The 576,716-nt window shown below is 32.1% G+C and overlaps 1 protein-coding gene across 1 annotated transcript; it reads right to left on the bottom strand.

Moving 5' to 3' along the window:
• Positions 1–209,369: 209,369 nt before the first annotated feature.
• On the bottom strand, positions 209,370–561,471 carry LOC147070288 (uncharacterized). Its single transcript, XM_085949475.1, has 8 exons — positions 561,010–561,471; positions 328,198–328,418; positions 322,986–323,124; positions 260,554–260,703; positions 258,745–258,888; positions 258,220–258,327; positions 250,876–251,091; positions 209,370–210,070 (listed from the first exon to the last, which is right to left on the bottom strand). Exons 1-8 carry the CDS (start codon positions 561,113–561,115, stop codon positions 209,550–209,552), a joined length of 1,605 nt encoding a protein of 534 aa, XP_085805601.1. The 5' UTR covers positions 561,116–561,471; the 3' UTR covers positions 209,370–209,549.
• Between the last annotated feature and the right edge of the window lie 15,245 nt (positions 561,472–576,716).

The following is a 576,716-nucleotide window of genomic DNA, read 5'->3' as shown; positions in this document are numbered from 1 at the left end:
GTCTCGGGCGTTTCGTGAAATTAAAATAATCGACCTACAGAACTTAATATACGTAATTTAATTGAAAAATTCGAGTAAAATAGTAATATTTTAAAATTAAGAATCCAACTCGTTAAAATCGTAAACGTGCTGCTGAAAATATCGATGTTGTGAATCAGATCGTGGATGAAAATCCAGAACAATCAATTACACGTTTTCAAGAACTTTGACTTTTTATGGTACTATAATAATATAAAATATCCTTCACACAGATTTGAAATAATTAAAGGCGTATAAAATACAAGAACTTCCGAATAGCCATTTGGTGCGTTGAAATTTTGCTGATTGGGGTGGGGGTTTAGATCAACTCGAAACAGACCATGAAAATATTATGAATATTTATGCACAAGGCGGCTATCGATGGCAGTTTATCATTTTTATGTATTGCGGCAGTTAATTATTGTTACAATAAGTTTACTGTCTAATCACTCTAAACTGTCAGAAGGTGCTATGTTTTAATAGCCCCTCTCTTGACTATGATAACTTTTAGTGCAAGATAGACGGTTACTACGGTTTAGACGGCTCACTTATAATATCAATAATTATAATACCTAAATACATACAATATGATAAACTACCGTCAATAGCCACCGATAGCCGCCTTGTGTATAGAATAGATCCACTAAAAAGTAAACAAATACCAAGAGAGATTCTTGTCTCTCAGTATTGTAAATTAATCCGGTTTAAAATTTACCTACATATAAAAATAGACTGTATCTGAGTATATTATAGAATGTTATACTAAACACACGAAAATAAAAGCATAGGAGAATCTAAAGTTTTTTTCTTATATTATGTAGTTTGACACAATTTGTCCTTGAAATTTTGGTTTTGTCTGTTTCACGAGACATTCTTTTAACTATAATACATTGACATATATTATAAATATATGCCCATACTTTTTACGTACAGTGGACTCTATTCCAGCGATATATTAAAAATATGAAGCTCAACTAACCAGGCTGTAATTTTTTAAACGCAAGTTAGATTCCCGGTTTGGTTTTACCGGGGTATTGTATCAGTAAAATACTGAAGACAAAAGATGAAACAAAATTCAAATTCAAGTCTCGTAATAATATTGCTGTTCCAGGTCTTTTTTTATTCGATCTACTTTTATTCAATAGGCACCCTTCGCTATTGTCACACTACTATATTTATGAATGAAACAGGGTTCTAACTTATGTGACCGCTTTTGATATGAACTGTCCACTATAAATAATAGACTGTAACATAAAACTGTAAATTTTGATCATACTGATAGTTACTGCTCATACTTCAAGCGCAGTATGATGATAACAATATGTTGATTCGGTAAGTTTTCACAAATATTTATCATTCTGTTCTTATTTTATGTTTTTTTATTCCAAAAATAGCTGGCCTACAATTATTAGTGTCTCCCTAGTAAAAATTGGCTGGCAGTAAAAAGGGTGTACTTTCATCAATGCATGTAGGTACATTGTTTTGATTGCGTCTTATAGAGTAAAGTTTTTATAACATTGCACATTGCACCTCGCATAAAATTAGATCAAATGATATTATGTACTTATATTAATATGTGTAGTTATAAATAAATAGACAGATAATAATATGTTATGTAAAAAAATAATTTTTCTAATAATATAATTATTACCTACATTATTTGCATCCTAGAGTGCAAAGTTCTAAGTAGGTAGATCTAAGTTTTGTCAATAATAGTCAAAATTCAACCCAAAAAGTTTCTTAGGATTACGATTAAGGGGGAGAAGCATAGAAATTCATTATTAAATTAAAGCTTTAACCACATTTTCATCGATCAATACCTATCTAAATACAATGGAAATATATTTTTTTATTTCAAAGAAAAAGCCACAAATTAAAAAAAATCACCAAACACTACGCTGAAAATCAATTCGAGTGCGTTTTAGTCGATAGTAAAAAATCGTGGATCCCACTATGCAGACAGCTTTTTCATTCATTCATAATAATAATATTGTGAACACGTTCATTTGAGATGCCAACTCACGCACATGCACTCGGCGTTCTTATATATATAATATATTATATTAGCATAATATAATAAAACCATAGATTTTGTCAATGATTTAACCACATTTTAATCGATCAATACCTATCTAAATACAATGGAAGTATATTTTTTTATTTCAAAGAGAAAGCCACAAATTTTAAAAAAATCACCAAAAACTACGCTGAAAATCAATTCGAGTGCGTTTTAGTCGATAGTAAAAAATCGTGGATCCCACTATGCAGACAGGTTTTTCATTCATTCATGATAATAATATTGTGAACACGTTCATTTGAGATGCCAACTCACGCACATGCACTCGGCATTCTTATATTATAAAACCATAGATTTTGTCAATGATTTTCTCCATGGTGAACTCAATATGGAAAAATTTATCAAAAATAAACGATCTATTTTGCTTATCCAAAGTCCCCATAAATTTCATCCAACTATGCTTAGATCTGCGCGATCGTTAATTTCTTCAAAAAAACAGTAGAAAATAAGTATTGTTTCATATTATTTACATCATGGCCCCTACAAAGGAGGGGGCTGTCAGGACTCTAACCTGGGGACCCGGGGTTAGGGGGTCGACCAATTAAGTGAGATAAATAGACACCAAAAATTTGCTCTAATATTAAAAAAGTCACCTGTGGCCAACAAAAACGATGCATAAGTGCTAGTGAGAAAGTATTCGGTACCCTTATAATCTCTGCGACACACGCTAGAGTAAGATAAAAGGTTTACAGATCTGGGAGATGATTTGCTACGGTGTAGCCGGCAAATCTTAGCTTATTGCATAACTAAGCGTCGATAACCATGTTGCTAAAATTGCTATTTTTGTGTTAAACATAAAGTCAGTGGTAAATATTTTTAGTTAATTAAGTAGAAAAGATGGTTCTGGGTGTTGTATTAAAATATGATAGCCGTACTGATAAGCAAAAAGATGGTATTACGTTTCATAAGTAAGTTGATACATGTTCGTGATAATTTATTTGTATATTATTATATATTTTAATATCAGTGACCTATTGTTTCTTTAAAATAACTTTAATTATGGATATCTTTACCTAATGGTTGCATTTTGACCGCTTAAAAATACTATATAACGTAAAAAAAATAGAAAATTATATTTTAATTCTGAGCGTCTATTGCGAGCACTACCGAAATGGTCTATGGTCTCGAACATTTGTAGACGAATGCGTTCGCTCGCCCACAAACCAAACGTACGGCACGTGGCTTCATTTAGAAATGCAACGGGTGGCGTCTCTATTTTACTAAAATATGTTAACATTTTAAATGTGTGGCTGTGTGATATAATTTGATGAGGTAGGTATAATATAATATAGAAAAATGATAATTCACTTTTATTTTATAATAATGTGTGTTTCCTGACTAATATAAATTGTTATCTATCTAATATAGCGAAGGGTCGCATGTAATTTAGCTACCATAAAACGGTGTGATCAGTATTTTATAATGATATGATGTCGAATGCCGACAAGTAAATATATGAAAAGGATTTATTGAAAAATAGAAAAAAATCGCTCAAAGTACACGGAACATCCTTAATTATTATACCTTGCAGAACCATGGAGTTCCGCGGAATACCATTTGGGGAACTCTACTGTAGAATATCAAACTGCCCTTAACCTTGGCAATACGTAGGGGGGTAATACCAGTGGCGAAGACTCCATACTAGGCGATTATTCAAAGCCTACCTTCTTAAGAAAAATAATTTTTATTTTCATGTTGACGTATTTATATAATCACAAATACTAATATACTTATTCAATATGCCCAAAGACATCTATCGTATAATTGTCATAATTTTACGATCTTTTCCCATATTTCAATAACCACCATCTATGGCATCTCTCAAAAGTTTAAAAAATAGAACACATAGCGTTTCGCTTTACATATTGTATAGGATTATTTTCGCGTGAATCGACGGGTTTTTCAATATGAAGTTTTTTATCATTATTTCAAAATGTCTGGCGTCCCGCATACAAATGTACAAGCTATTTCGTTAGGACTTACGCTGCGAGAACACATTTATTCAAAATAATTAATAAGAAGATAATTTAAAAAATAATTTCTAAGGGATTCAATCACATAAATATGTATTGATTGTTGTTAAAAATATAAAATAATTTATCTCGTGATTTTTATTTATTTATTAGTCCACCCATTAGACAATTTAGATATCTGATATTGTACCTACCTAAGTCTGTGTTTTAAATATAGAAGTATTTTAAAATGTCTAGTTTTACGGGTTAAATTATAAATTGTTATGGAACATAATATATATACAACAACGGATATTTTCAAAGATGATAGGTAATACATTTTGAGCGTATGTTACGTTTATAAATGTTTAGGAAAATACATAAGTAATTCAAGCTAATTGATTATTTTTATGAACTAATTATAACAAACCAATTAAGCTTTTGAAATTTCTTCGTTTTAGCGTACCTATTCATCAGTAGTAATATTAGGTTATCTTCTTATTTCCCGCAAATATATCTGACAAGCATGGTTACTCCCACAGCCTACCTCTTTCAAAAAGTCACCCTTTGCCACTGAGTAATACACTTCAGGATGTGGGGGCCATGATATACGTACATGTTAATACGTTAATTGACTTGAAAATATATATCGATGTACAAATGAAATTGCATTTAAAAACAATCTATTACTAGCATTACCATCGTAATACGGCAATTATTATATTGAGCTACTTTACGAGCTGTTTGTTGGCGAATTTAAAAGCGGGCGATTCAGTTACTGCGATTGTGATGATGACACACAAAACTTTCCATTCGCTGAGAAGCCACAAGCCAGCGACTATTTTGACAGAACGTAGTTCTTTTTTTACCGGGAGGTTGCTACTATGCTCTACTGCGCAGACGCATTAGGCCCACACGCCGGCGTGTAGCGTGTAAAGTTGACCGACTTTCAACTTTTCTCGGTAGGTTGTTGACAGTCTGCTTGTTAGCTTGTTCAATGATGACACTAGGCAACTTTAGAGGCAGATTGTAAATTCGCCAATAAACAGCTCGTAAAGTAGCTCAATTTAATTGACGCATAACTCGCAATTCAATACCCCGGCTTGTTTATAAATCGACCTTAGAAAAGTGAAAAGCTTTTTCATTTATAAATAACCACGATATCGTGGTTAAAGAAGTTTTAATTTTCTTTTTAAACACGAAGTTGATAAAATATCCCTTTGACGATAATAGTGAGATGAGTGTGTTGCATTCCTTTCTTTTTTTCGGGTGTCGAAACTGTCTCCAAAGGTGTCAGAGTAACTCAGGTGTCGTTCAGTGATACCAATCAATGTCTCGCAGGTGGTCGCCGACCCCAGGGCGCCAAATTATTATCACCATGGGTGCTTTTCAGTGAGATTGCTTTCAGCTGAATTATATTATGTCTTGCGATATTCCTTCAATACCTTTCAGAGATCAACATGAGGTGAATGGTTGATGAACTCAAAAACATTGAAATGACACCACAATTTCAACAATTTACTCTATTAAGTACAATATATATATATTATGTCATCATCATCATCATCATCATCAGCCTGAATCTATCCACTGCTGGATGAAGGCCTCTTCAAGTTGCTTCCACTTCTCTCGGTCCTGTGCATTGCGTTGCCACGTACTTCCGCAGAACTTTATCATTTCATCGATCCAGCGGCCTCTAGGTCTACCTTGTGGACGTTTTGTACTTCTTGGATACCACTGGATGACTAGATTTGTCCAACGATTGTCTCTTCTTCGAGCTATGTGTCCAGCCCATCTCCATTTAAGGCTTTTAATAAACTCTATTACATCGCAAACCCTTGTCTGCTTCCTTATCCACTCATTCCTCTTTTTGTCCTTTCGCGTTATGCCCAGCATGCACCTCTCCATACCACGTTGTGCTACTCTAAGTTTCTGGATCTCTCTTTTACTTAGGGTCCATGTTTCACACGCATATGTCATCACGGGAAGCACACACTGGTTGAACACTTTGCGCTTTAGGCACAGTGGAAGGTCACTTTTGAAGACATTATTCAGGCGGCCAAAAGCACTCCAGCCTAGCTTTACTCTGCGAACAATTTCATCAAATATACATCCATCTATAGATACTTGTTGTCCCAGATAGATGTAGCTTTTCACCTGTTCGAGCTGAGTGCCATTGATGAGGATCTCTTTTTGGCCTGCAAAGCAGTTGAACATGACTTTCGTCTTTGTTACATTTATTTTCAAACCTACTTTGTTGCTTACTTCAGCGAGTTCCTGCATTCTGCTTTGGAGGTCTTCTGAGTCTTGCGAGAAAATTACTATGTCATCGGCAAATTATTATTCATCTGTATGTCTGTGACGTATGAGAGAAATCATATGTTATGTATCAGAGAGAGCGAGACAGGAAGAGGATATTATAGTCTATGGCACCGAGTGTTTGCCAGATTTAAAAAAAAAATATTAGAAAGGTATATAAACGATTTTACTAACGGAAAATATATTAATGGCGTTCAAAGGGTGCTATTGTTATTATCATAAGTATATTTAAAAATGAAAAATCTATGTGTGTACTTATGTACGCGCGATAGAAGTTATACTTCTTTGGCTTAACAAAACAAAAACAAAACTTGTGATAAACTAGATTCTTTGACTAGCTCTTAATTATCTTTTTAAATTACACACTCGAGAAAAAGGACCGCTTATTGGAACGCCTTTGGTTTATTTCTATACACTTTAACTTATATTATTAATTATATAATGGTTTCTCGTTGTTTTTATTTTTAAAGTACCAACTCTGACGTTTAATCGTTTGTTTACGTAAGGAATTGCAAATGGCCGACGATAATAAATTCGCTGCCTAGGCAACGAAACAATTCTAAACTATAATATTATACTGTATAATCGTCACGATTGCAATATCACACTGTGGCGTAAAGGTAGTGCGTCAATATAATATAATATACCTACTTTCTAAAACATAACTAAATATATCAACACTGGTGGCGGTTACTGTAATGTGACAGTTCGTTTCAAAATGGAGAAAGGTAAGAAATTATTCAACAAAACTTGATATTCATTACTTAATAATGATCGCAATTGAAAAATAAACATAAAGGTTAGATACATGAACATAAAAGCCAATTTTTTATTCGTTATCTACTTTTTACACTTAACTTTTATAAAATATTTTCGTTGCATAATAGGCCATCTCGTATAATTTTATTCACACAGTCAATTAATAAAATATGTATATCAAAGATCTTTGATAGTATAATAATTAATACCGGTTTTAAAGTGAGTACGTAACTAGCTCTACCGTTTACCATTGTCTACAGACACTAGTGCATCTAGTATTTTCTTGCTAAACGAATTTAAAATGGTGAAAATAATTTTGATAGGTACACTTCAAAGATGTCACTTTAAACGCTTTTAACTCTTTGTTGGATTCTTGCCAGTAAATTTAACGACATTTTCCCGATAACCTCCGCACTTGAAAATGTATAGTTTAACTGCTCAGTTTAGAGTTTTTCTGCAGATCAAACAATAGTGTTGCTTGATCTGCATTGTTACAAATTGTTACATTTTAATAATTCATTAATTATTATTGTTTTTTAAGTTATGTTAATATCTAGTAACGTCGTTCCGAAAATACAAAATTACAAGTAATTTAGAAAACAAATTAGAGCCGAAACCCATACTGTTGGATAATACTGGCGCACTACTTCAACAGAGTGGCCCCGCCCCAATGACCACTGAGAAAGTGGATTATCCTACATAGATACAAAATTTAATATAATATTATTGCCTGTTTCAGTATACGAAAATATAGTATGCATTTCCTGCACCAAAATTTACTGCAGAGCGCACTGGAAAATCTGTAATATCTAGAAACATTTTCTTGACCATATTTCTGAGTATACCTTAATGTATTTTGACGCTTAAAGGGGTAATTAACAATAAGTCAATTATTGAGGCGTCTAAAAACAAAAACCGATATGACCACGTATGCAGTGGCGAATGTTTGAGGAAGGCTGTTAATATCTGCAATAAATAGTGCACACTAAACTTTCTCAGTCAAACGTATTTGCTTTCATTGAAATAAGACTACAATTTACAGATAGTGTTGGTTAGTTTTTAAAATTCAATTAAGCCCTGCGAAACCAAGCCATAATAATTAATAGATAATAATCAAAAAATACTCATATATCTATAAAATATCTAAAATTATGGAATTAACATTATATATTTTATAGAAAGAATAATATATTAATTTTATCTATTATAGTTTAATTTAGGCAAAGCATAATGAGTTTAACAAAATGAATCAAGCATAATATGTGTAATATGTATTCTTACTGGAACGAAAATAAATAAGTATGAATGAAAAAGTGTACAAAACTTTGTCGTATCGCTCAAAATATACCAAAACAATTAAAGTTTGGTTAAGGCAGGATTTAATTGATTTTAAAAAAGTAACCAATAAAATCTGAAAAATTGTGGTCTTAATTCAATAAAAATAACTACGTATGACTAACACAGTATAATGGGCACTATTTATGGCGGATCTTACAGCCTTCCAAAAGTATATTATTTTTATTAATCAATTAACCAATAATTTCAATCAATATAAGCGAAATAAAATTTATTTGACATGTTAGCTATTTTATTGCCTTCAAATATTTAATTTGTCGATTTCTGCATGTCATTAAGAGTTTAAAATTTTTTTTCGTATGTTTTGCAAGTTTTGCAAGTCAAGTTTTGCAAGTTATAATAATATAATAAATATAAAATGTAATGGTATTATCATTACATATTGTGAAAAATGACAAGTATTAATTATGTAAATATTATTAGGTACATATTTTTGTTTGACTTTGATAAAATGTGAATTTATCGGTTTTTGCTATTAAACGCCTCAATTATTTTCTACTATCCTTTTTATATTATATACTATTATAAAAAGCAGAGAATGGTCCTTATTTCACATGCATACGTGAGCACCGTTAGCACACATTGGTTAAACACGCTTTATTTGGGAGATCGCTTTTGAAGATAGTATTTATCCGCCCAATGCGATCTACGTCAGTTTAGTTATGCTAGCAATCTCGTCGTACAGGCGTTTAAAACTGCAGATGCTTCACATCCAAACGTAGGACCTCGTGATACACTCGATTAAAACCAAGTGTGGTGCGGAACGGGTTGTTTTGGATATGTATATATTTGTGTCGACCCTTGTTGATGATGATGTAATAGTATAAATAGATCAATGTAGAGGTAGATTACCCTGGTAATAAGTTTTGTATGTACAAGTAATACAACATTGGGTGCCCAAGGCCTAGCCAAAGGCGAAACCCGCAATGCGGAGTTGGTCTTATGATCTATGCACAAACACGAATGTAAAACTATTTACAACAGATGATCTATGACAGTATAGATGATTTTAATAATATTAATAATGTTATCATGTATAAATTAATTTATCAAACAATCTGTGTGAATAATATTATAGCAGGTTCAAATTTATATAATATGTATTATTTGTTTTTACAACATATGTTTGCGACTAGAGAATAAGCTTGGTAATAAGTTTGTTCTTTAAATTATTAGGATTTGTATGCGTTAACGGCCCACATGCCCAACATTGGTCAAAATGGAGATTTTATGGTATTTTCGAAGCATTAGCCTGAACATTCCTTAAACGTTGTAGGTAATCTATTTATATTATTTTGAAGCCTTATAATCCTTTATATTTATTTTGAACATTTGATGACTGCATAAAGTATTTTTATTACATAAAATAGTATTCTTTTAAACCACTAGATCTAATGTTTTAGAATATACCTAGTCATATTTCAGTACATCCATGCGCAGTGACTTTTTACATTTTTCAATTTTTAGACGCATTTATAATACCATTAGTAAAATTTATGTCAACATTATTATAGTGAAATATTTACGATAAAAATTATATTTATAATCTCTGTGGTCCCAAATTTTACAAGAATTAGGCATTTTATTATCCAAAAAAGGGTAAGATTACCACATTTGAAGGTAATTCTAAAGATACTGATTTTAAGCTATGTTTTTTACCATTTAAATGTGATAAAACATGCTTCGAATAATGAATATTTTATAATAATTATTGACCTAAGAATAAGGTAGTTTTTTTTTCAAATACGCCATTTCTATTGGCATTTCCCAGTGGTTTAGCAACAACATACGACCGTAGCCATATTAAGTTGACAAACGATAACTGAAGTAGGGAGTAAGATTATGTTAACTTGCGTGTTTGAACATGTACTTAACCGAAAAAAAACGATTTTTGACACAATTATTACAACTTTTTTAACCTGGAAATTGTTGATGAGGAAATACGTCGTGACCATAGACTATAGATACATCTAGAAGCCACCCGTTGCATTGCTAAATGAAGCCGCGTGCCGTGCGTTTGGTTTGTGGGCGAGCGAACGCATTCGTCTACAAATGTTCGAGACCATAGACCATTTTGCTAGTGCTCGCCCAAAGTGCTCGCACTAGACGCTCAGAATTAAAATATAATATTCTATTTTTTACGTTATATAGTATTTTTAAGCGGTCAAAATGCAACCATTAGATAAAGATATCCATAATTTAAGTTATGTTAAAGAAACACTAGGTCACTGATATTTAAATATATAATAATATACAAATAAATTATCACGAACATGTATCAACTTACCTATGAAACGTAATACCATCTTCTTGTTTATCAGTACGGCTACCATATTTTAATACAACACACAGAACCATCTTTTCTACTTCTTCTCTTCTTGGTCGTGCACTCATGGCTGAAGATCGTGACCACATTTAAATTTCGCCATCCTTTGAGCGACCAAGACTTTCCATTCTTCTCGATCTTCCGCTTCTCTCAGGGCAGAACGGATGGTGCCCCCAGTCAGCTCTTTCACTTGGTCGCTCCATCGCGCAGATGCTCTTCCTCTGCTTCGCCTTCTCTGGAGGCTACCCAAAACTACCAGTCTCTCCAGGTTGTCCGGTCCGCGCCTGACAATATGTCCAAAAAACTGCAGAATTCTTCTCAGACATATCGTCGAGAGTCGTTCCTTTATCTTCAGTCCCTGGATGATTGACTGGTTCGTCCTGTGCTCCGTCCAAGAAATGCGAAGCATTCGGCGCCAACACCACATCTTAAAGGCATCAATTGCCTTCCGTTCTCTTGCCTTCAGGGTCCACGACTCGACTCCGTATAGGAATATCGAGAACACTAATGTTTGCACAAGCATCATTTTTGTGGCAATCGAAATTCCCCGATCCTTCCATATAGTGGTATATACTTAATTAACTAAAAATATTTACCACTGACTTTATGTTTAACACAAGAAATAGCAATTTTAGCAACACGGTTATCGACGCTTAGTTATACAATAAGCGAAGATTTGCCGGCTATACAGTAGCAAATCATCTCCCAGATCTGTAAACCTTTTATCTTACTCTAGCGCGTGTCGCAGAGATTATAAGGGTACCGAATACTTTCTCACTCGCACTTATGCATCGTTTTTGTTCAGGCCTTGCTATAGATACTGACTTATAATGATAATATGTCAATAATATAAACTAGGTAGGTATATTATGTTATGAGTTTGATTTTTGTTAAAGTAGAGTTTAAGCCTGTGAAATTATTTGTATGAAAACTCAATTTAATTTTTTAATTTTAATTTAACTTTAATTTTACAATTTGTTAATAAGTAATTATTGTTAAAATCATTATAATAATTCATAGAAATAATGTCATTCTTCTGGCTATATATTCTTAACATTTAGTAGCCATAAATATTACCTATAAATTGTAACTTCTGTCAGTAAAGTTATATACGTACTACAGATATATATCGTCACCTCAATATTACATCTAGATAACTCTGATTTGGTCATTGTTGGGAAAATGAAATTTAAACTTTACTTGATTAACATAAATCTATAATAATTTATTATAATTAGTGTTTAGGTGTTCTCAGTAACTTCTGACTTACCTATTTTTATTATATTGTAGAGAAGTAAATTTAATGTAGAAACATATTCAATAGCTATCTCAAGAACAGTGGAAATCAAGTTATCTAGGTAGTTGTAGTACTGAGGTGACGATATACAATAAATATATTGTTACATCACCCTCTCTGCCACTCCTTATGAAAGGGAGAGGACTGATATGAGGTACCTCTTTGCTGGGAGGACATATGGAGGAGATATACTGTAATAAATAGTTACAAAAATTATTAAGCTAAATTATTTATATGTACAACTAAGAAGTGAGGATGGGTTATTATTACGACAAAAAATCGGAAAAATACCATCTTTTTATACTTTATCTCATAAATATTAATTTTTGTTTCTTACTTTTGAAACTGGATACAATACAAAATGTTTCTTGGTGGCATACTGAAATCTTCATACAACATACTTTAATCCAAAAATACCGAATAGTAACATGAAAATGAGGCGTCTAATTACAAATAGCGACAATTCCATAATTCGATATTTTCGGGAAACAACGTTTTTATGTTTCAAGCTTCAATTATTTATTTTAACGTGAGATTATTTTTTCCGTTGTATTCTATGTCAAAATTAGAACCAAATGGCAATTTGTTTCAGCCGATAAACTCTTGAATGTAATAAATATAGGCAAAATAAAATTGGACGTAGCGCTACTTGAACCTCACTTTTTAATTTATCCTTCATAAGGCACATATTTCCGTGGCACTGTCATGAGTTTACCCGGTGCTACAGCATGGGAGACGCCATTTCCAATACTGAACGTTCCATTATTGGCTGACTTACACGCGCGAAATCAACCAAGCTTTAAATAATATGAAACACGGACTTGGCGCTTTTTGTAATAAATCGAGACTTAAAATATTTTTTTGTAGGCTTTCGTCGCGTTTTGGAATTTATAGATCAATACATATTGTGTAAAATTATACAAAGACTACGTGCGTATTTTTTTTGCGATTATGACCAAATGTGGACTTATCGCTTCTTGGAATTAGATGCCTCAAATGTAAGTACATAACTTTAATTAATTAAAATGCTAATACATAATAATATACATCAATAGTTTGCAGTAAATTATCGGTATTTGTTTGATATATTTTTGAATTGTTTTTTTTAATTGAGCAATCGGGAGCCTTTTGTACTAAAGACTATTCCCAGAATGATACTCTGATTTCATTGTGACTTTGACGCGCATGCCAAAATAAATGTCCGAAGAACCTACATCCAAGTTATATTTATTAGCCCTACAAAAATAATGCACACAGAACAGTATTTCGGGTTCATAAATAATAAATCAAGCTTTTCTCATTCATTTTGCAAATAATAAATCTTAATATTGTATTCAAAGTGACAGGGGGGTATGATTATCAAAATAAACAACGCATTGTACTATGATATGGAAAATTAGTATTCACTACATGTGAAGTGAATTGTGAAAGCAAAATTACAACGCAGCATCTTGCAAATAATATTCTAACGTATAATATACATAGATCAATAAACTTCTTTACAAAACCTAGATCTTCATAATCATCTCTCACCGTCAATGACTCGATAACTCTGTAAATAAATCGTTTAATTAATTTTTCTCTTCTCTTCTTGATTGTTCTCGCATGACTGAGGATTGCGACCACCTTGAAATTCCGTAATCTTCTGAGCAAACAAGACTTTCCACCCCTCTTGATCCAATGCTTCTTTTTAAAGGAAAGAATGAAGGATTCCCATAGTATGCTTCTTCAATTGGTCGCTCCAGCGCGCCGACGCTCTTCCACTGTTGTGCCTTCACTGGGCCACACAAAACTACATATTTCTCCAGTTTTTTTAAATTATTATTATATAAATATAATAATGTATCTTCGCCGAGAATCTAACCCAGAGCTTCCGGATGGAAGGCCAATGCCCTGCGCTAAGAGAGCTGCAAGTTTTTCCAGGTTATCTGATCCGCACCGACAAAGATGTCCTAAAAGCTGCAGAATGCGTCTCAGACATATTGCCGAGAGAAGTTACTTTATCTGTAGTCTCTGAATGATTGACTGGTTCTTCCTCTATTAGTGTTGCCATATTTTTCTATGCTGAATATAGTATCTACAAAGGCGTACAAATGAGCGTAGTTATACGCAAAGCAGCCAAGCCACACAAACCTCAAACAGAGATAGAAGCACTTTTATGTAAAGTGTGTTTCTTTAAATCCATAAAGCCTCTGTATACTGTTTATACCTTTTGAATGATATATATATATTATATATATATATATATATATATGATTTTGTGTAACTTATAAAGAGATAAAAGCATAAAATCTATGAAGTTTTGGTGTTTTAGCTGTCCATGTTGTTTTGAGCAAAACGGGTTTTTTAGAATATTGTGACGTTGCAGACGTCACCATCGGGCTAATTAACAATCATAATTAGTGGAGAGGTTTTTCTCTCGCGGGCAACACTAAAATCCAGCGGTTGGCATTCCGGGTTGGATGAGTGGTGGGGGGATCGATGTCAGGCGATCGAATTTTGTTTGGATCTCCTTCCTTTTTCTGGTTGACCCTTGAGAACGAGAGGACGTTGGGAGGAGCGATTCCCGCTTGGCAATTTGCCAAGCGGCTGTAAATACATTTCAATTTCATTTTTTTAGTATTAATTAATTTTAAGTTTTTGTTTTAATTATAACCTCACTCACATGTGGATATTTTGGTTTAAGTTTAAGTTAGTTGCTGAGAACTTATTGTGTTAAAATTTTAGTTTGCAGACGCTGATATTGTGTCTTTTGTATAACGTAAATATTTATGTACCTATTATAACATCGTCGTTTGTGAACGGTGGTGATTTTTCTATGGCGTCATGTCGCCACTTTTGTACCATTGACTTTTAATTGCATTTTCTTTAAATACAGTGAGGTTAAAATTTATCACGGTGTTTCATTTAATTTAATTGTATCCCGTAATATTATGTTCTTTTATGTTCTTTTCTTTCATAGAAAAGGCTTTGGCGTCCAATAGAGTCAAGTTTTCAGTGCTCGCAATTAACTCCTGCAGCGGTATGGTAAACATTATCCATCGAATACCAATTGATTTCGATGGTCCTTTCCGTAACAGGATTGGAATTCATCAGAGAGATAGTGTGGAAACCCAGTACCCTGAGCTAGCGGTGCCTGTTGTCCACATAGCTTGGATAACAGTGTTAAATGATGGTCGGTTGTTATTTTATTCATTTAACAATATTCATTCTTGAATGCAGCCAACTCCTATTTTTGTAAGAAAAATCGTTATTTTTGCATCTATTTTCTTAAAAAAACTTTCTAAGTTATTCAAGTATTATGGGAATTTCAAAGTTCTGAAAATAATTCGAAAAACTTGTAAATTATACATTAATATTTAGCTGCCTGGGACTATTTTTGATATGAAAAATCTGTATATTATATTATATAATATAATAAAATGAAAAACATGTAATGTAATTGAGAAATTAATGTTTATTAATTAAATATAGAAAAACACACCTTACAGTCAGGATTTTAATAATTAGGTAAGTACATAATATTATCATGTGGCTGCTTTTTGCAAATCAAAAATGCCATATTCTGTGATTTGCAAGATCTTTAAAATGTATTTAGAACGTAAAACAAACGTGTGAGATTATAGAAACCACAATAACTCATTTTTTTCAAAATTGTGGCTTGGCTGCCTTGTGCATAACTACGCTCAAATTATAGTATTCCTAAGAAATATATAGTACAGGAACATTTTTCTTCTTGAATCCTTTAAAATTATAGTATTTTGGTATATTTGGCGTAAAATTAGTATTTTACATTTTTCGCAGAATTAAAATTATAGTGTTGTACTATAATTATATTACGGTTGGCATCACTGTCCTCTATCCAAGAAATATGAAAAATTCGACGCCAACATCACAAAAATTTTGAAGGCATCAACAATTAGCTTCCGCTACCTTGTCTTTGGAGTCCATCGTACATTTCAGGTCAATGTATTAGTTGTAAAGTAGAGGAATAAAGTAGGTTTAGTGAAAGAGTCTGATATTTTTCAATTGTGTCGGCACAAATGTTTCATACCGGATAGGTTGAAAGTTTCACGGGAATTTAAATTATTATATTTATAATAATTGTCAACTATGTCGCGGTCAACATCGTGGGATTTGTTAGTAGGTGGGTGATCAGTGAAACACATTTGATATTAGATTTAATTTATTTGACATGTATGCGTGGCTAAGTAATGCGCGTATGTTGCGCTCAAAGCCGTACGATAGACTGAGATCAAGGAGATCTCTACAAATCGAAGGTAAAAGCATTTCATCGATTTATTTTAAAAATCTTGTGAAACTACTGCGCAATACAAGACTAGTTAATATTTTTTTGATTGGAGGCGTTATACTTGTATATTTTTATGAATTTTATTACTGAGATGGAAAACATCTAGTTATTTTGACGTTCATGTAATTTCACTAACTGAGAATGATATCTAAATAGCGGCATCCAATTTACATCAGAACTCTGAAGTTAAGGCACTGGATGGAGCTTGTAGTAGACTGATGATGGTGAATGATTTGTTTTCTGGAGCCAGCCAAGATCCACATACAGTTCTAAAGCCAATAATGGTGATAATAATATATAGGAATACATAACACTTTTCGTAGATATTTAATAAAACCTGAGGAATACAATAAAAGCGAGGTCATTGAAGTGAAATATAAAATGACAGCTTTTCCAAGATTTCACTTGCTAGATCATTTTTTTTATAGGTTTTGATGAGACCGACAGTGTGGAAAACTCGGGAAGAATTATGTGAAGCTTTCGCGGAAAAACGTTGCGATTTTTTAGACTATTTTTATTTAAAATGTTATTAAAATTTCAATTTTCGCAGAAAATATTCGCGAAAGAAAAGTAAAATGAAAATATTGAATATTGCTTATACAAAATATAGTATATCTTCAATATCTATAATAATACAATGTAGCATAGTCTGTAATAAACTATAATACAATAATTACTGTATTTTATTAACAAAATTATCGATAGTTTTATTGACTCACTAAATCTACTTGAAAGGGTGGGTTTCTACTATCCATCAAGATTTACGCGAAACCAAGCTTTGTACGATGTTATTCTAGTCGTAGTGATTCAAATTACTCCTTTATTCGGCGCTCTTCTTTAAATTACAATATGTCTTTCTCCAACGTTGATCCTTTCAATAATACATCTGTTTTGTTTAAACCGTTTAAAAAAAAAAAATCGGTTAGGTACATGTTCAAACACGCGCGTTAACATAATTTTACTCCCTACTTCAATTATAGTTTGTCAATTTATGACTACGGCCGTATGTTGTAGCTTAACCACTGGGGAATGCTAAAAGAAATGGCGTATTTCAAAAAAACACTACCTTATTCTTAGATCAATAATTATTATAAAGCAAGCATTATTCGTAGAATGTCTATCACACTTTAATGGTCAAAGACATAGCTTATAATCAGTATCTTTATAATTATCTTCAAATGTGTTAATCTTGCCCATTTTGTGAATAATAAAATGCCTAATTCTTGTCAAATTTGGGATCACAGAGATTATCAATATAATTTTTTATCGTAAATATTTCACTATAATAATGTCAACATAAATTATACTGATGGTTTTATAAATGCATTTAAAAATAAATAAATACAAAAAATCATAACACCACTGCACATTTATGTACTGAAATATGACTAGATTCTAAAACATTAGAGCAAGGGGTTTAAAAGAATACTATTTTATGTAATAAAAATACTTTATGCAGTCATCAAATGTTTAAAATAAATATAAAAGATAATAAGGCTTCAAAATTATATAAATAGATTATCTACAACGTTTAAGGTATGTCCAGGATCGTGCTTTGAAAATAGAAAAAAAGGTCCATTTTGACCCACGCTGAGCACGGCCGCCCTTAACATACTGATTATTTTTTATCATTATCAAAAATGACACAGGATTTTTAGCCTAGTTTGGTGGTCTCATTGTAGAGGAACGAGACCGCGGTAGGAGGAGAACCTGGAGGAGAGATGAGAAGTCAAGATTTGGCGTTGGCTCCGATGGATGGAGGAACAAGTTTTATTTGCAGGGTAAACAGACGGTATCCGCATACTATCTCGCCAAACTAAATGTACTTTTTACAAGACACTTGAAAAGCCAGTGTTCACCTACGTATCGGAAACCTGGACATTTACTCTGTGAAATGAACGAGCCCTGAACATTTTTAAAAGAAAAACTCTCCACCGTATATATGGACCGATCAGGGACGGCACCAATTGGAGAAGAATATAATATAATGCTGAGCTCTACGGGCCATACGAAGATTGTAGCGCAGTTCAATCAATTAAGATTGGGAGACTGCGATGGCTAGGTCATGTGCACCGTATAAATGACAATGAACCAGCAAAGAGAGTGATGTCTGGCAATCCAATGGGACGTAGAAGAAGAGACAAGCCAAAGATTCGCTGGTTGGATGGAGCTGCCAGTGACTGCCGTGCTCTAGAAGTACCGAATTTGAAAGCGGCCACACTGGATAGGGACAGGTGGAGGGAGCTGTTGGAGGAGGCCAAGACCCGCACCGGGTTGTCGCGTCCCTGATGATGACGATGAAACAGACGGTGTGTTACAAGAGAGTTATGTTACAATACCTATGGTACTGTTCTGAGATCTGAGGCTCGGTGGGTATGAGATATGAGAGGAGGTATGAGATGCTGTGCGGGGCGATACAGAGACTGAGATAACAGACAGAAGAAATTGAAGCTGAATATTAATAAATAATATTATAATTGAGATCTGGGTCACAGGAATTCGATGACGGCTACACTAGCATATTATTAGTAAGCCAATTAGGTGAGTGATTCACTTACGACAAAATGTATTTATGGGAGCCGCTACTCTACTGAAGAATTCTAACAAAATAGATTGGCTCTACTAAATTATTTTACATATACGGTTAGTTACTAAATTACTCACTATTCGACTAAAATACTAGCTTAATTTGAACCAGGCTTTAGAGCTAATGAAAATTACAGTCAAAGATTTGACTTTGAAATATAATGTTTATACAAGTTCGCCACGTGTGCACTTACTTGTACTGAGTTTCTAAATTATTCACAAATTCATTAAATTGTTGAACAATTATTTATACCGCCAAAAGTTAAAAACTCTCTACAGTCTATTAATATTAAAGCTTTTTAAGGGGAGATTTGTTTGCTAGCGGAAACGGGTAAAAGAAAAACAGGATCGCGTAATATTAATCTCGTTACTCTGTGGAAAAGAGCGACAATTCATTAAACTCTAACCAGTGTCGGGCGAAACAACGCTCATTAAAGTAAGATAGATATAAATATAATGTCAATTAATAAATAAAGTACAGAAATTTGCAAAATAATAGTATGACTACCGAAATAACTATCGAGTAAAAAAATATTTTGTTAATTTAATTATTATCATCAGCTGGGGTCGATCCAATACAAGATGCCGACCACCCTTGAATCCATCCATTCATCACGGGTCCTAATTTATGATTATTTATTTATTTAAGAAAACAAAACATTGCGGACATCATCACAAATCAAAATTCAGGACGATCACAACATGAGATTTACCTTATAACAAATATTACTCTCACAAAAGAGAAGAGGACGAAGAATAATAGTAATTATAATAATAAAAACATAAAAAATTTTATATAATAAAATAAAGTTTCAAAAACAAAATGCAAAGTACCTACATCATTGAAAATGTATATGTATTTAGGGAGCGCATTTACTAAACTTGCACCCCTCGCTAATGGTGCCTGATAGGCTTGACTCGAGGAAACAGTTCTGACCTAATATAGGTCATGGCTGCGATCATGTAGGTAATTGACAGGCGCATATAAATTTTAATTATTTAGGACGCCAGGATTAGAAACTATCCCTCGTGATAGCAGGAAAAAATGTTTCAAGAGCAGAAGTGACCTACGAGATTCAAAAGAGTGAAGAGTGAGCATGTCTTGTAGAAAGGCAGTCGGAAAGTATAATATTAAGAGCGGATATTATTTAATGTACAAATATAATATTATAAATCGTAGTGTTGCTGCCAAAAGTTGGTAAGTTGACATTTTAGATATTTTCAGTTAATGATTGATAATTTATTATATATTGGTTGGGTCAATTATGGTCGCCCTCATCTCATTATTTTCCTCCTACCTATATTCCAAAGTTATTGTCGCAAGTCCAGGTAACTCAGTTACGGGTCATCAATCAACCGTGATTGAAAAACATTTAGTTCCAACAAGACAACAAATGCAGACCATGAGCATGTACAGTGTAATCTTCGTGGAAGAAGGGATTGGATATGTGTCTGTCTGAGGGACCAACTGCCTTTTCCTAATAATTCTATTCGAGTCTCCGTGCAAACTCAGTAAATGAAACCACCAATCAAGCCGTGTTACCAGCGCAGGGTGTCTCCTTATTTATTATATAAACCCAAATATACCCTGCAAGTGCCTACTACGACGTGAATGCATGCACCAGGGACCAGTTTCAGCCAGATAGCTGAACATCAATAAGGTTAGCGCCTCGACTAACCAACCGTGATGTGTCAAATACTGCAAAATGTCGTTTAGTAGATATCAAGCTGAATAATTAATTATTATAACAATTGTTTGAATTTAAATGTCATTTCGTTTATAAAATATAACTAGTGTAATGTTAATCTAATTAGGTATACTAATAAAAAACAATATAAACCTTATTTATTAATAAAATGTAGTGTAATTAGTAAGGTATTTAATATGCCCAGTTATTCGGAAATACCACTGGCTTTCATCTTGTCTCCAATTAAAATGCAGGATTTCTACAACACTTTAAAGAACATCGCGTTAGGCCAACAAATGCCTAGAATTTCCTTTCTACGTTTGAATCTCGACTAAATGGAGTTTTGCTTAAATGAAACGTCGCTCGCTTGGCTTGCTTTGATGCTAAGCAGATAAATAAAATTGTGCATCTGTTAGGTAATCCAAAAGTATTACAATTTAGTATTACAGCTTTGCGAAGAAAATTAAAGAAATAAAACCTGTCATTTTGCGCCTTGATAGCAATGTAATAGATACGTGATAAACTTTTAAAGATCTTTAAAATTATCAAGATTTACTAACGCAATATACGAAGGGTGGAGGTAGGCTATTAATATCCGACATAAATAGTGCATACTAAACTTTGTCTGTCAGAGGTTTTTTTTTATTGAACTAAGTCTACAGTTTATAGATGGTATTGGTTACTTTTTAAAAATAAATTAAGCCCTGCCTAAACAAACCATAATAGTTTTGGTATATTTTGGGCGATTAGATAAAACTATGCAAACTTTTTCATTCATACTTATTTGTTTTCGTTGGATTAGGAATACATATTACAAATATTGTTGGTTCATTTTTTCGAAATTCATTAAGGGGGGACATGCTCAGCGTACGTCAAAATGGAGCTTTTATTGCATTTTCAAAGCATGATCCTGGATATTTCTTAAACGTTGTAGATAATCTATTTATATAATTTTGAAGCCTTATTATCTTTTATATTTATTTTAAACATTAAATTTGATGACTGCATAAAGTATTTTTATTACATAAAATAGAATATAGTCATATTTCAGTACATGCATGTGCAGTGGTGTTAAGATTTTTTACATTTATTAATTTTTAAACGCATTTATAAACCATTAGTATAATTTATATCAACATTATTATAGTGAAATATTTACGATAAAAATTATATTGATAATCTCTGTGATCCCAAATTTGACAAGAATGAGGCATTTTATTATTCAAAAAAATGTATGCAGTCATCAAATGTTTAAAATAAATATAAAGGATAATAAGGCTTCAAAATTATATACATAGATTATCTACAACGTTTAAGGAATGTCCAGAATCGTGCTTTGAAAATGCAATAAAAGTTCCATTTTGACCTACGCTGAGCATGTCCGCCCTTAAGTCCTGCATAACCAAACTATAATAGATATCAAATATTATTATATCTATAAAATATTCGAAGTAATGTATGATTTATTTGCATCATTTTAGATATTTTACAGATAGACTAGTATTTTTTGACTATTATCTATTATGGCTTTATTTCGCAGGGTTTAATTGAATTTTAAAAACTAACCAACACCAACTGTAAATTGCAGTCTTATTGCAATGAAAACAACTACGTAATATGACTGACAAAGTTTATTGTGCACACTTTATGGCGGATCTTAAAGCCTACCTACACTATCTATAAAATATCTAAGCATTTATGCCATTACATCATATTACACAACTTTGAACTTAGGTCAAGAATTTCGTATACCTGGAGTCCTCTATCAACAGTGAGAATAGCCTAGAAATCAAAATTAAAAGAAGAATTGTATTAGGTGCCTAAGAACCGGTACTTTGGTATAATGAAGATGCTATGTTGTATGTCATTGAACCGACACTTGAAATGTATCTTGTACAAAATACTAATAAGACCTCAATATAGCACAGAGTTGGGATAGAGATGACGATACAATTAGGACCTGTACATTGTACCAATAGTCTATCAAATTGGGGCGCCTTAGATGGCTGGACCATCTACATAGGGTGGAAGAGTCACACATGATAAAGAAATTGACATTTTACAAGCCGGGAGTCAAACGAAAACCTGGTCGCATTAGTAAAATATGGAGGTGTCGTGTCGAGTTGGATTTAAAAACCTTGAGCATCCTAAACTGGAGGAGGTCAAGACCCACACATGGCTGTAGCGCCAGTAGTAAGAAGAATATCTATACGCTAAAAGTTTTCTTCCCACTGATCTCGTTTAATCTAGAAATGGCGTTTGAATCCTAATACGCCAGAATCAATCGACCTGAGTTGGGTAATGTTTTTTAAAGCATAATATTCTCTAGAAAATATCCAGCATATTCTCGTTCACCTGTGTTACTATTTAATACTACGTATCGAGTTGGATTTAGAGACCTTGTACATACTAAACTATAAGTGATGGGTTTAGATAGACCTGGATGATGACAGATACTTGAGGAGGCTAAGACCCATACAGGGCTGTAGCGCCAAAAAAAGAATAACTTGATAATATTATATCGTAGTAGACTTTTGGGTTTCCATCGTGTGTCGTTCTTCCTTCTTTCTTCGACGTTACGGGCTCGTTGTAGAGGCCATTATCGAGAGATTTACACATTATCATATCATCTCTTGATAATGGCCTCTGTAATGAGCCCGAAATGTCGAGGAAAGAATGAAGAAGGACACACAGTGGAAACCCAAAAATTTACTACGATAAAAAACAACCGTAAAAGCCTCAAACATTTGATAATAATATACTAATAATCTATTTTTCTACTATATATAAAATCATTCATTATTGTACCTTTAAAGTGTGGTTGCAATATGACTCTATTATCGAGGAACTGCAACCACATAGGAAAGAGGGTCGAAATAAATGAAGATTTTGTGACCTTGAAGTTGTCTTAAAGTTTTGTAGACGTTCAGGATCCTTTGAACTTATATCACAAACACTTGTTTTCATCGCTAATACATCACGCTTCGTCGAAGGCAGTTGGAACAGTAGTAATAAGATGAAGGTTTGTTGAAATTTAGTTTGAGACTGACTTGCCATACTACTTTATTAAATCAAGTATACAATGTGTTATTATTGTAAAACCAGGCCGCAGTTAGGAGGGTAGGTAGGCTTAAATAGTGATACATAATAATATTATCATGTTGTTTCACAAGGTTTATATTTCAAAGATAACCCTACCTCATAGATTTGTGAGTTAATTTTATAAAAAAACAGTTTGTTGGTACGTTTACCGAATATTATTATATTATATTAATTTACTGATCAAAAAATTATATAAATTTCATGCACGTGTTTAAATTTATGTTACGTCATTTTATAATGTTCTATTTAAATAATGCTATAGTTAGGCAAAGCTTTCGCTTTAGAGATTCGTTCAAAAGCTCCCTTTGAGAAAAAAACTTTCAGCCAGGACTGGTAACATTTTGAGGGCGGTTTATGACGGCTAGCGTCGCGGTAAATAAAAATAAAGCCCACATCTTATGCTTTAAGGATAGTTCACATTTAAAAACTTTTTTTATAGCAGCTGTACGAAGAATTTTCTATTAATGGAATAATAAATTTGTACACTTTAGTTATATTCACTTTTGTAACCCACTCAACTCCGGTTACCTTCCGCTAGATAAAAAGCTCCAAGGCTATTGGCGAAGGGATTGTAATGTGATGTTTTGTGTAAGTATTTAAAAATAATAATAAAAATCACGTTGGGGTCCGGCCACAACTATAATAATTTATTATATTTAAACAAAGATCATTTATTTCAAATTTAAATCAAATTCACATAATTTTAAGGATAAGTAAGTTATTATTATGTACAATTTTAAACTGATACGAATAAAATAAAGTATGTTTTGTTGTCTCTAAATTGTGGCCGAATTTATTTACATGGTAAGTAAAATTAGATTTTATAAATCGTGTTATTTAGAGAAGTGTTCCATAAAGCGACCTCGTGGATAAAAAAAAATAAGTCATTCTTAAAGCACCGGCTAGACGCTCATGCTTTACGACAAGTTTACCTGCGCAAACCGGTTTGTATCGGGAAAACCGTGTATATGGACGTGAAAACTGAAGCTCGCGCGAACCGAAAACCGCTGGGAAAGTCTATACCTACTGCGCAAGCAAGTCGCTGCCGTCTAGTCGGCGCATTTTAGAGAAGAATCACATTACGTCAATAACAATTCCAATTTTATACGAGTTTAATATGAAAAATACCTAAAAAGTTGATTAATTAAGTAATAAAATTATCATTGTCACAATAACTGACTTCTAGATAATCGAACGTAAAGATTGGTTGTTGCTTGAGAGGTTTCTTTACAGTTGTTTTACGATACTTACTGTAAAAAGTAATTATTATAAAAATACAGTAAATAATAATATTAAATTGTGAATGATCCTTATACTTTTCAAGTGGCATTTTATGTACGAAGCGGCTTTGAAATTTGATAGGAACAATCGTGGGTTACGGACTATTTTAGGGTTATTTTTTGTTCAACCTTCCAAGAAACTATACAAAAGCCCGTCCAAAAGATTTTTTTGTATTTCTTAACGGCCCACGTGCTCGTCGTAGGTCAAAATTGAGTTTTTATTGTATTTTCAAACCATGATCCTGGACACTCTTTAAACGTTGTAGATAATCTATTTATATAATTTTGAAGCCTTATTATCTTTTATAGTTATTTTAAACATTTGATGACTGCATAAAGTATTTTTGTTACGTAAAATAGTATTCTTTTAAACCTCTCGCTCTAATGTTTTAGAATATAGTAATATTTCGGTACATAACTGTGCAGTGGTGTTAAGATTTTTTACATTTATTATTTTTAAACGCATTTATAAAACTATTTGTATAATTTATTACGAGATAATTTTTGTAAAATATTCACGATAAAAAATTATATTGATAATCTCTGTGATCCCAAATTTGACAAGAATTAGGCATTTTATTATTCAAAAAATCGGCAAGATTAACACATTTGAAGATGATTCTAAAAATACTTATCTAAGCTATGTCTTTGACCATTCAAGTGTGATAAACATCTTATGAATAATGATTGCTTTATAATAATTATTGACCTAAGAATAAGGTAGTGTTTTTTTGAAATACGCCATTTCTTTTGTCATTCCCCAGCAGTTAAGCTACAACATACGGCCGTAGCCATAAATTGACAAACTATAATTAAAGTAGGGAGTAAAATGATATTGACGCGCGTGTTTGAACATGTACCGTTTACAAAAAAATAAAAAAAAATCGGTTAAGTACATTTTCAAACACGCGCGTTAACATAATTTTACTCCCTACTTTAATTATAGTTTGTCAATTTATGGCTATGGCCGTATGTTGTAGCTTAACTACTAGGGAATGACAAAAGAAATGGCGTATTTCAAAAAAACACTACCTTATTCTTAGGTCAATAATTATTATAAAGCAATCATTATTCATAAGATGTTTATCACACTTGAATGGTCAAAAACATAGCTTATAATAAGTATCTTTAGAATTATCTTCAAATGTGTTAATCTTGCCGATTTTTTGAATAATAAAATGCCTAATTCTTGTCAAATTTGGGATCACAGAGATTATCAATATAATTTTTTATGGTGAATATTTTACAAAAATTATCTCGTAATAAATTATACTAATGGTTTTATAGATGAGTTTAAAAATTAATAAATGTAAAAAATATTAACACCACTGCACAGTTATGTACCGACATATGACTATATTCTAAAACATTGGAGACGGATGTTTAAAAGAATACTATTTTATGTAACAAAAATACTTTATGCAGTCATCAAATGTTTAAAATAACTATAAAAGATAAAGGGGCTTCAAAATTATATAAATAGATTATCTACAACGTTTAAGGAGTGTCCAGGATCATGGTTTGAAAATGCAATAAAAACTCAATTTTGACGTTCGACGAGCATGTCCCCCCTTAATATGATATAAGTATTATTTTTGGAAGGTATTTAGGGAAACAAGAAATATGTTACCTACACTACATCTATAATAAGACTTTTTTGTTCATATTCAAAATGAATAAATATCTAAGAGGATAATGTTTTAAATTCTTTATAATAAAAAAATAAGATTGACTAAACATATTTTGGTTCTTGTCGGTTTACGAGAAGCTAGCGGCAAACAAATTTTGAAAATAGCAAATAAAATGGATGATTTGTCGGGTTAGGTAAGATTGTGTTTTTATTCTTGAATTCATGAATTTTGCCAAAATTTTCTATGAAAATTAGCGCGGCATTTTATGTACGCTCCGAAAAAAAGCCAGAACTGGCATTTGGAGGTCAAATAAACGGAGTTTTTTTTAATAAAAAATAGTTTATAGAATAAAACTGCTCAATTCCGAAAAGGCATTCCATTCCTGCCATGGAAGAAAACTAAAAAAGTGAAAAAAACAGCAGTTATAATAACCGTTTGCCATTACAGTACCGATTAATATTTTCAAATCTTGTAAATTGTTCGTTGATTTAAAAAAACGTTAAATTTACTGATTTCTATTATAACTGATAATCTGATAGTTGCGTAGATGTTGCAAGATAAAGGTATAAAATTTCTATTGACTGTTAAACAGTAGTTAGTATTTTACTACAGTTTACAATGACTCTAGAATTAAATTGAATTGAGATACGTACGATAGTCTTATCGTAGGATAAAGGATTGAATGGGTTGACTGAAAATGCATTTTTTCAAGACACTAGAGTTTTAACATAAAATCACTTAACTTAAAAATCAATTTAAAATGTCATAAATATGCTATTTCGTATTCCGAGAGTTAATAATTAACCTGAGATATGAACTGTTAGGCGTAATATTTTTTAACGTGGGACCGAATAGCTGTACTACCTGGTCGAAGCAAGATGTAGTATGACAATAATAATTATTATATGTTGAGATGGGTCGATATTATTTTTTTATTTATTTAAAAAAGATACATTGAGTACATAACACATAACTATTAATTCAATACGTTCACAATATGACATTCAAAATAACAAGTACAGGTAAATTAATTTAGAAAAGAAAACAACAACACTAATTCAAAAAAAATACAAATTAAACAATAAAATAGAATTTAAATAGAAAATACTTATAGCATCGCTAAAAATGTTAACACCTCTATGGAGTGCATTGACCAGCTGCATATTCCTCGCTTTTGGTGTCTGGACGTCTGGTGAGCCTGATATGAAGAGCTTTCACCCAAAATAAATCATGGCTGCGACCACGCATCTAATTGACGAGTGCATAAAATTTCAAATTTTCCATAATTTCAGGATTCAACACTTTACCACGTGAGAGCAGGGAAAAATGCTTTAAGACCAGAAGTGACATACGAGCTTCAATATAATGAAAAGTGAGCATACTTTGAAGAAAATTAGTCGGAAAATACTCGTTTGAGAAACTGTCAAATGGAAAATAATTATATAAGTACATTAAAATAAAGATGTCGAAGAAATTTCTTCTGAACACGGTCTAAAACAAGCTTATAGAAAACCTCATAAGGACTCCAGATAATGGACCCATATTGACGAGCTGCAGAGTGTACGTAAAACATCTGGATTCTTGAATGGCTTGGCTTGTCTCATGACGAATTTTAGAAGCTAGCTTGCACGCAATGCCGTAGAAATGATGTTTGAGCGAAATGATAAACGTGAGTCAAATAATTTGCCAAGATCTTTAATTTTGAAAAATAATACTAATATTGCGATACCAGCATCACCGTTTAGCTAGTCTAGCCAAAGTTGGCATTTTACACGCTCATTAGTGGTGAAATATCATTGTTTGCAAATATAAACAAATTGCAAAGACGATGTACCTGTATCTAAGAACTCCATATTCCTATAACACAACAATAAAACTAACCGAGATATTATAGCGAATGCATAACTCTACTTATGTTTATAGTTAAAATAAAGTAAACATGAAACGGAAAAGTGGCGTAATATAATACATATTATAATATTATGTGGCATAGATATGCACTTGCTTTCAAACTAAATAAGCGTGTTGTTTACAGAATCGACCTGAGTGATATCCATGCTAATTATGATTACGAAAAATAACATAATATATTGTGACATCGTGTTAATTAGTTATAACTTTAAGCAATGACGTCCCTAGACAAGGCAGCGCCAAAATGCCGCCCAATTTTTCATACAGTATTTTTTATCATCCTTTCATGACTCCAATATCTAAGAAATATGTTCTACTGTAATGATATTATGTTTAGTTTAAAATCGCAAAGGCTTAGGCATTATTAAATCGATAATCGATGACGGCGTGATGCTTCGACACTTTACAGACTAAAATCGTGGACCGGAGTGGTAGGTGGGACGCTCTGGAAGAGGAGGGTGCATCTTTAATTTCGACGAGCAACGTAGCTTCCATGCATACTGGTTAATAACTAAGACTATAATTCATAAATTTGCACGTGTCGTTTCTGGTCACCAAGGACGTCGAAGGGCAACAGAAGTAAACTAGACATCGCAAACCCAACAAAACCAGGGAGCTGATTTTTTAAATAATAATTGGTATTTATATATATTCCACATGATTCTCCTCGATTTTCCGCCCTTCAAGTAACTGCCGCCCCCAGGCGACGCTGAATCTGCCTACCCCTACGGGGCGTCACTGACTTTAAGAATTGTAAAAAGAAGGACTTTTAAAGTTTAGTACAGTTTAGTAGGACAGTTAAAATAACGAAAATCTTTAGGACTGCACTACACACTAAGGCAGATCAATAATATTACCAGTCTTCTATGATCCGAATAATATATTGTTTATTCGGTCGGAAAATTCGAGCAAGTGTGCATCGCCGAATAAAAAAGCGTGAAATAAAAGCCTTCAGCGTCGAAGGAAATATGGGATGAGCTTTTTGAACAGACCGGAAATGGGGAGTGCAAGTTGTTTTTTTTTGTTCAGGAGCTTTGCATGTTATTACGTGTTACTTAAGTATTCCTTATTTACAGTTTTCTTCCTTCAAACAAGAAAAGCGATCAAAATGTTAAAAAGCAACAGAAGGTCTGAGCTTAAAATGTTCTCTCGTAAATTACGATACTTATAGGAAAATATTTTAGCTGAAATCCTTAGAAGGGAAAATAATGCCAAACCTGTTTTGTAAATAATAATATCTTTTCAGTAAAGTATTTATCCATTTAAACTTTTCGCAATATGTTAAACATAATTATTGTCAACAATAATATTACATTAATTAATACTTTTATAATAATACGTTTTTTTTCTTGTAGGAGGAGGGATCTAGTAACTTTATGTAACCTAAGGCACTAAATCAAAGATAAATATTTGTAGTCTTGACAGTGGAAACTAAAAGAATTTGTTTTATCGTGTTGTAAAACAAAATTATAGTAAGTGAATTGGTACTAACCGAATTCATAATTTTATTAAAATGGTAATATAAAATGAATGTTAAATGAATCATTTTATACGCTTAATTACAATTTTGCTACTCTGCAAATCGTTGAATATGTACCGCAACAATCTTTGGCTTTGATGCTGTGTCAATGGAGTTTGTTACGAAGAATAGTTGTCATTTATTTGTTCAACCAACACATATTGAAAACTCAAATGTAAAATTGCCTGACGCAGTATATGAACCCACGGCACAAAGCTTTCTACTGGTGAACACTAAGTTATTAATACTTGAGATAATATGTTTTTAGAAATAATTAATTTACTTTACATTGCTACTGTACATTACGGTAAGATGTATTATTGTTATAGTGATTATTTAACCAAAGTAGAGCCAGTTTGATCTGTGTTTTAAATTCGCGTCATTTACCAAGAAATTTACCAATATTCGCTACTTTCAAATGAGACCGTCCAACAAAGACTCTTTCATATGTGAATACCTAAAAATCTTCAGCCAAGCTAGCGAGCATCTGATTCAAATTGTAACTTCCACCTGATAATTACCTATGCTTATAGTGATCGCAAAACCGTACGATGAAAAAAACGTGGATTGATCCTGACATGCCGCTGTAAAATACAGTAAAGCATGATGGAGAATTTTCTATGATCACTCAATTCTTTCAGTCAATGAAAGTCGAGAGTCTCTTCGTCCACTCACAAGTAGAATTATTACAAATACCAAAGTTATTATAAGTCCTTTTTTATAAAACCTCATAAGTACAAACGTTTTATTCATGGAAAACATAATAACTTAGTATTCAGTATTTTATATAATTGCTGGCGCTTTTAGCAGTGGACTGTATAATTTGAAGGTGATGATGGATGATGGATTACGGATCTAGGAGACGGTAGGGGCTTAATACAGGATACCAGACACTGCCTTTTGATGTCAAGAGGGATGGCATGAACTGGAGCTGCTTCGGTGTTCACGCACTCACGAACGATACATTTTTGGATGGATGATATTGTTATATGAGGTTAATAAATTATAAAAAGTTCAAGATGGATGATATAGACGCGATGTTCGCTCAAACCGTATCAGATTTAGCGTAAGAAGGTGGAACAGATATGTTTTGAATCACTCGATAGTTAACGCAGCGTGGCACCATCGCGATTATGGTCGATTCCTGACCCGTAATTATTGCTCGTTGTTTAGTCTTGCGATAATAATAAATAAGGGGGTTTGAGTCAGTGGGGGGACTAAGGACAACGGCTATCACAATCGGCACAACCATAAAATATTTGTAATATATATATTTATTGATATTACTGTGTTCGATGTTATTTTATTTTGTTTATCATATAATTAATTATTAGGTATACATTTTTCCTTCAACTTCAATTATGAAATTTGCCGTGAAAAATACTCTTTAATTTATTAAAAATGGCAACTTCAATAGATGATTAATATGAAAATGTTCACAAAATACAGAAATCCCTATATTTTTCAATAACTTTGAAAGAGAATATTTTTGTATACCCCAAACGCCAAATGGAATAAAATCATCAATACGCAAAATGTTCAGATTGCTAATCTACGAAATAGCATGCATGGCAACAAAAGAATGCTTTAGAGTCATTGATGCGCTTTTTTAAATCTATACTATCGTGCATATTTTTTCAATTGATAGTTTTTATAAGTAATCAAAAAAATGTACAGTACTGATTGAAATACCGACTTTTTTGTTATTTTATAAAAACTTTACAAGTCAAGTAAAATTAAAATATGATATATAAATACAAATTCTATATTATTCTTCTTCCATGAGGCTAAATTCGATAACCCAATTTGAAACATAGCCTCCTCAATTCTGTCACTCGATTCTTCTAGGTTTCTAATAGTTTCGGTCAGTTCATCATGCCAAACAGCATCATCACGTATTTTCAATATATTGTTGTAACGAGAAATGAGTTATTGAATTAATTTAATATTTGTTTTCGTGTCGGTTACATAATATGACGTATCGTTAAAACCGATTTGATCGTTTTAGTCAAAAGTAATAAAAAATTTTCTCATCTCAATTCACTTTCCACCCCTGAAAATAATAAAATTTACCTTCACAATCACCTTAGGATTCTATTCCATACCTCCTGGTTTTTATATATTGCATAATATATTATTTTTCACTTGCGTCTATATTTATTTATTTAGAAAAAGAGTATTACGGCATTACAACGATTGGCCAATGCGCCATAATACATAATAAATACAAAATTATAAAAATATCTTAATTACAAATAACAACTAATATAACAAGAAAGTAGAAAAGACAGCATGTGTATGTATATATTAAAGAAACATGATAAAATATACAATTATAAATTTAATCTATTTAATACGTCCACAAACATTATATAGTTAATAAAAAATAAATCAACCTTTATGGTACCAAATAAGTTAATTGCACGATACACAGCATCATGAAACATAACATCTGTCCATTCATGTGTCGCGATTATTTTTATATTTATTTTAGTTTATAGGTATGGCTGCGCACTTATACTATCGAGGCACCGACTATAAAGATTGGGAAGCCCTGTTCCTTTAACGTATATACTCACGTGTACTTCATCGCGATTACATTACAAACCTGTCCATTCATCTATGATAGTAAATGAACCCACGAAGAAGTAAAAAGAAATGCTTTAAAAGAACAATCACTCTTCGGGTGGACAGGGATTGCATTGATAGCATACCTAGAAGAAAACGAGTCGGGAAATCCATTTAATTATCATAATCATAAGGTATGTCTTCCGTAGCATAATGGCTGAATGCGACGAGCTTGGGGCGTTCACCCGTTGGAGATGCCGGGTTCGATTCCCGACCGGTTGGCTTACTTTTTTTAAAGAAGTTTTTTCTATTGGTTGTGATATACTCTCTCAGTTAGTGTTTTTCTAAATTATATAATGTTAAATTCAATCAACTAAAATTAAAGTATAAATACAATAAGTATTTCAGTACATTGTTTAACTATAAAATACACCACTTAACAACTAGTGTTTAACTATATAACACAAATTAACACAACTTTACTGTCAGAATAATATTATGACGACAAAAGATGATACATAACCTCAATCAACTATCACAGATATCGTTTCCCCATTGAAAACCCCTGTAGTAGATTAAGTATATAAATCCACGTTTGTTAATTGATATTTATATTGGACCTAATAGGTTGAGCAAGTGGCTGACATCGATATCTTGTAAAAAAATCTGTTAATACAAACCTCAGAAGACCTCCAAAGCAGAATGCAGGAACTCGCTGAAGTAAGCAACAAAGCAGGCTTGAAAATAAATGTAACAAAGACGAAAAGTCATGTTCAACTGCTTTGCGAGGCAAAAAGAGATCCTCATCAATGAGACTCAGCTCAACAGGTAAAAAATACAATCTATCTGGGACAACAAGTGTCTATAGATGGATGTATATTTGATGAAATTGAAATGTTTTAAAAAGTGACCACCCACTAAAGCGCAAAGTGTTCAACCAGTGTGTGCTTCCCGTAATCACATATATACGTGTGAAACATGGACCCTAAGTAAAAGAGAGATCCAGAAACTTAGAGTAGCAAACTTGGTATGCAGAGGTGTATGCTGGGCATAACGCGAAAGGAGAAAAAGAGAAATGAGTGGATAAGGAGACAAACAAGAGTTTGTGATGCAAAAGAGTTCGTAAAAAACCTCAAATGGAAATGAGGTGGACACATAGCTCGAAGAAAGGATAATCGTTGGACAAGTTTAGTATTCTAGTGGTATCCAAGAGTTACAAAACATCCGTAAAGTAGACCTAGAGGCCGCTGGATTGATGAAATGGTAAAGTTCTGCAGAAGTACGTAGAAACGCAATGCACATGACCGAGAGAAGTGAAATCAGCTTGGAGAGGCCTTCATCCAGCAGTGGATAGATTCAGGCTGATGATGATGATGACAAACCTCCACTTTGTGGAGGTCCATATTTATAATCTTATTAAGATTGGACGTAGTCAAAAAAATTGTCTTTAAAAAAATTCAAAAAAAAATATTATGAATGTATCAGTTAGGAACACCACCGAACCAGTAGGCTTATGCAGCGAGAGATACATTAAAGAGTTCTCCAACTAAACGTCTTTAGATTTTTATGCTTATTCGCTGTCTCAGGTACTCAGTTGAATGGCACTTACCTGTGTTATCAGTCAAGCGACGTCCGATCTCACCCTCTGTCTTCAAAGCAGACGGTTCCACAATATAATTAGGTGTCAGAGAGTAGTATTTTATGATTTTGTTTGACTCGGCCAAAAAAGCTACTAATTTTACTGTACCTAACGATTGAACTGATTTATTTAAGTGAGATCTAATATAAATACGTATATTCCAATATATTAAGTTACCCATAAGTACTATTCCGAATCCGAGTTTATTTTTCTTGTATCACAAGTGGGGTTTTCTTATATTGCAAATGCGCTTATGATTTCAATATCTAATATGAAATGCTTAGAGAGGCATGCATTTGCGAAGGCATGCATGCAAGCGGATATGTCGGGTCTCTCGCGCGTCCCTGGGCAATGTTGCGACGTTGGATTTTTATTGAAAAATCAGATTTATTCTTCTTGCAAATAGTTCGCCATTTTATATGTTTAAAAGAGCGCGGCCTTTCCAGAGTCGGTCTGTTCTTTTTATTGCGTGCAGTGGGTAATATTAATACTAGGACTGCTTCGAACAGTTTCAAAATCATGCCATGTAGTAATTCTAATTCAGAGTTTAACATGCCCTCTAAAATAATATAATATAATGCTAATTTCTTTATGCTTCATGTGCATAACATAATATATTATATACACATCATCCGTTGTCAACTCTTAGTACTTAAATTATCGACTTAACAAATTTTGGCAGCAGCCCACGATATATTTATTGTTTTAGACTAAAAGAGTCTTATAATAGTCCTAAGTTTTATTAAGTTATATTATCAACCCGTTTCTAACAGAGCATTGGAGCGGAGCTCGCAGCAGGAGCACGGTGCACTGGAGTAATGGGATTTTACCCGAAGCACCGAAAATTTGTAGTGCCCCACTGCTCCTAATGTTTTTTTATTATTAAATTTTCATCCTAAAATCCAATGAAAACAGTATATTTTGACACTTTGCAACACTTGCAATTATTTGAAATATGGCAACACTGCCGAGTGATAAATAACCTTTTGACAGAAGAGAAATATAATTAGAGACGATTTGCTTTCGGAAAATTTTGTATATTAGAATTAATAATGAAAATGACGATTATTTTAAAACTACTGATTTTTTTATTTTTTTAACATTTGTATACATATAATACTTATTAAAACTTTTTAACCGGAGCAGAGCAGACCCTGGAGCGGAGCCAGAGGAAGTATTAGGTCCCGGAGCGGAGCAACTCAAAAAGGGGTTCGCTCCAACGCTCTGGATATAGTAATATATGTCAAAATGACATTTCAGTATTCTATATTTATTCAGTATTTCTATCAAGTACCTACAATAAACAGTTTTTATTAAGGGGGGACATGCTCGTCGAAGGTCAAAATTGAGTTTTTATTGTATTTTCAAACCATGATCCTGGACACTCTTTAAACGTTGTAGATAATCTATTTATATAATTTTGAAGCCTTATTATCCTTTATAGTTATTTTAAACATTTGATGACTGCATGAAGTATTTTTGTTACATAAAATAGTATTCTTTTAAACCTCTCGCTCTAATGTTTCAGAATATAGTCATATTTCGGTACATAACTGTGCAGTGGTGTTAAGATTTTTTACATTTATTAATTTTTAAACGCATTTATAAAACCATTAGTATAATTTATTACGAGATAATTTTTGTAAAATATTCACAATAAAAAATTATTTTGATAATCTCTGTGATCCCAAATTTGACAAGAATTAGGCATTTTATTATTAAAAAAATCGGCAAGATTAACACATTTGAAGATAATTCTAAAGATACTTATTATAAGCTATGTCTTTGACCATTCAAGTGTGATAAACATTTTATGAATAATGATTGCTTTATAATAATTATTGACCTAAGAATAAGGTAGTGTTTTTTTGAAATACGCCATTTCTTTTGTCATTCCCTAGTAGTAAAGCTACAATATACGGCCGTAGCCATAAAATGACAAACTATAATTAAAGTAGGGAGTAAAATTATGTTAACGCGCGTGTTTGAACATGTACCTAACCGAATTTTTTTTTATTTTTTTTTAAACGGTACATGTTCAAACACGCGCGTCAATATCATTTTACTCCCTACTTTAATTATAGTTTGTCAATTTATGGCTACGGCCGTATGTTGTAGCTTAACCACTGGGGAATGACAAAAGAAATGGCGTATTTCAAAAAAACACTACCTTATTCTTAGGTCAATAATTATTATAAAGCAATCATAATTCATAAGATGTTTATCACACTTGAATGGTCAAAGACATAGCTTATAATAAATATCTTTAGAATCATCTTCAAATGTGTTGATCTTGCCGATTTTTTGAATAATAAAATGCCTAATTCTTGTCAAATTTGGGATCACAGAGATTATCAATATAATTTTTTATCGTGAATATTTTACAAAAATTATCTCGTAATAAATTATGCTAATGGTTTTATAAATGCGTTTAAAAATTAATAAATGTAAAAAATCTTAACACCACTGCACAGTTATGTACCGAAATATGACTATATTCTAAAACATTAGAGCGAGAGGTTTAAAAGAATACTATTTTATGTAACAAAAATACTTCATGCAGTCATCAAATGTTTAAAATAACTATAAAGGATAATAAGGCTTTAAAATTATATAAATAGATCATCTACAACGTTTAAGTAGTGTCCAGGATCATGGTTTGAAAATACAATAAAAACTCAATTTTGACCTTCGACGAGCATGTCCCCCCTTATGATTCAACAGAAAATTTAAAAACGTGGTATATTAAAAGTTTTTTTTATCTTGTAATTATTATTTAGTAAAACAAAAACCTTTAAATAGCTTGTATAAAATGAATCTAAAAATAATTTATTTCAAAGTTGTAATTTGAGTACCTACATATTGTTACATTAATTTTGTGTCACCTAAAGTCAAAACTAACGTTTTGCAATTTTGTACTTTTTGAGATTAATATATTATAGTGATTCTAAAGGAATGAATCATTTTAATATATATAAAGAAAAATAGTTGCCTATCAAAAGTCACTTTAAATCATGTGAAAGTAGTTGACAAAGTTTACTGTAAATGTCATAACTCACATTTTTCAATGAATAATAACCTAACCTAACCAAACAGAGAGCTCTATTTCTCGTTGTATGCTGTTCATCTGCAGCCTTGGTTCATTATATATATTAAAATATATATAAATATATATATAAACCGACTCACTTATTCATTAATATTTAAGGGAGTTGAATAATTTTCTTCTAATTACAAAAAAACAGTGCTCTGGTGCTTTTTGCGATTATCTCAAAACTCGATTTTTAAAATATCTGAGTTATGACTCTAGGCAACTCATACATATATAATATATACATAATATAGTTATACACATTGTAATTTTATTATATAATAATTTAAAGATGGGGATAAATCTTAAATAAAAATAGAATATCATTGACTACTGTTTCAGTATACTACTGTCTTTGGGCCACATGACCCGCTGTATTGCTAAAATGTCGCTACAGGATTGGTTTGAAGAATGTCCGTTTTTGTCGAAATCGACCTTTTAATGCAGAATGATTTTTGTATCTAAATGAAGCAGAAACATCCTTTTCTTTAAATGGCTTTGTAATGAAAACAGCATTCATATGCCGTAAAAACAACAATTTAAATACCTTCATGTATTTAAATATAGGATATTCAAATTTTTTTTTCGTTTCCTGAACATTTGACATTTGGTCTATTCAACAAACTAATCCTACAGCGACGAAAAGGTGTATAATGATATATATTATATATATTTATATAGTTGTATGACTTGTATGTATATCATTGAAAATGAATATTCGTTTATGTTTATTGGATTTTAAGTTTACGCTGGTTTCGATTGATGTCAGAATATGTTTTAAAAACGTACACTTTTATATACCTAAAACGTGTTCGTTCAATGTCAGAGATCGAAAAAGACAGATTTCCCTCATGTCAAATGACAACGTCGTCTTGGGCGTTGAAGGGACAAAAGAAATAAAATGGAAAATGCGAAGTCACCCGCAAGGTCAAATAATCGTCGAAGAAAAAAAATACAGAGAGAAATCTGTCCTTGTGGTTTTGAAGCCTGAAATATTGACTCGCTTTTCAGTGCGTATTCAATAATTCAATGTTGAGCTTGACCAACGACAAGTAATCCATAGTATGGTCAGAAAAATTGGAGGGGAAAAAACAGATATATCTGAAAGATATGAGTGGCCGTAGAACACACGATAGCGGTAGTCAATCGTTAATTTACGATTCTATAAATTTAATTTAATGTACCTTTTTATTAGTATCGTTACGTCTACTTTTTAATTAAACTGTTAATGATAAGCAAAAAGGATCCAACTAACGTTTTTAGGTAGTTCGAGTTATAAATGGGAACTTGTTCTAAAAAATCCAAATTTCAATTAGCCAAAGAGAACCAAGCTAAATTCAGTATAGTTTCTATTTAATTTACATTATTTCCTTTTTGCTTAACAGACAAAATATCTTCTAAACCCCAAATTTTCTGTTATTAAAAAAGAACCAACTGCTAAGTATCTGTCATAGTCAGTATAAAATTATCAGAAGAGGCAAGAGGTCAAAGTTTCTTTGATAGTATGGAGTACTCTATCTTTACCTTAAGTTATTTTGCTTAGGTTATAAAGATATACAAATATTTATTTGCAATTTGATATTTATGACAAATAAATAGCTTACGACTTTGCAAGTAATATGGAATAATAAAAAAGAGAATCACCTGTTGGTTCCTTTAAATAAAATAGTTTCTAGTGATTGTTTGTATCGAAAATGACATAAAATGAAAAGGAACCAACTGTATTATTGATAAATATCCTAAGATAATATCTTAATATTACTGTATTTTATATTTTTTTATTCGTAATAGAGTTATATTAATAATAGTAATAGTATTTATTAGTTTTCATGTTCACAACATTTACATAAAGCATATAAAAACATGTACAAACTTTGAAGCTCAATATCTCCATTTAGCAATTTTTCAGTTGGTTCCTTTATGTTTATCTCATTTCACTTGAGATGTAACATACGCACTCACCTCTCATACTTGTTGAATATTTTTAAGGTTTTTCAAAACTGTGTGTTTTCTATAATGAATAATTAAACGTTCTTAAACCTTATAATCACTTCCCAAAGTAAGGGAGATGAGTTTTTGGTACTTCCTCTCACTGTGTTTGATGTAGGATGACATCACCTACTGTTTGTTACTTTGAATGATTAAAAAACATCGATGTTTGCATAGAAAACAGCGATATTTAATTACTGGTAAATTATTACAGTTCTTATATTATGAGTTACATCGTTCATAAAGAAAAATTAAGGGGTGGCAGTACCGCGCGAATCGAACGTCCGAGAAGTTCTGCAGATTATTTTTTTTACAAGCTCATTTCTGCAAGTGCAGATATACTAATCTAAAATAAAATCCCAATCAAAAACAAGTTCGCTCATGCGACAGCTCTGCGCTGCTTTAACATATTGCGGGTAAGAAACAAATTTTAAAATTATTATTAATAATGTTCTTGGCTTAAAAATGCTGTCACGTAATTAACCCTACTCAAATTTCTATGAGACTGCTAGATAATGATTCCGGCGTCTTTGGGGTTCTATGGAATTTCGCGCTTAGGGGATGCCATCTTTTGGTAGTGTTATTATGTATATTCAGTATTGAATAAAAAATAATCAAATATCGCTAGCATTTTAGGCGTCTGATAAGATTAAGATATTAGTGTCATTTACCTTAATTGATCATAAAACAGATTAACTCCAGATTGGTAGAATTTTAAGATAATATGGGCCTCCACATATTGGAGGTTTGTATTAACAGATTTTTTGTTTTTATGAGAAACGGATGACAGCCACTTGTTCAACTTATTAGGTCCATACTCTGACTTATACACTAAAAAATAATGTGTACTTGCTAGACCCAGTATTTGAATCTGGGACCCATGACGTCATAGGCCGATAATTAAGCCGCGTGGCCATCATGAGTTTTTTTAATCTATCGAAAACATATAGGTATGAATAAAAATGTGTCCACAATTTTGTCGTATTGCCTAAAGTATACCAATACTAATATAGTTTGGTTAGGTAGGACTTATCTATTTGATTTTTAAAAAATCAACTAACACCATATTTAAATACAATTGTAGTCTTAGTTCAATAAAAACAAATACGTTTGACTAACAATGTTGTAACATACATGTATAACATACAAGATATTTAACAAGAAATTTAGATCAGTACATATTTGGAATAGCTTTACCTACATCTGACTTATACTTCTGAAGCCGCTCGTTCCGACCTCGCTCTCTCGTCCACCTAACTTTGCCACCTTCTGGTGTAGAACATGAGAATTTCTTATCAAAGGGAGTGGATCCGACCGCTATTTGGAGCAGCTAAACCCACGCCGGGAAGCAACTCCCTTGGCGTGGATTCCCAGACTCCCCAGGAGTCTGGAGTTAGGCTTGCACGTTTCCTTCAACCTTTGAGGTACCCCCGTCCAACAGGGTTGGACGCCAGCTAGCTTTTCTTTGGGAGGGAAACAGCTGCAAAAGACCATGTGTTTACTGGGACTCTAGGTTGATAAGTGAAAGAGGTTTCAAAGTATGTCGCTGAAATGCGGTTACATTTAATGAGAGATTATTTCAGCGATGGTTTACAAAAAGATTATAAAGAAGTGGGACGGAGGCCCTCACAGGAGCGTCTCCGTCACCAGCAAATGGCACTAACCTAGACACAATTTATAATTACATATTTACATGCATCGAGCCCTCCTTAACGTCCTTCCATTCCCAAGTCCAAGGGGTGTATTCCCGGGTGAAGATGACACCAACACTTTACCCTTCGACACGGGTATGGAAATATGCCATCCATTGTTGAAGCGTGTGCTCCTAACACGACCGCGTTGCGCGGCACGAGCGCGTCCGCCCGGTAGAACGTTTGGAACCAGAAGAAAGAAGTTGCCTCCCACGCACTTGTGTTCTCGCCCCCGCCGCTACGTCCCGCCCACCTTGTCTGCTCCGGCCGTTGATTATTTGCAGCCAGCATGAGTTTGGTGTTGCCAGTTAAGAAAGTATATTTATGGTTTCTTTAGGTGACGAGTTCATCGCGTTACAATGTTTAATGTGCACTATTTATGGTGGATCTTAAAAACCTACCTCCACCCTTCGCTACTGATAGGTACCTACCTATATACAACAATCCTACAAAATAGCAAATATCACACCACACCACATCACATTTTCCTTCATAATGAGGAGATCCGGATGGCTAGTAAAATATTATATGAATATTACAAAATGGTGTGACATCGCTGGTAAATGACATAATATGATACACTTAGATATATGATATTATTTTGCCAAGATAACTGTGTGGCAGATAACAGAAACAGATCGATGGGATCCCAGCAATAAATGAGCCGAAGAAACCATTATCCTTTAAATAGCCTTCGCATTACCATTTAATCATAGCACTTAGTTTCCATCAACCAAACTTAATCTCATTAGATTAGATTTTAAACACATACAATCGCTTAAATCAAATAAATTAAACATTAAATTTATAATATATAAATTGTCAAAATACTTACTATATACTAGTCAAATAAAATAACTCATATTATTATATTTAAAAATTTCAAAGAGGGTACGAATAAATTCACTTTTGTTGATTATCTGACATTTTCACTTCGATTTGTTCACACTCGTGAGCTATTTCAGTTATTTATCACATCTTTCTTGAGAAATTAATACATTCAAAGGTATCATTAAAAATCCACTCATCTATAATAAAATACAACTCTATATTTTTATGGAAATCAACATAGCACTTTCAAAAAATTATGGAAAATATTCACTTACTCCTCACATTTGAATATTATTCTCGTGGAGTTGCTGCCAAAAGTTGGTAAGTCGATAATTTATGTATTCAAAGTTAACATCGGTTTATATGTCTATATAATTATAAATATTCTAGAAAGAAAATTCAAGGTCATCCGATATTTATTAAAGAACATGCACATAAAGCACAAAAAATAGCATTATGCCTGATTTTAGAGGGTATGGGTCGTATGCATGAGATTCCCAAATACTTTATAGACTAAATACTGCTCGTTTGTATGCATAAGCGCAAATTTAATCCGTTGGTTAGCGACGTCATAATGTGACGTCATAATGTGGCATGGCGTCCATATAATGGCAAACTTATGAAATTTCATTCCCCGATCATTTATTTAAAATTTTGACATTGTAAATGTGCCTTAAAGTGTGCGAACGGTACCATATAAATTTAATAATTATAAATGAATAATTATTATGAATTTTAAATAATTTATCAGTTATTTTATCACATTTATTTTATAATTCTACTGTACAAAAGGGTACAGTATTCCCAGTAAACATTTCCATTTGGTGGCAACACATACAGTTATATTATGACTAATTTCACTTCAATCACTTATATTATGATATGTCAAAACGGAATAAGAATAAATTTTAATGACAGAAATGAAAATGGATTTAGATAATAAAATGTAATGATCTCTGTATAATAGTATACAGATACAACAGTAGGTACCTATCTTTGCGGTCGTTGAGCGGAGGTATTTTATCGTAATCTTACGTAAATCCATCTTATCTCTCCATGAGAAATACTGCGTTTTTGATGTAAGCAAAATACGAGCATTGTATCAGCTACCTACTATCTAGATTATAGACTATGGATCAAAATTATACGTATTTTGTAAACAGCATGACTAGGAACTGTTTTCGGAAATATTTTACAGAGTCTACAAAATGAATGAGGGCCTCAAGCAAACGCTTGTTGTAATGAATGCATTATTAAAATGACATTTGAAAGTGATAGACGAAGCAGCCATTTTGAACGACGTGTGACGTCAGATTGCTTACGTCACAAACAGTACTATATGCCATATGGTGGAAAATTGGTAAATAGCTTATAAAGAATTTGGGAATCTCATACATACGTAAAACCTAGTAAAAGTATATTACTACCCAGTAAAAGTATATTATTATCAGACAATTCCACAGCACCGTTTCAACCTACAGCACTACAGTAGTGTACATGAAATACTAAATGATTTTTAAAGTGTCATATCACACTGTTAATAGTCACCTTAATAAATAATTGTTATATTAAAATTCAAAATCTATTTTTGTCAGATTTGTATTATTATAATCCTTACAGCTCGATAACTTTACTATTGCAGATACGTATTTTTTAATTTTCGTCTCAAAGATAGCGGCCATATCGCAGCATAATTTATGCGGATGTCGATTTTTGTTTCGTCCGGAAGTTTGTACGTATGCAGTTCGACGTATCACACTTCACCGTGAAACGTTGTGTCGGAAATATAATATGGCCGTATATTAAAGACCGTCCAACCTCTTTGGGTCGTATAGTATTGACATAAAATTTCCGTCTAAATAAAACACGGTTTTTGTCGGTTTACAGGAAGCCAGCGGCAAACAAATTTTATAATAATAGCCGATATACTTACTGAATTATTTGTTAGGTTAGGTTTTCATTCTGGAATACATGAATTTAGCCAAAATCGGCTATTAAAATAAAAAATTATTATTCATATTAATACAATTTACGATTTTTGTATGTACTGGATACTAGCATAATACATCAGCTTTTCTAGGTGAATTATTTCTGAGTAACAGGTTATTTTGACCTAAATTTTATTATGACTCAACTTTCTTGATAATAATATTGTGGGATAAGTATACTTAGTACAATATTTTATTGGCTCTATAATTATTATTCATTGTGGATTTTTTTCTGATTCAAGGTTCACTTAGTTTTTAACAGGAAATAATATGGGTAGACGTGGAATTCAAACTCGTAATTCATGTAGCCAGAACCAGGCGTTCTGCAGCTACTTCACTGCATGTGCGTATACTATAAGACAGTATAATATATCCAAATTATTTACTTACTTTATCCTGCCATGCTGACAGAACTGCAACGCGTTGATCATTCTTATAGCAATGCTGTACGGCAGTGGCGAAGGGTGGAGGTTGGCTATTAAGATTCGACATAAATAGTCCACAATAAACTTTGTGAGTTATATACATAATATATGTATTTGTTTTTAATGAACTAAGTCTACAATTTTACAGATGGTGTTTTTACATAATTTTACAGATTTTGGTTTTACAAATGACTGACAAAGTTTTATTTGCACTATTGCTGTCGAATCTTAACAGCCTACCTCCACCCTTCGCCACTGCTGTAGGGTATGATTGGGTCATCTTCAATGTCTGAATACGTGTTGGTATTCTACAACTATGCAGAGTCTCTTGTTAGCATCCAAATTGACCATCTTTACGTCTACTCACAAAATATGAATGTTATAAATTTGATCGTACTAGTTTCCTGCCGAATTTTAAATTAGGAATTCCAAAATTAGTAAAGGATTTTTTAAAAATTAAATGCTCGAGTTTTGTACTAAAAATACTCCTTAATAGGACAATAAATCTGCAGGTTAGGCGTAACTAACATAATATAGACACAAAATTTTGACTATAAAAATTATAATGTTATCCCATATGTTTGCGGATAGTGCTGCAGGCTCCAGTCGGAAAATTCAAAGAATATTAATTTAACATACCGGCAAGGAAAAACATTAAAAAACAGCTTTAAAAGTGATGAAAAAACTCGACAATAAAAAAGTTTTTTAAATTTTGTAGGCCATTAAAAACAAACGTTACGTTTTGAGTGCTCCAATATTTTTTATGCGTATGCTCGAAAGTACGAAATACCAGAATCCGAAAATGAATCAGATTTTTTTATTATTATTTTCAGTGTTAAATGGTGCAAAATGATCTTGTAAAAGTTTAATTGCTTATTGCTATTAACGTAAAGGTTTTAAGTTGTATTATCTAAAAGAAACATTTGGATACCTATGTAACTTTATTTTGTTAATTAACTGAACTGAAATTAGCATGGTAGTATATTATAATATATAAGTATAAGAACAGTTTAATAAGGGGATTATTATATTCAACTTAGTAATCGAACACACATACATACACAAAATCACACGACTCACACAGATCCTTACAGGCTACGGAGCAGTGCGAGTCTATCTAAAAAGATTTAAATGGATGGACGATGACTGTTGTCCATGTGACGGCTACACATCTCAAACTGTGTGGCATGTCATCAACGTCTGCCCTATACTAGAAAAGGAGCAATGGACTCTCAGAACTCTATGTAGACAGCATAACCATGAAATTGACCTCCAAAAACCTTATATACTAAGCAACAAAACAACACAAGAACACTACACAAAATATTTAATTTTGGCCATAAAGAAAATTAAAGATATAAAATGGAGGAACATAGGTAATAAATTGCACATCAATGTAACTAACTCTCCCAACCACCTTGTACGAAAAAGCAAGGGCATGGTTATTAAAAAAAAACGTACGTAAAAATAGATCAGGACTACGCCACTGTTTTGATCGAGAAATAAAACAGATATTAACATAATATATACCCTTTCGCTCTACCACGGATGTCTTAAATTCTACGAGAGTTGTCTGAAGTCAAATATCAGCTACCGTGGACATGTCATATACCATTACTAAGATGAGTTCATAGCACGAAATAGCTGTAAATATAATTACCTAATCTATGTTTACGTCTTATGGATACTCACTTTTATAATGTACATTGGGAAAAAATGACATTTGTAACTTTTTAAGTCAAACATAAAAACAAAATCTCTTATAATTCTCGTTATCCATTCGTTTATGCTATAACGTTGAATATTAAAACTGACACCTCACTTTATGTGGCATTCTTCGAATAGAAGAGATGGCGGCCGTATGAGAGAAACGAGACAAAGACATATAATTATAACACAAATTGACAATATAAAGTGACTGCACAGCACACTTTATCGAGACATTCATGTTCCTAATATATATGTTATTTGAATTAAACATTTTAAATAGCGTCAATTACTTTAATTATTACCGTGGCTAAAGCGAGATAACAAATTCGTCCGAATAAAGCAGTTAGTATGAAAAACTACAAACTATTCTAAATTCTTTCATAGGTCTCCGGACAGTGATGGGTTATTATAATAAAAAGAGATAGTGTGTTATAGCATAATACTATAACATGTTAATAGATAAACGTATTTTTAGTTCATTTGAAACTCGATAAAACAGAAATCGTTCAGTAGCGGCATAATATTAAAAATTTTGAAACCATCTTCCAATTTCAAAATGTTAGGTTTTAATTAAAATTAGTGTTTACCATCATAAAGTAAATGTCCAGTTGAGGATCAAATAATTCAGACGGTAACTATAAAACCTTGAATTTCTCTTCCACTATTTTAGAATTTAAGAGTTCCTGCGCATATTTTATAGCGGTTAAACACCTTTAAAATTACTCTTAAATAATTACAAGATAAAAAAGACTTTTTATATATCACTTTTTTTAATTTTCTGTTGAATCATATAAACTTGACAATTCTATGTATAAATAATTTAGGACAAATAAGTCAATTGTCAACAAATCATTGTTTTGCTATTTTGCAACAAAGAAACAAAAAAATATAGAATACTGAAATGTCATTTTGATTTCCATATTAACGCACGTATATATTATTAATTTAGTTGCTACGATCACCCCCTTAGCAACCAATAATAGTAGATTGGATTACGGATTTCTTCCGAAATAACTTTTCATACAAAACAGAATTAACTGAAAATGAATTCAATTCTACTTAAAGATGGCTAGAAGTATTAAAATAATGCATTGGCATCGTGTTCTGATATATTCTAAAAGTTTCAAATGTCTAGCTAGTCGGTAAGTTAGTTAAAATCGATTGCAAGATTTGTACTGAATAAACAACCACCGCACAAAAAAGAATACGAGCTAAGAAAAACGTGGTAAAAATATGCGTATTCAACATGCCAAAGATTATGCTTTTATACCGAAGTATACATGTTTTTAGATAATAAGCCGATGGGCGTGTTAAGGTTTTAAATTGACAACGGTCGAGAAAAATGTTAGAATATTATTATATTTTTTTTCTATTATTATTATTAATAACAATGTCCTTGCAATGTGCTTGCTCTGGAATCGAACCCAGAGCTCCCGGATGGAAGGCCAGCGCCTTACGCACGGCACCACGAGAACCGCCGATTATAATATGACATTGACGATTTTCAAAATTACTATCGCCACGAAGGTTGCAGACATATTTTCTAAAGCAATTAAATAAATATAATATTATCCACAAATATTAAAAACACATTAATTATACTAAATTGAAGACATATCTTTTGTCTTCGATTCTCCACTTCTCTTTTGCGATTAATAATTATTTAATAGTCCATCGGTCATCGGTCGCTCTCCTGTTATGTCATCAGAATATTCCTGACAAAGAAATATTATCATTAATATTGAAGTATTTTTAATAAAAAAAAGATCTCTCGGATCTCGAGATAAGCGAGAAACTAGAGACAAAATTAAAAACGATGAGAGTAATAATAATATTAAAGTAGGTAAGTATTAGCGGCAATATTATGAAGATGTTTTTTTTTTTTATTAAAAGCTTTCCCAGCGCAAATGATGGATCGTATTTTTTCTATTAAAAAATCTATGACTTGTTTTTCCCGGAGAGAGAAATTATTATTTTCGAAAACGCGTTCGATATTAGATAGGAACGAAATGTATTTCATATTAAGCCTAATATCTACATACATGCTACTGAATATTAAATTATAATAATTACAAGATAAAAAGAACTTTTTATATACTTCATTTTCTGTTGAATCATATAAACTTGACAATTCTATGTACCTACTAATAAATATTTTTTTTGTACTTGATAGAAATACTGAATAAATATAGAATACTGAAATGTCATTCTGACATTTCATATCGATTTCCATAGTAACGCACGTATATATTAATAATTTAGTTGCTAGGACCCCCTTAGCAACCAACAATAATAACTTTCCATACAAAACAGAATTAACTGAAAATTAATTCAATTCTGCTTAAAAATGGCTAAAAGTATTAAAAGAATGCATTGTCGTCGTGTTTTGCTATATTCTAAAGGTTTCAAATGTCTAGCTAGTCGGGAAGTTAGTTTAAAATCTTCAATTGTCCAATACAAATCTTGGACAAACAAGAAAAAAATTATACTGGACACACAAGAAAAAATCTCTACCGGACAAACAAGAATACGAGCTAATAAAAACGTGGTAAAAATCAATATTACTCTTCTTCTACCGGTCACAGCGGTGGTTTGTTTTGACTTAAGAGCATACAAAAGTGAAACGGCAAATAATTTTCGTGGGACGAAATTTTGCATTTTTTGTTGCCAATCGCCGAGCGGCATTCGAGGTGGGAGCACATTAATTTTTTTTTGTGATAAGTCGTAAGAATATATTCTTATATCGTGTAAAGATGACTAAAAAACGTAATGCCTGTACGGAAAAGAAAACATGTCAATGAATATATTAATATTATTACTAAAACATAACAATAAATATAACACTAAATGGACGCATGTTGAATATTTATTACAAATTATGTTCCGTTCGGCACGCGTCATTAGCACAATCCGCGCGTCGCATATGTATGATCTTTTTAGACCATGCCTCAGCTGAGGTACAGCCTTAAAGATGCCACCGATTCATCAGAATATTGGGAGCCTCAAAACAGTTAAATCAGTCGTATGACATCGGTTAATAATTAAAGTAATACCTACCTACTTTGACTTAAAATACAAAAGCCGATAGCCAATAATAGTTCAATTTAATAAGCGCTTCAGAGAGTATTATGAGAGCCATTTATTAGTTAAAATTTAATTTGTCGTCATTTAGTATGGTACTTTTAGCATAGCGGTCTATGTGCGTGGGTGCGAAACCCAAGAGATGCTGGTTCATTTCCTGGGGTGTCTTACTTTTTTCATTTTTTTTTTTATTAGTTAGGTATGATATTATATTTTCTCAAAAACGTTTTCAAAATTATGTATAAAGATATAATTGGTTGTTTAAATATATTAAAATCTTATAAAGATGCGAAGATAATACTCACAAATTATCTATAAAATATTATAAGCATGCGGTCGCGGTCTGTGATTGCGTTTTTGTATTGCCTTCTATACCCCGCGTAGGTATACCGCTTTTAAATTTACTGTGAACGAACGCACCGTTTGATAGTTTATGTAAGCGAATACGATAACTCAAACACTCAAACAAATAAGTACTTACTAATATTATTATGTCTCATCACTGCCATCTTCCATAGTAATTATGTGTAATTAAATAATGTCAGTCTAGGAGAAATATACATTGTAACACCTCAAGTAGCGTAGTTATTAGCAATAATGAGAGTTGTATGAGTAACTTAATGGATAATAGCCATCGACCAGAAAGTGATGTATATGAATAATAATATCTTTCTGAGGTTTCTCAACATTACGTATTTTCATATACTTCTTTATTTTTACAGGACTGAGAGCTCTAGAAAGAAAAACGGTAGTTTCCATTTTTTAATGTTGACGAGTCAATAAAAATGTTATTTCTCTCTTATATGTATGATTTCTAAAAAAAGATTATAATAATATTAAAACAATATTTTTTTAGATACCTATTATTTGTAAAAAAGTATATAAGTATACATTTTAAATGACTAGCCAATATTTTACGAAAGTGAAAATTGCCGTTTTTAGTTTAAGCCCTTGAGAGGAGGATCCTTATACCAGCAGAGGCACCTAGCGGAAAAATACGAAGCTGGCAATTTGAGACATTTTTTTGATAATTTACAATTTTAACTGTATTAATTAATAAATATTTATCTGAAAACATTAAAAAGAAAAATATTTTTTTAAGCCAAAGTAAATTTACAATTATTGTAAAAAAAAATGTGAATTTGTTACATATTTCGCACTATCGCAACTAAACTGCCAAAATCCAAAAATCGTCAAACAGAGAAAATCAGCTTTGACGTTTTTACCTCTCGCATTTTTGTACTGTGTTTTTGAAATATGTTTTGATATTGAATGAAGTTTTGACTTGAATTTGATGACTTAGAGATATGAAATTTTCGCTACATATACTATGAACGATAGACAATGAAACGTAGTAATTAACTCAAAACACGTAAATTTGGACTTGTGGCGGTTTAGTTGCGAGGGTGCGATTTATGTTCACAGTTACGTTATTATTCCATATATTTTATGGTTATACTTATTATAAGAATTTCGTTTATTAAGTTATGTTTTGACATAGAGATTTTTGACTAAATCATAGTTTTAATATTGTTTATATTTATTTAAATATAATTAAATATAAATGTGTATAATTTTAAATCCTTTTTATTTATATCAAATTTTATTTTGGGTATGGTCCCTTAACGTTTGATAGACTTTCTAGTAAATAGTAGGTAGTCGAAAGTAATTTCTGCGCATGACACAAATTTGCATCAGCGCATTTTCATAATTAAATGGTTGTACTATGCAAGAAAAGTTTATGCATGATCCTCTTAACGTAGTCCAAGCCCTGTGGTAAATGCTTTTAATTTTGTTACGCTGACCTATTTAGCGCGCAAAAACGAGAACTGATGATTCCGCGAGAGGGTCGTACCAGATATGAAGTGCCTTTGATAATTTGATAAAAATTCTTTTGCTGAAAATTAACCTCTCCTAACGATGTCTCGCCTTCACAGAACTTAATTTTTCCCAAATTATTGCGCGAAGTAGACGCTGCTCACTAATGGAAAATTGAGTCTCGTATACCTATCCATCTACCCTTAACAATGTGCTTTCAATCAACTTTTTTTTAATTCAAAGAAATGAAAATACATTTCCCTCGGAGAATTTTCTTATAACTACATATAATATTACAATACAATAATGCAAGGATAAGTATAAGTATCGGCTATCGTGTATTCAAGTATTGTAATCTTAGTATTTGGAGAATTTATCCATTATAATCTTCTTTTTCTCAATATCCAGTTTTTCTGTCCATTGTCCTTTTATTTGGAGCATGTGAATTACATACATATTTTTTTAATAATTAAGATGATATTATTATCAAATATCTTTGAAGAATACGTTTTTCGTAAACGTATGGAAGTAATGACAAAAAAAAATAACTAGAGCCACTAATTTTCATAAAAAATATTAAATTGTTTGCATATAAAAATGACACTTGTCTTGATCTAAACTGAAATCGGCTTAAATAAATTTTGTTATTCAGTCAAAGAAGGCTTGGTCGTAGAATTATTGTTTAAAGTATTGAAAATATACTAAAATCAATATTTATATTATAATATTTATATCTAACAAAATTTAGTTTTGTTCTTATTTTCATTCACCGAGGAATTGGTTACATTTTAATACAGGATTTTTTTTTATTATACATAAGTAAAACTTTTTTTTATTATATTCACTCTTTGGTAGTATAGGTATTATTAATATCTACAACAAGGCGGCTCTCGTGGTGCAGTGGGTAAGGCGCTGGCCTTCCACCCGAGAGTTCTGGGTTCGATTCCCGGTCATGACAAAAACATTTATGTTTTTATCAAGGCCTGGGTGTTTGTGATTGTTCAAAATTTCTAACAACTACCTCGAATAACCAAACCAAACCTAACCTAACCTAATCTAACCTAACCTAACCTAACCTAACCTTTTTTTTTTTTTTTTTTTTTTTTTTCGGCGGGGGGAAATCTTCTTAAGACACCACCAGCAGTCAGCGGCGACTGACTGATGGTAGTGTGGGATTCTTACCCACTAAAACCCCCCTCCTCTTCTCAGCTGCCCCCCCGGAATCCGCTTTTATGCATTACTTCAGGGAGGCAGCTATGTCCTTGCCTTTTGTTAGGCCACTTCTACCTGTTCTCCTCGCCGAGATCTTTCGTCTTCTTCTTTGGTCTTGAGGACGCACGATGCGAATTCTGCCCATGCTGACCATGCAGCTGTGCTTTCCAGCATTGAGGAAACCATGTTCGTCAGCGACATTGCTTCCTCGCTGACAATCCCTTTCAGGGTGTTTCTGGCTTCCTCCCAAGCTGGGCAGTCAAACAGCGTGTGCGCAGGGTTATCGTCATGGCCTCCACAGTGATGGCATTCGCGGGTCACTTCTTTCCCTATCCTGTGAAGGTAGTTGGAGAAGCATCCATGACCAGTGAGCATTTGGGTCAGGTGGTAGTTCAGCTCGCCGTGTTTCCTTTCGCACCACGCGTTTAAGTTTCCGACGAGCTGATGTGTCCACCTGCCCTTTGTGGAGGCATCCCACCTTTCTTTCCATTTTTGCATGGTCAGCTCTTTAGCGTCGACTTTTTTTTGACCGTTGTACACTGCTTGCCTTTCTTTGGCAAGCAGGTCTATGGGCGGGGTGGCAGTCAACACGAGGATGGCGTCCTCCGACACCGTGCGGTATGCCGAAGCGACTCTGAGTGCACTTCTTCTTTGCACCCTTGCCAGAGTGAGCCTCGTGCTCTCTATTTTCGTGGCATCGGCCCATATTGGGGCGCCGTATAGGAGGATGGAGTGGACCACTTCGGAGTAGAGTTTCCGTCTCTTTTGTTTTGGTCCACCGATGTTGGGCATCAGCCTGGCAAGGTCTTCTGCAATTCTCGTTGCCTTGGACGCCGCCTTTTCTGCGTGCTCTGCAAAAAGCTCCGTCGACCTCAAGTTTTGGCGGCGCCAGCTTTCTGCGCCTTGTGAAAAAGACGGCTTCTGTTTTATGGACAGCGAGTTCGAGCCCTCTGCTGTCAAGCCATCTTCTGACTTTTCTTATAGTCTCCTCTGCAGCAAAGCGTAGTAGCTGGGTTGTTTTAGCTGTGACGAGGACGGCCACGTCATCGGCGAAGGCAACCAGAGTCACTTCTTCGGGCAAGGGGATTTTAAGAAGGCCATCGTACATTACATTCCACAGAGCTGGCCTAAGGACTGAGCCCTGTGGAACACCCGCCGAAACGTTACGTTGGCACTTCTTGCCCGTGCACTCGTACTCGAGTACTCGCTCCGTGAAGTAGCTCTCGACGAGCCTGACGATGTGCACTGGTGCGCCGATTTCGACAAGCGCGTTGAGGGTTTGTTCCCAATTTGCCGTGTTGAAGGCGTTCTTGACGTCCAGTGCAATCAACACGACGTGCTTACTTGCCTTGACACTTCCTTGCCAGGCAAGTCGGATCGTCGCTACTACCTTCGCTATTGCATCGATGGTAGATCGACGAGGACGGAAACCGTGCTGGTTGTGTGACAGTCCTTTGTCTTCATCCTCCAATGACACCTGGAGTCGCTGAAGGATTAGTCTTTCTAGCAGCTTTCCGGCTCCATCGAGCATGCAGAGTGGTCGGTACGAAGATGGGCCAGGTGGCGTCCCCTTGCCCTTTGGTATGAGAACTAGTTTTTGCCTCTTTCAGGGCGAAGCGAAAGTTCCTTCCCGCAGACATGTGTTAAAAACCGCCAGCAGCAGCTCAGGGTCAGTCAATGCGATTCGTTTGATAACCGCGTTTGGAATGCAGTCTGGTCCTGGTGCCTTTGCGGTTTTTATGCGCTTGGCAGCCATGAGCAGTTCTGCTTCAGAGAATGGGCTGATCACCTCGTCCATCGCAGCACAGGAACTTTCTCTGGGCTGGTGCTGTGGAAAAAGGGTGCTTATTACTGACTCCAAATTGCCCGGACCCTGGAGGTAGGGATCTACGACTGCAGTCCGGAGCCTCTTTCTTACAATTTTGTAGGGCATGCCCCAGGGATCTTCATTGACTGAACTGCACAGCTCGGCCCAGCATCTTGCCTTGCTCTCTTTGATGGCTCTCCGTAGCGCCTTCCTGTGGTCTTGGTGATTCCGTTGGAGGTCGTCGTTGCTAGGTCTCCGTTGAGCCCGGCGTCTGGAGGAAAGGCATTCGCGGCGGAGCTCAGCAATGTCTTCGTTCCACCAGTAGACTGGCCGTCGCTGGTTTTGGCTGCTACGTCTGGGCATTGAAGCGTCACAACTGTGTTGCAGAAGGTCATTCAGAGCGCTGGTAATTTCCTCAGCACTAGCACTCTGTGATTTGCTTAGCACCGCACTCCTTCTTTCAGCAACGGCCTCATCAAGTGCCGTCAGGCTGAGCTTTCGGACCCCCCAACCGGTATTTGCGAGATTCGGTTGGAGTCTGGTGAAGCACGCTTCTAGATCAAAACTGATATAGCGGTGATCGCTGTGGGAGTATGCGTCTAGGACTTGCCAATTTCTGATTCCCCCCACGACCGATTCGTCCGCAAACGTGGCATCAATGACCGAACCGTTACTACCTCGGACGAAGGTGTGACGACTACCAATGTTAGCCGCATGTAAATGCAAGTGAGACACCATCTCAGAGAGCAAGACTCCTCTTCTGTCTGTTGTCGATGAGCCCCATTCTGGAGCTTTTGCATTGAAGTCTCCGGCAAAGATTACAGGTAAGATTGACGTTTTCACGTCATCTTCGAGGCGTCTGAGGTCATTTGCGAAGGCGTCTATGGGAGAATTGGGAGAGAAATAGCAGCTGTAAAGTCTAAGCTTTTCGATCTCTACCCATGTCCAGCCGCCTCCGTTATCACAACCGACGCCTGTGATGCGTAAGTGAGTAGTCGGCACGTAGATTGCAGACCTTGAACCTGAGCCTGAGTACTACCGGTTTGGGGCATTGCGATGCTGCTCAGAAATTATCACGAGGTCTGCTCGCCGCTCCTCAGCTATCTGCACCATCAGGTCCTGGGCAGCCTGGCAACCATTCAGGTTAATTTGGAGGACTCGGATCATTTTTTCTTTTTCTTGTCCTCCAATGCAGCTCTGAGGGCTGCGCAGTTTCTGCTCCCTGTCTGGTGATCGCAGCTCTTTTTGAGGTTGGCGCATGTCCTGCAATTGGGCTTGTTTGTGCAGGCGGCGGCTTTGTGGCCTTCCGTCCCGCAGCGATTGCACTCCTTGCTTCTGTCTTCAGGGCTTGTACAATCCGCTGCAAGGTGCCCAAATCCATGACATTTGAAACACCTTGGGAGGTGAGCCCGAGGTCTTAGTCGGCAGTTCACCCAGCCGATCCGTATTTTCCCTCCCTTGATAAGGTCTGCGGACGCATCTCTAGGTAGTCTGACGACCGCCAACTGGGTGCCACTAAAGGCAGGCCTAAGAGAGATGACTTTTGCATCCTTTGCCATTTGGGGGGACGCAGCCGTCAAAGCTTCCATCAGCTCGATGGTATCAGTTGCTCCGTCGATATCACGAATTTCAACAGTGACGCTGGGGGTAAGCTTTCTCACCTGAGCTCCTTCTCCCAGCGCCTTGGTGATCGCGTTTGCGAGCTCTTCAGTTTGGCTTGTGCCTCTTTTCATTTGCAGGAGCAAGTCTCCACTCCTGGTTTGTCGAATTCCTGCTACCTCGAGATTCGGGAGAACGACGTTCTTCCTGATGCGCCTGAGAGTCTCCGCGTAGGAGGCGTTGCCCTCAGCTTTGACTTCAATTGCGTCGTTTCTGGGTCCAGGAAGTTGTCTTGTCTTCTCTTTTCTTGGATTTTCTTCTTTCCCTTTCTGGGACTTTTCTTCTTTTCCGTTCTTGTTTTTAGAGTCTTCTTTTCCTTTTGGGCCATTTGGTGATTTCCTCTTTGGTATGGATTCTTTTTTCCCCTCCTTGGCCTTTTCTGCTTTGGCCGTTCTCTTGGAAGTGACCTTGCGCCACATTTCCTCTTCTTTTGGAGACCCAGCTTCCGTGAGTGATGAAGTCTGGGTAGCCTTGGTTTTTAGCTTCGACCTAGTCTCAACCACGTCTTGGCAGGTGCCCGTGTCATGCTTGCGGAGGTCAGCCAATATCAATACCGCATTGGTGATCACCGCTAGTCCCTCCTTTATCGGGGCGTGGACGTTGGTTTTTTCCTTGATGTACGCCATCAAGGACGTGACCTTTGCCTCCAGCAAGTCCACCGTCTCCCACATCTTCGTTGTATTTGTTTTTGTTTTATAAGTGTCCATAGTTGATCCCACGAGTGGCAAGGGAAGAGAAGTCCATCCGACCAGAGCCCCGCATAGCCGGATAAGCCAGAATGCTCAGAGGGGTTGGCAGGTACCTCTGAGGGATCGTTTGCAACCTGTTATTTTGCGTCTACAGGCCACTCATCCATCAGCACGATGCCTTACACTATATCTTGGGTTAAAGACGTTGTCTGTTCTTAGTAAGCTGCCGAGGCAGCAGGAGCCCCCCTACCACGACAAGGTGACAGACGCAGGGGGGAACCTAACCTAACCTAACCTAACCTAGCCTAACCTAACCTAACCTAACCCAAACTAACCCAAACTAACAAATAATCCAGTATATCGAGTATTTTCAAAATGTGTTTGCCGCTGTATTCCACATAACCGACTTGTACCAGTATTTCTATTAAACCATGTTAAGACTCTCTTAAAGCATATGTTACACTCGGTCAAATCAAGTTCAATGTCATATTATAATATTTTTGTTCTTATCTTTGAATTAAAAACCACTTAACATTGACAATATTTAAAAAAAATATGTATGTTAAAAATCAGAATATCTGAATAATAATTATATTAATTAATTATTATTAAGATAGGTCCTGGATATTAATATGATCATCAACAAAATTGTTATGTAGATACAAGCAGGGAAAATCAAACAGCGTTGCATTTTCTAAAGTCATTAGCGAAGACCCTTCTTTGGTTTCTCACGTCTTCTTGGTATCATAATAATAATACGTAATAATGCAGTCATGATAAACCATACCTAAATTACATTATTGTTTGATTTAAAAATAATCATCATAATTATTGATGATGATATCAGTCGCATAGATGATTTTAAGCACTTGATACAATTGATTATTTTTTCCAAAATCAAAATCACCAGTTTTCGGTACATCAATTTAAATTTTACCTGATTTTTGAACTAGCGTGTCATGTTTAGACGCTATTATCTCAAAATGTCAGGAAAACGCTAATGCTATTTAAAGGGTTAATTATTATCATTGTCTCATATGATAGATGACCTCAGCGGGCCAACGAATGAGACAAAACAATAATAAATTATAATTGTACGTTTTATGGAAGAGTGAGCCGGAAAAGTTAACTACAATACAATATTTATATTTTATGTTAAGTGAAATATAATATTATATACGTTATGTCTTAAGTCGCATACACACTTGAATTGGCAACATCATAAAATCGACAATTCATCACATTTCGCCCAATAATAATAATTAATCTCGTAATAAAGCAATACAAATTTAGTATCTTTTATTTTGTTAACTGTCAATTCATGGTGAAACTGCATTGTATTGTTGTTTAATTTAATAAAACGCATTTTTTTTGTAGTACTTATTCCACTAATAATCAATAAATTAGGACCGGTTTCGTCCGCCTCAGACGGACATTTTCAACTGTCCTTTTCAACCGGTCCTAATTTATTGATTAAAAGTGGAATAAGTACTACAAAAAATGCATTTTATTAAATTAAACAACAATACAAATTTAGTAGTTGTATAAACCACCAACACAATAAATGTGGTAAAAAAAATATGATTACCTACTACTATAAAAAAGATTTCATGAGGTTGTCAACTTTTTCTTTGTATGTACACAGCTTTATATTGTATTTCAAATGTTTATGATAGAGGTATTTATAGTGGTATGACTTAATGTGAATTACATCAATTTTATTCTACATTTTTTACTAATTTATTTATTTATAATTAACATATTATTATTGTTAGGATTGTCAATGTATCCGGCGTTCATAAATATAAAAAACTAATTGAACTTAAAAAAAATCCCCAATCAGCAAAATTTCGACGTGGTCATTCGATTTTCATTCCCGTATTGACTGCCTTTATATACGCCTTCAAATGCAAATCTTTATGAAGAATATTCCATGTAGTGCAATAAAAATTACAAATTCTTGAGAACGACGTGTAATAATATATGATTGTTCTGGGTTTTCACCCAGACTTTGATTCACAACATCGATATTTTCAGCAGTACGCTTACATTTTTATGGGTTGGATTGTTAATATCACAAACATCACCATTTGACTCTAATCTGTCAATTAAATTACAAATAGTAAGCTCTGTGGGTCAATTATTTTAACCATAAATTTCACGCAATGTCCAAAACGTAGATCGAATAAATTTATATACGCTGTACAACTACGTATCGTTAATTTACTTTTCCACTTTTAAAAGTGGAATAAGTACTAAAAAAATCCGTTTTATTAAATTAACTTAATAATACAATGCATTTCCACCATGAATTGACACTTAAAAGAAATTACGTATCTTTTCATGATGATTTTCCAAACAATACTGATGGAATCAGAAAAAAATGCTTGGTCCGACGTTTTAAAAATCTATACTACTAATGTCAGTTGTAGTGATTCTAATTATGCACAAAACTCTTTTATTCTTAGCTCTTAATTAAATTATAATATGTATTTCTCCACCGTTGATCCTTTTAATAATTCACTTGTTTCATTTAAACGCGCTATCTTCAAAATTTTGTATAAATAGATATATAATATATACGTATATATATATATTTTTTATGTTAATTTTTGTGTATATAATTTAATTATTCATTATTCTTCCTCATTTTTCTCACGTAATTATCTTATGTAATTTCTTTATTTTTATGTTATTCTTACTCTCTATCTTGCTAGGCTAAACTATATTATTATGTATACATGGAAACTTTGCTGGTTGCATTAACTTTTCATTATTATAGTTTACATTTTTGTAATCAATATGTGAAGCGCCTAGTCTCAAAAGCCCCTAAAACGACTTTTTGTAGTTCTGAGAAAAATGAAAAAAAAAACGATTTTAGGTAGTTCTGAGAAAAATGAGAAAAAAACATTTCTATTAAATTTGTGAATTTTATGTATTTATTTTGAAATTCGTTACATTCTAAAGAGTATTTTGGCGTTCCATTTTAGGGGTATTTGAAAAGCACACCCAACCATTTTAACTGGTTTTGAAAAGAACCCTAATTTTTGATCATATGTATTGACGGTTTTTAGCGTTTTTGCAAGCTCAATCTTTGGCCATCATATAGATAATAAAAATATTCATCTAAATACATTTATCTAACTCAAAAATTTTCAAAACCCGTTTTAGGGGCTTTTGAAACTAGGCGATTTATGTAACTGTTTGTTTCCTTAATAAAGATTTTTTTTTAAAAAAAATCCCTATATTTGAGGTATTATTATAATTATAATTAAATTAATTAATATTGTTGCTAGGTAGTTGACTTTCACTGTTTCATATTACATCTTACGACGCGTGTTCATCAAAATCCGTTATCTGAGAGGTTCCAGCTCTAGCAAAGGCCGATACGTTAATGGGGCAAGTAAATGGATTTGGGACGGGTATAATGACGTCTGAGGGAAATACGGAAGTAATGCTTGGACCGAAATTAGTCTAAGTCCGTTTTCTATACGATCTCTTGTCGATTATTGTTGTATAACCATAATGTCATGTGATACGTAATAATTTATTAAATGAGCCCCTGAAACCATTCAGCATGGATTTTTCACAATATTTAATGGCGTGTTATGTAGCAATTATTAAAAGAATTTCTTTTATTTGTTTCAATATATTGAATACAAGATGTATCTCGCAAACATAATTAAAACGAACTGTTATAAAATAGCATATCTGAGAAAATCGGTTATCGCGCCTATGTTAAAGGAGCCATACTTAATTGCGTCAGATGTTAACTAATGGCTTTTAATATTCACTGAAGCGTTTACCAAATTGAGCTACTATTGGCGATCGGCTTTTATATTTTAAATCAGAAAAGTTACCTATACTTTTAAATTACTAACCGACGTCACGGATCACTCCAAGATTTTTTGTTGTAACTTACTTGAACTTGCTAAAAAAAATTAATTAACAATTTTTTTATTCAACGAATAATTCACAAGATTTAAGAATGTAACATTCTAATTATTGAACATACATAATTTTTGAAAACACTTAGAAAATATGATTACATTATAACCAATAGAAAAAATCTTTAAAAAAAAGGGTACTGTTCGGTTATACGGAATACAGCGGAAAACGGATTTTGAAAATAGCCGATAAACTGGATTATTTGTTAGTTTGGGTTAGTTTAGATAAGGTAAGGTTGGGTTAGGTTTGGTTAGGTTAACCTAACAAATAATCCAGTTTATCGGCTATTTTCAAAATGTGTTTTCCGCTGTATTCCGTATAACCGAACAGTAACAAAAAAAGCAAGACACCCTGCAGGAATCGAACCTACATCCCTCAGGTTTTGCACCCATGCCACCCACAACATGTGAATTTTTCGTTAAATATAAAAAGTAATTTTTTAAAAATTGTAAGTTTAAAAAATAAATTTATTATATTAATTACCTTAAACAATGTATGGAAAATACTCGTTTTTGGTGAGAGAGAGGAAAACATGAAACCAGCACCATTATTAGTAGTTTTAGAGAGGTATGGACGTCTATTATATAAAAATATATAAAATAAAAAATACCCTACGACCAACAGCTAATTTTTTTGAAGTTATACTTCTTTTGGCGCGTTTGGGAAAACAAATCAGAATGTATTTTTGGCGTGTGACGAAGTTGCGCGCGCCGATGCAACACATATATTATTTTGATTATATTCATTTTGGTCTCTAAGATACATGCGCATGCATTATGTTAGAGTGTATATTTATTTTTCATTATAAAGATTGTGTATCAAGATTTGAGGCTATATTTATGTAAGTATTATTTATGAGTAAAATTATATATCAATAAATAAAAAAAAATTGTGATTATTGAGTTGGCAAATTTAAAAAAAAATATATTAGAATTTGATTTTTTATTAATTCATCATTTGTACTTCTGAATCGATTATAACCGCTATGATGAGTTTTGGTCCAATACAATAATTAAATTAAAATTATCATGTGCTATATGAGACACAGATGAATCGCGTACGTTTTTATCAACCTAATCCACTGTAATACTAATACACTCGGGTAACCGCTTATTTTGTTTTGTTACCCCAAAGAAGTATGACTTCTAACGCGCGTACGTAAGTACACACACCGATTTTTTTTATTTTTATATTCAATGTAAAAATGTTTGCTTAGGCTATTTCCCTCATCGGGGCAGAATTAGTAACAAATAAATAAAAATATGTAGTATTTATTAGTCTCTTTAATATTTACACATTTCCTTCTTAGTTGATAACCTACAGATAATTTCATTGAATAGTTATCTAATGGATTATTATTAATTCAACACCTCAATCACAAGTAATTGAATTACATCTTTGGCAGACAGCTTTCAACAGCTTGGTATAATATCACTTAATCAAGTATATGTCACCGGGATAATAATATCATATTATTAACATCTGTATCTATCATTGTATCAATCATTGTCGTCATGAGGAAACATTATCAATAATATTATATAAGCAGACAGTTCAATGCCGATTTGATGACTAGCAACATAATTAGACTGACCATAATTATATATAAAATATAAAAAACAATATTTGTTTGTTTGTTCGTATTTTATGCGCTGCCATACCGTTCATTCGATTGCGATAAAACTTTGTCAACTTATTGCTTGCTTTTGCGATGAAATTTTGGTAAGTGGTTGTATGCACACCCGTGAAGGTTTCTAAATTATAAAAATCATCATCTTCGTCTTCTGCTTCATTCTATTTTCTTTTATTCGTATGGTTCCTATACCATTCATCCGATTGCAACGAAACTTTCGTCAGTTATTGTACGCACACCCGCAAAGGTTTATTAAATAGAAAAACTATCTTTTTCTTCTTCTTCTTCATTATATCTTCTTTTATTCGTATGGTTCCTATACCATACATCCGATTGCGATGAAACCTTCGTCAGTTATTGTGGTAACACCCGCAAAGGTTTCTGAATTAGTACAACTATCTTCTTCTTCTATTCTATATTCTTCTATTCGTATGCGTTCCTATTCCATTCATCCGATTGCAATTAAACTTTTGTCAGTAATTGTTGTGCGTACGTCCGCGAAGGTTTCTGAATTAGTACAATCATCTTCTTTTTCTTCTATTCGTATGCGTTCCTATACCGTTCATCAGATTGCAATGAAACTTTGGTAAGTTGTCGTGCGCATGCCTACAAAGATTTCTAAATTGAAAAATCATCTTCTTCTTCTATTCGTATGCGTCCCTATACAATTTATCCGATTGCGATGAAACTTTTGTCAGTTGTTGTGCGCACACCTGCAAAGGTTTCTAAATTAGTATTATTTAAAATACAAAGTTTATTGTTTGTTTGTTCCATCCATTTTTTTTTTTACTACATATTAATAACATTATTAACGTTTGCATATTTTGGATTTGATTTTAATTTAGTGTTCTTTTGTTTGACCTTTACTCCTTATTTTCATATTGCCATATTCTATTACACAGATATTTTTATATTAAAAAAATAATAACCTCTTATTATTTTTTCAATAACTAAGATAAATATAACCACGAAGCGACCCTGTGCGAAGCCGGGTACTTCAGCTAGTATTGGATAAAATAGTGAAGAATAAACATCAAAAAAGATTGTATATAGTTAAATCCATTATAGGTATGTTCATACAAACGTAAAAGATTTGTTGTTTTTATTTAATAAAACGCAATTTTTTTAAAGTACTTATTCCACTTTAATTAATATATTAGGACCGGTTTCGTCCGCCTCAGTGGAATCCGGTCCTAATATATTAATTAAAGTGGAATAAGTACTATAAAAAAATTGCGTTTTATTAAATAAAAACAACAATACAATGCAGTTCCCCCATGAATTGACAGTTAACAAAATAAAAGAAATTCGTAAAAGATTTGATAATTTTAAAATATTAAAATTTTAAATAAACCAATGCGGTTTAATTTTTAAGCTGAGCTAATAGAGACGTTCTTATAAACGAAAAACTTATATTGCCAGCCTTTAGTTTGGGAAAAGCTGACATAAAATCGTATTGGCTGAACACCATTCCAAACTAATCATTTGATACGTTATTGGCTGTACACCGCTTAATACCAATACTAAATACACCAACCAATGAATGGCTTTGTATGCTTTACGAACTGTCAGAAAATTTTTGTATATATAAAATCTATTTGAATTTAACTAAAGTCTTATCGTATATAGTAAATCAATGATGTAAATTCAAGTAAAAATCATTTAAAATGTAATGTGTTTGCATATACAAGTATTTGCAATTGAGATAGATACAAAATCACATAAAATGATAATTATTTTAATTTTAGACAAGATTAACCCAATAACGCACCATCAAATAGAAAATATGACAATCTAAAAAAATATTAATTCTTTCAACTGAGGGTACATATTTGATGATATTTGAATATAACTTCTAATTGATTTAAGTTCTGTGCTGTTCCGTTTGAGTATTTTTTGCGGCTTAGTTTCACCTTTTGGCACGCTTAGGCACTATGCGTAGTAACCAGTGGCATACTTTGCATACAGATACAGAATACAGTCATTTATTGTTTATATAACAAATGAATATCCAAAAATAACGTAAAATCTTATTATTACGTAAGGAAGCAAATATAAAACTAATATTGGAAATATGACGTGTTCGTAATGCCGTTGTAGATAGATTGGATGCCTACGATTAATAGATTCAGCCATCGAATTAAAATGCCATAACTCAAACGATAGAATTATTAATATTTTGGATTCAAATCATCAGCTGAATGCAGAAAAACTCACATTTGAAATATTTTAGAAGGGAGTTCTTTGAAATGATCTACGTACATAATTTATAATTTATGTAGATAAATGTATACATCTAGTATATTTTAGTAGGATTGTTGATAAAGAAGATGATGCATACGTGTTTATATAAAAAATAACTTAAATGGTGCTTGGGCGCGAAACCCGAGAGATGCAGGTTCGATTCCTGCAAGGTGTCTTACTTTTTCAAAAAAGATTTTTTCTATTCGTTTTAATATATTTTCTGAGAAGTGTTTTCCTAAAATTATGTATTAAAATAATTACAATGTTATATTCCTAAATCTTGTTAATTATTCATTGAATAAAAAAAAAATATTAAATTTTTAATAAAATAATAAAAAAAATCGTACCCTTTAACTGAGAGGACAACAATATTTTATTCAAGTAAATCTATCATAATCATAATAGTTACACCTGACTTCAATAATATAAATCATGATTTATAGTCAATGTAAGCAGAAGGCTTTAGTTGAGGCAGAAATAGTTTACATAATACATAGTATATATATGCAGATATATGTAATATCACCTACGCTTAGATTGGAAAATGTATCTATCCCTACAAACGGGGTTACGCGAGCACCATCTGGGCTTAAAAATCGTATATTACGGTTGTAAACCTAGCTTTGGAAAACTTAACCGAGATATGTGTGCTGGGAAATTTATATTATCAAACTAGACAATTCGGATTTTTTTGTACGCGTAAAAATATAAATAATGTCGAACTAGCAAAACTTATGAATGATACAATAAATAAATAAAAGTAAAAAAAGATAATTAATATTAAATTCTACAGGTTTGACGATAGCTATTTCGGTTGTAACAGCATTATCAAGACTATTCAGATAGGCCGTTTGCCTTTGCTTAAATACTATACGTATAGATAGAGACAAAATACATTTTCTTATTCATTCAAACAATATTATGACTTTGTATACTTATATTAATTGTAATATTATTAATACTTTTAAACCCTAAGTGGGTTTTTAATGGATATCAAAATTTACAAAATTTATCGAAAGTAAAGTATTCTTGACATTATTAATCAATTAAAATATTATTAGTATAATTTTGTTAATCATGTGCTTAAATTATATTTAATAATGGCGACGAATGCATTACCAAATTTTCATTAATTATGTGATTACTTTTGGATAATTCGCGATTAATTTCCAACTGTTTGAGTAAATTTAATTTCAGACCTTTGTTACATATATGCAAACATTCTGGGGTTATTTTATCATTGATGGTATGCGAATTTGATATCAAATTGATTGTATTAATAATATTACAATTAATAATAAGTATACAAAGTCATAATAATGTTTGAACGAATAAGAAAATGTATTCTGTATCTATCTATGCGTATAGTATTTAAGCAAAGGCAAACGGCCTATCTGAATAGTCTTGATAATGGTGTTACAACCGAAATAGCTATCGACAAACCTTTTTAAAAAACCTGTAGAATTTTATATTAATTATATTTTCATTTCTTTTAAAATGGAATTCTACCAAGTAAATGCTAACTCAATTAGCTTATGAATAATATTGTTTTTTTCAAAATAGTACACAAGATATTGAAAAATATTAATGTTCTAAATAATTTAAATTATACCAGCTCAATGAAAAAGGTTCTATTAAACCATTTCATTCATTCAACGAATAATTCACAAGGTTTATTACAAATATTGAACATAGTATTATATTACTTGAAAACATCTCCGATATTAATTATACCCACTAGAAAAAATCACATTTGAAAAAAATAAGATGCTCGATGGAATTTGAACCCGTTTACCCACTGATATCGCGCCAATATGCGTATAACAATTAAGCCACGACCCTCTTACCTATTAATATATAATTTAATTCAACTATTTGGTCCTACATGAAATGCTTATCAATTAGCGTTATTATTGACTATCGGTTTTTATGTTGGCGGCACATTGTTATCATCAGTAACAACTTGTTTTTTCCCTCCACCACCCGCCACGTCTCCACATCCGTTATGCGGGCGTATACCATGGCGTAATGAACGTTGGGCGCTCTGCAAATTTACGCCGAAAGTGTCCTAAGAGAAACTTACCAAGACCTTGGTTGGCGTGATTCCTACTTCGATGTAATGTATTGCGGTCAATTCTCGATAAAAAAAAGACATTCTCGCTCGCCGTAAAATGCCGCAAGCTTTTTAAAATCTGAGAAATTTTCCTCGTAGCTACCAAGTCGTAATGGCTAAATGGTGTAACTGAGGATCGGACTGACTTGAGAAGCTTTTCTCTTTCAACCGGCAACACTATACCATCGGTAACACTACACATTATATTCAAATCGAATCAAAACCTTTTCAATTTTGTTGTAAACTATTGATATTTGGTAGGTATATGTTATAATTATGTTTGAAGACACCTGAATGGTCAAAACCGATTCATATTATATTATAATAATTACAAATTTATCATCAATTATAATTTACATCAAAAATTCATCAAATTTTTGTTATATTAGCCTTCTTTGTAACGTAATACAGTATGCATATAAATTTAGGCGGTGTTAAAGAATAAAAACTGATTTAGTTTAGTCCAACGTATCATAGGATAGGCGCGCTGCAAGGGTTGTATTTATGGGGATGTTTTGTATTGGCAACCCTGTCGTAAATTTAAATAAAAGCTTTTTCCTTGTAGCAGATTTCAAAATCGAAGCCTGTATTTCACACGGGAAAAATCGTTTAAGTTTGTCTATACTATAAAAGCCTAATGGCAAATACAAAATTATGACCAAGTTATTTAGGTTACCATACCAGTTAACATTGAGTTCATGGCAATCCACTGTGGATTCCGGGATCGCTATACAACCGATTCCACATATTCGTGTCTAGTGTTGCCTTAATCATACGTCAATCATCGATAGCTACATCTACTAGATAGCATATTGTATACCTAGTATTAGATAGATATTACTTCTGACTACTTACAGAGGTCCTTAATTTTATCTCGTTTATCTCACCCAAGCTTTCAAACATAAGAAAAGCACAAGTTCTTGCGTATCTTTCCATGAAAGTTAATATTACAAAATGCTACTATAACCTACTTCTGATTTAATTTTATCCACCTATAAGTAATTATTCATTTGCAATTTCTAGAAAATTTTAAAACTATTATCATAAATCTATTATAAATGGCACATTTATATCATCATCATCATTAGCCTGAATCTATCAACTGCTGGATGAAGGCCCATTCAAGCTGCTTCCACTTTTCTCGGTCCTGTACATTGCGTTGCCACGTACTTCCGCAGAACTTTAGCATTTCATCGTTACAAAGGAACCGATGAAGGACGCACGAGCGGTTTTATTGTTAACAAAACCTGGAAAGACCGCATAGTTGAATTCAACTGCATTTCTGACAGGGTCGCAAACGTGATACTCAAAATCAATGCTAGGTACCTGATTCAGATTTTGCAAGCATATGCTCCGACACAGAGCTATCTTGATGAAAAAGTGGAAGAGTTTTACGAGGAAATAACATCTTTGAAAAATAAAAGTAAATGTCTCTTCAACATCATAATGGGAGATTTCAATGCACGTATTGGATCATACACAAAGAGATGACGTAGCGGTCGGACATTTCAGACATGGCTCGAGGTATGGTAGAAGGAAGTTGTGGAGTTTACTGAAACCAACAATATTCAGATCATGAATTCCTTTTTTTAACATAAACCTACACGTAAATATACGTGGAGAAGCCCGTCAGGAAGGACTAGCAAAATCGACAATATCCTCAGTGGTAGAAAATATACATTTATATAAGATATACAAATAACTGAACTAAATAATAAATACACTATATAATGAAATAATATATTATGTTCGATTAATGATAGTATACTCTAAAAAAATATACATCAAATTATTGACACCCGTATATGCTAAGTTATTCACGTAACCGTTAAAGTTTAGTTAAAGTTAGAGTTAGGGTACCTTTGGATGGACGACATAATAACAATAATAAGTAACAATCTTCGTTGGGTTGAAAATCAACGCGAGGAAAACCAAATTTTGGGCAATAACTTCTGTCCTGAACCTGATGCACATCTATGTTGTATAAAGAGTATCGATAGTTTAAAGCGACGTTTTCATTTTAACGGTGCTGCTGTACGGAAGCAATTCACGGTTTGCAGCAGGTACTGTTTGTGCAGTGGTATAATTTTAGAACTAACGATACGATAATAAAGCGTACCATGCAGCCTCTCATTACACTGTTAATGAAGAGGCGATGTTGAACCAAGCTCGGCCACATGCTACGGATAGAGACCTCCAGGAGTTGTAACCTGGTTTGCTTGTTGTTCAAGCCAACCGCATTCCGGCAACACACAAGGCAATAAATACCATAAACATGTATATATGGCGGAGCTGTAAGATGCTAGCATGGCCTGGGATGATGCACGAAGACTGGTGAGCAACAAGTATTCTTCGGAGTGCCGTGTGGTGTCCATATGCTAACTGAGGAGCAGAAAGAGAAAAAAAACTCAATAAAAAAACAGAAATTTTACAGAACTTGGTCACTGTGTATGGAATTAAAATTGCAAAATATTGAATAATTAAATTTTAAATATTATATGATAATCCATTGAGACAAAACGGGCGGGAGATTTGACATAAGGTTTTCCAACCCTATCATAATATCACTATTTAACCTAGCTATTTGGTTAATCTTGGTAGCTCACATTTTTTTAAATCGTAAATATTGTCACTGTTCTGGCATAAGGCACTAATTCGAAAAAATGACATATTGACTAAGTTATATCAAAATGTTCATTATTTCAAACTTTACCGTCTGGAAACCTTCTTAATAAATAAACAGTCTTTATTTTAAAGTCATCCTTTTTACGATTACTTAATAAACTCACATGATAGACCATTTAAAACATTTTAACAACTTCAAAGTCAAATTACTCAAAACTAGTATTCTCCAGTTAGTGTGTTCTGCCAGAACAGAAACGATATATTCTATTATATTTTTACCACGTTTTTCTTAGCTCGTATTTTTTCCGGTGGTTTTTTATCCAGTAAAAATCTTGCAATCGATTTTTAACTAACTTCCCGACTAGCTAGACATTTGAAACTTAGCTATTTTTAAGTAGAATTGAATTAATTTTCAGTTAATTCTGTTTGGTATGGAAAGTTATTTCAGAAAAATCCAAAAAAGAATATTATTGGTTGCTAAGGGGGTGGTCCTAGCAACTAAATTATTAATATGTATGTGCGTTACTATGGAAATCAAGATGAAATGTCAAAATGACATTTCAGTATTCTATATTTGTTTGTTTTTAATTTACTTCATATCAAGTACAAGTGTGAGCATATTGAGCGTAATAATTCAACAGAAAATTTAAAAACTTTGTACATAAAAAGTTCTTTTTATCTTGTAATTATTATAAATGTTGCGTTGCCAATGCTAATTGATAAAAAAAATACAGGTAGTGTAGTCACTTTTATTACATCTATGAATTAATAGTCATATTAAAAATCAAGACGCTAGTTTTGACCAATTCTTACAAAGACTGTAATTTGTAATAAAACATCTCCCATGCCCCGACAATGCATTATTGTGTTGATAAATGGTAACTAATAAGTGCTGAATAATAATGAAAAGCTATCCGATTACTTAGTTATAATAGCGAACTCAAAATACATTGTTTTAAGATAAGGGCGCATGAAAATTTTGCACAAATTCCCATTTCAATGTTCAAGCTTTGGTTTTTGAACTAATTAATTAAGTTTATTTATTACTTAGTTCAAATTAACTTTCAATGTACAATTATTATTATGATATCAGTATTCAGATATTTTTATTAATTACATTATTTTTTTATTCTATACCTACTGTATAGAATAATATCTACTGTATAGAGTATATAATTCTTATGTACTTATATGTATATTAATTAAATAACATATTTCAATAAGAAAACAACTCAAAAACCATGTTCTAAGTTAATGACGTTTGATGTTTTTGCAGAAATTCTCATTTTAATTTTAAAGCATTAACTTTGAGGAAAATGTATGTTTTTTTTATATTAAGTTTAGTAGAATTCAGTTATTCATAATGAAATTTTACAATTTAATAAGGAATTAACCTAAAATTTCTGTTTATAAATGAATTACTGATTAATCCCAGAAAGGGTTATTCGATTGATTTTATGACCTGTTGAAGAAATTTTTGATAATTTTTTTATTGGGTTATAAAGAAAAAACCTTAACTACATCGAATGGCATTATTAACTCAAGACATTGAGAATTTCTGTTGTTTTCCTATATAACTAGAGTATCGTACTGTAATGTGTTGTATATTTTGTAATTGACAACGTGGACAATAATATATTGACCGCTTATGTAGTTGAAATCCATGATTTTATATGTATAGTTTTTAATTCCAGCTATTAATTTACTTTCCTTATCAATAAAATATTGACAACGTCTCACACCACGGATTGGTAGCTTTAAGCTTAAAAGTTGATTTCTCAAAACTTTTAAAATACACCATTCCACATGAATTTAATGAATTTTTATAACATTCTTCGTAAAAAATGTTAATAAATGTCAATAACAAATAATACAGTTTAATAAAATAAACTTTAATACTAGGTACTTATATATTTTTATTAAGTTATTCAAAGTAGTTTTTCTCACTACTATAATTGAATATAAATTGAAATATACTATGAGATGATTCGATTACATGCCCATTTATTTTGTAACGTTATCATGCTATGGAGACTAATCCAACATAATAATGCCATATTTAGATAGATACAGATTTGGATATCGCAAGGTCTTTTTTGACTTCTAAACTGACATGAGATTTTCCTGATAGGTTTCGTAAGTCGTGAAAGCCCTAAGCGTCTGTCAGTATTCGGTAAAAGATTAACCATTTTATATAAGAAAATGTCAAGAAGGGTTAGCTTTTTTATACACACAAACAATAAATCAACCCTATTTAAATCCACTTTATAAACTGGGGACTGTGATGGGAAAAAATTTCGTGGATTTAAATTTGTTTATAATACGAATATTGTTAGTACAGTACCAAAAGAAATTCCTTAAGTGCCTAACTAAAATATATATTTAGATATACAATATAAATTATTATATTATATAGATTTATAAAGATGGTCGTTCCACACTTCTAATAAATTTCGCCTGTAAAATTTCCAACCCCCTCATGTCAATTCTATAACTTTCTACATCCCCTTCAAAGAATTATTGACAATAAAAATAACTATTTCATTATGTTAATTTTAAATTTAACTTGTATTAAATATACTTTTTTAAATGTGGTGAATACTATCATGTAGACTAATTTTATTTTAATTTATTTTATTAAACAAATGGTGAATGTCCAAATACCTATACAAAATAACATAATATAAATAGTGTAAAAGTAAGGTAAGGTTTGCTTTCTTATTCTTCTGCAACATCTTCTTGGCTACGTAAAGGAAGCGCTGTTGTCGGCTAAATAGGTGGAGCTTAGTTTATAATGTAAGTGCGGTTAAAAATGGGAGGAGCATAATAGTTCACAGTTTTAACACGTAGCCAAAAATATCTCGTACTGTAGTTAAGTTGTCATTAATAAAAGTAAATCGTATTGAAAAATTGGGCAAATAGTAAGTTTTAACTACATCTGAAAGAATTCATATAAATCTTTGTATTATGACGCGTGATATTGACACCAAAGAGTTTAAGTATGATTGATTTGGAAGCCATAGAAAAAATAATATTCAATACAGGTATTATTTTCGATTTTGTAACGTTCATCTAACTGTTGACAATAATGATTGTACATTCTATAATATATTATTATAATGCTGTCAGTCAGTTTTATCTCAGTTTAGTGCTGGAAAACAAATCTCAGAGCACAACTGTGATGTTTGCTATAAAAGAATCTTCAATGCGAAATGACATGCAGGTAATTTATTCATCAGCTTTCTAGTTTTATTTTTTATATTAAAGCTCCGTCTCTATAACATAATATTTTCTTCAAGTCGCTATGGACGACATGTACCTGATTGTGTAATTTATTTAAACTTTCATGATAATGTTGCCTCCCAGCACATTTGAGACATATCACTTAATATTGATTATTGTTTAAATTGAAAAATATATCAATAATATAAAATGACTGTGTAGCCTGCGTTTATTGAATCATTATTTATGATGAGGGTCAGTTTTGTCAAAACTTAAATGGACATATAGGTTATTCCCCAATACATTTTGACCCAGGGTTTTAAATGTGTGATTGTCCTACGAAAATAAGCGACACGTCATTATGGACGTGCAATAGTCTAAGTACGTTATAAAAACTAAATAATGGAGTAATCCGTGACGTCGGTTAGTCATTAAGGAATTAATTGGTACATCATATTAATATAATAAAACCGATAATCAACATTATAACGTAATTCGATAAGTATTTCATGTAGCAGCTACTAGTTAAAATCGTCGTAATTAACCAAGATGCCCGTAGTTTAATTGGAAAAGAATACTGATGCGAATCCAGGCGGGTGTCGTATTTTCTTTTTTTACAAAATTATATTTTTTAGTTTGTATATAAATTATGCATGAGATGTTTTCAAATTGTATAATATTAATTAAATAATTGGTACATGTCTATATGTGATATTTTTTTCATAAGACATAAAATTGATGTCATTTACTTTTCAACAGTAGTTTTAATAAAATATGTTCATGAAAATAAAATAAATGTGGTAGGTAGTAAAAATTTAGTTATCATAAATAAATACGTTTTCCAAACGAGTAAAGATTACACTTGAAACGGAAATATATAATATTGATTTACTTCTTGATAGTTTTATTATTCAAAACATAAATCAAAGGAAAAACATATATACTGCAATATATTTTCCCTTTTTTTGATCGTTGACCTTTTGATTGTAAAATATTGCGCGATAAAAAATGAAACAAAGTCATTTTTTTCTCTCAGAAACATTGTCTTGACCGAATTCAAATATCGAACATGAAAACCTTATTGCTTCCCATCAAAAAAACAAAATGTCCGCATTTATTCAAATAAAACAAAAGAAAACCGGCGAAAATTTTCGTTTATCATGAGAAATCATTCAAGATTCATTTTCATAAGTGACTTCTTTGCAATTCACGAAATCGGTTAGGTAGCCAAGTAGAGCGGAGTGGAAGTTGAAATCTACAGCAATATTTTGTTGCCCCAGGCCTTTTACACAACTATGTAAAAGTCATACGGCAAAATTTGTAAAAATCACGAATGCAATTTTTGTGAACATTTTTCTAAATATTTTAAATGAAGATTATACGCGATCTATCTTTTGACTGATCGTTATGAATATTCTTACGTATTTAAAGTCGTTAAGTCGAAGATGTTTCTTATTTGAAATTGACTAATTAGGGTATTGTAGAAGCCAAACTTCTGGGATTATTTCAACAATATCTGCACATTTAAGAAATTCTGGAATTATTGTCATTTTAAATAAAATAAAAACACTGTGTTGAGACGTTTGGAGTTTTTACAGGTAATGAAACTAATTTTTCGATCTTATTCATAACCAATTAATATTAAATTTGGTAAATGTGCCGCAGAAGTGGACATGAGATTTTACAACTTTCTTTTTAGACCAAACCTAACCTAATCTAAGCTACCCCAACCTAATATTACCTCATATAATCTTAGTTTATGATAATGGTTTATCAAAATGTATGAAAACTTCAAACTTTCAATTAACGATTATTGGATCGAAAAGCCAATGCGCCGACAGAAAAAGGTATTTATTATAATTATCTACATTGAATAAACTGTTTTCGTAAAAAAAATAATATTAAAGCTCGTGTCCACCTCTGCGCCACAATTACCTTAAATTTAATCTACCCAGAGTATAAACTCGTCGTTTTCTAACTCCTATATATTTATACATAATCTAGGTTACAATATTGTCCGGTGGCTCGACTATGCATAACCTTGAATCGTCACAGTGATCGAGTCTATCCGTTTTGTTCTATTGCCTCTTTCAAATTAACCTGCTCTAAAATTCACAACAAGGACATGGTGGCCTGTCTTTTTTAGATATAAACTTTCTTGTGTTTTTCTGTATTTTTTCTATTTTCTTATGATTACTAGATACTAATGTGTTTTTCTTGCTTTTTTAACCATTTTCAATAACTGTTCAATTATATTCGTTACAGCTGTGCCTAATATTCTTCTTCTTCTTCCACCCTATCACGTCCCAACATTGGGGCATAGGGCAAGCACAAGTTGGCGCCACTTCCCTCGGTCAATCGCCAACTCCTACGCCTCCCGCCATGTCAGACCTGCAGCACGTAGGTCGCTTTTGTAGCACCGCTGCAGGGTGAGGGAGGGCCGGCCACGGTGACGGAACTTTTGAGGCTGTGCCACAAGGGTACGAAGTGCCGCACTCTTTGGCAGCATCCGGAATACGTGTCCCAGCCACTTTACGTACCTAATATTTGATCTAATTTAATTTGATTCATTATATGCTTTTTGTGTCCGCTTGTTAATAGGACCATCACATATTATGTTATTATATATTATAATTATACTTGTTCTCTGTGATTGATCTTGTTGACTCACTTAAATATAAAAAATATCAATGTGAATTTTACGATAAGTGAATATAAAATGTTAAATGACCTGCACCAAATTAAAGAGTTAGACTTCACAACCTTGTGTTAAGCTTCACTTTCGTATAATATTTCGGCTCTGTTTACATATAGAAGGGTTTCATCAGCGTTCTAGGTTTCCCTGTTATTTAGCAAAAATAAATAATAACATGATAATATCTGGCTACCATGATAAGCAAAGGAAGAGAAAGTATACCTATAATGACCATAACAAAATAATTATTGAGATGTCTAATTTAAAAAAAACCGATGAGTCAACGTGTATATGGTCAAAATCTAAGGAAAATACTAAATTCTACCGATAGATAATTCACAATTTACAATTAATAACACAAAACATAATATTATTATGACGTAATGGTCTATGAAACAGGATATATAACATTTGGCCTTCTAGTAAATAAAGCAGCTGAAGTGAGCAGCTGTTCTGATTATAGAAAGGTTTATTAATCTTATTAGATATACCTATTACTGTATTACCTAATGTAATTATCATATCATATTACTAATACGTCATTCGCAAAATTATGAGAATTTTCATCTAAAATTTAGACATTATTTAGAAATAGCATTTAAATCAGTATATTGTATTAGACTGTCAGGAAGACACGTGCTTTTAGTCAAGAGCGTGAGCATAATTAAGCAAAAGCAAGCGTATTGCTTTAATTAATCGCGGTGCTACACCTTTGTTGTGATTATAAAAACGCTATCCATCCGCGTCACTTTTCTAAACCGCTTCGCTTTAGTATGTGCACAATTTAACCAGACTTCTTTGAGTTCCTACAAAATAGTGGTTTAACAAAAACCAGTAGATTGTGATATAGCAAGGGTTTTGCAGCCTACCTGCCTGGTTTTCCGAAGCAGCCAATCTCTATTTAAACCTCGCCTCGGGTGAAATTTCGCCAAATCCTCCCTGTCTATAGAGAAAAACCAGAGGAAAATTGGAAATAAAATTATGAAATTCGTCGATAAATTATTTTTTGTACTCTTATTTTTGGCAGATTTAAGGAAGATATTTCATTAGGATTTACGGTGTTACAATAATTTTACGATCATAATATAAAATTTAATAGTTTTTACTTACCTACCGAAATATTTAGTAACCAATTTTCTTGCGCTAGTTTCTGAAACACGGTGAACGATTTCAGCTTGAAGAGATGGTGTATTAATTGAATAGTGTTAGTGAATGCCTTCATCGGGAAGCGTTAGCCCAACACGGCTACGCAAAGGTGGAGGGAGCGCTACTAGCCAACTACCGCGGCAATACTGAACTCCAAATCAAAATACTGTTTGACACCATTTTTAATAAATGAGTTATTTTAACATTATTCACATCGGCAGTTTAATAAAATATTTAACGATGCGGCGTTATAGAGATCGACAATCATCACGGGAGCTTCGGCAGACAGATAGTCCAGCCTTCGCCTCCCGGATATCAAGTTTTTTTTCTACCCTTTTTTTAACTGAGACCTTACGATGTCTGAGAGGCAGACCTCGGTTTCCTGACTATTATTATCTAGGGTTGAGTCTTGTGAGTACATTTATGCCCTTTCGCATATGTAATCTAGCTAAGTATTGAACTGTTGGATATCTTGACGGCTTGGGATATTCCTATTTGTATGGGGCACATATGCAATTGCGTCATCCCCTTCGTCTGAAGTTATTAATCTGGATTATAGGTTTGTTTGAGTTTACTGTGTGCGATTTTAATTTAATTTAATCCGGCTTTTGAGGAAAGCCGGGAGAGGGTTTTCCTCTGCAATTTCTAGTGGTGTTGTTGCAATGTTAGGTTTAAATAATTTTTAATTGGGTTTGTCCGTCTCTTCTCGGCACCGTCTCGTGCCATTGTCGCCATTTCCATCTCTACCATCGCTTTTGTCCGGTCTGATGTTGTCCTGCATCCGATTCAGTTTTGCTTTCGGTTTCGAGGTCATTTCCTTCAAGTTTGGGGAATGAGATCCAGGCATGTGAGCCCAAGAAGACCGGAAGAGTGGCTCGTAGTTAATCAGCATCTATCGTAGTCAGTAAAAATCGCATTTTACTACTTACTTAGGGTATGTGCTTATACATTTGGGCCACCTATGGGTCTATTCTATGCTTATCTACCGCTAAAGTGATAAAGTGAAAAATATTATCAAACTTAGGGTAGGTTTGTATCAAAATATTAGCACTTATTGTAACAATTACACGAAGCCGGTTTTTATTGTTGCAATAAGTGCTATATTTTAACAGCACCTATCTTGCTGCTGTTAAAATATCGCACTTATTGCAACAATAAAAACCGGCTTCGTGTAATTGTTACAATAAGTGCTAATATTTTGATACAAACCTACCCTAAGTTTGATACTATTTATCAATTTAGTGTTCGATAAGTATAGAATAGACCCACTAGACGGTTTTTAGCGTCTATCCCCTTTATATGAAGTACCTATCTGGAGTGAAGCATGATTGGAGTGAGAGGACCCGGTTTCAGCGGCTTCGCGACCGACCGAGACCAGGTTTAAGATCTGGGTGAAGGAATCTCTAGTAAGTATATTTAAAAAAAGTGTTTCTTCTGAACAAACAACAACAAGGATCGCCGCCGTCACAGGCCCCCAACATCTCCCCACCCCACATCTCGCTTCTGTCCGGCTTTGCGGAGTCCAGCGTTCAGTCCGTGGGGTCTGGCGTTCGTCCAATCCGAATCCAGAGCCGGGGTCGTCTTCTTCCGCACCAGTCGGTGCTCCCAGGAAGACTGAGAGAAGGCCAAAAAGGAAAGATCGGCATCCATAATCGCATCTTTATCGTGTATTACTTCGGGTCTTAGCCCGTTTGCTCATCAAAATTTGAGCCGCAGAGGGGGGAAAAACTCCGGAGGTGAGCAAGCCCACAACCGGCCAAAAACCCCTCCGCTGTGGTTTTAATCTGTAGGGAGAGAAAATAAGTTAGTGGGTCCTCAGGTCATCTTAGGTGGTGATCGGCCTTGGTTAAGTGGCAAGGGATCTGTAATCATAAGTAGAAAAAAATACAAGAAGAAAAGAGTATACAAGAAGAGAAGAATATAGGGAAGAAGGATATTTATTTAGGGGAGGGGGGAATTAGTAGAAGTACCCTCCTTGGTCGGTCAATTGGTAGTGAGCGTGATCGGCCTTGGTTGAGTGGCAAGGGATCTGTAATCATAAGAAGAAAAAATACAAGAAGAAAAGAGTATACAAGAAGAGAAGAATATAAGGAAAAAGGATATTTATTTAGGGGAGGGGGGCATTAGTAGAAGTACCCTTCTTGGTCGGTCAAATTGATAGTGAGCGTGTATGTCGTAATGTAATAAGTCTTTAATTGTCGTGTTGGGATGGTTGTTGATGGAGCTGTAGAATTGCTTCGTGAGCTTGAGGATGTGGGTTTGGAGGGTTTCCAAGTTAAGATCGCTGTGGAGTGTGGTGTTCCTGACGAACCAGGGAGCATTGGTGATTGCTCTGAGAGTTTTGTTCTAAGTCCCGAATAACATTTTATATTCTTAAAATACGTTATGTTACTTCCTTTACTGGCTAGTTTTGAATGCACTTTTGGTGAGTGATACCTTTGAAGGTAATGGTTTGGCTCAGCGTTTATTAATACATTGATAAATTAAAAAGATTAATAAAATTACTAGATTTAATATTATTCCATAACAATAGATAATAGCAAATCTACTGCATGTCTAGTTTACAGATTTAAACAATTAAAACAGCACGTGCAATGGGCTGTCAAAATTCAGCGGTAGTGCACACGGTAAAGTAAAAAATTCAGCTTTTAACATCTGATCTAATCATACCATCGCCTTAGTATATGGGCGGGTTTTGTATTTTCGTATAAGTGTTCTACTATATTATGAACGCGACTCTAAATGCCATGGCTTGTGGAACACTTTATGTTCCTTCATCTGAATAGGGCGAAAAATAAACACTCAAATGCAGGTCTCCAATCTATTTAGCTGATGATAGTTTGAAGTAATTCTCTATAACCTCTGGTAACGTAATTCTCTATAACCTCTGGTAACGTAGGCGATGAAAGATGGTCAGGGAGTGAAGCCTGCTAATTGAGGTTTAGTCAATTTTAATTTTGATTTTATAAAATACTAGCTGAAGTACCCGGCTTCGCACAGGGTCGCTTCGTGGTTATATTTATCTTAGATATTTAAAAAATAATAAGAGGTAATTATTTTTTTAATATTAAAATATCTGTGTAATACAATATATCAATATGAAAATAATTCTAATAGGAGTAAAGGTCAAACAAAAGAACACTAAATTAAAATCGAATCCAAAATACGCAAACGTTATTAATGTTATTAATATGCACTAACAAACCAAAATTGGATTAAACGAACTTTGTATTTTATATAATACTAATTTAGAAACCTTTGCAGGTGTGCGCACAACAACTTACAAAAATTTCATCGCAATCAGATGAATGGTATAAGAACGCATACGAATAGAAGAAGATAGAATAGATGAAAAAGAAGAAGAAATGGTTGCCTCAATTCAGAAACCTTGGCGGGCGTGAGCACAATACTTGATCAAAATTTCATTGCAATCGGATGAATGGTATAGGAACGCATACGAATAGAAGAAGAAGAAGATGGTTGTACTAATTCAAAAACCTTTACGGGCGTGCGCACAACAACTGGTCAAAATGTCATCGCAATCGGATGAATAGTATAAGAACGCACACGAATAGAAGAAGATAGAATTGAAGAAAAAGATGAAGAAAATAGTTTTATCAATTCATTAACCTTTGCGGGCGTGAGCACAACACTTGATCAAAATTTCATTGCAATCAGATGAATGGTATAGGAACGCATACGAATAGAAGAAGATAGAATATAAGAAGAAGATGGTTGTACTAATTCAGAAACCTTCGCGGGTGTTGGCACAATTACTGACGAAAGTTTCATTGCAATCGGATGAATGATATAGGGACCATACGAATAAAAGAAGAAATAATGAAGAAGAAGAAGAAAAAGAAGAAGAAGATGGTTGTACTAATTCAGAAACCTTTACGGGTGTTACCACAAAAACTGATAAAGGTTTCATCGCAATCGGATGAATGGAATAGGAACTCATACAAATAGAAGAATATAGAATAGAAGAAGAAGATGGTCGTACTAATTCAGAAACCTTTGCGGGTGTTATCACAACAACTGACGAAGGTTTCATCGTAATCGGATGAATGGTATAGGAACCATACGAATAAAAGAAGATATAATGAAGAAGACGAAGAAAATGTTTGTACAAATTCATAAACCTTTGCGGGTGTTGGCACAACCACTGACGAAAGTTTCATCGCAATCGGATGATTGATATAGGGACCATACGAATAAAAGAAGAAATAATTAAGAAAAAGAAGAAGAAGAAGAAGAAGATGGTTGTACTAATTCAGAAACCTTTACGGGTGTTACCACAAAAACTGATGAAGGTTTCATCGCAATCGGATGAATGGAATAGGAACTCATACAAATAGAAGAATATAGAATAGAAGAAGAAGATGGTCGTACTAATTTAGAAACCTTTGCGGGTGTTATCACAACAACTGACGAAGGTTTCATCGCAATCGGATGAATGGTATAGGAACTATACGAATAAAAGAAGATATAATGAAGAAGAAGAAAGAGAAGAAGATGGTTGTACTAATTCAGAAACCTTTACGGGTGTTACCACAACAGCTTATGAAGGTTTCATAGCAATCGGATGAATGATATAGGAACCATACGAATAAAAGAAGATAGAATGAAGAAAAAGAAGAAGATGGTTGTACTAATTCAGAAACCTTTACGGGTGTTACCACAACAACCGATGAAAGTTTCATCGCAATCGAATGAATGGTATAGGAACAATACGAATAAAAGAAGATAGAATGAAGAAGAAGAAGAAAATAATGATTTTTCTAATTCAGAAACCTTCATGGGTATGCATACAACCACTTACCAAAATTTCATCGCAATCGGATGAATGGTATAGGAACGCATACGGGACAGACACACAGACAGACAGACATACAGACAGACAGACATTCATTTTTATATATTAGTATAGCCTTTACTCTTCGCGAAAGTGCAAGCAATAAGTTGACAAAGTTTTATCGCAATCGGATGAACGGTATGGCAGTGCATTCAAAACGAACAAACAAACAAACAAACCCACAAACAAATATTATTTTTATATATTAGATAACAATGGCGTGCGGTATTTTTTGACATTGGGAATTTTATTAAAAAGCATATTATGCCTATATAGAAATTTGTGATTTTGAAATACAGTATCTCGATTAATTCCACGTAAACAACGCTATAATAAATTAATGGGGAACTTTTTTTACAGCATGAAAAAGATTCTCAATGTAGTTTCACATCACAGTAAATTTACTCTCATAGGGAGTAGTGCCAAACATTTTTGACATAATAATATGTCATTGAATTTATTTAATTGTTTGTATTAATGATAGTTATGCTGTCATACGAATATCGTGGGATAATAAAATTAAAGCATGCGCCATATCCACAGCATCTATGATGGCTCGTTCATAAAATTACAATTAAACTTTACATTATAAAATGCGTTTTAAAATTTTATTTTAATTTAATAAAATACTTTTTTATTCGATTTCGGCTATCACAACATTATCAAAACTCAGTAATTATGTTTATTTCATTTATTTACGTCAAACTAATATTTAATGGAAAATATTCAATGCTATTTCACAAATTCTGTCAAGAACGTACCTAACAAAATGTTGAATATACCTACACATAATTTATTTTAACACAAATTTTGATTAATGTATTCACAGTTGTGATACAAACACTACTTCCTAGAACAGCGTTTACTAACAGTGGATTAATATTTACTGTATACCCACACAATAATATCGGGATTGCTAAGCCAAAATAGCGTAAGTGACCTTATATGAAGGTAATTTGAAAATATAATTATATTAGGCTTATCATTAATTTTACACTAATTACTCGACCAAAACATAGCTGTAACATGGTCACGGACTCGTGATTTCTCCAGTTTTTTTTAATTCTCGAGATTCTCTGATTTTTTAATTCAAGCTTGGTTTATTGATTTCTTGAGAATTCAAGAGACATAGTTATTTCTTTTGTAACTATCTGACATTTTTTTTAAATTCTCGACATTCTCATTGGGCTCAACTACTTGGGAAATGAGAATTCTTGAAATTTTGGGGATTAAATTTTTACAGATTCGAGTTTAACTTTTTCTGGTTATTTCTCGAGAATTTTTGAGATGAGATTAATTCTCGATCACAACCTTTAATCACGGTAAAACTCTTACTGACGCAATTTTAGGATTCTGAAAACAATAATATTATTGACGAAACCTACAAAATAACAATAATTCTCGAATTCCCATCTAGACGAAAAAAAGAAAAAGAGTTTTTTTTTTAATTTTTTTTTATATCTCTTAATAATTTAATTTATCATGAAAGAACGGAGAATTGCAAAACATTTTATAATTATAAAATCTCCCTCGCGTAGGACTTTAAAATAATAATTTATCGACTACTGTGCGAAAATATGTTCTTGGCAACGCTTCTAGACGCTGTTGTTTACTAAATGGGAGGAGCTTGTTAGTTTATAATGGAAATGCGGTTAAAAAATGGTGGAGCATGTTAGTTCATAGTTTTAACACGTAGCCAAAAAGATGTTAGCGTACTATACACAATAGCCTTCGGGGGTAAAAGTTCCCAATGAATTGTTGAACTGCAAAATTCCAATGCAAGTTCTGTCTCAACGTTCTAAGTTCAAAATGAGTTGTAGTGTAGTTACCGCGATTGCGAAAACGATATAGTAACCATATTAGAAGAATTTTTGATAATTACTTAATTTTCCATTACATGGATTTAATACTTTGGACGCTGAAGACGCGCATGCGCGTAATGGCCAGGCGGCCGATCGATGTAATTAACGTGCATTTTAAAGGGGGCAATTAAAATCTCATTATATAGTTAGCAGCGAATGCGTTAAATAATTTAAAAATGGTCAAAAAATCACAAGCTATCTTAAAATGATATTAGTAATAATCCATTTATTAATTAATAGCGAATTTCTGATAAAATATCCTTTAAATCCTTTTGGCTTAGCAATCTCGATTTAATGTCAAAAGCCTTCGTGAAATTATCGATTTAATTTATATCAAAACCATCGTTAATTAATAATAGGTAAGTACTTTTCATGAAAGGTAAGTAAACTTATTGACATTAAATGTGTGGTAAGTATTACAAACATATTGTATAGAAAACTTTTGTATGAATAAGATGCTGAGAATAACGCCATTTTGATTTTGGTAGCCTCAAGCAGACTCGTACACTCTCCTTCTCATGTCAATCACACACAGCGCTCGCAAGTTTTGTGTGTGGGCCTTCAAGCCAACAAAGTTGTGGTCCTTCTCTACTTCTTTTTTCTTAGAGATCATGAAACGTAAGATGCAATCGGAAAAGGGAGGAAAGTGCACCCGAAAATCGGGTTGGACGTATGGCCATTTACCATACACCGTAAAATCTCTACGTTAAAAATCAACAACTTAACAAAGTAGGTACCAGTGGCGAAGGATGGAGGTAGGCTGTTAATATCGGACATTTAAATAGTGCACGTTAAACTTTGTAAGTTTTACGTATTTGTTTTCATTGAACTAATACTATAATTTTTAGACGATGCTGCTTAGTTTTTAAAATTCAGTGAAACCCTGTGAAAACTATATCATTATATATAATAGTCAAAAAATGTCCATTCAGCTATTAAATATCTAAAATTGTGCAATTAAATCTGTGACTGACTAAATGTATTACTGACAAAGTTTAGTGTACAATATTTATGTCGGATATTAACAGCCTACCTCCACCCTTTGCCACTGGTAGGTACTCATTGTCATATAATTAAAAAAAATACTTCAGACCAGTTTTTACATCATCACATACATACATATTATTTATTCGTAAAAAAGTATTCAAACTTCATAATACATAATACTACATAAATAAACTATTTCATTCATGAGTTATCCAGACATCAGTTAGTAACAATTACGCCGCTTGTTACCTTGATTTATAATCACAAAAAGATTTAAGAACTCCTAGTTAACTTCGTCTTAATTAAGTATGACGCCTGCAGCTTTATTGGTAAAGCACATTGACGCGAATACTCAGTGATTACAGGTTTAAGTCCCGTCGGGCGTTGTATTTTTACGAGGAGTTATTTATATAACATCTAACGTGTTTTCAAATTGTGTATAATATTATTTATATTATAGTAAGTCGCAGGTTCGATTCCTGGGTCTGGCAAAAACACATATTGTTTTTCAATGTATGTTGGGAGTATTAGGTATAGACTTAATAAATTGCTCAAGTGGCTAACATTCATTTTTCGTAAAATTGTCCGTGGGGTGTTTTATCGGAAATATGTGGTCGTATAGTATTGAGATCAAATTATGTGACAGAAGGAAATATGGAAATAAGTAAAATAGAAATACAATCATATCATATAATATTATTATATTTATATAAAATTTTGAATGATTCAAAAAAGGTTAGCATGTAAGTATCAAGTTTAGTCTCACCTTACAAAAATATCTAATTAATGGGTTCTGTTCGGTTATGAGGAATACAGTGGAAAACAGATTTTGAAAATACCCGATACACTGGATTATTTGTTAGTTTGGGTTAGTTTAGGTTACGTTAGGTTGGGTTAGGTTAGGTTAACCTATCAAATAATCCAGTATATCGGCGATTTTCAAAATGTGTTTGCCGCTGTATTCCTCATAACCGAACTGTACCAATTAATGTGTCACCAGTAGTGATAATATGAATCTTCAACTAAAACACATTTTACCACAGTATTTTATTTTTAAATATAAGTAAAATCAAGTTATAGATTAGGTTTTACGGGCGTTACGTTTTCCCTTAAAAAAACTAATAAATACGTATTGAATATCACCAACACAGAACATTTGTTTTGTTCCCTAAAAACCAATGTTGAAAAATATAATATATTATAAAGTAGATAAACCTGGAATGGCATAATGAAAATTGCACCAAAATTACCACAATATTATTATTCCATGTTATATTTAAAATTGTATATGTTTTTATATGTGCCATTAATAACTAATTGCCTTTTATTTCTGTTCAATACAAAAATTCGGATCTGTACAAACGCTGTTACAAAATAACTTCAGATTGAAGATATTATTTGGAGTTAGATATTTTCTGTCGACAAGGTAGATACTGATTTAACATTTTTCTGGCAAAATAGTACACAGATACGCTAATAGGAATCGAAATCGAACTCGAAGACAAGGAAACGATTCTTTTATCAAGTTTATACAAAAATAAAATAGTTTTCTTTACATAATATTTCTGAAAAGTTTACACATTTATTTTAATCAATACGTCATTACACAGGTATTGTATACTAGTAATGATTGGCCTGTATAATTAATCTTCTCCTTCGTGTCCTAACGGAGGTTAGCCGCTATCAGGCCGATTTTTGCTCTATCATCTGATACCCGGAACAGTTCTTTTCCTAAGTCATGAAATGCGGCATCGTCCTCCGCTATAGTTTTCATTGATCTTTTCTTGGATGGCAAGTTGGGGAATGCTATACTTGTGTCCTCTCATAATGTCAACGTGGTACTTTCTTTTTTTTGGTCGTGATCGTGGCCCCCACATAAGGGGATGACAGGGCTCTAGACTGGGGGCCCAGTGTGACAGGTCGACCAGTTAAGTGAGATAAAACACACCACAAATTTGCTCTAATAGTAAAAAAAGTCACCTGCGACGCTATTTCGCGAGTAGAATTTTATTTTATAATTATTTTTAGTGTTTCTCCTGACTAATAAAAATAACTATTTATACAATATGGCAAAAGGTCGCATGTTACTTGGCTATTAGAAAAGGGGGTCGCGATCAGTGCTTTCAAGTAGATTTATTTAAAAATACCAAAAATTGCTAAAATACACCAAAAACCCTTTATTTTACACGGAATAATACCATTTGGAGAACATTACCAACTGTATAACATTGCATTGCTTTTAACATTAGCAATAAGTTAGGGGCCTTCCAAACATCATGGTTTGGAGATCCGTTTGAGGATATGGGGGGCATGGTTGTGATACTACGCAGAACTTCATAATCATTCCTCATTCGATTGAGAATGTTAAAATATTGAATCACACAGTCAGTCAGTCCAAGTAATTTTAAGAAAGCTTCTATACAGCCACATCTCGAAAGCCTCAACTCTCCGTGACATATCTTGGCTTAACGTCCATATCTCCCATACGTCTATAAAAAATAACTAAGTGAACACAATAACGAACCAAATAGTAAATACAAAACGATATTAAAATGTATTGCAGATTTATCGAAATATGTTAATGACCTGTAGTAAACATGACTTTCAACTTCAAGAAGGCTGTGATCTATTGATCTAATGAACTATTCAGTATAAACACTGGCAGTGATCAACACACTTTCCCACTATCATTAAATAAACGTATAATATTTAGTTGAAGACACGTGTTCAAATTAAATAACAACAAATCTTGTCTTTAATCATCACAAAAAAATACTCAATTTCCCATTCGTCATGAAAATGATAAATTTTTGCCTTCATTTAGGCTTTCGTTGCACTGACCGTCGAACTATTTCTATACTATGCAAATAACCCTATTGTGTGAAGCTAAAAGGAAACTATGCATCTGTTTAAAGCATGTGATTTTACATTTTCTCTTTCTTCACTTCTACGACAAACCGACGTGTGTATGTCTTCATAGTAATTTTAAAACAACTTTCAAGTAAGCTGGTTAAGGAAATGAAAAAGGATCAGTGAATTCTTCATTTTCAAAATCTCAACGAAATCATTATGTTAGGTATATTACATCTGAAGCCGTTCAAACAAAAAATACACGTTACACATTATTCTTTCTCTCTTCCACTTAGGCGTATTATTAAGAATTATATAGTAGTTATGTTTTTCTCACTAAATTTAGGTCGTCGAAATCAGCCCCTTAAAGTTAGGCATCTTAATAATGTATGCGCCTACATATGGTTCTGCTTCGCTCTCTTAATTCTTATGATGCGATCGACTACTCGTAAGATCTATTTCGCAATCGTCACGTTGGACATGCCTATCCTAGAATAATGAATTTGAGTTTTTTTTTATAAACAGATAAGATTACTCGATAATAAAAACTTTCACGTATTCGATATATTACATACAAAACAACATACAATTTTATTTTACAGTCAATATCACTAGAAAATACATAAAAATAATAAAAACTTACAGGTCAAGTAATACGTTATTATTTGTAACATACACTTCCGTACCCTGAATATTATAATATAATTATTAAACATACATAATTCTGAAAACACTCATAAGAAAATATAGCCAATAAGAAAAATCTTTTTCGAAAAAAGTAAGACACCCGGCAGGAATCGAACCTGCGTCTCTTAGGTTTCGCACCCTGTGCATTACCACTATGCTACGACTGCCATGCTTATTTGCGATAGATTTTAACTATTGACCTTTTTAATATTTCTGATCATAAGCGCTCTCCAAATTTAGTTACGGTAGGCGACCGATTTTTGTATTCTAAATTAAAGTATTTTTTACTTTAATTACTAACCGACGTCACGAATCACTCCAATATTTTCTGTTGTAACTTACTTGAACTTGCTAATAATTTTGATTGACTATTTTTTTTTCAACAAATAATTCACAAGATTTAAGAATGTACCATTCTAATTATTGAACATACATAATTCTGAAAACACTCATGAGAAAATATATAATTAATAATAATAATATATATAATAAAATTATATATATATATATAATGTAAATGTTAGAATTCAACATAACAAACACGTCATGAAATAGCGAAATTGATCAGAGAAGATCGACACTGTGTCTATCCGAAGACACAGGTGATTTTTTTATGTATTATATCTTTATATATTATAATAATGTATTAAGTACCTACTTTTTATTCCCTGGTGGCTAAAAATTACACTACCTATCATCTATCAATCGATGAATTTTAAAAGTACACATAATATTATCATTCTAAAAAATATACCTATTTATTTTTTATGTAAAAGTCGAAACAGTTGAAAAATCATTAATAAAAATCAAACATACCTACTATATATATAATATAGTACCTACGCTTTTGATAAGTGAAATGTAACATGACGTTTCTTTACCTTATTTTTCTTTGAGGCTTTCTAAGCGATCTAAAAATAACATAAGTACCTGCCATACAACTGACAGAATACGTATTTTTTGAGAAACATTGTAATTATATTTCTTGTATGTTTATACAAAGAAATAATATTATCGTTTTTGAAAGCTTACCTGTTATTTCAACAACAAACGTATAAAAATATTTAATTAAAATTTTCAACACTAAATATACAAAGATTTAAAAATATAAGATTGTAATATTGAAAATATAATTTTTAAACAGACCTAAATGAATATTCTTATAAATTTAAAGTATATATTTATCCGACCCACTTGGTTCAATTTTTATACTAGGATTTTTATTTACTGATAATCATGTAGATCAGTGCCCGGCAACCTAGGCCACGCGTGCCACAGGTGGCAAAATTACGATGTATTAAAACTTTTCACGCGGACGGTACACCAGTTGTACACTAATTAATTAGCCATTCGATATAATTAGCATGTTATTTAAATGCGTTAATTAAATGCTCCGCGTCCAACAAGAAACTGCACCGTAATTATTATTAGGTATGCGATGATACAGTTTTGAATATTGACTATGTTGATTTAGAGTTAATCGAATAAACCAATTCTGAAATTTGAAAATTAAACTTCAAAACTGCCAGAGATGAAATTATGAAAAACAAAGACAATTTTCTTGACATGCTAACCAAAACGTAGAATGAACTCTCAGACAGATATCGTTCTATGAAAAAAGTTGCATTCGCTAACCTCAAGAAAGTTTTATGATGTTTTTATGGATCGTGTATTATCGAAGTCTGACGTATACAGAAACTGATAGTCAATAATAACGGAATTTGACAAACATTTCTTGTATGACCTATTAACGCAATTATTTTTTTATTTTTTTTATTTTATTTATTAAGGAAACAAACAGTTACATTTTGAATACAAAAATTTAAAATATAATAATGAAAAGTTATTGCAACCAGCAAAGTTTCCATGTATACATTATAATATAGTTAAGCCTAACAAGATAGAGAGTGAGAATAATATAAATATAAAGAAATTACATAAGAAAATTACATGAGAAAAATGAGGAAGAATAATAAATAATTAAATTATATACAAAAGAAAGTAACATAAAAATATATATATATATATATCTAAGCACATATATCTATTTATACAAAATTTTATAGAGAGCGCGTTTAAATGAAACAGGTGAATTATTAAAAGGATCAACGGTGGAGAAATACATATTATAATTTAAACAAGAGCGCCGAATAAAAGAGTTTTGTGCATAATTAGAACTGCTACGACTGATATGGTACAAAGTTTGGTGTCGCGTAAATCTTGATGGAAAATGGAAACCCACCCTTTCGAGTAGGTTTGGCGAGTCAACAAAACCATTGATAATTTTAAAAAGAAAATATTGATCAGATATAGAACGTCGACTTTCCAAAGATGGTACCATAAAAGTTGCAGCGGTCGAAATAGAATAAGAATTAGATATGAGGCTCGTAGCATAATTGGTTAATGCACAGTGGCGCGATACCAGTGGTTATACGAGTTCAAATCCCGTCGAGCATCGTATTTTTTTCAAATATGATTTTTCTAGTGGCTATATAATATATCATATATCTGGGCTATTTTCATGTTATATAATATTATTTTCAATATATGGAATGTTACATTGTCATAATCTTGTGAATAATTAGTTGAATAAAAGAAATGATTTATTATAATTTTTTTGGAAATATATGTTTGGTAGGTGTTTTTGTTTTACTATGTATTTTTAAAGATGTTACGTTTACATATTATTAAATACTTACAGCTGACAAAATGTTTGTGTTATTTTGCCAAGAAATGCAATGCATGAATATAATAATATTGTATCTATTTAAGATTAAAACGATTCTTTGTCAGATTCAGAATTGTTAATATTATTCCCTGAGGCTTTCCAATGAAACCAGGCTGCTTTTAATAAGCAATATTGTAGCGAAATAAGATTACTACCGCTGTGCTATTGTTATACGTGGTGACCATCAACAAAATATATTATTCTGATATTATGATTAAATACTTAAGGGGGGACATGCTCAGCGTAGGTCAAAATGGAACTTTTATTGCATTTTCAAAGCATGATCCTGGACATTCCTTAAACGTTGTAGATAATCTATTTATATAATTTTGAAGCCTTATTAACATTTATATATATATTTTAAACATTTGATGACTGCATAAAGTATTTTTATTACATAAAATAGTATTCTTTTAAATCTCTCGCCATTTTTTTTGGCATTCCCCAGTGGTTAAGCTACAACATACGGCCGTAGCCATAAATTGACAAACTAGAATTGAAGTAGGGAGTAAAATGATATTAACGCGCGTGTTTGAACATGCAACTAACCGATTTTTTTTAAACGGTACATGTTCAAACACGCGCGTTAACATTATTTTACTCCCTATTTTAATTATAGTTTGTCAATTTATGGCTACGGCCGTATGTTGTAGCTTAACCACTGGGGAATGCCAAAATAAATGGCGTATTTTAAAAAAAACACTACCTTATTCTTAGGTCAATAATTATTATAAAGCAATCATTATTCGTAGGATGTTTATCGCACTGGTCAAAAACATGGCTTATAATTAGTATCTTTAAAATTATCTTCAAATGTGTTAATCTTGCCCATTTTTTGAATAATAAAATGCCTAATTCTTGTCAACTTTGGGATCACAGAGATTATCAATATATTTTTTTATCGTAAATATTTCACTATAATAATGTCAACATAAATTATACTAATGGTTTTATAAATGCGTTTTAAAATTAAGATATGTAATAAATCTTAACACCACTGCACATTTATGTACTGAACTATGACTATATTCTAAAACATTAGAGCGAGAGGTTTAAAAGAATACTATTTTATGTATTAAAAATACTTTATGCAGTCATCAATCGATTAAAATAAATATAAAGGATAATAAGGCTTCAAAATTATATAAATAAATTATCTACAACGTTTAAGGAATGTCCAGGATCATGCTTTGAAAATGCAATAAAAGTTCCATTTTGACCTACGCTGAGCATGTATTATTATACCATTTTGCTAAATTAGCTTTCTGTTTTAATTTGATTGACTGACATAAATTGCTTGTTTTGCAATTTTAACAATATTATGTTGCAAGATACATTGTAGTTATAAATTAATGGTTTCCTGCCAAGTCATGTTGGATGGTAGGGTATTCACCCTACAGGTTAAAGGCAGTCTATAATGGCGTTTTCTAAATTAATGGTGTTCGATGTCAATAAAAAGTCAGTGTATTTTTAGCGATTTTTAACACATCGAATTATGGAGTTGTCGAGTATCAACACACAAAAACCAAAAATTTCATAGCACAAACATATATTTTAAAATGGTAATAACCCCGAAGTAAAATAGTGCTGCAAGCGACTTTTTTTACTATTAGAGTAAATTTAAGATATGTGTTTATCTCAATTATGTGGTCGACCCGCCACGCCGGCCCCCCCCCTGAACCCGGGCCCCTAGGCAGCAGCCCTGTCAGCTCCACCTTATGGGGACCATTTCCAAAATACTCAAACTCTAAGCACAACTTGAAAAACTATATGTAGTCGGAGTGGAGTATGTGTTTGTCAAATCCAAGATTCAAACCTGGAATCCACAACTATATAATCCAATGTGTAAGACGCTCAACCATCATAGGCACCGTTTTTCATTATACTATACCATTATCCGAATTTCATCCTACTTGATTTCAGTATTCTGAAACTTTCAGTGTTTTCTTTATATATATATTTCTTAATAATCAGTGGTCACTCCAACTTAAAATGGCTAGGTACAATGGTAATCTTTTCCATTGTTAGTGTGTTCTCGTTTTCAAACTAAATCGTCTGATATGAAGGCTGTATGCAATTTCTGCGAACCGCTGTAAATATCTTCTTTCAATGAAAATCGCCTAATAGCTTTTACGGCTTGTCTGGTGGAGAGTAGATTGCCTTGACAATGGGATTGTTACGTCTTGTCTTTGATCGAAATAAAAGATATTATCAACAGACTTAGTATACAATATTTAAAAATTAGGTACCTACCCACGTTTTTCCAGTTGTTGGAGCATATTATATCTTTATTTAAAAACGGATCCGTTGGTAGTGTGTTTGAACCAGTGACCGGTTAAGAAAATGCATATTATTTTTTGATGTGTTTTTGATTTAGTTTACTACAGTACCTATAGTGTTTATAGTTTTATATTTTGGTTTTATATTAATAATTAAGAATGTTTGGGTTTAGTGTCCTTTTAATGAGGCACAGTGGAACCCCGATCTACCGTTATCAAATAAATCGTTTTTCTGCACGGATCGTTCATTTTTGAAAGTTAAATAATCAATGTTAAATAATCCAGCATTAACCGTTCCCCGATTTAGGGTCAAGGACGATTTGGCACCGCGAACTGGCCTCCGCCGATTGGCCTCTGGTAATTGGCCGCCGGTACAATCGGACGCCGGCCCAATTGGACGCCGACCCAATTCGACGCCGACCCAACTGGCCTCCGGGAGATTGGACGCCGCACAGTTGAATTAAATGCGCAAAGGAATAGACGTACGTTACGATTTGTTGGAGTAAATAAGCAAGTCAGTTTAATATGCATCTATCTTTTCAGTAGGTGTACCTTATACATTTCGCGCTTGACACATTTTTAATATAGATTGAGAAAAATTATTATGCCTGATGATGTTTATTAAAAGAAAATAATTCTTCCCTCGCTAAAACTTAAAGATGTGCATAATCAATTAATTTATTGTCTATACATGGGTACTTATTTATATTTACAACAAATATTTAAAATAATGTTAGATGTTAGAATGAAAATTACATTATATTTCAGCGTTTTATCGACTTAATATTATAATAAAGCTTAAAAATGTATATTATTATGCATAAATGCGTATTTTAAGATAGTATGAAATTACAAACAAAATATTAAGTAAGTTATCTGCTAAGTATAAATGTTTTAGTAGTTTGATTGATAAACTACTTAGGTACTGGGTGCCGGACGAAATCTCGAAGGCCGAAATCCCGAAAGCCTAAATCCCGAAAGCCGAAATCCCGAATATCGAAATCCCGAACGCTGAAATCCCGAATGCTGAAATCCCGAATGGCCGAAATCCCGAAAAATGAAAAAATACAAACATCAATAATTGCGCAATTTTTGCAAGAGAGACAAAAACCCATTTTTTGTGGAAATATAAAAAAAATGTAAAATACAAACACCAATAATTGCGCAATTGTGAATTGCGCAATTTTTGTAAGATGCACAAAATCCATTCGTTCTACAAAATGGTCTCTCCTGAAAAAAAATGCGCAATCAGAAAAACCCATTTTCCGAAAAAATGGGATTTGTCTCTCTTACAAAAATTGCGCTCACGATTGCGCAATTATTGATGTTTGTATTTTACATTTTTTATATTTCCACAAAAAATGGGTTTTTGTCTCTCTTGCAAAAATTGCGCAATTATTGATGTTTGAATTTTTTCATTTTTCGGGATTTCGGCCTTCGGGATTTCATCCGGCATCCAGTACCTAAGTAGTTTATCAATCAAACTACTGAAACATTTATACTTAGCAGATAACTTACTTAATATTTTGTTTGTAATTTCATACTATCTTAAAATACGCATTTATGCATAATAATATACATATTTAAGCTTTATTATAATATTAAGTCGATAAAACGCTGAAATATAATGTAATTTTCATTCTAACATCTAACATTATTTTAAATATTTGTTGTAAATATAAATAAGTACCCATGTATAGACAATAAATTAATTGATTATGCACATCTTTAAGCTTTAGCGAGGGAAGAATTATTTTCTTTTAATAAACATCATCAGGCATAATAATTTTTCTCAATCTATATTAAAAATGTGTCAAGCGCGAAATGTATAAGGTACACCTACTGAGAAGATAGAAGCATATTAAACTGACTTGCTTATTTACTCCAACAAATCGTAACGTACGTCTATTCCTTTGCGCATTTAATTCAACTGTGCGGCGTCCAATCTCCCGGAGGCCAGTTGGGTCGGCGTCGAATTGGGTCGGCGTCCAATTGGGCCGGCGTCTGATTGTACCGGCGGCCAATTACCGGAGGCCAATCGGCGGAGGCCAGTTCGCGGTGCCAAATCGTCCCATTCCCCCCGATTTATCATTTTCCTCGATCTATCGTCTAAATAATATGGTCCCATCACAAATATTATCCCGATTGACCGTTTTTGTTGAATATTTTTCATTTCGCTTTCGTAGAATTATTTATGATACATACTATTACAGACCTTTCAGTCGCGTCGCTTTGTTTGCACAGGTCGGTCGACGCTCAGGCTTGCCTCACATCTCATATCACAATTTTTTGTAAGTCGCAACTCATGAAGAAAACTAGAACTCTAGCTGATAAACTGAAAATAATTTAAGACGTCCAAAAAATCCAGGAGAAAAACGAGATTTTTTTTTTAATTGTATATCCCGCGTTTATCGTTTCCCGCATTTATCGTTTTTTTAGGGTCCCTTGAAAATCGTAGAATCGGGGTTTCACTGTATTATGATTTTATTCATTTTAATTACTAATAGTGTTATTGAGATAATATTAGTTGATAGAATATTTCAATGTATTGGTTGATTGTTTTTGTTACCTTTTGAATTTTGTTATTATAAATGCCTAATGTGTTGAATATTTTTTATTTAAAAATTTCCCTCTGAGGCGGATGAAACCTGTCCAGATATTAAATAAAAGATGAACGTAGGTACGTACGATAACAATTTAAATTAATAATACAATGCATTTACACAATGAATTATTGACAGTTAACGCAATAAAAGAAATAATTAGTATAAGCATTCAACAAATTGAGAAAAATACCAACGACTATTATTTGTAATGACTGCAATCTATGGAACGCCATGTTATACTACCTAAATGAACGAAATATCAGCTTCTAAAAGGTGTTTTTCGGCATCTTAATGTGAATGCTGGCGTGCACGAAAAGGCGCGGGTCCTAACCCCCCCCCCCCCGCCCAAACACAAAGAAAAGGAAGAAATTAAAAATTAGTCAGGTATGTAAATGGAATATTACTTTGTCATGACTGTGGATCGTGAACCGGATGTTTTATTCGTCGAACAGTCTTCTGAACAGGTTGTACCTACTCGTCTCGGCATTCTAGGACACTCAATGCCTGTGGTTACTAAGAGACTCCTGATACTCATTAATTGGTGCCACTTTCTAAGTATTCAATGTTTGCATTATTTATTTAGTACTTTTTCTACTTTTAATTAATACATCTGAATCGGTTCGTCCGAAAAAGTGGAAAAAGTATTATAAAAAATTACGTTTTATTAATTTAAATTAATAATACATTGCGTTTCCACCATGTATACACAATAACACAATAAATACATAACACAATAAAAAAAATTCAATGTTTGCTTTAATATTTTCAGATGTAGCAAGTCTAAAATACAAAACAGCGCGGACGATACAAAGAACACCAACGATCCGAATAAAAATAACCATTTAAAAATGCAACAGCTCGCAATAACTCGTAAATGAACACGGCAAACCAGGTAATTATCGCTAGACTTAAAATATAGAGTGTCATGGTATGGATAATGTAATTGGAAAACTATAAAATTCCGCGGTTTAAGCGACGAGAAGCTATAAGTAGTAGGTGGGGTTAACTTAAAAGTCTGTGACACTTGCTAAATTGTGTTGGGAATCAATAAAAAAATAATATAGATATTTTTTTCAAATTAGAGCCCCTCCCAAACCATTTTACTGTGTGCGCACCAGCGTGATTGAGAACGTACTAAAGGTCGAGCATACAATATTGTGTGGAATATAATATTAATAATATTCCTAATACACTTTCTGGTACATTTTTTTGAAAAGTATTATTTTGTAACATTCGTTACGCCATTTTGTCGCACCGTGAGCGTAAAACCAAGGCATCTGCAAACGACATATTTTGGATATATTAGGGTTTGAAGTCTTCGTTTTGTTAGGATAAATAGAGTTTCTAAAAAAAACCATAATAATATTTGGTTTATTATTATTATTATTTAAATGATATTGCATGTTCTTTCAGTTACTTCACGTTAAGTCCACGACTTTTGCATTTAATCTCGAAATTGAAAAATTTGCAGTTGCCTTGGTTTTACACTCACGGTGCGTTGTGTATATGAATAATTACTGTGGAGACGTATTATAGTAAGTAGTATTGATGAAATTGATTGTTATAACTTATTCGAAAAGACCCCTTTGAAAAACACTTAGGCAAGATTAACTGTAACAGAAATATTATATAGTTTAAATACAAATTCTTATTGATATATCGCTTTGATAGCGTATTCATTGATTTAAAATTTAATTCCTATAATATTATATAATATGCTAATATTAAATAATTCAATTCATTTACTACTTGATAACGAGCTAAAATCTCAAGTAGATATCTTTTGAAATTACTTCAACTAAACCCATTAGCTAGGCAGTGATTACAAACATTGTGTATTTTCAATGAAAAAAATTGAAATTATTATACTATCGACTGATGGTACTTGATTTTAATTTAAATTCCTATGGATTTAACTTTTGTACTATTCCATTTGAGTTGTTTTTTGCAACCCGGGTTTTGCTTTTCGGCATCTTCAGGCACTATGTGCACTCACCAAAAGGAAAATACACACTGACAACGAATACAGCTAACTCTAACTTATTTAACAAATTAAAACAATAAAGTAGGTAAAAACTTTAGCACCTACCTATTAAATCAAGAATCATAATACTACGAGGAAATTAAATATTAGAATTTTAGAGCACTCAAAGATTGGAGAGGGATACATCAACATTTGTCAACCATTTATTAAATAGAAAACCATGCGTTTGACATGGAAAAAGGTGCAAAATTACTTCACAGTCATGCGGGTGTATATAGCATTATAGAAAAAAATATTACAGATAAATAAAGCTCAGTTGCAGAACCCACCTATCCTGAATGATCGACTTAGCTTTCCTAATAACCCATTGCTATATCCTATATGATGGTTTATATGCGAGACTATAATATGGTGTACCTAATGGTATTGATATTAAATCTCTGTTATTTCCATTGTGACTAATAAAAATACCATACTAGTATTGATAAAATTTTCACAGCATATGGTTATCATTAATTAACTTGTCAGATTCGTAAGAAACAAGATTAAGAAACAAGAGAGACAACTTCTCGAAAATAACTCAATTGCAATAATTTATCATAAGTACGTAAAATAGTCAGATAGCTGAAGTTGGTTGGTGAGGTGAGGCACGGGTTGAGTAATGTACTACTGCATCCAACAGCGAATTTGTCGAATACGAGTATTTTTTTTATGTAATCAAAATGGTACAAATCACTATTAAGCATTTTGTTATGCAGCCAAATAATTAAAAAACTACAAAAAATTCATAAACATTCTTTGATTTCATAATATTATCATCTTCAAATTGTGATTTATATAGTCATTCATCTGAGAATGTCTGTCAAAGAAAAAAATGTGTATGAAGACTTTTGTATGATTAGTAATTTTTTGTGTTTTATCTCTAAAAAAAAATTATGGATGTAACTAACATTGCATCCAGTAGGTACCCTCATCTTAATAATATTTATTTTTTGCGTATATTTTAAAGTGTCATTTTGATTGATGTGCCAATATAACATACGAGACAGTATCCAATTGCCGATGGTTCTCAATCAAAATCGGTTCAGTTACCCGCCACCATATTTACGCCTCGTTTTCGAATAAATTAATTTAAAACTATCTCAGGGCGCCTCGCGGATGAGACTAGCGGCGAATTAATCAAAGCTTTGCAAAACGGTTCGGATCTCACCGCACACTCTTTTCAGGCGAATAATTATTTTGAAACAGCTTTAATTATTTTTTGATGAGCAAATTGACGCGCTGTAGTAATCAAAGTTGTTTGCGAGGTAGATATAAATTTTCAAAGTGATTAGATCGTCGTGAAGCAAAATAAAACCGTCTACTAACTAAATTCAATTGGGAATCTTTGATTAATTTATTATTTATTTATCTATACACTTATTTTATCTATATACTTATATTATTTACTTATTTTTCATTATTATTCAAAATTATAAAATTATAAATGAAGACCTCTGAATACCAACCTCAATCATTTGAATGATTCGGGAGAAAATATCATTGTATAGCGTCAATTTTGAAAATTCGAGAAATTAATCTAGCTGAATTGTAGTAAACATACATGGACGATAAATAAGTGTTTAATTACTTTTGTTTTAAATCAAGATACGGCAAATATGTATTGAAGTATCTTCCATTTTTTGGATTAATTTACATTGAATGATTGATGATGTACGATTCTGCAAACTATATTATATTATTGAGTTATTGCAATTTGAAGATTTATATGCCCTTTAAAATCAGGCATAATGCTAATTTATTTGTACTTCATGTACATATTCTATAATGTTATATTGGATAACCTCTTTCGCGCATACATATTGTCACTTTAATACTACAACAAGATAACTTGATTTGTACTGTTTTTGAGATAGCTATTGAATATGATTCTACATTTCCTTCATAAGTCAGAAGAATGGAAACTTTTTTTTTTTAAATATTAGGTAACTTTAAATAAATAAAAAAATAATATTTTATCTACAATATTTTTCAAGAAATAATTGAACATTATTTAATTATTTCCAATTATTAGACAAGCATAATTGTCCATTATTATTTTAAATAATAATTATAGCCTAAATTTATGTTAATCAAGTAAAGTTTAAATTTCATTTTCCCAACAATGACCAAATCAGAGTTATTTGTAGTATTAATAATTGAGGTGACGATGTATAGACACATAATCCGTTGTTAACTCTAAATGCCTAAATTATCGACTTACCAACTTTTAGCTGCAGCCCAGCGAAATTTAAAAAAAAAGTCTTTTATTTAGATCAGCTATCAAAAAATATGCTGTCTCTAAACAGTAATTATTGTCTACAAGATATTGGATATATTTTCTAATTTACTTACCTATATAATAATATTTTTGTCTTTCCCAGTCTTTTCTTTGTATTTCGGTGGTTTTCATTACGTATTTTAAAGTATTTTATTTGTACATAAATTTGATACAGACATTTACTTCCAATACAACAACTCATGATAAATTGGGACTGGGCCAATTACATTTAGGTTTACAAATTTCCAGGCTCCACATCAAAGTATATTGATGTTTAAAATAAATACCTGATTTAAGAACACAAGGAGAAGGAATATTTATCTGCTTCGAAAATAATATTAGAATATGAAAACTTTTTTTTAAATGTCAATGAAAGGCAATAAGTATATTTATTTGCCAGATCCAGAATTATTCGAACCACGGCATTTTATGCCTATGAATGAGCGTTTAATTTACAAACCTTCTAAAACACGTTGTTACAGATCGGTTACTGCTCAAGCGGAAGTTGATCAGAAAAAACGACATAATGTCAAGTGTTGGGAAGAAATGTCTTAGAAAGAAGGCCTATGAAGTAGATAGACGTATTATATAAAAAAGCTCTAGACTGAGATGAATGCGAAATGTATAGGCCTAATTGTAATGGAAGTAACCGGGAGAGAATTTTGTCCAGCAGTGGGCGTTTGAAAGTTTAACAAGAAAAAGAAAATAAATAAAATAGATTTAATTTAAAAGCTTTGAATAATATTAAAAAATAATACACATGATTGCGTCTTGTACTTGATTTTTTTATGAGTTTTTATAAGCTTTACATAAAATAAATAATATTAAGAATTTTATTTGGCTTTCATACCGAAGGAGTGATTTACAAGGCGGGCAGGCGCTTTCAATTTTTGACATGAAATATTGCTGCACGCGCAAGTGTTATGAATCCTATGATCACGTTCTAGATATCGTACGTGATTATAAGACACCGGAAACTTGTACCTACCTATAGTAATACAAGATTACTACCGAGAAAAAAAAACATTTTAATAATATATTTTCATGGCGTAATTTTGTTTGAAAATATAATTTTTTTTTTGGCACCGAGTAAAAATATTATTTATTTATTTACTTACATTATATTTACGCCCAATATAATGTTGTAGGTGCCAGGTTTGAATCATAGGTTTGGCAAATACACATATTGTTTTTTTTTTAATTTGTGTTAGCAGTCAGAGTATGGATCAAATTGGTTGATTGGATGTTAGCTATACATCCGTTTCTCATAGAAGCAAAAGTCTATTAATACAAACGTCCACTCTTTAGACGCTCATATTATGATCTTATTGAGATCTGACATGGTAAAAAATCATAAAACAACTATTAATAATAATTATTTCAATATTTGATAAAATTATTAATTGTAAAAATGTTGTATTATTAAAATACTAATTGCATCTGGCTAACTCTGTTATTAAAATATACATGCGGATTTTATTGAAAATCTCGCCTTGTGGCTCTTTGGTATAGTCAAGTGGAAGGTCACCCACAGATGTGAGAGTACAACAGTATACTGTCAACCCCAACTAGCTACGAGTTACAATGAATATTAATTAGCGATTATTTCAATATGACTCTTTTCCGTTATTATACCGTTTTAATTAAAATACATAGAAAATAAATAATATCGGCATCTTATGATAATACAGATCTAGCATAACTATAAAATGATCAATTTTATACGTTGGTTGCATAAACTTATAGGATAATAGTGAAACTTGTGATATTTATATCAGTCTCAATAGTAATATAACTTTAATTGCTAAATCTACGCACGTCTTATATGCAAACTTTCATTGCTTTTGAAAGCAATTATTATTCATTAAACACCTCTCGTCTATGAGCATACACTTTAATTAAAGCACCAAGCCGTATAATATTTATAGGTGAATCAACGTAGAAATAATTCTGCATTTTTATTCTTGCCAAATATTAAAATAGTAAACGAATACATTGGGAAGATCTAAATTAAAACCGTATAAAACGATATACAACCTGTTGTTGCGTATTCAAATTAAATTTTATTTATTAAAATGTTAATAATATTTAAATAAATAATTACAAGACTCAGAACTTTTTATATACCACGTTTTTAAATTTTCTGTTAAATCATATTATAAACTTGACAATTCTATTTATTTTAAAATACGTTTTTTGTACTTGATAGAAATACTATATTAATATAGAATACTGAAATGTCATTTTGACATTTCATATTTTGATTTCCATAGTAACGTATGTATATATTAATAATTTTGTTGCTAGGACCCCCTTAGCAACCAATAATAGTGTTTTACTTTTTACGATTTTTTTCCGAAATAAATTTCCATACAAAACAGAATTAACTTAAAATGAATTCAAGTCTGCTTAAAGATAGCTAAAAGTATCAAAATAATGGATTGTTATCGTGTTCTGATATATTCTAAAAGTTTCAAATGTCTAGCATGTCGGGAAGTCAGTTAAAAATCGATTGCAAGATATTGGACAAACAAGAAAAAAAATTGTACTGGACAAACAAGAATACGAGCTAATAAAAACGTGGTAAAATACAGAGTAATATTAGTAAAAATTTACAAAATAGCACATCGGGTAATTTCAGTAGTAAATCGTTTCTTAAACACTTACAAAACAACGTCTAACTGAACTCACCTCATGTCAGTGGAATATATCAATATCTAAAACAAGTTGATTGAACACAGTTATAATTATTGCCAGCGACGACTTAATAATTTCGCGGATTTCCGGATAATCTGGAGAGATTGGTGGTTTTGGATAGCCTCCAGGAGGGAAGACGAAGCAGAGAAAGAGCATCGGCGCGCTGGAGTGACCAAGTGAAGGAGCTAACATCAGCATTCAGTATACCCTGAGAGAAGCTGAGGATCGAGAAGGGTGGAAAGTCTTGATCGTTCAAGACCAACACTTGTACATTTTTTTTAACATAAGCTTGTTTCCCAAGTAGTATTTCTCTTTACAGTGGTTTCTGTTAATAGTGAGTTTCATAACGTTGAAGAAGATTCTTTATGGCTTCATACATATAATGAAATAATGTAATGTATGTGAAACAATGTATTATAATTTATAACATACGTTAATCAATATAGTGTAAATAAACCTTTAATAAATAAGTAATCAGTCAATATAGCAAAGACAATAATATTATCTAGTTGCGCATTCATCTCATATATATTTATAGGTGTCACATTATCTATGGCCTATTCCGCATTGCGACAAGGCTTAACATTTTGCCGTGATTAATATTATCTTTGAATGATTACATTATAGGTAGATATGTTTAAATTATTAATTTTTAATATGTACATTCATGTTAAGTAGACAAGCTTAATGACACTAATATAAAACGATAGCATAACTATTAACGCGTATCCTTAACTGCGTATTGAATTGATACAAAAGAAAATGTTATTTTATAGAAATGTAACCTGAATATCTGATACCTAGACAAGTTAAAAAGAGTTAGGTACCTACTATTATTACAAATGGTTACGTTAGCAACAAGTTACTTCACTTTAGATTTTCAATTATAACTCACGAAAGTTAAGGGCTTCTCAAGTCAGTTCAACCAATTGTCGGACCCATTGGAGCATACGCACTGGTCTCCACAAAGACCAATTTATTGCATTTAGAAAAATTGATGCCTCATACTTAATTGCCAACGCAAATATTTCTTGTGTAGTGTTCGATGTGTGGGTTATGGTGTTGAGGATGATGATGAAGAAGTCGAAGATGTATGCAGGAGTGAGTTTTATTTTCAGCGTAACGGTCGGTACGATAGTATAAATATAATGACTGTACTATTATTATCTACTGAGATAATTACAAGCCAGGTACTTAGATTCGAGTGACATTTTGATAAATCAGTACTTATTCGTAATTTATACAGTCAAAAGCAATACTTAAACATTACTTTCCAGTACATAATTATATTAAACGAGTCAGCTGTTTAAATACGAGTAGCTGTGAATTTTATTTATTATTACAGTCATAATATAATATGATACTATGGTAATGGATAATACACTAATTTTCCATTGCGATACCGTATTTAATATTGCCAATCAATCTGCTGATACAGGTAAACAGTTCTTTACAGGTATATGAGTCGCTAGGAATATACTATTGCGGTCAAATAATTTGATACTTTAAAAATAGATATTTGATTATTAATATACTGACAGCTACACTTGTTGTGTATTAGCTTTTGTTACTTTTTGCCTCTACGTGGTCCTCTCTCCCATAGGCACTCTTAACATAAAGTCATGTCACAAAGCACACTTAAGGGCTTGCGCAGACAGAGCGCGGTCAGGCGGTCTGCGTTCCGCGTTCGGAGTTCGGCGTTCTTTGTACTGTATGGACTTCATACTGTATGGGTACACAGCCGGTGGTCAGACCGCGCCGGTCAATTGGAACGCTGGAGTTCTGGAGTTCTATGCCCGGAATTACAAAGAACGCCGTACCTCCGCTGAGCAGTCACACAACATAGAGCGAAACCACACGGGGGAGTGAGTACGCAACAGCGGTGCTTTCTCACTTCCACTCGCAGTCGGAATATAGCGGTCAAGCATTATGCAGCGCTTGTGTCAGTACAACGTTTGTAAACAAATGGAACGCTTATTGTTGACCGCCACCTGTCTGCTGTCCCTGAACGTTAGCGGTCAACGGTCGGTTGAACGCAGAACTCCGACCGCTCTCTGTCTGCGCAAGCCCTAAGTGTATGGTGACCTAAGTCTTGGGTAACTGCTCCTAAGACATAAAATTTTCTGCTTCGTATAAAACGTAGGGTCCCGCGATACGGCCCATTAAAAACAGGTGTGGGGCGGGTGCTTTGATGTAAAGTGGCACGTATTAAAATATTCAATAATTAATGGATATTTGGATTTTAAGAATAATACCGAATTTTATTCTTTCTTTATGGCTGCATTAAAAATATACATAGTTACTAAAAGGGTATTCAATACTCCCTATAATAATATATAACTCGTTCTTCTTTTATTGTATAGGGTTGATAATATTATCATCTGTCAGTTCGGGTCAGTACAAGCTATTTAGGTAAATTATGGTATTACTTCTTCCTCGACAGGACCCGTTAGTTATCTAATAGCCTGTTTTACGGTTTGGCCTATCTCTCAGCATTATACGACGCGAAGGCCTGTGTCAGTGGACCAATTTTCGCTTTAATATTCTACCATGGCAAGTCTAAAATACATGACATAAATGATCCTAATAATTATGATCGTTCGTCTACGCGCATTTGACAATTACTACTTGTGCATGCGCAGTTGCAAGACTAGTCTTTATTGCTATACTCAATGTGCGGAATATCTGGGTATGGGGAATGTACATGAAATATTGTGGGGTCCACGGTTGAAGCGACAAGACGCTTCGTGTAAAATCTATCATTAATAATGGATATTTTTTCGAAATGGGCACCCCCATAACATCGTGTCCGGAAACTTGTACGTATGCAGTTCGCCGTATCACACTTCATCGTGAAAATTTGTATCGGAAATTTATGGCGTATATTAAAGGGCTCTTTGGTCATACAGTACTGACATAAAATTCACGCCTAAATAAAATACGGTTCTTGTCTGTTTACACTTTACAGGAAGACAGCAGCAAACAAATTTTGAAAAAAGCCCAATACTGCATTATTTGTTAGGTCAGGTTTGGTTTTCATTATTGAATTCTTGAATTTTGCCAAAACCAGCTATGATAATTGAATTAATGTTCATATTAAATCTGATAAAATTGGAAACTGTGTAATAATATACAGTCATCTCTTTCCGGTAAGAAAGCTCACGGCAAACTGTGCCATGGTGAAATGTTTTACGTAAAATTTACATGTAACCCCATAACATTTGTCTGTCTCTGCACCTATCTACAGGTTACCGATTTGCTTCAAATCCTCTCTATAAAATATCATATCTTTATACATCATTTATATTATCGGATCAAGCTTTCTCGTGACTTGGCTTGACTGTAAAGAGCTTTTTTTACTTATCATTATACATATTGTGTAGGTACGTAATGAGTAAAAAAACAAATTTATTCAATACACATGCGTGTGCTTTAGACGCGCATAATATACTTATCGCTTTCACAATGAAAGCTCTCTTTAACCTCCCCCAACCCTTTTCATTAAATAAGCAACATGTAAATCAAAATGTTATTTATTCAAAGCAAATATACAATTTTTACTAAGGCTTCTTTCATTTACAAAAATATCACAAAGCAGGCTTGACGTCATTTGAATAATAATTTTTATCAAGGATTAAAAAAACTGATTTATTATTCCATAATTAGCTGTTTGACTATGTGAAAATATACCTCTACTTGTGTTTAAATCAGAGGTTTCCAATCTGTGGTCGAATATTCAAAGACTTATCATTTTAGTATTTTTCTGATAGTAAAAGCATCAGCCAAATATAATTCATATGAATATTTATTAACGTACTATTTAAAAGAAAAGATTGTGGACATAGCAAATTAAAATTCAAGACGTTCATCACGTGAGATTTACATTATAACAAATACTACCCTCGCAAGAGAGAAGGATAAAAAATAAAAATATATATAAACAATAATTGTATACAGTTAAATAAAATTTAAAAAAAAAATACACAGCACATCACTAAAAATGTCTATATTTTTGGGGAGCGCATTGACTAGTCTTGCATTCCTCTCTAATGGTGCCTGATAGGCTTGACACGGGGAAATGGTTCCGACTCAGAACATGTCATGGCTGCGACCACGTAGGTAATTGATAGGCGCTTGTAAATTTAAATTCTTTAGGACGTTAGGATTGGAAACCAGCCTTCGCGATAACAGGCAAAAATGTCTCAACATCAGAAGTGATCTACGAGATTCAGTCGAGTGAAAAGTAAGCATGCCTTGTAACAGCGCAGTCAGAAAATAATCGTTTGACGTATTATTGAAAGAAAAAATTAATAGTAAAATAAACATTTTTTTTATTCATCAAAAAATTCACAAGATTTCAGAATACAGGCATTCTTTATTGAAAATATATATTTTGAAAACTCATGAGAAATTATATAATATAACCAATACAAAAAAACACCAGCAATGGTCTGGAATCAGTATGACTATCGTACATACATATCAATATTATAGGTCAGGGTTGGCGAACCTTTTTACGTGCGCGTGCCAAAATTTCTTTGATAATATTTTTCGACTGTCTGACGTGCCGAGGAATAAATGAAAAAATAGTTATAAGAATTCTATTTAAAAAGCTATAAGCTATATTAAACAATCAACTGTAATTACATCATATTATCTCTCTTGTAATCTTTTCGTCTCCATGAAGTATTTTACTTAACCTTCATTCTACACAAATAAATATGTATTACAGTTTTCAGTGAGTATTAATTCAATTCAGTATAATAATATTTACAATCATGTTAATATACATAATAAAATTTACGACACATTTCTAGAAACTATCCCCATAATATTATGAAAACATTCAAATGTATTCAAACATAAATATGTTTAGTAGATAATTAGAAATAAAATTATGTGGATCTCTATAAAATTAAACAGATATTCATTTTTCTTCTTCTCAGAATAGGTAGTATGTTTTTACTAAAAAAATTGTATCATAATATCGAAGTTACTGAACCAAAAGAGCGTAAGAGATATTTTGGCACAAAATATTAGATTAAAGATGTCATCATCGGAAAACTAAATTTTCCGTAAAGGAACACTATTACAAACGAAAAATAATTAGCCTTATTTAAAAGGGTCGTATTCGGTCGTAAAAATGTAAATATGGTGAGTGGTCTTCTCATACATTAACACTCCCGTTACAGTAATGTCACATTAGGTTACCGAGATCATTAAACTGCAAATATTTTAGTCAATAATTATCCTCTTCGTCATCTTTAATAACAATATTACATCTAATTAAAATATTATTATTTTCAAAATCGATATCAATACACTATAAATACATATAATTGATAGATATCTATCAGATGTCATTAACCTGTTAATTATAAATCCACACTACAAACAGAACGTCGCATTTCATGACGAACAAAAGACATAGATCTAAAAGTAGGTACATGCGACAGAGAGAGATATTATACTCAACAATTGTGCGAAAGAGTTATAAAAGTAAGGGGTAAATCAAGATAGTATTATGAATTGTAAACTGTAAGAATGTATAGAAATTTTGATGCCTTTTTGATCATATTATAGAATTTAAAATAAAATAAATAGGAAATAATGATGATGAGACCGTATTATTAGACTCATTTATGTTGTCAAAATAGGCATTTTTCTTTTACCTATTGGAATATTGTCAATCTTGCATGGTAGCCCAAGGTGACATTGCCGGAATCGACGGAATTTATTAGGTACGCAAATGGAAGGTTAACGGTTAATCTTTCCTTGGACAATGTCATATTTTTGTCCTCTCATAGTATAGCCGAGATACTATAGTTTTATATTTTTGAAACAACGAAGATATTTGTGATCTTTTCTCAACTCTGTCAGTCATATCTGAAATATCTCACATCTCCATGGTTTAACGTTAAGTTTGGTAAGGCAGTAAAGATGATTTGAAAAACCGATAACTTACATTTATGACGATGAATCATCAGAGTGATCAAGTGGATTATTTTGTTCTCTTGCCTCTTTCAAAATTTGTTGCCTTAAAGCTACATATGTAGGTATTTACTATTCACAATGCCTGGCTTAATTGTTTGGTTAATTATATTTTTTCCTAATATTGCTTGTCCTCTTAATAAAAATATTTTTTATTCTCCTTTACCTACTGTATTTTTTCTTGTACCCATTTAAATTTTTACTCCACTGTATTCAATTCTGAATAATAATAATGTTTATCTGTATTATGCTTTTTGTTTTACTTCTACATTAATGTTATAATAATATCTTCAAAATATTATAAAAAAATATGAGTGGTCCACTTATCTACTAGTTCACTGATTAAGTTAGTTATAAATACGTGACTTCACATTGCAAATTCATTTGCATAAAACTTTACACTACTGCTGTGATATTTATTTATCTATTTGCAGGGCATATAAAAAGTCAATCCATCACGATAGTATGTATATGTTAAAGCAGTCAACACTCGAGTAAGTAATCACAACGAACATACAAAATGACCGCCATTACGTATGTAACAAAATTGGAATGGCAACTTAGCGATCTTAATATTTTTTGAGTTTACAAACCTAACAAATGCTTCATGCACTTGCAAAATAATCAAAAGTGCCATAACAAAAATCATGTATAAAACTCCTCATTTATAGTACAAATTATTGTCTTAATATGTTCATCAATCTTGTATAATTCTGTGATTGGTCAAGTTGGTTGACCCTATCGTATTATATATTTTTTTCAAATTGCTCTCCTATAAAGTCGCAAGCCGCCCATTTGGTTCAGCATTCTAGAGATATTTTATGCCAAACGTGTTTTGGCAAAAAAAGTTTCTTTATTTTTTGAATGCGAAAAAAATATCTGCTTATTTAACATTAATATTCTAACGGGATTGTCAATCATTTTCGGATGAAAAAGGTCAAAGTGTGCTTAATTATTTATCGATAAAAGTTATGTGAAGGTTATTCGGCAAAAATGTAATAATATTTTCCCGCCAAATATGTTTTTATTTAAGATGACACAAAATTCGACATAAAACAAACTAAGTACTATTAGGAGAATGTTTTATTAATTTAATATAGACAGCGTAAGTGGCAAACGAGAAAATGGAATAGTAGCAATTTTAAGTATGAGAATTTTCAAGGCTCTGACTGGTTTGAAGGCCACCTTTTGAAATATATTATATATGCACGTCATTGAGTATTACAAACTTGATGTTTTAAGCTGTTATCGATTTTTTTACACTCAAGTCGTGAAAAATACACAATTGCGATTTAAATTGTTTATATTATTATTTTCTGATGAAACGATCGCACTAATATGCGCCATGGAAACCACCAATGAAGTGGAAGAATAATTTTATTCTGGCACGCTGTACCAATGAAATTAAAAATGTGACAGAATCTTTAATGGTATCGGCAATTAGATCAGATGTGTCCAGGATCATTAGTGTGTACAGAGTTGGAACCGGTATTCACCCAGATGGAGAATTCTGTGGATATAGTATCAATACTAACTGTCAACGCTAGTATGAATTGTCGTGTAATTTTTCTATGCAATGATGAGATTTTTCTCATTTTTTTTTAGATTTTTTTTTTAATTTGGCGTCAAATGTTTCTTTTTTGTTTTTCTTTCATCGTTTAAGCTCAGAGAAAAGGGTTTTTTTATTGAAAGTTTTTGATAACGGCAATTAAAATTGTTAATGTAATCGGTAAGTTCTGTAATAACCGGTTCCAAGAATTAATATTTTTGCCAATCAGGTAATTCTACAGTTATTTCGACTTAATATTAAAAATTCGTGAATTCCTTATATTGTTTATGAAGCCGTTCTGACATAGGTACAGACGTTGATTAGAAAAAACCCTCTCTTGTGTTATTATGTATTTTTTTATAAATATTATTAACATTCATAATAACACGTAAACGGCTCTCGTGGTGCAGTGCGTAAGGCTCTGGCCTTTTATCTGGGTGCTCTGGGTTCGATTCCCAGTGAGGACACAATATATTTATGTGATTTTCTCAAACCCAAGGTGTTTTCCATAGTTTAAAATTACCAACAGCCACATTCAATTTTCAAATTATGAATGTTCAATAATAAATATACAATGTTACATTCTCAAATATTGTGAAATATTTATGGAACAAAAGAAAAAGTTTATTAAATAATAACTATTTACATTTTAATAGGAATATTACAGCATACAACTCTTTCTAATAAACAATTTCTTTTATTCAATGAACAATTCACATAATTTTAAGAATGTAAAAGCCGTGTCCACATTGGCAACAAGTTGCTGGCAACCTCAATTAATTTCGATTAAAATATTTTTTTTCAAACAAATTTCAACAATTACCGTGAAATTTAATGAGGTTATAAGCAAATTGTTGCCAATATGAACACGGCATCACATTCCATATATTAAACAAACATAACTTGAAAACACCTCAGATATATTATACCCACTAAAAACATCATATTTGATAGCATAATTAATTGGTTGATGCACAAATTGGCGTGACACCAATGGTTAAACGGGTTCAAACCCGTCGAGTTTAGTATTTTTTTTTAAATATTTTTTTCTAGTAGGTATATTATATTTGAGGTGTTTTCAAATTATGTATGTTCAATAAAACTCTTTTATGGCTAGATTGTACCATACCTTGCAGGAATTCGCAGCCTAGGTGTCAGTTTTAGGGATGGTTCGACCGTCCAGTCGCAGTTATTACAACGTTTTTCTTAGGTCGTATTCTTATTTGTCCGATGGTTGTTTATTCGGTACAAATCTTGCAATCGATTTTTAACTTACTTCCCGACTAGCTAGACATTTGAAACTTTTAGGACATATCAGAAAACTATGCCAATGCATTTTTTAATACTTTTAGTCATATTTAAGAAGAATTGAATTCATTTTCAGTTAATTCTGTTTTGTACGAAAAGTTATTTCGATACCATTATTGGTTGCTGTTGGGTCTGGAGTCCTAGAAACTAAATTATTAATAATATACATTACGTGCGTTACTATGGAAATCAATATGAAATGACATTTCATTATTTAGTATTTCTATCAAGTACAAATTTTTTTGATCGTTTAAGCTAGTCAAGTCAAGTTTATATGATTCAATAGAAAATTTAAGAACGTTGTATATAAAAAGTACTTTTTATCTTGTTATTATTAATACCTTGACTGCGCGGCTCTCGTGGTGCAGTGGGTAAGGCGCTGTTTTCCACCCGAGAGCTCTGGGTTCGATTCCCGGTCATGACAACAACATTTATGTGTTTTTCTCAAAGCCTGGGGGTTTGTGATTGTTCAAAAATACTAGCAACCACCTTGTATGAAAAAGCAAGGACATGGTTATCAATAATTAAAAAAAAAAAATCTTGACTGCAATCTCCTATTATTTGTGTAGGTACTAATGTGCAACTATCCTATTTGGCACATTTTTTGTTTCCATAAGTCAAAAATCTAATTAAAATATTAAAACAATAAACAGAGTCATTAGGAATAAACAAAACATAAAGTAGGTAACACTGTTTTATAGCTACAAGTGATAGTCATGAATAATAGTATAATCCAATCGTCGATATAGCAATATATGGGAGGCTCTTTTTTATATATTTTCCCATCTCGCGCTATGATCAGAGGCGTCGATCATAACTCAACCATGGCTTTATGACTAAAGTTCTTTTTTTATGTTTCTCGTACGGAAATGGAATACACATATAAGAATCTGGAGAAATAGGTACGCAGATCTCCTCTGGGGCTATAGCCGATACGAAATAGCGTCTGAGATTTATAGATTTTTCTTTTTTGATTCATATTGTTTTGTTAGGCTGTGTTTCATTTTGACTTGAATGTTTTTCAATCAAGACGCTGGTGTAAAGTTAAAGATACATAATAAAACGTATCAAATATGTACGTTGATCATGAAAAGTCTCATGTAAGTATTAATGGTGGTATGTAAAATATTGTTTTTGCAGATAATTAACATTATTTTTACTCACTGACTCAAAAATATAATTTGAATGTTTGTACGATTCTACTTGAATCAATTTTTGACATATTCAGTCATTTTTTATATTTAAAAGACAGGTGTATAAGGCGGTTCGCGTGGTGCAGTGCGCAAAACGCTGGCCTTTCATCCGGGATCTCCCGGTTTGATTTCTGGTGAGGTCACTATATATTTATGTGATTTTCTCAAAGCCTAGGTGTCTGTGATTATTTCATTTATATTACTTGTGTTTATTAAAGTGTTTTAGCGTTTATTCAGGTTTATTTTAAGGACATCTTTGATAATTATCATCTTATAAATTACTATGTAAACTTTTTTTATTCGACAGTGAAGTGAAGTTAAAGTCCCTCCACCAAACCCGCCCCGTACCACCCTCGGTCTTAATCGAGAGTATCACGGGACCCGTCAATTGGTGATGTGAAGCATCTAAGAATTGGCCTGGGAGTGTCCTGGGAGAAGATGCCCAAGACTTAGATTGCTACGCTCAAAGTGAGCTCTGACTGAGTTTACTGAGTTTACTCTAAAGCAAAGTGCCAGGGAGAGAAAAAGCACATGGAAATTACTAAAAAGAAAATGAAGCTACTTGTTTATTAAATTAAAGAACGAAGCTAATCATACAGGCAGAGAAAATTATGTGAAGAGATCTTCACGCCCGTAGTAAGACGCCGCAAATTTTTTAAAAGCAAGATAATTGGCCTTAGTAGCAACCAGGTCGGACGGGCCGATGGGTCATTCAACAAATAATTCACAAGATTTAACAATGTAACATTATTTATTAAACATAGACAGCAACACATATCTTTTGGTAATGGCCTCTGCAACGAGCCCGAAACGTCGAGAAAAGAAGGAAGAAATACAGCAATTCAAGATAAGTGTTAAGATTGCGCAATTTTTTGCAGGAGGCCAAAAAGTCTCTCTCTGTATTTTTTTATTTTTCGGGATTTCGGCCTTCGGGATTCCGGCCATTCGTGATTTCGGCCATTCTGGATTTCAGCGTTCGGGATTTTGGTATTCGGGATTTCGGCTTTCGGGATTTAGGCCTTCGGGATTTCAACCCAAGCCCGCTTTAAAGGGGTAATGTGTCAAATTTCGTAAATTTCAATAACCATCTCTTGTGTTTATGGTAATTGAACTAATGTATGTAACGTATTTAACGTTTATGGAAATGAATATATTGAATGATAAAATAATGGGATGTTTTCTCTTACAATGAACTAATTGATAAATGAATGGATAACGATCACGTTAGAGCTTACACATACAAAGAACCGGAGCATGAGACTTAGGCGTAAAACCCACTTAACGCAGCAAGTGGGGCTCTCGCGCAAAATTTCACAAGTGGCGCGTAAATTATCGAAAATACAACGTAATCAAATACGCCAGCGCACACTGGATTTGACGACGCATTATGCGCGCCCGCCCCATGAGTCATCGTTTTTTGGCTTCTCGGCGATACGAATGAACGAAAATACAACGTAGTCCATTCATTGAACGCGGCGAGCAAAATCACGCTCTGGAAGCGTCGTCGATCGACGGGCTAGAAGCCATTATTTAATAACAGAGAACTCATTGTTTAATTTTATTGCGTGTCCGATATTTTGCTGGTAATGTCATCGTGAATATTAATTACAAGCCCCAAAATAATATAATATTTTTATTGCTTTGTTATGAGAGACGCTGATAATAATAATTATTTTGTGCTTCTTGGGCCCCTTATTACATCGGTGAAGGGTAATGCGCGGGTGGGAGGGGGCCTACTCAGTAGTGAGCGCATCGAGCGCTTTTTTGGTGGGCTTTATGCCTAAAACGTTTTAAACGGAATTACCTTTGAAAATGGTAATAAGTTGAACTGCATTTCCAAGCAGTAAGTAATAGACAATATTAATTAATAATATTAATTAATAAACCATTCCTTTTATTCAACGAATAATTCTCAAGATTTGAGAATATAACATTCCATAATAATGAACATACATAACTTGAAAACACATCAGATGAGAAAAAAAATACGATGCCCGACGGGATTTGAGCCAGTATGGCTATTAGTATCACGCCAATATGTTTTAACTAATTTAGCTACGGGCCTCTTACCTAATTGTGATAATTTAAACTTGTAGATCGTACATGAAATTTTTATCAAATTGCTTTATTATTTTATAAACACTTCATACTTCACTCTGCCTTGAGAGAAACTATAGTATCCACATCAAATATAACTAACGATATTAGTCCATAATGAAGTACTCGTCGAAAAAACAATTGACATAAACTGACGTTAACTGAACTTAAATTTCGTGGTGTTGCTACCAAAACTTGGTAAGTCGATAATTTAGGTATTTAGAGCAAACAATGGATTATGTGTCTATAATATCCTTATATAATTACGTATGATAGAAAAAAATAAGGTCCTTCAATATGAACATGCACATAAAGCAAAGAAAAATTAGCACTATGCTTGATTTTAGAGGGCATATTAAACTTCAAAATAATAGCAATCACTGCATAGCATGATTTCGAGACTTAGCAACTTTTTCCAGTAACTCGATTTATATTATATATATAATTAGGAGTAGTCGGTATCAAACCTTTCAATCAAGCAGTTCACAGATAATTTGTCAATTAAATAATCGTTCCTTGCCTACTGTGTTTGTCCGCAGTAGAGAGAAAGCTACTAAAAATAATAAAGCCATATTATCATGTAATATGAAAATAGACTCGAAACAATAAACAAGCCTAAAAACAGTTCTGTGTTTATTAATCAAATATGTATTTATATATTATAAAACTGGTTACATGTAAATTGTGCGTAAAACAATTCACAATGGCACAGTTGGGCGTGAACTTTCTATCGGAAAGAGATGACCGTATACCATACTGTCTCTAATTTTATTAGATTCAATATGAACATTAATTCAATTTTATTTTCATAGCTAATTTTAGCAAAATTCATGAATTCAAGGATGAAAACCTAACCTAACCTAACCTAACCTAACCTAACAAATAATCCAATATATCGGCTATTTTCAAATTTCATTTGCTGCTGGCTTCCTGTAAAGTGTAAGCCCGATAAGAACAGTGTTTTATTTAGAAATGAATTTTGTCAGTAGAATAAATACGTCCCAAAGAGGTTGGGCGGTCTTTAATATACGGCCATATATATCCGATATAACATTTCATGGTGAAGTATGATACGGCGAACTGCATACGTACAAGTTTCCGAACAGGATAAAAGCTAAAATTAGTACTTGGACGTAATATCATATTCAAATATAATTGATATTATGACGAAAGATGACAGAATTTTAGGATAGTCATGATTCTCAGCCATGGGAGAACGAACAAGAAGAATTTAGTATTAAATAAATTATTTTTCATAGATTCAGTACTATTATTTTATAGAATGTATTATTAAATAATGAAGTTGAAAAAATCTGTACTTACTAGATGGGGATTTTTTTTTATTTTTGCGGGCCACACTTACGTAGTGATTTCCTGTATTAGGTTATTTTATTCTTAGAATGCCGCTATAGGGCAGTCTTTATATCTTTGGAGTAGATTTTTATAATGGTGAGCCATATTTTATTATTATTGTTTCAACATAAAAAAACAATTTCGAAAAAATCTATTTTTCTTCTTCTGTTCTTTTTTCTTATTTCCAAATCATTTGAAAAACGATAAATATTTAACGGGAAGCGGAAATGAGCCATATTTATGTATCAGCCCCAGAGACCTTGACCTTATTTATAAACTTTCCTTTCGATTCTCTTTCGGTAAACATTCATTGGAAACATTTCCATAGATTATTATTACTCCATTTCACAAAAATGAACTTACCATGAAAACTATTGCTTTTTTATGTGCATACATAATATTTGTATTTCTTACTTCACACGGTGTTTGGGGTGTATTATTCAATGATTATGCTATATAAAAAAAACTTACCTTTACAATATAAGGGGTTCCTAAGCAGATTTTTAATTGCTGCCAAAAATTGTTCAGTCGATGATTTAATTAATAATTTTATTAATATAGTAATCACATCACTCAGCATTAAACGAGTGACACACTTTAATTTATGTAGGTTTTGTTGTTCAAACAAATCAGTAGAAAAATAATTTTATCAGCGTTTCTTTAATCATAACTAGATCAGTGGGGTGTATTTTGATTGGTTATTACGATAATATCTCTTGTAATAATATACTGCATTGGATTGTTGTTTTTATTTTTTAAAACGCAATTTTTTTGAAGTACTTATTCCACTTTTAATCATTGATTGATTAAAAGTGGAATAAATAAATACTACAAAAAATTGCGTTTTATTAACTAAAAACAACAATACAATACAGTTCCACCATGAATTGACAGTTAACAAAATAAAAGAAATACTGCATTAGTATAAATAAGAAGGACAATCTATAAATCCTCACTCAAATCATCGAGTCCATCACGAGACGTACTACTATTGTCACGAGTTCTTCACTCGACATAGTACATCCGTTATTCCACTCAAATTAAGTTTCTCAGTTCATTAATAGAATCAATCTCTTGATCATATCGATCTCACCAGTACATCATTTCCGCAATTATTATAATCTCACGTTATTATGAATTGCATTCAGTATATTCTTGTATCAACCAATAAACTCTCATCTCAGCAACGACTTTCTATCGCTTCCACCTCATCCACTTCCAAAGTACTCAGCCACATGGACATTTTGGTCGGGTGACAGGGCCAAGGCGACTGAACTCCACTAAGGAATATTATATAATATATTATAATATGTATTCATACCACATACCTTAATAATGAAGCAACGACTAAGTAGAGAGGTGCATACATACACATACCAAAATGACGTCTACTACAACTAAAACTCCTATTTCTCACCATTTTTTGTTATTTTGACAAGGTGAATAGGTACTTACTTGGAAAAATAAGACAGGACATCTTGAACAGTGTGTATTTCGCTTGTATGCATGATTAAATTTAACGCGACTCATAATAATAACGGAAATGTGTTCTAGAAGAACGAAAGTTTTGTAATATAATAAAAGCAAAATGTTGTGTTAGTAGAGCTTACATGGAATAGTTTTCTCTCGTATGAGAATCTTCATAGACTAGTACAAAATAATTTCAAAAGCTCTAAAGGGCAGAATATTTTAATTGAAGAAAATGAATTTTTATGACTGATATTCATTTCAATCTTAAATAATTACAAGATAAAAAGAACTTTTTATATACCACGTTTTTAAATTTTCTGTTGAATCATATAAGCTTGACAATTCTATGTAATAATACTTGTTAGTATAGATAATAGATTGGATTACGGACTTCTTTCGAAATAACTTTTCATACAAAACAGAATTAACTGAAAATGAATTCAATTCTACTTAAAGATGGCTATATTTAAAAAATGCATTGGCACCATGTTCTGATGTATTCTAAAAGTTTCAAACGTCTAGCTAGTCGGGAAGTTAGTTAAAAATCATTGCAAGATTTGTACTGGATAAACAACCACCGGACAAACAATAATACGAGCTGAGAATAATAATATGTACATCGTAATACTGATTTCAGATATTTTTTACATATTTTCTTATTACTTCTTAGTGTCAATAATTAGTCTCTAACAATAATTGTCTATTCTTTAATATTACGACCCAATGCGCGATTTATGGCAGTTTAGCGGAGTGAGTAAATCTTTGACTAATTGTTCTTCCATCTCCGAACCTCAGCACCCTTTTGAATTACGACGCCTTACCCATTTCTGTTGCTCACTGCCATGGTGTGCCTTTATGCATACCAATATAATTACGGAAGACCAGTTGATCGTATTGATCGACACGGATGTCATCATTCTTTCATAAATGATTTGATCTGTCAGTCTTTAGTTTCGTCGGGAGTTCTATCAAGGCCTCTTAGTGTCTATCGACAAGATAGCAAGTGGTTTCACGATGATTCCATGGAGGAAAGGGAACTGCTTGGTTTGGTATTCCACTTCGGTGAATACATTCGCGGCATCTATCCTATAATAATATAACCATCACAATACAAAATATTATAACAAACCATTATTGTTTTCCAGTAATGAAGATATTTTATACGCCTATTGAATATGTAGGGTCAATACCCTACCATCCAGCATGACTTGGCAGGAAACCATTAATTTATAATTACAATGTATCTTGCAACATAATATTGTTGAAATTGCAAAACAAGCGATTTATGCGAGTCAATCCAAATTCAACAGAAAACTTATTTAGCAAAATAATATAATAATTCAATTAATCAATAATATCGCAGATTAATAAATAATGCTACGAGGGTGGGTCAATAATTCCTTAGAAAAAAGCATTAAAACAGTTTTTATTTTTGTATTTTTTTTTTATTTCTCAACATAATCTCCTTGGAGCTCAATACACTTGGTTAGACGTTTCTCATTTTTTTTTAAACCGTCAGAAAAATAAGTTTTCGGAAGGTCCTCAAAATAAGCATTTGTCCGATCGATGACTTCTTCATTTGAAAAAAAACGTTGTCCACTTAGCCATTTTTTTATGTTTGGGAAAAGGAAAAAGTCACTGGGGGCTAAATCTGGCGAATACGGTGGGTGGTTGACCAATTCGAACTTCAACTCTTCAATTTTAGCCATTGATCGTAAACATGTGTGAACACGGGCATTGTCCTGATGAAAGAGGATTTTTTTCCTGTTTAAATGAGGCCGTTTTTCTTCAATTTTGTTTTTTAGCTGGTCCAATAAAGATGCATAATAATCCCCTGTTATTGTTTTTCCTTTTTCCAAATAGTCAACGAAAATAATTCCACTTGCATCCCAAAATACTGTAGCCATAACCTTACCAGCTGATTTTACGGTTTTCGCCTTCTTTGGACATGGTTCGCCTTTCGCAATCCACTGCTTTGACTGTTCTTTCGTCTCGGGAGTATAGTGGTGTATCCATGTTTCATCTACAGTCACAAAGCGACGAAAAAATTCATCCGGATTGCGTTGCATGAGCGACAACAGGGCTTTAGAGGCCACCACCCTATTGCGTTTATTGTCGACTGTGAGCAAACGTGGCACCCATCTTGCAGAAATATTTTTCATGCCCAATTTGTCATGTAAAATAGAAATGACGCTACCTTTTGAGATCCCTGTAACCTCAATTATCTCACTCAACTTTAATCTTCGGTCACTTAACACCATATCGTGGATTTTATTGATCATTTCTGGTGTAGTCACCTCTACAGGACGTCCTGAGCGTGGTTCATCCTTTGTTGATGTACGACCACGTTTAAATTCATTTAACCAGTTATAAATAGTTGCGAGTGAAGGAGCAGATATGCCGTGAACTAAATCCAACTCATTTTTTATTTCCTTTGCTGTTAACCTTTTTATATTAAAATGTTTAATAACAGCTCTAAACTCAATTTTCTCCATTTTCCATTTTTCCATTTTCCACAAGCAAATTTTTTTTTTAAATGTACGAAAAACACACAACAACCCGACCAATCTGATTGAAACTTCGCAGCATACTGAATCGGTAGTGCCGCTGCATGAAAACAAACCGCTTACAGTACTAGTCGCGCCACTTGTCGGCTTTTCTAAGGACTTATTGACCCACCCTCGTATATAAGTTTACCATGATATGCACAAAAGTTGTTGAGTGTATGATAATCAATCTTGCTCAATTATTAAAACTGCATAATTGTTCAAATTAAAATCAATTGTTTATAATTTATGAAACGAATCATGCATTGCACAATAAACATCATAGGCACGATTATCAAAAATATTCAAGTAGTTGATTGCAGCATTTTCTATTGTATGGAATCAATATAAAACACTCAGTAGAAGAAAGCAACATCGTCATTCAGTTATCTAAGATTCAACCGTAAGGTTATCGTGTCACTTCGCCCGGTTGAAATCGTAATTCATCAGAACGCATACTCGTGATTTCACTCAGCTAATTTATAATCTGTATACTTACCTGTAATAATTAAATCAATGTTTATTTAGAAGGAGATAATAAAACCAGGGTTCATTTCATTCACGCACCAAATCCTGAGTTAATCCAACCTACCCTCCGGTTCCCTATTCCATCTTATTTCCGAAAAATGTATTATTAGTGATTAGGTATCCTGATGATCTGTTAAGTAGGGGCTTAAATATTTCAACTATTCATAATTTGTTTGTTATATTTTTTATTGTGATCCTTAACTGAATGGGTAAGTGATAAATTTTTTAACTACTCGTACTTTATTGTATTCATTTATTATATAAATTAGAATTAACTGTACATTATGTTGTCAGTATGTATTTACCATTGGTGAGTGCGCATAGTGATGAAGATACCGAAAGGCAAAACCCGAGTTGCAAAAAAATTACTCAAATGGAAACTTAAATTCATTAGAATTTTAATTCAAATTCCATTAATTACCCTTGGTCGATAGTACGAGGGTGGGTCAATAATTCCTTAGAAAAAAGCATTAAAACAGTTTTTATTTTTGTATTTTTTTTTTATTTCTCAACATAATCTCCTTGGAGCTCAATACACTTGGTTAGACGTTTCTCAATTTTTTTTAAACCGACAGAAAAATAAGTTTTCGGAAGGTCCTCAAAATAAGCATTTGTCCGATCGATGACTTCTTCATTTGAAAAAAAACGTTGTCCACTTAGCCATTTTTTTAAGTTTGGGAAAAGGAAAAAGTCACTGGGGGCTAAATCTGGCGAATACGGTGGGTGGTCGACCAATTCGAACTTCAATTCTTCAATTTTAGCCATTGATCGTAAACATGTGTGAACACGGGCATTGTCCTGATGAAAGACAATTTTTTTCCTGTTTAAATGAGGCCGTTTTTCTTCAATTTTGTTTTTTAGCTGGTCCAATAAAGATGCATAATAATCCCCTGTTATTGTTTTTCCTTTTTCCAAATAGTCAACGAAAATAATTTCACGTGCATCCCAAAATACAGTAGCCATAACCTTACCAGCTGATTTTACGGTTTTCACCTTCTTTGGACATGGTTTGCCTTCGCAATCCACTTCTTTGACTGTTCTTTCGTCTCGGGAGTATAGTGGTGTATCCATGTTTCATCTACAGTCACAAAGCGACGAAAAAATTCATCCGGATTGCGTTGCATGAGCGACAACAGGGCTTTAGAGGCCACCACCTTATTGCGTTTATTGTCGACTGTGAGCAAACGCGGCACCCATCTTGCAGAAATATTTTTCATGCCCAATTTGTCATGTAAAATAGAAATGACGCTACCTTTTGAGATCCCTGTAACCTCAATTATCTCACTCAACTTTAATCTTCGGTCACTTAACACCATATCGTGGATTTTATTGATCATTTCTGGTGTAGTCACCTCTACAAGACGTCCTGAGCGTGGTTCATCCTTTGTTGATGTACGACCACGTTTAAATTCATTTAACCAGTTATAAATAGTTGCAAGTGAAGGAGCAGATATGCCGTGAACTAAATCCAACTCATTTTTTATTTCCTTTGCTGTTAACCCTTTTATATTAAACTGTTTAATAACAGCTCTAAACTCAATTTTCTCCATTTTCCATTTTTCCATTTTCCACAAGCAATTTTTTTTTTTAAATGTACGAGAAACACACAAGAACCCGACCAATCTGATTGAAACTTCGCAGCATACTGAATCGGTAGTGCCGCTGCATGAAAACAAACCGCTTACAGTACTAGTCGCGCCACCTGTCGGCTTTTCTAAGGACTTATTGACCCACCCTCGTATTAATATTATAAAGGTACTATTAATAATTATTATATACACGATGGCTGCGCGGCTTAAGCGTTGGCCTATTGCGTCGTGGGTCTCGGGTTTGAATCCTGGGTCTAACAAGTACACATATTGTTTTTCAATTTGTGTATGAGTCAGAGCATGGACTTAATAGGTTGAGCAAGTGGCTGACATCCATTCATCGTAAAAACAAAATCTGTCAATACAAACCTCCACTCCGTGGAGGCCCATATGATCCTGCTAGGATCGGACATGGTTTAAAAAAAATAAAGATTATATTTGGTTTCGTTTTACTAGTCTCCATTTTTTGTACACTGATCTTACCACGTTATCACACCAAGACTGTGCATACAGCATACCTATTTAATTAAAATAAAAAGATGTCGAAAGCAAATCAAAAAATAATTTAAATGGAAAAGTAATTCAAAAATTGGGAAAGTAAATAAAGAAAGTCTATTAAAATTTATATTTTATTATGATTTTTTCCTAATAAGGAAAACAAGATGTTTCTCAGCACTTATTGCAATTTGTACGATACTGATTGACTACCTACTTACTTATTCATGCAAAATATCAATTTCGACAAAAATATCAGATAAGACATATTGCCACAATGATCGCAACATTCTCCATCCTGGGTGGAAATGGTAAAAAAAATACGGAAAAAAATGATTTTAAAATTCACCCATCGAATAAATTATAAATATATTTTTAGAACATGCAATATTCCAGTGGCTAAAAAATATTTGATAGAATAAAAAAACGGAATTACTAATGCAATTAACCGGGGACTGGCTTATTTTACAAGAATTGTATCGGTAGCGTCTGTTAAAAGATTTACTGTGGAAAGTGTTTTTTTGAAATTGGATAAATGAAAGGGGAGGGTGGGATAAATTGATTCAAAACGGATACCTAAAGGAAAAAGAAGCGACTAAGAGGGAATAATGGATTTGCATGATATAATTATTATCTCCCTGGAGCTATAAATTTCAAGTCAAAGAAAATATTCAGTGATATTGTTACTAACTTTAGGTGATATATTATGCCTTTTTCGGAATGGTATTGTAAACTATTATCAATTCAACATAGCCAAATTATTATAATTATAGTGGTCACTTAAAAGAGAAGTTATCAATATTTTTTTATAAGCAATACACACCAGCACGACTATTCCAACTAGTAATACTATTATAGCATTTTTTTTAACATTTTTATTCATTTGAAATAACTCCCACTACTTCTGGATCAATTTCGTATACAATTCTAAATTCAAACTTAACACATAATATTATATTCTACGCATGCGCAATGCCACTGACATTGTTTTATGATATCACTTTGATATTTTAGAGTAACCTCAAAAAAAATTTTGCATAACGTCTATTCAATTCTAAACTATCCTAAACACCAATTTTTAGAAATACGTTTTTTTACATCAATCGATTCTCTACGAAATTTCCAACATTTCTGTATAAACCTAAATGCATAGGATTATATTGAATTTAAGAAACAATTATTTTCATGCCACTTCTTAAGTATCCAAAGTGCAATTTTTTGCCAATGTATTGCATTTTCATAAATTTGAAATTGGAAAAAATTCCCCAAAATATATTGTAATTTGAAACACAAAAAACGTTTTTTTAATATTTCGATATTACAGAACTTAATCGAATTAAGTAAGTAAATTTCACTTTCCTGCACATTTTATGATTTGACGTTTAGGATAGTTTAGAATTGAATAGAGGATTATATGATATATCGCGATAAGTAATTATTGTTGTATTATATTGCGTTTATAATAATATATTCCACATTGTACAAAAAAGGTACATTGCAACTACAATTTTTTGAAACTTTTTTCATCTATATAATCAGTGACAACAACTCTGACTTAATCATTAGTGTCACGATGCAAGTATTCATATTTCAAATTACCTGAATTAATAGTCTTAGGGCATATACAATACTCCGCGGAATTTTGAATGAAGAAATTGAATGGCCACCTGAAACACATTCCTTATGCTCTTTGCAATCGTGACTACACCGGGTGTTTTGCTTGAAATTGTGTCAGATAGCCTTGAACGACATCTTGAATCCAAGAAGGCGGCCACTCCAGATATTCATCAGAAAACCAGAAAAATTAATCATAACTCCTTTCGCAGTTTATATTGTGATAAATCTTTTTCTTCACAATAAAAATAAACAAAAAATTACAAACTGATTCTCCATATTATTATTTTCAATCGTTAATTATATTAAACCAAACTTTTGTTGAACAAGTATAACGGATTTTAAAACGTTGCTTACGCTCGTAGTAAAAAATAAAGAATTTGGGGTATAATTAATAATTTGAAGCTAAAATAATCAGTACATATTATTGTACTTTATAGGAAAGGTATGCCATTATGGTGTCCTATATTTTTTCAACTAATAAATTTATATTACATGAACCCATAAAATATTGTAATACAATCGAATAGTATTATTGTAATCGTGATCATTATAAGATTGAGAAATGGATATAGCACATTTTCAAATTATTATTTCACCTACATAATATGCATTATATCTTTAATTTTAGTATGGAGTATATTATGTGGCTAGCTCTTTATTTAAAATTTCAATTGAGCGTAGTTATGCAGAAAGCAGACAGTCCACACAAACTGAGATATAAGCACTTTTATGTTACATGAGATTAATTAATTCTACACAATTTAAATGTACTATTTTTTGTTTTTGAATGATACATAATATATACCTATGATTTTATAGAACTTTCAAGAATATAAAAAGAATTATTTAAGAAATATTGGTATTTAAATGGCTGGCTGCTTTCTATTATTCAATTATTGACTCGTATTTTTTGAGAAATTACATAATTTTGCTGCATTCATGGAAAATACAGAACGTATTATAATTTCTTCAAAATTACAAGTTAATTGCAAAGTTCCATTAAAAGTTTATTAAATAATATACTTTAAAGCACGTGTTGCCGAAGGAATAATTTGGAAAAGTGCCATACCATGCACATCTGATCTACTATAAATGTATTTATTTTTACCTCCCATTGTGTCGTAAGCATGAAATATTCAACAAATGTACATGTTTCATGAATATACTATGTTGTTCACTTTTGAAGATACTTACTATTCAGACACTCCAATGCGCTCCACGCCAGTTTAGTTCTGTAAGCAATACATACTACCGTCAATTGGCATTTTGTTGTCCGTTGACCAGCTCGATTTAAGTATAATTAATGAGGATCGCCTTTGGATCAGCAAAACAGTTTATCAATGATTTCGTTTTCGAAACGCTTACGTTTAAACATTCTTATTGGCTTTTATTTGCAAGCTCTTGAATCTTGTTCTGATTATCTTATGTGTCCTTTGTAAAGACAACAATACCAGTTGCAAAGCGTAATTGACTAAGGAAGAGTATAAGGAAGCAGACAAGTGTACGCGATGTGATAGAGGTAATGGTAATGGACTGGACATTTTGCTCGGTGAGTGGACAACCGCTGGATAATTTCCGTCATACAGTGGTATTCAAGGCTTACAGAGACGCCCTGAAACTAACTCATAAAGTGGATGCACATGGCAGCAAAGAACTAGGAGCCGATATGAGAGGAAGGAGCTATGGGGATGCCCTCATCCAGCAGTGGATCGACTCCGGCTGATGATGATGATGATATATATTATATATATATTCTTCTTCTTCTCGTTCGTTCCTACATGAATAAAACACTTTGATCATAGCTCTAAATGCGCCAAAATAAACGTCCACAGCTTAGAAACTGCACTCTATTATTTAAATAAAATAATGATTTAAATAAAACGCGCACAATACGAAATGATTCGTCCAAAATTTAAAACAGTCAAGTCGCTTGTAAACAGGCCTGAAATAGACGAATTTTGTATTATTCTTCAATGCTTCTGTCCCCTTTTCTTGTATATTGTAAGTCTTTGGTAGTTTTTGAACGCAAGAATTCTTGTATACGGGATAATGCTTTTAAGTAAACATACTAGTGGAGAAATGAGTAAAGTCCAAAATACATTACAAATAACACCATTTTGAATTTAAAAAAATATGGTTACCTAAAACATATTAAAATAGAATATTAACTATAAAAAGTGAAAACAGTGACGAAAAATAAATGAATTCATAAATTATTGTTAAATTGAAAAACTATTCCAAAAGAAAACTTTGTATCGAATGCATATGACAAAAGTGTTTTAGCATAATAACAATAAAATCGAGGTATTTTTAAGCCATGGATTCAATGTTACACATCTACTGCTCTCTCAGTAAGGCATTACTAGCTATAAATATACATAAACGACATAAACGTGAAGTTCAATAGTTTTGACAGAAAATATGACGTAGTTAAAGCTACCCCGGGTGAAAGAAAACGATGCAATAGCCTTCAGGTAAGAGCAGTCGAAAATAATAGCGGTAACACTAGTTAAATTATCTACCGTATGTAATACGTGTAATAATACAACACGTTTCCTTCATTTTTCTTGATTTAAAATAACACGGATATTGCTTTCTGTTTGAATTTGTATCGAATTCTGTTTACATGGCGATTATCTAATCAGCACAAACGCCCCGCCCCGTCACTGATTTTTTTATTACCACGTTTTTATTGGCTCGTATTCTTGTTTGTCCGGTACAGATTTTTTCTTGTGCAGTACAAATTTTTTAACTAACTTCCCGATTAGCTAGACATTTGAAACTTTTATAATATGTCAAAACACGACGACAATGTATTCTTTTAATACTTTTGGCCATCTTTAAGCAGAATTGAATTCATTTTCAGTTAATTCTGTTTTGTATGTGTCGGAAAAAATTCATTAAAACAAATATTTACTACTCACTATATTATTGGTTGCTAAGTGGATCCCAGCAACTAAGTTATTAATATATATACTAGCTGAGCCAGCTGGCTCTCGCCAGTCTGTCTCGCTAGGTCTTGCAGACAGCTTGGCGTCCTAATGAAATGATATTGGATTTTAATAAAATTGTGAAGTATGCAGAGACGGCGCCGTTTGGCATGTCGCTGATTTGTTACTTTTACAATTTGCAAGTCGTTACTGTCGATATAAATTTAGCGTCATATGTATAGTCTATTATGGATTTTGGCCTTCAGGATGTCATCTGATACCATCCCAGGCTGCTAGACCTAGCATAATACCTGACAATTTGATTGCGATTGAATATAATGTAATAGAAGAAGGTTAGCCATATAAAAAATAAATTTAAACTATTAAGTTGTTTTGTTTCATTGTCTAAAAAAATGCTTGCAGCCATAGAATAATATTTAAAAAAATTAAAATTTGAATTAAAATTTTAGCGATAATATGTTTCACGCTGCGGGACGTTCATATCGAAACAAATGTTGATAAAAGAAGAAACATATAGATCTGAGAGGAAGTAATTATTAGGTTGGAAAAGAATTCGTCCAGCAGTGTATTGATATAAACTGATTATGATAATGGCATTATAAATAGGTAGATTATGTATATTATATAGCGATTATTCATAGGACCAAAAAGAGTAGAATCGGCTTAGAGAAGCCTTCATCCAGCAGTGGATTGACCTGGTCTAATGATGATAACGATGAAATGAATATATTATATTGAAATATTTGATAAATGCAGCAATGTATATATGAAACAGGAATGGAATTAGTTTTGAGAGGCCTTCATCGAGCAGTGGATTGATCCTGGTTCATGATAATAATGACGATATAAATGGGTAGGTAAATTTTAATATCACCAATTTTAATAGATATAGCAGTTCATATGACCAATAGGATTATTGATAAAACCTTCATCCAGTAGTGGAATGCGAATAAGCATAGTGATACATATTAATTCTTCTATATAACCACGCGAATGGAAATAATGGATAATACGACGTAGACGACTCATAGTGTGATTAGGGTATGAAATTATCATAATTCACTATTTTATTTGCTTATACGCACGCATGCATTTTACTTATATTATGTAATAAAATATTTACAATATAAAATGAAATAATATTATATACGTTGTGTAATAATTACCTATAGTAAATGTCATTTTTAATAATTTACCTCCCTAAAAATAATTATGTTTACGTTGTCTTTGAATATAAAAGTTCGAATAAAAATATTTTAGTCTATGTTTGTTATTGTGAATTATTGTGAAGCTGATAAAATAAATGACAGTCGGATAAATGTCGAAAAATGCAATTAATAAGATTCTGCGGTACAGTTCTGTTATGAGGTATTCAGCGGAAAACACATTTTGAAAATAGCCGATATGTTAGGTTTGGTTAGGTTAACCTAACAAATAATCCAGTATCTCAGCTATTTTCAAAATGTGTTTTTCGCTGTATTCCTCATAACCGAACTGTACCAGTATGGACATAATAGGTTAACCGAGTGGCTAACATCCATTTATCGTAAACATAAAAAAATCTGTAGTAAATGTGCCGCAGAGGTGGACATGAGATTTTACAACTTTATTTTTAGACCAAACCAAACCTAACCTGGAGAGTGAAAATAGTTAGTTTTATCACCACATTTCATAATTGGGGAAAGAGAATAATTGACCTCAATACTTATAATAAATAAATTTACTTCAGTGGGTCCAATTTCAAACAGTTTGAAAAATGTAACACTGATCGGTATTATCAACCATAATTGAAAAACGTGAGCAGAATAGTGCATAATATTATTATTTTAAATAACTTAATAATTTGAAAGTCAAGACAACGTACCTATCACAAAATATGTTATATATTAAATCCATTACAATTTAAATTCAAATACCATCATTATACATTAATATATACATATCTACGTACTCACCGTAATTACTATATTACCAGATAAATAGAATTAGGTTGGAGAGAACTTCATCTAACAGTAGATTGATCGAGGATGATGGTGATAATAATAATGAATTGAATAGGTACCTAGGTAAATATTATCACAAATTTGATAACATAATTTGTGAACGAAAGGAATGGAATTACTTTGCTTGAACAGTTTGATGAAGGTTTGGATTGATTCAGGTTTTTGAAACCCACAATGACTGAGTGGCTAACATGTCGGCTTATAATGTCGTGGACCTGACAAATACATATATTGTTTTTCACGGTCTAAAAATATAATATCAGTTATGAATGTGACCGTAAATAATATACGTCAAGTGTTGCATTAAAATAATGTCATAATGACCAGAAAACCAGAATGATGTTTTAAACCAGGAGCATATGCACTTACCTGGCGTATAACTTCATCAACAGTAGATACACAATAGGTATTTGCTTCACAACTTAAATTAGAATGGTGACGGTGACACATCATAAACATACAGCAGCTGTCAGATTGATGTGACATGGTATACTTCGCCGGTAATATGAATCTAATATTATAATAACAACTTCAAACGATTGAATGTATTATTAGGATAAGTATAGTGTTTTAATATAATATAGGTACACATGTATAGGTAGTTTTATTTAACCTCTACTGAAAGGGTAATATTATGTTAATTAAGATCGCACCAAATCGCTTGATTGAGAATAATATCCGGATTAAAAATTCACTAAAACATAAACAATTCGCCAAATCACTTGATTGAGAGTAGTATCCGTTTCTAAAAGTCACCAAAACCTAAATAAACATCTTTTGTTTCTAATACAAAGGCATTATTTATCATATTGTCATTACGATTGACGGAGTAGCCGCCATTTTGAAATATAATATTTTCAGTGTTGCAAACACATCGAAAAAATAAATTCCCTAATTAATATGTGTTGTAAAAAAAGTCACGTGCCGATCGAAAATCTATTGTAAAACAATCAAAATAACCCTAAAAAACCCTAAAACGCAACGAAATTTATCAAATTCCATACTTTTATACTTGAATAAAGAACGTTTCTCTACTGAATTTTTCATTTAAACCTATTGGACATGACGAATAAGTCACACAATCGCTCGCAAAAACGGGCACAGCTGTAGGATAATAATATATAGGAGATACTTGCGTTACTATGGAAATCAATATGAAATGTCAAAATGACATTTCTGTATTCTATAATATTTATTCAGTATTTCTATCAAGTACAATAAAAAGTTTTTTATTAATACATAGAATTGTCAATTTTATATGATTCAATAGAAAATTTAAAAACGTGGTATATAAAAAGTTCTTTTTATCATGTAATTTTTTTTATATTATGTTACTTTGCTCAATTTACTTCTCAGTTAGAATAAGTTCTGTTTAGAACATTTAAGGTACCGGGCCATACAACATAATGATTTAGGGGCGGCTTCACGCTGGAGACAATTGGACCAATATTTCCCTAACACTAATTGCCTAGTTAAATATAAATCAACTTGAATATTTAAATTACTATATCTTAAAAATCGTCATTTCTTTCAATTGACGTTTATTGGATTCACCAGCCTCCAGTTTAAACAGTAAGTGTTGTAAGTAGGTACTAGGTAGTCTATATTTGACTTATGTTAACCACACACGATTGCATACTATACTGCTCTTCCAAGGAAGAAGGCAGTAACTGACTCTCACACACTTTCAAGGTAAATGACATAATGTGTTTTTTTTTCAAATTTTTGTACCTACTGTGAAAAATCGGTGATTTTCTTTATTATTAGGATGTTAAAATACAAACAAAGTAGGTAGGTAATAATAAACAAGCAGTAACTGCAATAAATATGTGCAATTCCGCATATTTGCTAAGAAATGTGTATTATTTTAGCAGATGTTCATTTTTTCACTAAGGATTTTAACGGCATTTTAGTGATAATACTGATTTTAAAGTGAACAGAATATATTTCACAAATTTTGCGAGTTGCTGCCTTCTTCCTTGTATGGGTAGTACCTATACATCAAATTGTAACGTATGTGCATTTATTTCTTCTTTTTTTCGATTCATTTATTCATTAACCTTTACCAGCGTCAATATGGCAATCGTTCAGTTGTGCTAACATACAGAAGGTGGCGTCAAAATAAATCGTCCCATGCGGTGGCGTCACAAAAAAAACAAACAACAACAGTTGTTTCAAAAATACGCGTAAATATTTTCGGGCCTGGATTTATAGTCTTTTTGAGACGCACATTTCAAATAACCGACGTAGAAACAAAGCTCTCGGTCTAGCTTAGAGTTATTTTGCGGAATCCCCGTCATCGCAAGTTTTCCTTTTCATAATTGGGGCAAAATAATAAACCGGATGCGAAACAAACAAGGCTCTTGCGCTGGAGTGGGCTCTGTTCCGGGGCATTTGCATCGTCGCAAATAATTATGGATGCCCATTCTGTGATAATATTATTACTACTATCATTCATTTGCATTCTGACTGGATACGATTGAGTTGTATAATTGTTTTAGAAATAATGAATTTAACGGATGGCTAAATAATTGATTTCAACATTTTGTTTTGAGCTTGTGTTGAATTTTAGGAAACCTTATTTATTCACCATTATAATATTATTATATTCAGGCGACTTGACTAGGAGAATTAATCAATATTAATGACGAGTATTATATGCTTCACAACTTTTCACTCCGGCTTTAGGGTAGGACAATGATGCAATGGCTAAGACTGGAGGTAGGCTGTTAAGATCCGCCATTAATAATGCACACTAAATTTTGTCAGTCATACATATATTTGTTTTCATTAAAATAAAACTACAATTTTTTTATAGAAACTGTAGGTTAGTTTTCAAAATTCAATTAAACTCTGCAAAAACTAATAATAGTCAAAAATACGCGTCTATCTATAAAACATCTAAAATTATGCAATTAAATCATACATAACGTTTGGTATTTTATAGATATATATAATAATATTTTATCAATTATTATAGTTTGGTTTAGGCAGAGCTTAATGAATTTAAAAAATGAACCAACAATATGTGTACTATGTATTTTTAATCCAACGAAAACAGATACCTAAGTATGAATGAAAAAGTATGCACAATTTTGTCGTATCACCCAAAGTATATCAAAACTATTGTGGTTTGGCTTAGGCAGGGTTTAGTTGATTTTTAAAATCTTACCAACACTATCTATAAATTGTAGTCTCTGTTCAATAAAAACGTATGACTAACAAAGCTTCATTTTCACTATGTATAGTGGATCTTAACAGCCTACCTCCACCCTATGCTACTGCAATGATGTAACGTTATAGTCTATTTTTTTCATGGTTATATAAAATCTATTATAGGATGGTTTATTTATAAAATAAAAATACTTCCGGTTTAAGTATTTATTCAGGGTTCAGAAAGATTATTCAACAATAACAGAGAATATTTCAAACGGTACATGAAAATAGATTAAAAAGATAAGATGGCTCGCTCGACCCAATAACCAGATGAACTTGCCAAAGAATTAGTTCAGTTCAGGTAGATATCGCATTTGATAACTAGATGACCACACTTAACACTAAAAACGAATCTAGATATCGTAAGGTGCTTAGTTTAAATATAGGACATATATGATAAAAAGGGTCAGAGATAATCAGACCTAGCTGATGCTGTGAGATTGTAAGTGAATATTACGGATTTACTATAGGGTTAAATCTCAATCCGTCTACATAACGCTTGCGACATCCAGGCAATGTGTAGCGCCATATTATGTGGGTCTATTTTCGAAGTCATGTTACATTAATTACTCGGTAATATATAATATTAATACAAGTACATAATATCATTTGATATAATTTTATGCGAGGTAATAAGGCAAAGAGGCGTATCATTTGGTAAAAAGTGAAAAGTTATGAAGCGTAAATTACATATACATGACGTGCACTCTTCTTTTTTCAGAATTAGACCCATTGTGGTTTTTTTCAACTGTACATAACATTGATTATTTTTTGAAGTTACACTTCTTTTGGAGCGTTTGGGAAATCAGACCAGAGTGTATTTTTGGTGTGTGACATGTAACAAATAATTTATTTTTTCACACGAAAAAAACGCACTCGATTGGATTCGAACCACAGATTGTTCGGTTATCAGCCGAACGCACTACCTTCACGCCACATTATGATACTGCATTTGTGACGATTATACAGTATAATATTATAATTAAGAATTATTCCGTTGCCTAGGCACCGAATTTATTATTATCGACCATTTGCAATTCCTTACGTAAACTATAATAAATAAATATAATAATAATAAAACATATAAGTTAAAGTGTATAGAAATAAACCAATGGCGTTTCAATCAGCGGTCCTCTTTCTTGAGTGTGTAATTTAACAAAATAATTAAGAGCTAGTCAAAGAATCTAGTTTATCACAAGTTTTGTTTTTGTTTTGTTACGCCAAAGAAGTATAACTTCTAACGCGCGTAAATAAGTACATGAGTACAAACATCAATTTTTTCAGAATTAAACACATTGTGGTTTTTTTAAACTGTACATAACATAAATTATTTTTTATTACTATGTACATACTTGCAATGGAGAAAAATAACAAGATATTTGATTTTCTTCAAACTTGTATGATTTCTCTTCGTCGAGTCCTAAAATTGGGGCGACTTTGGTATATTGTGTGTCTATTTTGCCTCAATTTGTCTCTGTTTATAGTTTACGACTTAATAAAGCTCTACAATTGTCTATGCTTTGCCTCATCTTTGACGTCTGTTTAGAATCGTCAATGGACATTTTGTCTTGTTATTTTGTAACCGAGTAAAATAAACTAGTATGAGAGAGTTGTTCATCTTTTTCTCGGAATGCAAATACGAGATGGTTATTATCAAAACAAATATAGAGACACTGTGTATATACTTTTGGTATATTATAATATTATACAAGGCATATTTTATTTCCAATATATTCCAATGATTTATTATTCACTGCAGCAGGTACCAGTGGCGTAGAGTCCCTATTGTGAGGGATGGTTAAAATTTAAAACAGACATACGGAAGTTAAAAATGAATTTTGATACATTATTGATTCAATTTAATGATAAATAATTACAAGATACAAATAACTTTTTATGTACTTACCACGTTTTTAAATTTTCTGTTGAATCATATAAACTTGACTTGACTAGCTTAAACGATCAAAAAAAAATTGTACTCGATAGAAATAATACTGAAATGTCATTTTGACATTTCATATTGATTTCCATAGTAACGAACGTGTATATTAATAATTTAGTTGCTAGGACCCCAGACTCCTAGCAACCAATAATAGTGGATTGGATTACGTATTTCTTCCGAAATAACTTTTTATACAAAACAGAAGTAACTGAAAATGAATTCAATTCTACTTAAGGGTGGCTAGAAGTATTAAAAGAATGCATTGGAATCGTGTTCTGATATATTCTAAAAGTTTTAAATGTCTAGCTATTCGGAAAGTTAGTTAAAAATCGATTGCAAGATTTGTACCGGATAAACAACCACCGGACAAATAAGAATCCGACCTAATAAAAACGTTGTAAAATACAATGTTTTATATTTTTCTTTTCAATATTATGTAATAATTTCCTTTTATATAGCCAGCCTGTGATATGGAACCTGTGACCTGCAACTTTTAAAAAACGGACATACTACCAATTCAGATACATTTAGATATATTATAGTCAAACCCAAGGCCCACTATTTTTAAGTCAGGCTGGGGTACGAAACTGTAAACTTTGATAGTAGTGCTAGTTATTGCTCATACTTCGAATACAAAATAGTAAACTCTCTGTAGAAAATGATAACTATTGCATAATGTTGAATAAAATAATTATAATATTCTGAACGAAATAATATGGAATCAAAAGCTTTATCAATTGCATACAAGTTACCGCATTGCATTCGGATATAATCAAATAAACTATTTTCTTTTATTCAACGAATAATTATTCACAAGATTTAAGAATGAAAGATTTTATGTAATACCTAAACCTATATAATTTGAAAACATTTCATGCATAATATAACTACTTGAAAAAATCTGTTTTTAGAAAAAAATACTACAAATGGCGGGATTTGACATGTAACTGCCGGATTCGCGCCAGTCTAAAAACATGATTTCTTCTAGTGGTTATATGCATGAGATGTTTCCAAATTATGTATGTTCGAAGATAATCAAAAACTGGCACTATTATCATAATTTATAATTCAGTGCGGTGGCCTAAATATAATCGAAAAATAACATTATCTGTACCAAATTTCATAAAGATAAACCACTTTTGGTAGATTGTAATTATCATATTTTTCTGGTATACCTACCGTTAGCTTGTTGAAAATTATTGGCATATTATATTTAAATGAAACTTCAAAAGCTCACTGACGACATAAAATCAAAAAAAGCGATCAGTTTAAATTACGTATTTTTTCAAAACATTTATACACATCAAAAATCATTAGATAAAAGTTCTTTTTATTTTTAAAAACAGTCTATAATTATTAATATTCGATTAAACACCATATAAATTATTTTGTTTAAATTATCTAATTATTAAGTTTTAGGCTCTGCGATCGGAGCTTACATTAGTTCATATAGATCGATACACTGGATGGGGCTACGTGACGTAAAGTCCCAATAAGAAAAATTGAGAATTATGTGAAACATAATCCGACCTTTATTTACGTCATGGCAGATGGCGCGCTGTGGAATATTTTTTAAAACATTTGCAGATTGTTTTGTAATTATCTGTGTAATACATTCCTACACGGCATCTCTCGTTTGCAAAATAAATTATTTTATAGAATATAATATAATCAAATGATTATATTAAGTCAATATACAAATAAAACATATTTTTCTTAAGAAGTTAGGCTTCAAATAATCGCCTAGTGTGGAGTCTTCACCACTGATAATAATATTATATTATACACCTATAATAATGGCTGCGATAATCACAAGATGTCTATAATTCCATGAGATGTCCCTACATAATCTATTGTTAACTCTAAATACTTACCTAAATTATCGACGTACCAACCTTCGGCAGCAACGCACGATATATTATATTGTGGAATAAAGTAAAAATAACCTATTAGGTACCAAATATTTAAGTAGTATTATTTTCTAATAAATTTGTGGAAACTAAATATATATAATTTCTTATAACCTAATTATTTATTAAACTTTTCGATTATTTTATGTATGAATTATAAATAACTTAACACCCCTTAGCAATCAAGATCTTAACTTAGGTCTGAGACTGCGTATGGTACGTTGTTATGTGCTCTCAATTCTTTTCTATGGTATGGAAGTATGGACGCTAAACCAAGAGATGTCACGGAGACTTGAAGCTTTCGAAATGTGGCTGTATAGACGCATCCTCGAAATTCCTTGAACTGACCGGGTGACAAAATATGTTGAAGTTCTCAATCGAATGGGGAAGGACCGAGAAGTTCTACATAGTATCAAAACCAGGAAACTACAATACCTCGGCCACATTATGAGAGGACAAAAATACAGCATTCCCCAACTTGTCATTCAAGGAAAGATCAATGGGAAGCGTAGCAGAGGACGGCGCCGCATTTCGTGGCTTAAGAACCTCCGTGATTGGTACGAGTGCAGCTCCGCCGAACTGTTCCGGGTAGCAGACGACAAAGATAAGATCGCCTTGATGGTGGCCGACCTCCGCTAGGGGATGGCACAATAAGAAGAAGAACACGTATAGGTATATCTCTTATTCCTCAGCATTATGACAATATCATGATAATAATATAATATTATGTAGGATTGTATCAGCTAAATGAAATTAATACAAAATATCTCTCTTTCCAACTACGTTTTCGTAGTTACATGGCTGGGTTTATAAATGTTTATGAGCATGAATAAATGAACAAATGAATTTAACATGACAAAAAACATATATGAGTATTTACTCTCATAAATTATCACACAAAAGGGGGAAGGACAGATAAATAAAAGTCAAATAAACAATGAATTGATATTAAATGCATTATTCAGTAAGCTGCCTTGTAGCGTATACGAAAAGGTTTATACATACATTTGTTACAGTATAACATAACTCGAAATTGACGACGGTTTTATATTATTTCTAAAATGTATTCAAATTTAAAAAAATATTATAATTGACGTCGGTGTAATAAGAGAAGCTTTTGAAGTAATAAATTATAAATAAAAAAATATTTACAAAATAATTAAGTATGCATAGGTATTATTTTATATATAAAAAATATTTTAACTATGTGAGATCCTTAATTTGATATTAATTTAATATTGTATTGTAAATTGTAATATTGCAAGCAAACAGTTAAGTTATATTACATTAAGAACAATAATTATTATAGAGAGAATAATTAATAAATTATATTATAGATACAATAATAATAATAATAAAAAATACAAGATAAAAAGAACCTTTTATAATACAACGTTTTTAAATTCTGTTGAATCATATAAACTTGACTTGACTAGCTTAAACGATCAAAAAAAATGTACTTGATAGAAATAATACTGAAATGTCATATTGACGTTTCGTATTGATTTCCATAGTAACGCACGTATATATTAATAATTTAGTTACTATGACCCCAGACCCATAGCAACCAATAATAGTGGATTGGATTACGGATTTCTTCCCAAATAACTTTTCATACAAAACAGAATTAACTGAAAATGAATTAAATTCTTCTTAAAGATGGCTAAAAGTATTAAAAGAATGCATTGGCATCGTGTCTGATATATTCTAAAAGTTTCAAATGTCTAGTTGGTCGGGAAGTTAGTTAAAAATTGATTGCAAGATTTGTACTGGACAAACAACCACCGGACAAATAAGAATACGACCTAATAAAAACGGTGTAAAATAAAAAAGGAAAACAAAATAAGTGACAAAGGTGTAAAATTAAACGATATAGGTAAATAAAAATATAATAGATCTATAAACCAATAAAATATTATGTCATAATTATGAAACTTCGACAAAACAATTCGATAACTTTACTACTATTTTAGATCATCGTAATGGGTACGGATATAGGGGTGGAGATTTACATGTAGTGAATATTTTTTATTGCATTATTTATAATATAACAAAATAATGTATTATAATAAAAAAGATATTTGACGTTTAATGTCGTTATCTATCGTATGCGTAACGTACATATTATATTTTGAAGGCAGGATTACAGTATTTTTTTAAACTTTAAATCTGTAAGCTAAGCAGTGATTGGCTATAATAATTATGAACTGGGTGTATTTACTTTTCAATAAACACGGCGTCAGGGAAAACTTTCTTTCGACCATATCCGATCCTAATAGGATCAAATGGGCCTCCGCAGAGTAGAGGTTTGTATTGACAGATTTTGTTTTTTACGAGAAACGGATGTCAGCAACTTGCTCAACCTATAAGATCCCTGACACACACAAATTGAAAAACAATATGTGTACTTGCCAGACCCAGGAATCGAACCTGAGACCCACGGCATTATAGTCCAATGCTTAAGCCGCGCGGCCACCGTGGGCGTTACTACTAGGTAAAAGGGGAAATATAGGGGAAACTACAAGGTATTTCCGATTTCAATATATCTTTTTTTTTAACATTTAACCTAATCTGGGGTTAATTTTTTACCACGTTTTTCTTACCTCGTATTCTTGTTTGTCCGGTGGTTGTTTATCCAGTACAAATCTTGCAATCAATTTTTAAGTAACCTTTCAACTAGCTAGACATTTGAAACTTTTAAAATATATCATAACACGATGCCAATGCATTTTTTTAATACTTTTAGCCATCTTTAAGTAGAATTGAATTCATTTTCAGTTAATTCTGTTTTGTATGAAAAGTTATTTCGGAAGAAATCCGTAATCCAATCCACTATTATTAGTTGCTAAGGGGGTGGTCGTAGTATCTAAATTATTTATATATACGTACGTTACTATGGAAATCAAAATGACATTTCAGTATTCTATATTTGTTTGTTTGTTGCAAAATAGTAAAAAAAAAATGATTTGTTGACAATTGCCTTATTGGTCCTAAATTATTAATACATAGAATTGTCAAGTTTATATGATTCAACAGAAAATTTAAAAACGTGGTATATAAAAAGTTCTTTTTATCTTGTAATTATTATTTGATATTACGTCATAATATACGGCACATTAATTTTATACTAGAGCTGTTATAACTGTAATGGAAAACGTTTTTATTATAAAACTTAGTTATTATAAGCTAGTTATGTGAATGTCAGATAGTTTATTATTCTAAAAAAATATTTACATATTAATAAAATTAAATAAAAAAATTTAAAATATGTGTGAGTTATTTATATCTACCTGTCTTTTACGAACATGTTTTTACTGAATCAAAACCTGAAACTGTGATAATTCTCCACGAAAGCATGAAGAGATTATTTCGAATAACATTTTTTTTCGCATTAATGTTTGCTAAAATTAAATATGGCAACGACACAAAAATAAATAAATAAGAGATGGAACCGCAATAAAGTGCGGCGCTAATGTAATGTTAAGCGCAGTCAAAGAAACGAAAAAATAAACAATAGAATACACACTGAGAAAGTCGGTCTAGAGCAGCGTTTCCCAAATGGATTTCACGAGATAATAGTAAGATAAAAATGAAATAACATTTTCACGTAGAATACGTCTTACAAATTTAATGTTCGATTTTTGAATTGAGTTGTGTAGCATAACTTCTTTTTAATAGAGCTATTATTGGTGGGTATACAATATAATAATAAGAAATACACTACATGACGTGTTCATCTTTTTCATGTTAATAAATAAATCCAGGTGCTTTATATAATAAATGTAAGTCGGTACGTGCTTGTCAAGGAAAAAAGGCCTTATTCCTAACTAATTTATTTGTAATACATTCCTAATTATATCAAAGTCTATGTTTATTATTATCTATCAATAACATAATATAACATTTTACAATTAATATAAGCGTGCCTATAAGTGAGTATGACAAATACAGGTTCCAAATTGACTTTCCACTAGCTAGAGCCTTAGTTGTTGCCAGAATAGAATTCATCGAAGAGTGTTCTTTGTAAATGATTTTTACATTATTTATTGACTATTTTCCTTTATTTTATATTGATGCATTTATAATCACAATGTCGTGGGTCCCAGGTTCGAATTCTTTTCAATTTGTGGATGAGTCAGAGTATGGACCTAATAGGTTGGGCAAGTGGCTGACATCCATTTATCATAAAAACAAAATCTGTTAATAAAAACCTCCACTCTGTGGATATGATCCTATTAGGATCGGACATGGTCGAGAGATTGGGGGGCGTAGTCGTTGTGTTTATCAACTGCTCCTGTTAATATAATATTATGTTCAGACAGGTCGCGTTTGATGTGTACCTAGATATTGTGATATTATTATATAGGCCTTTGCAAAAGGAAACGCGCGTGTGCATTTTTATCGTTTTGTATTTCGTATAAAGTACAATAATTATTATTATATTTCTGATGGTATTACGTAGACAATAATATGTCAGTTGTAGACTTGGGTTAAACCTCTACAGTGTACATTCTACACTATTATAATAGCAAACTGATTTTTTTAAATTAGTAATACAATCATCTGTGAATCCGGGCCACCTTATGAACAGCGGCCCTATGTTAGAACTTGCGAGTGCAAGCTTCCCGGTCGACATGACGTCATATGACATCATTATGACGTACTACCGGAGTGATAATAGCATTCGAGAAAATAACGCTGGTCAGACAGCGGCGTTATTCATTGTCACCATACACATATAGGTGTTTCATCATAATAATATATATGGTAAGCACTGTGCGCTGGGCGGCATGCCTCGAGCGTGTATTGGCTGACGTCACAATTACGTCATGTCGTCTGGTGACATACGAGTCGATCGTTAGGAAATCACAATGCAGCACACAGTGCTCATCATAGATATTATTATGATGAAACACCTATATGTGTATGGTGACAATGAATAACGCCACTGTCTGACCAGCGTTATTTTTTCGAATGCTATTATCACTCCGGTAGTACGTCACAATGATGTCATATGACGTCGTGTCGACCGGGCGGCTTGCACTCGCAAGTTCTAACATAGGGCCCCAGGTTTCTTAACATAATTTTATTTTTTAACGAAAAATGGATGTATGCCACTTACTCAAGTCCATACTCTGGAAAAAATTCACACATTGAAAAAACAATATGCATATATTTTTCAGACCCGGTATTCAAACCCGGAATTCATTACATTATGATTATAAATACATCAATATAATATAAAGGAAAATAGTCAATAAATAATGTAAAAATAATTTACAAAGAACACTCTTCGATGAATTCTATTCTGGCTCCTACTAAGGCTCTAGCTAGTGGAAAGTCAATTTGGAATCTGTATTTGTCATAGTCACTCATAGGCACGCTTATATTAATTTGTTAATATGTTATATTAATATGTTATTAGTAGATAATATTAAACATAGAATCTGATATAATTAGGAATGTATCACAAATAACTTAGTTAGTAATAAAGCCTCGTCATTTTTTTCCTTGACAAGGAAGATTGACTAGATCGACGTAATTACTTACATAATATTATATAAGGCAACTGGATTTATTTATTGAACATGAATAAGATGAACACGTCATGTAGTGTATTTCTTATTATTTATTTTAAATTAACTTCCAATATAATTGACATTAAATTAACGAACGTGTTTCCATTTAGTGCTCTAGGTTTGCTAAAATATAATATATTATAAAATGTTCAGTAATTTTGTGCATAAAATAAAAGAGTTCCATGGTTAAAATTAATTGAGAAACACTGGTCCAGGGACATTCAGGAACTGACTATAATGCTTCCCATACAATTTCCACGTGACTTTGTCATCAGGGGAAAGGCTCCTTTTCATGGAAAAGATAGTGCCGTGTTGCTCTCAAACCGACTTTCACTTTTCCAAACGTGAAAGGCTTTGAATATTGTAAAATAGGGTGGATTTAGGAAATAGGAGATGTGTTACACGGTTTTAAAAAATATTGGTAATTCAATACGTTAAAACGATATGTTGATAATAGTTTTAAATGTCGAAAAATAAGAATTTAAGATATCTTTGAGAGCTTCAACAATCTGTCAATTTTATAGGAAATAATTATAAGATAAAAAAAACTTTTTATATACAACGTTTTTAAATTCTGTTGAACCATATAAACTTGACTTGACTATCAAAAAATTTGTACTTGACCTTGACATGTCATATTGGTTTCCATAGTAACGCACGTAATGTATATAATTAATAATTTAGTTGCTAGGACCCCAGACCCAACAGCAACCAATAATGGTGTCGAAATAACTTTTCATACAAAACAAAATTAACTGAAAATGAATTCAATTCTACTTAAAGATGGCTTAAAGTATTTAAAAAATATATATATTGGCATCGTGTTCTGATATGTTCTAAAAGTTTCAAATGTCTAGCTAGTTGGGAAGTTAGTTAAAAATTGATTGCAAGATTGTACCGGACAAACAAGAATACGAGCTAAGAAAAACATTGTAAAATAGTATACGTCATTATTATGTCGTTCTTTCTTCGTTGCATAATTCGATTTGCATGATCATAATATAACATATTTATATTAATAACATAATAATATGGTATGTTTGTAAACATCGTCATTTGAAATTAAGAATACATCCATATTTTGTTACGACAGATATTATTGTCGGTTACAGCATATTTTAAATTATTGTTATGTCAATATGCTTATTAAACTTAAAGTTTAATTTAAAATACAATACCAAGTATACAGTGAAATACAATAAGTAAAATTACAATTAAAGTTTGCAATTTATTGACTCCAACTGACAGATTGAATTCTTTATTTGCCATGACTTCGCTCCAAAAGACACCTCAAACTTTTAGCCGTCATTCGGTTCCTGGGTCTTATAATTATAATTAATGTACATCACCAGAATGCTTTCATGTTTGCAACAGGGTAATTAAATGTATTCAAACAAATACAGCTACAAAATAAGTTTCTTATCAAATACAGATACACGTAAACAAATATTTTGTCGGTATATCATTCAAAGATGTTGCATAAAGAAGATAATATAGCCTTATTTTTTCCCTTAACAAGGTAGCTGAATCAAATGTCAATTTTTCATATTTCCGAGTTATTATGCAATTAACAAACAATATTATTTTGACAATAATTATAAAATGTTCTTTGAAAGTAATTAATGGCAGAGGGGAACTCATATTTAATTCAGACCTTTAGAATTTAGATTCTCACTAATATAATACTATGTTTGTTATTTCCGAAATATAAATTATACCTAATGAATTTTATTTTTTTAAATTTTCTACTTTTTGAAGAATAAGAAGAATGAAGTAAGTATGCTAGGTATGTTTTAATTTATGAATTGTTTACGTAAATGTTAAAAAGTTTATTTATATTGTAATAACAACATGTCGATCTATTTAATCGAACATTGTTATACCCTAAGTTAATATCTCACCCTTTAGGTTTGCATTAACATGTTGAATTAATAACTAGAATGCGTGTTAACGAAAATCATGACATTTAATTATGCACGATCGATATTTACTGAGTAAACCACATTTTTTTTTTTAAATGTTTTTGGTAAATGAATGGTATATAAGCTGTCGACTTAGTGCCAAATTAAAATATGGAGACATTATCTTTAAACTAATAATTATGGACCCTGTGCATAGTTGACAGTTAAAAAAACATGGTATCGTTACTTTTGCTAAAATATTTTTTATTTGACATAAAATAATAAAATTATGAAAAATGTCCAATATATTTTGAATAATTTATTATAAAATAATTGCTTGTATATATTATTATAATACCCCTTTTAGACGTGCATGGATTTACTGCTGGAAATACATATTATCGCGGCCATAACAAGAAAATGCACGTTTAAACATATGATATCGTACAAGTTGCAAGATTGGACGCATGAATCAAAGACGTTCCTAAGCTTCTGAATTTTACACGACAGTTGGAATTTGTTTGATATATGCGTCTGCGCAGTAGAATAATAGTGGTAAACCTGCGGAAAAAAATGGATTACACCGCAGACATATTACTCATTTTGAGGTTAACCGGTTTTCACGAGCTGTCAATGGTACCATACAGTGACAGTCCTAGACCTGGCAATCAAAGTAGTATACCTTTACCAAGGGCAAGCACACATATTTTCTCTTTCCAAAATAATAATGTTCAATGATTATTGTAGGTAACCAATTTGACTCCTGACCATTACACCAGCCAGACCTGGCCATGGTGGATTCGTTGACAAGCTCATTGAGCTTGGATATGTAACCCGACAAACATATCCAAGGAAATGTCCAAGAATGCGCTTCGAGAGGGAAGAGATGCTGAAGTCTGCCTGGTCACCGTAAAGTTCAATTTTGTTGCGTTTAAAAAAAATTGCAGCGTCTTATTGCGGACGTGAAGATTTGTTCACATTGTTTTGTATGTCCGTATTGTTTTGGCTTTATTTTGTTGTACTTTATATTTATTATTTAGAACTTAATTATTAGTCTCTGTAAACTTAGTCAAAGCACGCTTAGTCTTGGGTATCTGGTCCTGAGTCATTCCCAGGCGTAAAAAAGCTGCTGATACTTCACGCCAATACACTCGATTAAGACCAAGTATGGTGCGTAGATGGTTGGTGTGGAGGGGTCTATGTTTGTGTTGTTGCTCTTTACCTCGAATGCAATATGGTAAACTTTACTTTTCGTAGAAAAGGACGATTTTTGCATATTTAAATAAATATTAATAATATTAGCGAAATATGCAATCGAATGTCTTCATTTATTGCTAACAGGTTACCGAATTGCACTCCCATTGTAACACGCAATTCAGTGATACGGCCTGACTATAATAGTCGGCTTTGGGTGTCTAATAATTTAATTAATAATTGTGGTGATGATTTTTAGTGAATTTTTTCTTTTATTTTTTGACCTCAAATATTCTTATTTATATTTTGTGCCAAATACATAATACTGTAATTGAGTTTTCCTTACTCCACCCTATTGAAGGTATGTATGCGAAAGTCGAAACATATTCTTTGGAAATGCTGACCTTTTTATTATTTCTAACTGAAGTCTCGCTTCTTTTAGATCGCTTTTTTAAAAAAGATACCGTAAACCGTTTTACGTTTGCTTTTTTATACTCGAGTATTTAATATATAAACAAAATTATACACACTCGTTTAAAATGCTTCATCCCCTTTTGCATTCAATTCTTGAAACAATACCCATATCTTGTGAAAGACTTTTTATAAATCTTGTGTTGATATTATTTAGTGTCACCATTTTTGATACTAATCTCTCTTCTCTCTTCTTGGTCGTGCACTCATGGCTGAGGATCGTGACCACATTTAAATTTCGCTATCCTTTGAGCGACTAAGACTTTCCATCCTTCTCGATCTTCCGCTTCTCTCAGGGCAGAATGGATGGTGGCGCAGACGCTCTTCCTCTGCCTCGCCTTCCCTGGATGCTACCCAAAACTACCAGTCTCTCCAGGTTGTCCGATCCGCGCCTGACAATATGTCCAAAAAACTTCTCAGACATTCTTATTTCCGCTTCGCATCCGCCCTTTCCACTGATGGTCGATCCAAGATATACAAACTCGTCGACTGTTTCGAGGTTTTGGAGTGTAGTAGAAGGTTGGCCCGATCAACAACCATTAACAAGGTCTTATTCCTATTAATAAGGAGGCCGTATTTGCGACTCTCTTCCTCTACCCGGTGTAGCAGCTCTGTGAGTTCTCTTTTATCAGCAGCGATTGATATTGATAGTAATAATAATTTAAAATATTAAATAAAATTGTGTAATTATAAATTCGGTTCCTATGTAAATTTTTGTAACGCAAAGAATATTGCGAATATGTGGTCTTTGTAGAAACAGTAGGTAACGGTACAAAATACGATAGTAGAAACATCCTAACAATGAACCTCTTACTAATTATTCTATGCTATTATTCTGTTTCAAATGTAAAGTACAAGCACTTTACTAAGTTTAGCATTTACTTTGTAATGAAAAGATTACCCACGCGATGACGTCACATGTTCAGCATATGTAATAATCTACGTCACACTTTGTGTGTTGAATTATTTAGTATATTACTTAGACGGCTCGCACACACCATCTCGACGCAACTGCAATGCGTCAACCATATTAATGCAATTTAGTTGACGTTTAAAAAATGTGTAACTCAATGTTCTTAAATCCCCGTTATTATATGACCGACCTTCAAGAAGGTTGGGCATAAAGTATTGAAACACTCGTATAATTATATTTAAGTTTTGATGCAATTTTGATTGTTTTATAGATAAAAATAGCAAATAATAGCGAAAAAACCTTATAAGGCTTGTGTATGTTACTGCAATAAACATGTTTCTATTAACTACTGTAATATTGTCAATATTGTACGGTAACTGACAGTGACATCACTATAATGGACGGAATTTTTTACTATCGTTAGATTAACCAGAAAGCCCGTTGGCAGTTGGGTACAGTCTTTCATTAGGTCCACCCAACGGACCGTACAAGAAATGTGGAGATATATTCTTCTTAAAAGAGGTGTTAGAACGATAGATATACGCCATTTCCACCTTTTAGTATGAAGCTTTACATTATCAAATGCATAATTTTGTCTAAAAAACATCGAGCGGATGAAGCACCCTTATAATCTCTGCGACACGCGCTTTAGTGGAATAAAAGGTTTACAGATGTAGGAGATGGTTTGATACGGTGTCGCCGCCAAATGTTAGTTTATTGCTTAATTAAGCGTTGATAACCGTGTTGCTAAAATTGCTATTTTTGTGTTAAACATAAAGTCAGTGGTAAATATTTTTAGTTAATTAAGTAGAAAAGATGGTTCTGTGTGTTGTATTAAAATGTGGTAGGCATACTGATAAGCAAGAAGATGATATTACGTTTCATAGGTAAGTTGATACATGTTCGTGATAATTTATTTGTATATTATTATGTATTTTAATATCAAGTGACCTAGTGTTTATTTAAAATATCTTAAATTATGGATATCTTTACCTAATGGTTGCACTTTGACCGCTTAAAAATACTGTATAACGTAAAAAAAATAGAAAATCATATTATAATTCTGAGCGTCTAGTGCGAGCACTCTAGGCGAGCACTAGCAAAATGGTCTATGGTCTCAAACATTTGTATACGAATGCGTTCGCTCGCCCACAAACCAAACGCACGGCACGCAGCTTCATTTAGCAATGCAATGGGTGGCGTTTAGATGTATCTATAGTCTAAAGAGCGGATGGTCATTGATTGGTTTCGTTAGAAGTTTTGTGCGACGGGAGAGGATATTCGACTTTAGTTGATTTTATAGACCAAAGTAGCACACCTTTCCTGCTATAACTTTGTGTTTATGTGAGAAAAGGTAAGTTGATAAAATACGTATGTAAAGTAATAATTGAGTAGAAGGGATAAAAATATCTTGAAGAGTGAAGAAAAATTAGATTTAAAATGTTATTAATTAATGTGATATTGCTGTATTTTTATTTACATGTCGGAATTCCAAACTGTTATTTTCTATTAACTCGGGGTCCCGTCGATTGCCAGTATACGAGTGGCCTTATATTATGTAACTTATAAATAAACATATATTATAAATTCTATCATTATTATATCTATTAATCTCATCCATCAGATTATAAGTAAAAGTTTTCACTGTAAATTAAGCAAGTGTTGCATAAATTTAATTATATGTATATAATTTTATTCTATAAATATAAATGAAAGACAATTATTGTTAAATTTACTATTATATTATTATTATTATTATTATCATCATAATGATAATAAAATCATCACATATTATACATTCCGTATAAATCATTTCATGTATATACTGTTTCAAAAATGTTGTGATAATGGGTTGTTGATTTCTAATACAGAGTAATATCGTTAAGACAATTTTTAATTGTGTTATTTCTGCACCCAATAATGATTTTCCAAATTAAGACAGAAATAATTCAGAATGAACAGTCTAAGTTGTGACCTTTAACGATTTAAAGAAATCTGAGTTCGCGATTGTTCCAGAAGCGTTCACTGAGCCAGCATCCGATAAATTATGGGTTATTAGCAAGGAGAAATGCTCTAAGCCTTATAGACCTCATTTCACTGATAAGCAGGTATAATTTAAGATTCTTTTTGAACAAAATTATCACCTGATTCCGTTATAAGAAAGGTTATATTAATCCTGGCTACTTATCACGTCTTAACATTATGCTTTTTATAGGTAATATCAATTACTATTATCACCTAATTGAACTGAAATTTAAGTTTTAGAACTCTATTATAATGGTTGATACAGTTCGGTTATAAGGAATACAGCGGAAAACACATTTTGAAAATACCCGATATACTGGATTTTTTTGTTAGGTTAACCTAACCTAACCTAACCTAACCCAACCTAAACTAACCCAAACTAACAAATAATCCAGTATATCGGGTATTTTCAAAATGTGTTTTCCGCTGTATTCCTCATAACCGAACTGTACCTAATGGGTATTTGGGGTGAGAGGATGATGGTGTGTTGAGAAGATGAGTGAAGAACTGAAAAATGATTGTTGAGAGAGGTTACATCTTTATTTATGGATTCACACAAGTATTTGTATTAAACAAAGTCAATACTTTAATATTTTTTCAATTTATGTGTAAGTATGTGAATTTCTGTAAGCTTTTGAAAGCATTAAAATAGAATAAAATATGCAATCTCAGGTATGTACAAAATTGCTCTTTGTAACATTTAAAATAAACGAGGCTTCTATTCGTTTTCCACGTTGATTTATTTTCACGTTGATAAAACTGCCCGTGCCTTTTCAAGTGGAAATTAGTGACGTCATAATACAATGGTTTTCCGCCATCAGGAAAATCCGTCACAAACAATACATTTTCAGTATGAATTTGTAAATTTACTCTAGACCCTTTTAAGTAGCAAAAAAACACGAGACAAATATAGTTTCACATCAGTGTTTTAAATTGTATTTTGGAGATATAAATTGTTTATACCAAACAAAGTTATTCAAGCGCTATTAACTGTCATATTAACTTAAAATAATGGCCAGAAAAATGCTTTTATTCACCTCAAATGAATATTATAACAAACAGAAAATACACACATTTTTAAATATACTATAATTATTATGAATATTCATATATTTTAAGGGTTTTTTGAATAATATTTACTCAGTTAATTAGATATAAACTTTTATGAATATTGTTATTAGTATTTTGTAATTTAAACATTACTTGCTATATTTAATGTAAAAATATGATAATATCATTATATCTCAATGATTTTTCAAAATATTTAACGTTTTTGTGTAACGTATGAGAATTATTTAAAAACATTTTTAAAAAATATATTTTAAGTGTGTGTTTCATCATTTAAACCAGTGTTACCAAAACTTTTTCGCCAACAAATTATAAAAAAATAATCCCTGCCTCCCTCAACAATCAAAATTAAATAATAAAAACATGCGATACATGAAGGCTGTATAAATAGTTTAATGAAAGGGATATTGTTGCTTATAATAAATCAATGTAAATAAGTTATCTGCGTGTCTATTCTGTACACAAGACTGTTATCGGCCGCTTTCGACGACTGTCGAGGGTAGTTTATCATATTTATGTATTGGGGTATTATAATTTTTAAGTAAGTTGTTATTGTTACAATAAGTGCAATGATTTAACAACACCTCTCTTTACTGTGTTAACATTTAGAGCGAGATAGACAGTTTAGACGGTTAACTTATTGTATGAATTAAATGCCTCAATTACTAACCGACGTCCAGATCACTACAAATTTTTTGTTTTAACGTACTTCACTTACTAATTATTTAATAAAGTATTTATTTTATTCAACGAATAATTCACAAAACTTGAGAATATAACATTAACTTACTAACATTAAATTAATATAATTCGAAAACATCTTATGTAAGAATTAACAGTTGAATTCGTTGGAATGAAGTATGATGCCGGTAGCTTAATTGGAAAAGCACATTAGCGCAAATCTAGCGGTTACAGTTTTAAGTCCCGTCAGGTGTTTCTTTTTTCTAAAAAAAGATTTTTAGTGGGTATAAATACTTGAGATGTTTCAAATTATGTGTGTTTAAAAATGGGGTGCCGGACGAAATCCCGAAGGCCGAAATCCCGAAAGCTGAAATCACGAATACTGAAATCCCGAAAAATAAAAAAATACAAACATCAATAATTTTTAAAAGAGAGACAAAAAACCATTTTTTTGTAGAACAAATGGATTTTTGTCTCTCCTGCAAATAATTGCGCAATATAGACACTTGTCTTGAATTGCGCAAATTTCACAAGAAACAAAAACCCGTTTTTTGTGGAAAGTGGGTTTTTGTCTCTCTTGCAAAAATTGCGCAATTCAATGTTGCGCAATTATTGGTGTTTGTAATTTTTTATTTTTCGAGATTTCGGCCTTCAGAATTCCGGCCATTCGGGATTCCAGCGTTCAGGATTTCGGTATTCGAGATTTCGGCTTTCGGGATTTAGGCTTTCGGGATTTCGGCCATTCGGGATTTCAGCATTCGGGATTTCGGCATTCAGGGTTCCGGTCTTCGGGATTTCGAACCAAACCCTTAAAAATGGTGTCTCCTATGTTTAAAATGAGGTAATTTTCATTACTGAAATACATAATATTATTATGTGTACACCATTCCTTTCTTGATTACAAATAATGTCCTGATACAAAAGCAGTTAGCAAACCCTGCAATATTATAATATATATATATATTATACTCAGTGTAATCAGAATTAAATTTCTACGATTATACGACACTAGCAACTCTAGAAATACACCAGTTTACATATTAGTGAATAAATATATATTAATGCTATAACATAATATACATATCGATCCATTAGTAAATAACAGTTTAGTTTAATCAAAGTTATCATTAAAATACTCCCCGTATAATTTAGATAAGTAGGATAGATAAAATTAAGTTTGAGTACCGAATCCTATAAATCAAAGGAAATTGATTCATCGTGAATAAGCAATATTTGCCGAGAACACGAATTATAATTAGGTAATTATAGTAGAGCACTATATTCTCTACGTTCAAGATATCATATTTGAGTTATTTTATTAATATACGGAAATACACATTATATTACACTTTATAATAATATGTATTTGCCATTGTAGTATGTTATATATTATTGTTTCGTGTGTTATTAAATTTATTTATTTTCAACTACATATTTCAACTTTCTACGGCTGGATAAGGTAACCGGACAAAACCGAACATGACAAAACAGAACAGCCAGGGGAAAAATGAAACATTAATGTTTGTGGAATCTATTTAGGTTAGGTTAGGTTATGTAAGGTAATGTTAGGTTAGGTTAGGTTAGCTTAGGTTAGGTTAGGTCATTATTTCGTTGTACCTAGTCACCCAATCATTTTGAACATATTATATTGATTAAGATGAGATATTCTAAGCTTGCCGGCAAAATCCCGTTTATTTGAGGCTTTCTAGCGATTAGGAATGCAGAAATTAGGTATATAATTTGATTTATTATGGCATATTGAAAATCTTTGCTATTAAAAATCTATAAACATAATAGAGATAGGACAATTTCAATATTACATTTATATTTTTCCTGAGAGGCCATAGTTATATTTATCGTTGTTCTGTTTTGTCACTGTTCTATTTGTCATGTTCTATTTTGTCATGTTCTGTTTTGTCACTGTTCTATTTTGTCATCATGTTGATAAAAACTATAAATACATACTTTTTTTTTCTCGGCACTACATCCCGGGGTGGGATTTGGCCTCGTCTACAATTGTCCTTCACACGCTCCTTTCCCTGGCTGCTCCTTTCCAGTCTCCAGCCCTCCCCATCTTTCTCCAGTCCTCTTCGATACAGTCAGCCCACCTCTTCTTTGGTCTGCCCCTAGACCGTTTCCACTGTGGGATCCACTTGGTCATGATTTTTGGCGTCCTGTGCTCAGGCATTCTCTCAACGTGTCCAGCCTACCTTAGTCTTTGGGATCGACAGAATTTTACCACCGTTTCATGTTTTATTAACTCTTCTAACTCGAGGTTCATTTTTATCCTGTAACTTCCATTTTCCAATGTGGGCCCGAAAATTCTCCTGAGGATCTTTCTTTCGAATATGGCCAGTTTATGTTCATCCCTTTGAATGAGGCACCATGTTACTTACGTATTTATAGTACACACTTTACTCTCTGTTTTTTAAGCAAAACAGAAATCAATTTTACCATAAATTATAAATAGGATTCATTATTTCAATTTTACCGATATATGTTAATGTACGTTGTAGTTTTTTGATATAATTTGTAGTCAAACGACGCAAGCCGGAGATAATTAATAGAATACATAACTATTAAATACTAAAATTAATATTATCTAAATATATACATCCTCAAAATGTAATACTTCTTCTTCTTCGACCATGTCCGATCCTAACAGGATTATATGGGCCTCCACAGAGTGAAGGTTTGTATTAACAGATTTTGTTTTTACGAGAAATGGATGTCAGCCACATTATTCGATCAACACTCTGACTCATTCATAAATTGAAAAACAATATGTGTATTTTTTAGAACCAGGATTTAAACATGGGACCCATGACTTTATAGGCCGATGCTTAAACCGCGCTGCCAACCTAGGTGATAATATATACATCCTCAAAATGTAATACAGTGTAAAATAATTATTAGTGCCTACAATAAAATAATCATAAAAACAGTTCTGTATATTAATCAATTATGTAACCACATGTCAAAAATTAAACCTAGTTGCTAAATAATTAAAATGGTAAACCCTTAAATCAATTAGCAACTATATACTTACCACCGTAGAAAGTCGTTATAAGATAGAGCATCGCTGATTAAGCTCCCTTGTTTAAATAAAGTGGACCCTTAAATTTCGCAATTTTTTTTAATTGACTTCATATTATTGTATATTGAATCGAATGAAATGCTTTGGGTTCCTTATAGATAAGAACACAATAGTTAATATAGTATTTCAGAATAAAAGTTTTCCTATATTAGGTATGTACTTAGAATATTAATATAAAGCCATATACCTACCTAGGTATTATTTTAAGTAATACTATGAGCAGAAACAAAATTTGAAGTAAGTATAACAAAGAATATTGAATCATATATTTTTTTATATTTCGGTTAACCGGTTAGTTATTCATAGATAAAAATTACTAACCAGGTAGTATTTCTCCCCCAAGTTAATTGGATGCTCTATTACAGTGGTGGAAAACCTATAGCAAGCGAATTGATTTTGCATGGCACGCGTTTGAAGGGGAAAAAATACATAATATAATAATAATAATTAATTGTATACAAATTAGCAGGCAAATACTTTTTAAGAATTAACATTACGTTTACTGTAATTATATAATTCCATAGGTCGGTTCTTAGGCTTTATTCGTCATATAAATTATTATCGCACTAAACTCATCGGGCGGCAGGGGTACCGCGCTGTGAACCTCAAATTTTGATCGATTTACAATACTTGAGACCACTATAATAGCGAGATAATGCCTCATCTAATCGGAGCAATTCTGGTATCAATTAGTGTATAAAAAGCCTAACTAATTTATCCATTACCAAACAATTTTATTTCTACCCACACAAAACGGCTGCACCAAATAAGAAACAAAAACTTGGCGGAGCTATTAGTAGTAATTCTGGCAGACAGTTTTAAAATTGGTGGACCGAAATGTATGGCATAATTGAAAAAAAATGATAAAACTATATTGTGTGTTATGTTCTGTGGGGTGTATCTAGAACAGGGTTTCCCAAACTATGTTCCGCGGAATACCAGTGTTTTGCCAAACCTGAATAGGTGTTCCGCGATAATTTGGAAAGGTTTTATACACTGCAACACATTTAAAGATCTTCTACTATGTAGAAGTAAAATAAGTAAAACTAAAATAAGTAAGGAATCTACTTCATATTGAAAGGCGAGTGATGATCAATCTCCATTGATGTTTATGACGTCAACTATCTAGGTACCTACTGGCGGAGGACCATCTTTTCTCATTAAATTAAATTTCAAAGTAGACAAAGAAGTTTCCAAAGTATTTTTAGAATACATACATAACTTGAAAACAAATCTCTTGCAATATTTTCCGAAAACTGGCAAGGATAATTCCTGGGTTCGGAATCCATTTTGAATTGATTTAATTAGTGACTCTGATTTGAAACAAAAATACACAGATCAGCCTTTAAATGATTTCTGGGCGACTTTGTCAGAAGAGAACCCCAATTTTTCAAAACAAGCTATGATTGTTTTACTTCTGTTTTCTACAACCTATTTATGCGAAGCTGGATTGTCTATTTATGCTGCAACTAATGGAGTGCAGGAACGGCTCGACGCCACACCAGATTTTAAAATGCAACTTACCAATATTGTGCCTGATATCAAGAAGATATGCAATTCAAGGACTCAAAATCGTCAAAGACATTAAGTGCTTTATTTATTCATATTTTTATGTTTATGTAGCTATCAGTATATTATTGATCATTATATCTATTTTTAATGTATCAAATTATTCGACCGCAATAATAAATTCCCAGCAACTCATATTCCGGTAAACAACTTATTACATGTGTCAGTAGATTGATTGGCGATATTAAATACGGTATCGCAATGGAAAATTAGTCTCCATTAGAATCCATTCCCATAGTAATATATTATACTATGACTGTAATAATAAATAAAATTTACAGCTACTCGTATTTAAACCGCTGACTCGTTCAATATAATTATGTACTAGAATATTATAATGTTTAGGTATTACTTTCGACTGTATAAATTACAAATAATGATTTATTAAAATGTCACTCGAATATACGTTTCCAGCCTGTTACCATCGCAGTCTCTATATCGCTTCGCCCAACATCTGATTGTACCGAGATGCGGACTTTGGATCCTTGTAATATGACTGCTGTAACATACTATTGTACCAACCGTTACCCCCAATAAAACTCGCTCCTGCATACATCTTCGACTTCTTCATATCATTAGCCTCAACACCATAACCTACGACACATCGACGACTCCTAAAGTGATAACCCACACATCGAACACTACAGTGGTGACACCAACATTTATATTGTATTATAGTTTATATTTAAAAATAATAACTACATATATAATGTGTTTTAATAACATTTTATTTTTAATTTTTACTAGTAGGAATTACTAACCTAAAAAATAAGCTAAGTGCTCCGTTAAAATTTCCGGGTTAGCGAAGTGTTCCATTGCATAAAAAGTTTGGGAAACCCTGATCCAGAACATCATAATTGTTTAACTAGGATTCTTTAACACTATTTTTTCCCCATGAAAAACTGCTCGGCACGTCAGAGTCAAACAATAATAATTGGGAGATTTTGGTTCGCGTAGGTACGTAAAAAGGTTAGCCAACCCTGTCCTAGCATTATAGTATTAACTTTCTTAAATTTTTAATTTTTTCTAAAGTAATGTTCATGATTATATAAAATATATATACATTTTTTGCTATATTATAATATTAAATTTAATAGAATCTCCACCGTTTTCTTTCAGAGGCGTTTAATCGTGATTTCCTTTCGCGAAGAGAGGTACGTATATCTCTTTTACGGCGAGGTTAATGACCTGGAAAATCTTTTCTGCATCATAAAAAATGACACAATCGTTAAAGGAGAAGAATATTACTATTCCTTTGGGGAAATATCAACTTGAAAATGATTACTTCCTCAAAAATAATATCGTCATAACATTTGATGCCCATCAAGTATGTACGAGCAGATACCGCAGATGTTCGATAAAGTGATTTTTGGTACAAGCGTCTTAAGGCAAACTGTCCAATTAATTATTATATTAGTGTTTTACCTGAAGATAATTCGCTTAAAAAGCCTTTGCACCAAAAATGCATGCTGTGCTACGTTTGGAATATGGCGGTCAATTTTTAGTTTTTTAATCATATCTCATTAACTAATGAAAATATACAAAAATGTTTCACATACTGTTATTGTTATTACTGGGCATTCAAACTTTGCGTTTGGAAAACCTCTAATAAAAAACATTCTTCATTTATTTGTGATAAAAATTGTCTATATCAAATTTAATGAGTATAAAAAAATGCAGTTGACTAACATAAACTTTATTTATAAATTCATTCATAGCCTCAGGAACTTATTATAGCAATAAATATAATTTTATTTATTTATTTAAGAATACAAAACATTGTGGATATAACAAATCTAAATTCAATACTTACACAACATGAGATTTACATTATAACAAATATTACCCTCACAAGAGAGAAGAAGAGAATATAGAATATAATAATAACCGGAAAAAAATCAATCAAAACATACTTAAGTACAATAATTTAATACAGAAAAATAAAATTTTGAAAATAAAAAACATACAATTTTATAGAGTTAAATAAAGTTTCAAAAACAAAATGCAAAGTACATCATTGAAAATGTCTTTAAGGAGCGCATTCACTAATCTAGCACCCCTCGCTAATGGTGCCTGATAGGCTTGACACGAGGAAACGAGGAATTTATTTTAATGAAATACATACAGCTTTTATTTGTATTTAAATTATTATATACTTACGTTAATTTTAGTAGGTATGAAGAATGTCTTGAAAAACTATGTAGAAACGATTTACCCATAGTCTGATAATGGGATACACCTAACCATTGCCCGATAAAAACAGTCATATTGGGAAGGATATTATTACTATGACTTGGTAAAGTTAGAGCAACAAAAATAATATTGAAATCACTTGCTTGAAAATTATCAATTTATTTATAGTGTGGGTATTTAATATATTTATATAATAAAATAATATTTGAAGAACAAAGCATATAAGTTTTTTGATAAAGCTAAAATAATTTTAATATTTTATATTTTTTTATCAACGTATCCACGTCTAAATCACAAATTATGTAGACTTATGATTCAACAAACACGAGGTAGAAATTTTACGTGGTAAATATTTCATATAACCGCACCCGTACTAATTCCCAAATTATTATGCCTTCGGCTCGATTTAACTAAAAATTAATTAGTCTTATGCCAAAAATAATATGAACAAAACAATATTGAACAAACAGAATTCAACTTTCTAAAGTAATTTTCTTCTCCTGGAAATTCGCAAAAAAATATTTGTAGGCTGTACATGATATTCTGTTTTTCTAGTGAATGTAATAAAAAAATATATTATATCAAATAGTCTGGCTTAATTTAATACATTAAAGGGAGATTAAGTGTGATGTCCCGTGGGAGTAGGTAGAATGAGCGTCGCTTAGGGGCGGCAGTTACTCAAAAGGCGGCAGATTGAGGAGAATCATTAGGTATACATAGAAATGGGTGGGTACCTAAGCTTAGCTAAAACTCAGCTCATTGGTTGGAAACAAAATGTATTAATTAACATAATAGGTTTAACAGGGCGGTATTTTTTTGTCGGGCTCGTGATGTCTAGCTTACTTCCGTTGTCCTAGGATGACACGTCCTTGGTGAGCAGCAATGATACATGCAAGTTATCAGGTGTAGTATTTTTAAATGTATCTGAATCCGTGGACTCTTAATATTGTCTATTAAAATTTAAATTTAGTGGTATATTTTGTTAGTAATGTATCCATACAACACCTTTCTCAGATATTTTAGTCATGAGAGGATGATAAAAAATACTGTATAATAAAATGGGGCGGTATTTTGGCACTGCCTAGGGGCAGCATTTTTTCTAGGGACGTCGCTGGAGATTAACTACATGTCGTCATAATCATCAACAGTTTACTAAGGTTAGGTTCATGTAAATTGTACGAAAAACATTTCACCGTGGCACAGTTTGCCGTGAGCTTTCTTGTCAGAAAGACATGACCGTATGGCGTATACTATACGGTTTCCAATTTTATTAGATTCAATATGAACATAAATTCAATTTTCATTGCTGATTTTGGCAAAATTCATGAATTCAAGAATGAAAACCTAAACTAACCTAACACATAATCTAGTATATTGGCTGTTTTCAAAATTTATTTGCTGCTGGCTTCCTGTGAAAACCGACAAGAATTGTGCTTTATTTAGACAGTAATTTTATGTCAGTACTATACGACCCAAAGAGGTTGGACGGTCTTTAATATACGGCCATATATTTTCGATACAACATTTCATGGTGATGTGAGATACGGTGACCTGCATACGTACATGTTTCCGGATACGGTTTACTAGACGGGTGATATCAGAAGAGCTGCTGACCAGAAGACGCAGAATCTTAAACCTGAAACCTAAATCTGAAACGTACATGAGAATAATATTTTATGATAATTTATACTTATCTTAATATATAAATATACCTATATATTATATAATATATATTAGATTAAAAGGGGTAAAGTCAGAGACATCATATTTTGTGAATGTGTGTGTGAGTAGGATAAAGAAAGAATATTCTTATAAAAAGTAGGAAATCAAGACATAGAGAACATAAACGCATTAAAAGAGCTTAGTTTATGAGACAATAAATATGTAAATATGTACGATAAAACAGGAAGAGACAGGGAGAATAAATATTAAAAGGGGTAAGATGAGAAAAATCTGAGATTCAACTTAAAACACTTAAAACATTCATTAGCATAATGAAATATCAGATTCATTTTTTCTATATAAACTAATATTATATATTATATTATTTGTCTGTCTAACACTCTGTAACGTATAAGCCGTCACTTAAACGTATGTAACTATGTATAATTTTGCGTCTTTGTTGCGCGATCGCATAAATGGAACACCAACGTTGCATCCTTCTCATACACGCTAATCTTATATATGTATGTATTTTGCTCACACACTTACTTGCGTAAAATACACCGACTTTATCGAAATATATACCTACCTATCAATTGGTATTCAAATCGGCGTGTTCTTTAGTAATGAATTTCGTCACCTTATATCACTTTGCGTAGTGTTTTATGGTTAGTAAAATAGTATTATTGACCGCATTGCGAATAATGTTGACAGGTGACACTGCCACCTTGTATTTTTTTCTAGAGCAGTAATAATGGATCAGACAAGAACAATACCGCATTTACAGAATGTTAATTTTTTTTCGTAGAATTTACGAGGTCATAATAATATTTAATTTTGAAGTCCATTTTTTCAACTAGACTTTCTTAGCACCTCGATTTAAAAAAATATTTTGTTTTAAATACACTGTTTTCTAGACCTATACAGTTTCTTTTACCGCAGGGGAAAACACGAAGTAAAAAGATTCCCAGAAATTGTAACATGCTCAAAATTAAATTATATTAAATTTCTCAGCATTTCTGCCTGTATTGTGCTTACGTTGTGTAGAATAATGTGGCTTCCATTAATTTTATATATAATTTAAAATCCTTATTCAGAAAATTAGGTGTACGTCAGATCTTATTTGATGAACATCCGATCTGTTTTAATGACTACCAGATAATGGTATCAAAGGCCAAGAGACGAAGGTTAAGACTGACAACCGTAAAAACTTGTTACTCGGTTAATCTTCGGAGCCTTGTGTTTGGAAGTGACATTAAATTTTTGATTGCTTATGTGTGACTGGAAGCATCTCGAAAACCAAGTGTAAGCCTGCCATTTAGGTTATATTCTGACGTGCGAGACCAAAAGTTGTTACTTTGATGGAATGGTTTCCAAATGCTTTAGTATATTATATTATAATATAATAATATAGTCTGTAAATCAGTTACGCAGACAATTTCAATTCAATCTCTCCTTTTTCTCTCGTTTTCCTATGGCTGAGAATTGTGACAACCTTAAAATTCAGTAATCTTCGAAGTGAACAAAGCTCAGAGTAATAATAGTATATAGAGAGTGGGTATTGTTCGGTAAAATGAAGCCGTATTTATAACTTACAGTAGAACTTCAGTAATTGTATTATTATTATTAACTTAACTATGAAACTTTATACCATCATGTTGCTTCTCAGTACGGCACAAATTTAAACACAACATAATTAACCATTTTTTCTACTAAATTAATTAAAAATAATTACCACTAACTTTGTATTTAATACAAAAACAATGAACTTCAGCAACACTTACTCGCAGTTTTTAAATGAATCCAATCATTCAAAATAATATTTACCGGCGACGCGTGTTAAAAATATTTAATTCGGCCGTTGAAATTATATATTACTCTAACGCATATTACGGAGATATAAGCGTGTTTAATGCTTTCTCACTCGCACTTACGGTTTGTTTTTTTCAGGCCTTGGAACGCAGTAAAGGCTGCTTTGAGTAAGCTCTTTCATTTGGTCTTTCCAGTGCGCTAACGCTCGCTTCTGCTTCACCATACCTGGAGGCAACCCAAAACCACCAGTCTCCATAAACCTACAGAAAATGACTCAGATATATTTCAAGAGTCTTTCATTTATCTGGATGATTGACTGGTTTGTCCTGTACTCTGTTCAAGAAATCCAAAGCATTCATCAGTAAATATTATTTTAAATGAATCCAATCATTCAAAATAATATTTACCGGCGACGCGTGTTAAAAATGTTTAATTCAGCCGTTGAAATTATATATTACTCTAACGCATATTGCGGAGATATAAGCGTGATTAATGCTTTCTCACTCGCACTTACGGTTCGTTTTTTTTCAGGCCTTGGAACGCAGTGAAGGCTTTGAGTAAGCCCTTTCATTTGGTCTTTCCAGTGCGCTAACGCTCTCTTCTGCTTCACCATACCTGGAGGCAACCCAAAACTACCAGTCTCCATAAACCTACAGGAAATGACTCAAATATATTTCAAGAGTCTTTCATTTATCTGGATGATTGACTGGTTTGTCCTGTACTCTGTTCAAGAAATCCAAAGCATTCATCACCAACACCACATTAAGAACGCATCAATTGCCTGCCGCTTCCTTGTTCCCAAGGCCCATGAATCGACACCTTACAAACATAAAATGGAGATTACTAATCTTTAAATAAGCATAATTTTTGTGGCAATCAAAGTTTCTTAATCCTTCCATCTTAATACTATAGTGGTAAGATCTATAATCTTTGAGGCTTTCACGGTTGTTTTCCATCGTAGTAGATTTTTGGGTTTTAACCGTGTGTCCTTCTTCCTTCTTTCCTCGAAATTTCGGGCTTGTTGCAGAGGCCATTATCAAGAGATGATATGTTTTTATAATGAAATGTAGTGTTGGTATATGAATGTAAACGTTGCTCTAAAAATGTCAAAAGGAATCCGATTAGCTAAGAGAAAACGTTGCTCACAGTAATGTGTCAATCATTATGACCAAAGATACCGGCTCGAATATTGGAGTTTGTTGATAGTGCCGGAAGCCATGACGTTTTTAACTGTAATCCATCATCCCTATTAATATTTTTAGGGTTTCTATGGATTTCAATGGTCCCCTTTACCAATCATGCGAAATATCATTTATTCCGACCCAATATCTTAGTTTCAAAGTCAAATGTATGTCCTGTGTCCATCGAGTGCTGGGCAATTGCTGACATCGTGTAATGTTTAAGTCGGTGTGCCCTCTCGTGTTCACTCACACGCTTCTTTACTATTCTATAAGTTTGGCCTATATACTTTTTTGGGCATCCGCGACAGCTTAACTGGTATACACCTGCCGAGTCCATATCCAAAAACATATCATCTCTTGATGATGGCCTCTGCAACGAGCCCGAAACTTCGAGGAAAGAAGGAAGAAGGACACATGGTGGAAACCCAAAAATCTACTACGGTGGTATGATCTGTCTTCGCATTTTTGATATGGAGATAATATATGGAGATATTTAGGTTTCTAGAGAGCTCGAGGAATCTATGAACAAATCTCGATATCTCATGAAAAAAAATTCTTAAATTTGAGAATAATTTCTCACGTGTTAACTCCAGTGTCGTCAATCGAAAAAACACAACAAAACTACAAATTTGTGAACTACTGAATTTGTTTCATTGTTTTTAAAACCGTATCGTTTCAATCCTGACTTTCCATTATATAGGGTTTGGTTGGTATATGACGTATATTTTGCGAATATTATTATCATGGCACCTAACTCTGTTCTTTCATACCATAACTAAATGCACGCAGCATGGTCACAGCACCTTCGTGTATGTTGCAATGTGGGCTTCCTTAATTACTGAAACAGACAATCAAGGGCGTGCCACGTTTTCAAAGTCCCATTTACTCGCCCAATATGGCATGGTAGGTATATGGGATAATGGGAAAGGTCATACTAGCGATTATTTTGTATGATACGCACACAAACAAAACGCATTTAACAGGGGCTTTTATTATACCTTGCCACCCCTAATAATAATAATAAGTGTGACATTTACCTACACATGTACTATATTATTATTAATTTCGGTATAATAGATATTTCCTGAAAATTAATAACTTTATTAATAATGACTCTGTTTCATATTTTGGTGTCCGAAGTATTTATATGGATTCGCAAGAAGTTGATTCATTGATGGATATACATGTATCTTACTGAAATAAACATTAATAATTACTTTCTTCAATATTAATTTTATTCGGTAGGTATCTAGGTATAACAATATGTCAAAATAAAAATAATTCTGACAGATAAGTCAAACAAAAGAACATCAAATTAAAATCGAAACTAAAATAATATGCAAACTTGATGTAATGAAAATTTAAAGTTAGAATTGGCAGGAAGGTAATTTTAAATAACATTTTTTTCAAAACTATTATGTAGACGTCAGTTGAGATTAAGTAGAAATAGGAAATAAAACAAACATATTTTGATTTACCTAGTATGAATACTATAAATACTTAAGCCAAATTAGGATAGAATATAGCTAGTAAATACATACATACATAAAATCTCGCTTTTTAATCTAATATCTACATTTGTCTGTACGATGTAATATTTAAGAAGCGTCGGTGGCATTTTAATTTTTGCGGCCTATATTTTTGATTTTTAGTGTTCTTGAGCTATGTTCTTAAATGACATCAATTATAAAAACATGTGTAAATAAATTCATAGCTTAACTACGTTTTCGGCTGACATAATATGTATTTTACATACGTCTATATTAATTCACTATAAGTCTGCGGAAGTACGTGGTAACGCAACGCATAGGACTGGGAGAAGTGGAAGCAGCTTGGCGAGGCCTTCATCCAGCAGTTGATAGATTCAAGCTGATGACGATACATAATGAGTAAATTTTTTATAATTTTCATACAAACAATGGTTTCCCAAATCGGCCATAGAAAGGGGGTTAGAAGAGTAAGTCTCCTCCGGGGGTAGCCAAGGGACCAAGTGCTTACAACGGTTCCTTTAATTTAAAATTAACCAATTGATTTGATGTTGACTAGGCGGAACTCTATAATAATCCATTAACAAGGATAATTTAACTAATTATCGATCTGTAGATAGGTTTATAGGCTGAATTAGCTTTTAACAGAAATATCTTAAAATTATTAATAACAAAAAATAATAATATTACAGGTCTTCACAAAAATATGTATATTTTTTTACAAACCGTATTAAACCCAAAAATCTCGAAATATCCGGATCAAAAAAATCTAACAGCATCCCAAGATCACAAACCCTATTGCGAATAACGTATAATATTTGTATTTTTTTCAATACTTACTGAATACGTTCAATCAGAAATTTAATAACGAATTTTTCCCGCCTTGAATGCTGTAATATTGAAAAGGGGAGGCCTTCTTTCCTCAATAACGAATAATCATTCGAACGAAATCAAACAGCTGTTCCAAGTTTGAAAGTTTAAATTTGGAAAGCGAGATCAGAATGACGGGTATTATAATTTATTGCATAAGTTTTATTACATTTATGACAGCAATTATATTATTATTATGAATGACTATCGGTTAAATCTGAACCACCTACCTGTGCTTTAAACGGTTATCTATTTTACGTTAAGGATAAGGTAAACCGTAAAATGATATTTTAATAAGTTGACCTATCTAAGTATAGTTTATTGCTGTAGCTTGGCGAACACATAGAAAAATGGCTTGGGAGGGTCCATTTTGAGAAATTGTCCATAATATTTTCTACTATTTTAATGAAGAATTGTTGCAAGTGCGTTGTGTATGGCCCCCACAAGGGGGGACTGACAGGGCTTTAGCCTGGGGGCCCGCGTGGCGCGTCACCTTATTAGTGAGATAAACACACAGTCATCACAAATTTACTCGAATGGTAAAAAAGTTGCCTGCGGCGCTATTTTACTTATTATTTTTCGATAACATTTTAAAATATGTGATTATGTGATGCAAATTTTGATTATTGTGTGTCGATATTCGAAAACTTCATAACTCAAGTGGATTTATTGAAAAATACATATAATCGCTAAAAATGCAATGAATATCCTTAATTTTAACTGAAACACCATTTATTTGAAAAAGTTTATGTAGAGCGTCACAGTACTTTTAACCCTAGCAATAGGTAGGGGGGCCCGACAAATATCTTCGCCTGGGGGCCCGCTTCAGGATGTGGGGGCCATGGCGTTGTATATTGTATAATGTTTATAACAGTCATACCGCTCACCAATGAATAAGTGACATACTTTAATATGTAATATGTTTTGGTGTAGAAACAAAACAATAGAGCGATAATATTCATCAGCATTTCCTCAATCATAACTAGATCAGTAGGGTCTGTTATGATTGGTTAATTGCGATAATATATCTTGTAATATATAGTGAATTTGTATAAATTGAAAGGACAATATATAATCCTCACTCAACTCATCGAGTCCGTCACGCGACGCACTATTATCATCACAAGTGCTTTGTTCGACGTAGTAAACCATCATTCCACTCGAAACAAGTCTCTCAGTTTATTAACACAAACAGATCTCCTACCATTATAACTCTCTATACTCTGCATCTAGACAATAAACATCTACATCATTTGGAGTGAAGATTTATAGATTGTCCTTGCTAATAATACAAATGCAGTTCATACATTACAAGACACATTATCGCAATTAAACAAATCATAATAGATGCTCCAGATCTAATTATGATTGAGGTAATGCTGACTATCGCATCCGCTCCATTGCTTTGTTTAGACAAAAAAACATACACATTAAAAAAATTGTGTCACCCTTGTAATGCTAAGTGCTATGATTGCTACATAATATTATATATACAGGGAAATAATGGAAGCTTTAAAAAAATTCATGTGAGTACAATATATTATATGACAATACAAAAGATAGTATGAAAGATATCGTAGAAATAAATGCTCGTTCAAAATAATATGTTATATCTTCAATATCACAGTAAATAATAATATAAATGAGAAGACAGAGATTCTTTTGGAGCTTCGCAGATTGTTCGATACAATGTAACGTTCAGTTGTTTCAACACAGTATTATTCAAGTCATGCAAATTTTGGACTAATAAATAACAATCGCAAACATGCAGCGAAGAGTTGAAAACTAGTCGCTCCATTTACATTTAACTTGTGCTCGATCCAGTGCAGCTGTGAGAATATAGTCGCCTGTATGCGAAAAAATACCGCCCAATGTTATAAAATAATGTATCCGGAAATTTGTACATAAACAGTTCACCGTAGGACACTAATTATTCGTGAGCCCCAGTACGTGAAACATGAGTTCGTGTAACATTTAATCAAATGATGAGTTTTTCGTTGAACATTTTACCGTGGAGTATATTTGTACGTATGCTACAACATGTGGAGATGTCTTTACTAGGTTAGGTTAGGGTTAATCTAATTGGAACAGTACTATTTGCAAACTATCGCCGCATTTTGTAAGATACGTACATATGTACTCCACGGTGAAATGTTCAACGAAGAACTCGTTATTTGATAAAATATTATACGAACTCATGTTTCACGTACTGCGGCATACGAATAAGTGTCACACGATGAACTGCATACGTACAACTCACATGTAACCATAAAATAATCTACTGTCAAAAATTATATTATTTATTTTGGTTGGGTCAATTATGGTAGCCCTCGTCCCGATATTTTCTTCCTACCTCAAATCCCCGGTTATTGTCGCAAGTCCAGGCGACCAGCTGTTACGGGTCATTAGTCGACCGTGATTGAATAGCATTTAGTGACCTGAAGACAACGGGCACGTCTAGGTTTGATACAGCTAGACCATCGCGAGTAATTGAAAGCGCATACAGACTGGTTTAAAAGTTAAGTGCAGATCACGAACGTATATAAGTAGTGCAACCTTCGTGGAAACCATAATTCTATTCGAATCTCTGTGAAAACTCCATTAATCAAACCACATGTGTCCATATTACCAGTATACTGCCCTTCTAAGGAAGAACGCTGTAACTGACTCTCACACACTTTCGAGATAAATGACATAATGATAAATTTTCCAACTTTAGTACTGTGAATTAATAAGAAACGGTGATTATTTTTATAAGTAGAATATTAAAATACAAATAAAGTAATAATAAATAAGCAGTGACTGCAATAAATAGGTGCAATTACTGGCTTTTTGCTAAGAAATTTGTATTATTTTAGCAGATGTCCATTTTTTCACTAAGGATTTTAACGGTATTTTAGTGATAATTCTGATTTAAAGTGAACATAATATGTAGCTTTAAAAATTACCTAACGGATGGCATTCATAACTCAATTTCACAAATTTTGCGAGTTACTGCCTTCTTCCTTGGAAGGGCAGTATAGGGTGTCTCCTCATTTACCATAAATCCAAGTGTACCGTACGAGTGCCTACTAGAACGTGAGGGCATGCACCAGAGACTAGCCAGACAGATGAACAGCATAAATAGATCAGCGCCTGGTCTCTCCCCCCCACCCAGCTTCACAATCATTCTATAAAAATTAATTACAATCCACTATAGAAAGCGCGACCATATTCACTATTAAGATTATTTCACTACGTTCTGTACATAAAGCACATTTATTGCAAAAATAATAATCGTAAATTACCAATAATCAATTTCGCATACTTGTCTATCTTTACACTAATGTCATGTAATCAACTACCATTTACTTACAGTATCAAATATGCTGAAATATATATCTAATAATATGATATACATAATACATTATTATGAAATAAAAGAGCATTAGTAATAAGTTGAATAGTATAAATAATTATTACATACATTATGTCCACATCCAATGTCAACGTTTAGGGAGGTGAATCACATAGTTTCCATAATTATTGTCAGACTTAGACTATAGATACATCTAGACGACACCCATTGCAATGCTAAATGAAGCTGTGTGCCGTGCGTTTGGTTTGTGGGCGAGCGAACGCATTCGTATACAAATGTTCGAGACCATAGACCATTTTGCTAGTGCTCGCACTAGACGCTCAAAATTAAAATATATTTTTCTATTTTTTTACGTTATATAGCGGTTAAAATGCAACCATTAGTTAAAAATATCCATAATTTAAATTATTTTAAAGAAACACGGTCACTTGATATTAAAATATATAATAATATACAAATAAATTATCAAGAACATGTATCAACTTACCTATGAAACGTAGTACCATCTTCTTGCTTATCAGTACGGCTATCACATTTTAAAACAGCACAGAGAACCATCTTTTCTACTTAATTAACTAAAAATATTTACCACTGACTTTATGTTTAACACAAAAAATATAAATTTTAGCAACACGCGCTCGCAGGTTATCGACGCTTAGTTAAGCAAAAAACTAAGATTTGGCGGCTACGCCGATAACAAAATCTTCTACACATCTGCAAACCTTTTATCTTACTCTAGCGCGTGTCGCAGAGATTATAAGGATGCCGAATACTTTCTCACTCGCACTTATGCATCGTTTTTGTTCAGGCCTTGTCGTCAGATTATTTGTCTTTGGGGAAGCTGAATTCAAAAAAAGCTCAAAAATGTTATTGTAAGTCCATATTATGATAAGATATCCATCATGGTGATAAAATAGGCTGCCGTGTAAAATCGTAATGTGATAATACTTACAGCCAACTTTAGGTACTGCTAGTGATTTAAATTTATTAAATATTCTCCAACCTTATTATTTTTTAAGAAATCTATCGAAATCAATATTATGGGTGCACTATTTCCTGAATAACTATTTATTTGACAGTGGCGATATTGCAAAGTTTAACAGCCCGATGCATAGAATGACACAAATCGTTTTTAGCCATTTGGACGGTGGAAGGGCTGTTTAATGAATGGCGATAAAAATGTCAACACACGTAGTGCTAAAACTAGTGACAGGTGACACGTCGTGTCATTCTCGACTATTGTGTATTCATACAAAAACAACCAAAAAGCCTTGGACGCATTTGAAATATTTATGACCAGTATTTAATACGTCTTATATTTTCACTACGACATCAAAAACATAAAAAAATGGCGCCATTTTAAAATATACTCGTTTTGTTACCATATTAATAATAATCTAAATTAATGAACCAAGTACACATTTATATCTTTCCAGGTATACTTAAGGGGGGACATGATCAGCGTAGGTCAAAATGGAGCTTTTGTTCTATTTTCAAAGCATGATCCTGGACATACCTTAAGCGTTGTAGATAATCAATTTATATAATTTTGAAGCCTTATAATTTTTTCTATTTATTTTAAACATTTAATGACTGCATAAAGTATTTTTATGACATAAAATAGTATTCTTTTAAACCTCTCGCTCTAATGTTTTAGAATATAGTCATATTTCAGTACATAACTGTGCAGTGGTGTTAAGATTTTTTACATTTATTAATTTTTAAACGCATTTATAAAACTATTAGTATAATTCATGATGTGATAATTTTAGTGAATAATTTCCGATAAAAAATTATATTGATAATCTCTGTGATCCCAAATTTGACAAGAATTAGGCATTTTATTATTCAAAAAATGGGCAAGATTACTTAAAACATTTTAAGATAATTCTGAAGATACTCATTATAAGCTATGTCTTTGACCATTCAAGTGTGATAAACATCCTACGAATAATGATTGCTTTATAATAATTATTGACCTAAGAATAAGGTAGTGTTTTTTTGAAATACGCCATTTCTTTTGGCATTCCCCAGTGGTTAAGCTACAACATACGGCCGTAGACATAAATTGACCAAACTATAATTGAAGTAGGAAGTAAAATGATGTTAACGCGCGTGTTTGAACATGTACCTAACCGAAAAAAAAATCTTTTTTTTTTAAACGGTACATGATCAAACACGCTCGTTAACATAATTTTACTCCCTACTTTAAAATAAATATAACTGATAATAAGGCTTCAAAATTATATAAATATATTATCTACAACGTTTAAGGTATGTCCAGGATCATGCTTTGAAAATAGAACAAAAGCTCCATTTTGACCCACGCTGAGCACGTCCGCCCTTAATCCATGATTCGTTAATTAATTCAGTTAATCTATTGTGATAAAGTAACTGTCTTATAATATTTAATGTTTACATTCTTATCTTTCATACATTCTTATTTATATTATTACGACCATAATTGATGAGCGGTTACGCATCGTATTTATGATGTAGTCAGTCCCGGGTTCGAATCCCGGATCAAGAAAATGCACATGTTATATTTGGATCCATATAATAGGTAATATAGACTTTTGACAGGTTGAACAAGTGGCTAACATCCATTTCCCATAAAATAATAATATTTCTTTATACAAACTCTATTGTCTTGCGGCTCATATGATCTTCTCAGGATCAAGCATGGTAAATAAATATGATGGTTTATTTTAAATAATTGCGCCCTTTGTCTACTTTGCCATTTTTTATATTATTATATAATATCGGAAAAACAACATTTTAAAATGGTCACAATAACGACGACAACACGCGATTCTGAATTCGCTAATTAAGAGTTATCTAATTCTGGTTTATGCATTTAATATTTACGTTATTTTATTTATAATTTAACTTGACATTCTATGCATCTGGGACTAAGCATGCAAACATTAGATCATACGACTAATAAATGACAATACCGAACGTGCAACAATGAGTTGAAAACCATTCGCTTTAACCACACGACTAGTAGGCGGGTTGGCGTTATTCCGTATTAAGTGCTTGGCAAGGTGGATCACTGTTGTAATGCTGGAGTAATTCTAACGTCTAAGGATAAGGATTAGAGTATTAATGGAGTAAACTAACTCCACTAACAGTCCACGCTCGAGAGGCTGGCGCGGAATAGCTTAGAATTTACTTAATGTAACAAAGGACGAGGAAATACTGACTATACACACAAAGGGACGTGATTTTAAAATAGTTTCAAGTGTTTCATTGAAGTTAAATTTCTTTGTTTAATTAGGTTTGTCTGCTAAGTAATAAATTTCAAGAATTCAGCGTTAAAATTTAACGTCTTAAAGTTGACGTCATCATCATCTAACGTTTGAGACTTTCACGGTTTTTTGTATTGTAATATATTTTGGGGTTGCCTACGCATATTCTTCTTCTTTATTTCCTCGATGTTTCGGGTTCGTTTAAGTGGCCACTCCCAAGAGAAGCTCTCAAAACGTCGAGGAAAAAAACATGCGTTGGCAACCCATTTGCCTGAGTCAATCCATTTTCTTGATCACACTCAGCCTCTCTGCGCCCTTCTTGATAATACCCACGCATCTTCTCCGGGGGCGGTCCTTGACTATATCGGGATGTAATTATTAATTATTGTTTGTAGAGATCAGTATTTGTACAGATGCACCACCATTGGTTTTCTTTAACCGATCCAGGTATTTTTTGGAGAATATATTAGTCACTTGCCCGACTAATTGTGTTCTGGTTCCAATACAAATAAATTTTCCAGACCCAGGATTTGAACCCGAGACAAATTTATTAATTTATTAGCTGACATATTACCGCTCGGTAATCGTGTGTGCTAAAATTCTAATAAACCAATTCAATCGGGAATGTTTCGGTACAATTTGACCACTAACATGATATAACCCTACATAAATTACTAGATAAAATAGTTCTATGTTTAAAATACTAGAAATCAGTAGGTACCATGTTGGGTTTTGCTTGTAAATAAATTAACCTTTTCAAAGCATATTACATTTTTGAATTTCTATTTGTATGGCGTAGACCCTACCCTATTAAACAAAGTAGTAGTTGCTCGAGTGCCGTAGACATAGTACCTATAACTTTCGATAGTTTCTACCGGAAATGGCAAAATGCAGATCGACAGTCAGAACGGCTTTTCTCTAACATCGAAATCCATCTACAGCGTAGACTTTACATAATACTGTTCAATTACTGATTATATTTTGATTTGTAAATTATGTACATTGTTTTTTTACATCGAGGTTCTAGTTACAATATTAATACTATTATCTGTATCCAAAAACTGATTCGAAGTTATTTTTAAAATATTGCTGGTCACACTTCACTTAAAACTGTAAATTAAGCTTCTAAAAGGCAATACAACAATGTCTTTTAAATAAAAAAATATTTTTTGTCTATCTGAAAATAACTTTTACTACACCAAAAATTTTCTTTAGAATTTGGTTGCAGCGCTGATGAGAGCTATAGAACATGGGTGTTCTATTTATGTGATCGCGCAACAAAGTAGCAAACTCTTAAGCATGAAAATTTTCGTGCGTCAGATAGAGAGACAGTTTATTTGCTACAGACAGAAGATACACATAAATCAAGACAAATAATATTATACAATATAATATAATTTAAAATTTTCAAAAAAAAATTAAATTGTTTTATCATTATTCGCATTTTGTACTGCGAAAGATTTACTTATTTAAAGCTTTTATAAGGTATTGAGACAACTATTTGGAAGGCTGTATTAATTATTAATTGTGTAAATCATAGTTTTTTTTTTCCATATAAAGATATTTTCCTTGATAGGGGTAATAAGATAATGGAATTAGGTATGTACCAACTTTATAGAGAGATTAAGGTAGTTTTTTTCTAATGTAAGAAACTATTGTAAATTATATAATGCTTTTTTAAGCTTTTTATATAATATGTTCAATACACCTCAAAAACATACCCATTAGAAAGAATAATATTGAAAAATATTTGTACCAAGCGAGACGCTAACCTAAATATCCACCAGCTCTTATAAATTAAGCTATCTGTGCCATTTTAATCACACCAAATTTTACAAACTATGCATTCCGATTATATTGATGACAAGTTTTTGCGATTTTCTCCCTAGACGTCAAAATTTTTCAAAATTTCATCTTTCACATACTTTTTAATGATTTGTGATATACCTAACTATTTTTTATATAATCAATTAATAATACTTACATCCAATTGAAGAATGGCATTCGTTATATTATTTTTTGTTTCAGATAAATAATCAAATCAAATCAAATCGTTCAAAATAACACACATTCGCCGTGGGCAAAGCAGCTCACAGTGTGATCTGTCATTAAGTGGTGAACACAAACACCCAGCGACAATTAAACTGCTACGAATGGCCACTCTTGGTTTTACTGTGGGCAGGCGGTTTATTCGAGAGAGATACTCCACTGCATCCACTACTGATGGATTAGTGACGTTCGAATTGGGATTAAGGGGATTTCAATGATGTAGAAATATTTTAAATTTCTCATATTATATTTTGATTGACATATTATTCAATTGCACAATATATTTGCTGCAGTTAGTGTTTCTAGACTGCGATATTATGTTGAATGAATAAAATGATAATCATTATAATAATATTGATAAAAATACGTATTCAATACTGAATATCTATATATTATATAAAATGTTTGTGTGTTTGTCCCGTATGCGTTCCTATAATACCATTCATCCGATTGCGATGAAATTTTGGTGAGTTGTTGTGTGCACACCCGCAAAGGTTTCTAAATTTAAAAAAAACCATATTATTATTCTTTTTCTTCATTCTATCTTCTTTTATTCGTATGGTTCCTATACCGTTCATCCAATTGCGATGAAACGTTGGTGAGTTGTTGTGTGCACACCCGCAAAGGTAACTAAATGAATACGTGTATTAATTAAGGTTCTAAGTACCAAAAAGTAGTATTTCTGTAGTTACAAAATACCGAGTCATTGCAGTAAAATTTCATGAAGCAGACCTTTTGAAAAATGTGGTTATGCAGTGTGAAGCAATCACGGCAGCTTCTATAAATTTAGGTATTAAGAACTCGCAAGTATCAACACACCATCGTCAGCCATTTTATATTGAATGAGGGTGACCACTGTAGTGGTATTTACACAATTATAAATAAAACAGGCCAACGGACTTACAACGTCGACAGGTTTAAATATTTTGCTGTATTTTTTTGACTTGCTTGAGGCACTTAGATCATAGTTGAAGTTATTGGAGTTAGTATGTAGAACACTTTTCTATAAAAATGTCAGTTTTTTTGTTTTTGGTACTTAGCGCCTTAATTAATACACGTATTCAAATTAGTATTATGTACAATATAAAATTTGTTTGTTTGTGCCATCAAATTTTGATTTTTTTTACTACATATTAATACTATTAATAACGTTTGCCTATGTTGGATTCGATTTTAATTTAGTGTTCTTTTGTTTGACCTTAACTCATATTAGAATTATTTTCATATTGCCATATTGTATTACTCAGATATTTTAATATTAAAAAAATAATTACTTATTATTATTTTTTAAATATCTAAGATAAATGTATCCGAGAAGCGACCCTGTGCGAAGCCGGGTACTTCAGCTTGTTACTTATAAAAACTATAACTCGTTAAATAGGACTGTATCAGTAGCTTAAATGATAATAAATGAACTTACTCGGCCTATCTAGATTATTGAAGTATTTAAACCCATTCGTTCTATGTTTTGCTAGGTAATACATAATGAAATATTAAAACACAATTTAGAAAGCACTTCAACAAGAATTATAAGAATCGTCGCTCCTTAATTTTGTCACAATTAAATAGGAAACAAATAACTTAGCAGTCAAAACACATGGGCGCGAATCCCGTTGGGTGTCGATTTTTACCAAAAAGATCTTTTCTAGTGGTTATATATTATTTTTCATGTGTTTTCAAAGTTTGTTTTTGTAGGCCCGATTTGATAAATTGCTTGTACCTCTAATTGTACCCCTAAGATATGGCAGAGACTTTGATTCGCAAAGCACAACAGTCAAGACCTTTTAAGCTGATGAAGATGAAGATGAAGACACCATGCCCCAACACCATTCAGGTGGACAGGTAGCACGCACGCGTTGAATATATGTTCAAATTAGTATGTCGATTATATGATTTTATTTTAATGTAGGTATGTGATGAATAAATTATATTTAATTTTAATATTGTATAAATTAATCTATTTACACCTACATATTATAATTTTCTTCTTAGCCAAAGTAATTTTTTATATTAATTTCCATTCAACTTCGCTCGTATACTCCAGCAGTATAACCTGACTACCTGCAAGTATAATGCTATTAAATTGCACGATATTTTCCTCGTATAATTTATTCGTTTCATTGGTAAGCGGAGTTAATGGGGTTGCAACGAAAACTGTAGATATTAATAATTAAGTTAGCGAATTTATCACAATGCAAATTTTCAGGTAAACATCGCGATAAGCTTGGTGTTACTGCAGTACTTTTTGACCGCAGAACTCATTTGCGAATTTACACACGATACTCTGACCTTAATTTGAATGATGGTTTCTAATTATGCTGATTACTTTATAATTCTATTTTTCCTACAACATTAATTAAGAATATTAATACTAAGTATCGGATGAAGGTACTTGATGGAATTTGAATTTAAATTCTAATTCATTTAAGTTTTTTACTATTCTATTTGAGTCGTTTTTTGCGATCCGGGTTTCGCCTTTCAGAATCTTCAGGCACTATGTGCACTCACCAAAAGACAGATACACACTGACAACGAATACAGTGAACTCTAACTTATATAACAAATTAATACAATAAAGTAGGTGAAAACTCTATCACCTACCTATTAAGTCAAGAATCACAATAAAAAATATAAAAAAACAAATTATGAATAGTTAAAGTGTTTGTAAAAAACCCCTATTCTCTATACCAGGGTTGGCGAAGTTTTTTACTTACGCGTGCCAAAATTTTCCAAATATTATTTTTCGACTGTCTGACGTGCTGAGCAGTTTTTTATGGAGAAAAATAGTTTTTAAAATCCTATTAAAAAAATATGATGTTCTAGATACCACTCACAGAATATAGTACACATATTATATATATTTATAGCTTTATCACTTTTTTCAATTTTGAAACTGTCTGCCAGAATTACTACTACTAGGCATCAACAAGTTTTTGTTTCTTATTTGGTGTAGTCATTTTTTTGGATTGAAATGAATTTTTTTTCATTCTGTCATTACAGTGGTCTCAATATTTAAATCGATCAAAATTAGAGGTTCGTGGAGCGGCATCCCCCGCTTCATGATGAGGTTAGGTTAGGTTAGGTTAGGTTATATGTGATGCAGTGGGTCAGGCGCTGGCCTTCCGCCCGAGAGTTCTGGGTTCGATTCCCGGTCATGACAAAAACATTTAGGATGTGTTTTTCTCAAAGCCTGGGTGTTTGTGATTGTTTAAAATTACTAACAACCAACTTGAACGAAAAAGCAAGGACATGGTTATTAATAATTCTAAAAAAAAATACTTATTCTTGAAGAGTATTTGCCTGCCATTTTTTTACAATACGATCTGTCATTTATTACTATAATAGGATTTTTTTTCTTCCCTCTACTTCACGCTACTCCTGCCCTATACTTTACGATTGTTCCCAAAATGGACAATTTTGCGATTAACTCATACGACCGAACACAGTCATTGCAATTTAACTACGTTTTTATTAGCTCGTATTCTTATTTGTCCAGTACAAATTTTTTCTTGTTTGTCCAAATCTTGCAATCGATTTTTAACTAACTTCCTACACTATATATACATTTGAAATATACATATTGACTATATACATTTGAAACTTTTAAAATATATCAAAACATGATGACAATGCATTCTTTTAATACTTTAAGCAGAATTGAATTCACTTTCAGTTAATTCTGTTTTATATGGATTTCGGAAAAAAATCGTAAAAGGGAAAAGACTATTGTTGGTTGCTAAGGGGGTCCTAGCAACTAAATTATTAATATATACGTGCGTTACTATGGAAATCAATATGAAATGTCAAAATGACATTTCAGTAATATTATTCAGTATTTCTATCAAGTACAAAAAAAAGTATTTATTAATACATAGAATTATCAAGTTTATATGATTCAACAGAGAATAATTTAAAAACGTGGTATATAAATAGTTCTTTTTATCTTGTAATTATTTATTAATATAGTCAGTGGTCTCTCTCACCTGTACGGCTGCACACTACAAATGAGTGATTATATTATGTGCATAATTAATTAAAACATATAATAAATTCTAACTCAAAGTCTGACGTTTAGAAAATATGAAGTTTTACGTCTTGTTTTTGAAGTAAATTATCTTTTAGCGCACGCCAAAGCATAGTTAAAATAAAACATTGCAGTGCAGAAATATTTTATTCCATCTAGTAAGTATCAAAATAGAAGCAGTATAGAATGGGATTATTGCTGAAAGTTATGACTTCCAATGTCTGATAATATAATATTGCGTAATATGTATAATTAAAATGTTAACTATAATTGCGCTAGAATATTATTGGTTTGCTTAATAATTATATTTTTGAAGACTGGAAAATATAGGGAACTCATTCATAGAGACTGATTTATAAAATAAGCCCTTTTTAATAATTGTAAAAGAAATTATTCTTATGGTATCTTTAGTATATTCTGTTCTGATACAATTACAAGTCCTTTTATATATTATTTTTATGATAAAAAAATATTTTTATAATTGCAATTCTGTACCTGTCTTGACCAAATTGTCCTAAAGACCAAAATGATCTTTGACTATTTTGTCACTCATATCTTTTATATTTTTCATTCGAAAAAAGTAAGATTTATACAGTTAGTGCATTATTTAAGACACATTATTTTGTGTGGAAAATGCTTTTAAAATTTATGAAATTTTGGCTAAGTATCATTTATTTCAGATATTTTATATAGATTAAAATGACAAAACATTATTATAGCTGTTGACAAATAATACTAAAACCACTTATTTTCTTTAATTATGTGAGTTGGTAGATACAAAAGGAAGATAAGATGAGATGATCTTTGGTAGTTTTTTAGGTCTGCAATATTATTATAAGCAAACATCCATCACCCATACATTACAAATTATAAGTTTAAGACGTTCACAACATGACATAAAATATTATTATAAAGAAGAAAGAAAAATTAAAGTAATAAAAGGGATAAAAATGAAAATATAAAAAGAGAACATAATATCAACATACAAACGCAGTGAAAATACAATTATATAGCATCTATAGTAGTACAAAGAAGTACACCGAGTTTTCCAAGGAGACCCTATTTTAAGAATTTATAACATAGCGTCCACCTAAACTCACCCTCACGCAAGTGGAATACATCAACACCCGAAGCAATTTGGTTGAACATGGTTATCGCCCTCCCAATTGGCATTAACAGTGGCAGGTTGGTTCTGCGCCTTGGAAGAATAAACAACTGATGCTCCCTATTTCTAAGATAGTTATCAGGTACACACAAGTCAACACTGTCCAGAATGGCAGAGTTCTTATTTTATACCTCGTATAAATTGAAGAAAAGACGTAGCTAAATAAAAATCTTTTCTAAATTGCAGAGTGAAGTATGTTAGTATACATAAGAGAAAGTCAGTTGGATAAAGCCACGGATAGTATCCATACAACCTAAAATTTTGTTATTTATATCGGAATCGATTATATTTAAATATCATTGTGAAGAAAATTTCCAATTAAGATTTTTATAAATGTTTTTTTTATGTACCTAGGTTATATTAAAATTACAAGTATTAATTTTTATACTTTTTATTGTGTATCCTGTGTAGTTTTTTGTATATATTTTAATGTATCTTTAATTAATTATTGTCAATATAAATGTAATTATAAATACAATTAAAATATGTCTACAATAAGTGACGTCCCGTGGAGGCAGGCAGATTGAGCATCGCTTGGGGCGGCAGTTATTCGAAGGGCGGCAAATCGAGGAGAATCATTAGGTATCTATATGTAGAAATAGCCACCCAAACTTAGGAATAACGGAAATATCTTTCCAATAAAAAATTCAGCTCACTAGTTGGAAACAAAATGTTTAAATTAACATAAAAGGTTGAACAAGACTGTATATTTTGTCGGGTTCGCGATGTTTAGTTTACTTCCATTGTCCTTGGACGTCACCTCGTGCCACGTGCAGATTTGCGAATTATATTTTAATTATAGTTAGGTACATACTTACCTTATTTAAAATTTATCCAACAATATTTTTGCCAGTCACTCACGAGCTTTGGAAGTTGTTATGAGTATTTTTAAATGTATCTGAAACTCTGGACTTGCAATATTGTCTATTCATTGAAATAGAGATGGCATTTATATAAAATTAGATTTAGTGGTAATTATATTTTGCTAGTTAGTAGGTAATTTAATGTAATATAAGACATTTCTTAAATATTTTAGTCATGAAAGGGTGATAAAAAATAATGTTTATAAAATGGGGCGGCATTTTGTCTAGGGACGTCACTGTCTACAATATAAAATTGGGTTATTAAATGAGAAATCGTCAAAGAGGGATGTATCTAGTATCTATCCGAAATGATAAAGTGTTTTTTATTTAGATTTTTATAATATCTGAGACTTCATTTTAAAAGTAAATTTGCTTATCAAAACCCTTGAATCACCCAAGAATATTTCGGGAAATTCAGCGTTACCTAATTAATATTCATATTTTCTGATTTTTCAACATCGTTTTTGATTATAATTTATATTTACGGCTGTTATAATTTTTTCTGCATGCTTTGTATTTCTTTTGATCTCAAAATATTAATTAAAAGCTGAAATTAAAAAGATTATTGTTTCTTCTGAACAAGCAGTTACTCTGTAATTATTTATTTTGTTAATTATGTTTGAATAAAATGATCATAAATTTTAAACATTTTTTTTATATACACTTGGTTTTCTGTTATATTAAAAAGAGATGTGTTTGTTGGTCGAGAAGAAAAAGTAAAGTATAATAATTATTAAAGTGATCAGGGCGTGAGATCGTGCTGTCACGTGGATGTGACTGTCAGTGAAACTTGAATCTATAGAATAATATAAAAATAGATTAAAGGATGTTGAATTGCCTTGTAGGTGTATAATATATAAAGAATAATTATTTGACAACCCGATTATTGGGTAGCCAAGTGTGTAAATAATTATATGTACATGACAAAATACTGCAGATTTAAAGAAAACACTATAATTATTAGAGGGAACAATTACTGTTTATCAGAAGCTACAACACTTATTAATGTATTTAAAACAAATGAAAAGATAGAGACATGCTATTTACTGACAATGGAGACTCGTGATTTATTTGCAGAGACAAAGGAAATATAAAAACATTATAATAATATTATAATACGAGTATGTGGATACTCATCTGTTCTTCCGTAGATTATCACTGATTCTACATATAAAAAAAATAAATGAAGCGTCTTGTAATACTGAATTTATGGTTGATAACCGTCCGAGCGGCAACCGTCAGGGCTAAATGGTTATTAAAGAGATCCGTCCATCTGTATCGCCATGTTTAAAGTGACCGGTTCCAAAGAAAATAAGGCTCTTCTCTTCTGCCACAACGTTGCAGTTGGTGAAAAGGAGAAAGCCAATCTTGCGTCCTTCTCTACTTGCGCATCCTTTTCTCTTTGTTGAGCTAAGGTATATTTGCAACGTGACATTCTATATAAAATACATCATCTAGTCCCTTAGATATCTTAAAAGTATCTTTGGATTTCTATACTTATTTCCTGTCCTGAAAAACTAACCAGCATCATCTTCAAATAGTATTTAAGGTTCAATGAAAACAAATAGTATGACTGAGAAAAACTGTCTTATTTTTTTCGGATCTCCACCACAGTCTACCACTACTATTAAGTTTACTGTAGGCTGATGTCACACCCCCAAATTGTCACCAATTGCGGGATGTCACCTCTGGGGGTATAGAGAGGCCGGAACCATTTTTGAGCTGACTCATTAGTAATGGTCGATTACGAGAAAATAAAAATACGCGGCAACGTTGTTTGTCCGAACGCCAAAAAAAAGCAATGCTGCATTTTTATACACCGCTTTTGTAGAAGGAGATCGCTTGGTGCACTAAAGCGCTTCTCGCTGATAGCGATATCAAAAAGGGAAAGTTTTGGTGCGTTGAGATGGTTCAAGACATCTAAACTAAACTAAACAAGTGTCAAACTCGTCTTCCAAAAAAATTGTATAAAAATGTAGATGTAAATAGTATAATCAAATTAAAATTGCCATTTTCGACATTCCGAGGTGTTTATTTCTTCACTCCCGAATCCTAAATAACAGACGATGACCAACAACCAGCAAGCTGAGCGAGAAGATAATGCATCTTACCGATCTCGGACTTGACGGGAAATGACACTGGGTTTAATCGAATTTAAAAAAATAACTAATACGATCTGCAATGATTATTTGTAGCATTAGTACCTACAATGAAAACAAATACGTAAAAGTGACGGAGTTTAGTTTGCACTATTTACTTATACGTACATTATGTGCAAAATATAATTTTTAATGTTGAATCCACTATGAAAAATACGCTTTTTCGTATATACATAAATTTGCAAATAAATATAACCTAACCATCCATTTTTTTTCTTAAATAAACAAATTATTTCGGTGAATATTTTTGCTTGCAATAGATTGCGATGTTTTTTATTAATTATTTTTATTATCTTTTTATCAAATTTCCAGCGCGTTCTATATTTACAATAAACACAAAATATTAATAATCTATCATACGCAATCTATAAAAAGAAACAATGTTACACACGATCAAGCCTCTGTGTAATTACGTAGCAAGCAAAACGAGTTTTGTTATTTTAACAGCGTATCTGCTCAAAGCAGAGGCGTAAAATCAAACGCCCAACTCATCAAGTAGGGTTGAGAAGTAAATTATAATTATGTTAATTTTTATAATTCGTGGGATTGCTGCCAAAAGTTGTTAAGTCGATAATTTTAGGTATTTAATGTTAACAACGGATTATGTGTCTAGGTGTAGGGGTCAACAGCCCCGTGTCCGGAAACTTTCATTAACTATTATACTGTAGGCATTATTAACACATCGATGGATATCACTCGCTTACCATGCCCACGATGAGACTGAAATAACAGGGGTACCTACAGGGGGTGGCTTGCAAAGCTTGTCTCGTGATGTCACTTATGGTTCCTAACGTCTTTTGTTTCTGATATACTTTAGTGGTCCAATGAAAGCACTGTTCCAATGATGGCTACTTTGCTTTATGCATTTTGCCGTATTACACTTCACTGTGAAATGTTGTATCAGAAATATATGACCGTATATTAAAGACCGCTTAACCTTTTTGGGTCGTATAGTACAGACATAAAATTCATGTCTAAATAAAACACGGTTCTTGTCGGTTTACACTTTACAGGAAGCCAGCAGCAAACAATTTTTCAAAATAGCCAATATACTTGATTATTTGTTAGGTTAGGTAAGGGTAGGTTTTCATTCATGAATAATTCATAAATTTTGCCAAAATCAGTTATTAAAATTGAATTAATATTCATATGCAATCTAATAAAATATAATAAATCATCTCTTTCCGATAAGAAAGCTCACAACGAACTGTGCCACGGTGAAATGTTTTAGGTACAATTTACATGTAACCCAATAGCTCCAGGCCCCGTCAGCAAACGCTACAGGATTGCACCAATGCGATAGTCAGCGAATTATCCAATTATGCCTTATCATTTTATCTATGGTGAGCACATTTTGCAAGTGTAACATACGTCGATGAGGGTTAACAACCCCAAGCCTTGTAGTTTCAAAAATATTAATTTGTACTTTACGATTGATGATTTTTTTAATCTATATTACGTACTTGTTTTTTTAATTATAGTTTGACCATGACGCATTTTTGACTTTCCCTTCTTCTTAGATTTTTTGAAATTAATTAACTTTCTTTGGTAATATTGGTCATAACATCACATGCCTGCAGATACGTCCTAACACCTTGATGTACTTGAACACGCTGTTGTAGTATATAAGAATTTGTTTAAATTAGCTTTTCTCAAGTATATTGCCAGTAGGGTGCATACGTGGACCAAGACATCGACGGCAGTTTTTATTTATTACTCAATTAGGACAATCTATTAAATCCAAGAATAGCAAAACCCTCCTCCGTATATTCTCTTCTCGTGACAAATTTGAATACATATTATATTACATACGTAAATAATTAATAACGTAATATTGTTTAACGTGTGCTTAAGTTTATCCCACATTAATCTACACTTGAGGATATTACTTACTGTCTTACAACCAAACCCATAAGGTAACGTACCTCCCATTATTTTTGTGTTCCCTAATCGAAGGTCCATGTTATCATTGTTAAGCAGCAGTGACCAATTTCACTTATTCTTGTGAATCCATGTAAGAGAAATAAGACTACCTACTGGTTATTTTATTAAAAAAAAAAAAAAAACAATATATACACGCATGAGAAAGTAACTCGCATGTTTACTAATATTCTTTATGTAATTTGTGACAATATCAAGAGCAGAATGTAGTCATCATAAATTGACGGAAAAAATGCGTTTTTGAAATATCATTTTCTGACTTTAGTACTAAATGCATTTCTTTTCAATATCATTCTGTCACCGAGAACTATTATTAAAATATACATAAATAGTATGCGTTGTTATAAGATATTACATTCAGTAGTTTTTTTTTTTAATTTTGCTTGCTAGCATTTAAATAAGTATTTATCTATCAGATTTTCGGAATAATGAATTTTGAAATTGGAAAAAAGTATAAATACAAATAAACTTTGGAAAATATCCCTTATGATTTTAATATGATACGATTATAAAATATAGGTCACCTGCCAACCCTGGCGATGTAAATACCTACGCGTATAACCTGGTAGGGATGAAAGCTGTGTTTATTCAAGGGTTGAATAATAAGAAGATAATAAAGCATAATACCGCGCAGCGTGGCGTGGTTAGAGAGCGAGTTACGAGTTACCCAGTGCCCCACACTCGCTCATTTCGCCCCTGTGAATTCCTAATGAAACCACGTAACATCGCTGTACTGGTTGCAGCCAGGGGCGAAGTATCCAATGTGCATTGGATCCCCCGTACCCATGTGGCCAAATTAAGAGACTTTTTCATTATTGTGGTCGTTGCGAGTTTTTTTTTTATTTATAACATTTGACATATTCCTACGTAACAACCAGTGACGTGCGGTGACTTGCTTGTAGGCATACTATAAAAAAATAAGCACGTCTTACATACATCGTCAGATACTTTGTATATTGACGTTGATGATACACATTGCATTAATAAATTCATTAAAAGTCGTGTACTAACACTTCCTTAAAATGTAATGGGCAAATACACATGAATGATTGTACAAAACAGATAAAATTCTTCACATCATACAATATTCATCTGAGTACATATTTCTATACTAATTTAGCGGCCCACGTGCACCACGTAGGTCAAAATTGAGATTTTATGGTATTTTCAACGCAAGGCACGCGGCTCCATTTAGCAATTGCAACGGGTGGCGTCTAGATGTATCTATAGTCTAAGGTCCGTTCCTCATCCGTTCTTTCGTAGATTATCTCTGATTCTGCATATAACAAGTTTAAATGAATCGTCTTGTAATACTGAATTTAATATAGGCAACTGTCCGAGCGGTGACCGTTAAGGTTAACTGTTTATTAAAAAGATCCGTCCATCTGTGCCGCCAAGGTTAAAGTGACTGAGTCCAAAGCAAATAAGGCCCTTCTCTTCTGCCGCATCTTTGTAGTTGGTGAAAAGGAGAAAACCAATCTTGCGTTCTTTTCTACTTGCTCATCTTTTACCCTATTTTGAGCTAAGGTATATTTGCAACGTGACATTCTATATAAAAGACCTCATCTAGTCCCTTATTTTAAACATTTGGTGTATTATTACATAAAATAGTATTCTTTTAAACCTCTCAATCTAATGTTTTAGAATATGGTCATATTTCAGTACATCCATGTGTAGTGGTGTTAGGATTTTTTAGATTTATTATTTTTAAACGCATTTATAAAACCATTAGTAAAATTGTTGTTAACATTATTATAGTGAAATATTTACGATTAAAAATTGTATTTTTAATCTCTGTGATCCCAAATTTGACAAGAATTATGCATTTTATTATTCAAAAAATGGGCATGACTAACACATTTGAAGATAATTCTAAAAAAAAGATTATAAACTATGTCTTTGACCATCCAAATATGATAAAACATCCTACGAAAAATGATTTTTATGTAATAATTATTGACCTAAGAATAGGGTAGTATTTTTTTGAAATACGCCATTTATATTGTGCATTTCCGTGGTTATGCTACAACATACGGTCATAGCTATAAATTATCAAACGATAACTGAAGTAGGGAGTAAGACCATGTTAACACGCGTGTTTGAACATGTACCTAACCGAAAAAAAAATTGTTAATATGTTGTAAAAAACATATCATTATATGTCATTTTAACGCACAACGTCGTGGGTCCCAGGTTCGAATCCTTGGTCCGGCAATGTATCTGAGTCACAGTAAGGATCTATTAGGTTGAGCAAGTAGCTTTCATCCATTTCTCGTAACAAATCAAAAATCTGTTAATACAAATCTCCACCCTGTGGAGGCTTATAATATGATCTTCTTAGGATCGGACATGATTTAAAATTAAAGATTTACAATTTCAAGGCGTAGTCTTCCTTCTGTTTTTAGTATACAATACGTTGGTTGAGAGAACCTAACTTTATAAATCGTAACGCCGAAGTGTAACATTTTTTTGTTAACGCTTTCTTTACCAACGATAATTTATTACCCTACGAAACTTCCTCTATGTGCGCACCTCATTGACTCACTGTAAGGTGTCTGAAAGAGCCAGGCCACACCGGGCGACTCTGGTCTCGAGACCAGTCGCGCGACTGGTGTCTTCGTGCGATTTACTCGGGCGACTTGCCGGCGACCAGAGAGGCAGCCAATAATAATAATAATGAATGTACACGCAAGTATGCAAAAAATACTTTCCGCCTAGTGTGGCAGCGCTCAATAGATAGCTATATGTTTTCATACATCGCTACCGATCGCACGACCAGAAAGACCGGGAGATCTGAAGGCCAATTCTTGAATGAAGCAGTAAAAAACACCGCTTTAATGAAGCACGTAAAATTTTTAGTTTTACAGGAGATATTGTGTGTATAAAGCTTCGAACGAAATGCATTCGTGCGAGTGAGAAAGCTTTCAGCATGCTTATACCTTATATCCATGCGTTAGAGTAAGATAGGAAGTAAACATGCCAAAACGAACCGTTTGTGAATTGTTGAAGTACGTAGCCAATTAATCTTTAAACAAGCTAGTTACGTATCCAATATAACAATATTACAACACGGAATTTCCGTTGTATTTTGCAAACAAACATGTGTGTTTCTGTATTACAAAATCACAATAAATATTTAAGTGAGAATTTAAACACAAACTAATACTTTCAGCGGTAATAGTTGTGTAAAAGATAGAAAAAATAGAATAACAGCCTGCTCACTACGTACAAATTTTTGACGTTTAATAATATGTCAAAGTCAAATGGAGAGCTACTAGCGCCTGTATCGGCAAAGCGTGTATAGTTAAATTGCATACTGTACTCGACACCACCGGTCGACATTTAATATACTTCGTTGTAGTAGGTTTGCGCTTAGGTTGTGCAACCGGTAATACTGCTTCATTCAAGAATTGGCCTTCAGACCGAGCGCACGAACGAGATTTTATTGATTGCGCGACTACTGGGCGACTAGGTGTGGCATGGTCCATATAACTGCATGCATCGGTCTGGTCTCGGCAACTGGTCTCGAGACCAGAGTCACCCGGTGTGGCTCGGCTCTAAGGTGAGACTCTGTGTATGATCAGCTAAAGCTATAAATTAGGTAAATATGGTGATGGTATCGATTGACTCACACAATATGGGAATAGTAATGTATTTTTTTTTTTGTGGAATATTATTTATTTACACACTGAGACTACCCCGTATTCCTAGCGGCGGACCTGCCTACAGAATCACACTTTTCCAATGAACTGAGTATACTGCTTCAAATTAATAGGTGCCTACTTATAAAGTCATCGAACCTAACCTAACAAGCTTTACCATCCGCGATAATGATATCCTTGCTTCATAGTTCATTGTTCTGAACACAGTCATGATATTTTTTTTTAAATTAATTTGAATAATTGCATCACATATTTTCAATATGCAGGGGTTGTAAAAAGCTTAGGAGAATAACTACTTTAATGTATCATACAATAATATTAGTATACAATATTAATAATTTATATTCCTTATAAATAATTTAAAAAAATATATAATAACCTTTGAAAAAATACAACGCCTCCACTGGATTTGCACCAATATCCTATCTAATTACTACAAAATAAAATAGTATTATTTACATCTCAAAGCACTCATTAAATTCTGTTATTTTTTTTACAAGCCGCTTTTGTGACTTAAATCAAGGAATGAATTAAGGCTATTTCTTTCAAAGTCGGTAATCTCTATTTTGACTTTTTTTTTTAAATTTTTCTTGATTCTGATTCTGATTCTATCTTATGTATATTCATCAACCATAAAATTGAACTCAGATTGTTAGTTAAATAGATTTAAACCGGAGATTAATTGCATAGTTGTTTAGATAATTATATTATTTACAACCAATGACATTAACCCATAGCTTACGGGCCGCACAAAATTTTGTTTTTGCTAATTACTTTTCAAATGCAAATTAACACGTTAACTACATAATTAATTAAAAGGGCCCGTAATCATTGTGTTAATATGGACGAAGCATTTGGAAAAAAAATGACACTCACTTTTTTGTCTGGTCTGCCGAATGGCATAATCTGTTCTAACGCCATTACAATAAAGGTGATATTACTATAAATTCCCGATGATTTTGTCGGGTCTGCCGAATGGTTCGGTTCAAACGGGTTCGCTCAAATGAACATTGACACTAGAAACACTGTTCTAACGCCATTACAATAAAGGTGATATTACTATAAATACCCGATGCTTTTTGTCGGGTCTGCCGAATGGTTCGGTTCGAACGGGTTCGCTCAAATGAACATTGACACTAGAAACACTGTTCTAACGCCATTACAATAAAGGTGATATTGCTATAAATTCCCGATGCGTGATATCACATAATGGAAATTGCGTGACGTCTACCTATACAATGTGCGAATGTCGCTATGCACGAATTTACTTGCTAGCTACTGTATTGAGTGCATTATCCATTAATAATGTCATTGTTTACAACATACTAATTTTAAACATATTTTTTTAATAATTTTAAAGACGTTAAGGATACGTCTTAATTTCGAATAATTTATTTATATATGTATGCATTTAATGTACTAGAAAGTCTTTTTTTATTACTAAGTGCAAAATAAGTTGATAACTTTCTGACGGACTTGTCTAGGAATAAAAGTTATGAAGCACTTAAATTTGTTAATACCTTATTCAAAATTTCAAAACACAGTCACTAATTTTAGCGCAAGGTTAATAATAAATACCTCAGTTATATAATATATACTGTTAGCAAATTTCTTTGTGATAGTGAATATTTATTATATCTGTAGCACATAGGATAAATCACAGCACAATATAGAGATAACGCCACTTTTCCAAAGAATACTTCAATTGGTTCTACTGGTAGACTTTGGTAGTTTTAATTAAATGAGTCTTATTTTCCAGGCTTCCTCTTTCTGCTTGGGTCTAAAAATATTTCTAAGAACATTCCTTCCTAAGGAATCCATCATTCCAGTTATTCTTACGGCGACACTTTGCTGTTATACGCAACTACTGTTCGCATTATCGTTCTAATGGTAGCTTGTTACGAAATTAATTGTATTCATTACTTTCCCTGAAGACATTTTGTTTATAAAATGACAACAAAATAAACGAAAGAGCACTTAAAACTTCAAATCAAAACACTAACATTCATTCCCATCCATCGGTCTACGAATTCTCAAAAGTATCTGTTTATTTTTTCTCTCTTTTAAGTATGGCCTGAATGAATGGCCCAGAGCCAACTTTTCTCTAAATCTACGTCACAAGAATATTCATTCCTTTTTAAAGAAAGTAATTTATTTACTCTCGTCAATGGTTGAACCAAATATTTACAGAGGGTTTCGGAAATTCTGTGTAAATAGCGTGGCATATTTTTTTATAGCCTCGCAATACGTTTTTCGTTTTGTGATAATTGGTTTCAATTCCAGCTCATATGATTTATATTTAGACGTGTATTAATGATTTTGCAACACTCTTTTGAGTTAATTTTATAATAATTGAAAAATTACCGTATTACGTACGTCACGTGACAATTGAGTAGCGAAAGGTGGAGGTAAGCTGTTAAGATCCGCAAAAAAATAGTTAGTTTTCATAGTTAGTCATACGTATTTATTTTTATTGAACCAAGACTCTACAATTTGATTACAACAAAGGCTTAGCTTTTGCAGGATTTAAATGCACTTTAAAAACTAACTAACATCATATGTAAATTTAAGTCATATTTCAATGAAAACAAATACGTATGACTGACACAGTTTAGTGTGTACCATTTATGGCGTATCTTAACAGCCTACCTCCACCCTTCGTCACTGCATGACAGGTACTCAAAGCAAATTTAGTTAGTATGCAGGGTAAGTACGGCAAAAGTTCTTGAAAATCGATTTTGAAAACATAGATTCTTTTCAATTTTGATAAATAAGAATGCTCTAACACATAATAATTATTATTTAAATTATAAATATAAAATAGTGACATCATTATTGTACAGTTTCCATTGATTTGTTACATTTTGAATTACACAATCAATAAAAGGGTCAATGTATCCGGCGCACAGAAACACCAAGGAGGCAACATAGGTATAGATTTATAGAGCATAATAAACAATATAAATTTGACATTCGATACGTCAGACACTGAGAGACACGCGGTATTCGAATTAAATCGAAATCCATAGCAAACTGCCTCTATCTATTTTTTTTTTGTTTTTCAAATTAAAAATTATGTAGGATGCTTTTCGGTCTCTTACTATCGGTATTCACGTCTCTATGGGTAAATTTAATGTACCGGACATTAAGAAGTTTAACTTTTAAAATTGTAGCGCAGTCTCAATATTGTGACCATACAAAAGCTCGATTCGATATAAAACAAAGCTTTCAAGTCATAACAATACATTTTTTAAACAATATAATTGATATTAATTAAGTACAAAATAAATATAAAATATTTTAAGTAGGTACAGAATAATAATTATAAAAAAAAATGTTTCATAAACCTTATTAAACTATATTTTAATGACAAAATCAATGTAATATTATATTAGAATATTATTTGAAACATTTAAAAATAAATATTCGTATTCTGTCACTAGAAAGTGCTGGTAGTACTGTTAACTCCTTTAATAGCAGCATTTGTATTCTAAGAACTAATGTTATATTATTAACTCTACGGTCTTCAAGATACCTCGTCGCAACACAGATGTTATATTTCATGATGCTGTGTATCGTGCGATTAACTTAATTGTTATTTGTAATTCAGATATTTCTATAATTTTGTATTTACTATGTATTATGGCGCATTGGCCAATCGCTGTAATGCCGTAATACTTTTTCTAAATAAATAAATAATGACTTTGACAGGACTTGTAAGTCTTAGCGAGTATCTAGGACATTTTGACGTGATCGACACCATCTACGCACTAGTACAAATAATGTATGATTTGTACAATAACAACTGCCATATTTACAGCGATAAGACTTGGTATGCATGGAATAAAAATAAGTCTAATTTTTACAATATGACTGAAAAATTCAAATTTTTATCTACTAATTTAGTAAAATATTAACACATCAAAGATACCAATTGCAGAACGATCGAAACTAATAATTGTAATTATTAAGGACCTAGATAGTTTAGCGTAAGTCATTTTATTTATCAGATAAATGGTACTATTTTTCTGAAACCGTCTGTATCTGATTATCCAAGGAAAACGATTTCTGTTTTTGAATTTATTTTTTTTTACCAGCGCTTTTTGCTAATGACTTATTTCGAAAAATAAAACAACATTGACTTTGTTGTTTCATTTGTTTTCAGGTTGACTATACGCTTAAATTTACATATTATTGTAAATATATTATAATATACTCTTGAAAAAACTCCAACCAATCAGCATTTTAAATTATTACTCAAAGATTTTTGGAAGTTATAAATATTTACCTAAGTAGTAAAATATCTAAATATTTTCCACGAAATTTCACGATTACGGCTTATATTAATTTATTATTTAAATGAAGCATATTTTGAAAACTTAAAGCTACACAAAAAAGTTTGAACGCTGTACGATATAAACATTTATTTCTGAGTATAGGTACTTAACTCAAAATAAAGTGTAAATTGGGAAAAGCTCGTGTAAAAGTGGGTTATTTGGGTGAACACTTGTACAAGCTTATCTATATACATATACAATAATAATTTTATTTATGTCATTCTAGTAAGGTTTATGGTGAACTGGACATCAGCAAATAAGACTGCTGAGAGTTAAGGTCACCTAATACTCACTTAACGGCCCACATGCTTAGCGTAGGTCGAAATTGAGTTTTTATTGTATTTTCAAACCATGATCCTGGACACTCCTTAAACGTTGTAGAAAATCTATTTATATAATTTTGAAGTCTTATTATCCTTTTTGATGACTGCATAAAGTATTTTTGTTACATAAAATAGTATTCTTTTAAACCTCTCGCGCTAATGTTTTAGAATATAGTCATATTTCGGTGCATGAATGTGCAGTGGTGTTAAGATTTTTTATATTTAATAATTTTTAATCGCATTTATAAAACCATTAGTATAATTTATGACGAGATAATTTTATTAAATTATAGTTTGTCAATTTATGGCTACGGCCGTATGTTGTAGCTTAACTACTGGGGAATGCCAAAAGAAATGGCGTATTTCAAAAAAACACTACCTTATTCTTAGGTCAATAATTATTATAAAGCAATCAATATTCGTAGGATGTTTATCAAACTTGAATGGTCAAAGATATAGCTTATAATTAGTATCTTTAGAATTATCTTCAAATGTGTTAATTTTGCCGATTTTTGAATAATAAAATGTCTAATTTTTGTCAAATTTGGTATCACAGAGATTATCAATATAATTTTTTATCGTAAATATTTCACTATAATAAAGTCGAAGTACTCTCTGGGAATCTGAGAATGTTTACAAATTTGCACATTAACGAAAGAGCTGCTCAAATCGATTCAATCAGCTGTTAGGCTCATCGGACAGTTCAACCTGATCAGACAACTGCCAATTTAATTGTATTTGAACATATATAATTTTGAAAAACACTTTCTGAGAGAGTATATTATTATAACCAAAAAAGTAAGATTTGGAAGAACGCTGATGAGTAGGTATTAAAATTGACCAATAGTTAAAATTTGTCGCAATTAGTATGTCACGCCGTAGCATAATGGTTAAATGCGACGAATGGGGCATACACCCGGGAGATACGGGGTTCGATTCACCGTCGGGGTGACTTACTTTTTTCAAAAAAAAAAAAAAATTCTTTTGGTTATAATATACTCTCTCAGAAAGTGTTTTTCAAAATTATATATGTTCAATAATCAGAATGATATATTCTTAAATCTTGTGAATTATTCGTTGAATAAAAGAAATACTTAATTATTAATTATTGTATTTATTTAATTTTCGGCGTATTGAAGATCTTTTCATTTTTATATAACTGAAGATGTCAAAAAATTATTGCAACAGAGTCGGATTAACATTATATTATGAAGAATTAACATTTTGATTTGATTCAAAATTTATCAAAATATTTACCCTTATTGAGTTATCAAAGAAAAGATAGGTTTATATTTTTAATTTAGCATACGTTTAATATGTCATAATCTGTATGGCATGTTGCACGATCTTATTGGAACCACATATCGTCCAGATCAAAATCATCTAATTCTTGCCAGAAAAAATCAAAAAACATGTTTCTGTCGCGTTTTCTGTAGCATTGACAATAATTGCATTAGCATTTTCGTTTTAATTAAGTGTTGATTAACAAACTGCTAATTTTTGTGGATGTAAAGGCCTTTCAAGAATAGCTTGTAGACTTTTATTACTCCAAATGCAACAATTATGCTTATTTATGAAGCCATTTTGCTAACTGTATTTTATACGCCTTCAAATGCAAATCTCTATGAAGAATATTACATGTAGTGCTATTAGAAAGTCCAAGTTTATTGATTGTTCTGGATTTTCATCGACAACAACATCAATATCTTCAGCAGTTTGTTTACGTTTTTGACAGGTTGAATTCTTAACATCACAAACATTACCATAAATGATAAGCTCTGTATGTTACTTATTGTTTTGATCACAAATGTCACGCAATGCCAGAAAACGCATCTCGAATAGATTCATTATTGTTGTGATGAATTTTAACAATTTGTATACGTTACACAACTGTGTATCTTTTCGTGATGATTTCCCAAACAATCTGAACACAAATGTAAATTTTGGTGGGAATTAGGGAAAAATGACTGCTATGACGTTTTAAAAATGTTGAGTACTAATTTGATAATCTCTTTATGTTGTCGACAATCATACAATGCGCTAAAATTATTACAATGGCATTACATTTAAAATATGTAATAATTTTCAGCATCCAAAATTCTAGGTACACTATAAATATGCAACAAACCTTTGATATTTATATAATATGTACCTATAGAGCCCAAGTCAAATAAATACAAGCTTCGTTATTAAAACAACGAAAGGAAAGAGCAACCTGTATACTAAGCGATGGTGCCCACAGAACGCGTCGGGCGCGCGAAGTCCGCGTATGCAGTGTTTATTCATAACCATAATCACACGTCTCTTCCCGCGCATTACCCTTCACCTATGTTATAAGCGGCCCAAGCAGCACAAAATAAATATTATTACAGCGCCTCTCATAACAAAGCAATAAAAATATTATATTATTTCGGGGCTTGTAATTAAAATTTACGATGACATTATTCAACCAGCGATAAACTGAACACGCAATAAAATAAAACAATGACTTCTCTGTAATTAAATAATTGCTTTCCGCCCGTCGATCGACGATGCCTCGCGCAGCGTGTTTTTACTCGCTGTGTTCAATAAATGGACTCCATTGTATTTTCTTTCATTCATATCGCCGAGAAGCGGTGATTCGCGAAAAAACGATGATTCATGCGGCGCGCGCGTAAAATGCGTCGTCAAATCCAGTGGGCGCTGGCGTATTTGATTACGTTGTATTTTCGTTGATTTACGCGCCACTTGTAGAAATTTTGCGCGAGCGCCGCACTCGCTGCGTCAATGGGCTTTATGCCTAAGCTTTCTTAACAAATACTTGCGTTAGATACCAGGTGCGCGTTGATATGACTTAAAAAGTATCTAACGAGGAAAGAAGAAAGCGAACAATGCAGCCTCTCATCAGATCAAACAGGAATAAGCGATTTGAACTTACCACAGCCACATGTTATAGAGTTTATCTTAGGTACGCTGACATACTGTAGTATAAAAGTCGTAAGAGATCAGCTATACTGCCTTGGTAAGTAAAACTACAGTGTTTTGGTTTTAGTGAAGTGTGATAACCCAAGTTTTTAACTACTTTTTCCCGTATATTATGTAAAATTAATGAATTGTTTGACATAATGTCTAAAAATAGAAACATATGTTTAGAAATTATGTCAAAACATCTTTTTGGCAACATCTTTTTACTTAGCAGGACAGTATATTTCGTTTCTACGATGGCCGCGCGGCTTAAACGTCAGCCTATATCGTCGTGGGTCCCAAGATCGAATCCTGAGTCTGGCAAGTACACATATTATTGTTTTTCAATTTGTGAATAAGTAAGAGTATGGACCTAATAGGTTGAGCAAGTGGCTGATATCCATTTCTCGTAAAAACCAAATTATATTAATACAAACCTCCTCTTTATATTGGTCGCTGTGTCTATGTGAGAAATAGGTAAGGTTAGGTTAGTAAGTAATTCACAAGATGGTAAAGCTGTCATATCATAGCTCCATTTAATGAACAGATATGAACAAAGAAGAAATATAATAATTGTTCCATTCCATTGAAGTGGTACTAAACGGAAGTGTAATATTATTTTTCATTATAAATAAGCTTTTTATAATGACGTTGTCTTATCATAAAACATTAAGCTCTACATAACAGAGAGCGATAACGGCGATACAACGCTTCACGTAGTTAACAAAGTGTTATGCCAAAGCTCAGCGAGGAAATTCACTACAATTTTTCGCTTTACGGAAAGCTCGAAGATTTTACAGTGAGTTTGTCGTAACGAAACGTTGCTCGATTATATTTTATACAACTTATCAAATCATACAGATTTAAACTGATAATATTTTTTAATGATTTATGCAATACGGCATTTTTTATTGTTATATTTTTCTTCTTCTTCCGTGTCTTTAATCAAAGCATATTGATAGCAGCCTGTGAATGGTATTAACGGCCTTTCGGGATATGTAAATCAGGTTGACTTGATGAAAAAACATGCCAGGATGATAATTTCTTGAATCATTATTAATCCATTGTAGATAATCGGCGCCAGTTTGACGCTGCTATTGACCAAGTAATTCTGGTCAATCGGCGTCAATTTGCCGCTTGTCCTTGGTAAAAATGTTTTATTTTTTACTTTTAAATATTTCTTAAAAACCTAAAAATTTACCTATATATTTGAAAAGATGGTTTAAATTTAAGTGTTTCAATACTTACACAAGTTTTGAAAAAATATTTAAATTAATCATATAATATAAAAGTTGTAGCAGATTTAATAGACTCTTTAGAAGTTAAATTTACTACAACATTTTATTCTGGCTGGTGGTTTACAACCAATGTCAGCCTCCGATGTGTTAAAATTTAATCATTTATAAACTTTACAAATGACAAAATCAAGACGTTCACAAAATTACATGGAAAAATAACGTCTACCTAAACTCATCCTTGAGTATGTGGAATATATCAATATCCGAAGCGATTCGGTTGAATACAGTTACCTATTGCTCGCCCAATTGACATTAAGAATTGCAGGTTAGTTTTGCACTCTGAGAGACCAAACAAGCGATGTTCTCGATTTCTAAGATAGTTATCAGGGACACATATTGATACCGTGGATGAGTCGATAAAAGTATGTAGCAAAATATATTTTTTTTCTTTTTTCGACCATGTCCGATCCTAATAGGATCATATGGGCCTCCACAGAGTAGAGGTTTGTATTAACAGATTTTGTTTTTTTTTTACGAGAAATGGATGTCAGCCACTTGCTCAACCTATCAGGTACATACCCTGACTCACACACAAATTGAAAAACAATATGTGTACTTGCCAGACCCAGGATTCGAACCTAGGACCCACAGCGTGATAGTCCAACGCTTAAACCGCCCAGCCACCGTGGGCGTTATTATTTAAGCGTGAATTAAGCTCGCCCGCGCACCGATATATCCAATAATTATCATACACCCGCGGTACTGCAGTACCATTTTCAAACGAATATGCTCAAATGGGCACAGGAGAGGTGCGGGGATCGGGGCACGCCACTGGGAGCTTGATCGGTACTGCAAACCCGATAGTGTATTGCCGTTTCTGCGTTCGTACGTGAGCACGCGCACGACATCGGAGGAAAGAAATATAGTATAATGATTTATTAACATTGTTAAAATTTATTTCTGCAAGCAATTTATGCAAAGTTATTTATTTTAATTACTTATTAATATAATAATAATTTATATTTAATTTTGATGTTAATAGTAAAATATAATCCAAACAAACATTTATTTTTATTTTTAATCAACCGCAGCACCCCTAGATATCTTATCCACAAGCCGCCACTGTTTATAACTATATCATCACCTCATTACTACAACTAGTTAACTCTGATTAAATTTGGTCATTGTTGGGGAAATGAAATTTAATTTTAACTTGATTAATATTATTATAAATATTGGCAATAATTATTATTTAAAATAAAAATGAAAAATTATTCTTGTCTAATTAGGAACAAATTGTCCAATAATTTTATGAAGAAATATTGCATTGTTATTTTATTTATTTAATGTATTTGTGGTTTTAAAGATATCTAATATTCCTAAACACCAAATTAATACAGTTTCCATTAACTTCTGACCTGGTTTTATCATTTTGTAGAGAGGGAAATGTAGAATCATAATATTCAATAGCTATCTCAAAAACAGTGAAAATCAGATTTGTGTTTTCATAGCTTTATTTTGTATTATCTGCTGTTAAATTTTAATTTAAAAAATACAGCATTTATTAATATTGAAAGGTACTCTTGAGTTGGTTATTATAAAAGATTTCATATAAGAAAATATCTCACAACGCGGAACAAAAATAAATTAAATATATTTTTTTAATTTTCTTTCTACATGATTCAAATTTTCGGGCTAAATAAAATGATGCTTTAATTAACAAGTGGGTGAAGATTTATTAAGAATTTTTTTTATTAAACTCAAGTTATTTGCATATACCCCACAAAGAGGTTGATTACCTGAAATTAATCGTGGTATTTAGCCAAGAAAATTTATTAATGGCCGAAGAGAATATTAAAGAGCTAATTTCTGATATTCGTATAATATACAAATTAGCTATAGTCACTCGATAGGGATGATAATAATATGATCAGGTGACAAATAAATGACTACGTTAGAGTGACCAAATATATTAATTATAATAATATTATTATTATAATAATTATTTTTTAATAATTCTGCTGTAAGTGATGCATCATGTATGTAAGTTACGCATTGCTTAGGAACAGCAAATTATAAGGATATGACAATTAAGGATAGAATGAAAGTTATTTATTTTTTAAAGTAGATTCCCAGGAATTGATAACACTTTTTAACTATTTGTAGATAAAAATTTATATCAGGATTTAAAAGATTTTCTTTGTATGCATACATTTAAGACAATTTCACATAAATATTAATGTGTTGGAGGAAATGAATTTAGTTACATAATATGAGACTAAAAGAGCTATAGGCGAGAATTTTCTATAATATAACTATTTATATAATATATTATATAAATTATACTATATTAATATATTGTAATTACCTCATTAGGCACTCTCATAATCATACTGAGGTGTACGATTGCCGGTCAGATCATAATATCAGCCAAGGTATTTCTATGATTGTTTCATCGCTACCATTTATTCTTTCTCTTACTGATACTTAATAGTTTCCTCTTTCCTATATACTTACCTCTTCTAGGTTACTTAGTCTATCCAAATTCATTTTCCTTCAGTTAAGGATACCCGAAGTCTTTAAATCCAACACGATACTACGCTTCTATCCATTTTTATGAATTTAATATATAATTTATATACATATATAATCTTTTGAATATTACAAATAGGTCATGAGGCCTAATTACAGTAGTATAGTGATTTAGTAGTAGAAGTGAAACGATCACTGAGAAAACCACATAAATATATTGTGACCTCACTGGAATCGAACCCGGAGCCCACAAATGAGAGCCCATTACTTGACGTACTCAACAACTTGTCTATTTTATACGAGATCTGCCAGATCATCCAATTTTCCTAATGTTAACTTCTTTGTAATTCTTGACTCGCCTATCATAGGTATATGATCCGGACGTCTAAAACGCCCCAATCCTTAAACTGTCTACTACTATTACTATTACTATACTAATCTTATTTTACTATGTCTTCTTCTTATTGTGCCATCCCCTAGCGGAGGTCGGCCACCATCGAGGCGATCGTATATTTGTCGTCTGCTACCCGGAACAGTTCGGTGGAGCTGCACTCGTACCAATCACGGAGGTTCTTAAGTTACGAAATGCGGCGCCGTCCTCTGCTACGCTTCCCATTGATCTTTCCTTGAATGACAAGTTGGGGAATGCTGTATTTTCGTCCTCTCATAATGTGGGCCGAGGTATTGTAGTTTCCTGGTTTTGATACTACGTAGAACTTCTCGGTCTTTCATTTTACTATGTAACCTTGGTATAAACTAACTTTTCTACATACATTTATATTATTAATAAATATTAATAAAATAATTATTATGTAAAAGAACATTATAGTAATTAGTTTCTTGTATATCTCGTGAATTCATGATAAATGAAATAATTAAAACTTTTGCGCAAGTAAAATAAAAGAAATCTTTTGTCAGACAGTTGTAAACTAGTCTGGAAATGGTATTTTAACTGAATTCTGGGATTTACAAGAACACTAAACTGTTGTCAGAGAAAAGTCTATAAGTAATAAAATAACAAGAAAATCTAGCACGTTTACGACATTTTTTTGCCCAAACGTCGATAAGTCGCGTAACTTTTGCCTCGTTTGTAATCAAAATCTATTGTCGAAGTTGTTCGTCAGTCAGGCGATCTGCTCTATTCAATTCGTAATTGTTTTTTATGTCCAGCATGTTAACACTACATTATATTCTAACCTAAAAAATATACATTATGGCGTAATTTAAAGTAAATGTCTGTAACTATCGTAGTTGTCATAACATTTTTGAATTAATCAAAGAACTATATTACAATAATAAGTATCCCTCGTAATTTTAGTTATAATTATAATAGTATGTATTGATTTGAGTTACCCCATCTCCACCCGCCATGTATATGCAGTCGCGATTTGTACACGGCCGCCTTTATTCATGTTCTTGTCGGGATTAGAAGCACGTATGTCGTGGTTGGCGAACCTTTTTACGTACGCATGCCAAAATTTCCCAAATATTATTTTTCGACTGTCTGACGTGCCGAGCAGTTTTTCATAAAGAAAAAATGAAAAAAAACTCTATTCTAATAGAAAAGTTTGAAAATTACAATTGAGTTCTTGAGATTTTATCTTTCGCCGTATTTTTTAGCCTTTTTATAATTTATTATAATTTAATATTTAAATTATGGGATTCCGTCAATTAAAATTAGATATATTATGTTATATTTTTTGTAACCTGAAATATGTCTAAAACCTTCCCGGCATCAATCAATATACCATTTGTCAGGCTAAAAATAAAAATGCATGGGATGCGGGTCGTTCAAAAATAAATATTAATTCAAACGGGAAAACAAAAGAATAATAATTGAACGTCAAAAATTTTAATTTTGAACAATTGATCGATGTTTAAATGATGGATTGAAACTTTTGTTTCATTATGGAACCATGAAAAATTGTGACAGCATAGAGATCTATTGAGAATTCATAGGTTATATTTTGTAAACAAACATTGTGATATGAAAGGGATTGCCTAATTAAAACATTTAATGAAGTAGGTACTTACATAATTATCATTTTGTTTTAGTAGAAAAATATTATCAATACATAATTACGATTAATGTCCATGCAAAGTTCCAGAGAGTTTCTTCCATCATAACATTTATGTTTAGAAGAAAAAGCAACATTCATAAATATGGTTTCAAACCCAAGAGATTTTTTCTATTGGTTTTAATATATTTTCTCAGAAGTGTTTTTAAAAATTATATATGTTCAAAACCTTTGAATTTTGAGTTATTTCATTAATGAAATGAGGTTTTTATTATGTTTTCAAAATCTATATATTGCTCAAACACTTTTACTATAATTATACACTAGATAATTCATTTTAACTATCCACTTACGTCACTTACATTTTTATTTCATGTGAGAATCACGCTAGAAAGTACTAGCTCAAGAAAGTGTAAATACCACAGCTACTGGCAACTTCTGACAAGTACTCGGGGCTAATACTTTTGACTTGGATGGATCGCGAGGCTTTTACTCGGACGTCTGTAAGTCTCTCCTCTTCGATAGTTTGAAATTTTCTCGTCGTGTGTCCAGATTTTTCTACTTTGTATGTGAGTAAATAAATATTTTAAAATTTGATATAAGACATACAAGATTTAACGATTCAGATTTAGTGACTGATGCATCTATTTATTCATTTTTTTATGTATTATGATTTATGTATTATTAAGTTAGTTGCCTAGAATCATAACTCATATATTCCAAAAATCGAGTTTTGAGATAGTCGCAAAAAATCACCAGAGCACTGTTTTTGTAACTGGTAGGATACAATACTGCCCTTCCAAGGAAGAAGGCAGTAACTCGCAAAGTTTGTGAAATTTAGTTATAAATGCCATCCATTAGGTAATTTTAAAAGCTATATATTCTGTTCACTTTAAAATCAGTATTATAACTAAAATACCGTTAAAATTCTTAGTTGAAAGTAGACATCTTCTAAAATAATACAATTTTTTTAGCAAAAAGGCAGTAATTGCACATATTAATTGCAGTTACTGCTTATTTATTACTACTTTGTTTGTATTTTTACATCCTACTAATAAAAATTATCACCGTTTTTTATTAATTCACAGTACTAAAGTTTGAAAAAAAACACATTATGTCATTTATCTCGAAAGTGTGCGAGAGTCAGTTACTGCCTTCTTACTTAGAATATATGTCATGTATTGAACTTCTTTGAATATTAATGAGTGAGTGAATCGATGTACATTATATTTTTTTTAAATATATAATACTTCTAAGACTGCAGGTACACAGCACACTATGAGAAATATAGTTCCCTGATTGATTAGAAAGGCCTTGGTAAGAGAACGCACAGTATTCATTGAAAAATGTGAGTTATACAGTTAACTTTGTCAACGATTTTCACATGGCTTAATGATTTTTGATACCCAATTATTTTTTTTTTATATGGTATAAACTAAAAACTAAAACTAAATTAACCTCAAAAATGACAACATTGCAAAATTTAAGTTATCAACAAAATTAGTCGTCGCCTATTATAATCAATAGTAGGGGATATTAGTCGTCTTGGTATTTATTATTAATTGTTTTTAAACATTTGTTCAACCGGTGACATTACTTACATCACCATGTCATACCTCAGTATGAGAGCATAAGTCAAGCACAAGGTCACGGCACTTCTCTCAGTCCATCGCCACATTTTGATAAAAAAAACAAAAATATTTTTTGTATGCATTAAAATATATGTATGTATCATTTTACTGATGATACATAATTTGGAAATACCTCAAAAACATTCATAATAATATATAATCCTAAAAGAAATAAGATTCTGGACATGTCTAGTACATAAAGGTTGTAGTTGGCTAAATTCGTAAAGTATATTGGTTGAAATCTGATGGATTCAGATTCGTCTAGAGTCCAGTCATGCTTCATATTTATTTCAAGATTTTTTTCTAGTAGTTAAATTTCTGATAATATATTTTCAAATTATGTATAATGTTTTCCACCCACGGGGGTTGAGCGGCTTAAGCGTCAGCCTATAAAGTTATGGGTCCCAGATTCGAATTCTATATCTGGGAAATAAACAAAATTATTGTTTTTTTTCAATTTGAGTTTGATTCAGAGTATGGACATAATAGTTTGAGTAAGTGGCTAACATCCATTTATCGTAACAAACAAAAATCTGTTAATTCAACCTCCCATTGACCCATTGGATCTTATTTGGATCAGACATGGTAGAAAAAATGTGAATATAAGTCAGCTACGGAGATGAAACCGTGGTTCGTGTCTTTGCAGATGCAGTAGCATTCTGGTACTACGGCACTGCGGTAGCATTAATAATTAATGTTGACAGAATATATTTTATTAAGCCTCAATATATAGAGTTACTACAAGATAATCTACAAATGAAAAGAGTTATGTTAGATGAAGGGAAATAGTGTCATGCTTTATTAACATGTTTGTCTGCTGGAGTATCTCAGAATGAAGTTAGAAATAATTACAAGATAAAAAGAACTTTTTATATACAACGTTTTAAAATTTTCTGTTGAATCATATAAACTTGACTTGCTAGCTTAAACGATCGAAAAAATTTGTACTTGATAGAAATAATACTAAAATGTCATTTTGATTTTCATATTAACGCACGTATATATTAATAATTTAGTTGCTAGGACCATCCGCTTAGCAACCAATAATGGTGTTGAAATAACTATTCATACAAAACAGAATTAACTGAACATGAGTTTAATTCTACTTAAAGATAGTTAAAAGTATTAAAAAAATGTATTGGCATCGTGTTCCGATATATTCTAAAAGTTTCAAATGTCTAGCTAGTCGGAAAGTTAGTTAAAAATCGATTGCAAGATTTGTACCGGACAAATAAGAATACGAGATAAGAAACACGTTGTAAAAATACATTGGCTCTACCATCTGATATTGATCTTGACCGCCTCTCAAAAAGGTTTTTTAGCAGAATTTTTACAAGATAGACCTATACAGAAAACCATCAACCAGTTTCTTATATGTTTTGGGTTTAAACACACATTAAAAAATTGCATGTAAATTTTCAGGACCTATGATTCGAATGCGAGACCAACTTACAGTTTTACAATCGGCATGTTACAATGAGTATATTGCTGGTGTAGTTGAAAGTGGTGAAAGTTGTAGTTAAAATATATTTGTACTCATGGATACCCTTATTTAGTCAACTAAAGTGTGGAGCAAAAAAAGGGTGCAGATAAACTTCGCCACCCGCCCGGAAGAGTAAAATATATCTCGCCATTATTCTCCACAGATCGAGCCTTTTTACTCGAGTTTAATGTAAGCGACAATCGATGACTTTATTCAAAGTTTGTGATTGTTGACTCTCGCAAAACGAAATACCACTCTAGAGATTAGCTATCGAGAATTGATGACGAGGATCCTGCGGAAAAGTTCATCCGTGAAAACATCCCCTCGCCATAACACCAGAAAACACGTCTGTAAAGCTTTTACGCCTAAAAAGGTTGTGGATTGTATAAATACAAATCGACGTATAATCAACACCAACTCTCTCTACCTTAATTAGCTACTTACTTAAGCTAAGGTTATAGAAAAAAAACCTCTGTATGACAGAGGGTAATAACATTATATATTATTATGATGCTGTAAGTTTCAAAATGTGTAACGTTCATTTTTACTTCTATTGATTCTAAGTTTGTAAATATGTAATATTTTTCCTTTGTTCACATTATCATATTAACGCCTGAAATTTTTTTAAATTTGAACAGTTTCATTCTTTTCATTAAATTGTTGGTTATTAGAAAATCACTTATTTTTTGTGTTGAAATTCCTTTTCATAATATTAAAATTATGTATACCATAAAATAATGTTTTACTTGCGGCCCGCCGTTTATTTTATATTCATAATGTAGCCCTTCATCCAAAAAGTTTGATCTGCATTTAGATGGATATGCCATTTACCTACAAATTGTGTATTACACAGCTTATCCGGAAATTTGTACGTAAACAGTTCACCGCAGGACACTTATTCGTGCGCCGCAGTACGTGAAATATGAGTTTGTGTAACATTTAATCAAATGACGAGTTATTCGTTGAACATTTCATCGTGGAGTATATTTGTACGTATGCTACAGCATGTGGTGAATTTTATGAGATGTCTTTTCTAGGTTAGGTAAAGTTAGAAATAATCTAGTTGGAAGAGTACTATTTTCAAACTATCGCCGCATTTTGTAAGATACGTACAAATGTATTCCACGGTGAAATGTTCAACGAAGAACTCGTCATTATTTGATAAATTGTTATACGAACTCATTTTTCGCGTACTGCGGCGCACGAATAAGTATCCCACGATGAACTGCATACGTACAACTTACATGTAACCATTAAAATTACGTATATCATAAAATAGTGTTTTACTGGCAGCCCGCCGTTTATTTTATATTCATAATAAAGCCCTTTATCCAAAAAGTTTGATCTGCGTTTAGATGGATATGCCATATACCTACAAATTTTGTAGTATACAGAGTGTATGAGTTACCCATATAATGAACTGGTTGAAAGCTTACGTAATAAAAATGTCTAGTGTAATGATGAATTTTAGGATCTTTGGTATCCATACCTTTAGTAAAATGGCTTTCGATGGAAACAGATGCTGAAGAAAGCAGAGCGTTGGAGCGGAGCACAGAGCAGGACCACGGAGCAGTGGTGCAATGAGCTTTTGCCTGGAGCAGGAGTGGAGGCAGAGCACTGTAAATTTGTATTACTCCCACTGCTCTGGATGTTTTTTTTATTATTATTAAATTTTCGTCCTAAAACCCAATGAAAATATTATATTATTTGACACTTTGCAACACTTAAATTGTTTGAAAAACAGCAACGTTGGTAAGTGATAAATAACCTCACTTTTTAATAACGAAAATGACGAATAATAAACCTTGTTTTAAAACTACTTATTTTTTTAACATTTGTATTATATATAATACATATTAAAACTTTTTAGCCGTAGCGGAGCAGATCCTGGAGCGGAGCTGGAAAAAATATTAGGTCTCGGAGCGGAGCAACTCAAAAAAAGGTCCGCTCCAATCCTCCGGAAGAAAGCCTTATATAGGCTCAAAGCACCAGAAAGATGAGGATCTATTTTTATTCAATAATATATGTGTCGCTACATTTCAAAATCCGCCAAGTCCACCTTTAGGTATTTTTGACTTGTTTGTGAATTGCTGAAGAACTAATGCTTTCTAACATTTCTGCATTATCAAAATGTGGAATTTATTAATTTTAAATATTCTATACTCGAAATAATACAAACTTTCACCCTTGTGACTGTGTATTTGAGAAAACAAAAAGCTGGTTTTCTCCTATTCATCTATTACGGACTTGGTTGATTTTGAAATCTAGCATAACATATTATTATGTTTCTAAATATCTAAGAAACTCTATAAAAAATACTATTACATAGTTAACATTATCAATATCAAATCATGTAAGTACATTATATATAATAAGTAAGTGAAAAACTTTTTTGTGAAGAAATACTTTTTCCGAACTATAACTAATATTAATTTCTAAATCTGCCAAATAGTGATGTGTATTTACTCTACCGAAAACTTCTCTATAACATGTATTCGATTTCTTTGTACTGGTATAATATTATACATTGTGTATAACATAAACTTTTTATAAATACAGTTGGAAAAGAAAATACATTTATTGGTTATATATACATATATATTTATTGTATTTTAATAAATCTTTTACATATCAATTTTATTTTACATAGAAAATGGTATTCTGTTTATAACAAATGATTCAACGTTATAATATAAAAGTCTTTGACAATCCAGACTTCAAATAAATATGTTACTCGTATTAAAAAGTTTTTTGATCATCATTTTTTTTTGTTGATTGCCATTTTATAATGATTTAGTGGATGTTTGCCCTTCGTTATCTCGGTGAATAAATTGACGGCATATTACTATTCTTTATACTATTTTTTCTCAGATTTTTTTTTTGGTAAATGTTTTGAGTTACCTATTCTAAATAATATTATTATTTAGGTGACGTTACATTACTTTTATAATTACATTCTTTCTTGACTTATCACAGGAGTTTTTTTCATAGATTTAAAGTGTTCTAAAATTTATGTAAATTATTAATTAAGTTATAATTTAAGTTAAAAATAATTTTGAAAAATGCAACGTCTGTATTTAAATATCTTACACCAATCCATGATAATATCAAATTATTTAAGGTAAATAAATATTATAACCATAAAATAACATTTAAAAAAATTATGAAACCTACTTTTAATATTTTTTTCAGTGTACCATATTTCGTCAACCCAATTCTTACCTGTTGCAAGTACGATTTAAATTTATATTTTATAAGTAAATTGACTTTTAAATTGAATTCATGAAAATGGTTGATATTATTTTAGAATTGCGGTAGCAAAGGCTAAGTGAGAATATTCACAGGACGCGGTGTGGCGAGGTGTGGAATTTTTGAGGTACTCTAAGCACAGAAAAAGCGGATCGACGGCATATTTTTATGTATATTTAGAAACCGACCACAACGAATCGAATAGCGAACAATTTACACCGGTATTATTAGTGAATAACATATTATGCAAAGATGTGGATGATATCGCTCAGTGATGTTAACTTTACTGTCCGACCCGCCACGTATGTGAAGTTTCTCACTAAGATAGACAAAATATAACATCTGTAGTGAGACCCAAACTACAAACACTAATAATTGTAAGCTGAAAACAACACAATTAAAAAAATCATTATTTCTTTATTGAGGCTATTGGTTTAAAAGTCGGCAACTTCCATTTTTATTTATTTTATATTTTTCATGATTCTGGCATTTTAAATACTTTTCCATACGCTACTAAACTTAGCTCTATTTGTTAGTATAGTACTATCAAAGCGGATGTTAATAATTGCTTAATCGGTTATATTAATTAGCTTCTATTTTGTATTATTTTCGATCAACTTTAAATATAATTGTTTTTTAATCCTATAAATGCCACGAGTGAGTTTATTTGCCAAAAGTGTCATTTACCGTCAGGCCATAAGCGAATTAACTCGCGAGATCTTGTCGACGTTATAGCAAGGTTAGTTAATCAATGTTTATTATTTTAGTGTGAAAATGTTGACGAAAAAATGGAAATACGTTTCAATTTTGAATGGTTTGCCTTTTTTATAGTTTTATGCGTATTTCATATTTCTCATGTGTTTTATTTTATTCCAAAATAGCTGGCCTAGAGGTATCCACATTGTAAAATTTGGCTAGGAATGAAAATGTTAATTTTAATGAATTCAGTTATATTAGTCAGCTATTCACTTTGTCAAAGAAAACAAAAAGAAAAATATATTATATTAAATTTGCAGTCCTGAATAATATTGTCGCAATAATTTTAAAATTTCAGTATATTAAGGTAACCGACTTTGAAACTAATATACACAACAATGAGTTAAAAATTTGTATATAAAAATGTATATATTAAGGTTGCTCAATAACCAATCATAACATGCTCATAAACCAATATACAAACATTTATTTCTTATCTCAACACTTATACAATTTTTCCAACATTACTATAATTTTCATAAACTTCATGATGATAATATACTTTGATTGTTTTAATATCCATATCCAATGACGCTTTTAAACATATCCAATTATTTTTAATTATTACATCCAGAATTTTATAAGTGCTTTATATATTTTGAATTATAAACACAACCATTAGGGCCAAAGCACACGCGTGGCGCAGAGATCCAAATGGCACTTTCTTTGCGCACTGCACTGTGCGCTTCTTGCAGTGTACTCCGCTACTTAGTTTTACCGGGTTTTCAAATGGTTTCAAAATTATTTAAATTCCTTGAGGATTTTAAATGTATCACATAATATTGTTAAATTCAAGTCTAATACAAAATAACGTTAGGTAACATTGAAGTTAATGGTCCCACCAAACCACACCCGGTCTTAATCGGGAGTATCACGGAACCCTAAGTTTGGATGTGAATCATGATTTTTTTGTTGACTGGGAATGTCTCAATAGCAGTTACCCAAGACTGAGGTCACCATGCATCCAAATGTGCTTTGACTGAATTTACATGACTTGAAGTTTAGAGTACCCATGGGAGAGAGGAGCACGTAGAGGCAAATTTTAATTTAAACAACAAAGGCAAATACAAAACTGCCGAACAATCTAATTGAAGTGATCTTCACGTTGGCAATATGAGAGGTCTTCACAATAGCAATTATTATGATATCAGAATTATTTTTAATGCATGGTGGCTTCGCTGGCAGGCTTTTTGAACTTGGTCTTGTTACCCGCTCAACATGTCCATGTGGCGAAGAAATACGGAATACAACCAGCTGTTGGGCCCATCGGACTGTCCTACTTGGTCGCCACAAAGCGCAATTTTGTTGCATTTAAACAATGTTAATGCTACATAACAATATTAAATATAAACTTTATTACACAGAACGTAATGATTTAAATTTTTAAATAATAAATGCGTATACTTTTCTCTTCAAGATTTTAAGCGGCCTCGCATATACAAACTCAACATAACATTAACACGCTCTCCTTATGCAATACAGCCGAATTGTAAGAAAATGGTTGGCGCGTCCAACTAAGTTGGTAGTGGCGCCGCATGATTGTCACCATTGAATGTTTGACACGATCGTAATAGGTATCTTTTTAGTACAATTGATTCGAATTTACCTATCCAAAAATATTTTTACTGTGGATTGATATAGCTCTAATAATTCTTGTTTGAGCTTTTTAAGTGGACTGTAATTATTTTGTGCGAAGATGAGGAGGTCGGATCTAGGGGTGGGGGCGATGGAACAGAATGCCAGACACAGATCTTTGTGATGATATATGAAAGCTCCGTGGTCTGGTTTCAACTTTCGCTCACGCAGTATTATTGTTTAGGGTCACTCGGTTCGTATACTCACGCACTTTGTGACACAGTTTTGTGGATTATATGTGAGGGTGTATGATGATAGATTCTGAATGAGTCTGTATCTATTGGGTCAATCACTTAAGCGACGGAAAGCTATTAGAAGCCCGCTCACGCCCGCTATCGAGATGCAACTGGATGTTCTTTGTAACACCGTCTTTCATGACCCGTAATTGCTAATTGATTGTCTGGTGACAATAACACTGGGGATGAGGAGGTAGGTGAAGAGATAAGGAGTGGAATAGGAATATAAATGGCCAAACCAATTATTTTTAGTGCACTCAATATTTAAATTAAAATTACTACTAGATTATCTGATAACATTTTAGGTTTTCGTGAGTTCAAATTGAGTTGATACTTTATGAGCGTACCCGTCTTAGCCTAATCGCACATTGAAAATCGTCTCGACTTTTGGATAATACTCATAAATCAAAACTGAGCGCAATATGCAACTTTCTAATTTGCGTATAGGAAAGGCCATGAGAGGCCTGTGACGTCACATGGCATGCGAAAATGAATGAGAAAACACGAGATTACGGGACTGCGCTGCATGTCGGGTGAAAATATTTGCTAATGACTCCAATCGTTCAAACTAAACCTCCAATTGGTGAAGTGTATTTTGTGAATAACGATGATGTCACATTGACGTATTCGACACGTTGCAGACGAGACGAGTTTAGACGTGCGAGCTGGCTTAGAATAACGCGCTTCTGAAAATAATAGTGAGTAATCTTTGTAGCTTTTAAGTCAGTTTATGTCGCAATTTTTGGCTATGAGGTTATAATATTCATATTATTAAGAATCTTTAAAGAATAATTAAAAAGTGAAATCTTAATATTACATAAAGAAAACTGAAGAAAAAATATACACTAAAGAAAAATACATAAAAGGATATTGACGTTATAAGTGGTGATTATATACACATTTCCCCCTGAATTTTCACATTTCCTACAACAATAATATTGTATTAGATAATTCATTGAAAATCTAACATATAATTTTTTTATCTGTGTAGACACTTCAACTAATTATTTCATTTGTACAACCACTTAGTAAATATTAATAATCCAATTCAACAACTTATAAAATAATGTAAATCGTAATTTTTAAATTTACCTAAATGAATTAATAAATTACATCACACACTTTACACTGAGTCTGTAGAAAAAAAAAGTAAATCTTCACTCAGGATTATAATAAATGGATAATAGTGTTTTTTTTTTGTCACCACAGCATTTATTTTCATTTACACACAATACTAAGTTTACACTTGTTCATTCATCCAATATTCCTAATATTTTAGTTAACCAAAAACTTTGGTGGTAATAGTAAATACCTTATATTATTTATGTTCTTATAAAGTATTTTAATGTTCTTAGTATAAATCTGTATGTCCTTAAAAACAGTATGTTCTGGAAACGTCACACATTCCCCGGGCATCGTCTTGTCATCCGTAATAATACTGTGCATTTGAGCATCTATTCAGACTCCTTGGACTGACTACGACATCTGTAGGGGGTTGGTTCATTTGCGGGGGTGGCCCACCCCTTCTAAGTGTACCTCCTTCATTTATTCTAGGCAGGGTACCGACATTAACAACATACTCATCGGCCTGTCCGTACATGTTGGCATTGCCTCCAATAAAAGCTGCGTTTGAGATTGCTCTACCGTAAACTCCTTTGTGTGGTAGTGTCACATCGGAAAATGCAGCCACTCTGTCAGGTTTAAGTGAAGAATTGACTGCAGCTATAGGTAAGGCTGTAGTCATGTCGATGTCGCCGTCTACCTCGGATATGTTGTCGCCGAATCCGTTTGGTAAGTCTGTTGTTGCCGATATGTCCGGTATTTTGTCGTCTCGGCTGGAATTGTGGCGTCGCACGGCACAGTGAGCGACGCCTAGGCACGCGCAGAGTAGAATTGACGCCGCTACGCTGATTATCAGGTAGAGGTAGAAACTGTCCGTGAAATCTGCAACAAAAAGAAAATAAAACATTATTATTTACTGATAACCATGAATAAGTGGACAAATTCTTTTTAAAAATATTAAAATTAAAACAATAATATTCTTTCAATCGCACAATAATAATTAAATTAACGATTTTATGATAGAACTTTACAATAATGATTTATAAACAAAGTTTTTTAACCCATCCTCAGAATATAATCTATGATAACTACCTAATCCTAAACATTCAAACAAAATAATATACTCATGCATACACGGTCATGGCAGAAAGAGACAGATTAAAAAAAGTACTGGGATGACTTCATTATTATAAGTTTTCATCTGTTTATTAGTTCTCGTCTAAAACCATATAAATAAATCTTATAAATAGAATATAGAAATAGGTGAAGATTTCGTCACTGTTGTGTTAAGAGCAAAACATAATATATTATATTAACATAATACACCATGTTTTTTTATAATACATTTTACCATTATTTAATACAGGAAAATTAAAAATAATATTTGCGGACATCACAACTAAAGTAGTCAATTTGAAAAACCGCCAATTTTTAAGTAGTATAGTAAAAAAATATCCTTATTGATTTCGTAACCATCTATTTATCAAACAATGTGGGTTAACACTAGCTACAGTATAACTTTAACCTGATTCATAATATTGTTATTAAAATCCTAAAGTAAATGATTACGTTTTTGGTATTTATAGACACATATGCATTTTCCGGTAAAGTATAGATTATTACTTTATGTAGAATTTGTTCGTTTTTGTCATTTAATATCAAATACATAATATTTTATATTATAATTATTAAGAAATTGTAGGTATTATGTAATAAAAAAAATATATGTTTATCCAAAGAAAAGTTGAAATAATATATACCTCAGATCCTTGTTTATTATTGTCACAAGACCAGGTAACCAGCAATTACGAGTAATGAGACGACCGTGATTGTGAATAATATTGAGTTAGCTCGAGTGACATCAACATCGTATGCGAGCTTGTTATAGCTTAGCAGTCAACGGTTTGAGCGAGCGTCGCGTCTATTTTCCATACTGCATACATTCCATCATCATTTACCATCAAAAACCAAGTAAAACCGTGAGAGTGACATTCCGAACTGTCCGTTTACCAGTGCATGAGTGCACCGCCTGCAGCGCGCGCCAACCCTCTCAACATAAAGGAAAAGGTTCTGGCATCATGTGTAACCCCCTCCCCCCCTTCTAGATCCATAATCCACCAAACAGCATCCTCAAATTATAGTCCACTGCTAAAAGGGCCAACAATATACAGTCAAACTTGGTTATTACGATCACGGAAATAGCGATATCTCCAATGTAATGAGGAAACATCCGACCGGGCAGTTAACTAGACCGATGCCGCTGGGATCGGATTACGTTTATGATACTAGTTAAGTGTCTAAGTACCGAATTGATGTTTTCGCGAACAACATTGAAAAAATATCCACGCATATGGTTGAAATTGCATGTAAGCATCCAAGCTTTGTGAAGTCAGGAGGTACCTACCAACGCCGGCGGCTCAGCACTTCATTACAATAAACAACTTATTTTGTAGTTCATGAATGCCATGCTTGTTTCGGGGTTTTTTACGATGTTTTTTAGATTTTTTATGTTCTATACTTAAATAGGACGTGGCGCGAAAAATATTATATAACGAGTAATGCTTATAACAAGCAAATTTAGTCAGTCTCATCTTCCTCGTACTAACCTAGTTCGATTGTATACAAATTAATATTTTAATACGGACTTAACACGATACTTTTTTCACTATGCCACTATTCTTCTCATATTTCATTAGGGCATAGCATTTTCCGATATAAACTAGATGGATTTTCCGGGTTTTCCAGTATATAAACCACAGCATCACAACCTTACATAGCTGTCTTTGAAATGCAATTACCGCATTTCAGAATATTGTAAGCTTACTGCAGACTTGCTGAGCGTACAATGTGGTGTGGAAAATTATTTTCCGGCTCAAGTTCTTGTCACAAAATATTTAGTTTCAACAAGGCCAGATTTCTAGTTTTGGATTGAAACTAGTATATAAAAAATTGTTAGTGGATTACGGCTATTTCTTTAAAATATAAATAATATTTATATAATAATTTTGCTTTACTTTTGTGATGTCTTTAATCATCCTGAAGCTAAGCAAAATCTTAAATAAAACTAATGTCAAGCTTATATGGATATATTATCAGACAATAGCACCAACTTAGTTTGTGATCAATGGTTATAAAGAGGTTAATGCTATTACTAACTTAATCATAACAGAATGATGTCTGGCGCAAGCCAAATGTTATTGTTATTATTGACGTTTTTGCTTACGTATGAACATACTTATTTGAATAATTTTTTGTCAAACGTAATGTATATTCAGTATTGAATACTAAAATATTAGTTTTATTATTCATAAGTACAATAATAAAATTTGGCTCTGTAATGGATAGAGGTGAGTTGGAAATACTGTCACCAGTTTGTGTACTCAAGTTTCGGATGAAATATACCGAAAAAATAATGAAATACATCGAAAAAAAAAATACCCATACTCAGTATGTGTGGCCCAATAAACTTATTCCAAAAAACTTGTGATGATATCATCGCGAGTCGCTGTTTTGTGCACTCGCCAGTTGGTAGACTTTCAACACTATTGACATTAAATAAGCGCGAACGAGATAGCACTCAAATATAGGTATTTTTTAATTTATTAATCTATTGCGTTCGAATGTATGAACAATAGGTCATAAATTTTGTGTCGCAGCACAGTGGTGAGCTAGAGCTTGTTATATTATGATGGCCATAGCCATAAATTGACAAGCGATAAATGAAGTAGGGAGTAAGATAATGTTAACGCGCGTGTTTAAACATGTATCGTTTAAAAAAAATTGATTATGTACATGTTCAAACACGCGCGTTAACATGATTTCACTCCCTATTTTATTTATCGTTTGTCAATTTATGGCTACGGCAGTATGTTGTAGCTTAGCTACTGGGAAATGCCAATAGAAATGGCGTATTTCAAAAAATACTACATTTGTAGAATGTTTATCACGTTTGAATGGTCAAAGGCATAGCTTATAATCAGTATCTTTAAAAGTATCTTTAAATGTGTAAATCTTGCCCATTTTTTGAATAATAAAATGCCTAATTCTTGTCAAATTTGGGATCACAGAGATTATCAATATATTTTTTTATTGTTAATATTTTACTATAATAATGTCGACATAAATTTTACTAATGGTTTTATAAATGCTTTTAAAAACTAATAAATATAAAAAATCTTAACAACACTTCACATGGACGTACTGAAATATGACTATATTCTAAAACATTAGAGCGAGAGGTTTAAAAGAAAACTATTTTATGTAATCAAAATACTTTATGCAGTCATCAATTGTTTAAAATAAATATAAAGGATAATAAGGCTTTAAAATGATGTAAATAGATTATCTACAACGTTTAAGGAATGTCCAGGATCATGCTTTGAAAATAGCATAAAAGCTCCATTTTGACGTATGCTGAGCATGTGGGCCGTTGAGACTGGTATTATTAGAATGCATGTAAATCTTTTATCATTTATTTGTAACTGTATTGCTCAATACAGTGTTCGTTGAAACAAAATCCGTATTCTTTCATTTGAATATTCCTGCTTGTTCATATCTTGCTAGATGTAACAAATCATTTTTTATTGCATTCGGGTTGCAAATATTTATTGTTGTGTTAGGCGGATACAAATTTATTTCTGTTAACTTTCCTAACGTTACTCATAAAACTTTATTTATATTGGAGTGTATATTTATTTTTCATTGTAAAAATTGTGTATCAAGATTTGAAGCTATATTTATGTATTATTTATGAGTAAAATTATATATCAATAAATAAATAAATTTTTTGAATGCTGAGTTGGTAAATAATTATTATTATGATTATATTAATTTCGGTCTTAAGGGTACATGTTAAGCCAGCGGCGCTCCAATAAGCGGCTCTTTTCCTGAGGTGTAATTTAAGAAGATAATTAAAATAGCAATAGTAAATAATATTAATAAATACGGAATGAAGCAACAAGATAATTTTAAACCAGCGGCACTCCATTTTAACTTCCTTGCAATCAGAAAAACAAATAATTTAGATAGTTCAATGAACCAAAGAAACACTTTTATTTATTTTGTGAACCTGATTCTAAATCACCACACCAGAGCTAGTCGAAGAATCTAGCTTATCACTAGTTTTGTTTTTGTTTTATTACGCCAAAGAAGTATAACTTCTAACGCACGTACATAAGTACACACACCAATTTTTTTGTATTATTATATAACAGTACCTCAGTTAAAAACGTAGTTATAAGAAATAACTCTTAATGAATCATGGATGGATCGATAACTTAGAGGTGAAAGCACTCAGAAAGTGGAAAACATGAGTTCGAGTTTGACTTGCCTCAGTTGTTTTATTTTTTCTAATTCTGTGTTTTTTAATCATGCTTTTATTTGTAAATCACAATTATTATTATACATTTGAAAATCTAATTAAATATAAAGGAAATTTCGATAGGTATGTCGTCTTTAATACATATGGTAATATTCATCTACTACCTAATAGTAATTGATAGTTAAATAATTAAAATGATTAAAAAAGGAAAAACCACCATTAATAATAATCCCTGTCGGGATATAAATGTTTTTCCTGCTTCCGCAACACTAGTAATAACATCTGTTCATATGATGGAGAAACGAGATATTTGTATGTTTTGTACTTATACTGTCATATCAAATTCGCACTGGAAAATACAACAACACACAACAATATTTGCCTAAACTTTGGAGAGATAATCAGGGACGGATTGGGCCCTCTAGGCAGTTGGTTTAAATCCCTTCGGAGTGGAGCGAGCTTATGATTGTGTTATGTAATATTTCTCTTCTGCGCTTATTACTTGCAGTATAATCGTTTTAGCATGATGATATTTTCTTGATTGATGAGTACTAAAAAAACATTTTATATTTTTTTATATATTACTTAGGCATACAAGCACTTAACACATTAAGTTTTATATTCACAAAGACTTATAAATTAGAAAAGAATTAATATTACGTAACAAGCATTATAGAGCACATGCTAGCGAATTTCCGTTTCGTTATTTTCCGATCTACAGAGCATTGGTTTGAATTCAATGGTTTGCTAAATTTTACACATTGTCACGAATTTTCTTCCGTATTTGGCAGTGGCTAGGGCTGGAGGCTAGGGCTGGAGGCTAGGGCTGGAGGTAGGCTATTAAGATTCGACATATTATAGTACACACTAAACTTCGTCAGTCATACAACAATCAGTTACACCAGAGACTCAATATGAAACGGCTCATTTAAGGCAAAAATTTATGATATATTATATCGAAGAACTTAGTAGCTTTAGTGTATTGTACTGGGAGTAGATGTCACTATATCCTGAGAAAAGCGGAAGACCGTAAAAAACTATTGAAAACTCAAAGTATGAGTACAATATTTTTATTTTTAAATTAATCAATAACCATTCAGATTTCCCACATTAATTATAACTTTCTTATATTAGATTTAATGTACCCAGAGTAAATATTCGTCCTCACATTTTCTCACTTCTATAATATTATAATATCCATACATATTTAACCAATCTAAGTTACAATAATAATTATCCAGTGTCTCGACTCTTCAGAACCATGAATATTCATAGTGATTGAGTGAATTCGTTTTGTTCTCTTGCCTCTTTCAAAATTATGTTTTCCAAAATTTACGACTGATTGTGTCTGGACGACGGCTTTTCGATTATATTTTTTTTAAATTGTATTCTTTCCTTATACTGCTTGCTTCTCTAGAAATACTTTTTTAGATATTCCAGTTTCTTTTTAATTTTTTGAAGTTATGCTTCTTTGGGCGCGTTTGGAAAATTAGATCAGAGTGTATTTTTGGCATGTGACATGTAAAACATAATTTATATTTTCACACGAAAAAAATCGCACTCGATTGGATTCGAACCACGATTGTTCGATTATCAACCGAACGCACTGCCTTTATGCCACAGTGTGATAATGCAATCGTGACGATTATAAAGTATACTATTATAGTTTTGAATTGTTCTGGTACCTAGGCAGCGAATTTATCATTATTTATGTACGAAGAATATTGTTCCGTTGCCTAGGAAACGAATTTATTGTTGTTGGCCAAAATAAAATGAAAACAACAAGAAATAATAAAATATATTTTTTTGTGATACAAGTTACTAGAAATAAACCAGCGGCATTCCAATAAGCGGCCCCACTTTATTCTAGTTTTATTGATATGGGGCTATTAAAACGTCAATTTTATCTTATATTATACTGTATTATTTGACAGATCTGAAACATGACGTCTCGCGCAATGATCTCATCATAGCCGACCATAGTGATCATAGTATGGATTATTTTGCTTGGTGAAAAATATTTTTTTCGCAGTGAAAATTGTACCTACTCCTTTTTGTATGTGATTAGCTGTCAAAACTAAGCTTAATATTTTGAAGTGTGATAGGTACGTTACTTTTGTTTGGTAAAACATATTTAGTTTATGTTAACTGTTTGAATACTTTTGGTTGATGTGAATTTTACGTTTATGAATGTTACGCCAAAGAATTATAACTTCTAACATGCGTACATAAGTACACACACCGATTTTTTTTATGATTACTACTAACGCGTTTTTATTTTTAACTACTTTCAATAACTCTCCAATTATATTCCTATCTGTACCTAATATTTGATGTAATTTTATTTAATGTATTATGCCCGCCTTGTGTGTCCGTTTGTTAGTTATTGGGACAATCACATAATATTTTATTCTTTAATAATTATACTTGTTGGGTCACTACTGTGGTGTTCGATGTATGGGTTGAGGATGGTGATAATGAAGTCTACGATGTAGCAGGGTGAGATTTATTAGCAGCGTATCGGTACAATAGTATATTATACAATGATAGTACATATAATCTACTGAGATAGCTACGAGATAGGTACTTGGATTCGAGTGACATTTAGATAAATTATTCTTCGTTATTTATACAATAAAAAGTAACACATTAAACTTAAATTCTGGTACATAATCATATTGGGCTAATTATAGAGTCAGCGTTTTAAATCGAGTAGCGAAATGAAATATTATTTATTATTACAGTCGTAAGAAAATATGATACCATGAAAAATGAATATTCGGCTAATACACCGTAATGATATAATGTGCTGTGATATGATGTAATAATATACCGTACCTAATATTGCCAATCGACTTGCTGATCTAGCTAAGATTTGTTTACTGGAAATTGATTCGCTGGGAATATATTACTGCAGAGTAATTTGATACATTAAACAATAGATATCTAATCGCTATTATTCTGTAGCTACATACTTATTCTCTGTGATTTGTCCTATTGGTTGACCTAAAATAAATTAGTGGTCACGATTATTTTCCACGAAAAGAAGTTTTTATTTTGTAATTTTTTATTGATAGCAGCAATTATAGAAGTGAAATAATTACAGAAACATCAAAGTTTGAGATAACTTTGTTTTAATTTCATTTGGGAAATTAACTTGAAATCTGTGGTACAAAATGTAATGTGGTAAAAAACCTACTGTTTTTTTTATTATTATAAATTTAAGGGTTGTTTATCTCAATACATATATTTCTATACCAAGAATCAGATGGGAGCCAGTTTTATTCGGTTTTATGTTTTGAAACGACAGAGATAGCATCAAAGACAAATCGTTAATAATATTCCTAATGGGTCCAGATATTTCTTTTCATACATAATATTATTATCTCCAATTCATCTCTGGAGGACAATATTTATTTTCGGAATCAAACTAATGTCACGAAAAACACATATTTCATGTGATGGTGACACTTTACTTACTTACAAAATATTTTATTTACGGCACCATTTCGTTACATAAGATAAAATGACAAGTAAAGTGATTTTATTTAAATTACATAACTCACGTTATAAAAATAAAATAGCAGAGAATCTTTTAAGATTTATATTTTATACTGTTATGTTATGCGTGCTTTTGAACATTTTTTTTTTTGAAAGAAATAATATTATGTAAGTACTTACTTTTTATTTGTATGAACACTAACGATATACAAACGGATTTTTATAATAATATGAAGCATTTCAGTTGGGCCAATTATATTGGCCGTCATTCCTTATATCCCCACCTACCTCAAATCATTATTTATTATTGTCATAAGACCAGGCAATCAGCAATAACGTCTCATCAATTGACCTCAAGAATAACATTTAGTTATCTTTAATTACTTCAAGACAGCCGACGCGTCTAGGCTTGTTAAAGCTATCGCGCTCTATCTGACATGTTACGAGCGAGGCCGCGTTAACAACATAATGACTCAAAATGCTTCTGTTTGACCTTCGTTGCGCTAAATCTGATACGATTGGAGTGAAAGTCGCGTCTATTATTCATCCTGAACTTGTCATCGCCATTCATCTCAAAACCAAGTGAAAAGGTCAGTGTCTGGCATTCAGTAATAACCCACTCCCCTAGATCAGTAATCTACCAACCAGCAACTCTAAATTACAGTCCACAGCTAAAAGAGCAACCACATTATTTGTTTACTATTTTAATAGTAAAAATGCCCCTAGATTAGTATGTTCCAGCTAGCGCGCATGCTATAATACAGTGTTTCTCAACCGGTGGTCCGCAGAGATTTTCTGGTGGTCTGCGAATTTTCGGCGTCCAAATGCATATGCTAAAAATTCCAACGGAATCTCCAAAACCCGTGTACTTGTTCTTAAATAGATTAATGGTTTTACGTGATGGAATCAACCCTGATCAGATGTTATTATACGTTACTATATAAATAATATTTTTATTTCTACGTTAGCGGTCCGCAAAACATTTTTCCTATTTTCAGCGGTCCGCAGGTCTAAAAACGTTGAGAAACACTGTTCTAGGTACGTACTGCCAATTTGTTTTAATGTTTTACCCACATAGAGAATAACAACGTTATAAAAGTTTTAAAAATACAAAATACGACAACGAAATTGGTGTTGATCAGAATCAAGTTATATTTAATTGAACAGATGAATATAATTTAACATACATAATTTTTGAAAACACTTCTGAGAATATATTATATTAAAACCATTCAAAAAACTCTTTTTCAAAAAAGTAATACACCCTGCAGGAATCAAACCTGCATCTCTCGGGTTTCGTGCCCACGCACATAGACCACTTTCCTAAAGGTGTAATACTTAATTCACAGAACAGATAATAAATAGAATACCGATAGGCTATATTCAATACGCATCTTGATACAGGGTTTTGAATGTGTAAGTGTCCTACGAAAATGAAGCACGCATGATGCACGTGCAATGGTGTGTGTAATACACCAACATTAAATGAGCGTAAATGCATAAACCGAGTGCAGTTTTCGATATTCGACGTAAAATGTATTCTTGGCATGTGTGTAAGTTTAACCCGGATTCTTCCTTACTCGAGTCGGTTACCTGCTATCGCCTTACCCGTTATGTATTTCAGTTCCCATTATTTCTGAGTTCCCTGACTTAATTAGTATGTTGGTCAATTTAATGTGTATATTCCACAGCTCCATAGCAATATCTGTTATCAAGGTGACGATGTTAAAAGTTCATATTGTTTTAGTATTTAAATTTCTATACGTAGAATAGTTCATTTTCTTTCGTTATGTTATTTAAAAAAAAAAATGATGCTTGAATGTTGAATGTATAAATTCTCGTGCCAAAGATAATATTTAATTACGAGCATCGAAGAATTGTATTTAATAATGATAATTAAATTATTGGAACTCATAATTAGGCAAAAACTGAGTGATATTTTTAAGGAAATGGAAAATTTTAACTGAGCGTAATTTTTATTAAATAATAATACCAACTATGTTAATTTTAATATTATTTCATACAGATATCAACTTCTGTAATATTATAATATACATAATGTGGGTTTGCTTACAGATTGCAGTTAATTATACATAGTGCATACTCAGCTCTAAACACAATTTATTGAGTACATGTGAGTTTTTGAAGTTATACTTCTTTTAGGGCGTTTGGTAGAGAGTGAAATTGAGAGCTGCGTGCGCACACTAAAGCCTTGAATTCACTAGGGGACAAAATGTATCGCAACATGACGCACACCATTGAGTCTACGTGCCGGCGCAACGTTGCGCTCTGTCGCCCATCGTTGCACGCAACATATGCGGCTTTTCTACGTGACGCGAGACATGTTACACGATGTCGCTTCGCTTGTGCCTTGTACTCACTAGGGGACAAAATGTCTCGCAACATGGCGCGCAGCATTGAGTCTACGAGCTGCCCCAACGTTGCAAACTGTTCCGTACGTTGTACGCAACATAGCGAGGCTTTTCTACGTGATCCGCGACATGTTGCATATGAACGCTCCACGAGCAAGCGCAAGGGGGCAACCCATCGTCATTCGTGCGTAGGAATTGGCAAGTGCGATGGTATGGTCCAAACTGCGTGATAACACAAAAAGTGAAATAATAAAATTAATTTAATAACAATATTAAAATATATCGAAACTCAAACGATGAAAAATAATTATGTTAATTATATTATTTTTGTTGCCGAGAAAAAAAATCAATACAAAAAAACGTTTATTTTTATTTCGATTTTTTATGAATTATTTTGATTCATATTTGTTAATAAAGAAAATAATATCGATCTGTATATTCGAAAATTAACAAATCCATTATTTAATTTGATATTTATAAAATTTACTATTTTTAATTTTAGAACATAAAAATATTTACTTGATAGATAATATTATTCAAAAAAAATATAGTGATCAACATAACTCCGTGATACTCGAGTGCAAGTCTAACTTCTTTATTCATTTCAGAGTGATAACACCATCTTTAGGTGGGTACCTATAATTATTTGGATTGCAATAACTTGCGATGTTATTTTTATCTCCGTAAAATAAAGAAATTAAAATACCAATTTTCATAAGCTTACTATTTTCTATGGTAATAACGACGTTACCTACACAACTCAGCTTTACCGTTGAACAGAATGAGATGGGTGAATGGCTAACCATTCCTCTTAAAAACTGTTATATATCTGTTATAAACTGTCTATATAATTACACCTCTGTGGAAGCCCATATGCGTAGGGGTGAAAATGGTAATTTCTATTCTTATATAGATACCTACCCATATATTTATATATGGCACCCACCATAGCCTAGTTAGCATTGTGTTTTTTCAATGTTTGATCAAGTGCAAGGATCTAGTAGATTAGGCGAATGGCTAACAACCATTTCTCGTTAATATTAACTTCAATATTTCGTACAGCGTCTGTTAAATACTACCTCACTTTTTTAAATAGGTACATACAATGCATACATACATAATAGGGACGTCATCTAACCTAAGAAAGAAACCATATCATCAGGTATAGAATATATATGCTTATTGCTTGGTATCTATATCGATACTTGCAAGTGTCGATAATATCAAGGATTAAGGTATTAAAACTTTTAAATATTTTCTTGAAAAACAACAAAATAAAATGTTAGTTTGAGACCCGTTTTCAAATATTGGGTGAAATTGGTGGTAAATTAAAAATAGATGTCGTTCGTTCACATCTCCGAAAACATTACTTATTCCAAAAGAAACAAAACGAAAAATAATTGACTGCTAATAACTAAAATATTTATGAACAAGGTAAAACATGTAATACACCAAGGTTCCAATGAATTCGGCGAATGGCTGATAACCATTCCTCGTAGATAACCGAGTTTCTTAATATAATCTATATAATGTGGCAATATGTGGTCCGCGTACTATGTACGATATAAAAAAAAATGTATATTGGTAGGTATAGCATAGCACATCCAAAATACTAATTTTGAATATCGTAATTAAATATTATTATATTTAGGACAAAATTATTTTGTCGCCATAAATAATACATTCCAGCTTCGCGGCTCGACTCGACAATAGCTTACGTCATATTATATTATGTTATTACGGCGCCTACCTACTGCTTGGTGTTTTTTTTTCAAAATCACATTGATCACATGAAACCTTTTAATATGTTTAATATCATGGAATATCTGAAAAAAATAATATATAATAAACTTTTATCATATTTTTTAAAACGTGGATGTATATAATATTATAATAATATTTCAAAAAAATGCGGTTGTGCGTTACTAAACATTTAAAAGTTTTCGATTATTGTTTTTTTTAGTAGTTCAGCATTTTTTAAACGTTCATTTTTTATGTTGAAAATTCACTGTTTTTGTGAAATACGGAATTTTTACACATTGTTAAATGAAAAAAAAATCCGGAGTCTGGGTAGGAAATTATATAGATCTTATTTGTCGGGCTACGTATTATTTATGTTGAATTGCGTAATATTTTCGTTATTTAACTTCGCGTGTACCTATAATACAATGAACAGTTTATAAATTTACACTCGTTTACGTAGGCGTGTGTTGTCAAGATCTTTCAACAGGCATACATCATGTAAATTTCCTTACACTAAAAACGTTGTGGAATCGCCATCAAATGTTATGCCAAGTCCCAAATCAAGATAAGTCTCCTCGTAAATAAATAAACATTTTAAACACTGTTTTAAAGTTGCATATCAATTGTTTGCAGTATTTTAAACAAATGTGCACGTTTTTTGTATTTCTGATGGATGGAAAACGTATGAAAACGCACGTGTGGACGTGTTTACGAATATTTTGTTTCACTAAAAGTAACGCCGTATGGTCTCGGAGAATGTTGTTTTGATTAAATCTTACAAATTTGTATGATATGGACAGCCCAGACTACATTTAAATTGATGACAATGTTTGCAGTTCAGGACGTGCGTAGAGTTTCAAATGTTTGAAACGTGCATTTGTGAAGTGATATAAGTTTACAAACAATTATATAACTTATTTGCGAGCAGATTATCTTATTATGGAGTGGGTATTCTACAAAAATATCATACAATAATATCTTCTGGTTATAATCCAAACAACTCTGTGCAGGTTCTCAATTTCATTAAATATATTACAATATATACATTTAAAAAGGTGAAGTGCCACTGGCTCCAACGGCTTGTCGGTAAAAAGAATAATAAAAATTGTCTAGACACCATCACATGACAAGGCCTGAAAGACAAAAATGTGCTCTAATGATATTGCAATAAGAGTCACTTTGGCGGGTATCGCATTTCTGCGACAAGTACAACATATTCTGCGACGTTGCGTAGTGTGTACGTATTTTGAACAAGAAACATGTTCCGCGGCTTCGTTTCCGAAACATCTACGTAGATGTTGTGCGTCATGTTGCACGATTTGTCGCCTAGTGAATTCAAGGCTTAATACGAAAGTGTGCGACAGTATGAAGTTAACTGCGAATCAGTCAGTTGTATACAAACGCAAGTTTGATAGTAGAATTATTCTGTTGCCTAGGCAACAAATTTATTATTGTCGCCATTTGCAATTCCTTACGTCAACAAACGAATAAGCATCAGATTGACATAAGCGGCCCTTTTTCTTGAGTGTATAATTTAACAAGATAATTAACGGCCCACATGCCCAACGTAGGTCAAAATGGAGCTTTTATGGTATTTTCAATGCAGTAGCCTGAACATTTCATAAACGTTGTAGATAATCTATTTATATAATTTTGAAGCCTTATTATCCTTTATATTAATTTTAAACATTTGGTGACTGCATAAAGTATTTTATTATATAAAATAGTATTCTTTGATACCTCTCGATCTAATGTTTTAGAATATAGTCATATTTCAGTACATCCATGTGCAGTGGTGTTAAGATTTTTTAGGTTTATTAATTTTTAAACGCATTTATAAAACCATTAGTAAAATTATATTGACATTATTATAGTAAAATATTTACAACAAAAAATTATATTTATAATTTTTTTGATCCCAAATTTGAAAAGAATTAGGCATTTTATTATTCAAAAAATGGGCAAGATTACCACATTTGAAGATAATTCTAAAGATACTGATTGTACGCTATGTCTTTGACCATTCAAATGTGATAAACATCCTACGAATAATGTTTGCTTTATAATAATTATTGACCTAAGAATAAGGTAGTATTTTTTTTGAAATACGCCATTTCTATTGGCTTTTCCCAGTGGTTAGGCTTCAACATACGGCCGTAACTATACGACAATATATAGGTTGACATGTTACCAGTTTTTTTTTTGTACCAGCCATTGTCGCCCGCCTATTTAGTATAATCATATGTTTAAATTAAAATAAAACAGTATAACATATTTAATACTTAATATTATATTACACGGAAGGTTAATTGGAAGAGCGGCTATTTGTGAAACCGTGTATCGTGGATTTAATCCCGCGAATGCATAAGTTATATTCTAATATTATGTTTTTGGTTCAGTACAGCGATTAAATTGTCGTGTAAATTTACGAAAATAGAAATTTTATTTAGTTTTTATAAAAGTAAAACGGCAATATTATATAATACCAAACCATGTATACCCACCCATTAGTTGCCTGGTTGTTAATGCCAAATCTAAATAATATAAATTATTTTCCATTAGTGGTTTATGAATCCAAATGTATAGCTACATTAAAAATATTAATTATGCCACACAAAAGTAGTAAAAATATCCCAAAGGTCAACAGAGGTTAAAAGAGAACCCCAGTTTGTTAATGTATATTTTTAATAAAAAACTACATTAATAATTATCCTGTCAAAGTTTATAACATTCAAACGTCAGTCATGTATTTTCTGTGAAACAAAATTTGTAATTTTACATCATTCAGTTTTACATAACTTAATGATAACCATATTGTAAATCAACTATGTAAAAATAATGTTGTAATACCTATATTTTATATTATAATAATAGCGCGTGTCTAAAGTCAAAATGGAAAGACTTAGAAAACATTATGGTCGTTAGATAAGAATATAATATATTTTTCTTGGTCGCTTCTACATGCCTGAGACGACACAAACAAAATTGGATCAACAGGAAATCCTAGGTATACATTTTTGCCTAATTCTAAATTGTTAAATAATGATCAATTGAGTTTTGTGTCATCTCCGTTATTGTATCCTATTTGTCTTATTGATTTAACATAATTTTATAGACTGTACATTATTTATTATTTTATTTTATTTGTTATTTAATTTTGACTCATATTTTGGTTTATATTCGTTTGTTCATCATGTGGTATTGTTTATTTATTATTGTAAATTTTGTAAATAAATTGGTAAACAAATTTTATTGTGTTATTAAATATTGACTTATCATCATCATCAGCCGGGGTCAATCCACTGCTGGATGAAGGCCTCCCCAAGCTTTCTCCAACTCTCTCGGTCCTGTGTCATTCACTGCCACATATTTCCGCCGAACTTTACCAGTTCGTCAATCCAGCGGCTTTTAGGGCGACCCTGTGGCCGTCTCGTACCCCTTGGGTACCATTGGATGACGGCATTTGTCCAGCGGCCGTCCTTTCGGCGAGCAATGTGCCCCGCCCATCTCTATTTCAGCTGTTTGGCAACGTCTATTACATCACGTACTCTTGTCTGCTTCCTAACCCATTCGTTTCTCTTACGGTCCTTTCGCGTGATGCCCAACATGCACCTCTCCATGCAATACTGAAATATGATTTTGATTTCCATAGTAACGCACGTATATATTAATAATTAAGTTGCTAGGACCACCCCCTTAGCAACCAATAATAGTGGATTGGATTACGGATTTCTTCCAAAATAACTTTTCATACAAAATAGAATTAACTGAAAATTAATTCAATTCTACTTAAAGATGGCTAAAAGTATTAAAAAAATGCAATGGCATCGTGTTCTGATATATTCTAAAAGTTTCAAATGTCTAGCTAGTCTATAAATTAGTTAAAAATCGATTACAAGATTTGTACTTGATAAACAACTACCGGACAAACAAGAATACTAGCCAAGAAAAACGTGGTAAAAATAGAACGCCTTCTTTTATTGAGCCAATTTAACGAATATTATTGTATCTATATTATGTACCAATTAAACTACTTTTAAGATGATAATACTGTGGAATCTTGTTAAAAATATTTTTACTATTAAAAAACTTCACAGTACCTATCCCTCGACTCTTTAATGCAATCTATTTCAAATTAATAGGTTTTTGTAAGTGTATTGTATTGAACTTCCATAGCACTCTCAAATGGAAAATACAATGGCAACGTTTCGTAGAAGATGCAAGTTTATTAAGTTTCGTACGGTGTTCACATTCAAAGTCAATATCTCAGCAAAATGAAAATTCCCACAGTTTTCAACTCGAAATGAAATCTCTTTATTAAACTACAATACACAAGGGCTCCGATTTTTGAGTTGTAAAACCGGCATAGACTAAAGATATCCATATTGAGGTATATTTTACAGTTCATGAAAACAATATTAGAAGTCAAACTAGTAAATCCTGAAAATCATAGTGAAAGCCATCCATAAATAAGTGTGTAAAGACTTTTTTTTTCGACCATGTCCGATCCGATTAGGATCATATGAGCCTACACAGAGTAGAGGTTTGTATTAACAGATTTTGTTTTTTACGAGAAATGGATGTCAGTCATTTGCTCAACCTATTGGGTCCATACCCTGACTCGGCGTATAGGTGATCACGGCCTGATAGTCCAACGCTTAAGCCTTGCGGCCACCGTGGGTGTAGAGACTAGAGGTTATTTAAAGAGATTTTCTTGTTCTTAACGTAAGTACCAAAGTATATGAATGTACTGTTAATCTATTTCTCTAATTACCAAGTTTTTATTAGCTTGTATTCTTGTCAGTCCAGTACAATTTTTCTCTTGTTTGTCCAAGATCTGTATTGGACGATTAATGATTTTTAACTATTTTTCCGACTAGACATTTGAAACTTTTAGAATATATCAGAACACGACGACCATGCATTCTTTTAATACGTTTAGCTATTTTTAAGCAGAATTTAATTAATTTTCAGTTAATTCTATTTGTATGGAAAGTTATTATTTTTGGTTACTAAGGGGGTCCTAGCAATATATACGTGCGTTTCTATGGAAATCAATATGAAATGTCAAAATGACATTTCAGTATTCTATATTTATTCAATATTTCTATTAACTACAAAAAAAAAGTTTTTATTAATACATAGAATTGTCAAGTTTATATGATTCAACAGAAAATTTTAAAACGTGGTAGGTATATAAAAAGTTCTTTTTATCTAGTAATTATTTTAGTTATTGAGTGGAGCGTCTGGTAAAATATAAATATTGTTTTCTCAGCGTATGGTCTAAAGTCTAGACTCTACAATAAGGTTGCGGTGGATTACAATAATGACTAACAATAATTACTTCTCATAAAAAGTCTGTTAAATTAACAATAACTGTGCAGAAGGTTATATACGATGGTGTTATTGAAACTGGTGAGTGACAGGAATTTTTGAAGGCGATGTGCATCGTCACCGTATCATTTATGATTTAACTATGGAAGTTGATCATAGACTATATAATGCAAATGCCCATAGAATGCAAGAACGAAATATAAATAATTTATCATGTTTTCCTTACATATTTATTAGTTTAATCATGAAAAAGGAGTACTTATTTTGACAGAACAAAAATTACCCATTGTGCCATTATACATAGTGCAAGTATGCAATATTATTTATTATACACTACAAATATAAATGTAGAGAATAAGTATTATATGTCCTGATAAATTCCAATCACAATATTCTCCAGCATTACGTAATTTATATCTCGATTTACGATGTAAAAATTATAACTTTTGAACCTTTTCCAAACACAGAGAAAACAAACAGTTTTTTTTAAATATGGTATAAACTGACTGAAATAAAACACTAGAAATTGGTAATTTTTCGAGAGATAATAATTAATAAAAAACATATTAAATATAATAAATAGTTTAGTACACTATTTCTTATATTTAACGACTAATTATTCAAAGAATTTAAGATTTCCGTCGGGTGTCGTATTTTTTCTAAATAAAGATTTTTTCTAATGATTATATGCATTAGACTTTTCAAATTATGTAGATTCAAATAAATAGTTGATTCATTGATAGGAAATACGTTATTACATTTGGTTCACTGTCAGTAAACCACCAAGTTGTGGTATGCATAAATATCCAATAACTAAAACTCGAGTAAATAGTATGCCATTTTGTTTAAATTCCTTACACGATGTCCAGATACATTCCAATATCAGAGAATAGAATTTTTAAAATTTCAGGTAGACTAGTAAGAATTTTCCATTTCGACCACTTCAATATACACTCCAACGTTTTGTTGAAATATACCCAAATTGAAATTTCAATATACATGCTCAATATAACCTTGGGTGGATTTTCATTATTTGTTTCAATTCAGCAACCGAATTGCGATGTTTCGTTGTTTCGATTGTTTAGTTTGAGGTATTTTTTGCCGATTCCGTAAAGTACTTTGGGATTTCTTTCGCCATACGGAGAAAGTTAAATATTTTATGGGGCAGAAGCGAGCTTTAAGCTTTTGAATTTGGAATGAGAAATTGTGCTTTTTTCCACCAGTAGTTCAGTAAAAAAAGTGTTCTGTATTGAATAAATAAATAAATACAGAGATTGGCTTTCCATTATACAATTTAGTGCATATAACTTTCAAATTCCCTCAAGCGTTTTGCAGTAAGAAAATTAGATTTTTTTTTTAAATAAATCTAATATAAACTTTTTAAAAATAATGAGACATTGTTTAAAATATACTTAATAAAAATATTCAAAATACTTAACTAGAATTATATGGAAATGCAATTTTGGAGGATGCTAATATTTGCGTCTCTGTTCTGGCATATCACACTAACTGGAGAATACTAGTTTTGAATAACTTTGACTTTGAAGTTTTTCAAATATTTGAAATCGTCTATCGTGTGAGTCTATTATTCGTAAAAAGATGATTTTAAAATGAATAGTCTATTTAATTAGAAGAATAAAGTAAAAAATAAAGTAGTTTATTTTCTTATTTGTTTATAGAAAAACGAGTTTTTTAAAACAGATTTGGTCGTTTTCAGCGGTACCGATGTATGTATACGGTGTTATTTAGTGTTTTCTGCTGGGACAAAAATGAATACAATAATGAAAACAAACATGTTCTGAAAAACTAAGCCTTTTCAAAAATTTATTGATAATAATAATAATAGTCTTTTTAACAATACAACTCTTCTATGAGACTCGTTGACAGTAGTTTACTCAGTAATAGACGTGAAAGAATCAGGAACACTCAGACTTTGAGAAAATCATATAAATATATTGTGACCCAATTAAACCCAAACCCCTAAGAGGTCAGCGCCTTACGCACTGAACTACAAGCGCTGTGAAGATAACAAACACCACTTGTTATAGCACTGTTCTTTACCTAAAATAAACAAGAGGGTTAAAATTCTTGACTCTTAGCAAACAGAATGAATGAAAGGTATGCTTTCAGAAGAGAACTCTAGCGCTTTGGTGCTATTGAATAAAATAGAGTTTTTTCGCGTACCATACAACAATGCATAGACAACACTGGATCGGCCACGTATACGTGCTTTTCGGCCACCATACGCTATGTGTCTACATTCATTAATGTGATGTTACGAATGAGATTAAAAACTGTGGTTTTAGCATCTTATAAAAGACTTCCAAAGACACTGTTTGTTTGTGCCATGTTCTCAAATAAATAGGATTTCTTGTTTGTCTTATTATAGTATTACTATTGTTGTTTTAATTTAATACAACGCAATTTTTTTTGTAGTCCTTATTCCACTTTTAATCAATAAATTAGGACCGGTTTCGTCCGCCTCAGAGGGACATTTTCAACTCAGAATAGGACAGTTGAAAATGTCCCTCTGAGGCGGACGAAGCCGGTCCTAATTTATTGATTAAAAGTGAAATAAGTACTATAAAGAAATGCATTTTATTAAATTAAAACAACAATACAATGCAGTTCCACCATGAATTGACAGTTAACAAAATTATAGAAAATAGTATTACTACTTTTATCGTTGGTAGATGTGAAAATCCTTTCTCTATCGCCGTATGATGCTTAAAATTTACCTAAAGCTAAAGCACACCTAGTAAAAACCAAAGAGGCTATTCTAACATATCTGATCTTAACATCCAAAAAGATCTACTTACTTTTGATAAATATATCACATTTATCACTTTACGTATTTAGATGGTTATTTACGTAAATAAATTAACCATCTGTACTGTCAAAAAGTGCTATCTTTTAACAGCCCCTCCCTTGGCTGTGTTAACTTGTAGAGCGAGACAGTGTACCTCAATTTTACATATTATTGATAATTGAGATGCAAGATCGGATTCTTTTGAAATATGATTACGTCACGGCCGCCGTCTTAATTTACTATCAAATATGGAATGGCTAGTAGCAGCCAATAGCAACATATGCTCGTCGAAGGTCAAAATTGAGTTTTTATTGTATTTTCAAACCATGATCCTGGACACTCCCTTAACGTTGCAGATAATCTATTTATATAATTTTGAAGCCTTATTATCCTTTATAGTTATTTTAAACATTTGATGACTGCATAAAGTATTTTTGTTACATAAAATATTATTCTTTTAAGCCTCTCGCACTAATGTTTTAGAATATAGTCATATTTCGGTACATTACTGTGCAGTGGTGTTAAGATTTTTAGCATTTATTAATTTTTAAACGCATTTATAAAACCATTAGTATAATTTATTACGAGATAATTTTTGTAAAATATTCACGATAAAAAAATATATTGATAATCTCTGTGATCCCAAATTTGACAAGAATAAGGCATTTTATTATTCAAAAAATCGGCAAGATTAACACATTTGAAGATAATTATAAAGATACTTATTATAACCTATGTCTTTGACCATTCAAGTGTGATAAAGATCTTATGAATAATGATTGCTTTATAATAATTATTGACCTAAGATAAGGTAGTGTTTTTTTGAAATACGCCATTTCTTTTGTCATTCCCTAGTAGTTAAGCTACAACATACGGCCGTAGCCATAAATTGACAAACTATAATTAAAGTAGAGAGTAAAATTATGTTAACGCACGTGTTTGAACATGTACCTAACCGAAATTTTTTTTATTTTTTTTTAAACGGTACATGTTCAAACACGCGCGTTAATATCATTTTACTCCCTACTTTATTATAGTTTGTCAATTTATGGCTACGGCCGTATGTTGTAGCTTAACCACTGGGGAATCACAAAAGAAATGGCGTATTTCAAAAAAACACTACCTTATTCTTAGGTCAATAATTATTATAAAGCAATCATTATTCATAAGATGTTTATCATTCTTGAATGGTCAAAGACATAGCTTATAATAATTATCTTTAGAATCATCTTTAAATGTGTTAATCTTGCCGATTTTTTGAATAGTAAAATGCCTAATTCTTGTCAAATTTGGGATCACAGAGATTATCAATATAATTTTTTATCGTGAATATTTTACAAAAATTATCTCGTAATAAATTATACTAATGGTTTTATAAATGCGTTTAAAAATTAATAAATGCTAAAAATCTTAACACCACTGCACAGTTATGTACCGAAATATGACTATATTCTAAAACATTAGAGCGAGAGGTTTAAAAGAATAATATTTTATGTAACAAAAATACTTTATGCAGTCATCAAATGTTTAAAATAACTATAAAGGATAATAAGGCTTCAAAATTATATAAATAGATTATCTACAACGTTTAAGGAGTGTCCAGGATCATGGTTTGAAAATACAATAAGAACTCAATTTTGACCTACGACGAGCACGTGGGCCGTTAATGCAATAATTACATTTTGTGCTGCAATCGCATTGGCATGACTAAAAAAGTTATAAGTTATGTAGATATGTCTGACATGTCAATACAAAATTCTTCGGTTGAGGCATATCCGCCAGTACGAATTTGATCAAATTTGATCGACATGTCTACCAACCATAATTTTCTCCGTATCACGAATTAACCAATTATTGCAGATAGCTGTCGATAACCGTCTTGAGTATGGAATGCTTTCCGTGTTAATTTGGACTAATGAAAATAACGGAAATGTGCTAAAGTGATAGCAACGGAGGATGCAATAACCGATAGGCCCAACTGTCTTGAGAAGCTCTTTTCTTTCAATCAGAATATAAGTTACGTACCTACATCGAATATCGATGAAGCTACATAAAACGGTAGGCTGTATATACGTGTATTACGTACAAAAAATCCCGAATGATCGAGACGGAGATGGCTAGACTATACCAGCATTTGATCTTTGGATCAAAGGGATCGACTCGAAAACAATAATTGTGTAAGAGACCAATAATATAATATACCAAGGAATGATCCAATAAAGATAACAGAGAAAATTGAATTTATGTTGCTAGGTTTGAAACTAGTATAATTACTATAGAAAATCAAAGTGTTAATAATAACTGTATTGGATTTATAGATTTTGTAAGATTTATAGTTTCCTCAGGAAAACATGATCGATTTTTGTGTTAATAAATTTTAATCAAATACCCAACAGTTTTTTAGAGAAAAATAAAAGATTTTTATTGTTATAACGTTTTTATTAGGAGTTGTCACTATGTTGTTAAGTTTATTTTAAGATAGTATCTAGTATTACCAATGTATCGTTTTTCTTGTCAGTTCTAGTATTTTTCTCTATGGTGTTAAATCCAGCTTCTTTTGACACCGCGAAAAGCTTCAAAATTCTCTAAAAGCTTGCTTAAAAATCAGTATACTGGTCTTCGCACATACCTACATTATTTGATATGAATTAATAATTAATATAACAAATTACAATTTTCATGTCATTCCTTACATACATTTTTTATGACTTTCTTCCTTCACCTTGTTTAAAATTTGTTTTTTTTGGGAATTTTGAGGAAATCTAACATTTTCACCATGATAATTTTGTTACCCTATCTGGTATACGTTTGTCAATGATTGTTAAGAACACCAGTATTATCAGTTTTATAATTGCACTGAGAATCGATCACACTTCTCGAATTCTCACTAAGCATTCAAAATTCTAGAATCTAGGCGAGATTCTCTAGATTTATTCGGTGGCATCTTGCGGTGTAGAAATTCGATGATCTCTGTTTTGGACAGGGACGGACTGGGATTTATTTATCGTGACGCAGTGGCGGATTGGGGATTTATACATTCACGATATAATTTATAGGAAACGGACGCGATGGCTTGTTTTACCCGCTCAGATGGGCAGATTTATGAAGCGTGTATTTATTTACTTGAATTTCGCTGCTGGCAGGGCTAAGCTTTGTGCATCGTTAAGCGTGAGACATTTTGTCACAATATATTTATATCAGACCTATCTACCACGTGTTATTTTTTAATATTTTTAGGTCAAGTCAACATTTGTTATTTTTTTCACGTACTCACTTTCTTGGTAGAATTCCATTTTACAATAGTACCTAAATTATTAATATAATAAAACTCCTCATTGATTTAGAAGTTAAGTATATTTATAATCCTGGGTCTGGCAAGTACACATATTGTTTTTCAATTGGTGTATGAGTCAGAGTATGGACTTAATAGATTGAGCAAGTGACTGACATCCATTTCACGTAAAAACTAAATTTCTACCCTGTGGAGGTCCATAAATGACCTTATTAGGATCGGAAATGGTCGAGAATATATATGTAAGTAACAGAAATGAAATTAAATTTTTGATTTTATTTTGCTTATGATGGTTATATAGCTTCTAGTGGTATAACATGATTTCTTTTGAATGATCATTGAATGTTTTATTTATGTAATATATGATGACGTTGAATAATGATCCTATAGAGAACCATGGTATATCTGATGCATTTGCTAAGCATTTTGAAAGCAATAAAACCGCTAATTGACCCCGGTTCTGCTGGTCCTTCGTCTGCAACGCAAGATATTCAAATCTCAGCTTTTGACGAGAAAAATATGGAATATGGGGTTTCAAATTTGTCTCCCAAAAGTTCATTTGGTCCAGATGGCTTGCCACCTTATGTTGCTTAAACATATATTTAATTTAATCATAGCATCCAGCACTTTTCCTGATGCATGGAAAATAACCCGCCTAAGGCCGCTTCATAAAAAGGGATCTAGATCAGAGATCTCTAACTATAAGCCAATAGCAGTTCTTTCGGCTCCATGTAAATTATTTGAATCGATATTACATATACACATCAACCGTCAAATAGACTCTCGCCTCTCCGATTCGCAGCATGGTTTTCGACTTAGGCGGTCCACAGTAACAAATCTTATAGTGTATAATAATTTTATTTCAAATTCTATGGATAAGTCAATTCAAGTTGATTCTGTGTACACAGATATTTCCAAGGCATTTTATCGTGTTGATCACGATATTTTATTTCAAAAGCTTTGTACATTTGGCGCGTTATATAGTATAATATGTTTTTTTGCTTCTTATTTGAAAAATCGCCGTCAATTTGTTGATTACCATGGGAATTTAAAAAAATTATGGCGCATTGGCCAATAGCTGTAATGCCTTAATACTCTTTTTATAAATAAATAAATAAACAATATTAATTATTAAGTTTTAATAAATTATTGATTTACACTTACGTAAATACAAAGTCAAAATCTAGAATATTAAACAACATTTCACCGTAAGTATTTTATACGTACCTAATTATAACAAAAATTAGTCAATTTAATTAAAACTGGATTCTTTAGCTGTAATAGTTTCCAGGGCAGTTTACAATGAAGATACTTAACAAAGGAAAAGCTCCACAAACTGATGGTAATATTGAATTACGCCAAGCTCCAAATATGAAACTCCACGTCGTAATCTTTAACTGTTTTGTTTTCTAAGAGCAAGTCTGCTGCCAACTTAACAATGGCAAAAACTTAAAAACTTACAAGCTATCCAGATTCTTGGCTCCGTAATACTTATATAATTTTATTACATTATTACATAGAGACAATAATAATATGTTTTTTTAATAAACATATAACACAACAGTATTAAGTTTTTTTATTATGTTAGCTTATATATATTATTCTATCAAAGTGGTTTTTTTCGGTAGTTCCTTCATCTCTAAGAGTGTAGCCATTTTTACAACGTTTTTATTAGTACGTGTTCTTGTTTGTCCAGTACAAATCTTGCAATCGATTTTTAACTAACTTCCCGACTAGCTAGACATTTGAAACGTTTAGAATATATCAGAACACAATGCCAATGCATTCTTTAAATACTTTTAGCCATCTTTAAATATAATTGAATTCAATTTCAGTTAATTCTGTTTTGTATGGAAAGTTATTTCAGAAAAATCCGTAAAAAGTAAAAGGCTATTATTGGTTGCTAAGGGGATGGTCCTAGCAACTAAATTATTAATATATACGTGCGTTACAATGGAAATCAAAATGACATTTCAGTATTCTATATTTGTTTGTTTGTTTTTTATTTACTTCATATCAAGTACAAGTATGAGCATATTGAGCATAATAATTCAACAGTAAATTTTAAAACGTTGTATATAAAAAGTTCTTTTTATCTTGTGATTATTAAAGAATGTTTTTAAATGTGCGATATAATATTTTACTTGTGGGGTAAATCATGCTAATGTGTAAAAAAAATCCATCAATGACGAATCGAAAAAAAATTCCCCCAGTAGACTACGGTAGGCTTCGATTCACCAATCTTTCAGTTAGCAGCCAAGCACACTATCAATTATTGCACCATTGAAACCGTATCAAATATGAAAAATATTGGGAATATTATTTTATTTATACGTTCATATTTCTGAGACAATGAATATTAAATAACAAAGTTGAGAAAATCTTATGCTAGAACATAATGTTGTTTCAGTAAGTGTTATTTTGACTTTTTGTGAGATTTTAAAAACCATTTGCAGTATGTAAAAATACTACATTTCACGTCATAATATTATACAAGAGTATTTTTGAAGCTAGACGTCTTTTCAAAAATGCTAGATCTGGCAAGAAGAATTCAACAAGAAGGCAATGCTGGTTAACAAATACAGTAATGAAAATTTATAATAATCACACTTATTGTATTAATGAAATATATTTAGAACCAGAGAATGCCTATTAGGAGACTATTTACGATGGCCTTTATATTTTTCATAATACCGTGATATATAATATATTATCAAGATATTATGAAATCAAGAAAAAAATTCATAGTTTTAACATGAAATAAGACTTAGTCGTAGGTGTTAGGAGGTTCCAAGCGAGAGAAAGCGATATGTAATAGATTTTAGAGCTACCGTGAAAATTTAAAATAATACTATACGATGTAATAGGCTTGATGTAAATCGGAAATTAATAGCAAACCTAACCAATATTACATTCGCCTTATCTAATACCTGTAGGCAAGAAGAAATTGCATATTATGTGTATATTCATGGTTAATACATTCCACCATAGTATTTAAATGATAATCCAATGAATTTTGAACGATTGCACCATAGGAAATCGTGAAAATGTCATAAGTGTGTACATTCAGTTGTAATAATATAATTTAATTACAATGAAATTATTTTGAAAAGGGTGAATTAAAATTTCCCAGTTAGGGTGGTAAATTACATATTACTTGAAGTTGGATATTCCTGATGTAAAGAAGTACTACTTTGACTGTTTCTATATTATAAAGTAATAATTATGAATGCAAGTCACTGAAATGTAACATCATTTTATTGTAAACCTACTTAGCGAGAAGTTGAAATTACACCATAATGCGTATTTCGCACGTCGGGTATTTAGCGAGAAACCACCCTTTAAAGATCAATAAAGAAAATCAAAGAACGGACGGAGTGAGGGATGAAAAGTTATAGCAAGTTATAGAAAGTTATTGCCACGTTCTGAAAGTTATTGACCGAATATCTTTTGCTTTTGTTTGTGTTGATATCTGGTTGTAACTGGAATTAAGCTTTTCAAACAAAAAGTTGTTAGCACTTCCCAGAGAGAAGTTTTTTAGTGCCCAACTTGGCTCAAAGTATGAATGTAGTATCTACCTTTGTTCCAAAGTTTGGACATTCCTGGATTATTCATATAATCTACGTGATCATAGGAAACCGAGTTTTTTAGATTTAAAAAAATAGTTGAACACCTACGAATAATAAATATCAAATGATATTAAATTGATAATCGCAACACATGTATCCTTTCTTAAATTTATTTAAATCGTGACATCTTCATCAATCACAAAAAATCATCATAAAAATGATATTTCGTATTTAAATAGTTAAGTAAAATAATACATTAACTATCCATGCTAGCAATATCATAACAATATTATTAAACAAAAAAGATGGTAAGTTGCGATAATATTACTCCAGTGTTATTAAATACACGCCAGCGATACCCTAATCCCTTGCACCATCTAGATTTAGAGTAACGTAATACGCTGCCCCATATACTCACTCGAACCACACTCACCAGTTTTTTTTTCCCGCCAAACGACACCATATTTTTGCTACTATTTTTAAATCAGAAAAAATACCCCCATAGTCCGAACTCTTTGAACCCCAAAGGGTAGAAAATATAAGCATATCGCCCGCAGTATTCTCCAATACCATACATGATCGTTATAATTACAATCTGGTCTGTTATGAGAAACTCTAAAGGGCTTCACTCTTGAAATCGCCTCGGACGACATCAATAAATGAATACTCCTGAACTGTTATGAAGTATTAATCTAATTTATCTAGATAAAATCATGGTTGCTCCTACATAATATAGGCTGCATGGCTTCTGAAGGATATTAGCATAGCACTTAAGCATATATTTATATTTCAAAGAGGCTTTAATTAAACTCTCGAGTATCCTACAAATTATTTTGCTTTTTTTAATTGCACCTACATGGCCGTGTGAAATAAATTACCTATTTACAATAATATTTTTCTCCTTTCTAACAAAAGTTTAATTACATTGCTAGATAAAATACAGTACATGCTTATCTTTTAAATTCAAGTTTAAGCTCATAATTTATTATTTATAAATACAGTTAAATTTGTGACCGAATACTATGGAGTTAGGTAGGCATTACAATACACATAATAATATATTAATATATTTCTAACAATTTCATTCCAAAAGTATTCACTATTATAAAAACAACATTCCGTTGTAATTGATAGGATAGTTTTATAAATTGAATTAATGAAGTTTCTAATAATTTAAGTAGGTAGCAATTCCAATTAAAAATTGTCTACTGGTGCTACTCAAGGAAAGTGGATTTTAAACTTTGTTTCTAAAAGTAATTTAATTAATTAGTTTGTGTAATATAGCTATCCTGAATCAAAGGTATTTTTTTTTAAAATAAATTATATTTAATATCGTGCCTCGTCATTTAACTAGGTACTAAATATTTATATTACATTTAACACCACACTTCAACCTCTCTTAAAATAAGTTAAGGCGATACCTCTACCTACCAGAGGCACCTAGCGGAAATATACGAAGCATTATTAATAATACATAATTAAGCATATTTAAGCTGTATTATTTAATAAATATGTATCTATGATATTCTTATATTATCATGGAAATCGCTTTTAAATGATATTTCATATGATTTTAGCGGATGTTATAAAATATCTATTGTGTGAACCATAAATACTATATTTATGTTTTTCTTGACGGTTTTTAAAAACAAATATGATGCACTAATAAATATACACCTATGATAAGATCTGTGAGGTCTTGTGATCACGTCGGGGTCACCGCTTCGGTGGTGGATAAGTGTTGCAGATGAAAGACGGTAGAATATGTTCGTGATGATGGAGGAGCGAGAATTTATTTACTGTTAAAATAATAATTACAAGGGTACAACTGATACAATACAATACATACAATGAAGTGCAATGTGTTTTTACCGGGAAGTTATAATCAAATGGTCTTCCTGATGAATTGTGATCCGCTTTATTTTATCGTATTCATAACCAAAATAATATCTTACCTAACCGAAAAAAAAATCTTTTTTTTTTAAACGGTACATGTTCAAACACGCGCGTTATCATGATTTTACTCCCTACTTCAGTTTTAGTTTGTCAATTTATGGCTACGGCCGTATGTTGTAGCTTAATCACTGGGGAAAATACCAAAAGAAATGGCGTATTTCAAAAAAACACTACCTTATTCTTAGGTCAATAATTATTATAAAGCAACCATTATTCGTAGGATGTCTATCACACTTGAATGATCAAAGATATAGCTTATAAAAAGTATATTTAGAATCATCTTCAAATGTGTTAATCTTGCCCATTTTATAAATAATAATATGCCTAATTCTTGTCAAATTTGGGATCACAGAGATTATCAATATAATTTTGTATCGTAAATATTTCACTATATGAATGTCTACATAAATTATACTGATGGTTTTATAAATGCGTTTAAAAATTAATAAATGAAAAAAATCTTAACACCACTGCACATTTACGTACTGAAATATGACTATATTCTAAAACATTAGAGCGAGAGGTTTAAAAGAATAATATTTTATGTAATAAAAATACTTTATGCAGTCATCAAATGTTTAAAATAAATATAAAGGATAATAAGGCTTCAAAATTATATAATTAGATTATCTACAACGTTCAAGGAATGCCCAGGATCATGCTTTGAAAATACAATAAAAGCTCTATTTTGACCTACGCTGAGCATGTCCGCCCTTAAGATAATTGGATACTACGATAAATGGATATTACAGAATTCGTAATTGCGATCAGCTATTTAATATCGCCAATCAATATGCTGAAATGTTTTGAGTAGTTTATTCCCATTCCTACAACATACTAACATATAACCTAGGGTGACAAATAAAATTTAGAAACCTTTTTGCCGATTTAACAATAATTTAAAAGAAATTTTAAAAATCTTGCATGAAACGAATTTCGTTTACTTCTTACAAGTGAACTCTTTTAAAGCGACCGTTACACAAAACAATCTACGTATCCGTTTAATCTTCAGATGGTATTTTTTTGGCAACCACTAAGTTGTTTTCTTGTACTAAATATGACATTATGGGGTATCAGTTTTTGTATGTTATTTATGAACAGTACATAATATTGTTTCTTTATGTTTCATAAATATTCCTCCACCTATCTTATCTAGTCTTAGGTCATCATAATATTATTTTCTCTCGCTAAAATGGATACAATTTACAATATGCTGTAATATTATGATATATTAGAACTACTAAGGGAAATAAAAATTATTACAAGATAAAAAAAACTTTTTATTTACCACGTTTTTAAATTTTCTGTTGAATCATATAAACTTGACAATTCTATGTATTAATAAAAACTTTTTATTCTACTTGATAGAAATACTGAATAAATATTAAAGAATATTGAAATGTCATTTTGACATTTCATATAGATTTCCATAGTAACGCACGCATATATTTATAATTTAGTTGCTAGGACCCCCTTAGTAACCGGAAATAATGACTTTCCATACAAAACAGAATTAACTGAAAATTAATTCAATTTTGCTTTAAAATGGCTAAAAGTATTAAAAGAATGCATTATCGTCGTGTTCTGATATATTCTAAGGGTTTCAAATGTCTAGCTAGTCGGAAAGTTAGTTAAAAATCTTCAATCGTTCAATACAAATCATGGACAAACAAGAAAAAAAATGTACTGGAAACACAAGAAAAAATCTGTACTGGACAAACAAGAATACGAACTAATAAAAACGTGGTAATAAAGGCTTTGGAAACAAAAACGAAAAATTAAAATAAACAAAGATATAATTAGAAATCTGACATAATTTAGGCAAATCATACAGCTTTTAAAAATAATAATATATCAAGTTGTGATTTTTTTAATCGTCCCTTTACGATACTAATAAATTCAATTCCTTCCGCATGATAGTACAGTGTGTTACTGTAAGAGATTAACAATATATCATATTATGATAGTAATTAAAAGGAAAATGCTAAGTGTGGTAAAACTTCATTATAATTATACGAGTATTTTCTATACATTCTTAAAGCCTAAAAGTCATAATATTACTATATTGTTGTCACTAATTACTTACTTAAATATCTCTTTCTTACAATTGAGTGGATACCTATGTGTCTTTATGTTGCATTTACTTTTAGATCTGTCTTTTATTCGTAATGGAATGCGACGCTCTTTGCAGTGCATTTATAATTTATGTCAAGTAAATAAAATCTGATGGATATCTAACACTTATATTTACTAGATAATGCTATTAATGTTTAAAACAATAACATTTTAATTCTCTGATTAGCTAATTGATTATTCTATGAATAGCCGAAATATGGATATTAACTGAAACATTTGCAGTTTAATGAGCTGAGTAACTTAAGGTTACATTGCAGTAACGTGAGTATTAAGAAAAAAATTCTGTATATTTTACCCCTGGTGATGGCCAAGTGATTCTGGACAATCGTTGTCAACTTGGCGCTGATTGTCTTTGTTAAAAACGTTTAATTTTTTTATTTTAGATATTTATTAAAACCTTAAAAATAAACCTACTTATTATTATTTCGAAAGATATACATTGACTTGTTTCAATATATACAGATGTTTTAAAAACGGTATTAACAAGCAGTTATAAGAAACTTTTTTCTTCTTTCAAATCTGTCTTCGCATGGCACTCGCAGAAACTTATGTCCTATGAAGCAAAAATTTTAGATACTGGTTTGAATTCAGATCATCGACTAACAAGAAAAAGATGGCTATTATCATCAGTTATCACTAGGGTCAGGATTTTTAGGTGCTAAAAATGAATAATATGTACCTTAAATACGTAGTTATAATTGGAAAATAGGTTATTAAAATTTCATAAATATGCGCTAAAAACCAACCAGTATTACAATAAATCATATATATTTGAACAGTTTAATTTATTATTTATTCACAAATTGAAAACGCTCACAATAAATAATAAAATAATACTTAAAATTTTCGAAAGTGAATCTTTGACGATTTGATCCTAGCAATTTTTTATACATGGAAAAACTTCTTTCCACTTGGTTCTACACATGTTATTATTGCGTATGTAAATGAAACTATTTCTGAAGTAGAAAAAATTGAAACATCAAAAGCATCTGATGGATTTTCCATTGAACTCCAGTATTTTTATTTAAAACATATTTAATTCTGTACTTATTTTTATTCCAATTGGTCCTGGAACATTTTCTTATTTTAGCAGCAGTATTATTTAAAATATTAATTTACTCCACCATTTAGTGACTTTGTAGATGATTCTAACATTTCAACTGTGTTTACTAGTGTTATTGTGTTAATTAATTTTGTGTTTGTGTGAAAATATGTGCTTAAACATTAAATAAGTAAAAATATGTAATTATCCAAAAATATTTAAAAATAGGTGCTTACAAATAGGGCTTCAATATTTCAAAAATGTCTGAAACTTAGATTTTTTTGTTATTTTGTTGTAGGACCACTCAAAAAAAATATTTAAATACCTAAGAATCTTAAGCCTAGTCATCACCCACATCCGAAAAGGGATATGGAATAGAAAAAAGAAGAAACTTACCATGTTCGTGCTTCTCGGATTTTTCAGGCCTTCAGCAAGGTGGAAATTTTACTGACAGGCGTTCAAATTAAGTTGAAAAATTAAATCTATTTTTTTCAGCTACAAGATGCCTCTCTTCACACTACGCTACAGTGAGTGATAATATTTTATAAACGTAATTGTACCTTTTATAAAACATCATATTATATTAGTATTAGTAAATGTGTTTATGGATATAATATTATTTTAGGAGTACAAAAAGTATGTAAATACGCACTGTGTATATTTATCTAAAATTTTGTATTTCATTATGATATCAAATCGGCCTTCTTGGAATAATAAAATATAAAAATTCAAATTACGCATTCGATCTAGCGAGTATTTTTTCTACTTCTTGTTATGAAAAAAAAAATGCGGGAAATGAAAAACTTGCCCCACGGCCTTTCCCAAACTTCTCTCCGGGCTTAGCGAAAAAAACTTTACGCTCGCATGCATTAGAGATAAATTTATTTTCATTTAGCTAAAAGTGGCCTCCTTTTTAAAAAAAATGTAACCGGTTTATTTTTATAAAAGATGTACAAATTTAATCAGCATTTTTAAAAGTTTTTTTATTAATGGACTTGAAACGTTCTTTGTGTAATATAACAAAGTGACCTCCGGCAATACATCCGTTCAGTTAATTACCCTTTTTGTTTCGTAAATTATTTTTACCTTGATTATTTCGGCACCTCAAACGTTATCTATAGATAAATTCACAAAAAAAATAAGAAATTTTAACATACTTGTCTTTTATAGCTGTTTATTCAAATTAAGGGGTCACCAATTTATTGTTGTTTAATTAAATATTATAGTAATATTAACTAATTATTGAACACAATACATAATTTTGAAAACACTTCTGAGAAACCAATATGAAAAATTGAACCTGAATCTCTCGGGTATCGCGCCCATGCACATAGGCCACTATGCAAAAAAGCGTCATACTTAATTGTGACAAAATGTTTGAGCTGTTTTGGGCCCCCCTTTAAAATCTTCTAATGAACAAATCGCATTATTTCCAGTGGCTGCTCGTCCATATGCATTGCGGTACTGCAGCACTTCCAAGCAAATTGAGACAAATGTAATACTATAATAATATACATTAATTTATGTATATTATATAAAATATATATAATATTAGGCGTGTAATCAGCTCGCCCACGCATCCAGCCGATATCCAATAATATTATCATACAGCGCGGTAGGTACTTCATTTTGCACAGTACCGATTTCAATAGAATATTCTCGAGTAGGTGACGGATAAGCGCGGGCAGCGGTGCTTGAAGCTTCGTACTGCCGGTCAGATGGTCCGTTTTAAGTATTTCTCTGTTTTTGAATCGCGCGTGAGTACGCGCGCCAGAGCAAGGAAAGAAATGAAGCTATAATGATTTATTAACATTGTTAAAATTTATTTTTGCAAGCAATTTTAAAAAGTTGTTTAATTTTATTTAATTATTTATTTATATTTTATTTGATTTTAATAGTAAAAGATAATCCAAATAAACATTTATTTTTATTTTTAATCAACCGCAGCACCCAAATATATCTTATCCACGAGCCGCCACTGGATATTTCAAAAGATATAAGACAACGCATATGCAACAATCATTCTGGCAGAAATGCTTAACACTTGGAAAAAGTGATAAGAGTGAAAAATGATTTAGATATGTACCTATTTGAGTAATAAAAATAATTATAAGCTTTATAATTTTATTGCTAGATGTTTTTAGTCACTACTATTTTCCTAACGTAAGTAAAATATAAAAAATAAATATCGACCAAAAAACTTAACGCTGCACGAAATTTGGCAAGCCTCGTCTTGGCTGATAAAAAACCCACGAAACTCGCAAAGACTCGTCTGGTGTTTTAGTTTAGGAATGCGAAAAGAAGAAGAGAGAGAGAAAAATTTGACATAAATTGATGGGTGTCTCGCTGGAGAGAAGAAAAAACTCGGAATGTCATGAATTATTGATGAAAATCGTCCCCCTTCCAGCATATTTCTTATTTATATTTTTGCACTTTTTTTGGACAGGTACAGTGGGTCATAATGGAATTCTACCTGCTAAAAATACCGTTAGCTTGTGATCAAATAGAGATAGCATATTTTATGTGTCTCTCTATTTTGAGTGGTTAGAATAAATATAGTAAAATTCTATAAAAGGGGAAATATTTCATGCTGTATCTTTGACAGCCACAATATATGGACGTTAGTAAATATTATATACGCTAGGCTGAATATTTTTTATACGAAACTTATCTATAAGACTATATATTATGAATTCTGGTTTGTAATAATTTTTCTCTACAACATAATAAAATTATATTACAATTTAAGTCATAATAATGATAACCAATAATACGTTATAAAAGTATTTTTCAATTTTCTTTATAAGAAATGATTGTACAGGACAATATTAAGGTTTATACATGTTTTTTTTATATATAAATAACCATGCCCTTTCTTTATCGTACAAGGTAGTTGGGAGGGTTAGTTTCATTGACGGGTAGCTAATTATTTAATGTTCCTCCATTTATATCTTTAATTTTCTTTATGGCTAGAATTTAATATTTTGTGAAGTGTCTTGTGTTGTTTTGTTGTTTAGTATTTCGTAAGGTTTTTGGAGGTCAATCTCATGGTTTGACCATTGTATATACTATATACCATAAAGGTTTATATATCACCTTCGTCACCAATTAATAATAAGTATGTTATGATTATACCTTGTTAGAACGTTTCTATAAAAGCCAGATTTGAATTTATAAGTTAACACTGTTAGCAGCTGCGAAGCTATTCTATACACAAAGCAGCTATCGACGATAGTTTATCATATTTACATATTGGGGTGATTAATTGTTACAATAAGTTCTTTTTAATTATTAAGGGCGGACATGCTCAACGTAGGTCAAAATGGAGCTTTTATTGCATTTTCAAAGCATGGTCCTGGACATTCCTTAAACGTTGTAGATAATCTATTTATGAAATTTTGAAGCCCTATTATCATTAATATTTATTTTAAACATTTGATGACTGCATAAAGTATATTTGTTACATAAAATAGTATTCTTTTAAACCTCTCGCTCTAATGTTTTAGAATATGGTCATATTTCAGTACATGTATGTGCAGTGGTTAAGCTACAACATACGGCCGTAGCCATAAATTGACACACTATAATTGAAGTAGGGAGTAAAATGATGTTAACGCACGTGTTTGAACATGTACCGTTTAAAAAAAACGGTTAGGTACATGTTCAAACACGTACGTTAACATCATTTTACTCCCCATTTCAATTATAGTATGTCAATTTATGGCTACGGCCATATGTTGTAGCTAAACCACTGGGGAATGCCAAAAGAAATGGCGTATTTCAAAAAAACACTACCTTATTCTTAGGTCAATAATTATTATAAAGTAATCATTATTCATAGCATGTTTATCACACTTAAATGGTCAAAGACATAGCTTATAATTAGTATCTTTAGAATTATTTTTAAATGTGTTAATCTTGACCATTTTTTGAATAATAAAATGCCTATTTCTTGTCAAATTTGGGATCACAGAGATTATCAATATATTTTTTTATCGTAAATATTTCACTATGATAATGTCGACATAAATTATACTAATGGTTTTATAAATGCGTTTAAAAATTAATAAATGGCTGCAAATTAGCATTTAGGCATCAAGTTTCAAATCTTGGGAGGGGGTTTAAATCAGTTATAGTACGGCTAAGTACGGCATTATGTTGGAGAGGATAAAGAAGATATTTTTGAGACTTCTTTAATTTCAGTTGTATGGATATTATCCGTGGCTCTGTCCGACTAACTCTCTTAGATATGCTTACATACTGTAGCTTAAAGCTTAAAAGGAATCTTCATTATTTAACTACATATTATTTTTTCCGACATATACGCGGCGTAAATGGAAATTCAGCCATTCTTGGCTTGTGTGTCTCTGATAATCTGGGTCATCCGCTGTTTGTTCTCCCAATTAGTAATGCCAATTGGGAGGGCAATACCTGTGTTTAATCGAATCGCTTCGGATATTGATACATTCCACTTACGTGAAAATTTAGGTAGACGTTGTTTTATAAGTTTTTAATATATAGGGTCTTATCATTAACCTGTTCACTCTTTCTTATTTTATTATTGTATTATTTACTCACATTGCAATGTATTTTTATTTGAAAATTGTTAACACTTACTTTATGTCATGTCGTGAACGTTTCGAATTTATAATTTGTCATGTTTATTATATTGTGTAAAATCAATAAATTTTAATTTGAATTTGAATCTGTCCAACACGCTGTAGATTATAGCTTATATTTTTTAAAAGAGTAGATAGGTATTTTTCAAAAATTTCAATTTAAGCAGAGAATGTATTCAATACACTGTTATCAACTAATAGTATACAATTCCATTAAACTTTGCAACATTACTCGAAGTTTCAATCTGTCGGTAGAATAACAAAAACGTTTTCGATCGATCCTAAATAAACCGTTCTTTTACGAAGATACTTAGTTTGTGGTTCCAACAAGAGATGAGATTACTATCAGAAGACAAAGCAAGGTCATCCTGTCCCTTCGGAATACAACAAAATTGTGTATTTTTATACACTAAGTACCTGCTAACTTGGATGAATTCTCCGTATTTTGTTCAAAAGTTTGTGGATATAATTAGTAACGCTTCGCAATGAATAATAACTAATATTTTCACAGTCTGTTAGTTACCTCCCAAAGTATTGTATTTCAATATAATTACAAAAACAACCTGTAAAGACACAGTCAACCGAATATTTATTTCTCTGATATACCTACGTGGTCGCCATGACCTATTCGGTTATATGTAAATTGTGCGTAAAACATTTCACCGTGGCACAATTCGCGGTGAGATTTCTATTGGAAAGAGTTTTATTAGATTCAAATTTTATTAGATTTAATATGAATATTAATTCAATTTTCATAGCTAATTGTGGCAAAATTCATGAATACAAGAATATAAACCTAACCTGATCTAACCTAACAAATAATCCAGTATATCGACTATTTTCAAAATATGTTTGCATGTGTAAAATGTAAACCGAAAAGAACCGTGTTCTATTTAGACATAAATTTTATGTCAGTACTAATTATACGACTCGAAGAGGTTGGACGGTTGTTATTATACGGCCATAATATGGCATATATTATATTTCCAATAAAACATTTCACGGTGAAGTGTGATATGGCAAACTGCATACGTACAAGTTTCCGGAGACGGACCTATTCTGGGTCAGAACCTGTTTCCTCGAGTCAAACCTGTCAGGCAACATTAGTGAAGGGTGCATGACTAGTAAATGCGCTCTTTCGACATAGACATTTTCAATTTTGTGTTGTACATTTTGTTTCTGAAACATTATTTTACTGAATAAAATTTTGATGTTTTTTTCTACATCTCTCTTGTGAGGGTAATATTCATTACAATCTAAATCTTATGTTTTGAACGTCCTGAATTTTTATGTGTTATGTCCACAATGTTTTGTTTTCTTAAATAAATAAATACGGTAAAAAAGTACCTCAAACTCCTCACAGAAAACAGAAGATCATCTCACAAATAGCGGCGATTTTCTTTAACGATAGATGCGCAATCGATTTGTCAGAGGATTTAAAAGGGGGCCCCGAAACAGTTAAAACTAGACAAATGTAAATTAAAGTATTTCCCAATTTTTAAATATTCACCTTTCTCACATATTGAGAATAATATAAGTACACAACCAAATCCCTACAACAATCATCAAAAATGCCCTTATAATCACTCAAATAAACACGTACTTTAAAAAAATAACGAAATAACAATATTGCAGATAACTGTCATTCTCAATAATTATTATTTTAAGTTGAATGGTGTGATTTATATAATTTAACAACGTTTTTATTAGCTCATATTCTTGTTTGTCCGCTGGTTGTTTGTCCAGTAAGAATCTTGCAATCGATTTTTAACTAACTTTCCGACTAGCTAGATATTTGAAACTTTTAGAATATATCAGAACACGATGCCAATGCATTCTTTTAATACTTTTAGCCATCTTTAAGTAGAATTGAATTCATTTTCAGTGAATTCTGTTTTCTACCCATGGAAAGTTTTTTCAAAAAAATCCGTAATAAGTAAAAGACTATTATTGGTTGCTAAGCGGGTGGTCATAGCAACTAAATTATTAATATAATATACGTGCGTTACTATGGAAATCAAAATGACATTTCAGTATTCTATATTTGTTTGTTTGCTTGTTTTTTATTTACTTCATACCAAGTACAAGTTTGAGCATATTGAGCATAATAGTTCAAGAGAAAATTTAAAAACGTTATATATAAAAAGTTCTTTTTATCTTGTAATTTTATTTTTTATAGGGGTAGGCTCAAAATCACTCAGTCAGGCGTTTACGTCTCTAAACCCGCCATTGCTCGTCAATATACCTACTGGAAAAATAAAACCTTTTCTCTCGAACGTAACTTAAGCCTACGGCCATCGCAATGCGGAGACCTTAACCAATTAAATTGTCGACACCATCATTAATTATACTGAATTTTCTAAGAATTTTCTTATCATACAACTTGAATTGTGACAGTGATCGAGTCCAAGTTCCGTTCGGTATATAATAAATATATACATATTTCTTCTCACATATTAATATCTCGTGTGTTCCAATTTAATATTACTATGTATTGTTTAAGCCAAATTCTTATATCCAAACATCCTTCCTACTTTCACGGCCGTACAATAATAATACACATACATAATAATAGTCACACCAAACCAATTCAATGCAGTATTATAACCAGTCTCTTAAAATCGTATTCGGAAATTTGTACGTAAACAGTTCACCGCAGGACACTTATTCGTGCGCCGCAGTACGTGAAACATGAGTTCGTGTAACATTTAATCAAATGACGAGTTCTTCGTTGAACATTTCACCGTGGAGTATATTTGTACGTATGCTACAACATGTGGAGATGTCTTTACTAGGTTAGGTTAGATTAGGTTAGGATTAATCTAATTGGAACAGTACTATTTGCAAACTATCGCCGCATTTTATAAGATACGTATAAATGTATTCCACGGATGTTATACGAACCATGTTTCACATACTGCTGCGCACGAATAAGTTTACCACGATGAACTGCATACGTACAACTTACATGTAACCTCTTAAAATACCGTCAAAGAGAAAGATAGTATTTTAACCCACCTACAATGATACACGATACACGTTATAATTATATCCGAGTGTTCAAGTCAGTACACATTTTGAGATATATTATCAGATATATTATCTTTCATAAATCTTCTGCATCGAGGCTCATAATCCCTCACCTCCGATATTCCAAACTACCCATCTATATAATCCACTTAAATGTATTATTACCATAATATAATATTGATATTGTCATTTTGTGGTCAATCACACGGTACTAAATATTATATATAGATGAACTAGGTATGTTAAAACTTATCTGTAATTTTAGTATTTACTCGACGTAACATATTCTGTTTAATAATACATTAGTGACAAATATTATTTACTTACCTATCTATAAATAATATTATTATTTGATTGAAAATTTTCTTTGAAAACTTTGTCAGTCATACTTATTTGTTTTTATTGAACAAGGAATACAATTTACAGATGGTGCTGGTTAGTTTTTATATTTCAATTAAATCCTGCCTAAACCAAACCATAATAGTTTGGGTATGCTATGGACGATCCAACAAAAATAGTACACACTTTTTTCAGTTATAGGTACTTAAGTATTTGTTTTCGTTGAATTAAAAATATATATTTTTACAAAATTGTGTTCAAAAATCATTAAGCCCTGCCTAAATCAAGCCATAATTGATAAAAAATATTCTTCTATCCATAAAATATTTCAAATTATGTAAGGCTTAATGGTATAATTTTAGATATTTTATAAACAAACGAATATTTTTTTACTATTATCTACTGTGGCTTGAATTAGGCAGGGTTTGATTGAATTTAAAAATACTAACAAAAACTATTGTAGTCTTAGTTCAATAAAAACAAATACGTTTGACCAACAAAGTTTAGAATGCACTATTTATTTAAGATTTTAACAGCCTACCTCCACCCCTCGCCACATATACCCTCCCACATGATATTAGTTACATACATTTACTAAGTAATTAATATTTTAATCTTTATTTACCTGTTCCGCTTCCAGACTGATCGTGAGGTCCTCTAGTGATGTGTCTGCCTCCATCCGGTTCAGGTCCAGCTCCGGAAGGTCCAACTAGGCCCGGTGGTGACACTTGAACTTTTCCCGGGATAGAGGCATTCTCAGACACCTTAGTAGGACCGGCTGCGACCTTTGGTGCTGGAGGAATTGCGGCTGACTCTTTGTACCAGTTGTCTTCGCCAGCATCTATTTAGGGTAGAAAAAAATAAATATTATTAGTAGGTAACTGTTTAAAAAAACTCTACACAGTGACTTTTTACAGTATACTCTTATATTATCATATAAACAGTCACCACACCATACATAACGTTACAATATATAGAATTGGAGTGTATTCTATTATATAAAATAATAAATGCTATTAGTTTCAAAGTCGGTAACCTCCACGTTTTTAGATAATCCGTAAAAAAACCGTCACGCACATTTAGAACTCCAGATATTATAATTTTTGAGTTGCCTGGAGTCATAACTCACATATTCCTATATAGTTTGGAAATAATCGCAAAAAACCACCAGAGTACTGTTTTTTTGTAATTAGAAGAAAAGTATTGAACCCATTTGAATATTAGGTAATGAGTGATTGAGTTAATTTATATATATTTTTAAAATATAGAATACTCCTGAGCTGTAGACACACAGCACAATATGAGAAATAGATCATCCTCGTAGGTAAGAAACGTCTTGTTGCCAGATCTCACATATTTACTGAAAATTTTGAGTTATGACACCAACTGTCAACAATTTTCACATTGCTTTAAATGACTTTTGATAGCTAAATATTTTTCTTTATATAGATTTAATGCCTTTAGAATCAGTTGTTATCTTATGTAACTCGAAAATGACAAAATTGCAAAATGTGAGTTATGACTCTCGGTGACACATTTTTTTTTTCTAAACATTAAAAATTAGTAAAAGCAAATGAAAAAATAAAATTTCCCGAATATCGTTGACAGAAAATATATCAACCCATGTTTAAAGTTAGTCATATAATATTAAAAAAGATGCTTATAAATATAAACGACTCTTAAATCAACCTCCGCTCTTATTTCATTTAACCAACCAAGACACGGAGCTGGATTTTATATTTCATGAATTATTTTCAAACGATGGAAAAGTATTAAGTATAATATATTATACGGAATCTGAATCAAGAATAATATCAAAAAAGTAAAAATGGAGATATGTGGCTTTGAAGTTAATAACCTCAATAATTGTGATTAGTTTACAATATGGACCAAAAAGTAAATAAAGAGGTCGCGTGAACAACAAGGAATTAAAATATTAATTCTGCGCTCAAGTATTGTCAGTTGTTAGCGCAGTATATTCATTATCCTTACACCGTAACAGCAGTTAACTACATTATTTGTTATAATATATATTTATACAAACGAAAACATCCTTCAGTTTTACCCAATTAACTCGGGAAAATTTAATTGATTCAATTCAGATTATTATAGATTTTCCGGTATACATAAAGCGTTACAGTTTTCAATATAATTAAAACGAATCTTAATTTATTATTAAGTTTAAATACATCACAGTTATTACTTTGTTCTGTAATTCAATGTATAAATATAATCAAGCAAGGCTTTCACTTAAATTCAAAATACTCTGCTGGAAAATCAGTCGCAACTTATGATGGAATTATTAATTTTATTAAAGTATTATTTTGTTATTTATTTAGTAAGTAACTCAATAATAATGTGTAAAAAATACAGAATACCTATATATATATAATATATTATATATAAAGTATAGAATGTAGGTACCCTTACAAAACAAGAAATACTCGAATATTATGTTTGAACCTAGCTTACTCAAAAATAACCAGAATGGACTTGGTTCACTATCCTTGTGAACCACTTTCTTATTGAAGACGGCAACCAACTAAGTTAAAACTGTTTTACTGGCTTACTCGCAATGTACAAACGGATATTTTTGACGAGGTACTTGTGTATCGAATACTTGGTTACGATTACGATTAAGTTTTTTTGTCATAAATATATACTTCAAATATGGTAATACATAGTAAAATCAAAGCTTGCATGAATATACGTATCTATTATGTAATAAAAATTGTAATTTATGTTATAATAATAATACGATTAGTATACAATACAAGTGCTTTTCAGGTTAACAAAATAATAATGTTATTTGACAATGTTCCACTGATTCAGAACACAATAAAACTGCGAAAGATTGTAGTACGCCATATAGGTACTTACATATAAAGGAAAACGTGTCTGGCGGAAATATGTCAGCATTATTGCTTGCACGTGTCGAATCTGACAAATAATATCTTTTCAAATAATATAATAAATACTGAGCAAAATAAGATATCTCCCAAAGAAGCCTTTGATACACTTAAATAATATAATATGACTACTTATCCATTAAATGTGTCATAAAAGATAAATGATGATTACCTCGCAAAAGCAAGCAAGTATGAACCAAATATAATTATTACGTACTTAACACATAATTTTATTCAATAAATCTTTATTGTTTTTTTGGATTGATAATAATAATATACTGGTAATAAAATATCGGTGTGTGTATCGACTTATGTACGCGCGTTAGAAGTTATACTTCTTTGGCGTAACAAAACAAAAAACTCATCTTTGCCATATAGCGGTGATAATCGATTCAGAAGTGCCCATGATGAATTAATAAAAAATCAAATTTTATTGGCGTGTATGATTATATTCATTTCGGTCTCAAGGGTATTTTATCGATATAGGTACCATCAGCAATAATATTAATAATATGTATAAATTTAGTAAACTGCTATTTCGGCCATCTTTGCTTAAGCAGATGACTGTACAACTATTTTCGTTAACAATAATAGTTTATTACAAATCAAAAATAAAACACAGCCTAATATTTTAACTGGACGTGATTTTGACTTTTGTGATAATGAAACGTAATAATTATTATTGTCTTCAATTATTATAAACCGCTAATAAATGAATTGACATGGGATATGCGACAAATATTATCCAAAACTGTAAAAATATGTATTTTTGTGTATGAAGTGTCTAAATATTGTAAATTTACAACAAACCATTGTTTGAATTATTTACCAACTCAACATTCACAAAATGTATTTATTTATTGATATATAATTTTACTCATAAATAATACTAACATAAATATAACCTCAAATTTTAATGAATACTCTAATAATGAATTGTGTTGCATCGGCGCGCGCAATTTCAGTCACACGCCAAAGGCGTTACATCGGCGTCACACGCCAAAAATACACTCTGATCTGTTTTCCCAAATGGGTCAAAAAAAGTAACTTCAAAAATATTCTTATGAAATGGATAATTAAGTAAGTTATTAATAATACCTTAACTAGTATTACAGGGAGGATATAGTAACTAATGTATAAATTGAAAAATATTAGTTATCTACCTATAACACCACTCAGTTATAAACTATGAATAAAAATCAGTTATTGAACAAAAAATATGCTTTATAAATTTTTTATAGTATGTAGTACCGGGTAGGTATGTATATGTATTACAATTCGGCGCCGCCAAATCGGTAGATACCGCAGACTGGACGTCGCCTACTGAACGTTGGTTCAACAGTACAAATGCGCTTAAAAATACAGGCACCTTACGATTCTAATCAACAAGTAGACAAGTAAGTTTAAGAGCATACATAACGTCGCTATAGGATTTGTTTCCCGAATAGACCAAATGTCAATTTTTCAGGAGACGAAAAACAAATTTCATTGTCGTATATTGAAATATCAGTAGATGTATCAATCATTTTTTCTACACTGTATGATTGCAACATTATCTAAGAATAGATTCCAAGAATAATATACTGGTATAAATCAGTAAATGCACAGAAAATGCGTTTTATTTACAAGTACTCGTTGTGGATATTCGGAAAATTTTTAGCGGTCTCTCAGAATAATGGATATTCGGGACAAAACAAGGACGTTCGGGACTTAAGACCGTAGCGTATTGCTGCACGGCCCACGGATTACTGAGTGGTCAAAAAGTACGCACCTCAAATGTTATATTTATTTACACGATAATTGCTAACGATTACTTTTACTATTTAAATACCTAATGATCGTAATTACCCAAGTTCGTAGGTAATAATAACATGCGGCATTCGCTTTTTTTCGTAATAAGTAATAAAATAGTTTTTAATAATCCTTTTTTTTATTCAACGAATAATTCACAAGATTTAAGAATGTACCACTCTAATTATTGAACATACATAATTTTGAAAATCACTTCTGAGTAAATATATTATAACCAATAGAAAAAATCTTTTTGAAAAAAGTAAGACACCCGGCAGGAATCGTCCTGCATCTCCTGGGTTTACGACCCAGTCCACGAATTATCCACTATGCTACGAGGTGACATACTTATGACGACAAACTTTAACTATTGGCCTTTTAATACCTGCTCATCAGTATTCTTCAAAATCAAGCGACTATCGGCGATCGGTTTTTGTTTATTAAATAAAAGTAGATATCTACTACTTCAATTACTAACCGACGTCACGGATTTCTCCAATATTTTATGATGGTACTTACTCGTACTTGCTAACAATTGTATATTAATACTTTTTCCAAAAAAAAAAAAAAAACTATGTATATATATCTGTATATTATTATATCTATATATTTCTATAATTAACAATTAAACTTATTACAAACCACCAAATAAATATTATATATTTACTATTGGAATGACAACACAAAATAATAGCATATATAAATTAATTACCATTGGCTGCTAATATAAGGTAGGTACCAATATCCTAAGTATATAATATTCACCAAATAAATAGTTACTAACATACATATTAAATTAAATTAACTATCAGCGCATTCAAAAATAAATAATAGCATTGCCTTTATTTTCATAGAAATACGAGCACCTAGATTAAAAATAAAATAAAAACAAACAATGTTTGATTAATAATAATTTGAAATAATAATTATTTTTTACGTCATAGTAGTTGCCGGGTCATACTGTAGAATTCATATAACCGTTGGGATTTTGTGTCATTTATCAAAACAAAATGCAGTTATTTAGGTTAAAATACTCACTTCCATAACTTTACTATAAGTTCAGGGCGAACTGGTGATGTATCAGCTATAAATGATCTCTTCAAATTTGATGAATTCACTATTAAAACAATAGTAACTTTAAAAACAATATCAATAAGACGAAATTTGAAAGAGCACTCCGGACGGCCGAAAAATATGAAAGTGGGCGTGATTGTTTTAGAGCTGGACAGCGTGAATGTGGGAGCGAGATGCACGGCGTCAGCGCGGTTTGATTGGCTAAAAGTCATATTCGGGAAATAAAAACTCAGCCGAGATTTATTTCGATCGAAATTAACTTGGATATTCAGGTACGAATAGTTGGACATTCAGGAGAACAACGCGGAGTAATTGCAACTTAACATGGCGTATTCGGGTTTTTCAAAAAAATATCTCTGTTCCTAGATAAAAATATATTGTTTTTATAAATGATTTCGGTAGAGTTCGATAAAAGAAATTGAACTGCATTAAAATGTCGATTTCGACAAAAATGGATATTCGGGAAACAAATCCTATAGCGACGATAAGTGAAACGGCAAATAATTTTCAACAGCAGTCGCCAATCGGAAACTGATAGTCGAGTTGTGAGCTCGTCAATTTGTTTTGTGATGGCGTCGGAGGAATACATTCTTAAATCGTGTAAAGATGACTAAAAAACGTTTCGCATGTACTTAAAAAAGAAAACATGCAATGAATGTACTATTAATATTACGAATACAATAATATCTAAACATAACATTCAAAGGACGCATGTTGAATTTTTATGACAAATTATATTTCATTCGGCTCGCGTCATTTGCACAATCCGCGCATCGCCTAGTCACGATCTTTTAGACCATGCCTCAGCTGAAGTATAGCATTAATATAAAATATCTAATTACGATAAATCAAGGTCTGTAAAGTCTGTAGTTGTTGCAAAGAAGTGTGCTTTTATATTATACTTCATTACTAAGCTTCAACGATATTATACGATAGTATTAATAATAAGTGAGCAATATTGCATGAATCTGCGCAAATTATATTAATGTACGTTCAATTGACTCTATATTATATTTCACGTATGTTACCTTCAATTTGACGATCAAACGTTCAATAATAATTGTACAATGTGTGATTATGAATGTATGTTGTGTTAATAATATGCATCTATTAGGCGGCTCTCGTGGTGCAGTGCGTAACGCGCTGGCCTTCCACCCGTGAGTTCTGGGTTCGACTCCCGGTGAGGACACACTATTTATGTGATGTTCTCAAAGCCTGGGTGTTTGTGATTGTGCAAAATTACTAACAACCACTCTGTACGAGAAAACAAGGACATGGTTATTAATAAATATAAAAAAAATGTATGATAATAATTTATTGGCCACATTTTTATTAACGCAATTTCGTTGATGTGGCAATCAAAAATTCTTTAAACAAATTCATGGAATATTGCATAATTTGTAAATAATATTATATAATATTACCGTTGCAGTATACTTTCTTCGTTCGTTCTTTTAAATTAAGTTGTTCCAAAATTGACCAATGATTATAACTGGAAGACTTAATTTTTTTATGTGTTACTTAATTTTTACTTATGTGTTATGTTTTTCAGTATATTTTATTTTTCACTCTCTTGTAAGTACCTACAACATACTTGTATTTTTTTCTTTTAATAATTATAAATAGCTCTATCCAATATATTTTCCATAAATATATTTAATGTTTAATTAAATAACACTTTCTGTATTCGTATGTTATTGGGATGACATTTTTTTTTATTTTTTATCATATATTGTACTTATTCTTACGTTTAATATAATATAATATAAAAGAATAATTTCGCCAATAGTTATTATAAAAACCTTAAAACTTGCTTTATTATCGTTAGATAGGCTATATGAGATTAGATTTCTTGACGCATTTCATTTATTACCCTATTATTCAGTCGGCATCGTCAAACCGGCGTCCACCAGTTAGCACCCAATTGGCGTCGCATATTCAAATATAATCATTGTTTGGTTGTTTGATTAGGTATAAATATCATTCTTTAGAAAGAAAAAAGCCAATAATTTACAATAATCAACAATAAAACTTGAATGCATTAGAAAGGATTAAAAAAAGTTATTATCACTCATGCTTTCAAAATTTCTCTTAAAATATAACTCGTATGTCTAGAATTTTCCCAATCCTTCCCAGCAAAAAAAAACAAATACAGAAATCATAGAAATATAATATTATTAAGAGGTCATATTTACCGGTATCGTCGAAATCGTCGGAGTCTGACGTCATGTGACCTTCGTGGAGTGGAATCTCGTCCTCTTCCGGCGGTCCTTCGTATCGCTCCTTCAGGACTTTTCTTGGAACTATTGACGGAAATAATAATAACAGATTTACAAGAGCCACCTGCGGTTATATAATAATAAAACATGTTTTTTATTGTCGGTATTATATTTTCGAAAATAAATCAGTCTATCGATCAATATTTTTTTCATATACTTATGTACATAATATTTAATAAATATTATATTATAATGTTTTTATACAAAACATAACATTGGCATACACATTACGTAATGCTACCTTATAAAAGTATAATAAAAATGTTTTAAAATAAATATTTCGAATATTGCAACATAATATTATCATTATTTTGTAAATCATGAAAAAATATAAAAGTTTATTTTTTTAACTTTTAAACTGAAGCCACTGGGGACATATATTTTTTCACTACCGATGAGAAAGCGGGTAACTAAATATATTAAAAATGCATTAAGCCTCACCGCATGTGTAGACGACTTTGAGATACATTCTCGACTCTGGCCTGCACGGATTTCCGAAGGTTGTGGAGTCTGCCGATAGGGCGCATCTTCGCTTGCCATGGCAAAGCTGCATCACCGTTTCCGTCGCGTAGCTCACCAAACAAGCTGAGCGGAAAACGTAGCGAATTATTTAAATCAGTATTATCATGTGCAACATTGCGATTCGGTTGTCAGTTTATTCGTAATATTTTCTTATATATCTGCAACACAACTTAAAACATTCTACACTATAAATATATCGCACCTGGGGAATAAAAGTGGTACAACTAACAAATATGTCGTTTTTGAGTTAAGTATGCAGAAATGTTTCTTATCCGCACAAATAGCGGCATAATTCTTAAAAATATAATGGTGGCCTTAAGCATTTTTGTCACTATCATATTATAACATTTTACTTGAATCATTGTGCCATTGTTATTGCGGATAACATTCAAAATGAGATGACTCAAGTGTGCCAACTTCACGTTATTTTAAGGTAAATTAAAGAAAAAACTGATATAACACGCCGAAATAAAATATTCAAACTGCTCTCCTGCAAAAACAAGAATTTCGAGTTGTACCACTATTATTCCCCGGGTGCGATATAATCTACAAAAATTATTTTTTTAGTCAAGAAATAATTCACAAGATTCGAGATTATAATATACTTTATTGAATATTATACATAAAACTGAGGTGTTTGATTTGAAAATCTAGTAAGTCTATAATTAATTATTATTGATAAAAAATTACGAATTTCTACGCCAGGGCTAAATGGTTGGTTTTGACATAAGAAGTATTATCTTTCATTGGGGTTTGATTTCAAGTTAGATCAATATTGCGTTAAATATAAGGAAAATAAAAGTGTACCTACATAATATTAATATTATCTACAGTAAAAAATTTCAAATTATCAATTTAGAGTAACTTAGGTTCATAATCTTTTTTGTATGGTTTTAAAGTGTATTAAAATTTTTAAATTATTCCATATTGCATGAAATGAACCAAATAATATTTTTGTACCTATTTATGTATTTTTGTCAATAATTAATGTGGTTTATTTGTTGTTAAAATTTGATGCCTAAATTGATATTATATAAGTAATTAAACATAATAAATAACTAAAAATTAAGCAAACCAGGCAAATTTTGAGATTCCTTACCATCCTACATATTAATTTAATATAATATTACATCATATTATTGTTATTTAATTGACCCAATGGTAATGTTCTTATGTCTTAATGCCCATAAACAACATATCCACATTTAAATATCTCTTAATTTTTCATTGCAATTACAATTATGTACTTTAAATTATTTATGCTTTATTATCAAGCATATTCGATGACTTCAAAAAGAGACCCACAGATAACGAAACGCAAATGCCTGGAAGTCGCAAGCGTAATGCAGACGGAATAATACTTAACCCTATGTTCACTTCGTAAGATCGTAATCTTCACTCATAACATCTCAGCTTCAGCTTAGTCTGATTAAATAATAAATGTGCCCTTTGGATCATACACTGCATTCAATTTGTTATAAAATTACAAATTCTGTTGTTCACAAGTTATTCTTCTGATATTTTGTTTATGTGATTACATAATATTATAAAATATTTATTATTTTAGAATAAAATATTAATAACTAGACATTATGTAATAAGGGAATATTTCCTATACGTAGATGTCACGTTGCCACGGATGTTAAAGACACGTCAAGGTTATTTAAATAATTACTGAAACTACAGTTGTTAAAAAATATATAAAAAGGTATCAGTATTAATACTCACTTTCTTCAGGTACTCCCTGAGGTTGAGGACACTGTATGCTTTCATACTCCGTTCTTCCAAAGCTGGCAGAGTAGATGGCTATCCTGGAATGAGGATTGCAGGCCATCTGGAGAACGTCGTTTTCGCAGCCCACCTTGCTCCGGAATTCATCTGTGTGTCAAAGGAAAAATAAAATAAATTACACACACACTCAGACTATCACATTATTATAATCATCAATGCAGTTAGACTACGTGTATCTACTAACAAATTTATACACGTATTACTTTAATGGTATTAACCATCAATTATAATAAATTGGTGTAAGAAATTCTATGTTATTATTTAATTTGTATTATTCTCGAATTATTGTTGTTTTTTTCATGCTATGAAATTATTTTTTTGGTTTGTTTTTTTCTCTACTAACTTAATTTACCTGTACTTTTTTATTCTAAATGCCATGTTGTGAACTTCTTGAATTAATAATTTAAAAAAATCGGTGTGTGTACTTATGGACGCGCGTTAGAAATTATACTTCTTTGTCGTAATAAAACAAAAACAAAACTTGTGATAACCTAGATTCTTCAACTAGCTCTTAACTACACACTCAAGAAAAAGACCCGCTTATTGGAGTACCGTTGGTTTATTTCTATACACTTTAACTTATATTACTAAATTATATAATTATTTTTTGTTTTAAAGTAACAACTGTCATTCTGACGTTTAATCGTTTTTTTACGTAAGGAATTGCAAATGGCCAACAATAATATATTCGTTGCCTAAGCACAACGGACCAATTCTACTATCAAACGTGCGCTTGTATACAGTTGACTGATTTGCAGCTAACTTTATACTGTCACGCACTTTCGTAACGGTGTGCGCGCGCAGCTCTCAATTTCACTCTCTACCAAACGCCCCAAAAGAAGTATAACTTCAAAAAAATATTTACACATTAAATACATTCCTACTAAAATATTTTGAATTTAATCTTATGGATTTATATATTGTTTTTATTAGCAATTATGAAAATGTAATTAATATTAATAATTATAAGTTTCAATAAAATAATTCTGTATTATATTACAATAGGTGAGTACGGTACAGAGCTTTGTAAGTATATTATATTATATATTCTGACAAATTTCCTTTAAATTAAGGGGATATGTAAATATTCTGTCTCGAGTTTGATTCGTCAATAATCAGTATACTCTATAGACACGTTTTGCCTCCAGCCAAGAAATAATGATGCTCATGAAACTGCGGGGGGTGTGCTCCTACCCACTCACTGTTCGCATGAATTTTCTTAAAATCACTACAGAGAACAAAGCATACATAATATCAAATTTAAGTGTTATTATTTTACCAAATCATATTTAAATATTATATAAAAAGATGCACACTGGCAAAATATGAAATATCTGATTTTGTAATAATTATTATTGAGAAAAATATTGGGTACTGTTCGGTTATACGGAATACAGCGGAAAACGCATTTTGAAAACAGCCGATAAACTGGATTATTTGTTAGTTTGGGTTAGTTTAGGTTAGGTTAGGTTTGGTTAGGTTAACCTAACAAATAATCCAGTTTATCGGCTATTTTCAAAATGCGTTTTCCGCTGGATTCCGTATAACCGAAAAGTACCAAATATTGTGTGTTTCTCACAAAGTCGTCAAAGAAAATTGCTATTTTTAGATTTCAAGACTATTATATTGTTTTCAGAAATATCTATGTAACAAGAGTTTAATTAATTAATAATAGTTGTTATACGTGATACTTATATTATTACTAGCAGAGCCAGATACCTCGCTAAACTTTGCAGGTCGCTTGGCGTCCTAATCTAATAGAAGTAAGTCTTGAATTACCTGGACTGAAATGAGGCTATAAAGAAAATGTGCCAAAGTATGTGGATAGATTTTCATCATAGGGCATCATTAGAAAAAGGAAAATGGAGTAAGTTTATTCTACCATCACCACGAGAGGTGTCCTGGTTTGTAGAGTCTTCTTTGACAAGGAATGAGCTTAAGTTAATACTGAGGCTAAGAACAGGGCACACCATGGGCAAAAGATTTGATGTCCTCATGGGAAGAAGCAAATCGCAACTCTGCGATGAATGTCATGTTTTAGGGGACATTGTACATATAGCACTACAATGCCCTAAATATGAACTTCTCAGAGTACAGCTGCGAATTGCGGATATCTATGAGAATGTCGACGAATTGAAGACTGTCCTGGCGGTGGGTAAGACGGAAGAGCTAGGCAAATTGTAAAGTTATTTAACAGAATATGAGTGAGGACCTGATCGACGGATCCCCTTCTAGAAGAAAAGAGGCGATATGACAGCGAGTCGCAGTCAAAGCCTCGGTAAAATCACAAAAAAAGTCTTGAATTTTAATAAAAATAAATGACAAAATTTAATTATCATGAAACCAATTGACTTGGTACGCTGATTACTTTATGTCATAGGTAATTTGGATAGTCATATTTTTTCATTAGAATGCTTAATTTGACGAGAATAAATTGACAGGATAGTTTTATTTTTAATACATTTAGATTATTGCAGTACAAATAATACGTTTTGTTTATTCAGTAGAGGAAGTTCCCATTAGATTTATTACTATTTTCTGTAAATATAATATAATTGCCACTCTTAAGGGGTAGGTATAAAGGGTGCATATAGATAGATGCTTTACTTATAGGCAAAAATTGTATCTTATTTTAAAATTAGTGAGTACTTTAAATATCAATGAATAAATTCCAAAATACTTACTTACTTATTAAAAAATATTATCTAGGTGAAAAAATAGTTTTGTAGAATAATAATAATTGTAATTTGTGATACATAGATTATAATATAGAAAGTATTTAACGACATTATAGTTAATTTGCGCTAGATGGCCGGAAAGACGCGAAAAAATATGGTGACGGATAGAAAACGCGTTTTTAAAAGTGGTATTATCTGTTACTATGTCGAGTTTTATAGAATTGTGCTGTATTCAAATTGAAGTAAGTTCGGGACATTAAAAATTGAAGTGAAATCGTTTAAAAATCAACAATCTGGCATTTAAATAAGAAATTGGTATGTTTTCTAAGGATAATAATATTAGGGGATTATATATTATAATTAAATCTATTTTATTACAACGTTTTTCTTAGCTCGTATTCTTATTTGTCCGGTGGTTCTTTGTCCGGTACAAATCTTGCAATCGATTTTTAACTAACTTTTCGACAAGCTAGATATTTGAAAGAACACGGTGTTAGTGCATTATTTTAATACTTTTAGCCATTTTTAAGTAGAATTGAATTCATTTTCAGTTAATTATGTTTTGTATGAAAAGTTATTTCGACACCATTATGGGTTGCTAGGGGTCTGGGGTCCTAGCAACAAAAATATTAATAAATACGTGCGTTACTATGGAAATAAATATGACATGTTAGTCAAGTCAAGCTAGTCAAGTCAAGTTTATATAGTTCAATAGAATTTAAACACGTTGTATATAAATAGTTCTTTTTATCTTGTAATTATTCTAAAATTTATTTGGCTTCAAAATTTATTAATCCTTAAGTAAATTAGGGCAAAAATAGATTGTTGTCACGTCACGTGGAATGATAATAATATGCTTGAATTATTATTGAATTAATATGCATCAGAATACTCAATGATAAAAACTGACAATATACAAGAAGATTAATTCAAATACCAATAACTTGTAGCTGTCTTTCTCCTGGCAAACTTGTAGGCTAATATTTTAATTATCAACCGATCAAATTGCATTTAACAACAAGCTTTCTAACTTTTTCAAATTAAAATCACCTACTTATGCCCATTTTTAAACACCTGCTTACTATCTTTTTACCAACTTTGAATATCAAAATTGCATTAAGCTGAAACTGAGCACATATTATTTTTATTACCGTAAAGGCTTAAAACATGTCTCAATAAGCAAAAACTTCTTTAATTGCACTTAATATTTTCATTCATACTGATATACCTAGATGACATTATATTGAATGCCATTCTTATATATCTATAAAACACATTACAAATATTTTTTTAGCGATGTCTATAAAAACTATAGGAATATTTAAAACTGTTTTTAGCACGTCGTGTAGAGTCTGTACAATATGATATTATATAAACGACTTTTAAAATGAAACAAATTCGCGAGTACCTACAACTTTACTTTACTGAACACGAAAATAAAAATTCACATTTTCATACCTTCAAAGGTAAATAATTTTATATTCCATATGTAGCTCGAAAAAAACGTAAAGAAACGACAAAATGACAACAGCGACAAATGCATGAATTTAATCGTATAAACTTCTACCTTTTAAAACAAAACGAAAAAAAAGCGACGTCTGAAATTCAGTTTGACATGGTTGCGCGCTGTGTGCCGAAAATAAAACGTTCTGCAGGTCCCGTCGAAACTAGATTTAAGGGTTGAACCATAACTACAGAATTTTTTTTTTGTAATTCAAGTATTTATAACGTTTAAAGTGTGATTGATTTGTTACCACACAAAAGTAAATATATAGTAATCATTGAAGTTATACTTCTCTTGGCTCGTTTGGGAAAACAGATCAGAGTGTATTTTTGGCGTGTGACGAAGTTGCGCGCGCCGATGTAACACGTTTGGCGTGTGACGGAAGTTGCGCGCGCCGTTGCAACACATAATTTTGTATTATGATTATATTCATTACGGTCTCAAGTGTACATGCGCATACATTATATTGGAGTGTATATTTATTTTTCATTGTGTATCAATATTTGAGGCTATATTTATGTTAGTATTATTTATGAGTAAAATTATATATCAATAAATAAATAAATTTTGTGAATGTTGAGTTAGTAAATAATTCAAAAAAATATAATAAAATTTGAAATTTTATTAATTAAAAATTTATTAATTCATCATGGGCACTTCTGAAACGATTATAACCGCTGTATGGCAAATATAAGTTTTGGTCCTATACAACAATATCTAAATTATAATTATCATGTGCTATATGTGAGCCACAGATGAATCGCGTACGTTTTCATCAACCTAATCCACTGTAATATTAATAGACTCAGGTAACGGCTTATTTTGTTTTGTTACGCCAAAGAAGTATAACTTCTAACGCGCGTACATAAGTACACACACTGATTTTTATTTATTTATTTATTTATTTAAGAATACAAAACATTGTGGACATAACAAATCTAAATTCAAGACGTACACAACATGAGATTTACATTATAAGTCAAACATTACCCTCACAAGAGAGAAGAGAATATAGAAAAAGAAATATATATATAATAACAATAATAATAACAAAAAAAAAATATATAATCAAAACATACTTAAGTATAATTTAATACAGAAAAATATAATTTTTGAGAACGGAAAATATACAATTTTATACAGAAAAATACAGTTTCAAAAATAAAATGCAAAGTACATCATTGAAAATGTCTATGTTTTTAGGGAGCGCATTTACTAGTCTTGCACCCCTCGCTAATGGTGCCTGATAGGCTTGACGCGAGGAAACGGTTCCAATCTAGAATAAATCATGACTGCGACCACGTAGGTAATTGACAGGCGCATGGAAATTCAAATTCATTAGGACACCGGGATTGGAAACCATCCCTCGCGATAACAGGCAAAAGTGTTTCAACAGCAGAAGAGACCGACGAGATTCAAGAGAGTGAAAAGTAAGCATGCCTTGTAGAAAGGCAGTCGGAAAATAATCATCTGACGAATTATCGAAAGGAAAATAGTTAAATGTTTTAAAATAAAGACATCGAAGAAATTTCTTCTGGACGCGTTCTAAAATAAGCTTATAGGAAACCTCATAAGGACACCAGATAATCGACCCATATTCAAGAATGCTACGCACTAATGAGACGTAGAGTGTACGTAATACATTAGGATTCTTGAATGGTTTGGATTGTCGCATGATGAATCCTAGAAGCTTACTCGCACGTAGAGCCGTGGAAGTTATATGCGAGTGAAAGGATAATGAAGAATCAAAAATTATCCCAAGATCTTTCGCCTCAGATTGACGTTTTAAAGAATTTTTTGACATAATATAATTGTATTTAATCGGAGTTCTTGACCTAGAAAAAGTAATACAAAAGCATTTGTCAGTATTAAATTCTAATTTATTCTTTTTTGACCAACTTTCAATTGAACAGAGATTTCTCTGTAACATGCAACAGTCCAACTCATTCCGAATTGGTGCATATAATTTCAAATCATCCGCAAAAAGTAAAAATTCTACTCCATCCATGGCTTTAACTATATCATTGATAAATATGAGGAACATAATTGGTCCAAGATTTGATCCTTGGGGAACACCTGAAAGAGTTTGAAAGACTTCAGATGCACACCCAGCGTACTCGACATATTGACAACGATGTGAAAAATAAGATTTGAAAAAATTTACAAAATTAATAGATCCGCCTACTGCACTTAGTTTAGTTAAAAGAATATCATGATCAACTCGATCGAAAGCCTTTGACATATCCGTATAAATTGCATCAACTTGACAATGATTGTCTAGTGAACAAGATATGTATTCAGTGTACTCCATGAGGTTGGTAACTGTTGATCGAGTAGATCGAAAACCATGTTGAGCGTCAGTCAGCTGACCATCCACATGTGTATATATATATTTATGTAAAATGGACTCAAATAGTTTGACCGGTGCAGAGAGAACAGCCACTGGTCGGAAGTTAGTTATTTCAGATACCGAGCCGATTTTATACACCGGTCGTATACGAGTTAAGCTCCAACATTCAGGGAAGGTAGATTTACTTAAACATAGATTGAAAATATACAACAAAGGATCGCTTAAAAGTTTTTTGCATCCTTTTAATAGCCATGGAGGAATGCCATCTGGACCTACTGAGGATTTCGGATATAGTCTAGAAAAAGCATATTTCATATCTGACTCATCAAGAGGACCAATATTTAGTATGGGCCAAGAAGACGAAAAGTATTCAGGTTGAGGTTGAAGTTTTGGTGGAATCGTGGAATAAACTGACCTAAAATATTCAGCAAAACCGTCAGCGATGGATTTATAGCCATTCAATACACTACCCCCAAAAGACATAGACGATAGCTGTGCAGAAGAGTTACGTAAGCTCCTAACATACGTCCAAAAAGTTTTCGGGTCTGAGGTTAAATTCAAGGAAATTTTCTCAATGTACGCTTTGTGAGCAGCGTCAATGGCGCGATGAACTCTTCTGCGCATATCAGAGAAAGCACCATAATCATTCAGGCACTTCGAGCGCTTCCATCGTTTATGACAGATGGCTTTTAAGTCAATGGATTTAATAATGCTATGAGTGAACCATTTAGGGTAGCTGCGCGAAGTACCTGAAGACTTCTTAATGGGAAAAGACTTGGAAAATACACTATAAATATTTACATAGAAAACATCAATTGCACTATTAATATCATCGGTACTATATAAAGCATTCCAATCAATACTCTGCATTTCATAATACATTTGTAATAGGTCACCTTTGAAGAAATTCCATTTATTAAAAAAGAAAGTTTTCGAGCTAACAGAATTGAAATTATTGCTACCGCTAAGACGACTATTGGAAAAATTATGATAATTGATTGGCAACTCAACTAATAGAGCAGGATGGTAAGCGTCTTCCTGCACAAGGGGATCAACGCAAGCATTCACCTGTGCATTACAATCTGTATCTGCCAAGACCAAGTCCAATATGCGTGATTTCACATTTTTAATTTGGGAAAACTGTTTAAAGTGCATACAGCTCAGAAAGTGCGCAAATTCCAAATCAACATTGGCGGATGCCGAATAAAGATTGAAGTCACCGATGATTGCAATTGAGCTGCCAATAGACAAATTTTCAAAATATGAGAAAAACATATTATAAGTATTACACGATGATCGAGGCGGAAAATAAACACAGCTAATAATAAAAGGCGACCCATTACACAGCAATTTGACAATAATTACATCGATACCAGTAAATATATGGTCAATCACAGATACACTATCTACCCGATCAGAGCGAACGGCAATTAACACACCGCCACCCCTTTGACCAAATGAACGATCACAACGAAATACAATATATCTACTATCGAAAAGTTCACCATCACAAATCGAGTCATTGAGCCAGGTTTCAGTCAAGCATATGACAGAAATGTCACTTGACAAGAGAGTATTACGCATCTCGATTGTCTTCGTCCTGAGACCACGAACGTTCTGATAATAAACGTCAATGTATTTAGGTGACCGTCACGAGCTTTTGCTTGTAGTATGGGGTGAAACTGACTTATTCCAACGCCATTCATTGACTATCGAGTCAACCGGCCAAATTTCAGGAACAAGAAAACGGCCAATAGAGGACTCTGGAACTGTTATCCTGAATGAAGAATATTTATTCTTTGTATTTAATTTAATTACTTCAAATTTTATATCACCTACACTCTCCTTCACATAATCAGTTAGGCCGCTTACTGTAGTGTCTGGGTGTAATGACCAAATGTGTAGACTTCTGCGTTTTTCAACGCCAGAACACGATTTGGAACCAGGTTTGGAACCACATATTTTTTTGAGGGTAGAAGTTTGTAGGCTAGGTCGCTTAGATTCATTTCCAGAGGATAAATTACGATGACTCATTGGGCTCCTTTTTTTTACCGTTGACCATTCGCCAATGCTTGTAGATTGTGACTGAATGACGGTAATCTGTTCAGCAAATAGTGGCTCAACTTGTTTGTTTTTATCTTTCACAGCCGTAGATATGGACACCGGTGGTGACGGAGCTACAATAACTTCGTCAGGCAAAACGTCTAAGGGCGAAACCGAAACACTCTGTGCTTGTATGTCCTTGTACTCCTTGCTTGTACTCCTCAGGGTCTCGTTTTCAACCGTTAATTCAGCAACTGCAGCAATCAAATCATTCGAAGCAATAGCCAGTCGCCCTTGCAGTTCTTTTGTGACTTTAGATTTCACTTCAGCCAAAACTTTGAGGATATAGTTTAAAGAGTTTTTGCACGAAATCACTTGTTTGCACGCCATTTTTTATAAAATTATTTAATTCGTGAATGTAAACAAACACAATAATTATAACAGTAAATATCAGTAATCACACGAATTAAATAAATACTTAATGACCGGTAATTACGTTTCAGCCAGCTTGGCAATAGAGTCTAACGGTATAAGTGAAATTAATTAGTGGATTATGATTACTTATTAACAATTAAATACGTCTGATCGCTTTGAATGCAGTAGGTAAACTATATAATTACAACATTATTATTTTTTATTAAGGTCTGGATTTAGGAATGTCGCAATACTCGCATACTTCACTCTACTGGCAGTATCAATAGCGCGAAAACGAGCGGTTGTACAAGATTATTATCAATTTTCAGTTAGGTGATCATTTCTGTTTGGGCCAATTATGGTACCACGAATCCCATATAAATTTCCTACCTACGTCTATAAGTATTGCCGCCATCCAGGCACTGCAGTATCAGACATATTAATAATTAAATGCAAAGTGGTTACTTTCAGATAATAAACGCCTCACGACGTGCACTCGTTTGACCCTAGCATCATTAGAGAAATAAATTAATTACGAATTATCGGTTCGCCCAATGCCACGCAATGCACTGTAATTCATAAGCAATCAAACTCATTACTCAACCATATATTTAAATTTTTAACAACTACAGAGTGACTCAAAAAGTACAGTGTTACCGGGAGAGTGGTAATGCTAGAGAGTGAGAACCAGACCAGGGAGCCAGTCATCATTAAAGGTCAGCCCTTGGAACTTTTGATATAACCCTTTCTTCAGCATCCAAATTATCCTGTCTTATTACAGTCCACTAAAAAGCTCAGACACTGACCTTAATTATCGCATTACGACCGTCGAATATTTGTCATTTTTAAAATATAATTGTACAATTTTTATGCATTGTGCGGTAGAGAAACGATCCATTGTGTTAAATGATTACTTAGGTCAAAAAATACGTGTGAAATATTGGACAAATAATAAAATTATAAGACTGTGTAATAATTCATACCACGAGTTGGATACACCTGTATTTAAGCCATACCTGATTTTCATGACGTAGTTTATGCAATTACCAATAATTAATACTTAACATAATATTATGAGTATAGTGTTTCTAGTCAACATTGTTTATCAATTTCATCACGGTTATTGATTCACAATACGAAGGTAAATATCATTTCTCCCTGACGTGTTATGCTATCGTAGAAAATTTCATTTACGTCGAGGATATACCCATATATTTATTATTTTCAAAAGGTTGTTTTCATGTTATATGAATCATTATAGGTTAATATGAATGATACGTTTATTATATAAATACAGCATATTATTATTTAATAATAGTAGGTCTATATTATATTTTTATCGTTTAATTAAAATAACATCGTTGTTCTGTTAAGATCTCCGTTATGACAGTCAACAGTTTATTTTACAGGAGAGATGAAAACTGGTTTACATTAAATTTATTATAAGCACAGGTATGAAAGTACATTTTCATGTTTTTTTTTTTTGTAAATTAATCTTTATTTATTTATGTGTTTAATTATAAACGGCCCATGCATTTGTGAAACAAAACATATTATAAAATACGATTGTAAAACATAGCAAGCAAAATAATAATATATTAATCAAACCGGTATAATTTATTCAACAATAAAATACAATTTATTGTTAACTTGTAAATAAAAACAACGAAAGAGTACATTAACATAAAAGCAGCATAATAAATTATGAAAAGAAGTTAAGTAGATCATTTATTGCAGTACTTGAGTGCCCGGACGGATGTATTGAACATGTAAATAGAATAACTATTAGAAATAAATTTAATTATTGGTATTAAAAAATAAACAGAGAAGCTGGCTTTAAAAAAAGGTCGCAATTTTTTTATAGTAACTAGAGGCACAGCTCATGGCAGCCGACTCTGTAAATAACTTGATTTATTTAACTTGGAGAGTGCCATTACCGAGTTAACTCGCCAAAGTTTGTATGTACTGTCAAGCCATAAGCGAGATAACTCGCGACTTCATTGTGAATATTACGTACAATATTAGTATTTTTCGTATATTCTTGTATTATTTTCTAGATAATATTTATCATTTTAGTCAGAAAATGTTCACCTGAAAAACTCCAGATTGTTTGATGGCCGGAAACAGAAAGATTAATAAAAAAATTTTTAGGCATGTGAAGTTTACGAAAACTATTGCTCTTCGGCTTTTACAGGAATCTACCATATTTTATCGTTTAACTTAGTGTGTGATCATAGATGTCTTTGATTTTGTTTGCATCTTACACCATTTGAAATCATCTCATGCATATTATACCCAATAGAAAAAATCATTTTTAGAAGAAAAAAAAACGTCACCCGACGGGACTTAAAACTGTAACTGCTGGATTCGCGCCAGTGCGCTTTTATAGAGAATGTTACATTCTCAAACTTGTGAATTATTTGTTGAATAAAAGAAATATTTTTTTTTATATACCCAATATTAAGTATCTAAGATTATTAATATTGTAAACATGACGTTGTGTATAGGGATTGCAATACCGGCATTTCAAATCCAGTATCATAGTATTTTTCGATACTGTAATACCAGTTTTTAAAATTGTACGGTATCGATAATATATTATTTGGTATTGAAAGTGGAAACAAAGTGTATTACTTAACGTGAAAGGGTTAACATTACTTTATATTTTGTATTTGATTTAATTTAATGTTAGAATAAATTAAAATATTAAGTATACATAATCAAAATAATAATTATACTAATTTCATGATGCTGGGATGTCAGGAAGATTTGAAGGTTTGAAAATCAAAAGGTTGCATGAAACGTTGGGTTCACCACATTGGGGTTAAGAGAAAAGTTGATTAGGCAGCAGCAATTTAGACAGATGTAGCGTTTATTATCTTGATGCAGAGTCCTGAGAGTATGCGTTGGTTTAGGTGATCAGACCGAGCCGCGATCCGGTTGTGATTATGATCGGGTGACGAGTGTCCAGAGCAAGAGACTAGACAATATACTCTAGTGGATTAGTGACGAATTACAGATTGTCCTCGCTATTTATATAAATGAAATCAATATATGTATTACAAGAGTCATTGTCGCAATTAAATAGCATAAAAGACACGTCTGTTGATCTAGATTATAGGTGTGAAAATGCTGACTATCGCTTCCGTCACTCTAATTTGTTTTGAAAAGTGTTTGAATTTGAAGTGTTTCACCTTTGTAATGCTGAGTGGTATGATTACTACAAAAATATTATTATGCTCACATCTTTTTGTGTTTTAACCAAGGCCTGAACAAAAACGATGCATGAGTGCGAGTGAGAAAGTATTCGGCACCCTTACAATCTCTGCGACACGCGCTAGAGTAAGATAAAAGGTCTACATATCTGTGAGCTAGTTTCCAAAGCTATCGCCATCAAATCGGGGCGAAACGCTTCACATAGCGACGATAACTTGCGAGCTCGAGTTGCTAAAATTAATATTTTTTGTGTTAAACATAAAGTCAATGGTAAATATTTTTAGTTAATTAAGTAGAAAAGATGGTTCTGTGTGTTGTCTTAAAATGTAAGTAATGATAAGCAAGAAGATGGTATTACGTTTCATAGGTAAGTTGATACATGTTCGTGATAATTTATTTGTATTTTATTATATATTTTAATATCAGTGACATAGTGTTTCTTTAAAATAACTTAAATTATGGACATCTTTACCTAATGGTTGCATTGTAACCGCTTAAAAATACTATATAACGTAAAAAAAAATAGAAAATTATATTTTAATTCTGAGCGTCTAGTACGAGCACTTTGGGCGAGCACTAGCGAAATGGTCTATGGTCTCGAATATTTGTAGGTGAATGCGTTCGTCGCCCATAAACCAAACGCAAGGCACGCGGCTTCATTTAGCAATGCAACGGGTGGCATCTAGATGTATCTATAGTCTAAGATTTTAACTGTATTCATAAGAAAATGGTTGACCAACAATAGTTTTAAAATGCTGATACAAAACCTTTATAATATTAAATTGTACATACATAAAAAAATCATGTACGACAAGGCTGTAAATAAAGGGGTCAACAATGAAAATTGTAATATTATAATACTAATGTCTCTTTTCTGTTAGCTTTGTGCTATAATTCTCCCTAAGTACCATTAGTTATTTATTTATGTGTGATGTTTCACAAATCATTTATGATATAATTTTAGCATTGTTCATATAAATTCTTGGCACAGTGACCTATATACATTAATTCATTACAATCGGTAAGTATTATCTCTATATTAATGGCTTAAACCTTATTTTAGAAACCAACGACTTCTCGACCTATTAATGAAATGCGACCAAAAAACTGTAGTTTTTTTTACACTATATTATATTTTTTATGTTCTTTGTATTATACCTAATATTATTAATGACAATAGCTATAATACTCTCGACTATTTTCTTTATTTTTTATGTAATTTGATCGCTTTTAACTTTGTAATTTGTCATTATGTATTAAATTTGAATTTTATGGTATTTAACTGTCAACTCTTGATCAAATATAAAATAAATAAACAATGTTAAATGCATTGTTCTCAATCTACATGTATCTACTTCCATGGTGGCTTACTTGGCACACCAGCTGTCAAGAAGACATGGGTTCGATGTCGCGTCTGGGTAAAAAAACTGCATGTTGCTTTATCTTGCGCAAGGAATTATGGGTTGTGGGTTAGACGAATTGATATTTATTTTTGAATTGCTAATTATTTATTCAACAATCTATTCAGTTTATTAAATAAATTTATAGTGATCCTTCATTATAATTTAAGAATGATACAGCCACGTTTGTTTAGTTGGCAGAGTTTCCGTCTTTGTTTATAATATAAAGCCGTGGGTCGCAGGTTCGAACCCGCAGCTGATCATAAAAATGTACGTTGTATTTGTGCATTTGATCCAGTGTAATGAACCAATTATTGGTTGGGTGAATGGCTAACAACTATTTTCGTAAAACAATTATGTTATTTTATCGCTTAGGAGCATAATCGTTGTTGTTCTTTAGTGGTTTTTTGTCATGCTTCAATATTTACTTATATCATTGTAAATAAATTATAATATAATATATATACGATTGGCGCAATGTGGCATGGAAATGTGCATGTTGGACATAACGCGTAAAGATCACAAAATAAACCATTGGATAGGAAGCAGGAAAGAGTATTCGATGTGATAGAGATCGCTAAGTAATGGGTTAGATATGTCGTGTGGACAACCGCTGTATAAATGCAGTCATATAGTGGTATCCAAAGGGGCATCAAACGGCCACAGGGCACCATCAAACCTACTGGATAGACGAACTCATTAATTTCAGTAAAAAGAACTAGGGATCGAGAAGATTGGAGGGAGCTAAGAGATGCCTTCGCCGAGCAGTAGATTAAACCCAGTTAATAATGATGATGATGATATTATATAATAAAAAAATACACTTTAAAAGCATCTTACTATTGGGAGAAACTTTAAAGTTAATTGCAATAATTAGTGCAGTTAATAATAATTAATGCTGTTGATTTCGGTTTGACAAAACGCCTTGCATTTTATTTGCATTTATTAATTCCCTTTGTAATAATAAGGCAAAAAAATATTATCCCCAATATGTAAGTAAGAGTCAGACAAATTCTATAAGCAAAATTGGGAAGAATTGTCTCGAGGGAGGCCATTCTCAGAATCTGCTAGCCCTACTGCGGAGAGGCGCAAATGAGCAGAATTGCCAGAATGTTCCCTGCGGCAACACTAGCCAACAATACAACGCGGCTTTTACCGTACGGACAAAAGGGCGTGACACTGGTGTTGAGTTGTTTTGACTTCGCCTGAGTGGCATATCAAAGTCAAAGTGGTAAACCACTTTCTCTTCACTTACAATGTTTACCTAAGAATATGCAATTGAAATAGGGAAGATTTTGATTAGTGTATTGCCATTTTCTACAATATATTTTGTAACATTTATTAATAAATAACTAACTTCTACACTTGTAGTGATCTTTTCACTTATGAGATCATCGCATGCAAACGTTGTATTGCATTGGCAAAACGTCAATTAAAATTCCTTTTTGTAAAATTTTGTTCAAGTCAACAAAAACGTAGGTATAAGTAATGAATATACATAATATGAAAACATCTCATGCATATCATACACACTAGAAAAAATCATGTTGTAGAAAAAAAATATGACATCCGACGGTACTTGAACCTGTATCTGTTTAATTCCTGCCAGTATGCTTTTTCAATTAAGCTACGGGGATTTTATTGAATTAAATTAGTCGGAAAACCATACTAGTGTGAATCCAGCAGATACAGGCTCAAGTACCGTCGGGTGTCGTATTTTTTCTACAAATATACAGTATATATTAAGTATATTATTAAGTTTTCAAATTTTGTGACTTATTTGTTGAATAAAAGTAACAGTTTATTAAAAATGTATAATTTCTGTATTGTAGGTAGCTATATCTTCTAGGCAACTTGACTTAAAATGTTCGACGTAAACTAATAAAAACTAAAACTTTAGAATAATATTTTCAGACTTACTTGTGGGATCATCGTAAAAGTAAAATATTACGATTTTTACCACCAAATTTAAGCAGGTAAATGAGCATAAAGATAATATATCGTGGGTTGTTGCCAAAAGTAAGCAAGTCGATAATTTATGTATTTATAATTAACTAAGGATTATGTATCTATATATAAATAATAATATGTATGCTAGGAAAAAACATAAAGTCATCTGATATATTTACAGAACATGCACATAAATCACAACGAAATTACCATTGTGCTTGATTTTAGAGGGCATGTCAAACTGTCATATTGCAATAATTACTCCATGACATGGTTTTGCGACTTCAACTTTTGGCAATAACCCCACGATATATTATGAGTATTATGACTATCACAATTTATACGAAGGAATATAAAAATCATATTTGAAAATGTTGCAATTTCTCAAAAAATATATTTCAATTACTACTACGATGAAGAAGTACATATTTAGTGACCTTGGTCTGTTTAAAGAGTACTTAATTCATTTTTTTTCCAATATTCAATTTATGGCAGAATTTTCTCGCAAATATTGTTTGTAAGGGATCTTGGCATTACGTTTGACAGTAAGCTGACATTTAGTGGCCAGGTGATTACCATTTGTAAAACGGCACGTATCGGATAGTACAATATTAAAATTGCATTATAATTCCACTATTACGGAGTAGTTTTCAGATTCGGTATATTGTTTGGGCACCGCACCAGTTGAAGTAAAGTCTTATGGTGAGAGGGTTTAGAGGAAATTCTTAAGACTTTAACAACTTATTAATACGACTTAATACACTTAAAATTGCTATTGATGCTAATGATTACTATAGACTTTTTAGAGCGTTAAAAAGTCATAGAAATACTACTTCACGTACTAAACAGAAAGTTGAAGTGCACACCCTATAGTAACAGTACCTACATCTTGAAATTTATATGTTATATAATATTCTACTTTAGATCATTGTCTGTTTGTTCATTACTTTTTATACTCTCTCCAACCCTTTTTTGAAATTGCACCCCAATTCATACAGTCCACTAGTTCTCTCATATATAATTGCAATAAGTGAATAATGCGTAAACAATAGCGACATTGTGTTAACTAACAATAAAAAACAATACTTTTTGGGCCAATTGTGGTCGCATTCATGCTTTCTTCCCACCTATCATGAGAAGACCGTGATTGCGAATAATATTCAGTTAGCTCTAAACAACAGGTGCGTGTAGACCTGTTACCGCTAAACCACTGTTTATAGATTAATTCAATTATATAGACTGATTCAATAGTAAGCTCAAGTTACTGCAAGACAACCGATGCGCTAGGCTTGTTAAAGCTATCGCGCTCTATCTGATACGATACGAACGAAGCCGCGTTAACTTCAAAGTGACTCATAACGCATATGTTTGACCTTCGTTGCGCTAAATCTGATACGGCTTGCGCGAACGTCAACATAAAATGTCAGTGTCAAGCATCCTGTTAACCCCCCTCCCCATAGATCCCTAATCCACCAGCATTCTCAAAATACAGTCCTCTGCTAAAAAGCGCCACCAAATACGATTAAAAAAGTTTCGTTGTACAATAATTAAGGGAATGGGACAACTGGGCGCCAGGACAATTGGACGCCGCACTATCGTAGACACGTATACAGAACGTAGACGAAAATTTTTTACCAGTTTCTATATACTATGTAGTAGTTTTAATACATTTTACTCTTAACGTAGTATTTTTTATTGCAGATTGAGAATTACCATGCCTAAGGCTTTATATAAAATAAAAAAACTCTTTTTTCGCTGGAACTTACAAATATGCTCGAATTAATCATTATTTACGTGTGCATATTTAAATTTTCACCAACTTTTAAATCATAATAATATAATAGTTTTAATATATATAATAATATTAAATATTTTTTTAAAGGTTCCTATAAAAACCAAACGTCTATTTAATTGCGAATTGCGTGGCGTCCAGTTCTTCCGGTGCCAAATCGTCCTAGATCCAATTCTAGACCCATAATTAATTATTATCCTCTTTATTAATGGATGTTATCTTTTAGTATTAATTTATACAATATAGTATCCACCACCATTGTCGATAATATCCTTTCTGTGCGTAGTACATGCTGCTTTCGAAAATTACGTTTTATTAATTTCCTGAAAAAGCCATTAGCCTGTTTATGGAAGCAATCAATCAAAGATTCTTTGTTAATATTTTCAATGACGTCCACGTTATTTAAGAAATTTCCCATAAATATTAGCAACAGCCTACCAATCATTTTTGGCCACAACGAAAGTTGGACATTTATTAAACGTCGATGGAATCCGGGTGGAAAGTTATTTTTTTTCGCTCACTTTTGACGTGTAAAAATTGTCTTGTAGATAAAAAATATCGCATTAATTATTTATGTACACGCTATGCTATATGAAAAATACAATAAAATAATATTCGCTTCAGAAAATAATAACCGTGCTGCTGCAAAAATATAGTAAATTAAAAGTCATACTGCCCTGATTAGTAATAATTACAAGATAAAAAGAACTTTTTATATACAACATTTTTAAATTTTCTGTTGAATCATAACTTGGCTTGACTACGTTAAAGTACCCACCACCAACCGTCATTATATGCACAGCCGTGGATATACACAGCCGCTTTCTATGACGCTTTAAACGTGTCAGAAATAAATGATTTTAAGTGCTCAATCCGTCCAGAGACGGAGCCGCACGGGACTGATGCTGCAACCATGCACCGTAGTGCTTAAAGAAGAAAGTTAAGAAAGATTTTTTCTTTGTTTTTTGGACTGGCTTTGCTGTCCGCTGATGTTAAGCGCTTTGTGTACCCGCATACTGAGTGTCACGAATTGAAATGGATGAGTCTACAGAAGAGTCGGGAGTATTCCGCTCGCCATACGACGCTGCAAATTTCTCGAATGCCGCAAAGTTGGCCTCGGTTGCTATCAGATCTTCATGACCAATTGGGCCCGTGTGAGGACGGACCCTGGCAAACAGCTCCGCTCGTTCGAGTTCCATAAGCGGGCAATCCCAAAGGATGTGTTCAACATCTTGGTGGTCATGCCCGCAGGTACAACCCGGCCCATCTACTATCAAGCCAAACTCGTGGAGTCTGGCGGCGAAGTTTAAACGATCAAAAAAATTTGTGCTTAATAGAAATAATACCGAAATGTCAATTTGAAATTCATATTGATTTCCATAGTAACGCACGTATATATTAATAATTTAGTTTCTAGGACCCCAGACCCCTAGCAACCAATAATAGTTGATTGGATTACGGATTTCTTCCGAAATAACTTTTCATACAACACAAAATTAACTGAAAATGAATTCAATTCTACTTAAAGATGACTAAAAGTATTAAAAGAATGCATTGGAATCATGTTCTGGTATTGTATTCTAAAAGTTTCAAATGTCTAGCCAGTCGGGAAGTAAATTAAAAATCGATTGCAATATTTGTACTGGATAAACAACCATTGGACAAACAAGAATACGAGCTAATAAAAACGTTGTACAGACATTATTTTTGGTTTTAGTTAAATGAGAACCCATGTTTTAAACTACTTTTTTTTATTTATCTACGTATTTTTTTCGACTCATACAAGGTATACACGAGAACTCTAGACATGTGTGTCTCCGATAATTATCTTAGAAATAGAGTGCACCATTAAGTTGTTTATTATTCCAAGGTGCAGAACCAACCTGCCACTGGTAATGCCAATTGGGAGGGCTATAACTATCTTCAACCAAATTGCCTCGGGTGTTGATAATATATTCCACTTGCGTGAGGTGAGTTTAGGTAGACGCTATTTTATAAATTCTTAAAATAGGGTCTCCTTAGCAAAGTTATTGTACTTCTTTGGACTTTTATAGATATATACTATTGTATTTCACTGCTTTTGTATGTTTATATTATGTTCTCTTTTTATATTTTCATTTTTATCGTTTTTTTTTGTTCTTATTTATAATAATGTTTTATGTCATGTTGTGAACGTCTTAAAATTATAATATGTAATTTTCACAATATGTAAATAAAAATTGAATTCAATTGAATAATTACATTATGTAAAATTATTGGATTGTTTTGATATGATCTCTAAATATAGTACGTCTACTTAGAGATTATGTCAAAACAATCCAATAATTTTACATAACACAAAAAGACAGCTTAAAACTTGGTTTCTCATTTTACTAAAACCAAAACACTGTCTTTTTACTTAGCGGGGCAGTATCGTATTTGGAAACTTGTACGTATGCAGTTCGCCGTATTACACTTCACTGTAAAATGTTGTATCGGAAATATATGTCCGTATATAAAAACCGTCCAACCTCTTTGGGTCGTATAGTTTCTACTGATATAAATTTCATGTCTAAATAAAACACGATTCTTGTTGGTTAACACTTTACAGGTTGCCAGCAGCAAAAAAAAATTTTGAAAATAGCCAATCTACTGAATTATTTATTAGGTTAGGTTATCATTCTTGAATTCATGAATTTTGCCAAAATCAGCTATGAAAACTGAGATAATGTTCATATTGAATAAAATAAAATTGAAGACCGTATAGTATACGGTCATCTCTTCCTGATAAGAAAGCTCATGGTGAACCGTGCCACGGTGAAAATTTTTTACGTACAATTTACATGCAGTATTAGTATCGTGTATGGAAAATATTTACTTATGTATTGAAAATAATATCGTTTAATATGAATGTCTATGACTTATTCTTAAATTGTAGGTATATGTATTATTTGCAATAGAAAAGGTAAATAATTCTAATAATAGATAGCCCATAACCTAAACCATGCGCAAAAAATGTATTACAATCGAAAATACATTTTTATCAAAAATATTTTTTTCAATCCGCATGGAGATGAAATTTTCAGTCGAATAATTATGGAAAAAATATGTCCTTAGTCTTTTTATAAGAATGTATAGACTTATTCAGCCATTGGCTGAATTTATTTATTTCCATGACTAAAAATGACATATTTAAATGAAGCAACATGAAAACAATTACGTATAATATTATATTCTTCTCAATTATTAATTCTTCTTAGAGGTTTAATTTATGTCATTTAATTTTTAAAAAAAATCTTTGAACCGAAAATACTGATTTACTAATCCTCACATTAAATTTGCAGTCGTATCAAAATGTTATTCTCGAAATGACATTAAATAAAACAGAACACAGAAAGTGAAATTATTACAATATTATATAATAGTCCACATATAAATAATTAAAAATACCTCTGGTTTATATCCAATTACGATGAAATTAACTAGTAGTTTTAATATTTTAAAGCATATACTGAATTCCGTAAATTTTTGGGTTTCTAAGTAGGTACTGTCATTTCCCTCCATTTTGGTAAGTGAATAGCAAACTGTCACTTTTATTTTTAGTATGGTTTTTCGTCTGGATTTTAGGATTTGGAGGTGAACAAATAACACACCGGATTTTTTTTGGAAACAGCAAGGTATTTTTAAGTTAATATTATATATCTAATAGTTAACATTTTTAATAATTTAATTTTACGGAGGGCGAAATTGGCGTGTTCGCGATTTAGCTGTTTGTAGCGTTCTGCGCGCCATCTTGTGTTTTCGCTTTTCAACGAGAGCCGTTGTCGAAAGACGGCGACGTTGCAATATTTCAACGGTCATAATCTACGGCATTGCCGGCTCGGCTCTGTTATTATTATTTATTTTCGCAATCAGCGCTTTACTATTTGTTGGGTTTGATACCGATTCGGGCCTCTGCAGATACACAGAGACATCCCCAAATGGGGTCCATACGGGAGTGCCACAGTACCTTACATACAAATCGGCGTACTTACACTTGCTAATAATTTAACTTTTTTATTGAACAAATAATTTACAAGAAAATGAAAATTGATGAAAATTGAAAAATGACTTATTATAATATGTAATATAATATACAATACAGCAGGCCATGAGACTCAATGATAGTAGTGTAGTAGTAAAAGCCAAACGAATACGTAAACACTCAGTCTTTGGTATAATCACACATATTGTAATATATTGTGTATATAAATAATAATAATAAAATAATAAATAAATTAATAACAATCCGGAAACCCTCTAACTTACTGAAAAAGCAAAACATAATTGGTGCTTAGTTTTATGTTTATAAATACTAGATATCCACTATTAAAGTATTCAGCATTTAATAGCGCCTGAAGATGTCAAAAAGGCGAAAACAGAATCAAAAGAATGACTCAAATAGAATACTACAAAACTTAAATCCATTAACAGTAATAAATAAAGAAAAATACATCTAGAAAGGTTGACACCTTGATTAAGTTATTAGGTATATTATTTAAAAGCATATTTTTAAATCGCATACAACTTTTGCGTCATAATATTTGAAGGAAAATATTTCAACGCAAAAAACATGACAATGGTATTTTAATGGAAACACGCTAATATTACATACGCGATTCATGGAAAAACAGGAGTGCGACCCTTGTAACGGCCTTGGTGGTTTGTTTTCATAAGGGTTGGGTTTTTGTTTGAATTCGGAATGGAAAATCATCAAGTTGCTAATTAAGCCGTATACAGAGTTGAGTTTTTTTGTGACAGTTCGTGGAAATGGTGCTTTTGTATTGTTGTGTTTTTTATCTGTGAGCCTTTTTACGAACGAAATCGTCTTTTTTATAAGACGGCTATTGTAAGGCTCAAATAAATTCGCTAGACAAAGAAATATAAAATGTCTATCATTTGAATGTGTCTTTTTTTTAAGAATTTGGCGCGACAGAATATCTATATTAATAATATAATACATTTAAAGACGTTTTTATTATTTTTTTTCATAAAAATAAAGAAAATGAAAGTTCTTTGGCGATCAAAATGATTTAGTACTTTAAAAAACAATTATTATTCATTATAACAAAGGTTTTAGTATTTCGACAATGCAGGAAAATTGGCAAAGATATCATCCGAATCTCATCAAATCATCACTTCAACACTGCTACTAAGTATGCTGATTTACGTTATTTTCTTTTATATCGTCACCTCAATACTATAACTAGATAACTTTGATTTGGTCATTGTTGGGAAAATGAAATTTAAACTTTATTTGTTTAACATAAATCATAAACCAAAGGGGTTGGACGGTCTTTAATATACGGCCATATATTTCCATTTCACGGTGAAGTGTGATACAGCGAACTGCATACGTACAAGTTTCATACACATAACAGTTGCCATAGTGATTAAACCTGTTATTCCAATAAACATATTTTTAAGTCTACAGTGGCCGCGCGGCTTAAGCGTTGGACTATCACGCCGTAGGTTTCAGGTTCTAATCTTGAGTCTGGCAAGTACATTGTTTTTCAATTTGTGTGTGAGTTAGAGAATGGACCTAATAGGTTGAGCAAGTGGCTGACATCCATTTCTCGTAAAAAAACAAAATCTGTTAATACAAACCTCTACTCTGTGGAGGCCCATATAATCCTATTAGGATCAGACATGGTCGAAAAAAAATCTAGGCTATAATTATTATTTAAAATAAAAATTTGAAAATTGTGCTTGACAAATTGGAAACAATAATGTTCAATAATTATTGTTTGAAAAAATATTTTAGATATTATATTCTTTTATTTATTTAATGCTTTTATGGTTTTAGAGTTATTCAATATTTTCGAACACAAAATTTATACAGTTCCCATAAACTTCTGATTTCTCTAGTTTTATCATTCTGTAGATAAGGAAATGTAGACATAAAATTCAACAGCTATCTCAAAAATTAAAATCAAGTTATTTAGTTGTAGTATTGAGGTGACGATATGAATTTGAATTAGTATTTCCTTCTCTTTATTATGATGTCAAATTAAAAAAAAATGTCGAGTTATAGTAGTACTTGGGTACCTAATAATATAACTATAATTTGGCATACCATCTATCAAAATGAAAATATTTCTTATAGCAGCAAAAGTCAAACAAAAATCACCAAATTAAAATCGAGTCAAATTTTATTCAACGTTCTCACGTCGCAATTGTTATCATTAAACAGCGTAGTAAATGCTTCCAAGGACAGAGAAGCGCATTTTTTTCCAAAAATAAAGTGTCACACGGAGATAACCAGATTGACTTCAGACTATCTCAGACGAGATATATGAGAATATGCATAGAGTATATGCATATGTCGGTTAAAAGGGAAGAGCTTGACAGATCAGTCCGATCCTCAGTTGGACCGATCTGCCATTGAGATTTATAAATCTACGAGGAAAAAGTTATCAGCTTTCAAAAAGTCTTCAGCATTTTACCGCGAACAATAAGCTTTTATATATTGAATTTTTTAAATAAATAATAACAAAATCAAATAAAATGTTATTAATATTACTTTATTAAAATTATATTGTAAACACTTAACACTCTGTATGAAAATAAAAAAAACTTTAATTGAATTAAACGGAATATTTTGTTATCAAAAAATATACAATGAATATATTATTAATTGAACAATATTCAAAATTAATAAAATATCTCTAAGTGTTTTCCTTGGCTATACTTACAAAGCGAGCTTATAAGCTCTCTCGCTTACCCAAAGAGCTTTCTCGGCATTGTGGACCAAAAGAGGCCTCTGTCAATCGTAGTTATTTACTCGAGTCCTTATTTGGCCGCTGGAATAAATAAAAGCCTCCACTACTTCATAAAGTATATCGGCGACAAGACAAAATGAAAGCCTCTAGGAAAGTCTTTCGCTCTCAAAGGCGGCTTTGTGGTAGGGTTGCCATAAACCGCTATTTAAAAATAGAACAAACTGGTTAGTTTCTAATTCTCATAAAACTTTTGGTAACTATTTGGGCATTAAAGGACTATTATAGTTGAAAATATTTATGTATTTTAATGCTTTCTCGGTTTTTTTAAATATTATAAGTTGTTAAACGATGCAAAAAATACTATATAGAATGAAATATAAGAGAAAACGATGACAGCAAGATAAGTTATGAATAAAGATTATAATTGAGAATTCTCGATATATTATAATCAAGAAGGTGAATCTCGAATCTAGAGAAACTAATATTCCAAAAATTCTAAAATTCTCTTATTTACAAGAATTTTTTACTAGGGTAAGCTGCCGACTGGCTACCAGAATTTTTAAAATTTAGCCTGTAAAAATCAGAAAACCAAAAAAAAAATCTAGAGATTCTCGAGATATAAATAAACCAATCTCAAATTCTCGAGATGAGAAATATTATTAAAATAGAGAATTCTCAAATCTTGATAAATGAAAAGTGTTGAGAAAAAACAAGATCTACGCAGTTAAGAATATGATTTTGTGCAATATGTTTTTATTTATCATGATTTAAATTATTGTTCTATCATTGATAATCTGCCTGGATATGCCTGATTTAACGATTTAAGGTCTTCTACTTCCACCCATTTTACTATGTTTTCCATTTGTCCAGTTAACGACGTCCAGGTGACAATTTCCCATGCCATGAAAGTTTAACAAATAATATTTAACTTTTACATTAATAAGTATACAAATAAGTAAGTAAGCATAAATAATTCCAAGTCGATTTTACGAAATTATTCTCCTAATTGGTTCAATGATTACTATCCCAATCGGTCGTGTGTTAGATATATATTATCTGATAGCATCATTAAGATTGATGGATTTGCAACTGGATTTTATGGTTGAAATAACAAGACATTGATTTAAACCATATAAACCAGACGACAATATTACTAAAATCCATACGTCCTTTCGTGACTATTTATTAATCTCATCGTAATATGGTTAAGACTCAGTGGATAAATTGGTAAAGCCCAATGGATAGTAAGCTGGTTGATACTGGTTCAATACCTGTCCGAAGCCATATTTATTTCTAATAGTTTCGGAAGTATTTCTCAAGGCTGACTAAATTCCGAATTACGAAAGTAATAATAGTTATTCGAATTTCAAATCGTCACCTGTTCAAAATAAATTAAGATTTTCGATTGCACATTTCAATTTAATTAAAACCATTTACTTCAATTTGCAATAATTATCATTTTCCGCAAACAGTTCACCATAAATTTTAGTCTAATTATGAATTAATAACTAGTACAACCATCGAAATGTAGAGTGTCACGGTCTAGCTACAGCGGGCGCTGCGTGTTTCCAAATTATGTACAGGTTTTATAAATAATAGGTGGACTGTATTATTAAGAGCATACTTTAGTGAAACGCACTTCAGCAATAGGTGGGACCTAATTTTGCATGCGTTGCCAGTCGGAGAGCGATAGTCGACCTGTTTGCACGTTAATTTGTTTTGTGATGGCATCGGATGAGTTAATTCTTAAATCGTGTAAAGATGTCTAAAAAATGTTACGTATTTACTCGAAAAACAAAACATGTCAATGAATATATTATTATTATTACTTAAATAACAATAAACATAACATTAAATGGACGCATGTTGAATTTTTATGACAAATTACGTTTTGTTCGTCACGCATCGTTTGACCGTTTAAGACCGTACCTCAGTTGAAGTATAGCCTTGGAATAACTACGTAGATATATATAAATATACCTAATTAAAATAAAATACAATATTCAGTATTTAATACACATATTTTAATTATAATCTGGAATATAATATTGAATTTGTTTCAATAAAGATTTTATCTAAATAATCTATATTATATAATATCGAATATAAATAATTTTGAATACACTTCTGTGAAAAGTATTACTATTGGAGATCGGCTTTTGTTTTTTAAATCACAATACAAAGATCATTAGTTAAAATTCGTCGCAATTGTATGGCGCCTATTGCATGGTGGTCTATGTGCATGGGCGCGAAACCGAGAGATGCAGGTTCAATTCCTGCTAGGTGTCTAACTTAAAAAGATTTTTTCTATTGGTTATAATAATATATTATATTCTCACGTGTTTTCAAAATTATTTATGTCCAATTATTAAAATGTTACATTCTCACATCTTGTGAATTATTTGTTAAATAAAACTAAAAAATATATCGGTATAAATAGCGGCTCCATGTAAATTATACGTATTCAATTAATTTACCATAGCACAGTTTACCGTGAGCTATTCTTCTTCTTCTTCTTATTGGAAAGAAATTCCCGTTTACAATAAAATTGCGGAAAAAAAAACCGTTGTTCGATGAACATTGCAGACAGTACTATTCCAGTTGTATTATATTATTCAATAAGAACACTAACACGAATTTTATATAAATTATAGTTAATACGATATGTATAACGATTGCATTTCTAATTTACTTATCTATTTATTTTTTCTGTCTTTCCCTTGTATTCTGGTGGTTTTTATTACGTATTTTTAAGTGGTTTATTTAGGTGAGGAATTGGTTTCAATATTTTATACGGCCATCTATTTCTGAAAGAACATCTTACAAAGAACTGTGTTACGGCAAACTGCAAACGACATGATTAAATAGGTATAAACCGTGTCCGGAAACTTGTACGTATACAGTTCGCCGTATCACACTTTACCGTGAAATGTTGTATCGGAAATATATGGCAGTATAATAAAGACCGTCCAACCTCTTAGGGTCGTATAGTATTGACATAAAATTCTTGTCTAAATAAAACACAGTTCTTATTAATTTACAATTGTCAGGAAGCCAGCAGCAAACAGATTTTGAAAATAGCTGATGTACTGGATTATTGTTAGGTTAGGTTTTCATTCTTGAATTCATAAATTTATAAGCTATGAAAATTGTAATTATGTTCATATTGAAACTAATAAAATAGGAGACCGTATAATATGCGATCATCTCTTTCCAATAAGAAATCTAATGGCGAACTGTGCCACGGTGAATTGTTTTACGTGTACATAACCGCTATAAACAGATTTGTATTAGTTGACAGTGTAATAATATTATACCCCTCAAAAATAGTTTTCATTATTTATAACTTTTTTAAATAATACAATATAATATTTCCTTCATTTATTGTTAGTTAATAATTTCTTTTATTTTGTTAACTGTCAATTCATGGTGGAACTGCATTTTTTTTGTTGTTTAATTTAATAAAACGCAATTTTTTTGTAGTGCTTATTCCACTTTTAATCAATAAATTAGGACCGCTTTCGTCCGCCTCAGAGGGACATTTTCAACTGAATACATTTAATTTTATTTTTAAAATCAATATTTATCAAACAAAATCCAAAGCGACAGAAATAATATAATAATAGATAAGTTAGTTAGTTAGTTAGGTTAGTTAATAATTTTAAATTACTAAATAAAACCTCAAGAAATGCAACCAAAGCTATGCTGAATTCATCATTAAGAAGAAATTATGTGTTTTGAATCATTCGTATCCACGATCTAAATATTCTAAATCTTCATTACCTAACCTTTTCTACGAAATTTCCGGGAAAGCCTAGACTCACAGCAACCCTAGTATGAAAATTCGACGTATAGGCTCGACTGGGCGCATGATGCGAACCGTCAGGCCGAATTTCGTAATCGTATCGTAAAATGGTAAAAAGAGACGTAGCATTATTATTATGGGAGAAAGTTGTCAAATCAATAACTTCTGATACTAGCGGATAATAAACATGTTTTTATTATGGTGCTGAGCATGGGTATAAATAGCTATACAATAATTCTTCCTGAATTATAGTCGACATAATAATATAATATAACAAACAATAAATATGTCGTAATATGATATTATTTTACTCTGAGTCTTCTGGTTTCTGCCGCATTTGGAGTTGTTTTTCTCGAAATTTCAGTAGAATATACCATAATATCGTCACCTCAATACTACAACCAGGTAACTCTGATTTGGTCATTGGCCACGCCGACTTGATATCACCCAAGGCCAACTTTGAGGTATTTGAAAAATTTGTTTCATCGTAATATTATGGAAGACGGGATATTAATTCCGATCGCTCCTTAGATTTATTACTTTCAACTCCTGGCTCCTCTGTTTTAGTAGAGTTTCAGTACACGGGTACAACAGAGAACTTTTCATGTCATTAAAGGTAAAATGATAACAAAGCAAGTCAAGACTCTTTTTATTTTCTAAAACTCGTTCTTTAAGCACTAAGCACTAAGGTGCATGGTTGCTACTACATCCGTGCAGCATCGCTTCGAGACAAGGAACTATGGCACTAAAGTTTTTTCATTCTAACACGTTTGTAGCGTCATGGAAGGCAGCCGTGCACAAACCGTGGCTCCAAATAGCGGTTGGAGTGGGGTAACTCAAATCATTGGTTATTGTTGGGAAAATGAAATTTAAATTTTACTTGAATAACATAAATCTAGGCTTCAATTAATATTTAAAAGAAAAATGGAAACTTATGCTCTGTCTAATTAGGAACAAATAAATAACGTTCAATTGAATGAAAAAATATAGTAGATGTTTTATTTTATTTATTTGTGGTTTTTAAGTTATCTAATATTTTTAAACACAAAATTCATACAGTTCCCATTAACTTCTGACTTACCTAGTTTTATCATTTTGTAGAGAAGGATAATGTAGAATAATATTCAATAGCTATCTCAAAAATAGTGAAAATTAAGATATCTAGAACCTCAAAACGAATCTCTGTGCGGTACAGTTCGTTTTTTTACCGTAGGGTTCGCCACTATTGTTCTACTATGCAGGCGCCGTGCAGTCCAATTGTCGCGTGAAAATTCAGAAACGTCTTAAATGTTTTACGTGTTTACACGTGATTTTTTTTCTTATGGCCACGATAATACGTATTGTAAGCAGTAAATCCATGCACGTGTAAACGGAATATAATACATGTTTATCATAATAATTTCAAATAGAAAATAATTTAAGTAAGTACTTTATTCATAGATCATTTTCAGTTACGGTACTAAGAATTACGACGTTAAAAATATGGTAATATTAATTCTTTATGACAAGTAAATTTTTGGACAATGAAAAATACAGCAATATTGTATAACTTTGAACGCCCTTTCCAATATGATTTTTTTAAAACATGTCATATTTATAAATTATTAAACGTCTTGAAAAGTAATATTTTTTGTTAGGTACCAAAATATTATATTTATACAATTCTTGTCTACCCGAAGAATGATATTTCGTGTTAAATATGTATTTCGGGGAAGATAATAAAATCATATTCGCACAATTCAGTAGAGCATTATTAAACATACATCATTTTGAAAAAAACTTCTAAGAACATATATTATAACCAATAGAAAAAATCTTTTTGAAAAAAGTAAGATACCCTGGCGGGGAATCAAACTCTGCATCTCCTAGGTTTACGCCCCGCCCAGTCCGTGCATTACCTCTATGCTACAAGGTGACATACTAATTGCGACAAATTTAAATATTGTCCACTTTTAATATCAACTCATCAGCGCTCTTCCAAATCAAGCTACGCAATCGGTTTTTGTTTATTAAATCAAAGTAGATACCTATTACTTCAATTACTAACCGACGTCGTGGATTTCTCCAATATTAAAAAATAAATAAAAAAAAAACTATTTCTTTTATTCAACGAATAATTTACAAGATTTAAGAATGTACCATTCTAATTATTGAACATACATAATTATAATGGTGCATTCTTTAATCTTGTGAATTATTCGTTGAATAAAAGAATTAGTTAATTATATACTATTCTTAGTAAGAACTAAAAATATCGAGAGAGACAGGTTATTATTGTTATTGAATGTAATGTGGAAGGTTTTACTGGCAAACGCCGATCATATTTTTATTCCTTATATAAATAAATAAGTAGTTAAATAATTAATGACTAAGATGGAACTGTAAAATGATAAAATAATCACAGATTAATATGATATTTATTTAGGTAGTATAATCAGAAAGTTGTAGTAAAAAGATTCTAAAAATATGCATTCTGGGTAAACAAGATCACTAATAATTAAATATGGTCGAGCTTATAACATAATATTGTGTTATCAGAATTATTTGTGATATTACAGTATCATGTTCGAGATCAAAACAAAGTTAGGATGTATTACTTACCAATGATTATAACAAATAAGTTTAATTTTCTATGAAATTATTTGATAATATAGCAGTTTTGCCAGTATTATTTTATATGAATGTTAACACAACATCGTATTGTTATTTTGTTAGTTATATTTGTTTGTACTTTGTTTTCTATTATGTTGTTAATGTCTTAAACTTTTGTGAAAATCTCAGATAAATAAATTTATTTATACACATCCCATTCAGTGTATTGTTATTAGATTTTGATTAAAATGAGTCAATTACATAGAGATTTTGTATCTAACGAATCTTTAAGAGTATATAACAAACATTGAAAATATTGGTAAAACCGACAAAGTTCAATAACAGCATACTTTCTGAATTGCAGGCATGGCCACCACAAGAGGGGGGTGTGACAGGGCTATAGCCTAGGGGCCTGGACTCAGGAGAGGCCCGGCGAGACGACCAGATAAGTGAGATAAACACACATAAAAAATTTGCTTTAATCATAAAAAAGTCACTTGCGGCGCTATTTTCCTTCAACAGTATTATTATTTAAAGTTATGTGGTTGTACGATACAATTTTTAATTATGTATCAATACTCGATATCTCCATAATTCAAATTAATGTATTAAAAAATACAATTAAATACACATTAATTTAACCGCGTACACCATTTGGAAAACGCTACTGTAGAGCGTCACATTGCCTTCATCCTGAGCGATAGATAGGGGGCCGCCAAATATCCTAGCCTGGGGGCCCGCTTCACGTTGTGGGGCCCATGATTGCAGGAGAGCAACTTCTTCAATCTTCAGACTGAGAGCGAGCAGAAAGATGCCTGTCTAGCATCGGTCATGAGAAGCTTCCTTCAAATAAAATTGTGAATAGCATTGGGCATTCAAAATAATATGAATATATTAAATGATGAATAAGTAAAGTTTCAAAGACTCATCACTTTGTGAATGTGATGAGATTTATATCATGGAAGACATTATGTGGAGTCTTGCAATATGTATGTCTTCTATGGAAGAGTTTCAGCCATACCAGCCCAAGCCGGAGGTTGCAAATTGATGAATTGCACTGTGACCTTAATTTTGTGATTTTATTTTTGTTGCTTACATTTCTAATATTGTTTTTCTCTTCGTGAATCAAATAATTTTTCCATCACCAAATATATTAAATATATAAAAAATTATATACTGTGAAAGTATTTTTTTTATATACGATACACTCTCTCTATACACTGGGAATAGATTTGAATTCGAATAAACCTGGAACTGAAAATGGTAAAATATCATGTCCTTTTGGACCTATTTACTAATATAGATTAGAAGCGTGGGTACTTGAAGCTTTCGAAATGTGGGTGTTCAGACAAAATATTTTTTTATTTATGTCCGTAATTTATTTTTTAGAAAATCGTATTATTGTATTACAGTTATTTGTCATAATAATAAAGGCTATACCTCAGCTGAGGCATGGTCTCTAAAAAGACCGTGACTAGGCGATGCGCAGATTGTGCAAATGACGCGAGCCGAATGAAATATAATTTGTCATAAAAATCTAACATGCGTCCATTTAATATTATGTTTATTGTTATAATACTAATAATAATAGTATATTCATTGACATGTTTTCTTTTTCAAGTACATGCGGAACGTTTTTTAGTCATCTTTACACGATATAAGAATATATTCCTCCGACGCCATGACAAAACAAATCGACGTGCGAACGCCTCGACTGTCCGTCTCCGATTGGCGACTAGTGATAAATTTCGTCGCACCTACTGTTGAAAATTATTTGCCGTTTCACTGAAGTACGCTCTAAGTACAATTTTCTACATTAAAATAAAATTTCGAATATAAAATACACAGCACGTCACCGAAAATGTCTACGTCTTTGAATAGCGCATTGACTAGTCTTACACCCCTCGCTAATGGTACCTGATAAGCACAAAATAAATTGACGTGCTCACAAGTCGACTATCGCTCTCCGAATGGCAACGCGGCCGAAATTACGTCCCACATAGTGTTGAAAATTATTTTCCGTTTCACTTATAATAAAGAATTAATTACTTATAATAACCAATATCAAATACGAAAGAAGAGACAGTAAATGTTTATGTAAATAGTAAAAAAAATAATTATAAATAATTTAATTTATTTACAATGTCCACAAACATTATTCAGTTATAAAAAAATAATTCAACCTAATTGCTCGTTACATAGTATCATGAAATATTACATCCGTCTTACAACGGGGTCCTGTTCTATAATATTAACAATGCCATGCAATGTATCATGACATTCCCTATTTTGCCCCAATTGATGCTGCAAGTACGATATCTAACTAGTAAAACCCACGTCTAAACTACTAGTTTTTATTTTTTGAGATATTTCAATTTCTCATTGTAGAATATTAAAATCTATGCAACAATAATACAACACGTAAAATTGTTGCTGAATATTATTTTCTACATTCCAAATTTCAAACAGTAATATATCTGAAGGTAATAACTCACAAAATAATTACTGACAAAGTCCCGTATACCGGCTGACAAGAATAATACGTGCATCGATATTTACAATCGAATTATATAACAAGTCCGCCACCTTCACGCGTGAGCACTACACAGAATTACCCCCGTTATAATAACAATAACAATGTGTAGGGGTAGATATATTCATTTAGTAAGTAGATTGAGCGCAAGGGAGGCTTTGGGGGTATTATTATATGATTTTTATAGAATGTGATGCCTCCGTGTTATCGAAGGGAAATTCGATGATATTGCTGGTTTTTCTCGCACACGATCGAGATTGGATTGACAAAGTAAATATGAGATTTTGCGGAAAATATTATTGAAAAAGTGATAAAGGAGAGAATATTATGTACATAAGGACAAGTCACAAGAATATATTTTGCATTCGAGTAACGTTTGTTGAAAAATGTTTCATGGAAACCGTAATACTACGTTCGATAGTATAGTGTGCGGAAATCTTTTTATTGCGCAATTGTGAACTAAGATATTTATAGATATGTTAGAAAGAATACAGTATTACACGAAGATCATACTCAATACATTGAATTATTTAGTTGCAAAAAGCTCACTGGAAGCTTTTTCATGGGAAAACAATCAAGTGTCGATTGCTTTAAATCCTAGGGGTCCATATCACGGCAGATTGCAATTTACAAAGAGAACTTGCCATCTGAATAGAAAAATAACCAGTTGGGCAAAATATGGTGGCCGTCATTCCTTATTTCTCCACCTGCCACCTGTCTCTCATTATTATTTATTATTGTCACAAGACCAGACGACGAGAAATTACGGGTCATAAAACGACCGTGATTGCGAATAACATTCAGTTAGCTTGAGTGACATCAAGAAATCGGTCGCGTTTTGGGCTTGTCATAGCTTAGCCGTCGTTAACTACCGAGTGACTCAAAATTCATATGTTCGACTTTCGATGCACTAAATCTGTTACGTTTTGAGTGAACATCGGTCTATATCATCTATCCCGAACTTATCATCATTCACAAACCTCATATAATTATCATCCATCAAAAGTGTACCGTCCCTTTACCAGTGTGTGAGTGCATGAACACCGAACTGGCCCCAGCCCTCTCAAAATTAAGGTCAGTGTCTGGCAACCTGTGTAAACCCCCCCTCTCTAAATACATAATCCACCAATCAGCATCACCTTAAAATTAAAGTACACTGCAAAAAAAGCGCCACCAGTAATATTCAAGTCGATGCGGACTCAGGACTGTATTTGGTTCGAATCAAATGCCACTTATTCGATGCATGAGTAATAATAAAATTCTAACAGTACCTACTGCTTTATGGTAGCGAGTCATGATACCTTATGAAGACAATCCCGGATATTGAGCTTTGAGAACATCAAATAATTTCATTATTCAGAACATCATTGTGGTGGTTCCTGTGTGTCACTTTAGCAGTAACAAGGAGGTAAAAAAGCGAACCAAGTAACCTATAATCACGCTAACTTAGAGTGAAGAGGTGATGTTACACTTGGTTTGGCCATGTGCTGTAGATACCTCAAGAGAATTTCAACCTGGCTGACCTGGCTGGTTTCTTCAAGCCAACCGGATCCCAGCGTCCTGGAAGACCGCTAAATACTATCCAAATAGTGAATACGGCAATAGCGAGGGCTGGACAGGCTAAGATTCGATATCAATTAATAGTGCACACTAAACTTTGTCAGTAATACTTATTGAATTAAAAATACAATTTGCAGATGGTTTTGGTTAGTTTTTTTTTTTAAACTAACTAACCAAAATCTATAAAAAACTAGTTTTTTACTGTTATCTACTATGGCTTAGATTAGGCATGGTTTAATTGAATTTTAAAAACTAACACACTATCTAATACATTGTAGTATTAGTTCATTGAAAATAAATACGTTTTACTGACAGTTTGTTGTGCACTATTTATGTCGAATCTTAACAGTCGATCTCCACCCTTCGCCACTGGTATACACGGTCAAGCAACGGATGTTGGCAAGACCTGGTAAGAAGCAAAAAAACTGGAGAGCAAATTCCTTTTAGCTACATATATAATAAACACTGGTTGGGTCTTTTATGGTGGCCCTTATTCATTTCATTTCAGTCCTCAGTTATTGTCGCAAGTCCAGGCGATTCGCAGTTATGGGTCATCAGTCGACCACGATTGAATAACAGGTACCTAGTTACCTCAAAACAACGGGCGCGTGAGTCACGTTACAGCCTTACCTTCGTTTAACGAGTAATTCCAACCATACTGACTAATTCAAAAAGTTAAGTGCATACTACGCGCGTACACAGTACAACCGTCGTGGAAACCATACTTTTATCCGAGTCTCTGTTAATCATACCATTTGTGTCCATCTTACCAGTACAGGGTGTCTCCTCGTTTATCATATATTTCATCAAAAGTGTACCGTGCGGGCACGCACCAGGGACCAGCTTCAGCCAGACCGCTGAATATCATAAAAAGGTCAGTGCCTGACATCTTACGTGTAACTGCCACCTTTCTCAGCATCCACATCCTCCATCACAATCATTACACCAACCAATTACAGTCCACTATGAAAAGCACAACCGATTTTTGTACATTGGACTATATATTGCTAGAATTCCCGCAATATTGTAATTCGCAAATTCTGTGGGTTTATTTACGCATTTATGAATGATATAGTGATAAGCAATCTTTAATTTATAGTATCAGTATTCCCACAATCCCCGAATAGTCCGCGATTTACGTAATAATATTGCATGATAATATCATGCTAGAATTCCATCAGCGATAAATGTACATACATGCCTACGCGGCGGCTATGATTTATGAATTGCGTTTTTCCCCCGAAGCACCAAAGAGTGTAAAAGACCAATGTGCCCGAAACATGCCAGGGCACTCCTTTCTTTCACAACAATTTGCCAACAGTTCGACGACTGAAATACATTTTTCTCTTATTGGAATCTGGAATATTATACTTTGACCTATGGGCCTTTATGAATAGGTATCCCACGTTTACTATTGAGGTTTCGCAAAAGGGCTTTGGCACGCAAACTACTCTACTTGATGCTAATTTGAAATGTGCCGGCTGAGAAAATATGCTTCGGCCGTTTACCCAATTCGGGTACCTATTACTGATTTGAATTCGGCCAAGGCGGGACAGACAGTTTTGCAAAAATACTGAATAATATCTTTGTTGGGAAATATTATATTATACATAATATATTATATTAAAACGTTTTTATTAGCTCGTATTCTTATTTGTCCGGTAGTTTTTTATCTGGTACAAATCTTGCAACTAGTTAGATATTTGTAACTTTGAGAATATATCAGAACACGATGCCAATGCATTCTTTTATTACTTTTGTATGAAAAGTTATTTTGGAAGAAATCCGTAATCCAATCCACTATTATTGGTTGCTAAGTGGGTGGTCCTAGCAACTAAATTAATAATATATACGTGCGATACTATGGAAATCAAAATGACATTTCAGAATTCTATATTTGTTTGTTTGTTTGTTTTTTATTTACTTCATATCACGTATTAAATAGGCTAAATTTATAATTGTATAAATTATCATATTTCATTAATATTTACACATGCTGTCTTTTTATTGTTATTTGTAATTAAGATATTTTTATACATTTGTATTTATTATGTATTATGGCGCATTGGCCAATAGCTGTAATGCCGTAATACTCTTTTTATAAATAAATAAATAAAATAAATAAATAAGTACAAGTTTGGGCATATTGAGCATATTAATTCAACAGAAAATTTAAAAACGTTGTATATTAAAAGTTCTTAATATCTTGTAATCATTTTTTATTGATTTTATAAATTTGTACGGTTTATATCTGCTCTGTTTATTGTTATATTTGTGTACGGTAGGAAAAAATAATGCTTTTGCATGCGGAAAGCGACCATTGTGTTCAAATACGTAAGCTTCTGGCTGCATTAATGACGATGGTCACTGGTTCGATACATATAAATGTGAGGTTACAATACATAATTTTCTTACACATGGGTTGTTCTATGATTGTTTTATTGGCATATTTACTCTGTTTCACTACTAACTACAGAATTCTTCTGTAATAATTAATTGAGTATCGTGGTTTATTTTAGAGGTCATCCATAGACTGAAACCGTATGCGATTTAGAACCATGTGACATCATCTAAACTTATGATTTCTGCGCATGGAAATATATTTTGGAAATTATAAATATAATGTATATAATTATTATTGGAAATCCCCTGTGCATTTTTTTAAAATTTAAATAACAATCTTATTTCCTGACAAAATTCAAATGACATTACAAATTTTTTTAATGATGATAAATTGTCTGCGAAAGTTTTTAATTTTCAACACCAGATATTATTAAGTATGAAAGAAAAAACATTATTTTTTCTACACATACCTATTATTACAATTATTATTCACTACAATATGAAAATTTATAACATTAATATTATTATTGATAAAATATAGGTAGTTACTTTATCTTTACTTTATCTGGATTTGAATTTTATACGCTCAAGGCAATTAATTCAATTGTGTACTTTTTTCAGTATACTCTAAATTTAAAATATCTTATGTATACGAGTAGTTCTATTTTGATAAATATGTATAACGTTTTTAATATATTTGTAATACAAACATAATCAATATTTGGGTTTTTATAATATGTTTACGTTGTAACTCAGAACAGCGTTTCACAACATTGGATGCCATGTGATCCTCTTGTAGCCTCAAAACATTTCAACGGGGCAGGTCAAAAATTAAGCTTTTACAGGGTGCAGCTTTTTTAGAGGATCCCAGTCCAATGAAAACTAATAAAATTCAAAACAAAATAGTTAGTTACAGAAATATAAATTCAAAACATAACATGCAATATAAAATTTGATAAAGAAATATTCCCATTTAGAAATCAAAGACAAAAACAAAATATTAAAAACGTCTTTAAAAGCTTTGATATGATTTTCAAACAAGTAAAACAGTACCATAGTATTTAATGAAAGATTGGCAAGATAAACTTGATGTATGGCAAAATAATTGAAGAAAAGATGGCTGGCTGGTGATAAGTGTGTTATCCTTAATCTGTCAGATTGTTATATATTATACTCGTATTAAATAGAAACTATGTTTTAAATAAATACTTACAGTAGGAAAATTGTAATCTCAATATAATATTTAGTTAACGCAATTTTCATATATTGTATATTCATATTTTTGAATGTATATTTTATTCAAAACAGTTTCACGATAAAATTCAAGTTTGATTCTGTAATATTATGGTAGGTATAAATATTTCAGATTATATGATAAATCGATTTGATGTAAATGCCATTTAATTATCATTGATGCTGAAATCAAATTCCAAAAAGTTAAAAACTGCAAACTGATATAAAATCCCAAGTTAGATATAAACAAAAAAAGATGACGTCTGGATGTGTCGAAACAGTGAGAACATTTTCACAGCTTTTTTAGAGAGCTAATTTTATAAATATTGCATTTGTCACAATTTTTTTTAAATTTAGTCACCATATTTAATTATCGAGGAATATCGTGTAAGTAATGCTACATTTCACAATACCCGTAGGACCGCTATTAGGTATATCTTGATTTTTTGAGTATTTTTAATTTATTTAATGTCAGTTATTCAGCTAAAAATTATCACAACATCGAAGAATTTTTTTTTGTAGATACTTACTTTCCATTATATTTTTACAAAAGAATTTCAAGTGATACTATGTTTTATGTGATCGATGTGAACCCATTGCCATTTACCACTTAACGACCTCTGATATTACAACTATGCTTCAGAGTAGAATTTTGACAACTTTATCACAACATTGAATTGATATGAATAATTTGTCATTTAATATCATTGATTTGATATGAATAAAAAATGATTTAAAGTTATATACATTTTAATATTTTAGAAAAATCGATGTTTTTTTTTTTTAAATAAATACATGAAAAATATGAATTACACAAAAATATTTTTGCTATTATACATACTATAGAAAAAACTTAATACGCTAAATTTATACGATAAATATATCTAGTAACAACATCGGATCTGTAAAAAATTACATCTCTGTTATTTATTTTAAATTATTAGCTTATCTTTGACTTATGAAATATATTTTTCTGTATTTTATTGTTTTGGAAACTTCTTTATTAACTAAAACACTGAATCAAATGGCAAGTTTCCTATTTTCCCACAAGGTTTCTCTGATAGTTGGAGCATTCACCTTAATGAAGACTACGGGTCACTAAAACAAACTATTTTAACACAATAACTCTTGAAGAAAGAAAATAAAAAAGTATTTAAAAAATAAAAGTCATTATTGACATTTTTTGTAGCAGAATTTGTGCTTTCCCCATTATAACATGTTTGCAGATGTTTCTCTGTGAGAATATCTGTAGTAAGATGGCAATTCCCAATATGTCCCTTTTTCTAAATTGTGCAGGAGAGCAATTTTAAAATTTGATGGGCTCGAAAAAATCAGTTTTAATTTTGAGATTGTTAAATTTGTATAAAATAGTTATTGACAGAGGGATATTTTTTAAATTAAGGTATCAATAGAAAAAATGCTGAAATTTTCCAAATATCTCCAGGCTTTCATATTTTACCATATAATCCAGGTGGCAAAACATGGTATGTCATGGCAATAGATCAAAATACATAGTTGTTTATTGTATTTTTATGTTGTTTTTTAAGGTTTTTTTTTAAAGAACGAAGACTGCATGTTCTCACAAACATATAATTTTATTTTAATAAAAAAATCACATTGTATAGTGCGAATGACACAAAGTTTACATTTGTTTTACATTAAACATCACCACTGGTCGGATCTAAATCTTCCAACTCGTTAAGCTCTGGAGCCTCTTCCGTTATGGTTAGCTTTACAGGGTAGTGAGTACAGGCTAAGAGACATGTCGTAATCGGCCAAATTGAAAATTACAAAAATGGTGACCAAATATGATATATTATCATACATGTCATAAATTGCCTTTTTATCTAGGATAAAAGTGTAAAAATGTAGGAAGCCAAAATAATTCACGTCAGACATATCATAGTTTTACATCTTAAGAAATTCAAATAATAGACAAATCACATATTGACACAGCTTATTTCTCCGAATATAATATAAGACCTAGACATACCATATTTTGACAGCTTGTAGATCTCACCTAGACGAGTCTGGTGGTATACAATACTCAATTTGCCAAAGAAACGGGCATATTGGGTATTGCCATCTTACACAGATTATAATATTATTAGTTATCCCAATAATAAAGTCATAGTATTTGACCAAATTACTTTTACAGAGGGTACAATTGATTTGAATTCGTACTTTTTTTACTAGATATTAGATAGAAGAATAGATATTTAATCACTTATTTATAGATATTAGCATACATAGTGTATTATTTGGCGCAATTAATTTAATATACTGTGACCACACTGCTAGTTTATTTATTATATGAATGCATGTTATTATGAGACACAAATGTAACTTTATAAACACTGAAAAGAAAAGTATTTTCTAAACTAAAAAATGTTGAATATTCATGGTCTGGGAAGGCCTTTATAATCTACAGGCATTCATTTATACTATGTGAATTCCCATTGTAGTCAGATCATAATGGTAATATTCAGGCCACTGATAATCGTTGACCCAATTAGAACAACATCCATGAAATAACTTCCCATCGTAATCCCTACAATCGAGAGGCTGTCAGTCAAAATTTATTTTGGTTGAACATTAATATTCCGACAAATGAAACGGCCGATCCGAAATTAATTTGGTTTACTCAAAAGAATAAATATTTTTTGAATTTTGCTTGTTTTCTAAATGAAAGCAATAACTTCGCAGCTTATATTATATTATCTAAATCACAAAAATACTAGGCTTCGAAAAGCTTAGTTTAAGATTTTTCGAAACGTTAATGTCAATAAAATTATGGGTTTATGGTTTTTGATAATTTCAGATGTCTGTTATAAAGTAAGCCCAAAATTTGAATTGAATCTAAAATACATAAATATATTTTAAATAATTTAGGTTAAAATCTGTATGTATGTACTTAACTCATTTTTTGTAAAATCAGACTTGAAATATAATGGCTTTAACCTTTGCGATGTTAATAAATTCCATCCGTTTCGGTGTTCACAATAATTATTATAAAATAACTATCCTGTAGATAGAAAAAATACATTTTATTAATACAAACTGCGCCTATATTGTTCCAAAATGTATTAAAATTTGTCAATAATAATTATTGTATCAAAATGTATTAAAATCAATAAACAATAATTACAAGATAAAAAGAACTTTTTATATGCAACGTTTTTAAATTTTCTGTTCAATTATTACGCTCAATATGCTCAAACTTGTACTTGATATGAAGTAAATAAAAAACAAACAAACTAACTAACAAACAAAATATAGAATACTGAAATGTCATTTTGATTTCCATAGTAGCGCACGTATATATTAATAATGTGCTAGGACCACCCACTTAGCAACCAATAATAGTGGATTGGATTACGGATTTCTTCCGAAATAACTTTTCATACAAAACAGAATTAACTTAACATGAATTCAATTCTGTGGCATCGTGTTCTGATATAATTATTAAAAAAGTTTCAAAAATGTCTATCTAGTCAGGAAGTTAGTTAAAAATCGATTGCAAGATTTGTACTGGACAAACAACCACCGGAAAAACAAGAATACGAGCTAATAAAAACGTTTTAAAAACGACACTTTTTGAAACGAGAGAATACATTGTCATATAAACGTGGTTTCTATGCAAGTAACCATCTACAACATTCTTTTGTCACTTTTTTTAATCATGTATAAAATGAGTGGATGTCAAAATTACGTGTTTTGAATTTGGAATGGTTACAATAAATTATTAGAAAAATATAAACACAATATTAAGGAGTTTTATGATGCTGGAATATACAGTTGTAACCTAATTGGAATACTGAAAATACAATGGAAAGGGGTAGCTTAAAACATGGGTTTGCATTTCACTAAAACAAAAAACTATTATTATCTTTTTACTTATCAGGGCAGTATTATAACATGAAACATATCGTTTTTAATATTGAACGAACAATGTGAAAAATAGCATTTACAAGTTTAGGTAGACATACAAAGTTTATTATACTTTTTTCAAATATGGAAAAAACGGCTTACAGCGACGGCGATGTATATTTCAACTGACTAATTGTACTCGTATTATAGTATACTACAAAACATACTGATATTATTATATCGCCATTCATACAAGAGAAGTTCTAACATGTCTCTTCAGTTACATATTTTGTAATATTCAGTTTAAAAATAAAAATACTGTCACTGCTATATTATGTTAAATGTATATTTCTTTTACATGGAGCACGAATATGTTCTCCTCTCGCGATAACATGAACTAAGCATGAAGAATTTTATTATGCGAGAGTCTTCAACTAAATACGTTTCATAAAACGCGAGCAAGCAAAATAAAAAAAAAACATGCTGTACATTTTTAAGGGTGTAGTGCAGGATCCCATAGACTTTTCGTATACAAAATATGCGGAACGCATTTTGACAATTGGAATAGGTTTTTGGGGTCACAAAAATATATAATGTCGATGTTGCCAGGCGATATTAGTGGTAAATTTTTTTTTATTGATGTTTTAATTTTTTTTCTTATAACCCACCAAAAATTGTTCTGTGTTGTTCAATAAAACCAAGACCGAATCAGGGATTGATTGAAAATGCAAAAATTTTACCATGCCATCGGCATGGTCGTAGAACGGTTCGTCCCATTTGAAAAAATAATAATAGTGGGTAGTGCAATGTGTGCAAAATTATCGATTCTTAGGATCCTCCTTGGCTTAAATTATTTTAATTAGTAATATCTTTGTATAGAATCACCCAGATTGGGTTCTTTACCATATATATGCATATGATATTAATTTTAGTATAATGGTCAATCCAGAAACAGTGTAGGTTGCACATATAGGTAGGTGAATAAATGAAATAACGATAACCACCGTGGTATTCCAATTGTCAGAATGCGTTCCGCATATTATGTATACGAAAAGTCTATGGGATCCTGCACTAGTACAACAATACTAACATACTTACTACAATATGCAAGTTTTTGCGTATAATAATATTATGGGACAAAAAAATTTAAACCGTCTTTCACGAGTGAATTTTTTCACATTTAAAGCAAACATATTATTTCACTTAAAAATATTTGAAATATGTTTCGTATTTTTTATAAATCGATCGTGTTTTATTATCTTCTTATTTTGTAGACTTTTTATTGAAGTAACACTTTTATACGCGCAGTACTCCGCCGATGTGTAAACGCGAAACTATAATTGAATCAAACATCAACAAAACGTCTTGACAATTCTCGAGATAAAATAAATAGCATTTCATGTTGATTTTTGAATTTTTCTGATTAAATTCAACGTTTTTATGTTTTAAGCTTTAATTATTTATTTTAACGTTAAATTATATTTTCCGTTGTATTCTATGTCAAAATTAGAACCAAATGGAAATTTGTTTCAGCTGATAAACTCTTAAATGTAATAAATATAGGCAAAACAAAATTGGACGAAGCGCTATTTGTAATTAATTTTTTAATTTACTCCGCTTAAGGCACATATTTCCGTGGCACTGTCATGAGTTTATCAGATGCTATAGCTTGGGAGACGCCCTTTTCAATATTAAACGTTCCCTTATTGATTGACTTAAACACGCGCGAAATCAATCAAGCTTTAAATAATATGAAACACGGACTTGGCGCTTTTTGTAATAAATCGAGACTTAAAATATTTTTTTTTCCGTAGAGTTATGTTGCGTTTTGGAGTTTATAGATCAATACATATTGTGTAAAATTATACAAAGAATACGTGCGTATTTTTTCTCAATTTTGACCAAATGTGGATTTATCGCTTTTTAGAATTAGACGCCTCATATTATTGTTTTTCAAATTGTGTTTGAAGTCAGAGTATGGACCTAATAAGTTAAGCAAGTGGCAAACATCTATTTCTCGTAAAAACAAAATCTTTTGTTACAATTGTTATAAACTTTCACTCATATCGGAGGCTCATATGATACTATTAGTATCGGTTATGGTCAAAAAAAGAAGAATGATTTTATTTTTACCTACCTAATTATAATATTATGTAATTGGTACGGTTATATAATATATTTATGTCTCAAAGATTTTGTAGAAATATTATGCACTTATGTGTGTGATTACCATTAATATTGAAAACTATGCACATATAATATACAGTATATTATAATCCTTTAAAATTATAAATAACATAAATATTTATCTATGAATAGGTACAAATAACTTTGAATGGAATGAATGTGCTATTTATGTTAATTGTACAAATCAATGGCGACATATTATGCAATCAATGATTTGAGTCACCACATCTCCAACCGCCATGTATATACAGCTGCATGGCCGCCTTCTATGACACTATACACGTATCGGAATGAAAATAATTTAATGCCACATTTCCTTGTGCTAAAATGAAACTGCACTGGACTAATATAGGAACCATGCACTTTGGTGCTTAAAGATAGAGATCAGTGAAATTTTCTTTATGGATCCGTTGAATATTGTTTTATCTTATTTTAGTGTAGTGTTACTATTAAAATGAACAGTGCGTAGTAGGCGGTGACCTTGTTTACTGACTATTGTTGTTGTGGTATGTTTGGCGTGTAGGGCACCGGGGCAAGCCCCATATCCCTTTCGTCTGTATGATGGCGTGTGATGGAAGTCTCCTCCCTTGCGGGTTTTTCTGTGTTGTCTGCATCTTGGCTTGTTGGTTAGAATTGAATTATGTTTCTTTTTCTTCTTTCTTCTTTCTTCACTCTTGTCGGCGCTCGTTCGTTCCTATCTATACTTTGGTGTGGATCTAGGTCCTTTTGCTGGTTAATCTTTTCATGAGTTCGTTGGCGATATCGATGGCGTTCTTGAGCGCCATCAGCGCTTCATTGATTTAGTCTGGCTCCGAGGTTCTGGTGGTGGTATTCATCCAAGCTGGTCTGAATGTGTTTTGCGGTTCTTCGCGTTGTCTGGGCTGTTGTTGGAATTGCTTGTCGGCGTTTGTAAACGCATATCTGGCGTGTTTGGGGTGCCTTGGGCAACCTCTGTAGTTGGCCGGGTGTGGGTCACCACAGTTGGCGCATTTTGCTGGATCGGTCGTATTCTTCTTGTTGCAGTCCGAGGTGAGGTGTTCGCCGGCACATCGAACGCACATCGGAGTTGCGTGGCAGCAGGAGGCGGAGTAGGCGAAGCCCTGGCAGCGATGACACTGTCCATCCGCCGTTCTTCTGCGTAGCGGCTCCACCTGGATGGATAATCCGAAGATGGAGGTGAGTTTGAAAATGTTCATGTCGCCGCTCTTCTCGACGTCGAGGAGAATCAGCGGGATCTGTCTCTTCTGGCTCCCTTGGGTCATCCTGAAGGCGTTCTTGATCGGGTATCCCAGTGCAATGAGTTCACTGCGAATTTCTTCGGCAGTCGTCTCTTCAGGGATACCTCTGATCACTATCTTTAGTGGTTTTTCCTCTTGGATGAATGGTATTCTGTCTTGTCTGCGTCCAGGATCCGTACTGCTAGCCTGTAGGAGTCTGAGTCTGGCAGGGTGAGTAGGATTCCTACCTTGATATTTTTCGCATCAGAAATAGTGACACCAGCCTCTTTCAGCTTAGCCATTGTATTCCTGAATACTTTTTTATCATGCAGGATGATCGGCGGGATTTTTTTCATTGTTTAAAAATAGGTCACGTTGAACCGTATTTATTCTGTTACCAAATTTGTTTTATGTTGTAGATTTTTCGAATTTTCGTTAAGCCCCTAATACGCATTATGGAACCTCAGTTGGCAATCACAGGCCTAACCAATTGCATCCATTATTAGTTATAACTTAATTTATTTTAAAAAAAAATAATGAACAAAATTTATTATGTCAATTTAATCCACCAATGGGATTTGACCCAATAAGTTATCAGTAATAATTTAAAATTTTCGTACTTTTCAACTCATATTTAAATTATATTACTTGTTCATTTATTTTATTTAATGGCATTCATTTAATGAGTTTGAATAATTATCTATCTATATATATTATCCAGTTTTCTTAAGATAAAAGTAGGTATATTATTACAAATAAATTTAAACTGAAATTTTGAAATTTCGATCAATTTCAATATTAACATTAATAATGTTCTATTTGTGATTATAATATGTAAATATAAAAAATATATATATTTTTAAGCAGTAATAACACATTTTAAAAAATTGCTACTATAATAACATTATCTTTACGGTAAAAGCAAGGTTTTTTTATTAAAATATTACATACATTATTTCGAACCGGTGTTTTTTTTATGGCAATATTGTTTTCAGTATTTTTAATATATTTGATAATAGTATTTAGCTCGTAAAAGCTTTCCTAAATTGTCTGAAAAATAAATTAACGTACTTTGTAAAGTAAAAGTTATAATGCGTATTGCCATAAATAGAAAAAAATATACCAATTACGGAAATTTGATTCCATATCGGACAAATTAGCTCGTACAAATCCACATAATACCGCAATCAGGCTGAATTACTTCTCGCCTGCGGGCAACATATTTCCATAATAATTGTAGTAAGTAGGTACCTAATGTTTATCGAAAATTTCTCGGATTCGTTTACCAAGGGACGGCAAGCAGGCTGCATATTGAATATCTCAAGAACGTCACAAAGAATCAATACTATTTAAATTGACCAACAGATAAAGGTTTTGATCAACGACCTAATTACCTCAATGCAATATTTCATGTAAAGTATTGAAGGCCCACAGCATTATTATATAAGATCCAAAGAAAATATTTATATTATCGGCCTCCACAGGAAGAAGCTCCTTTAGCCACTTGATCAATCAACTATGTCAATACTTTGGGGTCTAAACACAAATTGTGCATTTGCCAGATCCGGGATTCAAGCTGTTGATATGTATGTAATATAAATATCAAATTATTTCTTATATTTATTTTATTTTTCATGGGATTATTTTCAAATCAAAAAAACTCAAAAAATTACTTATTGTTCGGTTGGACAAAGAGTTATTATGTCATCACCAAAGCCAATGACTATTTTACAGAGTTTTCCAAAAATACTTTTAGAGTATTAAGCCCCTAAAATGAAATATTTATGTTGCAAAATCAGAATATTTTAAATTCTAATCGATTTGCGATTTATACTATTATTCTATTTGAGTAATTTTTGCGCTTTCCGCATTATCAGAATTATTGCTTTTTCAATTAAAAAAAATGTTTCAAAAATGTGGTTCATTAAAATAGATGACGTCCAAATTTATTAAAACTATCCTCGTACAAGGAGATAAGAGAGAACAGTATTGTTTCAGTCAAAATATTATAATATTAATAAATGTGAAAAATACTACATACTGATTTAAAATAATACCACTGTTTATCAGTGGAGAAGAGAGGAGGTAAGCTGTTAAGATCCGACATAAATAGTATAAACTCAGTCATACATATTTGTTTTAATTGAACTAAAATACTATACTGTGCAGACACTGTTGGTTAGTTTTTAAAATTCATATACCTAAACCTTGCGTACACCAAGCCGTAATAGATAATAGTAAAAAACTAGTAAAATTATTCCATTAAATCAAACATAATTTTGGATATTTTATAGAATGAATGAAATGAGGAATTAGAAGAGTATTTTTTTCTCTATTATGGTTTGGCTTATCCAGGACTTAATGAATTAAAAAAAAATAACCAACACCGTCTGTAATTATATTATGTAGGTACATATTCTTAATCCAACGAAAACTGTATGACTGAAAAGTGCACTATTTTTGTTGTATCATCCATACTCCATAGCATACTAAAATTATTATGGTTTGTAATAAACCATTTCATTTATTCAAATTATTAATTTAATAAAGATTTTGAGAATGTAACATTACTTATTATATTGAACATACAAACCTTGATTTTTAGCAATTATTAGGAAGTTCAAGTAGACGTTATAACCAAAAATATTTGGCGAGAGTCGGGCGTCGGTTAGTAATTAAGGTAATTAATATTCCTTGATTTAATACACAAAAATCGATAGTCAATAATAACGCAATTTGATAAACATTTAATGTATAACCTACTAGTTTAAATTGTCACCATTCGATAGGAGGCTCGTAGGATTGGTTAAGGCCATACCTTAGTTGAGACACGGTCTAAAAAGATCGTCGCTAAGCGATGCGCGGATTGCGGGTCGCGGGTGCAAATGAGGCATGTCAAACCAAATATAATTTGTCTTATAAATCCAACATGTGTCCATTTAATGTTCTGTTTATTGTTTTATCAGTAACAATAATAATATATTCATTGTCATGTTTTCTTTTTAAAGTAAATGGGTAACGTTTTAAGTCATCTTTACATGATTTAAGAATTATTACGGCTGTCGCCATCACGAAGCAAAATTACGTGTTTCCAGCTCTACATTCTCTCTCCGAATGGGAGCGAGTGCAAAATTTCGTCGCGCCTATGGTTGAAAATTATTTGCCGTTTCACTGATGAATCACCTTAATGCACAGATTGACGCAAATCCCGTCGAGTTTCGTATTTTTTTCAAATATATTTTTTTCTAGTGGGTATGTATCTGATGTGTTTTTAAGTTATGTATGTTCAATATTATGGTTTAGTTTATGTAAAGTTTAATTGAATTAAAAAAAAACTAAACAACCTGTACATTGTATTATTCCGACCATTTCCGATCCTAATAGGATCATTTGGGCCTCCACAGAGAAGAGGTTTGTATTAACAGATTTTGTTTTTTTACGAGAAATGGATGTCGGCCCCTTGCTATACCTATTAGGTCCATACCTTGACTCACACACAAATTGAAAAACAATATTATTGTGTACTTACCAGACCCAGGATTCGAACCTGGGACCCACGATGTGATAGTCCAACGCTTAAGCCACGCGGCCACCGTGGGTGTCCGCTCGGATTGTATTATTAGTTCAATGAAAACAAATACGCATTATTGAGAAAGTTTAGTGTGCACTATTTTACTTCGGATCTCAACAGCTTACCTCCACCCTTCGTCACTGTTGTTTATTGGTAATACAAGATAGGAAGAATGCGTATCTAAATATTATGTATTTTTTTTTTTAATATAAATAACAGAATTAATTAGATTTACGAGGGTGGGTCAATAATTCCTTAGAAAAAAGCATTAAAACAGTTTTTATTTTTGTATTTTTTTTTTATTTCTCAACATAATCTCCTTGGAGCTCAATACACTTGGTTAGACGTTTCTCAATTTTTTTTAAACCGTCAGAAAAATAAGTTTTCGGAAGGTCCTCAAAATAAGCATTTGTCCGATCGATGACTTCTTCATTTGAAAAAAAACGTTGTCCACTTAGCCATTTTTTTAAGTTTGGGAAAAGGAAAAAGTCACTGGGGGCTAAATCTGGCGAATACGGTGGGTGGTCGACCAATTCGAACTTCAAATCTTCAATTTTAGCCATTGATCGTAAACATGTGTGAACACGGGCATTGTCCTGATGAAAGAGGATTTTTTTCCTGTTTAAATGAGGCCATTTTTCTTCAATTTCGTTTTTTAGCTGGTCCAATAAAAATGCATAATAATCCCCTGTTATTGTTTTTCCTTTTTCCAAATAGTCAACGAAAATAATTCCACGTGCATCCCAAAATACAGTAGCCATAACCACTCTATATAGGCATAGGCCACCACCCTATTGCGTTTATTGTCGACTGTGAGCAAACGCGGCACCCATCTTGCAGAAATATTTTTCATGCCCAATTTGTCATGTAAAATAGAAATGACGCTACCTTTTGAGATCCCTGTAACCTCAATTATCTCACTCAACTTTAATCTTCGGTCACTTAACACCATATCGTGGATTTTATTGATCATTTCTGGTGTAGTCACCTCTACAGGACGTCCTGAGCGTGGTTCATCCTTTGTTGATGTACGACCACGTTTAAATTCATTTAACCAGTTATAAATAGTTGCAAGTGAAGGAGCAGATATGCCGTGAACTAAATCCTACTCATTTTTTATTTCCTTTGCTGTTAACCCTTTTATATTAAAATGTTTACTACATAACAGCTCTAAACTCAATTTTCTCCATTTTTGTAAACAAGCAAATTTTTTTTTAAATGTACGAAAATAAAAAACAACAACCCGACCAATCTGATTGAAACTTCGCAGCATACTGAATCGGTAGTGCCGCTGCATGAAAACAAACCGCTTACAGTACTAGTCGCGCCACCTGTCAACTTTTCTAAGGACTTATTGACCCACCCTCGTACCTACATAATTTCATTTAAAATCATTGTGAATTGGCTTATTTATTTATTTAGTAAAAAAAACAGCTTGGCCTGACACTTGAAATAAAATACTAAATTGAAAATTGTCCCAAATAAATAGTTGCTTAGTTTAACAACAGGGTGTCTCATATTTAATCGGATTCCTGAGTCAGATCATTTTCGCTCGAGCGTTCGGTTGATTAATGGCGTATAAATCATGAATTACCATTGCCGGGGCGCTTGGAAATTTTAAGTGGTAATGCCACCCCTCAATAAATTAACGCTGGATTACCTCAGCATCCCTTAGCTCGCTGTTTCTTAAATAATTATGTCTTCCCTTGCCCATTTTGAATAGATAAAGAACTATAAATCAATGATTGTTTGGATTTGAGGCTGTTTTATTAGTTAAAAGGTAAAATACTAACTACATTATATTATGAATATTGCTTATAGTTAGTACGGGTAAATCTTTTAAATGTTTGATTATACATATCTGTACGTTAGAGGATGAACCACGGAAGTCCAGTTTTTACCGTTTTTGAGTTAAATATGCAGAAAATTTTATTTTATTTCATTACACAAATGAATGAAACACTGAAGTCCATAAGTAGTAAATTAACCGATATAGCTAATTAAAAAACCACTGAAGTCCAATTCACTTTAGTGGATAAGCAACGGTGTCCTTTTTACGATGTTTATGCTCTAAGAAAAATGTAATAAACCATTATAATAATTCCATAAACATGGAAGTCCAACAAACGTTAGGTAGGTACATAATATTATCTGTACTATAATTTTCGTTTTCTTTGTACAAATCCACACGCGGAGTCGGATTTCCACAAAATTTGGACAGTAGACGGAAGCCGCAGTGCGTGATTGGGGTCTTGAATTTCAGATTTAACCCGATGCACCCCGGGGACAGTTTTACGGTTTCTGCGGAAAAATGTCGCCACGTACAAGGCCTTGAAACGCGGAAGTTAATGCTGCAACCCCCATTTTTTATTTAAAATATCGCATGAATGTGTACATTTAAAAAATATTGGCTTTTATTTCAGCTTGATCGGAGGTCAAATGGCAAAGTTAGATGCAAATGACGTGTTACGCGTAGATCGGAATACTTCACTTACGGACAATAATTGTATGTAGTGGCATCAAAGCCGGAGTGCGTGGTCGGGGTCCCAAATTTCAGTTTTAACCCGTTGCACCCCGGGTAGGCAACAGAGCCGGTGTGAGTGGTAGGGGTCTCGAATTTCAGTTTTAACCCGTTGCACTCGCGGACAGTTTTACAATAATAAATTGAATTTGTACTACTTTTTAAGATATTTAATGCAATAAATGTACAAAAAAATAAAAATCTAAAATATTATACTTTTTTTACTTTTTTAAATTCAATCCTTTGCACTCTACGTAACTCCCGGGCAGCGCCGGGTGATACAGCTAGTTATACATAAATAAGTATTACAAAAAATTTTGATTTATTCTTCAAAGGATATAACCACATGAATGAACCCAAAATTGTGACTCTATCGCCAAGCAATGATACCTGTGACGCCTGCGATAGCCCTAAGATGAGTCTTAAAAATGTTAATATTTCTGTTGAAGGAAAAGAAATTCAAAGACACCTTTTGGAAGATCACATACAGGAAGCAACTGCAATTAAATAAGATTGATGAAACTCTTGCAAAAGAAAAATTGCCAGTATGAAAGTAATAATGTTTGACTTGGAGAAGTGTTTACCTACTCCAGTATCCATCTAAGAAAATTGTGGACTCTGAATTTTACAATTTACGATGATGCAAGTGGTGAGACACAACACTGATGTGGATGAAATAAAAAGTGGAAGGGGTGGCAATAAGATCGGTTGCTGCTTGATGAAATGGGCATTTAGCAATGTTTTAACAAATATTGAAGATCTGAAGATTTGGTATGATAATTAATTGCCCTGGCCAAAATAGGAATATCATGATTGTTTTTTTATATACCTGGTTTCTGAAAACCATTCTTATGCTGAAAATCATAAATCACAAATTCCTATTACGAGGCCATACACACATGGAGATCGATACTGACTACTCTATAACTGAACGTCAAAAAAGATGCTGAACGGTAAGTAGATAATTGTTACTCCATGAGATTGGGCTCAGTTTGTAGGGACATATAAAATAAACAAGCCTTTTAAAGTTATTAACATGGAGTTAATTTTATATAAACGATTATTGCTCTTTGCATGCATCTTCAGCTCCTTTTGTGGCTCGAAAAAAAAATATTGACGGCACACCTTTTTTATTTCTTTTTTATTTATATCTTAAGATAGCGCTGGTTATCTACGTTATAAGGCAAGTTTTCCGATGAAGATTTCCAAACTGAGGACCTCCGTAGAAAAACAAGGTAGCAAAATATTTTGTTTCACATTGGCATTCCACATGTTCAAAACGTCTAATTAGCACGGCCAAATTACAAAGATCTGCAAACTTTCTTTTCCTTCCACGTTTCTACACCCGTTATGCAGGCGTATACCGTGCCATAACGAACGTTAGGCGCTCTCAAAAATTTGTGCCGAAAGTGTCCCAGGAGCAACTTCCTAAGACTATCCCTTATTTGATATAATGTATTGCGGTCAATTGTCGATGAGAAAAGACCTTCTCGCTCGCCGTAAAATACCGCAAACTTTTTAAAAGCTAAAAAATTTTCCCTCGTAGATACCTAGTCGCAATGGCCGACCGGTCCAACTGAAGGTTGAACCGACTTGAGAAACTCTTCCCTTTCAACCGACATATGGGAACACTCCCAGAGGATGTGATCGGCATCCTGCAATTCGGCACATAAGCAAGTCGGGAATTCTATTAGGCCAAGCTGACAGATCTTGGAGGCAAAACCACCGTATCCGGTTAAGATCTGCAAACTATGAAACAATAGATATCTCGGGAATTTCAAGAATTTTATGGTAGAATTCCACATAATTCCTCATCAGCTGATGTCCCGGAGAATGACCAGGAATAACTTTCATTGCGTTAATTTTTTTCTAGAGCTGTAATAAATTTCAAATATTGTTGTACTTATGTAAAACAAAATATAATTCCTTTTCATATGTAGACTTACTGAAATATTTTGTGTTTTTATAATAAAATAATTTTTAATAATGATGCACAGGAAATAAAAATAATTTATACCTATACGGACTTCCGTGTATTATCTATAGGTGAAGTATTGCTTAGTGGTACTTCTACATTATGTGTTAGAACATAAAACACGGAAGTCCATTAATTCTAAATGACTTGGTCTTTCTATCCATACTATGGTCAAAAATATATTTAATTATGAATGATACCGTTTACAGACCCTAATTATTATAGTTAATAAAAAAATTATTCAAGTTCAAACATTTAATGTACACTAAAATCACTCTCCTGAACAAACGTCGAAACGTGACTTCCGTGATTTATCTTCTAACGTATTGATATTATACCTATAATAAAACCATAATAGGTATTTACAGATTCTTATAATAGTATTATGTATAAATATATTTTTTCAAATTTCCCGTGAATTTAATTAATACTTATAGAATATTTAAAAAACAAATTAATATCGCATGTACTATCATTCACATTATGCACTGGTGAAGAGTATGCAGGGTGCGAGTCATTAACGCTAAATGTGAAAGCAGCTGAAATGGTGGATTGCTTTGAGAGAAAGATCCTGAGGCGGATATACGGACCCATGAATATACTGGGGAGTCGAGAATTAGGTACAACACGGAACTATACTAAGATTCAAAACTATCCACCTTCATAAAACTTCAGAGGCTGAACTGGGAAGGGCCATGTCCAGCGCATGCATGAGTCACGAATACCGAAGAAGATCCTCGAAGGTAACCCAGGGGGAAAAGGCCAGTGGGAAAGCCACGCACACGATGGGGTGACAACATTACAAAAGATGCCAACCAGCTGTTCCGGCTGGCAACCAGTTCCGGCTGGAGGACGGCGGTGGAAGACGCCAGGGCTCGACTTGAGCTGTAGCGCCATCGAAGAAGAAGAATAAGAGTATGCAATATCAAACTATTAACAACATTTTCATAACACTCATATTTTTATAGCCATGTTTACTGTTGATCATTTCATGGATAATAAAATGGGATCGCTATATTTTTCCTTCTCACAGTTTAGTCGGCGTATTATTGTAGTTTTCTAGTTGTGATAATACATAGAACTTTTTAGTTCAATGAAAGACGTAGCAGAGGATGACGTCGCATTTTGTTGCTTAAAAACCTCCGTAATTTATCCAAATGCAGCTCAATACACTTCATAATCACTTAAATATAAATTATTAATTGTAGATTACAGTTGTGAAGCAAAGTTAAGTCTCTTTTTCAAGAATTCAATACTTAACTTGAAGAAGAAATTTGTAGCAATCATACATCTTAGCATTGAATGAATGACACACTTTAAATGTATGTTTTGTTTTCAAAACAAAACAATAGACCTATAATATTTGCAGCATTTTCTCAATCATAACTGGCTCTATTTTATTACAACGTTTTTCTTAGGTCGTATTCTTATTTTTCCGGTGGTTGTTTACCCAGTGCAAATTTTGCAATTAATTTTTAACTAAATTCTCGACTAGCTAGATATTTCAAACTTTTAGAATATATCAGAACACGTTGCCAATGCATTTTTTTAAATACTTTTAACCATCTTTAAGTAGAATTGAATTCATTTTTAGTTAATTCTGTTTTGTATAAGAGTTATTTCGATACCATTATTGATTGCTAGGGGGTGCTAGCAACTAAATTATTAAATAATATTATATACGTGCGTTACTATGGAAATCAATATGAAATGACATTTCATTATTCAGTTTTTCTATCAAGTACAAATTTTTTTGATCGTTTAAGCTAGTCAAGTTTATATGATTCAACAGAAAATCTAAAAATGTTGTATATAAAAAGTTCTTTTTATCTTGTAATTATTTATTTGTTAATTGCAACAATATGTCTTGTAATATTATACGAAATGCATTTGTATAAATTGGAATTACAATGCATGAATATTCACTTAGCTCATCGAGTCTGTCACGTGACGCACTACTATCGTCAAGAGTCCTTTTCTTGGCGTAGTAAACCATCATTCCACTCGAATCAAGTCTCTCAGTTCATTAATATTATTAATCTCTTGATCACATCGATCTCACCAATACATCATTACCCGTGATTATAATCTCACGCTATTATCTTTATTAAAGTGTTGTTGTAATTATTTTATTCTTGTATCGATTGATAACTTCTCCATGAAACATCCACGCAACAACGACTTTCTGTCTCCTCCACGTTATCTACTGTCAAAAAATCATTGCGTAATAAAATGGTCATCTGTGACATATTTTTTTGGTACCTGCAACACGATGAATTTGAGACATGTTATTTTGTATGAAAAACAATAATTGGATCCTGATACTACGGTTGATTGAAAAATGCCAATCTATATTAATATCATAGACGTAACGTTGTTAAAATGTTTAACTATTTATACAATTTGTTTCACATTTAACATCGTATTTACATTATATTTTACTTTTCTCTAACGTCAATATCAAAATAGTATTTCTCCAAATATAGTGTTGTCATTCAAGTAAGAAAATTGTTAACTACTTTTCCGTACTCACCTCTATCATAATTGTTACTAAAAAGCGTAAAATATAAATCAACCCAAGGTGAAGAGTATTTTTAAATCAATTGTCTACCCTTTATACTTTTTCAGCCTGGAATAAGCGCCTCAATATTTGATAAACTGTGAATTTCTCAGCCACCCCAGCGTTGGGGGATGATTAATCGTAATTTACAATTTAAACGGCTACCATTACAAGTATCTACAGCCCCCAATACCGAATCGCTGCGATCGATTATCACTTGTTGAAGTTTTTTCATTGCCTGATAAGAGGCTTTGATTTATTACGGAACCTTATTAAAAGTTGCTAAAAATATTCCGCTACCAAAAATCACGAGACTGTAGAAGTAGTTTTCTTTCCATTCGACTGGTTATAATACTCAGCGATATTTTAGACTTATTTGGAAATAGCCAAACCAATTATTAAAATGGCAACACAAACAAAAGAAATAGATTATATACCTATATCTGAATAATATGTTTTTAAATACTGTGATCTATTATTGATGAATAAATTTTTGTTTACTTTTTTTGTAAAGTATTGTATTAATTATTTGATTCACAAAATATGAAATTTTGATTCTTAAAATATTTATATATATATTATTGAAATCATCAGGGGTATTTTCTGATATATAATATCGTCACTGTCGTCTATACATGCCAATTTTTGTAATACTAACTTTTAACCAAAGTGACATTTTGATGGTAATAGACTTATTGCATACTCTTACGAAAACTGGCCAAGTATCATAAATCCTAAAAAAAATATTTCATATCAAAATAATTCAAATCCACTGTTAAGCCATTTATATAAGCCAAATATTCCAGCCAAATGCTATAACCCTCTAAACGTAAGCCACTGGTGTGTCAATAAAAGAAAATTCTCCATTTGTAATAAAATAATAAACTTATACAAAATAATAACACACACCCACAGTTTTTTTTTCACTTCCTGAACAATTTGATATTTGAGGATTACGACAATTGACCTCTACAGTGACGATATTATTAAATAACTACTCTCGTTTCGGTTATTCAGATTTGAAAATTCATTATTCGGATAATCTGAAAATAAATGAACGTGATATCTAAAATGTAATTGCATATTATCCATGTTTTATGGCAATTCTCGGTTACAATAACGTTTATCACAGAAACCATTAGGAATACGACAAATATGTATAGAAACAATTTTATAGGAATTTTAATTAGCTTATTTGAAACATTTTTTTTCTTGGTGCACCGTTTCCGAAATATAAGCGAAAAACCAAAAAATGGAACCTTCGACCCTCCTCCCGCCCTTAGCTCACCTTCCAGGGGCGGAAACTTTTAGTATGTTTACTTACTAACTACTCCTAACAAAGTCCTGAAGTCGAAAATTCTCGCATATTCCATGCACTCTACACGTCTACACCCATCTTTTGAGCACTCATTGACTAGACTACAGCGGAACATTCAGATTTTATTAGCATTATAAAGGGAAGGTTAATAGCGTCACGAACATTTTATTTCGCTTTTTACTTGTTGTAATAGTTTATTAATATGTTCGCAAAATAAATAATTACAAGATAAAAAGAACTTTTTATATACAACGTTTTTAAATTTTCTGTTGAATCATCTAAACTTGACTTGACTAGCTTAAACGATCAAAAAAATTGTAATTGATAGAAATAATACTGAAATGTCATTTTGACATTTCATGTTGATTTCCATAGTAACGCACGTATATATTAATAATTTAGTTTCTAGGACCCCAGACCCCCTAGCAACCAATAATAGTGGATTGGATTACGGATTTCTTCCGAAATAACTTTTCATACAAAAGAGAATTAATTGAAAATGAATTCAATTCTACTTAAAGATGGCTGAAAGTTTTAAAAGAATGCATTGGCATCGTGTTCTAATTTTATATTCTAAAAGTTTCAAATATCTAACTAGTCGGGAAGTTAGTTAAAAATCGATTGCAAGATTTGTACTGGATAAACAACCACCGGACAAATAAGAATACGACCTAATAAATACGTTGCAAAATTATATAAATTTCTAAATAATATGCTTGACGGTTGTTTTCGATTATCTCAAAATGGTAGAATATTGAGGTTACTGACTTTCAAACTAACAGCCTTGTATGTTGAATACATAGAGGGCTTGATTTTTTTTTTAATGGAACTGGGGTTGCTAAGATCAGTTTATATGACATAATAATGTAAAATCTTCATTACCTAATTTTGTTATATTCTCATTAATCGAATTTGCCTTTATGTGATAATATATACAAGTTAGCAATTACAATAAATGAAACAATTGATTGCCATCCGTTACCTAACCCAAACTGACAATGTTTTATTAATTACCATCAAAGAATAAATTCTGTTTCGAGCATTTGACCAAAAGGTATAACAAAATTAACATTTCAAACGACGGTTTATCGGTGTAATATTGGTTGTCAAATTTACTGTTAGCTTTGTACTGTTGTAGCGACGAGTAACAATTATTATTGTTCAACCAAGCAGTAATAACTAGGTACCATTCATTGTAAAACAGTTTAACTATTATTTTGGTATTTCATGATAACGAGCGAGCTGTTTGTATGAATTTTGTGAGAAAATTATTAAGTACCTAGGTATATGAACATGCTATATGATATATGAACACGCTGTCACTTTGCTTCGTTGTATGGATTTTTGTCTAGATTCAGGACTTGGAGGTGGACAAATAACACACCGGAATTGTGGTGGAAACGGCAAGGTACATTTACGTTAATATATTCTAAATAGTTAAATTGTTATACAAATTCTTTTCAATTTAATTTTGACGGATAGCGAGGTTAACACTGCTTACTGCGTTGCTGTCAAAAATGTTTCTCCCGCTAAAACAAACGGCCACTTACGAGCAGTAAAAATGCGGCGTTGCCATTCGTATTTTTTTAACGGCATTCAGACAATGTTGCCGGTCAGATATTTAACATTTTTTAATTATTTTCACAATCAACCCTTACTATTTCGTTACCTTACTTTGAAAAGGTTCTAACTGACATTTTGGCCTAAAATGACTTTTTGATGTGAAAAGGTTCCATTAACCATATTCTATCATATACGTTCATTTCAGAGTTATCTATTGTCAAATATGGGAATTAGCAGTATGCCAAAGTTCTATCTACATGTCTTTTTATATTGAAAATATGACCATTCCAAATTTCAAACGCTCATAGCTCAAAACATGGTCAAGTGCAGTTAGAACCTTTTCAAAGTAAGGTAACGATTTGTTGATTTGATATCGATTTGGGCCTCTCCAGATTCACAGAGATAACCCCAAATGGGGGCCATTTGGAAATGTAACACTAACCTAAAAAATAATCGAATATATCCTACTATTTTCAAAATTTGTTTGCCACTGGCTTCCACTAAGCAGACAAGAACCAAATAATCCTCAAAGTAGCATATATTTTATAAAACCGATATAAGTCAGTCAAAATCTAATAAAAAAATACATAACTCTATACTATTCTATGTATAATTAAATTTTACGCTATATTAATATAGCATGATTGAAAACTTTTAACACTCGATAATTCAAAATGTAATTTATACATTACTTAATAAGTTTATTAGGTTATCAGCTAATTACAAAGGTATGTTTTTCAAATTTGAAATACAGGTTACGCTTGACATACAAAAACGTAGTTTACAACTAAAATTTAGTTGATTTTTTTTTAAATTATGTGGTCCTCAAAAGGTTGTAACTTTACTTTAAAAAAAATGTTCATTAAATAGTTTTTCTGCACATTAATCAATTAATTCGCTTTTCCAATTAATTGCAGTTAATTGAATGCTTAACTTGATTTTGATGTGTTTTCAAAGGATGGTATTGTAGGTAAATATTATCGTAACGGATTAATGAGCTAAACTGGCGACTTTTACGTTACATACTCATTTTTTATTGTTTTTTACTTATCTTAACTTAATTTAACAAGCTTGTTATGTTGCTAATCATTGTATGTTCTCAACTCGTCTATTGTGGACTACTAAACGTTTCCGTCTAGTAGGCAAATGCAAAATGGCGAACGGTGGAGGTGGGCTGTTAAGATCCGCCATAAATAGTGCGCAGTAAACTTTGTCAGTCATACGTATTTGTTTTCATTGAAATAAGACTACAATTTACAGATAGTGATAGTTAGTTTTTTAAATTCAATTAAACCATGCGGAAACAATTCCATAATAGTTAATAGTAAAAAAAAAACTCGTCTATCTATAAAATATCTAAAATCATGCAATTAAATCATACATAACTTTGAATATATTTTTTATCTATTATAGTTTGGTTGGTCCTGCCTCAACCAACTTCAATCAATGAAAAGAGAACCAACAATATATGTGATGTAAGATGTATTCTTAATCCAACGACAACAAATAATTAGTATGAATGAAAAAGTGTGGACAATTTTGTCGTTTAGGCAGGGTTTAATAATAATTGATGTTTAAAAATTAACCAATACCATATTATGTTAATTGTAGTCTTAGTGCAATAAAAACAATATGTATGACTAACAAAGTTTATTGGGCACTAATGGTGGATTTTAACAGCCTACTTCCACCCTTCGCTACTGCTACTTACACGAAACACTGAACAGTGTGTTCGACCGTTCGACCCTCCGCTCGCCTGTGCACCTTAGGTACCGAACATATTTATTTAAGCCCGTCGGCGCGGTATGCCTGCGTGAGGTATAAAGGGTTTATAAATATATAAAAACGCAACCAAATAATATTATGGCATTAATGGGCGCGCAGGCTTATACTTTACTTAAATATATTTACCAATACATTATATAAGTTTTGAAACATTGCGGTGAAATAATATATTGCATTATAACCAATATAGTTGTTTCTTGGGAATATGACGTACTTAGTCTACCCAGAGAAAAGTCACAAAAGGTAATCTGATGATAATATAAATTGTATTCAAGAACAATTAGATGCTATTTGTTAAGAAGTTTATAATAATATTATTATGCTGAAAAGCCTTTGAAAGTTTTTTTTTATAGGGATACCAAAAGTCATTTCTTTTATTAATCAGTTAGTACAAACCCTTTGTGTAATTATTCACTTTCTTCTGGTAATTATTGTTTATAGCGGTTAATTACAAGATTACTTAGGAATTCTGCGTGGAAATTTTTAATTACCTGTTAAAAGATTAATGCACGTGTTTTCTGGTTGAAATATTTCATACACTTTTTCGACCGTAATAATTACGATTCTTGAATTAACTTGAGTTAAAAATATTAAATGAATTTACAGAAGTGGGTCATTCATTGTATATTATATTTTAACAATAATATCAAACTATAAAAATTAACCAGGTATCTAGATTTATTATTTTAGGCCTTGTCTAGATGGCTCGATTTGCCTCATTCGTAAAAACTTGCGCGTATTCCAAGTAGGTACATGTGACTTTATTGAGCTGCCCACATACAATCGCAAGTGTCGCGGTCGAGGTACAGGTGACTTCATTGGAGTAGACACAAATATTGGTGTAAATTTATGTGTCCATTTTTCATTTAACATACCAACTTTAAACTCAAAAATCCATATGAAAACTATATTTTTTGATACTTTTGGTGGATTTTTTGAAAAGACTTTTCACTACCATAACCAATTAAAACATGAATTTAGTGGGAGGTAACGTCTGTCCCACTTTGATACCAAGCTACTCATTGATCCATCCACATATACTCGCGGCGTATTGCGGCGTTATCTAGGCAAGCTCTTAGTGTTTGAAGAATACATTATTGTGATAATAATACGTGACGTAGTTGTTGACAGTGTTTAATTTACTTCAAAATTACAAATCAATTACAAATTCCAATAGAAGTTTTTACAAAACATAGTTTATTATCATCACTGTAATCGTTGTTATTTATTTGATATTACATTGACGTGATATTAAAAAATAACACTTCATTTTTTGTTTTGTAGTATCGCCACTATGGCCCACGATGGCCGAGCGGTTATGTTTCGGATTATAATGTCGTGGGTCTCTTATTTATTTTTAGACCCAGGGCGAGGTGTGAAGGTAGGCTGTTAATGATTTAACATACATAGTGCATACTAAACTATGTTGGTTAAACTTATTTGTTGTTAAATTGCTTTAATATAATAATTATAAATGATTTAGCTTTTTTCTTTAAAAAAATGCAATTAGTATCTATGTTGTAGAGTTTTCGTGAACGCCTTTTGACGTTGAGGTATTAAATATATACTTACTAATATATGTAGTATATTTATATCATTTGTTGAAAAATCTTCATGCATTAAAATAGTAATAACAGAAAGGTACTCACATGGTCTGCACTTGTACGCAACTTCCACGTACTTTCGGACACCAGGACATGGATCTCCACCAAATGCTTTAGGACTCGTGTGGAACTTGCACTGTCTCTTCTTCTGGCAGGCCTCGACGACTGTCTGCAACAAAGAATACTACACCAACTCAGTCAGATTGTCTGTTCTTTCAAGGAAAAATGTAAATGCAATTAATGGCTTGCAGGGGCAATATTCAAATGATCTCTATTACATGGGTATCATTTAGGGCTAAGACATACAGTAACGCAGGTCATATTTGATTCTAAATGTGTACAACTGGAATCAACCAAGACGATTCTAATTGGATGCAATAATTTCAATAGGAAACATTTGATACACCTTCGTTGCTGTGTTTCATGGTCCTTAGGTGTAATATTTTTTGGACCGATTTTTCACTCGCTCTTTTAACCACACTACTGAACAATTCGATATAAATAATAAAGATATTTAATTAAGGAAATTTTTGTGTTCTATAAAAATTATTGATGTTTATAATTTTAAAAAAAATCGGCAAAATTGATTTAACTACAGTTTCATGATAAACATAAAAATAATAAAACCTTAAAGTAATTTTGTGTAATAAAAATTTGAATTAATTCAACCAGGAAATGTAAGAATAATGGAAAGTAAGTTGCTTTCTGTGTGAGACTGATTTAATTCTCGAGTAAGGAAAAAATGAGATAAACTTCAACATAAAATAAATAAATTTCAATAGTTATGTCTGTATCACAACATATTGTCACGTAGACGAAACGTGTGTTCAATAATGGTGATATCTAAAAATATTCCGATTATTTAGGTTCAACGAACGCACATTTTATAACAATTTGTTTTTAAGTTTTATTTTAATGTTAAAAATAAAATTTGGCTTTCTAATCTTTTTAGTTAGATATTGATTATTTGAAATATTTTATATTGTAATTTTTTATGGATAAAGTGTTCAAATTTCATCTTTTGTATTTTCTCGTTTGATGCTTTCAATTTATATACAGTAGCACTGCATTCCCACTTTTATTTAAAATCTATTAAGTTTGATAATTAATCTAAAAAATATATTTGGGTTTTATTTACAGAAGAAAAATATCTATTTTTCAAAATATTTACTGTATTTTTACAACGTTTTTCTTAGCTCGTATTCTTATTTGTCCGGTGGTTCTTTGTCCGGTAAAAATCTTGCAATCAATTTTTAACTAACTTCTCGACTAGCAAGACATTTGAAACTTTTAGAATATATCAGAACACGATGCCAATGCATTGATTTAATACTTTTAGCCATCTTTAAGTAGAATTGAATTCATTTTCAGTTAATTCTGTTTTGTATGAAAAATTATTTCGACACCATTATTGGTTGTTAGGCTCTGGGGTCCTAGCAACTAAATTAATAATATATACGTGCGTTATTATGGAAATCAATATGACATGTCAAAATGATATTTCAGTATTATTTCTATCAAGTACAAATTTTTTTGATCGTTTAAGCTAGTCTAGTCAAGTTTATAATATGATTCAACAGAAAAATTAAAAACGTTGTTTATAAAAATTTCTTTTTATCTAGTAATTATTTATTATGCAAAAAAAGTATCTGGAAACCCTGTATTTTTTTGTACCTATTTCACTGATATTTCTTTTTGAAGAGTACAGACAATATAATGAAAACGGATGTCATTCTATTTAAAACAACTAAACAAAGTATACTTTAAAACAATCGACATTAAATTGAAAAGTATCTAATTAAAATTGCGATTTTTTTTCTACCCAGCTAAGTATTTCCGATGTTACTTGTCTGTAAATAAGTATTCTAAAAACGTACTAAACCCGCGCAAACTTAAAAGGGATTTATACCCATTGAAATGTCTTACCGGTTTAATTAAGAGTAGAAAAACAAACTCCGAGCAATCGATTCAGCGGAACTAATTAAAGGCCCGCGAGTATTGAAGAAGTTAATTAATTAGCCTGTGGGTGATATTTGTTTAAAAAGCGAAAATAATTAAATCCGCTTATTACTCTCGGCTTCTGTTTTCCCGGATGTATGAACATTTTTGAATTCAGATTTCCCTGATCTAGACTCTGTGAACATGATCAGTACAAAAAAATATCACAATAATTAGTAAGGCTAAGTGTTCAATGCAAGAATGGGAAATCATGCGAGGAAATGCAAAAATACGCGATAGACTGGAGATATGTATCATCCCTGATAACTATTGTACAAATTGAGAGTTAGATTTTATACGAGCATGTCATTCAAGACAATACACATGGGAATGGGACAACTGGACGCCGCACTGTCGTGGACACGTAACAGAACGTAGACGATGAATTTTAATCAGTTTCTATCTACTACTCAGTATTTTTAATTCATTTTACTTTTAACATAATGTTTTTTTTATTGTAGATTGAGAATTATCATGCCTAAGGCTTTATATAAAAATAAAAAAAACTCTTTTTTCCTTGAAACTTAAACATAATATGCACGATTAAAAATCATTATTTAAGTGTGCATAATTAAATTCTCACCAACTATTAAATCACAATATAATAATTTAAATATGAATAATAATATAAAATATTTTTTTAAGTACGTATAAGTACCTAACGTCTATTTATTTTCCAATTGGGTGGCATCCAGTTGTCAGGGCGCCAAATCGTCCTAGACCCCTACATACGTTCTTTGAGACTGGCAGTTGATGGGGTCTGACGGAACGGATCTGTTTATAACCGTGGTCAACTTTAAGGTATGTAAAAAGTTTACTGCATCGTACGGACTATGGTGGACGGAATAATTCCGATCCCTTCTTAGATTCGTTACTTTCAACTCCTGATGCAGTAGCGAAGAGTGGACGTAGGCTGTTAAGATCCGCCATAAATCGTGCACATTAAACTTTATTAGTTATACGTATTTATTTTTATGTAACTAAAACTACAATTTACCGATGGTGACGATTTTTTGACTATTATTTATTATGGCTTGGTTCGCTGGGTTTAATTGAATTTTAAAAACTAACCAACATCATCTGTAAATTATAGTCTTAATTCAAAGAAAACAAATATGTATGCCAGACAAAGTTTAGTGTGCACTATTTATAGCTGATCTTAACAGCCTACCCCCACCCTTCGCCACTGGTGTCATGTTAGGTGGCCATGCTTAGATAGTGGTTACTTATACGTTATGATGGGTGGAGATGGTGTAACTCAATCGAGCAAATCGAGCTTCAATTTAATGACAATACTAATTGGAATTTTACTTTGATAGATATATTATTATTAAATACTAACATTTCATTTAATTGGATTTAATCTTTAAACTATTTAAACGAATCTAATATATAAAAATCAATATTTGTTTGTTTGTTCGTATTTTATGCGCTGCCATACCGTCCATCCGATTGAAATGCAACTTTGGTGAGTTATTGTACGAATGCCCGTGAATGTTTTTAAATTAGAAAAACCATCTTCTTCTTCTTCTATTCGTATGCATTCCTATACCATTCATCCGATTGCGATGAAATTTTTGTCAGTTGTTGTGCGCACACCCGCGAAGGTTTTTAAATTAGTACCTAATATAAAAAATACAAAGTTTATTGTTGGTTTGTTCCATCCAATTTTGATTTTTTTTTATTACATAATACTATTAATAACGTTTGAATATTTTGGATTCGATTTTAATTTAGTGTTCTTTTGTTTGACCTTTATCATTACAATTATTTTCATATTGCCATATTGTATTACACAGATATTTTAATATTAAAAAAATAATTACCTATTATTATTTTTTAAATACCTATCTAAGATAAATATAACCACGAAGTGAGCCTGTGTGAAGCCGGGTACTTCAACTAGTTATTAATGATAAATCGCAAAAATACAATAATTTAGAACTGAGATACCTAACGAAATTTAGGTAATATAAAATTTTGAAACTACTTTACAGAAAAAAATATATTTGACAATACCTGTTTTCATTTTATTACAGCGTTTTTACGTAACTTGTTATTTAATTATTTCGTATAATGAGGGGAATGTCAAAATATTAAATTTAATTCTTGATCTTCCACTACAAAGTAGACATATCAGATTCCAAAGGAATGGAAGAAATGTTCATTTTATTTGTACACTCGACTGTCTAACAAGAGAAACTATAGGTACTTTACCCACTTAAATACATAAAAATATATATATACATATAGTTATATCTTTTAGTTCTTTAATTAATATCTAATTAAATATTAGCTTAAATGAAAATCGTCAAATTGTTATTATTTTACTATTCAAGTCTGACAAGATTTACTATATTTACAACGTTATATTATAAGCATATTTTTTATTTAAGAAAATAACTTAAATGCCTTCTTTAAATCAAAATTGCCACCCACTGGGGAAAGTTTGGTGAAATGGAGCAAAAGATGTATGGTATCGTCACAATGGGGCCCTATGAGAAGCTGCCACCTGGGGGCACACAGGATATCGCAGTTTAGAGGATAAGACATGGGAATACTCTGATGAAAATGTTAAATATATATTTAAAGGGATATTTAAAACTTGGATGAATGTAATTATATTATGTAGAAAACTATTTATAAATATATTATATATAATATTATTTTTATAGAGGTCGCTAATCAGATGAAATGGCAACGGGCTGGTTATGTGCGCACGGATAGTGGACAACCACTTAATTGATGCCGTCATACAGTGATACCCAACAGGCACTTAACATCCACCACAGGGACACTCTGAAGCCCGCCGGATGGACGACCTCATAAAGTAACTACGTGGCAGCGAATAACTAAGTACCGAAAAGAATGGAAGGAGCTAGAGGAGACCTTAATCGATAATAATGATATTATGTTTAATACAAGCCATTTGGTCTATTGACTATAGAGTAGTGAAACAATCACAAGGCATTGGGTTTGAGAAAATCACATACAATATTGTATTGTGATCATACTTGGAATCGAGCCCGGAGCACACGAATGAGAGGCTAGTACCTTACACATTGATCTTTAATGGTCGTTTCTAGTGAATAGTATACACAATATTATTGAAATTTAACTTTCATGAATTTGAAATCCTTATTATTAGAAAAATCGTATATAAAATGGAATTTGAACAGCGTAGTTATAGCCATCAAATGCTTAAAACACATTTAAATTATTAAACAAATAATAATAAATCAAATTGGTAACAACCCACCTGTAAAGCATTAGGCCATGAACACGTGCTATTTCCAACTATCTCAACGATTGTCGGGTTGTACTGCGCAAGTTCTGTCGCGCAGAGGTTCTGCGCAGGCGTCGATTTTCCGTACTGCGCGACTTGAATCGAAATCGACGTCCCTCGCGGGCACTTGAGGGTGACCATTTCCTCGTCGCAGGCTGCGCGCTGGTACGTGCGCAACGTACCGGACAGGAGAGCTGTTTATTTATAATTTTGTCAAACATCAATGGGGGTGGTGGTAAAATGGGAATGGTGAGTTAATAATGTATATCGTATATTACTACTAAATCATAAACTAGGAGATTGTTATTATATAATAATTTATTTATTGACATAAATAACATCTTTATTTAAGTCATGCTGGGGTTTAAATAAACATTATGAGAGCAAAATATATTTTAATAAAATTTCGACGAGTACAAAATTCAATCTTGAAAATAAATGAGAACAGATAAAGCGTAAACAGGACCTAGAAACGAAAGCGGTACGCCGTCAGATGTAAATTCAATAAAAATTCTCAATAAAATTGCACTTTTGTACAAAAATCACTCCCGGTTTGTATGCATTGAAATGTGCAAAAGCACTACAGCAGGACACTAAATTTAATTTTCCGTTATGGCAACCAGAAACTCATATTTTCCAGACGTTGTTTTAGTGTATTTTTTTTGTTTTGTTTATTGTCACAAACACAAAGGGTATTTTTACTCGAGATCGGGCGGTTCATTGAGAGAGGCGGCATGTATTTTTTTTATATCGATTGAAATGCACTTTTTTGGATGTACAATTTTTTGCATTAATTATTTTGTCACAGTAGAAAAAGTATAAAACATATTTTTATTTAGTTTAGAAAGAAATGTAATAAAGTTTATATGACCAAAGATATTTATATACTTCAGTTTATTTGCAAAGTATTGTAATAAGTGCTAATTTTGTTGTTTTGATATAGTAAAAAAATACAAGAAATATAATGTGATTCATGCAAATAAGAAATAAATCTTCAGTAAAAAATAATATTAAGTATTTTTATTTTATCAAGTCAGTATAATAAGTATTAGTAATTTTAACATTGTTTTTTATGTAAAACGGAGAATATTATATTATTTGGTTCATAAAAAATGGCAAAACTTCTTTTTGAGTGTTTTTTTTTAGATACTTATTTAGGTAAATTCATTAAGATCTTCTGGGGGAAGAATATTCGGTTTCAAAGTGTTTTCCCGTTAAGTCCGGGCAGTGACGTGACGTTTCGAGTTTCAAATAGCCCAGGCATAAGACAAATAGGCCAAATGAGTAACGAATGAGACTCTAGCATTTTAATCCGAAAACAAAACGAGAGAAGAAATTTCCAAGGATAGCCGCCCCGGGTGAAAGGAATTTCGTTTTTGGTGATATTATTCAGAAAATGTAGGATGCGTGACCTCATTTAGTGTCAGAAGTAAAATTAGGGAAATGCGATAAATATAGCATCCCAAATATAAATGTATAGTCAATAGATATTTATTTGTAATATTATGGTGGATTTATTATTTGAAAATATTGTTTATTGTCATAGTTACGATAATGCCTCAGTGTTGTCGGTTGCCATCGTTATTGAAGAGATGTCAGAGTAGATTTGGTACGAGGATCGCCATTTTGATATCCATTCAGTAGATCAGGAAGGTGGAACATGGAACAAAGAAATAAACAGAGTGATTAGTATTTTGCCAAATATAATTATACACAAAGTAATCATTATATTAAACTTATTGAGAATATCATTTTTAGATATTTTTTTAAACAAATACAGGCATAATTCGAAAAAAATAATTTAGATACCTTGAGAGCCAAAAAACGCAAATGAAATTTTACAAACTTTGAAACAAAACCGGTTTTGTATAGATCGATTTCGAATTGTTTCCATTTAAAACTGGCGATTGACCATACGTTTCAATTTTGAATAGATACATTCTGACATAGTGTTTCCTTTTAAAACTTGTTAAATCTTGTGTATTGTAAAATATTCAAATATTAAAATATGATTATCTCAAAACTACTTTTTTGAGTTGTTCCTGTTCAATACTGGGCTATCGATTAGTTAACAATGTTAAAGTAATAATATCTTTAATCGATTTATATACAAAAATGTACCATTATGATATTGTAAAACATTGTATCGAATTTTCAAAAAAAATATAGGTACGTTCGCTTCACGAATATCATTAAAAAAACATTTTTTTTTTAAAGAAAAAATATGTTGTATCATTATTTTACATGCCATATGTTCCATTCGAAAAACAAAATTACGCATGAACACTTCTTCGTAAGTGAAAATAATATTTTTTTCCCATAGTTGGAAATTGTATAAACATGATTGATCGATCGCGGTTGGGGTGTCAAAACGTCTAAAAAATGACAATCGAGTACTTAGTTAGTATTTGAAATACGTAATATTATAAATAATGGATATTTTGATAACACAACACCCTCAAGATAATTAATAAAAACGTCAACAATTTAAATAAGTACCTCGTGTTTTTATTATACATCGTAAAATTTAAATTAATAACGGACACGTGTCTTCATAATAATCAATGAAAGTTTTCCATGTGTATTTTTCAGGTCAATAACAACATTTCTATATTCTTAATCTTAAGTTTATTTACTATCGTAGCATTAATTATTAATTTTTAGAAAATGTAGTGTCAGCATTATTTGGACAGTATAATAATTAGTAAATCATTTAAACTCTCTCACAATCGTCACATCTACAAGTCATCATTTATTTTCTACAGTACGACTACCTCATGCTTTATCATCAAAACACCGCGAAGTTGCAAAACGCAGCTGTTAAGGAATTTCCAAATCGCAATCTAGATAAACAATGACTCTTATAATTTAATGAATATTCATTTGTATACATAGCGAAGGACAATAATGGAAACAGTCACTCGTCACTGGTCATTTGTCACTCGATCATAGCATCTCTGTACATCGCAGTACTTTTAATATAGTCAGTAATACCAGTACCCTCCATCATAACGTCCCTGTTACTTTAACCATTGTTTTCTTTTATTATTGTGTCAGTGAATAAACTTTCTCCTCGATTCATCTGAGCAACTACGAACAAACTTTTTTTTACACTCATCATCTTCTCAGGTACACAATTTTTAAAATACTATAAAAATATACATATGAAAAAGTACTCACACCCCAGGTCAATCCGTCTGTAATTTTTACGAAATACAATCACAAGAACGGTAATAATAAATATTTTGCTAACTCAGGAGGTCTATTACAATTAAATTAGTAATAATATTTAACTAAATAATTGAAAACAAACCCGATTTGAAACTTTTGAAATTTTCGATTTCAAACACCTGAGATAAACGTAGTTATTACAAGGAATTTTCATGTCGATACTAGGTCGTACGGACTCAGAATGTTGCCGGGCATGCTCAGACTTCAACTTTTACACCGTCTTATATATCTGACTAGACGCTGTTATTGTACTTTTCTCCAATAAACATCGTTCTCCGCAACACCTTCTTAATTCATGGAACCCGCCCTACTCTAGTCTGCTGATTGAGGTACGCCAACCGTAATGGCCCCGTTCCGACACTTTCGAATATATTAGTAGGTAAATACAAAATATTATATACACGAATATTAAAAAATATCGCATTTCATATTTACAAAATGTCAAACATCGATTATATTAGATAAAGTCATAATAAGTGGCAGTTTCCATTTTTGTAAAACGTTGGCAAAATATCTCTTATTTCATAATTTCTGAAACAATATTAAATTTATAAATACTGTTTGTATACTATTAACAAATCCATATTGAGACATTTTTAAAGCTTGCACAATATTTTTGAAAATAGAAAATACCGCTTTTGTTTCTGGAGCTTTCAAATAGCTTCCAATTATAACGGCATAGCTAAATACGCCAACGATTCGAAATGATTATTGTTAAAATATATATTATACTAATTCAATCACACTATAAATATAGCAGAAAAGGTTATTATATATCTCCTTACGTAAAAACATTTTTGTGGTTACTAATTCAAACAAACTTGAAACAATACAGAATCGCTAATAATTATGTAAAGCTAAAAGTTTATAAGTCTCTTTCTTTGTTTTATAGTCTAAACTCTGTGTGATAAATAAAATTAATTTTTCAGGACGAAATAAAAATATAAAAATATCGTATTCTCCATGGCATCCGCCGTTAAATTCACAGCAGCATTTTACTTTGACCATTTTTCATGTAATTATTATAATATTATGAATAAGCAGTACAAAAGACAAACGCGTGGTTTAAATATATCACGATTCCATCGACATTTCACTGCGGCAGTGTGTCAAAGGAATATTAATTTATAATATTATGTGTCATTCGACTTGGCAGCTGGAAAACTTTCACCCGATAATCTTTGGCACGTGAGACGGGTGCAGAGCGAAGTAATATCGCGAATTTTTTCCTCAGTTTCCCCCCATTTTTATGTTTTCCCGATCTTCTTTTCTTCAACTTAGCAAATGGGATTAAATACGATAATCCGAAAAGATAAACGGATTTCTCTTCGCAAATTGTGAAACATTACCTTTTTTAATATGAGCTTAGCCCTAAATTGAGCCCGCGCGTGTTTTCATTTTTTTGTAATAGGCATTGTGTGAAAAACTTTATCTTGACTTTCGACTGTACCCACAATACCAAAAGCGACAACATTTATATTTATAACATCATATTTTATTTTATAACATTACCACTTATTCTTCAAAAATATAATTCATTAAATTTTGTTGTTGCTTAAAATTTCCTAAGTCAAATAATTTCCAGGAAAATATAGTTTAAATTCGATAGCTTTAACAAATTCTGTTTATAAATCACTACTCATCTCACCAAGTTAAATTGAAAATATGACGTCTAGTTTTATGTTTACTTAAATATTCTTTGTACAATACACAAATAAAAAATACAATATTCTTTATTGAACATAAATAATAATGTTGATGTAGATTGCGTTGGATGTGCGATTAAGTTTGATTCGGCATAATTTGTTTCTGAGTTTTTAGGGTTGATCCAAATTATTTAATAAAAAAAATGACTAAATTGGACATATTATAACAATTATATGGTATATCAGGCAAAAGGCAACCTGTGGAACAATTTGTTGCCATTTTATTTACAAAGAAATATATTCAGTTCTGCCAATACAGGGAATATTAACTTATTACACTACATACTATAAATTATTCACTCTAAGGTTTCGATACGGTCCCTTTTTATTAGTGCAATCTCTTAAACCATAATAATTATGATACTACATAACCATTAACTAAACTGAATCATTATTTACTATGCTCATAAATGCCGTTTTACATTCAGTTTACTCTAATTGTAAACCTACTCTAATTGTAAACTTGGAGGCCCATATGATCCTATTAGGATCGGACATGGTCGAAAGAAGACTCTAATTTGCTCTTAGTTTTACGTTTAATAAGTTAATTCAAACATTCAATTTAATAATTTGTATTACACGCAAAACGAGGAGACTAAATTTAAAAAAAAAATCTATAACTACGAGTGACGCAATGTGGCATATTATAAAAATGCATGTTTAGCATAACGCTAAAAGATCGCAAAGAAAACTAATGAGAAATAATAAATGTTGCCAAGCTGACAAAATGGCAATGGACAAGTCACAATAAATGGTAACTTGACAAAATAAAATCATACACTACACCAAAATCAACAGATACACGGTACTGGGAACCTATAAGTATGAAAGGAGCTAGATGAGATCTGTACCTAGCAGTAAATCGATTATAGTAGAGTTGATAAAATAAATGATAATAATATGTAATATCTTCGAATTAGTAAAACAACAATATGATTATCTTGGCCAATGAAATAGACCGCCGCGTCAATTGATTGGGCCACTTTCAGAAAGTGGAAAGATGTCATCTAAGTTTATTCACCGCAATGCCTCAAAAACAAGAGTCTTCGATCAACGTCGAACCCTCTAACATAAGTATCGGTGACATCGGCTTTGATAGCTGGTTTAGTGCTCAAATTACGAGTGACACAACGGGCAATGGAACGGTCAACATTAAAATGTTAGTTTCCGGATAAAATCAGAAATGGAGCCAACGATTGATAGGGAAACTTACAGAAATTGTCCATCGTATTATAATACTTAAGTGACTATAGATCGAACATCTTAGTATAAAATATGGCTGAAAGAAAGTAGTTAGGACAGATAATTCGAACAGGAAATTAAATTATTGGAAGCCTATCTACTGGGTGTACTAAAATGCCATCTGACTTAGTTGGATATGGAAACCACTGGATTGGAAATAGTGGAAGGATAAAGAAGAAAAATAAAATATTTTCTAGTGACACTGCAGGCTTTAGCTTCTTAGAGAGATTGTGATTTTGTATCAATGGCGGAGTGATAAATTATATTAGCCGATTTTATAATGTAAACAAATTTATGCTCAGATGATGGTTGGATAATAATATTATGTTCTTTTGTGCTCAAAAAAATAAAAAAACTGTATGCATCTAGTTTAATTATGAGTAGATAATATTACGGTGAACTACCACTGTATGATTGGGAAGGTGTCTGTTAGTTGCTATGTCGAACATTATTTTACAATACAATTATTGTAAATCATTTTATGTGTCCTGACAATTCATTATTGTATTGGTAACAGTAAGTAAAGGATTATCAAAATAATAAAAAATATCTATCGTTAACTTTTTTTTCAATAAGCTGTTGAATGTGTCACGAGTTGATAGGACCATATACCATCTAGATCAAAACCATATAATCCATGCCAGAAAATATCAGTAATCATATTTCTGCTGCGTTCTCCATTTGATTCACAATAACTGCATTGCCATTTTTGGTTTCAAAAAAATACGGTCTGAAGGTTAAACTGTTAATTTTTGTAGATATGGAGGTATATCAAGAATAAAATATACGTTTTCAATACTCCAAATGCAAAAATATGCTTATTTACGAAACAAAAATGAGCTTCATCGGTGAAGATGATTTTTTCATGAAATAATGGGTCTGTTTCGAGTTGCTCTAAACCCAAGCAAAATTACGACGCACCAAATGGTCATTCAGCTTAAGTTATTGTGTTAACTATATTTTATACGCCTTCAAATTTAATTTTTGCTTTCGTAAGATAAATAGAGAAATCTGAAATGTGTGTTAAGTATTTATATAATATACATATAATATAATATAAAATAGATATCACTAATGCCATGTTATACGTTTGTCTATATAACAAATAAACATGCACTGAATAATTAAAACCATACATAATAATATTATGCATATATATTCGGAGAATTAATATCTGACAAAGTTATAACCTAACAGGGCAATGGTATACCTAATAAAACCGCGCACAATATTATTTGAATAGCGAGGATTTTAGTCAGTAACTGTGTAAATAACTAGTTACGTATGTAAACTTAAATAAAGTTGTTATATGATTATGATTTGAATTATGATCGTAACGTGGCTTCAATAAAAAAATGGAAAGTTTAATTATAAAAATTAACTTCAAATAGGTAGGTACAGAGTTAATATAATTATATATTAAAAAAGAAAATATTTAGGTAAACGCCTACATAGATTGGCCTAGTACCTACAGCTTGTTGAAACATGTAAGTACATATTGAAAATATTTAAAAATTTCCCTACTTTTTAAATATCATAAAATGTACCGTGTCCGGAAATTTGTACGTATGCAGTTCGCCGTATCACACTTCACCGTGAAATGTATCGGAAATATATGGTCGTATACTAATGACCGTCCAGCCTCTTTGGGACGTATAGTACTTACATAAAATTCATGTCTAAATAAAACACAGTTCTTGTCGTTTTACACTTTACAGGAAGCCAGCAGTAAATAAATTTTGAAAATAGCTGATATACTGGATTATTTGTTAGGTTAGGTTAGGTCAATTCATGAATTTTGCTTAAATCAGCTATGAAAATTGAATGAATGTTCATATTATAAGAAAGCTCATGGCGAATTTTGCAATGGTGAAATATTTCACGTACAATTTACATGTAGGTAACCAAAATGTATATCCGAAGTCAGATATAATACGTTTGTTGAAGTTTAGAGTCTACTTGAAATTATACATGCCTATTCTATATCATATAGGAACGCATTTCTGCAAAAAAGATCCAACTTACACGTGTGTAATTTTGAGAAAATTCATTATTTGACAATAGATTGATTTAAAATGATGCGTGATTATTTAATTAAGTGTCCCATTAGATGTTTAAATTAAATAATCACAGATCATGGTTATTAAATCAATTGTCTCTCAAATATTGAATTTTCTCAGTTAAAAAGCGTGCTTAAAATATTAACTGAATAATAATAATTATTATTATAGAGTTTCCATTATTAGTTCTAAACAACTACATACGGCGAGCGTTTATACTCACCTAGGGGTTATTTTATTCGCTCCCCTGTATGTGTATACTAATGCTAATATATTCACATACTTTTTAGAACGAGATTTGTACCGCGGCGATGAGCTGGGACTGAGTGACCCCAGTAAAAAAAAAATATACGCTACAGCCTTTGTACATAGGTGTTACCGTCAAATAGGGCTTATTTAGTTTAATTTAACTACTTTAATTCTGCGTAATCATCATTAAGTTATTACATATATTTACAACCATTGCTTAATTGATTTGTATAAAAATTGAATATCTCTATACAATTGCGATGGGTTAAATGGATAAAATAAATAATTAAATAAGTAAGTAAGTAAGTATGTAGGTAGTTCATTTAATGATGTAATAAAGTAGGTAGGTAGATTGTGTTCAATACTAAAAATATCTGACGTGTATTTTTGACATGATATGGATGTAGGAATAATCCCTACGAACCCTTAAGGTAGAGCCGCCCCTGAAATAGAACATATTTTTGAAATGAAAAGAACATTTGAAGTTACCACATTTCTATATTTAACTGGACAAACTACGGTAAGTATTGATTTTATGTTATTATATAATAACAAAATATTGACAAGCAGACATCCAACCACGTTGTCTTCCATTCAGATATAATTAAATTTCAAATCTCTCCGAAAACATAATTCAATTGAACAATAATTTGATTTAACAATCAAAACCATTTTCCCGAAATCTCATCACAAATCTCAACACGACAAAAATATCCCCTCAGGTCTTTTCTGGGCGAGATCTCATTGCGGTGGAGAAACTTAACTCATTATGACGCCAGTGTTTTTGATATGCCGCTCTTAGAAAATCTCGGTGGGCGGATATAAAGCCGCCTGCCTACACCAAAGAAAACAGTGTACAGAGTGAGCTTTAGCACATTAGGAATTAATTATGGAAAAGCCTACAACAAATACCAAATATGTTTGGTGTCTTATTCTGTTTTTTTTCTTATTTTTTGTATATTATAAAAAAGCCTATTTAGAGATGTCAAAATAATCTTCGTTGTTTTTCTTACAATACAATTAATACCTACTTCGCTAAATGCTTCCTATTTCTTGCACAGAGTATAGGACAACCCAATCGATTATCAAGGAACCACTCTCCGATACTTAATATTTCCGAAATGCATTTTGTAGTTTTTTTTTTTTTTTTTTAATATTATTCCGCTCGAACTGGATAAGCAGAGAGAAGAAAATGACCGAAATGGTAGGGTCTTGGACGCTCAGAATATGACTGAATTTTAGGGTTATCAAGATCTTCAACTACGAGAGAAAAATACAATACTTATGCTAGAATTACATTATGATCACAGCACATACTGTCACATGCTGGTATAGCGACAAATTTAGTTTCGTCATTTCGCAGAATATTTTGAATGATCTCTATCTCTATAAATTCAATTATGATCAGATTCAACCCTAATGTATTAGTATTTTGAATTATTATTCATTATTCATGATAATTTTAATTGATTTTAACAGTTTTCACCTGTGCGTACGTTAAAATAAATTGCGATATAGCATCCATAGATAATATTTTAAACATAACCTTATCAGCAAACCATAGATAATAGACGTAAACATCAGACATAGATAATAATTTAATAAAAAATCGAGTCGAAAATATGTATTCATGCAGAATATAATAAAAAAAACGGTCATGCGGTCGCAAATGTAGCGCGGTACGCGTGAGGTGACCTAATTGTTGATATGGAAATTCGTCAGATTTTGCTGACAATATTCATTTAAAGGTTCAAAATGTGCTACGGGATGGGAGCATCAGTCTGGTAACATTTTAAATACGAAAAAAAACGATATTACACACTTTTTCCCGTAGCGGCAGCATACAGCACGTGTGATGCGATGATAGTGTATTCTACGCATTACTTTTGTATTTTGCAATATTTGTTCTGTTTAAAAAAGTTTTCTCTGACAAAATCTTTCTATAACAATACGTTTCTTCCCATCCCAGTATGAATATTTATGATTATTTGTGTAAAACTTATATACCTACCTACTTAGCAATAAAATTATAAAATATTATTGCGAAAACTAACATGTGTTTCGTTATCATATGAAACTTTACTGAGGAAACGGGAAAAAATAGCTATATAATGTGAAAATGGATGCCTGGGGAATACCCAAAAATTATAATTTTGTAGCTAACTTTCCGTAATCCAACTACAAACTTACCACAATATCGTCTATTAAATTTATAAATTTAATAGACAATATGGGAAACGGATATAGGGTAAATGTCTATATTTACCGTATATCCGTTTCCTATATTCAATGCTCTCCTTTTCTACTTCCGCCGCCCTTGAAACATTATAATACTATTATATAAATTTAAATGTAATATTTTGTTTTGTCATAATGAAACACGTGTCATATTAATTATTTTCAGTGCAGTGGCGACATAAAAGTAATAATTAATATATGTTATATAATGATAAATACATAATTATTTAAATTACATACCTACTCATAATTTCGAAAAACCTCACAGATATACATACATATAGAAATATGTTTTGGATAATATAATAATTATATTGTGGGATTGCTGCCAAAAGTTGGTAAGTCGATAATAATTTAAGTATTTAGAGTTAACAACGTATTTTGTGAATATATTTATTATAAATATGTAGATATTATGCTAGAAAAAAAATCAAGGTCGAGAGGTATCTGACAGAGCGGAGCTTTTTGCCAGGGTTCGTTCGCGCACGGGCCCGATTGGCCGCGCCGACTTGATATCATCAAAGACCAACTTAAAGCCATTTGAAAAATTTTCTGTTTCATATTATAGAGGGCGGAATGAATCCGATCCCTTCTTAGATTCATCACTTTCAACTCCTGACTCATCTGTTTTGGCAGAGTTTTAATACACGGGTACTAGAGAGGACACTGTCATGTAAATATAAATGACGACAAAGCAAGTCAAGATTATTTTTTATTTTCTAAAACCCTTTTTTTGAGCACTAAGCTGCACGGTTGCTACATCAGTCTTTTGCAGTTTCGTTTCGGGACAAGGAAGTGTGGCACTAAAATCTTTTCATTTTGACACGTTTATGGCGGCATGAAAGCGGCATGTACATGGCGGATGGAGATGAGGTAACTCAAACCCTATTATAATTATTATTAGATACCCTTATATCTTTTAAATAACACACTAATTTCTTAATACACTAATTACTTAATAGCTGATGGTTCTTCCTCATCCATAATAATGCTATTTTTTAATTTATTGTAAATGATACCTACTGTATGTAACCTAACCCATTATAAATACCATTAAAACTTTTGGATTACACACTAATTTTTCAATACTTGATATCGAGCGTGTTTAGGAAAAAGGACGTAACCCTCACTGAACAAATTTTACAGTAGGGATAAAAAAAGTATATTGAGAGTTTTTAGTTTAATATTTTTTTTAAATAGGCGCAGACATTGGGTGCATGATGATTGATAATTTTTAATATGATAAATGCCTTTTTTCATAAATTAAAAATTAATTAATCTCAATTAAAACGAGAATTTAGATAATAATTCGGCATTTGCGGCTTACTTCCTTTTTATAGAATGTGTATTTAGTTGTATACATTGTTAATATCTAATAAAAGCACCTTTCGAAAAATCGAGGGTTACGCCCTTTTCCCTAAACACAGTCGATATGCTGATATTGCCTCACTGTAAGCATTTCTATTGAACTATTATGAGAGTATCATTTGTTTTCTTTCACAGACATTTCTCCGATTTTTCAATTTCAATTTGCATTTATAAGTGTATGTTTAATCCATTAAATTCTCCCTGTCATATAATCGTATGTTTTTTTGTACGTAACCATTAATTAAAGACAAATATAATATAATAATTATTATATAGGGTAAATAATATGAAATAACATAAATCGCATTGAAGTTTTCAACAGCTAAGCGAGGACTTTTATAAGAAACGTTCATATAGCCATATTTTATGCACACCTTTTACATAGATATTATATTACGTAGATTGAACTAAAATCTCTGAATCGATTGTAAGTAGAGAGATTACAATGGATTTAATAGAACTAAAGAGGAATCAGATCTAATCAGTTCTATTGAGGAAATGATCGGTGAGGGAGAACTTTGCCAATTACCATAATGTGTAATTCCACGGTATAACGACTTGGTGAACATTTCAGGTTTTGTGAGTGCTGATTTCATTATAATTAGCGTACTTTTAAATAGGCATCATAATGATTTATACAAACATTTTCTTCCTACTGTTTTCTAATGGCTATAGTTATAATTAGGTTACCCAAATTACAGTATTTTGATTTACCAAAAATATTTAATTTTAATATAATAATAAACGTACGAATTTTACACGTAAACACCACTACTGTTAATTATTGTCTGACATTTTCACGTTGATTTATTCACACTGACGATATATTTTAGTTAATTAGCACATCTGTATTCAAAGTATTGTATCATTAAAATTAATTTTTACAACGTTTTTATTAGCCCGTATTCTTGTTTGTCCGGTGGTTGTTTGTCCAGAACAAATCTTGCAATCGATTTTTAACTAACTTCCCGACTAACTAGACATTTGAAACTTTAATAATATATCAGAATACGATGCCAATGCATTCTTTTAATACTTTTAGCCATCTTCAAGCAGAATCGAATTCATTTTCAGTTAATTCTGTTTTTTATGGAAAGTTATTTCAGAAAAATCCGTAAAAAGTAAAAGACTATTATTGGTTGCTAAGGGGGTGGTCCTAGCAACTAAATTATTAATATATACGTGCGTAACTATGGAAATCAAAATGATATTTCAGTATTCTATATTTGTTTGTTTGTTTTTTATTTACTTCATATCAAATACAAGTTTGAGCATAATAATTCAACAGAAAATTTAAAAACGTTGTACATAAAAAGTTCTTTTTATCTTGTGATTATTTATATGCAACTCAATACTTTTTCGGGCTTTGAATAATAATTGATCTGTCAAAAAATTATAAGAAAGTCGCTTCATACATTTTCATACATTTCAAAAAATAATTGATAATGTAAGTCCTAGGGTAACTGAATTTTAATTAACTTTTTCAATGAATCTATCCACGGTTAATATAAAAGAAAGTAAGATACGTCTAACAGAATTGCTGATTTCTTACGCAGGCATCTCTCATAGCAATTCTTTAATACTGAGTGATATTATATTATAATTATTAAAAAATAGGTAGCCATAAAAGCAAAATAATTTATTTTTAATGAATTGATCTAAGTTATTTGCTGCTGAATCCTAAAGAAATGTCTGAACCAACAATCAACCAATCCGACTTAACCTGTCTATAATAATAAAAACAATAACTTTTGTCAGGATATTAATTTTAACCATATTTGAGTTGGTTAAACGCAAAAAAGGCTTCACTAGATTTTAAAATGCACAATAGTCACTTTTTGAAATGATATGTATCACAATATTATAATAAAAACTATAATGTCCCTAAAAACAATGGTTTCATTACTTTAATGCGCATATCTCAATGTGTAAGTAGAGAATATAAGAGAAGACCTCTTGCTTTTAACACTCTCATTCACTATAATATTCAAATAATGTTTTCCTTAAGTTTTGTTCATTATAAATTGTATTATTTTGTATTAATAGCAGCTGTTTCATTTGAACGTTGCAAAGATATTGAAACAGTACCTAATTGTTTACTATTATTAACATTTTTTTTAATTATTAATAACCATGTCCTTGATTTTTCGTACAAGGTGGTTGTTAGTAATTTTGAACAATCACAAACACCCAGGATTTGATAAAAACACATAAAAATATTGTATGTCCTGACCAGGAATCGAACCCAAGAACTCTCGGGTGGAAGGCAAGCGCCTACGCACTGCACTACGAGAGCCGCCTCTTTACTATTATTTTAAATATCGTGTGGCTAGTTTTTCTAACTGAATTTCATAAAAATATACCAGATAGGGTAATAAAATAATCTATATGATAACTAAATATAAATCTAAAAAAACAGTTAGTTACAATTCATAATAGTATTTTGTTTCATGCATTATGCGTTAGCTTTGTGAAAAAATGAGCTTTACCGAATTTTTCACTTGGAAGAAAAATATTCGTTGAGTTACTGCCAAAAGTAAGTAAGTCTCAAAATCATGTTACGGTGTAATTTGAGATTGAAGCTTGACTTATTGTCCTCTAAAATCAGATATTATCTAAATAATCAATAGTATATTATACTACTATTAATTATTATGTTATCGATTCAGTTATGTTTATTTATTAAGCTGGCCAGAAATATGAAAATACAGAATTCTCCAGAAATACTCCAAGCGCTCCCTAATAGCACTTCTCCCAAACAAAGTGCAAACGGCAGAATCTCCCCGCTGAATGGATTTAAAGGCAATAGATCCAAAAACAATGAGGATCGGATATTGATGGACGAGGAACAATCCTGGGAATATTCCAGATGCTAGATTCTAAGCCAGCGGACCTCAACTACTACGTATTTTATCAATTTATCATTTTATCTAACCTTTTTTTATTAACTATCAATTATTATTATTAATAACATGAACAAGTCAACCACAATACAGAAACTCATTTTCTCCGAGTACCTATAGTGTTTTTATAAAACTGTGAACAATCACTAGATCATATTTTTTGTTATTATAAATATGTCAATGATTGAGATTATCGATTTTTTTTTTAAATATAATGTCAATTTTCTTGAGATGAGAAACCCATTATGATAATGTGAGAAACATGGATCCCGAATTGATCAAAAATAACTCAGTACTAGATCAAAATTAAACAAATTTTTAAAATTTATTTTTAGTGATTAAAAGTAATTTTTAATTAAAACTACTTTCCTTTATATAAATTGATAAATTAATAATAATTTTTCATCTTCAACTGAAAAATGGACAAAATTTCAAAATATTATTTTCGATTACAAAACTGTAAGGGATCACATTTATGATTGGTTAACTTTTCTAAGAGCTTTAATTTGACCTGAGATGACAATAACTGTGTAGCTGTCAGTATTTTATTGATAATTATATCTATTTTTAATGTATCAAATTTTTCGACCGCAATAATAATTTCTCAGCGACTCATATAACGGTAAACAAGTTTACTATTTAGCTGGATCAGCAGATTGATTGGCGATATGAAATATGGTATCGCAATAGAAAATTAGTCTAATAATCATTTCCCATAGTATCATATTATGACTGTATTAATAAATAAAATTCACAACCTACTTTAAACCGCTGACTCGTTCAATATAATTATGTACTGAAATATAACGTTCAGTATAACTTTTGACTGTATAAATAACGAATAATGATTTATCAAAATGTCACTCGAATCTAAGTATCTCAGTAGATAATATGTACTGTCATTGTATTTATACTATTGTACCGATCGTTACGCTGCAAATAAAACTCGCTTCTGTATACATCTTCGACTTCTTCATCATCATCCTCAACACCATAACCCACACATCGAACACCAACAGTAGTGAACCAACAACTGTAATATTTCTTAGTGAAAACTTAAAATAATGTCCATATTATATTATTCTATTTGTAATTGTATAATTTTATATGATTTAATATTATGTAATATTCTATACCTGCCAAAGCTTGACAAAATAATAGGGTTTTTCTCCAAACACAACTTCCAGAAACTGAAGACATAAAGAGACGCCTGTAGATCCAATTTAATTTAACTTATATTGATATACTGAAAATGCCAAATACCAATACCATTCAAAACAAATGAATGGCGGATTTATATGCGACTATACTTTTTTTAAAGAATTATTAATTATAGTACCTAATAATTTATGATAATAATCTGACACATTTATGTTAAATTAAATTTCTACTGTACTGACTCACTAGTTTTACTACTTCGCTATGAAATAAATATGCCTGAAGCCACATCACATTAATTGTTTCGTGGTGAAGCTAAAAAACTGGAAATCCATAATGAATAGAAAATAGTATTCAGGGTGAAGCGAAGGCTAGAAGGATATAAAAATAAATTGTAGAGACAAAATTATTTTCATTATGGTTCAGTTATTGCACTATTAAAAAGATTGTGCATCCCTGATCTAAGTTCCCTTGTTTAAATAAGGTGTACCCTCTGATAAAACCATCAGGTTTCCCAAAAATTAATTGACTTCATATTGTATATCGAATCGAATGAAATGCTTTGGTTTGTATGTAGGCAATAACACAATAGGTAATGTAGTATTTTAGATTAAGAATTTTGCTATGTTATATAGCGCCTTAGAATTTGTTGAACTAAATAAGATGACGAAATTAATTATTGTTTTTTATTCAATACTAGCTGAAGTACCCGGCTTCGCACAGGGTCGCTTCGTGGTTATATTTATCTTAGATATTTGAAAAATAATAAGAGGAAATTATTTGTTTAATATTAAAATATCTGTGTAATACAATATGGCAATATGAAAATAATTCTAATAGGAGTAAAGGTCAAACATAGGAACACTAAATTAAAATCGAATCCAAAATATGAAAACGTTATTAATGTTATTAATATGTAGTAAAAAAAAAATCAAAATTTGATGGAACAAACAAACAACAAACTTTTTATGTTATATAATAATAATTTAGAAACCTTCGCAGGTGTGCGCACACAGCTGACAAAAGTTTCATCGCAATCGGATGAATGGTATAGGAACCCATACGAATAGTAGAAGAAGATGATTTTCTAATTCAGACATCTTTGTGGGCATGCGCATGACAACTCACCAAAGATTCATTGCAATCGGATTAATGGTATAGGAACGCATACGAATAGAAGAAGAAGAAGATGGTTGTACTAATTCAAAAACCTTCGCGGGCGTGCGCACAACAACTGGTCAAAATTTCATCGCAATCGGATGAATGGCATAAGAACGCATTCGAATAGAAAAAGAAGATGATGGTTGTACTAATTCAGAAACCTTCGCAGGCGTGCGCACAACAACTCACCAAAGTTTCATTGCAATCGGATGAATGGTATAGGAACGCATACGAATAGAAGAAGAAGAATATGGTTGTACTAATTCAGAACTCTTTGCGGGCGTGCTCACAACAACTGGTCAAAATTTCATCGCAATCGGATGAATGGTATAAGAACGCATACAAATAGAAGAAGATAGAATAGAAGAAAAAGAAAATAGTTGTAACAATTCAGAAACCTTTGCGGCGTGCGCACAACAACTGGTCAAAATTTCATCGCAATCGGATGAATGGCATAAGAACGCATTCGAATAGAAAAAGAAGATGATGGTTGTACTAATTCAGAAACCTTCGCAGGCGTGCGCACAGCAACTCACCAAAGTTTCATTGCAATCGGATGAATGGTATAGGAACGCATACGAATAGAAGAAGAAGAATATGGTTGTACTAATTCAGAACTCTTTGCGGGCGTGCTCACAACAACTGGTCAAAATTTCATCGCAATCGAATGAATGGTATAAGAACGCATACAAATAGAAGAAGATAGAATAGAAGAAAAAGAAAATAGTTGTAACAATTCAGAAACCTTTGCGGCGTGAGCACAACACTTGATCAAAATTTCATTGCAATCGGATGAATGGTATAGGAACGCATACGAATAGAAGATAGAATAGAAAAAGAAGATGGTTGTACTAATTCAGAAACCTTCGCGGGTGTTGGCACAATTACTGACGAAAATTTTATTGCAATCGGATGAATGGAATAGAAACGCATACGAATAGAAGAATATAGAATAGAAGAAGAAGAAGATAGTTGTACTAATTCAAAAACCATTGCGGGTGTTACCACAACAACTGACGAAGGTTTCATCGCAATCGGATGAATGGTATAGGGACCATACGAATAAAAGAAGATAAAATGAAGAAGAAGAAGAAGAAAAAGAAGATGGTTGTTGTCACCACCTACCTGTAGGTAGGTGCCTTCGCACAATAAATTGATTAGTAATAAGCCGACATGTAAACCTGATCTCTAACTATACGGCTTAGTAAAACGCCTAAAAACGCTTCCTTGTCGAATCACATATAAATTGTTTATCTGTTCACAGGTTTTTACGCTACCCGTTCGGTATGTAAACGTATCGAACGGGGCATCGATTGCTACGAGCAGGGTAATGCAGTGTGAAAGAATGATGGATGTAAAATTGCCTTGTTCTGTACAATAAAAAAACCTGTGACGATGTTATTATAAAATGTTAGATATAAATGTATTATGTAACTGTATATTAGTATAAAAGGGGAAGAATGATTGTTAAACATAAAGAGACGAATGCAGTAGCGAGAGATTATTATAAGAGTGTATAAGTGTAATTAATATATTTTGTAATAGTATGAAAGAAGAAGAATAACTGTTAACATAAAGAAGAAGAACGCGGTAGCGAGTGATTAGTATTAAAAGTGTATATAATTAATTAATATGTCATGTGGAACACACTAATCGAATAGTATTTCGATCCGTAAACTCATTAATAGCAAACTAATAATTATAGAATCAATTATCCGCGAGTGGCAACACTTAAAATTATAACGCAGCAACACCTACCAACGCGTTGGTATGGGTGTGCCTCTGTGCGTGTATACGAAAATGTTACCGGCTAAAAAGTATCCGGCGCACAGATTAACTCAGAAAATAACGCCTTAAAGTCTCTAGAATTCAACTTTTCGGAAATATTATTTCATTATTGTGTTCCTAATTAGGGTATTTATCGTCTGTAATATAAAGCATGAGGAAATTCGCATATTTAAGAAAGAGTAAATTCTTGATAGCAACAGACGGGAGCTTCGCCGATTTCTAATAAAATAAATTAAAATCACGACCTTTATGCAGCTGTGCGGTGTAAAGACAGCGGCTAAAAATAAGGCAATGTGGGGGAAATATCGCCGATCGATATACTCTTCGACATTGAATTGCGAATTGCCTCTATGAAGAAGTAGTATTTTGCTATTTTTCGGAAATAGTAAAATATTATTTCGTATTACTATATAAGACGTAGTTTTAAGATTAAACTGTTATTATTATAAATGTAATATTGTAAAAGGTAAAGGCAACAGACAGGTTTTACGTCGTAAAATCACAAATGTTTATGTGAAGGTCGATGGATAATGATTACAGGGCCTATTATTATGTCAATAGGTACCTAGTAAGTAGTTGTAAATGCATGTAATTTAAACGCTAATCAAATCGTGCGTTTACTCCTGGCATAAGACTAAAACCGCGAGTTTATGCCGGAGATAGCTATTTAAATGCTCTAAATAAATTCATATAAAATCCATAGAATTAGATAGACGATATTTTATAACGTCAATATATCCATCCACGTGCACAGAATATATTATCTCTTGATACTTGGTCCTTCTGACAATCCAGTAAATTCTTATTAAATAAACAAGAGATATTACGCAGTACGAAATTAACGGACATAGTAGAATCTTTGGTCACCCCTTCTCAAACTCTTTGGACCAATTAGAATAAGGGAGGCTGCTATAAAAGAGGGCGCATCCGAGAGATTTTTATCAGTCTACCGGATCCTCCCTCGGGAACAAGTCTCATCTCTACTAGCAGCCTCTCTTCAAACACTCTGGACCAGTTTTACCAGTTCTCGCCGCGCATCTCTTCGCTTCTTGAACGCCGAAGTACTCCCCGGGGAGAGTTTCACATCCCGTTTACCTACGGGTGGGAAACATCTCTCGCGTTCGCAGTCATCGGTCGTCACGTATTCCTGTCTGCCGCCTTCACCTACATTTGGCCTGTAAAATTATTTACTAGACGCTACATACAAGAAAATAAAACCAAGTCATTACCGACTTTTTCAAAAGGAAACATCGTTATTATTAATAACCCCTCCACCGACTGAGCTAGGAAAATACATCAACGAAGTGCGCAGTGGCGTATCGTTGGGGGGGTGTTGTTATTGTGCTAATTCAGAAACCTTCGCGGGTGTTGGCACAATTACTGACGAAAATTTTATTGCAATCGGATGAATGGAATAGGAACGCATACGAATAGAAGAATATAGAATAGAAGAAGAAGAAGAAGATGGTTGTATTAATTCAAAAACCATTGCGGGTGTTACCACAACAACTGACGAAGGTTTCATTGCAATCGGATGAATGGTATAGGGACCATACGAATAAAAGAAGATAGAATGAAGAAGAAGAAGAAGATGATGATTTCAAAAACCTTCATGGGTGTGCATACAACCACTTACCAAAATTTCATTGCAATCGGATGAATGGTATAGGAACCATACGAATAAAAGAAAATATAATGAAAAAGAAGAAGAAGAAGAAAGTGATGATTTTTCTAATTCAGAAACCTTCATGGGTGTGCATACAACCACTTACCAAAATTTCATTGCAATCAGATGAATGGTATAGGAACCATACGAATAAAAAAAAATATAATGAAGAAGAAGAAGAAGATGATGATTTTTATAATTCAGAAACCTTCATGGGTGTGCATACAACCACTTACCAAAATTTCATTGCAATCGGATGAATGGTATAGGAACGCATACGGGACAGACACACAGACAGACATACATACAGACAGACATTCATTTTTATATATTAGTATAGCCTATACTCTTCCCGCAAGTGCAAGCAATAAGTTTACAAAGTTTTATCGCAATCAGATGAACGGTATGGCTGCGCATTAAATACGAACAAACAAACACACAAATATTAATTTTTATATATTAGATTGAATAGGTACATACATATAATATTTAAAAAATATTTAATTTCACATTTTTAATCATGTCTGTTGTATTCAGTATTGAATAAAAAGTATGAATTGTTTACCTACATATATTATGGGCAATTTATGGTAGTGCTAATTAATATGGTAGTGCTAATCCCTTACAAATTCTCTACCTACGTCTCATAATTATTGTTTTTATCCAGGCACTGTAGTACCAAGCACATTAATAAATAAATTACAGGCAGTTATCTTCAAACCATCAAAGCGTCAAGACTTGCTCTAGTTTGACTGCCCATAATGTCATCAAGAAAGTAATTCAATCACGAGTTACCTGTAAACCATGCGAGCGTCTAGACTTGCACTAGTCTGACCGCTATAGTGCCATCAAAGCAGTAATTCAAAAACTCATCAGTCATTACCTACCCATCCGCCACAAGTACAGTGTAACCGTGAAAGTGATTGTAATAGTTGTGCGAGTACGTGAACACGTAACCAGCCCCACGCATACGCCATCTCAACATCAAAGATTAGTGCCTGGATTGAATTCATGTGTAACCACCCCCCCCCCAGCATCCACATTATCCTCTTTCTACAGTCCACTAAAAAGCGCCAGCATCTCCTATATATTATTATCCTACAGATTTGCCCGTTTTTGCGAGCGATTGTGTGCCTTATTCGTCACGTCCGATGGGTTCAAACGCCAAACACACTAATTGAATGTTCGAAATTCAAATATGTCATATAGAGTATGAAAGGAAGGGTTTTCCGAATTTAAGTTATCTTGCGATATAATATTGATGTTTCTCTAAAGCTTTCCGGCACATACGTCACATTATTGACAATATGGGAATTTATTTTTTCACAATGTTTGCAACACTCGAACCGAGTAAACAAAGATGGCCGCTTTAAATTTAAAATGCGTTTCAACCGATATATACAATCAATTTTCACAAACTAATCATAATAAGATTGATCGATAAACATATTAGAACTGATTTATTTAAATTTTTATGAATTAAGTTCTCTGTTTAAGTTAAGTTTCTACACCTCTGACGGAAATCAAGTCTTTTGACACTATAAATTTATTACGCTATGTATACTAACATACGGTATTTCAATTGACTGACCACATATTTACTTATGAGATGCATTCGAGTGACTGTAAGTTGAAGTGAGCACAATTTTATATAACTTAACACAGTCACAAAAAAATCACTTTTAAAAAATAGGTAACATCCGTCATTATTTGTTGTTTATGTAAAAAACGACAGGTGATATTATTTACGTCTCACAATGATTTAAAAATGCACAGCACTATATAATAACTCACATTTATAACAAGCACCCATAGATAACTATAAATATTCAAATAAACAATAACATTTATACGAATTCCGATTAAAACTGATCATTTCATTGAAACGCGGGCGTACGACATATCGGCGTTTTAAGATACCAATGAAAATTTTAAAATATGATGTCACTTTTGTTTTTTTTTTGTAAGGCTGTTGAATCAATTTTTATTTTGAACCAATGAAACTTATATACATTTAATTAGCTCATTATAACCCAAAAATATTTAAAAGGTATCAACCAGTGTTGCCAACTAACATTTTCAAAGTTCAGTAGATTTTTTGATTTTTTCTTCAAAATACCATTGATTGACAAAAATGTATGAAATTCAACGATTGTGTTTGGTGAAAGCATGCATATTGACATAATCTCACAAGTGTCTTTTAAAAAATCATGTAAAAAGTGACTTTTGTTCATCACAAATATCATAATTTCTTCTTTTCCTGACAAAAATTTCAGTAGATCTAATGAAATTCTAGTAGACATGGCAACACTGACTATGCGATCAACCCAGTGTTGCCAAGTCAAAATTTAAAAATTCAGTAGATAGACATGGCAACACTGACTATGCGATCAACCCAGCAGTGTTGCCATGTCTACTGAAATTTGCCAATATACTGAATTTTTGATTTTTTTTCGAAATTCAATAAATCTACTGATATTTGTGTTTCTCCATAATTGTAAATTAACTGATGATTCTTTCAATAATAAACTTGAAATGATTTACGCATGAACTTTTTTGATGTTATACACTTCTAAATTGACATAAAAAGCATTGTAACTCTACCCAAGAGCGCCATTTTACCCATTAATATCATCATTGTTTACAGTAAATTAATATTATTAGTTATTGTTATTCTTATTAGTTTTAAATCATATCTAATAAACCACATTTTTCAAAATCTTCTGAAATTTTAAATTTTGACTTGGCAACACTGGGTTGCAGTGTTGCCAAGTCAAAATTTAAAAATTCAGTAGATAGACATGGCAACACTGACTAATGCGATCAACCCAGTGTTGCCAAGTCAAAATTAAAAAAAAAATCAGTAGATAGACATGGCAACACTGACTATGCGATCAACCCAGTGTTGCCAAGTCAAAATTTTAAAAAATCAGTAGATGGACATGGCAACACTGACTATGCGATCAACCCAGTGTTGCCAAGTCAAAATTTAAAATTTCAGTAGATTTTGACAAAAAATTCAGTAGATTTCATAAAATATCAGTAGATTTTGAAAAATGTGGTTTATTAGATATGATTTAAAACTAATAAGAATAACAATAACTAATAATGTTAATTTACTGTAAACAATGATGATATTAATGGGTAAAATGGCGCTCTTGGGTAGAGTTACAATGCTTTTTATGTAAATTTAGAAGTGTATAACATCAAAAAAGGTCATGCGTAAATCATTTCAAGTTTATATTGAAAGAATCATCAGTTAATTTACAATTGTGGAGAAACACAAATATCAGTAGATTTCTTGAATTTCGAAAAAAAATCAAAAATTCAGTATATTGGCAAAAAATATCAGTTGATCTACTGAAATTTCAGTAGACATGGCAATACTGGATCAACCATAGAATATTATTTCAAAATTTAATAAAGTAACATTTTTTATGGCTGTTAAATGATAATTTTTTTAAACCAATGAAACTTATATACATTCAATTGGCTCATATAACCCAAAAATATTTAAAAGGTATTCAACAATAATTGGTGTTATACATATTATTTAAATCATTATCAACCAGAATCAATCCACTGCTATAGCAGGCCTAGCAGCCTGAAGTGGTGTCAGGTGATATTGTGAAGGCCTGACTCCAGAATAGACTACGCATATGACTCCAAATTTGTATTGGCAGTGACGAGATGCAAATTGTAAAACTGACAAATCAGCGAAATGTCAAAATGTCTGACGTAAATGAAAATCCATCCCGAAGGGAAAACTATGGCGCCGTTTATGCATACTTCACAATTATATTAATATACAATACCGCCAAGCCGTCTGCAAGACCTAGCGAGACAGACTGGCGAGAGCCAGCTGGCTCAGCTAGTATAATATAAACACGTCAAAAATAAATTTAACTAACGATTATCACCGTCTATAAGTTGTATAGTAATATAAGTACCTCGATTTAATTTGAAAGCCGGACGCGTCGCCTGAGGCAAACTTTGATAATTTTCCGATCCCGTAAATATTTAATTTAATTAATAGCATGCGTCATAGACGCGCTAATTCTGATTCTAATCTCAAGAGACAAGATCACATTCATCCAGATAATAGAAAGACGTGAAGTTTGAATCCCACTTGAATTACGTTGTTTATAAGATTTATTGAATTACATATTATAGTTTCTGAGGTAATTTAAAATTCTTTTAAATATTTTGACATACTTACTTTATAATTATTGACCACAAATGGGCTCTATATGTGTGGGATTTGGTTTGGTGGGTGAGCCGATGAAACACGTGTAGACACTTTTTATATCCGTTTATTTTTCGATATTACTATTTATTATAACAATGTTAATTTGGACTTATGTACATTGCAACGTAGTATAACAAAATTACTTTGTATGACTGTTTAATGTACGTATTATTTCTGCCGAGGCCCGCAATGGACTGCCTGAGTTAGTGACGCTACAGGACCCCCCTCGTAGTAAAGTGCTTTTATATTTTTGTGCGTAATATTGTGATAGTATTTTTATGTCTGATTTAATATTATAACTATTAATTTATTAATCTATTAATAATAGTTTGATTTGATGTGGATGACATTTTATAATGGATGGTTAAAAGCTGATGCTGTCTGTGTTAGTATTGTGTTCGATTTGTTGGTCAAAAGTTTAGTGGACTGTACAAAATATATAACTGGGCTGTTAACCATCAACATCTTTTTCGATTATTAATCGTTTACTACGAGACTAAATACAGTATAAAGCTGCGAATGTGGTGATGATTTTCATAAAATTTCTCGGGGGCTAAGTACTCCAAACACACTTTTTTATAAAAAATATATATTTTTTTTAATGATACAATCAATCTAATAGTCGGTTTTCATATGGAATTCTGATTTTATCAAAAATACGTAAACATTGTATTACATTATAGTCGACACTGTTGTAATAAATAAAGAAAACCCACTAATTTAATAATAAATTAATGATGAAGTATTAACAGTGTGTTTATAGTTTTAGATTTCAAAATGTATTTCCTATTATACCACGATAGGGCAAATATTATTTAAATAATCATTGCTTGCGTCCTTGGTAAACCATTGGCAAATTCGCACGAGTTCAGATTTTGCATGTCGAATTTGTCTTGTATTGGGATCAAAAGGTCGCGAGGTTACTGCAAAAAGTTGGTAAGTCTCGAAATCGTGTTATGGAGGAATTTCAATTTGGAATTATGACGCCATACCCTATAAAATCAGACGCAATGCTAAATAATTGTTTGTAGTTTCTAGGCATGATATATATTTTATATTAGGTGACCTTGAATTTTTTCTAGCATACATTTATTTATATAATATTGATACATAATCAGTTATCAGTTATAATTAGTTAACTGTTAATAACAAAATTCTCGACTTAACGTAAACAATACGTTGAGAAAATGGTTAACAACCATCTATTGTAAAAATATCAAAAAAAACCTTGGTATATTGTCAAAATTTACATTTGATTGTAGTATCAATGATTAATGGTGATAAATAATAATTACTACCTAGTAAGCGAATTATTTAAATTTGCCCTAAGTTTTTCCATCAAATCCGTTTACATTTTTTTTTGTATCCTAAAAATACCGAAATTCTCAGCGAAAATATTGATAAACGTTTTTATTTTTATATTGTTTAGTCGGCGGTTGCAAAAGACTTTGAATTTTTAATTTGAGGCCCAAAACCTAAAAGGCGTGTTTTTTCACCCCCAGCTCTGGCTAGGGTGATTTATTAAAGTGAAAACAAAAATTTTCCAAGAAGCGTTTTTGCTTTGTCTATAAAAAGTGCCTAAACAAAGGTGTTATTATGATATTATTAAAAAATATATATTATAACATTTTTTTCTCGCACTTATTTCGAAACATTTCAGCTCTGAAAATTAAAAATAATGAATCTAATTATTTATGTAATTATACAAACTGAGGCTTTCTACGCACAGATATGCCTAATTAATATTGATTATATTACTATACAAATAACCCTTTATATTTGTATTTATAAATATAATTATTTGCAGAAATAAAATTTAAGTGATAAATAAAAAATAATAATTGCTCAAAGGACTATTTTTTATTGAAAAATTTTTATAACCTACGATGACATTATTGTGAAACTCCTATTTCAGAATGTGCTTGATTAGGAGATTTTATAATACTTATACATAATTTGAAAACATATCAGATATAATTATTATACCTATCAGAAAAAAAAAATAAAAAATACGACGCCTGACGGGACTTTTCCAGTGTACTTTGCCAATTTAACTACGGACATTTTAAGTAATTACGCCAAATTTAACTAGTAGTTTTTGCATGAAATGTTAATCAAATTACGTTAATGCTATCTATCAGTTTTCGTGTTTTAAATCAAGGTGTCAATAAAGTGTCCTTATTACTAATTGACTTCCGGATCACTCCAAATTTTATTTATAACGATCTTGCACTTGCTAATAAGTTAACATAACATTTCTTTTGTTAAAATAATAATTCACACTTTTGAGAATAGCATATTCAATATATTGAATATATTATCTACGTACTTTGAAACACCTCAGATTATAAATTATATCTACTAGATTTTTTTTTAAATGGAAGTGCGAAGGGACTTCCATTTTTACCAATTAATCTACGGGCATCTAAGGTGTTTTCAAATTATGAGTATTTGTTCTATAAATGTTTTAACCAATGTGATGAGGAAAGTAAACTGACTAAGAATATGTTTTCTAAATTTCTTTAAAATTATATTAGTATAAATTAAAACAAACTTGTACTAAATAAAACGTCACCATCTCTGATGTTATTTTAAGTCGGAAATGTTTCAAAAACAATAAAAAAACTTTTTTTATTTTTGCGTTTTATTTTTTTCAGTGTCTAATGGGGTTGAAATACAAATTTTGAACGAAATAGGTACTTTGAATTTTTAATTTGAGTTTTGGTTGATTACGCGTATTCTTAAATTCTTATTGTAGGACAAGATGAAAAACAACAACATATTACAGAGAATAAAGGATAGTTAAATCTATTAAACATGTAAAATGGACTGCAATAAATTGAAAAGCATGTTAAACACAGTAAAACACACCATCCATTTAGTAGATAACTAAAAGAAAAAATATTTGATCAAACACCGAATATCATGATTGACGAATCGATCAGTATGGTTTCAGAAAAACACAAGTTGTTCCGGTCAGCGGTCTCAAAGGAGGTAATTGCTTTGACTGATTCCTTTGATAATTTAAACAAGACGTGTCTAAACCATGGACCGCGAGCCGCATGCGGTCCTGGGTAGCTAATAGTGCAGCCGACAAAATCAAACAAAAATATACTTCACAATCATGCCTTATCGCATTTTTGCAGTATGTATAATATACATTTGTGAACAACTATTTTCAAAGATGAATCTTTGGCAGTGAATGAGGCGTTAGATAATATATAAGGTTGTTGTTGCGTGGTTCTTTCGAGGAGAGTTTATTGTTGTTACGTGAATACGTGAATACAATAATACAATGATGAAGATGACAGCGTTAGATTATAATCGCTGGTAATGATGTACTGGTGAGATCGATTGTGATCAAGAGACTGACTATAGTAACTCATTTAGAGCTAACACCGTGACTGGCGCATTTGAAGTCGTTGGCCATTAGATATAAATAACGTGTTATGTAAATGTGGTAATCTGCTAACCTTTTAATTTTCTTTTAACTGAGAGACTAGATTCGAGTGGAATAATAGTTTACTATGTCGAGCAAAAGACTCGCGAATATAGTAGTGCATCACGTAACGGATTCGATGAGTTGAGTGAGGATTCATGCATTTTCTTTCCAATTCATAGAAATGCAGTACATATTATTATCTCACAAGCGATATTGTCGCAATTAACAAATCAAAACAGACCCCACAGATCTAGTTATAATTGAAGAACTGCTGACAAACATTATCGCGCTATTGTTTTGTTTTGACAACAAAACATATATATATATATATATATATGTGTGTGTGTCACTCATTCAATGTTGAATGATATGATTGCTACATACCATTTCAAAAGAAAAATTACATATTATAAAACATTTGATGAGTATTTAAAAACCCGCTGAAAATTCTAACCACTTTCATTGTGCATTTGCATTGCTCATATTCTTGTTTGTCCGGTACAGATTTTTTCTTGTGTGTCCAGTATAATTTTTTTCTTGTTTGTCCCAACATTTGTATTGGACGATTGAAGATTTTTAACTAACTTCCCGACTAACTAGACATTTAAAACTTTTATAATAGAACAGGACGACAATGCATTGTTTTAATACTTTTAGCCATTTTTAAGCAGAATTGAATTCATTTTCAGTTAATTTTGTTTTGTATGTTTCGGAAAAAAAATAGTTTAAAGTAATATTTACTACTCACTATTATTGGTTGCTAAGTGGGTCCTAGCAACTGAATTATTAATATATACGTGCGTTACTATGGAAATCAAAATGAAATGTCAAAACGACATTTCTGTATTCTATAATATTTATTCAGTATTTCTATCAAGTGCAATAAAAAGTTTTCATTAATATATAGAATTGTCAAGTTTATATGATTCAACAGAAAATTTAAAAACGTGGTATATAAAAAGTTCCTTTTATCTTGAAATTATTTCTGTTAATTTATACTCAAAATATTAATAAAATTATTTTAATTACTTTTTTACAATTAACTATATTTCATTTAACTCAAGAAAATTTTTCTATAGATATTGTGGCACAGGAAGGTGAAACAGTTGGATACCTATATTTTAAACCTTTAGTGAACGGTACTGAAAATTCATAAAAATATGTAAATACAAAATTTAAATTAATTAATTAATTAAGTAATTCGATAAACCGTTTTATTTATTTTTATTTTTATAAAGGTGAATTGTTGTCATTAATGAATAATTCAATCAAATGTTAGTTTTGCAAAATCATGTGTAAATTAGTTTTTAAAACCAATCAGTTTCGTCAAAGGAATCCAAATTGAACAAATAATAGTGCAATTCGAATCGGGTTTGTAGATATTTGTACAGGAGAACAAATAACATTTTAACTATGCTAACACAGGCTAAAAGTTCGTGCTAAGTTTACGAAATATTCAAATGTGTTATTTTTATAGAAATGGTTGTGTAAATATTATGTAACTCCTATGTTTGAAATTTAAAAAATATAAATCAGTAATTCGATGATATTATGGCATATTAAAAATGTATCATTAAATCCGAAATACTGTTTATTTCTATAATAGAGAAGGGAATATAATATTTTAAAATCTTATGTATATTTGATCTAGATGTATATAATAATAAAAAAATCTGTGTGTGTACTTATGTACGCGCGTTAGAAGTTATACTTCTTTGGCGTAACAAAACAAAAACAAAACGTGTGATAAGCTAGATTCTTCGACTAGCTCTTAATTACCTTGTTAAATTACACACTCTAGAAAAAGCAACGCTTATTGGAACGCCGTTGGATTATTTCTATACACTTTAACTTATATTACTAAATATAACTTATATCCTCACGAGTGCAGTATCATACTGTGGCGTAAAGGTAGTGCGTTCGACTGATAACCGAACAATTGGTGGTTCGAATCCAATCGAGTGTGTTTTTTTGTGTGAAAAAATTAATTCTGTATTACATGTCAAACGCCAAAAATACACTCTGATCTGATTTTCCAAACGCGCCTAAAGAAGTATAACTTCAAAAAATCATTATTCATAAGTACAGAAACGTTAAAAATCAAATTTGATTAGCGTCAGACGTACCTATATACAATTAAGTTAGTAATGGCACATGCCGTAATTGACCATAAAGCAAATTGCTTCCTGATTGGCAGAATTTGAAATACCTACCGCAAGTAAATCGTAGATAGAAGAAATAATTAGCGTGAATCAATTTCAATTTCAATTTATTTTATTTATTTTTAACATAATATTTTGGACAAATATAAGTACACATTATAAGTTTAAGACGTTCACAACATGAAATTTAGAAACAAAGAAATATAAAACAGTAGTACATAAAAAAGAGATAGGTAGTATGTTATTAAACAGTAGAAATATGTACATATAAAAATATTAATTAGATAGATACAAGGCAGTACACCGGATGAGTTAATACTTTGGACGCTGAAGACGCACATGCGCGTAATGACCAGGCGGCCGATCGATGTAATTAACGTGCATTTTAAAGGTGCTAATTAAAATCTCATTATATAGTCAGCAGCGAATGAGTTAAGCAGACCCTATTTTAAGAATTTATAAAACAACGTCCACCTATACTCATCCTCACGTAGGTGGAATATATCAACACCCGAAGCAATTTCGTTGAACATAGTTATCGCCCTCCCAATTGGCATTACCAGTGGCAGGTTGGTTCTGCACCTTGGGAGAATAAACAACTGATGATCTCTATTTCTAAGATAGTTATCAGGGACACACAGGTCAACACTGCCCAGAATGGCAGAGTTCTCATTTATACCTCGTATAAGTTGAAAAAAAATACGTAGCTAAATAAAGATTTCTTTTAAGTTGTAAACTGCAGTATGTAAGCATGCCTAAGAGAAAGTCAGTTGGATAAAGCCACGGATAGTATCCGTACAACCTCAAATAACGGAGTCTCAAGAATTTCTTCTAAATCCTCTCCACCATAAGACCATACTTCAACTGATGCATATCAGACGGATCGATAGCTTAGAGGAGAAATCACTAACCAGGAAAGTGAAAGGATGTAAGTTTGAGGCCCTCTCAGTCCAACCTTATTTTAGATTTTTTCTAATATTATGTGTTTCTAAGGTTTTTCAAAATTGTGTTTTTCTATAATAAAGCAACCTCCCATTCTGCCTGAAGCGTCCAACCAATGTGTATCGTCAGTGCCATAGAGAGGTAGCAAAAAAGGCATTAAAGACTACAGAGCCAACCAAAAATCGGTTAGATCAATGAATTCATCGAATGCAGAAGATACATAGAGACTGAGAAGAGTAAACGGGGCTAGGAAAGTCTTTTATCTAGCAGAAGATCGCCTCTTGCTCTGAATTAACATAAATATAAATTATATTCCCGAGAGAATTCAGAGAGAAATCGATTACTATGGACTTTTGATTAATAATATTATCATCATCATCCTACTGTGAGATGACGGCCTCCTCGAGCTCCCTCGATTCTTCTCGGCCCCTAGTTCTTCACCGCCATGTAGGTACATCCACCGAATTTTATGAGTTAGTCTACTGAGTGACGTCCCGTGGGGGTAGGCAGATTGAGCGTCGCTTAGGGGCGGCAGTTACTCGAAGGGCGGCAAATCGAGAACAATCATTAGGTATAAGTAGGTATATAGAAATAGGTACCTAAACTTATATCTTTCAATTAAAAAGTTCAGCTCACTGGTTGGAAATATAATGTATTAATTAAGTAACATAAAAGGTTTAACAGGACTGTATTTTTTGTCGGGGTTGCGATGTCTAGTTTACTTCCGTTGTACTTGAACGTCACGTCCTTGATGACCAGCAATGATACGTGAAGATTTGCGAATTGTATTTGAATTATAAGTAGGTGCATACTAACGTAATTAATTTATACAAATATTTTTACCAGTCACTTGCGAGTTTCGAAAGTTGTCAGAAGTATTTTTAAATGTATCTGAAACCGTGGACTCGCAATATTGTCGATTGAAGTAGAGATGGCATTTATATTAGATTTAATGTTATATATTTTGTTAGTAATATACCAATCCATACAACACATTTATTAGATATTGGAGTAATGCAAGGATGATAAAAATTACTGTATAAAAAATGGGGCGGCATTTTGTCTAGGGACGTCACTGAGTCTACTCAGTAGATTTTAATGCGTCCTTGTGGTCGTTTGGTACCTTTTGGGTAAAACTAAATTACGGTATTTGTCCAGCGGTTGTCTACTCACCGAGCGACATGTTCAGCCTTTTGCCATGTCGTCTGCTTAGAAATTTTATAATATTACGACTTAGACAGTTCTAATAATAATAAGACCGTTAACTGTAGCAACAGAGCAGGTATTTATCGTTAGGCTGAAATCTCGGAGTGTCTTAGTGTGTGGAATGTACTCAAAAAATGCGGTGGTCCACGGTTGAAGTGACGAGAGGCTATAAGTAGTAGGCGGGATAAATGTGGAAATCAGTAACACCTGTTAGATTTTATAAACTCCGCCATAATTATTTTTTTGAAATGGACCCCCCCTCCTAAATATTTTTATGTTCTCGCCTGATAATATTATATAATATAATAATAAAATCAATGTATTACTAATATTATGTAATGTCTACATATTATTTAAAGAATATAATATAAATTATTGTTTCCCTGTATATAATATTATTATGCTACTCAAAAATAATGCTCAATATTTATATTATTTTTATACAGTATAGACTCGGCTTTAAGATCCAATCGTTCACTCTGGGATATTGTTCACTCGGTAAAAAGTCTGTATTAGATGAATGAAAAAGAAAACACAAAAAACGCAAATTTCACAAAAAGGGCGAGTTCTACAGTAAGTGAGTAGTTTGTATTGAAATAAAAGTGAATTTATTTCAGAGCGAATTCTTTAACGAGGGTCGACTACTTATCAACCGTGTCTTGTTCAATAGTAGATAAAGAGCTGCTTTAATCGAAAACTCTTACATTTGTGGAAATGTCTCTCCCTTAATGTCCTACCATACATTCGCAGATAAACTTTGCGCGGTAAAGCTTTATGGGTCCTTAAAAGGGTTGGAAATATTCTAGCTTCACATTAAGGTAAATAAATTTGTGTATAGGTATGTCCTAATAAAATAGATACCCAATCAAAGACATTCATTTCAAATAAACTAATTTTCAAAAAAATAACAATTGACATCAGTCATTATTATATTCACTTGGTTGATATATCATTATGTTTTCCGGATGCCGCCAAAATGGAAAATTAACATTGAATAATTTTAAATTTGAATTATTAGATAGATTTTTATTTAAAAGATTTATATTTTTGATATTATGATACACAGTATTAACCGGGTAGTGAATCACCACATGGAACACACTGTCTTATATCAAAAGCTCACAACTGATCATGACGAAAAAAGAAAATATTATACTATAGTTATCAATATATTTCACCAAGGGCTGCCGCGTATGTTTATGATATCGAATGTTTGTAACACGGTTGTACCATGTACCAATGTATTTGGATGAGACCCAGATTCTTAAACCTCAAAAGTCGAAATTTTTGAAGCTTGGTTATATGCCATAACTCAAAGCGATACAGCATCACAAGTAGTACGCATATACAAATACAAGTAAGTGCACAAGTAATCACAAAGAAACGCTTCATGTGGTTGGGATATATGTTCCCAATACCACCAGAGAATATGACACAAGGAGTCCGTCGCCCCGGCTGACCATCCCTCACCCCGCAGCAGTACTACAGAAGCGATTTACGTGTTGCAGAGCAGATAATTCATGATACATATAGCTTTATGAAAAACTAAAACAAAAACAGGTCGCACTGCTACCTGTTCTTTTGCATTTTTAACATTTTTGGATGTGGCTTGAACTCGTACATTTGTGAAGCAGCGACGCGTAGTTGATAGTTCTTCCTCATGTATAATGTTTCTATTTTAAATTCGATTGTGTATTAATTACACACTAATTTACTCGCGGAATCTCTTCAATTTGAATTGAGCATATTTCTGAAAAAAATAATATATTCAGAGATGTCATTTTCAAAATTCTTTGCAACACCATATTTATTTATTCTTTTCTGTCAATCTATCATAAATTAACTGTTATCTCGATTAAGACTTATATACGAGTATACTCGACAGGTACGATAGTACTCCATGAAAAGACCAAAACCAGCCATAGGTTGTATTGCTGAAAATGGGGTGCCGGACGAAATTCCGAAGGCCGAAATCCCGAATGCTGAAATCCCGAAAGCCGAAATCCCGAAAGCCGAAATCCCGAAAACCGAAATCCCGAAGGCCGAAATCCCGAATGCCGAAATCTCGAATGCTAAAATCCCGAATGGCCAAAATGCCTAATGGCCGGAATCCCGAAGGCCGAAAACCCGAAAAATAATAAAAAAAAACAGTAATAATTCTTAACAACTACCAACTCGAGAGCAAAAAATACTACTTTTTTATAAAAGAAAATGCAATAAAAAAAAATATTCGGGATTTCCGCCTTCGGGATTTCGACCCAAAGAAAATGATGATAATGATTCATCGAAGCTAAAGCGTAAAGTGTTCATCCAATGTGTGACACTAGTGGTACGCGTGCATGTGATCCATTGACTTATATTTTTTTAATCCAAAGAGTAGTACAACATAGTATAAACATGTGCATTTATTATGAATCACGCGAAAATACAATACATCATGAAATGCATAAGGAGATATACACAGGTTGCCTAGTGAAGGGTCAAATATTATTATGTGGGTCGGCAAGTGAATGACCGCTGGACAAATTGTATACAGTTGGACCCAAAGGGCACTTAACGACGACATAGCTGCCCTAAAATCCGCTGGATCCATAAGCTCATCAAGTTTGGTGGAAGTACGTGGCAGCAGAGAACCAGGGACAGATAAGGGTGGAGAATTATTAATAGTATGACTATTTTTTCGGATAGATAAGAATACATATAAATATTTGTATCCCAGATATGGATGTTTGTAATTTTCTCTTTGCTTTCCTTTCGTATCTTTTTTCTACCCCTTCAATATAAGGGTTGATACATTATGACGTAACAAACTATGATCCAGTGGCGAAGACTCCATACTAGGCGATTATTTAAAGCCTACCTTCTTAAGAAAAATATTTTTTAATTGCATATTGACATATTTATATACTTAATCACTTCATTATTTTAGGTTATATAAAAATAATTTATTTTTCCAACGAGAGATGTCGTATGTAAGAATGTATTACAGTATTACACAGTTTACAAAACAACTGCAAATGTATTAAAAAATATACCACAGCGCGACGTAAATAAATCTCCGATTATGTGTGAAATAATTCTGAATTTTTTTCGTATGGACTTTACGTCACGTAACTTCAGCAAGTCTGCTGATTTGTACGAGATAAGGTAAGCTCCTATCGCAGAGCCTAAAACATTCGCGCATAATAATGTTGTCATGACTGCGCACTTTATCCAAAATCATTAATAATTAGATAATTAAAAAAATAATTTCAACGGCGTTTAATCGAATATTAATAAATACATAAGTATAGATTGTTTTTATAAATAAAAATAAATTTTATCTAATGATTTTTGATGGGTATACATGTTTTTAAAAATACGTAATTTAAACACATCGCTCATTTTTATGTCGTCAATGAGTTTTTGAAGTTTCATTGAATTAGTGTGTCGTTGTCATTTACTAGTTTGTACCTATTAGTAGTAAATATCGTACTATTCTCGTAAGTATACCTGATAAGTGTGCTCTTTTTATCAGATCTCCATAGCCTACCTCTTTCCAAAAGTCACCCTTTACCACTGCTATGATCCTTATAACGGTAAAAATGAGGTGCCTAGAGTCATGCCTCACATATTCAAAAAATCATGTTTTGAGATAATTGCAAAAAAACACAAGAGAACTGTTTTTTTGTAATTAAAAGAAAAGTATTGAACTCCCTTGAATATTAATGAGTGAGTTAATCAATTTACATTATTTTTTTAAAGTATATATAATACTACTAAGGCTATGAGAAATGGAGGTCTCGGTTTGGTTAGGTTAGGTTATTATTCATTGAAAAATGAGAGTTATGACACTAACAGTCAACTTTTTCAACGATTGTCACATGGTTTATAGTGACCTTCGATAACCGACTATTTGTCTTTATATAGAATAATGCCATTAGAAATACTTGGTACATTAAACTCAAAAATGACAAAATTGCAAAATGTAAGTTATGATTATAGGCAAGCAGGCGACTCAAATACTCAAATATCACTTAGTATTTATTAAGTTTGGAATTAAAATATATTTTCAAACCTGCGTAATATATACATGATTCAAAATATGGCACTTTACGCTAAAAGCATAGCGTATACAAGTTTCATAAATAATTGTGTACAATATTATAAAAAAATATATTCGCTTAGTTGGTAATGACACCATTTTTCACGTGGGTATATTTCTTACGGGTCAATGTTATATTCTGTAGGTTAGTTCAACGCGTTAATACTACCTGTCCTTATATATGGCGTAAAATCTTATCAATATCAAAAACTCTCACCTATTAAACTTTTAAGACTTCACGTAGGACATACTATTACATATTCGCGAATTAAAACGCTAATCAGCATTCAGGCAGATGTAATCACAAAGCCTTGTTTCACGTGGTTTGTTTCAAATAGTGTTACAGCGCAGTGGCACAGCCTGAATTCCATCACCATGCCCAACCATTCCCCGCCTTGCAGCGCTACTACAACGGCGATCTACACGACGCGTGTCTCAAATGACAGGATGCGTGACGACGAACAGAGAGAATAGTACGATCTTCTGATAGCCCTGCATTTAGAAAATTTGCGTTGTCATACTGCCGACGTGAAGATTTCTTCACTTAGAATGTTCGGCAGTTTTGTATTAGCTTTAATTCGTTACTTAATACCGTTTTTAATATTGTCTCTACGTGCTCATCTCTCCCGTGGGTAATTCAACTTAAAGTTATGTAAATCCAGTTAAAGCATATTTGAGTATATGGTGACCTTAGTCTTGGGTAATTGCTCCTGAGACATTCCCAGGCATTCATAGTTATTTATTTTTAGTAAAAATATATTAGACCTAGAAACTTGAAATAATTAATACCTAAACATTTGATATAATACCACATTACCTAATATTAATGATAATGTTTAATTGCTTAAAAAATGGTTCTGTTATAAGTAATCGTATCACATAAGGAAAATTAGTCATGGATATGATATATAATTATTATATTAAATTATTTAAAAAATGGTTCTGTTATCAGCTATGTAGCCGGGGATGTGAAAATATCTCTTTGTATATCGCCGAAATGTGTTTCGTCCTGGGAAATTCCTTCAGTTTTGCACTTTGGTTAAAAAGGATTTGTTTCTATGACCCAATTCAGGGAATCTTTCTGACAGGCATCCTAAAGCAATTGTTATTCCCCAAAAAATGGAGCCAAAATGGATTCCCTCTTAACTGTAAAGAGCTTCGCAATTGCCATTATATGCCTTTTTATTTGTTTTTTGCTTTTATGCAATATTCCATTGAAGCATACTGAACCATATTATTGTCCACTTTTTATTTTCAAGAACATTTTCTATTGTTAGCAACATTATTAGGTATCATTTGCGAAAATATGTGTATACTGTATACCGAATTGAGCTGTTAAAACCTACGATGTGACAATATTGAATTGTTACATGAGAGATAAAAAACTGCTTAACAAGTACAAAAGAATCTTTGAATAACTTGGTTTATCTGACTAAAATAATACTATATCATTCATTTTCGAGTGAATTCAATGGTGGGTACATATTATATTTGAGGTGACTATTACAATTATTATTGAAGACCTCTATTATTATAAAAAACTATTAAGTATAATATATTAATTTTGGTATTTTACCACTGACGTCCCTAGACAAAACGCCGCCTCTAGGCAGCGCCAGAATGCCGCTTCATTTTTTTTATCCAGTATTTTTTATGATCTTTTCATAACTCCAAAATCTAAGAAATATGTTGTATTGATACACTAGGCACTAACACAATGTGTACCACTAAAACATACAAAATTAAATTTATAAATATTTTTACCCCAAAGTGGGATTTCTTAACGTTAGTAATACAGTGGCTTCTTATATATCGCGAACTCGGCAAAAAAATACAGTCCTGTTAAACTTTTTATGTTGATTAATACATTTTGTTTCCAACCAATGAGCTGATTTTTTAATAGAAAGATAAGTTTAGGTAGCTATTTCTATATGTACGAATTGATTCTCCTCGATTTGCCGCCCTTAGAGTAACTGCCGCCCCCAAGCGATGCTCAATCTGCCTACCCCTATGGGACGTCACTGCATTTTACACAAATTAACATAATATATGAGTTTTCCTAAACTATGCGGTTCGATGGAACATAAATATTAAAAAAGCACATTGACAAAATTGTCATATTGGAGGTTTTAATTTAACAGTTCAATGACGATACAATATAATGAATTATCAAATTAGTGTCTACTATAGATTTCTATCTAAAACATCATACGAGCCATTTTGTATAACAACTCACCAAAATTTACTTTTGTGTTAAGTATTATTTAGCAAATCATCGTTGAAAGATACACAGTTACGATGCAAATACAAATTGTTAAAATTTATCACGACAATAATGAATCTATTTCTAGCTACGTTTCGGGCATTACGTGAAATTTATGATCATAATAATCGAAATACAGAATTTACTATTCGTAATAATTTTATAGGAAAATTCGAGTCAATTGGTAAAATTTATATTAAGGCTATACCTCAGTTGAGGCATGGTCTAAAAAGATCGTGGCTAGGCGATGCGCGGATTGTGCAAATGACGCGTGCCGAACGAAATATAATTTCTCATATAAATCCAACATGGGTCCATTTAATGTTCTGTTTATTGTTATATTGGTATCAATAATAATATATTCATTGACATGTTTTCTTTTTCAAGTTTTTCAATGTTTCAACGTTTTTAGTCATCTTTACACAATTTAAGAATTAATACCCCCGTCGATTGACGGGTTCACAGCTCGACTTTCTTTCTCCGATTGCCAGCAAGTCCAAAATTTTGTCGCACCTATAGTTAAAAATTATTTTCCGTTTCACTGAGGTATTCTCTTAAGAATCCAACCCGTCAAAAATGTAAACTAACTGCTGAAAATATCGATGTTGTGAATCAAAGTGTCGATGAAAATCCAGAAAAATCAATTAAACGTCGTTCTCGAGAACTTAGACTTTCTTATGGGTACTACATAGAATATTCTTCATAAAGATTTGCATTTGAAGGCGTATCAAGTACAGTTTCCACAAGAACTTTAATTAGTCATTACTAGGGAATCCAATCCCGAGTCAAAATTCTGATCCCGGGATTTCGGGATTACAATTTGACTATCCCGGGACTGGTCCCGGGATTGGCATTTTTTCCATTGTTAATATAAAAATTTTATATTTACACATAACATTGATAAAATCGGTGAAAAATAAATCTAGTATAATTTATAATATTTAAGACATTTATTGTTAATATTGTATATCTACGTTCAATCTTGGAAATACATAAGTTTAATGGAGTAAATAATATTAAATATATATATATATATATATATATATAAATACAATGTGAATTTAATACGAGATTGCTGTTTCTGATAGTAAAGACTTAATGAATGGATTAGCGAGATTTAAAATAGTAAAGCAAATAATCATGGCGTACTTATGATCTTTCCGCTTCATAAATCTAATTAGTCAGCCAAATATGAAACTGCCATAAAACGTATGAGATCATGGTGGAATTACTTCGTTAAAAATGTGAACATTGTTTTTTGCCAAACTTTCTCATTTTTAATAATTTATGTGAAAAAATAAAATGAATCGGCAATTTACACATGGGTATAAATCAAACTTTATTCAAACTTATTTTTAATGTAGTTATTTTTTATTAAAAGTATTTTTCTGTTATATTTTCGCTTTTATTTTATGTTCCATAAAAATTGATAAAAAAATCAATCCCGAAATCCCGGGATTATGTTTATCAATCCCGGGATTAATTCATAGGTATCGAAAATAGCTCGGGATCCCTAGTCATTACATCAAATATGAACATCATATTTTTTTACGTTTAATAACACATTTTTGTTATACCTATCGTAAAGACATGCTATCAATGACCCTTGTTATAAGCTATCATTAAAATGATTATTTTTTTCGTTTCTGTGTTTTGCACTGTTGAAAATCGTGACTGCTTCCAAATTGACTAGCTTTAGGTACACTATTATGATCCGTATGGCATACACATATTTTTTTAATATAACCCGCGTTGTTTTAGTCTTTTGACACCAAGGAGGAATATATAACCATACTTTTAGCCCCTAGTCTGTAATTAACTGCAATATAAAAATAAATACGTTTGTTATCCACTCATGGTCAAAATGTGCATACTTACTGAATTATTGATAAACTAAATATTATATTTTATTTACTCACACTTTTAAGTTTATTAATTTAACCAAACTATTTTTTATTCAACGAGTAAGACACAAGATTTGAGAATGTAACATTCTATACATTGAATATACATAATTTTAAAATATCTCATGCATATACACACTAGAAAAAATCATTTTGTAGAAAAAAATACGACACCCGACGGGACTTGAATCTGTATCTGCTGGATTTGCTCCAGTATGCTTTTCCAAATAAGCTACGGGCATCTTACTAAATAATGACGAATTAAACTAGTAGTTATTATATTAAAATGCTTATCAAAATGCATTATAATGTTGGCTATCGTGTTTAGTATATCAAATTAAGGTAGGTATCAATGAATAATTCCTTAATTACTAACCGACGTCGCGGATTACTCCATTATTTAGTTTTCATACGTACTTAGACTTGCTAATAATTTAATATTTTTTTTATTCAACGAATAAGACAGAAGATTTGAGAATTTAATATTCTATTTTATATTGAATATACATAATTTGAAAAAATCTCATGCATAGGTACATGAGATATACATACTAAAAAATATCGTTTTGTAGAAAAAATATGACACCCGGCGGTACTTGAACCTGTATTTGCTGTATTCGCGCCAATATGATTTTCCAATTACACACTAGAGAAAATCTTTTTGTAGAAAAAATGTCTTATTGTGAGCATGAGATGTTTTCAAATTATGTATAATATTTATTTTATTTTAGTTGAAAATCATAAATGAATACTAATCCCGATTTTAAATCTTAATAATTACAAGATAAAAAGAACTTTTTATATACAATGTTTTTAAATTTTCTTTTGAATTATTATGCTCAATATGCTCAAACTTGTACTTGATATGAAGTAAATAAAAAACAAACAAACAAATATAGAATACTGAAATGTCATTTTGACATTACATTTTGATTTCAATAGTAACGCACGTATATATTAATAATTAAGTTGTTAGGACCATCATCTTAGCAACCAATAATAGTCTTTTACTTTTTACGGACATTTCTGAAATAACTTTCCATATAAAACAGAATTAACAGAAAATGAATTGAATTCTACTTAAAGATGGCTAAAAGTATTAAAAGAATGTATTGGCATCGTGTTCTGATATATTCTAAAAGTTTCAAATGTCTAGCTAGTCGGGAAGTTAGTTAAAAATCGATTGCAAGATTTGTACTGGATAAACAACCACCGGACAAACAAGAATACGAGCTAAGAAAAACGTGGTAAAAATCGTTTTGTAGAAAAAATACGACACCCGACGGTACTTGTACTTGTAATTTACACTATTTGTGTTACAAAATCATTTTGTAGCAAAAAATAATGTCTTATTGTGAGATGGCATGAGATGTTTTCAAATTACGTATAATATTTATTTTAGTTGAAAATAATAAATGAATACTAATTCCGATTTTAAATCTTTAAATCAGCAAGATTCCGGGACTAACCCTAAATTTAATCTAACTACAAATAAAATGTATACATTATTTATTGAATTTATAATATATTCCAGCGGTTACCCCACTAAGCACTGTTCACAAATTAATCTTGTTGCCTATTCAGTACTTAATATTTTCCTTAATAATATCGTAACAATTTTGCCACATTCTTAACTAAGATTTTCGCTAAGAAATTCGACGAAAAACTTTCCACATAAAATCCCTTCTTGTCGTTTTAAAAATGGCATTTTATTAAACGCTTGTCTTTCTGCTCGATTTTGGGGATTTTTTCTATCCTATCATTAAGGTGGCACGGTCGAGCAAAAAATATATTCCCAGTAACCGGCCATTTATGCAAACGATCTCGTCCCGGTCAAAGAAGTTTTCCAACTATTTTCCCCAGAATTGGAAAAATCCCTTTCCCTAATGGTGACCGAAAACTGTATTAAGAATATAATAAGGGGAGAATATGACCATTCACGATCTTCCACTTTTGGTTCTGATAAGCTCAATGTCTTTTGGGGATTGGATAAAAAAAAATGAAATTTTCGTGGGTACTTTAGCGAGCTGCCATTTTATTAAATCTACTCTACATCATTATTTGACAAAATGTCGGATTTTTTATGAAAATATTCATTTTTTTTCAATTCCCTATGGCTATATACCTTCATCTTCCAAAATTGATTAAAATATTACGATACCTACTGAAATGAATACAAAGTTATTTTTATATTTAATAGAGAAGATAAATGAATAATCAATTTCACCTAAACCTGAGTTTACCTATATTCGTCAATCAGTGAGTTTATTCTATACACAAGGCGGTTATCGACGGTTAAAGTGATAAGTATTATCACGATTATTTAAAACCCACCTTTGTAATTAGGTACGTTACCTAATAAAAATAATTATCAATAAGGACTTTTTAACCGTAGGTATCATAAGAAAGACATAAGAAAACATGTAGGTAAGTGAGTAACTTAGAAATACAATTATATTTTTATTTAGAATTCAAAATTCAAAAAAAGGTTAGTGAGTAAGCTCGGAAGTATCAATTCGTATTTATCAAATTTAATATCTAAAAATAAATAAATATGACTGTTTCCAAACAAGCGTCATATCTAAACGGTTGTAACATACGTACAACTTACATCACGGTGAAATACTCCACGAACAACACATAATTTTTTTTATCTTTATGCTATACGACCGGCCACCTTTTATTGGTATAAGAATTGATGGTGAATTATTGTTATAAGATAAATTGCATATATTATGTACAATTTACATAATGTATTGTTTTCAACATGTTCAAAAGTTATGTACGGAAGACCTACGAGATTTTGGTATGACATATTCTCGTAGGTACATAAATACGTTAGATGACTGGTGTGAGACAATGATTATTGGAGGCAATGCGTTGTGTCTATATGATTAAACTAATGTGTCAACTACGCCGATGACGTCACAAATAATATTCGCAATGAAGAGTGAAAAGTAGAGTAAAAGTAGAGTGAAAACTGAAGAAAATGAAACTGATTCAGTTCAGTTTAAATACATGTTTATGTTTCATGCTTTTCTCAACCCCATTATATAAGGCCAGATAGAGCCGTCACGTGTGTCCAGGCTCGATTAAACGACTGGTCATTTTTAAAATGGTAAAATACAATATTTTTATTTTAAAATATAAAATTACAATACTTACATACATGATAAAATGATTTGTCATAAAACCTTTTTTATATGTGGCATACAAAGTAAAAATGTTTTTCAAGATTGCGACTGAATGATTTAATACCCTTAGAAATAGTGTAAAACTTTCAACATCTAGGTACTTACATAATTATAATACTTAAATATTATTAAGTCAATCTTATAGAATATATTGGCATAACAACACCTATCTGGATTCATATAATATCATTAAATAACCGGAGCTCAGTAGCTGCGACTTCTCAATTTTAACCCTCAGCCGTCGATAAATAGCCGTGGAGATTTAATTGATCGCACCCCAACATAACTCAAAGTGCCTCCCTAGTGCGTTCAAATCCTCCCCTCGTTGAACTTTTACTTTGTCAACCATTAATTACTCCTAAAGCCTTGATTGGGTCAGCCTATTGGCGATCATTGGAGGGTTTACGGCTTGCGCGCAGCACCTTTGACACGCAAATCGATTTGTTTATCTGTCAATATTTTTGTGTGGTCACATCCATCCGATACTTGATCCGCTGTGATTAATTGAAGTCTTCTCTACAGATTTTTTTTTAATATGATTAAAGCGCTGGTTACATCAGGATAATATGATGTCACAACCGATAATGAAGCCAACACAAAATAATCAACGAGAACATTGCAATGTATAGGCGTGTATTTTTGAAGGAAGTATTAATAGACAATTTTGAAAAGTTTTTAAATCCCTAGTGTCAGAATTTTTAATCATTGGTAAGTATTTATTTCGAAGTGTCAGAATAAGGTCGCCAGTTTTAGTGTGGAGAGTTAAATAATGTTTGAGGAAGTAATAATATTAAAAAATCGGTTGTAAAACTAAATAATCATTATTTAAATTACGCGTGTCAGTAGATAAAACATATATCCATTATTATTATGATAATTTGACAAGTAAACAATTTTATATGGGACGCATAGCCATTTAGGGTTACCATCTCGCAAGTAAGGGATATTTGTCTATGCTCGCACGCCAAATTCATGAATATTCGGTACAAATAACCATTATTGTGATTATTAAAAGAGCACCAACTAAGAACTAATCGAAGGTGCACCAAAAGAGCGATAATTATATGAGCACATCACACAGATGACAGAAGATAACCTCAATTCCGATAACTTTAAACCCAAATTATAATAATTTAGTGGTATTTGACGGTTTATAAATATTATGGAAATTAAAAATATACCTATTAAACTATTGTTATCTAATTGAAATAACCTGTTTCATAAATTAATTCTATTGAAACGATTATGAATAATTTGTCTTCAATTGAAATTACGTGCAAAATAACTAATTAGCTTAAAGTTAATTGATAGTTAATGGACTATTTCAACCTATATCTAATATACTTAAATATTTTTAAAGAAAGTAATAATGAAAAAAATACCTCATTTTAAGGTTAAATTTGATTGAAAATGTTATATTGTGAAATATTATTCATTCAACCAAATTTTTCATACATTTTGAATGAGATTAAAATACCTAATATGATTGATCGAACTAATAAATCGATAATCGAATGAGTTTATGTGATATTAGTATTAATTCAAATAAAATAGCTACCTACTTTCTGGTTTGCATGTCGATTATAAAACAATTTATATTAGTTTAAATCTTTTAGATAACGAACCTTTTAATGTCGAGACAATTAAAACATACCTATTACTTATTCCATAGATCAAAATTACGGATATCGATAAATTATACTAAATAATTTTATTTACAAAATAAAAGGAATGTGCATTGATCGACAATGGCTAGGCAGTTTTTGCTGTGGGGAAAATATTGATAAATTTTTATAAAATTTACAATAACCTGGTCACACCGTTCACCGTTGACACGACAAGCCGAGCGACCCTTCAAGTTGCCATGTATTTTTTTTTTTTGAACAACTGAAGTCTGCCTTATGCTTTATTTTTATGTCAAAAATAAACCTATAATAGTCACATCTGGTGTACCTAGCTACCTGTCTTCTTATTTTTTTTAAATGTTAAAAACATTATAATACACACTAGGTATACAACATAATTCTATAATGGAGCATGTATTTTCAATGGTCATTAGTCCAGTGTAGATACCTAGGTACTGAAAACAGTTTCTAATAAACATTAATAATTGATTACAAACTAATTCTGTTGTATCCAGAGCATAGAACCAACAGTTACAGCTGATGGCTAGAACGAATTTCTTAAGAAACCTGCTCAGAAGATCCACATTGAACTGTGGAGCCATTTTTTTTAGAGACATTCATTATAATAGAAAGAAAAAATACTATTCTAGATTTCTAGTGCTGAGGAAGTCAACTGTCATCTGTCAAGGTACAGCATAACCATAGACGATTATGGTATTAGTCTATGATACAACTAACTCGAAAATTAGTCTATGTTATAACCCTGGTTGGAATGACAGAAAAGAATACTATCCTAGAAAATTTAAAAAAGCGGCCAATTAAATTATTTCTGCCCAAATTTTAATCTATTCTGACACACAAATATTTATACTTGACATTAAACATTTTAATAATTCCCTGTTATTATTTAAATACTTTCTTACATATTATTTGAATACTTACCATTGAGCATTTTTTACTTCCTGCTGATTTTAAATTATTCCCAAAGATTAATAAAAAACTTTTATTAAGATACTTCCTATTTTTGAATATTTATACTTACCGAATAATTAGAAGCCCAATGTATACGTGAGTATTAATAAAAGTACTAAATACACAGTAATAATTTGTAAATTCAGTTAGTATTTACTTAAGGTTATAACCTCAGCTGACGCATGGTCTAAAAAGATCGTAACTGACGCGTGCCGAACGGAACATAGTTTGTCATTAAAATTCAACATGCGTCCATTTAGTGGTATTTTTATTGTTATATTAGTAATAATAATAATATATTCATTGACATGTTTTCTTTTTCTAGTACATGCATAACGTTTTTAAGTCACAGTTTTACACAGTATAAGAATATATTCTTACGACGCCATCACAAAATAAATTGACATGCTCACATCTCGACTACTGGTCTCTGATTGGTAACGCGTGCGAAATTTCGTCCCACCTATTGTTGAAAATTATTTACCGTTTCACTTATGTATATTCTTAATGGAATTCAAATTTTAAAAAATGGTAATATAAATAATTGTATTTCATTCCAAATTAGAATATTAGACTGTCGCTATTTCAATTATTGTAATACCATTTTAAAGATAAACTAAATGAAAAATAAACGCACAGAAAGAGACAAGATCTACTTTCCCTCTTACTCCAGTTTTGAAAAATACTAAGTAGTAAAGTAGTAGGTATTTATGAATAATTATTGCTGAAGTGTAAAGTACCATGGACATCAGTGTCTTTCAATTAGTTAAATAAGCAGAAACAAACTGTTCATGCTAAAGACATGTTTACCATGTCAGCTATTGATTAATACACTAAAATGTATAATTTTCGGTCTATTTATTATAACCTGTATACTAGGTACCTGTTTAGTGAAAAGTATAAAGGAAAAATGAATAAGTCCGTTTAAGCTCATTGTCGACGCACACATTTGACGTGGATAAAAAAATGTGACACCGCTGTGACATGGTATATTTATAAGTTCTGCAAAATAACGTTTTTTACATTAAAAACTCAGTTACGTAGATTGAAATACATAATAATATTATATAATATAATCGGGTGTATATATAGGTATGTATATTATATAAGTTTCAGGAAATAAAAACTAGAATTGAGATCGTAAGGAGTGTCTTTCTCAAAATGATACGCCTTCTTAGCAATCGATATGTCTACATACTATATAAATGCTCCATATAAACCAGTGGTCCTCACGAAAAATTTAACTGTGGCCGCACAATTGACATTGACAGTTCTATGGAAACGTCTGGTGGCCGCACCAAATTTCACTTTTGTTGTGATTTAAAAAATTAAAGCTAATTTTTTTACTTCTAAAAAATAGATCAATTTATTTATAGGCAAGTCCAGGGAATTCAGCAATTCTTCTATTAATTGTTTTGTGGACAACTCCTTTGAATGAAAGATATTTGAATATTTTAGTAGGTACAAATCTATTTATTTAAAAATAATGCAAATTTAAATTCTTCAATACTCCCTTTTTCCAATGAGAGCCGCATGGCTGCTTCTAAGTTTACATCTGTCAACCTACTTCGATACTTGTTTTTTTATGAAGTGCATTGCACTGAATGATCTTTCACAGTATACAGTAGTAGGAAAAATCGACAATATTAATAAAGCAATGATTGCTGCCAATTCTTTGAATTGACTTTATTGTCAGAAGCAGACTCACATATGAAGTCATCACAAAAACACATTGATCATTTGAGCGTGGAAAGAAATTTAAGACAAGTCATGTGAATTCAACCAATTTCATAATTTTATAAATAAATTTTTGAAATATTATTCTATAAAGCACCGGTGGCCGCAGCAAAATCCTCTGATGGCCGCACATGACAACCCCAGACATAGACAACGCCTCCGCTCCCCCTGGCTAGAATCTTTGGCAGGCCCCCCTACCTATCGCAAAAGATAAAAGCAGTATGGTGCCTTACAGTAGTGTCTTCCAAATGGTGTACTCGGTAAAAATAATGTGTATATTTAGTGTTTTTTATTTGTATATTTTTAATACATCCATTTGAATTAAGGAATTATCGAGTCGATACACAATTAAGAATTGTATCATTTTAGTAAATTAAGGAAAACAGCGCAACAGGCGGCTTTTTTTTAACTATGAGAGCAACTTTGTAATGTGTGTTTATATCACTCATCTGGTCAACTCGCCACGCCGGGCCCTTCCTGAGCCCAGGCCCCGAGGCTAGAGACATGTCAGCCCCACCTTTGTGGGGGCCATGAATTCATGATTACTTGTCGTCCATGGAAAGATCACCGGTAAGCATAGATGATTAGCTAAGATCGCTCTGATGGTGACCGGAATCCGTTAGGTTAGGTTAGGTTAGGTTAGGTTAGGTTAGGTCCCGTAGGTAGATACGTTAAGGGGTGGTATGATAAGAATATGGATATATTATTATGTATTAGGTACGTGTCTGAGCATATTGGATAATTTTGTAGCTACAGAATAATAAACGATCAAATATCTATTATATCAAATTACTCTGCAGTAATATATTCCCAGCAAATCCATTTCCAGTAAACAACTTAGCTACACCAGCAAGTCGATTGGCAAAATTAGAGACGGTGTATTATTACATCATATCACAGCACATTATACCATTACGGTGTATTAGCCGAATAATCATTTTTCATAGTATTATATTTTCTTACGACTGTAATAACAAATAATATTTTTTTTCGCTACTCAATTTAAAACGCTGATTCTATAATTAGTCTAATATGATTATGTACCAGAATTTAATGTTAATGTGTTACTTTTTATTGTATAAATAACGAAGAATAATTTATCTAGATGTCACTCGAATCCAAGTACCTAGCTCGTAACTATCATGTATAATATACTATTGTACCAATACGCTGCTAATAAATCCCACCCTGTTACATCGTAGACTTCATTATCATCATCCTCTACCTACACATCGACACCACACTAGTGACCCAACAATTTCATCATTGTCATGTTGTTGAATTATTCTATTGTTAAAAATATTGAATAAAAGAAAAACGAAGCCAAAAAATCAGACGCGTAAAAAACGTTCGGCATTGTCTGAATGCCAGAAGGTCTATACGGAACGATCAATTCTACGTAGTCCCTAGCGATTTTTATATTTCTGTTTGCATGCTTCATTATTTTATCGTTTGAATCAAATGGACCAGGAAAATTTATTTATTGGTATATGTAATTACGGGCATAAATAAACCCAAGGCCTATGACTACACATCGATATGTATCTAATGGATTAGCGGAAAATTGAATTTAGAATCGTGTACTCTGTGATTGTGTATTGTAAATTTTATCTTCAGTCTCTCGTGGGTAACAATGATGGACTGAGAGCCATACAATTTAGTACAGAATACTGAAGATTTATTTTTTTTGATAAAATATAAGAGCATCACGGTAATGCCATTTTATTTTAAATTATTTAACACTGTCGAGCGAGATTACTGAATTTTAATTTAAATATAATAACCAATAGAAAAACTCTTTTTTTATAAAAATCTTAGAGTGATTCGTGATATCGGTTAGTAATTAAAGTAATTACCTATTTTGGTTTAAAATACAAAATCCGATCGCCAATAGTAACTCAATTTGGAAAGCGCTTCAGAGAGTATTAAAAGAGCCATAAGTTAAAATTTGTCGCAATTAGATAGGATACCTTATAGCATTGTGGACGCGAAACCTGAGACACACGGGTTCGATTTCTGCTGGATGTCGTATTTTTTTCAAAAAAAAAAACATTTTTTCTATTGGTTATATTAAATTGTCTCAGAAGTGTTTTCAATATTATGAATTTTCAATAAAAAGAATGTTACATTCTTAAATCTGGTGAATTTTTCGTTGAATAAAAACAATAGTTAATTTATAATTTATTGATTTAACCCTTAATCGCACGGTGTTGCCTGTACTATTCTTTATATTTTTTGTGTGATTTAAATCTTATTTTAAAACTTACAGTTTTCTGCAGTGAACAAAGTACGGTAATAAAATAGTTGTAGTTCGTATTCACAGGTGCCACTGTTAATTAATAATAATATTAATAAACATTGTTATGTGATTGATTCATTTATCAATGGATTGATTACAAAAGTAATAATATGTCGCCATCATTTATTTGATGGTTAAGCCTTGTATGTTGATTTAAGTTCTACATTCGAAACTATAATTTGATGGATATGGTTATGATATGACTGAAAAAACTAATATGATATTTTGGCGTGGCAATTGATTGAATATTGGTATAGTTGATTAGTAGGTAAGTTAATTAAATAAATACATAATAATATGAATACGTGTATTAATTAGGGCGCTAAGTACCAAAAAAATAAAAACTGTCATTTTTATAGAAAAAGGTTCTACATACCAACGCCAATAACGTCAACTATGGTCTAAGTGCCTCAAGCAAGTCAAAAAAATACAGCAAAATATTTAAATCTGGCGACGTTGTAAGTCCGTTGGCATGTTTTATTTATAATGGTGTAAGTACCACTGCAGTGTCAACGGCATTCAATATAAAATGTCTGACAACGGTGTGTTGACACTTGCGAGTTCTTAATTTCTAAAATTATGGATGCTGCCGAGATTGCTTCACACTGTGAAAACATATTTTTCAAAAGGTCTGCCGCATGCAATTTTACTGCAATGAGTCAGTATTTTGTAACCACGGGCAATACTACTTTTTGGTACTTAGAGCCTTAATAATACACATATTCAATAGCATATCACTCTTATGTTAATAACCAAATTGCATGTTAAAAATACAATCAATCTGGCTTGATATAGCTCCGTGCTCATCTGGCAGATTGAATTGCGGGAAATCTGGGAATTTAATATAGACTTCGCGCCATATACTGATATGGGCAGTAACATTGTACATTCCGCGAGACAAAATGTTTGTTGCGTCAAATGAACGTGTTTATTTTTTATTTTATGATAGAGTTTTTATGGAGGAAGGGGTATGTTAAAAATAGTGAATTGAAGCATTAAATAGACAAATAAATTCTTACCTCGACTTCGAATACATGAGTGATTGAATTTTTTGCTTATGAATATGTGGGAATATGTTCCAGCACTAGCGAAATTGTCTATGGTCTCAAACATTTTTGTACGAATGCGTTCGCTTGCCCACAAACCAAACGCACGGCGCGCAGCTTCATTTAGCTAGTCTAGATGTATATAATATAGTCTAAGGTTCCAATACTTCATGAATATTTAAGTTTTGTTTTGTCAATTTACTAAATTGTTTATGTATGTAAATACAAACATAGTATCGAAGTGAAAATCAAATAATCAATTCACGTGAAAAAGCTGATGAAGCTTTATCGTAAGCCAGCTTTTAATCAATAAGAAAAAAAATCTAATATAGGTAGTTTACATAATATATCTACACATAGTTAGATTGTTTATTTTTGTCACTGATTCAAATAAATTTTTAAGAAAGAATATGCAAAGTAAAGAAAAGAACAAAAATAGAAGATAGATCTGTTCGTTCTCATTACACATTATTTTTTTACACAATATTTGGCCATTATTAGTGACTAAAGCTTGTAATGTCGTGGATCCCAGGTTTCAATTCTGGATCTGGCAAATATACATATTGTTTTTCAATGTGTGTTTGGAGTCAGAGTATGGAAGTACGTTATAAAAACTAAAAAATGGAGTAATCCGTGACGTCGGTTAGTAATTAAGGAATTAATTGATACTCACCTAAATTTAATATATTAAAGCCGATAGACAAAATTATAACGCAATTCAATAAGCGCGAAATTCAAGTTAAAATCGTCGCTATTAACTAAGATACCAGTAGTTTAATTGGAAAAGTATACTGGTGCGAATCCAGCAGATACAGGTTCAAGTCCCGTCAGGTGTCGTATTTTTGTCTACAAAATGATTTTTTTAGTGTGTATATTGTATTGTATATATTTGTATGCATTAGATATTTTCAAATTATGTATATTCAGTATATAGAATGTTATATTTTGAAATCTTGTGTCTTATTAGTTGAATAAAAAAATAGTTTATACTATTTTCATAGTATGGTCGATTTTGGATGTCTTGTTAGACATCATAGATGCGGTGTATTGATCTGTAGGTGTTATATAAACCCATGTTTAGAATAGCATCAGTCAAATAATATAACGTCCGTTATACGACGCCATTAGATTGTATAGTTAATGAACTAAGAAGATTGGTAACTTTAAGCCTGGTAGACTATAAACACTTCAATAAAAGTGTGGTAAGTAAGTAGTTATGTTTATCCATAAACACGTGTTTAAACGTTCATACAAGAAAAACCGAGGCCCATTTGTCTTTTTACTGTCATTTTATAAACAGTAAACTCAAAATAGAGCTTTTATTATGAAAAGCACCATTAACTTCCAAATAACAGAGTAAAGCACTTGTTTTAAACGTAAACAGAGATTTAAAACAGCAACTACTAACAATAACTGTGTTTTCATCCCTTACAGCGGCGCTTGGCGTTTCCGTATAGGCACTTTGGTGTAAAACTGTTCAAAAGACATCCTTAAGTATGTCTTTGAATATAATTATTATGATAATAATTATCATAACAGGCCTATTCTAAATTTTAAAATGCGTTTTAATTTTGATATATTCTACGGAATATAGAGTGTAGATTATACAATATAGATGTTAAATATCTTGTACAAATTCATTAATAAGAGTAAAATATACATGAGTTGCCTAGAGTCATAACCCATATATTCCAAAAATCGACTTTTGAGATAATCGCAAAAACCACCAGACCACTGCTTTTTGTAATTAGACGAATAAGGAGTAGCAGGTAACCGATCTCGAGTAAGGAAGAATCAGAGATAAACTTAAACACGTATCAAGAATATGTCATAGGTTGAATACTGATAACTGCTATCGGTTTATGCATTGACGCTCATTTAATATTGGTGTATTACACACACTATTGCACGTGCATCATTTTCGTAGGATACTCACACTTTCAAAGCCCTGCATCAAAACGTAGCGTATTGCATATTATAGTATATCAGATTTATATTTATTATTTTTGTTCTGTGGTTAGAAAGGCTTTGATGACAGAACTCAAATAATTATTCATTGAAAAACGTGAGTTATGACACCAACAGTTAACTTTGCCAACGATTTTCACATGGTTTAAAGGGACTTTTTATAGCCAACTATTTTTCTTTACATAGATTACTGCCTTTAGAATCACTTGACTTGGTATATTCAACTCAAAAATGACAAAATTGCAAAATGTGAGTTATGAATCTAGGCGACTCAAATAACTAGATACTTACTGTTAAAGCTGGAGATAAGTCGAAAAATAAAATTTGCTACTGTATAGAATTGACAATTATTGTAATGGTTCTGTTTAAATTTAAATTCTTTGACGAAATAAAAAAAATATTGATCACGTGATAATATTTGTTTTTGATTTAAATGCACTTTCTCCTTTACAATGATATCTGGATTTGTCGCTCCGTCTATGGAAAAATTCAAATCAATATAACATACGATTACAGTAAAGTTAATATATAATTATTAATATCCAGGGGCGGCCCTAGCATTATACAACCTTTTTATTAGCTCGTATTCTTATTTGTCCAGTGGTTGTTTATCCAGTACAAATCTTGCATTCGATTTTTAACTAACTTCCCGACTAGCTAGACATTTGAAACTTTTAAAATATATCCGAACACGATGCCAATGCATTCTTTTAATAATTTTAGCCATCTTTAAGTAGAATTGAATTCATTTTCAGTTAATTCTGTTTTGTATGAAAAGTTATTTCGGAAGAAATCCGTAATCTAATCCACTATTTTTGGTTGCTAAGTGGGTTGTCCTAGCAACTAAATTAGTAATATATTATACGTGCGTTACTATGGAAATCAAAATGACATTTCAGTGTTCTATATTTGTTTGTTTGTTTGTTTTTTATTTACTTCATATCAAGTACAAGTTATTATACAATATACAAGCATATTGAGCATAATAATTCAACAGAAAATTAAAAAACGTATATAAAAAGTTCTTTTTATCTTGTAATTATTTATATTGCGCCCGCGTAATTAGTGTAAGACCTAACTAATGTATAGGTTAGAATGAAAAAAAAAAGCTATTGTATTTATAATAATTATTGTTGCATTAAAAAATTAAAGTGGTCACACATTTCATTAATTTAATACGGGCAAATAGACTAATAATATGAAAATAATTAAATACCAAGGCAATGTCATGCTCTATGCATAGTATTACTAGATCCACGATGTCGCTTATATCGCAATGTAAGTACCTAATGAGTAATTTAAAAAATCGCCGCATATCAAAATGAAATTGTCGTCATCTAGTTAACTCTAAGTAGGTAGCGTGGTACCGAATCCGCGTTAGAAAACGTCACGCATGACAGTTTATATCCCGTGATAATTAACTGTCGCAATACGACATGGCAGATTTATTATTTTTTATTGATTTTGGATTTATTTTTATTTTATTGATAGGTTAGTACAGCCGTACTCGGAATGATAGCGATGATCAACATTTTAATAAATATTATGAAATTCGAAAAGTAAAAAAGATACTTTTTATCATGTTTAAAAAATACAGTCGATTATCATTCAACGGTATTGTAAAACACCATTTTGTTTTTTAATATAGCAGCCAAAATTATGCTTGCCATTATATTATCCAGTTTATACCTATACGATCTACGGAATGTAAATGAACGGTAAATTCACTTACGTACCCCAATATGAACGATTAAGGAATATACAAGGTAAATTTGTAAAATTATAATACCATATTATTATTATTTTGCATTCCACACACCTTATTTTATTATGTTCAAATTTCAGCTGTTTAAACAAGACATTCAATAATTTTATCAAAATAATAATATTAATATAATATGTATCTTAATATTATAAATTGTATATTATTATTAATAATGATGATTTTTATATACCTATTGAAATAATAATAGAATCTAACGGAAACATAATAATAATATACTAAATAATTATACAAATATAGGCATACTTTAAATATATGAAAGTGACCCTGAATACCCATAACATAACCATAATTAAATTTTGCCATATGGCAATATCATAATATACGATTAATAATTATTGCCATATAGCAATGTCATATTGTACTATACTATGTAGGTACTACGGGACGCTGACATGACCTGGAATGATGGAAGAAGATTTGGCGAGCGATAGGGGTTCTTGGAAGCGCCGTTGGATTATGTGATTTAAGAGCGTACATAAGTGAAACGGCAAATAATTTTCAACAGTATGTGGGACGTAATTTAGGCCGCGTTGTCTGTCGGAGAGCGATAGTCGACCTGTGAGCACGTCAATTTGTTTTGTGATGGCGTCGGAGGAATATATTCTTTAATCGTGTAAAGATGACTAAAAAACGTTCCGCATGTACTTGAAAAAGAAAACCTGTCAATGAATATACTATTATTATTACGAATATAATAATAAACATAACATTAATAGGACGCACGTTGAATATTTTTGAGAAATTATATTTCGTTCGGCTCGCGTCATTTGCACAATCCGCGCATCGCTTAGTCACGATCTTTTTAGACCATGCCTCAACTGAGGTATAGCCTTAAGAAATGGAAAATCGTACGAACCAAAGCGCTTAATAATTTTCCGAAAATATTAACATAGGTAGATATTTATCGATATGTATATTAATTTTATAAAAACAAGTTGAATTTTTTGTTATATTATGGCCTATCTAGCTCAGATGGTCAAATTATTTTTTCCACGAGAATTTTTGGGGATTTCAAGAACCGGAACGGCGCTCCAGTGCTCTCCGGTCTATTTCGAGCCCTGGTTAAATACCGAATATATACACAAGATTTAAATGTGCATTTAGACCAAGCAAGCGAATGTTCATTCTTCCCCCACACCTTGCCAAAAAGCGTTTACGTCGAGAGAATTTCGCTGGAGTGGGGGAAGAACGAACATTCGCTTGCTTGGTCTATATCAGACCTAACAATGTTAGATTCTACGTTATACAAAATAATATTTTTATTATGCGTATTATGCACTCTAAATCACATATTTCACTTTAACCTTGAAGCTATCGATTCGTCTATGATTCTCGTGAACTATTTCTAATAACTACTTTTATCTGAGGTACTTATTTCAAATTGCGCTAATTAAAAGGTGAGTTTATTATTATATTATTATGGTTTTAAAAATAATAAAGCTAAATGGTATAATTTAGGTACCTAATTTGGAGATTAACGTATATTATATTAAGACACGTACACACTTACAAAGCAACCGTCTCACCCCTTTCATACAGGACCGTCACTGTTTAAATACTGAGTAGCTATATATAGTATGAACTTACTATTTCAACGGGTGCAACAAACTACGGTTGTTTATTGATGCCATTTAGCGTACAAACAATTAACAATGCACAGAGATGTTACAAAAAACTTTACTAATGATGCAGACATAGAACGGGTATAACGATCGTGTTTAAATTTAACGTTCTTATATTATGTACTTTGTTTTTTATGAGACACTGAAAGTATACATTAAGTTCACTGTAATTTTATATTTTGTAGTTTTTATCCGTTGATATTTATAAACTTTAAAGCGTAAAATAATGTTATATCTAACTAAAACAGGATCATTGAAAAACCTCACAAATATACATTTTAAAAAAATTTAGAAAAAAGTTCTCTTGCAAATTGGCCGATAGATGTTTTATGATGCTAAGGTCAGCATATTCTGCAATCTTCAAGTGAGACAAAGGTCGACAACCCCAAGTACTGTCAGCAAAACGCCGGGAAGTTGCATCTGTGCCACAATCACCATATTACCCAATTGTAACCTACAGCAATCTTCAAGTGTGAAATACTTCAATAAGGATCGACAACCCCAAATACTGTCAGCAAAACGCCGGGAAGTTGCATCAGGGCCACAATCACCATAATACCCAATTGTAACCTACAGCAATCTTCAAGTGTGACATACTTCATTAAGGATCGACAACCCCAGGTACTGTCAGCAAAACGCTGGGAAGTTGCATCAGTGCCACAATCACCATATTACCCAATTGTCGCTACATCAATAATGGCTTGCCGCAGTGTAGGTATCTAATTTCATTTCATAATATTATCATTCATAATATATATTCATTTCATAATATTATTATCATTCATAAAATTCATTTCAATAAATAACGAGTCACAGTTGATAGAAGATGGCATTCTACCAACACGCCTCGAACGGCGGTACACTCTATCATAATATCCCGGACTAAGCATAGCTCACCGCGTATTGTCGGGCACTGTTAACTTCGTACCAGTATTTTGTATCACTGTCGACGTGATCATCGAAGTCAACTTCACCACATCCAACCATTTGTACTCCCAATCGTCCGTAGAACGAGGAACATTCTCCACTAGTTACACGTCATCACGTACGCGTCATTTTAGTCTCATTTTATGTAGTCTTTGATTAAATATTTGACCATTTTGATATTTTCTTTGTAATAATAATGTTTATTATAAAAATATTATTTAAGAAGATTTTCACCCAACTGCCAGACATTTCTTTATACACACGTTTATGAACAGAACATTATCATAAATTCAAAGCAAACCAACCATTTGCGTAGGTAACACATTAATAATTAATCATCATAATGAAGAAAAACAGCACGAAAATTCCTGTGGTAATTTTATAACAAGTATAAAGTAATTATTTTCCACTTCTATGAATCTTCCCACGTCTCTACATACGCCAATAGTCTTTTATTCGTATTTTAATATTTGCTTTAATAAATACTCTTACTGAAACATCAAGGAAAATATTACTAAAAAAAATAAGTATTTACGTCTTTGTTAAAACTCTGACCAAACTTCTCGTATTTTAACATTTTGAGCTTTATTTACCAGAGGCAGAAGTTATAAAGGAGCTTTTTGTTGGACGCGTCATGACTCTCGAAGATTCACATCACGAGCTTTTTGAATCAGAAAGTTCGCCTAATTTGTTCTGAGGAAAGCTTACCCTTAGGTAGACTTTCAACCTTTTTAGGCTACATGTTTAATGTTTGTTAAATGATAGGCTATTTTGGAATACTCTTTTCCTTTGAATTTTGTTTTGATCGTATCTAAAAGGGATGCCCACGTGAATTTACGAGATAATAATATATCGTAGGAGGTCATTTTATTAGTCAAGATAAATCATATAAGTCGTTATTATACGATTTTTATTGATAGTTCTTTATCTAAAACGAGGTCATCTTCATCACAATCAGCCGGGCTCGATTGACTGCAAAATAAACGCCTCCCCCAGCTTCATCTAAAGTGCTTCACTACTCTTCATTTATTTGTCTCATTCATCAATCGAACTTAACGAGTTCGTCAAACTAAATTGTTATTGAATAAATAAAATAATACATATCACGCTGATATTAAAATAAATATTGATTTTTAATACTCGCGGCATTTTTAAGCGATGCGACGAGATAGTGCGGCGCCGACGATACAAATACAAATTAGAAACGTTAGGTTACTGTAAATATTGTGTAAATGATAATCTTTAATATGTGCGACTCATAGATGAGCGTTGCCGTGCACCTACAGGTAGGTGATTATAGCTAATATCAAAGGGCGGTATGTTTGGGCAAAAATCCAAGGTGAAATTAAGAGACGCAGTGGGTAGTAGCATGAGTAAACGTATAAGCCGGTGGCACCATCTATCTGTGGACTTCTTTAACTTCAAAGCAAACGGCATCTAGCCGTGGCATATTGAAAAGGGTGAGTAGATCAACTTAAAATAGAGTACGTCATACGAAAATATTGTTTTGAAAAATAAATGAAGTGAATTGATACCCGATAATAGGCTCAAAAGTTCCATTAAAAACAACGGCAAATATATACAACTTTGTCGTAGGACTAAAGTTCCCGTAAAATACCCTTTTCTATAAATATATCCAATCCAGACAGTCGTGTTGTTTAGTAGATATCTAAAACTAAGTACCTACAATGTATTGTACTATTGTTAATGTTGAAATATATTTAAGTAGTCTATTGACAACAAGCGGCTTCATTCACGTCTAATAGAAAAATTCTTAAGAAATGACTTACAAAAAGAAATGGGAGACTATTTTTAAGTGCCTTCATAAAGAGATATTAAAGAGATAACGGTCAAAGCTTTTCACAGTTTTTTGGACTATCCTCTCTTGTTAACGCTTATATTATTATCCAAAAATCACGCCACAAAGTCCAGTCATATTGGTAATAGAAATCAAAATTGTTTTTGTACAAGCAGAAGTAATATTATAATAATCTTCTTAAAACCACTTTAAAATACAATAATTAGAGACTGTAGTGTCCCACTGAACTCAGTCATGACTCAGTCCCACACTTACACATTACACACACATGCACATGGTTTTAGGTGGGCGTTTATTCGATTTGATTAAATTTAATAAAAATGTTAATTTAAAAAGTTAAACTACATAACATGAGTGGGTAATGCGCGTGTATTGTGCCCAGAGGCTTGTTACAGACTGGGATGCTTCATCTGGGATCCTTCAAAAAAGGTTGTATTGATAAAAAATAAGGAATTTTATTAGTACGAATTCTTTATCTGATATTCAACAATCGTTATAAATTTAATATACACTTACGTCGTGTTGATATCAAAACTCTCCTAAACGGCATTTCTGACATTAAGTGTAATCATCATTCAAATTTAAAATTCAAATTTATTTATTTCACATATAATGAACATAACAAATTATAAATTCAAATCGTTCACGAAATGACATAAAATAAGTTTTAATAATTTTTAAAAGTAAAAATACAGAGAATAAGTAATAAAATAAGAAAATAAATAAAATAAGTAACAAAATAAAAGTAGATGGAAGCACAAAGAGTGAACTTTGATAGACCCTATCTTAAAAACTTATAAAACAACGTCCACCAAAATTCACCCTCACGTAAGTGGAATATATCAATATCCGAAGCGATTTCATTAAACATGGTTACTGCTCTCCCAATTGGCATTACTAATGGCGGGTTAGTTCTGCACCGTGGGAGAACAAACAACGGATACCCTCGATTCCTAAGGTAATCATGTCTGTAATCTTGGTCACATACACTCATTTCAGTAGATAAAACAATAGTCATAAACTGAATCAATATCCGAGTTGTCAAATTATAATATAATATACCTGCCGTGTAACCATGTAGCCTAATTACTTTCGGCTACCTTAATAAAAATTGCAGGCGGTTGAGCTGGATTTTTAAAGAGGATTCAGAGTATGTATTTCAAAGCTAAATTTACCACGTTTGCGTGATAACAAGTTTTTTTTTATTAAAACAAATAAATTTACAGTGGGTATTTAACACTACGAATACAGAATTAAGCACGGTTACGTAGAATGGGTGACGGTGAACAAAGCATGGCACCCCGCAGTCAGTTAGTGAAATACCTTTGATTACATAAATTAAAAAAATTACAGGTGAACAATAATTCCGGCACATTGTTCAATCACACTTCATTCTCGACTGCCTCCAAAGAGATGTGACTTTGCCCCGAGCGACTGGTAACACATATTATATTACATTTTTACTGAACACGCTTTTCCTAAAACCGCGGGAATTTTGAAAATGATAAAATCAATCTCGGTCTTAACTGTTAAAAAAATTATTCCGATTGCAATATTGTAATACATCCGATTACAAATTTGGCCGGTGCAACAGTAAGTACCTGTCAGCTCGATAAATAACTATTGCAATCATACGAACAGCGCAATGTTAAGGTTCAATAATTGGTGACCCCGACTGACAAACGATATTTAAATTATATGTTTGTTCTTATAAAAGTATGATTTTGTAACACTACTTAAAATAAAAAATGACACATTGGTGAAAACCCATTCAAATCCAATGTTCGTTATATTCATGAACAAACATTGCATGCTCCCAAATGACCCAAAAATACATTATATTAGGCATATTACAATATCCTATATTTGATGTGAAGCATACGTCGTTGCACAAAAAAAACCTCCGATGTGCAAAAATCTTGTTTTGAGATAAAGACAAAAAACAGTTTTAAAAAATCAAGAGAATGATTTTTAATTTAATAGTACTGCATTTTTTTGGAGTAATATTATTTACACTATTTCAGTTGTTAAAATGATCGATAATGTTTATCAGTTTTACAATAAAAGAAATAACATGTTTACACTGTCACATAGGAGGTAAGTGTTGCACAATTTTGGCACATTGGAGATATTTATTATGCGTTGTCATTGTTGTTTTGAGATAAAGACAAAAGACAGTTTTAAAAAATCATTTTGAATTTAATAGTACTGCAGTTTATCCGAGTAATATTAATTACACTCTATAGGTTGTTAAAATGATCGATAATGTTCATCAGTTTTACAATATAAGAAATAACATGTTTACACTGTCACATAGGAGGTAAGTGTTGCACAGTTTTGGCACATTGGAGATATTTATTATGCGTTGTCATCCTTGTACAACACTTTATACCATAACTTTATAAGAAGAATCAATGAGAAAATTGACAAAAGCCATACTATTATTTAAATTGTATTATTAGATTATCCTTATTTATTCAATAATTTGGAAAGGCTCATTGTTAGCGGAAATATCGAGGGTCGACACGGGAGAGGAAAGTCACCAACAAGATAGTCCGACCAAGTGTAGGACACTACGCGGCTTTCAATACCTTCAACTATGCAAAGCGCAGGGATCGCTGAAGAGATGTTACTAGGACATTTCCAAAGAGTCACGATCTTAAACAATGAGGAATACGAAAACGAAGAATGTGCTACCTATTCAAAAGTATTGCTCTCGTTGCTAAAATTGAATAGATACTAAAAGAAAAATTGAAAATGTGAATTTGAATATTAAAAGAAAAAATCTAATATTAACGGAATACTGGAAGTTATCTATTGTTTCTTATCTGGCTTATATTTTAGAGTGTCATAAAAGATGCGATGGTTTCTATCAATTACATCCTTCAACTCTTGAAGGTGCTTATATTTTGATTCAGATATGGATAGAGGCTCAGTATACAATGCAGGTGACTCAACAATTATTGGACATAATTTGCGTCTTTGAGATAAAGTTTGCCACTCTTCAGAGTAATTGAGTTTTAATAAAATATCTCCACTCGGTAGATATTTTAAGCCACGAATGTCAACAACTGCTGGATCACCAACTTTCATTACTGGGCGAAGTGAAGATAGATTTGTTTTTAAATCGTCATATTTTTTGAAACAATCGTAATGTGTAGAATTTACTTTGTATGGCTGACTAGGCCGAGCTAAATGCATTCTCGCAATGTAAACGGAAGGTGAGAAAATTGGCGGCTTAAAATATTGTTCTAAAGTTGAATGCACAGCGTCTGCCTCAATTATAGTGTGCCCTTTTTCTAGATACAACTGTTCTATCACTTTATTGTGGGATTTTGCGAAATCGCTCAATGCACTCCCAAGAACATTGTTCCTATTTTGATAGTTACAACCATCCGACATCATTACAATTTCTTCGTATTCATTGGACAATTTCCTTAAATAGTCAATAATGCAAGATGTGTATTTGTTACATTACGATCTGCTTCATGCCAAGCATAAAGAATTACATCTGCATCATTTAACTGATAGATGGTAAAGTTGTGAAGTTGAAATATGCGGATTGCAATATGGATGGTTGAAATATGCGAAATATTTGTAATATGCGGATGACGCTAATATCTTTGGACATAGCAATACACTTTGCAAATCCATGGAGATAAACATTCTTTTGCTGTTGGCACATTCTTTGGCTTCACTTTTGGCAATACGACGTTCTTCTTTTTTCTTTATGTGTAATTCATAATCTTCTTCGTTTACATTGCCGAGCTTAAATCCGAAACATAAATTACACTGGTCTTTTCTAGGCCTGTGGATTGAAATTTTTTCTTCATGTAGTATTTTACTAAAAATATTTCGATTAACGGCGTCAAGATTATTCTCCAAACACCATTCTTTATATATATGTTATGCATATGCAGAATGGATATAAAATTTGACTCCACATACTTTCTATTGGAAGAAGCTCTACAATAGTGGCTGGGTACTAAAGGTATTAGATTGAGCCATTTCCTGACGAACTTGAGTTTATCTTGTCGATGTCCCTTGGTAAATGATACTTCATATACACTGCTTAGAGTACTGTTTTCTATATAGTTATTTGGAAGACGTATTATATCATTATGTTTTGTCCATCGTTTATAAATATCTTCTTTTATGCCAAGTGTGTTAAGGAAAAAATTCTTAAAAGGAAAGAAATATCTCCGCAAAGTAAAGAATATTTACTTTTAGGTGAGGTCATAATACGACCACAACGGCCCACAAGCCTTCTTCACGGTATATCTTTTGTTTTTTACCCTTCTACAACTTTCTGTCCGGTATACGATTTTCCGAGAAGTCTTTTCGTTTGGTTTTTTTTTACTTTTAATGTCCAAATTAAGCATTAAAACAAAAAGAAGGACGACGAAATTGATGAATAATACATGTAAATCATAAAAATAACTTACTTCAAAGTATCTTACTGCAAAGTATCTAGAATAACAGCTTATTTATATCACGAATAACACACATTTAGCAACTGATAGTGTATCGGCGCAATATAAGCGTATAACTCATTAGCTCCGATGTGCCGAGTGCGTGCACAACAATACCTCCAATGTGATAAGTCAGCACATCGGAGATTTATCCACTTTTAAATATGAGACCCATCACATTGAAGGTTTAGTTTTTCGAAAATAACTTTAAACCAAAAAGTGATATCACATTGGAGGTTCTTGTCAACGATGCAGAAAAAATCGTAGAATATTTTTGCATCAAAAACCAATTTTCGTAAAAATGGCACATTGGAGGTTTTTTTTGTGCAACGACGATAATCAGTTTTGATGCGTGGAAAAGGAGAGTCTCAGAAGCAATTACCCAAAACTGAGGTTGCCATATACTCAAATATGATTTGACTGATACTGCATGGGCGCATAAATTTTATTTGAGATGTATCCATGAAAGAGAGAAGCACAGTGAAAAGTCAAAAATAACCTAATAAAATATAAATCAAACGCTTAATGATTCATATAGATGGATGTAATCGGTATCAGTTTGTATTCTTTGTCCCTCTTGATCTTTCTTGCTCCTTCTTTCCGCCCTACTGCCTTCCAAACCCCTACAAGAGGGTGGTTGTGCGTATTTTGGAATTACTGAGTATTTAATACTATACTTGACCTTGTTTCAAAATATGGATAAGTATATTATTATATTTTATATCACTATTTATTCTGTCATTCATTTGGAAGATAATAAAAGTAAGTACACATGTTAGATATTATTATAATCAATACTTTCACTGTAATAATTATTATTATAGACATCAAATCGTAACAAATCATCCACGCATGGCTGATTTCGTGTCTTATATCACTATAAATATAATACATTCTTAGCAATCTGACATTAATAACTCACGATCTGAAAAATATTGCTAAGAATATTATTTTTCATTATTGTGTATCGTAAAAGCTTTGAGTATTTTTGTATTATAAATACATCATAGAATTAGTAAATAAAAATAATAATAAAGATAAAAGTTATTTTAATTACACCGTATCGGGCCACGCGCCGATAATCATCGGTAAATAAATAAATAATATGACGAAAATATAACATTGTTTTTCTTTCTAGATAATATTATGACGTCAATTCATTAAAACTCAGTAGGCGATCGAGCGAGCTTTATTTGAGAGCTTGATGTATTTAAAAACTGTATTTACCATGCAAACATAATTTTATTATTTAAAACAAGTAACTTACATTTGGGTAGAATATTAATGTCATTATTGAATGGGCAATGCAGACATCGCCGTCCAGTTTCACATTATATTATTCGATAATATTCAGTGACGTCCTGAGGGGGTAGGCAGATTGAGCGTCGCTTGGGGACGGCAGTTACTCAAAGGGCGGCAAATCGAAGAAAATCAAAAAATATATATTATGGGAATAGGTACCTAAACTTAGTAATACGAGTAACGGAAATATCGTCCAAGTTATTGTTATCAATGGCGTGGATTCACTTAAGTGTGATGCTGCCGTACCGATAGCGTTTCACATACCTAAATCGCTGGATCCAACCATTGTCTATTTCAGTGATTCGGAAAACGAAAGTACATGGATAAAATTATTACATTCAAATAGTAAGTACATTTCCGTCAGTATTTCGCGCGGACAAAATCGGAATATAAAAATAATTAAACTATTTTTTTATTCAATGAATTATTCAAGCTTTATTGAAAAACATACTTAGAAAAAACACAAAAAAAATATGACGTCAGACAAGACGCAAAGCTGCGTGGATTCCGGCCAATATGCTTTACCAATTTAACTACCTGCGACATACCTAATTACAACAAAATTAACAAATGAAGTGCCTAATTACAAAAAGCGACAAGTTCATAATTCAATATTTTCGGGAAACAACGTTTTTATGTTTCAAGCTTCAATTACCTATTTGTTTTAATGAGAGATTATTGTTGTATTCTATGTTGAAATGAGAACCAAATGGCAATTTGTTTCAGCCGATAAACTTTTAAATGTGGTTAATATAGGCAAAATAAAATTGGACGAAGCACTATTTGTACCTCACTTTTTAATTTACTCCACATAAGGCACATATATCCATGGCACTGTCATCAGTAAGTTTACAAGATGCTACAGCATGGGAGGCGCCCTTTTCAATATTGAACGTTCCCTTATTGGTTGACTTAAACACGCGCGAAATCAACTAAGCTTTAAATAATATGAAACATGGACTTGGCGCTTTTTGTAATAAATCGAGAATGAAAATATTTTTTTTCGTAGGGCTATGTCGCGTTTTGGAATTTATAGATCAATACATATTGTGTAAAATTATACAAAGAATACGTGCGTCTTTTTTTCTAGATTTTGACCAAATGTGGTCAAAATCCTTTTTGGAATTAGACGCCTCAAATAACATGCAAAATTTCGTTAACATTGGCGACTAACTTTTGTGGCTTGAATATATAGATACCTTGCACTTTCCTTAACTCAGAAATAATGGAAACTGAAATACTTAACGATCTCAAGTAAGGAATAATACGGGATAAATTTAAACACGTGTCAAGAATACATCATACGTTGAATACTGACAACTACTCTTGGTTTATGCATTGGTGCTCATTTAATATTTGTTTAATACGCACAGTATTGCACGTGCATAATGCGTGTTTCATTTTCGTATGACACTCACACTTTCAAAGCCCCGCATCAAAACGTAGCGTATTGCATATTATAGTCTATCGAAATTCTATTTATTATTTTTTCTGTGGTTGATGACAGAACTCAAATTATTCATTGAAAAAGTGAGTTATGACACCAATAGTTAACTTTGCCAACGATTTTCACATGGTTTAAAGTGTCTTTTGATAGCCGACTATTTTTCTTTATATAGATTACTGCCTTTAGAATCACTTGATTTAGTATATTCAACTCAAAAATGACAAAATTGCAAAATGTCAGTTATGAATCTAGGAGACTCAAATAACTAGATACTTACTATTAAAGCTGGAGATAAGTCTAATAATAAAATTTACTACTGTATAGAATTGATAATTATTGTAATGGTTCACACAGTATTGCACGTCTATAATGCGTGGTTCATTTTCGTAGAACACTTAGAGCCGAGCCACACCGGGCGACTCTGGTCTCGAGACCAGTCGCCGAGACCAGACCGATGCATGCAGTTATATGGACCGTGCCACACCTGGTCGCTCAGTAGTCGCGCAAGCAATAAAGTCGGGCGATCAGTAAAATCTAGTTCGTGCGCTCGGTCTGGTCGCCCGGTTTGTCTGGTCTCTCTGGTCGGGCGATCGGTAGCGATGTATGAAAACATATAGGTATGTATTGAGCGCTGCCACACTAGGCGACCAGTCGCCGGCAGCCACGCCGCATTTTTTGCATAATTGCGTATACATTCATTACTATTATTATTATTGGCTGCCTCTCTGGTCGCCGGCAAGTCGCCTGAGTAAATCGCCCGAAGAGACCAGTCGCGCGACTGGTCTCGAGACCAGAGTCGCCCGGTGTGGCTCGGCTCTTACACATTCAAAACCCTGCGTCGAAATTTACTGTATTGGTATATAACCTATCGGAATTATATTTATTATCTGTTCTGTGGTACTCGTACCTTATCATCGTCATAAATTTATCCCTGCTAATAATAAAAGCTAATAATAAGCTAATAAACTACTTTATAATTAATGAATAATAAGAGCTTTAAGAATTTAACACGCTTTTATCGAGCACACACACACACTTCAAAATCAAAAATCTTGAAAAAAGGCTTCATAATATGCATTAATTATTTTGCATTATTTCCATATTAAGTACTTTTGTTCAATAAATTTATCATTATTACTCAAACAGATTAACCATTAAATACCCAATAAATCTTCAAAATATAATATACTCGATAATATAATATTTTCAATAAATAAATCATATCATTTTCTTTACGAGTTCGCTACGTAGGTATCCAGTGATTTACTCTCTGTCTTATCTTATATTTTACTAAGGGTAAACGATATTTTAAACGTAAGCTAGATTCTATAGCGAACCACAAAATACCACACGAAGAAGTGTAAGCCATACTTACGTTACACAATCAAATAACTCACCTAAATAACACAGTGTTAAGTTAGTTAATAATTCTTAGAAATAAAGATGTGTTGGAAGCTTTAATTTAAACGAATTAGGTTTGTATATTACCTTATTTATGTAGTAGACAACATTGAAAGTACGGAGATATTGTAAACTCTCTTTATTATGTACCTACATTACTTTGCATGTCTGTGGTTTATAAGGTTATAATTATAAAACACAGAAAAACAGTCTTTAATTTAATTGTTTTTATGAATATATATCGATACGTTAGTTCCAAAGTGTAACAACTCAAATACCATAGTTATGAGATAAATTAGTAAACAAGATTTTGAGCAGGCTTAATCTCCAGTGATGTTAATGAGGTGTTTTCAAATTATGTATTTTTAATAAAGATTGTTACATTCTCAAATCTTTCCCGTAGTCCAGTGCGTAAGGCGCTGGCTTTTCATCGGTGCCTCCATGTTCGATACCCGGTGAGGTGTGTGATTTTCTGTAAATCCGGGTGTTTGGGATGTTTCCCTTTCACTCTCACTAATCACACTACGACTACATACTGTTTCAGTTCACTGCTGTCATTGGGCCCAATGGCCTTTTGTAGTGTTTGTTAAGTAGAATATAATAATTATTATATAATATTTAAAAAAAAAACTTGTGAATTATTCGTTGAATAAAAAATAGTTTATTCAGATAAATTCATTCGCTCCTTCGCTGCTGACTAGATAATGATTTTTTAATTACCATCTTTAAAATGCACGTTAATTACATCGAGCGGCCGCCTGGTCATTACGCGTCAGGTGCGTCTTCAGCGTCCTAAGTATTAATTTAAATGTCGTTTCCCACAATTCGTGAGGAAAACACGTGTTTAAAGCAATTTTAAGCTTTTTTATGAAGTCGGTAGGTATTTAATATATAAAACTGGACATGTCATATATATAACTAAAATAAGTTATTTTTTTCCGACCATGTCCGATCCTAATAGGATCATATGAACTTCCACAGAGTAGAGGTTTGTATTAACAGATTTTGTTGTTTTACAAAAAATGGATGTCAGCCACTTGCTCAACGTATCAGGTCCATACCCCGACTTACACACAAATTGAAAAACAATATATTGTGTACTTGCCAAACCCAGGATTTGAATCTGGGACCCACGGTGGCCACGCGGTTTAAGCGTTGGACTATAACGCCGTGGGTCCCATATTCGAATCCTGGGTCTGGCAAATGAGTTATTATCGGAATATAATTCTACAACTACATACCTACACATCTAGTTAATTTTTAATAATAGCCAAAAAAATCAATTTCGTATTGTGAAGAGACTTTAAAATATACTTTCAATTGGAGACATGTTCAACGTTAGTGACATCACGATGAGACTTATTCATATAATCCAATGAAGTGATCGTATGGCCACTGTATAAGTATAAAGTAGAGATCATTATTTTTATTAAACATTTCTTTTATTATCTACAATTATTGCGGGAAAATCGAATCACAGAAAAGTTGATAAATTATTTCTAAATAAATAGTGGACACGCCCAGTTTTGTTTGTTAACTATTACATACTGAAGTAACTGACTTTGTAACTAATACTTTCAAATACAGGCTAATACAATAGGCTCCTTATTTAGTTTGAGATGTGAGTAAGTAATAATTCTTCAATTTGAAAGCTCGCAAACAACGCCAGGGTAGTTTTCGGTTTACCTCTGCTGATACATGATCCTTGTCAATCCAATTGGGGTGGCGCCCTGAGATGCTTGAGTTATTAGATTGCAGAGTATTCAGACAACGATTTCGCCGTAAGCTTTCGCGCGGTGAGAGCAATACCTAACCAAAGCATAGGCGAGATGGTAATACAATATGATTTCAGTATCAGATGAAAGTATTAACGCCAGAATGTGAAAGGGCAGATAAATTATTTACGCTAAATTATGGAGCAGTGATAATAATATTTAGTACTCAGAATTTTGGATGGATAATAAATCATATTATTATCTAAAATTGCGAAATCCATAATAACAAATAAGATATACCTAATGCGATAATTAATAGTGAAGGGTGAGATTGAAGGGATAAAAAAAAATATAATGTAATATCTAAAAACGTCTAATCTTTCTTTCGACCATGTCTGATCCTGATAGGATCATATGGACCTCCACAGAGTGGAGGTTTGTATTAACAGATTTTATTTTTACGAGAAATGGATGTTAGCTACTTGCTCAACCTATTAGGTCCATACTCTGACTTATACACAAATTAAAAAACACAATATGTGTACTTGTCAGACCCAGGATTCGAACCTGGGACCCTCGACTCTATAGGCCAGCGTTTAAGCCACGCGGCCATCGTGGGTGTAAAACGTCTAATATTGGACTGAAATACAAGGTATTGTAGACAATGGCGGCTCGTCCATATGCACAGTTGAACTGCAGCACCCCCAAGCAAATTGAGAATAATGTAATATTATAATATTATATAAATTGATGTATATTATTTATGAAAATATTAATATTATTAAAGCGTGTTAAGCTTTCCCATGCACCGATACATCCAATAATAATTATCATAACCGCGATGAAAGTGATGCATCGCGTGATTTTATGCAGTACCATTTTCGATAAAAATGCTCGAATTGGCGAAGGTGGCACGCGGGGAGCGGGGCTCGCCGCACAGAGCTTAGACTGGTACTGCCGCTCAGACAGTGATACTAATACGAAAATACTATTTTCGTGTTGCAAACGTTGTTGGGACAGCGACTCCGAGCTAGTATCGACGCGCGACGCGAGTCACGACAGATGCCGAGAGCAACTAAACGGGGGTAGACCTTCTTTCAAGGAAAAAGGACAGAAGAATCAATTTTATAATGAAATAAAAACACTTATAATATTTAAATTTCATAATTTTGATGTAAATAGTAAAATATAATCCAAATAATCATTTATTTTTATTTTTAATCAACCGCAGCACCACCAGATATAATATCCACGAGCCGCCGCTGATTGTAGAGCTGTTTTGCTGAGATATTTATAGACCAAGATAAGTTCTTAAATATGATCGCCAACATCGGATAGTGCCACTGCCACTGCAAGCCAATTTTTACTAGATGGAGACTTATAGACCAGCTATTTTTAGATTATTTTTAGAATAAAATAAATCCCTTAATATATGAAATACGATGATAAATATTGTATAGAAAATATACACAAACATTTAATTCAGAAGTCATGACGTTTACAAGAACGCACGAGTTAACACGTTCATGGCCTGAAGTGACATAAATGTTTTGTCGAGTTGTCTCGGCTCTGGCAGTGATCAGGTAAAGTATGATACTAATAATAATAATGCTACCTGGAATACGTTGATGACGCTGTCCTATTTGACATCTCAATCGAGAGCGTTCAAAAGACAAACGACAGGTTACAAAACAATTTGTTTTGTAATGGTTTGAAAATCAATACAAAATAACCAACGTTTCTAATGGGAATATCTGGAGCAAAATTCAACCGATATAGAGTGTCTGGGAATCATGACTATAATACTCGGGTAACCCCAAATGCCGCCTATTTGACGCTTGCGTTCTAACTATACCAGACGGCTTTCTAACTGTAGAAAATCATGGCTCCTTACGAAATTTGCACCAACTGTTTACTCAGCTTCAGGAATAGATTTTTGCTACGGATACTAGGTTTGTGGTGACTGGTGATATGATTTTAAGAGTAACAAGGAAATAAGAAAGCAAACAAAGCCATTTCTCCTCACGTTGACAGTAAATATACGAGAATTACAGTCTGGCTTCCTTGTACTTAAAGCCAACTGGATTCCATCGTTCTGGAAAGCCGCTAGATAATATATACAGAGTATGTAGAGTGGAGCTACGAGGAACTTACAATATGACCTGGATAGACGCTAAAATATTGACGAGGGACTGGTATTCTTGGAGGTACCGTGTGATATCCATAAATGGTCCAGCCGGACCAAGGGCGGACAAGACCAAAGTAGAATGAAAAGTAATAAAAAACGACAAAAAACATAAATTTAGGTACGTACATCACACTTTATTCTGGATGGAACGACATGTCATAATTTATATATACCTATATATATTGCACAATTATTTTTCACCCAAGACCAGTTCCATTTTTTTTTGATTTTCTTAGAATAATATTTTTTTTTGGGTATGTATATTTTTAAATCATTTCAATATTAAGAATGAGATAGTAGGTACCTTCTTGCCTTATAATAAATTATTATTAATGTTGACGTTCTCTATAGAATTTGAAATGACCGAAAAGTTCTGCTGCTTCGTATCAAAACCAGAAACCTACAGTACCTCGACCACATTATGAGAGGTCAAACGTAGCATTCCCCAACTTTACGGGTGCAAGATCACCCTTACGCTGGCCGACCTCTGTTAGGGGATGGCACGATAAGAGAAAATAATATTAATTGTAAAGCATCATTGCAACTATTTTATAAAACAACAATTACTGATCTTTATCAGTTATAATATTTAGAGTAGGTACCTCCTATTTTATTACAATGTTTTTATTAGCTCGTATTCTTGTTTGTCCGGCGGTTGTTTGTCCAGTACAAATCTTGCAATCAATTTTCAACTAACTCCCCGACTAGCTAGAAATTTTAAACTTTTAGAATATATCAGAACACGATGCCAATGCATTCTTTTAATACTTTTAGCCATCTTTAAGCAGAATTGAATTCATTTTCAGTTAATTTATATACGTGCGTTACTATGGAAATCAAAATGAAATGTCGAAATTACATTACAGTATTCTATATTTGTTTGTTTGTTTGTTTTTTATTTATTTCATATCAAGTACAAGTTTAAGCATATTGAGCACATATAGCATATTCAACAGAAAATTTTAAAATATGGTATATAAAAAATTCTTTTTATCTTGTAAATATTTATATATATATTATTCAAAAAATAAAAAAATCACTGTCTGGTGTGCTTTATGGGCTGGTAGAATCACATGTCATATTTCTTGAACAATGATGCCAGACAGAACGTTAGTCAATGAAAAGCGATTTATAGATCAATTATTACTGATTTTTTATTCCCCAACTGAATGGTATTAATGTGGAAGAGCTGTGGTTTCAACAAGACGGTGCAACATGTCACACAGCGCGTGCCACAATCAATTTATTGAAGGATACATTCAATGAGCGCATAATTTCGCGTTATGGACTGAATAAAATTGGCCTCCAAGATCATATTGTGATTTAACACCGTTGGATTATTTTCTGTGGGGATATGTGAAGTCACTAGTCTACGCTGATAAACTAGAGATAATAGACGACTTGAAAGCCAATATTCATCTCATTATGGATGATATACTGCACCAGCTGCTCCAAAAAGTGGTCGAAGATTGGACTTTCAGATTGCGCTTTCTCCGAGCCAGACGCGGCATAGTTAAACACTAATGGCATAAGATTATCTTTCCAATAAAGCCAATACCATAAATTATATGTGTTTCACTTCATTTTATAGTTCTATATCTCTAACATCTACCAGTAGCGAAGGGTGGAGGTAGGCTGTTAAGATCCAACATAAAGAGTGCGCATTAATTGAACTTTGTTAATCATGCGCATTTGTTTTTATTGAACTAAGACTACAATAATTTACATCTGGTATTGGTTAGTTTTTAAAATCAATTAAATCCTGCCTAAACCAAACCATATTAGATTTGGTGTATTTTGAGCGATGCGACAAAATTGTGCACACTTTTTTATTCGCTGGATTAAGAATACATATCACACATATTGGTGGTATATTTTTAAATTCATTACGCCCTGTATAAACCAAACTATAATAGATAAAAAATATTATTCTATATAAAAATATTAAAAGTTATGTATTATTTAACTGCATAATTTTAGATATTTTATGAAGAGACGAGTATTTTTTGCTATTATCTATTATGGCTTGGTTTCGCTGGGTTTAATTTAATTTTAAAAACTAACCAACACCATCCGTATTGTAGTCTTATTTCAATGAAATCAAATACGTTTAACTGACAAAATTTAGTGTTCACTTTTTATGGCGGATCTTAACAGCCTACTTCCACCCTTCGCCATTGACATCTACAACAACCTTTATAAACATAACACAATATTAAGTTCAGTCATTTTCGATTTTGTTGTTTTTAATACAATAATTTTAACCATCATGTAAACGGATAGTAAAAATATTCCGAAAGTATCGCTTCATAATACAGAATGCCTATACCAACCCGAAACTCTTTTTCCACTTTTCCGTGCTGGAAAATGTTTTTAAAATACATATTGATAAGCAAACGCTTGATGATCGCAGCTTTTTGCACGCTAAATGATAGAGCCTGGCTCACTTTTCACACAAGTCCTATATTGGCATACCACGTAGGCGTTGAATTTTTTTATTTTCAATACGCTTCGTGACGCTAAAAAACGTTAAAAGCTTTTGTAGGCACACGGTACACTGAACGCTATTGTGCTGCATGGAAAATATATTTTAAAATGCAACTCGTTACCTGGCATATTGCACTTTTTCCTAGCGATCAGGTAATATCTTGTGAGTATTACCTTTGTACAAGTTAATCAAAAATACAATTCAACTTCTAATACACATTTGTGAAATTGAAATCTAAATATACTATACGACGTACATGGATAATTTATTCGTATAGAATCATTTTCTATATCATATAAAAGTATGGACACTATATCAGGAGATGCCACGGGGACTTAAAGCTTTCGAGATATGACAATATAAAAGCATTTTTAAAGCTTCTTAGACTGACAAAATAAAAAAATTGACGTCATCATACGAATGGACGAGTACAATCAATCACACAATTATCAAATTTTACCAAAATCTAAGAAAATATTTATTTTCTTACAAATTGAGCGTAAAATATTCTTCTTCTTCTTCTTCGGCCATATCCGCCCGTTAGTTGGAGCATATGGATACCACGCGGCGTCTCTTCCAAGAATTTCTTTCTCTCGCCAGTCTACTTGCTTCGTTGGAGGTCAAACCAGCATCCCGTAGTTCAGCCTTATACACTCTATAGATAGTATTTAGCAGGCTCCCAGAACGCCGGAATCCGGTCAGCTTACAAGTTACTAGCAACTAACAGCTAGCAAGTAACTGACAAACCAGGTTGAAGTTTTCTTCTGGCACCAGCAGTACGTGACCGAGCCAGGTCCAACGAGAGGCTGCTTAATGCGTTCTTTTATCTCTTCGTTACTTCTAAAGTTATAACACTACCGCATACCCAGAATCTGTCACAAACATCTGTTTTAGAAACTCAGTATACGGTTGTTTTGAGCCTTCGTAAGGTGCCATGATTCGCAACCGTAAAGCAGCACCGTCAGAATGCAGGCGTCAAATATACAATATTACTGAAAGCAAAACAAAATCCCTAACCACTCGATACATACGTCTACATCGAAAAATAAAACACTAATATGATTATTAGTATCAAGACATGATTCTAGGATACTTATTAATTACGTTGGTAATCGTATCTTTAATATTTAATTTTTCGTCACGGGAAGCTCAAAATAAGTCTAAGCTTAGGACCTCCTAGTCCCTAAGCTAGCCACTTGTTAAATTATTGTAATGTGGACTGTAGATATTTAAAACAAATTATATGAGTATATATTATTCATCTCGCGTTGACGTGTAAGGATTCGATTAAAATGTTAGTAGTTAATGTATTTAACTTACTCCCACACGCACACGAGAGAAATTTTATAATCAAATAAGCTGGTGTGTGTAAAAACTATTTCGCAAAATAAAAATATTCGGTACCTACCTAAAACATGTTTGAACTTTAGATAACAATATGAAAACAGTAATAGATAAAAATATAATAGTATTTTTAATTACATAGCATGTTGAGCAGTACCAGTAATAATTTACAAATAACTTTGGTTCTTATCATAATGGTTGTGGAATAATAAAATTTATTTATATCACGCTCAAATCGTGAAGTGTAGGCATTGTTAAACCATTTTTTTTGTACCCGGATACACGTTGAAGCGGAAAAATTTGAAAGTTATATGATTATGGACGTAATCATAAGCAGAAAAAAAAACCTACTTAAGGGTTATTGCAATGATACAAATCTTTTGAAAGTTTCCTTATAAATATAAAAAAGGAGTCGCCACTTTATTGCCTCACATTACGTTGTTTGGTACTATCAGATAGGGGCGAATTGGTTACGTATCATAAACAGACAAATTTAGATTTTAATATACTTAATATTTTCTTGAAATAAATAGAATTAAGTATATTATATTATATTCATATAGCAAAGTAGGTGTAGAACAGTGATTCCTAAACAATAATAATATTTAGAGGACGGAGCACTATATATGTCAATAGTGGGGTTGCTGCCAAAAGTTGGTAAGTCGATAATTTACGTATTTAGAGTTGACAACGGATGTTCTTTGAATCAATTTTTTATGAATACATATTGTATTTATCATATTTTAGTAGGATTATTGATGGAAAAAATTGTGCATGCACGTCTTGTTTATATAAATAATAAATATTTGAAACAGGCTGTTTCAAAAAAACTCTTCTGCAAAATATTTCAAATATGAGTTAGAATATGTCTGCATTCAGCTGAGTATATAATATGTGTTTATATCATAAATATGTATGCTAGAAAAAAAATCAAGGTCATCCAATATATTATAGAAGATGACGTATATAAAGATTAGTATTATACCTGATGACATGTCATACTTTAAATTGCAATTATTATTACTTCATAACATGATTACGAGACTTTCCAACTTTTGGCAGTAACCCATATTATTATGTTACTATTATTTTTAATTTGTATATAATCGAGAATCGGTAAACTGTGCAAAAATGACGCGATAAGCAAGTACAATTTCTAAGTGATTTTGAGATATAATCTTCTTTATTTTAACTGTATCTATCAATAATCGTTGTCATGTGCTACGTATTAGTCAAAATAAAATATGTATTAACAAATATACGAAAATGGGAGGGTGAGTAATTAGAGTATTTTAAAACTGCGACTGCAAGTGACCATCCATTGACTGAAACTGCATGCGGTACTAAGTGAAAATATATTTCCATTAACGGCCCACATGCTCGTCGTAGGTCAAAATTGAGTTTTTGTTAAATTTCTTCCTACTCCCTACTTCAATTATAGTTTGCCAATTAATGGCTACGGTCGTATGTTGTAGCTTAACCACTGGGGAATGACAAAAGAAATGGCGTATTTCAAAAAAACACTACCTTATTCTTAGGTCAATAATTATTATAAAGCAATCATTATTCATAAGATGTTTATTACACTTGAATTGTCAAAAGCATAGCTTGTAAGAAGTATCTTTAGGATCATCTTCGAATGTGTTAATCTTGCCGATTTTTTGAATAATAAAATGCCTAATTCTTGTCAAATTTGGGATAACAGAGATTATCAACATAATTTTTTATCGTGAATATTTTACAAAAATCATCTCGTAATAAATTATACTAATGGTTTTATAAATGCGATTAAAAATTAATAAATGTAAAAAATCTTAACACCACTGCACAGTTATGTACCGAAATATGACTATATTCTAAAACATTAGAGCGAGAGGTTTAAAAGAATACTATTTTATGTAACAAAAATACTGTATGCAGTCATCAAATGTTTAAAATAAATATGAAGGATAATATGGCTTCAAAATTATATAAATAGAATATTATCTACAACGTTTAAGGAGTGTCCAGGATCATGGTTTGAAAATACAATAAAAACTCAATTTTGACCTACGACGAGCATGTCCCTCCTTAAGGCTATACCTCAGCTGAGGCATGGCCTAAAAAGATCGTGACTAGGCGATGCGCGGATTGCGGGTCGCGGGCGGAAATAGCGCAAGCCGAACGAAATATAATTTGTCATAAAAGTTCAACATGCGTCCTTTTTATGTTATGTTTATTATTATATTCGTAATAATAATAGTATATTCATTGACATGTTTTCTTTTTTAAGTTCATACGTAAAGTATTTTAGTCATCTTTACACGATTTAAGAATATTTTCATCCGACGCCATGACAAAACGAATCGACGTGCAGACACCTCCACCATCGCTCTCCGAATGGCAACGCGGCCGTTATTTCGTTCCACATACAGTTGAAAATTATTTGCCGTTTCACTTATATACGCTCTTAACAGAAATCATAAGTTTAATATGGCAGACGGTTCAAAACCACGTGCTTTTTTAGTTTATGGATGGTTTTTAAGTACTAGTTTATTATTTTAACCCAACATCACTGGTACTCATGAATACGTTCGCCGTGGTTCAACAAAGTATTTCAAGAGTTTTGCTAAACAAGAAAGACTGAAAATCACTCGTATACCTAGAATTACCGCTATTACGTTATTAAATATCATTTATTATTTTTCATACTGTACTTAATCCCTATTTCAAAATAAATAAATGCTTTACATTAAGACACCTCTTGTAATAGTCTGATCAGTAAGAAAGGATAGCGATTCTGTCAGGTATGACTTAGGCATCATAGGGCTAATACCGCCATATTGGAAAAATGGCGACTAGAAATGATTTTTGCGTAATATTTCATTACCTGTTAGTCTAACAGAATTTGTATTTTTAGTTAACCAGAGAGTTCCACAAAAAAGGAATATTGCATATTTTTATAGTTTTGTTACATTAAACAGATTTTTTTTAAATAATTAATAGCATTTAAAAATTAATACATTCTATCATAAATTTAACAGACCAAACGATTCCTTTTTCAAGTTTATTATTATAATAATAAAAGATATCGATATAATTTGTTTCACATAGTCAGATACTAAAATTGAAACGGAAAATAATTTTCAACTATAGGCGCGACGAAATTTTGAATTCGCTGGCATTCGGAGAGCGAACGTCGAGCTGGAAACACGTCAATTTGTTATGTGATGGCGACGGGGGTATTAATTCTTAAATCGTGTAAAGATGACTAAAAACGTTACCCATTTACTTGAAAAAGAAAACATGTCAATGAATATATTATTATTGTTACTAATAGAACAATGAACGGAACATTAAATGGACGCATGTTGGATTTATATGACAAATTATATTTCGTTCGGCATATTGCGTCATTTGCACCCGCGACCCGCAATCCGCGCATAGCCCAGCCACGATCTTTTTAGACCATGCCTCAACTGAGGTATAGCCTTAATAGGATGTACTATATTTTTACCTATTGTCAACTCTTTTAAAAAAAATAGATGTTTGTTTAAATTATATTGTTAAAACAAGGAAACATTTTCTAGACATCATAATGCTTTCATAAAAATTGTATTTTAACGGCATTTTATTTTATATTATTGTGTTACCAATTAATATATTACATAACCCGATGCATAAATAGATAAATAAATGTTCACCTACCAAATTCGCTCCTGGTCATTAGACGTAACTAAATCCGTTGGAATTGCGTCATAAAGCTAAAGGGAAAGTGTAATAAAAGCACAACACAGTTTCGGCAACAATACTCAAGTTTACGGCGAACCTAGCACCTGCAGGAAGACGAGAATAACGTAATGAATCCAGATTATGTGAAGATAGAAAAAATTCTACTCTAGAACAAGTTTTATACGCTGTGAATGCAAGGAAATAACTGTTTACCTAATAGATTTACGAAGATATGGTTAAACATCGTCACCCCATTATTTTGTGTTTTTGCGGGAAAAGAAAATCGAATTTTTTTAAAACAAATTACCTAGTTATGGTTTCACAACACAAGAAAAGAGATCAGTAGTGAGCTTATTTTTATTCTCAAATTAAAATTTGTTTAGGTAGGTTGTTAAAATTATTGTTGAACATTTTTAATTCATCTACCGTTCGCTATAATAGCTTCAAAAACTTACGAAAAAGTCCTAAAAATGTTTTTTTACCGAATGGGACTTGAACCCATGTATTATATCTTTACAAATTAAGCTGGCAATTCAATGTTTTTATTATTCATCATGTTGTCCATCATTCATTAAGCATTTGAGGTGTGATTTTGATTTTTATATTGAGGCACGTATTAAACAAGGAGACTTTTATTTTTTTGTTATACTCTATATATATACGATGCACTGTTATTTGACATTTTTGTGATATTTCATCTAAATATTGTAAACAAAAACTTTTGTATATTTTTAAGCTTGTAACATCAATGGAAGGTGTTTTTATTCAATAAACCCGCAACAGCGCAAAAAATGTAAAGTTACATACTTACTTAACATGAATCTCCGATGTGAGACTTGGAATACAACATCCTTAATATAAAAAAATGAATGGTGTACACGGCCTGGACTGTTGAAATCCTAAATAAATATGAAACATTCACCAAAAATTTAAATTCTGGCTTTCCATCGTAAAAATTGGCGCCACAAAAAACCTACCTGGCAACATTATTACAGCTGTAAATTTGACTGTTTCCGTTCGGTTTGTTTCGGTGGTCGTCCGCCAGGGGCGTCGCCGGAAATGGCCAGAAGGCGCGAGTTTAATTGAATGTGCGTGTTTTGTGGCGGCCATTGTTTTTTTACGACCGCCATTTTAAGAGACTGTGGCCACGACCATAAAAACTCGTCGTTGTGATAAAGCATTTAATTGGTGGTGTTTTTTGGTTTTGTTCTCGTTTCTGATCGACTGTGATCAATTTTTGAATACAAATTCCTGAGGGAGATACCCCTGGAGCATTTAGATTGAAACCGTAGATCAAAATGAATATTCTTAAAAAAATCAGTAGTAATATATCGAGAATATTAATTAGTAGTTGTATGTGTTAGTTTAAAACACGGTTACCTAAATATTGTGCAAATTTGAGATTATTACAAATACTTTACTGAATTGTAAAAGATAATTAGTGCAATAAAACGATCAGTGAAAGTCTCAAGGATAAATACACAATATGATAACAACCATGTTTATAATTGGTCTAAAATAATATTACATATTGCACCCAATGGTGATTGATCAATATAACCAACTCTTAAATAAAACTGTGGTTTAATACTATTTTATTAACAGATATAGCTGAATTTGATAGTTTCTTAATAAACATACCTGTAAAAGTATGGCCAGAATCAAGAACAATAAACACAAAAATTGTACTTAACCGACTTTCAAACCAATTGCCTACAACTACATTGACAATATTTAAATGTGCTGGTGCACGTTTAACTATTGGATCGTATTCGAGATTAGACACTGCATCTGAGTCGCCTATAGTCATAATTCACATGTTTCAATTTTGTCATTTTTTTAATTAAATAAACCAAGTGATTCTAAAGGCATTAATATAAATATATAAAGAAAACCAGTTAGCTATCAAAAGTCACTAAACTGTGTGAAAATCGTTGACAAAGTTGACTGTTGGTGTCATAACTCACAGTTTTCAATGAATAATGTGAGTTTACCAAGGCCTTTCTAACCAATAAGGGAGCTCTATTTCTCATAATGTGCTGCATAGTTGCGACTTTATATGCATAATTATTATAATATTTAAAGAAAATCTAAAACGACTCACTCACTCAATAATATTCAAGGGAGTTCAATCAATACTTTTCTTCTGATTACAAAAAACAGTGCTCTGGTGATTTTTTGTGATTATCTCAAAACTCTATTTTTGGAATATGTGAGTTATAACTCTAGGCAACTCATCTTTTTTAATAGATTTACTTGACTAGGCAGTACATTTTTTGAGATAGAATAAAATTTGTGATAAGCATTTTTTTGTTTTTAAACTTTCCTGCCGAGGATTTGGCTATTTTCACTGGTTAGATTCAATTTGTACACATTTCGTGAAATCCGATGAATGTGGTTTCGGTTACATGTAAATTATACGTATTAAATTTAGCCTTTTCACAGTTTACCGTGAGCTGCCGTACCAGAAAGATATGGCCATATTATAGCATTAAGATCAAAAAGTTAGGCATTATTCTTGGACAGTAATGTTTGAATTCAAATTTGATGTCAATTTGCCTACTCGCTAAGTTACGGTCAAATCATTCAAAATTGTATATACCTACATTTAATATACGATACGATTATAACTTCTGATTTACTTACCTACCTATTTTCATTTGTGCTTTCTTCGTATTTCGATAGTTTTTATAACGTTTTTTATTAAGTATTTTATTTAGACATGAATACACTAATATACTACACGCCCATATATTATCTCCGATACAACAACAGTTGTGTGATACAGCCAACTTGTGCGCATACATATCTATACATTTCCGGACACGATGTTTACCTAATTATTATATTTTTAAATTTGGAAGCTCTTGGTATCCGTGGACTCTTACTCCCTCGAGTAGTAATAAATTCACCCCTATTCTCACTAAAAGTAAAGTTGAACCATGTATTTAAATACATATAAAACTTTTACTGTGAATCTGGCTACAAAAATTATATTTCTAGCTAACCCAGTTAGGGATTGCAATACTGAATGAAAAAAATAGTACCGGTATTTCGATTTTTCTTATCGAATACCGGTATTTGTGAAATATATGGAGAAAAAACAGAAGTATATACCACAAATATCAAATAACTAGGCACAGAGAATTTCATTATTGTGTATAATTATTATTCGGTACTGTTCGGTTATCAGGAATACAGCGGAAAACACATTTTGAAAATAGCCGATAAACAGGATTATTTGTTATGTTAACCTAACCTAACCTAATCTAACCTAACCCAACCTAACCTAACCTAAACTAACCCAAACTAACACATAATCCAGTATGTCGGGTATTTTCAAAATGTGTTTTCCGCTGTATTCCTGATAACCGAACAGTACCTATTATTCTATCATGAAATATTTGTCATAAGGGCTGAGGTATTTAATAATAATACAAACGAACAGTATATAATTGTGATAGATATGTCTAAAAATACACCCGACAACTTTTAAAACCCGCGAGCAACTGGTGAAAATATTTGAATAAAATTGCTTATTCATAACTTTGCATTCCTTGCTCTAGGATAAAAAAATAATTTAACTCATTATATTATCTATTTATTTTCTTATTACTACATTTATTAATACAAGTGAATATCATTTGATCTAATGTTATGCGAGATAATTATGCAAAGAGGCGAATCAGTGTAGTAAAAAGTGCTAAAACGTATACTCTACCCACCACCACATAGACGTTGAAGGGCAACCGAAGTAAACCAGATGTCGCGTAACCCGACAAAAAAAATACAATCCCATTATTTAACCTTTTATATTAATAATTAATACATTTTCGGTTTCACTATCGAATATATCAAAATTGTTTGATTTTTAAAACCGGTATTTCGGTATCGAAAAATACTGTGATACCGGTTTTCAAATACCAGTATTGCAATCCCTACACCCCAGTGATGCAAGCAACTCACATCAAACATTTATTATGAAGCATCCTCAATCCTTTAGCAATGACATACCTACAATATATTATTACGTCATGACGTGTGTGCTGCAGAATTTTTTGCCGAATAAATGAAATATTTCCGGGCGGCGAGCTAATCGGCTTGGCTTGCTTTGCAGAACCAAATGATAATAAAAAAACGACCTTATAATTCAGGTCAAAAGGCCCTCATACGGCTATACGTTTGCACAAATAACAACATAAAGCGGTTGAAATAACTCTTTTTATCACAGGTGAGATATTATATTTTTTACAAAATACATAAAAAAAAACTATTGTAAATGATAATGGCACTTGTAAACGGAATTGGTTATACTTTTTTGATTGCGTGTGTAAGTCATAGACTTATTATGACCACTTTAAACATCAGCCAAAAAAATACCTAAAAATACCTGTTTAACAAGTAAATTAGGTACAAGTCTGCTTACTGGAAGCTAGGTGGAAACAGTGGCAATTTTTATAGCTGATTTTGGCCAAATTCATGAATTCAAGAATGATAACCTAACCTAACCTAACCTATTCTAATCGAGTCTAACCTAACGTAACCTAACAATATCAAATATTTTCATAAAAAAATGCCGCTGGCTTCCACTTAATTGACGATAACCATAAATTATAATATTAAATGTGAGGGGTGTATTTTCAAAGTGAACTTATTCCACTTCTTGACGAAAATTAGTTATGAATGCCAGAATTTAAAAGATAAAATGTTGAACAAGTATTTTTTGTGTAGAAGAACCTAATAGCATTCAATCCATTAGAAAAATCATCTTTAAAATCGGTGTTAATAACAAAACTACCTTATTCCAATACAAATAGCATAATATTATGTAACATCAACACCGTAAACAGTTTTTTAGCTTTTGCCAAAAATTTGTTGAAGTGGAATAAGTTCACTTTGAAAATAAACGCCTCATGATACACAATTGAGTTTGATGTTTACCAATTAAGTTAAAATAATCTATGTTAATACCCAGGGTAAGGAACTAATACCTTGAGCAAAATGGTTAATATACATTTCTCGTAAAAAAAAAAATTGACAAAACCACCTCCACGTCGTGAAGGTCCATATGATCTTATTTTAAAATAATTACAAGATAAAATAATTATGTTAATATAATAATTTTGTTGCTAGGACCCCTCTTAGCAACCAATAATAGTGAGTAGTAAATATTACTTTTAACAAATTTTTTCCGAAACATGCAAAACAGAATTACCTGAAAATTAATTTAATTCTGCTTAAAGATGGCCAAAAGCATTAAAAAATGCATTCCAGTCGTGTTCTGATATATTCTAAAAGTTTCAAATGTCTAGCTAGTCGAGAAGTTAGTTAAAAATCTTAGACAAACAAGAAAATATCTCTACAGGACAAACAAGAATACGAGCTAATAACATGGTAAAGATAGCATAGTGTATCCTGATTCGTCAAAATGGGCTTCGATAGTATGGAAGTTATACCAATATTATTTTACACCAAAAACACATTCGAACACGGTTTCGTATTTATATAAATACAGTTACTATACGTGCTGCGTCAATGTAAGTTATATTATATGTATATCTCGTTGATATTAAGAGGATGCTATCACTATAACCGTCTACAAACAATCTGTATGCGAATGTTGAAAAAGTTTTCTCGGACAATTTTTCACAAGTGCACCCGCGCGCATACTCTAAGCCTCGAGGCAAGGTTGAATGTTAAAAAGGAGTACCTACCGTCAAAATTCCTTGGGCTGACAGGGTGTCAATAAATTCGTCCTGACGTCCTAAAACAACTGGAAAATAACCGAGAAACTCTGCATAGTATAAACACCAAAGAACTACTACAGTACCTTGTTCACATAAAACAGGATAAAAGTACAGCATAACCAAACTCGATATCCAAGGAAACATCAACGGTAATCATAGCAGTAAGAACCGCAATTGGTAAAAGTGCCGTTTCACCTAACTGTTCCAGGTAACACAGTGTGGAAAATTTAATATTGTCCTGATGGCAGCTGATCTCTGATAAAATAATAAGATAATAATATACATAATTTTAAGAGACTTCAGATATTAATGTAAATACACAAGAAAAAAAACTTATGACAAAAATACGATTCTCAGCAGGATATGAAGCCACAACAATTGGTCCGTGTACATCCTATCTAATTGCGACGAAATTGACTTAAGCAAAGTTTTTACATTTCCGAAGAGTTTCACAAATTGCTTAATTTTGCCAGTCGGTTTTTGTGTTTTTAAATTAAAATATGAATTTATTTCAATTACCTCTACAAATTTGAATACTTGTAATATTTTTTATTCAAATAATAATTGACAAGATTTGAGAATGTAACTTTTTTATTGAACATCATGATTTGAAACACCTCAGAATCACAGATAGATGTATATAATCTACTAGATTTAAAAAAAAGATTGTTTGCAGTAGATATACAGTAATAATATATCGTCACTGTTTTGGCAGAAGACACTAATTCGAAAAAATGACATATTGAGTTAGTTATACTAAAATGTTCCTTATTTCAAACTTTACCGTCTCGAAACCTTCTTAATAAATAAACAGTCTTTATTTTAAAGTAGGGATTACTTAATAAACTCACATGATAGACCATTTCAAACATTTTAACAACTTCAAAGTCAAATTACTCAAAACTAGTATTCTCCAGTTAGTGTGTTCTGCCAGAACAGAGACGATATTATCTGAAGTGTTTTAAATTATGTATGTTTGAAAAAAGAATATTACGTTCTCAAATCTTGTGAATAATTTTTCATTTGATAAAAAAATAGTTTCGTGAGGTTACTGCCAAAATTTGGTAAGTCTCGAAATCATGTTGTGGGGTAATTACAATTTGAAGTTTGACTTACCCATTAAAATCATGCATAATGGTTATTTATTTGTGCTTTATGTACGTCATGTTCTATATATCGGATGAACTCGATTTTTTTAAACAATCTTATTTATATACTCTAAATATCTAAATTATCAACTTACCAACTTTTGGCAGCAACTCCACGGTTTATTAAATTAATATCAAGTGTAACAGTATAATACCCAAATGTAATGCCATAATTTTTATTTGTTTGGCTTCTACGTTAGTTTAATTGATATAGCGACTGTGAATATGGCATATTCATGTAAGACATCGTAAAATCTTTTCCGTACATTTAATTTGTAAATAAATAAATATTTTTGCGATGAAAATGATATCATGTTTCATGGGTTGTCGTATATTTTAGGTAACCTTATAATATATCATCGTCATATAAGGAATTTCGCACTTATGAGTGGAAGCTGGATACATAAAATAGCGCTCAGTGGAATGGAAAAATTACGGTAGATTCTCGCGATTTATCATCATTATTGTTTGTCCTTTTCGGCCGAAGATGGATATTTGCTATGGTTTTATGATACGAAAATCCATTATAACATGCACATGATATATTCTAGTCAAGATAAGATTCACAGATATGAGAAAATAATACGCCATAACATGAATAAGTATATTATTATTATATATTATAATATAGTGAAAAATATGTCCCTATACCAATAAAATCAAGAATATTAATGTTAATAATTTCGTTCTTTGAGTAACTACTTTCGTATTATATTAGTTCGGGCATGATGAAACTGTCGATCATGGGATCATATGAATCAAATCGTGAAAATGTAAAAATCATATAGATTCGGTTGTACTGTAATATTATTGTATTGAGATTTTTAAAAGTAAGCATTAACGATTCCTAATTCTATTTCCTCAGCTAGCGCACTTGAAATACATTTTTAAATTAAACACAAGGAAGCCCGCGTGATCTCGTAGTATTGCTTGATTTGTTTTGAATATTTCAGGGTCTTCCACAAGAGTGAGATGAAGAAAAGATGTGAATCCGTGTGCTTTTAACTTAAGTGATTTCCTCTCACGGTTATCCCAATAATTAAATATTAATTTTGTAGTAATTACGTCCTACTTTAGTTTTTTTTTTAAATAGAAACAAACATATTTGATTAATAATCACAAAACTATTTTTACGGTTGTTTATTGTCCCAACATTACATTAACACAATAATTTAAAAATTACTATAAATATTTAGTGATATATACTTATGCAACGTTTTTCGAAGTATCTCAAAGTAACAGCGAGATAAATTGATAAAAATCTGTCACTTAATTGTTGAAAATTATACATATTACATAATGAATAACTAAGATTTAAAAAAAAATAATAGATATACCCTATTTAAAAGAAAAATCACAATTTTCCATTTATTAAAAATGTCCTGAAACTTCAAAACAACTGTAAGATAACTTAGAAAACCCACCCTTACCAATAGTATTATAAAACGCAGAAAATATAGTTAACTATTTGTTTTGCAATTATCTAGAAACTAGTATTTTTGACTAATCTCACTATGTTACTATCAGGTAGCAATAATCTGAATTATAGATAATTTTACTTATTAAGATAAAAAGATACACATTATAATATTGTAAATAATGACTTTTAATAAAAAAAATACTATATTTATTCGCTCCTCGGTATTCATAACTGTATGTAAAATATTGTTATTGGAATTAATCCCGTGCAAAAGGTATAATATATAATTTCGTACTCTGGGGGATTTTTAGACCTCGGTTATGAAATATGACCTCAATATAACCGCAGTAGTCATAAATAATTTTGTCCTGGGGTCCAACTAAGGGAAGGATATAATATTTTCCCGATGAAACACGATCGCTTTACATCGGCTAAAGGGTTTGTGGACTTAATTCTTGTAAATCAATACATTTTATATAGGTACGCATGGATCGTATTGGAAACACCTCATTTTAAAAATCTAGTGTTTCACTAACAGCCTTTATTATAATTAATAAATAAGAGATTCTACCACCATAATGGTTTATAAAGCAGTTAATACTAATACAGTTTACTACTACGAGTATAAATACTTTGGACGCTGAAGACGCACCTAGTGCGTAATGAGCAGGCGGCCGATCGTTGTAATTAACGTGCATTTTAAAGGTGGTAATTAAAAAATCATTATCTAGTCAGCAGCGAATGGGTTGCAACCACGATGGTCACGCGGCTTAAGCGTCGGCTTATAATATCGTGGGTCCTAGATTCGAATCTTGGATCTGGCAAGTGCAGATATTGTTTTTAAATTTGTGTATGAGTCAAAGTATGTACCAAATAATTATGTTGACCATGCGGTTAACATCCATTTATCGTAAAAAACAAAATCTGTTAATACAAACCTCCACGTTGTGGAGGTCCATTATTATAATCTTTAGGATCGGACATGGTAAAAAAAATAAGTTATTATAGTAATAACGTGAAGTCCTGATTATGTATTAATTGTGTGTATTTAAGTGTGTAGCATTCTTAGTTTGACTTATATTTTAGGACTTTGGTCGAGCCTAAATGAAAATATAGATGTTCTCTGCTGATTTACTAATAGTTAAATAATAAATCAATAATCAATTACTGATCAGCTTAAATGAAGCTAGAACCGACTTGAACTACCATTGTCATTCAAATGACGGCTGTTATCTGTTTAGTGGAAGCTAGCAACAAACAAATTTTGAAAATAGCCAATATACCGTATTATTTGTTAGGTTAGGTTAGGATTTTTGAAGTCTGTTTTCCAGTAAATAGACTTGTATCCAAATGGCATAATTATGAGGGTATTGGTAGAGGTGTAATTATTAGCATTGTGCAATTCTCCACAAAAGCATGTGTGAGATCCTTCAAGGCTTAGCTGACAGAGCTAAGCGTGGTCACCAGCTAATAACTGGTAAGTCCAATAGTTGAAAGTCAGTTTGGTTGCATTAATGCACGATTTAATAATATATTGTATAAAAGCATTGCACCTACTCAATAGTATACGCAAACAAGCCGCGTTACCACGACCAGCGCGGCCGTTGTACCAAGTGACGCAAATGATTCGTCATAAAATTTAAAAAGGGGCTGCAAAAGAGTTAAAACCAGTCACAAAGCTATTAAATTATATTGCAATTTACAAAAAGATGCGTACTTCTTATAAAGTAAGTAAAATATTACAAAATTACAAAATTCTTGCATTTATTATATGGTAAATTCCGTGGTTGTCAGATTTTTTTGCCTGCATCGCTTAAATCGCATGATGTAATAATAATGGAATTTTATATGTGTGGGTATATATTTTAAAAGGTGTTGATTAAATATTCCGTTATTATTGTAAATCACCTACTTCCGTTCTATACGTTTTTTAAAATATAAATTCATTAAACCTTTTTTCCATATACTAAATTGGCAGTATATACTTATATATTATTATTGTGTCAAAAAGAAGGCTGTTTTAATTAAACCATGATTGTAAGTATAATTTATATAATATTAAAATAATAAATTGTTTGAATGCATGGATTTATTTGAAAAATGAAAATTAGATTGTTAATTTTTTTATCACAAGGGGTCTCAACTCAGTCAGTGTGTCAGACCAATACTTCACAAAACGCACCAGTGCGTGGTCCACCACATGCAGGTCTAGGGGAATCATACAAGCGAGCATAAACAACGCGTTGATTAATGTTGCTTAATGGCCTTAGTAAGGGCTATCCAATATAACTATCAAAATCATCGTCCGCTTATTTATATCAAACCTCAGGATAATCAGCAGGCTGCACATATAGTACTAAATTACTAAGGTGTTGATAAATGACTATAGGATGGCAATGAAAGGCTGAGTATTATGAAGGCAGCAAATTGAGGATGTCATTGCTCTATTTAGGCTGTAGTGACAATGAATACTGAGTATATGAAGACAATTTGACTAAGAATGATTAATTTATTTAAATATAATATTTGGGGTAGTTTCCTAAAGATATGTGGGTCTCAACAGCCCCAGGCCATGTCAGAAAACGCTGCAAGATTGCAGCAACATGATAGTCAGCACATTACTCAATTACTGCTTATGACTTCATCGTCAGCAAATTCTTCAAGTGTGATGTACGTCTGTTAGGGTCAACAACCCCAAGCCTTGTCAGCAAACGCTGCGTCGGCGCATTCCCTAATTGTGACATACATTAATAATAGCTTACCGCAATTTATTGAATGTTCATTTTTAGCAATATTCAATTGCGAGTTCTTCAATAAATAATAACTAATCACACTGATTAATTTATGGAAATGCACTCTCTATCATCGTGCCTCGGACTAAACATCTCTCACCGAGTATTACTTTGCACTGTTTTACTATCTACTGTCCTATCATTGTACTTATTTATTCGGTAAATAAACTCTTGAACTCCGTACCACCAGTCTTCCATCCACAAAACCCCAAAGATATGACCATTATTATTATTTAACAAATAATACTACATTTATTTTGATTAAATAATTTGAATTTATATAGAAAAGCTATTACGAATAGAATATAAGCTTTTATGTGTAGGATACAAGAGAATGTTACAGTTTGTTGTTGTTGATAGAAAACGGACGAATGAGGAAATGGAGCTTTTGAATACAATCAAATGGGAAAAGCTTTAGTACTTGGGTCACGTGATGAGAAGTGAAAAGAGTATGTATATAATAATCGTAAATGTAATATTCGGGATAAAATAGGCAATCTTTGAAAATATCAGTCCTATAGTATGAACTCATTATTTACACATTCGAACTATTTTCAAGACAGATCCTCGTAGGACGTAGTCCAATGCATAAGGTACTTCTTATAATAACATAGGTAGGCTTCATTGTAGTAATTATTAATATGTACATAGGAAAGAAGGACTAATATTTATAATTCCTTAAACAACAAATTAAACATTTTAATAAATCAGGATGTAATCTGACAAGCTTTAGCCTACTGATAAAAGATTTTTATATTGTATTTGTCAGCAAAATAACATTCTATAAGGTCATATTTTTAATGTGTATGTATAAATAAATGGAAATGAGCTTTATATGTAAATGGATAATCGTTGGAAAACTTTCAGTAATACCCAAGAGATTCTTAACGGCTACAGGGTTACTCTAAAATATGCATGGGTAACTTCGTTGGATATGTATGTCAACAACTAGCCGAAGAATCAAAAGAAGTAGAAAAAGCTTGCAAATATTTTACTTTAACAATGTAATGTCTCTCATTGGGTTACATGTAAATTGTACGTAAAACACAGTGTAAATACTTCACCGTGGCACAGTTTTCCGTGAGCTTTCTTATTGGAAATAATTGACCGTATACTATACGGTCTCCTATTTTATTAGATTCAATATTATGAATATTAATTCAATTTTCATAGCTGATTTTGGCAAAATTCATGAATTCAAGAATGAACACCTAACCTAACAAATAATCCAGTATATCGGCTATTTTCGATATTTTGTTTCTTCCCTTTGGCTTCCCGTAAAGCGACATGAAGCATATTTTATTTAGACATGAATTTTATGTCAGTTATATACGACCCAAAGAGAACACCAAGGATGACACAAACGGACACTGAGGATCCAAATAATTATAACTAACATTAATCTCAAATTAAATTAAACTTAATTTAACATCGGAGTGTCTGGGTATGCTAAATCTACCTGAAAAAATGCCAGAGTTAGAACGAAGATGATATATAATATTTAATAGTTCCGGCCATGTCCGATCCTTATAGGATCATATGGGTCTCCACAGAGTAGAGGTTTGTACTAACAGATTTTGTTTTTTACGAGAAATGGATGTCAGCCACTTGCTCAACCTATTAGGTCCATGCCCTGACTCACACACTAATTGAAAAACAATATGTGTACTTGCCAGACCCAGGATTCGAACCTGGGACCCACGACGTGATAGTCCAACGCTTAAGCCGCGCGGCCACCGTGGACGTTTTTAATAGTAGGCGGAGTAAATTCGTTAGTTACACCTCCTAGATTTTTATGAAACCCGCTCCATCCCGTTGATTTAAATAAAAAATAAATAATTTTGGATATTATGTTTTTCAAAATATACCCCAATTTTCTGTGTCAACCATAAATAATTCTGAATAATTTACTAACACATTTTAAAATTTTTCTCTTGTTATTTTAAATCATAATTCATGGCATGAAAATCACTTAACCGTTAATAGGTACTAAATTAGTAATAGAAAATTAGTTTTAATGAAAAGTGATGTTTGCGTGTTCGCAAACTAGGCATTACGATTATGAATGACTTTTTAATGAGCTTTAAAGTACCTAATAATAAAAATCTATTTTAAAACCTTATAAAACAAATTTAATAAAAAATACGAAATGGCAAATGGCAAATGAATACTAATAATATCACATCTTAACAGAATAATAATTGGATAATTAAAAATAAAAAATATAGAAAATTATTAAATAAACTTATTTTTAAATTCTGTTTGCTTTGTTCCTTTGATCAGAAGGTTAAGTTAAAATAATATATATCGTAAAAGAAAGTTTTGTTTATATAAACTAAAAAAATATGCTTTGAAACAATTTGTACAATATAAGAAGGTTTTTTTTTCAACATTTTGTTGATATCTTAGAATAGACATTATCATTGGCTCTATAATCTGATGTGAATCTTGCCCAATTCTCAAGAAGGTTTCTTAAAATTACATGTATGTCATTGTCATCAACAGATGGGATCGATCCACTGCTGGATGAAGGAATCTTAGAACTCACTATAAACTTCTTGGTCCCTAGTTCTTTGATGCCACTAAACTATACGAGTTCGTCTATCCAGCAGGTGTTAGAGCACCTTTGTGATCGTTTAGTACCTCTTGAGTACACCGTATGACGGCATTTCTCCACTCATCGAGTGACATCGTTTTCTAAACGAAATCTAAAATATCATATAGGCACTCTTGTCTGCTTAACTAAATAACCATTAGTTTCTTTTGTGGTCTTTCCGTGTTTTTCCCAACATGCATCTTACCATGCCATGTTGCATTACTTACGATTCTTAAGTTTATATTGCCTAAATTCAGAGTCTACGTTTTATACGCATATTCGAGCACTGTACGTTGAACACGTTGAAAACACAATAGGGGGTCACTTTTAAGATACTATTCAGGTGCCCAAATGATACAGCGTTTTATCCAATGCTCGAAATGGAAATTTCTACGAATCGGAGCGCTCGATAATTTAACAGTATTGTATCCTTTCCTCCCCAACGAGCCTTTTCTTATACCGTGGTCTAGTACGGAGCATAGATCTTCTGAAAATAAGGTAACGTTTAGTAAGTATACCATTTGCACTTAATGGTAGCTAAATAGGACGTTATTTTCTATTATGAAAAAAAAATATTACACAGGTAGAACCATTATGAGGATTTTTTTGGAATAAGTTTAAATTAATAAGCAACATTGTTTATAATATACCTACGATGAAAGTACTAAACGAACAAAATTAATAACACGTGCCAAACCACAAACCAAAAAATATAAAAGTATATTATTCAACATCGATTTAAATATATATACCTACAACTAATTCCACGTCGATTGTAAAACAAAGTAATTTATATATTTTGAAGTTATCAAAGTTTATTCAGTGTGAGATTTGTTTTGAAGTTTATTATATTATATTATAATCTAGAAATTCAATTGATAAAACCACCCAGCAAGGGTCGAAACCTTCAAAATACACCCATTGTGTTACTTCCATTAGGTAGATGCTCTTTCTCGCTATCAATGTTATCATGTTACAATTCTGATAATATTATTACAGTGTTACCTTCACTTATTTAATTGAAACTACCAAGGGAATATTATTTGATACAAAAATAATAAAACTGCTCACAACTTTATTGGAAATAGTCTTACTAGACTCTCTATTATTAAACAATACGGATCTTTTAGATTTTAGAAGTATTTTGAGATTATGAAATGAAAATAATTAACAGAACCTATTTCATTTCTTCTTCCTCTTGCTACAATTTTATTTAAGCCTCTTTTATGGATAACATCAGTGCTTTAAATGGAAAATTGTATGAACCGGAGCTCTTAATAATTTTACGAAAATATTAACATAGTTATTTAATTTTATATATATTTTATAAAAATAAGACTTAGTGTTAGGTTTTTTGTTATATATAGCCTATCTAACTCAGATTGTCAAATATTTTTTTTCAAGAGATGGAGCGATAGTTTTGGGGATTTTATAAGCCGGAACGGCGCTCCGGTGAGATCCGGTCCATTTCGAGCCCTGGTTAAACCTTTCTAAAATATTTTAAATTCAATAAAAAAAGTTTAACAATGTAAGAACAAAAGAGCTTGTAGGTAAATGTTAAGCAAAGCTAGTGATGTGAATTTAGATTCTATCAAAACTTAAGTTTATTTAGGTGTTTTATCTTTTAAATATTAGACAAAAAAATATATTAACATAATAATCCTAAAGTTACAACTATGCCCAATTTTGTTTGAATGGATTTAAACTTTGTACTATTCGTTTTGAGTCATTTTTGGTGACCTGGGTTTTGCCTTTTGGTATCTTCAGGCACTGGGTACTACACTCATCAAAAGCCAAATAAACACTGACAGTGTCAGAACAGTGACAGTGACAGAAATAAACAGAGACAGAAATGAACACTGTCAGTATTTATTTGCCTTCAGTGAGTATACACAGTGCCTGAAGATGCCAAAAAGCGAAACCCGGGTTGCAAAAACGACTAAAATGGAATAGTACAAAGCTTACAAAATCCATTAGAATTTAAATTCAAATTCCATCAAGAAGCATTAACATTTAAAAAAACATCTACTTAACTGTTCCTAGAACGTAGTCCATAGAGGTTTAAAATAATTAAAAATTTTAAAAAATCGTCTGCAATCTTTCCGTACAGATTCGAGTGAAATTATTTTCCTCTCCCGGCCGCGGGCCAATTTATCATTTCATTAGCAGATTTCGCCGGAAGTGGGATAGGTTTTTTCGGGCCTTTTAAAAATCTCACTTCAGTTATGCCCGTGGCAGTAGGAGATAAAGTCATTTAGCGGGATAGGACCAGGTAATGGATGGGGGCTGATAAATCAAATCGCTGGAGAATGAAGACAAGTGAATTATGTGGAGATGTAGCCAATGCCGATTGAAGTCGCCGACGCCTTTTTATAGGATATCGTAAAATATGTAAAGAGGCTTTTATTGGTTTAAAAACCTGCTGAGTTGTAAAATCGAATTGTGAAAAAAAAACGGTGCAAAAAGAATAATTGAGTATTTGAACCACCTACTCGAATCTGCTTCATATATCGAAAGAATAAGGTACAGTTCGGTTCGGTTATGAGGAATACAGCGGAAAACACATTTTGAAAATACCCGATATACTGGATTATTTGTTAGGTTAACCAAACCAAACCTAACGTAACTTAACCTAACCTAACCCAACCTAACCTAACCTAAACTTACCCAAACTAACAAATAATCCAGTATATCGGGTATTTTCAAAATGTGTTTTCCGCTGTATTCCTCATAACCGAACTGTACCTTACGTAGGTACTAGTGTTTTAAAAAAAAATATTTATCTTTAATATACCTACATAATTTTGAAAATACTTCCGAGAAAATAATATATTATAACCAATAGAAAAAATCTTCTTCCGCAGGATCGAACCTGCATCTCTCGGGTATCGCGCCCACTTACTTAAATGCGAAAAATTTTTACTAATGGCTCTTCATATGCATTGAAGCGCTTTCCAAATTGAGTTACTATTGGCGATCGGCTTTTGTATTTTAAATCAAAGTAGGTATAACTTTAATTACTAACCGACGTCACGGATCACTCGAAGATTTTTTGTTGTAACTTATTTGAAATTGCTAATAATTTTTATTCAACGAATAATTTACAAGATTTAAGAATGTAACATTCTAATTATTTAACATAATTTTGAAAACACTTCTGAGAAAATATATTATAACCAATAGAAAAAATCTTCTTGAAAAATGGTTAATTAAAAATTATTAGCAAGCTCAAGTAAGTTACAACGAAAAATCTTGGTGTGATTTGTGACGTCGGTTAGTAATTATTAAAGTAATACTTAGTTATCGGTCACCTGTCTTCTTGAATGAATAGCATTTGGTTACATCAAGCTATCTCAAGACAACGGGCGCATTTATAGGCTTGTTACAGCTGGACCATTACGAATAATTCAATGCGCATCCAGACTGATTCAAAACGGCCGGGTCAACTTGATATAGTGTGACCATTGTCCAAGTGATAATTATGAACACCTGGCAAGCCGTGATACAGGCTCTTGTCATTCGTCACCCGTCCAATTATAATCTAAAGCAATTTTGACCGACAAGTGCCGCGCACCGGGTAATCCAACAAACATGCTATAGTGCAACCAGACCACGGATCCAGCCTCAACAACATCAAAGGTAAGTGCCTGGCATCCTAACATAATCCTCCAGTATCCACATCCACCATCACAATCATTCCATCAAAATCAATTACAGTCCACTATAAAAAGTGCAACCAATCATTGTTATATGCTTTCTTCTTCGGTGTCGCTACAGCTCGAGTCGAGCACTGGCCTCCTCTACCGCCATCCTCTAGCCGCAACGGTCCTCCTCCGCATGTCTTTTCCAGTTTCTGATTTTTAGCAGCTGGTTGATATCTTTTGTAATGTTATCACCCCATCGTGTGCGTGGCTTTCCTACTGGCCTTTCCCCCCTGGATTTCCTTCGAGGATCTTCTTCGGTATCCGTGACTCAAGCATGTGCTGGACATGACCTGCCCAGTTTAACCTCTGGAGTTTTATGAAGGTGGAAAGTTTTGAATCTTGGCATTGTTATATTAGTGTGTTCAATTAATTAAAAAGTTTTAATTGTGTCTCTCATGAAATGTACTGATTTAATTTGATACTCACATATTTATGACGGTGTTTTTGGTTTTTCACAAAGAAATATAATGAAAAATATTATGAAATAAAATGTGATCTAAATAGCCTCTTTAAAAGTATGAATTCAATTTCCTAGACCTTACATTTCCCAGGGGTAGGATCGAAATTAAAGACCTCATTATGGCAATGTAAAAAATAATGAAAAGGAAATGCTCCCGTCATTTTAGTAATAAATTCCCGTAAATGTTGACAAAGTTATATCTACGTCCTTTTAATTTCGTCAAAGGAAGTGAAGTGAAGGGTTTGTCTTTTTGCACATTTTACTATGACCCGTATAGCAATTTATTTCCAAACCGTTTTTGTAATCAAATAAATGATTAATATTTCATCAATTCTGCGCATTTCAATAAAGGATATTCCTTTCAAACTTGGTTAGATATAATATATGAAAATGTGAACAAGGATGAGTGTAGGTAAAGTTGCAATGACAAGACTTAAGCTCAAATTATATCGGCAGATTGCGTCTGGCCCGATCGTCTGCCACGACTGTCAAACTCTATTCTCTATGGTTTTCAAGGATCGTGAGCGATTGAGACAAAAGTGGAAAATTTTCTATTATTCCGTCGTGCGATCCATTCATTAGCAAGCGAAGATTACCGAAAGTGTACGAAAATAGCCGAATACGTGCCCGCTCGTGAGCACGGTCGTTCATTCTACTGCTCGATTTCAACAACTACAAGATGGTGAAGTCTCAAAAAAATGTATGGACTAGCACTGAGGTCCTCGTCGAATTAATACATGCCAGTTGAAATATATATATATTCGCTACAATTAATCTTAATCGATTGGCTTGGAAATTCAAGCTGGCGCAGTTATTCATGATGTAAATTAATAATAAGTATAAAAAACGTTCTATAAATGTCAAATGGCCGCGCAAATTTCGACAGATGCTCTTTAGGTTTAACAGCTCAGTTTGACGTAAAATTGCGCGGGAATACATTCAGTGTAGCCACTAATCTAAGAAATATCTAGTTTTCGGTCAACCTATATTTTTAATAAGAGCAACACTATGTTTATTTTAAACCAATCAAAAGAAAGGACCAATGCGATTGAATCGTTGCGTGTAATTGTGTTAAAACATTGGCCACGACGGTTGTTGGATCGGGTTGGGTCTGCGGGTCTGCCAATGTAATTAAGCCTTTAGATAGGATGCATGCTAGTATTTTAATAAGATAAAATCGTTTACTACTTATTTTGAACTAATTATAGCAGCAACGTCAAACTGTGCTATAACTCTACTATGTCTGCCGGTTCACAACAAGAGTAATGTCAGTAGATTTCAAATACTCAGACAAGAAAATGCTACTACGTGCTTGAGTAATGTTAGAAATAAATAAAATAGGAAATAAATTGAAAATATCAGAATATTTGTAGTGAAATAGCTTACGCCTATAACAATATACAAAACTCCTTCAGAATCAAGAACTCGCTGTTTTCGAGATATTTTTTACTTTCCGAATGTTTATTGAGCAAAGGAAAGCCTTCTTGTTAACACTACTTTTGGAAAGAATTTGTTTTCCGTAAACGAAGTTTTTGAAATGCGAAGAAAATCGCAAAGGGAAGACGTTTCGCTCCAGGCAGGGATGAAAAACGCCCTCAGAAAATTTTCATGAACAATTTTCATGTGAAAAATAATAACACGTTATGTCAACTTTGTATAGAATCCTGTAAAATACAATGAGACTCAAAAATATATTTTCCTCTGACATACAGATGCTCATGTCATTATATTTAATGACCTAATATCTAGAAATACAATGTAATGATACATTTAACATACACACACATTTCTTTCAATATCTAGTTAAAATGTGTATGTAATAATTTTCTATTATACAGTAGGAGTTTTCATCATACTTAATTGGGTTAACTTTAACGCATATTATTATGATATAGACAAAATAGCACCTGTACACGTGCATGGATGTACCGGCAGCAATAGTGCGTATTTTAAAGTATCGTGATAATAACAGTTTACACGTAAAATTGCTGACTGACTCTCCGATTCATTCTTTAAAAGTCAGCGTATCTATAGTCTAAGAGCGAGACGCAATATTGTCATTTTACAGTACTATTTCGTACTATTTGACAGGTAGTGAAATTCGTTCGTAGTTAGTTATTTTGCCGGCAGGTTCACCACTATCGTTCTACTGCGCAGACGCGGATCTAAAAGTCCTATTGTCGCATGAGAATGCAGAAGCTTCCAAACTTTTTTGATTCATGCATGCAATCTTGCCAACTGCAGGATAATATATGTTTTTCCATAAATTTTCTTGTTATGGCTGCGATAATACTTACTGTCAACAGTGAATCCATGCACGTGTAAACGGAGTATAACTATTGAAATTAACATAAGTAATATTATTCTTTAATCTAAAAAAAAGTCAGTAACTTGAATTAACGGCATTTAATTACATGCATACATAATATTCACTTAGGAAGTAGTTAAGTACTGTCCAACAAGAAAGGCACAAGCCGGAAGGCGCTGTCGTCGACTAAATGGGAGGAGCTTGGTAGTTCACTGTTTTAACACGTAACCAAGAAGATGTTGTTCGACAGTATATTATAATATAATGATCCCGAAATGTATTGATTTTAGACTGATTTCTCTTTTATTTTTGCAAAAAAATATATTATTATATATCATCATAATTAAAGCACACACTCAATAGATTAGTGAGAAACTACTTTTATCTAAATACGTTATAGTAATGTATCTATATATATAATATAAATAACATTATGCAGTATTTAACGTATATTAAACTCAGCATGTAAAGTTCAAAAAAACTCAACTTTAATATTTCAATATAATAATAATTTCTTTTAAAATGTGGCTTTTTAAAAATATTTTATGTTAAATTTGATATTTAAATGAGAGTTTAAAAAAATATTAAGTCATCATTCATGAAATTTATTGTATGTTTTTTCTTGAAATCATAAATATTAAAATATGGCGGTTCATTAGTTTTTACTTACTACTTGTCTAATACAAATTTTAATTTTCGAATAAATTTCGTTACAAAAGAATAAATTTCGAACAAAGTTCTTTTTTGGAATGTGATGGTATTTGAAATAATAGGAATACGTAATAATATATTTCTTACAGCCATATAATATTATTTAGAAGAAAAATAATATATTTCCGAGAATAAAGATGAAAATAACAGTAATTGGGTACTCATTTTAACGAACAAAAAGCGATAAAACAACACCGAGCCGCAAAAGAATATTTTAAAGGGTAATAATTCAACGAACAAAATTTCAAGACTGTAAAAGACCCTGCCTCATACCCTATTCAAACGTTTGCTGCCTTTTTTGTCGCAAAACTCGTGTTTTTAGTGTAAATTTTTGCTATTATCGTAAGAGATTTGAGTACAGGTTACATTTTTATCTCTTTTTTAACCGGCTCCATACAATTGCGATCTCTGGCATTTATACACCACTCCCTTTACCTGGAAATACTAAAACAGCAAGGGTGCTCATCTACACGAGACAGTTCAACACCTACTACAATACAATTTTTATAAATAAGTATTATAAATATATAATTTTACCTTTCGGACGTTCTCTATCAATTGGGGTCCTACAGTCTTGCTAACTGGCATTTACATAATATAAATTTACCGAAAAAAGAATGCTAGATTTTCTCAGATAACAAAAATGTCGAGGTACTACCATTTTAAAATAATAGGTCTTAATTGTTTTCACGTGATCAACAAAAACAACACATCAAGAAGACTGACAATAATGAAATTATTGTTTTTCTAACAATAACTTTATTATCATCAAATTTAAGCAACTGTATTGGTCTTCATTCGGGCACCCATTGTGCTCATCGTCGTACAACTATTATATTGCAGAAATACCCCATTGCGCGCTGGTACGATAAACTACGTCTCATTTGAAGCGCGGAATTTGCTTAACTTCTTCCTCTCACTCCTGTGGCAGGCCGTGAGCGATGCAATACGAATTAGGCGATACTACTAGATCACGCGGATTTTCGTATGGTAAATTATAAAACAATTTTCACGTAAGCTGGTTTAGGAAATAAAAATAGGAATGTTCAATGCTTCCCTTTGAAGTCACCATGAAGTTATATTACATTGCAACTAAATGTGCACAATGTTTTATATTCTCATGACTCAATTTATCGAAGCGTTGGACTTGCCTGATAATATCCAAATTATGGAATATTTATCTGACATTTTGTTAAATTCTCTAATTTTTGCGTTTATGAGACAGGCTATTAGGGCGATACTTCAGTGAAACGGCAAATAATTTTCAACTATAGGCGCGACGAAATTTTGGACTCGCTGGCAGTCTGAGAGCGAACGTCGAGATGTGAATACGTCAATTTGTTTCGTGGTGGCGGCGGGGGTATTAATTATTAAATCGTGTAAAGATGACTAAAAACGTTACCCATTTACTTGAAAAAGAAAACATATCAATGAATATATTATTATTGTTACTAATAGAACGATAAACAGAACATTAAATGGACGCATGTTGGATTTATATGACAAATTATATTTCGTTCGGCATGCGTCATTTGCACCTACGACCCGCAATCAGCCTAGACACGATCTTTTTAGACCATGCCTCAAATGAAATATAGCATTAACCGATTTTGTAATAATCAAAAAATATAGAAGTAATCCCTTTAATTACCTACCAGAGCAGTAACACTGTCTTGTATAATCGGATATTTAAGTATGCTGGGCACCGAGATGATAAAGTGGCTCTCGCAATTATAAAGAATTTCTTCATTTTTGCAAGTAACCACGCGTGTTGCGGCTGGTCTTTTATTTATGCGCTGAATCATTAATCTTCAGGAGAGGACGGCAAAAGGGGACCCCGCTAAGGTAGAGAGGCCGTACAAATGAAAGTGTAACAACTGTGGCTATGTTTCCAGTGATATTTAAATATTTAACTGTTATATCCTGACTTGTATCAGATGGCATTACTTTACGCAACAATATGAAATCCATTTTTAATTTGTAGTTCAAAATGATAATAGGTACGTGGATTTTTTCCAAACTGATGTATAAATAATTACAAGATTAAAAGAACTTTTTAAATAAAACGTTTTTAAATTTTCTGTTGAATTATTATGCTCAATATGCTCAAACTTGTACTAGATATGAAGTAAATAAAAAACAAACAAACAAATATAGAATACTGAAATGTCATTTTGAAATGATATTTCATTTTGACTTCCATAGTAACGCACGTATATATAAAAAATTTAGTTGCTAGGACAACCAATAATAGTCTTTTACTTTTTACAGATTTTTCTGAAATAACTTTCCACACAAAACAGAATTAACTGAAAATGAATTCAATTCTGCTTAAATATGACTAAAAGTATTAAAAGAATGCATTGGCATCGTGTTCTGATATATTCTAAATGTTTGAAATGTCTAGCTTCTTGGGAAGTTAGTTGACAATCGATTGCAAGATTTGTACTGGATAAACAACCACCGGACAAACAAGAATAGGAGCTAATAAAAACGTTGTAATAATGGATAGTTTCACGTAATGCCTTATGGTGGAGAGGGTACAGAAGAAATTCTTGAGACTCCTTTACTTGAGGTTGTATGGATACTATCCGTGGCTTTATCCAACTGACTTTCTTTTAGAGATGCTTACATACTGCAGTTTGCAATTTAGAAGAAATCTTTATTTAGCTGCGTATTTTTTTCGACTTATACGAAATATAAATGAGAACTCTGCCATTCTAGGTAGTGTTGACCTGTGTGTCCCTGATAACTATCTTAGAAATAGAGACCGTCAGTTGTTTATTCTCCCAAGGTGCAGAACCAATCTGCCACTGGTAATGCCAATTGTGAGGGCGATAACTATGTTCAATGAAATTTCTTCGGGTGTTGATATATTCCACCTACGTGAGAATGAGTTAAGGTGGATGCTGTTTTATAAATTCTTAAAATAGGGTCTGCTTAACTCATCCGGTGTACTTCCTTGTACCTATCTAATGTATCTACTGGTATATCTCTTTTTTATGTAATACTGTTATATTAATATATCTTTGTTTCTAAATGTCATGTTGTGAACGTCTTAAACTCATAATTTTTAATGTCCACAATATGTTAAAATAAAAAAAAATTGAAAAAAAAAATAATTGTAATACACGTGTTCGACATTCAACAATGCGACACTTTTGTGGTACTGCAGTAAAGATTCTTTTACCGTTACCAACTATCCTTCATCGTCCATCGATAGTGCAAAATTTTCTACCTCCAGTTTCATTTTGAAAGTTATCTTCACAAGGATATAATCATAAATCAAACGATGCGCGATGAGACAATATCAGAAAAAGAAGAATAAATCCATAATTTTACAATAAATATTTCAATATATTATGTTCGCACAGTAAACTATTATATAGTAGGTATTGTAGTTCTTAATAATATTTTGCTTACAAAACGATGTTTATTTAAAAGTCTCTTGTCATAAAACTCATAAGCATGCCACTTAACAATCCGGAAAACAAAAATAGACAATTTGATAAAAATCAAAACACACCCGACGCTAAAAGCTTTTTAGATGCCTTAAAGAGAAACACGTGTTACTTAAAATAATATATTATTAGACGCATTTAATAGGAGGGTGTTTTTAACCCTTTTGCGTATATAATTATTTTGAAATCAGTATACACATTTTATTATTACATTAAGTAATTTGTTGTTAAAATAAATGATGATAAAATTAAATTGGCTAAAATAACAGTAATCAATTGGTTAAAATATATAAAAAATGTGTGTATACATATTATTTTCATTTAATCACGTATGTGAATTAACAATATAACAAGTAACCATCTACTGTTGAGTACTAATAATTATTATAATATGTATTTTATTTTCATTTAATATGTTATATCTTGGATGCCTCTCGAAAAGGTTTCCTAATTCTCGAGAAATTATCAATAGCCCACTCATTCGATATATTTGTTTCAAAACAAAGTAAATTTTCTAGACGTGAAATTCGAAACCCTGACCTATGGTTCCAGAATCAGACGTCCTGCCAGTAGACCACCGCAAGACATAAACCATTGATTTATTATGATATAATAATAAAATTAATACTACATACGTTAATTTATTTGTCTTATAACTAGCTCTATATTCACAATAAGTTTGAAAAAAATGTTTTAATATTATTCTGAAAGTACCCACAACATAGCCGATAAAAGATTAGAAAAAATACATTTTTACATCAAGAAGAATAATTGAGCGTAGTTATACACAAAGCAGCCAGGCCACAATTTTGAGAAAAATGAGTTATTGCGATTTCCATAATCTCACACGTTTGTTTTACATTCTGCACAAATCAACCAAGCTGCTGTCATACAAAAGTGTCATATTATAAATGCGTTCTAAAAATATGCCATATTGGATCTGTTAAAAGTAGCCACATGATAATGTTATGTACTTAGCTAATTATTAAAATCCTGACTGTAAGGTGTGTTTCAATTTATTATAATATAATATATGGATTTTTCATGTAAAAATTAGTGCCAGGCAGATAAATATTAATGTATAATTTACAAGTTTTTCGAATTATTTTCAGAACTTTGTAATTCCCATAATACTTGATTAACTTAGAAGGTTTTTTTAAGAAAATAGATGCAAAAATAACGATTTCCTTACAAAAATAAGAGTTGGCTGCATTCAAGAATGAACATTCTAAAAAACCCGTTTTGCACAAAACAGCCTGGACTGCTAAAATACCAAAATTTCGTAGATTTTATGCTTTTATCTCTTTATAAGTTACACAAAATCATATTTAATATCTATCATTCAAAATGTATAGACGTTATACAGACGCTTTGTGGATTAAAAGAAACACACTTTACATAAAAGTGCTTCTATCTCTATTTGAGGTTTGTGTGGACTGGCTGCTTTGCGTATAACTACGCTCAATTATTATCGCACATCGCGTACCTATATTACACGATAGTTAAACACCATGATGTATTTGCAGGAGAAAAATGGGAGTTTCATATTGGGCTATCACCACTATAAAAGAGTACCTTACCCCAAATTCTTGTAATCACAGCAGCAAACTTGTCCCATGCATCTTGTACGAAAAACCAAGGACACGGTTTGTAATAAATTGAGTTAAAAAAATACATATGGTAATTACCTAACGATTATTTATTAGTAATACCTATAGAAAAAAATTATACTTACATTATGATTTTTTATTTATAAATAGAAACACTTCCGGTTTTAGTATTTATTCTGAGTTCACATAGATTTAATCAATAATAACAGAGAATACTTCAAACGGTACACGAAAATAGATTTATAAGATAAGATGACTCGCTCGACCAAATAAAGAGATGAACTTGCCAAATGATAAAGTCAGTTCAGGTAAGTATCATATTTGACAACTAGAAACCACACTTATCACTAGAAATGAATCTTGATAGTGTAAGGTGCTTAAATTCAAAATAGAGGACCTGTATGATCAAAAGAATCAGAGCTAATCAGACTAAGCTGACTTACTGTAAGACTGTGAGAGATATCGATTACGGAGTTAACATAGAGTTAAATCCTAATCAGTCTAAATAGCGCTTGCGGCCTCACCATATATCACGGTTCAACATACTTACATTAATTAATATGAATGAAAAATGCACCGAAAACTTCTATTATTCTCATATCTTCTCAAGTTAAGCAATAACTAGCACTGTCATCTGAAATCGAAATTTAGTGCCAAGGCCTGACTATAAACGGCCTCACTACACACCGATATGTTTGTTTCAGATATAGATAATAATATGAAGATAAGGACCTCAATATCTTTGAATAGATTATTTAAAAGATTTATTATTGATTTTCCCTATCGAATCCACGGCTTTGGGCGGGTTAGAGATTAGGTTACCTTCCGTTATTTGTGACATTTTTTAGTATTTATTAGCCTGCGGTAAGACTTTTTTTGATATATACTCCTCATTTAATGCATTATTTATGAAGAGGGAAGATTTACGACCAGAATTACATTTTAATTCCTGCCGCCGCGCGTACTTTTCAAAACATGTTTTGGACTTTTTTTATAAAGGCCTCCTATATTAATGAGCTTTTAAATAGACTGACTTGTAATCATAAATTACGGGAACATGCCTCTTAACATGAGGCTGACGGAATTTTTAAATAAAATAATTATAAGAATTTACATTGTAAATTACACCGGATAAATTTTAGCCAGCCTTTTTAAAAAATTCTCTCTATTTGACAAAATATTTTTTAATCCATTAAAACAATGTTATGTTAATAAAAATAAAATACATTATTAAATTTAATCCTGGTAATTTAATAACTATCAGTACTGGTTTAGTCCACTTAGATATTATTGTACACAATTAATAACTAGTCAGTTAAAACATTCGCCTCTTAACTGGCTGTGAAGTATGATTTATATACTCCATGATAACCTAAACTTAAGTCTTAAGGTAAATGGCTGCAATTTTTTTTACATACAAATTCTCATGTAATATCCAAAAAATTAATACGTTAATGAAATTATTATATAATTTTACACAAAAATATATAATTTTAAAAATTATATAATTTTTACAACAACTGGTATCGGTTGCTCAGAAGGATATTGTCAAGAGCATACTTCAGTGAAACGGCAAATAATTTTCAACTATAGGTGCGACGAAATTTTTGACTCGCTGGCAATCGGAGAGCGAAAGTCGAGCTACGAACACGCCAATTTGTTTTGTGATGGCGACGCTGGTATTAATTCTTAAATCGTGTAAAGATGACTAAAAAACGTTACCCATTTACTTGAAAATGAAAACATGTCGATGAATATATTATTATTGTTACTAATAGAACAATAAACAGAACATTAAATGGACGCATGTTGGATTTATATGACAAATTATATTTCGTTCGGCACGCGTCATTCACACAATCCGCGCATCGCCTAGCCATTGTCTTTTTAGTTAGACCATGCCTTAACTGAGGTACCTATAGCCTTAACAACTTTACTACATATTATATTAATTATACGAATAGTTATTTTAAATCGTTAAAACATCGTAAATGAATATTTGTTGGTGAGCATTAATGTAAAATCCATATGAATTAAAGTCACTTATTTTAATTTTATTTCAGTGGATGTACCTATATTGTTTAAATGTAATATAATTTATTATACCAAAGAAATAATATAATTAAAAAAAACCTCGGATAAGAGAAAATTTAGATTTTTAAAATTAGGTTTGTAATTTTGGTTCATTTTTCATGCTTTTTCTACATTTTTTAACACATGACCAATTTCAATTAAATAAAAAAGTTTCAATCTACGCTTCGGATAAAACCGGTCAAACTGTGTTCAAAAGATTGTAATAAATACAAAAAAAAACATACAATCACTTTCAATAAGTCAATATGACTAAGTTGATAAGGGTGCAAGATTTTTAAAAATGGAGGTACTTTTACGCTTCATATGTTTTCACTTATTAATACACTCATACACTTTGTGTATGATGTGTACACAGAGCATAAATTTATATCAAATAATATTCACTTGTTTTAATAGTAATAAATAAATAAATAGATAAAAATAATATATTATGTAAAAAAAATATTTTAAGAATAATACATCATGGAGCCGGAGTGCAAACTTATGAAGTGGCAACTATAGCTGCAGTGATATCGTGTATGGGTAGACAGTTTATAGTTTGGGCATAGAAAATGAAGGAAAAAATATAACTTTATGAGTGGAATCTGTGTAGTTTTTTTGTCTGCAGTAAAAAATGATTATATTGATATTCTCAATTTACCGAAACCGCATGATTTTCGCGAAAACTGTGTTTTAATTCACAAACAATCACATGACCTATAACCCAAAATCGACATAATATTTATTCGCATGGTCTTAGTTTTAGAAATCTAAAACCTTTTTATTAATTTTAACAGACATTATTACACAAAATTAACAACGTATAGTTTTATTTAACCAATTAAAAACAGAGTAACTAATATCTTACCAGCCGCGGCGGAAAAACTAAATAATTAACGCTGAAAATTCGTAGGCTTGTTTATTTTAATACGTGAAAAAAAACCTTTAAAAAACGTGTATATTTATTACAAAGCCGCTCGACACGAGTGAGATATCCATCAGAAGCTAAGACAAAATTAAGAAAAATCACCAAGCGATACGATTTTTTACAAAAAAAAACATTCTTACTTTTTCGAAATAACGAGACTGATGTTGCCAACAATTTGAATTATCTTTTTAAATTTTTTAGATGTAAAAATAAATAACTAGCTTATATTTAAACCTCTTTTACCTATTGACTGTAAAAAACTAAAACACATAGACCGAAATTCGATGACTGCTGAAGTCCCGTCGGGCATCGTATTTTTTTAAAAGATTTTTTTAGTCTGTGTATATCTAAGTTTTTTCAAATTACGTAGTTTCAAAAAAAATGTCATATTATTAAATATTGTGAATAGTTGGTTGAATAAAACAATAGTTAACTTTAAATTTTAATTTAAACTCTATCAAGCACCCGGTCAATAGTACATTTTTGCGGCTTTTTATCCGGGAGCTCCGGGTTCGTCCCGGTGAGGTCACCATATACTAAATAAGTATGTAACTTTCTCAAAGCCTGTTTGTTTGTAATTGTTTCATTATTATATTACCTACTAATTACACTACTGTTATTGGGCCTCATGCTCAGTTGTAGTTTTTAAAAATATATTATTTATATCGGCACCTTACTATTAAACCATTATAAGTCTGTTTTAGAGGAATGTTGAGGGGAAGGAAAAAAACTTAATAAAAATAGTATTTTGAACACCTATCTAATTGATGAATCTGCTTACACTGGTCGTGAAATACGAGATTTTAATTCCATGTTTGAAATCACGAGACTTACGAATTTTTAAAATTTGTCAATAGATAGACTGCATACCTACTAGTCTAGAGAACCGAGGTTTTGATACTATGATTTAAAATGTTTTTTTGTTTAAATTTTGTCAAATAAACTAAATTTTTACATAATATTTGACTTACGAGGTCGTAATAGTAAGGTGACGATATGTATATATATATTTTATTAATATTATTTTCCCATGTTGCAGTATTTATTTTATTTTTAAAATATGTGGCAACACCGGCCGCGTTACCAGGGAGCGGAAGACCGCCGAACTAATGGGGCTAAACGACAAAGTAAGCCGAAAAATAGGAACGTAGGGAGATAAGAGAAAAGCATAAAAATAACAAAGGCGGAAATCACAAAGAGAGCTCGGCATCGACTCGTCGCCGCGCGAACATGCCTCAAAATGAAATCTCCGTTTACCCTTTGGTTATACTTTGGTTGTGATTTCGACTTTGGAGAATGCCGCTTTCACAAGAATTTAATATTAATATTTTCATAACTAATTTTATCTTAATTGATCGCGTAAAATAATATTTAGACAAAACGATCTCTTGATTTTTTTTCCAATAACACAGACTTAAATATATTTTTTTCGATTTAATTGTATATATTATATGGAATCAAAAGTAGAAAAATCCATATTTCAATATTTGTTGTTTATTTTGAGTATGTAATTTAATATTTTTACGAAAAATGTATAAAGCATCCATGGTTACCGTATTGGCAGTAATGTTTGATCCCCGGCTTTTTAAGGTATGTATTAATTTTAAAATTTTATTAATAATAGTTAATATTACGTCGCTGTAGGATTGGTTTCCCGAATAGACCAAATGTGCAGGAGACGAAAAACAAATTTCAATAAAGAAAAGGATGGTTCTAGTCCAATTAGATACAAAAAACATTCTGCATTAAAAGGTCGATTTTGACAAAAACGGATATTCGGGAACCCAATCCTATTGCGACGATTAGTTGTCCGCTGAGTGAGGGCACCACATACCATTCAATACTGTTTATACTGTGGTATGGATAGTTCTAAATTTGAGTACCTACCGGACGATTTATGATGGTATTTATCTATAACAAGTATTTGCAAGAATGACAGTTAGATCAGTAACTAAATAGCCCATAATGCGGAAATAAATTACTAGATTCATTTTTTCTCAGAACACCTACTATATTTTCCAAAATTAGATATATTCTATATTAAATCCATATATAAAAATATCAGATTTTGGAAAACCAATTTAAATAAACACTATAAGCATGTGTGAAGACATTATACTAAAATTTAAGATTACCTACTCCTGACGCTAGCTGTAAATGAAGTTAAAAGTACCCTTATTTGAATTACAGAGTTAGTAGCGATTTTTCGGGGAAGTTAGCGTAGTTGTCAGCAATGGTGATAGGTTGGATCGGTATCTTAATGGATAGAAGATATCACTCGGAAAGTAAAATACGTGAATTAGAATCTAATTTATATAAATTTTTTTCTAGCGCTATTCAAATAGTATTTAGTTAAAAGACTTTGTCTAAATTAGGTATTTTATAAAATCACACACTGTACATAATATATTAAATTAATTTTGAATAAAAACAAATTAAGGTATTTTTCTGCTATCAGTAAATGGTTAAGTAAAAAGGTAAAAAAATAACTACGATAAATCCTCAAACATCTTGGAGCTCCTAAAATATATTAATTAGTCTATTTCTAAACTGGCGATTGATTATTAAAAAGTACACAATATTTTTAATTAATAGTTTCTTGACGTAAGTATAGAATTATTGTTTGTTGAGCCATTTAATTCTACAGAATTCATTTATTTGCTGATTAAAGTTTCGTTAAAATTTTATTTTTCAAATGTACCACTTTTGCACGTGACAAAGTTCATAATAACAGAATTAATTAATATTACCAACTTTTAAACCTTCTCAGAATTTCATAACCGCCTTGTATCTCGGAATCGAACCTTAAAATGAAACTTCCACTCACCCTTTAATATTAATCTTATTTATATTGGTATTATATAATATTTTTCCTCGATACTTGGAAATGAAAATTCTAAGAACAATTCAATATACCTAAGTCTTACTTTAGTGTTTTGATCAATTTTAAACCAATTTTAATTATCATCATATATTCATCTCTTATAATTGATTACTTTATAATATAAACAAGCCTTAAAATTAATTATTTTCCGTAGAATTTAAGTTTTTTTGTTGCTTATTATATTTTTGTAATCAGGCTTCATGAGTGCTCAATTTATAACGTTATATCTGTATTTACATTTTTAACAATATTATAATTTTTATTGCAAGGTTAAATTTCCATCAATAATATTACGTAGTATCTACTCCATTCTTTTTGCAGAAACTAATTTGATTAGATTTTTACGATTTTTATCATGCTACATACATATTATTTACTGTGTTTTTTCTATAAATTTACACAACATTTTCACAAAAAATATATCTGAAGCCATCATGGCGATTTATAAAAAAATCAACTCTAATGAAATTTGCATAGTTTTTTCTTTCTTTTTTAATGGTTTTAACTGTAAAACCAAATCCATCATAATAGAGTACGTTTTATATAGTACATACTTAATAAAAATATCAGGCTTTTAGTATATTATATTTTAATTGAATATTGTAAACTGAATTTTCAATGTGGACCATTTTTCCAATGTGGTAATTTTTACAAATTAAGACAATGTGTAAAATTTCATTGGAGAGTTTTTGGTTTTGGGCGTCTGAAGGATTATCATGCATGTTATGACAATAAAATTTAATTACTACTTTTATAATAATATTAAATTATCACAAGGAAAATACAATATCCTTCTGAAGTTTTCTGAGAAATGGACTCAAAGGAAATGAGACCTTCAAACACAGTATAGCTTTTCATAATCGTTTTATTTTTCCATGTTTACCATGTGAAAGTCCTTGGAATTTATCTATCGTGACCACGTAGAGGCGCCCGAATACAAGCCGACGCTTCCTTCTACGGTTCGACGTCCGGCCGTCGGAAAATGGGAAAATAAGGAATGAATTGTTGTGATGCGAGCCTAAAAATCATCCCTCACAATGCACGAAAAATATTTACCAGCCCATACAAAGGGCCCATTGATTTCCTTTTGAAAACATCGACATATTGTAAAGAGAAAAATGTACGAGGGAATTTTTCTTCCCGCATAATAAAGCACGCACACTGGATTCGTGATTTATGTTGACCAAGGTGAAACGTATTTTAGTCATCGGTATCAGTTTACATTAAGGGCTTGTTTAGATCAACAATTGGACATAATAATAAACCTACGGATCATGGAAACATAATACTTATACAAAAATACATTATATTATTAATAACAACTACCAGTATTAACACGAGTATATTTAACATACATAACTTGAAAACACCTCAGATATATTATACCCACTTGAAAAAAACCATATTTCGTCGCTGCATATTCAATAAGACCTATGTGCAGTTTTTGATCAAAATGGGTTAATGATACGAGTACCTACCAATCGAAGCGGATTTTTTACATTTACATTGCATTTTTAAAAAAATCTGAGAGAGCATGAATACAATATTAAAAAAATCTTATGTATGTAGAATAGCTGCTATTCTAAAAATGCATCTGAATTAGTCGTATGTGTGAAAAGTTGCACATACGATCATTTCATTTCGCTTAAAATCCGTAGCGCAAGGCACATCCGATATATTCTTCACGATATTAATTAATTAATTATTAATTATACTGCGGATAATTTTGGCAGATCTTTACAGTACATTTACGTGAACATTAAAGTGGAGGTTTTTAATTAAGAACACTCACATTTCACAATATTTATTGATATAATGCCATCTGCAATCGTCTTTTAAGAACTTGATGTAAGTATTGATGTTTTATAAACTCCAAAATATCCATTAATTCGTCCATAATAGTGATTCCAAAAGTGAGCCCCTTGGGAGGCGCCGGAGCAATTCAGGGGGCCGGCAGTAGCCCCGGATGCAATTTGGGGGTGATGAATCAAAATAAGGGGGCGGTGGAAACAAAAAAAAAGTAGAAGAAAATTTCTAAAAACTATTCGTACATCATTATAACATTGATATGTTTTATTTTCTAAATTATACCGATATACGGCAGATACCTATACTTAATCCTGGATTATAGTACAAAAGTATTCAATTGCATTTCCTTCGTCATATTTAGTGGAACGTGGGTTCAGCGCGGTCGCAAAAATAGAACCGGTCATTAATAAATTGGTGGCAGCACACCAGGTTCGTCCTTCTCATTAGGATTATTTTTATTGTTATTTGTCCTTTTTTATGTTTAGTTTTCTTAATTTTCCATTTTTAATGCAAATGTTACTATGGTTGATTTTATTAAATAATTTTTCAATATAGGCATCATCTGATTTATAACACCATCTTCCTTTACTATGTAGTTCCGTAGGTAAAAATATAGATATGTACCCAAAATAACATAAATTTGCCGCAGCATCTTCCTGTTTTTTTGCTTATAGATTTCCATGGAGGTGTTGAGTTTTTATCTGAAAAAAAGGGGCAGTGGATCAAATAAGTTTGGAAAAGACTATGATGTTGCGATAATTGTCAAGCATGATTTTTGGGAAATGCTCCAATCGCGAGGGGAATGTCGTATTAAATAGAGATACATTGCTCTTGTTTAGCACTATTTGAGTGTCTTTGTTCAAATAGTGAATGATTTTTTTTTTTTTAATTCTATAATATTTAGATAGTAAAACATCAACATAACGTTGTATACACATTTCATACCGTGCACTAGTAAAGTTAGAAGTAAATTACATTGCATTGAAATACTATGAAATAATATGTTCCTGTCCAAGAATAAGTATTAAATTATTAAACAATATTCATACAAAAGTTTAGTTTATTGAATGCTCTTGTAAAAACAATGATCTTGTAAAAACAATGATTTTATTTTATTTATTACCTAAATGTGATTAATGAAATTTATTTTGGTGTATAAAGCCATACGCGTGGAAACTTGGTTGATAAACACCCGTTTCTGAGTAATGGGTTCAATGCCGTGGTTGGCAAAATATGCATGTTGTTTTTTCAATGTGTTTAGTCCAATGCAAAGACACAATATTAGGTAATAACCATTATCCTAGATAAAGTATGTCAAAATTATCTTCACTCTGTGGACATCCATAATTTGCTCCACGTAGGACAGAAAATATTTTTTTGGTACTTATAATTTTCTTAAGCATACACCATATTATTAAAATTGTAACAAAGACAATATTAGATATTTATTGTAAAATAAATTCTTATAATAAGTATAAGTGTAAACTTATTTTAATGTAGATCCCAAAGTATTGTGTCAGTCTAGCCAGAAGAAGACTAGAATTCATATGCAAGGTAGTATATCAGAATCTTTTAAGGTGACAGCAGGACTAAAACAAGGCGACTCCTTATCACCAATGCTGTTCAACTTAGCTTTAGAGAAAGCCGTTAGAGAAGCTCTGAAAGCAGAAGGTGGAGTTACCCTGAATGGGTCCCATAAAATATTGGGCTACGCAGATGATTTGGTGGTGCTCGGAGAATCTGAAGAAGAAGTCAGAGATATTTTCACTCCTCTGGAGGACACAGCGAAAAGGTTGAATCTACGAGTAAATGTGGGAAAGACCAAGTATTTGAAAATGACAAGAGGCATTGAACCCTCTGGAAACATTGGAATAAGAAACTCCTCGTTCGAGAGAACCTCTCTCTTCAAGTACTTGGGCTCCAACATTACCTCTAAAAATGAAATGTCCCTAGAGCTCTCTGACCGACTGAGAAGTGGAAATGCAGCGTACTTCGCGCTGAGTCGTCTGTTCAGGTCCAAAATGCTGTCCATCAAAACGAAATTCCGGGTGTATAACGTGGTCATCAAGCCAATCGTCATGTATGGATGTGAAACGTGGGGTTTAACAGAAAAACAAGAAAAGGCGCTCCAAGTGTTTGAAAACAGAATCCTCCGGAGAATACTTGGACCCGTCAATGAGAACCACCGGTGGCGCATCCGCACAAACGCTGAGCTCTTCGACCGATACCAACCTAGAATCACTAATATTCTGAGGTCAAGAAGGCTCAGATGGGCGGGCCACGTTGTACGATCTGAACGATCTAGAACTCTCTATAGGATTTACAAAGGCACACCAGCTGGCACTCGACCTCTTGGCCGCCCTCGACGGAGATGGGCGGACAACATTCAAAGGGATGCGGAAAGGCTGGGGATAGTCAACTGGGAAGAGAGAGCGCTGGACAGAGATGCCTGGAAAAACGTTGTGCAGTCGGCCATGGACCTGAACGGCCCCTAGCGCCAGTTTAATAATAATAATAATAATAATAGCCAGAAGAATATATCGTATGTGCACAAATTATGCACAGAATAAGTCGTATGTGCAGAAAAATCTGTAAATTGTTTTTTTTACGTTGAAAAAGTGATATTTTTTTTTAAAAATTAGACTTTAATAACAAGTGAAATATTTTTGTCTAATTTAATAAAAAAAAATTGTATAAAAATATTTTTGGTTATTTTTTTAAAACAGTTTTTTTGAATTATCTCAGAGTGTGCCAAACGTCACATACGGCATATTGAATATGCTTGAAAAAATACGATGCTCGACGGAAGTTGAACCCGTATAACCACGGGTATCGCGCCACTGTCCATTAATTTAATTAGGCATCAACGAGCATCGTATTTTTTCTAGAGGGTATATATCTGAGGTATTTTCATGTTATGTATGTTCAATATATGGAATGTTACATTCTCAAAATCTTGTGAATTATTTGTTGAATAAAAAAAATGGTGTATTACGAGTATATTTAATTACAAAAAATATAAATCCATGTTCATTTGACAGAGTTTAAAATTAAATACAACTATCCGAAATACAGTGGCGAAGGGTGGAGATAGGCTGTTAATATCCGACATAAATAGTGCACAACGTCATCAGTCATACTTATTTTTTCCATTAAACTATTGACACCCACGGTGGCCGCGCGGCTTAAGCGTTGGACTATAAAGCCGTGGTCCCTGGTTCGAATCCTGGGTTTGGCAAGTACACATATTGTTTTTCAATTTGTTTGTGTCAGGGTATGGACCTAATAGGTTGAGCAAGTGGCTGACATCCATTTCTCGTAAAAAACAAAATCTGTCAATACAAACCTCCACTCTGTGGAGGCCCATATGATCCTATCGAGATTGGACATGGTCGAGAAAAAAAAAGAATATAAATTGCAGATGGTGAACCAAACCATAATCGATAAAAAACCTTCTTCTAGCAATAAACTATCTAGAATTATGTATGGTTTAATGGCATAATTTATATATTTTATAAATGGAAGAATATTTATTGATTATTGTCTATTAATTATGGCTTGAATTACGTAGGGTTTAATCGAATTTCAAAAACTAACAAACTCTTTTTAAACCTTAGTTCAATGAAAACAATAATACGTTTGACTGACAAAGTTCACTATGTACTATTTATATCGGATATAAACAGCCTACCTCCGCCCTTCGTCACTGCCGAAATATATGCATATTATAATATAACATAGAAAAGCATTAAAAATAGATATATCCAAATATCAAAAAAGTTATATTTGGTGTCCAATGAATGCTTTAATCACCTAACTTAATTTACTGTACAGTACAAATTTCATACAGATGTCAAAGTACTTGCCCAAAAAAATGAAAGACGTGTATATTGAAGTCCCATTTTGAAGAATATAACTTTATTATATATATTTCACTAGGTTAGTTTGTAAGTATTGTCCTAATACAGCGATTTCCAAACTGGGAGGTGCAGAGTGTTGCAAAGGGAGGCGCGAAAAGTTTAACACAATTAATGTAGCCACATGTTGGGAGTTTGCAAATGCATAGTTTATAAAACGGCCGCTAGTTATAAACTACATAAAAAACAGTCATATAAAAGGTTGTTTGCAGACCTGTCTGAAAAAATGCAGTCAAATTTTATAATGCCTCACTTATATACTATTGTGAAGCGTGCTAATGCATTCTCTGATTTAAAAAGACAAAGTGAAGGCATTCATAAAAATTGGAGCTTTGGAAATCAAAATTACAAAAAAATAAGTTCGCCATGTTTCCACTTTTAAATGATTTATGCGCCAGATATATTGAAGCAAACCAAAATCTATTTACTGATTTCTTGGTTAGTTTGCTAATGCACTTTTCACATTATTTTATTAATAGTAAAAAAAGGCGGCGCACGTTGCAATTTGATGTGATACCTATATGATAATTGATATACTTAAATGATAACTCCCGTGTATAATTTAGGAAACACTACTTTAGACCACCACACTGCCCTAAACCTCAGCGATAGGTAGGTGGGCCCGTCAAAGATCCTGGCCTGGAGACCCGGTTCAGGGTGTGGGCCCCATGATAGAATACATTTGTCAATGAACGATGATGAATTTGGATGCTAATTAATAAACAAGCACATTCAACGCATGAAAAACAAATTAATTTAAAAATGAATATAATATTTGTATCTACTTAGTAAAACTTCATTCTTGTTTTTGTACATTTTTGACTATTAAAAAGGTCTAAAGGGGGGGGGGGGAGGCGGGAAGATTAGATTTATTTAAAAGGGAGACGTAGTAACATAAAGTTTGGAAACCACTGTTCTAATATATTATTTTGATAAAACACCATCTAAGCTTCATGTATATTGACATTATTGTACATTATTGTAAAACTCAAAGTATTTTTGTTAGTCTGTATTTTCTGGCATCTGGCTTTCTTTTGAATAATTACATAATATATTGACTAAAAAATAGAAACAAACTTATGAAACAATCGAGGCTTAAATGACTAGAGTTCAATTTAAACAGTCACATTAAAAATTAACAGAATCTTTTGACAAACTTTTGTAGACTTTCCTATTGAAGTCACTTTCACAGTTGTTTGGCGATACTTTAAAATAATAATTATTGTAAAATCTATTTTCTTGATTTTATTGCTCTGATTCTATGCGAAATTATTCTGAATAACTTCAACATAACCTAATAATAATTATTATTATGTCTGAAGAAAACTATTCTTAAACCTTTTTCGTTGATTGTCTGGAAAGTTTTAATTTAACTGATTTTTTTTTACTGAATAAAATTAAGACATTATAAACCTTTAGTGAGGCCTTTTTAACAAGATAAAGGGCACTGGGTATTTTAAAATATCTACAGGCATTAAAATTGTTAAATTAATTGAGACTATAAAAAGGCGTCGCCGTCGTTGGCTTTAAGGACCATAAATTTTACAACTCCAATTAAAGCGTGTTTCGATTGGAACAATTTTTCTTTGCGTTTAAGTGTTAAAATGGATTTTTTTTAAGAAAACATCTTTTACTGCACTACATCCCAGGGTGTATTTTATTTCTGAGTGAAATAGTTCTTCAGTTATTTTCGAGATTGCACAGTTGCAAACAGTGACGTCCCTAGACAAAATGCCGCCCCTAGGCAGGGTCAAAATGCCGCCCCATTTTTTTATCATCCTTTCATTACTCCAATATCTAAGAAATGTGTTGTATGAAGCATGGCCCCCTCATCCTGAAGCGGGCCCCATGTTAGGATCTTTGCCCCCCCTACCTATTGCTAAGGATAAAAGCAGTGTGACGCTCTACAGTAATGTTTTCCAAATGGTGTACGCGTTAAAATTGATGCGTATATTTAGTGTTTTTTTGTATATTTTAATACATACACTTGAATTGTGGAGTTTTTGAGTATCGCTACATAATTATAAATTGTATTGTGTAACCACATAATTTTAAATAATATCATTATTGAAGGAAAATAGCGCCGCAGGCGAATTTTTTGCTATTAGAGCAAATTTGTGATAAGTGTTTGTCTCACTTATCGAGCCCGAGCCCCAGGTTAGAACCCTGTCAGCCCCCCCCTTGTGGAGGCCATGGTTTGGATACATTACTAATAAAATATACACCTACAACTAAGCTGAAACATACACAATTAAATTTAGATATCAATAAATAAATAAGCGAATATAGGTATATAATATTAGTTAGACACTTACCCAAATCACCAGAGTCTGAGATGCCATTATTTGGTTAATATGTCTGACACACTTGGTTTGTATCATTTAGTAATACCTACGCAGATGTATTATTTTCACACCATTTTTTCTATGCTATTATTGTACCCTACAACATATAAACAAAATAATTTTCCTCATTATTTTTTTAATATAAACCTAAATTTAATCATAAATACACTATTAATTAATGGTCTCAACATTCAACCGTTGATGATTGAAATAAACTACAAATCCACACTATTATCAGCAAAAAATATGTTTACAAAAAAAACGACTTAAAAGAAGGTATTGCACAGTATTGTATTCACAGCACGATAAATATGATATAATCTAGGTAGATACCTACTAGTGTACATTTTGGTGCTTTTTACTGGTTCTCCGTCATCGTAATCTGTCAGTCGCCATTTTGAATTTTAGCTATCTTTTTGTCATCGAATTATAGTACGCGGTCCAAGCCATTCTAGTATTTCGGCAAAAATTATAGTACGTGTAGAGAAAATGAAAGTTTTTTGTTTGTCACAAACATAACGGAGAATTCGAGAAATTCCGATGTCCTACTTAATTATAACACCTCTTACGACCGAAAAATGCTAACACCGGCCGCCGTCATTAACTGTCACATTAGTTTTTTAGAGTAGGTATACAACGCAAAACCATGTCCATTGACTAAAATCGCACACTGAGATCTTATTTATGCTATTTTTTTATAGTACTTATTCCACTTTAATTAATATATTAGGACCGGTTTCGTCCGCCTCAGTGGGACATTTTCAACGTTGAAAATGTCCCACTGAGGCGGACGAAACCGGTCCTAATATATTAATTAAAGTGGAATAAGTACTATAAAAAAATAGCATTTTTTCAATTGTGGTATTTTTGACGTACTATACTTTTTTAATAGTACGCGGACGAAAATGTAACTTTTCGAATAGTACGCGAATCAAAATGTACTATAATTATAGTTCGGTTGGCAACACTGCGCTCACTGACAGATGACAGCGGCCGGTGGCGGAGAACCAGTAAAAAGACCCTACATTTTTATTACAATTAGCTGGTACTTAACGTAAATACCTATTATATGCACGAATACTAATTGATTATGTCAAATGTCAATAAGGATTAATAATCATTATGAATAGGTATCTATTTGCAATAGGTACATCCGGCAACTTTTAAATCTCGCGAATGACTGGCAAAAATATTTGGATAAATTAAAAAATACGGTATGTACCTACCTACCTATAAATCTCTACCATAAATTCTCCTTGTTTCGTTACCAACGTTGATATAATATATAATATTATTTTCTTTTAATAACTATGGCGCGACATAATTATTGGTTTTTGCGCAGTATACCTACCACTGTTATGAAAGGAACTCTTTAATCTGAGTAAATGACGTTATATTATTATGACTGATTTATTATTCGTTTGTGATGTTTTACATTTAATAAAAATATTCATAATGTGTATAGGCGCCAAGTTTATTAGCATTTGTATACGAAACCGAGCAGTCAAAAATATAATAAAAAAATCTCTAGCGGAGCGTGGTGACATCATACTAAAATCGCTGCGAGTACCGACTGGATAATAATAAAAAAAAAGCATCCGGAACAAAACATCTCCAAAGCTCTGGTTATAATATAACTAAGTTTAGGTAGCTATTTCTATATAATACCAAATGATTCTCCTCGATTTGCCGCCCTTCGAGTATCTGCCGCCCCCAAGCGACGCTCAATCTGCCTACCCCCATGGGACGTCACTGGTTGCAAATCATTAGCTTTACATAAGAGGGAGATCTCATAGTAGATGGTCTAACATACATATTTTCATATATTATATTATGATCAGTTTAATACACATACTGATGTAGATAAAAAACATATCGATGCTATTTGTATAGAGCAGGGATGGGCATACATGAGGTCAACGAGAGCCACATTCTGGATTTTCGTATATATAAATAGATAACACCATAGTCACGTTCTCACGTAGTCTTAAAAAGACAAATTCAAATTCAATACGTGCATCTTGTCACGTGCAACATTTAGAAAGGAAAACTCGCGTAAATACAAATGTAATGGGGAAAGAAAATACCTATATTTTTATCAGGAGATATTGGGAGCCGCACTTAACCCAACGAAGAGCCGCATTTGCCCACGTCTGGCAATAGAGTCACAATCCTCAATATTGAATAACACGAAATTTTTGATTGTCAAAATGAGCTGTGATTTTTCTTGACACAAATAATTATGCAACTGATTCGTCAAAAAATTTAATAAGGCTCCAAATAATGAAAACTAGTAAATTGTATTACATTATAAAAAAATGTACGTAATTCTGATGGTTTTTATTTTTAAATATTATCAATTTAGAGCCGAGCCACACCGGGCGACTCTGGTCTCGAGACCAGTCGCGCGACTGGTCTTCCTGGGCGATTTACTCGAGCGACTTGCAGGCGACCAGAAAGGCAGCCAATAAATAATATTAATAATGAATGTACGTACCTACGCAAGTATGAAAAAAATACGATCTTTCCGCGCGTGGCAACCGGGAGGCAGCCAATAATCCGCTCACGGCGCTCACTTTTAAGATGGACGTCGAAGACGTTGCACTCGTGCTGTATTTGCAGCATAAAAGATTCTTGGAAAAGAAGAAGAAAAAAAGGATCTGGACTCATCCTTTCGTCGTAGCTCGCTTTCTGTCTGGAGTGTTTATCACGCTGTATGATGATTTAAGAAAATACCTTGGCAAATTCTTCAACTACGTTAGAATGTCGATATCATCATTTGATTAATTATTGACTATGTACAAAAATGACCTAACCAAACAAGATACTATCCTACGGAAGTCTATACGTCCCGTTTGTATCTCTGTAATGAACATATCCGTATCGAACGCCATGGCTGATAATGAATAAACACGCAAGTTATGCAAAAAATACGTCCTCTCCGTGGCGTAGCTGCTCGCGACTAATCGCCCAGTGTGGCAGCACTCAATACATAGGTAACTATATTATGTTTTCATACATCGCTACCGGTCGCCCGACTAGAGAGACTGCGAGACCAGACCGAGCGCAAGAACGTGATTTTACTGATCGCCCGACTTTATTACTTGCGCGACTACTGGGCGACCAGGTGTGGCATGCTCCTTATAACTGCATGCATCGGTCTGGTCTCGGCGACTGGTCTGGCGACCAGAGTCACCCGGTGTGGCTCGGCACTTAAATTTCACTATACCCACGCTCAACTTTACACAATAATGTCAAAATCAGTGACGTCTCGTGGAAGTGGGCAGATTAAGCGATGACAGTAAATTTTGACAGTAATTGTGAATATCATGCATCTACCTACATCTTTCATAGTAAATTTCGTGGAATCCTACAAAGTTGGGATAACTATAATTATTATATTATACATCCACAAACATTGACCTTCCGTTGATGCATAGCATTATAATGCACCTACTTTAAGAAGTTTGCATACCTTTCTTAATGTACCGCCCTCTTAGAATGTATCATCCTTAGGTAGCATATACACTATCTACTAGACGTCACTGCCAGTAGAGTTAGTAAATAATAAATAACTAATACTTTTTGAAAAACACTTGCCTATTAAAAAGGTTAAAATATTTCAATTGTGATACAAATTGATTTAAAGTTGTTTGTACCTAATTTACATAATATAGATACTGGTGGTTTTGGGTAACCTTCAGGGAAGGCAACGCATACGAAGAGCATCGATGCGCTGGTGCGACCAAGTGAAGAAGCTGACTGGGGGCAACCTTCAATCTGCCATGAGAGAAGCAGAGTCGAGAGGGATGGAATTTCTTGGTCGCTCAAAAGATTACAACGTTTCAAGGTGGTCTCGATCGTCAGCTACGAGGGAACGACCAAGAAGATTAGAGTAGTTTAGTAGTCTTTTGGCTCCCCTTTTGCAACCCCAGAATTCCACTGAACCTTGTTTGGAAATCACTGGCATAAGGGTTACGTGTAGGTTAGGGTTGACGAGGAGTTTTATTTGATGTGCATTGCTAAGTAACAAAAATATGATACGAGTATATAAATTCATATTTTGACTGTTAATTGTTAGTGAAACGACATGTTAAAATTAGTTTAAGATCAATAAGTATATTAACATATTTTGAGAGACAAATACAAAATTACGCACATACATAAGTATGGAAACACTCATGAGAAAATATAGACTATAGAAAAAATCTTTTTTTGAAAAAAGTAAGACACCCGGCAGGAATCGAACATGCGTCTCTTGGGTATCGTGCCCTGTGCATTACTGCCATGCTTAACTGCGTCGAATTTTAGCTATTGGCCTTATTAATCCCTGCTCATAGGCGCTCTTTTCATAATTATGTATGTTTAAATAATTAAAATGCTACATTCTTAAAATCTTGCGAATTGTTCGTTGAATAAAAGAAACATTATCAAAATTATGCATTTTAAAAAGTTGTTTGTTATTTCTAATAAATATATATATTATAATATATAGACGTTGTGAGGTTTACCCAACTCTATAACCGACGTATTATTAATCAATATTGGGTCTTTTCGGATGTTACTGTATTAAAAATTCTTTATAATTCCTTAGTGAGAAGCCGGCTTGAGAATGGGTCGATTGTTTGGGCCCCGCATCAGTTGAAATATGACCTTATGGTGGAGCGAGTTCAAAATAAATTTTTGAGACTCCTTTATTTGAGGTTATATGGATACTATCCGTGGCTTTATCCAACTGACTTTCTCTTAGGTATGCTTACATACTATAATTTAAGTGCTAGAAGATATCAATATTTGGCCACGTATTTTTTTCGACTAATACGTGGTGTGAATGAGAACTCTGCTATTCTTGGTAATATTGACTTGTGTGTCCCTGATAACTATCTTAGAAATCGGGAGCATCAGTTGTTTGTTCTCCCGAGGAGCAGAACTAACCTGCCATTGGTGATGCCAATTGGGAGGGCAATAACTCTGTTCAACCAAATTGCTTCGGATGTTGATATATTCCATCTACGTGAGAATGAGTATAGGTGGATGTTATTTTATAAATTCTTAAAATAGGGTCTGCTTAACTCATCCGGTGTACTTCCTTGTACCTATATATTTTTTGTATTTACACATTTATACTGTAGAATAACTTCATATTGCATAATTACAGTATTACATAATACTGCTTTAATAATATTTCTTTGTTTCTAAATGTCATGTTATGAACGTCTTAAACTTATAATTTGTAATGTCCACAATATGTAAAATAAATTAAAATTGAAAATTGAAATTGAAAATCAATAATACTATGCGGTTTAACAACTAAAATGTTTTACCACAATATAAAACAAATAATGTCAACGCTGTGTCTTATTCATATTGTGCCCCGAGCATTTATAATAGCACACACACGACGCAACCATATACGCACGATACACATATAGGACGCGCATACAATTAATAGATGTTGGATCTGCACACACCAAACAACACAAGATCTAATATCTATAACGTTTTCTGACAGTATAATATAATATTAATCAAGTCTAATCTGCGCAGTTCATTAAAAATGCTGTATATAAAACAGTATTTTTAATTCTGCACTAAGACAGAATTTTAAATACATTGACATTGTTTATATAGAAATTAGTAATTAGTTAAAAGCTCTTTCTCTCCAGTTCAAAAGCTAAGCTTAGCTTCTAATTAAAATACACAAACAATTTAAAATTCTTAATTCCTACATAATTCTTGCCGCTTCTATGTCAAAGCCACCGAAGATACTAAGCAGTGAGAGTTTTAGAAATATGAAATATAACAGAGTTTTCAATAATAATGTAGGCATGTAGATATGAAATTTGCACAGTAAACCTTGAATACAAAGTTCCGTCAGATCAATTTACTTATCGCAGGAGTAAAGAAATAAAACAAGATATTATTATAATACAGTTGAAAAGACTTGTTTGAAATCTACCAGCGACGAATCAAAATATTTTCCGTATATCTTTTGAAATTCACATTATATTATATTTCATTATTTCACAGGTGGTATATTATAAGTCGGTAGGTGTGCGAACGTGAAAACGATTTCAATTTAGCGTAAAGATTATTAATAATATCTTCTTGGATGACAAATTTACTTTTGTCATTTATTTTGTTTTGATCGATATTTCCATAAGACATAATATTATAGAGCTTTATAAATAGAATTTTATTTGAATACATTTTCATGCACTTACTTTATAAGAATATTTTGATGGTTTATTGAATTGACAAAAGGATATTAAATTGTAACGTCAGATGGTACAATGATTTATGGATTGATATAACTAAGCATTTACAAATTATTTATTGACGTTTAATTAGGCAGTGCTTGATAACAAGTGCAGTGATGGCGAACCTATGGCACGCGAATGTTTTTTGTTGAAGAGAAAATATATCGGATATAATATCTAATACAAAAAAGTTTTACAAATAAATACGTCATTTTATAATACAACATTATAAACAATGACATATCCATTCGGATTTTCTTCGGTTTTTAATAATATGTTCACCAATAATAACTAAAAATAGCAGGCAGATAATCTTTAAGCATAAACATTGTTTAATATAAATTGCATAGATCGGTTCTTATATTTTCTACGTCACAAATATTATTATCGCACTGACCTCACCAGGCGGCGGTTGACGCCATGCCGCCAATCTCAGATTTTGATCATTCTACAATACCTGAGACCGCTGTTACAGTGAGAGAATGTCTCATCAGATCGGAGCAATTATGGTGTCAATTTATGCGTAAATAACCAAACTAAGTACCTAATACAGTAATATTCAAAAGCTCAATTATAGTTTTTAAACCTTTTTAATAGAACTATTATAACTATTTTTTTTCCTTTCAAAAACTGTTCGGCACGTCAGACAGTCAAAACATAATATTTGGGAAATTTTGGCACGCGTACGTAAAAATGTTTGCCAACCCTGTCATTGTGTACCTATTATTTGACATATTAAATATGTATATTCGTGTTTTGAATCAAATATGCGTTGATACTGTTTTTGCCCGTTTTGGAACATTTTATTTATTATTATTGTATGTACAAATAGTGCATAAAATTATCTGTTAGATCGATATAATCTAAGTTATACGCCTTTTAATGCAAATCTTTATGACAAATATTCCATTTAGTGCCATAAGAAAGTCCAAGTTCTTGAGAATGACGTGTAATTCATTGTTTTGAATTTTCATCCACACTTCGTTTCACAACATCGATATTTTTAGCAGTGCAGTGATCATGATTTTCCAAGCAATACTAAACAGAAATGTCAATTTTGGTTGGAATCAGAAAAAATGGGGTACAAGTCGGTTATGGGGATGCCAGCGGCAAACACATTTTGAAAACAGCTGATATACTGGATTATTTGTTAGGTTGGGTTAGTTTAGGTTAAGTTAGGTTAGATTTTCATTCTTGAATTATTCATGAATTTTACCATTATCAGCTATGGCAATAATAAGCGCGGTTCCCGCCTGGCTTCCCCATAACCGACTTGTACCAAAAATGGCTGCTAAAAATCTGTAGGACTAATTTGATAACCGTTTACGTATAAATACTATAAATAATGACAGATAATCATATAAACTTGACAATTATATGTATTAATAAAAACTTTTTATTGTACGTGATAGAAATAGTGAATAAATATAGAATACAGAAATGTCATTTTGACATTTCATATTGATTTCCATAGTAACGGACGTATATATTAATAATTTTGTTGCTAGGACCCACTTAGCAACCAATAATAGTAAGTAGTAAATATTACTTTTAACGAGTTTTTTCCCGAAATACAAAATAGAATATACTGAAAATGAATTCAATTCCGCTCAAAGATGTCCAAAAGTATTAAAAGAATGCATTTTCGTCGTGTTCTAATATATTCTAAAAGTTTGAAATGTGTAGCTAGTCGGAAAGTTAGTTAAAAATCTTGGACAAAGAAGAAAAAAATTGTACTGCATAAGAAAAAATCTGTACCGGACAAACAAGAATACGAGCTAATAAAAACGTGGTAAAATGATATTAACACAACGTTTTTAATCAGAAAAAATGTTCTATTTATATTCTATTTATATTCTACTAACCTCGTATTTCAAAAATTTTACAAACGGCAGCAAAAACAAAACAACATCACCGCGCGTCAATTTCGTGGAATTTCCCCCCTTTCAAAGGAAAGTCAAAGTAAAATAAATTATTATTGTCGACGCCACCCGTCTTAGTGAGATCGAACAATGCGATGCGATGCTCCTCTATCTGGCGTCTGGAATCTCAAACTGAAATAACTTTTTAATGTTTACCGGAATAATAGGCGTTTACAAGGTGTCTAAAAATGGGAACTTAGCCCTTACGTGTTTATAAATTAATTAAAACATTGGGGAACACAACAGGGTTTTGACTCTCGGATCCTTTTAAAAACATTGCTGTCATCATCACTATGTTATATATTACCTTCATTGTTTTCTATGTTCACCTCAACATACATATTATTATGCAGTGGTGATAACATAATAATCAGTGACATCCCATGGGGCGGCAAAATAAGGAACTAATACGATCAATACAACCTTTAAAAACAGTGATGGTTTTCCATCAGGCGAAGATGATGTCAATTTATTAGAAAGCATTTTAAATCATAAAAAGGCCTCCATACTTGTCAGTGCTTCAGACTTACGTGTAGGTACCTAAAAGCACCGCTGTTTGAGAGTAAATTTCGTATAAATTCTCCAATCTTTAGTAGACGATAATAATTTTGAACTAAAAATGAAAGAGGGCATATTTTGCCTAAGGGCGGCACTTCAATTATAAGTAAATATAATACCAATGAAATTTTGAATAAGAAGTATTTTCGGTACAGTTCGGTTATGAGGAATACAGCGGAAAACACATTTTGAAAATACCCGATATACTAGATTATTTGTTAGTTTGGGTTAGTTTAGGTTAGGTTGGGTTAGGTTAGGTTAGGTTAGGTTTGGTTAGGTTAACCTAACAAATAATCTAGTATATCGGCTATTTTCAAAATGTGTTTGCCGCTGTATTCCTCATAACCGAACTGTACCGTATTTTCTTAAGCAGCTGACCAGCTGTTCACCTAATTCGTATTATATCACTCATAATTTTCTATATAGGAGAGAAAGAGGAGATATGAACCCCCGCGCTTTAACTAATTTAACTGTCGTGCAAGAGGCTCTGCATAGTATGAAAATTGTTTGTCAATGAGTGTAATGAGTATTATTTAAAATATAACAAGACGGGTGTCATTATCACGATGAATTGGTAATGAGGTATTTCTTTGTGGTGAAGGACGACAAGCACTCCTTGGTATGCTCAGCTTAATAATAATATACTTGGAGAGTATGCTGTTTTTTTACCAAGTCGTTGCTTTTTCGTACAAGGTGGTTATTAGTAGTTTTGAACAATCATAAACACCGAGGCTTCGAGAAAAACATATACATGAGGCGTCTAATTCCAAAAAGCGATAAGTCCACATTTAGTCAAAATTGAGAAAAAAATACGCACGTATTCTTTGTATAATTTACACAATATGTATTGATCTATAAATTCCAAAACGCGACAAAACCCTACGAAAAAAAATATTTTAAGTCTCGATTTATTCTATTTTAGCCAAGTCCGTGTTTCATATTATTTAAAGCTTGGTTGATTTCACGCGTGTTTAATTCAACCAATAAAGGAACGTTCAATATTGAAAAGGGCGTCTCCCATGCTGTAGCATCTGGTAAACTCATGATAGTGCCATGGAAATATGTGCCTTATGCGGAGTAAATTAAAAAGTGAAGTACAAATAGCGCTACGTCCAATTTTATTCTGTCTATATTTATTACATTTAAGAGTTTATTGGCCGAAACAAATTGCAATTTGGTTCTAATTTCGACAAAGAATACAACGGAAAAAATAATCTCACGTTAAAACAAATAATTAAAGCTTGAAACATAAAAACGTTGTTTCCCGAAAATATTGAATTGTGGACTTGTCGCTTTTTGTAATTAGACGCCTTACATATTGTGTCCTTATTGAACCCAGATCTCTCGGGTGGAAATCCAGCGCCTTACGCACTGCACCACGAGAGCCGCCAAGTGTATACTAGATTACTACCAGTTCGTATACTGGATAGTTAAGTAGACCACACCCAACATCAAGTTAGATATATCAAGTTTAGACTAAAGGGCAGGGCTACAATACTGGGATGAAAATACTAAAATGTAATATTATTATGATGTAGTTATTTCTCAAAAGATAATTCAATACCAAAACTTTTCGATACAATTTTCGGAACGAAGGAAATTTATGACACTCTTTTGTTATTTTATTGTTCGCAAATCAAATTTCATTTCGAAGATTTTATTAATATTATGAATGGCACATTCAACTCAATGATGCATATAAAAATAATACGACAATAATAAAGTAGGCCAATGCGAAATTGACGATTCGTCATAAATCTCGTAAAAATACTTCTCGCAATGCAGATTTGATTATTTTGCGTTTTATTGCGTTAATAAAAATGCCACAAGGATTTATCCAAATTAAGGGGCAGCCACTGAAAACCGTATTTTATTTGATTTAAATTATGTCGAATATTATCTAGTATCTAACTTAAGGCTATACTTCAGTTGAGGCATTGTCTAAAAAGATCGTGGCTAGGCGATGCGCAGATTGTGCAAATGACGCGTGCCGAACGAAATATAATATGTCATAAAAATCCAACATGCGTCCATTTAATGTTATGTTAATAATAATAATATATTCATTGACATGTTTTCTTTTTCGAGTACAGGCATAATGTTTTTTAGTCATCTTTACACGATATAAGAATATATTCTTACGACGCCATCACAAAAAAAAAATCGACGTACTGCCACCTCGAATGTCGCTCGGTGATTGGGGACGTATGCGAAATTTCGTTTTACCTATTGTTGAAAATACTCACCCGCGCGCGGATTGTAATATGTTGATGTTACCGATCTTATTCCAAAAAAAAAAAAAAAATAGCTAATGGAATTCTATATGATATAAGGAAATAGTAGGTATATATATTATTAGTAGGTAGTATATAATATGATTACCGTTTTCATATCTTTACAACAAGAGAATTTAAAATATGCCATTTGTTGTTATTTATGTGTAAACAGGCATTTCGAAAACGCTGAAGATTAATTTGATGATTAAATTAAAATTTAAAAAAAATATATAGTTACGACTTAGTTCAATCTTTCCAAATGATCATAGTTTTTTTGCATTCATTAGAGTATTGTCTTCGTTTGATGCATGTATATTTGTGATATGAATTGTGATTATTTGCCGTTTCGCTTATGTATGCTCTTAATATAAAAACTTCAGTAATCCATAGACCACATGCTTACAAACAATTACCACCTAAAATCAAGTGCCGCGCACCGGGTGACCCAGCAAAGTCATACCGCACGAGAGTGATAGAGCAACCAGACCAAGGAGCAAGATCATCAAAAACTTAAAATTTCAGTGCCTGGTAACCTAACATAACCCCCCCCCCCCACCATCCACATCCACCATCACAATCATTCTATTAAAATCAATTACAATCCACCATAAAAAGCGAAACCAATTCGTTGTAACTAGGTAATACAACGTACTAATCTATTATTAATATAAAAAAATAGCATTTTCGTTAGAAAGCGATTGCCGCGAAACTATTGCCATACTGTATGAAGAGCATACTGCGTAACGGTAAAAGAAATCTACGCCTCAATTTAATACGTGGGGTTTATCTATAACTCATGCGATAGACACTGAGTGATGCAATACTATCTTATTGTTAATTCTAAAATGACTTTCTAATAAGCTGGTTAAGGAAATAAAAAAACAAATTGTCAATGCTTCATCTTCGTAATGTCAACAAAATCAAAATATTATATTATAACTGTATCTGCACACTTTTTATATTTTCATGCCTTAATTTATATGGGCCTACGTCATAAGGTTTGATTGATTGCTCATGCTTAGAAACATCCATAAAACTCTCAATTGTAAATAGTTCAAACATAAATTTTCGAGTTTATTAGTTTTAATATTACGATATAACTCATTATTAGATACAAAATAAAAAAGAGAGTAAAAATCACGGTGAACATTTGGTTTTTACGTCCAATTTTTTGTTGGTAATTCCATTTTTTTTAGTTAGTTACTATAAAATGTGAAATTGGCAATATTTTGATGTGAGAAAAATATTTTTTTGATCTTTGAATATTGCATTAAACTGGACTACGTATTTTAAAAAGTCTAGTTTGAAGTCATTGTTTTAAATGCCTGTGTAATTTCCAACAAACTTGCCAATTAACGTCATTTAGAATACTAAAAATAAAGTAAATATTTACACGGCACGAGCCCCTAATGCATTTCTCACCCCTAAACAAATTCACGTCTCTCTTATTATCACCCTCCAAAGCCAGATGTCTTCTTTGATATATCGACAACACCACAACATAAATAACGACTTGCATTGTCTTCAATGTATGTATACATACTGCTTTTAAAAATCACCCCATGTCTTTAAATTGACGTTCGAAATGGATCGTTTAAATTTGATATAGGTAAGTATCTACAGAGTTTTTAAGAGACTTTATCTGTGTAGCTATTTTTAAAATAGTATACTTACTTCGTTTAATTAGGAAGAAGATAATATTATATTTGTTCAATAGACGTGTATCTAATAACAAACCCCCTTCTGGCCTTTAAGGAAATTATGGGGAAGATATTTTTTTTGTTGAGGGATGGAGTTTCGGGAGAAAAAATATGAACACTCTGGTGACTTCCCAAGACATAATAGAAATAAAATGGCTGTATATACAATTTTATTGTTACAAGTTTTTTGACGTCGTAAGTCAAAGCAATAAATTTTCTTTGACATACTATACTGCCCTTCTAAGGAAGAAGGCAGTAACTGACTCTCACACACTTTCGAGATAAATGACATAATGTGTTTTTTTCAAACTTTAGTACTGTGAATTAATAAAAAATAGTGATAATTTTTATTAGTAGGATGCTAAAATACAAATAAAGTAATAATAAACAAGCAGTAACTGCAATAAATAGGTGCAATTACTGGCCTTTTGCTAAGAAATTTATATTATTTTAGCAGATGTCTATTTTTTCACTAAGAATTTTAACAGTATTTTAGTGATAATTCTTATTTTAAAGTGAACAGAAAATATAGCTTTCAAAATTACCTAACGGATGGCATTCATAACTCAATTTCACAAATTTCTGCGAGTAACTGCCTTCTTGCTTGGAAGGGCAGTATATTCTTGTGAATGAAATTCTACTTTGTTGAAATGAATAGTCTTAATCATATTCTTGTAGATATTGAAGGCTGCATTTCTAGTATTTGTATTGTTTTATACAAGCAATTGACCACAGATGCTCCCAAATGGCTACGCCATAAATAGTGGGTGTTATTAGGTATATTATATTACATTATATTAATACAATTAATTAAATACAGCATAATATCACAGTGCTAAAGCAGATTGCTCTGAACTTCGTGAATAGCTAAGCACACTAATTATTCATCTGCTCATATGCATGACATGCAGTGTAACTTATCAGCCAGTGTAAACTACGATAGCTGGATTCTGTTGATATAATGTTCTCAGAATGAGCTTCGATAATTTGGCAAAGCAGGTAGTTACCCACAAAGTGTAAAAACGATGAGAATTTGTTAAAATGGCTAAGTGAATAACGTCTCGGGTCTCGCTACCAATAACTTTTAAATCTTGCAACTGCATAAGATGACAAGTGAAGACGTGGTAACTCAAATTAGGTTTCATATCCGTAAAGTGCATAAATGAATAGAAGAAGATCGTAGAAGCTAACAGATCTATTACGGTTTGAAGTATGTATTCATTATGTTGTTTGCTTAACCTCCCCTTTACGACGCAAATAAATTCCGTTCGTTCCAGTCATGTTACCTTGGTTACCATACTAGATTGACAATACTATAGTAAGTACATAAAGGGGAAATATCTATTTTAGCAACATAAAAAGTCTAATAACGTTTCAATATCATTATTTTCCATGTGTTTTATCTATAAAATGATCAAAAAGATATAAAAAAAAAAAAATTACTATACGAGTATTTCTATACATTATTACAGTCTACAAGTCATAATATTATCTTGAGCTCACTCTTAACTTTCATATCGCTTTATCAGAATTCAGATCTATTTATTTTTACCGCAATGAAGTTGACACCATGTTTGCAATGTGCATTTAAGTATAATAATTTATATCAGGTAAATTAAATCTGATGGATGTCTATAAATTATATATATTTACTAGATGATGTTATCGATTTTGAAAATAAAAACATTTTAATTAGATATAATACTGATATATAATACAGCCGAAATTTGAAGATGGTGAAGTGCATATTAACTGTTTATGGACAGGGTAACCTAATGTGATATTACAGTAATTGAAGTGTTATTAATTTGTTGTCAATTCCATGGTAATAAAAGTATTTAAAAACAATATTGTAGTTATTTTATACAGGTACCTACGTGGCAATTCATTTTGACACTTCAAGCCAGCGTTAAAAAATCAGTGAAAAATAATTCACATTCAAAATTGGAGGATATTTTTTATAGTAGATAATATTATAATTATGAGGTTTTTAAAAAAATATGTTACGTTTCCACGATGGCCGCGGGCCTTAAGACGATACATCAGTGAAACGGCAAATAATTTTCAACTATACGCGCGATGAAATTTTGAACTCGCTGGCATTCGGAGAGAGAACGTCGAGCTGGGAACACGTAAATTTTTTTCGTGATTCGGGTATTAATTCTTAAATCGTGTAAAGATGACTAAAAACGTTACCCATTTACTTTAAAAAGAAAAGATGTTAATGAATATATTTTTATTGTTACTAATAGAACATACGTTAAAGTGCCCATCACCACCCGTCATATATGCACAACCGTGGATATGCACGGCCGCTTTCTATGACGCTTTAAACGTGTCTGAAAGAAGTGATTTTTGCCACGGTTCAAACAGAACTAATATGACAAATTATATTTCGTTCGGCATGCGTCATTTGCACCCGCGACCCGCAATCCGCGCAACGCCTAGGCACGACCTTTTTAGACCATGCCTCAACAGAGGTATAGGCTTAAGCATCGGGATATAGTGTCGTGGGTCCCAGGTTTTAATCCTGAGTCTGGCAAGTACACATATTGTTTTTCAATTTGGGAACGAGTAACAGTATGGACCCAATAGGTTGAGCAGGGTCTAGGACGATTTGGCACCGGACAACTGGACGCCACGGAATTCGAAAATAAATAGACGTTAGATACTTATAGGTACTTAAAAAAAAATATTCAATATTATTATGTATTTATACTTCAATGATTATATTATGATTTAATAGTTGGTAAGAATGTAAATATGCAGACGTAAACAATGATTTAATCGTGCATATGTTCAAGTTCCAACGAAAAAAGAGTTTTTTATTTAATATAAAGCCTTAGGCATGGTAATTCTCAATTCGCGATACAGAATACATTATGTTAAGAGTAAAATGAATTCAAACCACTAAGTAGTAGATAGAAACTGATTAAAATACCTCGTCTACACGTCGTGTCTATGACAGTGCGGCGTCCAATTGTCCGGAGGCCAGTCGTCCCATTCCCGGTTGAGCAGGTGGCTGACATCCATTTCTCGTAAAAACAAAATCTGTTAATACAAATTTCCACTCCGTATAGACCCATAATATGATCTTATTAGGGTTAGGAAAAAAAATGTTACGATCTATGTTGAAACGAAAAGAATCTTACATTCTCTTCTAAAATCTTGTATAGGTATATCTAATATTGAATAAAAATAGTGAAAATGTTAATTATATAATATTAACACACGGTGGATACAGTAAATTACTTCTGTATTGTTATATTGTAGGAAACGTTGAACTATTCTCCCCGGCATTGCATAAATATTTATATATTTACAAAAAGAGTCTGTGTTTTAATGTTATTTTGACATTTGGGTAGCAAAAAAACAGCTGGTCAGGACGAATAAAAAACAAATAAAACGAAACGGTCGTGATTTCCATGTAAACAAGATTAACACTGCTGCTGTTGTAACGCAACACAGGCTCTCTTCTTATTCACTTCTCATGGTAAAGTAAGCAATTCTTAAAGAACCTTTGTAAAACAAAACATTATGCACATAACAAATCGGAATTCAGGACGTTTTAAAATTTTAAAAAAGCTGGTGATGATCAAATAAAAAAAATCGGTGTGTGTACTAATGTACGCGCGTTAGAAGTTATACTTCTTTGGGGTAACAAAACTTGTGATAAACTAGATTCTTCGACTAGCTCTTAATTATAATGTTAAATTGCATACTCAAGAAAAGGGACCGCTTATTGGAATGCCGTTGGTTTATTTCTATACACTTTAACTTATATTACTAAATTGTATAATTATTTATTGTTGTTTTTATTTTTAAAGTAACAACTGCCACTATGACGTTTAATAGTTTGTTTACGTAAGGAATTGCAAATGGCCGACAATAATAAATTCGCTGCCTAGCAACGGAACAATTCTAAACTGTAATATTATACTGTATAATCGTCACGATTGCAGTATCATTCTGTGGCGTAATGATTGTGCGTTCGGCTGATAACCGAACAATCGTTGGTTCGAATCCAATCGAGTGTGTTTTTTTGTGTGAAAAAATTAATTATGTGTTACATATCAAGTCAAGGATCACACAAAAATATAACAAACAAATTATGAATAGTTGAAGTGTTTTTAAACAAAAAACCCTACCTTACTATTAGGTAATAGATTCAATAGGCGTATAAATCGTCATAACCCTAAATAATGGATCATTAGAGAAATACTCACTAATAACACAATCATTAGACGTAAAATCGTATTTACTGGGTAATGTATTGGGAATTTAATGACGGTTACTAATAACATAAGTACATACCTACTAATAATAAACAATAATGGTTATTAAGGCGATACTTCAGCTGAGGCATGGTCTAAAAAGATCGTGACTAGGCGATGCGCGGATTGTGCAAATAACGCGAGCCGAACGAAATATAATTTGTCATAAAAATTCAACATGCGTCCTTTTAATGTTATGTTTATTATTATATTCGTAATAATAATAGTATATTCATTGACATGTTTTCTTTTTCAAGTACATGCGGAACGTTTTTTAGTAATATTTACACGATTTAAGAATATTTACCTCCTATATTACTCCTCCTCTATTTACAAAACAAATTGACGTGCTCACACCTCGACTGTCATTCTCCGATTGGCGACAACTGCGAAATTTCGTTCCACATACTGTGGAAAATTATTTTCCGTTTCACTTATGTACGCTCTGAATAATCCATTATTGGTAAGAATTGAAGATAGAAATTAAATAAGTTCCATCAAGTACCCTCGGTCGATAGTTTTAATATTATAAATATGCCTACGATTGTTTAACAACCATATTATATTAATTGTACATTTTATTGATAATTATTGAAGAATTAACACTAAATCTTGGTTATAAAACCAAAAAGATAATAATTATAACGTATTCAACAATATTGGACAATAATGGGACCAGTCTCAGGAAATAAAAACTAGAATTGAGATCGCAAGGAGCGCCTTTCTTAAAATGAGACGCCTCCTTAGCAATCGAGATCTTAACCTAGGTCTGAGACTGCGTGTGGTACGTTGTTATGTGCTCTCAATTCTTTTCTATGGTATGGAAGTATGGACGCTAAACCAAGAGATGTCACGGAGACTTGAAGCTTTCGAGATGTGGCTGTATAGACGCATCCTCAAAATTCCTTGGACTGACCGGGTGCCAAATGTTGAAGTTCTCAATCGAATGGGGAAGGACCGGGAAGTTCTACGTATTATCAAAACCAGGAAACTACAGTACCTCGGCCACATTATGAGAGGACAAAAATACAGCATTCCCCAACTTGTCATTCAAAGAAAGATCAATGGGAAGCGTAGCAGAGGACGGCGCCGCATTTCGTGGCTTAAGAACCTCCGTGATTGGTACGAGTGCAGCTACACCGAACTGTTCTGGGTAGCAGACGACAAAGATAAGATCGTTTTGATGGTGGCCGACCTCCGCTAGGGGATGGCACAATAAGAAGAAGAACAATATTTTAAATCTTAGATTTTTTTTTAATACCTTGAAGGCACTTACATTGAATTATGCTGTGTTTACAAAGGATCCTATTCCTTTTATGCAATCATAATTTTAATGAAATATTTTAAGATGTCCTTCCCATTTAATATTAATAAATCTACGCAATATACCTACCTACCTACCAATAATAATTGAATAGGTATAAAGAAGAAAATATCAAATGGCGCGTGGGTTGACTTTGATAATAGAAATTCTTACATAATTATAATATGAACGACTGAAAATATAAAGCTTTCTACTATTAATTCTATTCATTAAAATATGTTATTCAATTTAACTTGACGTAAATTTATTTATCTCGTTATTTTTTTTAACAATACTCTTTATTTTACGTTTTATCTCTAACAAAAATGATTATATTGGAAGATAACGGTAGCAAGTTCTTTTACATTATACTTAGTAAATTCTGAAAAGTGAACCAAAATCAAAAATGGACTATAACAGGAAGACTTAGTATTGCAGAGCTTGTTGGCAATTCTAGACCAAGACCTGAACAGAAATCATTCGGCAATGCGTTAGAGTAAGATAGAGGATATATTAAAAGATGATTTAGTGAAACTAGACGTGAAGCCGGTAAATATTGATTTGACTGATGTTCTTACAGCAAAACTGGGAGTAGGTAGGTACATTTTACTAAAATTTATAGTTTTAGCTTATAGAAGAGCTATTATATACTGATGATGATATCCAGTGATGCCCCAATGCAAAATGCCGTCCCTAGGCAGCACCAAAATGCCAACGCAACTTCCGTGCGCACAGGTTAATAAGTCAGATTGTAATTATTCGCAAATCTGCACATGTTGCTTCTAGCAACTAAGGACGTCGAAAGGCAACGGAAGTAAACTAGACATCGCAAACCGGACAAAAAATTACAGTCCTCTTGAATCTTTTATGTTAATTAATACGTTTTGTTTCCAACCAGTGAGGTGAATTTGTAATTAAAGATATTTTGGTTATTACTTACCTATATTTTTTTTTAGAATTATTAATAACCATATCCTTGCTTTTTCATATAAGGTGGTTGTAAATAATTTTGAACAATCAAAAACACCCATGCTTTGAGAAAAACACATAAATATTGTGTGTCCTGACCGGGAATCGAACCCAGGAACTCTCGGGTGGAAGGCACTTCGCACTTACGCACTGCATTACGAGAGCCGCCTACTTACCTATATTACTATTAAGTTTAGATAGCTATTTCTATATACTAAATTATTCTCCTCATTTGCCGTCTTTCGAGTAACTGCCGCCCCCAAGCGACGCTCAATCTGCCTACCCCCACGGGACGTCACTGATGATATCGATGTGCACAGAGTGGAGTAGTGAAAAACGTCCGCCTATTAAGTCGCTATAATGCTTTTTTTCGTTTGTTAGATCCAGGAAATTGAATCAACGACTATCAACCATTCCTGTTAAAAAGCTTTTTACGATTGCCTTCATTCTGTGGGAGCTTTCACAGATAAATTCCGCTTAAAATCAATTCTTAATTCTTAATTGGATAATACAACATTACGTTAACGTAATATCGTGCGTTCCAAAATCTAAACTTATCTCTCCTTCAAAATAGCAAGACTTAATTAATCCCACCCACCCGAACCCTTAAGTGACGGCTATCCCGGGGGAGTCTACCCTTATATTAATCTCCAGATGCATAGATTTAGCCACACACTCCACTGTTTAACAATTCCATTAAAGATGTCGATATGCACTAAAATAATTAAATAATATTTCTCTCTCATATGTCAAGTACCTACGGACAAGATGAAGATACCGATTATGAGACCAAGTGAAATGAATTGATTAAAATTATCATGATAATCATGATACCAAAACAAAATGATAATGTAAATACCTGTTTTATTATTCAGTTTAATGTCTCTTTGAGGCGAACGAAACCGGTCCAAATATATTAAATAAAAAAGTGTAATAAGTACAAATAAATGCGTTTTATTAAATTAATCAACAATACAATGCAGTTCCACCACGTGGTGATAGTTAACACAAGTTAACAAGAGTTAATTTTACAACGTTTTTATTAGCTCGTATTCTTGTTTGTCCGGTAGTTGTTTGTCCAGTATAAATCTTGCAATCAATTTTTAACTAACTTTCCGACTAGCTAGACATTTGAAGCTTTTAGATTTAGAATATATCAGAAAACGATGCCAATGCAATCTTTTAATACTTTTAGACATCTTTGGGGCAGAATTGAATTCATTTTCAGTTAATTCTGTTTTGTATGGAAAGTTATTTCAGAAAAATCCGTAAAAAGTAAAATACTATTATTGGTTGCTAAGGGGGTGGTCCTAGAAACTAAATTATTAATATTTGCGTGCGTTACTATGGAAATCAAAATGAGATTTCAGTATTCTTTATATTTGTTTATTTTTTGTTTTTTATTTACTTCATATCAAGTACAAGTTTGAGCATATTGAGCATAATAATTCAACAGAAAATTTAAAAACGTTGGAAGTATATAAAAAGTTCTTTTTATCTTGTAATTATTTAGTTTTACTATACATTTTTTATTAGGTACACCAGCAACAACAGAAGTACATCCCTAATGATTTAAAAAAATGTTTGTTCTACGATATTTATGTTGATATCAGCTACGGAATAGTAAATTTTCCCGCGTTTTTTATTGATCTATGCTTCTCATATTTATAATAACAGTGTAATCTAATTTTGAATGACCTATAAAACAATAATTCAAATTTCCAGTTCGAAATTCTAAAAACTATTATAATAATACTTCCAAAATGTTGTATTATGAGATAAAATTTAGGTTCAAGATTATCCTTAGTCATTTGTCAAAACTCTGGCTAAAGCAAATATCTTCATTTGATAAAGTATAACTATTACACAGAGAGAGGGGATCGTTTAGTTGTAAGACATATGGCGTACTTAATATCCTTCAAATTCAATTGTTTCCTATGAAATAAACTATTTCCGGGTGATAACTCTTGGCCCATATTATTTGCTGAACGTTTCCCTTTGCTGACCAAAGGTCATTATTCTATTCGCAGGTAAATTCAGGTACTTATGGGGTTTACTGTACGAACTTGCTAAGTCATAATGACCTTAATTAAGTTTTACTAATACATTTTAGTTTATTTAATGAATTGCTATTCTTTGAATTAAAAATATGGCTTAAGTAAGTATTAAATTCTTCGCAAGTGCAAATATGTTAAGTCTTCAATTTGGAAAGATCCTGACAGTTGTTAAATTCAAGATGATAACCTATCATTGATATTTATATTTTTTTAGAAAAACTATTTTTTAAGCAAATCTGAAATAGGTACCTACATTAAAAATTTTAGGTGTTTATAATAAGTAAATAATTTTGCTGTATTAGAGAACACTTAAGAAACTAAGATTTAATGATAAATATAACCACAAAATAATAAGCACAAATTAATGTTTTATCACATTTTTAATAATAAATTGTAATATATTTTTTCATTGACGTTAAATAATAAAAAAAAATCTTTTTAATGTTTTAGATGTATAGGTATTGATTAACTGAATATCTTAACCCTTAGAATGCTACGTAACGATATATCGTTGTTTTTGATAATGGCCAGAAATGCTAACAACAATCGTCGTTTTACTTTTGATGCCTGAAATGTTAAGTTAATTTGGGAACATACTACTGCACCAGTAGTACGAAACATTGTTTTATCTATTTAGTTTTATTGTTGTGTAATATAACCTGATTCATATATGTTTTGTGACTGGGTAGGTTTAGAACTTTTTACGTTTAGAACTTCAGAACTATTGTTTAGAACTATTGTATTTTTTTTTCATGGCATCACCCTTTTTACAATAAAAACAATTCCAAATACAAATTTCAGTTTACCATATAAAAATTTGTTTACAGTCAAATTCTTGGTGGAAGGACAATGTTTTATTTTATTTTATGCATTTGAAATGATAAGAAAGACTTTTACTCAACTCAGTGTTTAAAGTAGAGTGGATTCGTGCTATATAAAAACCGTTTCATTTTTAAAAAAAATGAAATAAAATCATTTGCAATACATATTTTAAATGTTCCAATAAACAAACCATGAAGATCTTTTTCACAAATCACGCATATTGTACGCGACCTATAACGAGGCCACCATGAATTTTTTTTCTTTTCAGCCGGGTAGTTTCCTAATTCCACTACTTTGTATTATCCCTCGTGTGGGACAACCGATTGTTTCCAATAACTGATAAAAATCAAAACCTGTGCGCGGATCGTGCATTTTGCTCGCTCTCGCGATCGCCCGTATGATAGAGCGAGAAAGAGATATGTCAATTACTTGCCTCGTTATCTATTCAAAACGATAAATTAATTACGAAACGTTTTTTCATAATATTTTGATTTCGCAGAATCAATTAGAGTGGTAAGGTGTCTAAAAATAATACAATACTTTAATTTATCGACAATTATTAGTAGCAATCCTCGACCGGATTTTGCACAACATCGTAGCAGCCAAAGGGTTAATATATAAATATCAATACACTGTCTGAAATTGTAGGCTTCGTATTTTTGTGCTAACTGCTGTTGGCAGAATTTATATAAAAGTGGTGAAAATATTATAAAAATAAAGATTTTGAAATCTTTAAATTGACATACATACCAATATAGGTACCTACACACCATCTTCTGAGAATTAGACCAATTCCACGTAACCTACTCTCAAAGAGTGGCGGTTTTAGTTATGTGGAGATTAATAGTGCGTACATATTTGGCAGTACCCTTGTGATAATTTCATTTATAATATATATTATTATAAACTCACACATACTGTTTTTTCGAAACTTTTAAGGTTGTGATAGAAGCTATAATATAGCTTCATGGCAGTGTTGCCAACCGTACTATAATTATAGTATTTGTACTATAATTTGGTCCGCGTACTATGTACGATATAAAACAGGTATAGTACGCCCAAAATACATAGTTTTGAATATCGGAAAAAATACGTAAAAAGTACTAAAATTTTAATATTTCCGTTCGATAAATTGTTGCAAAGTACTATAATTTCGCAATATAAGATGATTTGGAGAACTTGGAAAAAAAATGCTCGAAATACGTAAAAAAATCCCTTGACTTTGGCTTAAAATTAAATTTCTTGAATTCTTCAGTAAGCCTTTTTGGTGGCAAGAGGTAGGTACCTAAATAAAAAGGGGTCTCTGAGAAACAAAAAACCTATCATTTTCAACAGATGACAACGCGTACTATATTTTTCTCCCAAATACTATAATTTTGGAGGCCTTGCACTATAATTCCATTTTTATAAGATGGCAACACTGCTACATGGATAACTACTAAGTACGTAGGTACAACTATTCTCAAAAGTTATAAAATTTATATTCTTTCCTTCATTCGCCGCCTTTTATAATGTGCCGCACCTGTGCAAAGCACGACCTGCTTACCCTCACGGAACGTCACTTGGAATTTTTCCATTTAGATTCAGTGTCAAATAAAAGTTCAAATTCTTCGTATGAGACAATCAAAATATCTGATATTGTATTCCAATGCTTCATGAATTTACAATTTCGACTAAATTTTATTGTCACTTAGAAAGCATGTAAAAATAAACACTCGGAGTCATAACAACGAAGCAAAAAACGTACCTAGCGGAAATATGTATCAAGGAAGTGGCATATTTTTTGTATGACTACTTACCCCGGCAAGCGCCACTCTGGGCAAAGCAAGATTTAATGAATTTTAAACTCACATAAGTGGAGTGTTTTGTAAGTGCCACTTAAAATGAAGATTAATACGAGTAGTATAGTATTGGAAATAATGAAAACACCATAAATAATACAAAGTATATAAAATGTAACTACTGAAAGAGTACAGACAGGGACGCACGCAGAAAAATGGTTTGGGGGGGGGGAAATAATTTATAATATTAAATACTGTGGCAGAGCATCGTATAGATTCTATTTATCAAATAAAAAAACATAAACTGTAAACAAATGTAATTATAGTGCATGGCCTCTACAAGGGGGAGCTGACAGGGCTCTCTGGGGGCCCAGGCTCAGAGGAGGCCGGCGAGGCAGGTCAACCAGATATGTGAGATAAACACAAATTACAATTTTGATCGAAAAGTAAAAAAAGTCACCTGTGGCGCTATTTTACTACGCTGGTATTAATATTTTATAATACTCGACAAATAATAAAATTGTTCTCAACCCGACAGCTAACCATAATTCAAGTGGATGTATTATTAAATACAAAAAATCGCTAAACATACAATCAATACCAATATTTTTCCTCGAACGTCATTTGAAAAACGCTATTTTAGAGTATCACACTGTCTTTAACGTTGACGATAGATAGGGGCTCTGCCAAATATCCTGAGCTGGGGTCCCTCTCCAGGATGTGGGGTCCATCTATTGGTGTATAAATTGTTTTACGTGTTGTGTGCCATGGAATTCTCGGAATACCTTTGGTGTGCCGTGGGTGAGAAAAGGTTGCGCAGCACTGGTATAGAACACTACTAACTCATGTAGGTACCATATTGCAAATTTAAATTAATTTTCACTAGTAATTAACATGAAGTATGTATTATTAGATTCTACGTAAGTAGGTACGTATATTTTACGGTTACATGTAAATTATATGTATTACATTTTCACCATAGCACAGTGAGCTTTTTTATCGGGAAGATATGACCGTATACTATACGCCATACGGTTGTCTCTATGGCACCAAGTTGAAAAAATACGCGATGTTCTAGCTCTCTTATTTAATTACATACATTTTCTTCTGTCTTTCCCTTGCATTTCGGTGGTTTAATTACGTATTTTGTAAGTGTTTTAAATACAAGTCAGTTTACAGAAAGTCAGGCGGAAACCTCGCACATTTTCGTAGCCGATTTTGACAATATTCATGAATTCAAGAATAAAAACCTTACCTAACCTAACCTAAACTAACAAATGTGTTGAGACATATCAAACGTCGTAAAGTCCACTGAATGTCAAACTGAGAAAAATGCAGTTTTATCATATCTTGTAATACAAATGGTTGTAACACGTGAGATATTGTAAGATAATTGAATCTAATACCCACGATGGCTACAAGGATTTTTCTTCTTAGCTTCGGTGCTCGACCTCTTTCTGGCTTTGTCTGGATCCACAAAATCCACTTCTACGTCCATTTTATGTTATAATTGTTTAGAAATTAAGGAAAATGATAGGTACCATCGTTCACCTTTAGCTTGTGGACTTAAGGTGGTTTGAAAAAATATTGATCTTTCGAAACGTGATTTCATACGTAAACAGTGGACTTTTGGGGGTTTGCAGTGTACCATAATGTGCAGATTTGCATACTCTATTAAACGTATATCAAAAGTCATTTTTTTCAATATGTGGACTTTATGGCGTTTGATATCCATCAACTAGTCCAGTATAATTATCTATTGCACCGAGATGAAAAAAATACGCGTTGTTTGTGGAGCATTGTAGACAATAATGTTCCAATTTTACCTAACCTAATGTAACCTAATTAATATCGGCTATCTTCGAAATATGTTTGCCGCTGGATTCCTGTAAACTGACAACAAACATGTTTTATTTAGACATGATTTATACGACTCAAAGAGGTTGGACGATCTACGACGATATATTTCTGATAAGTACAACATTTCATGGTGAAGTGTGATACGGTGAACTGCATACGTACACATTTCCGGACACGATATTTTACTTGGGTTATGCTCATAAAATTAACAATTAATATTGCGAAGTTATTAACTTAATTTTTATGGATACTATTTGGGCCGATTGCATTGTATTCTCATACCGCCTTCCAATCATTTATGTTTCCCGAGTATATTTGAACTGCAGTACAAATTCAACTGCCGCTAGCATAACATTCAACAATAAACCGATAACAACACCAGAAATACAGATGACCCGCCACGTGAGTGACTAAAACCTACTCAGACAAAACAATTAGTGTGCTGTGTGTCTCACCACAAAAGGTTTGTGCCTGGATTCATCATTATATCAACTCTACTTCACAAACCTTTCTTTCGTTAAATACAGTTAAAATATTATCGACACATACTTATAATAAATCAAATACTACGTACTAATTTTATAACTTCAATTATAACAAGAAAAGCAATTAGAATCCCTAATTATCAAAATTCTAACTGGTTGCTATTTTTTATCCGAAAAGTTAAGTATTAAAAAATTTCAAGTCTTTAATTTTTTCGGGTAATTTCCCAACAAACGAAAACTTTTCCTGAAAGGCTTGAAAGAAAACTGTTTCACGCTATTTAACGGGAAGAAAAAAATATATAAAACTCTTTTCAAAGATAACTGAAAACTAAAAGTTATCTCTTAATGGCCACAACACGGCGGGTGTAAATCAATCTCTGTCTTTGGCCGCCATTGGTTGACGAAAAGATTTTTTTTTACCTCGAAAAATGGTTTTCTGAAGTTTTATTTTGGAACTGTCATCTGCAAGTTGTCCAGAATTCTAAACGCGTGACTATTTCAGTCGCACGTCTGTGACAATATTCGTCTGTGTAAGTTTGAAAGTCTACGTTAAAGAGAAGCTTTCAAAAAATGCTGACACTTAGTTAACTTACATTTTTATTAGGCGTTATTTTTAAGATTATCTTAAACTTTGATTTAATTCAATAATTTAACTGAAACATATTAATTACTCTACAAATATTAACTTTAAATCAATTAAGACAGTTTCTTGTGTGCATTCTTTTCTAAAATGTTATTGAAATGAAATTTACTGTAGATTATGTAGGTAGAAAATTTATTATATTATTGAATGGAAAGTTAAAAATATTAAAACAATAGGCTACAAGTAGAGCCGGATTTATTGTACGGTAGTCCGAAATAAAATGAAAAAAGCTTATGGTAGAGAAAACAGCTGCATCTGTTTTAAGCTCGATGAAAAAATTATATAGATAGGTACTACCCTCCAGGAATAAAAAAAAATACAATTATTTAGGTGAATTGAACATTCTTATTCTCCGTCGTCACATGACATAGTATATAAAAAATATAAATTAGAAAGTATTTACAGATTAATAATGTAATTACATAATAAACTATTTTTTTTATTCAACAAATAAGACACAAGATTTGTAAGTCATGAGAGTAAGGCATGGACCTCACAAGGGGGGGGGGGCGACAGGGCTCTAGCCCGGAGGCCCGAGCTCAGGAGGGGCCCGGCGTGGCAAGTCGTCCAATTAAGTAAGATAAACTCACATCACAAATTTGCTCTAATAGTAAAAAAAGTCGCCTGCGGCATTATTTTCCTTCAATAATGATATTATTTTTAATTATGTGGTTGGACGATACAATTTTTAATTGTGTATCGATACGCGACAACTCCATAATTCACATGGATGTATTGAAATACTTATACAAAAAAAACACCTGATATAATATTATTAATTATACCGCATACATCATTTGGAAAACGCTACTGTAGAGCGTCACACTTCCTTTATCCTTAGATAGGTAGGGGGGGGCGCCAAAGATCCTATCCTGGGGGCCCGTTTCAGGATGTGGGGCCATGGAGTAAGGACTTTGAGATTGGAGAGAGAAAGGAGATTGTTAATAGTTAAGTAAACTATTCTTTCTATCAACGAATAATTCACAAGATTTTAGAATGAAAATTTTCTTTATTGAATATGCAAAATTTGAAAACACATGACGCAAAAAAAAATTTTGACCATGTCCTATCCTAATAAGGTCATAATATGGGCCTCCGCACGGTGGAGGTTTGTATTAACAAATTTTGTTTTTACGAGAAATGGATGTCAGCCACTTGCTCAACTTATCAGGTCCATACTCTGACTCATACACAAATTTAAAAACAATATAATGTACCTGCCAGACCCAGGATTCAAACCTGGGACCCACGAAGCAATAGGCTGACGCTTAAGCTGCGCGACCATCGTGGGTTCAAATGAAATATATAATTAGAAACAATATTTTGGATTAATACGACACCCAGCTGGATTCAACCCCGCTTCCCTTGGGATTCGCGTACATGTGCACTGACCGCTAAGTTATTTTACGACGAAGTTTACTAATGTTTATTCAATTACAATAGTTACCTTGATTATAAACCGGTATCAGGATCTCTTAATTTAATAAACTATAACTAAACTAGGTATTCTTTTTTATTCAACAAAGATTTAAGAATGTATTTGGTATGGAATGGTTATTAATTTCTCATAGGTGTTTTCAAATTATGTATGTTAGGTGTGTATTATGCAATGAATTATTTTGATTAAACAATGACAGATTATCACAATAGTCTTGTCAGAAAATAGATTCTCTTATGAGAAGTGACTAGTCTAGACAGAGCTATCAAATTAATATCGAAATTATAATGTCTGTATTTACAACGCCAATTACTTAGGCACTTATCGACATCATTTCAAGCTACAGATAATAACTTGAAGACCTTAAAGTTTCGTTCATGGGAGTGAATAACTGTTATTTACTTAATAATGAAACACATTACTTATCATTAATTTATTATAAATTAATGAGAATTATATCACGTTGCAAATAAATTTATGTGTAGGTCGTAAAATTGAATCTTATAAAGTAGGCCTATAGATAGTTATATCTTAAATTCTCAAACTTTTTTAAATTATTTAATAAAACAATTAAAACTAGAACAGGTTATAACAAAAAAAAAATTTTTTTTCGATCAGATGATAAAATGTTTGGTAAGAAAACAATTGTAACAATTAATCACTGCAGAGCTGACCACTACAATTAAGCATCTACCCTAGCTCGATTAGGTATAACAAACAATCTTAAATGTCAATGCGGAAGCAACAATGAAGATTATAGATAACGTTGTTTGCAAACGTCTACTTTATGATAATCAAAGAATAAGGGTCATTTAAAATTTGAGAAGTCAAAATTATCAATAATTAGATACGACTTAATCTTGAGACATTTATAGCTCAGCCAAACCTCAAAGCATTTTTGTGTATACAAACGTTTCTGAGACAACGTAACCTGCAAAATATAAATTATAATACTACCGGATTAAAACTAACGAGTAATATTACGTACCAACTCATTATTTATTTATTTATAAAAAAGAGTATTACGGCATTACAGCTATTGACCAATGCGCCATAATACTTAATAAATACAAATGTATAAACATATCTTAATTACAAATAAAAATAAAAAGACAGCATGTGTAAATATTAATGAAATATGATAATAATTTATAAAATTATAAATTCAGCCTATTTAATACGTCCACAAACATTATATAGTTAATAGAAAACAAATCAACCTTCATGGTGCGATCAAATAAGCTAATTGCACGATACACAGCATCACGAAACATAACATCTGTCCTGCGACGAGGTATCTTGAAGACCGTGGAGCTACGATATTACGCTACTTATGAGCAATAATATGTTTTTTTTTTTTTTTTTTAAATATAATGTAATATAATAATATAATTTATCTTGTAGAAATAAATTTTAAAAACAGTGTATAAATAACGTAGAGCTAAATAAACCTTTGCTGAGACTTTGTAAATGCCTTAATAAACAAAAATCCAATAATTAGTTTTTGCATAGAAAAATACCGTCAGCATAATATTATATTTTAGAAATAATTAAATAAAGAATATTAATTCAATATAATATGGTTTGTACATATTTACCTACTTATCTAAAGTTCTATTTCCCGGGCTCTAAACATACTATAAATATACCACATAAGCGTATGGTTGGATGGCTTTTTTAGAACTAAACAAGACACAGTGGGAGAGACGGAGAGCGAGGGAAAGCAATGCAATAAGCTAACAACCGTAACAATTACTGCGTACTAGAAGAAATCGCATCTGCGCATATTATTTATGGAAAAATGGTTCCACTCTAAATATTAACATGTGGCAAAAATCATAATCATCGTCTAGCTGTTAAAACCGCCTATATGATTTTTTTTTAAATATTTTTTGTTAATATAGGAAGTGGGTATATTATTATTACGACGTACTTACGGTTTAATAAAAGCTTCAACACTTTAAATATCATCAAAGTAAAAAAATAATTAAATATGAAAAAAAACTTCTGTTTAATATAATATATTATTATCATTTTAATACGTTCAATTCACGTAATAATCTCATCGGAAACAATAATTGTATTACATATTACTACGAAACGAATACGTCTCTTACTACCTGGTAAGACTGAGTGCATTATGACTCAAGTGTGCTTTATCTGAAATTAAATAATGACTTTAAGGCCCGTTTCAGACGGGACACCGGTGTCGCTCGATATAATATAGGAGGCCATTGAATTTGAATAAAGGGGCCTTTGTATTATGTTTATGAACGCCCCAGAGCTAATGAGTCAACGCATAATTTAGCGTTATAAATTAGAACATAAAACAGGCTGCGGTAATAAAAACAAGTGTATCGGCGGCTTGAGAATGAAGCGGCCGTCGGAAAAGTGTACAGGACACGCCATGACTCATTAGCTCTGGGGCGTTCATAAACATAATACAAAGGCCCCTTTATTCGAATACAATGGCCTCCTATATTATATCGAGCGTGACACTGCCCGTCTGAAACGGGCCTAAAAGTGCTCGTGGAAGAGAAGAACACGTATAAGCAAAATTATTCGTAAATAACAAAAGCTAATCTAAGTAAAAATATCTTCATGTTGACAGTAAATGTAATAAAATTTCCCTTTAAGGCGAACCAAGTCGAAAGGTGCGATTAAATTATGTAAATATAATATTTCGTGGAGCATTATAAATAGCGTTCATTTATTTGTATGCTTAAAATGGTAAGTCATACCGAAAAGTTAAGAAACCGCTGATTCAAACGAAATATATTTTATCGTCAGCCGATTGCATATTCGAGAAGTGTAATAAAAAATGTCGCCCGACAGCTTTCAGAGCCGGGGGCAAAATACAAAGCTTCTGAAAAATTTAAAAGTTCAACAAAACGTACAAATCGAAATAAAAAAGTAGCTTGTGTGGCCCGAAATACGTCGACGCCTTTAGGGAAACAACGCGTCTCTACTACAAATACACATTATTCGAAACGAGAATTTTTTCGGGATCGTAAGCTGTATTGTAAATAGTGAAAATCGATTTTGATAAGTAATGTTGTGTTTGCGAAAAAACGGTTGGGTTACATTTTGTTTTATTTATTTTAAATTGTATAGGCACGCACACACGGGGTTTCAAGTCCACCCCCTCCTATTAACGAAAAAAATACAAATTATTTATGTAAATGGAACATTAATTCTTTTTTTTTTCTTTGTGACGTCCTCATGACTGAGGATGGTGATCAGTGTTATTTGGCTGTGGAATGCTTTCTGAGTGAGCTTCACTAGTCTTGGCATTCTACGACACGCAAGACATGTGGCTAGTAGAAAGCCTATGCTACTCATAAATTGGTGCAACTATCTAGGGCCCAGGGCATCCAATGCTTGCTTTAATATTTAGAAGCGGCATTTGCGTGGTTCACAATAATTATGGATCAAGTCCAATTTTCATAAAATTCGATTTTTTTATTTCAGTAGCTAGATAAAACATATTTCTATATTGAGTGTTAATATTACAATCGTAGCTTTACAATTTTCCGAATAAATGGCAATACTAGTATTGATAAGACATCACATTGATTCTGAATCATGTCCATTTTGACAGTTCCTTCAGCAGTATAAAGAGGTATTTGCTAACATTAATTTCCTAATATTAATACAGCCTGAATATACCTTACGTTTTGACTATTAATTTAAATTGATCCATCTACTATCAAAATATGGTAAATATATACAGTGAAAACATTCCTGAATTTTACAAAAGGACTTTTAACTTTAGGTCCAAATATCTCAGGTTCCATTTTGATGGATTTGATCCATAATTATTGTAAACCACCCATTTTTAAGAGCCGCGATTTGTATTTGTAAGACAGCGCGGACGATACAAATGGACACTGACTATCCTAACAATAATTATGACCCTTAAGCCATGCGCATACGACTGCTCACAATCACTCGTCGATGAATTCCCTTAGCACTACTATTATCACGAGTCCTTCACTCGACATAGTCAACGTTATTCCATTCAAATCAAGTCTCTCAGTTCATTAATAAAATCAATCTCTTGATCAATCGATCTCAACAGTACCTACATCATTACCCGCGATTATAATCTCACATTATCATCCATTTTATTGTAGTCAGTGTATTCTTGTAACGATCAATAAACTCTCTTCTCCAAACAACTTCAAGCAAGACGACTTTCTCTCTCCTCTACCTTCACCTACCTTCAAATATTCATTAGATTATGGATTCATTAGTGGAAGTGCACTCCTAACTAATAGCTTTTATCAAAATAGTACTGTTATAATGCAAAAGTAAAAAAAAACAAAAATCTTAGAAGTAAACATATGTGTAAGACCACTGAGAGTACTAAATTATGGCCTGGCTTAGCTGCAGATAGCAGCTGTCAAATACACGGCCTTTTATTGCCATACATTTATTATTGACAAAAAATATAAACACAAGGGGTAAATCTAATTTCACAAAAAGTCACCGTATTCTTCATACGTGCCGAAGCATAAATATTGGGTTGCGAAAAATAGATTCTTATACACAGACTAACCAGTCACAAAGAGAGTACATAATAATTCTATGCCCCGTGATAACATAGCGAAAATCTCCGGCCGCATAGATACTTAGAATGCGATTCGCGAAGTGATTCCGGAGTTACTTCAAAAACGTTGTAGTGGTCAATGACCTCGGGCCTTGTCATCATTATTTCAACATTGTATTAATTAGCAAGTCGTTTAAACTATTGCACAATAAACTATAAACAGCATAATATTCTCACGCGTAGAGTTGGGTTTCGGAAATTACCGACGAGAATTCTCGAGAAATTTTCGAGATTTTCCATCCCGAATCTCGAGAATCTTTTCTCGCGATTCGAAATTTCTTTATAATCAAATATTAATTGAAAAAACGATTTTCTATATGAAAAAAGTGGACAGGAAACACAAAACGTTCAAAGACTGATCGGGGCATTTAACACAATATTAAGTAAGCCAACGTCGACTCAAAATGAGCGCAATTTTTGCATTATATTACATATGTTTTGAATTATTTTTGTTTTTCCACTTCTGTTTTGTTTGTCTTCTTACATAAATACAAAAAAAATATTTTTTTTTTTGAATTTTTCTGTTTTTACACTGATTTTAGGATATTTACAGGTTTTTTTTTTTTGATTTCCCGATATCTCGAGAATTCTTTTCTGGAAATCCTAAATCTCGAGAATTCAAAATTTCATCATTTCGGGAAATCCCGAATCTCGAGATTGAGATTTTCTAGGGAAATACCTAACTCTACTCAAGCGTGACATCGAAGTGCAATAATACAGAGGCCAGCAGATTTCTCAATATTAATCTTCATCAACAATGATTCGCAATTTACCGAATATTCATGTATGCTGATGAGTTGCTCAGTCTAAATACCTATAAGTATCAATCATAATCTCTCTCCGATCAGTAAGATTCGTGTAAGTCGCTCCTATTCCACCGAGTTCGGACCTCGGGACTATACTATAAATAAGTATTGTAATATAACGTTATTGTACCAACTGTTTACGCTGCAAATAAAACTCGCTCTTGCATCCATCGGAGCAACTACCATCAATTAATCTCGACGTTTCATCTCTCCTCCTGACGACTCTCCATCCACATATTCTAGTCATCCCTAAACACCGTGGCTTCGTTCCTCAACAACAGACTCGCGAAACGTTGCACCAATTTATTATTAAGTGAACTATAAACTGATCGACGCAAACTGCAGATAAAAAAGAACTTTCAATAACTATTTTTTGTTTACTCTTAGAGGTTTTTTACTCTCTCCTTTATTTACTTTGCGATACTATACATTTTTTCTATTTTTTTGGCAAAATAATATAAAAAAAACGCTTTGGTGTATTTGACTATCATTATTATTGGCACCACTTACTTCGACAAATTTGAACTTCTTGTACTTACCAGAGATGCATCGTTCATGTTCGACTTACTTGAGAAATGTGAATCACAGGCTGCCTATAGAACAGTCGTACATCAGGGGCCTTATGTTGTCACTTGCGATGACGTCATATATGACATCATTGTGACGTACTACCGGAGTGGGTCAAAAGCATTCAAGCAAGAAATTAACGCTACTCTAATACCGGCGTTATTCATTGTCCCCATACACAAATAGATGTTTCAGCATAATAATATCTATGGTGAGCCGTGTGCTTGGGCGGCTCGCTTCGATGCGTGTATTGAGGTTACGTTAGAATTACGTCATGTCGTCGGGTGACTTCATGTCACAAGTTATAACATAGGGCACCAGCTTTTTCATCCAGCCAACGTTTTTTGTGAGAATGCTCTGAAGATAGGAGCGAGTTATATGGTGCTTCATGAACGCCGTGAAGCAGAAGTAAGTCAAATCATTCTCCGTGAATGCGTTGGATGAGACACGACTGACATAATTATAGTATGTACTTATCTTGATTTATCTGTCCGTAACGCAGCGCAACGCAACACAGCACAACGCGCACACATACACTACTTATCTCTCTGCTCATTGAACATATTGAGCGCATCGTCAATAATGTGGCACTTTCACTGGTATCTTTAGAGTTAATAAGAACGAGACATGGAACATAATTGAAGAGAAAACTTCCGTTTAAATATAAGTTACTCATTTACTATGACTAATTAATATTATCTACCCTTACTTTTGAACATTGAAGTTTAATAAAAACATGATATCTCAATTATTATTACATGTACTTATAATACATTGTTGATTCGTTTACTAATTAATCAATGAAAGCTAACGTGCGAATCACTAGAATTCTTTTATGCAACATTCTCTAAGTGACAAGATTTTCCTTCTCCTTATGTCGTTTTATTTCCTATCCTAGTCTGTAATGTGACTTGGGAGCCGCAAAAGTAAACCAAAAGATGTCAGCTCTCTTGAGACGTGTCGGGTCAGGGTGACCATAACCGGGTGCTGAATTGACAGAGGCAGCGCCAAAGAGCCTTATCTTTAGCGCCCCTAACACTATGCCGTCACAAATTAGAATTATTTAAGATGAAGGTTTAATTTTAATAACATGGAAGATACGTTATAACAGGTATGCTCTGAATTTATATATTACTATTATATTACAATATAAATATTATATTAAAACAAAAGTCTAGCTCTTACCAATCTATCGTAAATCATTGTTTGGTTTTTATAATCAACTGTTCCAAAACTAAATACTACGTAGGTAGCTGTATTTTAAAAACTAGTGTTTTGAAACTGATATTGGTGAAAACTAGGCTCGCAGGGTCAAATTGGGCTCGCGCTGTAAAGGTACGAGAACTACTTTGGGATGACGAGTGTTGATGATGAAAAGGCTGATTGGAGATTATTGAGCCAATCGAGAAGAGAGTTTATTTTACAGATTGAAGAAATACAATGATACAAAATACACGTGCGAAGTTAACAGTGCAGGGTACACGCGGTAACATATGCTTAGTTGGAGATGTTATGATCGAGTGTGCCACTCGGTGAGAACGGCTCAGTCCGAGGCGCGATGATAGAGAGTACTGCTGCTGAGATACTGAAAGATGTTATGATCGAGTGTCTGTTTCCATCACTTAATTATTGTCCTTCGCCATTTTAAAACGAATATTCAATAAATGCGACAAGTCATTTTTGATGTAGATCACTATTGGGTAACCCGCTGCCATTACACTGCTGCCATTTCGAGTAGTTTCGCTGACAAAGCCTGGGGTAGTCGACTGCCATCAAAAAATGTCACATATGTAGAATTTACCTTCAATTCGCCTTGTACAACCAAGGCTCAAAGAGCAATATAAAAATCCGGGATAACATTATTATACAGTGATGCAACAGCCAGGGTAAAGCTTCATAAGCCATCTTTCATGTTTTCTGTTAGCAAGGGTGTCCGACAAGGTGACACAATCTCACCTAAATTATTCACCACTACTCTATAAGATCTACCTATTCAGGAGACTTGCCTGGAAAACAGTGGAATCGTCAGAAACCGCGAATATTTCAGTCGCATGCTCTTTGCAGACGACATTGTTGTGTTTTTGAAAATGACCCTAAAAACGTTCAGAACAGGATGCAGGAGCTTATAAATAAAAGCCGTAGGTAGATTTAACGATAAATTTCTCAAAGAAAAAAGTAATTATAAACTGCTTTGCTGAACCAAAAGCGATCCTCATTAGTGGCACTCAAATCGAACGGATTAATAATTACCGTCTATTTTGGGAAACAAATGACAATTATAGTCAACAAGTGTAAAGTGTTCAATCAATGTATGTCTCTAGTACTCACGTATGCAATTGAATCATGGATCCTTAATTTAAGAGAAATCCATGAAATATTTTGAGTAGCGCAACGTGGCATGGAAAGGTGCAAAACGAACAAAACGTAGAAAATATCACAAAATAAACCAATTAATAGAGAAGCAGACCAGAGTACGCGATGTCATAGATATCGCTAATCAGATGAAATGACAATAGGCTGGATATATCGTTCAGTGAGTGGACAACCGCTGGACAAATACCACCATACAGTGATACCCAAGAGTCACTAATCGTCCACAGGGACGCCCTAAAACCGGCTGGATAAACGAACTCGAAAAGTTTGATGGATGTACGTGGCAGTAATAACTAAAGACCCAGAAAAGTGTAGTAAGTTAAGGGAGGCCTTTATCCAGCAGCGGATCGACCCCGGCTGATTATGATGATAATATAGTGACAGTAAAAATATAAAACCATTCCCATGTTATTATGAAATCTATCTAGCATGGATTATTATAACGTATATCCAGTTATCTAAAATGATGAAAACTATCATCTAACTTTTTTTTCCGACCATGTCCGATCCTAATAAGACCATATTGTGGCCCTCTACAGAGTGGAGGTTTGTATTAACAGATTTTGTTTTTTAGGATAAATGGATGTCAGCCACTTGCTCAACCTAATTAGGTCGATACTCTGATTCATACATTAATTGAAAAAAACAATATATGTACTTGCTAGACCCAAGAATCAAATCTCGGACCCACGATGCTATAGGCTGACGCTTAAGTCACGCGGCCATTGTGGGACTGTCAAACACTAACATCTAACTATATAAATTGTTGTACAATTCACTTGTATCAAAAAAAATACATTATTTATCCTTACAGGGCTCATTTTATACACTTTTCCTTGTCCTAATTAAAAATATTAAAAATATAAATGTACGTAAAAGTATAAAGTTATATTAAAAGCAAAATTTGGACCGTAATGATCTCAAGGTTTCCTACTTAACCTTTTTGTACGCAGCATCGGATTGAAGCGATAAATAAATTTGACGACGAAAACGAGATAACGAGAAGGTAGGTAGCACTTATTTAGAATTTTTACGTTTAAAATCCGAAAACCTTTCTAGAAAGAAAAAAAAACGAGTTATTCTGCACTCTCTTCCTCCCTTGAGTTAATAATTTAGTTGTTTTATACAGTTACTAAAATGTTATTTGGGCACCCCAAAACTGAGACCCCTTTCAAAGAAGAAGTACCTTTAGATCCCTGAGGGAATACCCTCTTACTACCTTTCACTCTGTCTTCTGTCTCCTTCTTAACTCACTCTTGGCTTTGGTTGGTGATATCGCTTTCAGTTTGCACATAATAAAGTCTTATCCAAGAGAAGTGAGAGGTACTTATTCTTTCACAAGAAATAACGTTACATACGATCTTTTACACATACATTGATATCAGTCAATAACTTAAGTCTATGCTGCGTACTAACTGAATTTTCTAAAATTCTGATATCCCATTTTTCTCAGTTACGACAATCGTTTCAAAATGAATATAAAAGATAATAGGTACTTAAGTACTTTATTTTAATATAATATAATATCATCATCATCAGCCGGGGTCAATCCACTGCTGGATGAAGGCCTCCCCAAGCTTCTTCCAACTCTCTCGGTCCTGTGTCATTCGCTGCCAAGTATTTCCGCCGAACTTTACCAGTTCGTCAATCCAGCGGCTTTTAGGGCGATTATGTGGCCGTTTCGTGCCTTTTTGGTACCACTGGATGACGGCATTTGTCCGGCGGCCGTCTTTTTGGCGAGCAATGTGCCGCGCCCATCTCCATTTCAGCTGTTTGGCAACGTCTATTACATCGCGTACTCTTGTCTGCTTCCTAACCCATTCGTTTCTCTTACGGTACGCGTGATGCCCAACATACACCTCTCCATGCCTCGCTGTGCGACTCTTAGCCTTTAGACATCTCTCGTGTTGAGGGTCCACGTCTCGCAGCCATACGTGAGCATGGGTAGCACACATTGGTTGAACACCCTACGCTTAAAACACAATGGTAGGTCACTCTTGAAGATACTATTCAGACGTCCGAAAGCACTCCATTCCAGCTTTGTTCTTCGAGCAATTTCATCGTGCATACTTCCGTCTATGGGCACCTGCTGTCCGAGATAGACGTAGCTGCTGACTTGATCGAGTTGGGTGCCATTAATACAGATAACTGCAGGGTCCAAAAAACAGTTCCTCATCACTTTTGTCTTTGAGACATTTATCTTTAGGCCGACCGTTTGACTGACATCCGCGAGTTCTTGCATTCTACCTTGAAGGTATTTCGGGTCTTGTGAGAGTATAACAATATCATCTGTAAAGCGCAGGTGACTGAGGTGCTCCCCTATTAATTGTAACATATTTTTCCTCCCAATCAAGTTTCTTAAATAAGTCCTCAAGAGTAGCGGTGAATAGTTTAGGTGAAATGGTATCACCTTGCCGGTCACCTTTCTTAATGGGTAATTTACACGACCGTTCGTGGAGTTTTACGCATGCTGTCTGTATATACTGTTCAATATGTTTATGTAGCGTCTGGAAATTCCTTGGTTGCTAAGGGCTTGTATATAATATATATAATACGTGTAATATAATATATAATTTGGTATAATCAAAGTGAGTGGTCACGTTTTTTTTCTGGCTTATACGCGGTGTACCTAAATGAGAATTCTACCATTGTTCGTAGTAATAACCTGTGTGTCCCTGATAAATATCTTAGAAATCGGGAGCATCAGTTGTTTGTTCTCCCAAGGTGCAGAACTAACCCGCCATTGTTAATGCGATTTGGGAGGGCGATAACGGTTACTAAGGTAAATGATTAAACAAATTTGTGAGATTCCTTTACTTGAGTATGGTTGTATGGATACTATCCGTGTCTTTATCCAACTGGCTTCCTCTTAGGTAGGCTTAGTACTGTAAGTAGTTTGTGTACAATAGACGATTTTATATTTGTCCACGTATTTTTTACGACATAATATATACGCGGTGCAAATAAGAATTCTGGCATTTTTACCAAGTTTTTATTAGCTCGTATTCTCGTTTGTCCGGTTCAGATTTTTTCTTGTGTGTCCAGTACATTTTTTCCAAGATTTGTATTGGACGATTGGAGATTCTTAACTAACTTCCCGACTAGCTAGACATTTGAAACTTTTAGAATATATCAAAACACGGCGACAATGCATTCTTTTAATACTTTTAGTCATTTTAAGCAGAATTGAATTCATTTTCAGTTAATTCTGTTTTCTATGGAAAGCTATTATTGTCGGTTGCTAAGGGGGTCCTAGCAATATAGACGTGCGTTACTATGGAAATCAATATGAAATGACATTTCAATATTTTATAATATTTATTCACTATTTCTATCAAGTACAATAAAAAGTTTTTATTAAAACATAGAATTGTCAAGTGTATATGATTCAACAGAAGATTTAAAAACGTGGTAAGTATAAGAAAAAACGCGTACTCTTGTCTGCTTCATCATCCATCGGTTTATTTTGTGATCTTTCCGTGTTATGCTTAACATGCAACTATCCATTACACGTTATGCTACTCGTATTGTTCATAGACTGTATTGTTAGATATCTCTTACATTATCAGGGTGAATATCGATATACAATAACAATATGTACACATCGTATAGTACCTACATCAAATTTGATTGTCTTAAAAAAAGCAAAATGGACGAGTCACAAAAAAACTGACAGTTGGGTAGGTTGATGAAGGGATTCGCTCGAGTTGGATTTTAAGATATTTGGTGTTCAAACTGGTGAGATACAGATTTGGACAGAACTGGATGGAGAAGAGGCTTAGTCCCACATAAGGTTATAGCACTAGAAAGAAGAAGAATATTACAAAATAAAAATATACCTCATAAGCTCTTCTTTTGCTGGTAGCACAATAGAATCCCTTCATTGACTTTATAAATAGATTTGAAGGGGTCCCTTCGGAAGCATCGAAATGAAATTCAAGCATTATTCATTACGTTTCAGCATACAAATGTATTATTTTGAAACTGCTGGAAAAAAACGTGCCTAAAGGAGAGGAACTCATGTGATGGAAATTCTACGTATGATAAACTATCTTTTCTTTTATTGTAAAATGTATAAAATAAGATTAACATGTTTATATTATCAATTATTGAGGTAGCATTTAATTAGTAGAATTCCATTTTACATGGAGACTATGGATAAAATAACCAAAGCACTCGAACATTGTTCTTTCGATAAATTTTGTAAATTTTGATATCCATTAAAAACTTACTTAGTCAAAGTATTAATAATAAGTATACAAAGTCATAATTATTGTTGAAGAAAATGTATTCTGTCTCTATATATACGTATAGTTGTTAAGCAAAGGCAAACGGCTTATCTGAATAGTCTTGATAATGGTGTTACAACCGAAATAGCTATCGACAACTGCAGAATTTAATATTAATTATATTTTGATTTCTTGATTATATTATCGTCAATAATAGTATACTTTGGTACAATAAAGTAAATTATTATAGAAGAACAGGCGCCTCTTGTGGTGCAGTGTGTAAGGCGGTGGTCTTCCATCCGGAAGCTCTGGGTTTGATTCCCGATGAGGTCATAATATATTTGTGATTTTCCCAAACCCTGGGTGTTTGTGATTGTTCAAATTACTAACGACAACCTTGTACGAAAAACCAGGGACATGGTTATTAATAATATTAAAAGAAAATATATCATAGAAGTGCATGTTGTATTTTGTAGTTGGTATTTACAGCGCATAAATGTTTTTAATTATTCTTGCTACGATGTATTTTATACGACATCTTAGGATCGTTTTATTTAGTTAATAATTTGTGTATAGTGTTAGCGCCTATTATAACAAATAGTGTATACGTTTAGTCTGATATATCTAGCTACTACATTTCCTATGTCAGAAGGGTCAACAGGCGTACGGGGGTCAATCGCTATCGCCGGTGGCTCGTGTCGGCGGACAGCAATAAACAGTCACAATCTCTGTCAGTTTTTTCAGGCATGTATACTATAACTACACGCCAATAGCACTAGCCATAGTGAGTTCTTTGAAACAACTTACTTAAATTATTTAGCATGTATATAAATATATAAGTACCTACATCATTCTTTAGTAGAACCGTTGATGAAAAAAATGTAGTATACATTTTATATAATTAATAAATAACTCGACTATGCTGTTACAAAAAACACTTTTGTAAAATATTTCAAACGTGATTTAGAATAGTTCTGCATTCAGCTGATGTATTTGTTTGTAAGAAATGTTTAATTATTATGTAGGTATATATCTATATTAATTCTTTGATTATTCCGATACAAAAATTCTGGACAAAAGGAAGTTCCGGACATTGAAAGTTCCGGACACAAAAATTAAGGAAACAAACATTATTATTATATTGAGATTTTCATTAGATTTTTTAATGTTAAATATTTTTTTAAATCTGAATATATTATTAAGTTTGTGTTCGGAATTTTCTGTTCACCAGTAAAATTAAACCATATAATTGAAAAGAAGATACATATTAATTCTATGTTTGGGTCAGATCATAAAACTATAAAAATATGTTACTTTACCAGATAGTGTTGTGAACAAAACCTCATATTGTATCAGACTTACTTTTTGCGTCCTGCCAGTCACCTCTTTGTATCAAAAATCAAAGTGTTTTCTCGTTATGTTATATGAAAAGAATAACCTCGAAACAAGAAATACGTATTCCATTTACTTTTGTTGTATAAAAAGTTATACGATATATGAAACGGGTCCGAGGTGAGAAAAACCCGAGATAAGAAGAATTCGATCAAAATAAACGGTAGCTAAATGTTATAGTCATAGTAAATATAATATTATATAAAAATATCATGTAATAATCGCTGTTTCATATTTCGGCATCTTTTTGTATGTGGATATTTAGAAACTCTTACGATTTAGGACTCCCACGATGGCCGCGCGGCTTAAGTGGGGGGGGGGAGTCGTTGGTCCCAGGTTCGAATCCTGAGTCTAGCAAGTACCTAAACGTATTGTTTTTCAATTTTTGTATGAGTCAGAGCAGCGATACTCAACCTGCGGCCCGCGGGCCACATGCGGCCCTTTAAGCTTCTATGTGCGGCCCGAAACACATTTATTATCAGGAATTTCGTATATCTTGAAATTCGTTACGATTTTGACGCACAGATAGTGACACCCGAAGAGGATTGTCATTATGGTCCACATCAGATCTGGTATAAGAGTGTTGCTATCGCACACGATTAATTAAAAAAACACGCATAATTTTTTAAATCTCAAAAATGTTTTGTAAAAAAGGGGGGTTTTATGATTTTTTTCGTCACACCAGTAGTGATGCGGCTCGCGTTACTTTACAAATATATGTATTTGGCCCGAAGAAAAAAAAGTTGAGTATCATTGAGTCAGAGTATGGACCTAATAGGTTGAGCAAGTGGCTGATATATTATATTTCTCGTAAAAACAAAATCTGTTAATATAAGCCTCCAGGAGGCCCATATGATCCTATTAGGAACGGACATAGTCGGAAGAATGATTTAGAAAAGGTGATGTCTTGAATCGTTTATACCTATGAAGTACGTAGATACCTTAATTAAATTTATTGTATACTAGGTATGTTGATTTTTATTTTAGACTACCGATCATATTACGCCTAAAAATTTTCAAGAACTCATAAATTGTATTCGTAAACACTTTGGTTGATTTTCTGACACTTTCACGTCGATTAATTCACATTAATGCAAGTTTATATTTCATTGACTAATTTTTTTAATATAAATTTACACAGACGCACATAAAAAGAAATTTAAAAAATACCATTTTAATATTTTTTATAGATTTAACAAGCGGCGGGAGAAGGTGTGGTTAACAAAATCTAGCGGACGCCATTGACTTAAACATTTACATCTCGTCTCTTCAATCGCTAACCCTCACACTTCCCCAGGTATATTCCCCATACTCAGACATTTCGCACTTTGAGCCTGGCTATAAACACCTGGCCTGCAGGTAAAACTGACGGTATTTACCTACGAGCTGTCGCATTCACAAGTGGTTATCGGACGCAAATTAATATTCCATTTACCTAATTGAGTCGTATTTACCCGTTTCTGGCCACCACTACTCTCTACTGTCAGCATCTAAATTTATACATTGAAAGAATTCAACTTGTTTTATATTAAAAAATCCAAACATTTTCCGTAGTTTTGACAAAAAATCATTTCAATATATAATATAATATAATCATGGCTAATGAAATATATGCATGGATAATTAAATATATATACATATCATGGCTAAAATACAAGATGTCATTTCGCAAAAACAATATTTCTAATTCATGATTTTCACAAGGTACCAACAAATCACAGAAATACTCCGGTTTGAGAAAATATCATAGATATTGTATTGTGACTCTCCCGGGAATCAAACCTGAAACCCTGTTGTGAGAAGTTAGAGTTTTGTTTTATAAATAATTTGAACAGGCACCGTACATACTCATATACTATTAACCACTATAGTCGTGAAATTGCAATATGTACTGCAAAAGGATTCACACATCCAAGCAGAAAATAATACGATGAATTCGAAAAAGGTAATTGAGAAAATTGACGGAATACAAGTTAAATAATAATATAAATAAAACGTAAGATATAATATAATTATTACAGTTTTTACATAACTACATAATTATAATGCATGAAAGATAATTCATCCATGTAACTGTTGAGTATGAAAAGTAATAAATATCGTATCAAATTCCACGAGTTCTTGTGTATAAAATTTTGTTATTATTTACATACCATTGAATCTAATTTGAATTTTTTGGCCTAACTTGTACCCCTTCAAACATTAATAAACATAAAGAAACGTCAGTTTTTTTTCTTAGCAATAAAATTATGTTTAATTTATGAACCAGACTTCATTTATAGAACGATGAAAACAGTTATGTGGAATGTGTTATTGCTTGTTTAACTTCGCAGTAAATTTGTTCAAACTGTATACCTATGCACATGGATCATTCTCTGTATAGTAACATGATGATTACGAGATCAATTATTTTAATAGATAATATTGTAAATTGTAATTATTTATGGTTGTTCGATTGGTGGGTGGATTTGGAAACTCGGGCACTTACCTTGCGTAGATGGTGAACAGGATACTGTCACGTCACTCTTGGCTTTAGAGCGCACGGTCTGTACATGCGCTATCACCCTGTAGCTTTGTGTTAATTTATTAGTAATTTAATTTATGATTTATTGTTAGAGTTTTCATCAGCTGAATGCAGCGTTCTAACGCACATTTGAAATATTTTACAGAGGTGTTCTTTGAATCATCCTATTTAAGTTGTTTATTATTTATATATACACAATATTATACATCATTATTTTCATCAATTATTAGGCCTACTAAAATATGATGTATACTTTTATCTATACATATAATAAATAATTGAACAAGTTGTTTCAAAGAACTCCCTTCCGAAATGTTTCAAATGTGAGAGTAATATTAAATCTATGAATGTGAGTTAGAAAAGTTCGTAAATTTGTTGGTTTTGCTGTTAGATTGGCAATAAATGAAATGTGCCGAAGAAAGAAATAAATTTGGAAGAATTTAAGTGGAGATTTAGACACATTAGCGTAAATATAATAGTAAGAAGATAGGTCATGGTTAACAGAAAAAATGCTACATCTGTCTTATTTACGGAATTTGAATTTGGTTTAATTTAAGTATATTAGTGATTCAATTTGCAATATATAAAAATAATATATTCGTATTTTTAAGAAACATATAGGTACTAAACTAAAATATAACAACTCTGGTACACCACGGATCGAACTTAATCCCTCCACCTTAACCAGAATTGGCCAATACACCACGCGTAAAACAACGTACATAAAGTTAACTGCATACCAAATAAAGCTTTGTAGAAAGATCAATTATTTTCGATAAGTTAAAACCGCGTCATTAGATAATATCGCAATGTTATACATATCATGACATTGAGCTACTTTACAAGCTGCTTGTTGGTGAACTTAAAAGCAGGCGATTCACCTAGTGCAATTGTGAAGATGACACACAAAAATTTCCACTCGCTCAGAAGCCAAGAAGCTAGCATGTTAAAACCGTCATTTTTGGTACTATTTTGACAAGACGTATTGAGTAGTTCGTTTTTTTTACCGGGAGGTCGCTATTATCAATCGCTCTACTGCGGTTTTCGGTTGACCGGTTTTCAACTTTTCTCGGTAAATTGTTTACAATTTGCTTGTTAGGTCGTTCGATGATAGCACTGGGAGAGTTTACAAGAAGATTGTAAATTTGCCAACAAGCAAGTTGTCAAGTAACTCAATGTCATTGAGGCTATAGTTATTTGATATTTCCGGCAACCCCATAACCTCAATAACAAACATCATGCCTTCAATCTTTTTTTATAAAACGTATGTTTGTTGTGAATGCGTAAATTACTCAAAACTACAGCAGCTTGCTACGTTCGAGCTGTTATGATATTAGTTAGTTTAAACCATTAGGTAGACAACAGTTTATTCGAAATCAAATAGTTAATAATAATACGTACAGATAGATCACTCTGTGGTCTCATAGTATACTTATCAAAATTAAATAATCCCATTAGAATACAATATATAACACAGGAATATTAATTAATATATAATAATAAAAAAATATAAGTAGATTTTAAATACCTAATCGCCTAGTATGAGATCTTCGCTACTGTTGATAATAATAATATGTCGTTTTAAGTTATCATAATGAAGTTTTCATATAATATAAGGGTATAGTTCGAAAACGTAGGGAAAAGCTCGTTAACAGTCGTGCCGGCAAGATTGCCTTAATCAGAGCCTAAAAATAATTAATACTGACATAAATAAGAATTCAAAAGCATATCCATGCTTTTCTCACATGTTATGGGTACGACAAGGGTAGAATTCGAAATCCTTCACCCACCCTCTCGCATGACGTGCCATTTGGTTTCTCAGAATCTAAATTTCGCCTAAAGCAATGCTGCAATAAACCAATTTTTGCCATGCGTGAACTATAAACAAGCACAATTATTTTTTTACGTTATAACAAATCAATAATAATATAATATCAGTGATGTAGTAAATATTAATAATAAAAATCGGTGTGTGCACTTATGTACACACGTTAGAAGTTATACTTCTTTGGCGTAACAAAACAAAAACAAAACTTGTGATAAACTAGATTCTCTAGCTCTTAATTATCTTGTTAAATTACACACTCAAAAAAGGGACCGCTTATTGGAACGCCGTTGATTTATTTCTATACACTTTTACTTACTTAATTTTATAATGGTTTCTCGTTGTTTTTATTTTTAAATTACTAACTGTCACTCTGACGTTTAATCGTTTGGTTACGTAAGGAATTGCAAATGGCCGACAATAATACATTCGCTGTCTAGGCAACGGAACAATTCTAAACTATAATATTATACTGTATAATCATCACGATTGCAGTATCATACTGTGGCGTAAAGGTAGTGCGTTCGGCTGATAACCGAACAATCGTTGGTTCGAATCTAATCGAGTGCGTTTTTTTTCGTGTGAAAAAATAAATTATGTGTTACATGTCACACGCCAAAAATACACTCTGATATGATTTCCAAAAGACGAAGAAAAAGAAAATAACGATTTAATTTTACTTAAAAATAATTATATACTTAAGAGCGTACTTCAGTGAAACGGCAAATAATTTTCAACAGTAGGTGCGACGAAATTTCTCACTAGTTGCCAATCGCAGACCGACAGTGAGGTGTCCGCACGTCGATTTGTTTTGTCATGGCGTCGGATGAAAATATTCTTAAATCGTGTAAAGATGACTAAAAAACTTTACGTATCTACTTACTTAAAAAAGATAACATGTCAATGAACATACTATTATTACTAGTAATATAACAATAAACATATCATTAAATAGACGCATTTTGGATTTTTATGGCAAATTATATTTCATTCAGCACGCGTCATTTGCACAATCCGCGCATTGCCTAGCCACGATCTTTTTAGACCATGCCTCAACTGAAGTATAACCTTAACATAATATTGATGATAACTTTACTGTTTGATGAAGTACAGGAGTGTACTCTTGGATGGAAAAAAGGTACCGGGTCACCAACACGGCTTGCTCCTATACCACTACATGACTACGTCATCATATAAAAATAATTGTAATAAAATTATAGCCTGATATAATGTGATAATCAGTGATAAAGGGAATATGGAGGTGGATGTTGTAGAATGTATACAATTAAACAGAAATAAAACCAATATTATTTTCAACTAATTTGTTTTTAACGAATGGAAAGTTGAAATATGTGACCTAATTAATACGAGTGTGCTGATGGGGGGGGGGGGGGGTAGGGGGACAAAGTACCTAAAATCGTGTGACGTCATTTAAGTATGACCTTTATGTCTGTTTCAGATAGGGAAGAAGAAAGAAAAAAATATAGCAGGGTTAAATTACATTCAAACTGAGACTCGACGCAGAGACGGTGAATTTTAAGCCTAGTTAATACAGGCATTATTTACTTATTGTGTACCTACTTCAAATGTACCAAAACTACTGATAACTCCAGGGTTCCGGTCTAGCTCAGACAAAGTTCAATTCGAACCCTGGTATCACAATTTTTTGTTAGTAACTGGTAAACGATCACTTTTTATTCTTAGTATGGTTTTTTTTTTTAGGATTTGGGCTGGGTAAAATAACGCACCGGAATTAATTTTATAACGGCAGGGTATATTTACGTCGATGTCATATAATTATTATATAGTTTTATAATTTGTTTTACGGACACAATATGTCTTTTTTTTAAAGAATTATTATAGGTTATTCATCACACACAATTTATAAGCGCAATTGATTCCAAAATTTTTATATCCCCGAGCTGGTTACTTATAATATACAATAGCCGCGAAATGCTATCGACACGCGAATTTTTTTTTATAGTTTATGTTACCGAGTACGAAATACGTGTCCCGCATCTTACTATTTTCGTCATACTCAAGCCATCTTGAAATTCATCCCCAACGGTTTTTTTCTTGGGCGACGTTGCATATCTCCAACGGTCAAAGACAATGTTGCCGGCCGACTTTTAACATTATTTTCTATTTCGGAATCAACGCTGTTAAATTGTTTACATTTATTTTGTACGGCACACTTACGCGTTATTACAACGTAGTGTCCGTACTGCGGATTTTTTTATATATCTTAATTTTACATATCTTATGATTTAGTTATGACGTAATACTCTTTTTCTTCTCCTAGCACTGCCTAACATTCCTCTCTTTCATTCACAATACAAGTTATTACAATCTATTGGCGTTTTGCCTACACATTCTACTGACATGTTTAAGTGGCAAAAGCCCAATTTCATTCGTCGTCTCGCATGCTTTCTTATTTATTCAGGCCTGGTCTTCCACGAACCGTGTCCTCAGCCTCAAAGACACGGGCCGTGGGACTTATTTCTGGAAAGAAACGTCCCTCTGGGTGGTCAAGGGTGCGGCTCGGTGCAGTTTATTTGACTACGAGGCCAAGGGCGTGTTCAGGCCACTCTACACCCCTAAAAGGTACTCTAGGTATAAGACCCGAAGTCCGAGGTCGTGACACTACTTATAATAATTTCGTTGTTACTAAACAAAATATTTAGAATCATAAAAGTAAAAATAAGTTGAAAATCTCCATAGTGACTATACCTAAGTTTTATTTTCATTCAAATTAGAGCTTTTAAAACCACCATTATTTACAACTAGTTTACTCAACCTACGCAAATAATATTAAATTATATACTTACTTAATAAACATCCTAGTTTATAATTAAGAATATATTAATAACATTCTATAAATTTCATGATGGCATATATTATAGCAATATTAAACTTTCAAAACAAAATCTATACCTACAGGTTTTAATTTAATAGTGTTAAATGGTTTCGATTACCAATGGTAGTATCTTTAAAGTTATACTTACATATTAAGGTATTTTCTCAGTACTTGAGGTATATTGAGGATTTTTATAAAGATTTTTGATAGTTATAAAGTTTTGTCCGGATGCCGCCAAAGAGTGCGGCACTTCGTACCCTTGTGGCACAGCCTCAAGGGTTCCGTCGCCGTGGCCGGCCCTCCCTCACCCTGCAGCGGTGCTACAAAGGCGACCTACGTGCTGCAGGTCTGACATGGCGGGAGGCGCAGGAGTTGGCGATGGACCGAGGGAAGTGGCGCCAACTTGTGCTTGCCCTATGCCCCAATGTTGGGACGTGACAGGGTGGAAGAAGAAGAAGAAGAATAAAGTTTTGTAACAAGAATTTGTATAAAATCTATAATAACAATGTTTAATATCTGAGTTACAAGATGGTTCAGATAACTTACTTTAACCAAGCTGTAGAATATGAATATATTTCATGGTCACCCCTTTATTTATCCTTCTTGTAAGGTTAAAATTAGTTTTTACATTTTCCATCAGTTATTACTTATAGATATTTTTAGTTTTGTTACTCTTTAGTAATCGTTGACAATATATTTTACCAAATCAACTCTTTGTTACGTGAAATTTTAAACAATATATGAAAATACTCCTCACTGCCGAAGGGTGGAGGTAGGCTGTTAAAATCCGACATAAATAGTCCACAATAAATTTTGTGACTAATATTTTATTTGTTTTCATTAAGTTAAGTCTACAATTTACAAATCTTGTCAATTAGTTTTTTTAATTCGATTAAATACTGCAAAAGCCAAGCCGTAATAGACAATAGTAAAAAAAAATCAATCGCCTATCTAAAAAATATCTAAAATTTCGTCGCCGTAGATGTCAAGGGAGCCAAGCCACAAATTTGGCGAAAATGAGTAAAGTACACAAAAGCATTTTAAAATCATCAAAGATGCAGTGGTCAATGGATTTAAGCCACAAAACTCTTTTGACTACCACACACGTGTGCCAACTGTACATTTCAATATTCAGTGGTCAAGAGATATAACACACTTAACTTCTAAGATACAATTTTTTTAGTTATTTGTACAAAATAACAAAAACATAACACCACAAAGTATATTCTTTGTTCAAAGTTTCACCGTTATATCTTTAAAAACAAAAAAAAAACAATAATAAAATGTTACTTTTTTTGTCACACAAAACCTTTGCCCGCATTTTTCTCAGCATTATAATTTTGTGTACTGGCTCCCTTGACATCTACGGCGTCAATTTTTCCATTAAACCATGCAAAATTTCGGATATTTTATAAATTAATATTTTTAAAACTATGGTTTGGTTATGCAGGGTTTAATGAATTAAAAAAAAAACTAACCAATATTATTGTAATATGTATTATTAATTCAACGAAAACAAATAAGTAGGCATAGTGGAATAAGTAGGAATAAGTGCGCACTAGAGAAAGTAAAATGATATTATTTGGTACTTTATATTGGAATTGTGTACCTAACTATTTGCTTGAAATTATAAAATGACAATAGAATGGGATATACTTACTGTCATCATATTATCTCTACATATTTAGTCAGAAAGAATATCTCTATACTTAAGTAATTAAAACAATGCTTACTGATATTGAATGAAAATCAAAAATCATGCTTGGTTTGAACTGTTTGACACGCGAGTGAAAAGCTATATGAAATACATTCATAATTTCATTAATACGATTTCTATATTATAAGTATTTGACTGTAAGATATAAGTAATATGAAAGTAATGCTTTTCACAAAAATACTCGCAACAAACATCGATTCAAATGTGGATTTGAACATTGGTAAAATACAAACATCGTTTATCGCAGATACGACCATGTCTTGAAACACTCTTGGCAGGTTTAAAGCTGCTCATATATAACATTACAGTATAAGCAAATGAAACAAATCTGTAGGCGTCACTAATAGAATAATCAAATTTGATTTGTTATATTTTATTATTTTAGCATTTAAATTTCTAATACACTTGATTTAATACTCATTCTCCAACAATGCGAGTTTCAAATATTTGCCTTAGAATGACGTATGTTAAATTGGCAAACAAATCCAATTTCTCACACTGTTGACTCTCGCGACAGAGTCAACATTTCGAAGCCTAATTTTTCGACAACTACTACCTAGAGAGCTAGACAATCTGCTTTAATGGATAGACGACTAAGATATTTATAAAGGGCACGTTTCTTTGATAAGACTGATTGACGATGAAAGCTTTGGAATACGAAAATATATGACAGCTTTTTATAGACAACGGCGTATTGAAAGTCAAGCGAAACAACATCACACACTAGTCGACTAGTCCCTATTTCAGAGCCTCTCAACCTACGATTAGGTACGTAAAATAAACCTTTGCTTTACTGACAGGCAAGAAAATTGAATAGTACAATCATAAAAAAGTCAAACGAATAATTCACATTATGCTTATTTAGAAAGGTAGATACTGGCTATTGGTTTCAATGTCAGTTACCTTCATTTTTATTGTTACCACGTTTTTCTTAGCTCGTATTCTTGTTTGTCCAGAGGTTGTTTTCTTGCAATCGATTTTTAACTAACTTCCCGACTAGCTAGACATTTGAAACTTTTATAATATATCAGAACACGATGCCAATGCATTCTTTTAATACTTTTAGCCATTTTTTAGTAGAATTGAATTAATTTTCAGTTAATTCTGTTTTGTATGAAAAGTTATTTCGGAAGAAATCCGTAATCCAATCCACTATTATTGGTTGCTAAGGGGGTGGTCCTAGCAACTAAATTATTAATAATAATATATACGTGCGTTACTATGGAAATCAAAATGAAATTTCAGTATTCTATATTCAGTTAGCTTCATTTTTATTGTTACCACGTTTTTCTTAGCTCGTATTCTTGTTTGTCCGGAGGTTGTTTTCTTGCAATCGATTTTTAACTAACTTCCCGACTAGCTAGACATTTGAAACTTTTATAATATATCTGAACACGATGCCAATGCATTCTTTTAATACTTTTAGCCATTTTTAAGTAGAATTGAATTAATTTTCAGTTAATTCTGTTTTGTATGAAAAGTTATTTCGGAAGAAATCCGTAATCCAATCCACTATTATTGGTTGCTAAGGAGGTGGTCCTAGCAACTAAATTATTTATAATATATACGTGCGTTACTATGGAAATCAAAATGACATTATTTCAGTATTCTATATTTGTTTGTTTGTTGCAAAATAGCAAAAAAATGATTTGTTGACAATTGCCTTATCTGTCCTAAATTATTAATACATAGAACTGTTAAGTTTATATGATTCAACAAAAAATTTAAAAACGTGGTATATAAAAAGATCTTTTTATCTTGTAATTATTGTTTTATGAATTATGTATTATTCTTCCAAGGCCAGGCGGGCACACAAAAAATAGTATGGGAGGTTCTCCAGTAAGTATGCAGTACAATGGATCAACCCATGCTGATGATACTGATATGATAGTAATAAACAGTTATAATTCATTATGTTATATACTTAGTTATTGATGATTTTGCCTTTTGGCCATGTCTGATCCTAAGAACATGAGCCTCCACGGGGTATGAATGGATAATTAATAATAATGAAAAAATTACAAAATATTTACCGAAATGGTACTTAGATTATTTTTCTGATACCTTGATGATTTGCTGTCGAATAGCCTTGTCAGCGGACCGACTAATAAATTGTGCAACTATCAGGGGCATCCAATTTTTGCTTTAATATTCCAATACGGCATGTCTAAAAGACAAGACAGTGCGGACGATACAAATAGACACTAACGACCGTAATAATTATGAGAGGTTACTTATAGTCCAGGTGTTTTTCGTTAAACTGAAAATATGGAGTGTCTGGGTATGGGGAATGTACATTAAAATTGCTGATTGCCACGGGCGGGGTAAATGTAGAAGTCAATAGCACCGGCTAGATTTTTATAACCCCGCCCCTCTCATCGCCTTAAAAATCTATAAAAATATTACTAATGGATTTTTATTTCAAAATAGACCCTGACCAAATATTTTGTATGTGTGCGTGCGTTTGTTACTGTTGTTTAAATGTCAATACGTTATCTGAGACTTTAGTTAAAAAAACGGTTCTTGTATGTTTAGTCGAAGCCAGCGACAAACAAATTTTGAAAATAGCTGATATACTGGATTATTTGTTAGGAGGTTAGGTTATCATTTTTAAATTCATGAATTTTGCCGAAATCGGCTTTGAAAATTGCTGCTGTTCTCACCTGGCCTTCCACTAAACAGTTTTTTTTTCGTTCCAACCATGTCCGACCCTAATAAGATCATATTATGGACATCCATTTTTTTTTGATATCAGTCACTTTGCTCAACCTATTAGGTCCATACACTGAAAAAACAATATGCTTACTTGCCAGACCCAGGATTCGAACCTTGGACCCACGATGCTATAGGCCGACGCTTAAGCTGCGTTTACTAAACAGAGCTTTACCAAAAAAACTTTGTATTATTCTTAAACGTAGGTTGGTATGCCTTTTGTTATTTTACTTACACCAATATACGTTAGGTACATTATAAAAAAAATCAATCCATCTCATACGCTATGTACACTGTGATGTGTTAACATAGGCCTAATCAATAACCGAATACAATTTCCAAGTGACACTTCACAAAACACTTTGGGAACGGCCGCTCAAAGGATGTGAAGCTCTTCACCGGGCCATATAAAATATTTACTTGAGTACGATCGGCGAACTTATGTCTAAAGAAATTCTTCAAAAGATTCTTTTTGTCCTACATTTGAAGTGCTTCTATTTACAAACGTGTTTATTCATGAATATGGGTGGAAATATTTTATGACGTGTAAATGTATGGGTGCGTTGTCATATTATACGACTGTCTTATAATATTGTGTTATATACGTATAGAATAAGATAACTGAATACTCACACACAATGTTAAGAAAAGTAAAGCAAAGGGTTGAATTTATTTTCGCACAAATACTGCCACCTGTCGATACCTGTTATGTGTACGTATATCGTAGCATTCCGTAGGTTAGGTGGACATTTTCATTTCAAAATCTCACTATGAAGTTGTATTACGGCCAAATGTATACGTATTATTTCACACATATTATTATCTCCTTAGAATAATATCATAAATGATAAAATATTGAATAATTTACATAATATACAATATACATATTTTATACTTTCGAAAAATTAAAATATCCTACATTTATCCTCTATTAAATAATTTATATTATACATAATAACACGCAAAGTTACAACCAGTGTGTGCTTCCCGTGATTACATATGCTTGTGAAACATGAACCCTAAGTAAAAGAGAGATCCAGAAACTTAGAGTAGCACAACGTGGTATGGAGAGGTGCATGCTGGGCATAACGCGAAAGGACAAAAAGAGGAATGAGTGGATAAGGAAGCAGACAAGGGTTTGCGATGTAATAGAGTTTATTAAAAGAATTAAATGGAGATGGGCTGGACATATAGCTCGAAGAAGAGACAATAGTTAGACAGATCTAGTCATCTAGTGGTATCCAAGAAGTACAAAACGTCCGCACGGTAGACCTAGGCAGACGCCGTTGGATCGATGAAATGATAAAGTTCTGCGGAAGTACGTGGCAACGCAATGCACAGGACCGAGAGAAGTGGAAGCAGCTTGAAGAGGCCTTCATCCAGCAGTGGATAGATTCAGGCTGATGATGATGATTATACATAATGTGGAACACTTAGGAACATATAATTAAAAAAAAAATATGTTCTTGTCTATTTAGTGGAAGCCAGCAGCAAACAAATTTTGAAAATAGCCGATATACTGGATTTTTTGTTAGGTTAGGTTACCATTCTTGAATGTTTGCCGAAAGCGACCATCAAAATTGCCGCAGTTCTCGCCTGGCTACTAGTAAACAGACTTCTACCAAAAATATTATATATTATATTATAAAATATTATATAATATATTATAAAATATTGGTTGAGTTCGTTCCCTCATATTATCATTTCGTTTCCCGTAGGCGTTTTGTCCAGTGTATACCTTTTCATATCAGGTTTTGTTATCCTAAATTTACCGATGGTCTATGTTTTGCAAACAATAATGATGGGTAGAAAGAAAGATCGTACATATTCACATTAATTCAGTGTTGATACAAAGTGAAAAAACTTATTAACTTCCTTGTTATATTATGTATTAAACTCAAATTTAAAAATTTATCTTATAATCACAATTTACTAACTTATATGCGTTTGGAAAAAAAAGTAAATATTACATAATATACAATCATACTCGTATTATTTGTCAAATAATATTTGTGACCTTTTGAAATTGACTGTTTTTTTCTGATATCATTATATTAACAATAATTTGATGAGTATGTCATCTAAACCCGTGTCCACACTGGCAACAAGTTGCTGGCAACCTCATTAAATTTCACAATTTTGTTTAGCCAAAAATTATTTTAATCGAAATTTAATGAGGTTGCCAGCAAGTTGTTGCCAGTATAGACACGGCTTAATACCTCCACAAGAAGGCATCATGAACTCATTTTGCTATTTTTGTGGACAATGATCTTTCTTTTCGCCTCCACTTTACGATAACGGAGAGTAGATGTATAAATTGAATGAAAACTTTGCATTTTAATCAAATTGAAAGGTCACCTGTGAATAAATCATTTAGGTGACTAAAAGCTCTCCGGTCCAACTGTCCATTAAAAATCTGTAAATAATTTTATCATACATACATCCATTTAAATTTTAAAGAATGTTAGAGCTAAGTGTTGTAGTAAAGCAGTTAATCATGATTTTCGTCACTGATACGTTTATTTTTAAGCCTAATTTGCCTTGTATTTAGTTAGCAAGTTCTTGCAGTCAGTTTTGGAGATCTCCTGCGAGATTTTATAAATTCATATACTTAACCATAGATTAATTAATATAACAACTTAACGTCATTTAAATAAATTATTAGGGGTAGCTTCTATAATACTAACATGTAAATTGTACTTAAAACATTTCACCGTTGCACAGTTCGCCGTGAGCTTTGTTATCGGAAAGAAATGACCGTTTACCATACGGTCTCCAATTTTATTAGATGTATTATGAACATTAATTCAATTTTCATAGCTTATTTTGGCAAAATTCATGAATTCAAAAATGAAAACCTAACCTTACCTAATTTAACCGAACCTAACATAACAAATAATCTAGTATATCAGCTATTTTCAAAATTTGTTGGCTTTCTGTACGTAAAGTATAAACCGACAAGAACCGTGTTTTATTTAGACATGAATTTTATGTCAGTACTATACTACCGAAAGAGGTTGGATGGTCTTTAATACACAGCCATATATTTACGATACAACAATTCACGGTGAAGTGTGATACGACGAACTGCATACGTACAAGTTTCCTGATACGCTTGCAATCAGCTTTAGATATCTCCTGCGAGATTTTATATATGCATATACTTAATGTAATTTGAATAAATTATGTATTAGGGGTAGCTTCTATAATATTATAAATCCTCTGAATATTTTACAAATAAGCTCTGGAATGTTTAAAACCCACTTTTCTATAAATAATAACAACATGAAATTTCTTTACAAATTTGATTATTATTAATTTGTCATCATCGTTTTACGTTAGTAAATAAGATGAGAAAATACAATTCTATATAATATTTACGTATACGGTATGGAGTGATAACCAACAAGTGCGATGGCCGATTATATATATTTTATTCTGACTTCTTTTACTGAAGTTACCGGCCACACAGTCACACATACGCATCACTACAAAATATCAACAGTTAATGGTATATAAACAGAAAAACTAATGAATCAACAACTAAATATATTTGACAACTTATTATATCTTCCTTTTAAAGTCTTGAAAATGATAATGAGCCATTTCATATGAATGTTCGCGTATTTTGAGAAGGTGCACGAATATGATGATATAATAATAATAATTACAAGATAAAAGAACTTTTTATATACAACGCTTTTAAATTTTCTGTTGAATCATATAAACTTGACTTGACTAGCTTAATTAAACGATCAAAAAAAATTGTACTTGATAGAAATAATACTGATATGTCATTTTGACATTCATATTGATTTCCATAGTAATGCACATATATATTAATAATTTAGTTGCTAGGACCCCAGACCCCTCTAGCAACCAATAATGGTGTCGAAATAACTTTTCATACAAAACAGAATTAACTGAAAATGAATTCAATTCTACTTAAAGATGGCTAAAAGTATTAAAAAATGCATTGGTATCGTGTTCTGATATATTTTTAAAGTTTTAAATATCTAGCTAGTCGGGAAGTTAGTTAAAAATCGATTGCAAGAAGCGGACAAAGAACCACCGGACGAATAAGAATAGAAGCTAAGAAAAACGTTGTAAAATTAAATAAAAGATACAGGAGTATGTTATATTTTAATAATATAAATTAGTGATAGTAAATGTTGACGAGTGTGTTTTTGGTAAAGTGTGTTTTCAAGAAAGAGGGGTTGTCTAGGAGTTATTAGTATTTTATGAAACCAGCAACCCGTCTAGTCTAACAAAAGTGCCAGTGTCAAATTTACTCCGTCTATTACTTATAGCTTCAACCGCGGAATATCACACTGTTCCAGATACATTCCCCATATAATCGACTTTGAGTCAAAATTTACCTAAACATTTGGCTTGCAGGATAACTAAGGGTGTTCACATACGAACTATTGCGAGGTGTCGAATCCACAAATGGCAATTGTATGCTGGTGGCTTATCTATCATAGTTATGAGGATTGTATTATCTTCTCTTCTAGACATGCCACGTCATAATTTTAAGACTATACTTCAGTTGAGGCATGGTCTAAAACTCTAAAATATTGTGACTAGGCGATGCGCGGATTGTGCAAATGACGCATACCGAACGAAATATAATTTGTCATAAAAATTCAACATGCGCCCATTTAATGTTATGTTTATTGTTATATTAGTAATAATAATAGTATATTCATTGACATAATTTCTTTTTCAAGTACATACCTAAAGTTTTGTAGTCATCTTTACACGATTTAAGAATATATTCCTCTGACGCCATGACAAAATAAACTGACGTGCTCACACCTCTACTGTCGGTCTCCGATTGGCCACAAGTGCGAAATTTCGTCGCACCTACTATTGAAAATTATTTGCCGGTTCACTGATGTATGCTCTTAAAGCTAACATCGAATGCCAATTTGTGATTTCTGAGATGAGACCAACCAACAAATGAGTCAACCCGTTCATAGTCTGTTCGACAGCCAAATCATGTGGGTCACGATCCTCGATCCTAAGCTCCTAATAAAGAAGAATAAGAATTAATATTCCAATTACCAAAATAATTCGTATTTTTTCCGTTTTTGCGGAATATATTCTAATTGCATCCCCCATCAAAGACCTCATTCAGTATGTTGATATTCGGCAAGCGTCTGCAATCTTATCTGTCCCTAACATAATAAACGACTGACCTTATTTCTATATTATGAGAACTGCTTATACGCCTACCCTTTTTTCAGGAAGTAGGTAAGTATATTGATCCCTTTAAAGTTTTTTTTTCTGTTTGAGAAAGAATGAAAGTTTTCCAAAGCAGTTAGAAGTGGGTAGTAAAGTTGTTGGAAACAGGTAGTAGAATGCTAATCTATCGCTTGCCATTGGAAAACTTGAGGGAAGAGTGCGTTTTTGTATTATTTATTACGGAGATTTGCAACACTAATACGTATATATAGATATTTAATAATGAACTTTACATTCATAAATCTTAACCGTATATTTTTAGTCTACAAAATAAAAAAAATATATAGTTTATCACTAGAGTCAAAGTGAGGAGTATCTGGGTATGGAGGAAGGTGCGGTTGTCTACGATTGAAGCGACGATATCTTATATGCAGGCCAGGTGTTCATCGCTAGACTGGAGTGTCTGGGTAGGAATAATGTAACCGTAAAATTATTGTGGTTAAGGGGGGACATGCTCGTCGAAGGTCAAAATTGAGTTTTTATTGTATATTCAAACCATGATCCTGGACACTCCTTAAACGTTGTAGATGATCTATTTATATAATTTTGAAGCCTTATTGTCCTTTATAGTTATTTTAAACATTTGATGACTGCATGAAGTATTTTTGTTACATAAAATAGTATTCTTTTAAACCTCTCGCTCTAATGTTTTAGAATATAGTCATATTTCGGTACATAACTGTGCAGTGGTGTTAAGATTTTTTACATTTATTAATTTTTAAACGCATTTATAAAACCATTAGCATAATTTATTACGAGATAATTTTTGTAAAATATTCACGATAAAAAATTATATTGATAATCTCTGTGATCCCAAATTTGACAAGAATTAGGCATTTTATTATTCAAAAAATTGGCAAGATTAACACATTTGAAGATGATTCTAAAGAGACTTATTATAAGCTATGTCTTTGACCATTCAAGTGTGATAAACATTTTATGAACAATGATTGCTTTATAATAATTATTGACCTAAGAATAAGGTAGTGTTTTTTTGAAATACGCCATTTCTTTTGTCATTCCCTAGTGGTTAAGCTACAACATACGGCCGTAGTCATAAATTGAAAAACTATAATTAAAGTAGGGAGTAAAATGATATTAACGCGCGTGTTTGAACATGTACCGTTTAAAAAAAAATAAAAAAAAATTCGGTTAAGTACATGTTCAAACACGCGCGTTAACATAATTTTACTCCCTACTTTAATTATAGTTTGTCATTTTATGGCTACGGCCGTATGTTGTAGCTTAACCACTAGGGAATGACAAAAGAAATGGCGTATTTCAAAAAAACACTACCTTATTCTTAGGTCAATAATTATTATAAAGCAATCATTATTCATAAAATGTTTATCACACTTGTATGGTCAAAAACATAGCTTATAATAAGTATCTTTAGATTCATCTTCAAATGTGTTAATCTTGCCGATTTTTTGAATATTAAAATGCCTAATTCTTGTCAAATTTGGGATCACAGAGATTATCAAAATAATTTTTTATCGTGAATATTTTACAAAAATTATCTCGTAATAAATTATACTAATGGTTTTATAAATGCGTTTAAAAATTAATAAATGTAAAAAATCTTAACACCACTGCACAGTTCTGTACCGAAATATGACTATATTCTAAAACATTAGAGCGAGAGGTTTAAAAGAATACTATTTTATGTAACAAAAATACTTCATGCAGTCATCAAATGTTTAAAATAACTATAAAAGATAATAAGGCTTCAAAATTATATAAATAGATTATCTACAACGTTTAAGGAGTGTCCAGGATCATGGTTTGAAAATACAATAAAAACTCAATTTTGACCTTCGACGAGCATGTCCCCCCTTAAGGCAATGAGAATCTATAATATAGGTATCAGTGGTAACTGCTATATTTTGTTAACCCTGCCCGCTCCTGTCGCCTTAAAAATTAATAAGTACCTAATAAATTATTATGACTATATTTTTTATGGTATTATGGAGATTAATTTATTATTAGGTATAGTGGTAAAAAAAATATAATTCTGAGTTCACCAAAAACTACATTATACAAATATATAAGTAGGTATATATTTATTTAAAAGAAAAAAAACATCATGGTTCTAATGTACATAACAAAAAAATTGTAAATAAATATAATGTACAAATTACACATAATATGTAAAAAATAAAGATATGTATTTATCAGACCGAGCTTGATTGTACTGCGTTGAATTAATTATGCAATTTGGGGATACTTAATGAAGTAATCAGTGACTTTATATCACCGCATAAAATAATATATTTTTTCTTTCACCCACATGCCTTTTTGGCCTCAATTCACACGGTCCACAGTGACTAATTCAATTCGGCGGAAAAACATTAAAAATAATGCGCTCAATCCTAAACTGACCCTTCGGTTTAACCGAATTATTTATCTTGGACCCAGAGTTCTGCTAATTAACACATGTTTTTAAAATGCGCCACAAAAGGACAACGAGGAGCTTTGGGTTCGCTGAACATATGCGCGGGTTTTATATTTCAAAGTACGGACCGACTGGGAGCTTTTTTGCGAGCTTTGCTTATGCGCTGTGCATAATTGGAAACGTGTGTGGCATTGCACGATGCTTAAATCTACCGCAAAGATCAACTTTACTCTTAGCCCCTCGATACGCTATTCTACCATCTCTATGACCATAGTTTTGAGACAATAAATAAGTACACATATATTATAATAATATATTTAATAATATGGGAATTCTTATTGTTGATTATATGCATTTCAACGTTATACATAAGTACCTACCTCTAATTTTGGTAATTGGTGATTTTTATTACTACGTTTTTATTAGCTCGTATTCTTGTTTGTCCAGTACTAATTTTTTCTTGCGTGTCCAGTAAGTACATATTTTTTCTTGTTTGTCCAAGATTTGTATTGGACGATTGAAGATTTTTAAGTAACTTCCCGACTAGCTAGACATTTGAAACTTTTAGAATATATCAGAACACAACGACAATGCATTCTTTTAATACTTTTAGCCATTTTAAGCAGAATTGAATTCATTTTCAGTTAATTCTGTTTTGTATGGAAAGTTATTATTGTTGGTTGCTAAGGGGGTCCTAGCAACTAAATTATTAATATATACGTGCGTTACTATGGAAATCAATATGAAATGTCAAAATAACATTTCTGTATTCTATATTTATTCAGTATTTCTATCAAGTACAATAAAAAGTTTTTATTAATACATTAAATTGTTAAGTTTATACTATGATTCAACAGAAAATTTAAAAACGTGGTATATAAAAAGTTCTTTTTATCTTGTAATTATTAAAGTTATAAATTGGAGAGCTGATTTTATTTAATAAAATGTATTGCAAGTCACGAAGAGTAGAGGTAGGCTGTCGAGATCCGACATATCTAAATAGTGCACACATTGTTAGTGATACTTTCTTTTGGACCAAAAATACAAATTGCAGATGGTGTGGTTAATTTTAAAAATTCAATTCAACCCTCAAATGATAAAGCACATCCATCACACAGATTTCTGGCATGAATCCAGTGGATGTGGTTCATGTCCCGCCTGGAGTCGTATTTTTCTAGTAGGTATATAATCTGAGGTGTTTTGAAAATATGTGTAAGTACTTCTTAATGAAAATATATTGGTGGTATATATAAGAATTATTCTTTATAACTACAACAGGCGAAGAGGCCCAATAACAGTAGTGTAGTGAAATAATAGTGTATTTTATAATAATAAAAGTAAAACAATCAAAAACCCCCAGGCTTTGAGAAAAAATAACATAAATATATTGTGACTTCACCGGGCATCGAATCCGGAGCTCCCAGATGAAATTCACATGAAAGGCCGGCGCCTTATGCACTGCACGACAAGAGCCGCCAAACATTTTAATGAAGCAGGAAAATAAAACATAAAGAAACCCCCCGAAAAGATTATTTAGGTGCATTGTATATTACTTCTTCGTCCTGGACCTTATGATTTAGAATCGTGACCTGAATGATTTGGCTTTCAAACAGTCTTCTCAACTAATTCAGCTGTATCATCATGAAATTCTACCATAGGAAGACTAGTGGCACTCATAAAGCGATGCAACTATCTGAGACACATAATTTTTGCTTTAATATTCTGACTCGGTATGTCTAAAATACAAGAGTGCTCAGATGAAACAAACGGACTCTAACGACCCAAATAATTAAGATCGGTAAATGTAGATAACGGTAAATATGTAGGTAATAGAGGTCGCTAAGCAGATGAATTATTAGCAATAGGCTGAGACATGTTTCTCGTTGAGCTGTAGACTAGACAAATTCCGTCATAAAGTGGTACTAACCCAAGGAGCACTAAACATCCATAGGGATGGTCTAGAAACCGCTGTAGAGACCTAGGCCCATTTCAGACGGGACACTGGTGTCGCGGTCGTATATAATAAGGAGGCCTTTGTATCCTAATAAAGGGGCCTTCTTTATGTTTATGAACGACACAGAGCTAATGAGTCAACGCGTGTCTGGTACACTTTTTTGTCGTCCGCTACATTCTCAAGCCGCCGATACACTTGTTTTTATTACCGCTGCCAATTTTATGTTCTAATTTATAACGCGAAATTATGCGTTTACTCATTAGCTCTGGGGGGCGTTTATAAACATAATACAATGGCCCCTTTATTCGAATACAAAGGCCTCCTATATTATATCGAGCGCGACAACGAAAGTTGGGTGGCTGTAGTACGTGGCAGTAAATAACCAAGGAGCGAGAGGAGTGGAGAAAAGGCCTACAGCAGTGAATCGACCCCGTATGATGTAGATGATATTTTTTTTAAACGGTTCCATGCTATTTTTCGTGTGCGCATGGATTGTTTTATTTAAAGTTGCGTCCCTGCTAATGATAATAAGTTAGAAACATTTAAGACGCGGACGTATGGTGACTCTATCTTTACTTTCTATCCAGAACACTCTACGCTCCACAAGATAATATCTGCTTTTAGAGTAGTTTCTATCCTGAGGGGAGTAACTTAATAACTACTAACCTAAGTTCGGTCTTTTTGTTTCTACCATTATTAAAAATTTACCCTGGCTTATCACGTTAGAACTAGAATAATTAGTTAAGTAATAATTGATAAAATATCTAGAAATATTAAAAATAATCAATTATTTCTGACGAATTTATTTTACTATTCTTTTGACATTAGTTGGATAAGTATTTTTGTTATATTATAATACTTAATCCTTTTTTTTCTTGGCTTTACATCGATTGCATTTGCTTCAAAATTGTACCTATAATTATTACATTATAAACAAAAAAATAAAGATTTAAAAGATCTAAAAGGTACAAGTCGGTTATGGGGAAGCCAGCGGCAAACATAATTTGAAAATAGCCGATATACTTACTAGATTATCTGTTAGGTTAGTGTCATTTCCCTCCATTTTGGAAAATGAATAGCAAGCTGTCACTTTTATTTTGTTGTCTGTTTTTTCGTCTGGATTCGGGATGTGGAGGTGAACAAATAACACACCGGAATTGTTTTGGAAACGGCAAGGTATATTTAAGTTAATATTATATAATAGTTATATTTTTAATAATTTATTTTACGGAGGACGAAATGTACGTGTTTGCGATTTGGCTATTGCAGCGTTCTGCCCGCCATCTTGTGTTTCGCTTTCAACCAGAAGCATTGTCAAAAAGGCGACGTTGCAAATATTTTTCAACCGTCATAAGCTACGGCATTGCCGGTTCAATTATTATTATTTATTTTCGTAATCACGTAATCAGCGCTTTACTATTTGTTGGATTTGATACTGACTCGGGCCTCTCCAGATACACAGAGACATCCCCAAATGGGGACCATACGGGTGTATAACATTAGGCTAGTTTAGGTAAGGTTAAGTTATGTTAGGTTAGGATAGGTTAGGTTTTCATTCTTGAATTCATGAATTTTGCCAAAATCGGCAATGACAATTAGTGCGGTTCCCGCCTGACTTTCCCATAACCGACTTGTACCAAATACAATGATATTGTTATTTAAAATTCTCTTTAAATAACAACTATTACTAGGTAGCAGTACCACCTGTCAACATTCTCATTCGTCATCTCCGTCACCTGTGTTCTGGTGTTTCCATTATTTATCGATAAGCTGCTGCATCAACTTGACGGACTATTATGTAGAATCTTCTGACTTTGCCAAGCACGCCATCGCGAAACTCGTTCATTTTTCAAATGGTGACGTTTAACTGACGGTTATTTATCATAATGTCTCTATTTTTTAACGATTGTGTTACATCACCCTATCCGTATTAGAATGACCGTTAAATCTCTAAGATAACAGACTAATTTCTCGATACTCTATTAATCAGTCAATATGCCATTACCATACTACAAGCATCTATCAAACTATTATGAGAGTATCATTTGTTTTCTTTATCGACCCGTTTAAAATAATCGATTTTTTTTGATTTTTCAAATTTTGAATTTGCTTTTAAACCTGCATATTTAATACGTCTTCCCCAATCTCACTGAAGACAAAAAAATATGTCATATTATTATAGGTAGCATTGGCGGCTTAATCCGGAAAAACTTAGCAGGTCAATTTTGAATATATTATTTTAATTTGCCTTTTCGTTGTATACTGAAAAGACGTATTGCAAATTGACTTTTTATACATTATAGAATAAGTGCTAGAAATTGTTATAGGTCGGTACCTACTAACCCTTCAAAAAATGTCCGTTTTTCATAACGCCAACCCATCGTTAACCGAAATCGCACACAACGCGTTATAATTTTTTGTAAATCAGGTCCACTTTTCTTTCTTTGCTTTTTGAAAAATCATCAATCACACGATTATAAAAATTGTCTATTTTTCCCACATATTTTTTTTCAATACTGAGCATTGCAAGAGCGGTCAGTCTATCCTGGCCCTATTGCGTAGAAAGGTTTTTATTCTTTTGAGAGTGGAAAAACATCTTTCACTTTCAACTGTTGTCATTGGTATGACGCAAATAAATTGGAGAACTTTGATCGACTCGGAAAATGTTTCGTTGAAATTATTGCTGAGTAAAAAATGTAGAAGAGAAACTGCACTAATAGCGCCATGCAAATCATCTCGTTGATAAAACACCAATAATTCATTTTTTAACTTGATTATGTTTATTTCTTCTAACAGTTTTACCAAATTTACTTGACGTGTGGGAAAATTATTTTTAAAATCAGTGTAATTTTCTTTATTGAACAAATCGGATATAATGAGATGATCGTTGGATGCAAATCGTGCTTCCATTTCCATTATAATTGTATCACAGACTTCAATTGCTACTGCGTGCGTACTAACTGCTTCACAAAAATGTTATAAATCACCAAAAACTCCTTATATATTATTAAAATAACCAAAGGCATTCGTCAAAACCTGTCAACGAATCCGAACCGCATACACAGTTGCGTCTTGAGACCAATTATCTAGTCAGTGTTATCATTCTGTTTCATTTAATTAGGTGAAAAAATCTTTTGTCTCACACTCGGGCATTGCCGATATTACAGTAATTCACGCACCGTTACAAGCTTCGATCTCGTATGTTGTGTTATATCGATCTCTGTCTTATGTATGAGAAACGAGAGAGAAAATTTTATAAAAATATTCAATTTGGGTCAATTTTCAGACTGCCGGCGAACACAATATTTTTGTTCGGGGAATTATCGCCCAAACAAAAAAAGCCCAATAGACTGGGTTGACACAATATCGCGCGCCCTATAATTTCAAATCCACCGATTATTATTAATATTATTATATATGACATTGCACATATTATTAATATTATTATGTCGATTGTAATGCCGGGTCCACACCGAAAACAAGTCGCGCGACAACTCGTTAAATTTTACGATAAGCATGATAATTATCGTAAAATTTCTTAAGCAATTATGATAATTATCGTAAAATTTAACGAGTTGTCGCGCGACTTGTTGCCGGTGTGGCCGCACTTTTAGGTATTTATTTTGGCAGGTCAATGACCGAATGACCTATAGAGGGAGCCGCCAGTGATAGGTAGGTATATAAAATTAAATAAAACGATATATTAAATCATCACTAATCTATTTTCATGCGGTTTTTTTCAAATATCATTTCCTTTTTAGGCGGATCATATAGATAGAATATAAATAGTATCTACTGTCAAGACATAATATTTTATTATTTTATTGACAGGTATATTTTTTTTCATTACACACTGACTACACAGAAACAAAACCGCACAATATCAATCACACAGACACTTCATAATCCATGTATGTTATTATCAGTATAGTAGTAAAGATTATTTTTGTTTCTATTGTAATGATTTTACGTTAATATTGCTTGCCAAAACCCAGCCATAGCCTTAAATTTGTGTATACTCAGTACCACTGTTGACCGCAACAAATTAATAATCAGAACTCAGTGACTATTTCAGAGCTGTACGTCAAATCCTTTACGTTGAAAACACGTTGTCGCGGTTACGCTAATGCTAGAAACACAGTAGCATCACGTTACGTGACCTCAAATGCTAAGACCACCAGAATTTTCAATAATAAAATCTGATAATGTTATTTGTAGTCCATTTTCAAACTACTGAAAAATAAGATAATATGTAAATTTGCACTCTTTCACGTGTGAGGTTGGTATGGTGTGATACGCGTGACGTGATTTCATTGTGGTTTTGATATATTTAAATACCAATTAAAACGACATTGCACACGTTTGTCCATAGCATAAGCATACCGTTAGTTAATGTGTTTCTAGCTTTTAGTGTCTCTTTCAGCGATAGAGCATTTTTTTAAATATGTTTTTGCAGATCATCGACGCAGGGAATTGAGAGAATGGTTAACATATCGTAAAATATCATAACATATAATAAGAATATCATATGAGCCTCCACAAAGTGGAGATTGTATCAACAGATTTTTGTTTTTCGAGAAATAAATATTAGCCACTTGCTTAACCTATTATACCTCATACACAAATTGAAAAAGAATATGTTATCGATATCAATCGACAATAATAACCTTCGACAAGACACATAGACAACAACATGAAGATTTGCCAAACACGGGATTTGAACTTAGTACCCATGACACTATAAACCTGATATGTTAACCGCTCGGCCATCGTGGAGGCAGTGGAATCAAAAAATAAATAATAACTATCTATTTGTACATTATGCCGAAATTTTTGCACTGCTTTCATTCCACCTTTGCGGTTATAATCAAAGAATATTGTATCAAATATAAATGTCGACCGTAGATTAAATATTAGTATGACCCACTTATCGCTGAGTGTTTCACCGCAGACCTTTGTTCTTTCGCTGCGAAGTGATCGCGGGCCACCAGAGGGCGTCACCACTTGGTAAATTGCTGCACCAGATGTCCGCAAGAGACGGTCCCACTTAAAAATATTGGTCTCTAGCGCGGGCCTGAATGCGATAACCCAACGCCCATCTCTAGTAAAATACAAGCCCAACACAAAGTTTGGCGCGAAAATTTGATGCTTCTATTTAGTACCATTCTGTCAAAATCAAAATATACAATATACTCTGTCCCTATTGAAAATAATTAATTTCGGTTATCAGGAATACAGCGGAAAACACATTTTGAAAATACCCGATATACTGGATTATTTGTTAGTTTGGGTTAGTTTAGGTTAGGTTGGGTTAGGTAAGGTTAGGTTAACCTAACAAATAATCCAGTTTATCGGCTATTTTCAAAATGTTTTTTTTCCGCTGTATTCCTGATAACCGAACAGTACCTAATTAATTTAAATATACTTTTTGTATTACTATTAAATTGACATAAATCACAAAATTAAACGCACTTTTTATTTTAAACGTTATTTTGTAGACAATGTATTAATTGCCAACACATATTTTTTAATAAACTATAAATGTATGCTTTACAGAGTTTATGGCATGCAATTTAATAAGAATAGAAATATAAAAATCTACACGTTCATATGGGCCGGCACAGAGTGTTGCATATTAATGCAAAAACAAAAAGATTTTGTTTTTACGAGAAATGGATGTTAACCAAGTGGCTATCCATAAGTGGATAGTTGCAATCTATTAGGTCTATAGTTTGACTTCAAACACACATTAAAAAAGAATACATGACACATCCACGACGTTATAATCAGACATGTGACCGCTCGTCTATCATAGGTGAATTAATAATTGTGAGGACCTATATAAAAAATAATTGAATTATTTTATATTCGATCTAAATTTTGTATGTTTTGTTTTGAAATAGGACGACAGAGTTTTGGCGCAAAGTTTGTGCTAGGGCTGTATGCTAAAGATGGGTATTGGATAGGCCCAAGGCCGTGGGTAAGACATGTATCCCGAGATGAGGGTCCTGCCGAAATAATCAAGGGGGCGGACAGGTCCGTGTTTTTTTTATCCCAAAAATGACATTTCATTTTTGCATTATTAATGCGATGGCTATTGAGCGCTTTTGGAAAACTTCCCGAGATTAAAAAGTTTGTTTTGAATGATGGCGATGCTTTGAGCCGTTTTATGGTAAGTTTACGCTTTGATAACTTTTATTTTCAAAGTTATCAAGTTACACTAAGAAAAAAAACTCCTTTAGGGTTTCTGTAATAAATAATACATACACATTAAAGTCTTTAAAAATAATAAAGTCATTTAATTTTCTAAAAAATCTAAATGTACGAATTTTACCTTGTCAAATGTAGCTACTTTTAAAAATGAATAACTATCCACCTAAAAACTCACAGGTGTTAATAATTAATGGTGTATAAAATAATATAGAATTAACAAAAGAATGACTTAAAAAATACGATATATTTCCCAATCGTTTTCTACACATTATGCACAACATGCATCTTTCTATACCGCAATCATAGATTTAATATAACTACCACAATGTATATGTTTTATAACTTTGCACTTTTTACTACACTGATACGCCTCTTTGCCTGATTACTTAGCATAAAATTATATCAATATGATATTCACTTGTATTAATATATGTAGTAATATTTAAATATATAGATAATAAATGCAAATCGAATAATTTCAGAATATATCACTTACACACTTTACATTTTCATCCTAGAGCCGGAGTGCAAAGTTATGAAGCGTAATAATTGATTTTGTAATAAGAATGAATGTAACGGCACATAATATTATTATATCAAGGAAACTGATATTATTTAGTTACATTATATTATTATAGTTACGTTACCTCAGAGTTTAACCATCTCTACAATCCTGTGGACTGTTGCTCTATATTTTGGATGGCTTCAAATGACTGGATTTGTTCAGTAATTGCATCTTATTCGACTTAGGAGACATGCATTATTTTTTGAAAATTATGTTACACCGTAATCTTGTTTGTTTGTTCCCATATCGAATTATTTCGTATAATAATATTATGTAAGATAATTATATTACATCATTTTCATACTAGAGCCGGAGTGCAAAGTTATGAAGAATATTTATACTGTATTATTGTTGGTTTTTTAACCTCTTAATTTTAAATCGATTTTGTAATTAAGTATGTATTTTTATTTTAGCGATAAAAAGTGGTAGTATATGTAATTTTAAAAAAACCCTTAGCCCTTCTATATTATTACGACATTTAAGTCAGATTTGGGTACATTACTATTAATTAAATTGTCAAACATTTTCTACGACTCTGCTACTCATAGGATACTCTCTAATAAAATTTTCCTTATTTTGATAAGGGCATAACTAGGGTAATAAATTATCAACCTGTCACGATTAGCATTATACGTATATATACATTTCTCGTGGAATGAGTAATATTAATAATGTCAGATAAATTAAAAGCTAAGTCTGAATCGCATGTTACACTTTTGCGAAACATTCAGTGACGTGCCGACCTTTAATTATCTTAAGGAGGGTATTGCAAAATGTCACAAATTTCATAACATACAATTAAACACTGTACCTAACCCGAAAATTACACTATTAAAAGTATTATATGAAGCGCTTACTTTCAAAAGCGGCTAAAACGGTTTTATGCAATTTTGAGATAAACTGAAATAACTTGTATATTATTTGAATTTATCTATCTTTTACTACCGTTTTAGCTGGTTTTGAAACTAAGGTAGATTTTTAATAATTAATATCGACGTATTTAGCCGAGTTTTGAAACTAAAACTCAGACCACACTGTGGTAGACAAATATATTTATCAAAATACAAATACAAAATGGGGCATCCGTTGTTTGTTCTCCCACGGTGCAGAACTAACCTGCCATTAGTAATACCAATTGGGAGGGCAATAACCATGTTTAATGAAATCGCTTCGGATATTGATATATTCCACTTACGTGAGGGTGAATTTGGGTGGACGTTGTTTTTTAAATTCTTAAAATAGGGTCTGCTTAACTCATCCGGTGTACTTCCTTGTACCTATATACTTAATATTTTTTGTATTTACATATTTATACTGTACATAAAACTGTTATAATAATATTTCTTTGTTTCTAAATGTCATGTTGTGAACGTCTTAAACTTATAATTTGTAATGTACAGAATGTGTAAAATAAATTGAAAAATTGAAATAAATTGAAATTGAAAAATATATATCCAGCTCAAAATACTTGAAAAACCGTTTTAGCCGCTTTTGAAAGTAAGCGTTTCATATATGAATACCAACTCTTTACAAAACTATACGTATATTATTACGCTAGTAATGCTGTATTTGTTAGAATGATGACTACGTACAATAATCTTTTCAGCGATACAGACATTTTACACCTAACATTTGACACATTCACAAAAACAATTTGTGATAAAACATACAAAACTAACTTCACACTACCGTAATAAATTCCAAAGCCTACTCCCACGCACTCTCACCCACATATACACACGCACGCAAACACCTACCTCATATTATATACTTATTTTAAAGTTGTTTCTTCTCTCTCACTTTGTTTTAATTTAATATAAATGTAATAATAAATGTGGAAACCCATTATTGCTCCTTGTATATTAGGTAAAATGTTGTAATATGTACTTGCAATGTCGACTGTGAGGTTTCCCAAATAAAATAAAAATAAAATAAAATAATGTTGTTAAAATTGTACATTCGTTATTAACATCTTCTCTTAGGCCATATTCGCCCCTTAATTGGAGCATATGGATACCACGCGGCGCCTGCAAGAATCCCTGTCGCTCGCCAGTCTTCTTGCTTCGTTCCAGGTCAAACCAGCATCCCGCAGCTCCGCCGTATAGATAGTATTTAGTATTAGTTGCCACTCTATAGATAGTATTTCCAGGACACCGGAATCCGATCGGCTTGAAGAACACGCAAACCAGGTTGAGGTTCACTTCTGGCATCCACAGCACGTGACCGAGCCAGGTCCAACGTCGTCTCTTCACTCTCAGCGTGATGAGAGGCTGCTTGGTGCGTTCGCTTTTCTCCTCGTTGCTCCTAAAGTCATACCACCGTACACCCAGTATCCGTCGCAAACATCCGTTTTCGAAGCTCAGTATACGGCTGTTCTGAGCCTTCGTAAGGTGCCATGATTTGCTACCGTAAAGAAGCACCGTCAGAATGCAAGCGTCGAATAGGCGGCATTTGGTTTTGATTGCGTACAATCGTGAGTCATAGACATTCCGCATCGAGTTGAATGTTGCTCCATTCTACATTATAATAATTAAAACAAACATAATTCAATGATAATAAATGCCAGTTTCATTCTCTTATATTACTATCTGATAAAAAATAAATTATATTTTATATTATATGTATATTCTTTTGTTTTGTACATTCTTATTCGAGTATTTTTTGCGATCCGGGTTTTTTTTGACTCATATTATGGAAAAGAACAAAATTTAAATAAAATAATGCAACGATCAAATTAAATAATTTTATCGTGACTATTAAAATGGCATAATATCCAATTTTTTGCAACAAAAGCTTTCATTTTGTAGATTGTTTAGTCTAAGTACATACTACTAACCGACTAAATAATATTTATGCTTTTTAAATAATTTATCTCAAAAGTACGCCCTTTGGCCTACGCATAGACATAGCTTTTGTTTGGTCTAATGAATTAGTAAGAAGGAAATACGAAGTCGTCGTGGAGGCTTGAAGCTTTGCCCTCCAGAGCTTTTTCCTAACTAAAAAGCTTTCTTCTGATTGTGTCATAGGGAACGAGAGAGCGTAAAATTTATTTTATATATATGCCATAAATAAGACACAACCGTATCTCTAAGTATCCGTTCTATTTCGGAAATCAGGGGCTTTTAATGTCCGCCTGCGGTTTCTGTGGCAATTAAAATGATTTTAATGGATTTATTTTTATTTTTATATTCAGTGCAAACCACGGTGATTTTCTCAAATTTATTTTAATGTATTTTGTAGTAAATAAATAGGTAGGTACCTTTTTTAAAATATTCTGAGGTTCTTATTTCTCGAGAAATTGTAAACAATATGCTTGAGTTATCAATAAGGTTTCACCACATTTTTACTTTGCATATTTAATACCGAACCATGTGAACTTTAGAAAACCATATCGCACACCACAAGTAAAACGGTCACCGTCATCACAATATCTATATTATGTACTTCGAATAGTCTGGATTAGTCCGGTTCTATATGCCATACTATTACGTCACTATAGTACTTGAGTAGGTTCTATCCACAGAACAGATAATAAATAGAATACCGATAGGCTATATTCAATACGCCGCATATTGATGCAGTGTTTTGAATATGTGAGTGTCCTACGAAAATGAAGCACGCATTATGCACGTGCAATAGTGTGTGTAATACACCAACATTAAATGAGCGTAAATACATATACCGAGAGCAGTTTTCAGTATTCAACGTAAAATGTATTTTTGACACGTGTTTAAGTTTAACCCGGATTCTTCCTTACTCGAGTCGGTTACCTGCTATTGCTTTACCCGTTATGTATTTCAGTTCATTATTTCTATCTATACTCTATGCCAGAAAGAAAATTCAAAATAAAAATTCAATGTCTCTCCCGTATGATCTGCCGCGTCTTAAAATAAATATTACTATAAAATATATAAATAATATTATTCGATAAGATCTGAAATAGAGTAAAGAATCTTATAATGAAAACACAATATGCCATTCGCTCTAATAAGTAAGCACCTACTGCATCTGATGTGTTTAAAAATCTATGGACATTGCCTACCATCTTTGTAAATTAAATGAAGTTATATTATTAAGCAGCTACTTTTCTTGATTTATGAATGGCGATCAGATTAGTTCAGTTTTTAGTTTTGTTTTTATTGTAAGTGCTGATCAATTTTATTCTCACTTTCTTTTAAATTTAAAACTGAATATTATATTAGATTTAATCATTTTTCATTGAAAGTACATGGCTTAGAAAAACCTTATAAAGTCATTAAGACATATTATTATATACTTAACTATAATAATATTGAAAAAAAATGTGTTTGGTACCCACATAATCGTTTACTAACGTAAAAAATACCATTTCGTAGTGTTTTAAAATATTATCTCAGTTTTCTGGACTGTATAGATATTATGGCCTTGAAATAGTTTCGCAAAATATGATTTAAAATATTTAAAACATATCACTTTAATTATTATTAAACAATCTGCATCTATTGTTGTAACTGATAATAAGTTTTATTTTTCCATCAATATTGAAGTCAATAGTTAGATATAGTTATTATAATTATTTTAATAAAACGGTTAGAACATGATTTGACAATCACTGGAATATTGCTCACTCTCAAACATGAGTAATGATGACATTAAATGGCATTCCTTGGTTACGGCCTACCACTCCCTTGTTTGCCGACTGTATTAACACTATGAATACGAAGGGGCCACTGCCACTTCCCTCCTAGTACAGTCAATCAAAGTGGAATTTGCTAATTTAACAAGACATTCATCACGCCTGAATAACTCATTTCGTGACGCGTCAAAGGTTACCATTTTCAAATTGATTAATTACATTTTTAATAAGAAATACGAAATGATTTATTCAGTTTTGTTATTCGTTCTTTCAATTCATTATACTATTCATTCAATCTATGGCGTATGCCATATAATATAAAAGAATTACAAACAAATGAATTATAAAAACCAATACCTAGTAAAGGTAGATAGTATGGATATATAAATAATTTCACTCGTATAGCGTCATAGCGTATAGTGGCAACATGAAAATATTATCAACACATAATCACATTATCAAGAAAATACTTCTCACTAGAGAGGCACTATGTCAAATCAAATCAAATTTATTTACTATTTATACAATTTACATGTAATGAACATAACAAATAAATTTAAAGCGTTCACAACATGACATACAATAAGTGTTAACAATTTTTTAAATAAATATACAGAGAAATGTGAGTTACTAATACAATAAGTAATAAAATAAGAAATAAAATAAAAATAACACAAGTAAAAGTAAAGGTAGATGAAAGCACACAGAGTGAACTATTGATAGACCCTATCTTAAAAACACATAAAACAACGTCCACCTAAATTCACCCTCACGTAAGTGGAATATATAAATATTCGAAGCGATTTCATTAAGTATGGTTATTGTTCTCCAAATTGGCATCACTAATGGCAGGTTAGTTCTGCACCTTGGGAGAACAAACAACGGATGCCCTCGATTCATAAGGTAATTATCAGAGACACACAAGCCAACACCACCAAGAATGGGCCATGATGGGAGCATGATGTCAGTGGCAGAAACTCCCACAGGAAAAAAATAATTACATACTCGTACCTACGCTTAATAATGGTATTGGAAGTGTTTCAATAAACGACAGACGTTAATTGTCAGCACAGTGGATGGAATTTTTTTATCAAGAGCTTTCGTATATTATTATGTTCTATGTTTTATTGTAAGTTGTATGTTCTTAGCCTTAGGTGCCTATACTATTATAGCTTAAGGGGGGACATGCTCGGCGTAGGTCAAAATTGAGCTTTTATTGCATTTTCAAACCATGATCCTGGACATTCCTTAAACGTTGTAGATAATCTATTTATATAATTTTGAAGCCTTATTATCCTTTATATTTATTTTAAGTAAAATGATGTTAACGCGCGTGTTTGAACATGTACCTAACCGAATTTTTTAAAAAAAAATTTACGGTACTTGTTCAAACACGCGCGTCAATACCATTTTACTCCCTATTTCAATTATAGTTTGTCAATTCATGGCTACGGCCGTATATTGTAGCTTAACCACTGGGGAATGACAAAAGAAATGGCGTTTTCAAAAAAACACTACCTTATTCATAGGTCAATAATTATTGTAATGCAATCATTATTCGTAGGATGTTTATTACACTTGAATGGTCAAAGACATAGTTTATAATAAGTATCTTTAGAATCATCTACAAATGTGTTAATCTTGCCGATTTTTTGAATAATAAAATGCCTAATTCTTGTCAAATTTGGGATCACAGAGATTATCAATATAATTTTGTATCGTAAATATTTTACTAAAATTATCTCGTCATAAATTATACTAATGGTTTTATAAATGCGTTTAAAAATTAATAAATGTAAAAAATCTTAACACCACTCACATTCATGTACTGAAATATGACTATATTCTAAAACATTAGCGCGAGAGGTTTAAAAGAATACTATTTTATGTAATAAAAATACTTTATGCAGTCATCAAATGTTTAAATTAAATATAAAGGATAATAAGGCTTCAAAATTATATAAATAGATTATCTACAACGTTTAAAGTATGTCCAGGATCATGGTTTGAAAATGCAATAAAAGCTCAATTTTGACCTACGCCGAGCATGTCCCCCCATAAGCCTATTTTTTTTAAATAGCATAGATTCTTAGAACCGTTTCGGTAGATGAATCCACGAATAGATCGTTCATTGTCAAACCCTACGGTAACATAAAAGTAAAATAATGCGAATTTAGTCACAATATAGGTTGGTATTCAAAATAAATAACAAACTAGCTGTGCGGTACTATTATTCTACATGGAAGCAAGTGTGTCGTGGTGTGGGATTTGCTATTTGTTGGTGAAAATAAGATTGGTATACAATAGTAGAAAATTTAAAGCATGTTTTTAAAAATATACTTATTATTCAATTCAAAATCAAATTTATTTATTTTTACAAACGGTGAACATTACAAATTATAAATTTAAGACGTTCACAGCATGACATTTAAAAACAAAGACATAGTAAAGAGCGTACTTCAAAGAAACGGCAAATAATTTTCAACAGTAGGTGCGACGAAATTTGGCACTCGTCGCCAATCGGAGACCGACAGTCGAGGTGTGCGCACGTCTATTTGTTTTGTCATGGCGTCGGATGAATATATTCTTAAATCGTGTGAATATGACTAAAAAACTTCACTTATGTACTTGAAAAAGAAAACATGTCAATGAATATACTATTATTATTAGTAATATAACAATAAACATAACATTAAATGGACGCATGTTGTATTTTTAAGACAAATTACATTTCGTTCGGCACGCGTCATTTGCACAATCCGCGCATCGGCTAGCCACAATCTTTTTAGACCATGCCTCAACTGAAGTATAGCCTTAAGGGCTTGCGCAGACAGAGAGCGGTCGGAGTTCTGCGTTCAACCGACCGTTGACCGCTAACGTTCAGGCACAGCAGACAGGTGGCGGTCAACAATAAGCGTTCCATTTGTTTACAAACGTTGTACTGGCACAAGCGCTGCATAATGCAAGACCGCTATATTCCGACTGCGAGTGGAAGTGAGAAAGCACCGCTGTTGCGTACTCACTCCCTCGTGTGGTTTCGCTCTATGTTGTGTGACTGCTCAAATTCCTATGACGGGACTGGACGGGAGGTACGGCGTTCTTTGTAATTCCGGGCATAGAACTCCAGAACTCTAGCGTTCCAATTGACCGGCGCGGTCTGACCGCCGGCTGTGTACCCATACAGTATGAAGTCCATACAGTACAAAGAACGCCGAACTCCGAACGCGGAACGCAGACCGCCTAACCGCGCTCTGTCTGCGCAAGCCCTAAACCTTAGACTATCCTTAAACAGTTGAAAGAAGACATAAATATATGCAGTATCACAATGAAAAGTAAAGTAAAAGGTACAGAAATTATAAAAATTATAAAACTGGAAGCACACTGAATGAGCTAAGTGGACCCTATTTTAAGAAATTATAAAACAACGCCCACCTATACTCAGCCTTACGTAGGTGGAATATAATATGCACCTATACCTTAGACTATACCTATACCTATCATTATTAACTAATATGTAAATAAGTTACAACTATTTAGCTCGTCCACTCCACACTGACTGATTTAAACAATAAAATGCATCTCTTTTGAATATAATTCTGTCACCGAGAATTATGATGTTCGTCTGTTTTTTTAAATCTTGTATAAAATGAGTAGGTATCATATTTTTCGAATACTGAATTTTAAAATTGGAATAACGGAAACGGTTACTTATAAATAGGTGTCGGAAAATATGCGTTATGATTTTAATTGAATATAATTATGGTGAATATGACTCGGAACACCCGTATGCTCGCTAAATAGTTTCTAGAATAAATGCCAACGGTGCACACTGGGTATACTAAATATGACTGAAGGAAATCAGATAATGAACCATACAGCTCATTACACCCAAGTTGAACATGCGATGTTGAACTAAACTCGCTCTCGTGCTAATAATGGCTCAAGATAGTCTAACAGTTTTATTGCAGCCTATTCGATGAGTTCAAAAATCATAGAAGTCAGCCGTGACGTCATACTGGTCGAAAAGAACAATGCGTTCCTCTATAGGGAAATATAAGCCGATTACGTCCAGCCTACCCCATGACAAAAAAACAGTATTTATTAGAATAATAATCTAACGGTGCACGGTGGTTTAATCTCTTTTGTAATTTGACCTGTCTCATCTGGTTTCGGCATAGAGGTATTAAATAGTTTTGGTGTCTAGTTTGGTTTAAATATGGCGTTCATTTTAAGCATCTCTATAGCATTCAAGAAGGTCTATTTGTAAGAACGATTAGGAATATATGGATTTGTTTAAATAATCTGTTGACTGACCAATTAAATCTGCCTGTATCTTGTTTCATTTTTATCAGTAAAATACTGTAAATTATAGCAGCGTGACTTAGAAAAGAGATCGATAGATGACGCTGCCTATTGACTGGATGCTGCAAGCGCTATGTAGACGGATTAGGATTTAACTATATGTTGACTCCGTAATTTGTTGTTTTTATTTAATAAAACGCAATTTTTTATAGTACTTATTCCACTTTTAATTATTATATTAGGACCGGTTTCGTCCACCTCAGTGGGACATTTTCAACTCCGTAATTGATATTTCTCGCAGTTTTACAGCCAGTCAGTTTAGTCTAATGCGCACTGACCCTTAATGATCATAAAGGTCCTCTATTTTGAGACTAAATACCTTACACTATCGAGATTCGTTTCTAGTGATAAGTGTAGTATCTAGTTGTCAAATGTAATACCAACCAGAACTGAACTAATCCTTTGGCAAGTTCATCTGGTTATTTTTTGGTCGAGCGAGTCAGCTAAATATTCACACAATACCACTGCTACAATACTAAAACCGGAAGTGTTTCTATTTTATAAATACTATAACATACTATTACTGGTGACCAACGTGGGTCTAAAGTATTTCTATGGGATAAATAAATGAAGACCATCCTAAAAAATCAAATTTATCTTAGAATTATTTTTTCGGTTAAACATCACTTACATGCCTTCATCAGGTAATCTTTAGATACTATTGGTATAGCGATAATAATATAGTCACTCTATTTCCTGTCCCTTCAGAATGTACTGCCTTTAAAGAGTGCCTAATTTTCTTTACCTCAGGGGACATCATTTTAGTTTTTTCCTAAATATGAGATATACCTATTTCAAGGATTATTTGGCATGGCTATGGGAATGACTTTTTTAAATTTATTTTGTATGTATAAGTATAGATAATCTATTTTTTCTATCTCCCAAAACAATTAGTGTTAATTGCAATGAATGTTAGTTGAGAATATGGGTGCGGTTTTATATTCCGACATTGTTAATTTTGAATACACGCTGCGTAAATACGTACGAATATACGTTGTCATTACGTCCTAACGAGGTTGGCACGAACATCCTTTTCTACTTCCACGTGTTTTTCTGTCATATCAAAGGTCTTGTTACATGTAAATTTGCTACAAAAACGGCTTTAAGCCCGTTAATATTAATTGAAACGCATTTTGAAGTTATACTTCTTTAGGCGCGTTTAGAAAATCAGATCAGAGTATATTTTTGGCGTGTGACATGTAACACATAATTTCTTTTTTCACACGGAAAAAACGCACTCGATGGGATTCGAACCACCGATTGTTCGGTTATCAGCTTAACGCACTACCTTTACGCCACAGTTTGATACTGCAATCGTGACGATGTATACAGTATAATATTATAGTTTAGAATTGTTCCGTTGCCTAGTCAGCGAATCTATTATTGTCGGCCATTTGCAATTCCTTACGTAAACAAACGATTAAACGTCAGAGAGACAGTTGGTACTTTAAAAATAAAAACAACGAGAAACCATTATATAATTTAGTAATATAAGTTTAAGTGTATAGAAATAAACTGGTTCTAATCTGGTTAAAGTTACTTAGTAGTAAAAATGGTGGCTGACGAATATAAAAGACTCTGTAACTTGTAATTATTAAGAGCGTACTTCAGTGAAACGGCAAATAATTTTCAACACTAGGTGCGACAAAATTTCGCACTCGTCGCCTGGACTCGCCAATCGGAGACCGTTAGTCGAAGTGTGCGCACGTCGATTTGTTTTGCCATCGCATCGGATGAAAATATTCTTAAATCGTGTAAAGATGACTAAAAAACCTTACGTATGTACTTAAAAAAGAAAACATATCAATGAATGTACTATTATTATTAGTAATATAACAATAAATTAAATAGACGCATGTTGGATTTTTATGACAAATTATATTTCGTTCGGCACGCGTCATTTGCGCAATCCGCGCATCGCCTAGCCACGATCTTTTTAGACCAAGCCTCAACTGAAGTATAGCCTTAATCAACTGTTTAATTATATTTAACTAACTAACGAAGCTAAATTTTATATTTCATGAACATACGTATACGAAGGAAAAGTACTTAAAGAATCAGAATCAAGAAACACATAAAAAATGGAGATAACCGTCATTGAAACTAACAGCCCCCATAACATGAAAATTGCAAGCCATAATCTCCCATACTTCTTCGACATACACAGCTTTAAGCTTCGACAAATGTTTCAATAATAATTAGCAGTCGCACGCATTAGCCGAGTTCTGCCGCTTGATTGGTGTGTGTTGCCCAGTTGTTTGTTTGTTTGTTGTCATGTGTGTGCGCAAACACATTTATGTCAACCGGAAGAGAGTGTTCCGTGGACCGCCGTTTGATGAATGCTACTATCAAAACAAACAGGCCCACGATATTTATTGCCCAACTTGTGAGCGGTACGCACCACGCTTGTATTGTTTAATTATTTCATAGTTGTACGGCGGACGCGTTTAATTAAAGACTAACATGCAAAACCGGTAATAGTGTATTTTGTTTTTCAGCACAACAACACTGTCATCTATATCTACATAAATCTATTTATAATATAAAATTCAAAATATTCTAATTATTTCTTTGATTTCCTTTTCTCAGTTGGCCCCAACTGAGATCTAAATAATATAAAATAAATTACAAGATAAAAACCACTTTTCATATACCATGTTTTTAAATTTTCTGTTGAATCATATAAACTTGACAATTCTATGTATTAATAAATATTTTTTTTCGTACTTGATAGAAATACTGAATAAATATAGAATACTGAAATGTCATTTTGACATTTCATATTGATTAACATAGTAACGCACGTATATATTAATAATTTAGTTGCTAGGACCCCCTTCGCAACCAACAATAATAACATTCCATACAAAACAGAATTAATTGAAAATTAATTCAATTCTGCTTAAAAATTGCTAAAGTAATAAAATAATGCATTGTGGTCGTGTTTTGACATTTTCTAAAAAAATCAAATATCTAGCTAGTCGGGAAGTGAGTTAAAAATCTTCAATCGTCCAATACAAATCGTGGACAAACAAGAAAAAATCTGTACCGGAAAAACAAGAATATGAGCTATAAACGTGCTAAAATACAAAGTGTCTTTGTTCAAATTACCTTTCCTATCTATTCCATTTTTGAATTTTCACAACAGGTCAAAATAAAGTTTACAGACATACAAACTTATCTGAAGAATGGGATGGGGGAGCCACTGTCGAAAACTACCCAATTAAGACTCGTAACGATGTATCTATAGTCTAAGCTCGTAACTGGACAAAATCTGACAATCGAATGAAATTTTCAAAATGGCGTCATATTATGATAGTTCGTATAGTAGTTCCATTTTTGGCTATTATACAAATAAGTTTGTAAGGTCTGTACTTATTTTGAATTCGATTTTATTTAATGTTCTTTTATTTGACTTAGCTGTCAGAATTATTATCATTTTAACAGTTGTATTTATGCTTAAGTAGATACAGATATTCTAATATTGAAGTATGTAATTTATTATTGTTTTTTTAAGTAAGATAAAATATATCGATCAATGAAATGGCCTCGTGTGAAGCCCAGGACTTCAGCTAGTTTGTATATAAAATACAAAGTAAATTATTTTTTTATTGTGCGTTTTTTCATTACAATAATTTTAAATTTTTGTTCGTTTGTTTAACTTTTACTGGAGTGTCAGAATTATAGTTGATTTTAGAATATCGTTATGTATATTTATGTTATCTAGATCAAACAATAGTTTTGATTTTGGAAAATGTGATTGTAATTATTTAAGTATTAACTAAACGATATCAAGTGTGATGAGAGGTTTTTGGGTTAATGCCATGTTCGCTTAAAATATTGAGGAAAGAAGGATGATAAACATCGAGTTTCTCACCCAAAAACTATTAAATTGTACATATTCATTAAACAATTGGTTCTTGTATATTTGAATAGCTTAGTATCAAAGTGGGACATAAGCCGTTTACAAAATTTTACAGGAGACTCACAAACATTTGTGTGAAAAGTGTCCGTTTTTCATATAACATACCAAACTCAATAATGTCTATGAAAATCATCGTTTTTGATACTTTTGGTAGATTTTTTGAAAAGAGGATCACTTGCACTACCATAATCAATTAAAAGATGAATTTAGTGGGATGTGATGTTTGTCCTACTTTGATACCAAGGTACTCATTTAGTGTAAGACAGCGGTAAACAAATTTTGAAAATAGCGATATACTTACTGGATTATTTGTTAGGTTATGGTGGGTTAAGTTATTATTCTTGAATTCGTGAATTTTGCCGAAATCGGTTATGAAAATTGCCCTAGTTCCCACCTGGCTTTCATTAAACAGTAATTTACTACTAGTACTTGTAAAGTATTTAATAGGTAAACGTAAATCAAAATTTAATACAACTTAAATTTCAGATATTTTTTTTTAAATTCCGAGTGTCCCAAATTAGATACTTCAAATTTAGGGCCCTTTCAGACGGGACACCGATATCGCGCTTGTATATACTAAGGAGGCCTTTATATTCGAATAAAGAGCTAATGAGTCAACGCGCGTCCGGTACACTTTTCCGTCGGCCGCTACATTCTCAAGCCGCCGATACACTTGTTTTATTACCGCTGCCAGTTTTATGTTCTAATTTATAACGCGAAATTATGCGTTGACTCATTAGCTCTGGGACGCTCATAAACATAATACAAAGGCCTCCTATATTATATACGAGCACGACACCGGTGTCCCGTCTGAAACGGGCCTTAGTTTCAAATTTTCCCGTCTAGTTCACCGATCTTTATTTTACTTCCCAGTGTTTCAAATTTCCATTTCCTCACTCCTCCCACACATAAAAGAGGTCAACGGTTACTCTACGAATAGAACGTCAGTGATTGATTACTTGGTATGTCGCCAATAGCGATAAATACATATTAAGTAGATGGAAATCTAAAACGAAGACACAATGCTTTTATGGTATTTAGCCGCTAATATATATCTACTGGAAGATGTTGAAAAGTAAACGTCGACATCCTTATTATCCAATAATAGTGCCTATAAAACAGTAAATAATAAAATTAATTTAGGTTTATCACGTGTATAAGAGTTTTAAAAAACCATATACATATACAAAAACTTAATATATATAAACGACTATAACAGGGTGGGCGAACTTTTCTACGTACGCGTGCCAAAATTTCCAAAATAATATTTTTTGGCTGTCTGACATGCCAAGCAGCTTTTTATGCCGAGAAAAAATAAAATTTCAAGTTTTCTAAAAAAATTAAGAATTCTATTAAAAAGGTTTAAAAATTACAATTGAGTTATTGATATTCTATCTTTCACCGTATTTCTAGCCGAAGACATATTTTTTTATTTTTTAAATATTGTTTTCTTTGTTTTTACTCAAAGAGATCGTGGAAGCAACCACCCTTCTTTCATATTATATTCTCCACCACTGAGCGGTTTTCCATTTTTAGAGATTATGATTAACGTAAAATAACAAGTAGATATTAGATTTAAATGACTGCCGATAATTTATTTCATAAGGCTTGTTGATTGAATATTTTTATTTTTAATTCATCGATCCTAAGGACCGGCCTATGCAATCGTATATTTACAATCGTAGATTATTCTTGAAAATGATTTGCCTGCAATTTTTTTTTTCAATGCGATTTATTATTATTAAATTTATGCATGAATTTCGTCGTTTCCGTTTGCGGACCGATTGGTACCTAAACACAATATTAAAAACTGAAGAAAATACGCATGGCTATGTTGTCATTATTTTTTAATATTATATAAGTAGATAAGGACTTAATTATATTACATTCATTTGTAAAACTTTTCCATAAAAAAAATATTTTTTAAATATATATTAAATGGTTATTTATTTTCTCTTCAAAATAAAACATTCGCGTACAATGCAAAATCATCTCACGTGCCATAGGTTCGTCATCCTTGGACTATAATATATATATGGAGACTAAGAAATGAGCAAATGATAAATAAAGATATGACTCGATAGGTATGATTATGATAAAAATACATTTTAAATTTAATGTAAAATAGTCATGAAATACATCGCAAACCGTCATCATCCTAAATGAGAGCATTTTATTTTCTCATTAATTATATTTGGACTAAATAATATAATGCAAAATTGAAGCATTTATATTTAAGTACGTACTTAATTTTAAATTTACCAACAATTCAAAAAATATATATATATCACAAATAACTATTGATAATTGATTTCGCAGTAGCACAGATAATACGATGTTCAAATTTAATTATTTCGGAAAGTTCGGAACATTTTTTGCATTTTCATCTGGAAATTGATTATGATGAATCTCTTGTCGAAGATTATTGTTGTCTATTAATATCGATAACATACGGTCGATAATAGAATGTTCAAATGACAATAACAATTATCTCGAAAGACATTTTTTGTATTTTGATCTAGAATTGGCTATGATGAATCTCTTGTCGAATGTTATGATTAACAAAACAGTTAGTTTTTTTTCGGACGGAATAAAATATTAATTAATAAATAATTAATAACCCAATTTAAATGGTTATTCGTTACCCAATTTATGAGCTGAATGAAGCTCAAAGATTTAGGGAATAAGATTTTCAAATATATAAAAATGGTAACTGTGAAGCAGACTATTATAAAGAGGTACCTACTTCACTATAGTAGACCCAATTACAGTGCACTAAATGATCACCAATATATTAAATTCTATAACTTTAGTCTATCAACGGCTCTCTTGCCTATTTTCCGTATATCCAAATACATTTAGTATACAAATACTAATGCGATAAAAATACATTCTAATAAAATTTAGACATGCAAATTTTTACACCCACGATGGCCGTGCGGCTTAAGCGTCGGCCTATAGTGTCGTGAGCCCCAGGATCGAGTCCTGGGTCTGACTAGTACTTAAATATTGTTTTTCAATTTGTGTTTGTATGAGTCAGAGTATGGACGTAATAGGTTGAGCAAGTGGCTGACATCCATTTATCGTATAAACAAAAATCTGTTAATACAAACGTCCACTCTGTGGAGCCCAATATTATGATCCTATTAGCATCAGACATAGTAGAAAGACTATCCCTCTATTTTTAAAGGATGTTAGCTTGTTAATAAATAATATTTTAGTCCAAATTTCACAATGGCGATAAAAATAGGGATCAAAGTGGAAATACAAAAATTACTGTGACACATCACCGCAGGTTCTATGCTTAACCAAATAATCTCGAGAGAGATATAGAGCAAAGGAGAAGGCTAGAAGACACCTCTGGTCTTAAGCATCAATGACATTGAGCTACTTTACGAGCTGCTTGTTGGAAAAATTACAATCTGCCTGTTAAGTCGCCCAGTGTCATCATCGAACAAGCTAACAAACAGATTGTAAACAATCTACCGAGAAAAGTTGAAAGCCGGTCAACTTTACACGCTACACGCCGGCGTGAGGGCCTACTGCGTCTGCGCAGTAGTGCGTAGTAGCGACCTCCCGGTAAAAAAACGAACTACGTTCTGTCAAAATAGTCGCTAGCTTGTTTGCTTCTCAGCGAATGGAAAGTTTTGCGTGTCATCATCACAATCGCAGTACCTGAATCGTCCGCTTTTAAATTCGCTAACAAACAGCTTGTAAAGTAGCTCAATGTAATTGACGCTTATGTGATAGTTTTCAGTCATGCTATCCAAAAGTAGAAGAAGAATAATTTAATATGTACAATATGTAATTTATTAATATTATTCAAATTGGAGTACTATTATTAATGAGTTAACTAAAATTTCGTTGTCATTTTTAAACGTTTTATTGTCATTTCAATTTGACAATAATATTCAAAATGAATAAATTTGAGGGATGACGTGAACCTGCCAGGGGTTGCAGCCCTCTCGTTAAAAAAACATCATTTCAAAATTTCTGGACGCGTGGAAGTGGGACATAAATGAAAACGTGATTTCTTAATGAATAAAAAGGTTTTCCATGTCATTTTTATAGCATAATACGTCACAAAAAAAATCTTTTTTTCACGTCGCCGTTATTTTTAGCGTTCACATCTGTGCGAATAATATTCCTTAATTGATTTTCATAATAATGCAGTATTTTCACAGAATTTCCATTTTGTAAAAAAATCTATTGTATTTTTTTGCGAAAAAAACATTAAATTCTTTCAATCTCGCATAGAAATACGTTTTAATTAAGTAAATCTACAGCCGAGGGGTTTTTGGAAAATTTTACTGTATTTTTAATTATTGATTATTATTATTATTGTTAGTATTATTCATAAGCAGAACGTTGGAGCGTACCCTTATTTGAGTTGCTCCGCTCCAGCTCTGCTCCGCTCCGAGTAAAAAGTTTTAATACGTACCTATTAGGCATATGTAAGTATACAAATGTTAAAAAAATAAAAAAATAAGTAGTTTTAAAATTCCTTTACTAATTCTATTAAACAAAATTACCAGCAGCAAATCGTCTCTCATTACTTGCCTCTTCTGTCAAAAAAGTGAGGTTATTTATCACTCGGCAGTGTTGCCATATTTCAAATAATTCCAGTGTTGCAAAGTGTCAAAATATACTATTTTCATTGGATTTTAGGACAAAAATTTAATAATAATAAAAAAGAATCATTGGAGCACTACAAATTTTCTGTGCTCCGGCTCTGCTCCTGATCTAGGGTAAAATCCCATTGCTCCAGTGCTCTGTGCTCCTACTCCGAGCTCCGCTCAAACGCTCTGTTCATAAGGACCAACCAAATAGTACCATCCAAACCCCACACCACACTCGGTCTTAATCGAGCGTATCACGAGGCCCTGCGTTTGGGGGTGAAGCATCATGAGTTGTTTACGCCTGAGAATGTCTCAGGAGCAGATGCCCAAGACTGACGTCATTAGGCACTCAAATGTGCTTTGACTGAGTTTACAGAGACTTTCTAATAAAAGTGCCTACGGGAGAGGCGAGCACGGAGAATTAACAAAAATAAATGATTCTAATTAATTTACTTATATATAAAGACAAAGCTAAAACAATACGGACATACTAAGTTATGTGAAGAGACCTTCACGTCCGCAATAAGACGCTGCAATTTTTTAAAAGCATTATAGTTGACCTTTCGTCGCTATAGGATTTGTTTCCCGAATATCCATTTTTGTCGAAATCGAAATTTTAATACAGTTCAATTTCTTTTATCGAACTCTACCGAAATCATTTATAAAAACAATATATTTTTATCTAGGAACAGAGATATTTTTTTGAAAAACCCGAATACGCCATGTTAAGTTACAATTACTCCGTGTTGTTCTCCCGAATGTCCAACTATTCGTACCTGAATATCCAAGTTAATTTCGGTCGAAATAAATCTCTGGCTCAGTTTTTATTTCCCGAATATGACTTTTAGCCAATCAAACCGCGCTGACGCCGTGCATCTCGCTCCCACATTCACGCTGTCCAGCTCTAAAACAATCACGCCCACTTTCATATTTTTCGGCCGTCCGGAATGCTCTTTCAAATTTCGTCTTATTGATATTGTTTTTAAAGTTACTATTGTTTTAATAGTGAATTCATCAAATTTGAAGAGATCATTTATAGCTGATACATCACCAGTTCGCCCTGAACTTATAGTAAAATTTTGGAAGTGAGTATTTTAACCTAAATAACTGCATTTTGTTTTGATAAATGACACAAAATTCCAACGGTTATATGAATTCTACAGTGTGACCCGGCAACTACTATGACGTAAAAAATAATTATTATTTCAAATTATTATTAATTAAACATTGTCTTTATTTTACTTTTAATCTAGGTATTTCTATGAAAATAAAGGCGATGCTATTATTTATTTTTGAATGCGCTGATAGTTAATTTAATTTAATATGTATGTTAGTAACTATTTATTTGGTAAATATTATATACTTAGGATATTGGTACCTACCTAATATTAGCAGCCAATGGTAATTAATTTATAGATGCTAATATTTTGTATTGTCATTCCAATAGTAAATATATAATATTTATTTGGTGGTTTGTAATAAGTTTAATTGTTAATTAGAGAAATATATAGATATAATAATATACATAGTTTTTTTTTTTTTTTTTTGGAAAAAGTATTAATATAAAATTGTTAGCAAGTACGAGTAAGTACCATCATAAAATATTGGAGAAATCCGTGACGTCGGTTAGTAATTGAAGTAGTAGATTCCTACTTTTATTTAATAAACCAAAACCGATCGCCGATAGTCGCTTGATTTTGAAGAATACTGATGAGCAGGTATTAAAAGGCCAATAGTTAAAGTTTGTCGTCATAAGTATGTCACCTCGTAGCATAGTGGATAATTTGTGGACTGGGTCGTAAACCCAGGAGATGCAGGGACGATTCCTGCCGGGTGTCTTACTTTTTTCAAAAAGATTTTTTCTATTGGTTATAATATATTTTCTCAGAAGTGATTTTAAAAATTATGTATGTTCAATAATTAGAATAGTACATTCTTAAATCTTGTGAATTATTCGTTGAATAAAAAAAAAGATTATTAAAAACTATTTTATTACTTATTACGAAAAAAACCGAAAAAAGCGAATGCCGCATGTTATTATTACCTACGAACTTGGGTTATTACGATCATTAGGTATTTAAATAGTAAAAGTAATCATTAACAATTATCGTGTAAATAAATATAACATTTGAGGTGCGTACTTTTTGACCACTCAGTAATCCGTGGGCCGTGCAGCAATACGCTACGGTCTTAAGTCCCGAACGTCCTTGTTTTGTCCCGAATATCCATTATTCTGAGAGAGCGCTAAAAATTTCCCGAATATCCACAACGAGTACTTGTAAATAAAACGCATTTTCTGTGCATTTACTGATTTATACCAGTATATTATTCTTGGAATCTATTCTTAGATAATGTTGCAATCATACAGTGTAGAAAAAATGATTGATACATCTACTGATATTTCATAATACGACAATGAAATTTGTTTTTCGTCTCCTGAAAAATTGACATTTGGTCTATTCGGGAAACAAATCCTATAGCGACGCTTTGTGGTGACCAGATTGGACGGCCCGATAAGCCAATAGATGGGTTGAATCTCTTCCCTTTCCGTAGACATTTTAGGTCATTCCAAGAGGATGTGGCTTGTATCCTGTAGTTATCCAATACATGGACATAATGGTTGGGTGACAAGTCCATGCTCAAAGAGATTGGCAGCAAATCCACAATGGCCAGTCAAAATTGACTGGTGTAGTGGCCAGGAGTCAGCTTGGTCATCTCCAATCGTTATTTCACGTTTGTAAAATAAACAAATATGTGTGCCTGTTCTAATGTGACAGTATGTACAAATTAACTTTGAAATAATTACAAGATAAAAAGAACTTTTTATATACAACGTTTTTAAAATTTCTGTTGAATCATATAAACTTGACTTGACTAGCTTAAACGATCAAAAAAATTTGTACTTGATAGAAATACTGAATTTTTTTCATTTCATATTGATTTCCATAGTAACGCACGTGTATATTATTTAATAATTTAGTTGCTAGGATCCCCTAGCATCCAATAATGGTATCGAAATAACTTTTCATACAAAACAGAATTAACTAAAAATGAATTCAATTCCACTTAAAGATGGCTAAATGTATTAAAAAATGCATTGGCATCGTGTTCTGATATATTCTAAAAGTTTCAAATGTCTAGCTATTCGGGAAGTTAATTAAAAATCGATTACATGATTTGTACCGGACAAACAACTACCGGACAAATAAGAATATGACCTAAGGAAAACGTTGTAAAAATGTAAATTCTTGATTCTTTCGAGTGCCCATTCGAGTGGCTTTAGGATGGTGGGTTCTCCACCGCTGATCTATCTGTATATTTGTGACAATTATATTTTAGTAATTATTAATTAATGCAAATGATTTATTTAAATTTATATATTTGCAGTGAATAATAACCTGAGGTTTACTGATAATTTTTGCCACCCATTAAATATTAACATTAATTAAAATTGAAAACGAAACACTAACACAAACATTAATTTTATTATATTCTCATTACGATTTATTCATTTCCACAGTAACAGAACTGTCAAATTGATAACCTCTGACATTCATTTGACTGCTTTGAATTTGAAATTATTGTGGTTTAATTTATTGACAGCCTCAATTCACGCCGCATAATTTAAATGCCAGTTTAGTTTGATAAATAAGTTTAATATAATATGCAATAGTTAATAGGTAAACATATCTTACGTGTTTTCAACATATTTATGGTGAGGAACCCAGCAGTTATTGACACTCTTCTTCTTGGTCGTGCACTTATGGCTGAGGATCGTGACCACATTTAAATTTCGCCATCCTTTGAGCGACCAAGACTTTCCATCCCTCTCGATCTTCCGCTTCTCTCAGGGCAGAATGGATGGTGCCCCCAGTCAGCTCTTTCACTTGGTCGCTCCATCGCGCAGACGCTCTTCCTCTGCTTCGCCTTCCCTGGAGGCTACCCAAAACTACCAGTCTCTCCAGGTTGTTCGGTCCGCGCCTGACAATATGTCCAAAAAACTGCAGAATTCTTTTCAGACATATCGTCGAGAGCCGTTCCTTTATCTTCAGTCCCTGGATGATTGACCGGTTGGTCCTGTGCTCCGTCCGAGAAATTCGAAGCGTTCGGCGCCAACACCACATCTCAAAGGCATCAATTGCCTTCCGTTCTATTGCCTTCAGGGTCCACGACTCGACTCCGTATAGGAATATCGAGAACACTATTGACACAATTGAATTAAAAATAGGTTAATAATAGCGCCAGTCCACGTGCATGGATTTACTGGCACCAATAGTGTTTAAATTAAACTATCGCGATAATAACTGTTTACACGACAAGTGCTGACTGCCTCAGCAATCTCATTCTTCAAGCATAAGCGAAATGCGTTACTGTCATTGTATCAATGCGCCCATTTTACAACGTTTTTATTAGCTCGTATTCTTATTTGTCCGGTGGTTGTTTATCCAGTACAAATCTTGCAATCGATTTTTAACTAACTTCCCGACTAGCTAGAGTCTAGACATTTGAAACTTTTAGAATATATCAGAACACGATGCCAATGTATTCTTTCAATACTTTTAGCCATCTTTAAGTAGAATTAAATTCATTTTCAGTTAATTCTGTTTTGTATGAAAAGTTATTTCGGAAGAAATCCGTAATCCAATCCACTATTATTGGTTGCTAAGTGGGTGGTCCTAGCAACTAAATTATTAATATATACGTGCGTTACTATGGAAATCAAAATGACATTTCAGTATTCTATATTTGTTTGTTTTTTATTTGCTTCATATCAAGTACAAGTTTGAGCATATTAAGCATAATAATTGAACAGAAAATTTAAAAATGTTCTATATAAAAAGTTCTTTTTATTTTGTAATTATTTTATGTTTATCTACGAGGGTGGGTCAATAAGTCCTTAGAAAAGCCGACAGGTGGCGCGACTAGTACTGCAAGCGGTTTGTTTTCATGCAGCGGCACTACCGATTCAGTATGCTGCGAAGTTTCAATCAGATTGGTCGGGTTGTTGTGTGTTTCTCGTACATTTAAAAAAAAAATTTGCTTGTGGAAAATGGAAAAATGGAAAATGGAGAAAATTGAGTTTAGAGTTGTTATTAAACATTTTAATATAAAAGGGTTAACAGCAAAGGAAATAAAAAATGAGTTGGATTTAGTTCACGGCATATCTGCTCCTTCACTTGCAACTATTTATAACTGGTTAAATGAATTTAAACGTGGTCGTACATCAACAAAGGATGAACCACGCTCAGGACGTCCTGTAGAGGTGACTACACCAGAAATGATCAATAAAATCCACGATATGGTGTTAAGTGACCGAAGATTAAAGTTGAGTGAGATAATTGAGGTTACAGGGATCTCAAAAGGTAGCGTCATTTCTATTTTACATGACAAATTGGGCATGAAAAATATTTCTGCAAGATGGGTGCCGCGTTTGCTCACAGTCGACAATAAACGCAGTAGGGTGGTGGCCTCTAAAGCCCTGTTGTCGCTCATGCAACGCAATCCGGATGAATTTTTTCGTCGCTTTGTGACTGTAGATAAAACATGGATACACCACTATACTCCCGAGACAAAAGAACAGTCAAAGCAGTGGATTGCGAAGGCAAACCATGTCCAAAGAAGGCGAAAACCGTAAAATCAGCTGATAAGGTTATGGCTACTGTATTTTGGGATGCACGTGAAATTATTTTCGTTGACTATTTGGAAAAAGGAAAAACAATAACAGGGGATTATTATGCATCTTTATTGGACCAGCTAAAAAACAAAATTGAAGAAAAACGGCCTCATTTAAACAGGAAAAAAATCCTCTTTCATCAGGACAATGCCCGTGTTCACACATGTTTACGATCAATGGCTAAAATTGAAGAATTGAAGTTCGAATTGGTCGACCACCCACCGTATTCGCCAGATTTAGCCTTCAATGACTTTTTCCTTTTCCCAAACTTAAAAAAATGGCTAAGTGGACAACGTTTTTTTTCAAATGAAGAAGTCATCGATCGGACAAATGCTTATTTTGAGGACCTTCCGAAAACTTATTTTTCTGACGGTTTAAAAAAAATTGAGAAACGTCTAACCAAGTGTATTGAGCTCCAAGGAAATTATGTTGAGAAATAAAAAAAAAATACAAAAATAAAACCTGTTTTAATGCTTTTTTCTAAGGAATTATTGACCCACCCTCGTACTAAAGAGTACCTTATACAATAATGAATAAATATCATTTTTTTGAAACTGTAAGCATCATTGTTCTTGGTCTTACTTCTTATGAGATAAAGGTAAATAAATTGCTAAAAACTGCGATAAACTAATAAAACATTAGGTGGAATTACCAGTGGGGCACATACACATCTAAGAACAACTTCATAAGATAAATTTATTGAAAGATCATTCGAAGAAGAAAGTACAAATATAGTTCTACTACTAGGTATTTATAAACATCAGTATCTCTACCGTATCTTAAGATATCCGTCAGATTTCATTCACCAGTCATACATTAAAATCCTCATTGGAAACAGAGCGTCGTATTCCATTACGAACAAAAGAGATTGGTCTAGACTAGAACTAACAGCGACAAAAATATATACTTACTCAATTAATAGTGAAAAAGATATACGAAAGTAAGGGTGAAATCAAGATAGCTTTAAGAACCTAAGAATTTATAGAAAAAATGCTAGAATGATTATAATTAAGTTTTGAAGCCTATTGCATCATTTTTTTGTCTCACTTGGCGTCACTCTAACTACGTCATATCTTCTGTCAAAACTATTGAAATTCACGCTTATGTATATATGTTATACTTCTTCTTCAATAGCGCTACAACTCAAGTCGATCCCTGGCCTCCTCCACCACCGTCCTCCAGCCGGAACGGTCCTCCGCACGTCTTTTCCAGTTCATGATTTTTAGCAGCTGGTTGGCATCTTTTGTAATGTTGTCAACCCATCATGTGCGTGGCTTTCCCACTGGCCCTTTCCCCTCTGGATTTCCTTCGAGGATTTTCTTCGGTATCCGTGATTCAGGCATGCACTGGACATGGCCTGCCCAGTTCAGCCTCTGGAGTTTTATGAAGGTGGAGAGTTTTGAATCTTGGTATAAGCGGTATATATATAGATATACATATATATGTTATAGGCACGAATAATTAGAGCATGATTTATTTACTATTATACTTTAGTTTTACTATTCATTTTGTTCTTCATATTTCGAACTAACTAACCACAATTGTTATTTGTTAATGAAGTTTAAAATGGTTTTAAAATTCACTGAATAGAAAAACCTCTCGAAAAAATTATATTGATTGGGATTCGAGAATCTCGATTTGAAATTCCACACAAAGCGATCATCAACTACCGGCGCACGAAATGAGTTCGAGCGGGCGATAAAACAATGCGAAAAATTCCCGAATGCCTCTTGAATATTTTCACTTTTATAATAGAAAATTCGCCGAAATTCCAGCGAAGCGTACTCGATCGCTATACAAGTGTGGTATTCCCGTGGTTTCAGAAACAAATACACACTTAAATGAAACTCGGTAGGTGCTCTACATTTCAAGACTGCACATACAGTTACATCATGTTCTTTTTATTAATCATTTATTATATAGATTTATAATACATACGTAAATATTTTCCGTATTTATTTATTCATACAGATTATAATTTAACAAACGTAGGCTATGGTCTACTATTCAATATCAAATCAGACAATAATCTACCATACATTCCAATTGTCTTTCTTCGACTTTCATAAACTGTGGATACGGTACAAATTAAACAAGAACACTAGTTTTACAAGGAAGAAATACCTATTCAATTTCAATATTTTATAGATCGTTCTAAGAATAAGACGTAATATATATATTTTCAATTATATTATGGGGATATTAAAAAAAAGTAAAACATTCTTTTAACAAAAAAATACAATAGAAAACGTTTTTCCAAATTTTCGATCAAGAGCTTCGAAAGCTTTTAGTTCTTCCAGGAATTTTTTTCGGGATGTATACGGAACTGTGCCCAGATTGAAAGTCAAAAGCTTCTCTTTTAGCTCTTCCAGCCATCCACGATGATAGTAGATTTTTCCAGCGAAATTAAAGAATTTCCGTTTATAAGTTTTTTTTTTAAATAAAAATATAGGATATTTTACATTCCTGGTAAGTTCCAATTGCGATTATGGGCGAGTGCTTCAGTTTAGGGATGATCCTGGCCAAATCGGGACAGTAGGCATCCCTAATAACTAACAGGTCGCAATGGAACATATATCCAAGGATAGGTTTATAGCTCGAAACAGCTTTAAATATAAATAATTTATTATTGAAAAATTAAGAAAAGAAGAAAAATTAAGTGTTATAATATTTTTGTAGTAGTAGGAACTAAAATGGAATAGTAGAAAACTTAAATCCATTAGAATTCAAATTCAAATTCCATCAAGTACCATCGGTCGATAGTATTAATATGAAATCATATTAGGTATATATTGGTACTGATTGATTATACGTAAAAAATGAATAATCTTTAATTTATAATATTATAATTGAGATGTGGGTCACAGGAATCCGATGTTAGCCATATATCCACATAAGTATAGGTACGTCATCGAATTCAATAAAAAATCTTTGTGTATATTATAATTTATAATCGTGACAGATGTATAGTCAATATATTATGAAGCTTTTAATTATGATTATCATTATCATATTATCCACTTAATTTAAATATTTAAAAACAATTTGTTTTTAATCAACTTATCATAATATTGTAATAATTTAATTAAATTTCGAGTTTTCGAGCGTCGTTTTGTTAAAAATCGTTATATTAAATTTGTTAATCAACTGAGCCACATTACTGTGTATGCGATTTTGGAATTCCCTCGAATAATGTAAATTCACACTTTTAAATGTAGGCTTGGGAATATTTGAATAGGTCAGTGATATTAAACATAATCTATTAAATGCACATACCAAAATAATTTTAATAAAGTATTGTTTTTCTTTCACGATGGCTGAGCGGCTTAAGCGTCGGCTTGTAATGTCGTGGATCCCAGGATTGAATCTCTTCAATTGTGAATTCATTGATGAATTTTCTTCAATTGTGTTTGTAGTCACAGTATGGACCGAATAGGTTAAGCGGTTACCATCCATCTCGTAAAAAACAAAATCTGTTAATACAACCTACATTCTGTGGACGCCCATATGATCCTCTTAGGATCAAACATGGTAAAGAAGTAGTATTGTATTTCTTTTTTTTACTAGATGAGTATGTATAGTATAAGTCCCACTATAATAGTCTGACCATGACAAGAAACTGTAAACTTCGACGGTAGTGATAAATATTCTTCATACTTTGAATAGAATATGGTAAACTGTTTGTTTAACGAAAAAACGAAATATGCAATCGAAAATCTTCATTAAACAGATTACCGCATTGTATTCGAATAAACAATAATTAGCATAACTATCGTTATTCGAAATTCATTATTTATGGTAAAATGGGACTATCGCGATACCAATCAAGAAATTATTAATGAATTCTTACAACTTGGATAGCCTCAAATAAATAGGTACACATTAAAACATTCGAAATTCGAATTTTTTTCGCTTGACAGGTAAGTGCTATTAGTGTATCCAAGCAACTTTTCGGCGACACGCTATAGAATGCACCGAGCTTTTGAGAAGTGTGCCGCAAGATTATTAGTAAATTATTTTAGGCACTATTTTCTTTGACGTCTCATTTTCTTCGGCTTGACTGAGGCATAGCTGTCACCTCATGACAAAACTGTGGAATCTGGAGTACGAAAATGAAGCTATTTTATTTCCTTACTAAATCTTGAGTCTTCAAGAGACAATCGACAGACTGCATGACAATACTTCGTCTAGTATTCGTTTGAAAACCAACGTATATTATACTGTATAATATATATTTTTCTATTATCTAAGATTTTATGTAAAAGACAATTTTAATATCTTTTTTATTATTGTTGAAATAATCGAGTCCAGAGACTTATATATTCGGCTACTTAACTCGATATCAAAACAATCCACCCCGTCCAGTTTTTTACCCACCTTATTACAATGTTTACTCAAAAATTGTGGCTATTGATTTTAAAATCATTCGGAAGGAATCGATTCGTCAGAAAATTTCAAAAGGACCCTCCAAACGAGGCTATTACTTTAAAAGTTGTTACTTCCGTTTATACTTTTTTTCGTGATGTTGATTCTGTATATTTAGTCCTTTATATTCCATCAGTCGCTATTTTTTTAATATTCTACGACTTACTTTTAACAGGATTCTTTAATAATTTGGACATTTTATTACGATACTCATTATTAATTATCAAATCATTTTCTAATATGTGCCCAACTTTCCGAAAAGAAAATAATATTTTATTATTTGCAATCCTGATTGTGCTTGACAACTTTATGAGATTATCTCTATTTTTATTAATATTAACGTCGTTAAGAACATTTAATTTCGCCATTTTCTTATTATTATTGTTACTAATAGAACAATAAACAGAACATTAAATGGACGCATGTTGGGTTTATATGACAAATTATATTTCGTTCGGCACGCGTCATTTGCACAATTCGCGCATTGCCTAGCCACGATCTTTTTAGACCATGCCTCAACTGAGTTATAGCCTTAATGTGTTTCATAGATTTTTTCAATTATCGCAAAATAGCGGAATATGAAGGTTGCCAACTTTTAAACTGACAGCCTTAATTGCCACATTTACGACGACCTCAATAGTGCACTTAACAACGCGCTTGGCTGTCAACTGGAAGGTTGCTGATTCGAGCTTGACCATGGTTTACTATCAATTAGTGTTTACGTTTATTTTATAGAGTTTGCTAAAAACCTCAAATGTAAATGGGCTGGACGCATAGCTCGAAGAAGGGACAATCGCTGGACAAATTGAATCATCCAGTGGTATCCAAGAGGTACAAAACGTCCACAAGGTTGACCTAGAGGCCACTGGATCGATGAAATGATGAAGTTCTGCAGAAGTACGTGGAAACGCTACACACACGACCGAGAGAAGTGGCATCAGCTTGGATAGGTCTTCATTCAGCAGTGGATAGATTCAGACTGATGATGATGTTTGTTTTATATACATATTTACCAGTGAAATTTATGGTATGAAAGTAGTTAAACGAGGAACAACTTAACCTTGAACATGCGTAGATGCAATTTCTTCTAGTGCGCACAAATTAGAAAATGGCGAATTTTATTATTGAATGATAGTGGTTTTATTCCCGACTTCACTTACATTAAGCCTATTGCATCACTTTCTGTCACTCACACACACTATGATATATTTTAGAAAAATAATAATTATGTAATTTATTTCCAATATTCAATAGATTTGCAATAACTGCCATGTGTGCCAGCTTCGTGCCGCATTTCTATTCCCCCCAACAACAAACAAACAACACGGCAACGACCAAACGACGATTCGCGTTCTAAATTTAAATAGACCCGCGAGATGGTAACGCGGTGCCGAGCCAAAAATGGCCGCCCTACTACAGCTGACTGGTAGTAAAGCCGATGACAATATTTTTTATTATCGTATTATTATCATCACTCAGCACTTTGAATAGCTCTATACCAATATAAAAAGATTCAATATAAGTCTATAACTAAGCAGGTCATAGCTTACATTGTAACAACGTACCTCATTATAATTAATTATGTCGTTGAAAGACGTATATCTAACAGCGCGATATTTATATGAAAAATAATCTATTTATACAATACTAAACTTTATAATGAGATCTAGTTAAATTAAATTTTGTTAGTAAAAGTAATACATATTAATTTATAATTGAATTTCTATTCAGAGACATAAGTGACGAAGGGTATCTGGTGAAAGAATAAGTCTCGCTACATTTCAAAATCAGCCAAGTCCACCTTTAGGTATTTTTGACTTGTTTGTGAATTGCTGAAGAACTAATGCTTTCTAACATTTCTGCATTATCAAAATGTAGAATTTATTAATTTTAAATATTCTATACTCGAAATAATATAAACTTTCACCCTTGTGACTGTGTATTTGAGAAAACAAAAAGCTGTTTTTCTCCTATTCATCTATTATGGACTTGGCTGATTTTGAAATCTAGCGTCACAATAGTCTATTTTAGGTAGCTGAAAAAATGTTTACGGGAATTTAATTTGATTATTATTTCATCTTCATTATTTCGCTAATAATATAATAAATATTATATTTTTTATTTGATGGATGCCGCCAAAGAGTGCGGCACTTCGTACCCTTGTGGCACAGTCTCAAGGGTTCCGTCGCCGTGGCCGGCCCTCCCTCATCCTGCAGCGGTGCTAAAAAAGCGACCTACGTGCCGCAGGTCTGACATGGCAGGAGGCGCAGGAGTTGGCGATGGACCGAGGGAAATGGCGCCAACTTGTGCTTGCCCTATGCCCCAATGTTGGGACGTGATAAGGTGGAAGAAGAAGAATATATATTATATGATTTTATGAAAACAGACAACATGTGCTATTAATCTTTATTTATACTTTGTTGCATAGGAAAATTACGTGTATGTCTATATAAAGCTCGTTTTAGTAATTTTTATATGGAAACCACACAAAGCTCCATCTGGCCGAACAAAATAATTTACAGATTCATACAAGGCAATATCATTAAAGTTCTGAAAATATAAAATACCGTAATTATGGCTTTTCAATTATTATACAGTTTTATTGGAAACTCGACTTGATTTCACCTCTAAAAGCTATGTAAACGTATACCGTGTCATAACGAACGATAAGTGGTCCTGCAATGTTGTGCTAAGAGTATCCGAGGAGCAATCTCCCGAGACTTTGGTTAGCGTGCACTAGTGTATGGGTGATTATATGAAAATTCGATCTATTAAAGTCAAACGTTAACGAGAAAAAACTTCTTGTTCAGTTATCGTCTGTTAAAAAAATGACTTAACTCCTGATTATTAATTGTCAATGTATAGACATGAAGTGTATTATACTCTTAATGTCGAATCGGCTCGGGCTATACTCAAAATATTTAAATTACATTAATCGCTCGGTGGGACTGTTAGTATTTTGAATCTGCGTTTATACTGAAATACCTATTATAATTGTTACAATAAGTTAACCGTCTAAACAGTCAAAACTGTATATCTCGCTCTAAAATTTAGCACACCCAAGTGCTGTTAAAACATAGCACTTATTGTAACAAGTACAACTAACTTATTGTAATTGTTACAATAAGTGCTAATACTTCGATACAAAACTACTCTCGATAGCTGCCGATACAGTCTTGTGTATAGAATAAATGCGCTGGGTCGTGTATTTAGGCATGACGCATGACACAGCAATCCGTAGAAATATTATATTATATACTTTATCCACGATTATTTCAGTTCCTATGAGTAGGAAATGCGCAAAAAATGTGTAAAAATAGCTACCACTGTCAAATTTAATAATACTCTGGTACGTGGAAGTATGCACGTTTAAAGCAGAAGTAATGCCAAAGCTTTGCTTTTCTTATTTTTTGCGTTTCCGACTGAAAAAATGTCAAAATGACAAAAAACAAATGGGAGGGGTTGGTACGCCTGCATTCTGATGCTTTGGCAACTTGCAAGTTAAGCATATCTGAGTTTGGTTTATTTTGCAGTTTATTTTTATAAGTTTGCGTCTACACTAGACTGAACATTCTGTCACGGTTAATGTTCAGTTATTATTATTAAATAATAATATTTTATACTGATGATTTGATATGATTGATTTTTTTTTTTTTAAATACGATGATTTAAGATTTTTGTATTCAAGGAATGAAAGTCTACAAGTCAGGCACAATTTCCTGATTCAAGTTATGGCATGTAATCGTCCTCTATTGAAGTTAAATCATGAATATTATGAAGTAATGGCCCACCAAACCAACCCAGCCCCGGTCTTAATCGGGAGATCACAAGACCCTACGTTTAATATGAAGCAATTTTTTTAAACTGGTAATGTCTCGAAAACAGTTACCCAAGACCGACGTCACCACCCACTCAAATGTGCTTTGACTGAATTTACATAACTTTAAGTTGGAAGTACCCATAAGAGACAAGACTGCAAAATTAAAAACTGTAATAAGTAATAAAAGCTGATACGTTGGTAATATGACGCCGCAATTTTTCTAAATGCAACAAAATTTGCCTTTGTGGCGACCAGATCAGATGGTCCGATAGGCACAATAGCTGATTGAACCGATTTGAGGAACTCTTTCCTTTCCGTACACATTTTAGTACATTCCCAAAGGATGTGGTTTGCATCCTGTATTTCTCTGCCACATGGACATGTTGAACTGATAACAAGACCAAACTCATAGACCCTACTAGCGAAGCCACCATGTCCAGCCAAAAATTGACTGGTGTAACTATCTGTATTGAAATGTTTTCTGATCATGTTTACTTATTATTACTTTAGTTAAGTTTGGATATAATGCCATGGCCATATTGGCCGATACGACTGCCATCAGACGAGCGCTGCAATCTCCATAACATACGAAAGTTTTTCATCTTTTAGTAAGACATTGCAAATTTGGCTGATTAAAATGTAGGTAAAAATCTGTAATATAATTAAAATTGTGTTTTAAGTAGAGTAGAATTTTTATTGTAACTCCATTACACCGATTGCGCACGTCCGAATTGCTTTTAAAATAAATGTGTGTCACCTTGTACATACTTATATTTTTATGCATAATGCTTACCTTGTGCAATGTTTATTATTTTCCAAACAATATTTCATCCCGTGTAAACAATAATCGTGATATCTATACTTACTTTTACAAAACTATTTTAAGATGCGAACAGATGGCATAAGTTTGGCAAGCAATTCGGAAGACGAAATGTTTTGACAACACACGGCTTCCTAAACAATGCCTTGCGGGCATTGCGGTATTTAAATTAATAACGCACACTAACCGTAAATTAATTATATAATAATTTCATTTTATATATAATATAATATATTAAGTCTACCAAATTTAATTCTCTTTCGGCTTCGCTACGTGTAGGTATACATTGACTTTAGATTCGATGAATAAGTCTCAATATACAAAGCGAGTTTAAATGTAAATCTTGGTTTTAGATTACCTATCCCTTGATATAGAATAACTGTCGCTAACATTTATCGTCACCTCAATACTACAACTAGATAACTATGATTTCATCACTGTTGGGAAAATAAATTTTAAACTTTACTTGATTAACATAAATATAGGCTACAATTATTATTACTTTAAATTATATTTAATTGTATGAAAACATATTGTAGATATATTATTTAATTTATGTACCTAATACACTTTAAAGAGTAAAAAGTTTTGAAGTTATCTAATATTTTCAAACATAAAATTAATACAGTTACCATTAACTTATTCTGACATACCTAGTTTTATTATTTTGTAGAGAAGATGATGTAGAATCATATTCAATAACTATCTCAAAAACAGTTAAAATCAAGTTATCTAGTTGTAGTATTAAGGTGACGATATTATTATATCTAGGCAAATAGTATAATATAAACCAGTCAAGCAACATTATGCGCTATATATTATAGTTATCGGATGGGTGAACAAAATTAAGCTATTCCGTATGTACCTAAGTTGTTTACAGGGGAAATCAGTATCTTCTATTACAAAGTAGTTAACTAAGGATTTTGATAAATATACAAATAAAATATATAAATAATAAACCTTCCGAAAACGTCGATCCGGTGTTGCTTTTAAAGACCGCGCACATCCATCTAGTGACAGTCGCACATAAGCTTCTTAACGTATAGATATTTGGATGCGTCGATCGGCAAGCCGGTATAGGAATGACCAATCCGTAGGTGTTCTTGTGCGTCTTGGCGCCTTCAACTCGCAGCCCGAGAAGCATGACGTAACTTATCGATTGCAGCAGTAGATGTTTTTTTCAAACTAAAAAGTCCCATTTGACCAATCTGCGGAGCTCCATTTGGTAGCGTGTATTTTGTAAATAACGATGACGTCACATCGACGTATTCGACACGTAGCAGGCGAGATCCAGTCTAGTGTTGCATGTATCATTATTAGACGCGAGTAGTTAATGCATATAATTGGAAACGTAATATTATATCAGATAGCAACAACTATCCAATCCACAATAATTAGTATTAAAAGAGAAAACACAAAAAATCTGCCATTATTAAATTTGATCGAAGACATAATATTATTCGTGTCCGGAAACTTGTACGTATGCAGTTCACCGTATCTTCACGGTGAAATGTTTTATCGGAAATATATGGCCGTATATTAAAGACCGTCTAACCTCTTTGGGTCGTACAGTACTGACATAAAATCATGTCTAAATAAAACACGGTTCTTGTCGGTTTACAGGAAGCCAGCAGCAAACAAATTTTGAAAATAGCCGATATACTGGATTAGTTGATAGGTTAGGTTAGGTTGAGTTGGATTCGGTTAGATCAGGTTAGGTTTTCATTATTGAATTCATGAATTTTGCTGAAATCAGCTATGAAAATTGAATTAAGTTTCATATTAAATCTAATAATATTAGAGACCGTATAGTATACGGTCATCTCTTTTTGATAAGAAAGCTCACGACAAACTGTGCCATGGTGAAATGTTTTACGTACAATTTACATTTTTTTTCCGACCATGTCCGATCCTAATAGGATCATAATATGGGCCTCCGCAGAGTAGAGGTTTGTATTAACAGACTTAGTTTTTTACGAGAAATGGATTTCAACCACTTGCTGAACCTATTTATTAGGTCCATACCCTGACACACAAATTGAAAATCAATATGTGTACTTGCCAGCCCCAGGATTCGAACCTGGGACCCACGGCGTTATAGTCCAACGCTTAAGCCGCGCGGCCACCATAGGTGTAAACATGTACATGTAACCAATATTATTACTATATTTCGCTTTACACAGATTTCTTCTGAACACTGGATTTTCCAATTCATTACTGGAAATGTTGCATTTAGTGCAAAGCTATCTACTTCAAATTGAATCTGCACCGGCGTTGTCACCCGTGTGGCGACAAGTTTAAATTTAGGACACAAACTTTGAAATTGTTCTCCTATGTTCTTGAAAATGGAGATTCTTTTGGATATGCCATGTATATCAGAGAATTTCCGTCCAGTCAGTCATATAGATCTAGTTTTGTCAGTTGAGTTTACTTTTACTTTGAAGAATTATTTTCATACTCTCTTTTTAATATTTAATCCCGTATTAGTTGATTTAACCTCAACTTAATAATATTACTGTAGTTATATTAACACTTGTTCCATAATCATCAACAAATTCAAAGTCTTGTATTTTTTTTAATTCACTCAGGTGCGCACACGGACAAATCCTATTTAGGGGGTCCACTTCGAAAAGATACTGTGGCAGGGTATAAGTAATACCTACATACTTCCGAATTTACCTCACATACTAATAATTATAGTTTCTAGTCGGTTCAATCACAAACCCCCACTCTTTTCAGAGTACATTCCCCATATTCAAACACTTTGAGTATTTTGATATAAATCTAAAATGTGTAGCCTCGTAGAAGATGATAAAAAACGTTCATTGAGTCATGCAGGTGTCGGTGTAGTGCGGTACAACGTGAGGTGACATCATTGTTGTTCTGGTAATTTCGGCAGATTTTGCTAACTGACACTGTTCGTTTAAAAAGGCTAAAAATGTGCTACATGATGAGAGCATCAGTCTGATAACATTTTTAACACCCAAAAAAACGACATTACACACTTTTTTCCGTAGCGGCAGCTTAAAGTGACGTCACGTGCGACTCAATATAATCACAACTTTATTAAAGTACCAATATCACACTGAATAAATATTTGAAAACTATTTTCAAATGCATTAAGGCTATAGCTCAGTTGAGGCATGATCTACAAAGATCGTGGCTAGGCGATGCGCGGATTGCGGGTCGCGGGTGCAAGTGACGCATGCCGAATGAAATATAATTTGTCATATAAATCCAACATGCGTCTAATTAATGTTCTGTTTATTGTTCTATTAGTAACAATAGTAATATATTCATTGACATGTTTTCTTTTTCAAGTAAATGGGTAACGTTTTTAGTCATCTTTACACGATTTAAGAATTAATACCCCCGTCGCCATCACGAAATAAATTGACGTATATTGAGTATCGTCTTAATAATTACACGTCAATATTTTCATGTCGATTAGTATTTGCCGTATTCGGGACTTAGTGGTATTTTTATCGTTTGGAAGATACGAAAAGTTCACATTGTTTTCGTTTCGCTTGATTGAACATTGCAAAAACTAAATTTTCCAAGCAATAAAACTTGATGAATTCGAACGTTTCACGATCTAAAAAACATTTCCAAGCTATGTTAGTTAAATATAGCCTCAAGATATTATCAGGGATTGCAATACCGGATAATTTTCAATCCGGGAATCGTGAAATTAGTATTTTTTTCAATAATTACGGATTATACAAGAACAAGTCGATTTTTGTCATTTATCTGCATTCTTTTACATGTATACTTATTATAAGTACTGTGGCACCCCCGTATGGACCCCATTTGGGGATGTCTCTGTGTATCTGGAGAGGCCCGAATCGGTATCAAACCCAACAAATAGTAAAGCGCTGATTACGAAAATAAATAATAATAACAGAGCCGAGCCGGCAATGCCGTAAAGTAGATTATAACCGTTAAGATTTGCAACGTCGCTTTTTTCGACGACGGCTTTCGTTGGAAAAAAACACAAGATGGCGCGCAGAACGCTACAAACAGCTAAATCGCGAATACGCCAATTTCGTTCTCCGCAAAATTAAATTATTAAAAATGTAACCATTATATAATATTAACGTAAATATACCTTGCCGTTTCCAAAACAATTCCGGTGTGTTATTGTTCACCTCCAAATCCCGAAATCAGACAACAAAATAAAAGTGACAGTTTGTTTTCACTTACCAAAATGGAGGGAAATGATAGTACATATGCTACTAAAAACACGAACATTTAAAAATATCATTTTTTGATAATAATTAGTATGGAATAATTTTTTCTAATATTACAGTAATTCAGTGGTTTTAAACATTTTGTTTCATGGCGCCCTAAAAAGATTTTCTGTGTGATATGAGCGAGAATGTCGTTCATTACATAATTTCTTACATTGTATTGAAATCAAACTAGGTACTGCCCAGGAACTCAGAAATAATGGGAACTAAAATACCTGACAGATAAGGAGTAGCAGGTAACCGATCTCGAGTAAGGAAGAATCCGGGATAAACTTAATCACGTGTCAAGAATACACCATACGTCGAATACTGACAAATGCTCTCGGTTTATGCATAGACGCTCATTTAATATCGATGTATTACACACACTATTGCACGTGCATAATGCTTGTTTCATTTTTGTAGGACACTCACGCATTCAAAACCCTGCATCAAAATGTAGCGTATCGAATATAGTCTGTCGGAATTATATTTATTATCTGTTCTGTGCTACTGTTTTAATCACAAATATAATCAGTATTCACCGTTTTTATCTAGCAATGAACGACGAATATTCATTATAGTTTCCTAAATTTCTGTCTAAAAAATGTTTTAATTAAATGTACTGTTATAAAACAGTTCAATGATATTAAACTTCTGGCATAATTATTATGAAATATACTTTTCATTTTTACCTAGCCACTATTTTTATTTTGATTTAATTTTGGCGCTTGTTACTCGTACCTAGCCGGCCCGCAGAGCAGATGAACTTCTAGAAGAATGATGAGAGGCTGAGTGCAGCAAACAAAAGGGAGAGACAGCGTGAGATAGAGATTATTAAAGGATGATTGTGTAGTCGATTATGAACCTAAACACACCGTAAGTTTTAGCATTATAACACTAGAAAGTTATTAGAATAAGTATAACAATGATGCATCTGTAGCCAAATAAGGATGTAACACGTTATGTTAATAATGGTATTGATATAATTTTAAGCGTACACCAAAAAATCCTTATAATATACCTCGATGCACACTTTGAGAACCTTTAGGTACTGTGTTTAATTTTTTTTTTCAATGAAATCGGATAAAGGAGCACATTCCTTTAATGAAATAATATTATAAGCATTAAGTGTGTCAGTTTTTTCATAAAAAAAACTAAATTTTGATTAAATTCGAGATTCACAAACATGTATTTTCAATCACGGTTTTTTTGGTGCCTATTAAAACGAGTGGGATCACAGAATCCCGTGATTGCAAGCCCTAGTGATTGCGTTTTTAGTTTTTTTTGAAAGCGGTTTATTAATCGACTGTTTGATGATATATTTCTGTTTATTGAATGAATTCCTAGGGATAAAATAATAACATTCGTTTGCAGTTTACAGCATTTATCATGTTTGTCGGGTTTCGGGTTTGTTTTGTTCGGTCTCAGCTGCCAAAATACGAAAAAAGGAAGAGAACAAGAAAACACAGAGAATATTTCTTTTTGTAACAAAAAAACGGTTTGCGGAAGGTTTAAAAGTAATAAAAATCCAGGCACTTCCTTATTCTTACAATGAATATTATATGGAATCCCATACACAGGCTATAAACACTCTCCCTATTTATTTCAGTTTTATAGCTGCGAATGCTGAGATCTTTTAACTAGATTATGAGAAATAGTAAATATCATTGTATCATCATTCGTATGACTATCTTATAAAAAACTCACAAAAAATGGACAATAACTAGAAAAATATATAAAACTAAAACTAGATCAAATCCACAGCATTGTTATCGTGGTTAAATCAGTAGTCATAGACAATATTATTATGTACGAACAAAATAAGTCGGTCTATTTTTTCGTTTCTTTATTATATTGTGTTGTCGTTATTTATATTACGACATACTTGTTTTTATAATATTTTTTTAAATTAATTTAAATAAAACAACATTGTTTATATTATAATAATTAGGAACCGTTACGTCTACTTCAATCAAATGGGACATTCATTGTCGACTTCAAATTGGATAAGTCGACAATGTAACCGTTGATCTGCAAACCGGCTAACTCCATTTGGGCAAAATTGTTCACGAATGAGAAAAAACATAATAATTTAAGGGCGGACATGCTCAGCGTAGGTCAAAATGGAGCTTTTATTGTATTTTCAAAGCATGACACTGGACATTCCTTTAACGTTGTAGATAATCTTTTTATATAATTTTGTAGCCTTATTATCCTTTATATTTATTTTAAACATTTCATGACTGCATAAAGTATTTTTATTACATAAAATAGTATTCTTTTAAACCTCTCTCTCTAATGTTTTAGAATATAGTCATATTTCAGTACATAAATGTGCAGTTGTGTTAAGATTTTTTACATTTATTAATTTTTAAACGCATTTATAAAACCATCAGTATAATTTATGTCGATATTATTATAGTGAAATATTTACGATAAAAAATTATATTGATAATCTCTGTGATCCCAAATTTGACAAGAATTAGGCATTTTATTATTCAAAAAATGGGCAAGATTAACACATTTGAAGATAATTCTAAAGATACTCATTATAAGCTATGTTTTTGACCATTCAAGTGTGATAAACATCCTACGAATAATGATTGCTTTATAATAATTATTGACCTAAGAATAAGGTAGTGTTTTTTTAAATACGCCATTTCTTTTGGCATTCCCCAGTGGTTAAGCTACAACATACGGCCATAGCCATAAATTGACAAACTATAATTGAAGTAGGGAGTAAAATAACGTTAACGTGCGTGTTTACGCGCGTATTGCACTCTTTGGCGGCATCTGGAATACATATCCTAGCCACGTGGAACGTCTCTTAGTGATTACCTCAATCACCGATGGTTGCCGTGTCCGCCTACGAACTCGAATATTTGTAACGCTATCGTACCGGTGTACCTCTAAGATTCGGCATAGACATCGATTCTTAAAGCTCAAAAAAGAAACCTTTGAAGCTTTCTAGGATACCACGTCTCACCGCTATACATGAGCACGGGTTTATAACGATTTGGCGCCGGGACAACTGGACGCCACGCAATTCGAAAATAAATAGACGTTATGTACATATAGGTACTTTTAAAAAAAATATTTAATATTATTATTTATATTTAGATTATCATATTATTATGATTTAATAGTTGGTGAGAATTTAAATATGCACACGTAAATAATGATTTAATTAAGTTCCAATGAAAAAAGAGTTTTTAATTTTTATATAAAGCCTTAGGCATGGTAATTCTCAATCCACAATAAAAAAAAAACATTATGTTAAGAGTAAAATTAATTAAAACAACTAAGTAGTAAAGTAGTAGATAGAAATTAAATTTAAATTCCTCGTCTACGTTCTGTAAACGTGCCTACGACAGTACGGCGTCCAATTGTCCTGATGTACAGTTGTTCCATTACCATGAGCACAGGTTACTTTCCTATATTATTATCTAATATCAATGCTTCAAGAAAATATTTTTACAATTGTATGTATTGATAGATATTTGCATTTTAACTTGAAATCGCTAATACTAGGTCCCTTCATAGTCCATACTATGTATACACACCTATTCGTATTTAAAAATGCAAATATTAAAAATATCGTCCACGTTGTAAAATGTTGTCTGCTTCAGTTGTCACTAATAGTTTTTATCTTCCGTTCGATTGCACATTTTGTTATGTTTATTTTATACACGTATGGAAGCAAAATGGAATTTTTGACTTAGCATTTTAATTTTTTTATCGCCACACTCTGCAACACTTCGTTAGCGTCACGTTATAACGTTCATACGTTCCAAAGATTTTTTAACTACGATCTAGTGTTTTTTTAAAACTCACCGTTAAAAATTGCGAAATGAAAGAATAATAAAAAGCATTATGTCGATATGCATCGACACGTTTTCATTTACTTTGTTAAGCTTTTCCATATGTTTTATTGTTGGTAGTTTTCTGATATACGTACCTACACAAAAAATCTCTTACTAAAACTTAAACTTAAACTTAAAATACCCAATTTATTGCATACTATTTATAATAGGCAGAAATCTCAGAAATAATGGGAACTGAAATACCTAACGGGTATGGAGTAACAGGCAACCGATCCCGAGTGTGGAAAAATATGGGATAAACTTAACCGCGTTTAAAGAATACGTTTATCCTTCGTTCTGATAACTGCTCTCAGTTTATGCATGGCGCTCATTCAATATTGGTGTATTTGAAGGCTGCAACACACACCATTAAATGTCTATAATAGGTGGTTAATTTTCGTAGAATACTCACATAATATCTATTGAAGTATAGCCTATCGGGGATTTGGGTCGAAATCGCGAAAGCCGGAATCCCGAAGGTTGAAATCCCAAATACTGAAATCCAGAATAGCCGAAATCCCGAAAGCCGGAATCCCGAAGGCTGAAATCCCGAATGCTGAAATCCCGAATAGCCGAAATCCCGAAAGCCTAAATCCCGAAAGCCGAAATCCCGAATACCGAAATCCCAACGCTGAAAACCCGAATGGCCGCAATCCCGAAGGCCGAAATCCCGAAAAATAAAAAGAAAACAAACAGTAATAATTGCGCAATTCAAGATAAGTGTTAAGATTGCGCAATAATTATTAGTGTTTGTATTTTTTTATTTTTCGGGATTTCGGCCTTCGGGATTCCGGCCATTCGGGATTTCGGCCATTCGGGATTTCAGCATTCGGGAATGCAGAATTCAGAATACCATTTGTTAATCCATTCTGTGACAATAGAACAATGAATGTTTAATACATCGATCGCGAAATAGATTTTATATTAATTGAGTCAGATTATTGAGATTTTGAAGGATATGCATTAACCATTCCTGATTTTATTTCCTTGACCAGGCTACGCGAAAGTAAATTAATCATGAGTAACCCGCTTGACCCGTGAGAAAATGTGACTCATCACGACTTAAACTGAGGCTTAATTTACTTTAACCGTCACGCAGTTGACTATTTATATAGTAAAATAATAATTTGATGGTGATCTCTGTATAATAAAAATATAGCGATTATACCATTGAGCATTATTTATAAGTGTGATACACTTCAATATGTATGTTTTTACAAAACAAATTGACGGAAGCGATTGTCAGCATTTCCTCAATCATAACCTTGATCAATAGTGTATATTATGATTTGTTTAATTACGATAATGTCTTTTGTTAGAATCTCTAGCAAGCTATATAATAAGTATATTTTTTATTATGAATATATGATATAACATAATTAGAATCTTACTGCTTACTATATTATTATCTTAGCTATAGATAATAGTGATCTGGGGAACTACGTCCTCCCTCCGTACTGTCTGGTATAAATCCAAGCCTCCGACCCCCATTATAGTTCGTAACACTGCATACAGCGCTATAAAATCATAGCCAAGATATTATGAGGTTTCTAGTATTAACACAAGCTATCAACTTTGTCGTCATGCACAACACGATAACGTTCAAGGCGCATCGATTCATCATTTTGATTGAGCCAATTATGGTCGCCCTCATCCCTATATTTTCCTCCTACCTCAAATCCTCATTATTGTCGCAAGACCAGGCGCAACTCAGTTATGAGTCAGTAGTCGACCGATTATTAATAAATAAACTCTAGTCATTCATCGACCGCGGGCTTAAAAACACTTACAGTATAAGCCCACCTTTGAACATCAAGTGCCGCGCACCGAGTGACCCAAAATACCGCAGGAGTGATAGTGCAAACAAACCACGTAGCAAGATCATCAACAACTTAAAAGGTTAGTGGCTGGCATCCTAATTTACTCCCCCCCAGCATCCATATCCACCATCACAATCATTCCATCAAAATCAATTATAGTTCACTATAAAAAACGCAACCACATTTCATTTGCTGATTCATTACAAAAATACGTTCCGTACACAATAATATTACAAATCAAAAAGGCAATACTCTCAGGTAAACGATATGACTAACCCAAGTTATCAGCTCTGACGTCATGTGCAATCCTCAGCAGCATGAAGATGAGAACGGCGCCTCTCCCGAAGCGTCCGTTTCCTCTGAACCTCCAGTCAGAAATCATCTTGTCGTTTCTCTTCTACTTTCACTAATAATTTCACTTACTGATGTTACCACAAACAACATAACCACTTTCAGCAGAGCATTTTTGTCTTTTGTTTGCATAATAATATTTATGTCAAATGTTGTTATTTTTTAGTGTATTTTTAATCATTGTAACATTTGATTTTTTAATTTGTTCTTACACAATAATAAATACTTATAACAATATATTTTGTTCAATCTATTCACTACTCCAATGAATTTAGAGACATTTCATTATCATCAAATCAATCTAGATTGTACTCAAATTCCGATATATATTACATATCGTTTTTACTCGAGCAACATTTTAAAAATGATTTTTTCACTTCTTGCTTGACCTTTCCTGAAACAAAAGAAAGACAAAAAAATGAATATTTTTATACATCATGTAGAATTTACAATATTTATTTTATTAACGTCAATATATTTTTTGTACGGTGTCGAGCTATGGACCCTGAGGACAAGAGAGCAGAAGGTAATTGGTGCCTTCGAAATGTGGTGTTGAAGCCAAAAACTTCGTATTTTTTGGATAAAGCACATGACTATCCAGTAGACCAGGGAGAAAGGAAAGGCTTTCAAAAATATGTTTGAGACGCATTCTACAGTTACTACACCAAGGACGTTGAAAGGAAACGGTAGTGAACTAGACATCGTTAACCTGACAAAAAATTGTAGTCCTGGTAAATCTTTTATGCTAATTAATACATTTTGTATCCAACCAGTAAGCTGATTTTTTTAATGGAAAGATATTTTCGTTATTATTTAGGTAGCTATTTTTCTATGTACCAAACGATTCTCCTCGATTTGCCGCCCTTCAAGTAACTGCCGCCCCCAAGCGACGCTCAATCTGCCTACTCCCACGGGACGTCACTGATCAACCAAGTTCACTCGGTGTGCCTCCATGAATCTTTATTTATAATATTATTACTCTTGTAACACTTATTTTTTATGTCATCTCATGAACGCTTTGAATTTATAATTTGTAGGTATATGTGATATAAATAATTTTAATTAAAATAAATGAATTTGACTAGATTATATTGAGAAGAATATGGCGAAATAATAAAATCAGACAAAGCTTACAAATATCTACATATTTTTTTACTTTTGTAAGGCACGTCAGGCCTACGGAACTCCATCAAGAAATAACAGTACATAATATTGATAATATTACAAAAATGTCAATTAATATTGATAAAATTTTATTTGTTAATTTTAAGATAAATCTAAAGGTTGGTACGTTTATACAGTCACATAATAATATAAAAGCCGCAACTAACTCTCTGTGATATTTTTTGGTTTAGTGTAAATACCTCTATCATGGAGAGTTGACGCCTATGAGATGTTGTGGTACTCGTATATTATACATAACCTGAAAATTCCTTAGATTTACAGAGTAACTATAATTATATTGACATTTTCAAGCGAATGAGTAGGGGCGGGGCATACATATTCTGCGTTGAATAAAATCTAGAAAACTGAAGTATCTCGACCACATCATGAGAAAATATATTTCGTAAGCACGTCAATTTTAAAGCTTACTGTTATGACTTATCTAATTCTATTTCGACCACTGCAACTTTTATGGTACCATCTTTGGAAAGTCAACGTTCTATATCTGTTCAATATTTTCTGTTTAAAATTATCAATGGTTTTGTTGACTCACCAAACCTACTCTAAAGGCTGGGTTTCCATTGTCCATCAAGATTTACGCGAAACCAAACTTTGTACCATATCAGTCGTAGCGGTTCTAATTATGCACAAAACTCTTTTATTCGGCGATTATATACTTTTATATATTTCTTCACCGTTGATCCTTTTAATAATTCACCTGTTTCAAAAAATTTGTATAAATAGATATATATACTTATATATATATTTATATTTTTTATGTTACTTTTTTGTATATAATTTAATTATCCTCATTTTTCTCGTGTAATTTTCTTATGTAATTTCTTTATATTTATGTTATTCTTACTCTCTATCTTTTTAGGCTTAACTATATTATAATGTATACATGGAAACTTTGCTGGCGATAACTATGTTCAACGAAATTGCTTCGGGTGTTGATATATTCCACCTACGTGAGGATGAGTATAGGTGGACGTTGTTTTATAAATTCTTAAAATAGGGTCTGCTTAACTCATCCGGTGTACTTCCTTGTACCTATCTAATTAATATTTTTGTACGTACATATTTCTACTGTTTAATAACATACTATGTATCTCTTTTTTTATGTAACACTTACTGTTTTAAGTATACTTCTTTGTTTATATATGTCATGTTGTAAACGTCTTAAACTTACAATTTGTAATGTCCACAATATGTTAAAAATAAATTGAAATTGAAATTTAATAGAAATTGAATTATAATATTATTTTTGTAATCAATATGTAACTGTTTGTTTCCTTAATAAATAAATATATATATACTCAATGCATTATCCAAGAAAATGTCAATGTTACGTCTAGCAAAGGAAGGCGTCGTATTTTTTATGTAAAAACTACTGTTATTAATTAATACATGATCTATTATAGTCCGGACTGTTTCAGGTACCAGATGACAAAGTGAAAAGTGTGCTAAATTTTCCCAACTTTCAATGAGAAATAACACAATACGAAGAAGAAAAGCATAAATCGAGTGGCTCATTTTTAGTTTGCAATCAAAAATTATCTATTTACTAATACGAGGCCTATAACAGCGGTGCCAAACCTATAACACGCAAGATGATTTTTCATGACGAAATTCATGCATAAATGAAAGATCACATTTTATAAAAAATAAGAGGCAAGAATAAGCATTACGTTTAATATAAATATGTAATTGCATAGGTCGATTCTTAGGCTTTAGGAATTTATTGGTCGGGTAATTAAAAATAAAAATATTCAAACAACAAACGCGATGAAATTTATTTATTATTCAAATAGAATAGCGACTTGTGATTTTGCCTCAAACATAATCATTAAAAATGAAAAACAATTCAGTGATGGAGAATATAATAATATGAAAGATGCGTGGTTAAAATGATTCCACGATCTCTTTGAAAATTTTGAAAACAAGGAAAAAAATAAAGGTACTTCGCCTTCAGTTAGAAACACAGTGAAAGATAGAATCTCAAGACCTCAATTGTAACTTTAAACTTTTTTAAATAGAATTCTTACTATCACTCATATAATATATCCTCACGAAAAACTGCTTGACATGTCAGCCAGATTAAAAATAGTATTTGAGAAATTTTGGCACGCGTACGTAGAAAGGTTCGTCAACCCTAGCCAATAACTGGGTCCCAGATTCAAATCCTAGGTCTTAAAAATACACATAGTTTTTAAATTTGTGTTCCAGTCAGAGTATTGAGCAAGCGGCTCACATCAATTTCTCGTAAAAACAAAAATCTCTTAATACAAAACTCCATTGTGTGGAGATCCATTTGATCTTATTAGAATCGGATATGGTAAGAAATTATATATATAACTCTGTAACCTACAAATGAACAAACTGTAACGGTAACATAATATTAAGTCATTTTATGTTGTTACCTAAGGACAAACGGTTAGCCAGTTAACTAAAATGACGGTAAACAATTAACTTGCACTAATTTTGGCTTTCGAAATTCCAACATGACCTCAATAATATTATATTTGTACAATACCATCCAATTAAATAATACTATTAGAATGAAGTTACAATACTATTTAAACTTTAAAATTATTATTAAGCAAGCTCGGTGACATAAACGGATATCCGTGTATAAAATAAACGTCATAATTTAACGTCGAGTTTTACTTTGGCTTAACTTCTGCGAGCTAAAACTCCATAACCTTAAACTTTACCTATATATTTTATATTCTATACTAAGTAGCGACGCTACATGTTCTCACAAAACTATTTTAAAACAGTGCTTTTCAACCTTTTATGGAAACAGTTACTTCTCGCATCCAACTTTGTTGACAACAAATAATGTTAGGCGTCAAATTTACAGTATAATAATAATTATTATGTCTTGGTTTTGATACCAATGTAAATAAGTTGGATTATGAGGGTACAAGAGTTTACCCCTACCCTTGTGATGCGTTGGTTCGTTGGTTTGAATCCTTTTCTTGACGTCAAAATATGTAAGGTAGTGACGTCTTGTGGGGGTAGGCAGGACATGTCTTGCATAAGGCTGGCACATTATAAAGGGCGGCAAATTAAGGAAAGAATACAAATATCAATAGTTGAGAGTAGTTGCAGTTTTATATGAAACAGATGATGTTGTCGGTTGATTAGAAAAGATAAAGATCTTCAAATTTAAAAAAAAGGTCAAAATATTTAAGGCAGTGACGTTTCGTGGGGGTAGGCAAGGCATGTGATGCATAAAGGTGGCACATGATAAAGAGCAGCAAATGAAGGAACGAATACAAATATCAATATTAGAGAACAATTGCGGGTTTCTACGAAGCAAATGATGTTGTCACTTCATTATTATTATTATGATTACAACGATTTTTTTTAACTATTCGAAACTTAAAAAATCCTGACAAAATAACCATTATTATATTGTAATACATATTTTAATGGCAGCTTTGAGCACAGGCAAAATTTTCAAAAGGGCGCATTTAAACCCGTCAGTTCCACAAGCCTCCGCGTACTTAACATCACCACTGTTTGAGAGTAGATTTCGTAGAAATACTCTCAGTAGATGGTATGTACGTTTTTGTATATTTATCCGTGTAAGGTAGTCGGGAATTGGGAATAACTGTATTTTTGTCGGTTACGCGATATCTGGTTTACTTCCGCTGTCCTTCAACGCCATTGGAGACCAGCAAAGGCACGTGCTATAAAACATTATTATTTTTAATAGATTTATATAATATTTATACTTATTGGTAGATACTTCTTTTTTATTTCATATATTTCACGAATACCGGTATTAATAGCGGTATTCAATAGGAAATACCGATATGCTCCTATTCGGTATTTCAATAACTAGTTGGGAATAAATAATAAAATAAATAAGATATAGGTGTATGTGTATGTATGAATTTTCAGACAATTTAAGACTGAAAATGAATAGAGACAGCATTCTAATCCTGTTTAAGGTGACACTTTGCCTAGTGAAGTAAGAACTGATTTAAGAATTTAGTTCTACTTTTCTTTTAAAGTCGACATATTTATGTTAAAATAAAAAAACAACGCCAAGTAAAAATATAAAGATTAATCGTACATTAATTATCGAAAACTATGAAGCCACTATTTAAATTTAAACCAAAAGATCTACCTTTCAGGTATAATAAGATTTGTATACGTTTTATTAATTGGTACAGATTTAGAGTAATGGACAACAAAAACACAACACTTGAATTCCATCGTACTGACAGAATCGTGGAATGATAGGGTATCCATGATACCTAACGGAGAACGTACTCTACTTACAGAGTATGAGCTTAAGTTATAAAGTCCGTAATGAGTAGTAATGTTGATTATATTGAACATATTATTATATCATGATTAGTTATGTGTACTTATTCAACATACTTTGTCATGGTGCGTCCCTAATTTCGAGTGCAATTTTATTAGTGATGGCTGCAAGCAGATAACTTACAATGATGACTGCATAAAGCATATTAGTAACAAATGGTAAGGAGATTAGAAGCAATAATAAGTATTAGGAAAATAATAACCAAGAGAAAAACTCATGTATGATATACAACTTAATTAACAGAATAATACCCTTATTATTAAATTTAATATTAAAATCTAGACAATATATTATAATTATGAGCAAATAAGTGAGGCGTCTAATTACAAAAAGCGACAAGTCCACAATTCAATATTTTCGGGAAACAACGTTTTTATGTTTCTAGCTTCAATTATTTGTTTTAGCGTGAGATTTATCCCGTTGTATTATATGTCAAAATTAGAACCAAATGGCAATTTGTTTCAGCCGATAAACTCTTAAATGTAATAAATATAGGCAAAATAAAATTGGACTTAGCGCTACTTGTACTTCACTTTTTAATTTATCCCGCATAAGGCACATATCTCCGTGGCACTGTCATAAGTTTACCAGACGCTACAGCATGGGAGACGCCCTTTTCAATATTGAACGTTCCCTTATTAGTTGACTTAAACACGCGCAAAATCAACGAAGCTTTAAATAATACGAAAAACGGACTTGGCGCTTTTTGTAATAAATCGAGACTTAAAATGTTTTTTTTGTAGGGTTATGTCGCGTTTTGGAATTTATAGATCAATATATATTGTGTAAATTATACAAAGAATACGTGCGTATTTTTTTCTCGATTTTGACCAAATGTGGACTTATCGCTTTTTGGAATTAGACGCCTCATGTATATGTTTTTCTCGAAGCCTCGGTGTTTGTGATTGTTCAAAACTACTAATAACCACCTTGTACGAAAAAGCAACGACTTGGTAAAAAAAACAGCATACTCTCCAAGTATATTATATTAAGCTGAGCGTACCAAAGAGTGCTTGTCGTCCTTCACCACAAAGAAATACCTCATTACCAATTCATCGTGAAAATGACACCCGTCTTGTTATATTTTAAATAATACTCATTACACTAATTGACAAACAATTTTCATACTATGCAGAGCCTCTTGCACGACAGTTAAATTAGTTAAAGCGCGGGGGTTCATATCTCCTCTTTCTCTCCTATATATAAGTTTACCAGACGCTACAGCATGGGAGACGCCCTTTTCAATATTTAACGTTCCCTTATTGGTTGACTTAAACACGCGCGAAATCAACGAAGCTTTAAATAATACGAAAAACGGACTTGGCGCTTTTTGTAATAAATCGAGACTTAAAATATTTTTTTTGTAGGGTTATGTCGCGTTTTGGAATTTATAGATCAAAACATATTGTGTAAATTTATACAAAGAATACGTGCGTATTTTTTTCTCGATTTTGACAAAATGTGGACTTATCGCTTTTTGGAATTAGACGCCTCAAGTATAATATTATTATGTAGGCATTTAAATAATTTGCTAATACTCGTATAATTAACAATGTTCGCACCACAGTAGGTATGCTAGGTATTCAAATTATGAAATTTTCACGGCAAATTGAATAACTCTTACGTAGGTCCCTACCTCTTTATTTTTTCTAACCGTTAAATTAATATATTAACTCTACTATGCCAAAAACCCATTAGAGACAATTTTAAACTTTACAGGAGGGCAAATAAAATTTAAAAAAAATATTGGGTTTGTTATTTTTTCACTAACTACACTGTCAAAAAATTGTTATATAACAGAATAACTTTTGCTGAAGACTTCTGTAGCATGTCTGGTTGTAAAGAGACGAGACCACTGTAGGAGGTGATCAGGAGTTAAGATGAGTCAGGATTGATGGTTGCTTCGATGAATAAAGGAGCGAGTTTTTATTGCAGCGTTAACAGTCGGTACAATAGTTATGATACTGCTCTGAGGTCCGAGGCTAGGTGGATGAGATTCTGTACGGAGCGATGCAAAGACTGATATTTGACTGACACGAAGTATATCGAATGGATTGAGATTAATACCAATACTAACTCATAAACTATGACCCGCTATTTATATAATTACATGAATATTCTATTATTTAAAAATAATGGATTACTTCACATTCATTTTACCATAAACAATTTATTATGTATTAATAGATAAACCATTCATTTTCGTTTTATTGAAATTTTGATACTGAATTTCAAGTCTCGAAAAAAGTTAAGAGATAAGTGACATAAAAATCACTCCAAAAATAACGTTATTCCGACATTGAATATTTAAATAAAACCCAATTTCAAAAAAAACATCTAAAACACGAACAACATTAAAAGAGATAACAATAGCTCTGACAGATTTATATTATTTGGTGAAATAACTGATTGGTAGAACAGTTCGAAGCAAGATTTCGAAATTTATAAAATGACAAATGGTAATAATATTGAAGTTTATTATTTTGAAATCGGGAAATAATATCTGACAATCATTTATTATTATGTACATACTATGGTAAAATGAAAAGCACATCTGTAGACTGACTTCAAATTCATTAAAATATATTCTACATAATATAATATATAATGAGGGAATCGTGAAAGATGAGCGCTGTTTATTAAAAATATGAAATAATGATAATTACCGATCGATATATTTAATGAGTTGAGTTATCAACATATATTTTAATTATAGCATGTGTGTTATAAATTGATATTCATTATTGTATTTAATTTTAAAACTTAAGATAGTTATGTATAATCATGTAAACTAGCGTAAGTATGTTTGGTTATTATTCAATAATAATGCATAATATAATAATAATTTAGTTACGTAATCTATATGATTTAAATAATTTGTTTTATGTATTTTTGAAAAAAAAAATATTATAAAGATGACCCAGTTCTTTACTGTAACATTAATAAATAGTCTTAAATGAATTACAAGTAGTCATAAAATATGTTTTGAAACATGGTAGCCATATCACATTTATATTGATTTTTCTTTTAATACAATTATCAAATAAATTATTGTTATGATAAAATACTTTCCAATTGCTACCGTCAACGTTTTTATTAGCTTGTATTATTGTTTGTCCGGTGGTTGTTTGTCCAGTACAAATCTTGCAATCGATTTTTTACTAACTTCCCGACTAGTTAGACATTTGAAAAACTTTTAGAATATATCAGAACACGATGCCAATGCATTCTTTTAATACTTTTTAGCAATCTTTAAGCAGAATTGAATTCATTTTCAGTTAATTCTGTTTTGTATGGAAAGTTATTTCAGAAAAATCCGTAAAAAGTAAAAGACTATTATTGGTTGCTAAGGGGGTGGTCCTAGCAACTAAATTATTAATGTATACGTGCGTTACTATGGAAATCAAAATGAAACGTCAAAATGACATTTCAGTATTCTATATTTGTTTGTTTTTTATGATATGATTTATAAATTTAACGTTAATCATCCATCGCTTCTCGTGGAGCCAACTTAAACCATCTCATTTATATAACTCATAACTCTATGGATTGAAGACTCTAGCCAAAGGTTGCCATGGGAACCAATATCTATCCCAGTGGTTTTCAATAATAACCGCAAAGGAATATGTAAGTACTAAAGTGCTTGTATATATATATATGAATGAACAAAACTAAAACCAACTAAGTCATACTCTGATCTGACGTTGTACCTACAAGGAGTTGTATGTACAACTCATGTTTAATAATCATGAACATGGTTTTGGCATTGACGGCTTTGGGCTATTTGCCACTTTATAATTAGGATAAACATCACTGAATTTCAAATAAGTAACTGTATGTTATCCTAACCACAGAGGGAGTACCAAAATTTTACGCAAGTACTGCTTTCCTCATACAGAAAATGATAACTCATTTTTTTCATAAAGTGAGTTATATAATACACACATAATTAATACTACAATTAATAAACCACGAGGCCCAGACTATAGAGGAAATTACATAAATATATTGTGACCTCATCGTAAATCGAATCCAGAATCCCCGGATTAAAGTAAAGTGTCTTACGCACTGTTCTACGTGGGCCGCCCTATAATATGTCGTACACCCACAATCTTTGCCATTTTATAGTTTTTTTTTTTTAATTTGGATATACAAATTTGGCAAAATATTCTTCTTACAATCTTAGCGGATAGACTGGTTTCTATAATTAAATTACGCAAAACTTGTATTTTTTAAAACTCCTAATATTATTGAAAATACGGTAACTTTATTTTCTTAGCGTAAATGTGTAAATGTGTCGCTAGATTTAAAAATCAGCCTAGTCCAAAATAGATGAATAGGAGAAAAACAGCTTTTTGTTTTCTCAAATACACAGTCACAACGGTGAAAGTTTATATTATTTCGAGTATAGAATATTTAAAATTAATATTAACTAACCTTACACCCCTCTCTTATGGTGCCTGATGACACGAGGAAACGGTTCCAATCCAGAATAAATCATGGCTGCGACCACGTTGGTATAGGTACATACTATAAAAAAAACATTGAAAATGCGATGCCCAGCGGGCTTGAATCTGCAACTAGTGGATTCGCGCCTATCAGCCTTACCAATTAAAAAACTAGTTATGGGAAAATATTATTAAGTTTCTTCTACGTTGTACTGATTTTCTGAACTGTCATTAATTTTCATTTTTTTTAGATTGAGGACGAGACCTTTATTTATATCTTCTTGACCAATATTTGGTTCGCCTAAATCAAAAAAAAAATCCTGCCGAAACCGAAAACTACTTTTTTAGGCCTTTTACCTAAAAGTATGTTTCCTTTTCACTTATCACTTAAAATCTATCTTTGACAAAATGTTGTGAATATTTTCTCGGGCTCGGTAAAAATAAAATACGATTTACATCAAAAATCTTAAAGACATCAGGTCCAGATAAAAGACTGTCCTCTTAAATAAACGACAGATAATCACCGAACTTACTTATGCCATCACTTTATTAAAAAAGTCTTTGCAAAGATACACGCTTTTTTTATGTAAGCCATTTTGTCTCCTAAGTTTAAGAACGTGCAATAATTATCAGAGTTTTTCAAAGTGGCCAACAGTACTTTCAAAAAGGCTGACAGGTTCAAATATCTGTGATCCTTCATTAGAGGAAAAAATAAAGATGGAATAAGAAGTACATTAAAGCTTGACAACATATGAAACTTACTATGTTTTCTGCGTTTCAAAATATTAAACATCCATTCGAAATAAGCCTTGTTAAATACACTGTAATACTTCCAGTTATTGTATAATATATGGTTTGGAAACCTACTATATTTCGAAAAACAAGAGAATGTCGCAAACCTTTGAATTGAGAGTATTCTGTAGTATCTTAGAATATATAAATGACAATTATTGGTCAGTTTGGAGAAGAGAATATGATAACTCGAGTTATACATGAACGTGAGGTATTAGTTATACATAATATCAAAGTCATTGATTGGACGTATTAGGTATTTGAGCCATTTACAGTTATTTATACACAAGATGGTTGAATTAAGCGCGTTAAAATAACTGATATTTCGTAACATGTCAGATAGTAGAAAAGATTTGACGGACCACATAATATAGGTACTATAATGTGTAAGGCACTGGATTCATGGTGGCATAATATATTAAATTATACGATTATATTAAAACTTGAGTGGTTCTATGATTGTGATCTATAACTATCGTTTCACTACCATAACACTACAGTTATAGACAGTGGCGCACCCGGGATTTAATATTGGGGGGGGGGGGCGCAAGGAGAATAATGCAAATTAGTCCCATAGGCTCCTTTTCTTTTTCACAGCCTAATTTCTCGTTTATCTGTATTTTGTCTATTGCACTCGGTGTACCTACACATTGGTCCCCACATCCTGAAACGGGCCTTCAGGCTAGGATATTTGGTGGGCCCCCTACCTACCGCTAAGATTAAAGGCAGTGTGAAACACTACATTAACGTTTTTCAAATTGTGTTTTAGTTCAAATTAAGGTACTTATACAGTGAATTATTGGCGATACCTACATTTACTTTAATAATGGAGCTGTCGAGTATCGCCACATAGTAATCAAAAAATACGAGTATATTACACAATTATATAATTGAAAATGTTCATGGTGATGTATAATAGCGCCGCAGGCATTTTTTTTTACTATTAAAGCTAATTTGTGATGTGTGTTTATCTCACTTATCTGTTGGACTCGCCTCGCCGGGCCCCCCACAGCCCGGGCCCCTAGGCTAGAACCCTGTCCGCCCTCCCCAGCCATGACCTACACCACTTCGGAATTCGGGTGGACACCGGGAATTTTTTGACAGTTCCATTAGGGATTGGGTTTCTAAAAAAACCTGACATCAGTGTTTAGAAATTTTTGTGTAAGAAATTAAAATCTAAGAATTTTTTCTAAAAATGGTGCTGGAGAATTACAAATCATTTTTTTGCCGTGGTATTAGAAATCTAAATGGAAGTAATACAGATAACTTGAAAGTGGAATTTCAAGACCAGTACTAGGCTATTAGTGCCAGAAGAAATATAATAGTGATCGATTTTTTTATCTTCAAATTAAAAAAAACCCTACATTTTCTCACTAGACATTCATACATATAAAACCAATCTCGGTTACAATTGCACGGTGGCTCGACTCTGCAGAACTATGAATAATCACAGTGAGCGAGTGATCTGTTATTCTTTTGCCTCTTTCAAATTAAGTTACTCCAAAATCTACGATTAATTTTATTGTATCTGGAAGACTGCTATTTATTGTATTTTTTCCTATACTGCCTGTCTTCTCTATATCATCGGCGAGGCGTGGAGGTAGGCTATTAAGATTCGACATAAATAGTGCATACTAAACTTTGTTAGTCATACTTATTTGTTTTCATTGAAATAAACATACAATTTGCGGATGGTGCTGATTAGTTTTTAAAAAGTTAAGTGTACACTATCCAATATGTTGGTTCTTAACAGTGTACCTCTACCCTTCGCAACTATATAATATATAATTTATATTACTAAGTCTATAACTATAAGACTAATCTTTTTTAAGGATTTTTAATAACTCTCCAATTATATTCATTACAGCAGTGTAGGTACCTAATATTTGAACTGATTTGATTTGATTTATTATGCTTTTTGTGTCCGCCTATTATTGGGACAATCACATATTATTATATATTATAATTTTACTTATTCTTTGTGATTGACTTGTTGGTATGTTAAATATAAAAAAATGCACTTTCTTAACAACCAAAAATATTTAAAAATGTTTTCACTAAACTTTTAAAAGCTTGAATACAGCTGTAAACTAAAGTCGACGTTTTGATTTAATAAAGTGATTTAACAAGTTGTTCTCGGTCTTGTTTGCACTTTGTATGCCGGATAGAACAATGCAATTAATATCATGAAAAGGTTAAGCTGGGCTTACATTTTTCTCCTTTGCCTCTTAAAGTTTTCATCTACGTATGCCAAAGTAATAATTTACTTTGCGAAACGTTTTGTTTAAAGAATCTTTTGAAAAGATACTCAGAATGAATAGAAAATACTGGCTTTATACAAATTATTATAACCATTTAAAGCTGTTATATATTTTTAAACAAATTACCGTATAAATTATGAAATAATTTGTAAATAGTTAAGTAAACCTACTAATTATATTTATATTATTTGTCATAGATAGTGAAGGTATTTTCAACATTTCGCACATTAACCACTGGTTTAGGTTAGGTTAGGCTTATACAGCGGCAGCTAAAAACTCTTTACGACTCATCAAAGCACTACTTGAAGATATTGATATTTTTTCCGGGTTACAGGTTTGTATTAACAGATTTTGTTTTTTACGAGAAATGGATGTCAGCCACTTGCTCAACCTATTAGGTCCACACCCTGACTCACACACAAATTGAAAAACAATATGTGTACTTGCCAGACCCAGGGTTCGAACCTGGGACCCACGGCGTTACAGTCCAACGCTTGGTGGTACACTATATCTGCCGTTCTTCATTTATGTTTACATTTTATAATTATTTTTATTAACATTTCAAATTAGGTTGAAATAATGATGTAAGTATTACTAATAATCAACAAATTATTATTTATGAGGCTTCAGGTCAGGCTTCAGGTGTATTTTTGTTCGAATCATTATTTTCATTTTGACATCGTTATAAAGTATGCTAATGTGTTTAAATTATTCTTATGTATAAAATTAATGGTTTTATTATAATAACACTAATATTAATCATCAACGATTCAATATTAAATTTCGTTTGCAGCAATTAATTATTAACATATGAACCAGGCATTTATTATCAATAATTTAATACTTCCTTTTGAATATGCCAACAATTTGTGTGAAATGATTTGAATGCAAATTTATCCACGATTTGGTTTGTTTGACATTTTGCAATGTGGCGTTAAGCTCGTAACGTCAAAGAGTTTTTTGTTGGCAGACGGACAACATTATTAATAATTTCGAATCAAACCTAATTAATTAACCAATGAGCGAACAGTTCAACGAAATTTTCTTTTCAAAAATAGAATACTCAAGTTATCTTTAGATATAATAGAAACCATAAACAATATAATCACTGTTTGAACATAGAGCACGAGTGAAATTATTTTAATTGGGAAACCTTTTCAATAGCTCCAGACTAGCTCTTTGTTACCAAAAGCATAATTTTCTACATTTGAAAGTTAAAGTTATACTTTTCAAAATCAAAATTCCAACAATCAGATCATTACATTTTTTTTTATTAAACAAACATTTGATATAAAAGTATCAAAATATTTAATTAATTAATTAATTTATTTTTTAATAATATTGAGACCATTTCTGAATGGCAAGGAGAGGAGCTGGCTTAAACAAATGAAAATCCAGAAGAAGTTTGTCAACTGTAAATGGTAGGCACACAATATGGAAAGGTATTCCTATTTGGTGATTGATCCAAGAGTAGAGCTCCCAGGATCATAACTACTACACAAATAGATCGTAGACCGAAGCCACATACGCTGCAAAGGTAAGATTAAATCCATCTTCTCAGAAACCGCTAACCATGACTTGGCCTTGAGAGCTGGACCCCGTGAGCTTCCTCTGTGGGACTCTGCCGTGCACCAATTTGATTAAAATGCGCTGGAATCGATTGATTCACCACCTCTGTGGGGTCTAGGACGATTTGGCACCGGGACAACTGGACGCCACGGAATTCGAAAATAAATAGACGTTAGGTACTTATAGGTACTTTAAAAAAATATTTAATATTATTATTTATATTTAAATGATTATATTATTATGATTTAATAGTTGGTGAGAATGTAAATATGCAGACGAAAATAATAATTTAATCGTGCATATGTTTAAGTTCCAACGAAAAAAGAGTTTTTTATTTTATATAAAGCCTTAGCCATGGTAATTCTCAATCCGCAATAAAGAATACATTATGTTAAGAGTAAAATGAATTAAAACTACTAAGTAGTAGATAGAAACTGATTAAAATACCTCATCTACGTTCTGTATACGTGTCTACGACAGTGCGGCGTCCAATTGTCGGGAGTCCAGTTGTCCCATTCCCCTCTGAGGTGCTGTTATCTTGACAATGTGATTTTGTGTGTATTTGCACTGTACTTTTATTAACTTCTATTTGCTGTCACCCACATCTTGCTGCCATAATAGTGCATGAATTTCCGATTATTCCGATTTTTACTTGATATATTATTGTAAAAATACGTTCAATTGATTATTTCTCATACTTTTTTCCAACGGGTGGGACTGGTGGGGATCAATTCGAAAAACATAATGAATACTAAATGATGACTGTAAATAAACATAATATTATAAGCAAACACACATCAAAGAGCTACATACTATAATGCAATATTACAGTATTATCTAATTGACCTGTGTTTGGCACTAGACCAATCTTGGCATATCAATAATTATAATCAATTCATAATATATTTTTGCTCTCGGGTTTTTGTACGCAGGACTGTCTTTCCTTCGTCTCTTCGAAGAAATGGTGCATATAGAATCAACTTTTGTTGTCGGTTTTGTATAGATTCAACTTTTGTTTTTGTCCTTGTCATGTTTTCATTTCATCAATCACTC

This window comes from Rhyacophila brunnea, unplaced genomic scaffold (assembly GCF_057557595.1).
Source record: "Rhyacophila brunnea isolate RB1 unplaced genomic scaffold, BYU_Rbru_1.0 scaffold_22, whole genome shotgun sequence".
NCBI lineage: Eukaryota > Metazoa > Arthropoda > Insecta > Trichoptera > Rhyacophilidae > Rhyacophila > Rhyacophila brunnea.
Note: the sequence above shows the minus strand (reverse complement) of the source record. Positions and strands in the feature narration are given on the sequence as shown.

Bases quoted from the DNA above. Each gene is read 5' to 3' on its own strand.
- LOC147070288 (XM_085949475.1), bottom strand. From the start codon at position 561,115: ATGATTTCTGACTGGAGGTTCAGAGGAAACGGACGCTTCGGGAGAGGC. The intron at 258,328-258,744 runs GTGAGGCTTAAT...TTCCGTCAATAG, and splicing joins CAAAGTCGTCTACACATGCG to TTCCAAGAAAAGTCCTGAAG. The intron at 210,071-250,875 runs GTAAATAAAGAT...TTTTTGTTGCAG, and splicing joins TCAGTCTGGAAGCGGAACAG to ATTTCACGGACAGTTTCTAC.